The sequence below is a fragment of the Anas platyrhynchos genome, chromosome 2, assembly GCF_047663525.1.
Source record: "Anas platyrhynchos isolate ZD024472 breed Pekin duck chromosome 2, IASCAAS_PekinDuck_T2T, whole genome shotgun sequence".
Lineage (NCBI taxonomy): Eukaryota > Metazoa > Chordata > Aves > Anseriformes > Anatidae > Anas > Anas platyrhynchos.
Genome location: NC_092588.1, coordinates 136,902,666 through 137,358,248, shown reverse-complemented (window position 1 = coordinate 137,358,248; position 455,583 = coordinate 136,902,666). Strand labels below are relative to the sequence as shown.

At 38.8% G+C, this 455,583-nt stretch overlaps 6 protein-coding genes and 5 long non-coding RNA genes across 25 annotated transcripts; 5 read left to right on the top strand and 6 right to left on the bottom strand.

Moving 5' to 3' along the window:
* Window positions 1–7,096: 7,096 nt before the first annotated feature.
* Window positions 7,097–58,519, top strand: RUNDC3B (RUN domain containing 3B). Its single transcript, XM_027450725.3, has 11 exons — window positions 7,097–7,551; window positions 13,031–13,146; window positions 21,558–21,691; window positions 24,724–24,809; window positions 28,537–28,626; window positions 31,830–31,910; window positions 33,158–33,326; window positions 38,228–38,385; window positions 53,893–54,039; window positions 54,385–54,500; window positions 55,870–58,519. Exons 1-11 carry the CDS (start codon window positions 7,448–7,450, stop codon window positions 56,013–56,015), a joined length of 1,347 nt encoding a protein of 448 aa, XP_027306526.1. The 5' UTR covers window positions 7,097–7,447; the 3' UTR covers window positions 56,016–58,519.
* Window positions 58,520–58,873: 354 nt separating this feature from the next.
* SLC25A40 (solute carrier family 25 member 40) lies at window positions 58,874–74,439 on the bottom strand. Of its 5 annotated transcripts, none has more exons than XM_072033668.1 (12): window positions 74,317–74,439; window positions 73,705–73,754; window positions 73,225–73,343; window positions 71,724–71,783; window positions 70,718–70,824; window positions 68,560–68,627; window positions 67,816–67,940; window positions 66,710–66,883; window positions 63,236–63,345; window positions 62,844–62,925; window positions 60,563–60,637; window positions 58,874–59,910 (listed from the first exon to the last, which is right to left on the bottom strand). In XM_072033668.1, exons 2-12 carry the CDS (start codon window positions 73,725–73,727, stop codon window positions 59,795–59,797), a joined length of 1,059 nt encoding a protein of 352 aa, XP_071889769.1. In that variant the 5' UTR covers window positions 73,728–73,754; window positions 74,317–74,439; the 3' UTR covers window positions 58,874–59,794. The 5 variants fall into 5 exon arrangements, with proteins under 5 accessions (XP_071889769.1, XP_071889768.1, XP_071889770.1 ...); XM_072033667.1 differs by having other exon boundaries at window positions 74,167–74,427; XM_072033669.1 differs by having other exon boundaries at window positions 73,628–73,754; window positions 74,167–74,423.
* Window positions 74,440–74,553: 114 nt separating this feature from the next.
* On the top strand, window positions 74,554–91,462 carry DBF4 (DBF4-CDC7 kinase regulatory subunit). Of its 4 annotated transcripts, none has more exons than XM_072033666.1 (12): window positions 74,554–74,759; window positions 77,020–77,195; window positions 81,437–81,631; window positions 82,396–82,446; window positions 83,016–83,085; window positions 83,233–83,309; window positions 84,749–84,779; window positions 85,052–85,094; window positions 86,690–86,821; window positions 87,454–87,568; window positions 88,672–88,796; window positions 90,221–91,462. In XM_072033666.1, exons 1-12 carry the CDS (start codon window positions 74,726–74,728, stop codon window positions 91,284–91,286), a joined length of 2,115 nt encoding a protein of 704 aa, XP_071889767.1. In that variant the 5' UTR covers window positions 74,554–74,725; the 3' UTR covers window positions 91,287–91,462. The 4 variants fall into 4 exon arrangements, with proteins under 4 accessions (XP_071889767.1, XP_027306531.3, XP_038030591.2 ...); XM_027450730.3 differs by having other exon boundaries at window positions 85,049–85,094; XM_038174663.2 differs by having other exon boundaries at window positions 77,017–77,195.
* Window positions 91,463–97,703: 6,241 nt separating this feature from the next.
* ADAM22 (ADAM metallopeptidase domain 22) lies at window positions 97,704–236,996 on the top strand. Of its 6 annotated transcripts, XM_027450736.3 has the most exons (32): window positions 97,704–97,975; window positions 98,078–98,238; window positions 116,131–116,207; window positions 161,676–161,742; window positions 175,697–175,779; window positions 179,288–179,351; window positions 179,900–179,969; window positions 184,683–184,753; window positions 187,060–187,134; window positions 188,103–188,174; window positions 189,179–189,345; window positions 191,359–191,443; window positions 191,905–191,995; window positions 193,888–193,939; window positions 195,835–195,934; window positions 199,738–199,809; window positions 200,317–200,409; window positions 202,519–202,599; window positions 202,886–202,936; window positions 203,208–203,271; window positions 204,916–205,021; window positions 206,122–206,238; window positions 206,947–207,115; window positions 208,137–208,245; window positions 209,282–209,372; window positions 210,598–210,615; window positions 213,466–213,660; window positions 216,523–216,623; window positions 217,181–217,247; window positions 222,679–222,765; window positions 231,628–231,751; window positions 232,813–236,996. In XM_027450736.3, the coding sequence occupies exons 1-32, from the start codon at window positions 97,918–97,920 to the stop codon at window positions 232,831–232,833; spliced, it is 2,859 nt and encodes a 952-aa protein (XP_027306537.3). In that variant the 5' UTR covers window positions 97,704–97,917; the 3' UTR covers window positions 232,834–236,996. The 6 variants fall into 6 exon arrangements, with proteins under 6 accessions (XP_027306537.3, XP_027306541.3, XP_027306539.3 ...); XM_027450740.3 differs by lacking the exon at window positions 213,466–213,660 and having other exon boundaries at window positions 97,707–97,975; XM_027450738.3 differs by lacking the exon at window positions 222,679–222,765 and having other exon boundaries at window positions 97,708–97,975.
* LOC140001611 (uncharacterized) lies at window positions 179,986–198,982 on the bottom strand. Its single transcript, XR_011807018.1, has 3 exons — window positions 198,777–198,982; window positions 192,322–192,478; window positions 179,986–180,112 (listed from the first exon to the last, which is right to left on the bottom strand). It is a non-coding gene; the product is annotated as an uncharacterized lncRNA (long non-coding RNA).
* On the bottom strand, window positions 218,005–224,748 carry LOC110352389 (uncharacterized). Its single transcript, XR_003495205.3, has 3 exons — window positions 224,324–224,748; window positions 221,557–221,632; window positions 218,005–221,117 (listed from the first exon to the last, which is right to left on the bottom strand). It is a non-coding gene; the product is annotated as an uncharacterized lncRNA (long non-coding RNA).
* Window positions 236,997–241,762: 4,766 nt separating the features above from the next.
* On the bottom strand, window positions 241,763–249,398 carry SRI (sorcin). Of its 2 annotated transcripts, XM_005017892.6 has the most exons (8): window positions 248,951–249,105; window positions 248,341–248,424; window positions 245,637–245,706; window positions 244,900–244,943; window positions 243,757–243,904; window positions 243,491–243,604; window positions 242,775–242,833; window positions 241,763–242,112 (listed from the first exon to the last, which is right to left on the bottom strand). In XM_005017892.6, the coding sequence occupies exons 1-8, from the start codon at window positions 248,999–249,001 to the stop codon at window positions 242,086–242,088; spliced, it is 597 nt and encodes a 198-aa protein (XP_005017949.1). In that variant the 5' UTR covers window positions 249,002–249,105; the 3' UTR covers window positions 241,763–242,085. The 2 variants fall into 2 exon arrangements, with proteins under 2 accessions (XP_005017949.1, XP_071889766.1); XM_072033665.1 differs by lacking the exon at window positions 245,637–245,706 and having other exon boundaries at window positions 248,951–249,398.
* A 23,819-nt stretch (window positions 249,399–273,217) lies between these two features.
* On the bottom strand, window positions 273,218–306,348 carry STEAP4 (STEAP4 metalloreductase). 2 transcript variants are annotated; one of them, XM_038175392.2, is made up of 5 exons: window positions 306,257–306,348; window positions 278,623–279,078; window positions 276,254–276,781; window positions 275,502–275,666; window positions 273,218–274,482 (listed from the first exon to the last, which is right to left on the bottom strand). In XM_038175392.2, the coding sequence occupies exons 2-5, from the start codon at window positions 279,076–279,078 to the stop codon at window positions 274,213–274,215; spliced, it is 1,419 nt and encodes a 472-aa protein (XP_038031320.1). In that variant the 5' UTR covers window positions 306,257–306,348; the 3' UTR covers window positions 273,218–274,212. The 2 variants fall into 2 exon arrangements, with proteins under 2 accessions (XP_038031320.1, XP_005017950.2); XM_005017893.5 differs by lacking the exon at window positions 306,257–306,348 and adding an exon at window positions 295,331–295,486.
* On the top strand, window positions 292,929–298,087 carry LOC110352390 (uncharacterized). Its single transcript, XR_003495206.3, has 3 exons — window positions 292,929–293,303; window positions 295,363–295,506; window positions 295,670–298,087. It is a non-coding gene; the product is annotated as an uncharacterized lncRNA (long non-coding RNA).
* A 9,595-nt stretch (window positions 306,349–315,943) lies between the features above and the next one.
* LOC106016567 (uncharacterized) lies at window positions 315,944–317,227 on the bottom strand. The gene is made up of 2 exons (XR_001189379.5): window positions 317,065–317,227; window positions 315,944–316,255 (listed from the first exon to the last, which is right to left on the bottom strand). It is a non-coding gene; the product is annotated as an uncharacterized lncRNA (long non-coding RNA).
* Window positions 317,228–412,483: 95,256 nt separating this feature from the next.
* Window positions 412,484–414,540, top strand: LOC119715702 (uncharacterized). The gene is made up of 3 exons (XR_005263061.2): window positions 412,484–412,578; window positions 413,359–413,416; window positions 413,935–414,540. It is a non-coding gene; the product is annotated as an uncharacterized lncRNA (long non-coding RNA).
* Window positions 414,541–455,583: the final 41,043 nt, after the last annotated feature.

The window sequence follows — 455,583 nt, the reverse complement described above, 5'->3', positions numbered from 1 at the left end:
AAGCTAAGTATCATTAGTGACAGCATATTAACAAATTTGGAAAGGTACTGTAAGAAATGGGGTTGTAGACATTAAGGCCTATCCTACTGGAATGCGGTCTGAAGGTATCCCAACTCCCCCCAAATAAAAACAGAATATTACTCCTGCAATAGCAATCACTACTTGTGTGTGGAGCCAATTAGCAACAATTCTAGGGTCTATGATAACAGATATATATGGATACCTGCTGTTTTTGTTTGTTTGTTTTTCTGCATTTTAATAGAAATAGCCAGAAAACAGAGCTCCATGTAGAAAAAATAAGTGTGTAACATTTCTCATCTATCCAATTTAAGCATTTGCAATGCTTACCTGTATCACACACCAACCAGGGTTCAGCCAGAATTGTAACACTCAGAACACTACCAACTTGGGATTAACTTGAAAACATTATAACAAAAACATCAGAGAATCACAGCAAATAGTGCAGGAAGCTAAAAAAAAAGTCATAATAATGAATAGGCACCAGGCAGGAAAAGGTCATGTTATTTTAGAGAATCAACAGCCACCAAGATCAGGAAAAGACACAGAAACCCTGACCGTGCCACAACATTTTTAGAAGATAGTCAATTTGAGGTACAAGAATCAGGTGTTATTTTAAGTGTTAATCATTATCTTCTTTAACTGTTTTTTTTTTTTTTTTTTTTTTTTTTTTTTTTTTTTTTACAGGCATTGAGTTTCTATCCCATCATTGACAGGAGCATTAACCAAAGGGATAGAGACTTGCAAAGGGATAGAGACTTGTGATATACCTTCACAAGAGAGATACAGAAAAGCATTTGCAAGTCATTAAATCAGTAAAATAAGAACAAGTTCTAACCTTAGAAATAATTTAAACTATAGTGGTAGCAGATCTTCTGCTTGTTTGGAGGAGCAAAGGAGTAAGGAATATAAAGACATCAGAGATCAGCAAGGAAGAAAAGGGAGAAAAGAGTCATCCACTTCAGTTCTGTCCTTACTGAAAAGCTCTCAGGTCTGCTCACTTCAACATCAGTGATTCAGGCCTTCAAGAAGCACAGCATTCAATACAGCATACACGCATTCAGTTGCAACAAGGCATATAGCGTCCCTGGATGTACAGGGAGAATATCAAGATTTGAATTGCACACCCGTGGAAAAAAAAAGTTTCATTTTTATTGCTTATTGCCTTATCAAATGAGGCCACCAAGTGGCAAAGTAAATATTAAAGACACAAAGAAAAAGTGCAATACCTTATAATAACTTTAGAATGTGCATGAAGAATAATCACAACAAGTGAACACTGATTAAACTTTATTTTATATGCCCTGACATAAAGTAGTGATCACATTTACAGTCTGTAAGTATAGCTTTCAAAAGCTGGCTTCCAGTATTTAAGCCATGATACCTTCAGATACCACATTCCTATTCATTTCAGGCAAGCAACCTAAAACTAAATTGCAGCAAGTTAATGAGTTAAACCCATAGGTTTAAATTTACATCCCTCCCGTCCTGAGTCAGAAATAGGCTTCATATTTCAGTGGCTGAAGTGAGTGTTTTTTCTTGGCCAATTCTACTCTGATTGCGTTGTTTGGTAGAATTCAGGTCTTGTTTTTATTCTCCTGTCCATGACTGTTGCCCAAGTATGCTCTATAGAGGCATATGGTATTCCAGTTTCCTCAGCTCCTTCTACCCATTACAAATAAATCCATATCAGTAGGAAGCCAGAAAAAGAAGGCAAGTGGAAGTCCATCTTCTAAAACACCTTCAAGCCTTTCTTTTTAAGGATCCTGTACAAACTTCTTGCATGACTTAAGAATAAGCAATAACGATGAAGAATAAAATCCATCTACAAATAATCTGACAAATTTACTGATTCTGAGAATTCACATAGGAAATAGTGAGTTGCAAAAGCATGACTAGAATTACAAATGGTACCTAGCAGGTTTCAGTACAATAATAACATATATACTGCATTACAAGCAATTTGTTTTCCTTCTTTTAGCTGAAGAAGTCTGATTTGATATCTGGCTATCAAGTCCATTTTCTCCTACTGCAAATAACAGTACTGACAACTTGTGGATTAACCCCAGTAGGCAGCTAAGTCCTGCTTCTGCACTATTCTTTGCAGTGGCATGGGGAAAGAGAATTGAACAGGCAAAAAAATAAATTAAAAAAAAAAAAAAAGTTGTGGCAAAGACCATTTAATAAGTGAAGCAAAGCAGTACAGGCAAGCAAAACAAAATAAAGCATTTATTCACCACTTCCCATCAGCAGGCAGACTCTCAGCCATTTCCAGGAAAGTCAGGCTTCATCACCTAACGGCTACTTGGAAGACAGGCTCCATAACCACAAATGTCTCCCCTTCTTCAACCTCGCCCTGAGATTTTATTGCTGAGCACGACGTCACGTAGAGTGCTACATCCCTTTGGTCAAATTGGGTCAGCTGTGGAGCTGTGTCCCCTCCCACCTCTTCGCCCACCCACAGCCTACTTGCTGGGGGCAGCGTGAGAAACCGGGGAAGGCCTTGATGCTCTGTAAACACAGTCAGCAATAGCTAAAACACTGATATGTTACCAACACTGTTTTGGTCACAAATCCAAAACACAGCCTACAGGCTGCTATGAAGAAAATTAACTCCGTCCCAGCCAGGCCCAGTAAACAGCTCTATAGCGTGTTTGTTCAAGCAGAACTGAACTTTGTAAATATTTAAGTTGTGAAGAACTTGAAGAACTGAAGTTCTAAATTTGCAGAGTGCTAAAGACACAACCTCGCTGAGAATGAAATGAAGTCTGACTTATCTTTCAGTGTGTTTATGCCATCAGAAAATAATTACAGTAAATTAATTGTGTCAAGTTTGAGTGGAGAACACATCAGCGCCTTTTTGATCATAAATATCCTTAATAGAACTTTTGCCATTTCAATTACACAAACAATCTACTTATAAGGCATCTTTGTATTGTCTGAAACCCAGTAAATCTGGAGAAACACTTTTGAACCTTTTAAAGATGTAATAAAGACATTGCTGTCCATAAATCTAAATGGATGTTAACTACTTTATGTGCCTCACTGCTGCTATATCAGAGCTGCTGTATTGATATAACAAGACTTCGGTAATACAGTTTGTGAATGATTAGTAACAATAAGTAATGCAGTCCAGCGTCACATGGTTAAAATTAAATAGGTGTTAGTTCCCAATGTTTTTGTTTGTCTTGTTGTTAATATACTTTTCAGAATAACTCTTTACTCATGCCCATGCTTTATGGAGACTGCCTTCTAGGAGAAGTCACATATGCTGGGCTCACACATGACTGTTGTTATGTTACTAATGTTTTAAGGCTAATGACAGCATTAGAGGCTACCACTTGAATTCTGTACATCACCCCACACAGATGTAGTGTTGTCATTCATATGGTTCATTCATGGTATGCATTTTGTATTCAGAAAATTTAGAGTTGGAAGTACTCTTTATTAAAAAAAAAATGTAGGAATAGTTCTATGACAATTATCAGACATGAAACAAAATGGTTTCAGCTAGAAGTGACTGATGGAGATAATTTTTTCCTGCTCAGAGCAGTGTGAACTTTGAAATTAGACAGGGGCATTCAAATTCATCATCTGGATAAGTTTTGAGTATCTTCAGGCCAAAATTCTACCACCTCTTTGATCAATCTGTTCCAATGTTTGAATGTCTTAGCTGTCAATATTTTTTCCTAGGATGGAAAATAATATAAGCAGCTCCCTTGTTGCAGCTTACAACAATTGCCCTTTGACCATTTGTTACACACATCTCAGAAGCCCCTAACTGTTTCCTCTATCCTCCTGTTCTCCCATTAAGTAGCTGAAGACAGTAAGGTTTTCCCTTAGCCCATTTTCTTAAGCAAAAAAGAAAAAGAAAGAAAAAAAAGAAAAAAAAAAAAAGCTCTCACATACTCTTCGTATCTCTTCATACAGCATGTGCTTTAGCACCTTAATCATCTTGGTGGCCCCCAGTATACCAATGTCTTCCCTACACAGAGGAACCCAACTAGATGCTATTTTGGAGGCAGTCCACTATGTATCTCCCGTGGGTAACCAACTCTAGGTGTCCTGCTTGGGCAGGGAGGTTGGACCAAACCTCTGCAGGTCCCTTCCAACCTTATCCCTTCTGTGACAGGGAACAGAGGGGACTAATTGCTATACATCTGTTACTACCAGCCCACTATGTTTAACCTTCATCACCAAAGACACTCTTGCTGACTTACATTCAGCGTGCTCACTAGGGTCCCGGGGTTCTTTCCTGCAGAGCTGCAGCACAGCTCCTAGCCAGCACCCAACCAGTAACCACGCACTGTGATATTTCACCCCAGACTAACAACCACAGCCTGTGATTACAAGGTTTAACTTAATTTGCCTCAATCTGGCAGTTTGCAGCAGACACCCACCTTCACATCACCCTTGTTGGTATCTCCTCTGACATTTACTCATAAACTGCCAACCAACTTTTCCCCCTTTTCACCAAAGCTAAGCCAATGAGCAATGCTGGTTGCCCCTCAGTGTTAACGTATTTAAGGATTTTCTATAAAAAGCATGGAGCAGCTGTGAGGGGAGTGAGAAAAAAAAAAAAAAAAAAAAAAAAAAAAAAAAGGTAAAACAATTCTGCAGACACCAAGTTCCATGAAGGAGAGGGAAGAAGTTCTCCTGCAGCTCATGGAGAAAGACCATGGTAAAGCAATGTTCCCCTGCAGCCCATGATGAACCATACTGGAGCAGATATCCACACCACAACCTGTGGAAGACCCAGTGGTAGAACAGGTAGGTATGGCCTGAAGGAAGCTGCAAGCTAACAGAGAGCCCAGGCTCCTAGCAGGAACTGTAGCCTATGGAGAGGAGCTCATGGTAGATCAGTTCCTGAAGAATTGCAGCCTGTGGGAAGGACCCATGTTGGTTGTTTGTAAAGGACTGTATCTCATGGGAGGGACCCCATGCTGGAGCAGAGGAAGAACATGAGGAGGAGAAAGCAGCAGAGAGAACACATTCTGGACTGACTGAAATGCCCATTCCCCAGCGCTGCTTCGTAGGAGGAGGTAGAAGAATTGTGAATGAAGTTGAGCCTGGAAAGAAGGGGGATGGAGGAAGGTGTTTTTAGTTCTCACTATCCTATTTTTATTAATTGGCAACAAATTAATCTTTGCAAAGCCAAGGCTGTTTTCCTATGATAGTAATTTGTGAGCTATCTCCCTGTCCTTATATCAATCCACTTTTCCTGAGAACGTTTATTTACTTGAGTTTATTTACTTCACATTATTGAAATCTAAATCTTGGTCCAATAGATAGACATGATTTCATCTGATCTCTCTTTCCAGTTAAAATAAAAAGTTGCAGTTTCTGGAAAGAAGGAAGAATGGAGAAGATACAGTTGCTTTTGATGTAATGGAGAAGATACTGTTGCTTTTGATGTATGTAGAGAAGCTCTCTTGTTACTTTTTTGTAAACCACTTGTAAATATCCAGTATGTTTATCATAAGGCCAAGAATAACTGGCCTGGCAACTGAAGTCCCTCATCTGCAGTGACGAAATCTTCAGTTTTAGCCTCAGCATGAACTTAATCAAAAGATTGCTCAAGCTGAGTGAATCTTTTAATAGAAGCTACAAAGGCAATGGGTCTCAAAGACAGAGAAGCAGAAAGAAACCTGAAGGCAGGCGCTTCATTTCTGAGAGCCAACAAGTAATGCATTCATCATTTTCCTTTGATTGTCTGAAAGGGCACATAAAGAACAATAATTTGTTTCAGTCTTGTTCTAGTAGACCCATTTCACCCAAAATATTTGCTACTCTTGCTCTCAGAGTAGCTAAGTGTATCCTCCTTCAGGTTACCCTGCGACCCCACTTCTTTTATGCTGTTTCTGAAGATGGGAGGAAGAGAGGCATGAAGCACAATTACAAAAAAACTCATAGTGTGTTTTAATTATAATATTTGTGACAAGAACAATCTACACAAAGAAGCAGCTTTACCTTGGGGAAAGCAGAACAATTTACCTTTTTAATAAAGTTGAATGAAAATAAAAATTAGTTCAAACTAATTTAGCATATCAAGTAACCCATGATGATCGTTTGTTGATTCAAACGGAAATCTTGATAAAAGATAACAACTCGTTTCTGAAGATCTGATGGAAAAGAAAAAAACGTTTTTGTATTACTAAACATAACATGGTCATCTACATGAAAAAAAAAAAAAAAAAACCTTCTTAAAGTTCTTACCTCAACTCTTCTTTGAGTAACTTAACCAGCAGCCAATAACTGAACGGTTTTATTTCATAACATAGCTAAGAAATAGCTTTATATCTACAAGTGATATTCTCTGAAGAAACCACTGTCCAGCATGGACTAACATCACAGTACTTAGATTGTATATTTATATGTGTATATATATATAAAATGAACAGGAATGGATAGCTTAGACCTAAACAGACACATTTAGAAGTGTGGTGTGCATAACTGAGTAGAATAAGAAGTGCTGCAACTTATATTACCATTCAACTTTATTGTGCATAAAGATTTTATTTTTTTTTCCTGAATCGAAGGGCTGCTTTCCCCCAGGAAGGAAGGACACTACTATAGACAATTTGACATTTCCCTAACTAACCATCCAGCCACGTCCCCTCCTCCACACCCCACGAAGCACCATTCTCGCTGACAGCTTTCCCTTCAGAGGGGCTGTGACCCAAGCCTCATTTCGCTCTCCCTCCCTCACGCAGCCCAACACAAAGCCGCAGCCCTATGCCCAGAGCCCTCCTAAGGCCAGCCAGGACCAACACCTTAGCTTCGGGCAGAGACAAGCACCCACACTTTGCTTTCGGAGCACATCCCCGCCTCACTCCCTGTGCCCTTTAACAACCACAGAGCGCTACCTGACAGCCCGGAGCCCACCCCACCCCACACAGCGCCTCGCTGGGAAGAGCCAACAAGCGAGGGAACCCCCCCAAACCAGCCCTGAGCCTCAGCCAGGTGCCGTGCGGGCTGACACAAAGGCTCAGGGCCGCGGCGGAGGAGCAGCTCCCCTCAGGGGAGAGGAGGAGACGGGGAGCGGGCGGCCCCGCCTCGCCCTCAGGCGCGGAGCCCCGGCCCGGCGGCCCCGCCATTGGCTGGCGGCGGCGGCGCTCTGCGGCTGCTGCGCCTCCCGCCCGCCGTGGCTGCCCAGCTGCCGGCCGCGGGGGGGGCCGAGCCGACCCCGGCCCCGACCCCAACCCCGCTGCGGGGACCCCGCCGCCGCCTCCTCCTCCTCGCCGCCCGGCCCGCCGCCTGCCTCGGGGCGCTGCTGCGGCGCGGAGACGGCGGCGCGGGGGTCTCCACCTCCTCCACCACCACCACCATCACCACCTCCTCCTCCTCCTCCACCTCCGGCGGTGGCGGCGGTGCCGGCATCCCCCGTGCCGCCAGGCCGGGAACAAAGGCTCGGCGGCGGCCGCCCGAAATGGCGTCCCTCGGCTTAGGGGGGCTGAGCGCCGCCGCCCGCAGGAAGAGCGTCCCGTCCCGCAACGCCGCCGTGGAGAGGAGGAACTTGATCACGGTCTGCAGGTGAGAGACCCCCGCCGAGACCCCGGCCCCTGCCCCTGCCTCCAGCACCACGCAGGTGCCCGGCGAGCCCCGGCCGAGCGGGGCGGCCCCGCAGCCTCCGCCCTGACTCAGCGCCTCGGCGAGGAGGGGCTGGGTTGGGTTCCAGCCGCCGGGCCTCTTTTTTTTTTTTTTTTTTTTTAATTATTATTATTTAAAAATAAAAGGGTTTGGAGCCGCGCTGAGGGCGTGCGGGGCTGGAGGGGGAGCCCTGGAATGCTCGGGGGAGCGGCCAGGTGTGCGCCCCCGCCGCCGGAGGAGGAGGCGGCGGCGCCCAGGGGCTGTTTGCAGCCCCCAAATCCAGAGCAGGGGATCCGCAGTACGGAGCCAGACCGGCTCCGTTAACAAATAATCGCTTAGCCTCTCGGTGCTGGGGTTGCACAAGCTCAGGGATGCTTCCCGAGGTTTCCCGTGTAAGGGTTTTCCGTGCTCTCCGTGCTGGGTTGCAGGCGGCGTTTGCAAGCCGGCCGCTGGCATCGCTGCAAACTTTTAGACTCACGGGTGTGCTGGTGGCAGCGGTGCGTTTCTTTCAGCTGCTGCATTCTCCAGGTGCCAAAAAATCCGAGTATTGCCCGGAGAAGGTCTTCAATAGTCTTACGTGAGATATGATGTAATTTTAATTCTTGCGAATTTTAAGAGCATCACAAAATCTAGGACATAGTGTTGTGTCCTCACCGCTTAATGCTGCAGCAATACTTTTAAAAAAGGTTTGGGACACCCCCTGTCTTTTTTTTATTTGGCTTTTATTGTACACCATTTAATGGATTTTATGAAGCATACCTGTGTCATCCATCTACCCAAAGGAATCTGTCCAGTACTCCTCCAAATCCTAGTATCTGGCTTTCAGAGTAGCATCTATTATATATATGTATATGTGTATATATATATATACATATATATATATATGTGTGTGTGTATATATGTGTGTATATATATATAATATATATATACACATATATATATTTCTATTCAAACTTGTTGAAGCAGATTAAACAGAAGAAGTAAAAGTTTTCACTTTTCTCATCAGCAACTCTGCTGTTGCTGCAGATATACTGATATTGCCAATCCCCGGGCTTGGGAAAAGAGCAGTTTTATCAAGAAATAACACAATTCTGCAGCATGTAATCAATTCTTTTTAAAAGAGCATCTTGTGTTCTGCAGAGCTTGCTGCTTTATTCTGCCACATCAATTGAGAAAAATTCTTCTGTGTTCTGTGCTGTTACATTTTTTGAGCTTATTTCATGTAGGTGTTGTGGTGTTGTAACATAGGTTCTGAGAGTCTTGGAAATCTGAGGGCTTTCACTCAAATACATATGAAACAATGAATTGCAGCAGAAAGCACTCAAAATTGGCATATTGAATTATTTTCTGTAAAACAATCTAATACTGCTATATCTTCACAAAACCTAAGACTCCTAGCTTGTCAAGGCAACTTAAATTTGGAAAGAGTGATGAGAAAAAAAGTTTTTTTTTTGTTTTTTTTTGTTTTTTTTTTTTTGTTTTTTATATGGATTGCATACATTTTTACATTTTTATTCTTCTGCCAGTTTGGGTGAAAGTGTTTCTAATATTTCTTGCCTTGTTGCCATTATGGAAAAGTGTTATTTGTTAGGAGTAGCCAAAGTAGTAGCAAAACTGCAAAAATAATTGTCACAAGTTTTTGACCGGAAAGGACTATGAGAAATTCCTGGTAAAAATAGCTCCAATTAATTTATTCAAATTTGGATGATATTGCTTGCTACCCTGTGAAAGTGAGAGATTACAAGGAAGATATTTTTCCAAAGTACCATCAGCTAATAGTCTCTAATAATTTAATGAACTATTTTGTCAAAGCTTCGGTTTAGCAGGTTTTTGTTTGATAGACCAGGCTTTAGGTTTTTAGTACTTTCTTACAGTGATGATATCTAACTCTTCATGCAGATGTAGGTAGGTTCTGAAACTTACAGTTTTGGAAGGAAGAGATGGTTTCTACTAAAATGTTGGGTGCCAGTGTAGCTGCAGGAAGCAATGATAGCTTCCCTAAACTAATTGTATGAGAAAATAGGTGGTTGTGGTTGTGTAACCGAACAGTGGTGATTTAAATTGCAATAATTTTAGTGTTTGTTGTTGTTGTTTGGTTGTTTGTTTGTTTAAATAAGCATTTTGTGTTCTAAACTCTCCCTGCCTTTCTTCTCCAAACTTTGATGCCTTCCATTTCCCATTAAGTTGGGGAGCTTCCCAATAAGCAGGGATTTTGAGGTTGATCTTTTGTTTTAATCTATTCCTCTCAAAGATTCATAGGTCAAAGGTCCACATGAATACAGAACCACCAAAAAAAGCAGAGAGAGGCCTTGGAAGTGAGGGTCCTAGCTTGAATGCAGAATGCTGAGACAGAATGGAACAATTAGCAGAAAACGTGATTATTTTAAAATAGTGATTGCAGTGATATGCATTGAAGCTGTTGCACTTCAGTGACACTGAACTGAACTGTCTGGTTTCACGTACAAGCCGTGTTGCATGGGGTGTTCATTTATCATCCTGGGGATTAATCTACTTTAATAGTTTGTTCTTTACAGTGACATGTTTTACATTGATTCCCAAACTACAAACTAAATACATTTGAAAAGATCTCTTTTTCAAATCTAGATCTAATTCACCTGAAAACTGAGAGGATCAGAATCTGACAGTGACAAGTGACAAATTCAGATAGCAGGCAAATTTTCCGCCTACATCCTTTTCTGATTAGAAACTTGTTGCTGCCTTGTAAGTCTTCAAAAGTGCAGTACAAGTTTGGAAAAAACACTTCTGACCTGGGATATATCCAGAAAAAGTTTGGCTTTGATTTGGAGTTATCCAAGGGATTTGGGAGACCTTCTGGTGCATCTTGAAAAGTGGCAGAGGAACCTACCCAAAAAGGATTTATAGAAATCTTTCTTCCTCAAGGATGTTTCTCTCCCACCTAAGAGATCAGGAGCTCTTGTTAAGGTTAGAGAACCCTGTTGTTTCTGCATCTGTGGTTTGGCTCAAGCAGGACTGTATTTATGGCAGAGACAAATATCTAAGGAATGGAAAACGTCGGGGATCACACGTTGTCTAGGAACACTGGTATTGGAGTCCCTCCAGTGGCAATTACTGTGTGTGGGATGAATAAAGCACAGCTAAACAAAAACAAAAAGGCCAGACCCTGTTGTTGCAGTGGAGCAATGGGTTTGGGGAATAAATCGCTCCTCTGATGCCACAGTCCACCAAAAAGTTCATCTTATCGCATTGCAAGTTTGTTATGTCACTTTATTTTTTTCATGTTGTTTTGGTGCAATTTCTCCGTTAGTCTCTGTGATGTACGTAGCCTGTTGCTGCAGAATATGAGGTCGGGATCCACAAAGGGAAGCAGGAAAGCTGTTTGCCATGAGCCTCTGACTCCGTGCCTGCTTGGACACGGTTTCCTAATAGCTGATGTGTTTCCAGTGTTGAACACTGGAAATAACGAGGCATCTTTCATGAGTGCGTAAATTGCTTACTCCAAAGACATTTCCAGTTGACCAGATTTTGGGTGGTAGCACTGTTACCTTCCTGCTCTGTGGAAATTGGGTGTCCCCACTCGGGCTCCCTGTCAGTTCCCCGAGTAGCCAACTTCAGCCCAACTCGCCATAGCTATACAGGGCTGTTGAAATTGGTGGTGAAAGCATAGAGCAGAGAGATGGAAGATAATACTCCTAGGGAGGGCATGGCGGCGGTAATAGGAGCACTTGAAAAGATGGCCATTAATGCTGATGAGCTGTTAGACTCTCTTTTCTAATCAGACCCTAGCTGTGGAGCAGCTTGGAGGAAGCCGTCATTACTGCCATTAGAGTAATCAATAGCAGCAGTACTGACTAGATATAAACTTACTGGTGGGCACGCTTGTCTCTCACTTACTTAAAATTGGTTGAAAACGTGGAGGAGTTCAAAAGTGAGTCATAACTTGGCACTGCAAAGGCAGCTTCCTCCCACAGGCCTCCCCTTCCTAACCCTGCCCGGCCCAAGGCACTGAAACCACAGGAGAAACCTGCGGGAAGGGTCGCGTGGGGAGTCTTTACTCAGAAGTTTACTTAGGGATAACGTTGGATTGAAACTCCTGAGGTATATATGTCAATTCAGTTTGAGTGTAATCGAGGATGGTTTCATTTAGTAAAGAAGCGTCAGGAGGCCGCGCTGGCTCCACCAGGGATGCTTTGACAGCAGAGAGCGTTTGGAAACCGTGTGGCTGGCTGAGGAAGGCTCTCTCCTGGCCTGCACAGGATGCTGCTTCTGCAGCTGTGCCGTGGTTGGTGGTGAGATGCTGTGAGCTGTGTTGGTTTTTTTTTTGTTTTGTTTTCTGGATGTGGCTGTATTTAAGAGGCACTCTGCTCCCAGGTACAAAAAAACGGGATCAGCTGGTGGTGGGGAAGTGACACAGCTGGGAGGTGTGTGCTCAGCACAGGGCATGGGGTGAGAGCTTCCTGAGGTGCCTCTGTCTAAGTTCAAGTGTGCTGAAACCATGGTCTCAGGTTCTAGCAGGGATCCATTCACCCGGATACAGCTTGCTGCAAAAACAAAAACAAAAACCACATGATAAGTACCTCCACAAAGCATTACTTTTGGAGTTGAGGACATACCAAACTTGCCTGAAAGCTGAAGAACAAAGGAGCAGAAAGTAAAACCTGATTATGATAAAATGTGGAAGACAAGAGAAATGCACGTTGTTGCTGTGTTTCTTGGGGTTTAAATTATCCTCTTCCGAATAACAATGAAGATGTGTACGTGCAGGTGCAACTAAACACAAAAACCACAGACTAAATGACTGGTTATGTCTTGTCTGCTTTTGAGAGTGGCTTGATAGAGCCTTTCCAAATTCAAGTATTGGATCATTTAAATTGATAGCTTTGCTGGCTTAACAAAGTAATGTGATGCTGAATAGGGATTACCCCATTCTCAGGGAAATCAGCCTGTCCAAGCTAATGCGCAGAGATAACAGTGCATGAAAATTCATTGTTTTATAATATGTTTGGATTATTCTTGCATTAGGGTAAAATTACAGTGCTCTCAGAACAGCGCTCATACTTCTGATTCTTGGGCATGGATTTTAGGAATAAAAGGAGTACTGAGGGAAACGTCAAGCAAAAATCATGATGTTTAGCATTACCAAGAAATTGATGTTGGAAGCCTATGAGTGCTTCTTTTTCTCCAGCTTTATTCAAGTATTTTAGAGGAGAGGAAAATAATTAGAAAATATAATTAGCTCACTTTTACCTAGAAAGTATGGTGTGTTTTTCTTTCTGTTTTTAATGCTTTATGCTGAAAACCAGTGGTGGTAATTGTATTTCCAGGCAATTTCTTGGGGGGGTTTCTGGTTCTTTTTTCATTTGTTTTATACAAACTACTGTCCCAGTATGGAGGACCAATATCTGTCTATATAATTTCTGATTGTCCTTTGCTTTTACTGTAGGTTTTCAGTCAAGACTCTGATTGACCGCTCCTGCTTTGAGACTATAGATGATACTTCCCCCGAATTTAATAATTTCGCAGCCATTCTGGAACAGATTCTAAGTCATCGACTGAAAGGTATGTTAATAAACTTTGTTACTGGTGATGCTTTTTCTGGGAGAGTTTGTGTATGTGAAACTAGTTCATAGAAACTCCTTGATGCTGAATGAAAGCATTGGATTTCTTTTGTGTCTGCCCCTTTGCTGTTGCCTTTCTGATGGTGTACATTACTGTGGAAAAGTCAAGGAAGCAGTTTTTGTCAGGCGTGTTTGTGATGTTCATGTTGGAAGCCTTCTCGGCTGGTAATTAAGCAAGTGGATGTTGCCATGGTGCTGAGCTGTCTGCTTTTGTGCTTTATGATAAGTCAGTGTTCTGGGACTGAAAGACGACTGTGGCATTTTTTTGCTTTAACTGAAGGTATAGAGGCCCTCTCTGTGGTGCTGCTCCCTTGTCTTTCTCCCTTCCTTGCTTTTGTTGCTTGCTTTTCCAGGTACTGTGTTTAGGTCATTTCATTTCGCCTTCTCCCTACAGTGAAGCTGGCTTTTTTTTTTTTTTTGCTACTGGAATGTATTGGATCTGGATTAAATTGCTTTTGAGAAAGGTCAGTTGTTGATTCTCCTCTTGTGTCAGAGTCAGATGTACTACTTCAAGAAAACGTCTGTTTGCATTTTCTGATTGTTCTAGAGGAAGCTGCTTTGCTGAAAGGACAGAGTGTGCCTTAGCAGTAACAGTCACTAGAAAAAGACTTTGGAAGCTTCTCATTTCTCAGTTCTGTGTACGGTTTCTGAAATTACTTGAGGATTATAAAGGACATCATCTAAATATAGCTGTGTAATATGACAATTCCACTCCTTTTCATACTTTTGCTTTTTAATATTCAAAACTAAGTTTTGTGAACAATATTGTGTGTAGGCTGACATTTGAGTAGCACAATTACTACCTGCTGTTGTTCTGTCAGAGGAGGGGAAAAAAATCACACAGTGGGGTAGGAACACAGTGTTTGTCACATGGTGACAAAGATTATTGGAGCGATTATGGGTATTTAGCAACTTGACACTGCAGAAAGATTAGACTGTTCCCCCCCCCCTCCACTGTGATGTTTGAGCAAAAATCATTATGAATTTTAATTTTGTTTTTATTTTTTTTATTTTTTTTCCCAGTGTTCTTTTGCTTCACAGCTTATTATTTGGGATGGGTGGAACAGAGAACCTGTGATGGGTTGGTAAATCAGTTACAGCAAACCGAATTTGCAAGAAAAAAATCAAATCAAATAACAAATCGAGAAAATCAAAAAAGCTAAAGTTCTCCCCTTGTAATTACCAAGGAACTTTACAGAGTTAAACAAAAATATGGAAAAAGGCAGCAACTTGTGTGTCATGCTGCAAATGGAGAATATAATAAGCTATATCACTGCGAGTAATTATTTTATTCTTTAAAAACTTGAAAGGGAAATTGAGATAACGTACCATGACATTTCAGAATTTAAGAGTATTTAATATTATACGACACAGGGCTTGAAAGAAATTGCATTTTGTTGATGGAAGTGACTAACATGTTTTGAATGCATACTTAGTGTCAGTGGGAGCGCGCTAAAAGCAGACTGGTGATTGCAGCGGATTGTGTAAAATGTTGTAAGGCAGGCTGAACATAGGTGGTAAGTTTGTCTGTGGTACCATAAGTGGCTCCATCGTATCACAGGATAATCTCATGGCAGTACTGTTAAACAGATGGGCTAGATTTGAGAGTTTGAGTGTATAGAGATTAACTTTCGTAAAGCCACGGCAAATAATTCTTAATCTTTGATTTCTGTCAGCAATATGAGCACCATTTTCAAATTGAGTTTTTGTAGGTAACTGTGCTGCTGTTGCCAGCTCAGAATAGCAAAAGGTTCAGGAAACAACATTCCTGGGAGTTTTGTTTTTTCTTTTCTTCTCCCTTGTTCAGTTTAATACACAATGTTTATTTTCTCTAGAAGAGTGACCCCATGTGAACCTAAATGAGGTTCAACAAGTCTTAAGGGCAAGGTGCTGCACCTGGGCTGGGGCAATCCCAGACATGAACACAGACTGGGAGAAGAGCTCATTGAGAGCAGCCATGCAGAGGAGCTGGGGGCTCTGGTGAATGAAAAGCTCGACATGAGCCAGTGGTGTGTACTTGCAGCCCAGAAGGCCGACCGTGTCCTGGGCTTCATCAAAAGAGTGGCCAGCAGGGGAGGGAGGTGATTGTATCCCTCAGCCTTTCTAAGGCCCCACTTGGAGTGCTTGGTCCGGGTCTGGGGCCCACAGCACAAGAAAGATGTGGAGCTGTTAAATGGCTTCAGGGGAGGGCCATGAAGTTTACCAGAGGGCTGGAGCACATCTCCTGTGAAGAGAGGTATGAGGACAGGCTGAGAGAGCTGGGGATGTTCAGCCTGGAGAAGGGAAGGCTCCAGGGAGACCTCATTGTGGCCTTTCAGTACTTGAAGAGGACTTATAAAAAAGATGGAGAGCGACTCTTTGCTCAATCAGATAATGATAGGACAAGGGGGAATGGTTTTAAACTAAAAGAGGGTAGATTTAGATTAGATATGAGGAAGAAATTGTTCACTCAGAGGGCGGTGAGGCCCTGGCACAGGCTGCCCAGAGAAGCTGTGGATGCCCCATCCCTGGAGGTGCTCAAGGCCAGGCTGGATGGGGCTTTGGGCAACCTGATCTGGTGGGAGGTGTCCCTGCCCATGGCAGGGGGTTGGAACTGGGTGATCTTTAAGGTCCCTTCCAACCCAAACCATTCTGCGATTCTATTATTTCACTATCATTTTGTGTTTAGCTAAATGTTTATGTTTCTGTTAAACTAATCTTAGTCTTACCTGCAACTGTAAAAAAAAATCTTGTTGACCTCTTTCCCACTGCCTTCATGCCCCCAACCTTTCCCTGGTATTTGCTTTCATCCCAACCAAACAGGCAGAAAAACAGTGACTTTCCCCATGAGCACGCTGTAACCGAAGTGCTCTTTTTCTTAACAGTGGCTTAGATGTGGGCGTTTGCTTAGTAATAAAATGAGGTTAGCATAACTCTATCAGCTCACACAATGGAGATGGGTGACTGCTGCTTGAATGCAGCTATCTGTTCATGTGCTGCAGCAGACCTGGTGCATGTGACACCGAAACAGTACCATAAAAGATAACACAGCAGGCTGTGGTCAACACGTTGGCCACCTCTGTACACCAGTGGTGAAAGAAGCAGTCAGGAATAGACCACTTGTTAGAAAAGCGGTCTGGCTCACGGCCCGTTTTCGAGTTACCCCAAGGAAGATCGTGTGGGTGAGCGTTAATTGTCTTTGAAGGGATTGGAAGCCATTGGCTGCCCTCTGCTCCAGAAAGTGGAAAGAGAATTATCCCTGTACTGCGTGGTGCTGGGTGTGCGGTGCTTTCTCCCTAGGAGTGCTGGATTTATCGTGAATGCAGAGTAGGTCCAATATCATAGTGAGAAGGATATAAGGTGTGTGTCCTTCAAGCCTGCTGGCAAGATATGATACTACTGCAGAGAACAATTGAAAATCTTGAAAAGGTAGAGAGAAGGAGTGACAGGCAGAAGACGAGACTCTTAGGTTCCTTGTCTGGAATAAGAATGTGCATGGTTTCATAATGCAGCAGACTAGAGGTTTTCTGAGTGGATACACAACATTTTAAGGTGTCTAAACCAAGTAAGAGCTATAGTTCTGAATGGGGATTTTAGAAATTTGTGTACAAACTTATGTGTATTTAATAATCTTTACTGCAAGGTGCCATAATTTCAGGAGTCCTTCCCCCCCCCCCCAGATAGTTTGGAATTCTTTCTTTCTTATGTTTTCAGTACTGTCTTTTATTTGTCTTACTGGCTTTCTGTGTTCACTGCTGGCCACAAATTTGCCAAGTATCTTTCTGTAAGTGTCCTTTTTATCAAGTGAGCTGAGTGAATATAGTTAGTGCAGATACGATAGGGGCATAGGAAATCGTTCAGCAACAGTACTTGGGATTTGATCACAGATATATCCTAGCTAATTTAAAACTCGAGGCCAATTCAAAGTGGTGTATATGTCATCTTTACTGTATTACAATATTGTATGCTTTTCTGCCTTTTTCTATCATTTGAAATTAGTTTTAACTGAGGTGGCAAGGAGGAACTACAAAAACTATTGCAGATTTTTTTGGTCATAATCTCTAACATATTTCTGAAAACTTTCCTGTGTATGTATCTGTTGACTTACTGTGTTTTCATTTTAATATCCTTTACAACAAATGTGTTTATATCCAAACTGCTAGCCAGTATGCATGGCTAGAAATAGTTTTAATATAAACTAGGTCCTGGCACTGACAGCATACATAGTGCTTCTTGCTTGTGACTCTTAATTTTTGCATGTCATAGTTACTGTGAGCATCCTTGTCATCTGTATGCTTATTTTGCACTTACCACCATAATGACACAAAAATGTGCTGTACTTTGCAATTTTGATGCTTTCATAGCTTCACATGCCTTTTATCCTGTATGTGCCTGTAAAAGGTATTATAAAAACGTCAAAAAAGGTATTATAAAAATGTCAAAAGTTTCTGCTAGAGTTGTCCACAGAAGCTGCTTATCTCCGTCTGTCTTTGATCTACGTTATCCCTAATTTGTAGTGACTGAAGTTTTGTTTTCTTTTCTTTCGGAAAACTTATTATGAGTAGTAAGGGTGGTCAGTGCTGCTTGAGTGGAAAGATAAATGTAATAGTTATCTTCCCTTCGCCATTATACAAAATGTTTGAGAAAATGCATTATCAGTAGTCTGGTAACAGTGATGGTAAATGGCCATATATGAGTGATGGTGCTGGTAAATAAAATGTTAACCAGTTTTAATGCTATCTTCTTCATAGTAAGCTGAACTATTACATAATTTATTTCCAAAGCAGTGACAGACTTTTCTGTCACTTCTTATCCCTTCCGATATGGTTTTTATTTTACTTATTTTTTAGTTTCAGGAAAAAAAAAATCACTCCTTGATAACTGCTATTTAATAGAGCCTCATTTTCTTTAAACAGTGGATATTAATATAATTTGTACTGATCAGAATTCCATGAATTCTAGTGAAGTTTTAAAAGCATAAGCAGGAGTTGTAAAGGGATAGAGCATGAATTATGTCTGCAGAAGAGAGCTTGGGCTTGCAGGCTGAGGGCACAGGGGAGCTAACGTCATGGTGATGTAGTGGAGGTGAAAATGGTACATTTTAGAGGTACTGAAAGCCCTACTGTTGTGAAATAGATGAAATCTAAGCATATAGCTGCGATGGCCCTTTATTTGGTGTGATAACATTATGTTAATGTGTTCTAAGCAGAATAGCTTTTGTTACTAGATTTAATATTTATGCACATGTAGTGACCCTATTACTATTTTTGGCTAGAAAGAAATAGCAGGGCTCTTGTGCACTCTGTGGTTTAGCTCGTTCTTTCTCCTGTGTGGAGAAAATAATCTTAAATGAATTGTAATTGTCTTGGAGAGCTGTTTTATAAACTACTGTAAATTTTCAGTGATTCATTCTGGAGGCCTAAAATAAAGCATATGTACTGTGGAAATTCCTCAGAGGAATAGTATGTCACTTTATTACTAACAAGTTGTGTTAAAACTTACCGTTTGCAGAACAGGTAAATTTTCTGCAAACTAAATAAAGGTGTGGGGAAGTTGAGAGAGAGCCTACCTGTACCTTAGGACATCCTGATTGTTACTGCTTTGCAACGGGGGAACTTTTTCTAAATCTGAAGTTGGACCCTGAATGAGTAGGAATCAAACTGCTTTAATGGCTTATTTGAGAAGAATTTCTTGGGAGTAAAAAAAGATCTGCACCAGCTAGTGTTTGTTGTGGATATTTGTATTCAGTTTCCAGACAGGAGCAAGAAATGGGTTGGTATGAATAGGTGTGCAAGAGTATTTAAAAACGATGTGAAACAAAAAAATAATCATAATTGTGTTTCTGTTTGCTTTGTATTTGGATAATATATAATTTCTATAACCTAGAATGAAATTAATTAGAACAATGTTTGATGTTGAATATACAGCTTCCATGCTGACCTAACAGTTTTGACTGGCTGACAACACCAGTGCTGCCTTTCCTGTTGGAAGAGCTGTGAGCCTCTGAATCTTTCGATGACCCATAAACTTCATGGTGAAGGCCACATACTCTTTGTACTTTGGCCCCCCAGGAAACTTACTTCTTCCTTAAGAAGAACTTTGGCAGAGTATGTGTTATATGCTGAAACCAGCTTTCAATTTTTTTAGGACCCTTTAAAACCTAGATCTGGTTTTAGCATTTTCATTTCTCATTCGTGAGAGTTCTCACGGCTGTGTACATTAAGTTCATGAATTAAAGATTAAATAGAATCTCATCCTATGAAAGTGTTTGAAATTGTAGGAAATATACAGGTTAGTATCTTGTTTAGCAGTTCTTAAAATATATGCTCACTGTTCTCTGACAGTCTTTTCCACAATGTTTTTTTGGTGTACGGAATGGTTAAGGATGGTTTGCTCAAGACGGTGTTAATTACCAAAGGGTGGGCAACACCGCACTTACAGGGAGAAAATGGTGAAACACACAAGTCCTTGGTTCAGAAAAGGCCTGAGGACAGTTCCTGCCGAAGTCTGGAACCCATCAGCTTGTGCAGAGCTGGCTGTGAGATTGCAGCCCGCTGTTATGCCAGAATGTAGCATAATTATGCCCAGCTTGCTTTGTCGATCAGTGTAAGCCAAGTAAGTGCTGTGTGCTGGTATGTATCTCTATTAAAAAGGTATTTTGGGGGTTGACTTCAGAAAACTATGGAGGAAAATTGTCTGTTTTTCGCAGAATATACTCTGTCTGTGAAAAAACATTGTATGATATGCTGCCTTTAGTAGCTGGGACTGGAATTAGTGATGTGAAGTCATCTTCACGCCTCAGTTGCATTTAATTTTGCAGTATAAGCCCCAGGGCAGAAACGTTTCTGGTATGATAAATAATATTAAAAATACCAGTAGCTTTTGATGTTGTTAAAACACTGTTGAATTGTTGCTGTCCACTACACTTGACATTTCAAAAAGAGGAAGTTCATAAGATCATTTACCTTACAGGAATGCTTTTGTTTTAATCCTCAGAGCTAAGATCTGAAGCTACTGCAGCTACAGCACGTTGAGTTTTTTTTTTTTTTTCCTTCTGGCATGCTGAGTTTCTATATATTAACTTCATCTTCTGTCTTTTTTTTTTTTTTTTTTTTTTAAGTTCTTTATCAAGCTTTGTATTTATCAAATAAATCCATGTGGCAAAGTAAGCAGATGGGCCACACAGTCAAGTTGCCTGCACCCTCGGGGGGGAAGCAAAAGCAAAACACTTGAATTTCTTAGGATCACAGGAGGCAGATCTTTGACACTACTCCAGCTATACTTGAAGCAAAGACAAGTCACATTAGATGGAGATATCCTCAGCATCTCTTTTGGCATTTTATTTTCAGCATGTATGATTTGCAGTATTGGTCTAATGTATTCTGTCTTGAAATCTGAGCTTTCTAACAAGCAAAAGAACCACCAGTCTTTCTGATAAACTAGTAAAGCTTCAGAAGTACAACTCAGGACATGAAATAAAATTAGCTTAAAAATAAGATCTTTATACAGAGAAAAGGTTTTGTATGTATGCAATAATGGCAGTCACCAGAGGGCATTATTCATCTTTTTTTTTTTTTTTTTTTTAACATATTTCTTTGCAACTGTGTGCTATTAAGTTTGGAAAATGAGGTTTCTCTGTTGCCTCTGCAATGAAATTTATTTTGTGTATGGTAGTTTTCTAATGGTAAAACATCCCAAGCTGAAAAAATACAATAATAAATGGTTTTAATTAAAGATCTGGAAGAGATGTTGATTTGCTGAATTCATTTTGTTTAACTTCCCAAGGAGTATTCTGTGTGTAATCTAAAAGTAAATTGTGAATGCAAAACTTTTTGGTCATTCATTTATTTCTCCTTCACTGAAAGCACATTGTGAAAAATTCCAACTTTGCTCCTAAAATAAAGGTAACACCACAACAGCAAAGACTGTTCATTTTGTGTGCATGTATGTATGTATATAAAGAACAAAATGCTATTTACTTCTTGCAAAGAAGTACAGAGTATGATTCACAAATCATATTTTTGAGTTACAGCTGTGTGCTCTGTTGTGACTAAAGAGTCCCATGTAGTACTCTTGAGTGTTACTATAGCATACTAACAAGAAAAAAACAAACAAACAACAAAATACAGGCAGGTACACAAAAGTCCCAAACTTCTCTTTGACATCGTTTTCAAATTAGGGTAAGCTGCATAATACAAGTTGCTTTTTCCACCTGTGCAGGCGGTTTTCAGGAATTTCTGGACTTGCTGGTATAAAATACAGTCACTGCAGGCATTGTGTAGGAAACACAGGGAGGTGTTTTATTTATACTCATCTCCAATAAGCAGGGAGGGAGGTTCATAAATGTTTACGTATCTTGTATTTTGGTTTAAGGTCAAATCACCTGGTTCGGCTATGAAAGTCCTCGTAGTTTTTGGGACTACATTCGAGTAGCTTGCCGAAAAGTCTCTCACAATTGCATCTGCAGTATTGAGAACATGGAGAATGTCGGTTCTTCTAGAGCTAAGGTAGGGGAGAAAAAAGCCAAATTGACTTACATTAATCTTTCTTCTATGTAAAGGTAGCTGACGCTTCTGTACCCAGGAAAAAGGACACAGATGACTAGACTTGACCCATTGCATTTTTCATTGTTTGAAATAATTGTTTTTGATATCTACCTAGTAAATAGTTATTTAAAAGAAAGAAAAAAAATCTTTGGTCTGAATGTGTTTCCTTTTAAATTTGTGTTATTCAGTAGAATAAATCTCAAATTCTCAATTCATTAAGTATGTTGTATCATAAAATTATTGCCTTCATATATTTTAGCTTATGCCATTTTTTGGAAAATGCATTATGTTGCGAGAAATAAAGTTCATGTGGGCATACCTACAAAGTATAGTTTAAAATCGTAGAGATGATTTTTTTTTTGTTTTTCTAACCTATATATCATTACTTTGTATGCACTTTATGCACTAATAGAAAAGGTGGGATCAGCTCTGGAGGTTTTTTCGTGTGACCGTGTAGGAAGCCTTAAATGGGTTCAAATTTATTTGGTAATAAAGATCCATCATTTTAAAGGATCTGTATACAAATGACGTCACAATTTTATGGTACCTACAATCAGAAATTGTTAAGGAATTAATATGTTCATATGTTCATTAATATGTAATATGTTCATATGCATGTGAACCAAATGTCCTCTCAGTAAATTTTAGTAGCTGAGATAGCATAGACCAACATCTTGAATAAATGTTGTTTGTTGTTGGACAGAGATGACGAGTATTTTTTAGTAGATTGAGATGCTTTTCAGTAGCTTGCATTTCTGTCTTTACCAAACAAGGCCAAAGTACAAATAGTATAAAAAGGATGTACAAGTTAATGTATTGTTTTTTTCCTAGCTTTACTGGAAGTAGTTGTTTCAACATGTATCCAAACCGTGTTTCCTGTCTGTTTTAAAAATATTTTAGTTCCAGATTTTGATTGTACTCTAGATTGTTCACAAAAACTTTGTGGTGTATATATATTTTTTTTCAGGGGTGTGATTGTGGTTAACACAGTTCAAGTTATAGTTAGTAACAGAACCACAACTTCCATCAATGAAAGGTGATGATGCTTATATCAAACAGCCCCATGAATCTAGTACATCTTCAGCTACCCTGATGATCCATACTATCTATCATGGAACAGCTTATTTGCTATGTCTGTTGCTACTCTTTTCTTTTGTATAGACTCAGTTTTGAATTTTATACATTAAAATAATATCTATGTATTTATATTGCCAATTTGTCTGAAGAATTTTTGAAATGCTAGAGCCTCTATGACAAAAAGCTATTGACTGGCTTTCCTACCTTGAATATTATGTCCTATTCCTAGCACTCAGTTCACTGGAGTTGATTAAATTGATTAAATCAGTCAGTTTATGTTGAGATCCAGAAAATCAGCTAATTTGGAAAACTTATCTCCAGACATTTTCTGCAGTGACTCACATGCTAGAATCTGATGATTACATAGCCTATATTTGAGATTCATTTTAAAAGTTTTTCTGAATTCCAAAATTTAATCCCATAAATAGGGATATTTAAATTCAGTAGATAATAAGATGCAAAGCTGCTTTCTGAAATATTCTTATACATAAATTAAACTTTTATTTTACTCTGTGGAAAACTCCATGCCAAATAATAAACAACAAAAAAGCTAATTTATGCAAGAAGTGTGGAGAGCAGCGTTAAATTTTTAAAGGTGTGCGTGGGAAGAATTTTGGATGTCCATATCTGAAAAGGCTGAAAGCATGTTGACACAGGTACTGGTGGCATGCATCATTTTTACCTGTCCAGAGGTGTTTCTGCTTCAGTCTGGAAGCTGTTAGTGTTTGCTCATGCCAGCTAGTGCTGCTTTCACTGCAGCTGTGTAGGTTAGTGGTTGGCTAAGCAGCATCCTCAGGACTCGGCTGTGTGTGTTCTAAATAGCTGCAACATAAAGGCAGTTATCCAGGGAAACATCCTTTTAATTTTAGTGTAATTGACTAAAGCTTTTGCTGCGTTGCTGGTATTTATAAAGTACTATATATTTGCTATTTAGCGTCTGCCTATCTCATTAGAAATTTAATTTGATCTATGTCTATATAAACTGCAAGTAGGATTATAATCTAATATGGGTAGTTTTGGTGGAATGCTTATAGTGATATTCAGCTAGATGTCAATAAGCACCAAATGTATTAAATAGAAAGGTTACTTTAGCTATTTGTAGGTTTATAGGGGCTACAGGAAGCATTCCTGGTGTTCGCGAATTAACAAACAGGACTGAGGCAGACATTAGAAATGCATTGTAAACTGTAATCCTGTCCACTAGAGCTGCTAGGTATAAACATAGTGCAGCATTCAAATTTATTTTGATAGCTACTGTTCCTTGAATTGAAACTTATGTGAATTAAGTTTTGTTTTTGGATTACAAGTTTTTTTAATCCTCTTGGGTTTGTTTAGCCCATTCTTTATGTGCACATTCTATAATGATATCTATATTGGGAAAAATACAATTTATGCAAATTAGATTATATAAAAATAAGTCACTGAGTTATGAAGTCTCACTTTTTTAATTGATACCACAAATATTTGAATGAATGCAGTGAATTAGTTCTTACTTAAATCACCTTTAGTTGGGTTACTGCTGCTTTTCAGTGGAACTGATAGGATGCTTCTAATACCATGGTCTTCAAAACAAAAAGCTTTCTGCCCTGGTGGTCTGATACCACCTATGCACTTGAAATTTTGAAGAAAAAAAAAAATTGAACATTTGAAAAGTATGTAATTTAAGCAAAATCTTTTTTTTTTCCCTCCAAATTTTGGTGAACGTTATTTCACAATGTTTGTTTGTAAGAATGCTTTTTTGTTTGTTTTCATTATTACTCTAATGAAGAACAACAATCTCTGTTTAGTGGTAATTTTGAAAATCACAATAATGTCATCCAAGTAAATCAATTTCATTCATTTTCAGATGCAAAATTAACTATTTCATTTTATAATACCTAAATGTTTGATACCTGTTCTGTTTTTTTTTCTTGCAGGGTCGAGCCTGGATCAGAGTAGCACTTATGGAAAAACATTTGTCTGAATATATATCCACAGCTCTGAGAGACTTCAAAACAACCAGGTCTCTAAGACTAATTTTGCAGTATTTTAGCAGTTGTTGCTGAAGTGAGGGACTTGGGTTTGGAAGTGAATACTCTACTTGATTTGTGTAGGAAAGGATGTAACTAGCTGAATAGATTTAACTAGTAAAAGATATCTGGACTTATCATCAATTGATAAGGTTTTAGCATGGGTAAAACTGCAAAAATTGCAAATTCCTTTGTGATTTAAAAAATGTGGAAATTAGTCTGGAATTCTTCAAAGGTCGAAAGAGAAGAAATCTTCTCTAAAGAAGAAACTAATTCTGAAACTGTAGTTCAATAGGGATTGAATCATAAAACTGTAGAATAGTTTGTGTTGTAAGGGACCTTAAAGGTCATCCAATTCCAACCCCCCGTGCCATGGGCAGGGACCCCTCCTATTAAATCAGTCTGCCTAAATCCCAATCAAACCTGGCCTTGAATATTTCCAGGGTTGGGGCAACCAGAACTGCTTTCCTGCGCAGCCTGCTCCCACCCCCTCAGTGAAGAAATTTTTCCTAACATCCAACCTAAACCTCTCCTGGCACAACTTAGGGCCAAGTCTTACCACTTGGTGCCTGGGAGAAGAGACAAATCCCCACCTTGTTATAGCCTCCCTTGAGGTAATTGTAGAGCATGATAAGGTCTCTCCTGAGCCTCCTTTTTTTCCAGGCTAAATAACCCTGGCACCCTCAGCTGTTCCTTATAAGACTTGTTCTCTAGACTCCTCACCAGTTTCGTTGCCCTTCTCTGGACGCACCCGAGCACCTCAATGTCCTTCTTGTAGTGAGGGGCCCAAACCTGAACATTGTATTCAAGGTGTGACCTCACCAGAGCCGAGCACAGAGGGACAGTTATGTTCCTTTCAAAATTAAATAATGTTGACAGAAAGCTGTAGAGACAGAGTAAAAATATTTGTTAGACTCAGAAGAACTTTTCTTGGAGAAGAAGGGAGAATTCCAGGAAACTTTTGAAAAATACAGAACAGAACTAGAGATCAGGCTTAGGTTGGATTCTTGATGTAAAATGAAAAATATATAGCAAATTTTTTCTGTACTATTTGACGGTAGAAGCTGTTATGGACAAGAGTTATGTTTTGCAATTGAAAATGTTCTCACAGGTTTGGACTGGTACTAGAGAGTGTATTGATTTATTATATGATGCTTTATTCTGTAACAAGGGTGTCTAATAGATTTGTGATGAAGTCATCTAAATATGAGTAAGTCTTGCCTGTGTTGTAGTACCTTATGTTGAACTCAGTTTTAGACGAACTGAAAGGATTACTTAATAAGATTTTTTTTCTGTAAGGACTTCTGTTCACTTAGAATGTTATTTCTGTTTATAGTACTATTTTCCCACAGATCTCAATATGTTTTGCCAATATTAAGATGACTTTGAAACACAGCTAGGTAAACATCCCATATTATGAAAGTTTCCAGTCCTGTCATCTTTATTTTATCCAGATTTGCTTGCATTTGCAGTAGACAAGAAGCTGATAACGCAAAGATTTCTGGTAAAGAAAGTTACTCGTGTGGCCTCAAACTGAAGAGTCACTTGGGTTTTTGAGGGGGAGATGAGGAGGAAGAGGAGGGTCACAAACTATATAGTTAAGTAGTACATTCTTTGTGCCTGTTTGCTAGTGCAGTTTATTTGCTAGTGGATAAAAGTGATCTTATTATATTAGGGGTTTCAAATTAATTTATATAAACATATTGATATTGCATATACTTGAATGTTTTTTCAATGGTATAGAATTAGGAAACAATCTTTCTTGCAATCCAAATGTAATAAGTGCAGATTTTGTTTTGATGTATTATTGAACATATGTCTAATAGAATTAGTAATTACACTTCCAGGTCTTGGTGGTATGAATTTCAGATCCACTAGCAATAATGGACACACTCACGTTCCCATGTGTTGTTTCAGATACCTAATAAGTGGCTGATTTTTCTGGTGATGCTTTGCACAATTTATTTAGCATTTTAAGTTATTTATTGTGCTGTGTGTATATTTAATAACTATATATATATATTATACATATTCTGTGTATGTAGAATAAGATGAATCTATCACCCTCTAGCTCTATTTGAATCCTGCTGTTTTGTTTGGCTGTGTGATTTTAGGCCTAGTCCTTTAATGAAGCAGCTCATTATTAATGTAGGATCTTCATTTTACACTTGGTACAGGATTGGACTAAGCATGGATACACAATTATTTTTCTAACTAATTGGTCAACAGAAAGTGTTACATTAAAGCAGAGAGTTTTCTGTTGTGAGATGCCAACTATAGCAGTGAGCAAAGATCTGTGAGTTTTCTAAGGGGGCTTTAAGTTTTGGCTGGATTACTGTTGCTGATTTAAGAAACTGTAAAGCTAACATCTGCATCTTGTTCTTTTAAGTATGCCTTGTCTTTTTTTTTGTTTGACTGCTTCCCAGGCACCATTTCACAAGATACAGTGAGGACAGTACAGAGTAGTACCTGGCAGTGATTTTATAAGTGGCAGTGAAAAGGTTTGTAGTTGCTTGTCCTGGGAACATTGTTTCTAATTCATGAATTAAGAGATGGCTTGTGAAGTCCATCTAGCACAGTATTCTGTCACAACTAGTTGCCAGTTTAGCCTCTTATTACGTTTCCTGAAGTCAAGGGTTAGGGAACTGAGTCTGTACGTCATACAGATGACAGTCCTGAAACTGGAGTTATCTTCTCAGAGGAAGTCTCTCAGATTTCTTGCTTCCACTGTAAACATCCATGTTCCTGGACATCTTGTTTCCGTGCTGCAAATGGATGCCTGTTATGAAACCACAAAAAAGGGAATTCTGGTTGTATGCATTTATAATGAAGTCCCAACATTTTGGAGCTATGCCCCCAAATGTCTTTTCTGGATGTTTGCCATATGACCAACTTGAGCTACTACTGAGCCATTTGGTTGCTTTCATGCGGTTCTTAAGCAGATGGAGCTTTTGGTAGGACAGTGTTGCTGCCATTATTTGTCAGAAAGATAGGTTTTCATCAATAACCTGGCACCTGTTTGCAATCACGGATTGCCAGAATGTATAGGTGGACAGTGCATCTCAGTTTCAGGTAAGTGACCTCTCTTCCTTGCATTTAGCGCTGAACAACACGCAGTTCCCCTCTTTTCAGGTGTAATGTACAGATATTTGCTGACCTTTCTTCCTCTGCTGCTACCAAGAATCTTTTAAAAAGGAAGTCAAATTTGTGTGTTACTCTGCTAAATGGATCAAATGCCTTTTTTACCCATTTACAAGTTGTTATCACGAAGACATGTGTGGCAGTGGTGGGTCCTATTTACATGGAACATTTATGTCTGAAGTAGCTTCTTTGGTAGCTGTGAGGAGAAAATTAAAATAATTAGAACTTTTTATTGTTGTTCTTACCATGAAATAGTTTCTTTGAATGTACACAGTGCAACTTCTTTCAGCAATAAAGATTGTCTTCATTTGCTTTGCCTTTTGTCCATCTACTATTTCTTAGGCCTAATATTACAAATTCTTTTTTCTTCCGTCTGTATTGTTAGGTACTCTAAGATTACGGTGTTCTATGTTATGCAGTCTATTTGTTTGCTTTATTTGAAATGAAATATGAGTGCCCCTAGGGTTCACATGGGTTGTTTTTATTTAAACTGGATTTCTCAGTTTTCTGTTAACTATGAAAGCCATCATTATTTGAGACAAAGCGGTGTTAATAGAAGTAATTTCTTTTTTCTTGAAGGAGATTTTATGAGGATGGAGCAATTGTTCTTGGTGAGGAAGCAAATATGCTTGCTGGCATGTTGTTGGGACTCAATGCAATTGATTTCAGGTATTGTATTCATGTGCTTTGTGATATCGCGCTCATGGAAAGTACTTATAAATCAATGCATTATAGAAAACATTGTTAGATTCCCTTGATAGTTTGAGAGACCAAACTGAGGAGGAGGGAGAGAGAGAGATCATGAATGGCTCTTCTGGTTAAGAACTAACTTGTGACATAGCTTATATAGTTGAATGATTACGTGGTCTTTCTTTCAGTTATCAAAATCCTGAAAGCAATCAGAAGTGTAATTACAGAAGATAGATCAAATCTACTAAGTGAAGCTTACAGAGAACTGAATCTTTTATTTTTAAGATGTACTTAATCTCACCATTTTCCTTACATGATTGTGCACTGGTATTGATAGCATTGTGATTGCATGTAGAAAGGGTGTAGCATATTTTAAAAGCTTAACTTGCAAACCCCTGTTTAATTTGTATTTTAATTAACTGCAGTCAAACTGCAAATGTCATCATATTACCTGATTTACCTTTGCAATCTAGCTAGATTTTTGTGTGCTTTGTTATGCAATTAACTCTTTTTTTTTTTTGGGGGGGGGGGGGGGGAAGGGGAGGAAGGTGAAAGCACACACACTAGATGATAATGATTTAAAAAAAAAAAAAAGGGGGAAGGGAAGAAAAAAATCATCATAATAATATGAGCCTGAAATGTAAGGTATAAAGACTAGAGTGCCTATGAGAAGTTCTAACCTGACTGGTGTAAAGGCTTGTTAACGTGTGTGTTTGGGTCCACACAAACACAACAAGAGCCACTAGGAGAAGGTTTCAAAATATAGCACAGGAGAAAGGATAGTTTTAGTTACTTGTCAGTATGATGTTTTTGCCCTGCAGCAGCACTGATCCTTGCCACAAATCAGTTTAAGAGATAAACTAGCAGAAAGTAATGTATAGTGTCCCTGGGTGCACTGAGTGATTGACTCTGCAGCTGAAGGGCCTGTAGAGATGTATTCCTGCCTGTGTATCCTTATACCAGTATGGGGGTTTGTTGGACCCCTCTGTGAACCAGCTTAATTTGGTACAGAGTACAAACATACCCAGTCAGACAGGATAGCTTTTTGTTGTTAGCTGGTTCGCTTCGAAATGCATCCTTTTAGTGGCAGAGATGATGGGACCATAAAGCATGAAGTAGAGAAATAAAAAAGGGATTGAGAAATGTCTTTTCTTTCTGGTGGCAGTGAGGCTTTAGTTCAGCTGTATGTAGTTCAGCTGTCTATGAAACTGAAAGTGGATGCTAAATTGGAAAAACAATAAAAAATTAAAAAAAAAATCAGGCCTTGCTGGCTGAACTACCTCATCATAGAACCAGATAAGTGCCAATACCGTGGTAAGGAGGAGAAGGGGATGTCTGGTTGGGGCTTAAAAGGCCAAAAATAACCACAACAGCACAAAGCCAGGGTGTGTGTATTTGAAAAAACAGGGTGTGTGTATGTGAAAAAAACAGGATAGTTTCTCTTGCCAGCATTTAGTCGTTAGATTGGATTAACTGCATCATCAGACATATGTTGTGGGGGAACAGAAGTGTGCTGCAGAATGATAAGAGAGCTGGCCTTGCGTACAGCAAAATCAAATCTTAGCAGATTTCATTAGTTTAAGTTTACAATATGTAAAATTAAAATGTTTTTATGTTAGCATTATACTTGGAAGGAGTATAGCTATACGTGAATAAGAAGTGTAGCAAGACTAGATCTGCAGTATGTAAAGCCTGCCATAAATAATAATGAATCAACGATGCTTGTCTTCCTTGAGCCTCAGCAGTACAGCGTATTTGTATGAAAGCCTGGTTGTGTGAGTGTGCTCATCCTTCTTTTATCCTCTGATATCTAGTGCGAGCACATTTAGTAGGTATCTGTTAATAGCATTCAGAGTAATGACTAGTTCTCACTGGAGACATATTTGTCAGTGCAGATTGTAGGAGCCAACAAATATTCCGGGGAAAAATAGGAACCTAGACCTACAGGAGCACATTTATAGTGCCATGTGTAATTCATAATATTGTGGTTTAAATGGCTGAGAAGCTATAGCCATTCTTTGCATATTACATTTGAGGTTGTTTGTTTGTTTGTTTGTTTTGTATTTTTTTTTTCAGTTCAGAAAGGCTTATAAATGTTGGCTGGCTTATCTGTGTGGAACTGGGCTGTGAGGCAGTGGCACAGGCTGCCCAGAGAAGCTGTGGATGCTCCATCCATGGAGGTGTTCAAGGCCAGGCTGGATGGGGCTTTGGGCAACCTGGTCTGCTGGGAGGGGATTGGAACTGGGTGACCTTTAAGGTCTCTTCCAGCCCAAACCCTTCTATGATTCTATGTAGTGTGAAAAACACTTTAGGAACGGAGATGGGGAAAACACATGTGAGGACAGAGTCTATTCTTTTTTCTCTTTTATCGGAAAATAAAAACCTTTCAGATATTCCCAGATACCACGAGTGACCGCATTATCAAAAATGGCACTTTTCAATTAAGCTAGCAAATGCTGTCTTGCCAGAATGTGTTTTTTGATGACAAAGAAAGGAGGAGGGTGTAATATGGGCTTTGTGGAAGCATAATTAATTTTCTCACTTCTTTGATAATTAAATATGATTCAAATACAATCTTTTAGTTTTGGTACAAAAAGAATACAGTGCAGATGAGAGCTTTACAGAGCTACAGTAATATAAGAACATTTTGTGAATGTTAATTTCATTAATGTTCATCATCTTACAGCAACCCGACACCAGAAGGTAACTGAAAAGAGGAAGTCTGAACTATTTTTGAGAACTGATTTTTTTGACTTAAAATTAGAAGAGTGGTTACGTAAGCATTCTGCTAGCATTTTAAGTGAGCTTTAATACAGATAACTCCAAACTCATATGTAGCCCTTCTGTTTCTCTTGTTTCAGCTAAATTTCCTTTTTGTCTTATTCCCTCACAGTCCATCTGTATATTCAGAATAACAGCAAATATTTTAAAACTGGGGTCTATGCCACTTACCCTGATCTATTCCCTGATTCTGTGGGATTTCTGTTTGTTGTGTTTTTCGTTATCCTATGATACTGAACAGCCTAGCTCAGCTGAGCAGGATTTCACTGTTAAATCCTTAGGCCTTTCATATTACGAAAAAAGTGAATAAAAAAATCAAGTTTCTTGTTGGTAAGATGGAACTTTCATTGTCATTTAATTTTCTTGATAATAATCTTACCATTGTTTCTCTGTTTTATTAGTTTTTGTCTGAAGGGGGAGGGATTGGATGGCAACTTTCCAGCTGTCATAGATTACACACCCTATCTAAAGTTCACCCAAAGGTACTTTTTATCTTTAATCTGCCTTCTTTTTTTAATATCAGTGTCAAAATTTTACATTGTACTGGGCCTCTTAATTCTCATTTCACATTCAAAATAATATCCTTATATAAATATAAACCCGTTATTAATGTATTAATGACAAATTGTATGGTTCAGTTAAAGCGGAATTGCATCACATCAGGAATTCTTTATGTCATGTCAGTAATGGAATTTGCAGAAGAAGGAAGTAGAGCCCAAATTACAATGAAAGTTTCTCTTCGTTGCATGGAAGTATAGAGCAAAAGCTTCGATGGACCATGATCTGAGCCAGAAAAGAGCAGGGTCAGTGGCTTGTCCTTAATTGGATTGCTTAGGCTTAAATTGTTGAGCTCTCTGCTTGACCTTGTAAATGAAGTCTAATGTGTAGATTCACATGTGCATCATGCATGATAAAAACAAATCTGCAAAATGCACATCTAAAGTGAATAACTTCTTCTGTTACTTTTTAGAATAAATAATTTGATAAAATATTAACATCCTATTATAACATTTAAGCAATTCATAGAGTAGCAGAAATCTGACTACTGGAAAAAGATCAAGTAGTAAATGTTGTTGATGTAGTGGAAAGCATAGTTATAAAGGAAGATTTCAGATAGGTATTGGGATAAATTAAAATGCTCATCTTTGAGGCAGATGTCTGAGTATTCTGGCATATGTTGATTCTGGATGGAGATATTTTAACGCTGAATCTGCATACTGTCTACGGACATACTTATGTTCTATGAAATAACTGGCACGTGGTCTTCACTATAACCACAACTCTCATTTAAATTTATCATTATTTAATATAATGACAACCATTTTTTTATTGTTCTGCATTTTAGAAACAAATACAACTTATGTTCAGATGCTACTGTTTGCCCTAAAATTGTGAAGAAAAGATTAAGTCACCACTTACTTAGGTAGCTTATGGTAGTGCATTGACCCTTTATATTCCAGGAAAGTATCCTACATACAATTGTTTGACTTGGCTAAGACAACAGGATGAGACTTGAATAAGATCACAAGTATGTTTTTTAGGTGGCTTTATAAATCAGAGCTTGAAACGTAAGTTGTATTTGGTGGTTTAGCCTCTACCAACATTACCATTGTTACTGGTTTACAAAGCTTCAAAAATATCTGTAGGAGCTATGGTGCTTTAATTTCAAGTTGTATTTGCATCTTAACAAATACAGGTTTTCACTTGGCTAATAAATATGATCCTCCAGTTCTGACAGCATCAGCAGTGATGAAGAAGAGCTAAGAACACTGGGCAGTAGTGGCAGTGAAGGCAGTACTCCAGAGAACATTGGTCCTCCTTTCCTCACGGATGAAAACAGTTGGTACAACAAATGCAAAAGGGTAGAACAGAAGTATCGGCTTGCATTGGAACAGAAGGTAAAAGATGAGTTTTGTGTTGGGATGGTAGAGCCAAAGATGGTCACCAACCAACTGGCAAAATACCATTTAAGTAAAGGCAGACAAAATACATGAAGCTAAATAATATTTAATTTAAATTGTCTCCAATATTATGATCCTCAAAATATCTGAAGTAATAATTGCACTAAGTGTCTTTGCTCCCCGATTAGAGGGAAGAGAAATTTGGGAAGGGGGGAACAGAAGAATAATAAATAATTCAGAGGTCAGATTACAGAGTATGATGTAGAAGCTTTATCTCATTTTTCCAATTTCAGAGTTACAGACAGTGTATCTCTGAAGCTGTTAGGTTGCAAACTTGAAGTGAACATAACTGTCCACATTATTTATTGCTGTACACAGACTCCCAATGGAAGGCTTTTATGATGGTAATAATGTTAAACTTTAACGTTTAGCCTAACAGTAAACAAAGTAATCTATCTAGGAATGAAAAGCAAAGCTATCTTCTCAGTAATACTGAGGTAGGTTTTGAAAGCATCAGTATAAGTCTTAAACATATAGTTTAAGACTTGCTTCAAGCTGGATAGGGAAAGGAAAGAAAGAAAGTTTGGTTTTGATTGGAGTAGTTTATGTGATATATTGAATGTCATCATAGAAAGCAAAGGTAGGCTCTCCCTCTACCCTTCAAAAGACTCTAAGTTGAAGGGAAATTGTAATGTATGTCCAAACTTTTTATTATTTCAGTATAAAGTAAAATGCTTGTCGGTATATTGCAATAGCATATTAAAACTACAGAGATCTGTATTAGCTAATGGCAGAGGCAGACTTCATAGACACTGAAAAATAGTGCACAGAAAAAGAAGAGAGGGGAAAAGTAAAATAGAAATGGAAGAGAAGAGAAATGGTAGACAAATAGTGCTTTAAAATAACTTTATTAATATTTTTAGTATTTTTTTCCTAGTATCAGAATTTGACTTCCATGAAACTCCCAACACAATAAAACCGTATGAAAGGCTGAAGCTGCATAAGTATGCTTAGAGGTGTAATTATTTCCCTCAGTTTAGGGAATTAGAATCAGAAGATTCTCTCTCTGCCTTTCTAGTTTCTACTGTAGGGGGTGGGGGGGGGGGGGGAACAGGGGGGACACAGATGGCATCTAGAATGGATCTTCTAGCAATTGCGACTCAGTGCATTAACTGTGGTAAACACTGATCAAAGTCAGAAAATATTCATGGTTAGTGTGCTATCGCCACCCCAACAGTCCATGCGGCTCAGGAGCATAACCAAGACAGCATTTCATCCATGTTTCCAGACAAAAACATAGGATCAGTTTGAACACATGTACACACAAACACACGAAGGCTGTAGAATATTTTGTTTTAATGAGTGTCATTAGCTTTGGGGAAACATTTAAGGGAACAAAATAGTTGGATGTTTTTTTGATGGGGGTGGGGGAGGAAGGGTGCATCCAGCTTGTTCAAAGAATGAAGGATATTCTATCAAAATTGTGACAAACATCTCCAGAAATGGCATCGAAGCATGGTGTCCAAACTCACTAGCCAGCATCACAAAGTAGCTTTCCTTCTTACAAAAAGCACAAATATCTTCTGTGGCTGTAGTAGCAAATGGAGGTTTTGGGTTTTGGTTTTCAAGTCTAAGATCCAGAAGCATTTCTATTCCGTGGAAAGTTGTTCTTATGTGCTGATCTAATACTGTGTATTTCAAATTTTTGAGCCATTATTGCTATGTTATTCTTCATAGCATTCCCTTAATGAACTACCAGCTAATATAGTCAACTAATGTGGTGGTGAATTCAAGTCATCTTTGTTACAGCTGTGAAAACTTTGGAGTAAGCAATGCAGTTTCCAAAACAATAGCTACTCTGACAGCTGTTGGCACTTTCCTAGTTGTTTAGGGTGCCTACAGGAGATTTGTAACAAGAAAATAAATTTTAATCGAATAGACAGAAAATTTTTCCATTACCTAATCTTCATTTGGGATCTGCCTGCCAAATTTTTCTTCACTTCAACTATACTACCTCTGTTCTATGGTAACTTGAACAAGTGACCATTAAGTGGTTGCAGTGTTTCTCTCCCATCCCCTTTCAGGGCCCTTGTGGTGGCAGTAAGTTGCAGAAATAATCACGTTGCTCACAATGCAGTGAGTACCAATAATTGCTACCAACTTAATCAAAGGCAGAGTTTTCTTTTAAATAAAAGGGCCTTCCTCACGTCTGTGTTAGAAAATTCAGTGTTTATGACAAGAAGACCAAGTTGAGAATAATGTATTTTTAGTGACTGATATAGTGAATCTGATACATTCTTCTTTTTTCATCCTTCACACAATCATAAATTTCACTTTGGAGTCTGAAGTATATGTACTACAGTTGTTAATACCACAGTTGAATCACTTTTATTAGGGCCACAATATGATAAGTGATTGGATAAAAGTACCTGTATCCTTTGAATTGTATGAATTGTAGGATAGGATCAGATACTGTTTTAGGAAGGTAAATCCTAACATTGCTTTATTGGATCAACAGTGCTGTGCTGGTTTGGACCAAGGATCCGTCTGTCCTACTATCCTATTTTGGGTACTTGCCCAAAGTAGATGTGGAGGGAAGAATAAAAGCAAAGCAAACATATATATATATTTTTTTCCTCCAGTACTCTCTTGGCTAACCTGTATCAGCTCAAGAAGTTCTTGAAGCTGATATTATATGTCTGTTTAATAACCTATGAGGAGTCCCTGTTCCAAATATTTGTCAAATATCCCCTTGACCTCTTGCAGGTTTTTAGCATCCAAACTTTTTAATTTTTTTTTGGCAAAGTGCTATGCATATCTGCCATCTGTTGTGTGAAAAGCCACCTCCTTTTCTGTCTTTTGAATTTGGTCCCTGGTAGCTTCATTTCATGGTGCCTAGCTCTTGTATTTTAAAAAATTACCAACAGTCAGTTCCTTCCTGCCCTCTCAATGCCACCCTAGAGATTGTCTTTTCCAAGTTGTCTTTTGTCCAGATTAATGAGTCATTGTTTACACATTTGTTAGTTATCTGCAAGTTATCTTTTGCCTATTTTGGCATGGTATAAGCTGCTCCTTTTTGTGTAGTAAACTCAGAAATTCTTTGTGTACTGTTTATACTGGAATTTTGTATACTTTCACTAGTGGGATGATGCATCTTCATGTCATTATAGATAACAGGTATTTACTGTTTATAGTATTTTGTTACGGATACTGATGTTTCTCATGTAAAATCTCTTTCTTAAATGTTTGACATTTCTGGGAGGCAGAAAATTTGCTTATGTCCTAACATATCATTAAGTACTTTCAAAGCACTACTTAGAGCTCTGGGGAGTAGCTAAAAAGTCACAATAACAGTAATGCTTGATGGGACAGAATTAGGCACTCTAAAACGCTCTCATGATTCCTTGGAACTTGCAGTGAAACCAAAATAACTTCCTATCCCATGCGGTTCTATCCACTCTATATTTATACGTAATGTAAGAATCACAGAGTAGTTGGATGCTGTGGTCAGAAGGCACCTCAGGAGATTGCCTAGTCCAGCTGCTCTAAGAAAGGTAAATGAGCAGAGTGCTTGGGGTCTTGTTCAGTCAGGCTATGAAGTAGTCTGAGTCTCAATGACAGAAAGTCCCAAGCCTGGCTAGGCAACTATTTCAGTGTTCATTTAAACTTTTTTTTTTTTTTTTTTTTTTTTTTCTGTTTAAATGAAGTTTCACGTTTTTCAGTTTGTCTTCTCTTCATCAGATAGTGCTGAGAAGTCTGATGTTGTCCTCTTTACACCCTCCCATTAAATATTGATACACAGTGGTGGGATTGCCTCCCTGAGCAGTCTTGGCTCTTTCTGCCTCCTCTCATACAAGAGGTGCTCCAACACCTTTATCCTCTTCATGGTGATAATTACTATATTACTAGTGCTTTCCTGGCCAGCAAACACGATACCTGTGTACTTAATATAACAGGACACCTGTTCCAAGTCCTTTTGAAAACTACTTTGTTTCTTCATATTCACACCTGTGAAAGCATATGTTTTCCTGCAAGCTTCAAGGAATGTGCAAAATGTTATGGACTATAGACTAATTGTATCCAGCTGTGGCTAAGAAGGGCCAGTAAGAAGTTACTCGTATCTGAAGTTCTCAGACTGTGATTGTAAAGAAAATGAAATAGCTTCGTAGTATTGTAAGCAGGTAAGTTACACTCTTAGTGACAATCCTGCTATCACAGCTGCTGTTAAATACTTGCATTGTGGATTTTTGTAAATGATGAATTAGTTGGAGTATGATTAGTACTGCCCCATATCTTTTATAGTATCAGCTGGGAAACTGATATAATGCACATGCATGTTCCAGTTATACGCGTCCAATGTTTCTAGAGGTGGTCTTTATCAGTTTTCCTACCTTATACTTTCCTGTAGACAAACCTTCACATCAATAACTTTCTTCTCTGTCATTTTAATATGTAATGTCGTACCTTTCTGTTCTAAGAAAGAGGTTTTCACAGAAACTGTTTTTTTGATAATAATACTGGATCCTTTTCATACGTTCTTCTCGTCTTTCTTACACAGTATCTAACATCTTGCATCTGTTAAGTTGTTGAGTCCTGATCTTTTTCTTGTGCTAGTGATTGTTTTATGTTTCTGAAAACTGAACTAATGTTTCATACGAGTGGCATTCCTCTATTGTAGTTTCATCCGTTTTTCTAGTCCAAGTCTGGAATATAGGTAAATACAGGATTTTCTCAGTACCTATTAGGAAACACCTTACTAGTCTTAAGTCATTTTAGTAGTCAGTTTAAAAAAGAATAAATAAAATAGAATTGCATACATTTTAAACCAGAAAACCTGAACGTACTTAAAGAAAAGAAAACTTCTGGTTGTTAAGTCTTTCTAATACTTTTATTTCCAGGGTTACCTTGAAGAACTGGTACGGCTCAGAGAAAACCAGCTATCCGAATCTGTCTCACAAAATAAACTGCTCTTACAAAGAATTGAAGATATGGATCTAGCCCATAAAATGGAGAAGGAACAGCTGGAATATATCATTGTGGAACTGCAAGACCAGTTGTAAGTTAGTATGATGGAGAGACATTGTTAAAGCGGTATTACTTTATTTAATTTATTTAAATATACAATATGAAGAACTTCTGGTCCTGCGGAAATGAGTCAAACTCTTTATAGAAATTGGTTTGTTGTAGCTTTTGTTTTTTTTTTCTTGACAAATCTTTTATTCAGAAATCCTTCCCCTGAAAATAATGCAGCAGTGTAAGACAGAGTAATTCTAAGCTTTTTTCTGCAAATCTGAAGTTGTTTAGAGTAAGCTTCCTTAAATTTTTGACATTTTTCTCTAAAATCTTCTTCATATTTTATTACTTTCAGATTTAATATTACTCTTAAAAAAAAAAAAAAAACTTTTTAAAAACGTAGGGAAGCAAGAGAGGACAAAACTATTTATTTTCTTTCTTTGTACAGGTTCTATTTTATCTGTGTGGGTCTTAGACACAGTAGGAGTTCATCCTATAACCCTAAAAATATTCAATTTGATGAAAGTTTTCTACTTACCTTAATCTTTAATTAACGTGAAAGGCTAAAACAACAGGAAAAGGCTTAAATCTTTTAATATCGTAATTGACTTTTAATATGGTAAATATTTGAGTGTCTTATGTCCTTAGGTAATTTATCCTCATAGCTCTGTCTGTTGTGTAAGACGGTACCATCATTTTTCAGAGGCACTCTGGCATTGTTTACAGATCCACTTAGATGGACAACTCACTGTGAGGTGATAAATTGCCACAACAGTATACAACTGCAGTAACTATATTCCGTTCTGTACATAACAAACACAAGATAAATAAGTTTATCTTAGATTTGTGGCAATTTTTATGTCTGAGCCCTGAAGTAAAATGGAAGTGAGATGTGCCCTTTGACATAATGCAGAATGAGGAGAATATAAAGACGCTTTAGGATATGCAGGTTCCCTTTGCCTTGGGTCTCACAGAAGGGTCTGTTCTATGCTGCAAAACATGCTTCTGGCTTGTAAACAAAGTTCCCCATCTTGACTCCATCTTGTGGGAAGTCATTTTTTGCCAGTGCTTGAAATGGTTCTGTGAAAATCCCCAGGAATACAGCATTTGCATTATATTTATGTCACAATTCCAAAAACAAAGGGGAAAAAAAAAATCCCCTGAGTAGTACTTTGTTCTTCCTGATTGTATGTACACTTTTGAGAGACACTTGTTCCAGAGTTCTTTAATGAACTTACTGATATAGCTAATGACTCTTTATATACTTTTTGGCCTGCCTTAGTATTTTGGGGTAAGGGTGAAGTAGGGAAAATGTTATTGGGAGTGGAAAGTGAGTTCATTTAAATCCTGATATTTGGAAACTTGGAGCATTCAGACCTGCTGTCCATTGAGCTGTATGAAATTTGACTGTTGCAAAGATCTCAAATCTTTGGGGTTTAATTTTATTTGTTGGCTTTCTTAATGTAAAGGCTTAAATTGTGGAAAAATTCTGTTGTATCTTGACAGTGTGTTCTTGTATAGCTGTTTGTGAGACCCTGCAGTCAGGATCCTGGACTATGCTAGATAACTGGAGAGAGAGGTATGAGCAGGGACTGCCTGATAAACTCTTCTTGAAGTGTGTTAGGAGCCCGTAATTCGTAGTGTGGGATAGGGAAGGGAAGGAATACTTCTAACAGCTTTTTAACGGTGAACAGCAAACGTAATTAGCATCTTTTAATTGTTCTTTTTTACTTGTGGGTGGTTTTTTGTTCGTTTGCTTTCCCTGACCAAGGATGAAGTGCTGACCTGGCAGCTGAATGTTCTGTCACTAATGTGTCTGTAATGAGGCATGAGTATTGGCCAATTGCTTTTTATGGTCCAGCTGTTTTAAAACAGTGTTCATGGAATTCCATACCTACTGTTTTGCTCTTGTGCCATTTTTAGCATTTTGCATTTGTGAATGTATTCTATAATCTTTCTGGATTTTTTTTTTTTTTTTTTTTTTTTTTTACCGGCAGCTAAGAGAAAGTTTGGGATTGTAATTCTGTCTGAGGCATATCACATTAATGTTTGTACAAATACTTTGAGATCCGATTTAGGATCGTTTTCTGTGTAATGGAAACTATTATAAATAAACATTCTATATTTTGTTTTTAACGTTGCTGTTCTCTTCCACTGGCTGTTGTTGCTAAGGTAAAAGGTTCTACTGCTTCAAATTTTGTTTGTTTGTTGATGTTTCCAAAATTGTATTTCAAAGGCATTCAAGTCAAAATATTTTACCTATTTTCTCAATGAATTAATGGATTTGGGCAGAATCTGAGTCTGTTTAGGTCTGCTTCCAAAAATAAAAAGTAGAGGGGAATGGAGGTTTGACTTTCTTGGAAGTACAGATTGTTATTGTTGCTGACTTGGAAATGAGATAACACTAGCAGTCAACAAGACCTTAGGTTATAAACTAGATTACCCACATAGAACCTTTTCCATATTCATATTTAATAATGCAATTTGTTATAAAGCACAGAATGTATACGGAAATGGGAACAACTCGTCATTTTTGTCTTAGAGCTGCTATGAAAAACTTCATGATCTACAGTTTCAGTATTCTTAACTTTGGCTCTCAAGCTTGAGGATCCAAACTACAATAAACAGTTTTTAATCTAGTTAAAAGCTATTTCATGAATCTCACGAATACTGATTTTTAATTAATATTTTTTTATTTTTTTTTTTTTAATAGTGAGGCTGAAAATTTGTCAAATTAGTTATTCACAGGAGAGAAAAATAATAATGTATCTCAACTTAATTGGATTTCTTAATAATATGCCCAGCCATCTAAGGGTTGGATGTCTCACTTCGGCAAACTGATGTCAATCCAGGTTAGACCATGAAACTGCAATAGACCACCTGATTATCAGTCAGACATATTTAGACAAATGCACAGCTGATCAAGAAGAACAGTTCTTGCTCTTTTACCACGCTCAGTATCCGCAAATGAAGTGATTGCCTGGTGATTGTCAGTTGTAGTAAGGGCAATGGAGGCATATTCTGGCTTTCATCTGCTTCCTTGAGAAATGTTTGCTGTCACTGTTGAAGTGAGGGCATTAATATTATGGTTCTGTTACTTCTAAAGGTTTCCAAAGCAAAGGACAGATGTGGTTTTGAAGATACTTGCAGTCATGTATAAATAGTAATTGGAGCATTTGGTTTGGGATTCAGTAGAGCTTACAGAAGTTGTACTTGTGACCCAACTTGCATCTTAGTGCCCAAGCTGTTGGGCACTATCATATATAACTACTAATCTATACTGCTACATCCTACTGTTGGGCCTGGTCCTCTCACTGTTCATTTTACGGCCCAGTAAACAGTGCACTCTATGTATGTGGTGGCTGGTTACATCAATTTGAAACAACCCAAGTCTGGCTGCACCTGGGGCTTACAGCAGCTCCGTGTCAGAGACCAGTGCTTTTGGCTCTACTAGTCTACAAAAACAGTCTTCCTTACAGGGGGGGTGGAGAAGTTCTTAAAGGAATTGCTTAAAATTAACAGCTCCCAGCCAAGAGAAGCCTATGATCCTTGGAGTTTTTAACTGAAGAAAATAGTTTGATTTTCACAATGGTCAAAACACAATGGGAAAGAGAGATCAAATCATCAAGGAACTGGATCCTGGGGTATTCAAAATGACAAGGGCAGCCATTTCTCCTTCTTCTAAGATCCTGCAGAGAAGCATTGGATGCATCTTGGAGGAGTAGTCTCCAAACTTTTTTTGATCATCTATCCCATCAGAGGAGTGACTGGGGAAAATATGAAATGGCCCATAACACTCTTGCATTATAACTCTTCATCTCAGCTTACCAGGCTTTTTCTTTTTCCCCTTGGGTGATTCTTGGTCTTTCTTTTAGCTTACACACTTAGCTGTACCTAAGTCAAAATTTCTCTGCTGATCTTTTGCAAATTTAAGGTTTTAAGTTGAGATTCTGCATCTGAAATTGATATTTATATGTTAAATATTGATACATGATTACAAGAGGGATTCCATCAATTTCCTGAATAGTGACTCATCTCCTGGATAGTGACTCACTGATGTTATGAAAGCTAATCACTTTACCAGAAAAAAAAATAATTTAAATGCTAAGGAAAAAGGAAAGCATTGTAAACAAAGGTAAAACTCAACGTTAAATGCTTCAAAACATATATCTTTTTCTGCTGTGATTTCGTTGTAATAATGAAAGTGATTTGTGTAATTTTTACCAATACTGATTTTCTTCTAATGTATTTTTCAGGTTTTTAGGCCAGTATGCCTGGTATAAGATGGTATGACCTCTTTGTCCCCATGGGTGCAAAATACGTACATACATAAATGAAAAAAAAAAATATATATATATATATATAATTTATCCCATATATTGAAAATATATTTCTTAGCTTTGTCAGTTGCTTTATTGTTTTATAGCTCTCTGTTTATCTCCTCCTGCTGTTTCTCCCCACATCACTGTTTTGTTCTGGTGCTTTGTGGAGGGGTACGTGCAGGGAAGGAAACTCAAGGAAACTCCTCTGTGATTGGAGTTCTGTCTTTGGTTATGGCACAAATAAGACTCAAATTAAATTGTAGGGTTGCTCATGTATCACATTGTATTAAGCATGTCTGTATAATTAAGAACTTCTTGTATGATTTAGCAGATCTTGAAGTTAGATTTATTTAATTTGTCTGGCTGTTACTTTGGAAATGCTCAGTTTTTCTGAAGGCCCAGATAATGCTTGTACTGCGTTCTTAAGATTTTAATATACCTGTCTGATAGACTCAGCGATGCAGTTCCTATCTGGATAACATCAATGTCTTTGTAGAGGCTGTAAATGGCAGTTTAGTTGCAACCCTGAGAGACTGCTTGCAACAGTGACACTGAAATTAGAGCAAATGGTCTGTGCGTGTTTCCACTTCTGAGCAGTGCACAGCCTGCTGCTTACGCTTCGCTGTCTTCCAGGTATTGACTGCTGGAGTACACTGTGTTCACATATATTTTTCAGCACTGCATCGAGCTCAGGCTAAGATATCCTCCCAGCCTTTCAGAAAAATACATTAGCTCATTCTCAGCAGCACCTGAGCACAGTCATAATCGTTCTGAGAGCAGCATGCCAGAGTAAATTCATGCCTGTTGAAGTAAATTCATGACTGGCAAAATGAGCTTCTCTTTGTTTGAAATGCACTGTGTCCTAACAGATCTATTTTGGAGTTAGATTAACTGCAGATTAGAGGAAGATGTATTCTTTGCAGCAGAAATGATTCACTTCCAAAGACCGTTCATGCCCCAGTTAGTCAGAAACTTGCTTATGACAGTAGTATTGGTGCTTTTTTTCCATTCGTAAGGTTTGGTTTGAAGCTACTTGAGTGCCTTCAGAGTGCTGCCACAAATACTTGGCCCAGGAGCAGGCAGGGGAAGGGCACACCTGGGGGCACAAGGTTGTAGGCTATAACCTTTCTGTCAAGGACAAAGCAGAGAGAAGCTCATCCAAGGAGGTAGAAACTGAAGAGTCTGAGCAAAAGGTTTGAAAACCTAACCTGCAGTTTGTGTTCCCTCATGAGTAAAACTGTAAATGTAGGTTGCCTGCTTTTGTAATCCTCCCTCAAAAGCTACATCATCTAGAGAAACGGGAAAATTGGGGCATTTCTTTAGCTATCTAACCTTTGTTTTCAGATAGTCCTCTTGTAAAGCTTTTTTTTTTTTAAAAAAAAATATATATATATATATATATAATATTGGCTCAACTTCATAAGTATAGTAAATCCAGTTTGTTAGAACTAGAATATTAAAATTTATTGTTTGATCTATTTGGTGAATTTCTTTACTTGAACATCAAAATTGAGTGTTAATTCATCTTTCCTTTTAAAGTCTTAATGGATCCTCACTGTCAAACCAGAGTTCACGTTAGGCACACAGTTATTTATCATGCTGTCCTGTCTCCCGTAGGTTTGCAGCATCAGTTTTAAAACTTCATTATCGCAGTCTGGTCTGTTCTCAGCCCCTTGTTTTCTCAATCAGTACTTTTTTTTTTTTTTTAACTTTTGAAACATATCTTAGAAAAATATTGCATATTCTGACAGATGGCATAACTGTTTAGTGTACACAGTGGTTTTGATTTTGTTTCTGAGGAATTCTTTCCTTTGAAGTTTGCTGCATTATTGTATACGTGCCTTCTGTGTTTCACAAAGGCGTGGATAGGCAGCAAGAGAAGTCCTGTTTCCAGTGAGGCAGATCTGCCAAGACATGGCAGTGTTCTTTTTGCTTGAAAGTGTAACGAGGAAAAGGTCTACAGCTGGGTGCAGTACATAGATTTCCTGCAATACAGAGCAATGGAGTAAAGAAACACGCAGAATTAAACAAAATTGCAGCCAAGACTTGGACCTGAGGGAAGACACAGTATTCTTAGAACCTGGAGGGCCTGGGGGGTTTGTTATGCTGCAGGAAACCCAAAGTTTCCGGATTGATAGCAGCCTGAAGAAGAGGACTTAGTACGCAAGATACAGTTGAGAGATTTCTTTTTAAATTCTCATATTTTAAGTCTGATTCTGAAGTTTTAAGTAGTGGCTTGAAAAGGTTTATTTTAAAATATATATAAAAGTCTTTTAAAAAAGGCTTTTATGTTACTGGTATCATCAGGGACAAGCAGTGGTCATGTATCTGCAGCAAAATGCTGGCTGATTCTAAGGTGGAAAATACTGTGTTGTTAGGAGTCTTTTCTCTCTTCCCTCTATTTTTTTTTTCCTTATTTTTCTTAGTAGATTTGAGAATCTTTCATTTGAGGGCTTTCATTGGACAATTTTGCATACTTATTTCCATTCTAATGGCTTTTTAATAAAAAAAAAAAGCCATTCTATATTTAAAAAAAAAACAAAACACCTTTGTATTGCTAATATGGAATATTAAAATCTGTCTTTATAGTGGCATCCTTTCTCTTTTCTTCCATAGCTATGCTTCCATGGATAAAGGCATAGTAACTAAAGTGGCACAGCAAGAAACCTTTAAGTTAGCAGAACATTAGCACTGTGCGCTTTTCAAATTCCAGAATGTTTATCCAATGGAGAATTTAAAGTAAGGCCTTCCCAATTAGGAATGAAAAATATTGACCCTTTGAGGACTTCAAGGCTAATGATCCATATTCCCAGTAGGGAAACATATTGTATGGATTATGGATTTCCATCCTCAGTTAATGTTACCTGAACTGTGGCAGAAAAAGAATATTTTCTTTGGCATTGCAATGCTAAAGAACCTGCACAAGAAGTATAAATTTATTCATTTCAATTCCATTCCAAATTTAACTCCAGAATTATCTCATGTATAGAATAGGTGAACCTGAGACTTTGATTTCATAAAAGGATTTTTGAAATTTGATGCTTGCACTGTGAACAGAGTGGATAGATATCAACTAAAAATAAGGTAAGACAGTTGTAATATGTAATCAGCAACTCGTTGAATACAAAAATGGAGACTGAATTTGATCTTCATCTGCTCTACCCATTTAGATAAATAGACTTGAATTGCTATTTGCTTCTGAGATCCCAAATTTTTCTTGCTTCATTTCTTTGCTCTTGTATTCATTTACTAGAGGTTTGCTCCTTGATACTTATAGGAAAAACTGGTAAACAAGAAGAGTTGAACAAATTTTTTTTTATATATTCTTCTAATGTATAAAACACAAACCACACGAAGTTTAACACCCAATTAAGACAGACTTTAAATGTCGAATAATAAAAATAGATACAGTTTTTGTGTGCGTAGAATAGTGCTAGGTTAGTATGGTAGGTATTTTATTTTCAGAGATGAAAGATGTGAGATATCAGTGATACTTTGTCATTGATATATAGTGTCAATCTATTTTAATATTGTTTAGACAGAAGAAAATATTTAAATTACCTTAGATTAGAATTTATTTTGGCTGTTTTTTATCTGATTAAATCAATATAAGTTATGTTTATTCCAGTAAAAAGAAATAGGAAAATACATTGTATACTTTCAGAACAAGATTTAAAGTTTTTATAAAATCAAAATAGTTTGACTAGATGAAAACAGACTTAACCAGTGTGCATACACATGCAGTCACAGAAATATATTTTTTTCTTTTAAAGGATGATATTTAAAAAAAATAATTAGGAAGCAATATATTTTTCATTCTTTGATATTTAGTTATAAGGCTTTGTGTCAGGAATTTTTTAGTGTTTTGTTAAACTAAAACATGAGAAGTGATTTCTTGAAAGGCTTAAAATAAATTAAAAAAAAAATGCTTGAAGTCATAATCAAGTAAGTACAATGTATTTTGTTAACTGATTTGTTGACCAAGAGGCTTTTACTAGCTGCCTTTCTTTTTGGGTGGCAAGTGGCTGAGATTTAGTTTGGACTTTATTCTGTTTGTCCTTAAGGTTTAGTTATGCAGCCACTTAACATACTTTTTTCCTTATTTTGATATCCAAATTATGAACCAGATAACGCCTGGAAAATATTTTTATTTGCTTCCTTTTTCTTTCCTTCACATTTCTTCATTTTAAATGTCCTGTGTTCAGAGCTTTTACATTTTGTTTTGCTTTGCTTCCCATTCTCCTTGGATCAGATTTTTATCTTGCATTCTTCTCATTCTGTAATTGCCTTAGACTCTGAAGCTACATTGTTTTTTCCTTTTCTTTTTTTTTTCCAAACCAACATGGTTTTCTGTCCTTCACATTAAGTGAAGTAAGAGTCAAAATCCATACTTACTGTTTTTTTTTTTTTTTAAAGTTAGACCCATGACATTCTAGTGGAGTTTATATGCTAGTTTTGCCAAGTAGTTTTCTATAGAGATCTATCTTATGTTGGATGTAACTGTTTTACAGTTGATTTTCTGCTTCTACTGAATGCAAAGGAAACATGTTAAAATAGCAACAGATTATTGACAAGACTACTGTTCTGGTGCAGTTTTCCAGATCTGTTCTGATTTTAGTTTTGGTTGGTTTTGTTTTGTTTGTTTTTTCCCCCTGCCTGCTACTCCTTTAGAAATGTCCTTTTAGAAGGGATTCAGCTATGGACAGATAGTTTGTCTTTATGTAGCTGCTGTGGAAAAATCCTTACTATCCATTGAATAACAAACTCCATTTGAGGGATTATTTACTAAAGGCAAATTTGATAATCTGTCTAAAACAAAACAACCCCCCCCTGTTTTTTCTAGGAGTTCTTTCAGTTCATCTGCCAGAAAAAAAGTTGAAGAACAGAATTAAAAGCTCTCTCTCTCTCTCTCTTTTTTTTTTTTTTTTTTAATGATTTGATTGCTAGTCAGGTTCATTTGTTTTATTTTCTGTATTTTTTTTTTTTTGCCTTCAGTCAGGACTTGATATCCAGGAAAGTTGGTTGGAATTTGCCCGTTATCCTCCTCCAGAGGAATTGGGCTTGGTTATTTGTCCAAGGAGAGGAGATGTCCATCCTGCACTGCTGTAGTATGTTAATGAGCACATGCAAATTGTACTGTAGTGTGTTTCTATCCATTCTGGATGATGTCTGTATTCTGAAATAAAATCTCCATTGTAATTAGATTAGAAATCAAGAGTCAAGCTGCAGCTGTAAAGGTCAAGGAGATGAAAAACTGTATAAAATTGATGACAGTAATTTTGTTGCTGGAGGATGTTTCAAGACCTCTAGGGGATATGAAAGGAGGACTAAAAAGGTTGCTGAAGAAGCATCAAGGGAATCTCTTCTGTGGCACAACTCAGTATCATTGCTGTTAACACGAAGATCTGTTGGCCAGTCAGAAACAGTAAGAAAACTGGTGTGGTAGGACATGCCTGCTTTTTTTTCACTGCAGCGGCTGCCATTAGAAAGTCTGCTGGGAGCTCTGGCATCAAATTTGGGGAATACTGTGCCTGTGCACAGGGCACACACCTGAGAGAGGTGATATGTTACAGCATCAAAATCCACTGGTAAGTAACTCATTTTCATACCTGCTGATCTAATTTCTCAAAGTCCAATGATAAACCAGTCCAGACACCTCACTGTCTTGCTAAACTACTGACAGTTTGAGAGTTCCCTTTTGTTTTAGAGTTGCTCTTGCAGATTTCAGTTATATCCATGTATGCTATCAATTTGAGTTTGCATTCCATATTTCCTGTCCTAAATAATGGTTTTAAAGCTTGTTCTTTCTTATTCAAATGTTTTTATTTTTATTTTTAAGCTTTTATTTTCACTTTTACTTTTCACTACTCAGGTAGTTCTTGAACTGGAGCATTCATCTGATATAATTCCCTTTCTTAGGGAATTAGTCTGTTTGGTTTATTTCCTGTCTCCATCTGCTGGTAGGAGGGCAAATTGCCAACTGGACTGGCATTTTCTGGATTTGGAGAAATTAAACTTGCAGGTAAGAAATTACTGGTTTTTCGTAGGTATAACTGGAAATGGAACTAACTTTTTTTATTAAACAACAAAATCTATGTAAATGCGTCTTGAGAGACAATGTCTTCCAATGACATAAACCCAGGGCTAATTAGAAACAGTATCTAGCTGAAGTGAGACCAGAGAAATAGTTGTCAAGATGAGGCTTTTCTGTATTAGCTTTATTTGAACTTGAGATTATTATTATTTTTTTTAATTTATTTTTAAATTCCCAGAGGTAAATATCATTACAGGATAATAAGTAAGTAAAGATAATCATCTTTTTATATCATTTGCATTTTGTACACAGGAACCCTGTGTGTGGACTGTATCCTGTTCCCAACTCTCCCCTATAAATGAACAAAATGAATCAGGTCACATTTTAAGTTACAGAAGTTTTAGATGTGTTAATTCAGAGGAACAATTTTGTATCTTTCTGAGAGGGAGCTGAGCTGCCAAAAGCAATGCTAGTGCAAGTACAACTATGGTATTAGCTCATGAATTAAATTTTAAAGGTTACTTTAAAAGAAAAAAAAAAATTGTTTTTGTGATCCTTTTTTGGAATAGCTCCTGAACGATTGTACCAGAACAACTGAAAGGGCAACAGACTGTAGATCAGTAATTTGTTTATTGCATTTTGTTATTGTGCATGTACTGTACATAATGGTATTCTGCTTGTCCTTAATAAATCATCTCAAAAATGTAAGTCATGAAATAACCATCCTTCTCCACTAGTGTTCACTTGCTCTGTCTTTGTAAGGTACTCTCCAGAATACTTGCTTGCTGATTTCCTCAACTTTGATTATATTGAGGTCTATAATAAGATTTTACTGCTCTCACTTTTCCTTACTCCTTAAATACACAATTTAAGCACTGCAAGTCAAATGCATGTGGAGATGGTTCTGTGAGCAGCTGCACAAACCTGATGTTAATATTCCGGCTGTTCCTGTTACTCACTGGATGAAAGCAAGTTTATTGGATGAAGGACTAGGTTTTTTACTTACCATCTTTCAGTACAAAAATAGCAGCTCAGTAATTGCTTCCAAAAAATTAGAAATGTCTTCTCTCTGCCTGCCATTTTTTAAAATGTTTTTCAGAACTTTAAACACAATATGAAGGTATTTCATAAAAATATTTGTTGTGATAAAAACTGCTTAGGGCAAAAACATTGAGAGCAGGAGAAAAATAATTATTTTGTATCTTTAGGTCCCAAAAGACAGCTTCTGCTACTTCTTTGCCAACATGATTGTAAAGGGATGGAAATGATTGCAGGTAGATATCACACTCAATGTGGGAAATAAGTTTGGAAGCATTCAGCCAAGATTTTTTTTTCATTTCTAGTTTAGATGATGTATCATAAATAAGTTTAAGCCCTCTCCTTTGTTTTGAGTCTATCTTTACACATTCTCTCTACTCTGCGTAAAACTTTCTGCATTCTACAGTCTCACCAGGATGCCCTGCCCTGTTAAGCCATGTCTCACACGCTGCCTTTCCTCCATTCAAATGGAGTTATGCTGCTTTTACCCCTGTATTAAACGGCTTAGTTTATCTTATCCAGGCCTTATCTGGTGTCATCCTGAAATCATCACAGCTATAAAACCACTATGAATAGAATAATATTTTGTCAAATTATATATAAAATTAAAGCTGTATATTTTGATCTTTAATATTATTCTTTAATTTGGATGGTTTAGGGATTTTGTTCCGTTTAAGTGATGCTTAAAAGTTATGACAAGTCTGTGCTTGGAGTCTTGCTTGCTTGGTCTACAGCTGCTTTTCAGCGGGTACTTCTTGCCAGTGTTTCATTCTTCAGAGCTGAGGTGGTAGAATAAAATCTGTTCATACAAAGGCCTTTCCAATTTAGTATGTTTTACTGCAGGCCTGCTTTCATCATTTTATGCAGAAGATTACATATATCACTTTGCCACAGATTTGAGATATTTTCCAATCGAGACCCAGAGAGTTCCTGTGTGTGTGTGTAAATTACAAAAAATGCTAAATTTGCATTTTATTCTTGAATGTTTTGTGAAATTTAGAAATGTCACCAATATCCCTCTTTGCCTTTTGTACCTGTCCACCAATTCTTTGTTTCTTATTTTTGTTTTGAGTCTTTTTTTTTTTTTTCTCAGAAATTTTATATAGATAACTTATTTTGCTATACTGGCAGATATGTAAGTTTCAATAGTAATATTCTTCTTTTGGTTATACAGTCTGACATTAAGCATGTGGAGAAATGCTCTAATCTTCATTGCACTCATTATGATTATTAAGAAAAGTCCTACTTGAGCTGCTAAAGTATTGCAACCTAAAGCTGATCAGCACTAGTTACAATGCTGGCATTCTGGTGAATAGAGTTGTACTGTAGAAATTAATTCTGCCTTGGATAAAATAAATCATTGCCTTTTGAGGCTTCTTCCAGAATGCCTCTTTGGACCAATCATCAGAGTAGGGGAGCACTCAATAATATAGAGGATCATTTTTCACATTGAGTGTTTGGACATTCACATGCTTGTTTTCACTAAAATGTGATCATATTTCCTTCCTTTTTAGCTTGTGTGGTAAACCTTTTGTCTCCATTTCTTCCCCTTTTTGAAAGTTTGTGGCAGTATCACTACTGCTTTATGATGACTGGGAGTTTGAGAATGGTGTAATCTGTGCAATTTCATATTTTGACTCTGAAAATAAGTCTGGTTATTGTATGTGAATTGATACTGCCTTTGTTTATCATGAAAGAATAGCTGTTTGCAAACTGTGCCATTCACAAATGCTTGCTGCAGTTAGATCTTGTGATGCTTTAAGAATGACTGCAAGAGGACAGACAGCTAAATAACTTGCAAAGCTGAAAGAATAGGTAGGAACTACTAGCGAACTACTAGCACATGCTATGAGTATTTTCTCAAATTTCCCATTATCTGTATTGCTATTTCATAAAAGCTGAATACTGTGTTTGGATTGATTTTATATATTCAAAGATATTTTTACGTATAATAGGAGAAGAGTTACTTCTGTATCCTATGTGGTGCCTGTTTCCCTTCCTGAGCATGGTGGAGAATTTTAAGTTGTAAACTCCCAGTACTGTCTTCAAATGTTATTGCTCTAAAATCCTTGGAAGAGTTTAGTTAGGTGTTGCTTCAGAACTTTTTTCCATGCAGCAAGGATGAAATTTCAGGTTACTGTAGCATGAGGATTTGTGGAGCAAGCCTTGATACAGAAACTCATGTAAAATACCAAAATTCTACTGTTAGCACCTTGTCTGCAGATGTGTAGTTTTTTATCCTCCTCACTCACTGTATTTATTTCTTAGTAACTTAGCATAGCTGCTGAGTTGTGTGGTGATAATATACAGGAGTTGCCCAGATGGGAATTTACATATACGTGTATGAGTTTTCATTTAGTTACTGTGTGCATTGTTGCTAATATACACTGGGTGTCCTGTTAGGAAACCTCACTGAAAGCACGCAAGCCCTCCTGGGTCAGGAGGTCGTGCAGCCCAGCTATCGAACCTCATAATGACTTGCCAGGTCAGTGATTCAGCTTCCTCAGGCCAGCAAGCCTTTTAACAGACCTGTTTAATGTTCAAGGTACCCCCGGGGATTAGGGAAACACCACAGGGAAGTGAGTAACACAAAAGATATTTGCAATTATGGAGAGCTTCAAGCTATGAAAGTGTTTCCTTGTATACACACCTCAGAGAACAGAAACGTGAAGGAGATCCCAGGGTAGAATAGCTGATGCACAAAAATCTTGCACAAAAGCTGGGGGAATTCACAGAACCATAGAATGGTTTGGGTTGGAAGGGACCTTAAAGATCATCCAGTTTCAAACCCTATGGCAGCATAGGCAGGGATGCTGCCCACTTGATCAGACTGCCCAGGGCCTTGTCCAACCTGGTCTTGAACACCTCCAGGAATGGATGAGGCATCCACAATTTCATGTTGAGATGGAATTCTTCTTGAGAAAAGTTTCCTGAAAATAGTTTTGTTCACTCTGGTGCTTCAATGCTTTCTCTTGCAAAACTGCCATGTAACTGTCTCCTCTCTCAAACTCAGTTACTAGAAATGGCTTACTGAACTCACTACTGTCTTACCTTGCTTTGTGGGGAATTTTGTCTTTTTGGGTGGGATTATGTGTCCTTGTTGAGGTTCTTGTCTAAACAGTTCGGGTATCGTGAGAATTAAAAACTGCATTGTAAAAATAGACCTCCTGAAAATAATACTTGTTAATTCATATGAACATGTGTCTGCCATCAATAGTTCTTCAATTCACTGTGCAGTTTGGTGTTTCAGATAACAGCATGGCATTTGGCTTTGAACTCCAGAGTACATTCAGTATGGAGATACTGCAACATTAGCTATTTGCTTCAGGCCACAGGTTTTAAAACTAGCAAAGCAGCATGTACTGTTGCCTAGTTTTCATAGATTTTAGAATTTATGTGTAAATTAGAAATAAAAATAATATTGCTTAAGTTAAACAACAGCACAAGAGTAGGCTGGAGGTTGCCTTTTACTACTGGAAAAAGGCTAATGTCGTCTTGGAACCTGAATAACCATGTACTCTCCTAGTTTCTATATTGTTTTTGGTAGATGATTTCTGATGTTAGCATATTAGCTTCCTTGTTTCTAGAACTTTAGAAAACTGATCTGCTTCATAAGGCTAAGAAGCAAAACTGATTTGAATTGTAAGGTACCTCCATTAACGTGTTTTCAGTAATGGAGAAATATACTTTACTAAAAACTGTAAGGTGATAAAACACAGAATAACTTCATGTCTTGTTTTGCCTGGAAGCATGTAATGGAATTAACACGTCTGGGTTTTAGTTCATTCCCCCAAAACGCTTATTTCAGGGTGAGGAGGAGGCAGGTTGCACTTCAAAGCCCACAGAATTGGGTGGAAAAAGGGAATTATGTTCCAATAGTTGGTCTGTTAATTACCATTATGCAGACAGAAAGCATCTTTAAAATGATGCTGGTTTTTTAATGCTTTTGCAGGAAGAATGTTATTTTACCTTTTCCTGTTCCTAAGTTGCTTCCCCAGGAAAAGTGAACTGCTTATGATGGTTTATGAAAATTGCAGTCTGTCAGTCACTCGAAGTAGAGTATTGACTTGGATGGGACTACTTGTTCTGTTTTTCTTTTTGTACCTTAAAGAATTGTTTTTAATAGACTGAGATTTACTGTTTTTTATATTCACAGGACTGTGCTAAAGAATAATGACTTGAGATCAAGACAAGAATTAACTACTCACCTCACCAATCAGTGGCCTTCCCCAGGAGCTCTGGATGTCAATGCTGTTGCCTTGGACACTCTACTCTATAGAAAGCACAATCAACAATGGGATGAGTAAGTTGAATATTTAGATTCACCTTTAAAAGAACAGAAAAACTCAATTATGTATTTCCCATAGCATACTCTTAAATGTATTCTATTTGAAATACCTGTTGGAAAAATTCTGTGTTTCTCACTTAACATGAAAATTTCCTTCCTTTGGATTAGGGGGAAAAAAGTTTTCACAAAAAAACAACAACAACAACATCTTTTGGGAAACAAAAAATAGAGACTGATTAAGTGAAGAAAGATTAATAATTTTTTTCATTAGTTATTTCTCTAAAAAAATCATTTCATGGAAAATATTACTAGTGGGATCTTTAAATGTGTTATTATTTAAACTTATTACTTGTTTTACAGAAAAAGTTTTCAAAGTCTGGACCAACTTTCGGCAGATGTTAGTCTTTCTCAAACCTCTCTGGATCCAGGCCACTCACAAGATGGAAAGCAGGATGGAATAAACTTGTTAAATGAAGGTACAGAGCTATGCCAGTGGGTTCATTTTCTTTTATTCTTCATGGTTCTGATCTTCAAACCCCATGAGGTGAATTTTCAGTCTGGGAAAGAGATTGAAGTGCATCTTTTCTCTGGCGTTACATGCTTTTTTTTTCTGTTTCTCTAAGTACTATATTTCAATTAAGTCTGCATTTCTTCAAGAGTCCCTCTCATTCCTAAACAGGACTTTGCGGTGTGTTCAAGGCTAGGCTAAGCCTGTCTTCCTTATGTGATGGATACATCACATAACCTGAGAAAGGCATCTTCCTGCTATAACTAAATCAAACCTTAATCCCACTCCTGTTTTTTAAAAGAAAATTTAAAGGCACTAGATTTGCAACTACCACTGTCATTCTTACATCTTGCTTTCAACATTAATTTGTGGTAATCTGTGGAGATGCAGCCTGATAATGCATATGGTTTTGAAAACAAAACCAAAAAACATGATATGGGCTGTGCTAGAACATAAATGTAATATACCGCCCCCTTCAAAATCTGTATGCTTATCAAAGTTTAACTGCTCCATCTTGTGGGCAACTGTGAAAAGCAGAAAAATTCGGGAAGACTTCTGAAATAGTAGTATTTTGAGTACAGAACAGAAAATAGCATAAGCATTTTTCTTTATCTTATCAAATAGTTACCTTTTTAAGCTGCTTGCTTTTAAACTCAAGTTTAAGATGATTTATTTTATTCTGCAGATGAGACAGGAAGGTGAAATAGGGAGATATTGATAATCAATTTATTTATTTTGTGCCAGCTCAGCTAATAAATTACAACTTAAATGGCTATTCTGAGAAGGAAGGAATTGTCTGGTACACACATACCTTTTAAGCATGTTTCTTGTTAACTGTTAAGTGTGTTTGGATGACAGGGTAGATGCTTGCACTGCCACTGTTACACTGCAGGGCGTTTTCCAGTGTCAGGAGTGTAATTCACATCAAATTACTAAGAACAAAAACATTTTGTTTTGTGAAAAAATACATTGTAATTCCAGATAATTCTACGCTTTTCCAGGGATTCAAAATTAGATCTCTGGTACTGATACTGTATTAGTAATATCATTTTCATTTATAATGTACTCAATTAAAGCCAGTTTTTGAATTAGTAATTTCTATTCACCATGTAGACTGACCAGCCCAGCCTGTAATGCAAATCTCTGTTCTGCATGGAATAGGGAAGGTATAAATAATATCTCTTCCTTAACTGCATTTGTGATGAATGCATGTGCTGAAGCAGGAACATGTAACAGTTTAGATGAAATTATTATTTTTCTTTTCCTATTCCCTTTTTGTTTGTGGTCAGATCATCTTGTGCTGTAATGATTAGATTAATCTGTGTTTTCCTTAACAGGGAAGGAGGACACTCCATCGTTGCTTGGCCTTTGTGGCTCTCTTACTTCAGTAGCAAGCTACAAATCTCTAACAAGTCTGAAATCAAGTGAATATCTTGCGAGTCCCACAACAGAGATGACGAGTCCAGGCTTAACACCATCTTGAGATGCACACGAACAGGAAGAGCTTTGTGTTATATGCATTTGGTTTATGTTCTATAATACAACTTGCAATGAGACTGCTAGTTCTAAGTTAAAAATAAGCTGCTTTATTTATTTTTTTTTCACAGTTACCAATTTAATTCACAAATTCTCTTTTCATTCTTTTTTTCCTGCCAGAGGACTTTTTCAGATTTTCTGTTTTAGTCTTGAATTATTTAAAACTCTCAGTCAGGTACAGGGCATATACTCTGACACTTTTGGCTGATTTTTAAAATGAAGCAGTTGGAAATCAGTCCCCTACTTAACTGCCATGACCTTTGTTTCTCCTTGCAGTGGTTAACAGCCTGGCCCTACTATAGCCATAGTGCTTCTCTGCAGTGCTTTAAATATTAACTCTTGCAGAAAACACAGGGAATCCTTAATGCCAGTCTTTGTAGGCAAATATTTTACTTAAAAATCCATCTTTTCATCTGTGTATGTTGCATAGGACCTCAAATAGCGTATTTAACCTGTCAAGAGCTCTTCTCAAGTTGATTCAATGTTAGATTTTGCATTCTTATTAGCATCATGGCACTTACAAGATGTCTGAATCGCACTGAAGAATCACACTGAAACACTCTTAGTAATTCTTAAAGTTGCATGAGAATAACAAATACAAGTTGATCATCTAAATCAATCATACTTAGTAATTTGTAAATATTGAGGAAACTTGCTAAATTTCAAGCTTTTGAGTGACCTGGCTTACAAATAATACTCTATGAGGAATTTTTTGGCTTACTGGCCTTGCTAGAAAGAGAGGGACTAAGGATGGTGGGGTTAGCACCTTGGGAAATTTGGATCACACATTTATCGGCAAGATCCCAAGGAGACTGAAAAAGGGGAAACAAAGACAATGTAATGGTATTCTCATGTTAAAGGTTTTTCTCATTCCTGTAGTAGTGCAATAGGTATTTTCCTTGATTAGGTAATACAGCAAATCTTATTTAAGTCCGTTTTCTCAAATGATTTGCCATTTATTTAAATTACAGATACAAAAAGCTTGCAACATTTTTTAAGTGAAAGTAACTTTCCAGATTACCCGACGGTTTTGAAGTTTGCAAATTAATTTTTGAATTGCAAACTATATTCTTAATTCTTTGTAAGATATAATGGATCCTTTATCTAAGAATTTTGCTAATCAAGGTAGTGCTTCTCAATATGATTAGTAACTTTTTAAAAGAAACTTAAGTGCATGTAAGTATGTTGTATTTATAAGTGCTAGGGAAAATGCTTTTTTTGTGCCAAAGAAGTTTCATAAATTGTTTACATGAGTAGCTGCAATACAAAACAGATTTTTAATTGCTTACTCTCGGATGTTTACAGTATGTCACTACACTCTGTATGGTTTTAGTTGATTTGCCTCTTGTAATGGTACCTTGGCACTACTACAACAGTCTGGTCTTCTTAGAATGGGCTTGAAAGAGAGAATTCATTTTTACTGTTACCAAAACTGCAGGAAACATACAGCCTCTGTAAGTGTGGGGCTTCATTTCTCTGGAACTCAAGGCACTGTTGGATTTAACTGCATGAGGTTCAAGATGCTTCGTCTCATCTGTAGTCTACAGTGCTGGAGGTTACTGCATCCATGATGGGTAAGCGAATGCAGAGGCCATTTTAATGGAAAAGTTTAAAGCAACTTAGAAAATTCCACAGGCCTTGACTTTCAAGCCCTCGTGAACCCACTCAGTTAATTTCTCTGTAATAAACTTTAAGTCCTTTCATACACTGTCAGAACGTACATTACTTCATGTAACTGTTCTTTGATTATTGCATTAAGTACATGTTCTCTCATGGCAGTTGAGTAACATTATTAAGTACTAATTTGTAAGTTAGAGTTGCATTTTTACTACAAGTACAATGAGGGAATGTGGATTCCAGAAGTTAACATACTACATCAAGGTGTAGTGATTTAATCAGTCTTGTTTGCTGTTAAACACTTCTCCCACTTCATCAGTATTTTGGAGGGGGCTATTATCATGATCTTTAGTCATGTTAGCTGATGGCTCTTTTCTTGGAGCTACTGGTGTGAAATTCATGTGTCATTTAACTGGTCTTTTATGTAGTCTGACACCACTGTGAGTTTCTGGGTGTCGCTTTGTGCATGGGAAATCAGTTGTGTGTGTCTTTCTCAGTTCTAAACATGAATCATTTTTCAGAAAAAAAAAAAAAAAAAGAAAAAATAAGAAAAAATGCCAAAACTGTATGTTTTGTTGCCCTGACGTTCCATAAATGTTGCATGTAAATTAAACATTTTGTATCATCGCTAATTACTAGTTTTTGTCTCTGTTTTAATCAAACAAAATAAGACCATTGGCAAACTACAGTACTAGTGGGCTTGCAGCAAATTCTTTCTGGAAAACAGGGAGACTTTGTTGCTGTGTGGTCCAAAATCTGCTGTTACTGCTTTCTTTCTCTTCTACTAGAAACTCAAAAGAAGGCCTAAAAGTACTTTGGAAATCACAATGGGGTAACAGTGTCAAACTCTCCTAGGGCAGTACCTCTTTTCTGCATCGTATGCTGTAAACTTTGTACATAATATCTTTACTACTAAAGCATTTTTCAGCGTGTGCTGAATTTTCATGAAGGCCAAACACCCACTGGGATACTTTATTCATAACCGAGTAAGACTGACACCTATTTATTCAGTAAAGCACATAGAAATATGCAAAAAATAAATAAAATAAATATCAAGCACTTATACTGAAAGTGCATTGAAGAAAGGAGGGGGGGCATTGAGGAGGCAAGAAGTTCTGATTCCATCAGTGCCTACTCACAAGGGAGAGGCTGCAACAGTTCATGTGCTGTGTGTGCTATGCACCCTAGCCAGAGCTGGGAAACTGCCTTCAGGTGGATATACACTTGAATGAAACAGGTGTTGAACCATGTGTGTTTTTACCAGCAAACTTGGTCTTCAAAACCAGGTGAGCCCAGGCAAATGGCATATTGGGGAAGGGAGCCTTCCTCTGTCTTAAATCTTTGTGAAATGTGCAAGCTATCACAGGTCACAAATGCGAGGGCATATTCCTCCCCAACACCTGTACAGGCAGCTGGCTTCAGTGCCTGCATGTGCTTCAATTTCCTAGGTTGTGCACACACTACAAATATCATCTTAAACTAAAAGGTCAATGCAGCACCTGTCAGCATATTCACCATGCTCTCTGGGTTTCTAATAGGCACTGTGTATTTTTTTCCAATTTGACCTAAAGCATTTTCTGTTTTAGATGAATCTGAGAAGACTGCAAAGTATGCATTTACACAAAATACAGAGCTTCAAATAAACATACACAAAATTAAACATATTAACCAAGAATAAGTGAGCATTTATTGAATTCATTCTGTATCGACCTTCTTACGGCAGGATAACCAATTCATACAATGGAAGCCTAAATATTTTATAAACGCTGTTTTAAGTATCCAGCAAAATATTTAATCAGATTGAAAATTAACAGTGGCAGTTGTTAATCCTGTCCACAATGATGAAGAGTGTTTTTTTCCCCTTTTAACCATCAATGAGGAACTGTCACAACACCTCTTTTTTCTTCGCTCTAGTGCAAAAGAAGTCACAGCATTTTCAATGACAGTTTCCAGATCATGTATTTTTCCTAGTCTTAGGGGGAGGGGGGGGGAAGTGAACAAAGTTGCATTTAGGTACCAAATGTAGTGGCAGAAAGATGCCTTGACCGATTCAGATTTGGCACAAGTTTCACCATATGTTTTGACTTCTCACAGTTGGATGAAGAAGAATCAAGGATGTTGGTTTGATTTTTCATTTAAATGACTAAAGAAAGACTTCCCGTATTCATATGTGCTGATCATTATGGCACAGGCAGGGGCAACTTTAAACAGCCGTGGACCAATACCTGCCCAGAAAAGAAAGTATTCATTCTCATTTGTTTTCAGTCGATCACTAGTCGATCACGATTTAGGGGTCATAATGTATTGATTCCAGAGTACAACACTGTAGAACTGGGATTCTGCGTGTCTGCATTCTTCAACATACCAACATTACTGACAGAGGCATCACCACTGTCAGAATACTCTGACCTCACCTCTGCCATCCTGTGTGGCCTGCCTGACACAGGTGCATCGTTTCTCTGCCCTTTCTGTCTCCCCACAGAGGTGGAGCAGCCTGACCTGAGGGCTGCTTTGCTCTTGTGCAGATGAGGTGGCCCCAGGGGCAGACTCTGTGCCCTCCCACAAGCAGCAGTGCAAACCTGCTGCTTGCGTGGGGCAGGCAGAGGCTACTGACCTCTCAGGTAGGACAAAAAAAGGTTCAAGAAGCCCTGCATCCTGAAATGGGGAAAGACAGGCACAAAATTCTCTGTGGGTATTCATGTGTTGCTTTATATACACTATCTATTTCATAACTGACAGTGTTCAAACAGAAGGAAACATATTTTGTGCATGTTAACATCTAACAATGATGTGTTAATTAAAATGCTATCTCTCTTGTCTGTTTTTTTGTTTGTTTGTTTTGTTTTGTTTTTTTAGAAAGATGTCAAAAGTTTTTACCAGCAAATAATCCAGCAATCCCATTTTTAGTGACAATTTTCCTCATAACTGCCCAGGTTGATGCACTCTGTGGAACTCAACATAGTACAACAAAACAATGAATTAAATAACACATAGAATCAAACAGAAAAATATTTTTAAAAATCGGAGACAGTCAATTCAGATGTAGTGATTAGGTTTAGTTTATCTTATGTTAATTTTACCCATACTGTTTATACAGGATCTTAAATTCATACAGTATAATTATTCCTATAATATTCAAATTAAAATAGCTTGACATCGAAAAAAATGTACTAATGCCTAGGGTAAAATACACAGAGACAATATCCCTTTCTAGAATAACTGACAGTGCTAAGAAAAGTTAGCTAGGTTTCACATGAGCCAGTCCCTCTCTATGTCCCTTTATACATGCAGCTAAAAGAGCATTGTCATCCAGATTTTTAAATATGGTTTTTAAACAGTTTACATTTTACGGTAAACTGAATCTAAAGATAAGTTTTGAGAATTAACATAATAAGAATATATCCTAAGAATGAGTATAATAATTAAGCCTAGGACACTACATTTTACATCTAAGTTTACAAAAATAAAATCCCTAAAAAACGTTGAGTTTAAGAAAGTATAGGTCTATAAGAGGTGGATTGCAGTCCCTTGTAGAGCTAATTTAGATACCATAAGCAACATAACTGCAGCAATACCACTGCATTGTAGACATATGCAACTGTTTTAAACAAAGGATTATTATTACTTTTTTGCTATTTCACTCTGCGCATGCTTTTTTCATTGATCTGTAATATAAAAGTAGCAAAGGTTCTTTTTTGTTGTTGTTGTTTTGTTGTTGTTATTTCCCTAGCTGAAAGTTAAAATGATTTCATAAAATGCTGCAAAATGTTTTTGCAGCCATAAAGAAACAATATGTAGATGCATAGTCAGCATCCAACTCTAACAACTGGACTTGGAAAGAACTTAACTAGTACAAATCATAGCTAACCACACTGTGATTTAGAACATATATCTAGTTAATATCAGCCTAATAAATATTTGGCAGCTACCTGTGATTCAAAGTGATATTACCAATGAATTCTTATGTTCATCAGCTCAAGGGAAAAACTGAAACCCAGTAACGATTTATTTATTTTTTATTGGTCTTTGATAGTTCTGCAAAAGAAACATGTCTTTCAAGAAGTACACCAGAAACAAATAATTTACCCAAGAGAATGAAACCTTATGTCAAAATGTGAACAGTAAGATTTCATGACATCTTTCTGAACTAGGGCCTTTAAATTAGTTTCTAAGCAGAAACTAATGTTTGGTTACTCAGTCTTTTTAAAGTTATTTAATCTTAAAGCCACGATCTAATGCATTTTCACATTATTGGAAGGTCCTCTGTTTCAGGTCCCAAATAATGGAAAAAAAAAAAAAAGTTTTTAGATACAACTTGCTTGAATTGCTAGAACATGTAGTGATGCTCTACTAAACACGTTAAAAAAATCCTTTAGAGCTGCTGGAGTAGTCACTAAAACACCCCCAAAATTAATTTATTTGAAATCACACAAAAAGAAGGTAAAAAATACAGAACCTGAGCAGAGAACTTTCTCTCTGTAGTTTAATTAAAGAATATTGTTCTGAAATAAACCGCTCATAAGAGTTCCAGTACTATTTTTATTTTCTATTACTGACTGATAGTGAATCTGAAAATATTTTTTCAATTATTTTAATCTAATCAAAACACTTTTTCAATAGAGCACTGATGATATGATTTTTTTTTAAATGAAGATTTTCCCTATTTATAAATAACTTACTTAAATGTATATAAATTTGCAGCTGGTCTGACTAACTATGATAGTTCTAGATATTTGTGTGTATATTTTATACCATCATATACATATACATGGTACTCTATTTGCACCTTCTTCCTACTCTCTGTCATTGATAAGATACTGTATTTATCCTAGGAGATAAAAATTATCCTATAAGGTGTAAGAATTCGGAAAAGAAAAAAGGCCTAGTAACAGAATTTTTAAATAAACTTTAGAAGAGAAATACTTAAAATTCCTACCAAAAATCCATATACCTAAATATCATGTTTTATTTTTTAATTCTTTACCATTGCTAAGAGAACCAGCTTCATTGAATGTATCGAACACAAGTATTATTATTAAACAGTTCTACAGAAATTGCTGAGCAATTTGAACTAAAGAGAATTACGGGTGTTCAACAACAAACATGGCTGAAGACAGTTTGAGAAAGCTGTGTAACAATGTAATTAACAGCACCTTACTTTTTAAGGTCTCACTCTCCCAAAGTTCAGTCTGCCTATGTGTTTTCACTACATCAAATGGCAGAGTTATGACAGCTGCAATCTATTAAGAAAAAATATATAGTTTTAAATGTTATATCACCAGCAATCAAAATTTAATTAAAATTACATTAAACCATACACATGTTAAAACTAGATTTATTATTCCTAGCACTTGATATTATTGTAGTCTTGTATCTCAGAACATTATAAATTATTCAGATATACCTAATCAACTTGAATGCCAGGCCATGTGTGTTTAAACACCAAAACAAACATAGTTTCTGAGAGAACCATGCAAAACCATACCAACTATAAATAGCTTATCAGCAACAATAATAAGAGTAGAACTAGAAACAAAAAGACATACTTACAGAGCCAGATGCTGCCCCGGAAGTAAAAGCAATAAAAAATGTTGGTTCGTGTGCACCAAGATTCTTGCACATCATCTTCTTGAAGCGTTCATAATTATACCAGTACATTGCTATGGTTATAAAACAAATGAACAAACAAACAAACAAACCTTGCATTACAGCACATTGGTATCTCAAACACAGAAATTCAGTACAGTTCTTTTACTGACTGAAGATGCAAGAATTCTACTGTGACAACAGGAACAAAGAGAAACAAAAGCTGAAAACAAACTAAAAGGGTTCTCTGTTACAATCCATTGATAGCTCCCCCAGCTCCCATTATGGGATTCCCTTTGGAATATACACATATTCCAAATTTCTTCATATAATTCAAATTACCCTGATCATTTTGTCATTCCCATAAAGTAACTCCTACCTTAATACAATCTAACACAAGCACTGCAAAACTCATATAACATTTTTTTTTGTAAATGTGATTTAGTATGAATCGACAAGTAAGTTTCTGATTATTTCCTATGTATTCAGGGATATTTTACACATTTCATAGATCTCTCTAATTCTACAAAAACGTGTTTCATACAAGATGAAAGGTTCCTCAGGGCTGTCTCATACTCTTGAGACACAGAGTATAGCATTTCATTTGGCACAAGCAGGAAATAAGTTTTTGCTCTCTGGAATCACTAAGGGGAGGCTTGCCTTTGAAAGTCCTCACAGAGGCATTCTGAGGTGCAACTTCTAGGAAGAACATCTGTTTCTGTTCTGATGAAATAAACTACACTCTTTCTACTTTGAGTTTCAGTTAGAATGCAGATGCTACTGAGCTGATTCCTGGTTGCAGTTGGTTAAATAAATGCTACAAATGACAGTTGCAGTTGAAAGGTGGCTGTGCCTCGTTCAGCACTGAGTTCTGTAGGTGGTGGCAGCAGAGATATATCAAAGCGTTTCCTTGCTGTGGAAACCACAAGCCTCCAAAGTTTTGCAAAAGCAAATGTAAGTGGTATCTCAGACGGGTTTGAGGAAAACCTGCTAGTGAAATGTATGTAACCCTAATTTAGTATAAATTGTCAAAATCCAAGCCTTTGAGCACTTGCAAGATTCCCTTCCCTGCATACCTTTCACATTTATGTTCTCTGTAACATTGCTTGATGAATGACTAAACTATTATCATTAACCCAATTCTTGTGCTTATGGACATCCACAGCTTAAGTTTTATTTAGTCAGCTAGCTGTCCAGGGAACCTTCTTGAAACATGTCATTCACACTTGGGCTAGAACACAGTGGGGTTCTAATCATGCTGTGCTGTTGGTATGGTCATTCTGTGCTACCTGAGTGTTTTCAAAGAGCAGCTTCTTTCTTAATACAAATTGTTACACTGGCTTTAATTCCTCTAGAAAAAACTAACTTGAGCAAACTGCAGCAAAGGCACAGACTGTGCTGTAAAAACACCAGCAGCCTGCTGTTGGTATATCACTCAAAGAAAAGTGCTATGACTGAAGGTAGTGGGGGAGCACACCTTGACTGCATAGAGAGTACTTATAAAGAAAAAAAAATGATTAGAAAATAGGTTTTGAAATGGCATTAATCAAGATTAAACACCCATAGTTTTATGTCATCAGAGTTTTGTGGCATTTAATATTGGCATTAAAACAAAATCCATTTTCCTTCACTCATGCACCAAATTGCGTACTTATTCCTGGCTCTTTAATGATAATCCTTAACTTATAAGGCAGTAGCTGCATGCTAACATATGCCTCTGCCTCTCCAGCATCCCACTAGGGCCTATGTAGGATTGGGCACAGACAAGTGCCTGCTGGCTTTAAGTGAATGCCAGAGCAGCATGGAGATTGACTTAAAATCAGTGGAGAGGTTTTGGAGTGCTGGAAGGACAGCAGGCATGGATGTAAGAATCTGTAAAGAACACACACACGTCACTGTAGTGCTCTTTCCATTGTGTTAAAAGTAATAAAGGCTGACTGGCTCCTGCCATGTTGATACAGACAAAAATCAGTAAGAGAACAAGAGTATCTACCTGAATTCAGACAACAGGAATCAGATGAAAATTTTTAGAGCTGCCTTCTGAAGCTTAGCAGAAGAGCCTAAAGGAATGATGCACATGGAAGACAGGGAAAACAAGTAAATTACAAATAAATATTGAACAGGAAGCCCCTTAGGCAAAAGCTTCAGATGCATTCTGAATTCTGTTATCTAAGCCTTAGAGAAAGCATGTTGCCACAGGTTCAGAAGCCTCCCCTATGACAAAAGGCTAAATTAAGTCCCATTGAGGACCACAATCCTTAAGCAGGAAATACAGTCTAAGCTCATTTTTCAAACTCCTACAGGTCACAAAGCAAAAGAAATCAGGGTATTATTCATTCTGAAAACAAAACAGCTGAAATAACAGTTGAATGAGTTAACAGAACTAAGTTAAGTGTCCTTTTTAATTAAATAATCATCCCCACTCATCATGCAGTTGCTTTGTTCACAGCCAATTTAAAATTTTCTCAAGGTCTGCATCTAAATGTACTCTAATCCCGTAGGAGTTCAAACCAATGAGTGCTCCACCAGACTGTTTAGAAGCACCAATTAAATTAGACTTTGGATTATTTTATGAATGAGATAAGAGAACAAAGAAGAACAAAGATTCCAGGACAAATCCTTCAAGGGTTTTCTGCCTCCAAAAATGGGTTTGAAGCATTTTTTGGGGGGCCAACACAAAGTGTTCAAAGTTGTTATTCCTGATACTTCCCGAGGAACAGAAAACAACTGATGCTTGATGATCCACAAGTGTTCTGACAGGGAAGGGTTCTCACCGCTGACATTAACAGCTGGGAACACTGTCCTTAAGCAGTCTTGTCCAGTTACCTCTGTAGGTCCAGAGACAGCAGAGCTTTAACAATATGGGAGAAACTACCATTTCCCCCGTTACAGTTATCTTAAAGAATAGAATAAGACTAGCTATGCTCTGGATCAGACTTTTACTTTTAGACTTTCAGCTTTGAAGCTTCACTAACAAGTTGTGCTCTAGCTTCATCTTCTTTTGGAGCAGTTATACGAACTATTTCATCTTGGTAAGAAAAATGTCTGAGGACAGTAGTGTGTCACCCTGTATTTGTACATGTTTTCAGGATCAAGGATCAGAACACATAGATGCAGCATGTCTCTCTATAAGGAAATAGTTACTATTCCTACAATAGAAAAAAAATCCTACTGAAAGTCTTCAAAAGTGTTCATTACATAAGCTAAAGATGAGAAAAAAGAGTCTGAATACGGATAAAAAGCAAGTAACAAAGAACCCTATCTGGCATTCACAAACACAAAAAAAAAAAAAGAAAAAGCACTCAAATGATAACAAGTAAATCTCAGTCCTTCTTAAAGATAACCATTAAAATTACATAAAAAATAGAAAAAGTCTTAAAGTAATCATGAATAGACATGTCTTACATAACACAATATTGCACCTGAAATAAACCCCACCTGAGAAAGGCACGTCTCTCAGAACAGTAGAACTCCAGCCTCTCCACAGTGAAAGCCACCCATCTCTCGCCACTTTACTACTGATGCACATGTGCAGTTGCTTGTAGGACAACTTCCGATACTGCATTCTAGTTCTGATCAGCTCCAGGGGGCTCATTACAGTAACTGAACCAACTGAAAATGAGAGAAATGTGAGCTGTTTAAAAACTGAGATTTACTATTAATATTCCATGAACATTAAAAAGTCAGGTTTCACATTGCTTAAATATTCGATTCATAGAATCATAGAATTATTTGGATTGTAAGGGACCTTAAAGATCACCCAGTTTCAGCCTCATGCCATGTGCAGGGACACCTCCCAGCAGACCAGGTTGCCCAAAGCTCCATCCAGCCTGGCCTTCAGCATCTCCAGGGATGGGGCAGCCACAGCTTCTCTGGGCAACCTGTGCCAGGGTCTCACCACCCTCCGAGTGAATAATTTCTTCTTTATATCTAATCTAAACCTACCTTCTTTTAGTTCAAAGCCATTACACCTTGTCCTGTCACTCCATTCCCTGACAAAGAAATCCTCCCCGTCTTTCCTGTAGGCCCCCTTTAGGTACTGGCAGGACATTGTAAGGTCTCCCTGGAGCTTTCTCTTCTCATGTTGAGCTTCTCAGCCACCAACACCCCCAGGTCCTTCTCTTCAGGTCAGCTCTCAATCCATTCTCCACCCAGCCTGTATTTGTGCTTGGGATTGCCCTGGCCCAGGTGCAGAACCTTGCACTTGGCCTTGTTGAACCTCATGAGGTTCGCACAGGCCCAAGCCTGAAAAGTTCCCCAGCATAACAGTTGTTATTCTACCATTCGCTCTCACAGCTGTCACAAGTAGAATACGGAACTACACCGTCAGAGGTTTCTAAGAAAGCTCCAAAAGACCCAAGCTACTTTTACAATAGATGGGGAAAAGGATAAACAAAAGTAAGAAAAAAAAAAAAAGCAAATACAGTAAAAATAAAACCAGTACAAGCCCAACTGTCATTTTGGGTTATTAAAAAGAAAGAGAAAAATAAAAGAGTGTACAGGTATTTTATTTTATTTTTTGCTTTAAACAGATGGGTACTTACATCTGCTTAAGGAACCTGCAACTATTGGAATGTGGTCATTATCCTTTCCTAGTCTAGACTTCAGAGCTTCACTCAGTTGGTCATAGCAGGTGAAATAGATCACTGTGGTAGGAAGTGCCATTATTCTAAAATAAAAAAGAAGGAATTTAAATTAATACAAAGAAAGCAGGAGCTTAAAGTCAGCTATCTTGTGTGGATATTTTGCTGAAAAAGAAATCAAATTTTTAACCGTGAGGTGTTATGTATAAAGAAAAAGCATTAATCACATAGCTTTGATTCACTGCCTCTATTTCAAAGAAATACAGTTCTTTGGAATAAGATTCAAGGTAGATGTTTTAAAAAAATGTAAGTAAGGGTAATGAGGTACAAGACTGGAGTATCTGTGGAAACAGCTGTGCTGCTCCTTGAAGGTCATCAGTAACAATCTAGGATAACAAATATCTGTCAAAGTCTAACATTCTCTGACAATCATGTTTGATCCTGTGATTCACTAATGCTATCAAGGGGATAGTTACGGTAAGGTTACCACTTCTAAGAGGCAGAATGAAAAGACTGAGGTCCCTATTTAAGTACTGGGAATACATCAAAGAGGTTTCCAGGAGAAATTTCAAGAATTGGCAGATATTATACTGTCTCCAGATGTTTACCAAAGTTTTAAAATCACTTATTTTTCTAAAAATGAAGTAAACTTTGACAGCACAATCCATAAATTTTTATCAATAATAAAAACAAAATTCAACTTACAGTGTTGGTGGAAATCCACTCCACAGTGATTTAATTCCTTCTACTTTAATAATTTTTACAAATGCATCCTAAAAATATAACCAGGCAAAGAACAATAATTAGCTGCAAAGCTTTTATTAAAAATATATTTCTAAAATTGCTTATCATTCTAGGATCATAATCTTGTAGTTTCTTGTGCTAGCCATCAAATTTAATTATACAAATGGTTCCACTGAAGTGAACAGAAATATTTGTGCTTGAAATTATGAACTTCCTTCAAATTTTACTGGGCCAAAGCAGAAAGTTTTTGTTAGTTACTGACAGCCCTGTGAATAGGCTGTTTTCAGAACAAATACAGCACAGCAACAACGTATGGAAACTCCCCCAAACCAGTCAAGTAAAATACTTTTTCAGTAAATAACAAAATTTCTAGGTACGAAATAGAAATTCACTTTTCTTGATTCTTCAACACTTGCTTTCTCTGACAAGGCGACAAAATATTTTCAAAATATACATGCTATACAATATACCTGGAAGCTTACAACTGTTATCACAGCTGTCCCATGCATTTCCCAATCCACTGACAGCAGAGGAACACTGGACTTTGAAGGACGAAGGACATTCAACTAAAATCATCTTCAAAAGACAAACTTCCAAATATTAGGATACCTAATATTCTTAAATTTTTGGGGGGGAAGAAACTGAGATTTGATGGAGTAGAATATGCTCAGTATGCCCTTATTACAAGGCCTCAGAAGATACAGAGATGACAGGCCACAAAACAACTTTGAATTGGACTCAGAGGAAGAAAAAGGCAAAGTGCTTTAGAGGTCACAGCCTTAATGGACAGGTCAGCTGAGCATGGTAAAAACAGACAATTTATCAAGCCTGACTTGAAAAAATGGAGCTTTGAGATACCCCAAAGGTCTTAACACAATTTGACAAAAAAAGGCATTTTAGAGAAAGAAAAATTCAGAAAAAGGTATACTAGTATCTTGTTTTCTCTATGTTTATTCTGTATCTGTTAGTATCAAACATATGCTAAATATTATCATATGTATAAATAATTATTATAAATATATAAAATGTATACATACATAAATATAAGTAAATCATAAATAAAATATAAATAAGTATAATTATAAACAGAGAATCAACAAATATACACTCCAGAAAGTTACAGATAGAAGATTGGAGAAAAAATGCAACTAAATCCAGTGCCTGTGCACCCTATTTATGTACCTTAATACTTGTATGGGCAAATACAGCAGAACATTTTTATAGTTCTAGTGCTGGCAAATGACAATGTCCACAACTTTTTTTTTTTTTTACTGCATAATTGGTCAGGTCTTGTTATTTACTTTTTTTTTGTTGTTGTTGTTATTTACTTTTTTTTTTTTTTTTGTAATGAAAGGAAGTCCAGTGATGTGACAGTCATTCTTCATGAATTACCTTGTCATAGCAAAACTGGGCATATAATAATGTCAGTGAGAAAATTAAGCGGTTTTCTAAAAATTATACAGTAAAGTAAATTGAAAGCTTCAGGCAAGTTATTAATTAAAAAAAAAAAATAACACTGTAAAACCATTCAAGTAGACATTTCACGAACATTTCATTCTTCTCAAATATTTAATTCTGAAAAATCCTTGATCCCTAATTTAATTGCATAGTCAAACAAAATGTTGATTAATGAGGCAGCATTGACATCACTGACATCAATTCTGTTTCAGATGTCTGGGTAAGTCCTAGTCTTACAAGTTACATTGGGTCCAGAACCTGACACATGAACTTAGCTTTAAAAAACTATCTGCATCATTCATTCATTTCAAGAGCATACTGGGAAGTCTACAGACAGAAGAGACATAAACAGGTAGAGACAATCAGTACCTGCAATCAACAACTATCAGTAATATAGTTCAAGTGGGGAAAATAAAACTGTAGAGACAGTCCTAGGTGAGGAACGCTGTGCAGCTGCTCTCTTATTTGTCTTATGAAAGGAATTTGTATTTTCATGAAGGTATCATTAATCACTATCTAAACTACACAGTGTAACTGCATGAATGCCCTCTCAAATGATAAAAGGTTCTACTACAACTTAAAATAAATAAATAAATTTACAGTATGCCACTTAGAAAATGTTTACAATGTGCAATTTAATATAAAAATGAATTGTTCTTACCAATGTCCCTTTGAAATGCTCATTTTTCTTATACCAGCCTTTGCTGTCCCCGCTCTCACAAACACATATATGATCCATAAGGCCACTGGAGTATACAAAACACTTTCCTAATGAAATGGTGTATAAGAATATAGTTAATAATTGTAAGATTGTTCTCACTTAGCAGCAGTTCCAAACTGGATACAGTAGCAAGATAGATTTATTTCTGGTTAGACAAACAGGGACAAAATAACTTTGGAAAGGGAATGTCAATGACCTAGGTAAAAGAAAGGAGAAAACAAATGTACTTCTCAGAGTGCCAGACTAAATGGAACTGCTCGCACTTGCAGAAGGAGACAAGTTTATGTTACACTACCATCTGCTGAAATGCAGCAACAGTGACATGCATCCTGACTGCAAATATTCATCTCAACATACAACACGGAACTTCCACAGAAGTTGCCTCCTTTCCTTTTTAATGTCATTTATTAATTATAATTAAATAGCAGGAATCATTGGCATATCCTTGAGTACACAATGTATTAATCAATCAAGAACCAAGGTGACAAGTGACTTTAGTAAGACTCACTACTCTTTTTCAAATCTCTTTGGATTCTGGAGGAGAGGAACTTTGATATAGCATCATGATCATATAAGCCCTCTGATGAAATATGAATTATTTAGTAATAGATTTTTTTTTTCCTCAATTGAGTAATAATCGTACATTTCTTCCACACTGAGAATATTGGGGAAGAGAGAAAATACAGCCTATTTTAAATGATATATATTTATGAAATTTTTCCCACTATCACTGTTTTGCCACTTTCAGTGGCACATATTTTCTTTAACAATTTTAGTATTTTTTTCTTTTTCTTTTTTTTTTTTTTCCTCCACTGACTCTGAAGAAATAAATGTAACTACTGGAAACAAATAAAGCCATTCTGCTGCTCAGCATTTTTATAATTATCAGGTAAGTGTAACAGCAAAGATCGAAGAGTGTCCTCAATTACAGCACGTTTTAATTTACCTTTGGGGAATGGATTGCTTTGGGCTTGCAGTCGAGTTTTGACAACATCAAGAGGAGTTACTAAAATGAAACAAAGGAGCCATTTAGAAACCTTGTATACTCTGAAAAGAAGCTATAGAGGCCTCATCATGAACTTCTACAAAAAAAAAAAAAAAGACTAAATAAACCTTTTCTAATTTGCTAACAGTTGCACTGACAACAAATTTTAGAGGTACAAAAAGCTCTTCAAAAAGCCATTGTGTCATCTTGTATGAAAGTGTTAAAAGTTGTGCTATTATGCTCTACTGGTAATGGTTTGTAAATGGTATACCACAAGGCATGTAAGATAAGGTTTTGGCCTCAAGCATATTATTCTGTCATTATACCATAAGTCCTGTGATGGTAGGAAAAAAAATTACAACATTTTATTTTTATTTATTTATTTATTTATTTATTTTACAGTAAAATATTTCAGCACTTTTCATATGTTTATTTATTTTTTTTTTGTTAAACTGATTTTTATAGCAATGTTCAAAGGAAAAATGTTAAATTTGTGATTCTCTTTCCTCTGTCTAGAGGAGATCCAAAACTTCAGAGCTATTGAAAAGTAAATAAAGCTTTAGTGAACATTTTATTGATTTCCCTCCAGAACTTGATCTTTTTACAGGTAGAGATATTGAACACTGCAGTATCAGCTGGACCACTCTTCAGCCTCTCCTGATTACATTGACTCACGGCTACCTATGTACAAGCAGCTAGTGCCACCTGAGTCTGTAGGGTATCCAAAATATCAATAGCATTGACATATATAACACAGGATTTACAACTTTATTAAGCAGCAGCTGGAGGCTAGGTCAGATACTCTAGCATGTGTTTTATTTGCCTAGAATCACTGGACATGTGGTATAATGACAGAATACAAAGAGTATGAATTTGACAAGGTCCTAGGTAAAATCCTATTTCATAAAAATTTGGAAGATTTGGGGCAGGGGTATCCAGATTATCCAGAATTTTGAAATACTAACGAAAAGCTATCCTTAAAACTGCTTAGGGAAAACAAACAATAAAATACTTTGACAGTATAGGACACCACAGCAAATAAATTGATCTTACTACTGAAGTGGTAACGTGAAGAGGACCTTTCACAGTGGCATGTCTTGCAGGATTCATTTTGTACTGTAAAGTAAACCTTCATTTAAAATCTATTTTTAAACAGCAGAAAGTATGGAAAACTTTCAGAAGGCAGGCAATAAATTACCACACCAAAAGACATAGAATTAAAGAGTTAAAATTACTGTTATTTTCAGTAGTGGTTAACAATTACCAAGGACAGGAAAGATTTCAGTTAACCACCATGTTTTTTAAAATACAAAAGAATTATGAGAAAACTATCTAAAACCACCCTTATTAAACATGTTAGCAGAAGTTTATAAACAACATATATGCAGATATCTTGCTGAATTGAACTGAAGAGTGATCACTTTGCAAAGATTCTCTCTGTGGCAAGCTTAATAAACCTTACCAAATAATGATGTAATTATAGCTCCACAACAAGAAGCTATTGCTTGCTGAATACTGGTTGTTTTACTGAAGTTACTATTACTCATTTCAGACATGGCTTTATCCTTGGAGAAGAAAAACCTGTCAAGGAACAGAAAAATATATTGCAAGACTTTGTTCAAAACTTACAGAAGAATCAAGGGAAAAAATATTTTAAATTTCCATTAATATATTGAACAGAAGCAGTAATAACCTAAATATTAGTTTTCTACCTGTACACAAGGATCTCCAAGAGTACTTGCATGATGCTTTTCATACAATACAAGTTTTCTAAATTATAGTAAATCTTCCCAAACCTTTTTACATGAAATGCGATGTTTATTTAGACTGTTTGTAAACTACATTAAATAGTTAGTACATATTACCTCTTGCTGCAACAAAGGGTTTAGGATCTTGCAAATTATCTGCAGAGAGACAAATGCCCAGCCTGTGGCCCACAAACTGTAGCACAGCAGAATAATTCATCTAGCCCTCCTCTTCCTTCTGTCGCTCCTGTCAGAAAATCCAGAGAGGTCTCCTGGTGATCCAAGCTGCAGCCCGCTGGTGATGACTTCCTGGCAAACTGCTCACACAATAAACAGGGACTAACTAGCATTAATGGTGTCTTTGAATAGTAATTCCTTGGACAAATCCTGCTGTATAGCTGCATAGTCAAGGTACGGCTGCACACCTTTGAAATGTATACATGGGATCTAAAAATATGTTTATATATATCATACATAAATATATGTATACATATATATATATAATATATATTTTTAGAATCTGTAACTAGCCGGACAGGAAAATAAAATCATAAAAATAATAAAAACAACCCCCAAAACCATACAATAAACCAATTTTCTGGACCAAACAAAAAAAAAAAATCAGAAATAGAGGAATATCTTTAAAAATGCACACATACTAAGCGCAATTGTGACTTTGTTAGTTTGCACTGATCTACGCTTTTTATTTGATCCATGGGATCGTAATTTTTTTTTGCTTTTGCTAAGTTTAAGAGGGAAGGTGGGAAGATTAAGCTGCACGTAAGGACTCGTCTCCCTGATGAACTAACGCGCTACTTTGCGGACGGTTGCCTTTTCCAACGTGCTTTTCGCTTTATTTTAAGACTACTTTGAAGACGAACGAGTGGGGCCGGGACCTCTGAGGGAAGCAAAGCTGCCAGTCACCAACACCGTGACCCCTCAGATCCCCCCCATACCCCTGCGGCCGCCATTTTCCATCCCCCCGCCCCAGCGCCCCGCCCTCCCCTCACGCTGGGCGCCGCCCCCCGCTCCCTTCCCGCTCTCCCCTCACCTCGCGTCACGCGGAGCGACCGTTGGCGGCGCGCGGCCGGCAGCGGGGCCGTGAGGGGACGGGGCCGGACCCCAACGGCTGCCGAGGGGGCCCCGGGGCCATACCGGCGGCGCTGCCCCCGCGGTCTCCTCACGGGGCGGCGGAGGAGGATGTGACCCCGCCGCACAATGAAGCCCGGCACCGCCAGAGCAGCGCGGACCCGTAAGTGGCCGGGAGGGGCGGCTGGGGGGGGGGCCGGGGGGCACCTGAGGCCGGGCTGAGAGGCCCCGGCCCGGTGAGGCTGGCGGTGAGTGAGCCTCTGGTGGTCTTGGGTGGCCGTGGCCAGCTGGAGGGACGTTCCCGGAATGCATCGCTTTAGCACGCTGGCGCTCACACGCTTAAATTATTTTTTTTTCTTTCGTTTTTTTTTTTTTTTTTTTTTTTTTTGCATAATGTTTGGAATTAAGCGCAAAAAGAGCCTAGCTGGGGAGGTGAAGGCGCTAGCAGAAGCTAGGCCGCCGCCCTGAAACCAGCTCCACCCGGGCACAGCCTCGCTGGTATCAGGGACGTGCACGAGAGGGGCCTCGGGCACCTCAGGGCCACGGAGTTAAAATGCAGGCACTTTGCGAGGGAAACTATTAAAACGTCAGTCTTAATTAAAATTGCTAACTAGCTCCACGTTTTTGCTTTTCCCTAGTAATTTTAATACACGTTTTCCAATAAAAATTACAATATTCAGTGCGTTAAGTTTTCAGCGCTGCCCTGGGTTGTTGCTCGTGTGTGCAGGGTAGAACACAACATCTGATCCCTATGGAATTTCGCTTGCGCTCAGCTCATCTCTGACCCAACATTTCAGCCTTCTTTTTTGTTTAGCTTCTAAATCAGTTGCACTGTCCGGAGTCTCCATGCTTCCTGTTTCTCTTGGTCTCCTGGATTTTACTAAACTGACTGCTATTCCTGCTTCATTTTTGCATGTTTGTAACCATAACTTAGAGAACATAGCAGCACCAGTTGTTGTTCTGCTCCCTCTCCCTGCTAGAGACACTTTCAGGGAGGGAAAGAATAAGTAACACAGGGGCTGTTCTCCCTGTGGGCTTTTTGCCTCCAGAAGATGCTTGCTCACTTCCTGCAGCAACCCTCTGTCCATTTTGAACTTCTCTAAAAGAGAAGTAATGAGTAGGGCATTGGGCAGTGAGGAAGAAACCACCATATAAAACCAGTGATATGCCAGTCTTGGATGATCGCCTCTCCGTCACAGGTTGTAAATCAGTTCATATAATGGATGTTTGTAGGACCAGAGAGTGCAATCACTTTCCCATGATAATACTATTTTAGTTTCCAGCTGTGTTTAGTTGCAGGAATTTCATGAATTACAGTTCACTTTTATGTATTTAGGATCCCTCAAAAAGTATTCCTCTTCCATCTATTTGTGCAGCCTTCCTTCAGAATCACATCTTGGTACTGACAGTGTCCTTTGGCAGCAGGCTGTGCAGGCTTGCCCCGTTGCATAGACTGTCAATTCCTGTTTTCCGTTTTATATCTGACTACTAGTTTTGTGTTGTGCCCTGTAGCTCTTGTACTGGAATAAGCTATTTAACCATTATTTCTATGTTCTTTCTGATTTTGTATATCTGTGCTATATTTCCCCCAATTCACTCTTCTTCAGACTGACAAAGTCTTAATGTACAGTCTTTCCTCATACTTATGCTTTTTCTCCCTAACTTGGTGTTACCTTTTTTTCCTCTTAGAACTGCATGTGGTATTTAAGTTATGGGTGATTCATGAGTTAAAACTGGCATAATAAAATTGTCCATTTTATTTTGTTTCTTATCTTTTTTTTTTGGTGTTTTTTTTCTTTTTCCATTTTTTGATTGCTATTCAGTTTACTGAGTGATACTTCAGATTTCTCTTGTGAAATAAGGCTTGTTTCTTACCCAGGCTGAATTTTTTATTTGCTTAAATATCTATTCTGGCAGGCTTGGGTGAAAGGCTCTGTGTTGAGCTTCAGGAAAGATCATCAGCACAGTTTAATAGCTGTATATGGTCTCTTAGTTTTAAAATAAGATTTGCTAGGGCAGAAAAAGTCATAGATAAAATTCTGAACTTTAAGCATAGTATTCCTGCATCTCAGTTGGGTGCTCAAAAATTAGATAAATAGTAGGATCTAGCTCTTGTACTTTTGATTTTTCCTTGACTTTTGACCTGGTCTCATTGTCTTTTGACCTGGATGAGAAAATTGATGGCACTGTATAACAACTGAAATAAAAAAAAGTCCTTTTTAAGATGTGATTTTAGGGAAAAACTTGTAAGGGCTATACGTGTGTCAAAAACAACGTAAATAATAACACGTTTAACATTTAGCTTTTTTTTAAAGTGTCCTGTATTGCGTGGATGCTTGCCTTGTCCATTTCTGTAATTTAGGAATTTTTCTTTTTAAAAAGAAATACAATTCTGTTTAAATTCCCTTTTCTTTTGGCAGCAGATGGAATGCAAGCAAAAACAGAAAAGACAAAATCTTCTTTGAAGAATGTGAAAAAAGATGTAGGAAAACCAGAGAAACTGAAATATAAACCACTCACCGGGAAGGTGTTTTACCTCGATATTCCATCAAATGTGATCTCTGAAAAAATAGGGAAGGACCTCAAAGAACTAGGAGGGGTAAGTTCATGAGCAGACCTTTTATGAAGCAAAAAGCATCCTGGATGACTTTTCTTTATTATTGAATTTTAATGTTACATTTAATGTGACAGGATTTTATTTTTTTAGCGCTTTCCTTACTGTTGAAATTTTCAATATGGACAGCTTATTAACAAGTTGAGCTTTTTATTGCTAGAAGCTGTTCTGCTAGCTTTAGCAAAAGTTTATTATACAGGTTTGATTTCAGTTGATGATTCATTTGTTTAGAAGTTTACTAAATAAATGTACTTAAAGTTTACTAAAAGTCTAAAGTTTCATTGTTTGAGGTGAAATGTTTCTGCAATTTCCAACTATTTTGGCACATGTTTACACATTATAAATCAAGCTTTTCAGCTGAACCTAAATAGAATAGAGGAAGTGTTTTGCATACGTTTTTAAGAAGTCTTAACATAGTTTTCTTGATGGTCCTGGTGTTCTTTTAGCTTGGTACAAGTTATTTGTTAAGTTTGTCCTTTAGTTGGATTCCTTGATGGAACTTTGTAAGCATTTGATCAATTTATACGTAAGACAGCATTTTCAAAAGTTTCTAATACATTTTATATTTAGAGGCTACTTAGACAAAAATGGAGTGGTGAGGTTGGTTTTGCTTATTTTCAAGTAAGTACAGGCAGAGCTTTATAAAAGCTGTGCTGAAATAGCTGTCACCTAAGAGAGAGGAGGTATCTACCCTTCTTGGCATTCAGAGCAGGCTGTGGAGAACTGAAGAAAGCTTTTGTGTGGTTGCTGGGCCCAAAAGCATTTAGAGGGAGACATTGGGATTTGGGAGATTAGCTGGCGGCAGGAACATCAGCTTCCGAGTATCAAGGTTGCAATGTGAGCTGAAAACAAGAGCAGAGTGAGAGGATATTCTAAGGACAGGACCAAAACTGTGTGCAATGAAGTAAGAAGTAGGTGGTGGTTGTGTGTTCTTTTTGTTTTATTTTTTTGTTAAAGGCATTTATTTGCATGCAAATAACAAGGAGTATGTCAAGGACAGCCTGGGACTTTTGTAACAAAAAGATTTGTATAGATAGCTGCACTTACATTCTGGGATTTAACCCTAGTGTTTTTGAGTACCCATCCTTCTGCTGCGAGCACACAGCTGTGAAAACCACATCTTTAGGAACAAAACTTTTTTCAGCTCATTCTGGTGACATTCTTACAAGAGTGGCAAGGAGCAAGATGGTGTGGCAAGGAGCAAAAGGGGGAAATTTAAATGCTCTGTAATGTCAACTAGCAGTCACTTGCTGAGTTGATCAGCTCTGGTGCTGGCATGTTTCACAGCAGAGCCATGGATTGCGGTGTACGGGTGAATTTCCTGAACTGGGGAAACCCCAGGGTAGCAGAGAGACCTGCCACGAGCCCCCAGCTCTGGTGAGAGCAGCTGACCAGGCTTGGCATGCACAAGAACAACTCCCACGCCTAGAAAAAGCAACCCTTAAGGAGTTCTACAGACTAGGAGTGCTGTGAAGAGGACATGGCACATCAGCCAGGGCATGGCAAGGCAGGTTGTGCAGCAGGTTGTGCAGGAGGGTGCCTTTGGAAAGCAGCCTGTTCTCTTCTGAGAACCAAAAGGAGGCAGCATTTTACTGAAACAAAATGGTGTCCATCTGTTGCAACTGCTAGGCTGAAGGTAAAAACCAGATGGAAGCACTACAATCTCCCTTTGGGGACACCAATGCACAGACAGAACTGCCCTGAGTCTGAGCTGCATGGAGCCTCCAGCATCTGAAAGTTCCCCTAGGGTGGGACTTCAGTGGTGGGTGTGGTGGGTGCAAGTGTGCCCATCTGGATGAATTCTTCGAGCAAGTAGCTGTGTTAGAAGAGGAGCTTAACAGGCAGCGCAGTATCCGGGCACTGATGTGAGAGATGGATGTGTGGCATCGTGTGCTGTCATAGGCTGAGCGACAGCCCTGCCCTACGTCTGTGCAAGGGGGAGGTAAGCTTGCTGCTAACCCTGAGCTGATGGACTTGACTAACTCACTGCCAAAGGAAACCGGACCCTTGCCTCCCCTCACGGGAGGCAGAGGAATCTTCCTCTTGCCTCTACGTAACAGATACAGTGCTCTGGGGCTGGAGAATGAAGAGTGTGAGTAACGGGCAACACCCAGGAAAGGCCAGCTGTGCAAAGAACCAGAGCCACCAGAAAAGCAAGTAAGGTGTTAGTAATTGGAGGTTCCTTGCTGAGAGGAACCAAAAAACATGTTTGGTGTTCAGTCTCTCTAGGGAAGTTTGCTGCTTACTAAGAGCTCAAATTTGTGATACCACAGAGGGGCTGCCAAGATGATCTTTAAAAGGTCCCTTACAACCCAAACCATTCTGATTCCATGACTCTTATTTGTGTTGTGTTACAAATGGCAGTAGTAATGAGTTTAAAAGGTAGGAACCTGGTGTTTAGTTGCTGTAACCCCTGCCCTGGCCGTGGTTCATCTGTGGGCTAGTGAGTTTCCACATGACAGAATTTGAGAGACAACTGGTATTTTACTTTCCCTTGAAAGATGTGAGTTTTTTTGCCCTTTTTTTCTTTTTATACAGTTTAGCTATTTTTTTTTTTTATTCTTCTATAAGCTACAACTTCTCTGTGCCTCATCATACCTATGCCAAAGCAGATGAAAATGCTTCTGGGATGGGAACTTGTGGTAATTAGTCATGGAATACTTCATAGTTGGGTTTTTGCATCTTCAGTCTTAGTGTTTGATCTAAATAGGCTTTTCAATAAATACTTTCCACACAGAGCTTGTTAATGAATGCTTTTAAATACTCATATTCAAATCACAAATTCTGTAAACATCTTGTTAAGCATCGTTTTACCTAATTCTCTCTTTTGTATGGAAAACATGCTTTGATTTAAACAAGTACAGGATGACATAGTAACACACAAGCAATGCAATCACTTAGCCCACTCTAAAGTTGGATATTTTGAATTAGTTTAAGAGAGTCATGGCAATAAAAGTATAAAAATGTCCTTTAACCACAATAGAAAAAGGGACTTGCTTAAGTTGTTAGCTCTTCTGAGTGTTGTTTTGCTAATACTTTTTTGAACCTAAAGGAGTGCTGAGCAGTTGTATGAAATTGACACTTGTAAATCAGGGTGCTGTCTGAAAGCACAGGCAAGAAATTGCAATAATATGATTTCTAGTTACATGCATATCTTTACATTTAGCATTAAACCAGAGCACATTATCTTTTTTTGTATTTAGAACAGAATTATAAGAATTCATATGTAAACAAGGTTACAAGTCAGAGGTTGAAAATAACTTTATTTTTTTTATTCGGAGGAATATATGCCTAAATTTTCAGATTTAGGCCCAGTGCTTTGAAGATCAACAACCTGGTTCTTTGTAGTTTGTGTGGGGTGCACTGAAAAGTCTCCCTGCATATCTCCCTCTCAGTATGTCCCATTTCTGTAAACAGTATGTAGAGCAGAATTAGAAGGCAGAGGCTTGCTGTGTCTGCAATTTGTGCTTCCCACACTGATTATTAGTGGAGAAGATAAAAAGATTTTAAGCTACATAAACTGTCAAGAAATAATTAGCCAAATAAAATTGTTAATTGCACAATGATAGATAATGAAAGATAGAGCAAAACAGGAGAGAATAAGCATGGAAAAAATACACATCTTGCTGAGAATGAAAATACTGTGAAGCTACTGAAGACTTCTACATTTCTGAGGAGGGTTATGAATACTGTAGGTGTGCAACATGGTAATTTATCCTGAAATTATCATTCTGTAGGTCCTAAAAATCATTGAATTTTATCTCTTTGCAAACTGTCAATTACATTTGCATATTCATGTCTTTGAATGTAGTTGAACACTTCGCAATTTCTGTTAAATAAAATTATGTAAAATGTTCTTTTCCTTGAATTATTCTGTAATTTCTCAGTACGGTGTTTGAGTTCTTCATTTGGGAAGTATTACAGCTAGATAGTTCAAGGAATGGTAATAATTGAAACAAAGCATCTTTTTTATTGAGATTACAAAATCAGAAAAATGAAATTGGAATTTGTGACTTGTAAGGTGCTACTGCAGCTCACTTGAAATTGTATAGATATTTAGAAAAATATCTTCCTGTTAATTTAGTGGGTTTTTAGCTTACTATTAGATTTATTTACTAATTTATTAGATTTATCTGGAAACTTTGTCATCTTTTAATGTATGCAAAGCAAGGAGTTACTGATTTATTATCCTGAAATAATGGCATGTTTTATTTCTTTATATTTAGAGAGTGGAGAGTTTTCTCAGCAAAGATATCAGCTATCTGGTATCTAATAAAAAGGAGGCAAAATTTGCACCAACTCTTGGTCAGATTTCTCCAGTTCCTACCCCAGAATCTGCATGCAATGGAGGGAATAGTTCACCTCATCCTAGCAACCGAAAAGATCGACGTGATGGAAATTCGTTTAAGACAATAGATACAGTAAGTTTCTTAGTAATAATGCTACAAATCAAGAACAATTCATGAGATACACTTACAATTTTTTTCCCATTTTGTTTCCTGAAGATTGTTACAGTTCCTTGGATGGACACTTTTTTGGCTTTTGCTTTTAAGCAGTTCAAACATAATTTTAAACCACTTGAGGCAATCTTGTTAAGCTTTAAACTAAACTAAACTCAAGCTAATCTGTTCAAATATATTATGACTGAATTATAATTAAACATTGCCATCATTATGTTTAACAACTGAATCAGTATGTCCAGGCTTGGGATGAAATCTAATGATTCTATTTTTTTTTTTAGCAATGTAGCCTATTAATGTTTGCTGAGATATTGCTGTTTCAAATATCTGCAGAAGTAGTCTTTGATAGAGTTCAAGGATATAATTAAAATTGAACATTGTGAATTGTCAGGGTTTTTTGAGTTATTTCTTAGAGAATTGTGTTATTGCAACAGTATCTGACTTTCTGCTGCTTTACATGAAGCTTGTTACGCACTTCAGCTAAATTTGGCACAACTCCAGCTGATGAAACCTCATTTTCTGTCCTTCCCCCACCACACACCTGCTTGTATCAACCCCAACCTTGTAAGAAAAATGCAAATTCATGAAAAATAGCTGTACAATAAACAAGAGAAGATTACTATAGTTACATTTTTGCTAATGAATATGTATTTTAACTTGCCTTACCTTTTTGCTTTTTGATACGAATTCTAACTTGCTACAAATGTATTTCTGTTGTAATATAGGTACGTATGAGCAGAGGAAAATCCTTAGTTGAAAAAGCAATTAGAGAGCAGGTAAGTGGAGTAATTCTCAAATTTGTATTCAATAAATGTTGGTCTTGCTGTTCTGGAAAACAAGTACTAGTAAGAGTGATAGTCCTGTAAGACAGAGATCTCTCATGGAATGTTCAAGCAGAAGTCAAGGGTCAAGGCATTGTTCTCAGCAAAATAGTCAAGTTGTGTTTTCTGGATGCTTCCTGAAGAATTTAAAGCCTACAGAATCTTATGACTAGTATAAATTACCAAGATAGCTAACATAGCTCACATTTTTTAAGGAGTGCTAGTGAAATTGAAGCAAATATACAATTTCATGTTCAAATCCTAGCTATTAAAAAATATGCCGGTAGAGAACGCTCTTGGCTTTGTGAAAGGTTAAGTATAATCCTTTAATGGTGAAGTGCAGTGATGTGGAGATGGAAAAGTCAGTTTAGGAAAATGCTCTTTTCGCAAGAAGCAAATAAAGTGTCTAAAATTTGATCTCAGCTTTATTACGACAGTTCGTATTACAAGTTGTATATTTATTACAGTTATTGTATATATTCTACTGTGTATAGCTTAAAATTATTAATGTTTTTTGTCTGTAGGAATTAATTCCCTCTGGTAGTATATTGTCCAATGCTTTGAGTTGGGGAGTGAAGATCCTTCATATTGATGGTAAATATTTTTGTTTGATAAAACCTAACTTGAACTTACAACATTGACTTGGCTAATCCTTTTGTTGAATTCAAAATATTACAAATGACAAATAACTTAAAATATACAAAAACAAACTCAGCTAAATATTCTCCCTCTTTTTGCCAGATGTTAAGCATTACATTGAACAAAAGAAAAAAGAGCTCTACCTAATTAAAAGCACAGGCAGTTCTTTGAAAGATGTGGTAAGTGAGTTTTTGCTATTTGTGAAAGTTTATTCAAATAAATGAAAAAACACAAGCATATTAAAATTTGTAAGCATTGCGGTATGTAGTATTTATTTTAACGAAGTCTTGCTCATGCTATACATTTCAGCATTCGAAAATAAATTCCATAATAGCATTACATAGTGTGTAGATGTTTGTTCTTGAGATAGTTATCTAAGAAACAAAAGTACTGAAAAACTTGAGATTTCTCTTCTCCCTGCTTTAGAAATAATAAAAAAAATGAACCTTGGTTTTATTCTAACATAGGTTGTGGTTACATTGCCTTGTGTAATTTTCACTGTGAAACAGTGATTAGAACTTTCCTCTTTATTTTTTTTCCCTTTCCTTTGGATTGATTTGTTTTGAAAAATCACAGTTGTGTTTTCCTGAAGGAGCTGTCTCTAGGCAATCTGTCAGTTGCTCAACTGCTTTTTTTCCTTCCTAGTCTTTTGAAGAACTAGTATAAGCCATCTTCAAGCTATTCTGCCAATAACATGCCATTGGCATGTGAAAATCCTGATTTCTCCAAACTGTAGTGTATAATATGCTTAGACATTGAAACTGTTTTAGCTGTTTGCAGTCCATCTGCAGTTGCTTTGTAATTTAAATTACACATGTGAAGTTGTACAATTATCTGTTCCAGGCAGGGGTCTGTAATAAAAAAAAATAAAAATGGAAATGTGCTACGTAGTATTGCATTCCAAAACAACATAACACATATTAGCTAATTATTGAGGCCACGTGAAATCCTCTACTAAATCATTTGTCTTGGTTTTCATAGATAGTGCAGTGATATTTGTATGTTTTTGCAAGTAGTACAAAAAAAATTGTGTACCTTTGCCAGAATCAATTATGGTTAGAAGCTGATGCTTGAATTTAGACATCAATCTTTTCTGAAAGCAAAAGACTCTAATTTTAGCCTTCATTGCTAATAACATTATCTGTTTTTAATCCATTTAAATGAGGGTTTTTTTGTTTGGAGAATGTTACTATCTACAGCTTTGGTAACTTTTTACAGATTGTAGTTAATTAGCATTTGTAAACTATGGAAAAACCTTATCCACATTTAAGAACTTGTTTTCAATTATGGTAAGTATTTTGGGGGAGGAAAGAGTAAATTTCCCTGAGTGGGGTCTTTTTTGTGCCTTTTAGTTTGTTTTAGAAAAATGTTCTCTGAATGAGAACGTTCGTTTTTGCAGTGTAGAGTTAAATATTTTTTTAGGAAATATGACTATTTCCAAAGTCCTGATCAGACTGATTTCTGCACAATTTGTCACCAACGTGCATCACAGGTCACGATTAACATAGGAAGACCCTCGTAAGTTAACAATAAACTACAGCTAGATTTTGAGATAAGATACAAAATAAGTTTCACAGGAATTTTATACTTCCTTTCTCCTTTTTTTTTTTTCCAATAGGCAAAACAAGTTACTACCCAAAAGTCAAGAAGTAAGTATTTTGGTATATGTAGAGGTTTTCATGGAACTGCTGAACGCTTAAAAATGTAGTAGTTATTATCAGATAAGTGTAAAGTTGTTTTCTAATTTGTAGCTCTAAAAAAACCTTGCAGAAAAACTTCTTAAAATTCAGGAGTTTGTCAAAATGTGTACAAAATAAGTTTTAAAATAAATAATGCCTGCTTATCAGTTCAGGTAATAGAGTAATATTCTGAATGAAGAAAACTATTTATCTTCATTTCCTTCCCCCTCCTCCCTGAGCAGGTAGACTGAAAAATCCATTTGTGAAGGTGGAGGATAGGAGTTGGTAAGTCTTCTGTGTTCTTTCAATAACGCGATTCTCAAACTGAGTAATTCAGAAACCCTTAGGAAGTATGTCTTAAGGAAGCGGCCTTCAGATTTCAGCATTCTTGGACTTGCTGACTTTAAATGCCAGACATAATGTCTTACAATAAGACAGAAACTTTTCATCTCTGCATGCTCTGTGAATCTGTGTTTAGCCACTGAATGAGATGAGAGATAGTAGGGAATGTTTGCAATAGGTAATGGCTGTGGAAAGTTAATGTTTAGCTTCAGCTTGTAGATCACGAGAGTGATTTCTTCTGGTTTATTTTCTGCCAAGGGTCAGATGAACGAAAAGGAAGGAGCCTGGAAATTTCGACCCTCAACATTTTATCTGTCTTTTTTTAGATCCAAATTATGTAGCCTAAAAGGCTAATAAAACTTTCAATATTAAATTCCAATCCTGCAATCTCAACTCCATAAAATTCATCTTGAGAGACTGTAAAGAAAGTTATTATACTTAAAACCATTCCTTGAAATTAGACTGAATTTCCTGTTCAATCATTTATTTAAAAAACAAACAAACCCCAGTTAATCTAATTTCAATATCTGTAGTGGCATGAGGTCTTGTACTTTCAGACTTTTAAATTTTCGTGTCTTTCTGGTCCCGTAATTGATCAGACCTTGTGGTTTATCTTCTCAGTAAGGAAAGAGGTTGTCAGAAGTTGAGAGAAGAATGAAATATAACAAAGTGCAGTTCTGCAAAGTATGTTTTGCATCTTTGCATTCTTAACTGACTTCTGCTTTATGTTTACAAGCTCTGGATTTTTTGACACTTTCCTGAATTGGGGCTGGGGATGTGGGGTGTGGATTCTAAACCTAGTCTTAACTTATAATCTGTTAAGAGGTTAAGAATAGGTATGAGAGAAATTAGGATAATTTGGGAGAGCTGGACAAACACATTTTCAAGTACAGAGAAATTTATATAAAAATGTGTGAGTTTCAATTCCATTATGAACCCTCTAACTTGTAGTAAAACCTCAAACACTTCTAAATGTTTATGCAACATAATGTTATTAAATGTTTGTGCTTCTTAGATGGTTATGCAACACAAATAATAGTTCAGAAGTTGAAGAAGATACTGAACTGTCTTTATTTCATTTTCTGGGTTAGCTGAGTTTCCTTCTGCTTGGGTAGTTTATGGAAGTAACATGGGGGGAAGGGGGGAATTACACCTAACTTGAACATCAACACTGCAGCTAAATGATTCAGTTTGTTTAAATGTTTTTACTCTACTCAGAGTGCTAGTGTATACTTACTGGTTCTGGTATGTTTCTAAGTGTGATTCTATTCAAATTCTGCTGCGCAAATCTCCACAGTCCATAGGCATAACAGCCATACTGGTGGAGTGGGCGAGACAGTTACAGAAACTTGACTGTTTTGAAAAAGTATCAGGATTGGAAGGAATTACTTACTCTAGGGTATTCACCTGATGTACGTTTTGCATACATCATATTTGAAAGAGAAACACTTTTTCAAAGATGTTTAATCTTTCTGTAGTTTGTAATATAAACTGATGTTTTTTGATGGTTCTAATGCATCTGTTTTGTCTCAATACAGCCTCTACCGCCCATTTTATCTGCAGTTAACTGCTTTTCCAGTTCTGAACTACTGTGTTCCAAAACCTTATAGTCCATTTGAGGTGGATAAGAAGCTGACTTCTGGTCAAAAACAAACTCAGTCTAAACAAAGGTTTGTTAAGAATTCATTATTGATAGAGAGGGAGATTGGTTTAAAATAATTGTTTTCTAAAATAATTCTTCTGCTTCTTACTTTTGTGATATTTAATACTAATACCCACATCTTGACTGTTGTATCTGCTGCACTGTAACTTTTGCTGTCTGTCTGTCTTTCTGTACCCTCTTTATCCTGTCTTTAGTCCTTTTTTTGGACATACAGATGCATACGTCCAAAAATGCAGCGTTCTTCTATCATTGTGGGTCAGCATAAGATAATTTTTTCCTTTCTGCCACTGGTTTCTTCTTTGTCCTCATCTTGGATGCCATCCAGTAAGTATTTTCCAGGAAGTGAATTTCTTACAACTTCCTTTGATATCTGTCAGTAACAAGCTAAAAAGTAGGCACTCAATTTTTTTAAAAATAGTGATATTCAGTCATAGTACAGAGTTGTTGCTAAAGAGTGCACCTGCTTTATCCTTCTTTTCTCTGTTTTTCTGAAGCATTTGCTAACATAATGTAAATAGTTTGAAGGAAAATAAAGATTTTTTTTTTAATTAGGTGAATGAGAATGAACATTAGTTTAAGAGACAAGTATAGAATTCAGCTCATATTTGAGACTCATTAATATATCTTTTCTGTTAACAGAAACAAAATAAATAGTGACAAGGACTGTGGAACTCCTGTTCAGCTCCCTCAGAAGGACAAAAAAAGGAAAGGATATTGTGAATGTTGCGGAAAGAAGTATGAAGATCTGCAAACTGTATGTAAAACAAGTATACGCTTTCAAACATTCTTAAAACAGATATTTGATAGTTCCCACTTGCTAGTTTAATGTATGTTTTTATCTTAAAAGATGTGTTGAGTACATCTAAAAAGCAGCAAGTAGTTTTTTTTTTCTTCTTTGCAAGTTTCAGTTCTTCATTACTGCCTCTAGGTAGCTGAAAGCTCTAATTGTTCCTGTCTGAGACATGCTGTCAATAAGAGCACCCACTTAGTGGATGAAGGGAGTGTGGTGGATGCTGTTTTTCTGGATTTTAGGAAGGCTTTTGATGTTGTTCCTCAAAATATCCGTGGGGATCCTATGGAGCCCCTCGTATATGGGGGACTACACCTGCCTGGCAGCTGGGTGCTGCTGGTTGTGAGCAAGAGCCAACAGTGTGCTCTGGCAGCCCAGAGGGTGTTGTTGTAGCCTGGGTGCTCTAAATACAACACAGCCAGCCACTTAAAAGAGGTGAGAATCCCACTGTATTTAGTGTTGGCATAGAATATTGTTGACAGTTCTGGGCTCCACAATTTAAGAGGGATATTAAAATATATGAAAGTGTCTAGAGAAGGGCAACACAGCTGGTAAAAGGGCTAAAAGGCATGTCCTGTGGCTGAGGACACTGGGTTCCTCAAGCTTGGAGAAAAGGAGGTTTAGGGGTAACCTCACTGCTCTCTACAGCTTCCCAAGGAGGGGAAGTGGAGAAGGAGGTGCCAGTCTCTTTTCCCTGGCATCTAGTGACAAAATGGGTGGGAATGGCTCAAAACTGCATCAGGGGTGGTTCAAACTGGACATTAGGAAAAACTTCTTTACTGAAAGGGTAGTTAGACAATAGAACAGACTTCCCAGGAAGGTGGTTGATGCCCCATGGCTCTCCGTGTTGAATTGATATTTGGATAATGCTCTTAATGATATAACTTCGGGTTAGCCCCAAAGTTGGATGGTTGGACTCAATGATCTTTATAGGTCCCTTCAAAATGGAACTATTCTGTTCTAGTGATAATCATCAATATTTATTTATTTATTTCTCCTTATCATAGTGTTACTTTGTATGTGCATATCAGTAGTATATTTGTTTCACGATTTTTCCTTAATTCCAGCATCTTGAAAGTGAACAGCACCGCAATTTTGCACTAAGCACACAGTACCAAGTTGTTGATGATATCATCTCCAAGTTTGTTTATGAGTTTGTTGAATACCAAGATGACACAAAGAAAGTTAAAAGGTAAGTTATATGTCTTAAATTTTAAATTAAGAAATGGAACATAAAGGTACTTCAGTTATAAAATTCTGAATCTAGTATGGAAAAAAACATGTTTCAGTCTGATACACATCACTTACATTTGCAATGCAGTAGGTACCTGGCAAATCAGTTCTTTAAAGCAGAAATTAGAGGGGGAAAAAATTAAAGTACAAATGGTATCGCGGGAATATGAGGTTAGAATGACATGCTGAAAGTTGTCCCATCTATCCTTAACCTTCAAAAAAGCAAGATATCAAGTATTATAAAAATACACCTGACAGGACAGCAATGTCTGGACATCTTGCTCTAAAAACTTTCTGATACTCTTAGTAACCCAAAGATCAGCAAATTATAACCTCCTCAGTCAGGCTGTTCTCCTTACCAGTGGAAGGATTTTTTGTAGTCCAGTCAAGATGTTCCTATCTATAATCTAAGGCTCTTAGCTTCTGTTGTGCTGGACAAAGAAAGCGGATTTTCCTCTCGTCACTGTAACTGTTATTACATATATTAATGCTTGAAAATGAGCCATCTTTGTACTTCCTTTGCTCTATATAAAAGTGACCTTTATTTCTATAGAAATTAGAACATATTAGACCATATGTTCTGTAATTCATTTATTTTTATTAGTTGTATTTATTTACCATGTAGCTAAAAATGTAAAACTTAATAAGATCATCTACATATTGGTATTTAAAAAACAAAAAAGGCAACTAGAAGCAGGTGTGCATGCCTGCCCACCCACACCTACATGCTCAAATTTTTTCCTCAAATGTTTAAGTGGGAGAGAAAGTATGGACTGTAAACAGCAGTATCCTTGTTACTTGAAGCAGTGACTCAAATTTGTTTTGTAAATCACTGATTTGTTTTGGAAATGAGTCAGAGATAAGGAAATAACTTTCTTATTACTTCAAAAAGAATTGAAGACATAAAGTGAAATCAAAAGAAATGTAAATAGTCAAACTCATAGCCTAATGAAAGCAAGCCCTTTTTCCTTTTGTGATTTGAAAACATTCAGGGTGTTTAGGTTTGAATTATTAGGGAAAAGCATAAGTAATTATACTAAGCTTGTGTGTATCTATCACAGAATACTTACAAATATGTATAGTCGTTGTGTTAATCAACTTTTGGTCTTAGTAGCATCACGACTAATATTTACTGAAATACTAGACCACTTTGTAATTTTAAAATTATTTCGTAAGATGTAGAAATCAATAGGAAAATGTCAAATTCAAATACAAAGCACTTTGTTCCTGTAGAAACAGTGTTGCTACCATAACTTGCTTTTAGATTAAACAAAAATTATGTCAGTTTGGTTCCTTGTCTTGAGCTGTTTACGTATTGAATTACGTTCCTCACATTTCTGTCAATGATTTGATTGTTAATCATTGTAAACAATTTATTTGTAGGACAAAATGTAGTACAGGATATTTTTCTCCTATTGTTGGAAAGATAACCAGACCAGACGAGCTGAAAGAACGACTGAAAAAGCAACGCATTTCATTGAAAAGTTACTCGTGGAAAGATACTACAATACGGGCACTCAAACTGGATTGCCAGCCTACAGAAATACAACCAAATTCTGTGCCAATGCCTACCCCAGTTGCTGGATCTCTTTGTTCAATTCTTTATTGTCATCTGTCACAACCTTCAGAAGTAAAAAGTAGATTCAGAAATAACAATGAAAATATTAAAACTGATTGCTCCTGTGTCACAAACTTAAGAGACACTGTTACATCATCAAATTTCATACAGCTACTTCCTCAGAAAGGTGACAAATCCTACATGGAGAGCTTGTCTCAAACTTTTGAGCCATTTAGTAAAGAAATGTTTGAACCAGAAATAAATAAAAGGAATTTACAGTGTTTTCAGGAAGACGTGTGTACTGTGTGTTCTCATACTCAAGTTACAGATTTTGGTGAAAAAGACAGAAACTTTCCACAGCCAAAACGAAAATTGAATAATACAGTAGTCCTACCAGCAAAGTGTTTGAAAAAAACAGATGCCAATCCTGCATTTGTCAAGAAACACCGTGATTTATGTGATAATCATCAACAGATGCAGCACAATGTCGTTCTGGAGGCTGAGGTATCTGAGACTGCGATAAACAAAGAACTTAATGAATTGGCTGCCAGCGCTGCACACAGTTCACCATCTGGAAAGCTGCACAGAAAAGTAAAGCTTTACTTAGGAAGAAATAAAAGAGAAAACCGGAAACAGAATATGGAGTTATGTGTAAAGTACACAGATGGATTGTGTGTTCCCGAAGAGAAGAAGAGCGCTTGTAGCTCACCAGTGCAAGCCCTACTGGAACTATTTCAGACAAGTGAAATAAACTCTGAATTTGGAGGTTTTTCAGTTTACACTGACAACAGGGATTCAACTGGCATAAAAGATATATGGGAAGGGCAGAACACAAACGTTGTTTGTTCATTATTCTCCTCTTCGTCCTCATCCCCATTTGTTGGATTTTAATGCTGCTTTATTTAATACAATGATTTTCAAATCAATTGCAAATTTAAGATTTTATTCATAGGAAATTTGATTGTTGTGCTATATATTATGTACAGGTGTTTTCAGTTTTTTAATGCAAAAACTTCTGTATGTGTAAATATGAATAAAACTAAAGAAAGGTCTTTTCTTAAAAGGTACTTGCTGCTTTATTACTACAGCTAGTAAAGGGTTCTGAGCACTGAATTTATGATTAAATTAATTGCTATGCAAAATCAGTAAGTATGTTAGCTTTTTGGATAGTGGAATTTTCTAAAGTCATTGAATAAGCACACTTACATGATAGATTCTAAATATTCACATTACTTATAAATGGATGTTCTACTGTAAGTAAGGTCTATCATTTATGGACCACGATGATCTGTAGAGATTTGGTTGCTTGCCCTCCTGTTCTTTCTGCTGTTATTTTACTGGAGAAAACCAGGAAAAAAAAAAGTCACCTGCTTTCCTAATAGTTCTGCTGAAGTTGTCTTAAGGAGTCTACGTAATTACAAAGAAATAGGATTAGGAAAGCATGTATTGTATTCTTTAGCTACTCTGCCATAATTTATTTTTAAACTAAAACTACACGTATTGTATATTTCAGGCAGTGGAAAGCAGTAGATGTGTGGCTTTTTTTTAAAAAAACAAAAAACAAGACAAAACAAAACAAAAAAAACAACAAAAGCAACAAAAAGCAGCAGTAAAAACAAAACATCCAATAGGTTTCTGATTGTTTCTGATGGTTTTGGGCCCTTGGTTTTACTTTTCTTTCAGAATAGCCAGCCTGTCTGACTAGCCTACTTGAAAGCAGAGGGAAAGACATAAGTGAAAACTGGGAAAACTTTTTTAGTACTTTGAATCTTTACCAGAGCTGATCTCTCAGGATTTCCAGATCAGTGCAAGGCATGAATATTGAATTACAGTGGGGGTGATCATGAAGCTTTATAAATGTGAAGCTTGTGAAGCCTCAAGGTTAGTATGGTCTAAGATATGAACCAGCAGAAATTAATGAAAGTAATTTTTGCATAAAAGTGCAAACAGGTAATTTACCCATTTAATATTATCAAACTTACTCTTTGTGTTCTTATGGTTTGTGCATTCAGCAGTTGCTTACAGTTGCTTGCCCCCTGGTACATGACATTTGTGATGAAAGGTATGTAAAGCTTTTCAGTGTGCAGGGAGGGCTGAGGAAAACAATGTAAAAATACTTTCCTTTTAAAAAGCATCTAAATCTAAGGCTTTATGTTTAAAGTAGCTGCTTAGGGCAGTCCTTATTTGACTGTTCATACAACTGCCTGTACAGTTGGGTGAGAACTGCTTCTGGTCTCACAAGCTTACTGGTCAGTTCTGGCCTGATTCATTGTTTCTTCTCATCTAGATTCACAAAAGATTCAAGCACATCAAAGAGATTCAGCATGCTGTGTCTGATTTTCATGCGTTCATCTTTTAAGTATTTTTTTTTTCCCTTAAATTTAAGAAGAATTATATTACTATTTGAAAAAATAATGAAATACTGAAAGCTAGTTACTGGAATGTTTGTCTCAGACTTCCAAGTCTGAAGAGAAATGTATGTTTTTCGAAATGTGTGGCAGGGCTTCTGAGAAATGTCAAAACACTACAGGTACACTTAAGTCACTAGAATAAAGGTTCAACGTTAGAAGTATGTTTTATCTGTAAGTACATCTTTGTAATTATTATGCACATAATTACAGTTTGGGTTCTTTCTTAATAGCTATACCAATTTGTAATGTCACTTCATTTTTGGATAGTCTGTCTTGCTATCTGCGAGTGTGAGAAGCTGAGGTAGGTAATTTTTATATTCTATTCAAAAACAATTGTTAATACTCTATTCTAAATGAGTGTCTTGTTGAGTTGACGACCTTAATGTGTCCTTTTCATAGATGTGGCAAGCACATTTCTGGGGAAGATTTTAGCATAATCTTTGAAACGTTAAAACAACGTATGCATGTGCACAGGATTACTAAAAGCTTGCACGAACAATACGCTGGTTTGATACATCAGTGATGTATCATGAGTGGTGACTGATTTGTTGTCTGGTACCTAGTTTTTGTTTCATTACTGAGAGCGAAATCTTTTCCATTAGAAACTTAAAATAGAAACTGTAGCTATACAATGTAAAATTGGGATGATAACACCAAATGATATGTAGGTGCTGAAAGCTGCTTTTATAAATAATTAGAAGAAAAGTGCTATTTTACTTTCCTTACATCTGATTTGGTATCTTTGCAGTGGATGTCCAACTACTGCCTATGACCACTCCATGGTATGTGGTCATTAGCAACAAAAATATTTCTTTTCAGGTAAAAAAAAAAAGTGATTGAGAGGACAGAGTTCTCAAGGATCCAGGCTACGTGTGTTTGTCTGTGTGCATATGAATGCACATAGAGTTGATCACAGGACTGTGGGGTGAGATTAGGGGTTGATGACTGCAAAATGACACACCTATGTGGTGTTCTGCAATAACTTCTGAGTTGTACGCATTCAGGTAAGCCCCAAGAGGGCCGTGTTCTTAAATGGAGCTCAGTAATATGCTACAAGGATTCAAATTCTGTTGGTTTCCATTTTTTATTCTTTCTTTTTAAAATAACTTTTTTTTTTTTTTTTTCTTCAGTACTATTCTAACATCTTCCACCAGGAGTGGGGTTCCTGGCTCCCATGACTGTTGGTGAAGCATCTTACTGCTCTTGACCATGACCGGGGAGCAGAACTTGAGCAAGTTGAAGGCTATCTGTCCTAAGCTTAGGCAAAAGTAACTGATTTTCAAGAGCAGCTTGCCAAAACATGTCCATGCTGGCTGGACAAAGTGGTCAGGAGGATGCCACGTGTGGTTCACACCCAGCACCAGGCTTTTTCAGGTGAATGGAGATTACAAAGTCAGGACTGACAGGCTGTCCTTGTCTAAGTTTGAGGCCAACGTTCAGCATTGTAGAGACGTCTCCCCCATATTCCTCGTGCCATTCTAAGGCCATGCTGGTGAAACTGTTGGCTACAGACTTTGTGAATGAAGGCCATCCTGTCACAGCGGAGCCACTGTCGACATCCCCTCTTGTTACTGTGTTTCCAAAGGTGGTAGCAGGATCTTCAAGCAGCAGCTCTTGCTCAACACCAAACTGCAGAGGGCTTGAAACGAAGTGGCAGCTGGGTGTCTGGAAAGCCAGCCTTCTGCTCCTGAGTGGGGTTGAAGTTAGTATACGTTTAATTAACTGTTGCACAGCACCAGGTTGCTTTCCCTACGCCACCTGTATGTCATTTCTTTGTGTTCCTGTCCATTGCCATCCTGAGCAACCTTTCTGGAGTCCCTGGCTTCCTCTGAACCTTGCACCATCCTTCCTGGGGAACGGCTGGTTGGGTGTTCCAGATGAGGCTGTGCCATCAGTTAAACTTCAAAAGGGATTCTGTGTAATTTGCTCCATATTTAGCTTGCAATTGCATACTCTTCCTGCTTTGAAGTAATGTCCATGCTCTGAACTAAATAACCACTAGAGCCAAATGGTCTAACGTGTGTTAGTCCAAAACACCCCTGCTGCAAATGTAGGATTGTGCACAGTCCCAATGCACAGATGGGTGTAATTGGACATGTGGCTGCTACACGGCAGCACTGAGAGGTTCAATACCATGTATTCCCAATGCAAGTGAGCTATTCACGTGGAAGTATTTACGGCAGTGTGCTTATGGTAACAGCTAGCCAGATGCATGGAGACGATCACAAAGTATTCATAGAACTGTGTTGTATCAGGAAAAAAAGCCTTAGGTGTTTGCTTTTGTATATACGTATAAACTTAATCACAATTGAATATTGACTACTGAGAATGCGTTTCTTAAAATGTGCCCTAGATTTCAGTTACAATCTGAGTGCATCTCACTTGCTGTGGAAAGAAGTAACACTTAGATATTAAATTCAATTGTTAAATTATGACACACAATTAATTATGGCTCAAAAATAGTCTTTAGAATATGTACAGTAAATCAAAAGCTGAATATTTACCTATGAAGCACTTTTATTTTAAACACTTTTTCTGCTTTCTCCCTGTCCTTTGAAACATTGCTGTGTTTTTCAAGCCTCATTCTTCTGCAGTTGTGCTGTAGACAGCCAGATAGAACATGCACGTTGGGTCTGGCAAGTGGTGAAGACACATCTTAATGTAGGGTAGAGCTGTTATTGCTCTTTTAAAAAAGAGTTGGCATGAATTTCTAGTGTAATAAAATTCCATAGAATGTTAACTGGCAAGACGGTGAAAACTGAAAAATGGCCTTCATTTGTGAATAACCATTCCTGTGCTGGAAGAAGTGTCTGCACCCCACTCAAAGAGCTGGTAGCTGAGAGGTAGACTGCCTGCCACAGTCCTGGGCAACCTCAAGGAGCTTCCAGTGAGGTACGAAGAAGTGCAGAGTAATGTTCTCTGCCTGATTTCCTAAACTGACCTGGAAGCCAGTGGAAAAAAAAAAAAAATCAATAAATGAAAATATTATTTCTCATAAGGGTTAGGTATATTAAACCAACAATTTCTAATCACCCCTTTCTAATCAGTTGTGTACAAAAAGAGGAGGGGACGTCTGCCATGCAGATGAGGATTTCCTTCAACACAATTTAGATCTTTCAATGTAATATGGGAAATCGCCACCAGCCGTTTATTTAAGCCTTCTCTTTTGAGTTAATCTTTGGTATTTATCCTGGGAGTGTTTTCTTGGCCAAAATGGTGCAGAGATATAAACAACAGGGGTTTGCAGGGAGAGGGCCATGAAATTTTTTTTTCAGATCTGCTTTGGTTAATCACATACGCTTCTAGCATCCATACTTTTAAAATGCATTTACCCTCATATTGGTTGCATTTCTAAAACAATTCTAAAATTTGTTCTTAAAATTAGTGAAAGGTTATACTGAGATAGGGTTGTCGTTACTGAAAAAAGAGCTTTATTTGTGAAGCCGCTTTCATCATTTCTCACCCCATCCCCTTAACCTACAGACTAGGAAAAAACCCCTCAGTCACTACCTTGAAGCAACCGTGCCTGGGCTGGTGTTGCCCTGGTAAACTTTCCCTGTGTGCCATCTAGGGATTTACAACTTATATATATATATATATATATGTTGTATGTATTATTGTAACATCATATTATAGTAGCGAAATTCCTCCATCTAAAGAACAATTTTTCATTTTCTTTACCCACTCCACCCTCGGTCCTTTTGATACCCTGCAGCAGAGTTTCGTAAGCTAATTGTGTGCTGTTTGAACAAGTATGTGAGGACTTAATGGATACTTTGAGGTAATATTTTGTTTTTCCTCGACTCTATGACTACAGTGTAAGCAGGTCAGCACAAAACTTTATGGCTGGTGGCTGCTCAAAGCTGCTACGTCTTTCCAGACGCAGTGTTGTGCCCTGTTGGGTCTCCCTCACCTCTAGCTTGTAGAGGTCACCTCCTGCTGTGGGACAGTGACTTTACTTCTTAGTAAGTGCTTCCTTGAATGAGACAGCCAAATGGGACCTCCAGCCAAACCAGGCGGGGAGCACTGACCTTCCCCATGGGAACGCTCCTGGGAGTGAGACCAGAGGTGTCAAAGCCTGACCTAGCGCTGCTGTGCAAAACGGATTGAGTATCAGGAAAAGGAACTTATTTTTATCGCCTCCCAGAGCATAGCGAGCAGCAGCTTTCGCAGCAGCTTTCGCAGCACCAGTTGCTGTGGTTCCAGCTCCATGACAACCCTACAGCTCCCACACAGCCATGCCTTGGGCACCGTGGCCCCGTGCTCTCTGCTGGCCAGCCCTGTGCTGTGCCCACTGCCCCAGTTCTGTGCCATTTTGGTTGTCAGGCATTGCCAGCTTTTTTCCACTTAGGAAAACGGTGCAAGAAGGGCTACCCTAAGGCAATTCCTACTCCTTGAGGAAGAAACAGTTAGCTATGTTAAGGGTAGGGGAGGTGTGTGGCGGTGCCCAGCGGTCTGGCTCCTTCCCAGTAGGTGGGAGCATAGAATTGGGGTGCGGATGGAGTGAGGAGACCCCTTGGGTTTTGGGGAGCTGTCTCTGAGGGGACTCTGTGAGGCTTTGGGCTCTTGAGAGCAGGCTGCAGCCTGAAGCAGATCCCCGCGTTAGGGTCCCTCCGACCTCTGTCAGCGTTAGCCCGGTGGGGTGGGCAGAAGGGAAATTAAGGAGGAAAAATGGAAAATTAAGGAGGGAAATGGAATTTTAAGGAGGAAAAATGGAAATTTAAGGAGGAAAAATAGGTCATAGGGAAGGAAAGGGAGGTTTACGCCGGCAAGGTGTGCTCGAGTGAGGAGGTGAGAAAGGGGCGGGGGGCACCGGCAGCTCCGCGGTCCCTCAGCGGGGCCTCCCCGGGGCCGGGGGCTGCCGGCGTGGATCCCCCCCTCCCCCCCCCGCTCCCCTCCGCAGCGCCTCCATTTCCCAGCGCTTCCCTCAGCGGAGCGGGCTGCGGGGAGCAGCCTCGCCGCCTTCCCTTCCTTCCCTTCCTTCCCTCCGCCGGGGGCTCGGCGGGGCGGAGCTCGGCAGCCCCGGTTCCCCCCCCCCCACCCTCCGCGGTCCCCTCCCGGCCCGGTGCAGGCGCGGCAGCCGGCGACACCCGGCGGCGAGGAGCGGCGCCATGCGGGCCGCCGCCTGCCTGCTCTCCCTGGCGCTCTGCGCCCTGCCCGCCGCCCCAGGTGAGCAGGGGGGACCCCGGGGGCTGGCGGGCGGGCGGGCGGGCAGGAGGTGGGGGGGTGCCGAGCCCGTAACCCTGACCCCTGCTGCCTCTCCCTGCTCAGCAGGCTCCGGGCCGGCGGCTGCGGGGCGGCGGCGGGGCGAGAACCGCTTCGCCGAGCGCCAGAGCATCAGGCCCCTGCGGCTGCTCGCCGGAGAGGGCGGCGGCGGGGCGCGGAGGCCGGCGCTGAGTACGCGGGTGCGGAGCGGCGCGGTGCGGAGCCAGGTAGGAGCCAGCCGCCGGGATGCTGATCCCAGCGCCCGGAGGGATGAGCGGTCCCCGGGTGTTATTTTAAGCCGTCCCCTTCCCCTCGGGCCGGAGGAAAGTTGCGGCCCCTTTGCGGCAGCGGAGCGGGGATGCTGCGGGCGGGCGGGCGGCAGCCACCTGGGTGCGGGTTGGGGATAGGAAGGGGAGCCCCCGAAACGCCGGAGGTGAACTCAGTGCAGGGATCTGCCTCGCGTGTTGCCACCCAGACGGGGAACGATCTGAGATTTCAGCCTCACACAGGCCAGCCGCTGCGGGTTTTATTGCATTAAATGCGGCGGTTTTAGTCCCGGTGGCCGAGCATCGTGTTTGAGGTGCTCCGTGAACGCTGAGTCTACAGGGAAAAACGCTGAGTGCATTCTGTTATGGATGAAGCCCTGAAAAACCCTGTGCGTTTGAGGTAACTGCTGATATGCAGGATGAGTTGCAGGCCTCTGTTCCCCTCCCTGGCTCCTGTCAATTTTAGAAACAAAATAGCTGAAAAAATGCTCTCAGATTCATTTATTTATTTATTTTTATAATCCTTGAAGTACAAGCACAGACAGCTTTTAATTTTTATGTAGTTAAATAACCAAGTCTCATCCTAGCATATTTATTTGCCTCCCGATGTTACTGCCTTTACGTAGAGATTTTGCAGACCCGATGGCCGTATTTGCAGCACAGTAAGGTAGGATTCTCAAAGTTCCAAAATGTCTGCTTTGTTTCAAAAGGGAAAAATTATCCTCTCAGCATTTCGGGATGCCTTGAAGACCCTTGGACGTTCACAAATTCAAAGGCAGTGTGGCATGCCTGCTAAAGGGGCTACGGTTGGATCAAGTAGCAGGAGCCACGTACTGGTCCCACAGACCAAACAGTTAATTTATGGGATTTGTTTGCTTGGATGTCTCAAACTTTATTCACCAAACCTTAAGCTCATAATTTTTTTTTCAAGTCTTCCATGTTTCATTAAGTCATTAGCCAGCAGCAGCATTGCTCCCACCAGAAAACAACTAAATCTAGTGGGCTAAAAATGGTTAAATGCATCGGTTTCACACCAGTCTCCAGGCTAAATTGAAGTTAAACATGTGAAGCTCAGTGTCCAGCTACAACTTTTCCTCCTGATCAAGAAGTTTCCCTCTGCTACTTAAAACACTCCCTGCCTCTCCCACGGTGTCTAATGGCTGCGACCCCACTGAAGGATGCAGTAGCTGGCAGGGATGTGAAGGAAGAAAATTACGAAGCGGAAGCTGGCTAGAACAAGCAGAGCAGCACCGGTTTGCTGTGCTTCTTGCACAGGGCACGGTTACATCTTAATTGCAGGATGCTGCATCCCTCGCCCGGAGATCTGAGTCAGCTTGGCAGCAATGGACAGCAGTATGGCTGCACGAGCTTCCACGGAGCTCTTGTAGGTGTTTTTGCAGTAGTGCTGTTAGCTGTTGCAGTTGAGTAATTTAATATCCTGGCTCTTAACGTCTAGCATCCCATAAGGGTGTTTTCACCCTTACCTCTGCCAGAGTGTGTATCTAAGCTGCAGACTAACTGAGCTAACGTTTGCTTTTGGGTGGCTGGTACAAGTCACGCAAAGCAAAAAGATAAAGAGTGCTGGATTTTACTTGGAGGTGAAAAAACACCCTTGCCTGCACTGTGGTGTTAGCAGGCTAGGGTCAGTGACACGGTGAGGGACTCTCAGCCATTTTCCATGTGCATTAGTTTGTTTTGTGTTTAATTAGAATTAGGCTTTGACTGCCTCCAGACCCCATTCTATCCATTGCTAGTAGTCTTTGGACTATCAAAGTTAGAAAAACTGGTCTCAAACCAAGAGGTAAAGCAGAAGCTAATGACCTTGTGGCTTGGTTTAAGGATGCATCTTGCAGGAGGTTAAAACATTCGGGCAGGACCTGGGATGGCTGAAGGACAAGCAGCTATGTCTAGAAAAGCAGATACCTGATGGGATGGTGCAGTCAGAGGACCAGACAGCAACTAGCTGTTGAATTAATGTAAAACAATGTAATTGTGTTATGAATTGGATAAAGATAAAAGGAGAGAGAGATTAGTTAAGCTGGAGAGAGGGAAGTTGTGTTAAATCGGATTGGATCCCTTTAATTCCTGGATGAAAGCTTTAGCTTCAGAAAGGGCAGAAGTTGTACAAGAGGGATGCAAGCCTGGGTCTGGGATTGAACAAAGGGAAATTAGGATGGTGGCTCGGGGGAAGGCAGAAGCAAGGGGATGAAAGAAGAGAACCAAGCTGATACTTTATGGATATTTCCAGAGTTTCTGTTCATGGAGAGTGAGAATTGGTAAGTCCCAGTTTTACTGTCTCGGTGTTACTGCAGCATGCCCCCCTTCACTAGCTGAATTAACCAGTCGCTTATGAAGAGAGAGATCAGCAAACACGAACCAGTGACACTGCATATTCACCACCTTCTTTGGAGTGGGAGGGAAGGGAACACCACAGCCTGCCTGGAGCTGGGGGAAGGGATAGGAGCAGGCAGGAGGGTTTCCACTTGGCAGGGAATCTGAGGGTACCTCCTGTAGCCACCTGATGTTCAAGAGGCAGTGGGAAAGCGGGAGGGGAGTACAAGGTTTGTGCAAACTTCTCCCCAGCTTTCCGAACCAGAGGGCAGAAGCAGCAGCAGATTCCTTGCCCGTGGACAAGCTTTGCTTGATGGGCTTTGGAAGATTTTTCCCTTCCCTTGGTATTTTTTGCAGGTTTGTCTGTGCAGCTAGTTAGAATTACTCCTGTTGTAAAGCTAACATCATGCAGATGGCTGTTTCTGGCACATTGTTTAGCAGGACCCTACGCTCTGCTTTACACCTATTCTGCATCAGACGGTGATCTGCCTTGCTCCTGAGAGCTAAGCAGGGCAGGGAATGGACCCCACTTATACTGAGGCAGTCTGGAAAATGGTTTGGTAGGTGAACACAGGATCCTCTACCCTACCTAAGCCCCCGTCAGGAAGGGCTGTGCTGCAGAGTGGCAAAGCTTGTTTTGAGTAATGCAGTGTTTTTGCCAGGACTGATCTTTAGTGCTTTGGTCCTTCATTTGTGCTTGGTCTTTCAGAGATCACTATCTTCTTGTTGGATTCAGGCTGCCTTTCTTGAGGGCCTTTTCTTAAAGCTTTCTTTTTTTTTTTTTTTTTTTTTTTTTCTAAATGGAGGTGGTAACATTTCCCTAAGGCCATTCCCAATGAAACTGGTCTCCATATGCCTGTCTGAAGCTGCATACTCTGTTCTTGGTGGAGTAGATACACACCAGAGGCCTGTGTGGTCCTTCAGAGGGACCTGGATAGGCTGGAGAGGAGCCTCATGAGGTTCAACAAGGGCAAGTGCAAAGTCCTGCACCTGGGGAGGAACAACCCCAGGCACCAGGACAGGCTGGGGGCTGACCAGCTTTGCAGAGAGAGACCTGAAGGTCCTGGTGGACAACAAGTTAACCATGAGCCAGCAAGTAGGGAAGGGAAGTAATGTTGGAAGGGAAGTAATGGTTGGCAGATTTCTAAAAATCTGTGTTTTTTTTTTTTTTTTCAACATTTGTTGAGGTATTTCTCTAGTGACCTTTTTTTGGGGGGTTTTCTGTTCCATTGCCATCACTATATCTATTGAGTGACTTCTATTGAATGACTTCTCAACATCCATGCTTACAGTCATAGTTGTCCAAGATTGCCGAACCTCAGAGCACAGCACGAGGGGAATGTTGTAAGATATTATATATTCCTGTCATTAACATTTGAACACACGCTGTATAGTGAGCATTGGAGTATACACCAGACTTTGGGATCTTGCTTTTAATTCTACCATGGAATAGTGTCACTACAATACATTCCTGTATTTCAATTCCTCTGTTCCCCAAAGGGGGCCTGTTAGCAGCTGCACAGCACTTAATCTAAAGAGTAATCAAGGTAAAATATATCTGAGAATGTGGGAATATTGATGTTATCATTAAAGCACTCCAGGATCATAGCAATGAACATGTAATTTTCTGTTGCATAAATAAGCCTATAAGAAAATAAACGTCCTATATAACATGGGCATACAGTGAAGGCTAAGCCTAGATTCTTGTCTTTAAGACAAGGACCGTTCATATAATAGAAAATATGAGGAACCCTTTAATTGTGTGGCTTGACCAATATTTTGGTAGTGTTAAGAAGCACAGATTCTTAATTCTTTCTTTTAGCTGGCAGTGTGTAGGCATGTTCTTCATTGAATTGTGGGTGTAAGTAAGCATTTCTCCCCATTGCTTGCATTTGTTCTTCTACCTGTAAGGGAGAGCAAAACAAAACACCAAGTCTGCTGTTACAAACGTGAGTTTGCCCTCTACATCAGCACTCTCTTTAGAGGGCCATTTTCTGTGGATCAAATGTTCCGGTTGTGAAGATGCAATTCATTTTCCAGCTGGAGATTAGAGTGCCAGACAGCTACACCGCCTTCAGCCTTCTCTCAACCCTAAGGCTGACTTAATAGTCATCTGGCTCCTGGCTGGAGACTGCAGCCTCCCTGTGACCATGCCACAACATTGGCTCTGGGAAGGTCTCTGCATGTGCCTTGCAATCGATAGTACACCAGTAAGCTCCTCCTGCGCTTAACTGGGTAACTGGTTTTGTCTGATCCTTGTCTCTTGCGGTGCTCCCTACCTGGTGTTTCCATCACGCATGGGATGTGGTACTGGCCCTTGGACTGAGGAGAAGGTTACTTCCAGCGTTTGGAGCGGAGTTTGGGATCAGCCAAGTGGAGAAGATGGCCACTCACTGCCAGCAGAGAAGGTCCCAGTTCTCCTTGCAGCCAGCACTTTGTGGCCACGATAACGGGTCTGCATGCACAGACTGAGGGACAGCTTTGTTCATCTTGGGGCTTGCACGGCAGTCACCTCTTTTTGATATATCTAGGTGTTGATAGGGAAATTTGGAAGATTTTCTATTATTTTCAGTGGGAACAAGGCCCTGACTCAGTGACCTGCTATGGGTATAGATTAACTCACCTTTGTTGGCTATGCAAAACATTCATAGTAGGGCAACTTCTGTTTCTCAGCCTGTTTTTTTGCTTGCTTGTTGCCAGTTGTCATGAAGGTACACTGAAATCCTTTGGAGTGAGTAAAAGGCCTGATTTGGTGGTAGCCTGACTTGCAGCCTGGCACGAAGAAGCCCCAGGACTGGATTGTGCCTTGGGACAGAGCTGAGCATGGTTTGTGGTCCAGAGTGAGTCAGTAGTTTGCAGCAAGGTATTTATTTGTCTTCCGCTGTCTGCATTTCTGGATTGTCTGAGACCAAATTACACAATTCCATAAAATGATTGGGAAGCATGGCTTACAAATTTCTTAAATAACTTCTTACCGCTAATAATCAATTGCAGAGAAGCTCCGCTCTGTCATGCTGAGCTCACGTGGCTCTGCTTGCCCTTTGAATTGAAATCTTTCATCAGTTTTTCAGGTGTTGCCCAGTCTTTGCTACTGGCTTCTCTGACTTGTTGGCCTTTCACTTTACTCTTGGAACATGACATTCCTATTCTTTGCAGGTGCTCCTGAAACTGCTAACATTATTTGAAACATTCTTGCTTTCTGTTCCAGTGCTGTCAACTTCTGTTGATATTACAATTTCCTGTGTTTGGTAGCTCAAACAATTAGCAATCTGTGGTTAAAAATGAGTTCTGACTGCTGAGGGGTTTCTAAAACAACTCTGGATTTTAGGACTGATGGATGATGACTGTTGGAAAGAGAACTGTCATGAGAAATTGCCCAATTTTAAAAATTATTTTCTGCTCACTTAATCAAATGACTGCTGTCTCTTGAAGAAACTTAGGCATAATTTTCAATCAACCTACCACAAAACCAAAGGGAGAGGAGGATAAACTGGGACAGAGGCTGTAGTGAGCAAAAAGAACATGCATTTGGTTTGCTGCCAGATCTGGTTTTCTTCATGCCTCTGCTTCTTCTCCCACTTCCCTTAAGGTTTAGAAGGCATTTGGCAAAATGTGTGTAATAAATACTTCATTGTATCTTCAAAATGTGCAGTTCTGCAATATTTGTGTAAGAATAAGATACTTCACCAACCTAGCAATAATCTGTTTTCATGAATATGTGAATAACAGTCAAAGTACCAATACTCTTAATGCAGGTCCTGCTTTCATGAAGAGGAAAAAAACTGCTGAAAGGCAATTTTTGATATAGATTGTCGCATGCTGCAAGGGCATTGAAAGTGCCCTTTGATTTCTGTTATAAGAGGGACTTTTAGTTTGACTTTTTGATAAAATGTACATATTTATAGCAGGTGTTTTGGCATTTTATAAGCAAAGAATATTTCACATTTCTAAATCATTCCTCTTTGCAAGCTCATTTCAGCAAAGTCCATACTTGATAATGAGATTTCTTATGACAATGAATGAATATGCCCAAAATGCACTCAGCAAAAAACCTTCTGTTAGCTGCTGTTTCAGTGTTTCTGTTGCAGAAATACTATATCAGGACTCAGATTTTGAGGGGTGATTAAAAAACATAAGTATCTTCGAACATCCTAATGTGGGGAAAAGGGCAGCAGGGGAAATATTTGTTTTGTGGCATTGCCTCTTGTTTGTACAATAGCAGAGCTGAGAAGAGAGATTCCAAAAGCTTAATCTCATAAAACAGGCTTATATACAGTCACAAAGGATCTTAAAGGATCAGATGTAACAATCCTTATAGAAAGTATTTTTCCCCAAATTTGCTTGTTGCCATGATCAACGTAATAGCTATATGCTTAAGATCAGAGTATGACAGAGCAATCCTTTCCAGCTCAGGCGATCAATATCTGTATTTACCCCTGATCTATGTCAGTGCACCTGAGTGCAGGGTCAGGCTGAATATTCTTTCTCCCACTGTTTCACCGAGGGCACCTGTTCTGGGACCCTTGCAATTAATGATCTCCTATAACGTATTCACGATGCAGAAGAGTGTTGCATCCAAACAGCATCAGGATGAATATTGCTGAGGAGGAACTACATAGGAAGTTAACATTCACTCTAAAGTGTTAGGCACAAGAGCATTATGATATATATATATATATATATATATATATATATATATATATATAAAACACTGTCATGGCCTGTGTCATTTTATATTTTGCTACTTCAGGTCTCCTTTGAAGTCTTCTCAGCAACTATCCAGGCCTTTAAGGGACTCAAGACTAATGACTTTTCTTGGGCCTGTTAAAACATTATTTCAATTACCCTGTCAAACACTGCTTAAAGTTCAATTGAACTCTATAAAACCTTCAAAAGTTTCTAAAGTTCAGCTTTCTAAAGTGTGGGCTCCTTTGGCTAGTGCTGTCTCAGTGCTGGACCCCCTCTGATCAGCCCCACTGAGGTGTGTGATCCTTCTGCTTTCTGCGGCCACCACCTGCCAAGTTTCTCTCTCTGGATTATATGGGTCTTTGGCTCCCATGGATCCAAGCTGCTGCTTCTCTTTGGTACATGATCGCCCTCCTTCTTCAGGGGAGGGAGCTCACAGAGTTGTGATCGGATGATCTGGTGGCCAGCCCAGGCCCACGTCTGTTCCCTGGGCCTGGATAATGATGGATGTGGAGGCTGAAGGCCAGTGCCAGAAGAGGGCTGAGCCCACCTGTCTTTGACACAAGACTGTGGGATCTTCCTGCTCCACTTGTCCCTCTAATTTTTCTGCTGATATGTTTTAGGTTTTTGTTCTCTAAATTTCCTCTTCAAGTATTGTATTTTTCAACTTCAACTTCAAACCTGGATTCAGTTAAAGAAAGGTTAATAGCACAGCATTGCTGCTGGGCATTTGCCATTTGACAGTGAAATTTGGTGATTTCTCTAGTAATCTGACCTGCTCTCATTTGTCTGCCGACGCATGCGGATGAGACTCACTGTAAGGGAGACAATAAGGATACGTTGATAAAGCTAGCTCGTTAGTTGGTGTTGTCTTTTCAAATCTTGTACAAAAAAATCACTTTTTTTTTTTTTTTTTTTTTTTTTGGTAATTGAAATAAATGTGCCCAGACCAGAAAACTGTAGCAAGTGACCATGCTTTAGAAAAAGCTTATTTTCAGAGTGTAATACTAAAACAAGCTTTAGAAAAAAAAAAAAAAAAAAGTGTGGGTAAATGCTTTTTAATGGTACCCTGATAATAAAAGTTGGATGTATGTGGGTGTGTAGGTTATAACCCTGAATTACAGCTCAAAAGTTGCCCAGAAGAACAGCAGTATATAAGAACACATTCTGTTCCAGAAATGTCTCTCTCCTTAGGGTATTTCAGCCCCTCAAATTCTATGAGAATGAAAAAAATCCATCAGCTATTTCAGAAAATGTATACAGTGAAAATGTTGATTCATTGTGATCTTGTAGGCTGTATCAAGAGGAAAATGAGTTTGAATTGTGCTTTTCTGGCATTTTTCAACTTTAAACAGGACTTTGATACTTGAATGTAGAGGGTGAGTCATATTTAAAAATTATTATCCATGGAGTTGAGCAATATATTGGTATGCCTAGAGTCTGCAAGTTTAATCAAGCTCTTCTTAGCCTACCGTGCTGACAAAATGTTGGTAAACTTTCTGCTGTTGCCAGAGAACTGTTTATGTGAAAAGTTTTTTGGCCATGTTGGTAGGCACAAGGTGTCAAAGAGTGCTTGTTACTCACAGTGGGAAGACCTAATCTATTGGTAATCTTGCTTCTGTTTACAAACTAAATGTAAGACCAATTGAAAATGTTTGGAATATGTGACTGTGTTGCTGAATAATATTTTGGTGTACAAAGAAACAAAGTTATCTTGCGCTATTTTTATTACTTTTGAGTGCTATATGTGTAATGCAAAGGCAGCATTAATGGAGTGTTTCTGCAGATTTGTCTTTCATCTGGTAATGAAACTCTGTTCCTTCATTTCTGAAGTCTACAAGAGTTGCTAAAAAGGGCATCTTCTTCTCAACATTATTGATTCCTTCTAGAACTTGGAAAACTAGAAATTACCTCAAAGCACCATCTGCTTCAGTGAACGAAAAGTCCAAATACCTTCACTCCTTCAGCCGGTTAGATTCATTGAACTTTCCTTCTTGCCTAAATGTTGTCCTTAAGACAATGCAGCCCTTTCTACAGCTGAGTGACAGCTGAATGACACAACGATTCATATGGGTTCATCCTCAAGTGTTCCCTTTGGCGCATGCGTTGCATGCCTTGTTTTGTATTCTCTCCCTCTGCAGATTCATTGTGCTTAATTTGTTTGCCTCTCAGGCTGCAGCTGTGCATGAGTAGCTGCTCATTTGAGGTCTGTCCACTTGAAACTGCCAGATGTCCATAGGAGAGGGTTTTGTAGGGAAATTTCATGTAAGAAAGATTTTCCTTGTCCGAGTCCTTTCCCTCTGACCTCATACTTCTTCATGTGGAAATAGGTTCACCATCTAGTTACACAATCAAGTCCTGTAGCATCTCTTTGTTTTGCTTTTCATTTTACCTATGAGTCTCCAAAATCTACAATTGCTGTGGAGAGCAATGAAGACTGCAGAGTCCTCATGTTGCAGAATGAGTCTCTATTTGCTCTCTGTCCGTCTTGGTGTAGAAATGTGATCTTCCATGGTCATCAAAGTTTTGTATGAATTATGGCAGGAAAACATTTTGAACTTTGAGTTTTTGTTCACGACTTTCATTTGTTTCCTACTTGCAATCCAGTACTTTATTAATCATCCTCATAATAACCTATTTTATCATGCTTTTCCTAGCCGCTAATCTTTGATGAAGAACCTTAAACACATGAGGTTAATAGTCACTGATTTTCCATTTTTGCCTCAACTTATTTAAGACCTCTGGCACATTAATTATATTGTGACTTTATACAAGAATTTTTGTTGCTTCCCTTTAAGAAAAATAAAACTAAAAGAGCGTGCCTTCCCAAATGTTCTTGCAGTTCTTCCTTTCACTGAGATATGAAGGCTTTCACAACAACAGAAGTTATGTTAATTAGTCTCATAGGAAATCAAAGGTTATAAGTAAAATTATCTTAAAGTCAAATTAATGTAATCATAAAACATAGTGGATATAAGATCCATCTCCATGTTGTTTTCTGGGGCCTGAAACTAGTGTTAGATTGCCTTTTGGGAAGCAACATCTTGCCTATTCAGTTACTTAAATTTGTCTTTTTAGATCTGTAAGATCAAATGGTACATCATGCTAGATTTGCTAGCAGTGATAACCCGGTAGTTTTCTTATCTTCATTGCCTGATTATTTAACCTTGGGTGAGCAAGGAAGAGAAGTTTTCAGGAGAAAAACATTTAAACAAATTTATTTATTTATTTATTGTGTTGTAAGTCAGTTTGTTGTAACTGTTCAAAGATGCCTGCGTTTCTGGAGTGCCAGGTGAACGTATAGGATGAGATGCATGAACAGGGATAGCTGAGTGAGTCCAGCAGAGCTCAGCGTTGCACATCTGCAGGACTTCTAAAGGATGCCTTCAGCTGCCCAGGTGTTGGATTTGCAGGAATGGTATCTGTGTGATAAATTGCACAGGTTTGTGTTAAGGACTGCTTCTTTTTGGTGCTGCTCCCCTCATCCATCTCACTAGGGATTTTACTGTAGTATGTGCAGACAGCCTCCTACTGCAAAACTGCAAATAAATAATAAAAGAGATTTATTTTTCTTTCTTACTACTGAGAAGAATAATTACTGGCATTTTAGAAATACAAGTAGTCCTTGCTTCTGACTCTGATCTCATTGAGCTGGGGATGTTCAGCCTGAAAAAGAGAAGGCTCCGGGGTGACCTTGTTCTAGACTGTCAATACTTAAAGGGGGGTTATAAAAGAGATGGAGAGCAACATTTTCGTTGGTCAGATAATGGTAGGTCAAGGAGAAGTGGTTTTAAACTAAAAGAGGGAAGATTTAGATTAGAGGTTACGAGGAAATTCTCAATAATGAGCATAGTGAGGCAGTGGCACAGGCTGCCCAGAGAAGCTGTGGATGCCCCATCCCTGGAGGTGTTCAAGGCCAGGCTGGATGGGGCTTTGGGCAACCTGGTCTGGTGGGAGGTGTCCCTGCCCATGGCAGGGGGCTGGAACTGGGTGATCTTTAAGGTCCCTGCCAACCCAAACCATTCTATAATATGATATGTTGTTTATGTGGAGAAAAGCTATTTTAGGTCATGTTTACATCTTTGCTGGGATCTTCCTTTGGTGAGAGCTGGCAAAACTCCACTGACACGAACTGGAGGATGGCACTGTGCTCTGCCAGTGGGGTTTAACTCTCCCTCTCCCTCATTTGGCACAGAGAACATTTGGCACAGATGGGATCCAGGGTTCAGAAATGAACATGGACCTCCACAAAGCTTTTTATTTTTTTATGTTTTATTTCTAGCTTTTCCTCAGAATAAATTACTTATTTATTAATTGTACCCCAAAGAGGCAGCTGTAAAAGGCTTTTCATCAAACCATGATGCTGTTCTGATGCTGTTCTGCAGTTTCTTCATGAAATAACTTCAATAACTTCAGTCATTTATTTGTTTAGTTTTTATTAAAGAAAACCACATAAATATTTAGATTTATACCATGGATAAAAAGAGCGAGCATACATAAAGAATGACAAATAATGGTGATTAATATAGTAAATGATTGCCTATAAATATTTTGAGAATGCTGAGGAAAGTAAACCAGAAATGTTGCAGTTCTTTAATATGCTGTTATACGTGAATCCAGTTCAGTGACCCTTTCAATTAAAATTACATATTCACAAATGGTAGCAGAGAGGGTCTAAGATTTTTTTTTTTTTTTTTGTCCCATCTATTTTTAAAAAGTGATTCTTTGGATCTGAAACATTTATTTTTTACTTGACCTAGGCTTATTTTTGATTTTTCCCTGAGTAATTTTTTTCCTTCCTCCTGGTGCAAGTAGAAAATTAAGTTTTTGAACAAACTTATTATTTTCTGTGCACCAACAATATACTGTGTAACTCTGGATTTTTTACAACACAACTGAGGCTGAAAAATATTCATTTATACATGTACATGTGTTAATTAGCCCTATATAGCATAAACGTAATTGTAATAACTGTTTTCAAAGCCAATTATCACTTTTTAGGTAAATCTATGCTAAAAGATTACTATATTTTTCACTTAATTTCAATCATATATTTCTTTTGAATTTAAGAAACAGACATTTCACACACCCTTAAAGGATTGTTAACAAGCTGAGATTTTTGTTCTCCTATTAGATGGAGGGAGGCAAATTAAATTAACATCTAAGGGAGCTATTATTTTGCAAATACTGTCTGCTATAAAACCTCATTGTTCTTACAAGCTCTGGAGTACAGGTTTTAGCTTTTGCCTTGCTATAGCATTATGTATTACTTTCTCTTGATTCTCTTGATGCTTTTCTTTTGAGTGTACAAATTTGATCCGAATCTTTTAATTACAAACTGCAGTGCTATAGATAGTAGTAAATACAAAATTCCTTACATCAAAGGACAAGCATATAAATTGTTTATCCTCTCTTTCAAATAAAAAGAACGCTCTTCTCTTTTGGTGGAAATTATTGTTATCTCTTCCAGCAAAATTAAAAAAAAAATCTGAGCTTTATGCAGGATACTTCAGAAATAAGAAGGATATAATATCAGGAATTGCACATTTTATCACAATATATTTTTAATTCTTTTTCCTCCTTTTAATGAAGAAAAACATTAGTCATTATGTTACCATGCCAGTTTCAACATCCAAGTAATTATAATGAATGTGAGAACATTTCTAAAATATTTCCTTTCAAAATTCTTTTTAATTTGATTGTTCAGAAAGTGTGTAGCTTGTAAACATTTCACTGATGATTAAAATATTTGCTGTATTTGAAATGAAAGTCTTCCAAACGTTTTAGTTTGATAGTTACCTATGGAACTCTACTGCAGCGAGGCTCACCACTGACCTTCAGTGAGTTGGAATCACAGAATCATCAAAGTTGGAAAAGACCTCCAAGATTATCTGGTCCAACCACCCCCCTACTACCAACGTCACCCACTAAACCATGTCCCTAAGCACCACGTCCAACCTTTCCTTGAACACCCCCAGGGATGGTGACTCCACCACCTCCCTGGGCAACCCGTCCCAGTGCCTGACTGCTCTCTCTGAGCAGAAATGTCTCCTCATTTCCAACCTAAATCTTCCCTGGCACAACTTGAGCCATTCCCCCTAGTCCTATCGTTAGTTACCTGTGAGAAGAGGCCTACCCCCAGCTCCCCAAAGCTTCCTATCAGGTAGTTGTAGAGAGCAATAAGGTCTCCCCTGAGCCTCCTCTTCTCCAGACTAAACAACTCCAGTTCCCTCAGCTGCTCCTCACAAGACTTGTGCTCCAGGCCCTTCACCAGCTTTGTAGCCCTTCTCTGGACACGCTCCAGGGCCTTTTTGTAGTGAGGGGCCCAAAACTGAACACAGTGCTCCGGGTGAAACTTTGCTTACTTTAGTTGCAGTTTGTATATGTACATTTCCTCTGGAGATGCTCATTCTTCAGGGCCAGTTTCTGCAGAAAGCTGATAAACAACAGGGTTACTGGAGGGACTATGTTAGAAATTGTCATTATTTTGTTGTGTTCCTTTGGAGCAATAAACATTCCTACATGGGACTGATTGCCCATCTCTTCTACTACTACAGTGATCCCTAAAGCACAGAGTATGTGATTTAAAATAATTGGAATCACATCCCTCTTGGTTTGGCAGTAAGGCTTGCGTGCCACTTTTATTTTTTTTAGTGTTCAAGCTTTTAATATTTGTTGGAGATAATGTATCTTTGTGCTTAGTTATTTGAAATAATCATTTCCACTCCATTTACTTTTGGTTTCTTTTATTGAAATTCTTAAGCTTTGCAATCTTTGACAGAGCTAGCTCTCACATAATTGCATTAGATGCATAAGATGCTTAGTGTTTTCTGTAGGGGACCTTGTGGGGCGTTACACTTTATGTATGACTCGAAATTGCATCTGAAAATACTGCAACTATTTTGAGAGTAGTTATTGACATTTTGCTTCTTCAGTTGCATGACATTAACACTTTAGGACTTTTTGATTGTTTTGGGTGTACAGACACTGCACTTTTCCGTTTTATTGTTGGATTCTTCTTTCCTGGCTCTTGTTCATATTCCGCATTTAGTGCATCTCTCCAAGTCTCCAAGAACTCCCCTTAAATGACTAGGTTGTCAGATGCTGATGTGTCACATCCATGGATGTTGAAAAGCCTTGAATTTTCTGAGGAAGTTCCGTGGTTTGAAAACTGAATGAAATAATTGTCTTGCTTCAGTGGTTTAGAGAAGCCTTTGAAGGTATCTTTCCCATTATTCTGCTCAAATGAGGTGACAGAGACGGCATAAATGTACCCTGATATTCTTTCTTTGGGTTCTTTTATTCACATATTTGTGAACCAAAGCTTCCCTTCCAGCTGGCCATTTAACCTATTCACTGAGCAGGTGTATAGATGTACTTAAAAATATTGTAGCATCATGATGTTTTAAAGTCCATTTATATATTTTGTACCTCTTAACCAGATATTCAGAAGAACTGTTATCTTATAAAATGTACTGGCTATTACTCGTAAGGTGCAGTTTTTTGTTATGCTGAATGCAGTCTGTCAGCTGTCATTGAATGAGGGAAATCCGTCTTCCTCTTCATTTGGTGGCTGCATGTCCCCTCCAGCTTCTTTCCATCATGTCTAGGCATGATATGACTTTATATTTTATGTGGATCAGCTTATTTGTCCCGCAGAAAACTGATCCCCTCCAAGTAACGATTAATTTTTTGACACTGATCGGACTTTCTGGGCAGTCACAAGCCAAAAAGGGGGAGAAGAGGGGATCAGGATTTCAGTTGTAGCCCGAAGCATGCAGGATTGGAGCCAGGTTTGAAGGGTTCTTTGAATCTGTAGACTGCAGTTTCTGGAAAGGGCTGAATTTGTTTCGGTATCCAAAATGTGCATCTTTGCATCTCAGTAGGTTTGAGATACACTTGAGTTGTGCTTGATTGCATGTGATTGTAAACTTCATGGTGAGTTTCTTGGGTTTGCCCCACTTGTTTTGGGGGTAGCTACATATGTGTAATGTTTTTCAGCCTAATTATTAATAGACATTTTATCCCATAAATCCACATTAACGGCTTCTGTCAGGGAATAGCTGTGGTCCAGGGTCACCCCAGAAATACATTAGCCTTGTAATTATTTGTCTTAGAGACATGTTCAGAGGAAGAAACTTCCCAGAACAAATCAATATGATGCAGTATACCTAGCAGTGTAAAAACAAAAAAACAAATAGAAAAGCCATCAACCACCAAAAATCCCTATGCTCTTACAGCTATATTCTTATTACTATGAAATTAGTGTATGTGAATACACTTTTTATGACAAAGGCTACCCTTACTATACGTAGATTTAGAAATATTAGTTATGCTTTTTATATTCTCTCTTCCGTTTTGGTACAAGCATATGGTCATATAGATTTGGTTATACTGCATACGTATATCTAATGATGGCACATGTAGCTATGATGTTAGCAAACAGAAATAATAAAGTTCTGTGGAATGTTCTTTGCATTTAATAAGGTAACGATGAAAAGCGAGCAGCTGTGCTGGCATTATTCCTTTGACCAGAAGGTGGTTGTTGCTGTGCAGGTAGGTAAATGAAGGTTACCTAAGGTTGGCAAGCATGCTGCAGTGGAACATGTGAATAACTAAACTGGCATTGGCCCCTGCTGTGTTATACAGTCCTTGGCCTGTCATATCCTGTTTATGAGCAGCAGCCTAAAAATTCAAATCTAGCAAGAGAAGGAGGAATTTGAAAACCATATTCATAGCAAATTCTGCTGCCTGAGAGTTGGAAGAGAAATGCCAATGCTAACATGACAGTCTGTTGACAGTTCTTTTTGCTGTGTTTGTGGTTAAGCCAGCTGTGGCAGGCCAGGGGCAGCAAAGTGATGGCCCTAATGGGGAGCCTGTATGTGCTGAGGGTGTCCACCACAGCCCCATAGCTGCCTCATGGGTCATTTGGGACTAGCTTGAATCTCTTAGTTCTAATTAAGAGATTGGAAAGCCAGTGATGTGAAGAAATTACTCCCCTCTCCTCCCCCTTCCCTATTTCCCCCCCCCCCCCAATAGAAATTAAACTTAATATTGATTGTAATTCATCACTGAAATTAGCTACTTGGATAAGGTAAGCTATGTGTTACTATATTTGGTTACTTGTTCAAAGACTGCACATTTGTTCAAAAGAGGTGCTCTTAAATCACCCAGGAATTACAAGAACTGCTTAGTGAAGTACTGTGGCCTGTGTTACAAAGCAGGTTAGATCGAATAAGGATAGCTGAAATTATATCCGACTGAATTTTATCTACTAAGAGGTCTTATAAGAACCTTTAAAGTTAATACTGCATCCTTCCAACTCATTATTTAAATATCTGTGAGTTTTCATGATATAACTTTTTATGCACATTCAGTGCAGTGGCACAGCCACTTTGACGTTTCTGTAGACGGCATGCAACGTAAGCATCCTCTAATAAGAAAAGCCTTCTTGACTTTTTTTCTTTTTAGAAATCAACTGTTTGTAAATACATATTCATGGTTGTTATCCTTTTTTCATTAATAGTGCTCATGTTTCTGTATGTAGCAATCATGAGAAAATTCAACTGCAGGGCAACTCAAATATATAATAATAAAAAAGTCATGATTCCCTCAACTTTCCATGCCTTTGTTGCTGTTCTTTTCCAGGGAAGCTGATATTCTTAAGTCTTCTGGATTTAATGCCTATTGAAAGCCTGCCAGCAGTTTTAGAGAGAGTGAATTTGATGATTCACATTATCCCATCCTGTCCTGTGTTTCCCAGAGTTTTCAACAAATCATTTGTTACAGTTGTACTATCCTCTGTTGTACTTATTTGGAGAAGTGTGGTAGGGAGTTGTAAGTGGTTTTTCAGTGTTTCTTTTAGATCCCTCTGTCTACATGCTTCAAATCTTAATGGGCAGGTTTGAATGGAAAGAAAATAAAAAACAAAGTTGAAACTGCTCCAAAATGCCTGAAAGTAGCTTTTTGTATTAATTTGTTAAATAACATCACTGGTCAGTTTCTTGGGAGTTTTCAGGTCTAGAAACAAATGTTGCATTTGCATGGGATAGCTGAGTGTTTTCTTTCACAACTACTAGAATAAATATTCTGTTTCTGGATGATGGTGAGTTACAAAGTACTCTTAAGTTTGTTGGCTATAGAGTGAATGAAAGCAATTAATTCAGGGGAAATGTACGGCAAAGAGAAAGGAGTAAAGAAAGAGATGTTTCTCTAGCACCCAGTTTTGTTTGGTTTTAATGATTGCTCATGAGGTCGGAATTTTGGGAACATTTTGGGGGAGACAGACTAAAGTTGAGTGAGCCAGAGCTCCATAGAAAATACACTTATCCAGAGTTTATCCCACTGCTATCACCTCTCTATATGGCTCCAGTAGGAGTCTCTCAGAAATATCAGCTTCTTTCAGATAATGTTGGTAAGGCTTGTGTATGCCCTGGCCTGACTGAACTGGTCACATTTCAGCTATCTCCACAGGTCTGTGCCCAGAGCCAGGCTGGTGAACGAGGAGTACCTTTGCCAGAGGCAGTTTGCCATTTGTGTTTGCTCAGGGTTTTGCCCAGGGTGGGAGTTCAAAGAAAAGAGACATTTCCTATGGTGTTGGTAGGGGCGTAATTAAGGCAGAGCCTCCTAGGTCACAGGTTGTGGTGTTGGGAATTCTTGAACGAGCCTCAAAGATTCAGCAAACAGATCTTTTATTCACTCTAATAGACTATGATGTCTATTTCAGTGTGGTTTCATTTGGTTAATGGCATGTTGTCGCTTAGTACATCCAAATAAAGTACTGTATGTATGTTTTGTTGTAGCTGAATTCTAATTCCTGTCTTTTCCATTTTGCAGTCTACACACATTGCTCGAGCCAGCTTCCAGGTTGATGCTTTTGGGTCGTCTTTCATCCTGGACGTAACGCTAAACCAGTAAGTGATGACTCTGTCTTACTCTGTGGTTGTTCAAGACTGGTGCCAGTGAAATGTCACTTTTCTATGGAGGCTTTAGAGGCTGTATTATAGCACAGATGCTATATTTAGGTATTGAGTTCATCTGTAGTAGTGTATTTTAAGTTCTTTTATTGTTTTCTCAAGTTCCGTTGTAGACTTTGATGTTCCCATTGTTACTAAGTACTAGCTATTTCAGTGTAGCTAACATTTGAGTTGTACAATTTCATTTGCAATCTTTCAGTTTATCATAAAGGCAAATTACTGTACTCATGCAGAGCCTCGATGGATATTAAAACATGGAGTTGCTGAAAACTGGTAGCTGTTAGCATTTTAATAACCAAGTGTAAGGTAGTGGAAATAGAGCAATTATGCTATAGCTAATCCTCAGAAAAGAGCAGGATGGATGGTGGAGAAAGAAGTTTCTCCAGATGCATTTACAGTCTTTTGGGAACAGAGAGTCATTATAAGGCAGTGGCACACTGTGAACTTCAGACTGTGAGGAAAGATTGAACAATAGTGAGCTTAAAATGAAATCTGGTGTTTTGCTCTGGACAACGAGTTTTCAAACAGCTGTTTTAAAATAGGACTTGCTTGACTTTCCTTCTCCAAAGCAAAAAGAGAATAAGTAATATAGTAAATGGAAATGCTTGGTTAAGTAATTTGCCTCCTTATAATAGCATGTAATGTTGTGTGGTTCAGTGTAAGAGGCAAACTGCTTAATTGCTACAGGTTTCTCTGTTATAAAGATGAACTGTTCAGGCTGCAATAGAAGTCAATTTCATTTCCTTTTCTTTTCACTTGTAAACACATTTTAAACAGTGGCAACCTCTTTATATGCACTGACACGAGTTAAAATCCACATGTGAATTCCTGCTGGTTGCAGAAGGGAGAGGGAGTCTATGCACTGTGAGAAGGGGAGGGAAACAGGCTGACTTAGAAGTGTGGTTTTTACAACAAATTTTAAAAGATTTCTACAAGAAGAATTTCCTGTTGAGAAGGACCAAGTCCACAACAGTGAAGTGTTTGTTGGAAATAGTAATTTTGTTATATGCGATGTATGTTATATGAAAGCAGGTTGCATAATTTTTTAATTTTTTTTTTTGGTGGCAGGTTAGTGGTGCGTTCACAGTTAGTTTCTGAAAGGTCAGCATTTTCCTTTGGGCTAAATATCAGGTCATCATAATAAAAGTAAATATATTTACTAGTGGTGCATGAACAGACCAGTTTGGGATGTGATTTAAATGAACTACAGCAGTTCCCTCTAGGTGGAGTTTTTGATTACAGACATGTACATGTGTGCATACATAAACACACAAACGTGTATTTAAAATTTGATTTTTGAGGGGATTCTATTTTTATGTCATTCTTTTGTCTTCAATGACATTAGACCAGTATTTCTATCAGAGACTGTCAAAACCTGCCCTTAGTGTTCTTGAGTGCCAGAATCCATCTTAAATATGAACTTTCCCTTTGAAACAAGTCTTTTTATAATGTGAAAACAAAATCATTTTGCAAAGCGCAAAATGAAAACAAGAAGGCTGTAAGGCAATTAAGATGTTTGGCTTCTATCGTGATATTTAAATCATCATTTAGACTGCTTCTGAACTAGAAGATCATCTGCAGATCATCAAATAAAAGGAGAGCCAAGAATACCAGAGCAACATTTAAAATATATTCTTAATTATTATTCCTGTGAACAAATCTGCTTTCTTCTGAAGGCTGTATATATTTTTATTCTCTTCTAATTTTTACTTTCTATATTATATTCTGTATTTTCTAAGGGTTCTGAGAGGAAAACACTTTTTTTTTTTTTTGAGGAATGTTTTTCAAATTTGGCTCATAATAGCTTTGTAATTGAAAAGTAGTTGAGTGCTTGAAAGGAGCTAAGTTCAAGATTTTAGTTTTTTCCTCTGGAAAAAATACTGGCTTAGTGTTTATAACAAAACGTCTGCTAATATCAAAACCATGCTGAAGCTGTGATCTGTGGTAAAATTATCTCTTATGCTTAATATACATTTGAGGAAAGTTAAAGGAGATATGGGGGATGGAGAGGGGGAAAAAGTCATTTAAAATGCTTGGGTTGTCAGAAAGGAAAAACTTCCCCTGCTTTTGTCAGTCTCCCTTCTTGTAGTTTGCCTGTTTGTCTTGGTGCATGTGGTGGCTCTATGTCTGAATGTGTTTGAGCATCATCTTTAGTTATGGTGTAAATTGTGGACAGTCACAATGAAGTGTTAATTCTTCCATACGGTTCCCTAGATGTTGGTAGGAAAAAAAATCAAAATTAAAATTACAGTAGTAAACAAAGACCTTTTTAATTAAAAAAAAAAAAAAAATCAGAAACTGAAGTATACCCCTGCTTCTTACTGCCTGTGTGCGAGTAGATTTTCTATGGTGTTTTCTTTGTGTGTGTAATTTTCTCTCTTCTCTTCAATTCCATCGTTTATATCTGACAATCAGTTTCTCTGTTTCCTCTGCTGTATTTGCCCATGCTTTGCTATACATCCTCCTGCTATGAATCCTTTGGTATTTCAGATTCTATGGTCTTTGTATATTTTCCATCTATTTTCTTACTCAATTCTCTAAAGATTCACACACTGCTTTCTATTCATTCCCCCCACCCCCAACAGTTGTCCCCTCTGCCACTGTCATAGATACCACATAACTTCCTTGTTTTTCTAGCAGCCTTTTCCTTGGCAACTTTTTGTACATTGACAGTTGAGGCTGGCAGAGATTTTTGTGGTCTCCTACTCTTCTCTCTTCCCCTATTGCATGATACCCTATGCTTTATCTCTTCACTGCACCAGAGGTAATGCTAAAATAGAATTTGTGTGTTGTTTGAAGCAACTTTCCTTTCCTTGTCCCTTCCTCTCTCTGTTCTCATGACACTGCTCTTTAACCAAAGTCTGGTCTAAAGCTGCGGAGACACAGGAGGAGATCAAAAAGCATCACTTAATGTTGACATTTCAGCCAACAGAAAAACTGAGGCCCAGGATGGGAGTGTGCACCAGTCCTGGATGCAAGTAAGAGGAAGGAAAAACAATTTTCCAAGTGGCATTACAGTGTGGTAGTCTAACTTAACACAGAAATTTGTATGCTTTCTTCTTGGTCATTTTGGATCTCAACCAGTTTTAAATGTGTATTTGTTCACATGGAACTGAAACATTACCTTGAATAGTAATAAAAACTACTACTACTGCTAAAAATCTGATAATCACAGTGTATTTTCCATTTTTGCAGTGGTGGTATTCCACATATATCATTCTTCTTCCTCCCTCCCCCTGAGTTGTGGTAGTGTCTCTATAATAGGCTTTTTCAAGATAGTGTTTCTTTTTCAACTTCTTTTTTGCCTGTTCAGCTGGCTGAAGTATTTACAAAGGAGCTTTCAGATCGAATCAGCTGTATATTTAAAAGGTTCAATCCCTTAGGCAAAGGTTAGGAAAGCCTTAGTTGCACCACATTGTTATGAAGCCATTGCCTCAGTGTCCTTATGCATACGGAATTGTGTATAATGGAGCTGTTTTCTGGGGCCATCTTCGTTAATGCTTTCTTCAGCATTAGCGCATCTTGGAGCTGACCGCTGGCCTGTTCAGGCTGGTGCTGCTTGCAGGCTCCCCTCCTGAACACATCCAGATCTGGCCATCAACCCAGAGCTGTGCATGACCTGCATAGCAATGGAGTGTGCTTAGTTATTTATTTTTTAATTCCTTCCCATTGAAGTTTTTAATGCCATGAAGCATCTGTGGCTCAGCAAATGGCTATTCCCTTTTTCACGCAGAATACTACTTCTTAAATGTAGCCACGCGACCATTTCACACCTTGGGTTGTAATTACGTGATCAAACAGCAGAGCTTGACAGAAAATGTAGCGTGTTTCTGAACGCCTCAGTGAAACACTTCCAGTGCTGTGAAGCACTTGTGTCTGTTGGAGGAGGCCTGGGCCAGGGCACATCCAGCTACTGATGGAGCAGCAGAGATCTGGTGGCAGAATAGCCCAAAGTAAGCTGTGATCATGGTGCTGGAGTGGGGTAGAGTACTCTACAAGTTTGTTAATCAGCAAAACTTCAATATCTGTGTTTGGTGGGCAGGCCCTGACACAGGGTGACCACACTGAGTTTGCTTTGTGGTAACCATTTCAGTCAAAACATTAGGTCTTGGTCCCTTACTGCTACAGCAGCATCCTTCATTTGGGGGCTCTTTTGTCACACAACTTTTTGAAAGAGTGAACAAGTCAAAAACGTGAGGTTCTCATGTTCATGGTGCAGGGAAAGTGCTCTGAAGGACTATGAGCTTGAATAGGGACTGCTCTGCCCTCCCTACTGACTGTAATTTTGGTGGAGCACACTTACCACCTGCTTTCTCTTCTTGAAATGGGAATGTAATTCTTCTGATCCATGTGTTAGTGGAAAATAATCTACAAAGAAATAGTTGACTGGACAAGATGAGTTTGGCACCACTGCTCTCTGTAGGAAGTGTATGCACTTTTCTTCTCCCAGCATCCCAGCGGAACACCAACAGTGTTTAAGTCAAGAGTCATGACAATGACATCCAGAAATGACAGATCTCAAATTCAGCAAGTTTACCAAGGCCTGCAATTACTTCATTTTCTATGTGGAAAACAAATGCCTTTTTCTACTAGCTTATCAAAAGCTAGGCAAAGCCAAAGAAGCTCATTCAGAAAATACTGGTAGGTATTTCATATATCCTGGTCCTCAGTTAAATTATTTCTGGTTAATGATACTAGAAGGTTCCGGGCACTTCAGGAATTAATTATTCTGCTTTGCCACTGAATGGTTTTTGCAGCTTCTGCTGAGAAGGATGCAGACTTTCCTCATTGCTTGTGTGGAATTTTTATTAGGAATGTCTCTTAGCTGGGGTCTTGTAAACCTTAGAGAATCAGATCAGAAACTTCATAAAAAAATCTCTAAGACTGAAGCAAAATAAAAGGCAGCTTGACAGACAAGTGCCAGCTTTTTTCATGAGACAAACTGCTGAAACTTTCTTTGCCTGTAATTTCTCTTGGCAAATGGTCTCTAACACTAATATCAATGTGTTGTGTAAGCTGTAAATGAAAAACATATTCCTAAATTTGCTCTAAATTGTAAACATTTGTATGTGTGGAATTCAAAAGGATTAGCTTCCTGACATGATTTTAAAAATTGCAATTAAACTGTTTCTGACTCTTACCATTTCTGGTAAGCCTTTCTCCCAGGTTCCCCCCATGGGTCTTACACTCCTCTGATCATCTGGTGTTCTTGCAACAAATGCAGGTGGCTGTTTGCGGTAAGTGATGGCTAGATCAAATGTGAGGAGGAGCAGATCTTCTTTTAAGCTGTTTTGGATCTCCCTGAAGTCCAGCCCAACCTCTATTAGATATTTTAATGAATGCCTTTGCTGCGCACAGTCCCAACTCTTCTTACTGGCAGCTGGAATTTACTGGGATCTAGGGAATTTAAGCTATGCTCACTTCTCTTATTTGTGCCCTATGTGTGCCAGCTGAGGAGACTCACTTTGGTGTGATAACCTTTTGCTAATTGATTCTTACTTAAAATAATGCCTTTTTATTGCCATATGAAAGTGCCCTTACAGTGTAACTGTATTATTTAGTATCAATTTATAGGTAGCACAATGTAGACCAGGTTCAGGTCTTTTGAATGAGGTACTGATTGATGTTCTGAAGTATTCCTAAATTATTTGTTTGACGTGATTCAAGTGCACTGTGATCAGAAACCCAGCTACCAAGCAGGATTGTTCTTTCACAATCCCATTTTGAAAAGTCATTTATCTTTCCCCCAACCTGTAGTGGAAAAATTAGTATGGTCACAATTGCAAACCCAATGTAAGGAACACTTTCTCCCTGATCTTGTTGCTTAATTTCAAAGGTTGATTTTGTTCCTTGTGAGACTGTTATTCTGCAACTCCATTTGCAATAGCATGTTTTGCTAATGCATGCTTTGTATAAATTGGTTGTAAATGACTTATAATTTTTCTTTTTCTTTTTTTTTTTATCTTTAATGAGAAATGTCAGTTCTACAACAAACATTCTAATTTTGTTTGGGCTAACAGACATAGAAAGGTGAGAGAAAATTCAAAATGGTTTCTGAGGCTAGGGAGAGTGACTGGGATTATGCAGTTAGATCTGTGTAGCATCTTAATAAAGGATTCCCATCTTTTTGTTGTTGTTGTAGTTCCAGACATATTTTGAAGAAGTATGGGAATGAATAATTTGTCAAAATAGAAGTTGTTTTATGGGTATTAATGATTGTTATTTATTACCCTCAGAGATAAAGGTTTCAACAACATTTTTAGACTGATAAAGCAGTGAGTTTTTCTCCCACCTTGGTATCTATAGCAAACCAGCCTTCTTTTTATTACAGTAAATAGATTGAGCTCCTAGATCTTTGAGAGAAAGTCATCTTTGAAGTCTGTTAATCATTTCCATACCTCTTCCCTGATCTCCAGTTTTTGCTGGGTTGCTGCTCATCTTTGCTGAGTTGTAGACTGCATTTTGTCAGTGTCACATATAAAGGTAGCCCACGCTTCCCATTTCTACCTGATTTGTACCTCTTTATTTGTATAGCAAACACACAAATTGTTTTTACTTCTCTGCCAAAGTGGGAGGTCCCATTCGGTTGCTTATTTATGTAGTTGCCCAGATTTTCCAACTAGTTTTTTTCTTTCTTTCTTTTTTGTTTCCTCCTTTTTCTTTTATTATAAAAACTTCATGCATCCAAACTTTGAACTTGTTATTTGGTAAATATGGACTATGTTCTTTGATCTTACTGCATCAATGCCTTTACTGTTATTGAATTCATAATCCTGTATAAGAAATTGCTTCTGATAACTCTTATTTTATTTTTCATATTATAAATTCATTTTAAATTATCATTTTTTTGTTTTTATTATTCCCCTGTCACTGTCAAAATATATGAATATACATATACATATACATATACATATATATATATATATATATATATTTTTTTTTTTTTCCCCTCAGCCTCTACCCCTAGATGTTTGGAGATACATGTATGACATGTGAACCCACTGCTAATTTGCTTTTTCAGATTACCACTGTAGAAACTGTGTTTAGAAATTGGAACAAAATAATTTTTCCTTGGGTGGATCCTGAATACTGGTTGCACAGGTGTATCAAGGACTTTGGCAATTACACAAGGTATAGCTGTGAAGAACTTGCAATTTTGTAGCTGTATGATTTTCTCTATTTGAGGAGCAATACAGCTGCTGTTTCCTTTTAGAGTCAGACTTCAAATGTTAGTTTCTTAGAAGCTAATGCAAAGCCACAGTGCAGCCCTCAGGGAAAGGGAGGAAGAGAGAGAACAGTGTGTGCACATGTAACAAAATGCATATATATAGCGCCTGTGTGTGTATGTTGTGCTGAATGAGATGCATGGCCTCTAGTTCACTGATTTAAATTTATTCTGTCATCATGGTGTTATTTGCCACTAATACTCTGAGATCTCTCTCTGAAATGAATACGGATATTTCCATTGGCCTCGAGGATGTGTAGATGTCCCCTTTTGTTTTGTTTTGTTTTTGTTTTTGTGAATATTAGTCTTGAAAACCTAGCTTTGCTACAGAGAAGAAATTTTTGGTAATGATTGTAGTGAAACAGGGATTCAGTCAATGTGATGCACCCATCTTTTAGAACAATTCATGATTAGTACCAGCTATTGGTAAATGCTACTGAAATCAACACAAGTTTGCTACTGCTTTCAGTTTCTTTGAGACTTGGAAAGTTAATGTGATGTCTGTGAAATGCTTGCAAGTGCTTATTTGGCATTCTGGTTAATATGAAAACATAAAAATATAAATTGTTTCATTTATCTGTTGCTTCCAAGTGTGTCACTGTAAGGTAGTCTGAAGCACCTGCAAGAGAATTCCCCTGATGTCTCTGAAATACCAGCTCACAGAATCACAGAATCACACAGAATTTCTAGATTGGGAGAGACCTCAAGATCATCGAGTCCAACCTCTAACCTAACACTAACAGTCCCCACTAAACCATATCCCTAAGCTCTACATCTAAATGTCTTTTGAAGACTTCCAGGGATGGTGACTCCACCACCTCCCTGGGCAGCCTGTTCCAGTAATGGAACTTTTCAAAATGCTGTTCCAGCTCAATGGCTTGTGACTTTTTTGACCTCAGTACCAGGGAAGCTCATGGAGCAGATCCTCTTGGGAGTCATCATGCGGCACTTGAAGGGCAAGCAGGCGATCAGGCCCAGCCAGCATGGGTTTATGGAAGGCAGGTCCTGCTTGACGAACCTGATCTCCTTCTATGACAAAGTGACGCGCTGGGTGGATGAGGGAAAGGCTGTGGATGTGGTCTACCTTGACTTCAGCAAGGCTTTTGACACCGTCTCCCACAGCATTCTCCTCAAGAAACTGGCTGCTCTTGGCTTGGACTGGCGCACGCTTCGTTGGGTTAGAAACTGGCTGGATAGCCGGGCCCAAAGAGTTGTGGTAAATGGAGTCAAGTCCAGTTGGAGGCCAGTCACTAGTGGCGTCCCCCAGGGCTCGGTGCTGGGGCCGGTCCTCTTTAACATCTTCATCAATGATCTGGACGAGGGCATTGAGTGCACCCTCAATAAGTTTGCAGATGACACCAAGTTAGGTGCGTGTGTCGATCTGCTCGAGGGTAGGAAGGCTCTGCAGGAGGATCTGGATAGGCTGCACCGATGGGCTGAGGTCAACTGCATGAAGTTTAACAAGGCCAAGTGCCGGGTCCTGCACCTGGGGCGCAATAACCCCAAGCAGAGCTACAGGCTGGGAGATGAGTGGTTGGAGAGCTGCCAGGCAGAGAAGGACCTGGGAGTGATGGTGGGCAGTCAGCTGAATATGAGCCAGCAGTGTGCTCGGGTGGCCAAGAAGGCCAACGGCATCCTGGCTTGTATCAGAACCAGTGTGACCAGCAGGGCTAGGGAGGTGATCGTCCCCCTGTACTCGGCTCTGGTGAGGCCACACCTCGAGTACTGTGTTCAGTTTTGGGCCCCTCGCTACAAGAAGGACATCGAGGTGCTTGAGCGGGTCCAAAGAAGGGCGACGAAGCTGGTGAGGGGCCTGGAGAACAAGTCCTACGAGGAGCGGCTGAAGGAGCTGGGCTTGTTCAGCCTGGAGAAGAGGAGGCTCAGGGGCGACCTTATTGCTCTGTATAAGTACATTAAAGGAGGCTGTAGAGAGGTGGGGGTTGGTCTGTTCTCCCACGTGCCTGGTGACAGGACGAGGGGGAATGGGCCAGGGGAGTTTTAGGTTAGATGTTAGGAAGAATTTCTTTACTGAAAGGGTTGTTAGGCACTGGAACGGGCTGCCCAGGGAGGTGGTGGAGTCACTATCCCTGGAAGTCTTCAAAAAGACGTTTAGATGTAGAGCTTAGGGGTATGGTTTAGTGGGGACTGTTAGTGTTAGGTTAGAGGTTGGACTCAATGATCTTGAGGTCTCTTCCAACCTAGAAATTCTGTGAAATTCTGTGAAATTCTAAGAAAAATAGTGTTTAAAAACATTTCTACATGTACACAAAATCTGTGCATCCCCTCATATGTACTTTCTTAATTCATTATAAAATGCTTCTGAAGAGGTCAGCTTTTTTTTTTTTTTCCTCTCAATAGATTTGATAAAGAGTATTTTACCACATTACTGTAATTGCGTATATTGGAAACAATATTTATTGGTTTATAGTAGTCTTTAAAACATATGGGATTATCAGCACTGAGTACATTGTCTTTCCATGGTGTGATTTTATTGTTGTTGTTATTATTATTATTATTATTATTATTATTATTATTTTGTCACAGAAATAATTATTTAAAACATTAGTATATATTTATGTATTACTGTGCATTTGTGAGTGTGTATGTGTGTAGGAAGAAAATGATGGATTATTCTGGAGAGAGGTTATCATTTTGTTGCTATAATGTTTTTCTTTCTTGATACTTCTCAGATTACTAGATAATTTAGGAGCTACATATCTTATACACACATACACAGATCTCTCATATGTACAGATTAATTGTGCTGTATTTAGCATCTTTAAAGTAAAAAGGCTTAAGCTGGGGAAAGAATCAAATTGCTTAGCATGTTTCAGTGCCTATGAATTTATCTACTAAGTGCTAAGTATCTCCAAGGGGCAGTAACTTTATCAGTCAAACAACCTCTTCCCATTATGAAATCCTGTAAAAGAAAAATTAATTGTATTTTGGATTTAGCTTTTACGAAGTGACTCAGATTGTCTACCTATTTCTGGATTTACTGCTGAAATAGAATCGTATCCTCATATGTTAATATTAGTTTGAGCACCAGAGTTTTTGCTTGATTTTCCATTTTTTTTTTTTGGTTATGGTTTAACTGCTAGTTTAAGATTTGTGTTTACGAATGCAAGTCTTCTATTTTCACAGCCACATGAGTTGGTCTCATAAATGCTGTTATCTTGCATGTACTATGCCACTTCAATCCTCAGACCATTGTGGCTATAAAGCTGCTACTGTCCTATGTATTGTTATTTATAAATATTGATCGGAGTAAGACATATGAAGACAATAGTAAATATGAAAATGCATGAATTGAAATGTGAATAGCAAGTATTTTCTGTGCTGTCACTTAGAACATCTCCTTCATGAGTCAGCAGCCTTTCCTGCTGATACGGTTCCCTTCACATGCCTTGCCTTGTGTTGTCCAGTGCTCTGTCCTGCTTTTTCCTTTCTCCTTGAGAACTGCTTTGGCATCGTGACCTTTTGTGTGTGTGCATTAAAAATAGAAACTAATTCAGCAATAGAAACAGTGAAAGCGCTGTGGACCTTTTAGCTTGGGGCTCAAATAATAGCCTCAACTAAGCAGTGAAATGCATTGAAATCCCCGTTTCTAGACAAGGAATTGAGTGATACACAGAGCCAGGAATAAAGATATAGATAATGAAAATTAGAAATTCTTAGGTTTAGGTGGAGTTGAAGGACCTGAATGATACCTGTCAGTGTTGCAAAAGCATAACATTTAATTCTGCGATATTTTTGCACGAGGAATAAGAAAATCAGCCCTTTTCTACTCAGGACAGTGGTTCTGCTTACGAAATATGTTTTTAGTTTAAAGACTGAATCAACTGGCAGTATTAAAATGCTATTTTATTAACATGTGGTACATCTTACCAGGCAAATAACAATGTTGGATTTGTGAACGCAAGCTCTACTGGCTTATCAGAGCAATGGATTCTGGTGCTTTCTGTGTGGTGCCTGTTGCAGAGATAAAATGCTACCTATGACGTCTATGGCCATTTGTTTCTGTGGAATTTATATCACTTTTTTTTTTTTTTTAATCATGTTCTGCTAGCAAGATTCAAACCCAGTGTGCTTACATGAGCTCACACAGTGGCTGGGAACAGGCTCCTTTTGGCAGACTTTCTGTGTGGTGTTTTGTCTTTAATGTAATTGTTTCATTTGGTTGGGACCTGCCTGGGAGTAAAACCTCATTTACAGAGGAGTGTGCCATCTCATTTAACATGGGAAGTTTGTTTCCTTGAAGAAAACAACAAACTAAACAAATTCTGCACCTTCATGGGCACTGCTCTGGTCCTGGGTACATTAGCGTGAGCAACGTGCCCAGCACAACCACCCCTCCCTCAGGGACACTTCCTTCCTCCTTCAAAACATGCACAAAAGGCAGGTTTTGAATCCTGAAGAACCGATTAGCAAGTGCACACCTGGTAGGGAACTGGTGATGTTGCCTGTGGTGCTCTGTAGGTCAGATTTGGCTTGGCTATGACTTTCCCTCAGCTCAAACGCTTGCAGTCTTCTGATACTTTCCAGGCCTTCAGACTGTGCAGTCTGGGATTTTGTGTCACAGCCATGCTTCTGTAATGCCTCCCTTTTATTTTTCAGTTATATGATGATCAACTTTTCCTTTTAAATAACCTGATTTGAGCAGAACTCGCTATGTCTCTAAAATTCTTCAGACACATTCTTGCTTCCTATTTAGTTTTACTTCATTGTCCAAGTTCCATTATGAAATAGTTACAGATGAGTCCAGCAATGAAAGATACCTTATTTATATTGCTCATCAAATAGGGCAATAAAATTTAGGTTTTACAGAAATGGAGAGCAATTTGCATTGCACAAATATATTAAGAAGCATTTTAATGAAATGAACCATCAGACAATCCTGATAGAAACACTGAGCCATTTGGCTGTTTTATGGTCCACTATTGAGAAATTACTTTAAAATTCCTTTTCGGTTTCAAGTGTTTTAACCAATGAGTGTGGAATCTGGTTGTATTACCATAAAATACAAATGGATTAATGTACACCAGCAAATAACTCTTTATCAGTTGACTGAAGGACTGGACACATGGTAATAGTTCTCTTTCTTAAAAAAAAATAATGTTAGAAAGTATTTATCATGTGTCCTCATTCTGTTCCATTTACTTTTTCTTCCATCCCAAAGGAAATAAAATGCTGTCATTTGGTGTGATAAACAGCTAGATGAAGGAAGAGAATCAGTTTGTACTTTTATTAAAGATGACCTACAAAATGATATTTCTTCTAAATTGGGCTTTTGCCCTTTTTTGAGACGTAAAAGGTGAATTGAAATATTTTTTTTTGTTGTTCTTCTTTCCATTCTTTGAAGAAATAAAAGCACTTAAAATTCAGATTTTTAATAGCCAAATATATTTTTATTCAGTGTTGCCAACCTCATGTCAAATCTCCTTGTTCTTGCTGGAGGCTATTGGGAAGGGTATAAATATACAGGAACAGTTTGGGATAAGTGGAAAACCTGGAGGTGGGTGTCTCAGGAGCTTTCCTTGGGTTCTTGAGTCAGTTCAGAATTGTGTTGCTTTGCCCTGACTTACCAGCTTCAGTAGAAACTGCTTTGGAGAATGAATATATAATGCTCCACAAGAAGCATTTTGTAGGTCTGGGATCTGGCTCACATACACATACATCCATCTGTATGGTACAAGGGAATGGTCATTCTCAGCAGAAGCTAATGTTCTCAGCCACATTGGAAATGTGTATGTTTATATAGTTAGGTTTCTTTTGGCAGAAGATTTTTTTTTTTTTTCTAGAAAAAAATAAAAAGATTTGCACAATCTGTTGCAAAGAGCTTGTTGTACCTGTTTCACCTCTTAGTATAACTTCATGTGCTTATGTGAAACTTCTTTTTAATAGCACCCTTATCCTTCCTAGGTCATTTTTATAATTCATCCCCTAAAGTAAAAGCCCTTCTGAGGACATACTAAAGACTGGCCTAAATACCAAAAACGTGAGATTTGTTACAGAAGAACAAAATGAAAATATTCATATCCAAAGGACATGAGAGATTAATCCCCTGGTTGCATGTTATCACATAAACTGTAGTGACAGTTCTGAGACTCCAAACCATTGTAAAGATTACTTAATACATCATTTAAAAATCCTCCTGGTCTTTTTGAAGGCTGTGTATTTTTGGTATCCATTATGCTGCCTAAGCCAGCCAGCCAGCCAAAAAAGCACATCTTAAAGTTTGTCCCTCTACACAGCAGCTCAGTTACAGCAAAGCTGTGCCTTTTCTCATTGTAAATGTGGCACTCATTGTGGCACCCATTCAGCCTCCCTTTCACAGAGACAGCCTTGGCGGCGGCACTAAAATTATAATTGTCTCTCTGCTTATTATTGCTCCTGTAATGAATCACACTTCCCATTTGGTCTGTCAAATTCAGATAGTCAATGAGGTTATGTTGAGAGAAAAGGGGGAAAAAAAAAAGGTGGAGTTACTCATGTTTTCAGAGCAAGGAGTAAGGAAATACAGATAAATCCTCACTGCCTAAAGAGATTGATATTTCTAAATATCACTGAGGGAACAAAAAGTTTTTTGTTATGTTGCCTCAGGTTTTAGCATCATCTCTGTTTTTTACTTAATTTTAAGAAACAAATTTCTCCCACTGACTTTGGAGAGAGGAATCCAGCTGAAGACATCAGATTTTCAGTGTGTTTCTGCCTATGCAAAGTAGCCACACAGATCACAGGGGAAACTTCCTAGAAATGAGCCAAGGAATACATTTGGTTTATTGTACTTCGCTCCGGTAGGTTGCACATCAGTAACTAGAAATTGTGAAACATGAAGCTGAAGAGAAACTGCAAAATCAAGCTGAATATGGTGTTGGAAAGAAGCTGCTAAATCTAGCTAGAGAGATTAATAGTAATAGATTTCCAGTGTTAATGAAAAACGGTGGCTGGAGTTTTTAATTTATATTTTCACAGCCTTCACTTTGGTACAAAGTGAGAGGGTTTCTTTTGTCTTTCTCGTTTTGTAAGAATTGTTAAATCTTATATTACAATGTATTTGCTGGGTGAGCTTGCTGATCTTTAGCCTGTACTAATCCATAATCGTTCCTTGATCTTAATTTCTTTTGGTATAAGAGGATGTATTTCTTTTTGGTACTTTGCCGTAAAATCACTGCTAATGGATTTCTGGTGTGCTAGAAATTTTGCAATAGGAACAGATACAATGGTGTTCTGATGGCCTGCAAATATACGATGTGCTGCCACTTAAATTAGGCAGCTACACTGTACTCATGCTTGGCTCTTCCCTTTGTCTGTCTCCGTAGATAGACTGTGGAAACATAAAGGATGCAGTTCATCACCTCTTACTGAATATGTTTATTTTCTGTGTTTGGCAGCATGACCAAGGTAATTTTGCAGCTGAGAATCACACCATACTGGGAGCTGAACTAATGAATTTCTGCTGTTCTCTTGATGACCAGGTTCTTGCATGTGTTTTTGTGAGTTTTGAGCTGTGAAAATCATTTTAGTTTACTTCAGTCCTGCTCCATCTGAACAGCAGAAATGAAGTACTTTAGGCCCAAACATACAGGTTTGCTGGCTGATGCTATTTTTGCACTTACCATTAAATTTTGGTTTAAATTAGCCAGCTAAGATCTTAACCACATTTGAATGTAGATCTACAGACACCGCGTGCTGGATTTCATGTAGTAAGTTGGAGCTTTTCAGTAATAATTCTTTCATTTATCCCACACGTTCACAGTTGGTTGTTTCACAAGTACAAAAGCTTGAACATGACTTCTGGGTTTATTTGAAGGACAAAAGATGAGCCTTTCTTTATGATTAAGTTTCTCATAAATGATGGGATTTCAGGTTGAGACCATGTGTGGTTTATCCCAAAAAGCCTGTCAGATAAAGCTATTGGTACTGGCTTTCAAGGACAGACTGCAGAAGAGGGTCTGTGGTAGATGCCTGAAAATAAGCAGTTGATGCTGAGGCAGGAGAGACGGTATCACTTTAATCTTTTCCAGTACTGATGCCAACAAAAATATTGTAAGATAAACTTCTGCTGCTAATCATATATCTTTTGGGTTTGGGGCTGTATTATCTCAGTGATCGGGCACTTAATATGGTCTTCCAACTGATCTCATCCTTCTGAGGGTCTGAAGGGTCTTTCTGAACACAGTACACAATAGTGCTGGGACATTGTTGTCTTCTGCCCTACATGTGGAGTATTGCACCACCTCAAGCAATTTTTTCTCCTGCCCAGTGATTGGCAAATTGCTTTGGGTTGTTGTTGGGATGAGAAAGGAACATTTGTGCTTGTAAGGAAGGAAAGGAGAGCATGGCTCATATCCGTGCCTTCCTCCTGGAGAAATCAAGCCACTAAGCATGTAGGATCATAGAATCACAGAATATCCTGAGGTGGAAGGGACCTACAAGGATCATTGAGTCCAACTCCTGCGCAAAGTCAGTCCTGATTCACAAGACCACCCCAAAATAAATCTGAGAGCATTGTCCAAACACTTCTTGATCTCTGGCAGGACTGGGGCTGTGACCACTGCCTTGGGGAGCCTCTTCCATTACTCCCTTTTGTCCCACCCTTTGTCCCTGCAGAAGTATAGTTGGGCCAGAATGGGGTGGATAAGACCTCAGAGAATTGTAAAGTACACAGCACTAAACTAGTGTCCTGTAGACCTCTGTTTTACTTACAGCTGGTGACTTTGGTATTGTGTACTTTGAGAATTGGGATATTGCCTGTAACAGTGGTGTGGGAAAGCAGGGAAGAAAGCTTACGTTCTATAGCTTTATTTAGTCATTTAAATTGCTGAATCTTTCTGGGATTTACACTTTAAAATGTAATTTGCATTTTTAGAATGCGTTTCAAAAAATCCTCATTCTCTTGTGTACATATAGTAGCATATAGAATAAAAGAGTCTTATCTTAATAATAAAATTGCCAGTAAGCCAGTGCATAAATATCCCAATACCTGTGGGGGGCTGAATGGTGTGTAACAGCTCAAAGGCTTCGGAAAGAGATTTCACTGAGGCTCCCTTGCTAGATGATCTATTAACTTTGTAAATGTAACTTTTATTTCTTTGTAAACTTACTCAGTCTCTTATTCCTGGATTAAAATGTAGTACCAAGAGTTTGTCATTAACTTTCTGAAAAGATTTATCTCATCTTCCTTTTTCCTTAAAATCTCATGTAACCATTCACTGAAATGAAATCTTAATAGAAAGGATGGACAAGGTAGAAAACTTCACTGCATGTCTTCTTAAGCAGTAGTGCAAACTAATTTTGAGGAATACCTATATTGACTTTTTGGACTTTGAACAGAAAATGATCTTAAATCAAAGGAAAAAAAATAGAGCAAACTTTAGGTAGTCTATTGGCATATGTTTATCTCTGAATCATTGTGATATTCTTCTTGTTGGTCCATTCTGTAAAGCTGATGGATTAGACCAATATGGTTTGACTACTAACTATTTGTATAATTCAGCTGAAAATAGGTAGAGACTGTCAGAGAATCCAAACAAGCATGTGTTGTCTGAAAGCTCTTCACAAGTAGCACAACGAATTGTATTAGTAACTTCAGTAACTTCTTCATGCTTTTTTAAAATAAATGTGTACACAAACATACATGCACACTTACCTATATGCATATATACAAGTCTATTTGTGCTCTCCCTCTCTCCTTATAGATCTATCTGCATTTAAGATTTTGAGTAATTCTTGCATGGTTACTGCTTCTAGCAGCAGTGTGCAAAGGCTGTTTACAATGGAATCGTCTAAACATTATCTGAGTGTACAGACATTAGTAAGATATAGGTAATGCATATTTCGGACTTGGCTTCTCATATGGAAGATGTACTTGAATACCTACATCCTAGGAGATTTTTTTTATTCAAATTTTTGCTTACTTTTTCTGTCTCATTCCTCCCCGAACAAGCAGACTGTGCAAGAGAGGCACTTCGGCACTTGAGGTGATTGAGATCTTAACTACTTTTATTTCTCTTGCAGATATATTTTAAAGGTTTTTTTTTTTTCTTTTTTTTTTTTTCTTTTTTTTTTTTTTTCTTTTTTTTAAGCAAGTACTCTGCTTTTATTTTGGTTGCAGTTATTGCACCTTGATAATCATGCAGATAATTCCCAAGAGCAACTCACATTTCTCATGAAAACAAACATGAGAAAAACAAGGCAATTACTGCTTGGTCCTTGCCAAGCCTGTCATAAGAAAAGATTTGGCTTTAACTACTTTGGTTTAAGACAATATGGCTGAGATTGTTTAAAAATAATAATAATAAAAAATCTCTCTGCCCCTCTTTCTGTCATGGACAAATTAAATTAAAGTAGCAACATACAGAGAACATAGCAACACTTTACAGTGCCAGCAGTATAAGAAAAGTATTTAAGCTGACCATCAAAGAGGAAGAAATGTGAACAGAGCAAAGGAAGTCCACCATGGTGCTACTGAATTGACAGCACGGGACACGGGGGTGTCTGGGAATGAGTGAATATATAATGAGTATTCTCCATCCTGTTGGCCCACTTGTCCTTCAATATCTCTGCACACAAGTCTCCTTGTGAATTCAGACAGCTAACAGATGTATTAATACTCTAGTGTTGTGTCAGCTGTGTCACTCCAGCAGAAAAAGGAGAAGATGCTAATGGAATTGCACATGGGCTGTAGCAAACTAAATTATGCTCCTGCACTTGGACAACTGCTGCCTTTCAGTTCTGCTTTATCCAAACCTAATAACTGGTTTTCATTTATGCATTTCATATTTTCCATGTTTAGACTTGTGTATAGCATAAAATAAATGTTATATGTCAAATTTTGCCCTTGGATGAGCATTGGTAGTTCTGGTTGACTTCAGCAGGAGCTGCAGGCAAACATCCTAAAAAAAGAATTTGGCCTCAGATCTAAAATCCATTTTTTGCTGCATCCTGTATTCCAGGAATGTGTATCTCCCTGTTTTCCAAGTGCAGCAGTTACCAGCATTGTTAACCGGTCTCTTTCAGTTGTCCTTGGAAAGCCAAACAGAAGGAGCTAAATATTTCACAGGGCTAAGAGGCCAATGTTTGAGCACCACTGAGACCTCAGCCCCTGCTTTCTCAGCCACCACCTAACCAAAGCATTTATGATTGTGTAAGTGTGCATGGAAAATTAACACCCCCACCATCCATAGAGTGATCTGTTCACTCTATCCATCTGTAGAAACTGTTACATCTGTGCTTACTGGGATAGTGTTAATAGTGTGACAGTGTAAGTGTTTTCTGTAATTTTAAGCAGCATTTTTATGCATTGTTAATGTATTGGAATTATGTAGCCACATTTTCCATGGGGTTTGTGCATGTCGCTAACAACCTCAGCTGTGGATTACTGTTATTACTTAAGGAAGAGGCAGAATACCAAGATGGGGGAGGCAGCTCTCTGTAACAGAGCAGGCAGAGGAGTGTATCGGAAATGAAGAATCCTTTCCCCTCCTTAGCCCATATGGCCAACAAAATTTTCCAACTCACTACAAAGGAGCCATGAGACAAAGGAATTTAAATTAGCTAGGCAAAGAGTAGTGCAGAGGGGGGGAATAATCAATATACAGAGAACACCTGGAGAAGCTAAAAGCTGCATTAGCTATTTTCCCAACAGATTTCGATGATAATTTCATGCTGTTGTAAAGCAGGATTGCTGGCTTGCTGGTAAACTGGGTACCCTGCTGTCAGTAAACTGAAACTTGTGAAAGCACAGAAACATTTCTTTCTCAAGTCACATTTCCCCATTTAGCAGGAGAATTCCCAGTACCTAACACAGGACTTCACCACCCTAGCTGGGTTCTCTCAGCAGTTGGCTGCAGAATTTGCTTTTCAGGCATGGTGGTTGTTTAGTATGTACAGCAAAATCAAAAACTTTCCAAAAACTCAGTGTTTGGAGCATTGTCCTGGGATATGAAAAACTGATTTAAGTATTTTTTTTTCTGCAAATCAATCTAAGCATGGATTTTTAAAACAGGTCTACTACCTGCCTTGTTTCCTTAGGTGTTCATTAGTGCTTTTAACTTGTGCTGTGAGTTGATGCTGGGTAGATGCTAAAATGAAGTAGAGAAATGCCTCAGTAATCTGTGGCAGCTCTTCAGGGATGAGGCTGGTGTCAATGTCAGTCTGAAGAACAAGGAGGATTCACTAGTATAGTAACAAAGAAAAATTGTATTAAATTGGAGGGTGTGAGTAGATGGACTTCTATTTATGAATTGCAGTGTTTTTTCTTTCTTTGTTCTTCCTTACAGATACCTCAGATAGGCATTGAAATAATTGCTATTTATTCAGTCTCTGACCTTGTTTAGTAATTTACAAATAGGTAGCCACATTCCCAATCTCTATAATCATTGGATAATAATGTGAATTATTTTAATATAATACCGGCTTTTGTTTTAATGGTATTTGTGAATGTCATGGTTTGTACTTTCCTTGACCCTCAGTATAATCATCAATGAGATATTAATTTGTCTCATGAAAATTTATCTGAAATTTTTCTATGTTAAGAAATGTTTTAAAACAGAAGATTCCGTTTTTTTTGTGAGGATACACTGGAGCTGTGTCTCTTTAATGCAAGATTGAATACCCCTGTTCAATCACCTTTGTATAAAGGTACTTTTCTTCCTTAATACTGATTTAATATCTTTAAGGTTATCGTTTCTGTAAACACAAAATATTTCAGTATTTAAAAAAAAAGTTCTTAAAGTTTTATAAAAAATTTAAGTGTTTTTTTTTTTTTTTTTTTTTTTAATGCAAAAACCACATGGAATTTAAATATGAAAAAACAGCATTAAAATAATGACTAACACTTATTTGCCTTGTTGTCTTAGTGTGTTTTTTTGGGAATGCACTGTTTCTATCTTCTCTACACAAGAATGGTTTCTCAAGTATCAGAGCAAAGCAACATTTCATGCTCCTTTTTAGTGTCTCCACTGCAGAGATCATTATCAACAGTACCTTATTCTTCAACTTCAGCAACCCCAAAATCAATTTGCAGGTACCGTGTGGTATCTGCTGCACTAAAGGGTTATAGCACTCTGTAGAGATATTACTTCTTTACCACTCTGCTAAAATGCTGCAGATCATATTTCTGTATTCGAAAAGTGGAGATTTCAAGGTGACCTTCTAGGTATATTTATACACAAATATATATATTTTTTTTCTGCTCTCTTGTGTACTTGGACACTGTTAAATTTAGAAGCTCCACTGCTTTTTCACTGCGTACTCTTGCACTACTTTTGCTGCCTCCCACAACTTGGGGACTGCTTCTATACAAAAGGGGATGACTCTATAACAAGTAGATGATTTATCTAACAAATCACCCATCACTTCAGGGTGATAGTCTCCATGCTTGAAAGCTGGTGTTAGGACTCTCTAGGACTCTCTTCAGAACATAAATATCAAGTCATTATCTTAGCAGCACCCCCAGCAGTATAATTCTAACCATCCTCTCAAATTGTAATTTGACAGTTATTTGTCATATTTATTTGGTTTTGCTGGTATTTCAGGGTTATCCAGCAGGATGCAAATGAGTCCATATTTTGGGATCCCTGGTGTAAAAGCTGCCCTTTCCTCTTCCATGGTGTTTGCCAACCTTTTCATCCTCCTCCTTCGACTCTTTCTCTCGTGTGTTAGAAGCTACTGCTGCCAAAATAAGCATACCTGGTCCTATCCCAAAATGGGCTGCTCTGGGAGTTGGGAGGGAAGGAAGGCAGAGAGCAGAGCCCTCCACCAACCCAGGTCCTGGCATATGAACTTGCTGGCTTATAAAGCACTCTTTTATTCTGGATTTCAGCTCTGTGCATGTGTTTTGCATCAGGCATGGACATCATTGTTGTTTGCTGGGTGCTCACTTTATCCTGCGTAATGAGACTGAGTGGGTAGCCTTGTACTCAACATACTTTACTTGCGGAAGGGAATTTGCAATCAGATTTTTTTTTTTCTTGGTTGACACTCAGAGCTACAGTGCTTGTTCACTCAGTCACTCTGATTTTTTGGCTCAGAAGGTCTTTTGGCTTAACATGAGTGATGCTTCTGCTACTGGCAGTGGGAACCAAAGCTCTAACACCCATGCTCGTTTCTCAGGTTTTCTGTCCCTACCTGTGAGTCTTACGTAACAGAAACAGATGAAAGCACCACAGTAATAGGTTTACATAAAATCAATAATATCCAACCCATCCGAATGGTGTGGCCACCCTCTCTCTCCCCGTTTAAATTGTGTCCTGGAAATCCACTTTAACTTCACAAGAGAACCAGGGTTGAACTCATTATGTTCTTCAGTGGTGCTGTGGATAGCAGGGTGTAGAGACAGGAGACAAGTTTGGGAATATTTTATGTAACCATACCTTTGAAACCCCTGGCTACATCCTGTAGAGACTGGTCTGAATTCAGGGGAAATGAATCTGCTCAACACACCCATCCTCTTTGCCTTTCTGCTTCAGGTCAGCAAAGCTGCTGGCACAAAATTATGCAATACCCAGCTTGCTTGTCCCAGCCTGATATTTTGGTGTCACATCTCCACTACCATCAGTTTAAACTTTCAGAAATACATTCCAGACTTGGGCTTCGGTATGTGGTAGGTCTTTGCTGTGGCAATGAACCATGGCTGCTTTTACATGAGTTACAGAAACTAATGTAGAGCTAAGCATTTATTAAGAGCCTTAACAGTCAAATTATCTTTTAGCAGTTCATTTTAAATAATAGTGCAGCTAAAATGGATGCACTGAAATGGTGCCACATCTACGTGTCTCTGAGTTATGTTCACCCATCCGTGGTCACCATGTGTCCTCACTCTGTGTCCCGAGGTCCTTGTCGGGTGTTGGGTGTTGATGGTGGTGGTTTCTTTCTCAGCAGTCTTGGGTCCATGTATTGGTATTGTTATCCACCACCTAATCATAGGCCAGCTTGCTGTTACAGCTAAAAAGATATTAAAACGAGCTCGAGGCCAGCTGTAGCCTGCCATGTGGGGAGGCCTTGCAGGCTGTCAGTTGTGCAGGGCCTGTGGTCTCTTGCTAGCAATGACTACGCACTGCCTACATTGCCCATCAGGTACCAGGTGTTGCTGTATACCTGGGAGATAGACTACCTATCTCATGAATTTTGAAGCACGTAGACAACCTGCTCTATTTTTAACTTGGTAAACCCCCTCTTCCTTTTCCCTCCTTTCTTCCTTGGGAGCAAACATTCACAGCCATCACGTTATACAGTATCTAAATGCAGTACCTAGCTAAACTTCTGGAAAAATGCTTAGGACTGAAATCAACATATGTATGCTACAGCTAGTTTCTCTTGCAGTGCGAAAAACTCTTCTGGTTCTGATGTATACACTGTCATTACATGAGGATTGCTTTTAACTTGTGTTGAAGCTCAGCGGCATCCCTTTCATAAACAGGAGGTTGTTAAGTGCTTCCAGGCCTGTGCTCGCCTGGACTTCAGTTTACACATGAAACGAGGCAGGATCATTGCTGATTTTATATTGGCCTTGGATACTTCTAATTCCTTCCTGATGTTATGGGCAGAAGAGTGTAAGGTGCGCACTTAATAGGTGAAAGCAGATCATAGGGGTTGACCACAGAATCTCCAAACCCAAAAGCTGTAGCTATTTATGTCCCAGGACCTACAGCGGTAGTAATTTGCTGTGTGAGCAGTGCATGGAGACTTGCAATATGCACCCTCAGGAATGAGATACAGTCAGATACTTTGATGGTGAAAATGGGTGGGCATATGTCAAAGACAGCTACTAAATTGAAATGAAAACGGGAGAAGTCTGTGATGTCTTGCATGCTGAAACAATCTGTAAGGGAAGTGCTGTGGCTTTCAGCTCAGTGCTTTTCCCATTTTCCCTTGGTGGGTTAGAGCTATTTTTAAACCCAGTATCTTTTAAATAATGCATAAGTTAACAATAGAGACTTATAGTACTGGAAAAAAACACGAATTAGCTTAAAACAACCCAGAAAATCCTAACCAGACTGCTTCCAGGAGGGTCTCTGAGAGGAACAGAGCACATTTGTCTGTTCAGTTTCCAGACATCTTTTGTAAAATTCCATTTTTAGAGCGAATCTCCTGTCTTTGAACTGAGATCTTTCATTTACAAAGCACCTTCCCAATCAAAACAACGGAATAAATACTATGATGAGAAAAGTACCTCACTTTGTGGGTTGGGTGTTTTCACACAGCGCAGCCCAATGTATCTGTGCAAGTACCTTATATCTGTGGATGTCAGGAGAAGGAGAATCAGGAAAACCCTTCTCCTCTGGGAATGGTACGCATGAATGGTTCGGTGGAGCTGTGCGAGTGCAACTTGTCCTGCTCTTCCAAGCAGCACCAGATACACATGTGCTCAATCACTATCCTGTGAATGGGGAGCCGAGCCACCACAGCTCTTGGAGGCATGTGAAAATGTAAGACCTGGAGCACTAAATGGCTGCCCTGGGAAAGATGGTGGCCGTGATAGTTAAGTCCAAAGAGCTTGTGCAGAGGGTTTGCAGGGGCCGTGCTGTGTCTGTGGGGCTGGCACACATCCACAGAGAAAGATGAAGGGAAAGTGGTGGCTGGGAATGTCGTCACCGCCAGACCAATTTATCTGGCCCCAGTTGCTTTGAGAAAAAGTGTTTCAGGGACTGAGCTGCTGGCAGATTAATTATCCTGGCAGCTCACAGATTTGTAACCTCTGTGGTCATGAGGCCAGTGTAAGCAACAGAAGCCTCTGCTTGTGTGTGAACTGTGCCAGGAGGCAGAAACTGCAGAACTGATTTCAGTTCTTCTTAAGTGTTAACCTCAAAGTATTTCTGAGCCTGAGCTGGAGGACTGCAGCCCAGTCTGCCCAGCAGTGACACAAGCAGGGAGTTTAGAGATGGGGCAAGATGCTGAAATTAAGAATGTACCAGGGGCTTGTGGTCTGCAGCATTATTCATGTCATCTAGATCTACTTTTGCTAATGAGATCTCTAACAGGGAGAACGTCTGTTTTCAGTGATCTTTTTGCCTCTGTTTCCTAAAAGGTGTACTGTAATGATCTTACGGGGAAAGGAGAAAGGAGCAGAGTATTTATGGATCTAGCATCAATCTTGTAATTTTATTCCCTTTCACTCATGTCAAATGCCTTTATAGCATCATGTAGACAGTAATAAATATTCATGTCAGTGGAAAGATATAACACATTTTTTTTTCAAGTACATTTGGAAATAATTTGCACTTTAGTTTTCTGAAAAATTGCAGTTCTGTGCTGGTTTTCAGACACATTAATACTTTCAGAGATATTTTGGATGAAATGGTTAGCTAATTGGACCTGTTTCATGGTAAGAATTCTCTTTTTGTCTCTCTTTCTTTAAGTTTCAAGAATCTGTAATATAAAACATATTTACTGTTGGTTGTCCTTGGAAAAGAAAAGTAATTAACAAATGTCTGTCATTGAGTCATGATGATTTACAGGGTTTAGAGAAATTAAAGGTCTACCAGTATCTTAGTTGTAGTTCAGTAATTGATAGATGTGAGAAAAATAATCAGCAACTTGAAATCAACACAGGGAATGCTTTTAAGAATAATATTTGTAACACCTTGTTGTGTCAATGTATTTTTTTAAATGGATTTTTGGGTTGATGATTGACAGCAGTGATTATTTTTGATACGTGGTTAATCTGAAAAATGAAACATGAAGTGAAGTGTGTAGCGCATGCATTTTTACAGGATTATTGCTCATGGTTTGCTGTCAAGGGGATAAAGTTTTAGAAAGAATCTGGGGAAAGAGATTGCAGAACATGGTGTTTGATTTGCATATTAATGATGGTGAATAAGGGCTGGAGTTAAATATCCATGACTCCAGTACCTTGTAGATGTTGTGAAGATTCCGTGTGGAGAAGGGAGATTGATTTGACTTCATCCTGCAAAATATGTAGTACTTTGTTGTTGTAGGATTCCACGTATGCATCTTCTTCAAGTATTTGTCCACATATGCTACTGCGTGTGCATGTGCACTTCAAAAAGTCAGTGTAGATGGGTTGTGCCTTTTAAAATCCCACGGGGTGCACATGTGTCTTGTCTTTCCTTATGTTGCAAGCCTAAGGACATAAAAGATGGTGCATGCTTCCCCCTGTGCCTCTCATTCAGTTTTGGCGGATGACCATGTTTTTGGATGCCCATATGGTCTGCAGCTGTTCCAGAGCCTCTTCTTTCCTTCCCGTTTCCCTGCCCCTTTTCTCCTTGCATTGGAGTCTTTCAGAGAGTTGCACCATCCTTTTCTCCATCTTCAAGCTTGTCACTGCTGATGAAGTGGCACTTGGTGGTCTTCTGAACTCCATCCTATGGCCTGGATACAGAAGGGATGCTCCATGTTGGCTTTCCCAGGTTGCCTGGCTTCAAGTGGAGCATTAACAGTTGTTTAGATGAACTGTATCTCTGGGTCATGGATTGTTTGTAAGATTTTATTCATTTTCTAACCCAGAAATATGCTTTAGACCAAACTCCAAGTTAACCCTGAGGACAAATCCTTCCCCTCAGTCTCCAGTCTGAGTGCAGGACTGTGCACTAAAGCTATAATGGAGTGCATCCCTTCATTCTCAGAGAGGTCTTTGTCTGGTGGGTTTTTTCCCAAGAAAGAAAACCATCCCCAGGATTGCCAGGAATTCTTTCCTCACTCTCTTTTTGCTTCCCAATCCTTGTGATGTTGCAGGTTCATGGCAGCAGTGTCCATTTTCAGGAAGCTCCCTTCTCAGGACACGGTCTGAAGTTGATATGGATGAAAAGTATGTATTTAAGCAGAGAACACTGTGGATGATTTTACGCCCTGCTTAAGCCTGTGTTCCATCCCTAACTAATCTGCTAGGATAAGATTCGTGTGGCATCTTGCACTTACAGTTCTGGCTTCTGGCTTCTTCAGTGGTGCTGTCTGGTTATGATTAGTGTGCTGGGGGGATTTCTTTCATATGTTCTTTCTGTATATGCATAAACATGGTTTAAAAAGTTTTTTTTTTTTTTTTTTTTTGACTGTAGGTTAAAATATAGCCTGCTGTTGGTATATTTATTTATTTTTTAAAATTGAAAGCTTTCTAGTCTGTAAAGATCTCAGAGGCTCAAATCTACCTCAGAGTCCTAGCCTAGACCTCTGGTCAGGTCATGACAGAAATCTTCTGTCTGCAGGACAAAAGTTTAAAAGTCTCAGCCGTTTCCGCTGAATTTCTGTCTCATTGGTTCTGGAGTTGTGTGAACCATGCTGTGAACTTCTAAAGTAGGCTTGCCAGTGATAACCTGTGTTCTCATCAAAACTAGAATAAATAATGATGTAAAGATATGATGGTTTTCTACTGGAAAAATAATGTGTATGTTTGCCAAAATCTTATCTAACTTATCAGCTTTTCTGGGGAAAAAAAAAAGTGTTTGGGATTTCTTTGGCCATAGTTCCTTTTTTTTTGCTGGATGAAAAACAGTAACGGAAAGGAAAACAAAAACATGTTTTAAAATACTGAAAAAGCTTTTGAAGTCTTGCCTCAAAAATACTAAACCGTAATTTAGAACATTTTAAACAATTTCTCAGATTTTAATTCAGCAAACTAATATATCTGTGTGCTCATTATTCTTTCGGTTGTATTCTTTTTCTGCAAGCTTTCCTTTTCCTTCCTGAAAAACATACTGCATTCTGTGTTTCATTCATTATCTGGCATGTTGTTACTACTCAGTCACTGACTTTCCTTCAGTCATAGTGTAGGGTTCTTTGATGCACAGCTCTGAAAAACTAGAATTTGAGACAAGAGTGTTATTGTTCTTTTGGAAGTGATATTTTGCAAGTCGGGGATAGTAACTCACAATTTTTTTCCGTGTCCTTTTATAAACCCATATCAATAGTACTGCTAAAATACGCATTTGTATCCTGAGTAAATCGCTGGGGCTCAACTGGCCAAGTAGCAAAGAATAATTGCTTATTTTGACTTGTTTTCCTATGCTTTAAAACAAGTTGCTCATTCAGGCAAGATGAATAAGATTCTATTTTAATGTATTTCTCTTATTTAAGTATCTTTGAAGATTAAAAAAGGAATTGCTTGGGGAAGAAAACCCATTCGGAAAAAAATGTTAATATGCTTTCTCATTTGACTAAGGGGTCTGGTATTTGTGTGTTGTATTACTACTAGTGAACTGAACTTGTAGTGGTAAAAGTGTAAAGCATGTGTGCTATTTATGGTCCATGTACAGCACCACAAAGGCGGTGACAAAGATGGTAACAAAGCAGAACTTTCTGTACTTTCATTGTAAGGTATTTTTTGTGTTTTAAAATACACAGGGAGAAGAAACGAAAAGGACTGGAAAAGGTACAAAATTGTGATATTTAGAAATGCAGTCTGAACGGAATTACAGCAACATACATTGAACAAAAGCCTTTAAATCCTTAGACTGTGTTAAGATCAGGAAGAGGCAGATCAGAGACCAGGTAGCCTAGGAAGCTTCCTTTGGATTCAGGGCATATGTGGTTCAGGGGAGTGGTGGAAGAGGAGGAAAGAGTGTGGTGTCTGTCCCCTGGGACACCTACTGTGTTTGCCTAGTGCTCACATCCTTTGAAATTTTAGTCTGTCTATACCTCTTGTCACCTTCTAGAGGTGACAGTGTGATCTCTCTACTTTTTTTTTGGAATAAATGTCACCTTCCATTTCATTTTCTGTGAATGGAGGATAAAACACATACATGAATTCAGGCACGCACACCTGTCTATTTCTATAGGTGCGTTCTTGTAATGTGAAATTAAGCTGGCATGCATGGTGTCTCATCTCAGGGGGCTTACTTCTTTCGGGGGCTGAGTGTCCTCGACTCCCACTCACTGAAATGGGAATTAGGCACCTTCACTTTGTGCAAATTCAAATTGTGAGGACTGAAGTATGAACTTTATGTCTGAACAATACCATAATACCAAGTGTAAGAAAACTTTCTCTAGCAGATCACAGTATCTGGAATATCAGTTCCTGCTTTTCAGTTACCTCATTCTAAGTTGAAAACGTTTCCTCTGTTCACCTTGTCCTTAATGTGTGCATCCTGCTGTTATTATATATTAATTCTGCAAATGCATTATTTAACTAATGAGCATTTTAGGCTGTGAGCTGTTAAAAAGTGAAATAGTTTATCAAAGGATGCTTGAGCTAAGGGAGCACACAATTAATCTTATTTTTAGTTTAAGTAAATGTTAATTTTCTACTATCTGGAGATATGGATTAAGACAATGCAGAGAACATATCATGGCATTTCAGGAGTTTGCTAGTGCTTCCAATGCTAAATTGAGTTCTGTTTAATGTGATTTAAAACCAAGCATTTCAATACAAAATACAAAGCCATACATATGTGGATAGTTTCTGTGTCACTCTTCCTAGCTTCCTCAATGAAAAGCTGCAGGGTGTGTTGTACCAAGATGAAACAAGCTTTGCAAATGCTGGAACTTGCCATGAGAAGTTTGTCTGTAGGCCAGAGACTGTGTATCTCCATGAGGAGAAAGTCAGTTGTGTTTAGAAAAGGGCTATGCTCTGTTATTCTTTGCTCTGTTAAACTTTGCTTCCCTTTAAAATATTTCATACGAAAACGTAAGATAGGTCAGTAGATTTTAATGACAGCAGGCACTTCTTGTAAGGCAGAAATGGTCTTTGCTCTGCTATTATAACCCAAAATACTCAGCTGTTGTGCAAAGCCCAAACTTCTCTTGCAATGATGACACAGATGTTGGAAGAGCTGGTTTCCATCTGTTCTGCAGTGTCACCCACCTGCCATTTGAGTTAAACCATCGTTTCCCACAAAGTAAGTTTCTATGAAACTCAGGTTTCTCTCTCGGGTTCCCATCCATGTATTTGTTCTCCTGTTTTGAATGTTTTAATGCTTACATATCCTTCTCCCCAAATTTCCAAATGAGATAAAAAAAAAAAAAAAAACAGAACACAAATATCTCCCAAAAACACAGTATCTTCATATTGTGTTGTTTAATAGAAATGGATTGATTTTTAAAAGTTTTATGTATTAATACCCTCTGCTTTATTAACAAATACAATAAATACTCAGCAGCTCAAAATATGTTGTGTATAGGTTCTGGAGAGAAAATGGCAATTTGGGAACAAAGTGGAAAGATAATTTACAGCAGGTTCTTCGCTTTAAAACAAAGCCTGTTACATCAAAGCTATACAAACATTTTCCAGCTAGTCTCATTGCTTTCTTTGGTCCAATGAATCCATTGCACAGCAGAGTGGAAATGATGAAGTTGTTGATGCCAACCCCAGAGTCTGAAGGGCAGTGACGAGTGTACACTTAGTACAGAAACAAGCAAATCAGGGCTGTGAGTCTGAGTGTACAGGGCTGTGCGGGTCTTTCACAATAAGTGTTTTAAAAATAAAAATTGTGTAATCTGTTACATTTCTGATTAAAGCTTCAGTTTGGAAAATTTATATATATATATATATATATATATTTTTTTTTTTTTGGTAAAAAGACATTTGTTGAAAAGCTAGCAGTAAGAGGGAACATGTTTGCAGGGTGTCAGAGGTGTCTCAGACATCTTCTATCTGTTCTTATGCTCTAGTTCTCTGGTTGCTGTGGAGCAAAGTTGCGTGCATCTCCACACAACACTGGTCTGTAAGCAAAACAAATGTAAATGGACAAACACATTTATTCCATTAAGGCTTTCCTTAAATTTAGGGACTTTACTTTTGAATTACCTTTTCTATAAGGCTATAAATGTTTCTAATTTTGCCAGCCAATGTTTGAGGTTGCATCACCTCCCCCCAAACACTGTTAGCTATGTGCACATTAGCTTGCAAGGAAATCATCACTGCACGTCTTTATGATCTAAGAAACAGCTGCATTTATTTTTCTAACTTTCATTTTAATACTCATCTCCTAATATTAAGGTACAATGCTGCAGAATTCAGTCATATCAGCAGTCTTAGGCAGAAGTACTGAAACTATTTCTGTGGAAAAAAAAAAAAGAAAAAGAAATAAATAAACAAACAAACAAAAAAACACATTGCAGGATTGATTAATTACTAGTATGTTTGTAAATATGTCTGTCTGGTTTTGTGAGGGAAAAATAGTCGGTATTAGATATCTATACATGTAACTCTTGTAACGTAAAAACAATCTACTTGGAGGTTGTTTTGCTTTATGTTTAGTTCAGCATTACATGCTACGAGAGTGTGTGGAGCTTTTGGATGCATTCTCCTGTTCTGCAAGCCACATTAGCCTCCCTGATGCTCGCATGTCAAAAGCATTGCACTGCAGAACCTGAGTCTTGAATACAGATTTTACTGTAAGTAATTCATGTCGTGTTAGAAGGATTATTTTTGGAAACATAAATAATTTAAAGAACTGAGCAAGACTCTAGAAATATGTTGTAAGGAGGATAATAATGGTATCCTTATACATTTCCATGCTAAAGAGGAAAATACAATCTTGAACGTGTGCTCATTAGTGTGAGACACAGGCACAAACAGTGGTGCCATTATCTAAATTAGTGTTTGCAAAACTAAACATGATGTTGCTTAAAAACTGATGAGCGCTGCTGTGAATGAGAGGCTCTTGAACTCTCAGCTGAGGCCCTGGTGTGTCCTCCCGGGGATGTTCCACCACCTGATTTTAGGATGGTGAACACATGTCACAGAGTGGGATCCCATAGGGGCCAGCCTCCCAGGTCAGCCTCCCAGCTCCCCATGGCTCAGCAGCATGGAGCAGGGAGGGAGATGGTGCAGTGGATTTCCTTGTTTCTTTAAAATGTCCATCTATACCTTTGCTCAGCTCTCGAGGTTCCTCAGGGACACCAGGTTAACTCAGGATGAGGCCAAGTGAGGAGGTGGGGTGCCTCCCTGTTTAAAACAGTGTCAGCAAATTACTGAGATGCCAAGCAAAGATGACAGGAGATTTTAAAGTAGTTTTTCTTGTAGAAATGCTCGGTCAAATTCAAACTCATCATTCACTGAAGCAGAACTTTAATTATAAGCAGCTCCATGCTCAGATGCGGATCACAGCTAGAGCCACCTGCATGTGACTGCAGCCCTGGCTGGTTGAATGCCTTTACAGACGCTGGGCTTGCTCCCAGCCACAGACCCCATTAATCAGCCTGCTGTGCTTTGCATCTCATTTCTGGATGCACGACTGGACCCTTGCGTGGGCAGCCTGTGCCATGTTTGGGCAAAAGGACAGGAGTGCAAGGAAGGTCGCGGCACACAGGAGTGATGCCGAGCTCTCTGTTCCCTGTCCCTTTGCCCAACATCGCTGGGCTTTCTGCAGTCAGAGGCCTTGTGAAGAAGTGCTGTGTGGACAGAGCCATTCAGGGTATTTGCGTCAAAGACCAAGAGAGTATGTTGTATTGTGTGCTCTTTAGGGTGGGATTTCTGTCCTTTCAAGGCTTTTTACTGTACTGCTATGTAGCACTTAAAAAGGGTCTGCAGCTGCTCTACACTTTTGGACATTCACATTTTATGAACAAGGATCTGGCTATACAGTCACTTTGTGAAAATTAACTCTAAACAGACATACCTTTTCATCCGAGTTACATTCAGCTGTTCAGAGTGACATGGACATGGAGCTCTTCAGAGGGAAAACAAGGCATGTGGCAGAACAGCCAAATATGTCCCTGCTCAGTTGTGTACCTGGTAGAGCTGCTTTCATGGTTGTACCTTGTAACTCTTCCTGCAAGATGTGCTTTGCAATGCTGCTGTAGTGCTTTGCTGCACCACATTCAAAACATAACTGCTTGGTGCCAGATAGCTGACAAATTGCAGAAAATACCATTCGTTGAGTCTACCAGAGCTGAGATGGCAGGAGCCCAGCCTGACCTACAGAAAACATGACAATCCCGGAAAAAAAGTCCTAGAAAGGGTAAGTAAATTCTGGATGGGGAAAAGATAGGGGTTGTTAATCCTTTGAAAAGTGTCAACTGGAATTGGCAGGCTCGTGTATGAAGAAGCCTTTTTGTCCAGAAGAGGACACTTGTCTTTACCTTAGAAAGCTGTTCTGATTTTATAAATGGATATGTAAGGCATGTCCATCTGCAACTCTGAGAGGCCACAGGAAGAGACAAAATATTCATAAGGATTTGCATCATGACAAAAGGAAGACTTTGAGTCTTTGACACCATTAACCCCCTTCAGGGAAGTCATAGTGGCAAGCGTTCTTGAGGTGTAAGGGCAATGGTTCAAATTTAAGACCTCTTGGGAAGAATGCTGCTTGGGCCAAAGACCAGTCTGCGCTGACCCTGCCAGTTTTTCGATCCTAGGATACATCACTTCTGCTGCTCAGGTGGCAGAGTGAGAAGTTGCAGGTGGTTTATTTTTGAGCATGGCTGAATAAAATATGTCAATTTCAGAAAATGTCTGTTAACACGTTAGCCACATCAGTGAGCATGAAGGAGAAAGCAATTTGGTTTGTGATCTGAGTCAAGAGAGCTAGCATGTAGTCTGCTATTTTCTAATTGTATGAATTTAAAACTAGATTTCTCTAAACAGAATTCTGCAGACAAAGCAATGGATTACTTCTGATTTAGGACAAGTTAGAAATGGAAGATGAGAATAAAGGGGTAGGAAAAAGGAATGATTGAAATAAGGGATGGAAAAAGATGGAGGAGCAAGAGAAGACAAATAAGTAAATTGGATTTATAATGCATAGTGAATTGCTGACAGATGCCTCCCAGGCATGTAGAATATATAAGCTGCATAAATGTATATGCCTATGTAGTTTATACAGGATCTCAGATATGCATATGTATATAAGAAATGGATGGCAGCAGCAGAGCATCAGTCAAATAATTTCTACCAACCTTATAGGAATGAACCAGCTATAAAGCTTAGTATTTTTTATTTATAACTTTTTTTTTTTTTTTTAACTGATCCTTGCACCTTTTTAGGTGGATGTATGCAAGCTGTTAATGATGCTGGCAATTTCATGCTGTGGTGTTTGTTTTTTTTTTTTTTAATACTTACAAACCAGCCATGGTTATGGCACATACCAGTGTTACCAGCCTTAATTTAGGATTTTTTTGTCTTTGAGAAAGAGTATGAAGGTGGAGAATTTGGTAAATAGAGGAGTGAAACTGGTGCTTGGGTAGAAGGGATGTGATATGTATCATTAAAAAAGTGTGTAATATGTGAACCCTGTGGGGGTTTTGGTGTAGGACTGTCAGTATGGGTTGAGCTGTAGTCTAATCAATGCACCAATAGGTGAAAAACAGTCAGTGCTGCATTTTCAGAAACGGATCTTCCTGGTGTGTGCACGTGGAGCTGTGGACCAGTCTCTGCAGTGGAGGCAGCTGGCAGAGTGCTGCTGACTGCTGTTGCTCCATGCAGCTGTTGTAGGGTACGCAATGTGAATAGGAACCAGGTATTTAAAAGCAAGCTTGTGCTGATATGTGGAAAACAGCTTGCATCAAATAAGCACTTTTTTTTTTTTTGTCTGAGTTTCATTAAATGTCTTTGGATAGAAATGTGATTTTAAAATATCATATTACTGAATTCATTTTATCCTAAGGGATCAGTGACAGCAATTAAGCATGAAAGAAATGAAACTGCGTCATGCCATGCCCATCTGTCCTGGTATTGGCGATGGGGATGCTGTGAAAGAAAGAGCACATGGGCTTGTCCACTTTCTGGGTCCTTTCCACCGCCCCCTCCCAATATTGGTGGCTGTTTGATGAGTGATGCCAGGAGGCAGAGTCCTACATATGCCTTTTAGTATCTGTTTATGAAACTGTTGTCTGTGACTTTCTCTAACTCCTTTTGGGAATAACTTTGGATGCCGTCTGCCAGTGCAACCTCCTGTGGAAGCATGATCACAACCTGTTGTGTGATATAGAACCATCAATGATCTGTTTTAAATTGGACTACTTCTACTAATTTCTTCAAGTGTTTCCTTATTCTAGTGATGTGAATTAGGTGACTGACATCTTTGAGTTAATTTTCTCTATGGCTCATATAATATTGTCAACCTTTATCTTATTGCCATCAGCCTCAGCTCTCTTCTCCAAATTGAAGTGCCTTTTGAGTTTAGAGAGGATGATTTACTGGTAGGTAACAAACAGGGAGGCAAAGTATCCTGCTGGGTCATCAGCAATGCCAGAGTTGTCTGGCAAGCCAGACAAATCCTACTTGGAGCAGCATTAGGAAATGGATTTTTTGTCTCTCTCTAAAGCTAGCTGTCCTCCTGCATTGTACATGCTAAATGAAGATTGATGACTGTAAGCATGGGGAGCTGTGATAATTCCTTGGACGGTGGTTAAGTGATTGGTGTTGTCTCAGGATCTGGCTCCTGAGGGCTCAATAATTAAGGGACTCCTATTCCTCCATTCTTCATTCATTTTTAAGATGAGTGATGAATTTTATTCTACAAAGTTTTGTGCCATTTGTCATGTGTGGATGTTCTGGGAGATTTTCCTGGTAATGCAGACTGCTTCTCCAAGAGACTGCTTTTGTTGTCTCTCCTCCTATGCATTTAGATTTGTTTTGCATGGTTTCAGACTAAAATTCCATCTCACCCACAAATGCAGTGTGAGACCTTTGACTTCTGATCCAGCTAATGTTCTGTGCTGTTAAAATGCACCTTCTTTATCAAAAGAGAGAGATTACAGTGCTAGAGCAGGTTCCTATAATTTTAGTTTCTTGCTCTTTAATTTGCCTACAATTGTAGATATTTTTTGTAGATATTTTTCACATCAAGAATATTTTTTCCTTAGCCCCTCTACCAGTAACAGGCTTTTTTCAATGTCTTTTTAGTTTCAAGCTCATTTCCATCTTCTTGAAGTTCTAGCAGGTTATCCCCATCAGAATAAATTTTAGAAACTAATTTCCAAATTGAAGGTTTTCCATCTTTTCAATTAAAGCTATTTTCAGGGAAGCCTTCTTCTGAGGGTCATTCAGGTTTGTTTTGTTAACAAAAGTAAAAGTAGTGGCAACCATTTCTTTCTAATCTCCTTTCTGAAGCATCTCAGGTACTTGCACAGTTGATGCATTCATTAGGTTAACAATAAAAGCAAACATCTCCATAATTTTTCAATTCAAGTACGTGTGCTAATACTTTCTAGTTATATGAAAACACACACCACTCAATGGATATTCTTCTTGGTGATTACTACATAAACATTTCTTCGGGCATGAGTGACATTTCAAATTTTAGGATAAAATGCAAATTCTAATAGCAGGTAACCACAAACTTAGTTGGTGATTGTCCTAAGCACGTCTGGAAAAAATGGCAGTACAGCAGGGGAATGTTTTGCTGTCATGAAGGATGCACATTTTTGGATGGATGTGTTTTGTGTTATTGCCAAACTATAAATACAGCCCTGAGAGATACTGACTTCTTTGCAGGTCTTCCTTGGCATCATGCAGAAGTGGGAAGCAGCAGCACTACTTGTGCAAAGGTGCAAAGGGTGATGTGCTGAGGAACAGTGGAGGAGTAGGGGCATAGTGAGGGAGAGAGGACCTAAAATCCTAGAATCATTGAGGTTGGAAAAGACCTCCAAGATCATCTGGTCCAACCATCCACCTACTACCAACGTCACCCACTAAACCACGTCCCTAAGCACCACGTCCAACCTTTCCTTGAACACCCCCAGGGACGGTGACTCCACCATCTCCCTGGGCAACCCATCCCAATGCCTGACTGCTCTATCTGAGAAGAAACGTCTCCTCATATCCAACCTCAACCTCCCTGGTGCAACTTGAGGCCTTTCCCTCTAGTCCTGAGATAGGTACGGTGATGGGAAGTTTGGAAGGAGATGACAGGATGGGCAGGAACTTGAGCAGAGCATAGCTTGTCCCCTTTGTAATCCTATTTTATGGAGCTGAATTGTTTTCTTTCTCTCTCTCTCTCTCTCTCTCTCTCTCTCTCTCTTTTTTTTTTTTTTTTTTTTTTTTTTCTGTAATCAGTTGCTATCTGTCTGTTGCCAAAATAAAGTAGTCTGTGAATGAAGCAGGGCAACGTGGCACTTTGCTGGAGAGTCCCAGTTTGTCCATCATTAGGTTGGGAAAAGCAGGTGGTGGTGCTTGGGCCCTTTGGCAGGGATTTCCTGCATGGCCCTGGAGAAGTGTCTTCCAAAGTGGTGCCAGCACCTCCCGGTCTACGGACTGTCTGTCGTTCTGTAGGTGCCACTTGAGCAGGACACCTGGGATCAGCTCCAAAGAACACCAAGAGCAGCTGGATTGTCCAAAATCCAGTGAGTGTTGGGTAGGACATGTCTGAAATATGTTATGAAGAAAAAAAATACTGTATTTCTACAATAAAAGACTCTGCGATGTTTCAAAGTGGGCACCTTAAGCAAGCAGATGCTTTGCAACTTTTTAGTGTAAAGGAAAATGCTAGCACCTGATCTCCCCAGGGCAGTATTTAGAGAATTCAGTATTTGTGTTCTGTAAAGAATTTAAGAGAACGTTATAGAAATGCCCATGAGTACAGGAATAATTCAGGTTTTTGCTCCAAAGCAAAATGACATATACAATAAGTAAAATTTGAGGGCAAATCTTGAAGAAAGCATCTAAATAAAAATATTTAGTGACTGCCATTCACTAAATGATGCAGGTGTTCTACGGAAAATGTATATACTTGTATTTCACAACACAGAGTCATGCTGGGGACACACTGAGGTGGCTGATATGTTTTATGACAGCTGAGCATTTAGTTTTGCAGCTTTTCTCTTTTAATATAGTATTTATGTACAGTACACAAATATGAATGAAGACTTGGGTTGAAATGTGCTTGAAATCACAACAGAAATTACCTGGGAAGTGATTTTCCATAGAGTATAAACAAAGAGGCATATTAAAAATGAGGATTAAACTTCCCTGGTAGATTTGTGTAAAAATGTATGAAATTGTGTAGCCTGTGCCTCTTGTGTGCTTGCCTCTTCCCTTTATTATGAATTTACAATCTTCTCAAATACTAAAATTAACTATGATTTTCCTGCCTTTAAAGAAATAAGCATATGAGCAGAATGGCATTGAGGAAACTGTCTTTCCTTTGTAGTAGTGGTATGAACACAGTCTAAAAATATCTACTCGTTTTAGTAGGACTCCTGAAATTTCTGTTGGAAAAGAAAAAAATGCAATTGCCTGAAGATATACTGGTGTAAATTATTCATCAGCAAAAGCAGAGTGAGGGCTTATTGACACTTGCATTGCCATCACGACCGTAAGGAAAACTAGGTAAAGAGCAGAGCAAGTGAACCTTAACCTCAACTCTGGTTGTGAAAAGAGAATTTTAAAGCTAGAAAAATCCTATTTTGTCTTTCTGCCTGACAAGTTTATTGCAAGCAGCTGTCATCTACTCTTTATTCTTGTTTAAGTTTCTAGTTTATTGTTATGGGATCTTGAGTAGCAGTGTCTCCCCTGGGAGATATGGAGGGGTGCAGCTTCCTTGCTGGGGCAGTGGGTGAAGTCTCCCTGTGCCCTGAAAGAGAAGACTATAATCACTTTTCCTTCATCACCAGCAGGATGAATTAACTGCTGTATTGAATTTGTGTCCCTTGCAGTGCTTGTGCCACAAAATATGTTCAAATACTTTATTTAGTTAAAAATAACTTCATAACGTATTTTAGCAATTAAGATAACTTATCAATTTCAATCATATGTGTCAATAAGTACTAATACTGATGCAAGAAATAGTAACATTAATAATTTCATTGCATTTAAAATCCAATTAAAAATGGAATCTGAAATTATTAGTGAATTCAGAGCTGCTCTTGGTGTGTGTTATTGTTCTTACTTTGTTGGGGTATGGACCTATATTCAGTTTTCATTAAAAAATAGTGAAAAGAAATGTAGTGAAATATGATGAGTCAGTAAATGATTAATTTGTCAGTAAATTGATTAATTAATAAGTATGTCTCTTCCTAGCTGTAGAACTTAAAGTATAAACTCTTATACTTTTTCCTGGAAAATATAAGCAGTAGCTGTTCATCATTATGTGCCACATCTTACAGTACGAAATTTCTCATAAGATTGCCCATTCAATCATTTAGGAGATCAGACTTTGAATTGCACAGGTTGAAAAGGATGGGTCAAAAAGTCCATGGCATAGTAACTGCAGATGGACACCACAAAATACATGCTGGCAGTGAGAGCTGGATGCAACAACAGTTCATGTTGATAAGGCTTGTCCATGATATGGCCATGCCAGCCTGAGCCTTAGAGCCACCACCGTGGCTTTATGAGTTTTCCTCACAGTTTTTGTCCTGTCCCTCTCTCCAGCAATAGGAACCATGTGTGTAATAGAAATTGAGTGAAACTCACCAAGAGTGTCTTCAATCTGCTTAAATCTTTTCCCAATGAGAAACAAAGCCAACCCAGTAAAACAAACCCACGCAGTTCATGAGCCAGGTACCGGGCTGTAAAGCTTCCTGTCTGATGCTGGGGGTGGAGGCCCTGTGCGGGGCTGCAGCCTTGCTCTGCACTTTGGTGTCTCCAGGAGGATGCCGGGCAGTTAATGTAGTGTCCTGCAGGCAAATTGGCTGTTAAGGGATAAAGGGATTAAGTGCATTTTTAAGTCAAATGGAATTAGAGGTTTTAGATAGAAGTCCCACAGAGGAAGAATTTGAGCAAATGTTATTATTTGGAAGAAACTTCATCAGAGATTCATGCTTTGCATCATTGTTATTGAAATGTGAAATTAAGCTCCAGGAAAGGACTGAGATTGGTACAACTCAGCATTTGTGTATAATCCCTTGAGGACATTTATAAGTTTGCAATTTCTTTTTGGAGAAAGTCTTTAGTAGTCAGTAAGAGTAGAAATGTTACAAAATTACTTCTTTCTCCCCTTCTTGTTAGCAGCAAGAACAGAAAAGCACAGTGAGAATATATACATATATGTATTTTTTAAGAGAAGCTTCAGTTTGTTCAGGCATGAACCGGCACTGCTTTTCTCTTTTTTTTTTTTATTTTCTTTTTTTCTCCATTTACCGAATAGGCAAAGTGAAATCTAAGAGAAGCTAACTAATGTTGATGCACATTTGGCAAATTTAACAGCTACAATGATTACATTAACTACCCACATGAAAAGAAATTCAGGAATTCTTTTGAGGGGAAGTTTTTCCCTGTATGGAAATGTTAGAGCCGTGGCTACTGAAGCAGATACTTTTGTGCAGTATGGAGCTGGCTAAAGCCCCCTGAAGTGCAGGGGAAGATCATGTATGAGCAGAGAGAAGGTGTTTGGGTCATCCTGAGGATAAAGGAGAATTAACATGCACTAGCCAGATACAGAAATCTGCTAGCCAACTGGTTTTCTTGAGTTTATCATGCTTTTTTTTTTTTTTTTTTTTTTTTTTTTTTTGTTATCTCATTGCTGATAGTGAAATTGTATTCCAATACAATTGTAATTTGTAATTGACCATAGTGTAATGCCAGGTAATGCACCTAGTCCCTCTTACTCTTACTGACTGGCAGATAGAAACATCCCTTCTGTTCCCTCTCATCTGCTTTTCCACTTTCTTAGTCCTTGTTTCATAATAATAATCAACCTGCCTTCTAAACAATCAACATGCTCTTCTAAAAAATTACCTTCCATAGTCACTCCTTACATATCTATGAGTCTTGCTGATAAAAGGAGTTTTTCAGCACTTTTCTGAAAGCAACATACTGGGTAGTTTCCCATCTTTTACAACAATATTTTATATAAATGCCAAACTTCCCCTTAGACAACTGAGTTATAATTTAGACCTTTCTAATTTGCTTGGTAAAGGATGTACACGGCTCAGGGAAAATATTTCGTTTGAGTGCTCATTGCTTTTACTGCAGCCCTCTTGAGTAGGAGGCTCCCTTCTGACAGCTTCCTCCTGCAACATGGGTTATCACTAATTGTGCAGTTGATATGGTATCTTTCTCTTATCAATGTCTCCATCATTTCCCTGAAGCCATTATTTTCTCCTGAATGTCTCCATTTGTCTGTTTACACTTTCCTACCAGAGTTCGACCCATCTAGACCTTTCTGCTGATTTCAGCTAAAACTCTGTCTTACTTTTCAGTAATGCATCTCAGCTCAGATCTCTCATTTGATGTCCTTTTCTGACACCATATAAAATCTGAAATTTCAGGTGTACATAACCGAGAGTTGCGGAGACAGAAGTCAGAGTGAACGGACAGAAAAAATGATAAAGAATTCCCCAGATGTCTCAGAAGACACAGCAGCAGTATCAGATATCGCGAAGGCAGTCAATCCTCTCAATTATAACACTGATGTGCCAACAAAGTTGTATTTTAGTACTGTGATTTTTAACTCCCTTTATTTCTACCTTTCTTAAGTTTGTAATTCTTCCTGTGGTCTCTAAGGAGCTCCCCATCATTTCTGCTCTGCCCTTCCTCCCCCATAAATTTTAGGCACTCCATCTTCATAGTCTCTTAAATATGGAGAGTTAATTTTTGTTCAAAAGCTGGCAATTGCCTTTTTCATCCATTCTGTATTCAAATACAAACCTGTTGCCTTTTCCAAAGTCTTTTATGGCCTCTTTCTTCTTCTTTCAAGTTGAACTGCTTTATATTACCCTGCTTTTTCTTTCTATTTCTTTAAATACTCACTTTTTTTCTGTCCTCTATTCTCTTGCCACCACATTTTTTTTTTCCCTCTTTTTTCGTCTGCCTGGAACAGCCTCTTTCTGCTGGCCAACTTGTATATTTCCAAAGTTCATCTGTTTTTCTGGAATTCTGGTCCTGGCTTTGGCTTCGTAAGCCTTGTATCCAAATGTCATAGTTAATTCAAGTTAATTCAAAGTAGAATTTAAGCACGTGTGTATGTGTGGTCATGGATAAGGATACTTTCCTTAATTGGGGCCATTCTCTTTAAGAACATCCCCCAGGCTGCCTCCTCTTGTGTACTGTTATTGTGACAATTTTAGAGAGTTGGAAGAGAATGGAAGAGCTTGCTCTTTTTTTTTTTTTGTTGTTGTTGTTGTTCTGGCCCTCGTGCTGTTGGGTCTGTGTGATTGATGTGGTTGTGACTTAGGATGATGCTCCAAAAATGCTGTTGCTGTAAACAAAACTAGTTACACTGCTTGTGTACATTTTTAAAATATCAGAATTCTAAAAGCAGAATTGCTATTATTCTATTATTAGCATAACTGTTTTTTTTTTTTTTTTCCTTGTAAAAGGCACGGATCACATGTGGTTCTTTCCTGTGAAATGTTTTATTTTTAGATCTTAACATATGCAGGTTTTGCCATTCCTTTTCAAAGAATTTGTCTCAATGCCTCAGTATATGCATCTGAAAATCTCATTCTGTAGTATTTGTAGTATTTTCTTTTGTAGTGTAGATGTTTTTTTCACAATATTCTATGTCCCTAGTATTTCTAAGATTATTATTATTATTTTTTAACATTCTCACATGCAGATTTTCTTTAAAATTGATGCAAAAACTAATACCTAAAGTGACAAAGATGGCTTTTACGATAGATTGGCAGGCAAGTTAACCTATTCTGATTTCATCTCTACCATAGGAAAGTGTTGTATGATTCTCTGTTGAAATGCACACTATTTTATTGCTGAATGCTCAATGTCTTATGTTGCTTAAATAATTTTCATTGTATTTTAGTCAAGTGTTTACCTATAGCATTTTTGTTTGTTTTGAGGTGGTGGCTTTAACCGAAATTATACAGTGACACACTTCACTGTTACTGGAGACAAAACATTACCACATATGAGGTGATTTCATGAGAGAAGCATATCTTTTGGCATAAATTTCTAAGATTGTGTATAATTATTAGATTGTGTCTTAGTTTGCAATAGCACAGATTGCACTGTTGGATCTGAGAGTGTTGTGTTTTTTTTTCATGATACTTTCCATGTAGTGAGTCATAATAACAATAAAATAGCATAGCATGGCATAATTTGTGGCTTTTCCTACTAGTAACATATTCCTGCATATATCCTGCCTGCCATGTTTTTTAGGGTATGTTTTAAAAATATCTTAAAATTTAGACCTGACATCTGTCTGTAAGCTCTGGAGCTGTGCTGACCGGTGACCTGATGGCATTTCCCCTCCAGCCTGGCTCGTTTTGGGAACCAAGGCACTCGTGATGAACCTTGAGAAGAGGGAGGCTGCCAATGGTCCCCTGCCAGCCTTTTGCCCCTCCTTTTACTTCTGCTCCAAAGTAGGCTGTGCATGAGGATGAAATGGACCTCTTTAGGTATCAAGGTCTTGGCCTACTTTGAAACTAAAGACTGCTTGAATGGCCTGTGTATGTCCATCCAAGGCATGGTGGTTGGGACATGAGCTTTGATTGCTGGTGACCCTGGAGCTGGACACTGGGGGACTCTACACAGACCTGAGGAGAAGTGGGACCCTGCTGGGACACAGGCAGAGCAGCCCAGGCCAGAGGGGCCAGCTGTCCTGGCACAGTAGCCTAAGTCAAATGCTGAGGCAGAAGCTTCTCCAGAGCACTTTTCCAGGACTCAAAGACTCTCCAAGTCAGACACAACTTCTGTGTTTAGCTGCCCTCAGTTGCTTCCATTGACTTGTCCATTTTGACCTTGAACCAGTACAGACTTCATGGCTTCCTGTGGCAAGAGGTTCCACGTTGTAACTAGGAACTGTACTTAAAAAGGTCTCCTTTCACTAGGTTTGAACTTGCTGACATCTTCTGTTGCCTCCTCATTCGTGCATTGCACAAGGCAGAGAATGATCACTGTTTGTTTTTTCATGCTGAACATGATTTCCAGATCTTTAAGAACATAACACATGATCCTCAAGAACATAAAAAACATTGATAGCAATATCTTTAAAAATATATATATATTTAACATTCACTTCTGAGAGTGAATGTAATCCAAACGATTGTAATCAGTAACTCAAGCAACAGCATCTCTATGTTCCTCAATAATGGGTCACTCACCAGCAGCTCTTTAGGTTCAATAGAGGTGTATGGGCCTGGCCAGAATTAAGGGGGTCTTGGAGGGCAAATCTGGAGGCAGCCGTCTGTGCCAGTTCTGCAGTAGCTAAAGGAGTCACTCACCCTTTCTTCCTCCCCTATTTACAGCTGCTCAGATGCTTTCCCTCCCCTGCATAAGCTCTGGAGATCATCGTACTTCTTCACAAGGGACATGAATTACCTAGCACAGCAAAAACATGAGGTTGTTGAATCCTCCCAAGTGCTCTTTGATGAACGCCAGTACTGACACCAAGAGTATTTTGATGACTGTTAGTTCTGACACCAAGCACTTTGATGAGTGCTTGTGCTGACACAAGGTGGGTTCAAGGCTTGCTGATGAGGGGGCCCGGGGACCTCCTACTCTCAAGCAGCAGCAGCCAGCTGTGAACTCACCCAAATGTGGCTGAGGGACCCCACCTCCATGGACAGTTATCCCATGGATGCTCCCATTCGGAAATTTATTAGCATCCCTCTTTTTGTTGCCTCTGTTGCTTGCACTTGGATATGAAGCCTTTATTTTAACAGCCACTCTCCATTTACTCATTGATAGCCTATGTCCATTTGAGTTTGTGCCAGCCTTTTCTAGAGTTTAATTAGCTACCTTCACACATCAGTTTGTAAATCCTGGTGCATTTGGATCGCCTCACAGTCTAAGTTTTTGGTAGACTTCAGCAGTTTTCCATTCCCCAGTTACCTCAGGAGCCTCTATTTGCCTCCAGGTAACTGAGCTTTCTGAGCAAAGTTGTCCAGGACCTGCCCACAGTATTTGAAAGAATCAGTAATATTAATCTTACCTCGCTTTGACTGGAAATACATCTTCTTTCATGTATTCTGGGATGACAGTTGTGTTTTTCAGGAAGACATCCTATTGATCTGGCAAATCATTTTGCCAGAGACAAGTGCAGTCACGTCTCTCTTCCTTTATAAACCAGGCCCTCCAAAACAACGTAATATAAATTCCCTCTAGCCCTTAAGTGCATAAATTTGCTGTTTGTTCAATTGAATTTGATCCTACCTCTAATATCCAGTCCCAAACATCATCCAGCTCTTTCCTGTGGGAGTTTTTTTCAGTCATCTTCTTCTTTCCAACTTGGCGTTATCAGCATGTTTCATTAGAGCCCTCCTGGTTTTTGTGCCCAGGTTATTATTGTTCTTTTCCCTCCCTCAGCAGATTGGTTCACCCCAGGTGTATTTTTTGTTTGAAAGGGCAACATGCAAATTTGCCTCTTTTGTAGAGAACGTTTGTGCTCATAGCCTCATGTTCCACAGGGATGTGTCCCTATGGGACTTCCCCCCACACACACCCCCTGTTGTCATCCTTTCTTTACCACTGTGTTTTCCAGTTCTGTCACCTCTTATGTGGGAGAATATCAGGTCATTATGTAAACTTCATCTAGGTAAAATCATGAAGATTCTGAAAGTTTTCAGTGGAATTCTGATGCAGAAGATTTGTTTGCCTAGAAAATAATTTATGAGGGAGAGGATCTGACTGGTATAGCATGAAGCGTCTTGGTAAATACCGTGTGCATTTTGCTTATATACATTTGCCTCGGATCTAATCATTTTTTTCACTTTATTACTCCAAAGCCTTGTGTACTTTTGTGGCTGGGTTTGTTGTTTCCCAGCTCATTTTCTGCTGGTGTCATGAAAGCCGCAGGGCTCCCTGAGAGAACGAGCACAAAGGAGCGGGTGCCGTGCAGGACAGCCTGGCACCAGCCACCCACCTTAGCACTTACCGCTGAGCTCAGCTGGCTGTGAGCCTGTGCTGATGTGCATCTGTGGCTGGTGGCTTCATCTACCCATTTTGTGTGATCCTGCCTACACTTTTAGGAGGCTTTTTGGTCATTTTATTGTTGGGCTGTTGTGTCCTTGGGAGTCTGCTGGAGGCAGCTGCCATTTTTCCTCAGATGCAGCCTGCTGTAATAGTGACTGCAAATGGTTTTTCATCCTTCTCTGTTTTTTTCTTTTTTCCTCCCCCGTTTAATTTCCTTACTATTCTCTTTAAGCAGCAAGTAGAAAAGTCTCTTGAATTAAAACCATTGTCGGGTGCTGGTTTTGAACATTCCATAAAGGAAAATACCCTCAATTTCCTCGTCCTGCCTACTGGTATTAAAAATCAATGTATACCATGCACTGTGTTACTCCATTGGAGGTGGTTGTTTCCGTGATTTTTATGAACATTTTAGGAGGAGTATCCTGCAGTTTTTGCCCTTTTCAAATGTAAATGTTTAATCAGTGCTTGCTGAGAGACTGTGCAAGAACACATTCATGAGGTTTATGGTTCTTTTTTCTTATTCTTGCAGTGATCTGCTGTCTTCTGAATATCTTGAGAGGCATATCGAGCAAGGTGGAAAGGCAGTGGAAGTTAAAGTAAGAATTTCCTTTTAATGCTTTGCCTTTTTTATTTGCTTTGCCCTTGATGTTAATGTAAACTCACTTATTTTCTTAGGAGAGAAATCTGTTTGTTTTTTTTTTCAGGCATTTTGTTTGCCTCTTCTGAGGCAAGCACATTTCACATCTTCTAAGTTCTCAGCTTTTTAAAATATGAAAAAATTAGTACATTAATGTTTATATCAAAATGTTATCCATGAAAAATGAATATGTGGTCGTTCTTTTTGCTAGTAAATACTTCTGATACCTCTTGAAGAAAATTCCTCTATTTTGTTAACTAACATTTTCTCACTGTACTAATGAAAAACCTGGGTTTGTTGTTTGTAATGAGTTTCTTCATAATTTTGGGACTAGCAAGATTTATTGTGTAGAATTTTCTAATGGCTGCTCAGTGTCTGAAATTGTGGGTTTCTTTCTCTGGACATTTGTGGATGATGGCTACAAAGACCTGTTGCTTGCAATTGTCTTCTACATGATGTCCCACTGCCTTTGCAAGAATGCTTTTGTTATCTGAATACAACATGGGAGAATTTCCCCGAGGATCTTCTAGTTGTTATGACAGCACTATGTAGAAGCAAGATATAAAATTGCTGTAGATTACATAAAATGCATATGAAAGTAATACATACTGTGCATAATTAAAGCTCATTGAATTTGCCTATCAAGCCAATTTAATTTGAAGTTTACATTTTATTTAGAAAACTTTTTTTTTTTTTTTCACTGACTCTAAGATCAGGTAAGTACCCTGAAACAAATTAGCTAACTTTTATAATGAGAAAGCAGAAGTGAAATCAGACAAAATGTCTAAATCCTTTAGACACTGAATATCTGAATATATATTTCCTTTGGTTTGTCCCTTGCTAATGTTTGTAAGCCTGTAATCTGCTTACTTTTTGTCTCTGATAATAGCCTGAATACATTTTCAGACTGAGGCACACACATACGTGTTCCTTTAATTTACAAAGAATAATTTTTCAGACAGTTGTGCTCAGCAATCAAGAAGTCTTGACTCACATTCAGAATATGAGTCAAAGCAGAAATAAAGGTAATAGCTGGTATTTATACGAACAAAACAATCCATTTGTCTGCACTAAAGTATATGTGAAAGTTAGCAAAGTTAAACTTTCCAAGTGCCATCACTGAATTAGGACAAATATGCTTCTGATGATTCAAGCAAGGCAATATTTGAAAGCGGTGGCTCCTCTCATTGAAGTACTGTTTAGTTGCATGGGGAAGGGACGCAGGGTCAAGCCTTTCAGGGAAAGGTCATAAAAGTTTTCTGGGCAAAGCACCTCCCAGTCTCCAGGGTCCCAGAGATTGTCTCCCCTTCAGTTAGCCGCTGGGCAGGGTCACCACCTAACTTCAGCTTTTAATCGCCTCACTTAATGCTATTAAACCTTATTTTAATACATTTAATTAAATGGGGGGTTGGTTTAATTAAAGGGGATCGTTTCCCATTGGTGTCACATTTCCTCCTACCCATGCTCTGCCTGTGCCTTGTGCGCTGTGGGCAGGGACATGCAAGAGGGCTTTGCTGTCCCCTCACCCACTGCACCACGAGTTCTTCAGACAGTTGTCCAAGAAGGAGGACATCATTTTTTAAATGTATATATTTTTAATTTTATTTATTTTTTCTCATTTTGCAACAATTGAACATCCAGGAACAGAGGAGAGAAAAGCAGCTGCTGTGTGTCAAAATGTCCAGAAGAACCTGCTGGCCATAATCAGTGCCAAATATTCAGAAAAGTGCAGGTATCAGAAGATTTTCACAAGAGTGCAGGCTGCTAAGTACATTTTGATGTCAGACACCAAGTGAGACTAGGCTCAGTACCCAATTGCTGTTAAAAAATGAATCTGTCTGCCTCTGACTAGCCAGTACTTTTTAGAGCACCTGTAAGTGCTCTGTTGGTCCTTTGAACAAAGTCAAAAGTCCCAGCAGTTTCTCTTTGGCATTTGAGAAACTGAGCTCTAGTTTTAGATCAAATGTTTTGAAAATCCTCCTGCAAATACAAGGATTTTTCGTGCTCATGATTTTGCACCCTCAATTTCTCTGGCAACTGTTTACAGTAACCAATAAAACAAACTTTAAATTGGTGCTTATAATACACACCAGGCAAAACATAAGTAATTATTATGCTAAATCTTAGGGATGGTGCAGATTGCTTAGATACTCATTTAAAAATAGCCAGTGAAAGAGTGAAACATAAACCAGAAAGAAAAGGCAGTGTGCTCGTCAGCCTATTCTTTAGCAGAAGCAGGAGAAGAGATATTTCAGAAGGGAGCCAGGTTTCTATCATTGCTTCAAGGGGCTGCTCTTCAGTCTGGGAAATATGGGAAAAGCCAGGAGCTTTGGATGGCTGGGGGAAAGCAGCCGTACGTACATGCAGCACTTTGGGAATGCTACAAGCATGGAGGTGTCCGGGAAGCAGATGCCTGCTTTGGCTCATACGAGATGTAGCATTGGTAACTATTTTACCACTTCTCCTCCTCTCCAACCCTCCAGTAAAAGTTCCTGTGTGGCAGAATGTGTACAGATCTTCTGCCTTTACTTAGGGCGCTTCAGAGGGGAGAGGAGAGCAGAGAAAGAAAGAAACATTCATAAAATTTAAAATGCTGCTTTGAATGAGCAAGGAGATTTTTATAAGGAGGAGAGTTCTCAGTTTAAGGCACCTTTTTATTTATAAGACAAAGTTGAATTACATTTGATTGCAGCATAACTCGCTAATAAATTGGGTCACTGTGAGGGTGGAACATGTACATGTTTTTGCAGGGTGCCAGTATTTATCAGCTGCAGAAGAGAGGCTTCTCTGTGAGATGTCCTTGTTGATTTGGCACAGTTTGGCAGCACCTGAGACATTCTTATTAAACCAGTAACAAGATGCAATGCTTAAGAAAAACAAAAGGAGATAGATCTTTGAATTATTTCAGTGTTTCCCCCCTTTTTACTTTAGATCATTTCTCTAGCTTCTTAGGAAAGCAGCAGTATTGTCCTAAATTCCTTTTGGTAGCAAAGAGAATAATCAATTAATAAGAAAGAGAAAAACCCTTCACGCATTGCCTTCTTCCTGATTGTGTCAGTCCAGATCATCCTATGCTCACAGCACATAAATACTCAGCTTGTGTATGCTTTATGTTGCTGCAGTATATCTCTGTGTCCTTTTATCTCTCTCTCTCTCTGTTTTTGGGTTATCATTCTGTCGCTGATGCTGTCAGTGAGATGAAAGGCAAAAACCAGCTATAGTGCTGAGTAACTCACACTGCTGGATGGTTTCCCCTGAGAAGGAACAACTAGTGTCTCTTCTTCAGTGACATTTTCTCATAAAAAATGTTTCAATTTTCTTCTTTGGACAATTCTGTAACAATTCTTGGAAATTTTTTTCCTGAAACAATTAAGCAATGAAAATAATTCAGATCCCAGTTAGAGCACTTGCATGGGTAGAGTTGTGATAGATAAAAACCATGTATTTTTGATGACGTTTCAATACAACCACAAGGGAACTGTATGTCATAGGTAATCCTAAAATTCATATATGTGGTGGTATAAACACAGGCTGTGTGTCCCAGGCACAAAATTATAGCAGGCGTGCTCAAAGCATAAAGCAACATTGCCTTTTGCTTCTCCTTCACAGCATGTTCATAATCATGATAGTGTCAAACAACTTAAGTGGAGTGATAGTGCCAGGTACTATTTTTCTCTGTGGTAGTCTTGATAGAGAGGCTTTGGACAAACTTGCCTTGTGACTTGGGATTTCAGCATCCTGTTTGGTTGTGCCCATGGTGCTGGGCACTGCCCAATGTTTGGTTCCTGGCACACAGAAGATTCCTGTTCCTGTAGCTATTTTAATGCCTATGAACAAGAGGGGAAAATTATTGCTTTTGGCTGACTTGCTGTGATTAAAGTCTCAGCTTCAGTGTGCCATGATATGTATTCGGAAGGCTATTTAAATGCAATTTTATGGAAAATGATCCAGAAGGGAGCAAAATATTAAAATCTGGAAAGGCCAGAGTAGGCTGGGGACCATTGACATGACTTTTTATTTTAAAATTCAAAACTCTTTCCTTCAAACCTGCTCTGATAGAGGTGTTGAGGTGCAGTCCATTGGCCAAGGGCAACATCTGTGCTGTCACATCTCAACACATGTGTTTTGGGAGACCTTATCCTAAATACCATTCAGACATTTCACTGTATCACTACAGGCACTGCCTGGCCATAAGGTCACAATAACAAATTATTGCAAACAGTGCAGCCAGAATATACTACTAGTCTGTGAGCAGGTAAGTTTTATTATTAACTAGTTTGTTTCCAACTTGATAGTAAAGCTCTTCCACCAGCAGTTTCCAGATTTAGTGGCATCCACTGTCTGAGCTCTGCAGAGGAATCTGGTGATTTTTGCATATGTATAGTGATAACTTTCCATTTCCTAGCCAGAGAGGAAGGAGTTTCAACTCAACAGAAAAGCCTGTATGCTAAACAGGCTTTCCTGGCAGAGATTCCATAATGTTCCTGAAAACCTGAGTGCCAACCCAGCTGATGTGAGAGGAGGGAATACGGTGAGGCTCTGCCCCAGGAACCTGCAGCCCGGGGCTAGCGGGGAGCTGTGTGCACACCCCGCACTTGCACAACCTGGTGATGGAGCCCTAGGGGAGAAAAGAATCTAAAAAGGAACAAATTGTAAATAATGCAGGAATTATATATGCCTACTTCTGGCAGGGCTTTTTTGGCTGTGTCCAGAGACCAAGGAAGCTGTTAGTAACAGAAAAGTCACTTGATAGAAGATTTTGAATAAAGGTTCCCACAGCATCATCAGAGCTCCTCTCTCCCTCATTCCCTCTACAGAGCTCTGCTTGCCTCATGGCTAATTGTTAATAAATCTAGGCCATAATCTACTTTTTAGTGATAGCAATAAACAAGCCAAAGAGGAGCTGACAGGGAGTCTAGGAGTCTGACACAGTTTAGTAGGGGGTTCCTGCAAGGTCGATCTCCGTACTGCATTCATTGAAAATTTTCATTAATGATCTAGGTAAAAAAGGTGTGGGAATGTTAATGAAAATTGCTAGCAGTACAAAATTGGGAAGCAATACAATGCACAGAAGGATCAGATGGAGAACTTGGCTGTCTTTGACCAAAGGAGTAAGTAAAAATGGGATGAAATTTGGTAGAACAAATTGCAACTTCTTTCACTTAGGGACAAATTGTAGGATTTTTTTTTTTTTGCTGTAAGATGGGAGACTGTAAATAGCAGAGCACAGAATGACTGCATAGTTTACAACTTAAAGGATGCTGCCATGGCAAAGTGAACTGTGATCCCAGAATGTATTACTATCCTATTACAGAGTCAAATTATTTCCAGTAGATTTTGGATAGAATTAATGCTATCACGTGTGCCATGATGAAGTGCTGACAAACTTTTAAAATGCCTGTGCATTTTCAGTTGATCTGGACATACTTTTTTTCCAGCAGTATCATGCTGCCACAGTGAATCAAGGGGCATTGAGGAGTATCTTACTTTCCTGTTTTAGCATTATTTGAATTATGGAGACAATTCCTCTGGGTTTCAGTAAAACACAGTATCCCCTGTGGGATACCAGGGCAAGATAATCAGTCATCTTATATAATGCATTTGCCTGACCTAATGGTCCTGCAGGCTGGTGCTTTTAATGTACATTGGCATTAACATTTGTCTTATATCTATACATTTATCTCCTTGCTATTACTAGCTCACTTTTTGCTCGTAATACATCCTGCTACTGTGAAGGAGGAAATTAAAAGTAACAGCTTTCAGTATTGGGAGCCTTTCTCAGGCCATGTTTTTAAATATACTACACTGGAATGAATCTCAGATCATGACTCATGTACAATCTTACAGGTTTAATTATATTGTCTTCCTTCTTTTTATGACATAAAAAAAAAATAAATCCAGTGTTTTAAGCCAGTTCTGAAGGGGGAAAAAATGTCAGAATGTCAAAGCCTTCAACAGCTTAAAATGCACGTCCTATTGTAGATGCAGACCCCAGTGATGAGTCCTGGTTCCGCTGAAGTGAAAACTGGGGGGACTTAGTGACCACAATGAGGCACCTCTTGCGTGTCCAGAAAGCCAACAGTATCCTGGGCTGCATCAAAAGCAGCATTGCCAGCAGGTTGAAGGAGGGGATTCTCCCCCTCTGCTCTGCTCTCATGAGACCCCATCTGGAGTGCTGCGTTCATCTCTGGGGCCCCCAGCACAAGGACATCGATGTAATAAAATGAGTCCAGAGGAGGGCCACAAAGATGATCAAGGGGCTGGAGCACCTCTCCTGTGAAGACAGGCTGAGGGAGCTGGGGTTGTTTAGCCTGGAGAAGAGAAGGCTCTGGGGAGACCTTACAGTGGCCTGCCAGTACCTAAAGGGGGCCTACAAGGAAAGCTGGGGAGGGACTCCTTGTCGGGGAGTGTAGGGATAAGACAAAGGGTAATGGCTTTAAAATAGAAAGGGTAGGTTTAGATTAGATATTAGGAAGAAATTCTTCACTCAGAGGGTGGTGAGGCACTGGCACAGGTTGCCCAGAGAAGCTGTGGATGCCCCATCCCTGGAGGTGTTCAAGGCCAGGCTGGATGGGGCTTTGGGCAACCTGGTCTGGTGGGAGGTGTCCCTGCCCATGGCAGGGGGTTGGAACTGGGTGATCTTTAACATCCCTTCCAACCCAAACCATTCTGTGACTCTGTGAGTGCTCTCCACTGCGGTTTTCACACACCTTAGAGGGAAGGGAGCAATCCAGTGCTTGAAATCACAGAAAAGTCCTGCCAGACTTTTTGTACCTCAAGATTTATTTTTTTTCTAGTTACATCGTATAGCATATATGGGCAGAGCGGCATGAACCAAGTGTTCTGTAAACTCAATCCATGCAAAGACTGAATTTAGCTAAGGGAAATTAACTACTGCAATAGCATTAAAAAAAAATAAAAAAATCAAAAAAAAAAAAAAACAACTTCCTTTTTGGGTTTAACTTAATCCCCTTGAGGGAAAATTAAACGGAGCAAACTAAAGCTGCTGTACTTCTGAAAGAGCACTTCCACGCAATACTTCAGTGTGCTTTAGCTTGATGTCTTTACTTACTTGATGTTGACTTCTGCGTATAGTCCTATTTAGACACATCTGTTTTTCCCTATAGATACTGAACTGGCATTGTATTATATACTCAAGATTAATGTTTCTAGTCAGTCTCAAGCTCTGTGAATTCTCACTTAAAGATAAGTTTCTGTCATTCAGGAATAATGAAGGTCCGGTAAGGAAATCTGATTAATATTTTTCTCCATTTTACTCAGGACTTTACCACATTCTGACTGGTAGGTATCCATGTAGGTGCATACCAGCATCTCATCTTTTCACCTGCTGTGTTGTGTTTATAGTAACCTTGCACATCACATGCATGTAATTTGGCTTCAGAGGCAGCATTGGCTATTAAACTATTGTGAAAGATTAGTATTGGTAGATTATAAAGATTTTTTATATAGTCCCTTTGAGCGTTTGTTCCCTTTTCCCCATGTATACGAACACATAAATGGGGTAAAGTGGCTGTCATTAAAAGGATTTACATGCTCAGAGAAACTGGGCACTGCTACAAGAACTGACTTAAAGATAACGGAGTAGGGAGGAAGAAGTAACCAACTCTGTTCTCCTTTATCTCATCTGCATGCAGCAGGTGTTAATTAAAAGCATTTTTTCTTACACTGAGGCAAGGCAAGTCAAGAGGCTGTTTCGCAAGCAGATGCCAAGGCAGCTCCCTGACCAGATGGCGTTGTGCTGACATGAGCTCTCCATCCACACCCTGCAGCTACATTCGTGGAGCATCTTCTCGCATAGCTACTGGGCAGTAAACACGAGCCTCATTTGGCCTCAGAGCTGGGTTGTTGGGCTGATAGCCTGTGCCATCTGCTGAGGGCGCCCACCGTGAATCACCAACAGCAGCTGGAGTGAGCTGCCCACATGTGGTACCCCATCATGTGCACATGTGCGTATGTTCAAGAGTGCTGCCAGCAGTCTTTAGGCATAGGCATTTTGTGGAGAAGCCTTGGAAGCGGTGATGCTTTATCTCTAATCTCAGAATTCAGATTTCTGATTTCAAAACCAGAAATAGAGTTATAACCTGATGTCACTGCTACCTTTCGCTTCTGTGTTGTGTGGATACACCTGGTAGCTGTTTTCCTACAAAAGGCGGACACCACTTACATTTTCAGAGCAGTTGGCTTTCCAGAGTCTACAGTGCACTTAGCTGAATCCAGAGACCTACTCTGAGGAAGAACATGCTGCAGGACAGCACGGCCATGCCAGCAAGCCCAATCCTTTGCTGCAAAACATGACAATTAAAAGAGATTTTTCTCTCCATGCAGTTACACTGCCCATTGGAACAACACAAGCCTATGTACCATGTTGTCTTTTCTTCGTACAGACAGAAACCTACCCATAATGAGTCTTTTTTGGTCATAGATGTCAGTTATAAAGGTGTGCAATTTCTTCTCCTGTTGCTGTTTCCCATGCACTTAGTTATAACCGGGTTAAAACTTGTACAAGCATCAATAATTCGTAAATAGATCTAAGTGATGACTAAGGAAGCAGTTTTAAAACTTGTACCCCACAACGGGTAGCTCTTTAAAAAGCTAATCGTTATCTGGCACTTCAGAGAAGAGCACCAGAGTCGTTAGCTGGCCTTTTGGGAGCTTTCTGCTGCAAAGGCAGAGGGAGCTGTGTTAGTAGGATCTGATCTAGACCAGCAGTCTCCTTTCCTTTGGATTAATGGGTATTAAAATAGGAAAATGCTGGAAGGAGGAAGTTATTAATTTTAGGGTCAGTGTCTGAGTGTAGCATGAGTTTTAATGGCAAGCACCTCTCCTAATTGCAGGAAAAAAATGCATACTTTGAAGATCTGATGTCAGGTGTTATTTGAAAGCAGATGAATGAGCATCCTTAATTTTCCTCCCCCGGGAAGGTCACAGTGTCTCTGCAGTGAATAACAAGTGCTGTCAGTGTATGGTCAGCAAGTACTTTCTTCATTGAAACTGCAGACAAGAGTGAACCTCTGCCATCACTGACTGCAGTGGTGGTTCTTCACTTATTTCCAATTTTTTTTGTAAATATGTGTTAATGCTTTTTTCTGTCTCTTTGGTGTTTACTCAACAGCTGGTGCCTCTTTTGGAAGGGACAATCTATCTTAAAGGATAAAAACGGGGGCAGACTTTACTTGCATCGTTAACATCTCTGCCTTTCCATGCTTTCAGTATCTTTGCCACTCTAACTCCTCAAACAGACTGCAGGGAAACTCAGACTGACATGGGCATAAAGGCTGCAAGCTGGTTGGCAGCGAGCTGTAGCAGTTCACAAGACAATATAACTCTAATTCAGGATTTTCCTGTAATTATCCAATATAAGCATGAAGATCAAGATTAAGTCATAAACTGACCACTGTCATAATGATTCATTTGTTTTAATTGATCCTGCTATGGGGTCATTCAATTAATTAATTAATTAATTTATTTATTTGTAGAATTCTATTCAATTTTTAGCTTCCCAAACTGATGCAGTTCTTATTAAATATCTGTATTTTCCATATTGCTCTTGGAAATCACCAATGGACGACCAAGTCCCAAGGGCACTGGCAGAGAATTTGTTTTGCCTCGTGCTAACTACAGCATGTAGAATGGCTGCGTGTCCTGTGGAAGCAAAGCAGTTGAGCTTCTCTCTGCAGTAACATAAGATGGCTGTTGGGTACCATGTGAGTGTCCAAGTGTGTAGCTAGGAGGACTGTCACTGGGATGGGATTGTCTCATGGTTAGAAGATACTTAGCCGAATTTTCTCCCAGACCCTATCTGGCCAGTTTCAATTTTAGAGCAGAAAGGGATCTCTGCATCTCTGGCTGACGTATGTCGGAAGAACGGCATTATTTCCTCTTCATCTGAATGCCGAGCCATTTCCTGGTAGCTGACAAAGGCCGGCATGGAGGTCTGATTTGCTGAGATGGGCAATTATTATCTGCTTTTCAGAGAGCAGAAAAGGGCTGTAATAGCAAGAGGAAGCCAATAGCTCTTTCTTCACAAAAAGGCCTCAATGCTGTTGACTGAGATTTCTTGGTAATGCTGCTAATTTCAGCTATTGGGAGAAGTCTTAATATTCTGGCACCAGAATATTTTTGGGAAAAAATGAAATTGCTAGACTTTTTACAGCTCCTATCACACAGCTACAGACATCGATAGGGAAAAGAAACAGCCCTGGTCCTTCAGTGCATATTTCCAAGGTCAGAGCAAAAGTGGAATATGTGATGATTTTGTTTAGTCCTTTCATGGTCTTACATCTTACTGCAATTCTTCCTGTACCACAGCATACTTTTTTTTTTTTTTTTTTTTTTTTTTTTACAGCATCTGCTGTAAAGAAGCTTTAGTACATGTCAAAAAACAAGAAGATATCAACCTCAGTACTACAGGGAGGCAAAGACAGGAAACTTCCTGTCTGAAATTACATATTCTCCAAAGAAAATATTATCTATAGATTAACAATCTGCAGTTTTCCCAGTTGTCCTGACTCTCACTGCAGAACCAATCCCAAACGTCATTGCTGTAAGTGCTTTTCTCTTCACATTTTGTGAACTGTTGAAATGGAATCTCCCCAGACCACAATATGCATTTTGCACCCACCCCATCAAATGCCACGTTATCGATATGTTTTATCCTCTTGAGATGCTGTTAGTAGTGCTAAGCAATCACTTTTCCCAGAGCCACCCAGTGTTAGTGCTACCTGCTTTCACTGTATCACCTCTTATTTCTTTGCTGAGATTATGATAATTAAGTGATGTTCTTACACAACCTCAAAACTTCATTTAAAGTATCCTGATAGCAGGATTTCTTACAGTGAAAATATATATATATATTAATTTAAAAAATCATTAAATACTTGAAAATAGCTATTTTGTTTTAAGACCCCTTAAATTTTAATAATCAGTTTGAGGTGACTTATCTTAATAGGAACAATTAAGTCCATGTGTAAAAATATCCCGCAGATATTAGTGTATAGAAGTAAATGTTTTGCAGTGGTAAGAATGGGCCCTTGAGACTGAGAAGATTGGTTATATTTCTGTCTCTGCCACAATTAGCATGCACTTCAATAGATCAGTGAATCGAACTGATTTGATTAAGTAGAATAGAATTTGAGTTGCATTTTTCCTAGGTAAGTATTTAAAGCTGTTTTCCTTATAGTTTTCTTTTCAGGATTTGTAAGCATAAAATTTTGTTGATTGATTTATTATGGAATAAGCTAATTTGGAGGTACAACCATGGAGCATTTACTTGATTCTCAATAAGAATATCAAAACACACTTTTCAGCCACAGACTTGGATTCTTAGTATTAAAAACTGTTCCTCCTGGTTACAAACACATGGTTTTGCAAACTAATGTAGCCCGAGATTCTACTTCTGATACATATTAAATACATTTTCTGAGAAGAAACCAATTTGCCTAATTACTTCAAATTCCTTTCACAATTATAACCCTGGACAACTCCCTACTAATAGTTTTACTCAACATTGTTCCCATATTCATGTGCTTATATGAGTTATATCTTTTACAGGAATGTTACTGCAAAAGTTATTTTTAGAGAGCATTTTATTACTCATAAAGCTTCAGCTCATCCATATGGTTTGATTGTTAATTTTGTTACTAACCTGCTGGAATGTCTCTTTTTGTAGTTTTCATTCATGAGTTCTGGAAAGCCCTAAGCAATACTGCGGCCCTGTAGTGGTGGACATCTTATAGACTGAAAAAAAATAAGAGGTCATACGAGGAGAGCTTTAAATAACTAAGATATAGGAAGTAAGTAGGTGTATAAAAGGAGAATGAAATAGGAGAATGAGCCAAAATAAGACAGTCTGTCTGAATCACATGTAACAGGATGTAGGTGGCTCCTTACACAGTGAAGTAGCAGGCCTGCCAAATAGTGTCAGACCCTTCGTTTGATCAGGTGGTGCACGTAGTTAGGCACTGGGACAGGTTGCCCAGGGAGGTGGCGGAGTCACTGTCCCTGGGGGTGTTCAAGGAAGGGTTGGACATGGTGCTTAGGGACATGGTTTAGTGGGTGACATTGGTGGTAGGGGAATGGTTGGACCAGATGATCCTGAAGGTATTTTCCAACCTTAATGATTCAAGGGTTCAGTGATTCCCTGTTACGCTGCTGGTGCTGCTCACTGCAGCCATGAGCCTCCGAGGTGTGCTGTGCTGCCTGCCTTGGCATCCAACAGCAGCTCAGGACTCCATATCACCCAAGAACAAATACTCCAGAGAAGATTTTGAGAAGGGATGAATGATTTCCAGTGACCCACTTGGGAGCAGATCTCCTTCCTTGCTGGTGGCCATGATCTGAGAAACAGGCTCCTGCATGCGCTCAGGGAGGACCTCAAAACAGAGGCACCTGTGCTTAGTAATTGCTTTCAGAAATAGTTTGCATGCCTCATAGAAATTAGAATGGCATTTCTTGATCAAAAAACAAAACTACCAACATATTCTATGTGGCTTTTTTTTTTTTTTTTTTTTTTTTTGCCTTTTGCCTGATCCTGATTAATTCTTTTCCATAACTGAAAAATAAAATGCAATAGCATTTAACGTCAGAGGTCTAAAATGATTATGCTATGCATTGTTCAATCATGCAAGTGACTGCCAGCTTCTGCAAAAGCAGTAATTGTAATGCCTTTCCTTCCCTGCAGTAAATAGATATAAATGTTCACATGGCTGAGCACATTAGGTTAGGTAGATTATTCATACCTGTGGGCTAGCATTTGTTGGTAGGAAATTGAAAGAGTAAAATGTTATTATGAAGGAAGGAAGGAAGGAAGGAAGGAAGGAAGGAAGGAAGGAAGGAAGGAAGGAAAAGAAAAGAAAAAGAAGGAAAGGAAAGGAAAGGAAAGGAAAGGAAAGGAAAGGAAAGGAAAGGAAAGGAAAGGAAAGGAAAGGAAAGGAAAGGAAAGGAAAGGAAAGGAAAGGAAAGGAAAGGAAAGGAAAGGAAAGGAAAGGAAAGGAAAGGAAAGGAAAGGAAAGGAAAGGAAAGGAAAGGAAAGGAAAGGAAAGGAAGAAAGAAAAAGGAAAAAGAAAACATTGCATTGAAGGTCTTTACCTTCTAATTAGTTCTCTACTCAACAGAAGTGCAATAACATGACATAACTAATAGTGAAATTTACTTCTGCAAGCTAAAGTGGCAGTGAGAACTGGAGGGACCTTCAAAAAAAATTTTTTTTTTTTTAATTTTATTTTGGCATTCAAATATTGACGCTGTGCTATACTGAATGCATTGGGTACACAGACCGTAAAACTTACTTCACTATCAGGGTACACAGACAGTAGAACTTGAAAATGGGTCTCCTGGATTTGACTCAGAAAGTATATATGTTATCTCTGGAAGAGAAGAAGCAAATATGAACTGAAATTTCCCTTAGCTTTGGAGCACTGGGGAACACTTTTGATTTGTTCACTTCTTAATCAAATATTATTATTTGACAAGCATACCTTTCTCCTTAGAAATAGGAAATTGCCAGGCCCTCAGGGCAGAGCTCATCTTATCCAACACAGCCATGTGCAGAACAGGTGTCAAGTCTAAGCCCCTTGTTTCCAGATCTCAGTGAAGAAAGAGGGGCACTTCTGAAATCATTTGCTTCTGAAATCTACCTCAGGATACCAGGGATTTTGCACTGAATATATCCACCTCCATTCAGTGGAGAGAGAGTCCAAATGATGATGTTTGACTAGGTACCAAACTCACAGACGGCTGAAAAGAGATGGGATGAACCCCATTTGAATGACACTCATTTCTTGGTACTATGTCATGGGGTTGGCCATGCAATTACTGAAAAACAGTGTCAGACAGGACAGAGTGTGATACTGTATGACTTCCTGTGGATTTACAGTCTCAATTTATGATTTCAGGGAGGAGAACATTGTTATTATCAGGGAAAAATTCGAGGAAATCCAGTATCATTTGTTGCCTTGTCAACATGCCATGGACTACAGTAAGTCTGCTGTTTTGTTTTTACTGAGCTTTACTTAGTCTGTTAAGCAAAATAAATCTGTTTATAGAAAAATAAGTGCTATTTATTTATTAACTGGTTTGCAACAACCACTATGAAGCTTAACAACCTTTAGAAAAAAAGTTTTAACTTGAACTTTGTAAAAGCCTTGTTTGTTTTCAGAACTCACTGCCAAAGTGCACAAGTTTCTCTTCTCATTTTTTTTTTTTTTTAACTAAGAACATGTTGTAGTGACTTTGATCAGATATCGCTTTAAAATAATTTACTATAGGGATGCAAAAGTAAAAGTAGTTGAAAATACCCCAATTTATATGAATAAAAAGTACTCCCAATACTGATATGAACCATTTGAAATTTGTCCATGTTGTTTCCTTGTTAAAATGACATATTTTATTTTTCTTTCCCACTGTCTTTTCAAAGGAAAATAACAGTGTAGAGTTTCTCTAGTCCCATCCATTTCCTTCACAGCTTGGGTAATACCTTTGTTAAAGTCAAATCTCTGAAAATCTGGAATAAAGGATGAATTGTGCAAATTTGTCTTAAAGTACATAATTTTACTGATAATGTAGTTAAAGCATCTGTCATCTGAAAGTTACTTGGAGCTGTGTGTTGACTGCACACCTTTTGAACCTGTCTACTTTTGGCACTATTGAAAGAAGCTAGTGAGGTTTTCAGAGCAGCCAAGTAACTTCAGTGTGTATTTGCTCTGTGAATTACAGTTCCTCAGCACTTTTAATACTAATATTAGCTTGAAAGGTCATGGGAGCAAGAGAGCCTGAGTGTGGAGATTACCTGAGTTTTGCTTTTTTCCAAGGATGCAGGATTTAGCTGATCAAAATCTTCTTCAGCTTATTTTCTGTCTCCAGCTATTCTGTAGTTTTAGTATCAGACACGTATGTATTGTGTTTGACTGGTTTCCTTCTTTTCTTTTTATATATTTTATATATTTAAATTTTATACTTTGTCATTCTTGCACTCATTGTCTGACTTAAAGATGTGTTTCTCTCTTTTACAGTCAAGGTTGAACAGCTCAATAAACCTGACCTCAGGTTTGGTAGTGTCAGTGAGCCTAAAAATAGTAGCATCCTAATGCATCCTGAGGGGGTTTAGCTTCGTGGCTTCCATTAGCAGTGATCCATTAGGTCTTGGTCCCTGCCAACTCCTAGGAGAAAATGCAGTAAAGTAAGGAGAGGATGTGCACGTCCTTTCCTGGCCTCCTTTGGCTGGTTGGTTTTTAAGACTGACCCTCCTGCTTCTCGGTATTCTTAAACTGAATAATATTCAAATCAAGCTCTTCTAACATAGTAATATGATGAAACATATTTTTTTCCTGTATAATTCTGCTCTCCCTTGTGAAGTATCTTTTTTTTTTTTTTTTCTTAAAGTGCAATGAAGTTTCAGAAGCTTACTATATATCAGGCTGGTAACTCCAGCATCTGCTATGAGAAAGTATTGTTTTCCTGAGCTGTATTAAGCTCGCATTCAGTGACACTGCATCTCCACCTTTACAGCTAGCTCCTCCACAGTCGATTTCAAATGCTAAGTAAGTGCTGCAACCTCACACTGGCAATCAGAGCTGCAACATAGTTTGGAGTTCTCAGTGGTATAATGGAAGCCAGGGAGAGCAGTCTTTTAAAAAGGTCTGCAGGGCAGAAACTCTGCTTTCCCAAATGTTAGGGAGTGCATAATAAAGAACAGATTCCTTTAATAGAATAACGAGCTTAATATTCACATATTCACAAGGTTCATGCTAAGTATGAGATCATGCTAAGTATGAGTAAGATGTAGTAGTACCCCTAGATCTTGGCCAGTAATCTTGGCCATGTCTTTTTTTCAGACATCTCTGTAGAGATAGTGTTGTATTTGTTCAACTAATCATGAATTGTGAGTTCTTCTCTTGGTAATGTCTATGTTGTGGTCTTCCTTTTATTAGTTAAATTAATAGAGCTACTGACTGATGGAGTGCTTAAAATTAGAATTTCTTCTCAATTACTTTGCTAATGAAAAACATTTCTCTACAACCTTAACTCCAAGCTAGCTGGTATATTTCTTTTTCCTGTGTGATAAGCAGTAACCACAGCTTCCTATGAGTTAACACTAAAAACTTTGAATACAAAACACGTTGGTTGCTGGGATATAAATAAGCTATAGTCAGGCACAATGCGCAGTTCTGCTTCAGGACCAGGCACAGAAATACCAGGTTGTTCTTTGATTTTGCTGCCCACTGGTGGTAAATGCCTAAACTGCTGTTGTAACTGCAAGTTAGACTTACGACTACAAATTTACTTGTCTGAAGACTTTACATAATCTAAATTTGGGGTTTTGGAGTGTCCCGTGTTTTGCTACTGCTTTCTCTCTAGCACACCAGTGAATGTCTGATACCTTCAAAGAGCATGGGGCTCTTGAAGTCACTTGGAAAAGAGCCATGAATGCTCTGAGCAGGCAAGTCAGATCTGTAGGTCAGACGTAACTATTATTGTTATTGAGTGACTTGATCAATGCTGCACACAAAATCATTTACTAATAGCACTTAGTCTTGCAGACTGTGCTTAAGTAAAATTGCAATGAGAAGAAAGGAATTTTGCCTGATTAGCAGCTGAAAGATGTTCCCAAATCTCATATTTTTCCCAGGAAGAAAACTTCAGCAGGTGCTGGAGTATTAATTTTAAAGAAGTGAAGACAGTATTTGTTTCTGAAGACTAAGCACAGATAGTTTGAAAGGGGAAACAGCTTTAAATTGTACATGGACTCCTGAGCTCTTCTGATGTATTCTGTAGACTCAGCAACCCAGGCTACATCTGTGAATGTTAAATGGTTAACCCTCTAAATGAACGATGCTAAGACAGCATACTCATCAATGGATGCAATAGTTTACAAGTGTAATATATGCTTGTATTTCTTATCATGAGTATCATGTAATATCCATATTGATGTAGTACTGTATATAGCCATTAACTTTTTCTAGAAATATGAACCTAAAGTGACATAATTTAAGATGAAAAAGACTATCTGTCATAACTGTTATTACTGGAATGCCCTAAACAGTCCCTTATGCCCTTTGTTCTTGGTACTATGCACAAATTTCTTTTTTTTTGTATTTTTATTTGTGGGAAAGCTGTGGGCATATTCCAAAACCTCTGTATGCTTATTTCTGAAGACAGATCCTTTACTGCAGGTAGATCAGTCTTGTTTGAGAATGGCTCTGAACTGGATTTTGAACTGTCTACATTAGCCAAATTTCTGTGGTATTTTTGTGTGTTGTAGGGGAGACTTATAAAAAAAGTAAAGTCTGTATCACTATGGGAGAGAATGTCTTTCTTTTTGAAGCAAAGAAACCAAAAAATGACTCAAAATAATGTTCAGTTCCTGAAACCATTTTTAACTGCTTTCTTTCAGAAAAAAATATTTTTAAAATATGTGAAGTTCTTAAACTTCAATGTTTCACTAATATTTGTTTATTAAATCAGTTTACATTTCCTGCTCTTGACAGTGGGATGTTCTATGATGGAAATCATACATACCTTATTGAGCCAGATGAAAACTACTCTTTGGATGTAAGTAGAACAAGTAGAACTTGTAGTAGTCCTAATGTGTTGTTTGTGGAATACAGATGAGGTTGCAGGGCAGGCTTTGTGGCCAAAGGACGATCCCCTCATTCCCAACTCATTAACCTAAACTCATTAACCTGTCTGAGCCCTCATCATCACAGACAGAGGTAGTCCTCCAAAAATTTGGTAGTGGTATATGTATGCTTATGTGTGTATATGTCTATGGTCCATAACACTTGGAAGTAGAGCAGTACAGCACCAGAGGATAAAGGTCCCATGGAGTCAGCAGGAGTGTCCTGTGTCCTGTGAGTGTCCTGTCCTCTTCTCTGGCACTTCCCACTCTAGGTTCAATACATCACTCTCCTCCTGGTTTGACCTTGACTCCAGTTCAGCAGCTCTGGGCAGTACAGTGTAGAGAAATGATGCCTTGCAGCTTGCACTTTTCCTCACGTAGGTGTGTTGGATAGCAAGGACCCTTTTAGAACTGTCTTTTTAAGGCTCATGAGGTGGATTAATTATTGAATTTTAATACATGCAATTGTTTACAATTTCAGGATGACTTCCATTTACACTCTGTTTACAAATCCAAGTTGTTTGAGTTTCCTTTGGATGACCTGCCATCTGGTATGATTTTATTTTATTTTTTAATATTTATGACTGTTCATGTGTTTTAGTCTAAGGCCAGATTTGTTAATCGTATTTGATATCTTCTCATATTTGGTATCTTCTGACAGTGCATTGCTTATTTGCATATCTCTTCTTTTTCCCTATTAAATGAAAAAAAAAAAAAAAAAGAAAAAAAGAAATCTGAAACACTGAAAGCACTGGAAAAGGACCTAAAGTGCTAAAAAAATGAATACAATGAATCAAACCTCTCCTAGACCTTTACATTATGATGTGTGTTTCTCATCAAAAGTCATAAAAAGTCTGTGGGCCACATTATCTGCTAGGAGTGTAGAGAAGAAATGACTGAGGTAGCCTAAAGATGATGAAAATAAACCCCACATTGCCAATGGTTGATAACTTTTCATGGATTTTTCCTGTTTTAAGATACAGGGTGAATACCAGTTGTGAGCATAAGTTTGAGGGACAGGAACTTGCTAAATATTGTTGCTGATCTGTGATCCTCTCGTCTGCAGTCCATTCAACATCTTTCACAATGTTGGCTGGGATGCAGGTCATGCATTTAGGTACAAATGACTTAGAAGGCAGAAGTGGTTTCATGTGCTTGTAGTGATGAATCCCCACAAATGTGTGGAGGGAGAAGAGATTTTTAAAAAATGAGTTTTCACTAGAGAAACTGGCTTGTTATTTGAAGCTAAAATTGTAGTATATGTGGCATAACCCCATTCTATCAAGGACCTGCTAGTTTTACAGATGCATTTTCCAGCTCTACAAAGTATCTCCTAGACAAGTGAAACTGTCTTTCATAGACACTCATTTTCGTAGAAATGACTTCTGGACTACTTTGTTCTTAGAGGGAAGTTACAGATGTCCAGTTGTCTTGCTACAAAACATAGGACATATCTGCATTGGATATATTTCCATGATAACAGCTGAATCTGGGATCCTACCATGCTAGGCATTGTGCATAGATAGGTCCTGCCCTGGAGCATGGTGTGTGCAGCTTTGTTAGTTGTTAAACAAAGCAGAATGATTTGGAAGTAGGAGACTGCTAGGGCTGGGCACTTAGTAGATATCTGTCAGCAGTCATGTAAGATTTCCTAATAGTTAAGATTTAGGTTTTCAAGATTGTGGAGTAAACAATTATTTTCTGTTTTAAGCATTTTGAAAAGGAATTAATTGCAAGCAGAATCCACTTGTTTCACCTCCACCAAAGTGTCCCGATTTTCAAAAAAAACTGTCAATATAAGGCTTCAGACTTTTTCATAAAATCCAGATATGCTTGTGCAGTTTTAATTTTACTGTAGATACTAAGTAAATAATTACTGGCTTTGCTGTAAAAAGTCCAGCATGTGGTACAATGTAAGGTGTTTCTATTAGATTGAATTAAAATCATAAGATTGCAGAATTAATTAGGTTGAAAAGGTTGAAAAGATTTAACTGTGGAAAGCTAGTAGTATTAATTACACAAATATCTATAATGTGAAGAGGTACAAGTTGCTAATCTGCTATCTCTTTATTCCATACATAGAGAAATAAAATTTAACTTACAGTTTGCTCTTCCACATCCCCATACTTGTTTTTGTAAGACTGTTTGGAGGACAGTTTCTGAGGTCTGTTTCGAACATTTGAGTAGATGTAATAGATGATATCCTCTCTAGGAATCCCAACGCTTTCATTTGTCTTTGGTTGTTCAGCTTAAGACTGTCTTTAAGTCACCCACTGTGCATAGCCACAGCTCCAGAGGATGGGAGCTGTTCCCATCACCTGCTTCTTCACTCCTTTCCCCCATGCCCATATGAGCACCAGAGTTTGTCCCTATACCTGCAGCATACCCTGCCAGATCTTCTTCACTCCTAGCATGTGCTGCCCCACCAGGACCACTGCTTGGCACCACCATGTCTGGAGAGTGAGGACTATTATCTTAACTTGTGTTTTATTGTTGTTTTCTATAAAAATATCTGCTATTAATTGCTAATGGTATAGTTGCATTTGATATTTTTTAAGTACTACAGCAGAACCATTATTGTTAGTAGTAAGCACTGTGCTAGGCTATGTCATCAGTATTTCTCATGTTCCTTAATACTCTCCTAATTTATCAATTTGCTCAGCCTAAGCAGCCATTCCTTGATGTCAGGAGTTTCTTCTTATCTTCAAAACAGTCTGTGAATAAGCTAAGATTTCTACTCAGCACTGCATTAAGAATGGATTGGATGTATCGTGAGCTTCAATATTGATGTTAGAAAGGAAAAATCAAGTAATAGGGATTACTCAATATCAGTAATAGTGAAAGCACAAACTGTTATACCACAGTTTGATAGAAATGTGCTTTTTACATTCTTTTGCTCCTTGGGAATTAAAAAAAAAAAAAAAAAAAGGAAGAAGAAAAGAGGTATTGCAGAAAAGAATAGATTGTACTGTACTTTGCTGTAGCATGTAAAGGTAATGAGGACTTTAAATAAGGAAAGATCATCTGACAACTTTGCATACTTAGAGCCTTTGAATTCATAATTTAGTAGACTGTAATTTTTCTCCCAGTCTGTGTTGAGATATTTAGTGCCCTGGCATTATCTTAGGCAATGCTCTGTTATTGAAGGTGTTGTTTTTCAAATACTGTTGAATGGATGTCCTTTTCTTCTGGGATTGCTTGAATTCTACTTATGATTTTTTTCAAGGTAATATGTTCCTGTCAAAGTTTCTGCTAGGCTTTCTCAGCTATCTACATTTTCTGTGTGATTTTGCTGGTCATGTTCTTTTGCCTGAGGGTCTTTGGCTGGAAATGTACCCTGCATGAATTCATCCAGCTTCTGAATTATAGCATAGTGTTAATGGGTGTTAATGTGTTAACGTTAATGGCTGCATCTTTCCTCTCAAGAGACGGGTGATTTTCGATGGTAGGGAAAATTCATGGTCGAGTTATCTGAGATCCCATACACATATTGTAAATTACTATTTTATTGTTTAAGAAGTTGTATTTTTACCAGTTTCATTAATGATGATATAAAATTGAAAATGAAAGGTTGACAGTCAGTTGTGTAGCACTAGAACACAGACTGAATTAATCAATGTATCTAAAGCACAATCAAATCAGAATTTGTTGAAAAAAAATAGTTTTGTTTTTTCATCATTCTGAGCTCAAGAGACTCCAGGTATATAAGCAATAAACCCTTGGATATCATTTAATTTATTTTAGGTCTTTATTTTAGGTCTTTATTTAGGTCTTTATTTTAGGAAACAAAATCTTCAAGTGCACCTGTGTAACCACAAAAGCATCATTAAGCAAAGGGCCTATGATTGTCCAGGCCCCTTCATAGAAGGGTATCTGCAAACTTCAAACACCAAAAAAATACTTTGCCAAGACTATAACAGTTAGTCAAGCTTTGCTTTCATGATTTTTATTATAAGTAAACAGCCACTCCAGGTTAAGATTAGTACATATCCCTGGTATAGTTTTGTCAGACGAGCAATTCAACTTCACATTTTAAGCCTTTGCTGACGGGGTAGCCCTATGAAGTCCCAGTCATTATTGTGTTGAATCCTATTATTTTGACCTCCTATAGAAATTGCAGTTAATTTGCTCTAGGATGAGAGGTGGAGCTGTAAGAAACCTCCTGTACTCACTAATGGAACTGAATTATTTAGGATTTTATAACACAATCAAAAGTTGTGTACAAAGGTATGTGAACTGGAAGTCCCTTGTTTTACGCAACTCCTATAGTACTGTCTGCTTCTCTGCAGGACTGGTATGTTACCAGGGAATATTGCAGTTTTCAACCCCAACTGGGCTAAAAGAATGTCCAATGTTAGATAAAATACAGAGGAAAACTAGGCAAAGGAAGAAGTCAGATTACAAAATAAGCAACTGAAAACAATTTCTGTCTCAAAAGAGATCTTTGAGAGAGTATGTGAATAGTAAACATATTTATACGAGATAAGGATTTATGTGAGATAAGGATTGCTGTTGTACAGGGAAAAGTGAAGGAGAGATTATCAATCTAAAAGCAAAGATGGAAAAATACTTCTTGGACATTTAAAAGGGTGAGATCAAGTGTCATCTTCCTTCTAGCTTATAATGTGTCCCTTGCCATAAGTGGCTAGTAATGGATTTGGCAAAAGGGATTTGCCAAAGAATAATCTACTTGGTGCTTATGATTAGAGGTTTAACAAATTAAAGACACAGTGGGATTAAAAGGGAAGAACATTGTATTGACAAGGAGCATAGCCAAAATCCTGCAACATTTCTCCCAATTTTAACATGTTTTACTTTGTGAATATAATCTTCTTAAAGCATTAATTCTGCCTTCCATGCTCTTCTTATTAATTTAGGTAGCTGTTGTGAGAGCTCTGAATGCCTGCTGAATTCCCCAAAATGTGATTCACTCCATGGAAGGGCTGTGCTAATAATATTACAGCCCCAGTATTGGTGAAATTCTGGCACAGAACAGCTGCTGTGCTTTCTGAAGCGCAACACCTCCAGATCATCTGTTTCAGCAGACCCAGATTATCACTAGGAGGGTTTTTAAGTAAGAACCCTGTTACTGGGAAGCAGTTGTACCATTGCCTCCTTTCTAGCTGGAACCTTGGAAAAAGGAGTTGTTATCGCATCTGATGTGTGGAGGAATGCCATACTACTGTCATGATGCATCAGGGTCACTAACTGTGGGGATGTATTTCTGTAAACACTCACTGTATTTGCCTGTGTTTTCTGCTTAGAGTTCTGGCAAATGAATGCTACATCACGGAAGTTTGTTGTAAAGCCAAGACACAAAAGAAGTAGAAGGCAGGTATGTGCCAATATGCTCATTTATAAGTAATATGCCATCAAGTTTATTTGTGTCTACTGAATTAATTCATCCAGATGGAGTCCTGCTGCTGCTTCTGAACTGGCGTGAGGTCTCTATATCCTGATACAGATGTAAGAAAAGAGGTATCTAATGTTGACAAGGTTTCTCTTTGACATTGCCCACCTGAAGAGTTGAGCACTTTTGCTGTCACCTCTGATGAGGTGCCACCAAAGTGTCAGTTTCAAGAGATTCACTGGATAGACTGCGGCATGCATGTGTGGCTAAGCACAGCATCCCCATCCCTTTATATTTATAAAAACCCACAAGGCAGTTCCTCCTCTAGGCTCCATTTAATCTGCTGCTGAATCTCAAAAATAGCATTTCTGTCAATGTTATGAAATTGTTAAACATTGCTAAATTGCGAATGAAAAAAAAAATATCTAAAATGTTTTCTCCCAATTTGGACACAGAAACTCCAAATCAATGAAACATTTACAAATTGTATTTATGTTGCAGTGAAGACAAGTAGCTACTTTATGTCACTTTGATTTAAAATAAATATTCTGAACTGGGATTTCAATCCCCATTTGTCAAAGGGGAGGAGACGTTAACTTTGTACCTGTGCTCTGCAAAGACAACAGCAGTTCCTTGTTTTAGGAATAGAGCTAAAATGATGGGACAGGTCAAAATAGGGCTGGGTCAGGGGTCTGAACAGTGCAGGAAAAGACGAAATGCTGACAGAAGTGGGAGGATGTATTGGGTCTGGCTGGAATGTTAACTTTCCCAGCAGCAGCCCATACAGTGCCGTACTCTGCAGTTGTAGCTGGAACAGCAGTGTTATCACACCAGTGTTGTGTCTGCTGCTGAGCAGCAGTGGCACAGTATTAGGCCTTTCTCTAACCCTCTTAGGGGGTGGGCAAAAGGTGAGGAGAGAAACATCACTAGGGCAGCTGGCCTAAACCAATCAAAGGGATATTCCATACCATGTGATGTCACACTCAGCAATAAAAGGTGGAAACAGGAAGAAGAGGGGAGGGGTGGGCTCTCGTTTGGAAGACGTCGGTCCTCCTCTCGAACACCGGCTGCGTGCGTTGAGGCCTTGCTTCAAGGACGTGGTCAATCATCGCTCATTTGTGGGAAGTAGAGAGTAATTTCTTTCCTCTGCACTTCCATATAGCCTTCATTTATTTTGTTTGTTTGTTTTCCTCCCTTCTTTTTATTTTCCTTTTTTCCCCTCCCTTTCCCTTTTTATTTTCCCCTTAGTTAAATTGTTAGTTCATGGTAGTCTTTATTTAATTATTATAATTATTTCCCTTTAATTAAACTATCCTTATCTCAACCCGTGAGTTGTTCTTTGCTTTACTTCTCCCCCTCCTCATCTAAAGGAGGGGGAGTGAGAGAGCGGTTGTGGGGTTTAGCTGCCCAGTACGGTAAAACCACCACAGAGGAGAAGGTAACTTTAACATTTCTGACTAACGTAAGCATCTCAGAGGCAGAGAAGTGAAAAAGACATTGGAGAAATTCCAGAAATCATTCCTGTGAGTCTTCGTTTACATCAGGTGGTTTACTGCCTTTCTATAAACTAGCCATTACTTGGCATTTTCAACTTATAATGATGTAATAACTCTCCTGGAAAAAAAAATCAGAAAATGAGGACACCATGGAGAAGCACTTCAATAAATGTTTCTAAATGAGAAGTAAGTGTGTAAGACAGAGGTGGGTACTGCATTCACTGTGTGAATCAAGCAGTGTGCGAATAAATAATACACAGAATTTTTTGCATAAGAACCTCAGGAGGGATTCCTTTCTTAGTTAAAAAAAAGTTTATAGATCATACAAACCATTTTTAGAGATGTGGGCCCCACTGGGGTTTGTCTTTAAAAAGACAAAACTTGGAGTTGGTTGGGTTATAAGACTTAATTTCATTGTTTAAAGTTATATAAATGTTCTGGAGGAGGTGAAATATGGGGACTATATATTTGAAAAAAATAATGCAGTCCATTCCTTTTCACCCTCCAAAAAATATCCCAATCAGTTGCACAGTAAATAGCTTCACTCATTTTTACTACCTGTTAAACCAGGTAATTGACCAAACATGCACACATACAATTGATTATACAATAAATAGGGTACATTTAAGAATTTTTTAAGATGATGTAACCAAGCACCAGAAGTATCATCGGTATCTGAGAACAGAATTAAGACAATGAAAAAAATTATGCGTGAGAAGTTTTCTGAAGCTGTTTCTAGTTATCAGTTATGCTTTCTGTGTCATAGACTCTCTTATGGTTATACTCTCTCTGTAGGTCCGTCAGATTCCACGTAAAGTTGATGAAGAAACAAAATATATTGAGTTAATGATTGTAAATGATCATCTAATGGTAAGACTGGCATACCTCAATATCTTACATTTATCAGTAACATAAAATTGTCTTAATTGTCCTATAAAGAATAAGCAATAAAAAGACAACATATAGCCAGAATAAATTCACTATATCCTTAAGCAAAGAGCTAATGGTCTTGTTAGCCATTGGTGAAAATGTGTCTGAATTTTAGCAAGGTAATTTCACCAAGAATTCAGGCAAACCAGGCGTGAGTATCAGAGAAAGCATCATAAATTAAAGCTTTGTGTCAAGAAGGTGACTAATGACAGCGGGATTTAAGCTGATGGCTTTCTTTTGGGCTTTCTTGAGCACATGTCTTAGTTACAGCAGCTCAGCAATCAATAATGTAATTACTGCAGTTGTGCAGCTGCTGTTGGCAGTGGGGAGATTAGTAGTGACTAGATTTTTTGATAAAAAAATCAATAAAATATTGTAAATTAAGAAATGATAAGAAGTGATATTGTAAATTAAGAAATGCAGAAGGCAGTCTAAGAGAGGGAGCTGGAAAAAAAAAAAAGAAATCTGATAGATTGGAATACAGTTACATGCATTGTTATGGTAACACCTATAAACAAAACTCATCTATGGAAGTGTTGTTGTTAATTTCTATTTTGGCATTTGGAAATTGCCTTTAAAATTGCAAATAATGAAGCTAATGAAGAGAATAACAATGGGTTCCTGTTCCTACAACATTTTTTCAGTAAAAATCTAATAGTGCTTCCAAACAGGAATTTATAGATCTTCATGACAGTTGTCATGAGGCATATCAGTAATGTGCATTTCTGAGCAATTTTCTACTATCACATACTAGCATTACATTCAGCACAGGAGACCAAAACATGCATGGAGGTTCTGCTGTCAGTATGGTTACTTTTTGGTTACTTTTTTTTTTTATTTTATTCTTCCAGAAATTGAGCATGTTTTTCTAGATCTGTACTTATAACTTATCTGTGTTTGTTTTGCAGTGTAAAAAGCACCGCTTATCAGTTGGCCACACAAACAGCTATGCTAAGTCAGTTGTGAACATGGCAGATTTAGTAAGTATCACTTGACTGAATCTTTTACATATGAGATGAATCATATGATTCTCCTGCCAATAAATGCAGCAGTTGTCATTTCATGGTATACTTAATAACAACATATGCAATGTTAACAAATTTTCATCTAGAAACACTCAGCCAAGTATCAAGACTTTGTTTAGCATAAAGCATTAGAGATGTTTTCTGTGGCTGCAAACATTTAAGTATCCTTTAATCAGATCGAAAACTTGAGTTTGAGTTCTAAGAGAACCTTAGATGGGATGATCTTTTACCCTGGCTCATTTGTTGACTACCTAAAATCTAAAACAATCATCTGAAATTTGAATGCCCTAAAATTTCTCAAAAACAAACAAACGAGAAACAACAAAGAAGCAGCATTTGAGTAAATGAGTTAGAATAGGGACATACAAATGGATTATATGGATTGTATTTGTGATGCTCAATAGAATGAGCTGCTGGCTTTTACATTTCACTATGGAGAAGCAATACTAGAAAGAGAAAAATTTAGTTCCCACTCTGGAAAGCATTTGGTGTGGATTGATAACTCCCAGCATTAAACAGCTGCTAGCAAGGGGTTAAATACTTCTGTAGAGGTGTATAACAGTGAAAACAGGGGTTTTGTAGATCACTGTTTGTTATAAAAGATACTTGTGTCACTGGGGTGAGCTGAGCACTGTGAAAGACCCTTTCGTGCCAAGTCTTTGACCTATTTGAAATGTTTCTGTAGCAATTTGTCAAAATCCCACCGGAGCAGGACCTGTAAGGGATCTGTGTGTGGGCTAGGAGGGCTGATTAAAGAAGTAGGCTTAAAACCTACATATTGCTTTGTTTTCATGTTCCTTTGCTGCTTTTAATGGAGACAAAACCACCTGGGAGAACCTAACCAATGTTAGAACAAGCTGAATATTTAATTATATAAAAATGCAACCTGGTACAACAGAAAGGGTAACCCTCACCTTTACTGTATTTGACATAATATCTTTGTTCTGTTACTGTACTAGATTTATAAAGAACAACTTAACACCAGGATAGTGTTGGTTGCCATGGAAACCTGGGCTACTGATAACAAGTTCACCATATCTGAAAACCCCTTGGTGACCCTACGTGAGTTTATGAAATATAGGAGGGATTTTATCAGAGAGAAAAGTGACGCAGTTCACCTTTTTTCGTACGTAACCTTGTGTGATGTTTTCTTACTTATTTTTATTTTTCTTTCCTTTCTTGGGGGCTGCTTATCCTGAGTGGCTGATGCATCTCCTTTGTGCTGTGTGTGCAATCTGCCATAATTCAGAGAATGATGTTTCTGATGGGGAGGTGGGAAGAAGTTTAAATAATGCACAACCTGCCTGCCAGTGCAGCTAGAGGTTTTGCTCTCCTTTTAGTTTTAATGTACGAAGCTCTAGCTGCATGTGCTGTACTTAATTCTGGGTTGCTCTGTGCAATCACCTACTCTGCAAACACGGCTGCCCAGAAGGTGATGCATGGTTCCACCTCGTAGGTTTGCTTCTTCAGCAGTAGAGCACAGACAGCCCTGTTGGACTATTTAAAAGCCGAACATTGGCTTTGAAACCCATGAGGTTTTCTGCTTAAAAAGCACTCTGGCCTGCTTTTTTTTTTTTTTTTTTTTTTTTTTTTTTTTCCATTGAATGACCTGCATGCTCTGCAGGATTACTGAAGTGAGTGTTTCAGATCCTCAAAACAGTTTGTCTTCCAGAGAGACAAGTACTACAAGAACTGGGACGGTTTTTATTTTCTCTAAATTTCCAAATTGTTTTGGTAGTAAGATCAATATAGCAAAATACATCCACACAAATAATGGAGAGGTTCATGATATTTTTGATCTGCAGGAGACAGGCCAGGTGAATTGCTCTGCTGAGTTCTCATCCCTCTCTGTGGACTGTTTTATGAGCCTATATGAATAATTTTAGCCTAAACTCCTCACTTTCACATGACTTCAGTAGGGTGCCAGGATATCCAGCCCCAGTATCCAGCCACTCAGGCTTTTTTAAACATGCTTAATTACTGTCATTGCCTTCCTACGTGAAAAGAACTAGTAAGATCTGCAAGTGCTGCTTGCAGATTTTGGTTTCTGTGTGTCTCAGTTCTGTATCTGTAAAATGGGATTTTTTTTTTTTTCTTTCTAATCTTTCATGTATCGTTTCTGGTAATCTTGTAAGGTCTTTGAGGGGAGTGTTCTCATGACTGTTAGTGTATTGGCTAGAACAAAGAGGGCCCTATTACCCCCTGTGATTGGACTCTGAATTGCAATGCAATACTAATTCCAGAGTTGTCCATAACGCTATCTCCACTGGTGTTTGAGGTATTGCATTCACAGGCTGCTTTGAAATATCCAATTCTAAAGTTGTATTCCTGAGTAAGACATGGTTGAGTTGGGAGTAGAAGTATGACAGCACACTGGTAACAAATGAACGCTCCTGTTTAGCACAATGAGCCCATTGCATTCTGTTTCTTGGTGTTCCTCTGTTTTCCTCTGAGAAAACTGATTTGCATCAGCTTGGCTAGATCACTACGCTGAAGTGGTATAGAGGATATTTTGTCTCTGGTAACTGGCAATCATTCTTGCTGATGTGGTCAGTATCAAAGGAATCATTAAATTTAGGCTCACAGTGCAGTTGTCCCCTGGATGAGGTCAGCTGCAGTTCTGGGGAGTTTCTGCCTAGCTCTGCATCAGGGGGCCACTGACACATCTCCCTTTCATTTTTGCCACATCTGCATTGCCCAACTAGACATGTCTTTTTTACCAGGCCTCCGTGCATTGTGGCATGGTGGCATGTCTTGTGCTCTGCCTGTAGCACGTGCCAGGGCAGGTTTCAGAAGTCACTTGCTGAAGGAATATGTCAATGAACAAAAGGGTGGTGAGATAGAAAGTAGTCCCCTACCTGCCTTATTTTCTCTTATGTTAGGTAATATGAGAAGGAGGAGGAAAGAAACAGGGAAGATAGTAGAACTTTTCAGGGGTTGATCTGTCATGTGAGGTTTGTGAGTGGTTATCTGTTCTTCCCATTTTGGTTTTGGATAGTTAGCAGCATAGTGGTGGCATCTGGCATTTGCAAATGTTGGTTTCTCATTTGGAAATTAGAAAGGTAAATACTGGGATGGGTCGATGCAAAACTCACGGTCTGAGTGGGGTAAATTCCTTTTCTTTTCCTTTTTGTCAAAGGGGAAGTCGATTCCAGAGCAGTCGGAGCGGTGTAGCCCACACTGGTGGAATCTGCTCCTTGCTTAAAGGCGGAGGTGTGAATGAGGTAGGTGTGGGTATTGGAATGAGGAAAAAGTGGTGGAAAATTATATGCACAGAATTTATCAGTGCAGTTCCTTGAAATATCTTACTGCTGCTTTGCTGCTGTGGAGTTTTAGTACAGCTCTATAAAAGGAATATCTAAATGAAGAATGATGCTTGAGTAAAGTTGGATATGGGTTCAAGCACACTTCTCAGCAGATTCTGCAATATTCTGTCATTGACACTGTAATATTCTTGCCATTCACACAATGGCAAGAAACAAGCAGACTTTCTCTTATTTAACTTGTTCATAAGCCAGTGTTTGGTGTTCCTCACTTGTCCATATTCTAGCTGATCTGAAGTAAGAACTATACCATTGTGCATCTTGTTTCACCTTTCATTGCCTTTACATGAGAAAAGCTTCACCTGTGCCTGAGATACTTGTACCTATCTGATTACTCTTCCTACCTTGCTAATTTCTTTCAGTTTGGAAAGACAGACTTAATGGCAGTTACCCTGGCACAAACCTTGGCCCAAAATATTGGCATTTTCTCAGACAGAAGAAAACTAATAAGTGGTAAGTTGGTTTGCTTTTTTACCCCGTCTCAAGAGAAAATCTTGGAGAATCTTAACAGTGTTCTTTTATATGTTAAAAATGTTTCTCACACTGCCCAGAGAAGCTGTGGATGACCCATCATTGGGGGTGTTCAAGAATGGGTTAAATGAGGCTCTGAGCAACCTGATCTAGTGGGTAGCAACCCTGCCCATGGCAGGGAGTTGGAACTGAATGGTCTTTAAGGTCCCTTCCAACCCAAACCATTCTATGAATAGAATATGAATATACTATTCAATATTGGAATACTATTATTTTTCACATAATAACATGAGGAGACAATGACACACCATTGTTTTTTCTTCTTTAAATGCTGTGATTTCCTCCTGCCCGTAACTGCTGGTAGCACTGGTGTCTTCATTTCATTAAAAATAAATCCTGAAGGTGTCTGTCAACATTCATGTCATGGAGATTGATGTCATATTCCCAAACTGAATGTTTGCCATCCTACAATGCGAAGGTAGATAGACAGACATTTTTAAATCTATGGATTATGATAAGTCACCTCAATCCTGTTATGCAGGTTGTATTTGACAACATCAACAAAGCTTTTTTCACTATTTGCCTTGAATGAAATCCTCTTCTATATGACCCAAATCTCCTGTATTTACCACTCTTCTGCTACCATTTGTCTACTGTAACCTTAGCATTCAACTTCTTAGCTACCCCTGTTTGACTGCATTGCCTTAATTCAGATCTTCCCCCTCCCTTCAAGCACCTCACATGCTCTGCTTCACATGATACGAAGACCCAGTACATGGGCAGCAATGGAAGATTAGAATGACAACACAGTTTTGAAACTATTTCAGTGATGAATTGGAATGCTTAGTTATTGGATCATGTGTACTTATGTAAAGACAGTACATAATGCAGAGATGCATCTGCATGCAAATATTTTTGCAGTTTGCATATTTTTATTTTGAAAGATATTTGGAAATGTCGGACAGATGCTCTGTGCTACCTACATCTTCAGTACTCATCTTCCAGCTGCATATAATTAACCTGATATCAGGACAGGGGGAAAGTGAAAATAATAGTAGAGGTGGCTCCTCTTTTTTATGGTTGACCACAGGGGAAGGCCAAGCTTTTGGGTAGGGAAGGAGGAGACACAGTTGTTGGGCAGAGCCTCATTTCCTTTCTAATTGTACTATTAAAATGGGAGCAGCAAACAGTTGTTCATGTGTTACAGTAGTGCAAATTGCAGAAACAGAAGGATAAAAAAACATACATGCAGAGCATATACGTAGAAGCAGGCACAAAGGACAGTTTTGAAAGCAGAGGGGAGGGCTGCACTCTGCATGCCTGGGAGCATGTAGGGAAGGAAGGGAAAAAAGCTGCTGGATCCGTCTGTACTGTGTCGTGTTTACAGTCTGTGTTATCCATTTTTGTGTGCATTATTGTTTGCTTTCTTTTTCAAGCTAAAATTTCCTCATTCACATTAGCATAGGTGTAGAAGAGAACTAAAAACTTAGAAGATGGATTAAACTGATTTTTTTTTTCCTCTGAACATTTGGGGATCAAATATCATGGCATGGGAGAAGGCAGGAGAGCTGACTCATGATTTGCAAGGGCCAGAAGCTGACATTGCAATTTAGTCTGACTTCATTTAAGGGAAAGAAAGAAAAACAGAACCTATTTTCAAAGCTTAGGAATGCACAGAATCATGTGTTGTTTTTGAAAGAAGGCTTGTCATTGTGCATTGATATACTTAAGGCGTGCATAAAGGAGCAATTGATTCTTTTCAATTTGTATTTAAATCTGAAAGTGAGTTGATTACAGTGTGATTTTTGTGATAAGAAACATATTTTGTACTCACAAGACTTAAGATGTAAATTTTACCTTTTTGTTGTTGTCAGGTGAGTGTAAGTGTGAGGACACGTGGTCAGGATGCATAATGGGAGACACCGGGTAAGGCATTCATTAGAGGAAAGTCAAGTCTTGCATACAATGACATAAAGCATGAAAATGTTTGCCTTTTGTCTTTCAGTGGACTAGTTTGTGTGGATTAATGTTGCAGGAAGTAAAGTATTACCTGTAAAACATACTTATAATAGACACTTTCAAAGAAATGCGTGAATGAGTTAATGAGAGGATATGAGGATCATTAGTTTGTATTGATCACTGGTTTAACTCACTGAATACAGAAGCTCAACAACCAACTCAGATTATTGCAAAGAAGCAGAACCATGTTTCACTTCTTTTCTTCTGTGAATTTGCTGCTGAGTTGTGGAAACAAACAATGACGCATCCCAATCTGTAAAATACTGGGATCAAATTTTTTAATATGGCTCACTTTCAGTGGTTCGGTTGCAGTCTTTCATCTACAGCTTTCAGTTTTTATCCTCTGATTTGTGTAATAACACTAAAAAAGCTTCTGCCATTGGAGGTTTGGTATGCTTATATCCACGCATAATATCACTGGAGAGATTTTGATGATGCTTTCCAGTGTGTGTGTGTGTGTGTGTGTGTGTGTTCAGACCTTAATTCTTCATATTACAGACCTGTCTTCATGCATATGAATTAAAGTATAGTCTACTTTTAGATCCAAACAGTACTCCAATTTTTTTAAAAAAATTCAATCTGACTTGCAAATTTTCACAATAGCTTTTTGGACAGAACAATTTTAAACAACAAAAACAAACAAACAAACAAACTCATTTAATTTAAAGCTCTTTGGAAGAATCTGTTGTGCCTTTTTTACCTTGTTTAACTAAAAACAAGGTAGGTAAGATTGTTCTGATTTTTAGTATGTTAAAAAGTCAATGTGGTAGTCATTCTTCAGTCTTGTAAAAAGTGATTCCTCATCTAACATTCTTTACATTCTTTATCTGAAGTCCAAACCTTTAAAATAATTAGGCACTCGAAAAAACTATGTATTTATATATAGATTATTATTAAAGGATGTTAAATTCCACATTCTCTTCAGTATTTAGACCTAAGTCCTAAACACTAGAGATTATGTTTTGCAAGCCATAATTCCTGGTAATGTAGGATTATTTTATGTAGTATTTCTGCTAACATTACTTTTTTTTATCCAGTGATGAGCTGATACAGGAAAGCCCTTGAGACTCCAAAATCTGTTTGAAGCATAAGTCATGACTAAGGGCTAAATACAAAGATCACTTAAGTTACTTTGGGAAGAGCTCTTTCCCTGTGGAAAGGATCCATGCAAAAAGATTATTTGCATCTGTTAAGGCTCATATTGCTTTGAAGTGCACCTCAGATTGGCAATCTGTGCTCAAATGAATTTCATTCAGTGGAGCACAAGAGAGGGAAGCTGAAATGTTAGCTGATGTTCATTAGAAACACGTCTTAAAATGGTATAACTCTATTATAAAAAAATTCTGTGGTCCAAGAGAGCAATTTCATCTAAGAGAGAAATGAACCATAAGCAATCTTTAAAAGGACACTGTGTGGGTAAGGCAGCTTTAGTCTCTTGTGGTAAGTACAGGAAGAAATAAATATCTTTCTGAGATCAGGCCCTTTAGTGGAACTGTCCATGTCTGTGAGAACTACACCTTGAGTAATAGGATTTATGATATTTGGCATAAAACTTGGGGAAATCTGTTATACTTCTCACTTTTCATGAGCTCTGTGTTGTTAAAAGGTGTTTGCCATTTATGAAAATTATTTAAGATTTTAAACTAATTTCAAGCAAATATCTTCACTCTGATGCTGAACAGTGTATTTATAGCACCTTTTCTAATGTATAACATTATATTTCTTTACAACTACTTTGAAGAAAGAAAATGTACTATAAAAAGCACTATAGAAGATAATGCTGCTACCTTATTTCTTTTCAGGTATTATCTTCCAAGAAAGTTCTCCAAGTGTGATATTGAAGAGTATCATGAATTTTTAAATAATGGAGGTGGATCCTGCCTTTTCAATAAACCAACCAAGGTATTAAATGAAACCAAGAAAAATTAAAGTGATAATATTGGGGAAACAAACAAACACGTTAATTTTGAGGTTTTGTTTTGTCTTTACATTCCAAACTTCCTGGTGACATCTGAGTGAAATTAGCTGATTTTAGTCTGTCCTATTTAGGAAATTATATTTAAATCTGTTTTTAATAAGTAGTTTCATATCCAAGAGAGTTCTCACAGGCTCTGATCCCTCATGCAATTTTGTTCTGAATACTGCAGACACAACATACTGCTGAATTTATTAGCTGAGACTTCAAATGTCTTGGTAAATTTTTGCACATCTTTAATTTAAATTTACTTTGGACTGTATGTCATTGGCTGTGAATCTCTGGAAGCTGAAGTAAGATTGGTTTTATTTCACATTTGTCTCAAGATGAAGACACTGCAGCAGGGTGTGCACAGCTGTGCATCCAAGTGGCTTTGCAGCTGCCATTGGGTACAAATGGTTGTTGTCATCTTCTTGAAGAAGGCAAAGTTTTTACAGTGGCTTTCAGAAGAGATTTTGAGAACTTGGCCTATGTTTCTGATGCTGGAAGAGGCAGAGCAGGAGAGAAGCAGGGGACAGATGCAATGAAGCTGCTGGGAGGAAGGAAGAGCTACAAAAGCATCAGGACCTCCTGAATGACTGACATGTCCCCTCCAAATTTGTCTTAAAGGATGAAATCAGAGTTCTTTCTTCATGAGTCTTGGAAATCAAGAGAAGTGGGGAAAATCTCTTGAAAGTATTCTCCTTTTCTTTGCTTCTCATGTCTGAACTTTGTCCAGCTAAAGAGCTATATTCATATGAAACGATAAGCTGAGATATATCAGAGAAATAAATACAAAGCAGGGCTAAAGAAACTCCAGCCAAGATGTAAGCACTTACTACAATGGAGTATTTGCAGCAGGGTTTCAGAATATTCCTGCTCCATTTACTGAAGCATATGTTAAAACATACAGCAATCAGGATGATGATCTTGAGTCTTTTCTACATAAACATCATTAAACATCCTCTGTTTAATGGCTGTCTTTCAAAAACCAAAGGAAAGAGGCTAAGGCAAACAGTCCAACGTGGGAAAATGAGTTGGTAGCCAAGATGGTCACAATATAAAAAAGAAAGTCAGTTCTGGTGTGAGCATGTTCCTCCTGGTGTGGCTGAGGAAAAGCATATCTTCTGTCAGCCACAGATTTTCAATAAATTTTAAGGAGAGGAAGAAATTCATGACATCTGGATAAGCTGTGTCTGCTTATTTCTCAAAGTTTTGCCTCCTTTTTATTGAAGAACATATTAAAAGTGGAGAGAAAGCACTGTGATACATTAATAAGATGTAAGGTTTCTCACTCTTTAAAATGTTCCTTCATTTTAGTAGTTTGGTTTTTCTCATTTCATTACAGACAGAGAGAGAGATGTTGATGGTTTTATTTCTTTGCTGAGTGGATATTTTCCATAGTGTAATGCTGTTTTACTAGGGCTTGCTTTTGAGATTATGTTCATTTACACATCTGTCACTCTGAAAAACACAATTACTCTGATCTCAGTTTAGATTAGTGGCATTTGAATTTTTTTCTAATGACATAGAAAAATGTGAAAGTCAGATGTGGAAGCCAGGGTGATTTAGACTCTTCTATGTACTGTTGTTTGGTTTGTGTTGAATTTAACAAAGGATGTCTGTCTAATTCACAAGGCAGTCAAACATAGTTGTTTTCTAGCAAGGGTGGTGAAACACCAATTTATTTCTGCTTTTCAAGAATTATGAGATAAAACTGATGTGTCAAGGTGCAGTGTTTGACAGTGCTCCACTGTAACATCAGCTGTAACCCCAAAATTACATTAATGACTCCTGAAGCAGATTGAGCATAAGGTTTTTTCAAATGAATAGATGAATTATATAATAACTTTTGGGGTTAAGCTATGTATTTTTTTTCTTTCATTTCATATTGAGTTGCACCTGCATACTGCAGCAAATTGGCCCTATGTTTTAAGTCAGAACCCTCTGTTATGGTCATCTACTTGTCTGCATTGTGCAGCACACCTAGAGATACTGAAGAAGTTAAGCTTTCTGGAAAAATATTTAGGAAACAAGCAGTTTTAGCAACTCCTTAATAACTCTGACAGATAATTGCTTGCTTTTATTTAATGTAACATTCTACACATGCTTTGCATGCTGCAGTTGAATTTCCATTTCAGCTGGGGGATCCAATAATACCTTTCAGTCTGTGCCACAAACTGGTTTGTGGCAGAGTATGTGGGGTGATGCTCCATCCTGTGGGCTACTGGTAGAAAGGCAGCAGCTGGAGAGAGCCATTCTACACCATGACTGAACTACTTGTGCAGATGGCTTGTAAGCAGAGAGGTTTGTAGAATGATCCTAGTTTAATTTGGAGAACTGTGATTTCAGGCCGTCTTCGTGATGCACTTCTTTACCTTCCCATTTATGCAATAAAAGTTACTATTATGTTTTCTTATGCCCAAAGGAAAAAATATATTTTCTTTTCAAAGAATTACCTTTAGAAATCTTAGGAAAAGGGAAATGAAACTGGAAAGAACAGAATATAAGTGTCCATTAAACGAGCATAGCATGGGTGCTGTGTAAAGTACAGTGAATGAATCTAGCCTCTGGGAAAAGAAAGTACTACTACAAGTATACTGATTGGACAGACAGTGCTCTCAGACACATGATCTGATCTACTTTTTTTTTGGGGACCCAGGAATTGGACTTGATGATCCTCCTGGGTCCCTTCCAACTCAGATATTCTATGATTCCATGAATTAGACATTTTAAGGTACAGTTTAGTGGGGAGACAGAAGGGAAAGAGAATAAGGGAAGAAGACTCACCAGCTACACTTTCTTATCTGCCAGAGACACAAGGTTGTGGGAAACTGCTGCAAGTTCCTGACTGTGGTAAAGGAAAAAGAGAAGGAAATAGCATCTGACTGTAGCAAGAACTGACAAAAAATCCCAGCCTCTTCACTCTCCCTGCATTTCTGAGCCATGTGGTGTGGTCCCAAATGACATTCTTTATGGTTATTCTTTCTGAAGGCATAATGCAGGATTCAAACTGACACAGCCCTCGTCACTTGAATTCCAGAATCACAGAATCACAGAATTTCTAGGTTGGAAGAGACCTCAAGATCATCGAGTCCAACCTCTAACCTAACACTAACAGTCCCCACTAAACCATATCCCTAAGCTCTACATCTAAACGTCTTTTGAAGACTTCCAGGGATGGTGACTCCACCACCTCCCTGGGCAGCCCGTTCCAGTGCCTAACAACCCTTTCAGTAAAGAAATTCTTCCTAACATCTAACCTAAAACTCCCCTGGTGTAACTTTAGCCCATTCCCCCTTGTCCTGTCACCAGGCACGTGGGAGAACAGGCCAACCCCCACCTCTCTACAGCCTCCTTTAATGTACTTATACAGAGCAATAAGGTCACCCCTGAGCCTCCTCTTCTCTCAGAATGACTACAACTTCTGTGACAATAATGAAAATGTGATGTTGTTTTACTGTCACACCTTTTCTTTCTGACTGTGGCTTCTGCCTAAACTGAATCTGCTGTGAAAATGTCACTCCATTGCAGAATACTCCGGGTAACTGCACAACTGCTGAGTTAGGTGTTGTTTGGTCTCTGCACATTTCATCTGTTTTGTTTATAATCTGCTTCTCCCTGGGTTTGGTACTGTGTTTCAATCAAGCCATTTGTAGTTCTAGCTATATAAAACATGTTGTATGGAAAAAGTGTGACACTGATTTCCTTAGGAGAGACATGCCCTTTGATTTCTGATTTTGTCCTGCAGCTTCTGGATCCTCCAGAATGTGGCAATGGCTTTGTGGAAGATGGAGAAGAGTGTGACTGTGGGTCAATATCGGTAAGTGCATTGTGCTTAAAATTAGCAACGAGATTCTCCAGGAGCTGCCCGTGACTGCTCTTAACGTTAAGTGGACGAAGACAGGCAATGCTAAGGTTCTGGAGCAAAGGATTCATAATTTTTCACCTTTTTCCAACATGATTAGCACTTTTATATTTTATCACCACATCAATTTTAAAGAATAATAGAAATAGCTACCTATGAAAAATCAGGCCTTAAAAATTATAAAGTATATTACTTGATGGAAACATGTCTCTGGTCAGTGTTCAAATGTCAGTATTTAATGATTGATGTTGTGAAATTAGGAAAATGATTTATTGTATTGCACAGCAAACAGCTGTGCAGCATCTTCATGCCCCACAGTGCATGCTTTCCTCTGCCTCCAGGTGCCTAGAAGCCTGGTTAAAAATCTGTTTGGGTAGCACACTAAGATAAGATGGAATACGAGAGGTGTGGGGCTTATCTGCTTTTCTCATGTATTCTGCTACAAGTGTCTGTGTTCCTCAGGAGTGTGCCAGTGAAGGAGGAGAGTGCTGCAACACGTGCACCCTGACGGCAGGCTCCCAGTGCAGCAATGGGCTTTGCTGTCGGAAGTGTCGGGTAAGTGCAGCCTCCAGGCAGCAGCACAGCCAGCTGACTGCAGGCGCCAAAGCATGTGTGTTTTTTGTCTCAGACCCTGTGTTTTCTTTTCTGAAAGCTTGCCTTTTAAAACTGTCTGAAAACTGTTTTGTTCTGGGGCAGTTCCCTGCCTTTTAGATTTGGCTTTTTGGGGCAGGGACTCTGGTCAAACAGAGGAGAATCTAAACCTTCCAGTTTCAGATCTGAGGAAGTCCTGTGACATTTTATCAGACATTATTGTTCAAACATGTTTGGTCTTTATGTCACTCCCATAATGCATGATGCGTTGCTCTGGATTTGTCCCCGTGAGGCTGAATGGGAAAATCATACCACAAAGAGCCTGAGAAGAGGATGTGGTTAAAAAAAAAAGAAAGAAGGAAAGAAATAAAGAAAAAAAAATAATCTAGCAGAAGCATTCAGAAATATTCATCTAAAAGACACCTGACTTCAATTTCAGTTAGGTCTGCCTGCATCTCCTTATGTTTGCACTGACTGAAATCCCACCAAAGAAAGGGAATCAAGCCCTATGTAAACCATAGGATATTCTTCCTGATACATCAGTAAACAGTAAAACAGATTTAGCTAGATCTTGGCTGTGAGGGAGCCCAGCTTAATATGGCTTCAAATAATTGTTGATGCTCATTTAATAATAATGTTAATTATTATTAATGATGTTAGCATGGTGATGGTGTACTATGTGTGATATTTTTATCTCATCATTTGAGGGTTTCATTTCCTTGGGAGGAACATTAATAATAACTGCAGACCACATTCTCGACTGTGCTCATCCGAATGTTAAAAAAAGAAAAAGCACAGATAATGCTGGAACCGATCACAGTTGCCTAAGCGCATTCCTTTTTTTAATGTAACATAAAAAAAATAGCAGATTGCCAGTGTGGGTGAATTTTGTTCAAGTATTTGTCACATGGGCATCATATTAAAGACTCTCAGAAAAAAAATATATACTTTTTTTTTTCCTTTGCAAATGAGACAAGGGCTTGTCTATGTACAGAATGGTGAAGGTGAGCAAATGAGGAGAAGGGCAGATTTTTATAAAACACATGTCGCTAGGAGATATTAAGCAGGACAGCTCAAAAGCCCTTATACTAGCAGTTCCCATACTTGGCATTATCTTCCCCCTGCTGTACCCTGCCTGAAAACAAGAATGAAAAAGGGCTTGCATGCAAAACTTGGTGAGTGCACATCCCAGCATCTTGTAGCATCTCTGACATTATTGTCTGCATTTTTCCAGACAGGTAGAGAGAAGATAAGCTGAAGGTTGAGAAAGTACCAGGGTCTTGCTCTTCCACTGACATGTACTTGCTCACACCAGCTGCAGAGATAGCAGTTGTCCCAAACAACGCCCCAGTGCATGCAGATGCAGCAAAAAGTCGCACAGCTGCAGAATGATCTGGGTAGCACAGGCTTAAGAAACCTTCCAGGGAAAGTAAGGACTCTGTAGTATGCCTATGACCATAACAGCTGCCCTTAGTGGGATGTCTTCCTGCTTTTACAGGTCTTGAGGCTTTACAGTGGCAGTCTTTAACCAGATTGTGAACGCATACATGCTCATCGGTACATTTTTCATCGTTAATTATCTGGTGACTTAGAAGTTGTTGTCAAGTCACATGGAATTCAATGTATTTATGAATAGTTTGTCCTATAACAGGAATGGGACTTTGTAATAATCATAATGATTATACGAATAGCTTTATAGTGTTCTTGATCCATAGATCTTAAGTGAATTCACAAAGAAGGTCAAGACAACTCAGTTTAAAGAGTGAAAGAATCACAAAAGTGTGGAATGGCCTGGTCAGGATAATGCCAAAAGCCACTGGAGCGTTGGTGTGATAGGTCCTAGGGTCATGGGCCCCAGGACAGCACTCATCCTGCTTGTCCCTGAGCTTGATGCACCAGCAAGCAGCCTATGGCCTGAGTGGTGCAACATCCCAACTGAGGAAAGGAAAATCTTCCCAATTCAGTCAGCACCTGAAAATTTCCTATTTTTTATTTTAGTTATGTCACAAAGAAAGTATTGCATTTAAGGCAATGGAGAAACCAAGACAATGATTTTCTGTCCTTTTTTTCCAGTTTGAACCTAAAGGAGTTTTGTGCCGAGAAGCAGTGAATGACTGTGATATTGCAGAGAACTGCACAGGAAACTCCAGTCAGGTGATTTTTATATCTTATATCATAGAGATGAAAAAAACCACACAAACCAAACCTAATCAACCAACCAACTACACAAACAAAAACAACAAAAAAAAACCAACTTGGTAGTCTTTCAGTCACTATGAATGTTACTGTTTTGTATAGTAAGGTATATAAAAAATGTATTAAATCTGGTGTAAGCCCAGAAGAAAACATGAAAATGAAATAATTTTCCATATGCCATTTGTTGTACACTTCATTTCCAAGCTTGTCTGAATGATCTATTAGCTATTTTCTCTTTCAATAGTGTTCTCCCAATATTCATAAAATGGATGGATATTCATGTGATAACAAGCAGGTAAATACAATTTCAATTTCTTTTACATTCTTACTGCTTTTATGGATTACTTTTTATAGAATATGGCTTGAGATCTTTGTAAGTCACTTGAGACAGTGCTATCGATTTTCCTGAATTTGAGGTGCTGGTCAAATTTTGGAGCTAAGCATTTAAATGAATAGAAAGTAGAGTCATGCATTAGCTGCCTCACTAGAAAAGGTGGCAAGTTAAACATCCTTTTTTGAAAAGCAACTTATTTGAAGTTTATTCTGTATCTTTTCTTTCTTTTTAGGGCATTTGTTTTGGGGGAAGATGTAAAACCAGAGACCGTCAGTGTAAATATATCTGGGGTGAAAGTGAGTAAATATTAATATTTCTAAGTTGGTTGTTCATACTGCTTGAAAAATTATCTTAAATAAGAAAAATTATGGGAAGAGGCCTATTCAGAATTATTAAAACCATCCAGGACTGTATGCTATGAAAAATATTGGCTGTGAACCAGAATTATGCTCTATTTTGAATTTTGTCCTTGAGGGTTTTTTTGTTTTGTTTTGTTTTGTTTTGTTTTGAGTAATCATTTGTTTGTTTCTTGCGTGACTGATTGTAGATGTTTTAGTACTGAGTACATCACCTAGTTCACTAGATAGCAAGTCCATTGCTACTTTTTTTTTGGCATAAGCTATTCATTAGCTAGACCTGCAGCCTATTTTGGAATGTAAGGAAGATCAAAGAAATTGTACTGGATGCTCAATAAAGGTAGCTCTCAGTCCAGCACATAGGCTGCATATCCCTGTTCAAAGACAAGGCTTTCTGGAATGATGCTTGTTGGGTGCTGAAAATATTTTTATGGGGCACAATATGTTCTTTGCCATCATTCAGCAAAAACTGGAATTTCAAAAGAACTTACATATGTATGAAAACCATGCTCACCAGTAGGTAAAAGTAAGTGATTCTTTTGGTCTGGATGATAAATTAAATCATCTTATCAAGCACATGATATCTGTAGTTATTTTTCTAGTTTGTAGTTACTTTCTACTGCTTTATGTTTGACTGGCAATGTTCTAGCTATAGGAGAGCTTGAATCATTTTCCAAGACTGGAAAATATGAATTAAGTTGCATTGCAGTACAAAAAGATGTCATTTATGTCTTTAGCTGTGTTGAAAGTGTGCAGGAATTTCTGTATGGTTCCATGAAATACCACTATTGGATACCAGATGTGTTACACAGTTATATAAATAGTGTGCAGACTACAACAGTTTTGGTGACATGTTTACACAGGACCTTTGGTAGATGAAAAGCATGTTGAATGAATTCATTATGTTGGGAAATCATAGGAATGCAGCCAACGCTTAAGATAAGTTCCTCATGCAAGTCACAGAAAGATGGGAGTTCAAATTTAGTTTGGAGTCTCACTCAAACAGATCGTTGCCTTTTGAAAGCTTATTCAGATCAGCAGGATTACTTGAATGGTAACACCTGGAGGTCTCGTGTGAGCAATTCACCTCCTGTAAGGATATGAGGTTATGTGGGCTTCACGGTTAATGGGATGCTTCCAGAGCATGCTTTGATGCTGATTAGCTTTGATTAAAAGAGAAACATAACTCCCTCTATGCCCCTGTCCTCTGTCTTTTTCTTCTCTTTTCCAGCTCTCTCTAGCGTTGATTAACTTACTGGTATTATTCTGAAGTAGTATGTTTAACTCCTCATTAACAACCACCTAGGAAGCCTATACTCATATTTATTGGTTTATTTCAGCAGCTTTGGGGCGTTTTGGACCAATGAACCTGATCAATCTGAACAAAATCTTAAAACAATCCTGTGTGCCAGCATAAAACTTTTCATTGATATTACTGCGCAGAGTTCCACTGCCCACCTGCAGACCATGATACTGCAGCTGACAGATTGGGAAGCTTTCCCCATTTTTTGTGTATCCCCATTTCCCAGGACTTCACTTTTCAAAGTCTTCATCATCTTAGAAGATATTTGTTTCTATTTTTAGAAGTGACAGCTGCTGACAGGTACTGCTACGAGAAGCTGAATATTGAAGGGACTGAGAAAGGAAACTGTGGGAGAGACAAGGACTCTTGGATACAGTGCAATAAACAGTAAGTTGATCCATTTAGGAAACAGCTGGTGGGGGATTTTTATCCCTGCTCCAGTTCTTTAGATGTCATGAAGAGGTTCAAAAAGCCTCTGTACTGAACAGACTTATCCTGACCTGAGGTCACCTTCTGCAAACCATAGTGCCGGAAAGTCTTGAGGGAGTGGAATGCCAAAATGAGTTGATATCAAGCAAGAGAGCACCATCTGAGCTTTGGGAACACTTGGACCAAAAGTGGTCCTTGTACTCTTGGTGGTTCTAGCATGGCAAAAGGGAGCAGAGAGATTATTCAATGTGCCTTAGAGGTAGCCTGTTGTTTCACATCCCAGAATGTTGTGTGGTTTTTCTGCTGTGCCTTTGCATAGCTGAATTTTGTTCAGTTTTCATTGTATTGTAACCCTCCACATCTTTTCTTTCAAGTTGCTGCCTAAGCTGGTATTTCACATTCTGTGTTTATGCAGCTGATTATTTCTGCCCACTTGTAAACCTTTCTCCAGGCCTCACCAAACTGCATCCTGTTTTTTTCAGTATTTTATTTTGTCAATGCTGTATAAATTCTAATCCTGCCTACACGTGAACTAATGGCCTTTTCCAGCTCTCTGTACAGATTTGAGAACCTTAATTTTGTTCCATTACAACTCATTGACTAAAACACATCGTAACATGGGAAAGACCTGAGCCTTCTATTTTGACAACGCACCAGGCTCTGCACACAAGTTGTGAAGTCCCTTCAGCATCTGTCTCTAGTTCCTTGCATATGTCATATGTTTGTCTAAAAACAGCAGGTACCACTTCTCTGTGGGGCAGTTACTGTATCTTTATAGGATATTAAATCAGTTTGATGTGATTTGTTCTTGACAGTTCCCCATTTGCAGAGCATTTTTGATATTGCATCGTAAAAAGTCTCCTCCCCCAGTATAAGCGCTGAGGAGAATAATTTTTGTGGGAAACGGGACATTATTTATGGGAGTTACTGTCAGTGAGAGAAAAGCAAGGAATAGCAAACATGATACAAAGCAAGTGAACAAAAGCACATTTTTTGATCATGCATTTTAGTTTAATTATTTTTTTTTTGGTGAGCGTCTGTTTATTCTCTCAATACAGGGATGTGCTTTGTGGATACCTTCTGTGCTCAAATATATCTAGTGTGCCCAGGCTTGGAGAACTTGATGGTGAAATCACATCATCTGTCTTGCAATTTGGAAAAGTCTACAATTGCAGGTAATTGGAAATCCTGAAAATAGAACAATTAATATCCATCTTGCATGGAAAAGCAACTTTCTCATTCCTAAGTAGAGAACAAATGTTTTGATTAAAAAAAAAAAAAAAAGTCCCATTAATCATTATTCCAGCTCAAGCTTTGGTAAACTTCAGGAACTTGACTGTGTGTGGGGAGCACAGCTGTTTTGCAGACCCCTCTGTATGGTAGTCAGTTTTGCCTATAGAGACATAATTCTCTTCTCTGGCCTCTTCATACTACGTTCTTTAATGTTTGTAGGGTACTAAATGTACTGAAAATACTTAGACATGTGCTGCATTACCAAAACTAACTGGCAGCTTAATACATTGCCATATGTTAACTGAATCCCAATTATAGACCTGGTGTGTTCTCATAGCTTCTCACAGCTGTAAGATGAAGCAAAGTCCTACACATCTAAAATCAATGTTTTATACAACACAAACTCTTATACAAGAAAAATGGTCTTTGTGTTCACCATTATATTTGTTTGATGTAGATATACTCCATTGTAGTTTGTTTTACGTTAAGGCTGGTGAGATGAATAAGCCAATGCTTATTCTTCCCTGGTCCTGGGCATTATATAAAGGAGACAGAAATGAAGGTAGCAGCTAGCAGCCCAGAGCCCAGTTTCTCAAGCAGTCCTGTCTGGTAACAGCACAAGTCTCTGGGGTGCTCTTCTTGTCTTGCAGTGGCGGCCATGTGAAGCTCGATGAGGAGACAGACCTGGGCTATGTGGAGAATGGGACGCCGTGCGGGCCGAACATGGTGTGCCTCGAGCATCGCTGCCTCCCCACTGAGTCCTTCAACTTCAGCACCTGCCCAGGCACCACAGACAACCAAATTTGCTCAGGACATGGTGTATGTTCTCATACCCTTTATTCCTTCTATCCATTCTTGAGGAGTACACAGTGCTGTGTAGTAGACTAGCTAGGCCTCGTGGGAAGCCAGCAGCATGACTCTACAAGTCTTAATACCGAAGAAACTTTCGAAAAGGCAAGGGGGAAGAGGCATAGAAGTAAACTCAATGCCTTGCAGTCCAGGCATCCTAAACAATGAGTCGCATGCCTTAATTTTATAAAAATCTTACCAACCATTGCTTTTGCCATTACTTTAGCTAACTTAATAATATTTCCTTGTGCAACATTCTGGAGCATATAAAGATTTTATTGCCCATTTCTGAGGAACCTGGGGCTCTGTTCTTACAAATCCTGTTTTAAATTCCCTTCTTATTGTGTCAACAGCCAGGAAAGTTCACAAAGTCATTGGATTTTGTTGTCTGAGGGTTACTTCCCTTCAGAGAAGAAAACAATGAGCTGGCACCTTGCTAGCAGGGCAGCTCTTCTGCTCAGTGCAGAACCTACGGCTTTATTGTGGCCCTGGCAAGTCCCTTTGTGTCTCACACAAAGTTTGAAACAGTGTCCAGGTCCCCATAGCTGAGCTGAGGTCAAAGGAATCCTTCTCTCATAACATCTTTTGTCTTCTGCGCTGCATGAAAACTCCCTTTATTATCTGAAATTAACCACTTCATCATATTAAAAAAAAAAAAAAGTTGATGTTCAGTCTCCCAAAGCAATTATAAATGGCTCTATTAATTCTATATTATGTTAAGCAACATATTAATGTACTTAATGTATTCCATCATGTGATACACTTCCTAATAGGTTACAATATATTACATATATTTATATATAATGTATAATGATACATTTAATATATTTATATCTAATATGTAATTTAAAAATTGCTATATATTAAAAATATTTTGCAGAAATTTGCAGGTAGTTAAAGTCAGTGCTGTTTCACTGTACATATACTGTAGTTTAATTATGGGAATAGATGAATTTTATTATTTTATTCTGAGCTGCACTTTTGGCTACAGGTTTGTAGCAATGAAATAAAATGTGTTTGTGACCGATTCTGGGGAGGAGATGACTGCAGTTCTCGCATCAAGGATGATATGTTTTTTGATAAAGATGCCATCAACAAAGGTATGAAGTTATCATTTTTACCAATAATTGGAAAAGCTTGGATTTGAGGAAGGTTCATTAAGCAAAAACTAAATCTTCCACTCTTTCAGCTAGCATGCAACATGATGCACTGTTAGAAGCCTTATTCCCTTCCTTCCTGGCTCAGCAGATGCACTCAGTGTCTGTGAATGAGGTCTCAGGCATGTGAGCAGTGCCACTGATGAGCACTTGGTACATACAGCTCTCAGGACTGGCACCAATGCATCTGGTTGTACCTTGCTTGCATTTGAGTGGCCTTATTAAGTGTTATTGATAAATTAGGATAAGCAAAAATTTACTGGTTCTCATATCTAGGTGAAGTTACTAACATGTTTAATTTTTATTTGTGGAGTCATTTTTTATTGCATGGATACTATATAGAATGTTAACACACAAATTTTAGTCTTTTTAGTCTTTAGTCTCTACTTTAGTCTTTTACATTTTCTTGAGTGAAAGTTTTTATTCCTCTCCAGGCTTGCATACAAGAGGAAGATGTATTGCGAAAAAAAGAAGGTGTAAATTTTATCTATAGTCATTATAAATCCCTTTGTAAGGCAGTTTTGCCATCTTCCAGAATATCAGTTTTGGTCTTTTTTTAGGTTATTCAGCCATAGAAAATTTTTAAATAAAAACAAAAAGTCCTTTTTATTCCAATATAAGCATGCATTTACCAGAGAGGTTATATGGTTGTAAGCTACAGCAGTTTTATATTGATAACATTATATTGGTATACATGGCACAACTTTCCCAAGTAACAAGTGTTCTGTTATGGGAAACAGACACAGAGGTCAAAACTGGATATGTCAAAACTGGATATACAGATGATCTTTTTATGTCCATTCTATACTTCACAAGTGTATCACTGTTTACAATTAGCCTTCACAATCAGGCAGGCTTACAATCAGCCTGCCTTGGACAAGTTGTCCAAGCAGGTTTTTTGAAAGACAGAACATTTACTGTTTTTTGTATATATTTCTTCTAAAACCCTATATATTTTTCCCCTTTTTTGTGTTTCCAGGTGTTGTTAGCACAAATATAATAATTGGGGCTATTGCTGGTACCATTTTAGTGTTGGCTCTCGTTTTAGGAATAACTGCTTGGGGTTACAAGTAAGTAAGTTTTTTTTTAATGCAGTTAAAATATGTTTATTTCATCTGATAGCTGGTTACATTATGAAAGCAACAATTCAAATATATAATAAAAAATCAAAATGTGATTTTATTTGTACAGTGACCCTTTTATAATATTCAAAAGTGTTACAAATGCTAATTTCTCAAACAATTCTTACATGTATATGTGGATTTGCTTTTGGAGGGCTTGATCCAGTTTTGAAATATATTTAGCTGTTTCTTTTATTTCTTTTTGTAGGTGTTTAGATTATGATTTTATTGTATCTGACAAAGGAAATGCAAGAGTACAGTCTGATTCAATCACAAATCTTTCGTACTGACAATGTAAATTTAGAAAGATTAGCCTTCAGTCAGTAAAGTATTTAACCATAGGTTTCCTTAAGCAGATATTTGTATTTAGTCAGCTTAATCCCAAATTAATTCAAGCATGTTTTTTGGTGAAAGAGAGAGACCTGTCATTTGAAAAAAAGGTTCAAGTTCTTGCCTGGCACAGAGCTGTAAGTGTTCTGCTCACTGAAGGTCAAAATGGATTATTTTAATCTGATTGTGCTTTTCCAGTTTTTCTCATTTTGTGAATTTCATCTAAACCCAGAAGGTTTTCATTCTTTTGCATATATTAAAAAAAAAGATTTTAAGTACTTTGTTACCTGTGTAGGGTGAGCATGGCTGTCAAAATCCTTCAGTGGGTTTCTTGGGGCACGCTCAGCTGTGGGCAGTGCTCTAGCCATTAAATAGTCCCCAGGGCTTGGCATTGCTCAACTTCTGGCAGTATCCGAAAATCTGGGCTTATATTTTGAATACAGCTCTGGAAGTTAAGGGCTAGTTTGAGAATCAAATCTAGCCAGAGGGATTAGTTTTTGGAGGTAGAGGGCAAAAGTGAACTTTTCGTTAGCAACATCACAATAAATAGACTTAAACTCATCATGAACTGCACCTCCAACTGAGCACTGACTTTAGCCATCAACATAAATGTGTTTTCCTCATTTATTCTGCTTTAGTGCTTTATGAATGTTTATTTCAAAATGGTTTTTGTAGAAAAAAATATTGAGAAAAAAGTTAATAAGAAAAGTTAATACACGTAGGTATATATATATATGTATATATTTTCCTTTTATTTATTTATTTATTTATTTTGGTCTTAACCATGTATACCTGCATACTGATAATTTAATTGTATTTCTTTCTCTTCTCTTTTTATGGAAAGAAACTACAGAAGGCAGAGGTATGTGATAGAAGTAACAGAATGTATCTCTGGAAAACTGAAAATAGCCTTTCTTCTCTCTTGCTCATTTACATGTTATAAAGAAAATATAGTGGTGAAGAATTATCATATTTTAAAGAATACCTGCTTGAATATAAACAAATATATTTATTCTATACACATTGCTTGAAATCCTATTTTCATTGGACTCATTAGAAAAAATAATAATTACTTCTTAGATAGGATGTTTTATTTAGGAAAACAGGAGAATATTTCCAGGAAGAGGCTGAAAATTGGCTATTAGAGATGAAAATGTCTTTGGGAGGCTGAGAATTGAATAATTAATATTCACATAATGTTCAGGAGCCTTCTGAGAAAAATTCATTTCTGAAGCTTCTTTGCAGTTAAAAATACAAAGCAATTAAATTGGTGTGTGAGTAGAAAGCCCATTCCTCCCAGATGCCCTGCTGAATTATTTGTAGCCAAATTACGGTACCATCTTCAGCAGAAGCCTGAGCTTTCACACTTTTGAGCTGGTGGCCAAAACCCAAACAGTTCTTAGTGATTTGGGTTCAGTTCCTGCAAGACTGCCATCATCTACCTGGCAGACTGATGGGAAGGAGGTGTCTCCTTCTTCTCCCAGCCTCTTGCAGATAAGACAACTTTTCAAATTCTCCTGTTTTCTGCCTGCAGCCTCAATCCAAGCTGCCGCTTTGTGTGTTGCTGTTACCTGTTGCGCTTGTTCTCCATTTCCTCTGCCCATGTCATGCTTTCTCTGCCAGGCTCAAAATACTCGGGAAAAGCAGAAAAGCTCTGCCAAGTGCTGGTTAATTTGTCAATGTTGTGCACAGCAAGGTCAGATAGGTGACAAGAACAGTAGCTGGAAGAAGACAAAGCTCTTGAAGTCGAGCATTATGGAGAGTTTGGTGGGTAGGAAATGTCACCTGGCACAGGGAAAGCAGAATTTGGGGTATAGGTGGTGCTCAATGGTGGATGTTGGCTCTACAAAATCAGGCTAACATGTCCATTGAGTCAGTATACTGGGTTCATCAGTGCTGGCAGAAGACAGAGTAGCCAGAACCTCAAAATACAGAAAGAGACCACCCCATGCACAATAGTGTTGGAGTATGAGAGAATCTAATGTTTTCCAAATTCCCTCATCTCCATAAATTAATATATGTGAGGATGTAGTCAGTCTGCAGCTGCATCAGTGAGTATGGACAGAGCAGAAACCAGCATCAGCTGAGACATTTGAAGATGATGGAGGGCTGGAGATCTTTAGTAACTAAGTCTCCCTCATGCAGAAGATGAAATTCTATAGACTGACTTCTAAATAGAATGATTTTGGATATATACAAGGAGTACTCCGTAAGCAGAAAACCCAAACATCCACCACAGTGTCGTGTCCCCCTCCCCCCCCCCCCTCCCCCCCATTTTTAATAAAAATTGCTTGTGATTAGTCCTTAAATAAAGATGGAAACAAGCCATGGAGATATTTTTAAGCATTACATAAGGAATGACATTTGGTACTACCAAGTGACTGAAACATGTAAACTGAAAATCATAAAAAGAGTAAATGAGCAAGGATTCTGTCAACTGGTATAATGTGGCTTAGAGGGCATAACTGTATGGGAGAAGTAATTTCTAACTGAGCAGCAAGAGTCCAGTTTGCTAGAGGAGCCCTAAGGAGCAGAGTTGCATGAATTGAGTTGATTCTGAAAATACCGATGTAGTGGCTGATGAATGGGGACTGAGACTTGAGAACTGAGGAAATAGTGTGGAGGTACTGTGCTACAGTGATTTATGTGTCATGTAATTACACATTTAAAATACTTCAGGAGCATTAGAAATTCAAATACGGAATGGAAACAGCCCAGTCCTGCTCTGTAGTTGGGCATAATCTGAATGTGAATCAATCTTCTGATAAATATGCATGTTAATAGGAGAAAACTGAAGCCAAAAGGCCTTGGACAGTGCAGGGCTGAATGGGTAATTAAACAGTTGGCATTATGGTATAGTCAACTTTCAAATGACCTATTTGTATTAGGGAGAGTTTTTGGCTTGGGGGAACTGTAACTGGGATATTTGTGCTCAAGATTTTCTGCTGGCGATGAATTTACCACATGAACAAAAATGGCATAACTTAATTAGGACTTCCTAGCTTTATGCACCAAAACCATGTTTCTAGTACTAGAAAAGGATGAACTATTCTCAGATATGTGTGGCATTATTTTTATGTGTCTTGGCAGACAGAGTCTAGTGTGGTGACAAGGATTAACAGCTGAGAAGCTCTGACACTGGCACTAGTTCCCTTCACGAGAGAACAGTTAATAAATAAACTGGAGGTTTTTCTCCTCCAGAAGTTTAAACAACTCAACAGGTGGTTCTATGTGAATTCAGTAACAATCAGAAAAATTGAACAGAAGGCACAGAAGCATTAATCATCCAGAGGGAAAAAAGCATTCGCTTTTCCTCAACTCCTTTTTGATGCAGGCATGTACTCAGCACAGACTGCAGTGCTCATACTGCACCAAGCAATGCTTTCACAACCCACATAGTAAGCCACTTGAAAGGGCTGAACTTAGTTATTAAGAACCACGAACTATTCACTTTAAAAACAGTGATCAGGGTTTATCAGTGAAATAATCCTTGTTTTCCCCATCAAACCCACATAACCCTCTTTCCTGAGCTAAGAGGGGAGTTCTCTCTTGGGTGGTTGAATTACTTACTAATAGGTTTATTGTGTGCTCAACAGGTTTCCTCAAGGATCATCATCCTTGCCTCTTTCTTTAAGACTAAAATTTGTTCATGTTTGTGTGCGTGCTCCTGCCTGTCATGTTTTCTGACTCTACGCTGTTTGTTATACTTCAGACAAATACCCCAGGGAGATTATGTAAAAAAGCCTGGAGAGGCCGACTCTTTTTATAGCGACATGCCTCCTGGAGTCAGCACAAACTCTGCATCTAGTTCTAAGAAGAGGTCTGCTTTTCTGTCGCATTTTCAGATTTCTACCTGTTCCATCACCCATTATTCCATTAGTCAGAACATTTCATTGTTTTGCAGCAGGTTTGATCCTTTCTTCTTTCTTTGTGGAATGTTACAATTAGCATCCTTTGTTCTTTGATTACTGATTTTTCTCGTATGCCCCAAGCTAGTAATTTATACAACTACAACCAGGCCAGAATAAATACGTTTTCCATTGTAAGCCAAATTTGGTGTAATCCAGTTTTCATCATTTTCTACTTGAGAATTGTTTTCAAGTAGGTTGTATGATAATTGCTTGCTCAAAAACAAAACAAAACAAAACAAAAAAACAACAAAGCAAAACAAAAACTATCATAGTCATGTAATCAAAGACAAGGAACACAATCTTGCTTCAATAATAATTATAAATATAAACTGTTTAATATAAATATTTTTATATCTTTGTCAGTGTCATTAATTCAGTGAGTTGACGTAGAGTTCTGGATAATATTCTTTCTGCCTCACAGTAAAGATGATGGTGCTTGCATTTGATTCCACTTTTACTTATAAGACTAGTGTCCTAAATGTCACTGAGACATTTATATCTTAAAAAAATAATTCTGCAAAGACTTTCTGTAATTTTGTGCTTGCTGTCATGAGTAGCCAAGGAAGGCATGAGATTTTGCCCTTGTTCAGAATTCACTTATTCTGCTGTTGCTCCAGTTACTTTAAAAAAAAAAAATCAACACTTTAAAATGGAAAAATAATTGAAAAACATTGAAAGGAGTTTGCGATTGCTGAGGTCTTTAGGTCGTGACGATCAAAGTCCTGCTGCAATCAGAGATCCTTTAATTACAAAAATCTTCAGCTACCACTTCAAAACAATTTACAAGAAGCTGTAAGTGTTCAGTGGGTGGGGTGGGGATAAACGCTCCTGAATTGTTTGATTACAAAGCTGCAAATCTCAGTTTTTGTCTCATGGAGCAGTCTATAGCTGTGCAGTTGACAAAACCATTCTCTTTATAGTTGTTATTTTGAAGAAAGTAAAGAGAAATATATCAAAGGGATACATTTGTAGTGCTACTGGGTATACCAGCTTCATCTCATGTGCAACTTCATCAAATTTGGTCTAATAAAAAAGCTATTAATAAAAACTGTAGTACTATATAATTAATGATCAACGTACACATTTTAAATTCAGCTTTTTAGATTTGTGGGTGGACAAGTTATTTGTTTTGGGGAGGAAACATTAATCTTAAATGACACAGTGTTTGTGTTGGAGAATCTTTTCTCATTTGGATAAAATTTTGAAAAAAGTCTTGGGGAAGCAAGTTTTCAATAGGTTGGTGTGAGCAGGTTCATATTCCAGTTAAGAAAAAATGTTTGTTTTTAAATGAATGTCATATAATGTGTTTCTTATTTTGTTCTGTACCTGTGTTTCTTTCCACACTTCATTTCTTTCATGTGTCTCTGTTTATTGCCTGTTCCAAAAAGCAAATGATTTCTAAGGTCTGTCTGTACTAGAGAGTTTTGTTGTTGCCCACCACCAGCTCAGCTATGTTGTGCCACTGTCAAGTCTGGACAAGTAAGTCTGACAAATGCTCCATTACATTGTGGTGGAACTGTCATAGTCCTCCCATTTGATGCCCAGGGCACTATTTCCTACCCCTCTAGCTGTTTTTGATTTGCTCTGGGTGCAGATATCAATGGCAGCTCTTGGCAGGTATTGAAGTGACTGGGTCATTAGCCACCTGGGCTTCTTCTTGCTGGAAAATCCTATGAAGTGTTAGTATTCACAGAGGGTGTTCCAGGGTGTTCTGAGATTAAAACATAACATCATGATAATTTTTGTTATTGTGAAATTGCAAACACCAAAGACAGTATATAGCAAGACACTCGTGAACATAAAAATAGGCTGTAGCAAGGAGAAAATGATTACAAAATCTGTCAATCTGTCAGTTCTCAGATCTTTCATACCTCAAAAAACTTCAAATAAAATTCTGGGCTTACTTCAGTGTGGCTGTGATTAACCAGGTCTTCTGGAAACTGGAGAGCATCTGACAGATGCCTGCCCTGCAAGCAGAGCAGAATTTGAAAACCGCAGGAGTATTCAGATTGTTACAAAATACAGAAACACATCCTTTAAGCAAAACCTCTTTCTAATAAATAAACTGTCTATTCTGACCAGTTTTCAACTTCCTCTTGTTTTGGAAATAATTGTGGATATCATGGCAAATGGCCGAGCAGCAGCTACAGTCCAACAGGAGGGAGCCTGCTGCAGAATCCCACTCTCTCCTCTTCCCGTTGGACATTGCCACACACATCTCTGGCTGTTAGAGGGAATACAAGAGGAAGAAAAAACCTTAGTTTGCACCAAGCACCTAGATATAAAGGCATTAAAAGTATAATCTGCAATGACTAGCTGACAGAATACAAAAAAAAAAAAGAAAAAGAAATAAGCAAAAATGAGACAGTTACCCCTCCGCTGGAGCTCCCATCTGTGTCTGGGAGGCTGCTCATCACAGAATCCTGAGACTGGTGGCAGTGAGAAAAGGGAAGCAGTCCTGGTTTTTCTGCAGCAGCATGAGGATGGGGTGGGCAGCCTGCAGGCAGGATGCAGTAAAAAATCATAAGCACAGCTAGAGGAGCATCGTCCAACTAAGAACCGGGGCAGGGCTGGAAATACCTACAGAAATCTGGTACGTGCTCATGTTTGTGCTTTCAGCAGCATGAGAAAGTGATGCTGAAGCCTGTCTCTTGAACGTGGACACACCAAACTGCTGCAGGGACAGCTGGCAGAGCATAATTCACCAAAAAAAAAGTGGATGCTTTGCTAGTGCAGACAGACCTTAGGCCGTGTCATGGCACTGACTTGGGGAATGTGACTGTCTCTGAACAGCTGAGCTAGCATTTTTGTTAGACAACAGCCATAACAATAACCGCATCTGAGCCCTCCTGTTCCAGGTCAAATGGATTATCTCATTCCTGGAGTGAAAGGATCCCAGACACAAAACATATTTCAGACATTTGTGAAAATGGGAGGCCTAGGAGTAATTCATGGCAAGGTAAGTGCGAACTTTTCTGCTGGTCACAGTGGAAACCAACATCTTTGTCACTGGGCTCTCTGAAATGTAGGTGATCTTAGGAGAGCATCATGAATCCTTGCCATTGTGCCTGTTGTTAACCTGGAGCTAGGATTTAGCATTGTCCTACACAAGAACCTTTTTTTCACAATGCTTTACATGTGGAAATTAGATCTAATTTCTCCTATTCCTCCAGTGTGAGCCAACATGAAAAAGAGGAAGTCCATTCACTCTTGCCAACTTTTGTGATTTTACCGTGCAGTATTTAGTGTTTTTCTTGAAGCAGTGATTTTCTCAAGTGAATGCTGAAGCTAAATAGTTTTTTGCTCTGCACAGTTGCTGCAAAAGGTAGTGAAAGATCACTTAAGTGTCAAGTTTACCTGGTCTGAGGTAAATCAAAAGGGACTGACCTATGGCTTTTAAGTGGTCATAGCCAGTGGCTTTTGCTGGGAATGCAAGGAGAATGTACAGTTTGGAGTGGAACGCTGGTGAGTTTCACGATGTTTTACCATCTGTCTTTATCCTGTGATTTCTTTCAGGTAATATAGGAGGAAACAGAAAGAAAGTCAGAGGCAAAAGATTTAGGCCACGGTCTAATTCAACTGAGTAAGTCTGAATTTACAACAGCAAAGCCAAAAAGTAGAGTTTTCATACTTGTATTTTGTAGATTGAGATTAAGAATACTGAAAAGTAGACAGTTGCATTTTTTTTTGCCCTGTGGCACATTCTGATTGCTGACTGATAATATGGTAATGGTTTGGCTAATGTATTTCAACCTCTTTTTATGTATTCTTAAAAAAAATTAACTATCGATTTTCTTTTTTATGTAGGCTTCCTCAGTCGTTCCCATAGCAATTCCCAATGATGGTGGCAGCCTGCACCATCACCACAGGCTTTTGTCTACAGTAAACTGCCATTGCTGAGTGTATCCTGGTTCAATATTGAGTTTCTGATAACCCGTTTCCTCCCCTTGCCTTCACCTTGGGTTGGGTCATTGCGGAGGTAGCACTGTGTATCTCTGTGTGCCTGCCTGCAGGCTTTAGAAGAGGTATCTGTCTGCTCTCAGAGTACCCTGAAGCTTATAGTTGTAAGCCAGCAAATCCTGAAACAGCCAGTCTTGAGTAAGCCCTGAAATAAACGGCTAATGGCAGTCCTTACCAAGTGATGGATCCCCAGACCTCTACAGCATGGCCTAGAGTTGCTGTCTAGGTGGTTACAGTCACTGAAGAGACCATGTGTGCAGTGCTCCCCATTGGGAAAGAACCGTTCCTATGTGCTTAATCCTGCTGGTTCAGGCTCCTTTCATGAATGAATAGGGAATGGCTGGAAACAAAATCTCTGGGCTTGTCAAATGCTGGCTTGCTCTTACAGCATTTATGCCACATAGGAATGACCCCTTCTTGACCGTGATGGCAATGACAATGCCCTTTCCCTATACCATTAGTACTAACTTTGCACCTATATTGGCAAGTGGGCTTGATACCAACCCTGCTGGAAACTAATCATTCTAACTCCTGTCTGGACCCTGCTTTCTCCAATTTGGGGATTTAGGTTTGTTCTGAAACTTTTCTTTCACCTGCAGTGAACTGTTTTGAGGCAAGTAGGCTTAGAAAGATACGTAGAGAAGACCATCTCCTTCCAATTACATAAATAATAATTTGATCTACATAGTAATTAAAACATTATGTGGCCAAAATGCTAATATGGAACCAGAAATATCATTCCTAAATCCCTTGGGGGAGTTTATCTGTCAAGTGCCCCAGTGCTCTTGGTCTTAGTGCTGATAAACTCTTAATGGAACATTATTTATTTGATGGTTTTCTTTCCTCCATGCATGTGACAGTTTGATAAAAGTAAAAGTAATCTGGCCAAACCATTAAGAGTACAAATGAGACTGGAAGTTCTTTAGAAACTCGTCCTGTGCTTTTCTTCATTTCCAATTGCATTTCTCAAATAAGATTTATAAAAACAATATAGTTAAATTAATTTTATCGTTATTCTATCCTTCAGCACAGGCACAAATTGGGGCCAGATTTAGTTATTAAAAAATGAAAACAGATCAGCTTTTTTTTTTATTTTTTAATCTCAGAGTGAACATAATTGTTGGGAAGAGTATCGTTTTCAATAAAAGAAAAAAAAAAGGCAAAGAAACACCCCACCAACTCTAATGGACATATTTCTTTTATCCGTGCTGCTCAGCTGTAATACATTTACTACAGGATGTTTAGAGTAATAAATCAGTGAGTAAACAGGGAGCATGAGAGTTAGAATTTTTTTTTCCCTGTAAAATTTTTCTCTTTCAAAGGTACCCCAGCATTTCTACCAAATTCTCTGCTTTCCTCCCTGATACTTACTATGGTCTCTCACCCCAGCAGCAGCCCTGGTGCTGGAGGTAGAAGGCTGTGGCTACCCGAGGGCAGTGAAGCAGTGTGTGCTTTCCTGGCACACATGTGCTGGCTGGAAAATTCCCTTCTCCTGATGGGGGAATATCTTGGGTTGCATGGGACTGCATGGCTTGTCCGAGTCTCCTTGGCAAGCCGGTCACCCTGTGGAGAGAGAGCTCTCACTGAATGAACCACATGTGGTGAGATTCAGTGGGGAACGGAGAGAATGGTCCAGGGCACACAGTGGATCTGCTCAGAGAGATAAAATGCTCTGGGAGAAGAAAAAAAGGACAGAGAATGGTTTAACCATGCCCAATGATTTCTAGCAAAACAAAATGCAATGCCAGCTACTTTGAGGATACCTTAGAATAAATGGAGGCTTTTCCCAGACAAATTTACTTTCTTAATTTCTCTGGAGAACACAGAATAACCTTAAAATCTGTTCTGAAATGGAAAGCCAACCAACCTATGTGACCCTTGTAAGTCCAATGAAGAATATTTGTTGAGACAGAAAAAGAGGGTAGCACTGTTGGTTTCTTGTGGATGACAGAGACAGATAGATTACCTGCTGAAAGGTGGTGTTCAGTTTTGCCATACCTGGTGCAGAATTTTTTTTATTTTTTTATTTTTTTTTATTTTTTACCACGAGTTCCAGAAGTTGCACAGTAATACACTTGCCTATAAAAGAATCTGGTATATTTATTAGTCTGCAGTAATTGCACATTATGCACAAGTATTTTTTTTGTGTGTACAGGCAAGCATCAGATGGAAAATCTTGCCATTAATCATTTAAATGAAATTTCTTAAGCACTGCACAAGTTTTAAGCTGTGCAGCCCTCATGAACAACACTGACAGGAGGGTTGCATTGGGCAGTTCCTGGAAAATGTACTGGAAAAATGTCCTGGAAACATACATGGTTGCACATACCTCTCTGCAACTCCTTATACTTAACAGATTCATGAAATGAGGTGTCTGCTGAGAGTATCACTCTGCAGAGACTGCTAAAGCTCTTTTGGGATATTTTAAATTGTTTCTAGATGTTTCAAAACAAAATTCTTCTTTATTAAAGGCAGATGGTTTGGTTCACACAGAAGGAATGCCAACAGGCCCAGCATTTCTGCAGCTTTTTCACAAGCAGGGTTGATGCAATGCCCTGATAAAACAAGTTTTCTGTTAAAATCAATTAGAGTTATCCAGGAAAGATAATGAGGGTTTTCTGAATACGCTGAAGTTTAATTGGGAACTTGTGTTAAAACAGGTCCCAGGGAACATGTGTTTTGCCAAATAGCAGTTCTGATCGTTGTTAATTTGCACTGCTTTTCCTATAAGCATTTATCTTCCTCGTTGTTGTAACTGATACGAACATCGTTGGCTTAGACTTTCTATTATATATTGTGTTTTTGCAGCAGGGTAACTCATGCATCTGAGCCTGGGCTTTCTCTCGGCCACCAAACCCCAGCCCAAGGCATAAGCCCAGAGGGCTCTGACCCCCCCCAAACAGGGAGCCAGGATCACAGGTCAGTCTCACCTGCCCCTGCATTCTGGGCTGCCGTTTGATCCCGTGACGAGCCCCTTTCCCTCAGTATCCCATAGTTTTCACTGTGGCGAAACACCGTGACTGCTTGGAGGCACTCCTGCTGACGCAGCGCTAGCTAGCCTTCCTCCTCACCAGCCTGAGGAGGACTAGGACCCTTGAGCCCAGGTCTTTCGCACGGTTGCATGTCGCGCTGCAAGCCAAATCGAGCCGTCGGTTGAGCTGGAGGCTTTTGTGTAGGGACACCTTGGTTGTAAAGGGGAATTTCTCACCCAAAGAAAATGCAGATTCTGGCTGTCGTTAACGAATATGTATGTGGCCATGGAGATCAACATGAGAGCTTTCTGATGGTATCACTTATGGTCTGCAGTGACCCGAGTTCGGCCTTGCTGTACCAGAGGGCCCGGGGCAGTGAGCGGTGCTCTGTAGTGCAGCCAGACCCAGGAAGGCCGGCTGCACGGCTGTGCCGCAGCTGCATGCTCAGATACCTCCTGACACGTTGTTTTCTCATACAGGAAGCCAGGCCGGGAGTGTTTCATGGTTACCAAAACACCCTTCTAAATGAAAAAAAAAAAAGCAAATCAAAAGTACTGCAGCGATGTCTGAAAACATGTAGTTGCACCTACAATTAACGCTAAAACCTAAAGTTAATTAGTTCCTGGCGATGCTGCCATCAGCCCGTGGCTTCACTTGCGGCTCTTCCGTTGCTGCGCCACCACTTTTGGCATTTTCTTTATTAAGTACCTGAGCTGGAAAGCATAAAGCACTCCTGATCCCTGATAAGTAAGCGAGCTGAGGAAGCTACTGAGAAGCGAGCACTTGTGGCTGAGGACGAGTACTTTCCCAAAGCTGTGGCTGCGCTTGCGCGGGGCGGGGAGAAGTTCCAGAACAAAAAAGGAGGCTTAAGCCGTTAAAAAAGTGCTGCTGCTTTTGTCTTCGACATGGTCTGAAAGATGGTCAGGGTTAACTGACGTGGACTGGCCCCACTTTACTCACCTGAGCAGTCCCTTGCCAGGCCTGTTCCCCAGTGCCAGGTCACTGGAGTCCCCTTCATAAATGAGGGTGGTAAGAACTGGTCCAGAAATACCGAAAATATATTGAAAAAGGAATGTTATTTCCATTTTCCCTTGGTTACAAGCTATTTCCTATTCCAACATGTGTTAGTCTCTGTTATATGAAGGTGGTGATTACAAATAATTGTTAAACTTGCAATTCTTATACTACGAAACCAGATTTGAGTCGGACCAGACAGGTTGCTGCTTCTATGTTGCCCTTTTTTAATTCACATGATGGAGGGGGAGGAATTACCTAACCTTGGTACTGGGGGCTAAGAGATACCAGTTAGCAAAACATTTTCTCCTCTGGTAACATTACTGTCAACTAATTAAACACCATTTTTATTTCCCAGTTTTCATGTAACTAATATGAGTGTGTAGCACAGACTTCCCCCCCCCCCGAAAAGTGTGGTTTTGGTATCAAGATTGCTTCTGTAAATTGTGAGATAATCCCACAGCCCACCTCTCCTTGAAAGCTTCTTGTGATCCTGCCCTACGAAACAATCATTATAAATTTAGGGGTTTATTTGCACATGAGTGTTAAAATTGCCACTGCAGTGGCAAAAAATTCAAGACTTTTAACACACTGAGGCCTAAATTCATTCCTGTAGAAGGGGCCCAGCCCAGGTTTCTCTGCTCACTTAGCCATTGTCTTGTGATTTACTCTCAATGGATGCAAACCTGTCTCTGCAACAAGCAAACTGTAGGATGGAGCCAAAACGTTTCCCCTTCAACATTATTTTGAGATCATGAGAGGAGTTCAAACCATGAGCTTAATGCTGGCCCTCTGCATAGGAGTGAATTTTACCTTTCAGGTATTAAATGAATGATATATCCCAAACATCTTCCATATAAACCAAACATGCGAGTCTTGTTGTAGTTCAGATTTTCTCATGCAGTTGTACACGTTGCCTAGTCCTCACCCAACATCCATACTGATTTATTTGCCATATTCACTTGCATTTTGGGGATGAAGACATCCTTGCTAAGCTTGTGCTGTGTGTTCTCAGATTTTCTATTCTTGTTCTTCTGCTTTCTCTGTTCCTTCCATTGCTTTCCGCAGGTATTTAAACCCATGGTTCAAAAGAGAATATAATGTAGCTAAGTGGGTAGAAGATGTGAATAAAAACACTGAAGGACCATACTTTAGGTATTTTGTAAATTAATTCTATATCTTTTTTAAAAGCTGTTCCAGCATATACAAATATGTTGGGACTCCTACCTTGTATAAATCAATACAAGTTACTGTAGGTGCAAAGGGCCCCTCTTCTTTTGCTGCATTTTGATGTCTGTTTTTGGCTTCATGTGCAATTTACAATTTTTTTACTGAATGTTTTAATGAAGCCATTGAAAAGGGTGTGTGTAGTGCATGCGTTCCCACCATCATCTATAGCTTGTAGTAGCTTTCTCATCATTTTATGCCAAGTAGTGTTTATGGGCATGAGACGTATTTATCACTAATAAAGTAGTATTAACTTAAACAAAATGTAATTTACTGAAGCAAGTGGTTTCATAACACATTTACTCTACATACTGTCTTATATAGTGCATACTAAAATTTAAACCAAAAAAGAAAAAAAAAAGTAGTGGTATTTTATCCTAAGCATACAATGAAATGATTAACATATTGTAATTTAATTTAACATATCATAATTGGATAATTAAAAGTATGAGAATATACTCCGTGCTGTATTTATCAAACCACTAATGAGTCTGTTACAAGTGAGTGTAGGGTTCTACCAAAAAAATCCCTTGTTTTTGAAAGGGAAAAGTGTACATTTGTTACATCCCAGGTTAAAGAGAAGCATGCATGAGGCTGGCCTCCCTGTTGCACATAATTAAGAGTCTGAGAACATTTTAGTCGATTCCCAAAAGACACAATCTTGTTGCTGAGAGAGAAGTTTATATCAGCTCAAACAAACAAATACCTAGCATAAGGGAGAATGGGAGACAATTTGTGACAAATAACATAAAACAAAATAAACCAATAAAGCTGTAAATTGACGTATTAAATAGGAAGCTGAAAAAAGATTATAGATACACAAACAAAAAGAATGCAAAGTTGAATCTTTAGCCAAAACAGTGAAGGCTGGTAAGAATGAATACATAGAAATTTAACAATAATTTTGACACCATAGTAGACCTAATAATAGTGCAAAAGGGCAGAAATGTTCACTAAGTATGTCCAGTGTGTATTTGGGAGAAAAAATATGATGGAGTTACATCACAAGATGCTAATGAAACACTTATTCTGATAGTAACACTGGAAGATATTGCATAACAACTTGGGAGTTTAGTCATTTTTAGAACTAAAAATCTGCAGAAGTCTTGTAAGGGCTTAAAATAGGTACCTTTTTTTAAAATATCATTTATGTTTGCTTTCAAGAATTCTTTAATTGCAGAGAAAGTTACAGAGAATCATTCCGAAGAGCTAACAGGTCACAAGAGGTAAATTTAAGCCTGCCGGTCCTGAGCAAGTAGGAATAATCCCTGACACAGGAATCCCAGGTTTAAGGGAGGATTTTGTGATTGTGCCCATCAGAATCCATTGGGTCTTGGTGTTGGTAGGGGGTTGAAGTTTAACCACTGGTGTTAGAGCAGCGTGTTCAAGAACCAGAGAGGTTTAAGTACATAGCCCAGAGAAACCTTAGAAAAGCCTTCAGGACCTCAAGCTATTCAGAAGTTTAATGGAGAAGTTAAGTGCTTACCTGATCATAAAACCTATGTATGGTTTTACATGGAGCAAAAGCTTTAAGGGCAGACCAAGACTGAGAGCAACCAAAATTAACTGGAAGGGGAAATTCAGCAAACTCACACTAGGAATGAGGTGTGTTTTATTAGCAAGGGAAACTGAACCTTTTCCTAAAAATGCCCTCTGGACCTCTGTTGTTCAGGCAAGGCAATCTGTCTCCATGACCTAACCTCACAGCTGGCTCTCAGGGTGTTCATAGCTGAAGCCCTCTGGCTGCAATAAACAAAGGTGTTGATGAGCTATGAAGATAACACTGTTTTAAAACATGTTACTTTAATTGGTTTAGTTAAACAGGTTCAGATTCCTCAATGCATACACTTAATGTGGTTTTCATCTTTTAGCATCAGTATATCTTGATTTAGTGACTGGATTAAGTTGATGGGAGCACACCCTGCTCCTGAGGTGAATGTTGCGGTGAATGAGTCACATTTCTAATTACATTTGAGATAAACCAAACATTTTTTTGTATGCAGATGAGGATTAAGCTGACCCTTGTGAGTTTTTCGGCTTGGTATCAGCAGAGATGAAACCTAAATTAACATTTTTACTCTACAGAAGATTACTAATGACTGCCCGCAGCAGTAGCTTTAGAAACAGGGGAGAAATCAGGATAAATTTAGAAACCTGTGTGTCCTAATTAACTGAGGTAACCTCAGGGAACTATTCTGCAGGCATATTATGGAAGGCAAAGGATCAAATCTTCTCCTGGGATGAGTAGCCGTGGGCTTATGAGAGGTTACACTGCATGTTTCTCCCCAGAAATCAGGCACAATTTTGGTTAATCTGTCAGTGGAGGAAAAATAGTGTTCCTAAAAGCTGTGTGTCTGTACATCACATGGCTGGGTTTTGAGCTTTGGAGCAATTCACAGAGAAAACCGAATAAATCTTGTTTAATAAGCCAGAAAGTCAGTTCAGAAATAAGTTCAGAAAGTCAGGCTGAAGTCAAACGGTCCAGCTGATACTTCATTTTAGGAATCACAGCCCAAGGCATTAACACCAGCTAAGTAGCTGAGTAGTTTTTTTTTTTTCTTTGCAAATATTTGATTTTTTTTTTCCTTTAAAGATGAATGAAAGTGATATTGCTGTTTTGTTTGTTTCCCTATAATTTTAGGAATCATGTCTTGATGACTGATGCTGTTGCAGGTAGAGTTGAAGTAGAGTCAGGAAAAAAATAAAAGGTCTTCCTGCAATTCCTGGGAAAGTTGCAGATTTTCAGAAAATAGAGATATTAGGTATCACAGAGGCTTACTCCATGAGCTTAAAAAAAATGTCTAAATTTGCCACCTTGACACCTGGTGTCCTAGTTATTAAATTTAAATAGTTTATATTTTTTTTTTCAGGTCTAGTGGGAATCTCCATATAATTACTTTTTATTAATAATAATAGTAGTAGTAGCTCTGGCACCAGAAAGCTCCCAGCTGTGAGATTCCTTTCTATAGGAAAATAGGAACTGTAAAGAAAAATCTCATTTTCCTGCCGCCCAAAGGCTACACTAGATTTTAATTTTACATGCTAGGTCATAGCTGCATAACCCCAGCAGTGAACCCAGGTGGGAAATTTCAGCATTGCAGCAAGGGGTAAGTGCTATGTTAGCATCACCTTCATCCCCTGAGAGCAGTGAGGGCTGTTTGCACAAACAGCAAAGACATATTTTGCCTCCATTTACTTTGCAAAGATTAAATAGCTTTGCCCTAAATGTATATTTCTTGTGGAGGTTCAGGGAGAGAGGGGTACGTTGCTGAGATACATCAGCTATTGCTCAGGTAAATTCACTGTTTTAGTGTTGCGATACTACTGTATATTTTTGTTATTGTCAATTACAGTGGTTACCGCACAGCTTGACATTAGGAAATACAGTAAAGGATTCCTAGAAATTCTCTCTGAATCTTAAAGGACTGAGGAACCATGCTAGCATCAGAAAATAAACCATCAGAATCCCCAAATGCAGACATTTCTATAGATAACTATAACTTTATATATGTCTATATAACTATAGACAAAAGAGACTGGAAGGTGCCCTCTGAAGCACTGAACTTCTTACATTTGAATTTATGCCAGTATTTATGGTAACTTAAAATCTTTGGGAGTGTTTAAAATAAATTTACAAAGAAAACATTAATTTAGATGGAGACCCAGGATGCAACCCCAGAGGGAAAATGGCCATCCCAAATCAGAAAGGAATGGGCAAGGGGCATGGAGGGCAGGAAACAACAGGCATTTCCCCCATATTTTTTTCCTGTGCTTTGGCATTCTTGTTTCCTTCTTCCTCATGTTTGTCTCCACTCCTCCTCAGCTGATGTTCAGGCCTGGGCTGACTCTGCTGCTCTGCCATGTCCATTGCCTTCTGCTGTGAGCATGCAGCAGAGGCCAGAGCCAGGACTGACCATCTCCCAGCTCTTTCTGAGGGAGATTGAGGCTGTGTTTAAATTAAAATCAAACAAACAAAATGAATCCCTTTCTGTTTCTCTGTTCCTTTCTCTCAACAATATTTTTAACTTGTTAAATTGGCCTCCGTTGATCTTCCAGTTGCTGCAGTGAGCTGCAGTTACTGGAAAGCTCTGTCAGTGTGAAGCCCTCAGCAGTGATGGCAGCAGGCAGTTCAGAGTCATTGTGGCCTTGGGGCATCCCAGCTCCTTGGTGAGGATGACTTTGTCCCCCTGCAGTATGTGTGGCCGGAGCAGAACCTCCCTGCTCTGCCATCAGGAAGAGACCCTTCCTCTTATGAAGCTCTGCCCCTTCAGGATGGAGTTTTCCTGATTACCACCAAAGCAAAATATTGGCCTTGTTGGCAGCCACTGAAAAAAAAAAACACATGACATCAATAGGGTCAGGATTTCACTTCAAGAATTAAGCAAAATAGTTCGTTAAAGTGTGTGAGTGCTCACTTCTGGAGCATTCATTACTGGGCAGTGCTTGGAGTGAGGGGCTCCAGCCCCAGCCTTTGCCTCTTCTGCAGCTCCCCCAGAGCCAAACCTCCCCTTCCTCTGCTTCTCCTCCCGAGGAAACCTGTGCATGTGGCTGTTTCCCAGAAGGAACTGCCTTAAAAGCTAAAATCCTGAGCCACATCAGTGTTTTTAGAAGACTGAAGCTTCTTAATGGAGGCTGATTTATGCTGATAACATCCTTCACAGAGATGAACCATGTAAGCAGATGTCAGGTCAGGCTGACATAGCCACATTTGAAGTGCTTTCACTGAGTTGACTTTTAAGTGAATTTCATTAAGTTATTTCAGTCCACAAAACAGAGGGAAACAAAGTTCTCGAAAAGTGCAGATCTGTCACGGCCACCTTCTATGAGTTTGGCTAAAGTGACACTTGAAGAGGTCACAAGACATCTAGTTGTGTGACCAGGGAACACATTTTGCAATGCCTTGTGTGGGCCAGGATTCTCCCTGTTTAGGAGAAGACAGGACAGAGCAGGCAGACGTCTGTATGCAGGTATTCTCCAGCTGCCTTAGCATCTTCTTCTGGATCCCAGCACGATCTCCCCACACAATTAGTTTCAGCTGCTAGAACAGAAAGAGACACAAAGCAGCCACTACATCTTGCTTCCTGGTCAGAAATGAAAGTCCTTTCGATGTGTTGAGGTGCATGGCTTCATTTTGGGTTGGTGGTAAAATCTCTGAAACTCTGCTGCAGATCAGACTGCTTTCCCAATATCTTGTATAGGTTCACCTGGAAGCAACATTAGGCATGAAAGCTAATGGATGTGGTAGCAGGAGAACTAAAACCCCAGTGAAAGCTAAATGGATCCCACCCTTGCCCCAAACTGCAAAGTTTTACCTACCTTTAACCCTGGCGTTACCTGCAAGTGTCCCTGAATGCTGTTTCTTCCATCCTGTAAATGAGAAAGGACATTTTGTCTCTTTCTCATTTAAAGTACATGTAAATCTGGGATACACAGCACATACACAATTGCAGGGCAGAACCTGGAAAGTGACCAAAAAACCCAAACAACTATGCTTACCACACAAGATGCACCATCAGCTCTGTGAGCATCCACTTGAGCAGTGATATGTTTTCCCAGTCTCAGTAGATGGGACTAAAGACAATAAAAAACAGCACCTGACTATGTTGCAGAAATAAGAGGCGAGAGCCTGTGAGGGGAGGGCAAGGTCATTTCTTTAAGTGTGCAACTGCATTCTCAATGTGTTTGAACTGAAAAGTACCTGAGGAGGATGCACGTGCTGCTCCCAAAGCTGCTGTGGCCTTGCACATGCAGGCGAGCAGTGACGTGCATATCAGTTATGTGTGCAAAACACAGGTGAGCTGGCAACACGTGTGGAGGGGAGAGGTAGGAAATGTAGGCAGCTGTGCTGAAGGTCTGGGCTTCAAAATTTTTCAAAAAGGCAGTGTTTTGTCTGCATAGGATTTGAATTAATTTTTTAAAAAGCACTTCTATTAGGAACGTTTTTTCTTCTCTTTCCTCCAAATCTAAAAAATATAAAATAAATACTTCCCTATAGTATAAGATAAAATTCCACTACCACATCAAGAAGGAGGATCTTCTTTCCCTCCACCAGTATACTGGTCTAAAAGTTGCAAGTTTAAGTTTGTCACCGAGGAGGCCTCTGCTGACTGCAAAGGAAAGCTTTAGGTACCACACGGGTGAATCCAGCAGTATGAATTCAACCGGCCTGCCCTGCTCTCTGCTGGTGCTCACTTGTAGACTCTTCTCCCAGTTGCTCTGTGCAGCTCATCTTCAGTGAGCAGCAGCTATTTAACATCTCTGGTTAGTCATAAGTCTATTTCAAGCAATATGTCTGCCCCCAGGCTTCTTCTGTGCAACCTCTTTTTAAGAGACTTCCTTCAAACTCTGATTGTCGTTCTAATTTCCAACTCTTATCTGAAAAATGGAGGCCAGAAGTTGCTGCTTAGCTTTGGGTTACAGTGCAGATGTACCTGGCTGCTAGGGGTCTTCTGTCTCAGAGGACCTGCTGAACAGGGAAAGTCTTCAGGATGCTCCATTCTTGGGAGGATATTGCTCCTTCCAGCATCACCTGCTAAGGTTGATGGCCAGGTAGATTGGCCATGGCTTTCCCTCTCACCACAGCCTTCTCTTGCGGTGCCAAAAATAACCTGTGGGAAGAGCCAGTGGTGTGCAGGAGGCAACCATGGTACCTGCATAAATAAACAGCTTTCTCATAGGGATTACCAAGCCAGATCTAACACCCTTGGTTCTTTGCTTCTAATTGTTATAAATTTACCCTTCAAGATTTTAAATTCTACTGCAGCTGTTGGGCAAAGTTCATGAATAATCAGATTACTAATAATCTGTAAAATCTACTATCCTTGTCTTTCCCCCTTCCTCCTCTCCTTATTATTATTATTATTATTGATTCTATATCCATTAATATTTGTTTAGCGATCCTTATCTGTCCAAATTTGGGCCCAGATGAGAGGACTTGTAGGGGAAGTGAAGAGCAGAGCACTGAGCAGGGCACTGCTGAGAACCTTTCTCTGCTTTTCTTTTAAAAAGTAACTTTTTTTTTTTTTTTCTTTTTTTTTGCTTGTGCATTTTGGTGCCCAAATCTGTGATGCTGGACATACGAATGCCTTGTTTTACACTGCAGTACCTGTTTAAAATTTTCTTCCTGAAAATGTTCACGTATGTCCAGTTCATCCTAATAGGTAATCAAAGTGCACGTGCTGAAGATGTACTTTTCAATGTTTGGATAACTTACTGACCCCAATTTTTTAAGTGCTGTTGAACTTAGAGGCTACAGCATGAGGAACTAGAGCATCATAAGCCAGGCTGGAGAGCTGTCACCATGTGATTTCCATTGACACCGTGTTGCTCGTGGCTACCATCAGTCATTGTTTGTATGGGAGACATGAGTGTGCTGTTGTGGGGAGCTGCAGACACAAGAAAATGAAGCACTAGTCCAAAGTAAAAGAATAATTATTTAAAAGTAAATGATTTTCACTCAAATAATAGATATACAAAACAATTCCAGACACTAAAGAATCCCTGACCTATTAGTAATCTCTAGACAGAAGGAGCTGATCCTACGAATCCCTGAGTGAGAGGTGTGAGGCTGGCTGCCAGGCCTGGGCCCTGTGACTCCTTGGTATCCATGGTGTTGCTAATGGTGCTCGTCACCAGGCCTACAGCTGCTCAACACACAAGCCCTTGCTGTTTGAGGGGGCTGGAGGACCTGTGTAGAGTCTGAGGCACAACTTCCATCTTCAGGGACACATTAAGCTCAGAAAATAGGTTACAGTGCTCAGGGAAGCTCTGGGTGATGTGCCTGCACCAGTGGGAGGCCTCCTTAGGAGAATGCCCTCAGTCTGCAGTGGAGAACAAAAAGACAAAAAGGCCAGGGTACACTTTCTACTTTTTTTCCCCCTTTTATTCTGCCCAGAACTAGAGCCTGATAGGAACCTCTCAAGTGGGAAAAGTGCAGAATCTCAAAACAGAAGCATACAAGAGTTTTTCTTGGGTATAAAATTTCAGTCAATAATGTGCTGGTGCCTTATTGACTTGAAAAGAACGCCTTTCATGTGATTCAAACATTTACTTGCTCCTGCTTACTCTACTCACCTTGTACAGAAATGCTGATTGCCATTGACTAATCAGTCCATTTTTGTATATTCTCATCAGACTCTTTCTTTGGCTGGAACAATATGCACTGTATGATGCTTGCATGTCGAATAATTTGTTATTAGCACTTTGTATATGCCTTTGTTCCTTCACAACTAACAGTTTGGCCTCCGAGTGCATGCATATGTGTAAATTAATGTGTCGTTATAAGATAATAAATTTATTTGCTATGTTTTTATCAACATAGGAGATGTGTAAGATATATATATATAATAAAGACACTGATAATTGCCATTTTTCCATCCACTGGCAGAAGACACTGTTCAGCTTGTTTTTATACTATTACTGTTTCTATTTAGGCTTGATAATGCCATGTCTATCTCTTAGTCCTGTATTTACTCAATTAAAGATTTGTTTTGTTAATTTAAAAAATGTTAATTACAATACCATATAAATCAGTTTAAGAAATCATTTTTATAATAGAATACAATTCTAATAAGTAGGAAATTTTATTTTTTTCCTCCAGTGTTCCTGAAAGCTATAAATACCTTTATTTATAGTCATGAAATTATTAGACTACTGACCAAACAACTTTATCCCCCCAATATTGAGCTAATAATACTTGGTTCTGAACCACGCTTCAGAGTAATGGCAGTTGCTGTTGCAGTGCTGGGACCCGAAGACATGACATTTATTTTGTGTGTTTCAACACCTCAGGACACTGTCTCCTGCAAAGTCTCCATCTTCATCCACTGGGTCTATTGCTTCCAGCAGAAAATACCCTTACCCAATGCCACCACTTCCTGATGAGGAGAAAAAAGCCAACAGGCAAAGTGCCAGGGTATGTGTCCCTATTATTCTCTGTGCATGTTTGTCGGTGATGTTATTTACTGGTAGTTTTGCAAATGGGAAGTGTAGCAGACTTTTGAGTAACATTAACTTCATATCCATAGCTCTGGAAGCTACTACAGGCTGAGCCTCTGGCACAGGTCAGAGCAGCCTCAGTGGCTGTGTTTAAAGATTTGGGTTACTCTCCCATCTGAAGCCCAGATCTCACTACTTTTTCAAACTGGAAGCATGCCTGGGCAGCCTTTGGGCTGTGGAGGAGGACGGGCAGCCCCAGAGCAGCCTGGCTCTCCTCTCTTACCCCTTCCAGGGATCTAAAGCATTCAGAGGTGCGCATCTGGGCTGGGGGAAAGCTGCTTACCAGCATTATAGAAAGGCGAACGATCTGCAGTTTAGGAGGACATGAAGGGCTTGCATCAAGCCCTGGGGTTCCCCAGGGTGGGGAGAAACATCTGGAATGAGATTTTCAGCCGCTGCTAGAAGGTGATGCTATCCATTGCTTCCTTTGTGTCAACTCAGGCACAGCAGGCATTTGAACAAGCAACCTGCTTTCCCCCTAAAATTTACTTTAGGTGTTGTACTTGTGATAGCTTTAGTTCATGTTGCTGAAGTAGGTGCAATTCCCAGCACGGTTCTCCACCCTTTTGTGCAAGAATAAAGAAGCAGAGCACTGCTGGAACCCACAGCAGAGATCAAAGATGTCCTGTGCAGGTTTAGGCAGAAGACAGTGGGAAATAATCTCTACACTTATATTAATTACTGTAACTGTGAGGTAAAAGCTTGCTAGTAGAAATCTGATGTAACACCGATATATTTCCTTCAAACTGCCTGCTCCTGTGGAGCGTTACTCTGCTGACTGCAAGTTGTGCTAAAATGGCCAGGGCTGCCTGCTTGTGGCCTGAACAGTGCACCAGAGGTAGGAGAGACCAACAAGCACAGCCTTGGTGACCCAGGCAATGGAGATGTAGTTCCCCAAACAGATTTGCACTTTTTGGGCAGCAGTCTGCTTTATCTCAGTGTCTAACATGTGTTTGTGTTCCCTTTTCCCCTCTCCAGCTATGGGAGACTTCCATTTAGCTGCACCGTTTTCCTGGGGTGACGTCAAGAACTGTTTACTTCAGATTTTATAGAAACTCAGCATCGCTGAGTCCTTGCACATTCATCTGCTCTTCAGACAAGGGGAAAGATCAACACAGATGCCCGTGATCACAATGGGAACCTTCTCTCATTTGGAAGGGAAAAAGTGGTCTTTTTTTTTTTCTTTCTTTTTTTTTTTTTTTTTGGTCAACCAGAATTTTATGGATTTGATGTAAAGAACAACCAAAATTATAACAATTAACAGGGGAGTATTAGACTGGACATATCAAGGCTGTTCCGCATGATGAGAGAAACACTTACCTAGCATCCCAGCTGCAGTCAGGTTGCGAGTCCCACCCAAGAGAGGTTTTTCTCGGGTTTAATGCAGTTCTGAGTCAGACCAGACCAGGCTTGGGAACGCGTGTTCAGGAGAACCCGACCAATGTAAACTTGTACGCTGTGTGCATGAACCTTGTGTTCTTTACTTTCCACATGTAAGGGATAAACAACGTACCGTAGTAGCAATTAGCATGCAGGAGTAAGAAATATAGGATTTTTTTTTTTTTTTGTGACAGGATTTCAAGCTTTGAAGGCAACTCTTTGAACCTAAACATCAAACAAACAAACAAGGATTATATCTTTTTTTTTTTTTTTTTTTTTTTACCTTATGTGTTTATAATCTCAGTATACAGATTGTATATATGTAAACATTTGATAATGTCAAAAATAGCTGTTATACATAAGTGTATTTTGCCAAATGCCTAAAGAAACAGTCATGACTAACATCATCACACTTCAATTTTTCTAATATTATGAGCAGACAACTGTGGAAATACAGAAAGTACAGTACTGTAAAACCATGTCTCTCAGAAACTGGTGTTTGACCAAAATCTATACTGTCTTCTAAGTAGCCGACAATCTCAATTACATGGTGGAACACAGAAATCAGTACTGTGGCACTTTGTCTTAAGTCATCGTAAGGGGAACCAGCCAACATATGCTGTCCAGTGAGATGACCAGAGTATTCTCACACCGGTGCAATCAAGAACGATCTTCTAGACAACAGAGACAGAGTCTTAAACTAATGTGCAGTACAAACCTCCTGAAAATTTGGGAACACTTCAACGTAGTCAATTCAGGATGTGGTGATATGGAGTCCTTACGGTGAGACTTGCTGCGTATTTCTGACAGAACATTTCAGATGCTGTTGTGGATGGCAAAGTGTATCTTATGAGAAGCCTAACAATTTCACTGCACTAGATAATAACAATGCTGGGCAAGTGGCCAGTTTCATTGCTGTCTTTTTATTTGTTTCTGGAATCTCCTTTACCATGTGCTAGGATGCTCTGCTTGCTGCCCCTGAAGTCCCCTTTACAATTTTTCGGGGCCATGAACTGAGTACAAGTGAGTTTAGCCTATAAAACAAACAAACAAACAAACAAAACAACAAAAAAATAACACCTTTACCGTGGAGATATTGGTCTCCTGAATAAATGGATGGTGAGATTTCCAGTACCTGAGACTTTTAAAGGGTGTTGTAGAAGGAAATGTGGTCCTCTGACTGGAAATTTTCATTCAATAAGAAAACTGGACCATATCAATTCAATTTATAATTCTCCAGCTCTCCAAAAATGACAAATTCTTAGCTTCAGGTAGTGCCATTACAGAATAACACACATGATTCTGTGTGGTGCAGTTGAATACCTAGCCCAATGACTGAATGATCAATTAGATATCATTGTGATGGGAACATCTGCGGTGTTTCTGAATCTTCTACCTCTTTCATGTATTTCCTTTAAAAAGTGAACCCAACACTTTCAGCCTTTTAATATATTTTTTTAACTTTTAAGTAAGTCAATAAAGTCACGTATATGTAAGATTAAATTAAGAAATGTCAGCAGCTATAAAGTATGTAAGATTTTTAGAAACACTATATTTTATGATTAGGCTGTGTGTTGGATTATAACAAAATATTGACCTTGGAGTTCAAATGATTTCCTTCACAGTAGACAGGTTCTGGTAAGTATTTTGGAGAAAGTCAAATAAGAGTGAGTACAAGTACAATACAGAACAGCTGGAAGGAGCCAGTCACTTGTAATTGCTTTAGGAAATGATTCTGCACTTTTGTGAAGAGTAAATAGTTGGCAGCACAGAAGAATATTTTTTGCAAAGATTTACTTTGAGTGTAGGTAACTGGATTAAAGGTAGTTGGTAGTGTATAGCTCATGAAATTAGGGCCTGAGCCATAATCCCTTGAAATCAATAGAAGTCTTTTATTGATTTTGCTGGACTTTGAGTGGGACCCTCAAGTTCACCCTAATTAGGAAATTATGCTAGCCTCACAGCTCTTGTGTTACTCTGTTACCTGGAAGCTGTTTTCCCCTTCCACGTTAGAATCTTGTCTCTAGTATCTGGACTCTTCGTCATGTGCCTTTTATGATATTTTGTTCGGTTACAAACTAGCATGTAATTTTGAATAATCCTGTTAGATTTCTGTGCATTTTTCATGTTTACCACCCTTTACTCTTCCCTTTCCATTTTGCCTTATCAAGAAGCAGCAAGATTTGGCAAACAGAACTGGATGTACCATATTGGCTGTTTGTGTAATGTTCATAGCTTATTGTTTTGAAAACAAATGGCTCTCCTGACTGTATTTTCAATGTACTATGTACTTGCAGCTTCTCACATGTTTTGGTATAACTCATTCATAGCATATGATGATACAGTTGTGTCTGTAGCGTAACTTTAACAGTCACCTTCACATTTGGGGCTATGTCGTGACTGGAAGTCTAGTTATGAGCTCTAAGTTTAAGTTAAATAAACGTTGACTTTCTCTTTGATGGTCTACAGTGAGAACATCGCAAACCTTTCATTTTTGCAAAATTCTTCAGCAGAGAATTTTGCATCAAGTTTGTAGCTTGGAGATCTCGTCATGGCACAAAACCTGAACTGTTTTCAGGTTCAGCTCAGGAAACTGGGCTGTGAGAGCCTCTAAAGCCAATGGAGGTCAAAGAAGAAGTTGCTTGCTTGCATTTCTGTGGTTTAAAATGCAGTGTGTTGAAAGCTGCCAGATTTGTAACCTTGAAGACTGCATATATTTTTATCCATAGTAGTTGGTTACACTGGCAATAGCAATATAAATTGCCGCATAATACCTCATCCAGTCTACAATAGAGCACTCGTATTGTCAATAAGATAACTCAGTCATTTTGACTCATTCAGACTCAAACTTTTATTTTTCTTTTAGTTAAATTAACTAGTTTTTTGCCAGCTATGCTGTAGAAACCTGTTGAAGTGGGTGGTGGTGGTGTGTAATGTCTAATACATTACAAGTATTTGTCCATAAGAACATACAACCAGCAGGATGAGCTATACTTAGCATTACGTATTTTAACATGTGGGAGAATATCTTTGTATAATTTAAATAAAAATATCACTAACTGATGGAGACTGAAAGTTATAGACCGTGTCCAAATAATAAGGCTATACAGTGATGCTGCAATTTAATAACTAAAAAGCTAGTTATGGATTTGTTAAGAATTTGATTAATCCATGCTATTGCCTTTTGATGAACATACTCAGGCAGTATACCAGAAATAGTTAGGACTGATAATTTACATATAATTTTGTGTGACGTGTATCTTTGAAGACAGCCACTTCCAAATGGTTTATGAGTTTTGTTCTTGATTTATGATGTTGACCCTGCTAAGCTGATGTACTCACTAGATAATTTTGATTATGCTAATGAACAACTGGACCTTTGGGCTATAACCTGAAGTAAAAAGAGAAAGAAATTATGTCAGTAGCTAGTGTGCTTAAGTCCTCTTACCTGAATCACTGTTGCTGGTTTTAAACAAATTGAGGGGTCAACATCAATGTGACAACTGTTTTCAAAACCAGGGCTATGAGTAGGTACATAGACAGGCATGCACGTACTACAAATTCAGACCAAATTTATATTTGTTTCATTAGTATCATGGACACTCGCAACATGATAAAGACTCTTGGCATGTGAGAAGAGAATACATCAGGATGCAACGTGACACAGTGATGAGAGTCCATAATTCTGTGGGATAATAGGTTAGCTCTTAGCACTTACTCTGTCATCAGATCCCATGCAGAGCTGTTGTAGTCAAACTTACCAAATTCCAGTGTAAAACTGAGCAAGCTGCTGTTCCCATTCTTTTCCATCCCCTTTTTTCTCCTACTGAAAAGCAAGCCCATGAATGATAATTACACCCCCTAGCAGCCTCGTGTTGATTGACTAAGATCAAAAAGTTGCCACATGAGTTGCCTTTCCACACAAGATAAGGTCTTTCCAGTGCTGTTATTATATCTTTTGCTCTTGCTACAGTATAGGTGAAAGATCCTCATGCCTCATTTGCAATTTGCACTGGTAAAACCATTTGGTGGCTGTCATCTGGTGTCTTTCTCATCCTCTAGCATTTTGGAAGGATAAATCTCTTCTATCACTGTGAACCTAAAAGTCATGCTACATGCTAATTTTCTTCCTCCAACTCTCAAAAGTATCCACTTCTTCCTCTAAGTCATCTGAATATCCATATCATTAGTAGACTGTGTAACTTTATCAACCACAATGTAAAGTTGATTTACCTCATTTTTAAGAGCTTGAGCATTCTGTTCTCTGATGCCAGTCTGACCCCACTATTTGCCTGGCTTCCAAACCATACAGAATTAAACAGCAATATGGGATTTGATTTCAATCAAATTTCCTGAAGACAAATATAAATAAACGGCACATTTGTACAGCTTGTCATCCCGTGACTGCATGGTGGGGTGAAGTTCCTATATGTAAATAGCTATCATGGAGCTATAATAGAGCAAGAAAAAGAGGAAGACAGTGAAGCTGATTGTGTAGATACAGTTGCAGTATAGACAGGACTCCTAAGTGTGACTTCACCTGAAACAGGAAATGAAGTGTCTACCATTGACACTAAAAACTCCTTTGACCCAAATATTTTCCAAGTTGGCTTATGAAAGATATTTCGGTACCTCAGGTATGGATGCTGATGTAAAAGCTTTGGAAACAGTAGCTCCTACAGCCAGCAGGTGGTGTGTTGTCATTCCAGAGCAGTTTCCTGCAACTGATTAGGAATGAACTACAATAATCAACACAAATATGTTATCTCAGACAAGTAACCAAAACGAGCAGTGAAAGTAACTTCAGAACACAGAAACGTGTTCAGTTGCTCACACTCAAGAAACTCTGTCCCTCACTTTCAAATTGACTCACCTGGCTGAGGCTGGCATTTTTAGTTCTCTAAAATCCAGCCTACAACCATTTAAAAATACTTTAGCTAAGCCAGCTCTAAATTGTTTGAAAACTTTGGTTACATAGATGGGCCATAACTGCAATATAACTCAGCATGAGATGAGGAAGATGATTGGTGAAAAGAAGTGCAGAGCAATTAAAAAGAAACTTTCTCTAAAGGGAGAAGCAGAGGTGTCACACTATTTTTAATTACAGGAGCATACAGTGTCCAAGCAACAAGTTTTTTTTTTTCTTTTTTTTTTTTTTCTTTTTTTATGTTTACATATCCTCTAATTAAAAAAAAAAAAAAAAGAAAAGTTTTGGTTAAAAAAAAAATCTTAACTTGAGGCCTTAAGACCTTATATTCTAACTTTAGCATGGAGAGTCTATTTTTACAACCAAATTAGGAATTCTGTATATAGGCCTGACTGACCATGTAAGTATAGTGGTGCTAGCAGCTAATCATGCAATATTGTAAGGCTCTGTATAACAGTAAATGCTGATTTATTTTGAATATTGGTACAAGGACTCCTGCTCACTGCCTGTGTAGAGAATCTAAATATTTTATGCTTGGAAATACAGTCCAGAACATATTCAAACTGTGAATATATAACCTGATTTTTCTTTTCTTAAGAGTAAAGATGTATTACAATAGGTAGTGTTTTATATAGAATACAGTACTTATTTTTATTGTTGCATAAAAGCAAATTATTTTTTTCAGAATAGCAAAGCATTACAGAATTTTTAATCTGCTGGAGAAAACACTATTTACAGTATGATGTTCTTTCAGCAAAGCTTTGGGGGTGGTATATACGGATTGGCTCTGCCAGCTTCATTTTGTGCTAATGTTTCTCTTGGGCATTGCTGTAAGAAAAAGCTATTTTTTCACTCACACTAGCCCTTACTGGTAAAACATTCAGAGGCAAGGAGAATTGTGTTTCACCACTGGGGCTGGGCTAATGTTTGCAAAACCAACCAATCTACGTCATATTGTAGTCTTCGCTAATTAAAATCCTTAAAAAATTGTACATGATGTAATAGAAACATGATTTTGACAAACACCAAAATGAAGCGTTGCAATTTACAGCTTTCGAGCTTTGAGTGTGATATTTTTGTCATCAACATTACAGGCATTGGGCTGTTGAAGTGAATGAATCTGGCTTTCATGTAGCTAAAAAAAATGTTGCTTTTTATAAAATAAGATCATTGTAATTTGGTTCCAAATTCCTGCTCACTTTTAATAACAGCATCACAGTATCCACTTCTCTGAGAGTATTTAATACAAATGCCTGTGGTTTTCAATGTTACTAACATATTGTAACATCAGTAAAGTGACTTTCAATGAAAAGGACTGTGGTGTTTATTCTTCTTCTTATACTTAAGTTCTTACATTTAGCACATCTATACCCTGTGTTAAAGTTCTCTCCAAGTAATAATAAAAAAAAAAAAAAAAGCTGAATGTGTGAGAAAAAAAGGCTAAAAGGCTATTGGCTAGTAATAAAATGGAGATGCTGTTTTTCAAACTAGTTTTGATACTGATCCTGTGAGCCTCCTGATCTTTGCCTTAATGTCCCACTGTTCTCAGCACAAATCTAAGATTACTGTTCCTTAGGTATGCATGTGTGAAAGCAACCTAGAAAAAACTATTTACATTTTAAATCATTCCCAATTGCTTGCATTAGGATCAAGAACAATCACCCCATTTAGTATCATAAAAGTATCCTTCCCACGAGGCCATCTGGGAAAGAGAAGAATCTTAATTCTGAGTTATAGATGTGTCTCTCTAAAGAAGGTAACTTATATCTTCAGACTGCTTACTGAAACTGCGTTAATGGGAAAGTAACTTTTACGTAGCTGGTTTTTTTTTTTTTTAGTTAGATGACAGCAAATACTGAGGTCACTTCTTAGTAACCTTATTGATTATTTTAGTCTGAATCTAAAAGTGAAAGATCTTATTCCATCAGTCTGTGTGGGCACACTGGGTTTTTGAAATGCTCATGAGGAATAAAGGCAATGTTTTCTTTGGTTAACCGGAATTTCTTCCTGGTTCTGGAGCTCTTCATTTTACAGGTTTCTCTGTTTTGTGTTTATATCATGATCCATGAAGATGACCCTGTTTGTTCACATTGTTCTTGCACCATTTTGCAGTCCAGTAGCCTATGAACTATCAGTTCAACCTGGGAATAAATAAAGTGAGGAAGAATACTTGGAGTCTTGTTACTGGTCCTCTTCCCTCATTGCTCTAGAGAAGTGTCGTATTAGCACCACCACCCTCTACCAAAACCACACACAAAATACCATCCTCCCCTTCCCTGAAAAACAACAAATAAAACCTCAAAACCACATCCCACCGTGGTACTTTTCTAAAGCAAATAACTCCTCTGTTTATGCAATAACTGTTTTAACAAACTGCACCATTTTTGTACGGTGCAGTTCAGCTAAATGCATTTTTCAAGCCAAGCTTTTATGTGTAGGTGCATTTTGATCCCACATATTATTTAATCATTCATTCTCATGTTTTATGGCATAACTTCATACCTATAGTGAATTTTCCAGGTGTCCCAGACTAATTAATAAATAACATTTATCTACAAGAAGTATGTTGTATTCATTATTGGCTGTTTTCTTTCATGAGTAGTTTCAGGCCTGTGGTAGGGTGATCCCAGCCAGCAGCTAAGCACATGCCAGCTTCTAGCTCACTGCCTGCCTGCCCCAGCCCCAACAGAATGGGAGAGAGAATTGCAAAAGGAAAAACAAATCCTTGTAGGTCAGTTTAATAAATGAAAGGGGAAAAAGGAGGGAGCAGTCACTCACCAATTCACCAGTTCCCTCCATCAGACCAAGACCCAGCAACTCTCCAAGCAACAGGTACTTCGGAGAGACTTATCACAGTTTATTGCCAAAGATGATGTTACACGGCATGGAATATCCCTCAGGTCAGTCTGGGGCAGCGCTCCTGGTTGTGCCCCTTCCCAGCCTTTTGCTGACCCCCAGCCTACTTACTGGGGTCATGGAGTGAGAAAGAGAAGGGCCTGAAGCTGTGCAACTGCTAAACCACTGGTGTGCTGTCACCATTGTTCAGTCACAAATCTAAAACCTGTCACCCTGTGGGCTCCTATAAGGAAAACAAACTCTATCATAGGTGGGAAGGGTTTTGACCCTTGTACATTAGTTGGCATATAAAGGCAGGAAGGGTAGGTGTTAGGGTTTAATGAAGAGATAAAAAACGTTAACTGACGTCACTGAAGTCTGATAGCTTGAAGTTTAAAGGGAAGTTAATGTATAAACTGACACAGCACAGTTCTTATATGTTAAAAACGTAGTATATAGGGACATAAACAGACCAAGAAGTTACTAGAACAAAAGCTCCATATGTAAGAGCACAATGCTGGAAGAGTTCTCTGGCATGTTTTATCTCATCCTTGCCTATAAGACATTTTAACAGGCAGTCATACACTCCATGTATGGTGTCACAGACTTCATCTTGAAAATACCTAGCTGTCAAAACAAGCAACTTCAATTTTACTGACGTTCTTACAGAGAAGAGCAAAATTCCAAATGCTAATGCTTTCAGTTTGTACATCTGTCCTACACTACCAAAGACAAAAGAATGTGTCTTATCTTCTGCCATCTGCATGGTATTATTAAGACAAAAAATTGTAAGTTTCACTCCTGGAACTTTTTTTATTGAATTATAGGGAAGAAGTAAACACATTACAGAAAAACTTAGTATTTCCGTGATTGTGGTTATTATACATTTTATGAAAATAAAAAAAATCTTTAATAATTACAGGGTGAAAGTTAAAGACGACAGTAGATGATTACTTGATATTCATTATCAAAACTAAAAAAGTGTGTAAAGCAATACCTTCATAAAATATTAAATTTCCAATATTGAGATACACAATCATGGGAACGTTTGGCAAAGCAAAACATGAACTGGAATGATAATTGTGATCATCCACAACTTCCTTTTTGATTTAGATGCTCATAACACACTGTATGAACTGAAAAGAAGAACAAACATTTATTAGAAATAGAATACAAGTTTTTTCTTTTTTCTCCTGCTTTTTTTCTTTAAACAACTTCAGTCCTTGACCAACAAAGCTTTGAAATAACTATTTGCTAGTTTTCATATGTAAATTAAACCAAAAAAAAAATCTCCTGAACAACAGCAGCACAGGACTACTACTATCTACTGTTCTCATCATCTTGCATAGATACAGTCAGGAATGCAAGACCCGCAAGCCTGACTGAGTATGATTTCTGTGTCTATTCCACCACTCTCCCCAACCTTTCCTGGGAAAAATGCCTACCAAACCTTAAAACAAAATTAAAAGTCAAAGGAAGTGATGTTAGCAAGTGACATAGACTCTTAGGTCTTCTCGAACCATACTAGTAAGGAATCTGCATTAAATGCATAATGAAATTGTAGAAATCTACGTAAACATGTACAGACTCGGTGATAGAATACCCAATTCCAACTCTTTTACCTAGCTGAACTCTGAAAGAAGAACTGAATAAAACAACCCCCCCAAACAACTGCAGTGTCTTCCCATTAACATAGACCAGTCAGGCACAAACTGAAATTATTGCTGTTCATCTTCAGTTTTAAGTTTTTGCTTAGTTTTACCCCGTAAGTTTAGCTGATTCATTGAAGTTCACTTACATCATCATACTGGAAATTCACAAAACCCTGCTGAGACACATCCCTTCTTCTAAAACATTCTGAAAAAAAAATATTAAAAAGACAAATCAAAAATTAAGTAAGAAACAGTTACCATTTTAAAACATGAATTCTACTTAGATTTCATTTTGGCCAAATGCCTAATTGAAAATGCTTGTATGTAATAACAGAAGACTAGCCCATAGCTTATACTACTCCTCATATTACAACCAACCGTTTTATGTAAATTTCTCACCTTCCTGAATTTTATTCTAAAGCAAAACACAAGGTTCAAGGTTCCAAGATGGAACAAACTGGGAAATGACAGCGGAGCAAAACAAAGGCAAGTAAAAATATAAAAATCCCCAGGCCACATAAATGAGAACTCACGAAGAACACAGCAACTCATTCTAAGACTTAACTGATCTTCATATTTACTATGTACAATGCTTTGCATTCCACTATTAAATGCAGTTTCCCAATTTTGATAACATAACTTTCCTAATCTCTGGAATAAAGCTTATACTAGTCCATTTTTCAATAGAGATCGAAATAATCAATTTATAATTGTTATAGTTCTGCCTGTAAATTCCATTGAAAGAAACCTATTTTGCATTACATAAAAGTTAAAGTTGAACTTGAGATACCTGAGTAATCAGATTTTATAAAATAAAGACATATTTCAGAGATGAAAGTAACAAGGCTATAATCCAACACACCAGTAAGAGCTCTGAGCTTCACACAGCAGGCAATGTAATCGTCAAATGTAATCTTTCCACGAGTGCTGTATCGCTTTGTGATTGCGGTCACTGCCTGAGGGCTCAATCTAAATCCTGTTTGAAAACAGAAAGACTGTATTGAAGACAGGTAGGTTAACACAATCCAACATTTTTATTGGAAATACCATGTGTCAGTTATTACAGGATAATTGGTACCGGGGAATGTTGGAAATCAACATCAGATGCAAGGAAATTTCACGACTTACCCATATTTGTCAAAGCTTTCTCCAGTTCTTCACGATCCACTGTACCACTTCTATCGCTGTCAAAACTCATGAAGTGCTGCTTCCAGCCATTGACCACAGCCCACAGTTCTTTAAACTCATTAAATCCCAGTGTGCCAGACAAATCCCTCTGATTCCAAAGCTAAGAAAAAGTTTCCTTGACTTCCAAAATTAAAAAAGTCCTCTGTTAAATGGAAATTGGTATTTTTATCATCTGTAGTTAAAAGCTTTCTTTGACAGTTAATATTAACAGTATTTTGACTACTCCTTCTGACAGCAAACTAGAGCATCTCACAGCACTGACAGAGTAATACCACTGACCAAAACCAAATGTCATCCATCCACACTTCTCAGTGAAGCCTGATAAAACTATTTGCTCTTTGTAAACGTAACTTAGTTAACAAATTCCCCTTTTATCTGCTGCAGTGCAACTGTTACTGATAAAATACATATCTGAAATAAAATTAGATGCCAAATAAAAAATAGTAAGTTAGAATAATATCAGATCTCTGGTATCTATAGCAGTTTGTTCCAGGTGACCTATCAGTCCTTCCCGTTTAATTTTAGCTTTTTTTTTTTTTCTTTTTAAACAGCAAAACACTTGAACATGAGAGCCTAACTTTTAAACTCCAAAGATTCCATCCATCCTTGCTCAGTGTACCTACATTTTCCACAGGTTGTATGGCTGAATGCCATTAGATACTTGAATTTGATAATTCAAGTAACAGGATTTAGGGGGCCTTAGAATACATTTAGGCTGCGTAGTACAGATGCCTAATTCATTAGGACATCTATGATGCTGTCTAATTTCAAAAACACAATGAGCTATTTGAACAAACCTCCATTCTGGGCTGTGAGATCCGACTCTTCAGACATGCAGTGGGGAAATAGTCCCCTAGACTTAGAGACCCCCCCTTGTTATAAATAGACCAGTCACTGACAGACAGATTTGTTACAATTATTTCATCTTGTAAAATGAATAAGAATGGAATTTTGTTGTCCCCGATCATAATATATATCGAGTGCAGGCTAGAGGGAAAATACAAAGCACTTTCCAAATTTTAGTCACCCTCTTATCTTTGCTTACATAATGCAAAAATGTTTATATTTCATAATAAAGGATACATCCAGCATTGAGATCATGAGCCTGCAAGTCTCAACGTTGAAAGCTGTTTAAATTAGAAAAATGAAAATATGTTATATTACAAGAATGGTTTTCAGTTTTGTTCATCTAAATGCAACATTTTCAGTTGCTTATTTTTATATATAATGTCTAAAATATTATGATTTCTTCTACTGTACACAGCCATGCTATGTTTTGATCCAAGCAAGAGCTTTTAATCATTACTTGTTAGAAACACTGACAGCAGACAATGTGGAGACACTTCAAATTCTATATAAAATTAATTTGCTCTTATGTCAATCCATAAAGGTTTTGGGTTTCAATCAAAGTGGTCATTTATATTTTAGCACAGAAACCACTTTAGCAAGGTACTTTGCTCAGCTTTATGAACCAAGCACTATGCACCCTGGCAGAGGTGTTCTGCCACAGAATGTTTTAGTCGATATCCAAGTTCACCTTCCAAACCAAACACCTTTTAAGAATTGTCTTTCCATTACAAAACAACACTTCTGCAACTCCCAGCTCAGCTCAGTGGCAGGAACGAAGGCAGTTGAGAAGGGAAACCCTATCCACAAAGAAATACAGAAAATTTACATTTCAAAGTAGTCCATATGGAAAGAAACCATGCAAACAGAAGAAACTGCAGAAAGCACAACTACAAGCATTTTCTAGTAGATGGCATAAGAATTAGTGCACTCAAGCGCTTTTGTTTGTTTGTTTGTTCAAATTGTTAACTTACGTTTATACGCTCCTGCAATCCCTGACTGGGTGAGACATCTCTGTAGCTCATCAGCATCTATTTGTCCATCCTTTCGATAACAGAAGATGTATCAGCTATTGCTTTCATTCCCTCTCCCATTTTAGTTTCTCCCAGTACCTGCTCCCTTTTCAGTAGCATTAATTTACCCTTTCAAGAAACAACTGATTACCCCCCTCTTTATGCTATATGACAAACTGCCTTTGATGACTTCTATCTCTAATGAGGTTTCTTTAGTTGATATTTTTGCAACACACACTAGCATTCAAATCTGGTGATCTCAAAAAATGAACAGGATCAGCAGATTTCCTCTAAAATTAATGGTACTTCTTTCAGTTTAAATTAGAGATTTATTATGATCTCATGGTTACATAGGAAATCTAGAACTCAGCTCATACATACCCTCTTCTCAAGACAGCCTTAAGACTTACAAATCTTTAAAGAAAAAAATTACTTGGTAATAATAAGCAAAATAAACAAAAGAAGAAAGCAAAGGATTTGGAAAGAAAAAAAGACACCGAAAAGATACCTATCTGTGCAATCTAAAAAGAGATTCCCTTCCAAAGCATCCTTCTCAAGCCAAATAAAACAGCAACTAAGTCATGGAAAACAATGAGCTGTCCAAAGTGGAAGTGCAACGCCAGGCCACATTCCTCACACACCCAGCATGAAGTTTTGTTCACAGAGAGTTTAGAGCATAATTTAATCTCATTTAAGGATGCCATGCTACACCTGCAGACAGCAAAAACAACACGACTTTAGGGTAAAGCATTAAAAAAGATTTATTTGCCTCAGCATTTTCCTAAGATTTTTAAAGCCACTGCACAGAGATATGCTACTAATCAGCCTGGTTAATATGATACGGGCAGCTAACTTTCAGAAATGAAGTAACATTTATAGTATATTAACCACTACTTTTCCCTAACTGACATTTTACAAGGTCTGGAAAAAGAGCAACAACATTTTGATTCTAACATCAATAGGAGAGAAAAAACAGAATTGCTTCTGATCTACTACATCACTAACCACACAGGTGTAATAAAAAATTACACTAACAAGAAAATTAAAAAATAACTGTGAGATGTGGCTTTTTGCAGACTTGCATGGCTATAAAAACAACTGATAAGTCATCTGTTTGATTTCACTGCCTCCTTGCAGGATTTTTTTACCAGACAACCACAGGTCCCTGAAATAGACTCTGCTGATATCAAGGCTAACATTTCAAAAGCTGTCCTGTTTACTCAAATAAGGAACGACTCTGACATATAAAAGGTATTTAGAGTACTACCTTAAATACTTTAAGTACTAACTTGATCACACCCATTAGCTCACTGGGTCACCAGCTTTTAGTGACCATGCTGCACATGAGTAGTCTGGCAGTGGTCTGTGCTTTGCTGAGGTCCAGCTCTCATCACCTGTTCATAGCACTGCATCCTGTTTGCTGTTACCACCCTTTTTCTTTTTTAAAACAGGAGCTTACTCATTTTTCCAGCACCAGTTACAGGCTCTACCTAGCACATTATCTGGTGGCACCGGATGCAGAAGCATCTGAGCTGGCAGCAAACTGTAAGCACACATTCAGCAGGATTTAGATTGGGCTACGCCTTACTGGACAGGCCCATCACATTACACACCATTTATTCCAGCATTCACCTTTATTACAAAAACATGCAGTTTATGTATGCATGAGCAATGTTACAGAAGTAACACGCAGAGTGTAAGATGCATTATTAATTCAAATGAGTAACAGAGAACAAAAAGCAGTAAGCCAAATTACAGTCTTAACCTGGGAATTTAAACATCCACTAGCCTGCTGGATTTAAAACTTCCAGGTTGTGGTCACGTGCACCTGTGGATATCAGATCCAGGAGCAGAGTTTCAGATTTCCACACACCCTATGTTCACAATAAATAGCTTTGTTATTTGTACTGCCAACAAAGACAGAACTTCTAGCTCAGTAAGCTTAACTCACTTGCTCCTAACCTTTGCAACCCATTTCAGGAATTACGTATTTCTAGTAACATCCACAATTACATCAAAATAACTTATGCCATGAAATTAAAAAAAAAAAAAAGAAAAAAATTGCAGTGCAGACTGACAAGGGAAAAAAAAAAAAGAGGCCTAAAATAAAAGTTGTGAATGCCTTTTCCTCTTAAAGAGTCATCACTCTATCTTATGAACAAACCCTGATATTGGCACAGATAAAGACTGCTATTCCATTTGTGAATCCATTAAGCCACTTTATCATGCATCTTCTTGTTAGCATTTCCCACTCTTACTACAAACATCTCCACAGCTGATGTTCCCCATCACTTCTGGCTTCCTTCTCCAGAAACAGCATTTCCCAACCAATGGCTAAACCACAATTCAGTTCCAACGTTTCCTGTAATATACAATTACTGAATAGGCTTATACAGGAACTATAGTCTGTACGTGCGTGCAGCCATACAGTACATACTATAGTTGTATATAGCTAGGCAGTAACTATACAGTTTGAATAATATTAACTAGCTCTTCAACCGTGCTGATGCATTCTAGCAGCCAGGCAAGTGAGACCAATCAGCTTTTTCTTTTGAAAACCTGAAACTACAGAGCTCTCCCTACTGCTAATGTCATGTAGAAGTTAGAGAAGTATTTTCTCTCTCTAGAAAAGTATTTCCAACAAATGAATAACATTTAGGCTTACCTGCCCTGCTACAGCAGCAAAATAACCATACAAAGGATCCTGGGCTTGTCCAGGGAACGCTGGTCCTCCTGGGGCTCCACCATACTTCAGAAATCAAGAAATAAAATGATTAGTTTTAAATTAATGCTTCAGTGTAAGAAATTGTACTGTCTGTACTTAAGGCTCAACATGTGTTTTTATAGCACGTTAAAAAGTCTGGACAATGAAAAAAAAACCTGCAGTTCCTTTAGAAAAGAGAGCACACAATCTGGGGATTGGTAAACTCATGTAGTACAATTTAAGCACGTCGGGGTTAAACCTTGCACAGGGACAAGCCGCTCATCTGCAGGCAGTATCACATATCCCATCAAGCTTAAATTTTAAAGCCTAATACTAGTAAAAACGCGATCCTGAAGGTTAAGACTAGCAATGCACCCCTGACTTTTATTTCCTGCTTCAAAAAAAAAAAAAAAAAAAAGTTGCGCAAGACAGACCTCAGGGGAAAGCACTGGGGAGAAAACACGCATTAACATTCAGCTTGGAGGCTGTTCTTTAACATAACCGATTCTTAACCGAAACGCCGTGAGGCGACTTCATTTTGTTGGCGGTCCCAGCCCCCCGCCCCGCTCACCCCGCCTTGGTAGAAGCCGCCGCCGGGTGCCGGCTGCCCGGGGTACGCCATCTTCTGCTCGCCCCTGCCCCGCCCAGCCTGGCCGCGCCCCACAGCAACCACAGGGCCGGCCCGGGGGGGGAGGAAGGAAACCACGTAGTGCCGCGGGCTCCGGGAAGAGCCGCCTACAGGAGGCTCGAAGCTCTGCCAGCCCTGCGAGGCAGCCGCCTGCCTCCTGGCAGCGGGGCAGCGCAAGGGGGTGCTGTTGGGAGCTGAGGGAGACCCCCAACACGCCCCTCCGTTCCGGGTGGTACATCCGCAGTCGGGTGGGCGGGCATGGCAATGCCTCAGGGCTTCCCTTTCCCTTTTCCTTTCGCTTTCCCTTCCCTCCACCTGGTGGGCACCCCGGTAGGTGACTCATTCGGTTCAGGGCGAAAATAGTCATCCCTATCATGCCGTTATCTGCAAAGTCATTTGGAGAGCACTGGAGGAGTTCACCAGAGAATCACCCATGCTGATGGCAGGTTGCTTTTAAGTCACCTGTCTGTGATTTTTGACATGGCCATAAAGGCCACAAGCTCCATGGTTTTTATCTTTTGTGCATATACATCATGCATGTCACAGAACGCACCGTTATGTCAAACACTTCTTTTTGATGATGCTGTAGATTTCTCTTCAAAGTCAACAGCTAAACCTGGTCCCAAATAGAGCCGCGGGACTGTTCCGCGCCGCGGGAGGGACTGTTCCGCGCCGCGGGAGGGACTGTTCCGCGCCGCGGGAGGGACTGTTCCGCGCCGCGGGAGGGACTGTTCCGCGCCGCGGGAGGGACTGTTCCGCGCCGCGGGAGGGACTGTTCCGCGCCGCGGGAGGGACTGTTCCGCGCCGCGGGAGGGACTGTTCCGCGCCGCGGGAGGGACTGTTCCGCGCCGCGGGAGGGACTGTTCCGCGCCGCGGGAGGGACTGTTCCGCGCCGCGGGAGGGACTGTTCCGCGCCGCGGGAGGGACTGTTCCGCGCCGCGGGAGGGACTGTTCCGCGCCGCGGGAGGGACTGTTCCGCGCCGCGGGAGGGACTGTTCCGCGCCGCGGGAGGGACTGTTCCGCGCCGCGGGAGGGACTGTTCCGCGCCGCGGGAGGGACTGTTCCGCGCCGCGGGAGGGACTGTTCCGCGCCGCGGGAGGGACTGTTCCGCGCCGCGGGAGGGACTGTTCCGCGCCGCGGGAGGGACTGTTCCGCGCCGCGGGAGGGACTGTTCCGCGCCGCGGGAGGGACTGTTCCGCGCCGCGGGAGGGACTGTTCCGCGCCGCGGGAGGGACTGTTCCGCGCCGCGGGAGGGACTGTTCCGCGCCGCGGGAGGGACTGTTCCGCGCCGCGGGAGGGACTGTTCCGCGCCGCGGGAGGGACTGTTCCGCGCCGCGGGAGGGACTGTTCCGCGCCGCGGGAGGGACTGTTCTTTTGTCTTCTGATGTTGTCTTTTTTGCACAGGAAGACGCCACCCCTGATAGCTTAGACTTCGGTTCATAGTGCTTGGGAGGAAGTTCAATTCTCTTCAAGTTGCTAGACCTGTTCAGGAAGCAGTCTCCAGCTGAGTCCCATGCCTGAAGGGAAGATGACAGACTTTCTTCATACTCATTTTGACCTGCATATTGTCAAAACAGTATTTCTTTTATGATGAACAGCACATTCTCACTATTTCCACTTAGTCAAAGTAGCAATCTTTCCACCAGTATCCATCCCAACCTGTTTCTACGTACCACAAGGCAAAATCTGCATTCACATTAAGGCACCTTTTTCACACAGTCCGTTTTTCAATCTTCCAAATGCTTAAGAACCAACTCAGGATATTCTATGATTCTAAGGAAGGGACACTAAAGGATCAGCAAGTCCAACTCTTGACACCGCACAGGTCTACCCAAATGGTCTACCCATTGAACCTTCTTCAATGTCAGGCTGACCTCTGTGCACTTGGGCTTCTGAGGCCTTTTTTTTTCCTCCAGTGGTAGGAAGGGAGCTCAGAATCCACTTAAGTAATTTCACAGAAAACAGACAAGGTGAAGGAAGTACTCAAACTCCCCAACCGTAACAACCACAGAACCCAGGAACACTTACCTGCTGTCTTCTGAACTCACGTCACTTCTGAAGTGCTTCGCAGTGAAATAGTGCCACCAGGGTTTTCCTGAAGAAGGCACCACCAATGTAGCTAGCTCATAGAGTCTCTGAAACTAGTTCACAGAGAGGGCAGAAAATATGAAGGAAAAGCAGCCTAGTAGGGAACACTGAGCCTGATTCACCATGAGAGAAAAAACACCCTAAGCTACCCAAGCCTTAGTCTCTCCTGGGGAGGTAATTCTCCCACAAGTCCTCAGGCTTCCTTTATAGCAAAGGTCAAATGACCCACACCTGGCAGGTTTCACTTAACAAGGGTGGAGCCAAGAGACCTTGTGGAATAAGCTCGTCTACCTGGCTTCAAAGTTTTAAGCTCTATTGCTCCTTATCACTAGTAGAAATAACCTGACAAGGGGCTTAGTGGTTACAGTTGACCTAATGAATTAACTACAAAAGGCATGTAAGGGTCATATTGCTGCTGGTCATTCTGTGAGCAAAATTAGTACAGAGCCTGTTAAAAAAATAAATACAAATAAAAGAAATGAATAAAAAAGAAAATGACCTTAAAGGCAAACTTGCCATCATAGATTTTCATCTGTCTAGTCATGTCAAGAATTTAGCAATCAGAATTCCTTTTCTTGATATTATTGTTATTTACATTATCTTCTCTGAGATCCCTTCTTTATGCAGGACTTTTCTAAATCTAGCGCCATAACCTCTGACTACACTATTTATAGAATCATAGAATATCCTGAGCCGGAAGAGACCCATAAGGATCATCAAGTCCAACTCCTGGCACCGCACAGGTCTACCCAAAAGTTTAGACCATGTGACTAAGTGCACAGTCCAATCGCTTCTTAAATTCAGACAGGCTTGGTGCAGTGACTAGTTCCCTGGGGAGCCTGTTCCAGTGTGCGACCACCCTCCTCTCGGTGAAGAACCTCTTGCTGACGTCTAGCCTAAACCTTCCCTGCCTCAGCTTAACACCATTCCTGTGGGTCCTATCACTGGTGATTACGGAGAATAGGTCAGCACCTGCCTCTGCACTCCCCCACGCGAGGAAGTTATATGCTGCAATGAGGTCCCCCCTCAGCCTCCCCTTCCCCAGGCTGAAGAGGCCCAGTGACCTCAGCCGCTCCTCATACGGCTTCCCCTCTAGGCCCTTCACCATCTTCGTCGCCCTCCTCTCGACACTCTCCAGCAGTTTAATGTCCTTCTTGTACTGTGGTGCCCAGAACTTCATGCAGTACTCAAAGTGAGGCTGCACCAGCGCAGAGTAGAGCGGGACAATCACTTCCCTTGATCGACCAGCAATGCCGTGCTTGATGCACCCCAGGACACGGTTGGCCCTCCTGGCTGCCAGGGCACACTGCTGGCTCATGTTCAGCTTGCTGTCAACCACCGCCCCCGGATCTCTCTCTGCGGGGCTGCTCTCCAGCATCTCGTCACCCAGTCGGTACGTATAGCCAGGGTTGACCCGTCCCAGGTGCAGGACCCGGCACTTGCTCTTGTTAGTCTTCATGCGGTTGGTGATCGCCCAGCTCTCCAATCTTCCCAGATCTCTCTGCAAGGCCTTTCCACCCTCATCTGAGTCCACAACTCCTCCAAGTTTGGTGCCATCAGCAAATTTGCTCAAAACACCTTCTAGTCCTACATCTAAATCGTTTATAAAAACATTGAAGAGGACCGGCCCTAAAATGGAGCCTTGAGGAACCCCACTAGTGACCATCTGCCAGCCTGATGTGGCCCCATTTACCACAAGCCCTTGAGCCCTGCCTGTCAGCCAATTGCTCACCCACCGTATGATGTGTTTGTTAAGTTGTATGCTGGACATTTTGTCCAGTAGGATCCCAAGGGGAAACCATGTCAAAAGTTTTGCTCAAGTCCAAAAAGATCACGTCAGCTGGTTTCCCTTGATCAACTAGGTGGGTGATCTTATCATAAAAGGAATTCAGATTTGTTAGGCAGGACCTACCCCTCATGAACCCATGTTGGCTGGGACCAATGACTGCATTGTCCCCCAGGTGCGCTTCAAGAACTTCAAGGATCACCTTCTCCAGAATTTTACCAGGCGCTGATGTGAGACTGACAGGCCCGTAGTTGCCATGGTCTATTTTCTTGCCCTTCTGGAAAACTGGTACGACATTTGCCAGCTTCCAGTCCACTGGGACCTCTCCAGATTCACAAGATCATTGAAAAATAATTGAGAGAGGTCCCGTGATGGCGTCAGCCAGCTCCTTAAGCACCCTGGGATGAATCCCACCCGGTCCCACAGACTTGTATAGATCCAGGTGGAGCAGCAAATCCCGCACACGTTCAGGGTCAGTTGGGAGTTGATCATTCCCACCATCATGGTCCTCCAGCTCAGGGCACCCGGGGTGTATTTACTTCGGCTGCGTAGAAGCTATCACGCATAAATGCCAGGCTCCAGATCCTCACTCACTATTCAGGTCAAGGACTGGGCTGCAAGTTTTGGCTTTAATTTGGTTATGTGCCTACATTGGTGTTTCCTGGCAGGTCATGGGAAGAAGGTTGGCTGGCTTACGGCAGCTTACGTGCACGTGGCTTTTAGGCTGCAGCCAAAGCATTCCTCTAGATCTGGAAGTTTGAAGATGGTTAGAAAAGCCATCTGAGTGGTTAGAAGGCTGCCTGGCAGAGAAGGACCTGGGAGTACTGGTGGCTAGTCGACTGAATATGAGCCAGCAGTGTGTTCAGGTGGCCAAGAAGGCCAACAGCATCCTGGCTCATACAAGAAACGGCGTGGCCAGCAGGACTAAGGAAGCCACTGTGCCCCTGTACTTGGCTCTGGTGAGGCCGCACCCCAAGTACTATGTTCAGTTCTGGGCCGCTCGCTACAAGAAGGACATTGAGGGGCTCCAGTGAGTCCAGGGAAGGGCAACAAAGCTGGTGAGGGATCTGGAGAACAAGACTTATGAGGAGCGGCTGAGGGAGCTGGGATTGTTTGGTCTGGAGAAGAGGAGGCTCAGGGGCGACCTTATTGCACTCTACAGATACCTTAAAGGAGGCTGTAGTGAGGTGGGGGTTGGTCTGTTCTCACATGTGCCTGGTGATAGGACGAGGGGGAATGGGCTAAAGTTGCACCAGGGGAGGTGTAGGCTGGATGTTAGGAAGAACTTCTTCACCAAAAGGGTCGTTAGGCATTGGAACGGGCTGCCCAGGGGAGTGGTCGAGTCACCATCCCTGGGTGTCCTTAAAAGACATTTAGATGTAGAGCTCAGTGATACGGTTTAGCGGAGGACTTGTTAGTGTTATATCAGAGGTTGGATTCGGTGATCTTGGAGGTCTCTTCCAACCTAGATAATTCTGTGTTTCTGTTGCAGTCTCCCAGCTCAGAGCCAACCACCTATTAGTCTGGCGCAACGGATTTGTGTGTTCCAATTGAACCTTAAACACTGAACCTAGGCTGATGAGCCTATTCCACAAGGTCTCATGACTCCACACATGTGAAGTGAAATCTGCCAGGTGGGGATCATTTGACCTTTGCTATATAGGAAGCATGAGGAGTTATGGGAAGAATTGCCACTCCAGGAGAGTTTGAGGTTCAGGTTACTTAGGGTGCTTTTCTACTGTCCTGGTGAAATTGACTCCGTGTTCCCAAGTAGGGTGCTTTTTCTTCGTGTTATCTACCATATCTGTGAAATCGTTTGGGAGACTCTATGAGCTACTAACATTGGTGGTGACTACATAGAACAGGAAAACCCTGGTGGTGCTACTTCCCTGTGAAGTTGTTTGGCAGTGAGACAAATTCAGAAGCTGGCAGGTAAGTGTTCCTGGGTTAAAAAATTGATTCGGGTAGGGGAGATTGAGGATCTGGTCCCCAGTCCTGGTCTGTTGTGGCATCCCAAGCAAGCTGCTCCAATTCCTTTCCAGGGACAGAGGTGAGACTTACCGACCTGTAGTTCCCAGATCCTTTTTCCTGCCCTTCTTGAAGATCCAAATGGCACTGGCTTTCCTCCTGTCTTCAGGCACCTCACCTGTTCTCCAGGACCTTTCTAAGATGATAGGGAAAGTTCAGCGATCACACCTGCCAGCTCCTTTAGCACACACGGATCTAGTAGATTTGTAGTAGACCCCCACCATGGTGTCTCCCATACCAGCCCACCCCTTAATTCTTACTAACAAACTCTCCACCTGTCCGTCACCCTCCCCCAGCTGGAGCTGGCTACACTCTAATTGCTCCCCCACATAAAGGGCAACCCCACCCCCTCACTTCCCCAGCCTGTCTCTCCTAAAGAGGACATAGCTCTCCATGACTGCGTTCCACTCCTGTGAGCTGTCCCACCATGTCTCAGTGATCACAACGAGATTGTGGCCCCGTGACCAAACACAGATCTTGAGCTCATCCTGTTTATTTCCCATGCTCCGTGTACTGGTGTACAGGCACTTTAGGGAAGCAGCAGGTACAGTTACCCCAGGGGGATGCAAGAAGAAGGTACTGGATGGGGGATTGGGAATGCTACCTTCTCTGAGGAGCCCTCAGACACTCCTATGGGAGAGCTCAGAAGTTTTTCCTTGTCTTCAACATTGGCAGTAGTGACAAATTTCTCTGTTACCTTTAGCTCCTATCCCTTCCCCCATTAAACCTAGTTTAAAGCCCTGGTAATCAGCCCAGAGAGCTTGCTCCCCAACATGCTTGCACCCTACTTGCTCAGTTGGTGTCTGTCTGTAGCACATATACCCAGCCTCTCAAAGGATGGCCCAAGATCAAAATACCCAAATCCCTGGTCCAGACACCACCCCCCAACCAGTCATTTACCTCTCCTGTTCTGCTCTTTCTATCTGTATCCCAGTCACCCAGCGGGAGGACAGAGGAGAACGCTACCTGCACCCCCGATCTCTGCAACAACCTCCCCAGGGATGCATAGTCCTTTTTAATATTCATTTTTCTAATAGCAGTTTCCTGGGATCCAGCCTGAATGACTATGAGAGGATAGTAGTCCTCTGGTTTAATTAGTTGTGGCAGAGCCTTCCTAACGTCTCTGACACGTGCCCCAGGAAGACAGCACACCTCTCTGGCTAGGTTATTTGGGCGGCAGATAGGAGCCTCAGTGCCCCTTAGCAAGGGGTCCCCAATCACCAGGACTCTCCGCTCTTTTTTTTTGTGGCACAGAAACCCCTCCTATCTGTCACCCTCAGAAAAGTCCCCAGTCCCCCAACCATTTGTTTAGCTTTGAAGGTGCTGAAATGGTCCCTGGCTTAAAGGACTAGTTCCCCGCCTGTCACTAAGAATTGTTTCTTAGGGCTAAAAGCTGAGTTTCTTTTCTGTTACGTGAACAGCTGGAGAGACTCGGCCTTCCTTCTCCGTTGAGTTTGGTGCTGCCTAGCCTTAACATTTTCAGTACTCAGTAGCGTCTGCCAGGCTCTTGTATTTTGAGAGGGATTGCACTCCCCTTACATCATATGGGAATCCTAGTTTTCTGTCTCAAGGATGAATGGTGGAAGGCACTTGTAAATCATTGCAGGTTGTCCTTGTCAATTGCCATGTAAATTAAGGCCATGCAAGTAGCTTCTACTGTTTCCTCTTCCCTTTCATTTGTTGTCTGGTTTCTACCAAATATGTAATATTTGGTGAAATGCCTTGAAACAACATTACTTTTTTAATTAACAACTTTTTTTATTTTTTTTCTCTCTAGGTCTGCCAGTAGCTGAGAAAATAGAAAGGTGTGCTTTTCTCTTTCATTCTTGTATAGAGTTAGAGGCAATGCCAATCTAATCCATTAGTGAGGCTCTGCAATGGTGCAAGTCTATCCTACTACTTCAAATTCAGTGATGCAACCTGAGTTTATGCTAATTAGCTTTCAGGGACTGAACCAATTTAAAGCTTCTGGACCATGACAATTCTTGGAAAACATTCCCACAGGTTTATTTTCTTCGTTTACATTTGTTTGCTATCTCCGTCTCATTCAAAGCAGTCAGGACTGGTTTGCTTCTCTCTTCTCTGGAAAAGCTCTCTGCGCTAGGAACCATTGTTAGAATCAGAATCCTGATGTAAGAGTATGACGAAAAGTGTTGCACTCTAAGTTGGAAACTGGAGAGGAAAATGTTCATGTATACGTGAGAGTTGTATGCAGACAGCTGATTACACCTCTTCTTACACCTTGACAGATGCTTACACCTTTTAAGGGAAAACTTTAAACCTGAGAAACAACAGGTGGTTTTCTAGGTTTCTCTTTTGGATAGTGTACTCCTCTGTATTTTGTCTCTATATGAACTGTTCAAATGACTCACTTGAGCACCTCGGGATCCTTCTTGTTGTGAGGGGCCCAAAACAAGGAAATACATGGGCTGTACAACTTTCCCTTGGGCTAAGGGAAATCCTTTTGGAGCAAGGGAGAGGGAGGAACTGCCCTGTTCTGCAGGACTTAGGGCTGCATCCCACCTGGTCTGCATCTGCTCAGGTTTTGGTGATCAGCTATGGGAGATTTGGCCAACACCAAGGAAAGCTTTGATGCAGCAGCCTCCTCCTGCCTGGAGGAACCCACTGCTACCACTTCTGTCATATTTCTGCTGACCCCTTTTTGTTGCTGCAGCCCAGGCAGTGACACCTGAAGTGACCATGGCTTGGTCTGAGCTGGGATGTTTGTTTCCAAAGTATTAGAATGTCCTCATATTGAGAGGTATTTAATTAAGATGAGAAGTTATTTGCTGGAGTCTGTGTGACTGAAACAAGTCTACTCATTAAGGCTTTGCAGGGTAAATGATTTACTGTCAGAAATCTAAAAGCATAGCGTTTTATTTTCTGTTAGTATAATTTAATTTTGGTTAAATTTGAGTAGGAACTTACTAATTTAATCCCTTTAAGTTATAGTAAACTTCTCATTAAGAGTCAATCACCCTTCTCAGCCTTCAGTAAACATGTCCTTCAGATAATATCTGTATAGCATTTTTTATTATTTCAGCACCAGTTACACTGCTACTGTTAAGAGATGCCACTAACATGAAACCAAGTGCTGGGGTGTTCTGTGACATTCAGCATTCAATAGAGTTGCCATCTGAAAGAGGAAAATCATTATTTAATACCTTCATCACACAGGGTAGCATACATGTATATGAAGTCTACAGCTGAGAAGAAAAGTAGTTTATCTGCCTAGCTTTTCAGCTTAAGAAATACCTGTCCCACACAAGTATTTGTGAATGCATCTGTTGATATTAAACTGTGCAGCAGTCAGTTTTATTTACCAGAATTAAGTTATGTGTGGTATAGGTTATGAGAGACACTGTGAACTTTGTTATGGTATATATAGTAACATTTGGGTGAGAGGCCTTTGTAATTAAGATAGTTATAGTGATTAAAAAAATGAAAGTTTGGAAAGATTGAAAATAAGTGGTGTTATAAATGGCTCAGGATTCAAATTAGGATTAAATAAAAAAATAGGATTTATTAAAAGAATATAAAGGAATAGAGGTAAGCAAACAGCGCTGGGTGCACCGGGAGTCTCTGCTCCACCAGGACGCACACCAGTTACATCAAGCAGCTGATCTTTATGCACCTAGACTAATACATATTCATTACTACTTCTAAAAAAGTAGATTATTATAATTAGCTTCCGGGGTCCAGTTCCTCCTACTGGAGCATGCGCATCAGTCTCCTCTGGGGGTCTCTAGGGGTCTTTCATGCTGAAGGCTCGTAGTCTTCCTCTCACCCTTTGTACTTACTCGGCACTATTCCAAGTTTATGGAACACTCCCTGTACACTCTCCGCAGGTCTTGTCTCCCAACCGTCCTTCAGCTTCTTTTTTCTTCCTCTTAATCTCTTGGCCCCCCTGGCCAGATACCAAGGATCTCATAACAGTCACCAGCAGTCACCAGTTATTATCAGTTGTTCTGAAACTCCCAAACAGGTTGACGACTCACGAGCAATTAAAACATTCTTTCCCAGCTATTCACAGTCATCTACATAACATCTATAGCAGTGTTAAATCAATCTCGAAGAAGACAGAAAAAAACTGTAACTGTTAGAACTAGAAGTCAGGAATAACAAAAGCAAACAGGTTCATAAATTTAAGGAGTGTTTTCTGAAGACTTGATAAATTGACTGGAATGAGGGGGAGACTGGGACACACTGCATCTGTGGTTCAAGAATTAAACTGCCAGTGCAGGGCCCAGGCAGACAGGATTCAAACAGAATTGTTCTTTATGGACACGAATTTATGGACACGAATTGGAATTGTTAAAACATTCCTCACAAGTGGTGAATAATATAAGTGATAAGATTTGAAGAGGTATATACTGATAAGCAAAATGTCAAATTATTTGTATGTGTGGCCAATAGATTAATGATAATAGGAAGGATTTTTACCTGCATTAGTGGAAAAAAAAAACAAACAGATAAGATGCAGGCCTGGTGGTAGATGAAGGTGCTAAAACTCCAATAGCTGTATAGGTAAATCTATTTCATAAGGGGTTTGTTTTGTGTATTCAGCATGACTATTTAGACATCTTCCATTTACAGTGCTTCTTCTGAGACTATTGGCAATGAGCACTGCTCTTTCTGGCTAATACTTGTGTGATTGTCTAAATTCAGCCACAACTAAGAAAAAGAGTTTGGAGACAGAATACACTGCTTTGTTCTAGCTATGTGGCTTGTTGGGTAGGTGTTTTGTTTGCACTGGTGCATTTACCTTTTATTCAGTTTTTATCAAGGCAAAAGGAAGGCAGTGTGAGGAAATTAACCAGTACCTATCTGCCTGCTGAAGGGCTCCTGACCTGTGGTAGCTGTTTAAGTTACAAGGAATTAGATCATTAGGAATACACCAGTAAGAAATTTGTTTATGACTACTGATTTTGCAGATCTCAGAGAATATGTAAGCTCTCTAGTGGGAATACTGAAGACAAGAAACACAGAATGTTAGTACTGTTGCCCTTCTGAAATAACTAATATTTTCCCAGAAAATGCCTAAGTAAAATAATTTTTCTAGGAAATGAAAACTTGGCGTACAACTTCAATTCCACAGCTTTTTCTGGATTCTTCATGATGAGATTAGCGTAGCTCAGTTTTGAATGACTCCTTAATAGTGTTAGTACCTTAAAACCTGACCGCTGTATTTACTATGCTTCCTCACAGGGAATGGAAGGCAAGCATAAATCTACCACTGGTCATGTACCTGCTCACTTGTCTTCCTTCCTGCTGCCCAACATTTGAGCTAAGTTTGTGCTCAAGTCTGATGTGATGTGGGAATTCAGCCACACACAACTGGAAGTCTTAAGCTTAAGCAAGGACAGTGTTGCAACTGTCCTTGCCACCTGGTCCAGTAGCTGTAAACTCAGGTGCGGTGTGCTAAGGCTTCAGGCTTTTCTGGCAAACCAGGTGTGGAATTTGTCCTTTCCAGAACTGCAATAAAAGAAGCTATGGAGGAGAAAGGGTAAAGTTCAAATTTTCTGAAATGTTTACTTAGTGCTTCAGAAGCATTACAAACTTGAGAATAAGTTTATATTACTTAAGAAGGGACAACAAATATCCAGTTACCCTTTTAATTGCCATAACATGATGAGAGGCATACATTCAGACAGTAGAAAGGTAAATATAGGACAAACCAGAGGCCTTAAGATAATGCCTTGTTCAGTGCCTCCAATGAATAGTGCTCCATTGTTTGTCTTTTTTTCTGACACCAGCTTTTTTTCCTGTTTACTGTACAGTATTTATACTCAGTTCTGCAGCTAGTTATTTTGTACAAGGATTTTCTGTTGCATTCATCAGTATGATAGCCAAGTATTATGCTGGTATCATCAAATAATGTGCTGGCAAGGGTGGGGGTGGGGAAAGTTATTTTAGAAGAGAGTTACGGAGATGAAAAGTTTCTATAAATGTTGATTGTCCATTTTAAGCTACTTAAATTCTCCAAGCTCGTATGACTTCAAACCTTAGTTTTTCCTCCCAGCTCCATTCCCTTTGGCTCAGTGACAAACTTCCTTACTACCTACTCCTTCCCTTCTTTGGTTCCTCTGCATTCAGCATAGTGGGTCTTTTTCAACACTCACTGGGCATCAAGCAAGCGTATCACTGAAGGCCTACAGCAAGATAATCTTAATTGTGGATGGTGCAGTACAATAACAAACCTAGCACATTCATTTCTTTATAAATATGGCAGTTTGTGCATTCCCAAGGCAGGAGATCTTTACTGAATTAAAGCTAAAATGTACTTTTGCAGTAGCAACATTATTTCTATTTTACAGCTTGCAGTTGGATGATTCCCAAGATGGTCTTTAGCCAAAGTTGTAATTAAGGCATTAAGATATCTGAGAATAGCAGTGATACATGCCTGTGATTTGGAAAAGACATTTAAACTTCTGCTTTCTTTGCATATCACTTAGCAATAGAACTGTGTATGAAGGATTGCAGCACAACAAAGGTGTTGCAATAAGACACCTGATTTGCTCTTATACAACACTTGCTACAGTCATAAGTATCATCATATAAGTTCTGATATATATCTGAATATATATTGGCATCATAAGATTGGCATCAGCTTGTGAAGCTCCTAGGTCCAGGTGGAAAGCAAGCCCTAAGAACCACTTTCTTGTGAAGCAGTGTCACAGGTATCCAGCTACAAGAGGGATTTTCTGGTACCACTCCCTATTTTCTGAATGATTTCTTTAAACAAAAGACAACAAAATAAAACCCACTGTGGTTATCTGATGAAAAATGAACAAATAACCCAGGAGGCAAAGCCTGAAATGTATAATCTGTGGGCTAAAGAAAAGAGCCCCCCGTGTTTCTTCTCTTTGTTAAAGTTTCCATTCTGGTTGCACAGTGGCTTCATTTTAATACATGAGCTGAAGCACATTGTTTTGTGGAATTCCCTGTAGCTAGGAATTTAGAGCACAGGCTTGCTCTGAGGAAGCCTAAAACTAATTTCTGCCACTTTATGGGTATAAACCCTAAGCGTTAGGGTTTAACTATGCATTAGTTATGCAAATAATTGGTGCAGTGCTGTTCTCCCTGCCGTGTTTCGCACTGAGCTCAGTTCTGCTAAGTGTTCCCATCCGAGGCTTTAGGATTTATGCTCGAGTTCCAAAATGGTGTGAGGTGGGAAACAAGCTCATATCGGTTAGTCAGCCATGGAGCAGTACTTCTGGACTCAAACCCAGCATGTAGAACATAGAAATGGAGTTTCAGGTGTCTAAATGACATGGTTGTCACCTGTAAGGTCCCTGATGTCCACTTGGGCTCCCATTCTTACCTCTCAAGTTTCTTGGCAATCTGGGCAAATATGTTTATTCTCTCTGTGCCTACTATTTGAACAGAGTTGACACCACTGCATTGTTACCAGAATTCACCTTCATTTGCTGATCTTTAATTTCCATAATTTGTGAGACTGGCAGAATTATTGGGGAAATGTCTTGGGCTGATTTGCTTCAGCACTAATGTGTCACTCACACAGTAAGAGTGGCATGCAAATAACAGACTTTGGGGAAGCAAAGATTATTATTTTAAATGAATTTATTTATTTAAGGTCAGGGCACCAATGCAGTGCCCCACTACCACAAATGATGTGTCAGACTGGGGGAAATTACAGTTTTCAGCATGACTGGATTGAAAGAGCTGTGCCACACCCTGTGGAAAAAAGTCCCATTCCTGCTCATGAAGTCTCCTCTTGGTGCATGTGCTGGTGACTATTTCCTTTACTATGTGGGAGTTGTGTCGAAAATTCCTCAAGTATTGCAACACACAGCCCGACCGTGTGTGTTGCAATACTTGACGGCCAGCATATGATGTATTTGCCGTTCCTGTCACAAAACTTTTATCATACGTTGAGTACACTTGTAAACCATAGATGTTCTTCCTCCTTCTGTGGCTTCTGTAAATATTTTTTCTCAAACATATAACTCCATATTTTCCTCGTTCCTCATATTAGCTTTTCTGTTCTCTCTTTTTCTTTTTTCTTTTTTTTTTTTTTTTTTTAACAACCCATTTAAAGAATTTGTTCATTTGACTCAGCCTATTGCTGTCGCAGAGAGTGCCCACGAGGTGTCACACTGGTACTGCCAATGTGGGCACATCAGCCCATGCTTTGTGGCTTTTTAACCTAGACCGGTTTTTACCACGCACAAATACATATATATGATCAGCCAAAAGCAGGAACAGAACCCACCTTGACCGATCTCAGATACTTCTGCTTGGGTCTCAGTTCTGTCTGTTAAACAAGCCCTGAGCCACTCTTTGTGCCAAACTCCCTTTGTAAACAGTGGTTTAGGAGTTTATATGTAGGCATGTATACCAGGAAAACAAACAAACAAGAAGACAACCTTAGCATAGGTTCATTTGGACAGCTGATCTGAAGTTTTTGGCTAATATATAAACATTTGGGTAAGATAGTTTTAGATAACTAGAATAGTTAATCCCTGTAATTTCTAAAATTAGCTGTAGTCTTTGAGATAACATTTTTCATAAAGACAAAATTTATGTTGTCCACAGAAGAGGGGAAAGTCTGGCACAAATCATTTCATTTTGCCATGTTTTATATAGACTAGATTGCAGGGAACTTTTCCCTCCATTGGCAGTAATAAAATGTGATTTGGGAAAATTCCTTCTATCCACCTACAGAGAGTGAATCCTATCTACAAATGAGGTCAAGTTTAATCAAATAGTCAATAATAGCCAGTTGTATATGCTATAACACGTATTATATCAAAGCATACTGGTATTTGAGTCATCAGGCCTGAGGGCATGGTATTATGGCTATAAGGACAGCTGATAGCATACAGATTATTCTTATTCTGCATTTCCCACGTATCTTGCACACTTTTCTTTGTTGTCATATTGATAATTCTCTCTTGTCCATTTCTTCTGCAGCTGAACCCTTTTATATGTTGTTATAATGTATTTTATAGATTACTGTTTCTTTTCCTTTTATCTACTAGAAGCACATGAATAAAATGATTAGAATTTTCAGGGAAATAAAATCAGAGTCCTAGATCTTAATAAAAAAAAAAATCCACATATGTTGTTTCAAGGTATGCATAGGACTTATGAGAAAGCAAAGGGGTAGAGAGACCAGCTGAGTTGTCAGTTGCTGTACTCTGTACTTCAGAAAATTGAGGCCCAATTAATTAAAGAAGCTGCAAGAATTCTTTTTTTTCCTGTTCTGAGAACTGCATATATTGCCATTAACAACAACACATTTTTATATAATCTACCTGCTCCAGGAATCTTTACAGATGCTAATCACTTGATTTTTTGCATTTGTCTTGTGGATGCTTAATGTGTTACAGCCAGGAATGAAATGGCCTTGACCCATCCAAGAGCACTCTTTTCCAAGCATGCGGCAAAGCTTTCTGATTTCCTTTGAAATTTCTTTTAAGTAAAAGATCAATCAGTTGGTGGCAGCAGACACTAGAGGAAAAAAAAAAAAAAGTGTCTTTGAAGTTTGGAGCTGCTCTCAGATGTAGGAAGCCAGGCTGGGCAATGTCCACAGATAGGCTCCCATAGCTGGCTAAAGCCCTGGTGAAGCCAGCAAAGCTGTGGATAATCACACTTGTCCCCAAACTCCTCTGAATTGGGGTATTTAACTAACTCTTTAAGGATGTTCCCCTCCCTTTCCCTTTCTGCTTTTGTCCACTGATTTTATTTATTTATTTTTTAATCACCTCAATTCAGCGTGTATTTCTGAGGATTTAGCTTAAACATAACACCTCTAAATTGCCTTGTCAGGCCTTCACATGCATACTTGGCTCCATCATAATGAGTGTTTTCATCATGATCTAGAGTGGAGGCTGATGGAACAATAAAAGAGTGAGTAAAAACCCATGATAAAATAAAAACACACAGATATTAAGGGCAGAGCCCATGGATTTAAGGGGTCCCAATTTCTTCCTGGCAGTGGGCACCATGAGTTACCTCAAATAGTCCTGTTTTGCATAGGAACTTGCAATGGTGCAAAGTCTGAAGCAGTGACCAGTCTTTTGAAGCTCTCTGCTGAAAACCTGCTCGGGAGAGCGGGTGCAAGCTGTTTAACTTTAAACTTTAAAAATTGTCTTCGATGTAGAATCAAATAAAGTACGAGCACTTTGTACTGAAAGAGGGAGTTAATTTTCTCTTGATGCAGAACTGAGAGCTCAGGTTGTCAACAGTGGTTTGATGCCTCTGATTTTGTCTTGCTTTGAAAATTTCTTACCTCTTTAGGTCCTTGTAAACAGAGAGATCAAGATTCGCTACCCTCCCCCCCCCCCCCCCCCCCCCCCCCCAGGCTCTGTCTAGTTATTTATTTTGTCAAATCTTTGTGTAGAACTTGCATAGATCAACTAATTACAGCATGAATATTCAGCAGAAGTAATCTCATTTAAGCATTTATCACTTCCAGGTTTGGGATTTAAGGCACATTCACAGTGTATTAGCATGACACCCAGCTCTTGCACTGTGATCCCTTTAGCGTACTTCTTCTGCCATAGGTCAGAGACTGAATTCAATTAGTTTATTTTCTCATGATGTATTTATTAGAAAACAAACTTCTCTACATCAGAAGCTGTTCTTACTATATTTTATACTGAATTTACTTTTACTGTTTTTCCTGGGTCATTTCTGACAGAAGCAGTGTTTGGACTGATCACTGAAACTTTTTTTTTCCAAATAGCTAATGGGAAAATCCCTGACTCTATTTACACATACTCTGTGCTTTTGCCAGAGTGACCTACTTAAGAGACTATTTTATTTATTTTAATTTTTATTTTTTATTTTATTTTTTCTTGCAACTGTGTGGGGAAAGGAGGAGATGAAGAAACAGCATGATCAGTTTTTCATTTATCAGTTTTCAGAACCTCTCAGAAGAATGAGCAGAAGATGTGCAAGTGGCAGTGCTTACATGCTCATTCTGACGTTGTAAAAAAGAAACAAGCATTAAGAGATGCAGTGTAACTTTTTGCATTGCACAGGCAGTCACATTTTGTCTGATGCTGGTGCCCCTGTTCAAATCTCAGTGACTTGGGCTTGTCTAAAAGATCCACTTTTGTTCAAATGGTTGCAAGAGACAGTGAATCCACCCATGCTAAAGAATACTCAACTGATAACATAAAGATAATTATCCTCACTATTTTTGTCTTCAAGGCACAACCAGGAGGTTTTTAATCTAAATTCATAGGGTTTAACTCCAAGCATTTTTGTTGTATCTTTCTCACACTGGGATAATATTTGATACTGATGCTTTGTCTCTCTAATGGTCCTATTACTTTTCCTAACCTGAGCATTTAAAACTTATTAGTCTTCGTGGTCCTTTGTTTGGAAAGTTGTAATGGAGCCATATATTTCCTTATGTGTGTTCCTTGAAAATAAGTGCAACAGCATCAAATGTCAAACACCTACACCTGAGAGGAATTAAACAAGTTTCTTTACTCTCAGCCTCTGGGTAGAGTGCTTTAAATTGAGTTGCAGCTTTAAACCAAGTCAAAGCTGCCTAAGTATGCTTGTGGTTTTATCTGAAGCTTATGTGATGCTCCCTATATGCTTCTCTCACCCCTGCTGCTCTTTTAAACAATCCCAGAATTGCATATGTTTGCATAGATAGTAGTTTTTGTGGCCGTTTCGTAAGAGACAAGCTGTCTTTTCCTACTTCTCCAGATATTGGATTATGAAACTTCAGCATTACAATAATGACCTGGGTGTGTCAGATTGCATTCACCCTTAACATTTTTTTTTTTGGCTGAATGAATTCAATTCCTGTAGTCTGTACGTGTAAAGAATGTTTCCGCATTCTTACTCTTGTTTTGGTGTAATAGAGTCTTCTCCAGAGACCTCAGTGTCCTTTTCACGAAGTGAAATAGTCCACAGCTGGTGCTATCCACAGGTAGTGAGTAACTTCCCTTCTCTGCACCTCTGAAAATCACAAGATCTTGTTAGATCTTAAACCTGTCCTCTTGTACTGCCAGTCCCCAGCGAACCATTTGAGCATGGTTCATAGCCCTTCCTAACAGCCCCTCTGGGAGCTGTTTTCAGGCAGTGCTTTCCAGGATACATCTCCTGGTGTCTGAAGCACTGGTATGCCTTTGGTGTTCCTGTGCAGTGACCCAGTAGGACTGGGTTCGATGGCACCAGGCCTAAAACCCTCGGTTCATCAACTCTCTTCTGTGTGTATCCATCCTCATTGCTTATAAGGATTTCCTCAGCAATGGTTTTGTGTTTGATGTGGCTTGCTGTAAAAACAACAAAAACAGGTGGACCTGCAACTAATTCCTGAGAAGCTCCCTAGAAACCACCCTATCTGATGGAGTTCTCCATCTGCATTTACCAGCACAGGTGGCAAAAACTGCAGTCCTGCAGGTAATTTGCTAACTGTTTTCACGATGTTATCAATCATTTTTTATCACTTTTTGTGTGTTTGTGTGTGAAACTATGTTCAAGTTTAGAGTATCTGCATTGATTGTTAACAATTTTATTTTTTTTGTTTTGTTTTGTTTTTTTTTTTTTACTCTTAACATTAAAAAATATTAGTATGGAACACCTTGAAACTTTCATTGCTCTTATCAAGATACTTTAGTATTTGATTGTATTTCCATGTTTGCAGTATGACCAGATATAATTTATATTTCTCCATAATTATATATAAAATCATACTTTTTCATCTTACACCTGAGTTTCTTCTCGGGATTAAAAGATATGTTCTACTCATACACATAACCACTATCCTGGACACTTCAGATAAGGCATGAAAATCATAAATCATGATGCCTGAATTCTACCACTAAAAACAAAACCAGTCTATGTCTGTAAACACATAATATATATTGATATGAGGGTAAGCGGCTGTCAAAATTATTTGCCAAAAGTTGTGGTGAGTTTTTTGATGTTTAAATCAAGTTCAGCAGTTGCTCAGAATACCTTTAGTTCAGGAGTTTTTGTCTGGTTTTAATGGATTACCTGCCAGCAATAACAAATGGAAACTAGGATAAAACTGCCTGTTGTCAGGAAGCTTAAACTTTACAGCAATCTGCTTTACTGTTGGAAAATTTGTAGGGGTCTGTGAACCGAAAAATATGAGTACTGATAATACAGAGGAATTAATTCAGGGAGTGTTTATAGCCCATGTTCTGCAGGAACAGAGAATAGCTGATCACGAGGTTGCCTTCTGGTTCTCTAATCTGCAAAGCTCCTCGTAATTAGGGAACTACCCTCTGCTTTAGGAAACCTGTGTCCAATTCCTCTCCTTGCCTCTGACTTCCCATGTGATTTTGTGTTTGTCACTGACACAGGGATCATTGAAGAAACTTGGGATACGTCTGTGATGACAGTAGGGTGTGAATTTAACAATCTTCTACTTTGTGAAAGACAGGGAAGTCCTGAGTTTGCCAGGAAACATGGGTGTTTGTCTGGTTGTTTGAAGAAGACATGCTAGAAGGCATTCAGTGGGGTATTCAGTGATCCTTACGTGTTTGGTACTGTACTAATAGTCAGGGTAGACCTGCATAAGTCCCTTGAATTCTCTCAGATTTTTGTGGCTGGACAGAAGGTATTTGCCCTGGCATGATTGGGTACCTTCAATTATTGTATTTATTCATCTCAACAAAACTAAGCAGGCTTGAGAGTAAAACAAGACCAAAGTTGCTGCAGTGGGACTTAAATATTTGACCTTTAGACCAATCCAATTAAGGATGGGATTTGGTTTCCAGTCTCTGCTTATGGGATTGGAAAACAAAAGCTAGAGGCAAAACAAACTGTAATCCTATATGCATTTAATATAATTCCCTCTAATTACCTCTGCACCCATCCTCTCTGATTGCCTCAGACAGCTCTGAGGGATAAGGGTGTCGGGTCTGTCCTGTCCTGAGGCTCCTGCAGCTCTGGTTCATTTGCTAGCCAAGTGGGGAGGGGGACACTGCCCTGTCCTGCCCTCCCTTCCAGCATCTACCTCTCCAGCCACCTTCTCCCATTCTGCTCACCCTGGTCAGCTCTCACGTATCTTTATAGAGTAATGTCAGCCCTCCTTCAGTTCAAATTTTGATGCATAGTTAATGGTTTGCTCTTTCTGCAGTGAGATTGTGCGTTTGTTTGATTTTCCTTCAGTTTTTTAACTATAAGATGAAGTCAGTGACATCTCACATTGAAATAGAATAGTCCCTTAGACAGTCTCTGTCCCGTATCTGGCCAGTTGGACTTTGGCTTCTGTCCTGGTGCTTTTGCCCTGGAGAAACAGTTTTTCCAGCTTTATGCACTACTAAGCAAAGCAAATTCTGTGCCTGATGTGCAGGTGGGTTTGCTGCTGCTCAGAGTGGTGAGGAGTGGCAACTACCTTGGGAAAGTTTGGTGGACAGGATGAGAGAATAGGCTGATTTGTACCACTTTGGACTGGGGAAAGAAGGCAATGGTGGGATCCCAAAACCACTGAAATAGTTGATACCATGCAAGCAAAAAGTATATTTTCTCCCACCCTCTTCCATATTCTAGTTGTTTATTTCTTTCCATATATATTTCTCCAGAATTATTCTTTGAAAATCCCTACCTTCCTCTATGGCTGCACTCGGTCATAGATCATTTATCCCAAACATACTTGTTCTGGGATGTTCTGTTTTGGTCTAACATTATTCAACCACTTGTGTTAAGTTTCTCTTAAAATTTTCTCAGATAAAATCTGAGCAAGCGTGAAGAGAAGCAAGAATAGCGAAGGGGCTGTATTTGAATGAATCCTGAATTATGTGACAATGTGGATATGGAAACCAAAACAGAGGTAGGACTAGAGGATATGTGTGAGGATATATGGACAAAAAATACCAATTCTGTTTTGCAATGTTTGGAGAAATTAGCGAAGTTTCATTCAATTCTCTGAACTCTGTGAAAGTTCTCTCAGGGCTCTGCAGTGTATGTTTTTCTAACACTTGATGTATTGATTTCTTATAAGGAACATGTATGTCAAGGATCTGGTCGTGTCAGGGCTAATATTTATGTCAGTTCTGGATCCCCAGATTTAGGAATGTGAAATTAAGGCAATATGCAACAATAAGAGATATGCTATTTTTTCTTATCACAATGCTATCTAAAAAATCTCGAGAAATGCCAGCTTTCTCCAGGGAGCCAAACATTCAGGTTAACATCAGGGAGCTGCAATTGGAGATTTGCAACAGAAACCTGCATAATGCAGAGGAAAGGAAGAGTCTCTATACGAAGGAAAGCTTCCCCTGTAGGAAAGAAAATCTTCCACAGTCTATGGAAGAGATGCCATATTTAGGCTATTACTAAATAGAAAACACCAAAGATTTATTAAATATGTTAATCATAGTTCAGAAGAACAGCAAAGTGTAGGTTACATAGTTCCTGTTAGCATTCATACCATTCACCAGTATATTATTTGGAGTAGTGGATCAAAAAGGCTCACTGGTATTTGAGACATGCTTTTGAGACAAGCTCTTCTAAAATCTCCTGTCTGATAGCAGGTAACAAAAAGTCCCCCAAACCTGACATGCATGGAAAAAGAAGGGGCTTTCTAGACTGGATCACGAACAGTCAAATCTTGGAGTGAGAGTAACTTAGATAAGGCAGCAAAGGCTGACAGAAGGGTGCAGAGCAAATAAAAACTGCAGACCTCAGGTCTCATGGTGCAGTGTGGTGGAACTAAAGAGAATTGCTCGGGTCCTTGTGGTTCAAGATCCAGCAATATCAGTGGTGTCAGCTGCATCCCCTGGGGCCGGTGTGTGTCTGACATCCCATTACTGTCTTCAGACTTAAGTAAATCCAATTAATTAAAATACTTTATTTTCACTACTAAGTGCATTTTGGGGGTTGAAATGGATATTGAAGCAAAAAGTTGAAGTTACATTGGTGACATTATGCTGTATGTAGAAGTCTAAACGTCACATTACACCTAAGCACTCTGCATCAAAACAAATTTTTCTTGCACAATGAAATCGAAGTTCAGATATCACAACCACATCCATGTGGCTATTTGTTTAAAAAGCTGCAGTTTATATTTTCTAAATGTTGACTCTCATTTAGAAGTAGAGTTGAGAGTCAATGGTTTATTCCTGCAGGAATTCTTACGTCCATATGCACTTTAAGGCTCTTCTTTGCTTCTGGGAACCATACAGAAAACACCCTTTCCAAATTTTATTTCACAGCCTTCTGATGTCCTTTCTAACCAGGCTTTGTATGTAAAAACAAACAAATAAAATATGGAGATCTCAGCCAAAAAAAACATATGCAGGATGCTAACATTTTTCTTACATTTGCTATTGTTTTCAAAATATTGTCATTGAATTATGTTAGTTTAACTATTATGTAAAAAGTGCTAAAGAGATGTTTCTCTCCGATGTTCAAGGAATAAGTATGTACATTTGTGAAATAAACATTCCCTAGATGCTCAAGAATAAGAGGACAAGAAATCCCTCACTTAGACTGGGAAAACATGTGCCGCTGGAGATCTGACCTATTATTATCTACTGAAGTCAACAAAAAGCCCACTGCTGCCTTCTAATGAGAGGGCTTTGGATCAGCTCCTGAGAGCTGCCTCATGCGCCCAGGCAAACAAACAGCATTGTCTGTTAGGTTTGTACACAGCAGATATTGGCATTTTATTCTTGGAGTAAACAGCAGATTGCAAATTGTACCTCACGGCTTGGTGTTGCTGTAAACCTGGATCTATGTTTTAGCTTCCCAAATCAACCTGCTATCAGCCCTTGAAGAAGTCCTTTTGTCTTTCCTGCATGAGCTGCAGCTCATGCCCACCTGCCCACCTGAGACTGACTTAGCAGGGAGTGAACATACGGGTGGTGTTCAGGCCAGCCATGGTTACCTTGCCCTGATTGTCAGTGAGGGTAAAGCAGACCTGACTTGGGCTCTCCTCTTTACACAGGACACTCAGAAATACAAAGGACCACGCTCTCTCATGGAAAAGGAGGCAAAGCCTTGGCAGCATTTGTATTTCATGAACCATGGCTTTCAAATGGGTGTTACTCGCCATGGCTGTTGCAATTTAAACTCCAGCCCACAGGTTCAGCTATGTGAGAGAGAAACGGGCATTTTTTAGGTCTGTATCTGCATAGGCAGAAACACTGATTGTAAATCCTCTAACAAGTAATCATAAAAGCAAACTGTGTGTCTTGGAACTGTTACTGTTCTTCATAACACAAATCTGGAATAATTCTGTAACAGAGAGCAGAATATGGCTCCACGATGGCAAGTCTACATATTCATTCAGGCTACTACTTATTTTCTCTTCCCTTGACCCCTTCTCTTCTACCTACACACAAATACACTCTCTTTCTCTTTTTCTGTCTTTTAAAATTTTTTCTCTCTCTGCTTGTCTCCTCATTTTCAGAGAGCTGTAAACAGGTGTTACAGGCATCTCCACAACCTCATCAGGCCCTTAGAAATCATACATGATCTCTTCTGCAGTAAGCAGTTCCCTAAGATTAATGTGGAAAATCTTCGAAGGGTGCTTGAAATGGAGTACTTCTCCATCATTTGACGGGTCTAGGAAAGCTTCTGTAATGATTCAGACATACATGAACATACATGTATTGTCTTTTGTCATGCAGAGTATGAAGCATGCACAAGCGTTTCTTCATAAGAGCACTTGGTGCCAGAATTATTTATCAGAAACCTGGCTCATCAACTGCTGATACAAGAGATTCCTTTACCATTGTTTCAGGGACTAAGGACATGTTCTTTCTGGGCCAGAGGATGAGCTGAATAAGGGTGTAGGTCCAGGATTAAGAAAGGTTTCATTGTTGAGAAATTGTTTGAGAAGTATCATTCATATATATATATATATATATTTTTTTTTTTTTCTAATTTTCTTGATAGTGCTTGTTTGATAGTTAGCTATACTGACATGCTAGCCAATATACCACTTAGCATGCTCATACCTTCATATTTGTGAGTATTTATCCTCTGAATGGATTGGGATGGGAAAAACAGAGAGAGAAAGGACAGTAAGCAATTCTTGCCCTATAGAAACAAGCTTTTCCTTACTCTCCAACGTGAAGAAGGCTGTCAGATTTTCTGTTTCCAATTTACCAATGAGGTCACCATCCCAGATGTATCCTGTTTTTCCACAATATCCTCAGTCCACTTTGATGCCTAAGCAAATATCTATTTATGTGAACATCCAAGGAGCAAGCAAAGATGGTGGAAGGTGAGCCCTGGCAGCTGTCCGAAATTTCCTGCCTTCCAACACCACTATGCAAATATACATACCAGCAACTGAATCATAGCAAAAGAGGTTCCAGAAATAAAAACAGAATACATAACTGTAAATAATTTCCTTTATTATGGTTAAAATGCAAGTATTTTTATCAAATATCTATAATATTGCATACAGAATTTATTTTTAGAAAAATTGACAACCTTATCATCATGAGATATAATCATGACGTGTAATACAAAACCCCTGATAAAATAGGATTTTGCTTCAGTTCCTTTCCTTATAACTCACTGCTTACACAAAAAATCACTGTACTTGCAGAGAGGCTTAGGCTTGTGAGCACATCTCACATCTTCCCGGCATTTTGGTCTCTCCTCCATCCCTTTCCCACCTGAGTTTCTGCAGTACAGCAACGATTCAGTAATCCTTGGCAGATACACTTTGAACACTAGAATTCCTGTACACAAACCAAGCAAATCTTACTCAGCTATCTCTAAGGCATGAATATAGGTCTCTTTCAGGTCAGACATAAAAGGAGGATAAACTAATGCTGGGAAGATGACAGCCCTTCCTCATCCAGCATCTGTCCTGTGTCTGTTCTACAGGCTGTTGGCTTCTGGAGGTGGAAGCAGGGTGGGTGCTCATGTGCATAGGTGTGCGTGCCTGTGTCTGTGTAAGAACATGGAGATGTTCTTCCCAGGGGCAGAACAGCAAAGAGGAGCAGACACCAGCTGACACAGGAGGTTGCTCTGGTTCTGGCCAGCCCCAGAGGAGATTTGGAGTGACAGAGGGACACTAAGCACCAGTTACTTCTCTCATACTCATTAAGAATGGAAGGTGAATAGGAAAAGGGGAATACACTGAGCAAAAGAAAGGGCCTATGCATGAAAGAATGCCTGGAGTGCAGGACCTCAATGACCTCTTGTTTGATTTGGATTTTAAGCTTGCCACTAGGATGAGTTTATTTTACTTAGGGCCTGCCTAAGCTTCCCACTTTTTCTCTCACTCTCCAGACAAAGGAGAATCAGAACTTCATTTTGATATGCCATCATAATCTTTTGTTTGTTTGTTTCTTCTTAACAATAAAGCTTAGGCTAATTATACAGCAGACTTGTTGATAATGTAGTGTGACTGTTCTGAGTACTGGGGATTCCTCTCCCAGCCCTGCCGAATTTGTGTGAGTTGTCTGTCTAGACAGGGAAATATAAGCACAAATTTGAGAATGAGTACAATACACGGAATGATGAGGGAGAGCATATAGGCGTTTGGAAGATACCATCTGTATGATGATGGACTCAGGAACCGGTTTCCACCATAAACCAGTGTGTGTGCAGTGCATAAAATCAATGTCAGATATCCCAGTTTGGACTAGGGAAGAACAAAGAAAAGAAAGAAGTAGAGGTTAAAATAGTAAATTAAACCAGAACAAATACAATTTACAGTACACAGCAAGCTACATGGAATACTCCGAGTTTAGTATTCACTGATGACTACTGATAGCTTTATCTATCATAAAAGCTCTTAATTACGTTTTAATAAAGAATCATTCAAATGGATCTAAGTGAAACATTTTTTTTCCCCATTAACAACCCTGATAATTTTTGCTAGTTCACATGCACTGCCTAGTGGTTGTCATATTTGTTAAAATGCAGAGAAAAGGCTGGAAGTCAGTCGAGAGATCCAAGCCTTTTATATGCTCTAGTGCTAATCTACCCAGAACTATACTGTGCAAGTTTTTGGCCTGAATAAAACATTCACTGATTGTAATTTCCAATTTTCTACCTTCCCCTGCCAGACTGGCTCCTGAAGAGGCACTGCAGCCTGCACCAAGATGCCTTCTCATCAGGGGCCAAAATGGTGGTGTTACCAAGGGCAGCAAATTTTAGAACCTGCAGAAGCTGCAGATTTTCTTCAGATGTTTCCCATTGAGAGAGTCAGAGTGATAAAGTCATTGTCCAGATTCATGTTGAGTTATCTTGTGAATTAACAAAATTAGACCAATAAATGGCTAAAATATTTTATGATTTGGTGTAATTTAGCAGTTGATAATTCCACAATGCCAACTTTCCATCTGTCATTTAGGAGCTCAAGTCTTCCCAATTTTCTATTGTTAGTGTAATAATCCTGTCTGTTCCATAAGCAGCCCAAGAGAAGCTGTTTTCTTTCACAGGTTAGATGTATAGCAATGTAGATTCTTTTATTTTTATTTATTTATTTATTTATTTTAATCATGCAGTGGTAAATAATACACACATCACATTTGGAGATACTAGTGGAGGAAAGCCCTAAGTCTATAGTAAACCTTTCTCTAGTCATAGTTTATACGGAAACAGGGAGTGTTCCATCTGAGAAAAAAGTAGTATTTTTAAGAAAAGTCTTGCTCTTACCTGGACAAATCGAAATTCTCGCCAGTTGACACTGTTGCTTACTGAAGGCAAGGAAGTTATTCCCAGAAGAACAAAAAAAAAGAATCCTAAAATCCCCAAAGCCAAATAAGAGTCACTAAGCCATCCATTAGTGTTGTTAAATGGATCTGTTTTATTGCTCAGTGCCTGAAAAAAGGAAGACCATATATACATTAGTGATACTGTTTTTAGGATCAATATGCAGCAAAAAAAATATGCTTTAACTATGTGATAAATGTGATACATTAGCTATCCGAAAATGATTGGAGATTTACTTTGAATGGCTACTCAAAAGGAAAAGAGGCATTATGACAGTTTTATCTCTGTAATTGTGGTACTTGTATTATCTGCTATAGATGTACTGTTGAGAACAAGTTTGTGAATATTTGTTGTTAAATAAGGTCAGAAAGTCAAAATATGTGCTATTCTTAAAGTTATATGGAGAAATATGGAAATATGTTTCTTTAAATTACTCTTAATTTACTCTTCATTTGTTCCTGATTATTTTACGAGTATTTAAACTACTTAGGCTAGACTGAGGCCAGAAATTCCTCAACTCAATATAATATCAACAACCTTTGGATTTATCAGTGGTTAAAAGGAACACAGAAACTAGGAAAATAACCCCAATGTAAAGAATATTAGACTGTTCACATGTACTTGTGAAGCTCAACATGCTGGGTAGTACTTGTAAAAGAGCTGGAGGAAAAGACATAACAAGGAACAAAACTTACCTTGGAGATAATTCCATCCTCAGTTCTCCAACGTACATAGTAGCGAATTGGGATGATGAGAGTGTAAAAAACGTGCAGAAAAGCAAATGCCAAGGCTACTAGTCCAAGTTGTTTCCTACATAGCATCCATTTGTCCAGCCAGTCTGGGAAACGGCTGTATTTGGTACCTCTGTACAACTGAATGATTGCAGCAAGTACACCAGGAAGATAAACCAAGGCAAGAAGGATGAGTGCCACCACAGGGCAGATCCGATTTGGAATGGAAATTGCAATAAAAAATGAATAATCTTTGTTTTCATAAACATAGGAGTAAATTACATCACGAATCAAACAGTAGAAGAAGAAAAATGCAGTTAGGCCAAGGGACAAAAAGATGGGAAATTTCCACATTGGAAACAGCTGCAGAGGGTAATTTTCAATTTCCTGAGCAGCCAAGAGTGATCCCTGATCTAATGGTGTGAGACCCAGTGCACGAACAATATCCATCACCATTTGTTTGGCTTCCATGTCATCTCCACAGACAAACACCTGCAGCCAAAAACAAACAGAAGTTTTATTTTGCCAGAATTTTGTAACATTTTCTACTGCTGTCCTGATTGGATATGGATAGTGAGCATAAGCTTCCTAGGCTACTCACTGGCTTCAATGCCAGTCTTATTTTATATAAGTAAAAAATGTCCTATAGGTAATTTCTTGACCAAGAGGCCCAAGAACTAAGAGTAAGTATCTTTCCTTTGGGGAAGGATATCATTTCAAGAGGCAAAATTTTGTATGTGGAAAGAACAGAGTATCACACAGTACAAATCTTTGCCTAGAGCACTTGAATTTCACCACTCTTCTGAAGACATGCAGTTTGTAAGCACATATTTTGTAATAGTAAATAGGAGCAACACTGCCACTACAATGGTCCATAAGGACTCCAGGGAACTGGGTACAGGGATCTTTCAAATATAGTTGCTCTGTCATAAAAGTAAATAATATTTCTTCTCATGTCTACTAAAAGAGGGAAAAAACTGTTCTATGAGTGTACAAAATAATACTCAGAATCATAGAATAACAGAATAATTTGGGTTGGAAGGGACCTTAATGATCACCCAGTTCCAACCCCTGTCATGGGCAGGGACACCTCTCACCAGACCAGGTTGCTCAAAGCCCCATCCAGCCTGGCCTCGAACACCTCCAGGGATGGGGCATCCACAGCTTCTCTGGGCAGCCTGTGCCAATGCCTCGCCACCCCCTGAGTGAATAATTTCCTCCTGTCTAATCTAAATTTACCTTTTTTTTACTTTAAACCCATTACTCCTTGTCCTATCATTACACCCCTTGACAAACAGTCCCTCCCCAGCTTTCCTGTAGGCCTCCTTTAGGTACTGGAAGGCTGCTATAAGGTCTCCCTCGAGCCTTCTCTTCTCCAGGCCTCTAATCATCTTTGTGGCCCTCCTCTCGACTTGTTTTAAGAGGTCCTTGTCCTTCTCGTGCTGGAGACCCCAGAGCTGAATGCATTACTATGGGTGGGGTCTCACGAGAAGACTTGTTTTGAAACTGAGAAAAAGGGGGTAATTTCTGCTCTCATTTTTCTTACTATGATGAAGGCTTTTACAGTTTAGATTTGGATGTCCTTAGTATTTAGTGTAGCCAAAACCATTTCTGTCAGCAAAAAAAAAAAGCTAGCAATGCTTTGAGTAGTTGCATCATGCAAAGGTACTGTCCATTGGAGTGGCAAAGAACAAGGCGATAATAAATGATTTATTTATTTATTTATTTTTTTCTGGAAGGTTGCTATGTTGCTTCCTATGATCAGATTGCCTGTGATTAAGGAAAGAGTTCACATGGTTTGTATGTGCTGTTGTGAGACTTCCATGGTGATGGAGTCCGACTTAAAAAACTTTATTAATTTCTTCACCTTCCAGCTTATTTCTCCCATTGCTCATAATCATTCTATTGCCCCATCATACCCCTCACATCCCTTTTATTTTCTCCCTTCATTTTATTCTTGCATTGGTATGTTCCTCCAATCTCCTTTCTGTTCAACTTCACATTCCAGTTGAACAACGATGCAGCCCTCATTTCCTTCTGATTTGCTGTCTCTCTGTCTTTATGGCTCAGCTTTCTTTCTTTCCTTGCTCCTGTAATGTCTCCTAACACCTTCCTGCTTTCTGAGGTGAGCTATCAATATTCCTTGTCATGTCATATTAGTGTCCCAAAGTAAATTTCAGCACACATTTAATTTGAGATGGGCAATTACAGTGAAAATTCCATCCCAGCCTTGTCTGATTCACGTCCCATGTGTGTGTTTTGTCTAACTGTTAAAAGCCTGTATGATATATCATAGCTCTATGAAATAGGAAGCTCCTGTGGTTCAGTCTTACCTGCCGGCTTGCATCCAGTGTGCCTGACTGCAAAGCCCAGGCAGACACAGTGTTAAAGGCTTTCACAACCTTAGCGCCAGGTACCAGCTGGGCGAGGTACTCTGCATTGGATTCAGGATACTGGTTTATTTTTAAGTTGTTGCTTACGTCCACCAGCACTTTCCCACGGAGTATTTCTGCTAATGGTGTAAGGAAGTCATAGTGTTGCCTCTGGATCGCTATGATGATGATGGCAGCTTTCTGTGCTGCCTCAGTGTGGCTCAGCACCTCTGCTTCTTTGGGAATCAGGTTGGATGTCTGTGGGCTTCGGCTTCCAAACACAACAGGGTAGCCAGACTGAATCATTTTCTGCCCCAGAGCTCTTCCAAAATCTCCAGTTCCAAATATGCACACTGTCTCTCTTTTGTTGGATGTGTTAGGAGCCAAAGCCATTATGTTGGAAGAATTTTTATTCATCTATTAAAAAAAATTAAAAAAATAGGAACAAGCTAAGCAAAACATCAATCTCTTGAGAATGAAAGTTTAACATTTGTTCTGGTTGTACATAATAAATATCTGAGAGTTTCTTGTTTATTAATATGCTTACTGCACACTCATTTGGATGCACACACTTCTGTACAGTTTTTTAAAAACAAGTTCTGGATATTCAGCTCTCCATCTCTTACAGCACCCTCCTTTCCATCCATCTTACAGATTCTAACATTCCGATGAACCTTTGCAGCTTTCCTCTCTCAAAAGGAAACGAGGAGGAAAGGGTATAAGAGCACTGCAAGCAAGAGTTGCACACATCTCAAGACCATTTCTGCTTACTTATGCTATAGAAAAACATTACAGAGAAGTGTGGTTCTAACCAGATTGGAACCTGGAAGGTCTTTTCGTAAAATACTTGAAGAAATGATCTACAAGCTATCTACAAAACCTATCTGTTGTCTGCAATATTTCCTTAATATGACTAGTCAGTGCCAGTTTGTTTTATTATTGTTCTTCAATTTCCTGAAGAATGTCCTGTGAAGCATTTGGACAGTGGAATTGGAGTATTTCATGTTGAATATTTATTTTTGATATTTATACAGTACTCATAATAAAATTCTCTTTGAGGTTTTTATCTACCCTCCTTTATCATAGTACCTGGAAGCTTCAAAGTCTTTAATGTATTATCCATGCCATAGCAGTATATACACTCTATACTTTACAGAGGGAGACCCATGATACAAATACAGAATAAAAGGGGCTGATCCAAAGGTCTTGCAGCAGATCCACATGCTGTTGTCCTCGATTTTCAAAAGGTGACCCAAGGACAGAAAATCTGAAGCCCTAAGGAAGATCTCCAACAGGAGATCTTGAGAGATCCTGCTCTCCAAACAGCTGCTAATTCAGTCCTTACAGTAGCCATGTCATTTGCAGGAGCCCTGATTCAAGTCTTTCACAGCATCTCCGGTAAGTGTCTTAATTAAAGCTGTGGGAGTAATTTTCCAATTTGCAGAATGGAATTGCATGAAATGGTTAGTTTGACCCCAAATGATTACTTTACTACCACTGTTTATTAACCCTTTGCTCACATTCTGCTGTGAACAGCTGGTCAGAATGAAACTGCCATTTAAAAATATGGAGAAGATACTCTTTGGTTTCTTATATATATATATATGTTTTCTAGCCAGAGAAGTTTTTGCTTTTCAAAAATATTGCATGAATTTAAACAGTTTCACCCCAAACTTGCACTTGCTGGGTGAAGAAAAAAACATAAACCACATGAACTTCCCGCTTCTCTGCTGTGACCTACAGCTGAGGGCTGTGGGTGGGAGAAGCCTTTTGGGCCTGCGCAGTAGGGTATGTGCTCCAGTAGCAAGATAGAGAAAATCTGAGAACCATATCTGAAGACCTGGGCTTATATTAGCTTTCTAGCCCCCAGCTGGCATCCGTGCCTGCTCAGCACTGTTCTGACACTCTGACACTGTTTTCTCCTCAAGAAACTGGCTGCTCTTGGCTTGGACTGGCGCACGCTTCGTTGGGTTAGAAACTGGCTGGATAGCCGGGCCCAAAGAGTTGTGGTAAATGGAGCCAAGTCCAGTTGGAGGCCAGTCACTAGTGGCGTCCCCCAGGGCTCGGTGCTGGGGCCGGTCCTCTTTAACATCTTCATCAATGATCTGGATGAGGGCACTGAGTGCACCCTCAGTAAGTTTGCAGATGACACCAAGCTAGGTGCGTGTGTCGATCTGCTCGAGGGTAGGAAGGCTCTGCAGGAGGATCTGGATAGGCTGCACCGATGGACTGAGGTCAACTGTATGAAGTTCAACAAGGCCAAGTGCCGGGTCCTGCACCTGGGGCGCAATAACCCCAAGCAGAACTACAGGCTGGGAGAGGAATGGTTGGAGAGCTGCCAGGCAGAGAAGGACCTGGGAGTGATGGTGGACAGTCGGCTGAATATGAGCCAGCAGTGTGCTCAGGTGGCCAAGAAGGCCAACGGCATCCTGGCTTGTATCAGAAACACTGTGACCAGCAGGGCTAGGGAGGTGATCGTCCCCCTGTACTCGGCTCTGGTGAGGCCGCACCTCGAGTACTGTGTTCAGTTTTGGGCCCCTCGCTACAAGAAGGACATCGAGGTGCTTGAGCGGGTCCAAAGAAGGGCGACGAAGCTGGTGAGGGGCCTGGAGAGCAAGTCCTATGAGGAGCGGCTGAAGGAGCTGGGCTTGTTCAGCCTAGAGAAGAGGAGGCTCAGGGGTGACCTTATTGCTCTGTATAAGTACATTAAAGGAGGCTGTAGAGAGGTGGGGGTTGGCCTGTTCTCCCATGTGCCTGGTGACAGGATGAGGGGGAATGGGCTAAAGTTACGCCAGGGGAGTTTTAGGTTAGATGTTAGGAAGAATTTCTTTACTGAAAGGGTTGTTAGGCACTGGAACGGGCTGCCCAGGGAGGTGGTGGAGTCACCATCCCTGGAAGTCTTCAAAAGACGTTTAGATGTAGAGCTTAGGGATATGGTTTAGTGGGGACTGTTAGTGTTAGGTTAGAGGTTGGACTCGATGATCTTGAGGTCTCTTCCAACCTAGAAATTCTGTGATTCTGTGATTCTGTGACACTAAGCTGCAGAAGCCCTGGGATTGAGAGAGCTGCACAGGGAGTTTTGCTCTGGTCAGTAAGGGCAGGCATCAGTTCAGGCAGGAGAATCTGCATGCTCGTGGCCTCTGAGGCTCCTGCAGGTCCTGTGGCAGTACAGCAAGGCGCTAGCTCCAACTCTCCTGGAGATACAAGTCCACCTACCTGGCTGCTCTCTGTATGACTTCATCAAGCAACACACCCTGCATGAAAATAGGTCCTCAAAGGGACCCACATGAATGCACCTTGCACATGTGTATGCTCTGACTCATGCACACAAATGAAAAGTTCTTTGACACATTTAAAAATAGTCCTCTGAGGGCTTTATTACTGTCATGAGGCTCTTAACGGGAGAAAAGCTGTACAATTGCTTTTTGTGGATAATCTATATTTCAAAAAAGAAGAAAAAGAGTTGTATATGTAATATTAATAAATATTCCAGCCGAGGACCTAATGAGACTCAACTTTCCTATTTCAAAATTTCCTTTTAATAAAGTAGGCTCCTATCTAAAATGAAAAATAAAACTTTGTAAAACATGGTTGTCCAGTTGAAAGCTTCTTTGCTCTCAAGAAATCATTGTTATTGCTAAATGAACTATGCAGTCCATTTTCCTATCCAAAGACTGAAAAAATAAACAAAGCTAAAATGGATATTTTGGGTAATATATTTTGAATATTAATCAGCAGAAATAAATATATTTTTATACTAATAACTATATTGTTATAAGTGTTATAAATATATTGTTATAAGTGTTTCTGTTGTATAGTAATATGAACATCTCATTTGCTAATGAACACTGAACTCATCTTTCCAGGAAAAAGAGAGAGATGAAAAGAAAAATTAATATAAGGAACATTTTTTTTTCATTTTCCCTTTTGAAATGCAGTTTCTTGGAGCACTATCTACAATATGAAGGGACTTGTACAAGGCAGTGAATATTAATCTATAAAAAGCTGAAGAGAGCTAAAGCTGCCTTTAATGCTGGTGGCCTAATTTGCTTAATACAATTTTTAACAAGAGAGACAGTTTGCTTGAATAAAGTAAGCAGAGTTTCCTTCTTTTCTTATTAAGAACTACTTATTATGGGGATGTCTATAGTTGTTATGATAGTACACATTATATACCAGAAATAAATGGTCATGAATGATATGCTTAACAAATAAAGTATATTGTAAAGTAGATATTAATTAGTGCATCTGCTACATCTGAAAATGACATGTAAGACAAGGGAATACTGCTTTTAAATTGCAGGCTGTCTGGATTGTGCATTCTTTTAACAAATAAGGGAATTGAATCAATTTTCTCCATTATTATTATAATTAATTTTTAACCTTCTTGAACATGAGTTTGTGCCAGCTGGCTGCTGTTGAACTGAAAGGGCTATGGGCTTTGCAGTGGACTTCTGGAGGTTAATCTTGGCACTAGGTTATGAGTACATAGTACACAGATAAATTTTGGGTTTGCTGTGTTTATTTGAACAAAATGCAGCCTCTGATGACAACTTGGTAGGTAAAGCTAAAACAAGGAAAATGGCCTCACAGAGTCCATGACAGTGGTAGCTACAATGAGAGAAGATATTAATTTGCTATAGAAAAAGGTGTTTTATTGCCCTACATCAGTGTGAAAGATGTGGTGAAGAAGTACATTCTAAAGGACACAATGCTAGTCTGGTGTCTGAGAGCTCAGCCAGGAGGCTGATCCCGGGGTCTCATTAAGGAGCTGATGGCAGCAGGGTCTGCTCTGTGCCCATGTTCTGGGCACTCTCAAAGTGCCAGGGGAAAACAGAAATACAGGCAAAGAAACAAATAACAGTCATTCTCTGTTCTTTCATATATGTACCCATATATTACCTCAGAAAAAGCCACAGAGCTTTGTATCCATATATAATATTTTTGCTTTTGTACATCCTCATAACATTAGCCAGCTAATGATGCTTTTTGTTATTTCAAAGATAATCCAAGTAAACTTCTTATTGATAACTGTGCCCTTGCTCTTCTCCATTGCTGTATTTCTATACAGGGAATTATCCTATTTTTAATGAAAATGGTGGTGATATCTGAGCTGATTGCCACTTGGTCAGTGATGACAGGAAGCACTGAAAGAACAAAAGGGCTAACCATGCAATACTGTCATTAAATATCTGCTGCATAAACACTAGAGGAACTGAATGAAGATACGATGTTTAGTTCGGCAATTATATGTGAATACTTCATTTATGTAGGAATTTGAATGGAGATAGGCATGTTGATTTGTGAGTGAGAAAATAGAGGGAATTCCTATCAGAAGCACTCATTACCACAGATGAAAAACAATGCCCAAAGTGGAAAAGCAGAGATGGGACTGAGGCAGACTGGGATGGAGAATGGAAAGATCAGACAGATATAACATGAAATGGCAGACAGGAGATCAGTGGAATGATTCAAAAGGTAGAGAGACAAGATGAAAGAAGCAGGAAAGATAAATTTTACTATTTACATTCAAAAAGAAGCAAAACAAATATCTCTGGGAGTGATTTCAAGAGATTATCTAGCCCATCTCCCTCCCTAAGGCAGCATGAACTATGTTTAAACCAAGTCTGACAGATGCTTGTCTAACCTGTTTGTAAAACGTTCCCATGTGGCTCTGGCAGTCTTTGTCGCTTCTTGCTGCCTCACTGGCCGTACTACTCAGCAGATTTTCTTGTGTGCAATCTATATTGCCTCCTCCACAGTCGACAGAGGTGTCGATTTATCCCTCTCCTCTTTGCAGCAGCCAATGTTGGACACAAAAGCTGTTACCATTTCCCCCCATTCTTCTCGAGATAAAACAACCCTAGATCCTTCCCTGCACCTCATGCTTCAGAGAGTGGTGATCTTTCTCCTGCCTTTCGTCTGATCTTCCTGGGCTAAACTGCTCCGACTGGTAATTAAAAGCATGGTGCTGAAACTGAATGCAGTACTCTTGCTGGGATCTCACCAGTTGGAAAGGATTGCTTTGCTTGCCTCACAGACAACACATTGTCCCACTGTCACATTTGTCTTATTCACAAGACGTAGCTGATTCACAGCCAGCTGGCGATGGCTATGTGTGCTTCAGCGAGTAGTGTGTGGCAGCAGGAAGCAAGATGTGGTGAAACAGCTGGTGCTGAGCACCTGATGTTCACTCTGTCCATGTGTCAGAAACTTCCACCTTGGACTAGCTTTGGTCCAGCACGGCAGCCTGAGTACCCATCAGCAGCTGCAGCACATTGGGGTGCACCTAAAGCATATCTACTGGTTCATTTTTTGTGGAGAGGAATCACATTTCCTACCCTCCAGGAACAATCTGTGGTGTAAAACAAAGCTTGATAATTAATGATTTGCTTCAACAGCGCACTTCTGATCAGAACTGAAATACTAATGTAACACATCCTGTAACATCCAACCCTTTAATGCAGGGCTGCTCCCAAGCCAATTGATTTGCATAGTGTTTTATTTTTATTTTCTGACTCAGTGCTGTATTGTGCACTTGGCCCTGTTAGACAGCACCATATTTTTTTTCAGACTGTAGCTTCAGTTTGTCAGGATCATTTTGATTTCTAAGCCTATCATCTCATGTGTTTGCAGGCCTTTTCAGCTTTGTCAGATTGTCAGCTTTAATAAGCATACTGTCTATTCCAACATCTGTGCTATTTAATGAAATTCCAGAACAGGACATTATCCAGGAGAGACCCCCAGTATAACTGCAGCAAATGTAGCCTTCCATTTTGAAGATGATTAACTGAAAGACTGGAAATGCTGCTTTTGCTAGTTCTGCAGAACCTTACCTTATATTAGTTTATTCCATAATAAAAGTGTCAGTCACATCAAACTGTATAGCCTTTGTGATTCACAAGACCTGTTATCCTGTTGTAAAAGGTGGGTGGGTGGGTTTCAAATGATTTCTTCTCGATTAATCCATGTGCCTAAAAACCATTTCTTTCTTATCTTCTATTTGCTTTCTCTATTTGTTTGAGAATTGTACTTAAATGGATTGGGCCATAATTCTGTATCTCCTGTTTCTTCTTACTTCTCAGGATAGTTGTTATTCTTGCCTTTCCAGTCTTTCAAAACTTTACCTCTTCCATACAGGTCTTAAGGATAGTTATTAATGGCTGTGGAAATGCTTCAGTTATTCCATGGACAATTTAAGGTGAATTCCATCAGCCTCACTGATTGCAAACCATTTACCTCACCTAAACCTGGTCTATTTTTAAAAAATTTTTTCTCCCCCCCACTTCATCTCTTGAATTCCCATCTCTTACTGCTGGTGTAGAGCAAAAGAGGCATTGCAGAGTTGGCTTTCCTGGAGTCATTAGTTAATAGCTTGTTCTCAGCTGGATAAATCCTTTCCTTGATTTTCCTTTGACAGCTTATGTTTTTACAGTGTTCTAATACCTAGTACCTTTCTAATTACTTCTCATTTTGTGCTTCAAAATGAGAAATTTGAAAAACTTTTAGGTATTTCAAATCTTATCAGCATATCAGTACCGCTCTATGTTTGTACATAGATTTTGATTTCTGTATGCTTTTTTTTTTTTTTTTTTTTTTTTTTTTTTGGTGTTTTAAGTTTCTGAAGATCTCACAGCTTCAGCTATGTGGCTGTCTTCCTGTAATCCCTCTGCATTGCAAATATTTGTCTCAGCTTTTAATGCAGTATCTTTAGGCAGGTGTCAAGTGTTCAGACCTCATTTTCCCTCTCAGATTCTACTTCTCATGGAACATCACCTGCCCACCTTCTGAATTAGTATTATCTACTTATTATTCTGTTAGGTGAACAAGTCCGTTTTTGAGCAATTGATCTTGTCTAGTGGACCATTGTAGCTCTCAGCTGTGACAGAACCTCTTTATTTCCCCCTCTACAATTTTCCAAAGTCTTTTACTAGGCCTATATTCTTTTATCTTTTGATTCAGGGCAAAAGTTTAGATAATCAAGTGGGATATAAAGACTATGAGGAGATTAATGGCCAAAGTATTGCCGGGAGTTTGATCCATAGCTGTACAAAAGAAAGGTTAATAAGTAGAGTAAGAAGAAAGTTAATGACTAGCACAGCTGTGATGGAGGAAGGTTATGGTGTTGTCCACCAAAGGATCTAATCTTCTAATCTCAAGATGTACAACACTGATCCTTTTTTTTTTTATGCTTGCTTTTCTTTCTAAGCTCATTGTAAAAAACATAGCTCTGAAGGTGGTCATGAAGATTATATATGAAACAATTATTATGGGAGTGTAACTTTAAAAAGTGAAGAATCAAAGGTTTTCTTTCTATGTAAATTAAATATTTTGACTGCTGTTTCCTTGTAAATAACAGCAGGGACTCTGTTACACTACACAAATAATTTACAGTAGCAGTCTTGAGAATGGCCTCTCTGGAGCAGCTTGCCTCTTGTTCTAGTACAAAATTTTGGAGGCAAATAGAGGTCTTGATGTAACACATCTATCTAATTATATAATATGCTGGGGGTAGATTCATCTCTTGTCTCTTCAGAAACAAGCTTTTTTTTTTTTTGCTTTTTTTTTTCCTTCCTTCCTATAGCTATTGGGAAACACTTTGGAGCTTATTAGAAGCTTTCACAGCTTCCTTATAGAACAGCTGAACTCCAACAGTATTCTGCTGCAAAACCAAGTTAATTCTTCCCTTGGGTTTCCTAACCTTTGGTGTTTAACAGTTCTTATCCAGTGGTGAAACCAGGACATCTGGGATAAACAGCTTGGATTCACACATTGCCCCTCCTGTAGAACTTGTTTTAAGCTGCTGGCCTGACTTCTTACATCTTGTCTTGACTTCACTGTTCTTTTAACTATGAGGATTTGTCTGTTTTTTTTTTTTTTTTTTTTTTTTTTTTTTGTTTGTTTGTTTTTTCCCCATATGTCTCATTTTATTAGCACAAAGATCAGTTGAATTTCTCACACAGCATCCATGTATTTAAGTCCTCAGGCCTTTGCTAAAGGTCTTTTTCAGCCAAATCTCTCTATTTCCCTGATCATGAGGAACTTGAAAACATTAAGTTCACTGCATGGTTTCAAGAACTTAGATATTTTGAACCACACAGGTGAGGCTGAGTGTGTTGAAACTCCCTTCACCAAGAGATTCAGAGATTGTCTTCCCTGAAACACTTTGAAACCAGATTTGCATCAGCAGTATGGAGAGAAAGCCCAGCACACCATCAGACTTGATGTGATTACACATCTTAATCTTGATGTGCAACTGTGAGCTGACCTTGAGTTGGCTAATTGCATTTATGACAAAACCGGTTAAAATAAGCCCTTTGTAGTAGTCCTGTGCCCTGCAGACTTGCCCCGAGGACCTCCTTGAGCAGACTAAATAGGTTCAATCGGGTTTGCTTCCCTGATGCCTCTATGATCCTGATCCTTTCCTAGCACTGATAAACGTACATTCTTCTCAAACAATGGCAGGCTGCATTAGTGCTAACCATGGCACATTCACACCATGCTAAGCACGCATTCATGCTGGTGGTGATGAAGAAAAATGCCTACAACAAAGAGTATCAAATGTACTGGAACTGGCCATTTTTTGTATCAATTTTTTTGCATTGTTTCCTTCAAATTCTTGCGTACCTGTAGATGGGCGCAGTGAACTTCAACCAGATAAGTAAATGAGCACTTATTTCTCTTTGGAATTATGCTTTTTTGCTGGGTAGTTTTTAGGTCCTTTCTTTCCAATGCTGCCAAGTTCTCCACAGTTAAATAATTTCTCCCAGAAATGGAGTTAATTCTCATTATTGTCTTAGCTGTTTATTTCATGTACTAACAAGTAGGACGAATTCCCATTTGTCTTTTTTTCTGGTAAATGAGAATCCTGCTTTGTCTTAAAAGCCTGATACCTGAGCCATCTATGATCAAAAGTGCCCTAATACACTAAAATTAAATAGATTGACCTATTAAATATGGCAGGGAAAAAAAAAGAGAATGATTAATACTTCTTTCTTGCATAAGAAAGTAGTATCACAGCTTTGGATGTCTCTTTCTGAAGTATTTCACACATACATAATATTCAGTAATTCTGGTGTAACATGGAAAACAAATGAAATGTGATTTAAAAACTCTCCTTGGAAAGACATGTACACTACTCTGAGGCAATTTCATTTACTTAAAATTTCATGTTACTACTCCCACAGAGACGGAATGCACTCTATAACAAATATTGCTTCTTATAAGCTGACAGTTGTAGAACCAAATCTGCCCTAAATTATAAACTGCATTTTCTGCTGTTTGATAACACCTGAAACTGAAAGACATGTGGCTAAAGTACTCCTCTGTGGTTAATCCAGTACTTAAATACATAAAGAAAATAGCAGAATAGCTCCTAACAAACATATCACAGCAAATTATTCATGAATTTTCTTTCAAGCAAATGAATATCTGCTGTTCTTCGCAGCAGAAAGTCCTGAGATCCAAGTTTTGACAAAGCTGATAAAAAATAATTGTTTGAGACAATAAATCCTCCTACAGAGGACATTGCATTTCCCACATCTTCACTTTTTATCAGGAGAACACTAAAGCTGCCTGGAGGCTCTTCAACCAGATGAAGTATAGGCGTGCTTAATGTTGTATAGATGAAGTATAGATGAAGTATAGATGTGCTTAATGTTGTCTAAATCATAGCAAAGTACTGAGAGAGCTGGAAATTTCAGCACCTCCAACTGCTCCCATAAACACATAAGACCCGGCTATAACCTTAGTAATTTCCTCAGCCTTTTTAGGGCCATTGTACTGTTTTGAGGGGTATAGGTATTAAGCTTTAATCCAACTGCAAAGAGAAAGAAAAGATTTCATAAAACACCAGAAGGTGAGAGAGGGCAAGGAGAGGCAAACCTGCCTGCAGTGCAGGGCAGGGGGACTGGATTTATCCCAGCTGTAATGCCCAGGAGATGTCCTGAGACCTCAAAAGACGTATTTTCAGACCCACCGCACATGATAAGCACCTTCTGAATCCCTGCTGTGTCCTCGGAAGCTGTCTTCCCTCACAGTGAAGCTATTCTTCTGAGCATCTTTTGTCTGCTATTTAGAGACATTAACAAATAGCTCTGTCTCACAGAGAAGTAACACTAGAAATAATGAAGCCCGGCTTCCTAGGGATTTGTGTTTCTTGGCTGATTACAAGCACTGATTGAAGCTGTTTCCAATTGCAGGAGATCACTCCTGTAACATTTCTTCTCATGTGGATTTTCAGTCTTCCAGCGAATACAGTCAAAGCATAGTCTCTCATTTTTCAGGACTCTTCTGTGGGGTCTTCCACTGCCTTTTTCACAACTCATAAGGAAATCCTCTCTTCTGGTATATTTGTTTGAAATTATCAGTAAAAAAGAATTTGAGGGCCACATATAAACATACATACACTCATACCCCTCAGCATGATCAGAGAAATCAGAGAAATCTGACTTCCTACAGAAATCAGGCTAAAATAACAAACTTCCTAATAGACTCACACACTGCCTTTTCAGCTGTGATCCTATGTTACTGTGGTCTGTCAAAAGGCACAGAGGACTAAACAGGTGTTGGTTCTTTGGAAAGCTTTTACTAGCAGTCCATCAGCAGGATACATCAAGCAACTGACTACACAAAAAAGTAAGAGTTCAAACCATACACTTGTGAGCTCAAGTACATGATAAACCCAACAATCTTCCCAGTTACACTAATGGAATTGTTGATTTTCATTTAACTTACTTTTGGATTGGATTGGCATAACCAGGAAGAAAAAAAAGCCCAATTGCAGCCCAATTGTTCCACAATACCTGTGATAAAATCAGGCAAGGTGGCTGCTGAAGCATAGAGGCCTCTGTGGTGGTGGTCTTGGCTGTCTTAGAAGTTAGAAAATTAATTGCTGAGAAGCCTAAACTTAAAAATATGCCTTGAAAATAAGTAAATAAAAGAAAACAACAGGAATGGTATTTGTCAAAACTTTGCACTGCCATTGATGGCAGTGTCCTCTACCGAGAAATGAAAAGATCTATTTTTTTTTTCTTTTTTTCTTTTTTAACAAAGTTCTGTTTGAGTTCATCTCAGGTTTTGCACATGGCTGAGCTGCTAATTCCCTGTCCTGGCAAGTGGGGAAGAATTTGCAAAGACGTGGGTCATTGCCTCTGCTCCTCACCCAGGCATTGAAACCTTTCTGCCAGAGTACTGCACGTCAGCTACTGATCTGGGAATGCAGCACTGCCACCTAATTGCTTGCAGTACAGCACGGGACAGAGTTATCCTGTGCCACGGTCTGCTGCACAGGGTCACAGCAAACCTTACCTGGGATCTCAGCCTGTTAAGCAGGCTTCTGTCTTCGGAAAGGTCACCTCGGTTTCTGTTATCTGTGCGATCCTGGGTCTCACTCGGAGTCTCTGAGTATCTCTTTTTCCTATCCCTATGAAATATGTGGGGTCAAGGCAGAAGTTATGCTTTTGGTTCTGCACACCAAGACCATGTAATGTGCAGGTAAGTAGCACCTGGCCCTATCTGTGCAATTGCAGTGAAGGCAAAGGTTGCTATTTGAGACACAATATGGAGCACAGGCAAATGAAAAGTTTATGCATTCTTATTAAACTTAGTTGAAGAGGAAAGAAGAGGTAACAACGAGGTCACTTAGATACCACAAAGCCCTTCACTTTTCAAACAGAAAATGAAGAAAAGCAAAGGCCAGGGCAGAGGAAATAACTTATTTTTAGGCTGATAGGGAATTTGGCTCAAAACCCTTCAATCTTAATCTTACAATGACTTATTAAAACAAGTAATTCATTAAATAAACACTTTTCTAACTGTGTATTAGAGTGAGAATATTACTACATAGCAACTGTTAAGAATTCATTTCTGTTAAAGAGCTTCTATGACTGCACTTGGTAGTGCTGCAGGTTGGTGACCCAGAGCTTTGAATTCAATTTCCTGTACAGCTATCTATGAAAAAAAAAATCTTCTAGATCTACATTGGGGAAGTATTGACCTTCTGCTCTCCTTGTACAGATCTTCCAAAAATTTTGCATGTGAAAGAATTTAGATCCACTGGGTGTTATGATTTTTTTCCCTTAAATATATGTATGCAGTCACTTCTGAGATCAACAAAAATACACTGATCCTAACACTGCCAGAAGTCACTGAGATCTATTCAGCATAATTTGGGTTAAAAGTGAGCTGAATGTGTGCCAGGAGGTACAAAACAAAGTGTCACGCTGCTTTTGTAATTGCCTAATTGGACAAAATAATTCCCTCCCGCAGGGTGACCCTCTCTTGCAGCTCCTGCAAGGAATTGCAATACAAAATGAGGAATAGGGTTTTCTAAATTAACCCATTGTCGTTATTGTATTACCATTTTATGCAGTTACGGTTATTGCATAATTACCCACTTGTTGTGAGTACTCATGTCCTCTTTTACATATTTCTTGCTTTCACGCCCCTTGTAGCATGGGACCACCCCAGAGACATCCTTCATCAAACACTCCTCGTGCTCTAATGATACCAGAAAGTGTTTTGCTCTTTGGAAGTCAACCTCTCAACTAAATTTCTTAGCACTTTAAGCTTGTTTATCTATAGGCCTACAGAAGCCTGCTCACATAGTTGGTATGGCTAATGGATTGGTGACAGGCAGCAGTGGAACACTTTGATCCCAGTCCTCAGGTGCTGTAGCTTGTCAGAGGTGGATGGCTGAGCTGTTTTCACCATTGATCAAGCAGTTTGTAGCAGATTATTATAATTAAGCACCTTTGAAGTGCCAAGTTATATGAAGCTCTGGCACAGTTCAGGTTGTAGAATTCAAATGAGATTTATTAGTATTAGATTTATTAATATTCTCATTTTTATAGGATATCATGTCACTTATGGAAATGGCTTCTCTCCACATTTAGATTTGTCCTAGTGAGGCTGTTCCACCTGGGGAAGACACATTGAGGTAAATCACCCAGACTTGAGAACAGTCCTCACTCCTGATTTAATCTTAGTATCACCTATACGAATGCAAGTAATGGGCCCTGCATCTCCCGGAGGAGTTTTCTACCTTGCTGAGCCAGGAGGATCCCTGCCAGCAGTGCTGGGGCTGCCTCCAGCCCACCACCAGTGCTTTCCTCAGGGCCAGAAGAGCATCATATCAATGGTTTAGCCAAGTAAAAAGACAGCTTGATGACACCTTTGCAATTCTGTCTGCAGGGCTATGCTTAGTAGTCACTGTGAGTTTAGGAGGCAGCTTCATAAGCCCTGTAATTAACACTTCGGCTGGCAGCTGTTCCCATTTCCACATTTCCCTGCAGCACCGATACAACCATCGCTCACACCGGCTGCCGCCCACGGCCTGGCTGCAGCACAGTGCCCAGGCCACAGCAGTTAGGAGAGCTGTAGTTGGCTGCCTGGAAAAATATCCCACAGGGAAATGAGCAAAAACAAAAATGAAAAGGAAGAAGAGGAAAACCCGAGACCTAAATGATGTTACATGAACCGGTCTGCCAAGCTTGTTTCCAACCAGGCCAAGACCTGTTGCTGGAAGCTGACAGGCCTCAACGGAAAGAGTCCCAGAAAGGGAGAAGAGACAAAGTGCTGGGAATCTGAATTTGTGTATTTCTATTCTGAACCATTTCTCACCACCCAGTGTACAACATCAAGTAAGTGAACTTACTGTTTTGTTGGCTGTGCTCTAACTAAGGAGAATACATGTTGGGGAAATTTTGAAAAAGAAGAGAGTAGGTGGGTCTAAAAAGTGAACTAAAATGAGAAAAAACACCTCTTTTTTATTTTTGAGCATGCATGAACAAAAAAGTAAACATATGATCTGCAATCAGTATGTGTAAAGATGACATTCAAATATCTCTCCCCACCTTCCCCTCAAAACAGCTTTCAAAAACTAATAATATACATAAAAAAATATACATAAAGAGTTAATATAAAAGAGTTAATGTACATAAAAAACCCAAATAGAAAAAGGATGTCAAAACGCCAACATCTATGAAGTATACTGCAGAACATACAAAATATAAAATGTTGCTAGCTTTCTCTGCTAGCCTTGTAAGTGAGAACAGAATGGGAGAAATTGGCTCAAAGCTTGAAGTTACCAAATAAACAGGTTTTAATAACAGCAGTCTAGGAAGTAGTGAGAGAGTCTTTAAAATATACAGATTTGAATTACCCTTCCTGAAAGTCTCAGCTGCTATCTGCATTATTGAGGCCCAAAAGGTATGGATTTGAGGCCCAACAGGCATGAATGAGCCCCTCATATCCATGCCAGACATGTTGCCAATGTTTTCATTGAACTAGCTGTGGTGTGGCCCTGCGAGCTGAATTTCTTAGTGGGGAGATTATTTCATTTCATCCAAGAGCATCTGAGAGCATCCCCAGGCTGCCCCACAATGTAAAACAAGGTGTGGTATGGAGGGCAGGAGAGTCACTTCTGCAGTGAGGTCCTACTCTGAAATAAAACACTAATGTAGGCAACACACTTTGTTAATAATTTTGTAACACAAAATGGACTGCTTATCCAGTTATGCTTTCTGCCTTTAACTAAGGGAAATAATTTTAATATGCCACCTGTCTAAAACTGTACAAACATGAAAAATGCTTAACATGATTGTGTAAGCAAATTCCAATATGGATAGGTAAAGTACAGGGATGTTTGATTTTTCTATGACTGGAATATTTTGGTATTTAGTTACAGTACTACCTCTGCTATTACAACCTCTTGCTAGTCAAAATCATTGCTATTAATAAATCTAGGAACTTCAGGAAGCCACATCTAAAAAATAATTTACATCTTCCACTAATTTCATTATTTTATAAAGTCTCCTTAACAATCTGAAAAAAAAAATAAAAATTGGCCTATCCCATGAGTGACAGTTGATGCTTGCAGATTTAGAGGGGATATGAAATTTTCTTATATCAAAGCTGACTAACAGTTCTGACAGCTGCAAATGTTCTTTGAATTAATAACATGGTGCTGGCATAAGACAATGTTTAAGAAAAATCCATTTCTTTCTGCAACACTGAAGCCCCTTGCTTATAAAATATTAAACAGGATTAAAATTAGTATGCTGCTTGAGCAGGAAGAGAAAACATGAAATCCAGATGTGAATCCAGAAGTGAAAAGAACCCTGAGCTCCAACTGTTATTATGGGTATTTTATGATCTGGGGTACATCAAATCTGCTTGGAGTACCTCCAGATGTTACTAAAATTCAAACCAGAATTTTAGCTCTTTAGGTTTAGGAAAGAAAATCCTCTGTTCAGATTTGTCATTTAAAACCCACTGACCAAAGCTTATTTACAGAAGCTTTCTCTACTTCCTTAACTTTAGCAAACACCTGTGAAAGATTCAATAAACTTGTCAGATATGTAATCTCTCTGAATACCAATTGACTAATGCAAAATTCTGGTTGCCCTAACTTTACAGATACAAATGCTTCCATATGTCTCAGTGCTTCCTTACATCATCTCTTAGTGGAGTTGTGTAATGTAAACACAAAGCCCTGTGTTTTTTTTTTTTTGTCTAGCAGGGAGAAGCTGAGGTAAAATTTTATCAGTACACTGATAGTTGAGTTCAAGCCCGCCTAAACTTCTTAGGGTACCAGTCCAGACATCCTGCTTCCTGATCCCACCTGCAGAAGTGAGAGAAATTTGCAGATCATCTCTGTAAAACTCACCTGTGCACTCAACCTTCTCCTCTCCCCCCTAGGCAAACCAGTGCCTTCCAGCTGGTGAGATGCTGTTGGTGCTGGAGCAAGAGCTGGCCTGAGGAGCTGCAGAGAGGTCCTATTGCCCAGAGCAGAGTGCAGAAACCCTGACAGCCTCACTGGCATTTTATCTAGTGGAAGCCAGGGTGAGCATATGGGGGTGGGAGAGAGCAGGGGATGGATGTTGCAAGCCCTGTCTATGCGGCATGAAAGAACTTCCCGTCAAAGTCGCAGGGAAAGTCCCAGCCCGTGTATTTACAGCTGAGGTGAAGCCGTGGTTGCTTTTTTTTTTTTTTTTTTTTCATACAGGCACTGACTTGCCCCTTGGCTATCAGCCAGCACAAAGGTTTGGCTGCGTTCCCCTGCTCTTGGAGGACTACCCTGAGAACTGCAGAAGGCAGGAATGCTGTAGAAGCACAACAGCAATTATTTGCCTGGAAGGAGAGCTGCTGTTTTGCGTGAGAGCTCTCCTGGGCCATTGCAGCTTAGGGTAGGGAGAGTAAGAATGTCACATAAGGATGAAAGGAATTTGGCATGAGGAAGGCTGAAAGTACCTGATTCCTGAGATTCTCTAGATATTTTTGGCAGCTACAATGATCCTGTGGAGTCAGAGCCTGTGATGGACACCTACTGAGAAATGTGTCTTTAAGGCATAAGCCTGTGGTAGGATGCAAAGGTCTATATGTCACACACCTGTTTGGAATGGGATGTGATTCTGTGATAATTCAAAACAGATGCCTTAAGCATCAAGAGATCAGCAGGACAGGACCATAGTGCAAATAGTAGAAAGGGACTCAGAGAATCACACTAGCACTAAGATTTCTTATATAAATGAGAAATTTGGAAAATGAATTGAAGGGAATTTAAATAACATTGCCTTCAACATCTGCAAGCAATGCTTGCCAGTAAAGAGAAAGAAAGTTAAAATAACTAAATAAATATTTTTTACAGCAGCTTGATTTTGGAAGACTTAACAGGAAACTAACTAGGAAAACATAAGAAGTCATAGAGAACATAAAACATAGAAGTAACCAAAAAAAAACAAGGACAAGAATAAGTTAAAATCAGAAGAATCCATGACTACACTAAAGATGTAGAAACTATATTTGAGAGTTTGATTTCTAGAGAAGAGAACAGATCATGTTTCAGCTCTTGTCATCAGGCAATCAGGTCATGTTTGAGCATCAGTTGTGCCATGTGAACAAGAGCACAAGTCCATGTGATGCCTGAACCACTGGAAAAGATTCAGGATCTGAAAAGATATCACTTTGGAAGAGCTTGCAAGAGTCAGCAAGGTGTGCACAGCATGGGCGAAGTGGCTCAGAATTTCCTCTAGGAACAAAAGGTACTGAGATGATATCAGGTTAATCAGAATAGTATTCATTTTCAGCACACATGTCAACTAACATGCTGCCAAAAAAGTGCACTTTTTCTTTTAATGCACTTAAAAGAAATCTTAAGGGAACACAAAAGAAGACAGTTGACTCAGAGAACTTAAAATCACAAGGCCAACCCCTTGGAAGATATATATATGAAATAAATATATAATAGATGGAAAAAGAGAAGAGACAGTCAAGGTGATCTAAGCTTTTAAAGTCTACTTAACAATATGAGTATAGAAAGCTGAGAAAGAATTTGAAGCCATTTCCTTATGGATCAAGATCTCATGAATATTAAATAATGTACGAAAGAGTTGAATTGTCCAACAGTTCTCACACCTGCGCAAGTCCTTCACATTGCAAGACCAAGCTTAAAAAAGGAGCAGGATATGCTCATTGCTATGGGATGGCTGGAGGAACTGTTAGAGTTGTTCTTGTAGTTATAGAAAAGACATATGAAACCTCTTGTTTGTCCATAGATAGACCTGAAAGAACAAAACAAGACTGTTACAGTGCCAAGCAGAGATATGGTCGGTGACAAATACCTTTCTGCCTTTAGTACATCACTGGGCTCCTGGCAGGTGTTCATATTTGGAAAAAGAAAAGAGCAGGTGTTTCTGAACTTCCATAAAACCTTTGTGAGCTGCACTGTTTTCTCAGATGTTTATTTAGGCTGCATTTGGCACCTGAGAAAAAAAAAGTGATAAATTTTTCATGCCATTCAGGTTAGTGAGATTTATACAGATGACATTTAGATCTGATGAAAAACACTGGCTCAGAGCAGCCATGGAACAAAACTGTGCTTCTGGGCTGAAGCTGGACAAACAGGACTGTAAATGCCATGTTACACAAATAATAATATAAAAGAAGAAAAGTTAGAACAAAAAAAAAAACAACCACCAACAAGTCAATCATCAGAAAATATGCAGCAATTTGTCTGCTCCAGCAATATTTGGATGCTGAATTTTGTAGATGAATACACACCTAATGAAGATTTTCTGACTGCCATTAGGCAAAGATTTCCAATGATATGGGATGGAATTACTGAAAAAAAAAAAAAAAAAAGGAGAGAGAAATAGAAGGAATTATTTAGACATTTCAGACTTTACAGGAAATAATCCATGGAGGATTTGGGGGCATATATTGATGTCGTCATTTAAACACCGTGAATAAAACAAATAGTCACAGTAGTTTATGAGTTAACAAAACTTAGGTATGAATATGCTCAGGAGAAAGAAAAAAAAAAGATTATTTAATCTTAGGCATGGAAACAAACAAAATCATACATTTTAATTTGCTGAAGGCCAGTGATATTTGAAACTGATTATATATTATAAGCAATTACCAAATAGAGCCTGCCCAATGCTTGTTTTACTTTTTTTTTTTTTTCTTTTTTTTCTTTTTTCAGATATGAAGTGTGACTCACAGCTTCAATATAACCTTGAAATTGCAAGCAGGGTTTCCAGAGCATTTGACAATGGAAATAAATCCAGAGAGAGATTTGTACATGTCACTCTTATTGTAACAATAGTTACTGGGGATAATATGCTTCATAAAACAATGTGTATCATTAATGCAAGATTAAATTTAGCCTGAAAGCATGAGGGAGGTGAACTTGAATGTACTACTGAGAAAGATCTTCCAGAGCATGCGTGTGGATAATTTCAGGATTCAAATGTATAAAGAAAAGGCCAGGGACATCCTTTACATGGATCAAGTACATTGAGTTCAGCAATTGTGTTTAGAAATAGCATAAGGTGTATCTTATATAGTGTGGCTGTGATGAAGACCATATCTAGTGAAAGAGTTTACAGAAAACAGAAAAACAGCAAAATAACTGAATCCTGAGAGGATGTGTTTATTTGCACTTACTATGCGTTTGTATTCCAAACCATTATTCTCCTTTTCCTGAGATAGCCTTACTATCTTTTACTATTTGTCTCTGACAAGCATACTACAGAGAAACATAGTGTGTGTCAAATTTATTTTTGTTGACATAGCATACCTGACGATAAGCAAAAGTTCAGCAAACACAAGCTTAAGAAGGGAATTATGCTTTTAGAGAGGCCTTGTTCAGTTCCTCAGTCCAATAAAGCAATGAAAAAAGGCATCAAAATACCAAGAAAATTTACTGCAGAGTCCAAGTCCACCTCAGAAGTGGATGCACCACGTCTCAGTGGCAGGAAGGCACTTGACAGGCTGGGCTGGCACTTATTTTGCAGAGAACTGGAAACAAGGATTTGCATGTTGAGATCAGCCTCAGGTGCGAAGACACAGAAATACAGAGACAAGCAAATTGCACCCACATAGACATCAGCTGGAGCCCTGGGAGCTGCTGGTGCTTCCTGGGCTGTGCAATGCTGAGGCAGGAGAAATGGCCTCAGATTGGAATGAGCCCCAGGCCAGGGTGTCAGAGCATTTACGGGGAGAGTCAGGGCTGCTCTGGCCTGTCCTTCAGGGAAGGGTGCTGCTAATCAACTTTTGTTTTAGGAGACCTGGGTGCACAGGAGCATGAATGTGCCAGGATTCTGTCCCTGCTGAAGTTCTGCCTCAGCACCCTGCCACCACCCTGGCCTGGCTCAGGAGGGGAGTGCTGGGCTGATTCTGTCTGGACTGCATGGGTTTCTGCTGGGGCCAGATCCTCCTGGACCTGGAGGAGGTACGGACAGGGCTTGGTCCAAACCTCTCTCCTCCAGGACCTGCCAGGACCCTTCTCAGAGCAGGCAGTCTGGCATACAGAGTGCTGATGTGTGCTTTCCTCTGCGACTGCCAAGGGCTTTGCTATAATCGCAGCCCTATACCATTCCCTACAGAAATCTGCCTTTGGGAGGTTTGTCTGGGCTGAAGGTCTTCTGCCAGGACCTCCTCTGCATCTGAGAACTCTTGGGAATAACTAGAACCTCTGCCCCCACCTGGAGGTGGGATCTCCTTGCTACCCAACTTCCACCTCCATGTGCAGGTAGCAGGTCCCTCTCAGCACGAGTGACACCTGGTCTGCCTCCAAACCATGCTGTGCTCAGCATACCTGTGCTCCTCTTGGACTCTGTTTCCTCATTCTTGTGTCCTGCCTGGACACCAGCTGGTGGGACATCTTTGTCCTGTGAGAAAACCCACCTTGTCCCTGTGATGGAACAGAGGACAGGCACACGTCCATGTTGCAATTTGGGCTACTTTGTGGGTGGCCTGTGTGTGGCAAGCAGGAGACCTGGGTGCACAGGAGCATGAATGTGCCAGGATTCTTTCCCTTTCCTGGCGCTCCCATTGCCTTTCTGGCTCCACTTTTCCCTTCACCTCTTCATTTTTGCCTCTTTCACCCAAAGTCCCTGTAAATCACAGGACCTCCTTGCTGATGTGCTCCAGGCTGTGGCCACACTGTCCATCCATGCCACCAGCAAGAAGGAGCACAAGAGAAGGAAATCTGTGACTGTGGGGCTTGTCTTCACTCTTCTGTGGCCAAGTAGGGCACCCTACTTAGGACAACAGCCCCCAGCAGCCTGCTGGGAGTGGTGTGCTTTGCTCTGTGTCTCCCTCTGGGGTCCACGTGATGTATTTTTGAGTGCTCAACCCTCTCTTTTCTTCCATTACTTTCTTTTCTCTCCCCTCTTATATATATATATTTGTTGTCTCCTATCATCAGTTGCCTGTGCTCCTTTTTCAAGGAAAAAAAAATTAAAAAGAGCAGTGGTGTTACAAAGCTGCATGTTGTTTGTAGGAGCTTGTTTCTCCAGGCTCAGAGACATTGTGGAAGAAATGACAACCTTCTAAAAAAAAAATCCAAAATAAACCAAAAAAACAGAAGGGAAAGAGAAGAAAAGAGGCACAGAGCCTGTTATTTTGTGCTGCAAACTCTCCATCAGACAGTAAACACACACTGAGTGGGGAGTCCCAGGACATATGACCCAGGAATGCTGCCCCTGGGACAACCAGTCCCAGTGTCCTAGGGGAGGCAGCGTGCCTGCAGGACACTCCAGGGCACCTCAAAGGCTGATGAAAATTTACTGATAAATGTGATCTCTAGGCTGGTGATAAATATTTGTAAGTCTCTGTTATATCACTGTTTGAAATATACTTTTTTTAATGTTTTCCTTGGCAGGGTAGGTATAGTCTTGGGATTGTACCTTAAAGTTTTAGCATCTGAAACAAAAGTTCTGGCTATAGCATTGTAAAGCCTTTCTTTGTTATATGCAGCCTTCACAGATCAGAGGACATAATAAAACAAATCTGTTGCTAGGTGCTTATTCTGAGGTCCAAAATTGCAAAAGTATTCAGACATCTGCCTCCCCTGGAAGTCTATGTAACTTTCAGGATTTATATCTTAGAAATCACAAAACACCATCAAGCACTAGTTAGCCCAAATCTCAGTGATGCTGGAATAGGATGGATTTCTACCTGAAAATAAGGCATGCAATAGCATGATTTAAAAATGAACTTTGTCCTGTATTCTCTGCCCCATATAATGACATTTCTGTACATAGTTTCTTGGAAGTGTAAAATTGGGACAGTAATGTTTAGGAGTAGCTGGTTTCAGATCAGCTTTCCCATAATCAGTAAAAATATTTTTCTTGTACCCTTCAAAAATCACAGATGCAGGTCTCACTGTTAAATTGGTGAGGTTTCCACCCAATGGTGTCATCAGTGTCTAGAAATAATTTGGAGCAACTTCATGCTCCTTTACCTCTAATCTGTTCTATGAAAATTGTTTGGAAAAAATACATTTAGGAGTCAAATTAAATCATGTTTCCCTTTCAAAAAAGCCAACAAACTCTCTTTTCCTTTGCTTAACACTCTTTACTGTGATGGTTAGTTTTCTTCACGTGCTTAGGTTGAAGCTGTCAACTGCAAATATTTGCTATCAATTTCTACAGAGCGGGAATATCCAGGGTGCTTCTAAACATAAGCTCTAGTACATTTGACAGCTCTAGTTTTCTTTCTTGCTGAGACATTAATCTGTAAGACTGTGAGAGAAGCACTGGACATGCAAGCGGGTGAGCAGCACAGGTCTCTTGAAGTTGCAGACCAAGATTAACAACATTTCATAAGGTGCTCAACAAGTGAAAACACAAGCTAAAATATACAAACAGAGAGATGAGCTGTGATGTAATCAGATGTTCAAAGCTAGGGAATAGGTGAGTTTTTGGAGAAGACAGCCATTTTGCATTTCCTTCCTTCCATAAAAATCACTAACATCATTCAGCCTGTCTACATAAACAACACATGCTTCATTTTGATCATCTTCTGGAGAAGGTGTTTTAGAAGTGAGGAGAATGAGAAGTGGAATCATTTTTCATGTTGTCAGAAGTGAGATTGACACATGGGAAGGCTGGAAGCTGGTAATGATTGAAGCTTTTTCCATTTGCTGTTTCCTGCTTGGCCAAAGCTTTCTTGGATTCCTGCCTATAAAGTTAATATCTGCAAAAGAACTACATTCACATACATATGTGTGAGATGTCTCACGCATATTTATGCCATTTCCCAAGAGACATACAGCTAAAATATCATGTCTTTGTATTCTAAATAAAAGAAGTTTTGGTCAGGTGGTGTTTGTAATTTCACAGAGTGAATTCAATTTCTGAAATTATAATACCATTTGATATCAGCCTTCCTTGCTGTTTCAGCAGATAAAGCTACCTTGTATCCAGAAATAGCTTTTGTGCATGCCTTTCTGAATGCTACTCTGTGTTCCCGTTGCCTTCAAGCTTGTTGCTTTGTTTCTAATTAGTCTTTCCCTAAATTACAACAAACACATGACACTATTGTTCACTTGATTTCTGGGAATACAGTCTGATGATGGCAGTGCCTACCAGGAGGCCAAAACATTCTCAGATGTCTTTGATATGGTAATTGTCTGATGTGGAGCAATATGCAGGATTTTAACTTCCTAGCATTTCACAGATAAACTATACTGTGATTTTGTCTGGGATAGAAAGCAAAATACCTGCAATTGAATTCTTCTGAGAATATCATTCAGGTATGGTCAAAGCAAGAGCATCTGGGAAAGAATATCGTAATGTTTCAGTCAGTGGTCCAACGCAAAGCTTAGAGCCTGAGAGTCTGACAATTTCTGGAGCTGTAAGGGTGTATTTTGAAATGGGTTGTGGGGAGGTATGAAAGCTGCACAAATGTGATGGTGTCATATCGGAAATAATTCATTTATATAGAGTGTCCCCAAAAGCTAGAGACAACACACTTTGAACTTCACAGCAGTGGGTGCCATGTTTAGGGATTTGTATTCATGTTCAATAGAATTTCAAACTGGGACTAGAAAAAGAAAGACCAATATAAGAAAGATGTATCTGCAGACCATAATGCCTCTGAGTTGAAATCTGCTTAGGCTACTTTGAATAGATCCTCATGGTCTAAAAGCCATATGTGTCCCCTAAGTCATTCCATTGCATCTAGTGTTTCTCTTAAAAGTTTAGTGTGAACATCCATGAGTCAGGGATGATGATTTATTTTTTAACTCCAGTTTCGAAAAAAACCACCAACATTTCATCTCATTTCCCATATTTGGGATGAAACCTTATTCTGAAATTTGAAATTGCTAGCAAGAGAGGAAACAAGGTTTTTAAAATCTGCCTGTAATCATGCCAGACTATTTTTTCTTATTTATTTAGTGTCTTTGCATCTATAGTCTAGCTAATGAAAAAATGAGCTGCAAGGAAAATTAACCCTAATAATAGGAGAATAAAAAATGTAAAGAGATCAACCAGTCAATCTGCTGGGCTCAGAAAGAATTCAAAAGTCCCAAATGCATTTTGATCACCTCCCTCCAGCAGCTAGGTAATCACACCACTCGCATAGCCAGAGTTTTTGTAAAGTTCATTTGCTGACAAAATCACCCCCACTCCCCAAATACTCAAACATACAACCAGGTCACAGAAGCTGAACAAATTATCACATATCAGCTGAACTGTATTCTATTTTCATGTCCATGCTCTTTACTTATTCTGATGAATACTACCACATTAGTTTAAATCCTTTCCTATGAACTCTGCAATGCCTAAATCCCCCATCAAGCTTGCTCTGACTGCATGTGACTGCACAGTATTTGTGCCCTGCTTTAATCCTTCCTGACAACTTGTAAAGATAGATTTTCCAGACATAAACCTAATACATATTTCTCAGTATCATCCAGCACAAGAGGAGCTTGAAAAGCTCTTTTTTTTTTTTTTTTTTTCTGTAGGCTAGTTAGACATACAGAATATATTTTTGTTTCCCTCCTTTTCTGTTTTCCTTTTGCAAACAGGAGCTTTATCATCATGTGAGGAATAACCAGCAGACACATGCAAAAATAAAAGTTAACATTTCACCTAGGAGGAATTCCTCTGATATATTTGAAGACATGCTAGCTTAAGAAGGGTAGAACTTCATGTCCAATGATACATTTATGACATTACTATTAATCAGGCATAAAGGATTTGTACTGCATTGTGACAGAGAGCAATAAGAAGTGGACATGAAGGTGAATTGGTTATTAAGCAAGTAAATGACTTCTGTTGCCAGCCTGGCACTGACTGACAGGACTTGAATGCCTGTAGTGTTGTCAGATTTCCCAGACTCCTCAGTAGTTTTATTCAAGGGATTTTTGTATCTGGCCATCATTGCTATGCTTGGCCACCAGGCAGAAGACAGAAGAATAAGTCAATTGAATGATGCAAGGCTCTAGTTTCACTGGGTAGGACCAGTGTTTGGACAACTTATCTCATTTGGTGAGCAGGACCTGAGCAGTGTGGCTCAAGTTAAATGAAAGTAAGGTCATTAATCAGTTCTTTAAAGAAACCAGGTGGCACTTGCCAAGGTTATGTGGTGAAGAAAGTTGTATACAGAGCAAATTTAGCCTGTGCTAATGGTGTCAGTTGGAGAGTAGGTTCAAAGATGAGATTGATCCAAGGGTGAGTATCCCATCATGCCACCATCTCTTTCCTCTCTCATAGCCCAGAGTACCTTGGCTGCCTGCAAGGCTGGTGCTCAGCTGTCTTCATGTATATTGAGAACATGAAGAACATTTTTTTTTTTTTTTTTGAGAGAGAGAATAATAACACTGGAAAGGATGAGTCTGAGCTCCTCAGAAATGACTGTGAGCTGGTTTTTTTTATACCATACTTACAAAAGGTCTTGCTTTTCTTTGCAGAAGAACAAATATTCTGTCCTCACAGTCTTTTCCCTTAACACTTTCATTTTACTGACCTCACAGCTCTGACCGTGCTCTGCTCCTCTTTCTTCTAGCTTTTATTTGTCCTTTCAGCTTTTTAAAAGTACTCTTGCTACTAACTGTGGGCTTTTCTCTCTCAGATGGTATCCCAGACACATTAAGATTATTTTCCTGGAGGTAATGTTTACAGATAACCCAATGAAGGGGGAATTGGAGGTCTCCCAGAAAAAGTAAAGATGCAGACTTTCAGGTTTCACAAGTAGTATTTCACAGGCAGTTGTGCTCGGGAAATATGCTGACAGCAACCTTAAGAGAATGTGTAAAAGAAGGACACTTTCTTCCCAGTTCTATTGAGCCTTCTGTCCTCCAGCCCCCCAGCCCACTTCTTTGATATTTAGAAAAATCAAAAGGTAAAAAGGTAGAAAGTTCAGGCAGAATGTGTGAGATGATAGTAATGGAATTGGATACACTAGCATGTATTATGGTACAGCTGTTGTCATCTTGACCATTCTCTCTCATCCTGTTATTTTTGTGAGAAGTTATTTAAATATATGTGCATATACCCCAGAGGAGTACTCTGTGTTTTGCTTTCTATTTTTTAAGAATGTCAGGAAGTTACAATAAATATCTCCATGAAATTTGCTTAATAAGAATTTTCAGAAGCATTTGTCATATTTCTGCTAGCAAAGTCAACTGAAAGACTAATTTTAGCAATGTGAAAAGCTGCTTCTATTGTGACAAAAATTATGGCCTAAGGGACAGAGCCACCCCCTCTAGAAATTAATACTTACAAAACCACATTTCTGTCAACAGTCTGATGGTGATGCCATGAGAAGCTACTAATGGGAAAACAGAGCTGTCAGAATAAAAAGTGTTCATCTTCTCTAAACCAAGGAGCCTTTATTTATTTTTCCAAGCAATAGGCACAACTGAACTGTTTCTCTGAAATCTCTGTCTCCCGTAGATAATATGCTTGGTTTAGCACTAACTCATACTTCAACCTCTGTCTCATGTACTTTGTATTTTTTTTTTCATCATGCAGACCACACTCTCCTAGGAAAAACAACTTTTTTTTTTTTTTTTTTTTTTTTTTTGTTGCATCCACAATTACAGCCAAGCTTCTTGATCAGGGTACCAAACAAAACACAACATGCAATTTACATGGGCTAAAAAAACACATATATATCAATCCAAAAAGTAATTAAAGTATTAGCGATCTAGTCAAAGTGTTATTATTTTTTTGGGGTTCCATTTTGATTAAATCAGCAGTCCCAATTATTATAGCTTACTCCCACTCATGATACCACTGAAAGTGGTACACACCATATTTCTCATCTCTATTACTTTCTCCAGTATTATGCTCACCCTTCTGTTGTTCTTCAAGAAGCAGGAGAAAGAGTTATGGTGAGCTGTTAGTGTACTGAGTCCTTCACTGGGAGAAGTATGATCTTGCTGAGGGTTTCTTCCTCCCTACTGCAGGATCTGCTTGGGGCTATTTTTATACATTTCCTAGCACGTTGCTCTTTTTTCATTGGTCCACAATTCCACTTTATATCTAAATATACTATATATAGTACATTTTGCACATTTGTTCTTTGTTCCCTTTATCTTCAAAGCCAGTTTTACAGGCCTCTCCGTAAAAGGCTTAATGACCAATAATTGATCATTACTGATTTGTTTATAGCCCATGAGCCTCTGTTTCCATTCTGTTTCCACACTTTCAAAACCTCTGCTATCATCCATTGCTTGTACTATACTAGTTTTAGTCTAGGCTCATAGCTGCCTCTACACAAAATAGCTACTACTCCTCTACTATTATGTACTGAAATCTCAACAGTACTATAGCAGTAGGCATTTTAATACACAACCCTACAAAGCTAAAAAAAAATTAAAGGAATTAGGTAATATTCACCTGGCAGGTAAATAATTGCTGTTATAACTCATCTGGCTGAAACAAAGCTCCAGGAAGGCCAAGACACAGCCAGCCTGACATGCCCTAGCTCTACGGCTTTGCAGACATAATGTAAAGGTTGTGACCTCTTACTAGCAAAGGTAACGCCACACTTATGGGGCTGTAGGGCTCTGCCCAGTGGAATTTCATGCCTCATCTATGACTTTGAGGCAGCAAAGAAGTCTTAGCCAAGGATTTCATCAACCTTAGGAGAGACTCAAGGGGAGAAGAGGGGTTCCTGTGTTCTGGGTTGGCATGTACGGTCTGAAAACTTATTCTTTCATTGTACGCTACATGCAGTTGACCAAGCCATGTTCTGACAAGAGGGCAAAGTAAAATCTCCTAGATAGAAAGTAAATGTTAAAAAGAACTTACAGAATTCTTCACTTTCCTACTGAGTCCTGTAGCTTATCTATTCAGAGGAACCTCACTGACACAAAAAAAGAATGAAAATAGGTCTCATAATAATGAGGGCACATTTGGGTTTTCTAACAACCTGCTTTATGGGAAAGCGTTCCTTCCAGACTTGAGCTTTGTGTTCCAGTTTGGCCTCCGGCTGGTCCAGGCCTGCCCTGCAAGGGAAAAGGTCAGGATTCAAATGGAGAAGAGGGAACATGCTGGGGTAGACCACAAACCATCCTCTTCCATCACCATTGACTTTTTATTTGCTCCTGTCTAGATGAGTTTGAAACAACTGCAAAAGAAAGCAAAGATAAATTCAGTGCCATTTTCTTAAATCATTTCAAAAACTTAAAGCTCATTCCCAGGGTTTGTGTCCAGGAGGTGTCCCTCAGTCTTGTCTTAAATGCAACTACTTTTTCAGGTGTCTGTGGGAGAGAGGGAGTAGATGACAGAGGCCTGGACACAGGATATATTTGTGCATCCCCCAGTTGTCTGGGGATATTCTAAGTTGGGGAGCAGGCTACCAAACTTTCCTAATGGCTATGAAACCCCCACTTTTTGGTACAGTGAAGTGAGAGCTAAGAGCATTGGCAGAGAATCCTCAGACAGATTTCTTCCCTCTGGTTGTATATCGTGGCCTTTTCTGCAGCACCCGTGTGCTCTGAATGGGTGACAACAGCACTACACAATAAAACTCTGGTGTAATAAATGACATGAACAATAAAACATCTGCCAGTAAGGAAAGTAACTGTCCCAGATAAATGTTGCAGGCATAGTGGAAACTCCTGCTGGTTTATTATAGCCAGTTTATAGGATTTATTTCTGTTTCCTCTGACACTAGGAAAAATGAAATTCTCAAAACATCTTTAAAACAGAAGAAAACCATTAAATATTAAATTACTTCTACAGTGATGGTTAATGTAAGCTTCTCACATCAAGAAGAGAAATTGGATTTAATCAGTTTCTTAAATTCCATTTCAAATCATTAGAGCTGCATATACTGAATATGCTTACTGAACTGAATATGATTTTTACTAAACAGAAGATATCCACTAAAGAAGACGTGTATTAAAAATGCAATTCCATGTAGCTTTATATGAGAACCAGAATATAAAAACTTATATACATATATATATTATTTTGTTTATAGGATCTGGGATTATAAAATTATCAAGGAAAATGCACTGAAGTAATTAGGATGAATAGGCTTCTTCAAAAAAGATGAAGGGCTTGGTACTCTCATCCTTTGCATGCCATATAGTCACTTACCTCTTATAACTTTCTGATAACCAAAAAAAAAAAAAAAAAAAGTTACTGTTTTACTGTTTTGGTCTTGTAGAATGTAATTTCTAACATTTATTGACAAGTTTGTGTTTCTTTGAAATTAAATCCATATTGGTTTGGAAAATCTGATTTGTTATTTCAGTTTAGCCATATACTCACACATACACTGCATTGGTACCCAATAATCTCTTCTGATATAGAACTGTATTAAAAAAAAAAGGAACTTTTTTGTGAAACAAGCAGACTTGTTTCACAAATACCATTAGGAAATAATGTTGATTTTTTTTTTTCCTAAAATAATATTTCCTACTTGTTTTAGCAATAACTGATAATATTAAGAGTAAAAAAGATAAATAACCTAAGCAGATTTTATATAGTTGCAGTAGCAAAAGTTCAAAAAAATGTTGGTTTTAGAACATGTAATGTTCACAAAAGTTGTTAATATTTATTGTCACAAAATATATTCATTTGAAGTGTGCTCAGAAATAAGACAGAGAAGAAATGTAACTTTTGAGTAACGCTGAGTGAATTGGAGATAAAAAGCATTGTATTCTATATTATTGACTATTGTATTCTATATTATTGACTAATTAATTTTGCAGTGATCAGCTATAATAAACTCATAGACATATATGTAAATAATTACAAGTGCATACACTATGTGATGAATGGTATGTTGGTCTATGTTGGTCATTTTATTGTAACTGTGGCACCTGAAGCCTATTTTATGATACATATTTAGACTGTTGTTACTAAAAAGAGGGGATACTAAAGTACCACAAGTACTGAAATGGTGGGTGTGTGAGACAGCAGAGCCACTAAAGAAAAACAAGTGTCTTCAAAGGAAAGAAAATGGCAAACATAAATGCAAATTTATACATAAAGGAGGCAATGTGGACAGTCATGGAACTCCTATGTGATCCTGCAAAAAATGTGTTATAAGCCACATCTTGAGGTTTACGTAGGTGTAACCTTGTGTTAAATTTATTGTAGGAAAGACAAAACCTCTCAGATGAGACATTTTTTTTTTTTTTTAAAGATAGGAAGAATGCACCATACAGTGGAATTTTCCTTCATAAAACAAAGGTTTTATGCTGCTAATATATCATTTCATGTTTTTGATAACTGCTATCAAACACTTCCTGGAAAACTCTTTTAAAGGGAATCCACAGTGCTGGATCACTTTGGAAAACAGGAGAAAGCACTTTGGAAATCATGCAAACAAACTGAGAAAGCAGTTGAAAGATCACCTTGGTCTTAGCTTTTCACAGAAGAGCAATGTGGAAGCCTGCTGAGGTCTGAGGATGCAACACACTGTTGTAATGTATATTATTTTCCTGGGAACTTCACAATGGCTGGGGAAGAGTTTTTGGAACTCAGTTCCTTTCTGAACTTGTTTAGAAACTTCAGAAAAATAAGTTAATTCCAAGGACAATTCAGAAACCCTTCTGAAACCATGGGAATCTTTACAGATCTCCCCTGCTGGATTTTTTTGCTGCTGACTGACCATATGGGCAGAAGAAAATCTCAAAAGTTGTGTTTGAAGTGATGTGAACCAAGATAGACTACCTCAGAGCAATAGGAATATGTAAAATACAACATCTACATTGTTTCTGAAGCCTTGTGCCAGTGTTTTCAAGATGTGACAAATACTTGACCAAACAGTTAAACCTGCTATCAATAAATATTTTCAATATCTGTTTCATAGTTGAAACAATGTGCTGATATGAGCCACATTTTCTTGGCATCATCAATTCAATTTCTTATAGGAAGTGTTTAAGCACTGGAATTTTGGCATGGCTTAGCAAAATGCTTTCAGTCTGGCCTTATGTTGCTCTGAGAGCCTAATTGTACTCACTAACATGGCAACTAGGAAGACTTCATTTCCTTCTTAGAAAGATGTCTTGTGAGAGGTTGGATACAGAATCAAACACAATATACATTTCAGGATAAGGCAAAGCTACAAATGATTAAAAAATAATAATGTATTTTTCATGCCAAATATAGAACTAAATTTTTTGGCTCCCAGTACCCATTTCTCTGATGACTTAGTGGTGGTGTCATTAATATTTAAAAGCTTTGGTATAAGTTGGTATAGTTAAAATGACATGAATTAGTAACCTGTCAGTGCAAATTGCTTCTTCTGTTCATTTGTGCCTTGTAATATTCTAAAAATTACTGGGTAGGAATTGACTTTAATTTTAATTATATGGATATGAGATAATGTATTGGTGGAATACTTATCTTTTAATTTTGGCCAAGGATGCAGATTGTCTAGAGGCATCCATGAAAGTTCCCATTGGCTTCAGGCATTTAAATTTGGGAACACAAATATATGTATCCCTTCACCATACTGGTTGGAATTCTTTTCCTGTGAGTTACTCAATACTTCCTGAGATTTCTATGTGCTCATGATGTAAGCAGGGCTGCGAGATCTAGCCATAGGTAATTGCATTATTCGAGCTTTAAAATGGCAGGTTAATATTACTCAGGAGGCAGTTTCACACAAACAGATAAAATCCTACAGGATTTTTCTGGGTCTCTGTTAGCAATCCAAATAAGGATAAAGGATATTTTCTTAAGTCATACAGCTGTGTGAACAATTGAAATCAATTGGAGCTGTTGTTGAGCTGTCTTGGATCCCTAGTCACACAGATATTTTTGGAAACGATTACACAGCTAAAGTAGCAAAGAAAGTATTAAGAAGGATTATGCTGATATTCTAGTTTCACTGTCTAGGGGTGAAACCACATCTCTTATCTATTCAACAGCAATAAAAACTGTTTTTTTTGGGAAAAAAAAAAAAAAAGTGTGATCAATACAGAAAAGATTTCATTGTATAATACATTTAGGTGTAACCCAGAGATTTGGCATGAAAAAAAACAACACACCCTCAATAGGAAGGCTCATAACTAATTCATTAGAAAAAAAAAAAAGACAAAAAAAAAGACTATATTTCTTTTGTGAGGTTGGCCAATTTTGTTCACTCAGTTTTAAAATGTAGATTGTTTTCTATTTGTTCCTGCTATTCCTCCTCAGCTCCTTGCTTGAAGGCTGCTGCCTGTTCTCCTGCTGCCAACAGCCTGCTGCATTTTGTGCTGTGATGCAGTCTTCTGCTTACCCCTGGGTTTGGCAGCACTGCTTGTGTTGATAGTAACTAGGTTTGGCATTGCTTCTACAAGGAGTGCAAGGATTTGACAACACCCTATGTCGGAAGATAAAGTCCACATCAAATAAGACTAGGTCAACTTTCAGTAATCTGTTTAAAATGCCACTCTGGCGGCTTAAGAGACTCTTATTACTTACAGCTTAATTGAGCTAATATGAAAGTGTTTGACTTCTGTTTATGGCACCGTGATAACTGGGTATAATTCCAGCTGGCCATTCTGGTTATCATCACTGATGTCACTAATTAAGGCTGTTTGCAGAGAGCTCCCAGCTACGCCAAAGAGCAGCCTGCAGCCACTGGGGCTGCCTGGGGAGCCCGGGGCCAGCAAGTCACCCCGCTGTCACCTTTGCTGGCACTGTGGCTGGGTGCGGGGACATGGGGTGGTGGCAGGGTGTGCACACAGGCACGGCAGCACGGAGGCTGCACCTGCCAGTGTGGGGTGCTGCTGGTTTCAACCAAGGTCTGCGTGCAGAGTTGCACGTCCACACCATCAGCCTTTCTCCATGTGGGAGCACCAAGCAGGGGAGCCACAGCCTCGAGGACGAAGGTAGCACCACTGTGCTATTGCAACCTCGTTTAGCAATGTATAGTATAACTGTAACACTGAAGAAGGTCTTCTGTATGTGTCCTGCTGTATGCTATTGCAGTCGTCAGTGCCATACCAAATGCCTTTGTAAATTTTTCAGTCTTCATCTTTGCCTGGCTTTGGATTTCTGTCTGCTCTTCACCATTTAGGAATTTTTTCATGACCTCATTGTCACATGGTTTGGAAATTGTGCTCTACTTTTCTGGTCTAGAATACTAGATACCAATAGTTGCTAAGATGTAGGATTTAAAACTAGCAGTTGCTGTATGTTAGAAGAAGCATCAAAAGAGAAGAGAATAATAAGGACCTGTGTGTACCTGTTTTCTTTTGAGAAGAATAATGCTGATACTTCTGCTGTGATTGATAGCAATACATAAAACATAAATATCTGTGGTTCCAAAAGCTGTTGCTAGCCATGACAACCTTGCCTGGACTGATGAATGTTCAATTTCTGTAGAGATAATATAATAACATATTAGAAACATCCTTTAAAATAATAATGACTTACTCCATTTGAATGATCTGAAAGCCTTAAAGAGGGAACAAATGTGTACTGAAAACACTACAATGCTTCTGTGCTCAACAGTCATAAATATATTTTAAAAATCTCATCTAGGTGGTTGGCTGACAATTCAATTATTCAACTTGGTGCTGGAGAACATCATAACAAAATTTGTCTCTGTAGTGACACAATAGTAAATCTGAAGTAAAAGATGCCTTTGGAATGAACAAAGAATCTACTTGTTAATTTTATTTATGTGATATCAAAGAATAAAAACACAGCCAATTCACGCAGCCAGCCCAGGAGCTGCGTGGTTGTGGTGCTGTGGATGTGGTCAGTACAGTGGCTGTTCTGTCTGGGCAGCCCGCTATAGGTATCTGTATCTGACCCTGTGTTTATGGAGTCCTGTATATCATGACACAGCCCCCAGGCCCTGTAAAGTCCACCCCTGCTACCCGTTCACCCTCCACTAATTGTATAAGCACCAGAAAACAACCCTGAGTCGTATATACTGAAGGTTCCTCTGGGTGGCTGAGACCCATTTCTGACAAGATAACGTGCAGCCCTTCTATTCCACTTCCACTCTGCAATCTCTGGCAGTTTAAAGTTGGGCATGGCTTTTTTAACTTGAAATAATGCAAGATCACCATGGATGGTCATCCCTTGTTCTAACTGTTGGTAGTCCACCTCTAGTCCTCCAGGTTCCTAGGGAGAAAGTAAGTGAGTACATTCATTTTGAAATCCTTGCACTCTTCTGCCATTGACTGTAAAGGTAGGAGGAACATGTGCAGACCAGTGTGCAAAATCATAATTTAAGTATTTCAGATTCTTAAAAGATTCAAATTCTGCCCTTTGTTCTTTGTTCAACTTCTGCCAGAAGTTGACCTTTGCATTTCCATCTATGTGCAAAGAAAAAAAAAAAAGGCTACCGTATAGACAAATGACAGTTAAAGGAAAAGCCCCAAAACAGTATGGAGAAAGTAAAAACCTCAGATATTACTGAATTGTCAGAGATCAGGCCAATGCCCAAAGACCAAAAGGAGGAGGAAGAAGTCACACCAGTAGCTGAAATGAAAAGCCAGAAGAAAGCAAACAGGTAGGGCTATGTGGCTTGTTGCTGACTGTGAGAGACAGAGCAACCATCTGAAGCTAGGTGTCCTTTGTCTGCTGCCTCTGGAAGAGCTTGTTTTACAGGAGGCAGCACTCAGCACTTCCCAGGGGGGACAGCTATGGGCAGATTTGCAAGACAGAGTACACAACATGAAAGGGTTCTTTGAAAAATGTAACCAAATTTATAGATGAGGGTGATCTTTTTCCTGAAGTCTTTTGGCTTTATATAAAAGCACTCAGACCTCACATGGCAAACACATAGCACACAAAGTTGCTCTTTCTTTCTGAGACTTACTCATGCGTCAGGGTTGCAGAAAGTGATAGACCTTACACTTTAGAGGGGTCACAATTCATGAGCTTAGCAGCTACTAACATCAAAATATGGCAACATTTCTCGTGCTCCTGCATTATTTCACAGTCTTCTCTGGTATTATTCTTCTGCTGGTATCACTCTCTGCAAAGAGGTTTTGTTATTTTTCTGGATATAACTCTTATAAAAAGCATTGTGCTGTCAAAGATTAAAAGATTACCATGTAGATAAGACAGGAGAAAGGAGTAAAAATCGTATTTGCAGAGAAATGCAATAGGTCAGCTGAGTGCAACACGCTTTCAGGAGCCACTCTATTTGTACTGATAATTTTTGTTTCACTCATGCATAACAATGGATAACGCAAATGTAAGTTTAGCATAGCACTCTCAATACACAAAAGTTAGACTTTAATATTCCACCATGTCAGCAGTAAACGGAGGAGCAGAAAACTGTGTTTGTATTGATTCCCTTCTGAGAACCTGTGAGCGCTCCCGGCAGCTCACTTCACACACGCTATCAGCCTTCCCTCGGCCAGCAGGGCTGGAGCAGGAGCTTGTGATAGCAGCTGGGTTGGAGGGTGGCGTGCAGGAAAGCAGGAATGAGTCAAGGAAAACACTTGCATGTCTTGATAGGTGACGTTTTGACAAGCACGTAGGTCTCGATTCACCTTTGTGAGTGCAGATGAACTTTGTGAACGTGGTAAGCTGAGGTAAGGTGAGGTCAGCGGGAGGGGGCTGAGTGCCACTTGCTGCTGCTGCTGTGCTGCTTTTACTCTGGGGATGTTTGCAAGGCCAGCAGTGGTACCAAGGGGTGTCTGGAGTCATGCTTAGAAGTGTTGGTCCTGCTTGCAGGAAATAGCACTTAATTACCCTAACCCCTGAATTTGCCCTACATCATGGCTGCTGCTCAGGGAGTGACTGCAGCAACTCCAGAGGAGTGCCAGCGCTCGGGATGAGCTCTGGGCCATGCATACCATCCCTTTAGATGTGGCTTAGGAAAATAGATCTCAGCTATGAATGAGGCTCGTGGAAACCACCTCTGCTGGTCCACAGCAAAATAGCTGCTGACTTCAGTAAAGAGTCAAGTCCAGGCTCTTGGTCTTACAGTGGTTCACAATACAGATTCACTGTAGTCATTTCAGCAAAAGTGGGTGCGTCCTGAGGGCTCTATTTCTGCATTTTTTAATTTATTTTATTTTTTCATTTTGACAAGTAGAAGAACCTGCCTTTCATCAGTACTGTGCAACAGTGCCCTTCTGCACAGGACATCAGGTCAGGCCAGGACAAACAGCATGGAGTCGGGGGAATGGACATGGAAGTGTCTGGGCTGTGTTTCCGTTGGACCTCCCCAGTTCCAAGTCTATTTGAGTGATGGTTAATTTGAATGACATGCAGAGCGAGATGAATCATGAAGAATAAAAGATTAGCACATTAACTGGAAAGAGAGTTAGGTGGTACGCATGAAAACATTCTGTGTTTCTCACTACCTTTCTTGCTTTATGAATACAAATTATTTTTTATAAATCTTTTGATGCGCCCTGGAAGGAATAATGTAAAATAATGTAAATTATTATTTTTTTCCTCCTTCAACTGATTACTCATCATTATAGCACAAAAACATTGGTCTGCTTAGAAGGAAATCCAGTCCTGTTAATTCTTTCCATGGTTTTATTAGTATAGTCTGTATTTATGATTTTTCCAGAAACAGTTTTATTACCACACCCTCTCACTATTGTGAGTTTTTCTTTCCTTTTTTTTTTTTTTTTTTTTCTTGATCTCTATTACATTATCTTTGTTTTGATGATGGCTGTCGTTATGTATCAATTCAAACAGGTCTTCAAGGAGTATTGTGCTCAGGTTGTTTTCTCTCATCACAGTGGGCAGCTGCTTTTCTTTTCTATTTTCTGTTAAGGTGTCATTTCTTTCAGTCACAAGGGTGTATTTTTGCTGGTGTAGATAATGAGTGCAAGATTAACTCACAAGGCAGGCACTTGCTGGGAAGCTTAACATTAGCTCATGAAATCGAAAGCCTCATACTGTAGCTGAATTTCCTGGAAAAAAATAAAATTAAATGAGCTTCTATTGTTACAAACCAAAAGGACCACAAACTGTCGAGAAATGCACGTTCACATTCTAATAGATATATTATTTATCTAATAAATATATCATGATTCATACTTACATGAATCATCTCTCTCTAACATATATATATATACATACCAGAATAAATATATCAGAACTCTCTCAAATTTCACTGACAATTTTGAGGTGTCAGCACTTGTGACTTTTCAGTGTTCCTCAAAAGAAGCAGCTGATTTTTAGGAAAGAAAGCAAATTCAGCAGTCTTGTGCCTATTTTATTTTTGGAGACTTTCACCTCCATATTGGTAACTGAGCATATGATAATCTTGAAAGGGAGTAAATTAAGAGTATTCAATCATTCTAAATAAATATATACAGATTAAAGCCTGAAATTTTCTTCTTAAAGCAGCTAGTTTCAACCCACAATACTTTACAGAAGATTTGCAAAGTTTTTAGAAAAAAATATGAATAAGAATAGTATCTTTAATTATATGAATAGAGATGAATTGATTATCACTATTACTCCTCTAAAGCATCTGGTTTGCAGTTTTAAAAGGCTGTAAGCTTCAGGGTCTGGAAGGAGGTAGATCTGTTCTGGCATCAGATCTGGCACTGTTTTTATCTCATTACTTCCCTGAAGAGAAAGATAAAGACAAAAAGAATTTTCAATTCTCCTAGCTAGAGGAAACTAATGGGGTGGTGACTCAGAGACACAAGTGCATGGACCCATAAAGGAAAACCAAAATGGGATATGGGTGCTAAGTCCAAATCCCTCTCACCTCCTGAGACTGTGGCAAACAAGAGGTGAGGAGGGGCAGTTGGAGTCACTCTGTCACACTCACAGATACGGGGATTGCTGATCTCCACAGTCCAGGTAAATGCAAACCAGAGTACATCTACTCCTACAAAGCCAGTCTGCAAGCTATAATCCTTCAGTCGTTGCTTCCCATTAACATAGTTGTCTGCAGGTGAGGGGACCAATATATCTCAAAGACGGTGAGTCACAGCTGCAGATAGTAGCTTCAGCAATACAGTTTTCAGCTGTTACAGCATGTCTTTCATGATGTCTACTGTGGCATAGGTACACCTGCCAGAGTTCAGAGAGCCTCCTTGGTGGGGTCTATGGAGGCTCCACAACAGCCCCAGCTACCACCATAACCAAGGTGAGTGTTTAGCACTAGCAAAATCAAATGCAAAACAAAGCACAGTAGAAATGACTGTTTTAGTTAAAGACTTGGCTGGCAATGGAGTATTTCTTGCTTTCAAATCAGATTATGAATTTTACATTGGAGGAATTGTTGGATGAAGCACACAGATGGCGTTGGGAGCTTGCTGAAAGCATCATTGTCCCATGCAGCATTGTCCAAATGAAAGCAAACGTAGTTAGCATGATATTCTGAGTTTTGGTTGGCTCTTCTCATCTTGTGTATTTGTCAACTGAAGTCATGCTGACCTGCTTTCTTGGGGCTTAAATGCTTATATAAACCAGATGCCAAGACTGTAGTGTAATTAAAGTACTAATTACTACTTTTGACATATATTTCTAGTGATGAGGGTTGTTTCTAGAATGCCTTTGATGCTACTTTGCAAGGGTGCTGAGTTGTTTCTTTTCCATTATTTTTGAATGCTGACGTTTGCTTGTTCTGTACTTTTAGATGTAGGGATATAATGGTAGACAGTAAAGCAAATTCAGACATTGGTTTTATATGTAATACGAGGCATAAAGTAAACCAAGCGATAGATTTTTTGCTATGGGGAAAATATATTTCTATTTTTCTCAGTAGTTTTCAATGCAATACCCTTATTTAATTTACTGTTCTTGTATCCTTAAAAACAGGCCAAGAATCACCTGAAGGTAAAAGAAGTTGAGAATCATAACTAAACATAATCATGATTCTCTTGCCAATTTCTAACAACAGCCTCCTTGTCTGTAGTCTTTTTCTTCCTCCTGCATTTTTGCTCCCAATATTAAGACAAGGACTGTTCACATGTGAGTGTGAAATATATTTATCTTCTGCTCTACAGTGAAAATGAAATCATGAAATAATAAAAGGAAATCCTATAGAAAACACTAAAAATTGTAACAAATTTTTCACAAATGCTGAGGTTTGGTAACGAGCTAAGGAAGTATTATGGGTAGGTGTGAAGAGCAAAACTACAGTAAGGGGTAGGGTAGGCATGTCATTTCAAAGGACGTAGCTGTAAGAAGCTCACTTATAAAAGTTATAGAGAGGTAGAAGCTATGGATCTTTGAAACAGGAAGGGATATATGTATCCTAAAAATAGCAAGGAGGTGCAAAGACTTGCTCAGCATGAGCTTGCAGTGCTGCAGGCTTGGGACCACTGCCTGGGGGTAGCTCTGCAGCCAAGGCCCTGAGACAGCTCCCATCAGCCCTGGAAGGATCAGGGCCTGCTCCTGATGAACAACATCAGCAGAAGTAATCACGTCCTCTTTCCAGTGAGTATTAAACCACATCTGAATTACTGTGGCTGGTCTAGGTGCCCCAACAGAAGCGAATTATAGAATCATAGAAAAATTAAGGTTAGAAAAGACCTTCAGGATCATCTGGTCCAACCATCACCCTACTACCAATGTCACCCACTAAACCATGTCCCTACATACCAGGTCCAACCTTTCCTTGAACTCTCCCAGGGACGGTGACTCAGCCACTTCCCTGGGCAACCTGTTCCAATGCCTGACTGCTCTTTCTGAGAAGAAATGTCTTCTAATTGTTTTAATTGTTGAAGAGTAGTGTTCTTTGTTCAATTCTTTGTTTTAACTGTTGAAGAGTAGGGGCATGATATTTCCATTTTTCCACTCACCAGGGATATCGCCAGAATGCCAAAACTTCTCAGCTATGCTGGAGAGAGGCTTGGCAACTACATCAGCCAGTTCCCTCAGGACCCTGGGATTCATGTCATCAGTTACCATAGGCTTGTACCTGTTCAGATGCATCAGGTTGTCTCAAACCTCTCTTCACTTACAGTGGTTGTGGCTCTGATCTCCCAGTCTCCATCTACAGATTCAGGGAAATGAAAGACTTGGGGAGCCTGTCTTCCAGTGCAGACAGAGGCAAAGAATTTGCTGAGTACCTCAGCCTTCTCCATGTCAGTCATTACCAACTGCTCACATATAGAAACTCACTCCTAATATAAGAAATTAGCCACCCATAATCACTTACACACTACTATTTTCACCCCTCAGTTTATTTTCACAAATGTTAAAGGCACATGGTGGCCCTTGGGGAGTCCTCCTGTCACCCCAGTGCAGCAGCCAGAAGGAAGCTGGGTCCTCTCTTGAGCTCACCCCCTTTTCTGGGGCTGACTCCCCTGGGCCAATTGGCTTGCCAGAGACCAAGGCTGCCCCTTGGCCAGAAACATCAATAAACATCAAGAGAAAGAAGAAATAGAATCAATATAAATCAACAGAAAAGAAACATCAAGAAGTTCAGCAGAGGGCCTACAGGATGACTGAGGCTGGAGCATTTTTACCACGGGGAGAGACTGAGGGACTGACACTTGTTCAGCCTGGAGATGAGATGATTTTGGGGGACTCCACTAGTGACAAGGAAGTAATCAAAAACACAGAGCCAGGCTGTTCACAGAGATGCATAGTGGGAGGGCAAGAAACAGAGAGGGTAAATTGAAAGAACTGACTGGATATAATGAGTAACTTGTTCCCCATGAGAACAGTCAGGCTGTGGTGCAGTTTGACTGTAGAAGTTATGTGGTCTGTGTTCTTGCAGGTTTTCAAGACCTGACTAGATAACAGTCCCTGAGCAAGCTGGTCTGATCTCACCCTTGCCCATGCTTGAGCAGGAGGTTAGACCAGAGACTTCCTAGGGCCTCTTCCAGCCTCAATTATCCTGTGGTTCTGTGATTCTGTGAGAAAAATTTGATTCCTGTTCAGGGACCTGTAACTTCAGGGAAGTGGGAAAAGTACTGGTGAATCAAAAGACCAAGGCAGATGGGGAACATGTGATGAACGCAAGGTTGGCTGTTTCTTTTTTCTTTTTGAAATGGACTTGAATCATCTTACAGCTTCAATCAGCATTAATCCCCAAAGTGTTTATTTTTCTGTAGGACTTCATAGGTAGGTGAATAAGGAATGCCAGATGCAGCACAGTTTCTATTGGAGCTGAATAGAAAAGCAACAGATTGACCAGGGCTTATTTTTCTTTTGTAAATAAGCAGTGGTTGTTGTAGTTGTTATTTATTTATTTTTTAAAGCCTAATTTGTTTCCTAATGAGGCTTACACAATAACATTTCCCGTTCTTTACTAATTGTGCCAGAACCCATGGCCTAACTGAAACCAAATCTGATAGAGTAGACTCAAATGTTGAGTTCCAATGTATTTAATGAAAGAAAGAATGTAGGTAATGGAGTAGGACTCTGTCAGTCTCTGCCATCAGCTTAGGCACTAGCTGAGATGAAGGTCTGTGCAGGGAACAGGAAAGGTAAGTACAGTGAGATATGAGCCTTGTGAGTTAGCACAGGCAGAGTATTATATGTATTTCTCAGTGCCAGACATAAAACTGTAGGAAATGGACCTGCAGTGCTTCTACAGCTGGTGAACTGTTCAGATGTAGAAGGTCCATATTCCATGCCCCCAATGAACAGCTCCTTGAAAACAAACAGCGTATTTCAAGTTGGTGTGCTGGGCTTTCCATTCCTTCTAACTCTTCTCTGTAGTGGGGTCTGTAACTGGAGAGGTGTGAGATGGTTCACGGAAATTAGGGGTTTTCTCCATAATCACGAGCGTGTTTGACACTCTTTTGTCATGTGTCTTGGCACTGAGGCTGCCAAAACAGACTTCCCTTTCCTCTCCTTAACTCTGTATCAGCCATATGCAAAGTACAGGGCTGTATGCTGGGTGTCCCTCATTTCCAATCAGCTACATGTACAGTTGGGCAGCCTGATTTCTGATTATGGCCTCATTTGGGATATGAGGAGTGAGAAAGAAGTTGGTGTTATTTGCTCGGGGCCAGAAGTTATGCAGAACCAGAGCCCCAGAAGTCCATCTTCTAAAAGGCTTACTCTCCAGTGTTACCCTGATATATGACCTGACTCACCAGATACACTCCTCATCACAGGACCCATGCCACATGCCATTATCTCCACTCTAATGAAAGTCTGTTTTGAAAGGCTTCCATCCCACTATACCTCTGACTATGGCCTTTTTATTTTTATTTTTATTTTTATTTTTATTTTTTTCTGCCATGAAGATAAGTGTGTCTCAGTGATATCCCACCCCTAGATGGCATGATGATACTATAAAATGCTCAATTCATTTCACGTATTAAGCAATCATTAAACCATTGCCATGTTAAGAACATGCTCCAAAGACCCAGGATGCATATTGGATGGTCCTTATTCCCAGCATGCCTGGAGTCATCCTGATGTTAATACTGGAATATGGATTTAGAAAGTCAAAAGAAAATTGCTGGACATGTAGAGTAGCCACATTTTCAAATACTAGTATCTGCACCATTCATTTTGCAAATGCCAAAAGGGCATAGCTCACAGCCTGTAAATGCATCGGTTCACAATTGTCTTTGTAAGAGTCATGTTGGGGTTGCAAGAATGAAAAATCAGGCTGCTGTCAGTGAACTTCTGTCACCATTTTAATTCTCCAAATCTACTTGCATTTGAAGGGAAATAAATGTGATAATCACTGTACATGATGGTCATATAGATTCTATCATATCTGCAAATATAACACTCAGAGGCTTAGAGAAAATCATTTACCCTTCACTAAGCATATGAAACTTAGCAGCTTCAATGAGAGTTGTGTACATAGGTTTGACTACGTTCCTGAATTTTCTTATGGGCATGGAAAAAGTCCAAATGATAATTTTCAAGGGAAAAAAAATCCCTTGCTTTTTTTTTTTTTTTCTTTTTTTTTTTTCTATTAAGTCATTTTTCATTTGGTGTCTTCTCTGAGCTCTCCTGTCCACAGATGTCAAAGTATGTCCCAAATGCCAAATCGTAAGTAGTCTTCACCTTTCACCCACCACTGAAATTAGTTCTATAATGAAATAAGAATTTATGCTAGCTCAGGAGAGATCCCCTGAGGTTCTTTTCTCTGAAAAACAACAAAAATGGGACCTAGATCAGTAGACATAGTATATTATTTGACAGATCAAACCATGTGCTGGTGAGAAATTGCTTATGAAAAGACTTGAAGAAAAGTACTTATTTGCTGCACAAGAAGAAGTAGTTCCAAAAATAGCTTTCTACTCTGTGGTCTCCTGTGACACTAGAGAGCCTCTTTGGGCCCTGACGTGCAATAGCCACTCTATGTCTGCTCCAGCATTTAGATTTAGACACTTCTTAAGCAAGACTTGCCAGGCTGAGGATGAGGTACCTGGCTTTGCTTTTCAGACACTTAATTCCTGTGTCTGAAAATGACCTTATAGCTTCACCTGGTTAAATATACCAGGGTACTTAGGTAAGAGAGAGGTGATGAGATGATGCCAGCACCCTATGCACCACAGTTTGCATAATTCCTTTATTCCACTACATGGTAAGGAAATACTGAAATGCAAGTCAAACTTAAAAAAGTTGGGAAAAGCTAGATTGAAGGTTTTCTTTGCAAAATAAATTCAGCAGCTTTGGATTTATGCAACATGTTACTGCCATGAACTATATGCTCCTTTCTCCCACAGGAGCCCTTCATCATTCCATGTACAGACAACTACCAAATATTTCTTTTCTGCTTTCTTTCCAATAGCAGTAGGTTTTTAATGCCTAACCAACTAAACTAAGTAAAACAAACAAATAAAATAACCCAACCTGAAAACAGAAATTCAGTTGTACAACACTATATGGGCTTATCCCCAAGGTCTGCCAATGCCTGCATCCTCATTTATCCTCTAGCAGTTTTAAAATCCATTAATATTCAGTGTGCCTCAGTGATGGCAGCCCCTCACAAGGCAGAAGTGCATAACACAGCCCCAGTCACTTGCTCAATTCATGACTATGTGACGGATTTCAAATGACTGGCCCTCAGGATAGGCCCATATGGCGCAGTACGACAGACTGTTTTTCCAGGCTGACTGGGAAAAACAGAGCAGAAGAGGAATGCAGAAATTCAGAACAACTGCCTCTGGTCCTGGCTTTCAGAGGAGCATTCTGTGTCCGTGTCCCCAGCCTTTCCTTGCTGCCGTTTCTTGCTGTGCCCTGCTCTGTTCCCAACTCCTATCACTCTGCAGGTTCCTGCCTGCAGCCCAGCCCCTGCCACACTGCTTATATATTTATATATATATATATGTGCAGCTACTTTCCCAATTCACTATTCCCATAGGGATTTTTCTGTGTCCGTGGTGTTGGTTTACCTTCCTTCAAAGGGGAAAGCTGTTTGGTGATCGCGGGGAGCGGACCATAACTCAGCATCCTGAGCCCTTGCTGCTTTGTTCCCTGGACAGGATCCCCTCTGAGACTGTCTCCAGTTTTTACCCAGGGGCTCCTTAATTTTATGCCAAATAAGGTTTACTCTGAAGCCTTGTAGTTTTGGTTAAGCTTTGCATTCTAACAGGAACATTATCAATTCTAACACCTCAGCGACCCCCTTCACACTAATTTTCAAACATTTTATTCAGACTTAGGGGCATTAGCATGCCATAACAAAACAGCTGAGAATAATTTATGGCCCAAGTATATTTTTTACTCACACTCACAGCACTGATGGAAATACTCTCATATTTGGGTCTGTGAAGCTGGAGGTTTTATTGCCTTTCAGTGTCTGTGTGAGCTTTCCCAGCAGCAGCTAACGGTGTGAGAGCTCTTTGGCTGTATCAGTGGTCACTGGGACCTGTTGGCATGGTGACTTTAGTGGTGGTTTTACCCAGCTGGGCAGCTGAGCTCCATCACAACCTCTCTCTCACTCCCCCTCCTCAAAGGGAAAGGGGTAGAAAATATGAAGAAAAGGGCTTAAGGGTTGAGATAAGGACAGGGAGATCACTTAACAATTGTCATGACGGGCAAAACAGACTCAGCATAGGGAGATTAGAGAAATTTATTACCTATTTGTTAGTAATTTGTTACCTATTACTAACAAACTAGAGCAGTGAGAAACAAAACAAACTAAAAACACCTTCTCCCCATTCACCCTCTTCAACCTCCTGCCCCACACAGTGCAGGGGAACAGGGAATGGGGGCTGCGGTCAGTCCCTAACACTTCATCTCTGTCACGCCTTCATGGTCACCCTCTACCCCTGCTCCACTTGGGATCCCTCCCATGGATGCCATCCTTCCCGAACTGAGCCTGCGGGGGCTGCCCACAGGCAGCAGCTCTTCAATAACTGCTCCCACACGGCTCCGTACCACAGGATGCATCCCCCAGGAGCAAACTGCTCCAGTACGGGTCCCCCACAGGCGGCAGCTCACCCCACATCCCCTGCTCCTGCATGGGCTCCTTTCCATGGGCTGCAGCTCTGGCCCGGGTCCTTGTCCTGCGGGGGCTCTCCATGGGCCATAGCCTCCTCCAGGCCACATCCACCTGCTCCACCGGGGGTTCCTCCATGGGCTGCAGCGTGGAGATCTTCTCCATGTGGGACCCATGGGCTGCAGGGGGACAGCCTGCTCCAGCAGTGGCCTCTCCACAGGCCACAGGGGAACTGCTGCTCTGTGCCTGGAGCACCTGGAGCACCTGGAACACCTGCACTCACGCTGGGGTCTGCAGGGCTGGTTCTCACTCCTCACTCTCCCAGCTGCTGCTATGCAGTATTTTTTTCCCTTTCTTAATTCTGCTTTCCCAGAGGCACAAACAGCATCACTTACTGTCTCGGCTCTGGCCAGCAGTAGGTCCCTTTGGAGCCTTCTGAAACTGGTCCTTACCTGACATGGGGTAGCTTCTGGAGTCTTCTCACAGGTCACCCCTGCAGCCGCCCCCTACCAAAACCTTGCCACGTAAACCCAATATGACTTAAACCACCTGATGCCAATGGCACTCACCCCAGTGGCAATATGCTCATTCTGGGAACAGAGAGGAAAAGAATTGAGCTGAAAATACAACATGAGACAAGTATTTGGGAAGGAAAACCTCAAAACCATTGAACCAATTCAATGGTTAATTATAAGTATAAGCAAGTGAAGCCAATACCTAATAAAGGAAAGTGCCAGATAACCTTAACTGCAGGTGTTGCTACCAGTTCAGCTTATAATATCTTTATATTTTGCATCCTTAAATCCCCCTGAAGATTCGCTGGATATATTCTTCTGTATTTGGTGCTCATAACTACTGTAGAGTGCTGTTGCAAGCTGTGAAAAGCTGTTTCACTGAGCTACAGCTACAGCAGCAGTAGAAGTTTCTATGGTGCTGTGTATGAAGATGTGTATGGGTGCAAATAAAGAGTTTGTTGCAGTTTGAAAGCACTTTAGGTCCCTGAGCCAGGACAGAGCAAAAGCTATTATTGTAAGACATTACCAGAATCTGTTATATGTCTCTGTTGTATTATTTTTGTTTTGTTTTGTTTTGTTTTTAATATATATATATATACAGCCATGTAAATTTTGAAAAATACTATTACATTTCCTCAATTTTTATTACCAAAAAATATCTTTGAAGCTCTCTGAACATGAAAAATAAGAACAAAGCTCCTCAGTAAAAGCTGACAAAATTCAGGTTTTGTAATAACACCTAAGAAATGGTGAATCATTCATGCTGCCGAAGTAATGCATCCTGTTCTGCTTCTGCTGGGAATGGAAAAAATTACAAAAGCAGCCAAAGCAATAACAATACAGTGTTGCTCACTATGAATAACATGTAAATTAAAATAGTGATTTTTTCATTCAGGAAGTAAAATCTTAACATATTGTCAATAGCAATACTTCGGTCTGTATGGCAATCTGAGCAGATGCAGCACTAATATCAAAAGTGTATGGAGAAAGAATGCAACTCTGTCTTTCCCTTCCTCCTCATTTATAAGGGCATGTAATAGGATTCCCCTTGCATACCTGAGTATGTGAATGTTTGTCTTTCTAGAATAAGTGCAAATCAATATCTGAACAGCACTGCTGTACATATTTTTTCCTGACTTATATGAAAAAATATTTTTTTCAGGAAGACTCAAATGTTTTGATGTCTTTCATACTTAAGCAAATAGTTTTGTCTAGGCTTGTAGGTTTTTGAAGGCACGATTTCATACACCTTCCAGTTGGAGAGCCTTCTTGCACCAGAACATAGAGCTGATGATGGCCAGCCAGCTGATGTCCAGATATCCAGACCAGAAACTGGGAATTTCTTTTCTTACAGACATTTCCTCATTATGCAGTCTCTCAAACAATTATAAGGTCGCTGTCTTGTGATATCTAATTCCACTAAACTACATTTTTTCAGGTATGAAGAAAAATTATAGGTTCTGGAACGGATTCTAACCCCCTTTCAGAATAATTAGTTCAAATAAATTATTGGCTTCACCACAGATTTTCACCAGTGTAAATTAGCTATATTTCTGGCTATATTTCTTTTGAGCAGAGGTTGCTAGAGTCTGAAAATAATATCTCTCTCTGCCAAGGCTGTATTTCTGTGATGATATCCCTGTAATTTTCTTCAGTTGAGGGGCATCAGTTATCTCCTGAGTGCATTAGTGATTCTTGTAGCACTGTTTAAATCAAGGGGAGTTTGAGTGGAGAATGTTGCTTTGAGTGCATCCCCCAACTTCTTATTTCCTTAAAAACATCATGTTTCTGTCATACAGCTGTACATATCATAATTTACTACTAAGGTCTTATGTGTCAAACATAAACCCCTCTCTCTATTTCTCTTTTTCTCTTCTTTTTTCTTCAGTGGTTCATCTCATATTATTTATTCTCATTAAAAAGCAAAAGCAAAGAAAAAGGGAATTTGATCTTTTTTTTCACTGCTGTCCTTAGTAAGGAAACTACTGTCCCTAAGGCAGGTGTGTCACCCCATTTGGACAGCAACACCCTGTCCTAATCTTTCAAACAAACCTACTCCAGAATAACAGTCTCAGTGCTGTCTTTTCCTCTTCTTCAACTAGAAATGGCTGAACAGACTGGGAGCTTGTCAATTTAGATAGGGATTTTATATTCCAGCTTAATTTTGTCCCAGTTTTAGGCATTAAATAGACATTCAACAATGTCATGCCATAAAATATAAGAAATTTTAATGCAGCTGGTGGGAGTCCTTAAGAGTGTTTGCATTTTTGTCTCTGCAGATTTCTCTTGTCCTCACAATCTTTTCAACAGATTGGATCCTGTCCTCAGAACAATCTGGTAGCATCACCCATGCCTGTGTTTTGCCACTTATTCCATGTGGGTCTTAGAACCTTTATTTAACCTGCCTGGGATCCAGAGTCCTCTGTGAACATGTTACTCATGTGGATACCATGCTCACTCAGAAAAACACCACCCTCCCTATTTATTATTCATGCTTAATTAAAATGATCTGATACACTCAGTAATAACTTGAAAGGTCTTTTTTTTTTTTCCTTTTGTTTCCCATGAATGATAAACAAATGTAGTAAAAACTGAAATTAAGAAAAAGTTGAAAAATGCACAGCTTCAGATCCAGCTTTTGATTTTATTTCTGTAGTAATAAAACTGCACTAGTTTTGCCCCTGTAGTGTTGATTGTTGTCTAGGACTTTAAATTTCTGTCATTAGGAAAATGCAGGAGGCAACATACTTGTGCATTTATGAGAAATATAAAAAGGAGGGATCCAACTGTGAGTGCATCTCCCACTGAGACAAAATTTACTGTGTTCTTCTTTCCTTTCAAATTGGTCTTTTTGCAACATAAAGGAAAAGTGGCAAAAGAAATGAAAGTAGCTATATTTAATACAATCTTCACTGAAATCCAAAGAACAAAAATTGTTCTTGCTTAAATTAATGCAGGACAGATAAATAATGCCAGCAGAGCAATTAACACAAACAAAACAGCTTGCAATTTAGCTCCTGTGTAGTATCCTTGGTGTCAGTGTTAATTAGTTGGGACAAAACTGTATCTGTGTCACAACTGCCACAGGATAGTAGACCTTAAAATTCTTGTATTTTTAAAGTTCTGTCCTTGCCTGTTAATTACTTGATTTTCTATATCAGCAAGCCCATGGATGGCAGGATAGCAGCAGACATCACGCAATGTACTGAAGTTTGGAGAGCTGCAAAATATAGGATTTTACTTGGATAGAAAGCTAGTAAGAGCAAGTGCAAGTGCAAATCAACCTGTGGCTCTCAAGAAGTTTGGAAAGGAGAAAAATATTAAGGAGACATTTCTTAGTTTCATGCTAGGACATAGGACATTGCACGGGATCTAGCAGGATTTTTTTTTTATTATTATTATTATTATTATTATATTTTTTCCCTCAGAGAAGCTGGAATTTTCTGCAGTGAATACATGCACACTGTGATGTCATTGGTTTTACATTTATTAAAAAGACTCATCAACCTAAATTGACATATTTCACACTGTTTGCCAAGAAGTAAAAGATTAAAAGGTTCTTTCCTAAGAGAGATCGGATCAGGGGACTAACATCGTTTCAGAAGGGACAATTATTAAAAAATGTGGAGAGTAATCACAATGTGAGTTCTTTCTGCTTGATTAAAATGATTGAAGAAATTACTTGTGATTGAAATGCCTCAGAACTTTACGTAATACATTTCTGTAATGCTTCTTTTGCTCCTCTCTCCTTCCTTCCCTTCCTCTATTCTTGACACTACAAAGTTTTCCTTATATTTAGGAAAAAAGGTCAGATATAAGATATGTGATGAGAGTGGGATGCAAAGGAACCTGAAACAGAGGGAGAAAAAATAGACTTTGCAATAGGTTCAACTGACTGCTACATTTTCAGTGAGTGCTTTGAGTAAGATAATTTAACTAAATATCCCACAACTCTAAGTGCTGCTTATACTTAACTGGCCAAAAAATAAATAACCACACATTGAAGCAATCTGACAATAGCATACAGGTGCATAATGTTGTAAGCAATTAGATCATGTAAAACAATTAGAGATAAAAAGTTGCTTCAGGATAAAAAGAGTTTGTTGTCTGGTGGACAGTAAATGCAAGCAATGAACTCATCAGTTCACCTTAGCAAATATACTGATCTGCCTAGTCTTTTCTAAAATATGTCAGAGTTAAACCTTGTCTTTATGTGCAGCACTGGGATTAGCAAAGAAAAGGAGGAAGCTGCTGTGCCATTTTACAAGTTTCTGAAAATGTAACTTCAGATCTTGCTTAACACATTGAACATGTGCCCCAGTTTTGCAAAAGATTTACAGCACAGGCCTGCAACATCTGATGTAACATTTTATGCCTTGCAAAATGGAATCACAAGCTTGTGATAAATCCCAAGTAACTAATTATTGTGTGTCACTTCACCATTGTAGATCACCGAAATAAAATGGTTTGGTTATATCTTGTACCTGTCACCTAGAAATACTGTACAGTCATCTTTGCTAGGATTATAGGATACATCAAGGTTGTGAAGTTGATCAGGTCACTGCAGATTCAGCCTGTATTTTTTACAGGTCTTTCTCAAACCAACCTTGATTTCTCCAGCTGTGTCTGTTATTTCTAGCCATTTACTTACTGTATAGATCGTGACAATTTTTGTGAACTGCTTGTTCTTGGCTATTTTCTTTTTGTTAACCATAAAATCAATATTCTCATCTAAGTCACATGTGAATATAGACCTGATTTTCTTTCTCCAATTAGACAGATTATTATAAAAAATGTGATATCCAGTGGATGAATAAGTATTGAATAACAGTCTTCAAATACAGTAAAATTTATGAAAATGTTATTATTTGCTTTGATCTAAAAACTTTAAAACCATAATGATACATTAGATACCTAATGGATTAAATTTTGAGCTTTATTTAAATAACTCTGCATCCCTCTTCCTGTGCTAACTGGCTGAATGAAATGGTCCATCCAGAGCAATAGCAGCACCTTGAGTTCTACTTTTCCAACATCATTCACTGTTCAAAGTTAACTCCCTATTTTAAATCACTTTCAGATTTCCTCTTAACAGGCCTTGTTGACTTAGGACTGCCACACTATGCAAAGTTGTTTTTTTTTTTTTTTTTTTTTCTACTTTTATGGCTTTGCTTTTTCAGGCCTTTTCTTTATATTTCATGTGGTTGACTTTATGATTGCATAAATGCTCTTGTAAAATCAGTTGGTCACACTTTTATCATTTTTTCCCTGACAGGTGTGTGAAGCAACACTGCCTTTTCTGCAGCTGTGTGGCTTCTCTTTCTGTGCTTCCTTTTTCTTTAATTTTCTCTGCTACATTCATTCTTCCTTTCCTAATATCACCTTTTCTAAAGCTGGACAGTCAAACAAGTTACATTTTCAAAAACTGAAATCTATTGATAGGACCAAACTCATCACCCTAGGAAATCATATTTACTAAGATTATGCATTTGGGTTATAGAAGAGAGTAGGAACAGTGGCTGCCATAGGATGATGTTTTACACTACTCCAATCAGTTCATTCTTAGGATCTGCTCTATCTGCCAAGAAATACCAAATGCCCAGTGTCCATCTATCCATCTACAAGAGGAAAACTCGGAATTTATTATTATAAGCACAGAAACCTGAGGAAAAATACTGCCCAGCAGTACATGTACTGCTCTCTTTACTCATTTGGATTTTATTGAGGGATTCTTTACCTAAAGTGCAAGAACTGAACTTGCAAAGTTCTTCAAGCTGAACTTGCAAAAGCTGTTGGGAAGTTTACATAATCTTTGCTTTTACTATGCAGGTTAAATAATCCCTATTTTTCTAGTGATTTCATAAGCATCAGATTCACAGCTCATTCTGCAGCACAATTTCCCAAGGGAGAGCAATTGCAATAATAAAATCAGTATTATAAGGATAACATGCTAATGCTACAAATTCATTGAATAATTAATTTGGAAGAGATCTCTGGAGACCATCCAGCCCAAGCTCCTGCTCAATGAAGGGCCACCTTCAAAGTTAGATCAGGCTGCTGATGGACCTATTCAACTGAGTTTTGAATGCCTCTAAGGATAAAGATTCATTACACTTCCATTAATAGGAGCTGAAAGAATATGTCTTTGTATTGGATGATAATGTGTCCCTTTTGTGCAAGCTTTTGCCCATATATTAACTAATAAATGTTAAGATTAGTATATTCTGATCCAAACTCCAGGTCCAAATAAATATAGGTGTGAAAAAAGGAAGTTATTTACTATAGCTGGAACCTTATGGGTATTGAAAACTATTTTGCTATGTGTGTGATAAAGGATCAAAATCTTAAAAAGATATAGGACAGGAAGGTAGTCTCAATTCAAAGTCTGAAACTACAAAAACTCAGCACATCTGTCAAAACACTCAGGCTAAGACAGTGACTGGTATTTGGAACAAATAAGCAAAAACTAAAATACATTAATTTCTTTGATAGGGTTTTCATGCACAGGCTGGTCAAAGAAGAGAGCAGTGACAATATTACCTCAGAAAGTATAAGAATCACTGTCAATATTGCAGCAAAAACTTAAAGAACTGCCAGCATGAAAGGAAATGGAACATTTATTAATTTCAAGCTGGATGCAGATATAGAACCAGCAATAGAGATATTACTTCTGAAGGAAAATCCACGAACAGTAGAAGGTGAATAGGTAAAATTCATGTTTGCTGTGGTGACCTAACCTCCTTAAGGGAGGATATGAATTAAATTTACTGATAAATAAGCTGGAACAGATGCAATTTTTAATACTACCAGAGAATAAAATGGCCATTATTGGTTTAAGAACACTTAAAATCCTTGCTTTCATTTGAATGTGTGTTCACTGGAAAGGGAGCTAAGTAGGCGAGGAGAAAAGTTTTAAAACATCTTTCTTGAATACAAAAACTCTCAACTGAATATGGAAGAATACACAAGAAATGTGATACCCTTCTGATTTTTTTTGAAATTTCACCTTAGGGTTCAGGAAGAAATAGCTTGGTAAGCTGCTTTCTCTGGAACTCAGAAGCAGAGATAAAAAATGGTACAGTGGTACTTTCAGTGAACTCTATAGTAGAAAAAGTAGATCCCTTCACTTAAGAGTATATCTCAGTCTAAAAGAAGGACAATTAAAAATAAAATTCATCTTGATATGTTTAGAAATTTGTCAATAGAAGCCAGAAACTGAGTTATTTATTTATTTATTTATTTATTTTGTGCACAGAGGTATTAGATGGCCTCTGACAGATTCTGTTAGGACTATAAATTATATGTTAATGTGCTGTCATGACTTGTTTGGGGGTAGACATTTTCTGCAGACACTGCTTTGTAGATATATGGATGGTAGATGAGGTGTCTCACAAGATGTCAGAATCACAAACAACAGACATTAAAAGTCTTCTCCAAAAGACATTGAATAGTTATATACAAAGTAGACAAACTCCAACAGGAGTAATTAAAATGTTTCCTAAACATCAGGACATTCTTTACACTGAGATTTCTTGTAAGGTGTAGGAGGAAGGATTTGTATCTGGCACTCTTACATCAGTGGTGAACAGGACAGTGACCACAAGCCTGCCTGGTGTGCATGAGGGGGAAGCTGTCCCCTAGTAGTGCATGCGTATATGTATATATTTAATGGAGCTTGAGTTGGTCAGACTGAGATTCTGATGAGTTCATTTCCATGGGGCCAGCACCACAGGTGCTACCTGTGAACTCCCCAAGGCAGAGGGCAGATGTACAGATCCACTCTTGGGCATGGATAGATACCTGTTTGATGGCAGGTGTAGGGTACATGCGGGAAGCAGGCACCTGAGCATGTCACAACTACTCAGGTCAGGCGCTAGTAGAAGCATAGGTGCCTTCATAATTAGCTGAGCTTTCAAGCTGGAGACAAAACTCTAGATGAACTACCTAAACTTTTTTTTTTTTTTTTTTTCTGGGTCTGAATCAGGGCATCACAGAGTTTCCTCCAAATATAAAGATGTTAGATGGGAAGGGGGAGGTTAACTTGAGATAGGTTAGACAAGGAGGAAATGTGTGCACTTCCTATCAGTATTTTAGGCTCACAGGAGGTTTTTCAAATTCGTTCATACCTAATTTAAGATCAGGATGAAAACTGCTACTTCGTATTTATAGAGCAGGCTTGTCAGTTTTGGGATTTGAGTGATTTGTAAATTCCTCTCAACCTACAAATTGTAGTCATGAACTGCATCCATAGTTGCTCACCATCTGGAGGAACTGAGAGGAGCTAAAGTTGAGAAGAACAGAGACGGTGAAGCCATGCAAAAGCACCTCTGCCTTATTCAATATAAACTACTCCTTTTGCCAGACCACTTGCTTTGTTTGGGCTGACAGTAAGTAAGAACAACTAGACTCACCTGTGATGAGGCTGATGTGTCTGAAACTCACTGCTCATATTGCAAAAAGTTGGACAGTAAGTCTGACAGGCTCTGAAGTGTTGGGTGTCCCACATGCTCACATGCTCCAGCAGGTCTGTGCAGCTGTGCCACATGTGCAGAGAAAACCAGAGAGCTTCCAGTTTGGTGGGACTCTTCTAGTGATGGCAAGTATAAACTGTGTAGAGCAAGAAATGAAATGACACATATGTAACTCTCATTAATCTGGGATGTTAATCTGGCTGTTAAGATCCCTGGCACTAGTCTTGTGTGAAAGGCACAGCATGAGATAGGGCTCATTTGTTGGGTGTCCTTGAGTTCCACAGAGCAAGGGGTGTAGAGCTGGTGCAGAAAGGTAGGATTAGGCACTGCCAGTTAAACACTTTTACATCTAAAATGTCCCTGTGTTTTCCTGTAGTGTCTGTGCTTACCTGCCGCAGTGATGCGTACATCTGGAACTACCAATCAGAACTTTAAAGCAGAAAAGGTATTTATTTTTTACAGAACCTTAAAAGGGAGAAGCCTTTTACACATAATACATGTTATTTCATTTGTCATATTAAATTATCAGTAGTAAAATGTTTTTTGTAAATGTCTGGAACTTCAACCTGACAATAAGTAAGTAAATAAAATCAAATAAAAATTCATCCTTAATGCTTTCAGTGACTCATAATGAAAAACTTATTAATTTAGAAGAAAGGAATATTTGTGCTCAAGATTTCAGAAGCAGTAAAAAGTAAATATCTGGGGCTTTCGTGAGGCAAATGCTGAAGCTGGACATGCTTTATATTCAGTCAGCCTGGCATTAATCTACATATTGTCTGACAGTAATGGCTGAAGGTCCTCAATGTCTTCTATATTTCTGTTTGAATGATCTCATGATGATGTAGCTGCATATTTGGTGTGCATGAAACCTGGGGAGAGCTAGCAAAGGAAAGCAGGGTAGCACTGTTATTTTACCCTTTGATTCTTTTGCAATGTTAAATAAGTCCTTAAAAGCCCATCTTCCTGGAAAAGAAAGGGGAATTGCCTCATTCCTTGTCATCTAATGGAAGAGGCATTCTGTAAGAGAAGAGAATTACTATGGGTCCCTGCATATAAAGTCAGTATATAGAAGAAGTAGAAATGACTCTCATTAACTCTTGCCTCTAGATTCATATTAATGTATTTTTAAAAGTAATTTTAAAACCGCAAAGAGTTCTCTTTCCGGTAGAAGGTTTGTGAGGGAATAGGTAAATCAGGTTTAAAATAAATTCTTGCTTTGAGCAAAGTAATCTGTGAGATTGTTGAATTGTTGATTTTTGATAGGATTTACAAAGAAATACAGTGAGACAAATAAAAACAGGACAAAAATAGACAAATAAAAACAGGACAAAAATAGACAAAAAGGCTGGTATCTCATTTGTCTATCTTGTTCGTGACTGCCATAAGAGCTGGAATATACTTATGAAAAGGGTGAGTGGTCTGCAGTCAAGTACAGGTCCATCTTTGTCACCAGTGGACGTCTATTACAATATTAACAAATAACAACCTCGTTATTCCAACGCTGATCTGTTAGCTCAGTATTTTGCCTCCAGTAACAGGAGGTACCAGATGTTTTGCAGACATAGAAAGTTGGCAGTTATTTAATATTTTGAATATATCAAAAGTTTCTTTTTATCTCTTTGAGAGAGAAGCCGTTTTGTACCTTGAAGGAAGATCGAGGAGACACATTCCTGCCAAAGCTCTTGGCATTATAGTACCTCTGGGTATTTTCCTCATCAGTACAAATGCATAATCATTTGGGGGATCTAGGAAAGATGTTGACATAGCAGAATATTGAGAAAGAGGTTGGCCACAGGCTAGTCGTGCTTTGCTTGGAGAAAGTGTTCCTTGTCTGCCTTTCAGTATTAGGGAATGCTCGTTTCTCTTATATCAAGAAAGAGGACAACAGAAACATGAGGAATCTTTTTAGATGTTGTACAGGAGAGGAACCCAAATGGTAATCAGTAGAAAACATCAGAATAGTTCATAATCAACACCGAAGTGCTGCCACTGCAAACCCCAGGCTGAAGCCTATGCTCATGTGGCTTTTCATGAAGCATTACGGTATTCAAAGGGAAAACAAAGATGTTTTGTGAGTGGATGTGGAGAGCACAAGGGACAGCAGTGCCACTACATACAGTCACAACAGTGACAATACATAAACCATTTTGGGTGTGTGATTGCTATGCTGGGCCCAGTAACATTCTGGCCTTTCTAATCTTCCCTGTTTTCTTTTATATAAATGATGAGTTTTACAGATTAATACTGAGAAAGACCAAGGACAGTACAAAACAGACAGCATGCAGCAAGCATGTCATCACTGAAACCCTGGAGGAGGAGTGTAATAATTTAGGCCAATGACTTTAGGGCTACACTAAGGCTTTTTTTTTTTTTTTTTTTTTTTTTTTCTTCCCTTGGATCTGAATACCAATGTGCCTGATTTTTTTTTTTTTTTAATTATTTTATTTATTTTTCCTCTGTTCTAATCACAATCAGTACTACAAAAAGGACTTTAAGAAATGATTTCTGGACATTGTTCATATTCAGAACCTGGCTGTGAATTACAACCAGATGTGAGATGGGTGGCATACTACAGTACATTCCATTATTCACATGAGAAATGGGATTCGAATACCAATGAGAAGAAAATCAAAACATGGCCTGATTACACCCGTCAGCTCGTATAGTCTCAGACATAATTACTATTCTCTGTAGTGCTGTTATGTGATAAATTATTTCTGATCCAGACATGTAGGACAGCAAGCACGATGGACACTATTTCTGCAATTACTTCCCAATATGTCTTTGGTAATGGGTGGATTGTCATTCCCAGGTCCTAGATGTCAGGAGCACAGTGATGTGGCACTCTTGAACTTCAGCTGTGCAGCTTTTGCAGCTTCACAGGTCCCAGTGCTGACCTTCAAAACAGTTTGTATACACTGAGCAAATGACCCAACTTTTGGTGTTACCATGGGAAAGGGACACCAAAAAGATGTGTAGTGTGGAAACAAAAAAGGATGAGAAAGGATTCCTCTCATTGGAAATGGTTTCCAATACAGCAATAAGAGCCAGGGCAGCAATTATAGTTGCTGCTCAGTGCTGCTCCAAGGATACTTCCCTTAAGAAAGTAAGTATGAGCTGCTTGGATGCATGCAAAAAGCTGCTAAAAGCTTGTAGAGGCCCTGAACTTTTCCGTTTAGGGTAGGAGGGATTTGAAAACCACCAAACTAATTTCAGGTTTAATGGCTGTGATACTCATTAGCTGAACACAGGAAAAAAAGACCTTGAACAAAACTATCTGATTCCAAAAGCATGTAAAGCACTTTAATTACAGGCGGGAAGAAAGGAGATAAAAAAAGCGGTCAGCCAGAACTTAGGCAGTCACTAGCACCTGAAAGTGAGACTGGAACAGAAATGGTGCCAAACCTGTAAGGCAGAGCCTCAAAGCAAATATTTTTGTCTCAGATTGCATGTTGTCAGAATCCCAAAATTGCAAATTATCTTCCCCCTCTCAATCTGCTGCTAGTCTGGCTGTGCAAATAAACTTGTACTGAACCCACTATCTACCTGTATCTCCAACAAGCTTTTCTGTGAGCTGCCTTGGGCAAGTGGTTTTCTTAAAGGGGCTGTGGGGAAGTAGGTAGCTTAGGTGGTATTTCAAGTGGGACTTTTCCAGAGCTTATTAGTACCTCTTGAGTGTGAGGTAGGGCTTAAAATATGTTGCCTCCAGGTCACCATGCTGCCCTGGAGAAGCAGTCTATGCAGCATTGCCTTCAGAGGAAGCCTTCTCTCAGAGAGATCCTGTAGGCATCATTAAGTCTGTAATCTTCAGCGTGCTATCAGAAATACATCCCACTCTTTGTATTGTGAAGAGGAGAAGGGAAAGCAATTGAAGAATGGCACTTGCTAATGATATCTCATTGTTGTAAGTCCAGAAAGAGCAACACGTCAAAGGCAACCTGGTGGAAATTAGGGAGTTTTTGTGTGTATCCCTTGCTGTCTCAGTCAGGAAGAGCAACAGATGAATGTTGTGGGGAAGGAGCAAATATTTTCTCTTTCAGTGTTGCCATGATAAAGCAGTTCTCATCATCAACAGCAAACCTGGAGAGGTTTGTATGTGCATGTGGAGACGCCAGGGCTGCAGAGGAAGGACTGTTGGAGGGATGCTGAGCCCAGGAGGCATCCAAACTCAGCACTACTCTGCAGGCTTCAGTGGACACCTGGCATAAACATGACAAATAAAAATGATCCTTACTCTCTGGCTAGTTGTGGTCAAACCTCACTAGCAGATCTCTCTCACACACACATGTGCACACACAAACACAAATGGATCTCTCCTGCAGTGGGTCCAGCCCCTTGGTGTCCTCTGGTGTCTGTTGCTTAGACCTCTTTTACTCACCAGGTACCCCATACTGGAGTTCTCTAGCATAGATTTGCACAAACTGGAAGCACTCTCAGTCAGGATAATATTTGGGAATGGAGTATAACTGTGGCAGTCTGCAGCGGTCAGGCACATGACTTTTTTTCTTGATATTTTCCCTTTCCCTTTCCCTTTCCCTTTCCCTTTCCCTTTCCCTTTCCCTTTCCCTTTCCCTTTCCCTTTCCCTTTCCCTTTCATCACATTGTAAGTTTAGCACATCTCTGCAATTTCCCTCAAATATCCCATAATTTTGCTCTTGTCCTTGAGACTCATTACAGTCTTATTTTTCTCTTCTTACTAGTTACAAAGTTCTGTTTGAAACTCCTCAAAGCTTTCAGTGTTTCCTGCAACATCCTACCAATCAGCAATGTGAGCACTCTGGTCTTTGGTATAGTCTTTGCTTTCTCTTGTTCCTTTGGGTTTCTGTTTCTGGGTTTTTAATTTGTTGTTTCTATTCCTGTCTCTTGTCCTAGTCTTCTATGCTGAAAAGCCCTTAATCCAATATTCGCACAGACCAAATAGCCTCTCAGTCCTCACAAGGATACTTTGCAGTCTTCTCCAACAGATGTTCAGAGGATCTTGCTGGATCTGGGGCAGGACAGGAAATGGTTCTGTTTAATTTTACTCTTGTGTGAATTTTGGACTAAAAATATATGGTCTCTCTAGGACAGCCCAGTGACTTTAAATATCAAGAAATCAAGTTAATGGAGGGAAAGAAAACTAAATATAAGCTTTATATTAAGGCTCATTAAATTGCAAATCATTGAATGACTTGAAATAAGATTAAAATGTGTGTTCTCTAGTCTATTTTTAAGCTGTTCTACTATTATGTTTTTTATTATATAAAAGTTAAGCTAGTCATTTATAAAATCATCTAAATGCACCTTTTTCACCTTCTGTTCTTAGATTTGGCAGTGAAAAATTGTTCTGATTGCGGTTTCTTGAAGTGTAATTACTTTGTCAAAGGAAAATATAATTAGAACTGATATTTAAAATGCACTATAATTGTATTTAAGCCATTTGATAATTTGGTCACGTACTGGATGTTTTGTTAATTTAGCAACAGCTAACAATACTGAAGTTGGAAAATTGTCTGACAGTTTTTCCTGTTTAAAAAAACACAACATGTAATATGCTCTAGTCTTCTTTCTGTTCACAGAAAGAAGCTGTGGACACCTCCTTTCTCTGAACAGCTTCATTGACTGTACAATGAATTGTCCACAGAGGTAATATTCCTGTTGATATGCTAACTGGATCAGGTTCTGTTTGAGCAATGACATGAACTTAATATTTGGCCGTCCTAAGATTTTCTGTCTTAACAGAGAAGCGTGATGTGAACAACCAGTCAAGGGCTAGGAGCTGCGTTTTGGTTGCAGCTTTGACACTCAGGACAACTGATGCTTTTTAGCTTCCTGCAAGACAGTGTTGTTAGATGCTTACCAGCTTCTTGGGGACAAGAATTCAGAACACGGTAGCTTTGGAGCTGAAAATAGTAATTCATATATTAGTTATCATCTCTATTTGAAATGGGCTCTTAATAATGCAAAATAAGGAATTCCCATGACTCATCCTTAAGATGTCAAAATACTCCAAGCAGCACTTGCCTCTCCTTGCTAATAATGGGCAACATGCATCATTCATCACAGGTTTCTGAGATACAGCAAATTCTCCTAGTGGTGTAAGCAGCCACCTTTTCACATGAAGTCTCCATTGCAATGACAGCAGCCCTCAGACAAGGAGGTGGAAGGCATGGCCCCACAATGGCAATCACAGCAGTGGGCACACAGTATTTTTGGTCTGGGAAATGCAGACTTTTGCATCCCTTAATGCCTGCACTGTGACAGATACATGTCAGATGTGTCAGACACAAGGAACAACTTGTCCCATCCATCCATCACACCAGATGGGTCACACAAAAAGCTTGGTGATAAGGACTGTGCACAGGCAGCATCAAGTTGTTTGGCTGCTGCTACAATCAGTCTTCAAATAACTCAGTGCTGCCATAGACCATACAGAAGGGAGGTTGGGTTGGGGTGGGGAGGGGAGAGGGGAGGACGCCAGGTGTAGTACTCGTTCCTGAACTCAAATCTAACTCTTTTCAGAAGGAAAAACCTTGGGAAGTGGTAATCCACAGACAGCTGCTGCATTAGTTATCACATGCAGAAGTGGAACAGGCTTAGGGGTGGACCTGAGCAGCTCCTGAACCTGGAGCTCCTGAAGTGGTGGTGGCAGGTGGCAGAGGGCAAGGGGAGGACATTGTCATGGTTTTGGCTAGGATAGAGTTAACTTTCTATGTAGAAGCTTGTATGGTGCTGTGTTTTGGATGTAGGGTGAGAGCGATGCTGGTGATACATGGATCACAGAATCACAGAATCACAGAATTTCTAGGTTGGAAGAGACCTCAAGATCATCTAACCTCTAACCTAACACTAACAGTCCCCACTAAACCATATCCCTAAGCTCTACATCTAAACGTCTTTGGAAGTCTTCCAGGGATGGTGACTCCACCACCTCCCTGGGCAGTCTGTTCCAGTGCCTAACAACCCTTTCAGTAAAGAAGTTCTTCCTAACATCTGACCTAAAACTCCCCTGGTGCAACTTTAGCCCATTCCCCCTCGTCCTGTCACCAGGCACATGGGAGAACAGGCCAACCCCCACCTCACTACAGCCTCCTTTAAGGTATCTGTAGAGAGTGATAAGGTCGCCCCTGAGCCTCCTCTTCTCCAGGCTGAACAAGCCCAGCTCCCTGGATGTGTAGTTGCTGATAGTGCTCACCCAGAGCCAAGGCCTCTCCTACTCCACGCGCTGCCCGATCAGCGAGGGGCTGGGGGTGCACTGGGAGCTGGGAGAGGACACAGCCAGGACAGCTGGCCCAGGCTGCCCAAAGGGGTGTCCCACCCACCCCACGGGGCATCAGGCTCAGCAATAACAGCTGGGGAGAGGAGGAGGAAGGGGGGGACGTTTGGAGTGATGGCATTTGTCTTCCCAAGGAACTGTTGCATGTGATGAGCCCTGCTTTCCTGGGAGCGGCTGACACCTGCCTGCCGGTGGGAAGCAGAAATCAAATTCCTTGTTTTGCTTTGCCTGTACATGTGGCTTCTGCTTTACCTCATAAACTGTCAGTATCTCAGCTCGTGAGTTCTCAAACTTTTACCTTCCCCATTCTCTCCTCCATCCCACCTGAGGAGAGTGAGCAAGCGGCCGTGTGGTGCTGAGCTGCCTGCTGGGGTTAAATCACGACATACAGACACAATAGTTTCTGGTCTTTGTTGTAAGAGGGACTAGAGTGCAGTGCAAGGCAGAGATGCACACATTGCAGTGCTTTTTAAGGGTAGTATTTAGTGTAGAGTGGAGGAACACCCCTTGGATGCTGTTGTTGCTAAAAGAATTGAGAGAAGTGGTCCTCATGAGGGAGCTCACAGCAAAGAGGGACATTTGTGGGTGTGGGTGTGTCCCCAAGAGAAAGGGACTGGCAGACAGCAATGCCTCGAGCAGAGCTAGTATCAGTTAGTCTTCTTACCTGTAAGTGTTTTTTTTTTTTTTTTTTTTTTTTTTTAGAGAGAGAGAAAATACCTACTTACTCATCTTTTCTAAAAGCTCTCTAATAACTCTTGTGGATTGTATTTAATTCAGTGGCAGAAGCTGTCTGATGCGTGTCTCATTACCCAGAGATGCATCCTTTCTGGATTCATCCTTCCATTTGGGCTTACAGGTAGGGAGCTCCCACAGCCATGTTCAAGAGGCAATGTTATAGGTTATAGAGTTTTCACTAGAGATCTCCCTGATGCTCTTTCAGTAGCTGATAGGACTTAGAAAAATATTGTAAGAACTGGCATAGACTGTGTATTGTTGTGAGCAGAGCTATTTATTTGTCTACTTTTTGTAGTAGAAAATGCAAGTGTCATTTTGCATTTTTTTTTTCGGGGGGGGGGAAAGGAAAGAGGGTTGGGGGATGGAGACAGGCTGTAGCTCTCTCAAACTAGCCTTTTTGCCATTGTGTAGTATTTTGCTCTTGGAATTTTTTCAGAAGACATTTCATGGTCCCCATTACAGTCTTCTTTGATTTGTTGGAGTCTCAGGATATTTCAGTATGTTATCTTTCAGTCTAGTTTTCATTTCAGGCAGACCAACAAAATTTAGTAACATTACAAATGTGTTTACTTTTTTTTTTTTTTTTTTTTTTCTTCTTCCATTTTCTTTGCTGATTAAGAGCTTTGGTGACACAGTTTCTTTGCCTTGAACAATATTAAGTGTCAGTAGTGGAAGACCATTCACCTGAACACTACATCCAGGAAAAAGCATCTCCATCAGCAAAGGGAGAGATGTGGATTTGGCCTTAATGTGCTGAAGTATAGGGGCCAGCAAATTAATGATACTGATGTATCCATAGGCAAAACTGCCCCTCAGATGAGGACCATTCCTGTAAATGTCAGGGAGTGCTCTGCATCTTACTGTCAGCTCAAACTACCTGCTGATCCTTGGGGAAGTTTAAAAGAGGAAGTTTATCCTGCAGCCCAGGAAGTTTATGATGTTTTCCTACACAGATCAGGGTTGTGGTTATTTCATCCTTTCATCTGTCTTTTATTGCTTCCCCTGCCCTTTTTTTTTCGTCTTATTCTTTCTTATTACTCACATCTAAATCCCTCCTTCTCATTTATGTGTCTCATTTCCATCTTTTCAGATCTGTTCCTGCTGCATGCTGAGCTTTTTTCTTTTAACCAGTGGTAGGTCCTTCAGCAAGACCTCCTGGGTTCTCAGAGCCCACTGGGATCAGACAGTTACCTCTGATCTCTGCTAAAATTTGTGACTCTCTCACCAGACAAGAAGAAAGGAGGCAGAGAGGAGTCTCACAGGCTGATGGGCTGGTTTGTGCTTCTGCTCTGTCCAGCCACTCCTATTTGGAAAATAATGTTCCTCAAAATTAATGAAGACACCTTTCTTTTCCCACAGTGCCCATAGCTATTGCTTTAACTAGGATTGCCGTGCTTTTTTGCCAAGCAGGAGAAATTACAAGATTAGGTTCCAATAAGATTCCAGAAATGAGGTTTCAGTTAGAACAGAGAGACCTTATTAATAACTAGAGAAAAGTAAAAAGATAAAATCCATAACTTCAGTAGTTGCCTTGGCGTTTTATAACACTCAGAGCATAGGGACAGAGGCACTGTGGACAGGTGTGAACAAAACCACAAGACCAGACATGTAGGCTGGCACCAGCACAGCATTGTGCATTAGTGTCATCAGCATCTCTTCATGGCCCAGTTTTTAAAGCATTTTTTTTTTTATCTCTTTGCCCAGTTGATAGCTATGCAGCTATAGGTGAACATAGTTTGTACAAAGCAGAATCGATTCCTGAGCAGTGCATCACATTGCTGCTTTTCACACCTGGGGAGTTTGTCTGCCATGCACAAGATAAGTATACTACAGAATATTGCATACAAATTTGTCAGTTTTTCTTCTGGTACCTTGAATTTCCTGTGACCTTTTGAATAGCTCTCATCCATCTCTAAGTAACATTTTCTATGGACAGATTCAGGTTAGGATTATAGGCCTGTCAATGAAGAATTATGGTACGTTTTTAGTATAAGATGTAACATTTGAATGGTATTATTTTGATTATAATAATGATGAGTTCTTGAATCATGCAGAAGAAACACTGCAGTCATAAGCTGTTTTTCCTACATGATCTGAAAATTCCATCTTTTTTTTACTGGACTGAAAATTTGAACTGTTGAAATCCATATAATATTGTTTTATCTTATTACCTTTTAGTTAAAAAGACTACTTTGTGTTACTTTGTCTTTGGGTAATTTATAGTGTAGTAATGATCTCTTGTGATTATAATGCACAATTTTAAAATTGCTACAATATATGATGATCACAATGTGGAAAAATATAAGATAATCTCTCTCTCTCTCTTTTTTTTTTTTTTTTTTAAGTGATGTTATAAATTCTCAATCCATTCTAACATTCTAAGGAAAGAAGAGAAGTGTGTTAATGTATCAGTTTTTTTTTTTTTTTTTTCAGTGATATTTAGAATGATTAAAAATATGGAAAAGTTCAGAGAATTCACATCAGATTTTCTGTGTTTCCAGACTGCATTATGGACTTTGGCAAACACTTTTAGCAGAATAAAGATGAGCCAAGTGCAGCCCTTCTACCAAGGGTGACTTTAGCCAAGTGAATTAATTTTATGCCCTCTGTTTTTCTATTTGTCCATCTTTCATTTTTCTTTCTTTATCTCCTGTATCTCTTTTCTGTCACACATTTCTTTTCTCATTTTTGAGAAATTTTTCCTTCAGCTTTTTTTTTTTTTGTAACTTCATTCTGTTATCTAATTTCTTTTTAAGATTTGTTCTCTTCATTTTGTTTTTATTCTCTGTTTTGCTTTTTAGATAGTTATTTTAGCTCCATGAAGACAGAATTGAATATATATATATATATATATATATACATATTTTACTATATATTTTCTGCCATGTTTCCAGTTTTACATCTGACTCAAAACACCAGGACAGGTGGCTGGCTCCTAATCCCCCAGTCCTGATGTTTACCTTTTTTTTCTAGCCATGATGAATAGCTTCTTTGCTTATGCCTCCAAAATTGTATGACTAAATTGATAAACTTCTAGTTGAAACATTGCTGAATCACCCATCTATTCATATGCAGAGCATTCTGGCTGGATAATACTGCCTCATGTTAGAGTTTGGTGTGATAAACACCAAAATCAATGCAGGCATAGTTAAGATCAGCTCTTTCTTTGTTATCCCAATCTCCCCCCAAATTGCACTGGTTAATTGTTTTAACATCTAATTCTAAAATGGGCACTTCCACCTTTAAATGAAATTTAGAAATTAAAGCTCTTAGGAATAATTTGAGATTATTTGATGAGAACAAATATGAATGATGAGTTAGAGCTAGCATAGCAAAGCAAGACAGAAGGTACCAAGTATTTCTGTAGAGGAAAGGAGTAGTGGAGTGACTGTCAGGAAGAAGTGATGAATCCTCCTGTGAGAGAGATTAAAACCTCCTCCAGTTTTGGACTTCAGCAGCTGTGGTTCTTTTTCTCAGTCATGGCAAAGTAAACAAGCAGCTTTTGTTAAGATATTGGCCCATGAACCTTGAAATCTGGTTTTTGTTTCAGGTTGTGCTGTAGAGTTTCACCCTGATCTTGGTTGGCATTTATCTAACTGTAGATTTCTTGTCTTTAAAGGGCAAAATAGCATTTTTTCTCCAGATTAATACAAATTCCTGGTGATTAGAAACAGGACTCCTGAGGAGTATTTGAAGACCTTGAAAAAATAAAGCTAAAAATCCTCTTTTTATCAGCACAGAGAAGAATTCTTAACGGTAACATTACTGATATAACAGGAAATGTGGAGAAGAAACCAGACAGGTTATCTTATGGAACAATACCAGATAAGTATAATACTCAGTTTAATGTTAAAAAGACACATATTATATTGGTTTTAAAAGATGTTTTTCAAAAGGTTCATGAACAACAACAATGGAATATAATATATTTTTATTGTTGTTGTTATTATAATTATTATTTATTCAGTTGAACAATATTATCTATGTGAGGATGGGTTAGAATGAGAAAATGAATCACAAAATCTTTCTAGAAGACTGGAAAAATGTAAGTCTGCTTTTGTTGAGAAAATAGCCAGAGAAAAGTCATTTCTGTTTGTTTCCAGATTTCAGTCTCGAACACAATGAATATATAAGATTTGACATAAAAGCTCCTTCTCTGTGAGTGTGTGTGGACATCAACTATAGGTAAGTCTCTATGGATGGAGAAATGGTTACCAGAAAAGAGTGGCCAATGAAAGGAAAATATGACCAGAGAGGCAGTGAAATCCAGAGCTCGTACACCAGGACTCTCACAAGTTAGCCTATGCCACATGAAGCCACAGCTCATCAACAACAACCAGGTGTTGGGCAACTCGGGCCATGTCTGAGAAGGTGTTGGCTGCAATCTGCTGACAGACTGCAGGGTTACACTCAACACTACCTGGAAGCCACAGTTGTGTACACTTCAGATTGAACATCTGGCATTGTCCTTCCAGCTATTCCTCCCACTGCATAGCTGTGAGTGAGCATCTGTGGGAACTGTGTGAGCAAACCAGTGACTTTACTGCCCAGATAGTTATTTCCATGAACAACAGTTTCAGTCTCTTCACAGCAATTTAATTAAGGAAAGGTGTTCTAAGAAATACTGGTTTTGATATGTTTCTTCCTCAGCTGATCAGGGAAAAGGGAGTTTACAACATATTCATTGTGAAAGAGTAGAGTAAAACCACAAGATGATAGTGTCTCACATTTGAAATCTTATTGGATTCTTTTATCATTATAAAAATTATAGAGAGCTATTTCAGAAACAGTTCCTCCAATGGTTTATTGCTAACATGACAGAGACCCTAGAACTTGGTTACCTCAATAACAAGATGTTTAATAGAAATTAACAAGAGTTTTAACAAGGATTAAGAATAGTTTTACCTTTCAGATTTGTTCCATTGTTATTCAAGCTACAAAGATAGCAAGATGATCAGCAAGAATGAAAGCTGACATGATTTATTGGTTTTCTATACTAAGTACATTAGCAATGCACTATGAACAGTTCTGTAAGGGGAAAGAAACAGTTGGTGTCAAGGACCTGACAGCTCTGGTATATGCATTTTGGGGGATTTACTTTGGACTAAGTCTCACCTGGTCCTGTGGACTGAATACCCATCAGCAGCTGAAACACATCAGGTACACTTGTGGAGTTCAGTTTCTCATGTAGATTTATACCAAAGAAATGGAATTTACATGCTTGTAGGTAACTCTGAGATGTGGTAGATGGGAATGGTCAGGAGATTTGATATAGAAATGCATGCCTGCTTTCAGACTGTCGCATTAATGTAGACATGCACAGTACTAATTAATAAGTAATGGATCAAATGAACTGAAGGGACAGAGAACATATCATCAGTATAACGGTTTCTTACGTATAGTTTCAAGGTTTTTGTATTATTCTTTCCATATCAGTGTACAATACACAATTTCTAGTACAATGTTAATTACATAAAACTGAATGAAAGAGGGGAATGTCATCCACCTGTATTTTGTAAGCTTCTTTGGATTGTCAGGAGGTTTTATTTTACTTTCAAGAACAGGATCAGTACTTTTATAACCTCTGCTCAACATATCTTCCTTAGTTCTTAAAAGATCATAGCACTCACAAGCAAAAGTCCAGAAAATAAACTGAGCGGTCATAAATGTCTTCTGATCACTCATCGTATTAATTGAAGTGGATTAGACTGACTTCAAAATGAATTGGATGCTTTAATATTGTCATTTCTTTCATTCTTCTAGCCCCCCTAGACATTTCTTTCTCTCTTTTTTCTTTTCCCTACAGTTTGTTTGAGCTGCACTGTTATTTGGACGTACTAGAAAATTCCCCATAGTCTGTATTCATGTTCCAGAGGGAGCATAATATACAGCTGTTACCAGATGAGTTGCATGTACTTTTATGTTTTTCCTTTTCAGAACTTTGAGGCTGTAGTTTTTGATGGTATTTTCTGTATTATCTTCACCATGCAGTTGACTGAGCCATACCAAGTACCAAAGGCACATTACCCTCTGTGGGAGATTTGGGACTGTACATCTAAGCTGGGAGTATTCACTTGGGTAAATATCAATGTAACCACAGAAAAGCACAAACATGAAACTTCAGTTTGACTGGAATATGTTACTGCTTTCAAAGCTTTTAATTTTGTATCTGTGTAATGACTTTGAAAGAAGCAACATGTGTAAGGAATGTAATGAATTTAAGAGAAGCAAAGTGAGCTGTTAAATGCCAGGTGTGCATTTACCAGGAAGGCAGTAGCTTTTTATGGTTCTTCTTCCTCTCCTAACAAGGCTTAGATTGAGTACTAGTTCCTGGAGCTGTCCCCTTGTGTCAACAGTAGTGGAGCAGCCCACTGAACTGCCTGCACTCAGGGCAGCAGCAGAGAAGACACAGTGCTGAGCAGCAGTCAGGGACTGTTTTTTGGTTGGGCCCTTTCAGTTTTCTTTCAATATGCCTAGAAAAAGGTTTTTAAATTCATCAAACACTGCTGAGCTGTAGAAAGTTGTGAGCATGGTAGGAGCCCTGTCAGACACGTCCAAATGAACTCTACTTCTGTACAGTGTGCCACACTCTCTTAAATTTCTGCTCTTTCAATTAAAAAGAAAATAAAATCTGGTACTTTGATCTGGGTTCATGGTAATATAAGTAGGCTTACCTCTGTGCTCAACCACACAGACATGCAGCCTGTTACCAAACAACTACAAGGAAAGCCTGCAAATTAGATTCACTACCCTTTCTCCAGGGAAGACTACAATTGTCAGTTCTCTGTCAGCTAAATGAAAATAATGAAATGTAAGTTACTAACAGCAGCAAAATTGTGTGAGTCATTCTATTTATACGCGTAATTACATCTAAAGGTCCAAGTGTCTTAAAATTAAAAGAAGATTAGTTCTGTCAGGTGCTTAACAAGGTTTTCTTGGAAAGGGTCTTCCTAGAGAAAGCACAGTAGAAAGCATCTGTGTCAGCAAAGTGTAAACTGCTTGACACCGTATGCTGAAATTCAAGTGAGATAATGCTACAATGGACTTGCGCACGCTGCTTCAACAAGCAGAGCTGTATGACCAAGATGGAGAATGACTGCCTTATGACACTGTTCCCCTCCATTTCTGTTACTGTGAATTAACTCAAAGTTGACAAAAGAAGATGGAAAATGCTGAGAGCATGTGGGATCTCCTCATTCCTCTTTTCTCTGAATCTCTCAGAAGGCCTTGGGGCCCTGGAAGCTTGGAAGCAAGATGCATTATATATTAATAATACATAAAGCACAATTAGCACACATGGTGCTTTGCAGGCATGTAACTCATTCTCAGCTCCAAACTTCAGCACAGCACTAAACAAGGGATAGGGAAGAGCTACCCTGTAAATACAAAATAATGTACAGATGCATTATTGAACAATTTAGTTCAGCAAGTCTCTTCAGTACAGATTTGAAAACAAAAAAAAATGTTCTGTGAATATTCATCAGATAAAGTAATTGAACTATGGGAATGGAAAAATAGCTGCCAAGGGCCTGGGTTTTGTTTTCATTGAGTGACTGTTTAAGGTTAAAGGTTATAGGAAAGAGATGGAGAAGCAAATCTGTCAAGACCAGTGCTAAAGCAGAGGTAAGACACTGACTGAGCTTTTGAAGAGACACCCAGGATCTCTGCCTTTAGTACATGTAATATCCTTCCTTTTCTATTCTCTGGAGCATCTGAGAGTTTGCCACATAGAAATCTGTTGCTTGTACATTTTGGAAATGGTGCAGTTTCTTTTGGAAAAACAAATGTAGTGAAACCAAAAGGAAAAAGTACAGGAGGAAAAGGAAAATACAAAGAAAGAGTGCCACGTTGTCTGTAACATCAAATATGAAAACAAAGCAAATTGACTCTTCCACATGAAAGAGTATAATATTGAATACCCCATGTTATGAGACTGGAACCCCTTGCCTCTGAGAAGTCCCAAGTTTTACAGATATGTTATAATAATGAACGTCAGTAGGCTGATGTATGACTTACTTTGGGTGTCCATTACAGTACAGTGATTTTACCAACATCCAAAGTGCTTTAAAGCTCTACTAGTTGGCACTGTAATTCATGGTGCATTTTAAATATTCACTTATGAAGGCCTAGTATTGGATGTTCCTGTTCATATAACATGAATTTTTAATGCTTTTCAAATAGCTGAAAGTGAGCCCATGTGGTACTTTATTATGGCAGTTTATATAATAGACGTAATAGATATGTTGTGGAGCATGCTTTTAATGTCCATTAATGTACTTAGGAGTATATATGTTACATTACAGATGTAATTTGTCAGTTTTAGCACACTGTTGTTAGAAGAAGGTGCTGAAGGACTGTCAAGACCATGGGTACCAATTACACCTCTTATATTTTCTGTTGAACAGACAACTAAGCAAATTCATTAGTAAAAAGTAACACGGTGACAGGTTGACATTTGAATATTTGTAGTGTTCTGTTAACTAGATTTGATTTCTGCTAAGAAAGCATCTAGCTTCTTAAATGTCTATTTGAAATGTGGATTGCTTCAGTGACAAAGAAATATGAAATATGTTTCTTTTCAGCCACAAGATATGGACTACCTGCCATTACTTTCACATGCTAGAAGGATATCCATGCAAGGTCATTTGTGTACTAGTCATTATGTTACCTACCAGAGATTTTCCAGCAAACTCTCATTTCCTTAGCTGGAGTAATCTGCCAAACCAACCCCAGATTTTTGTGACTTTGAATATATGTATGTATACATGTATTTATTTACTTGGATGATGAATAAACATTGTATTTGAAAGGTTGTAGTGCCTGCAATACTGATTGGAGTTCAGCAGGTCTTTTCACATGAAAAAGTGCTGTGACCTCAGTAGGATGTAGGTGATCAGGTTCAGGAAGAGGGTTCCCAAATATATTTACAAATCCTGTCATGTGAAGAATTTTAAGAGTAACATATCAGTCAGAAATATGTGTTATTCAAAACACATTTCAGTTATTCACAACATTCAGAAATTTGTGTTATTTCTCTATGGGATCCCCCAACTTAAGCTTCAGTGAAAACAAGTATATTTCTTACTTGAACTGCATATGGCTGATCTACCTGTAAAAAAATGTAACAAAACATGTATTAATAACATAATAATAACATGTATTTGCTATCTGTTGTAGTGAATGTGCTGTCAGATTTTTAGAATGCATCTTTCAGAGCCAAATTCTCACCACCTCAGTCAGGGGCTGCACTTTTGGGTTTGGGTACAATAAAAGATGTAAGCACTTCAAACCTTGCATACGGAAGGAAGTTTATCCTTGGTGAGTCACAGTGGTTTTGATTGTGAAGTATTAAATTTGCCTCCTTTTGTAACTCACCTAAGTGATTTGGGTTGGTCCATGGAGAACACTATCTACATTGTTGGTGCCTTCTGATTTCTGATCTGCTTTTTTTTTTTTTTTTTTTTTTCCCAAGAGTATGAAATACCTTGTTTGCTAATCCATTGGGAGTCTCCATTACACACCAGGTGCATGTATTTTTATTCATTTTACTTTTGGCTTGCTGAGTTAATGCAAACTGTATATATAATTTTATATTAAAAGGTAAACATTGGGATAGAGAAAAATTGCTGTTGAAGAATTAGAAAATTTCCTGGCTGTTGTCATTATTTTGACAACAATAAACATCACATTAAGCAGGCGTTTGTGTAGATGTTTTTACTAAATATCCAGAAAAAGTTTATCTCCCTGTTTAGCAGCCTTCCCACTGTCTGACTACTCATTGTTCTGAAAAATCACACAAAAATGAATCAGTCAATGCTTATACTGGGGGATTGCAGCAGGAGGTTTACGTTAGAAACAATCTCAGGAATGACAGAAAGACACATCTGTCAAGCTCAAGCCACAAACAGTACCTAAAGGGATCTTAGCTTCTGAATTAATTCAGGACGTACCTTTAACATACTTTAAAGCTTACCATCAGACTGTATCAGGCAGGCAGAGTGGCAGCTCAGGGAGGATCAAGATCTTGAAAGTCTACTTCTTTTATTTCTGCCCCTTTACTTTTTAGGCAGGTAGAGATTTGCAGCACTTGGCAGCCCCAGCAAAGCCAAGTTGTTATAGATTTGGACAGCAGCATTTCACCGTTACTGATGTTGAAAGCTTTCTGTCAAAGAAAAAATTGCTCCACATTTTTCTCTTCAATCAACAGCTACAGGAGCCCACTAATACTTTCCAGGATAAGTTTGGTGTTTAACGCAGACTGTCTGTAGGTGAAAGGTTTTTGCTTCAGCAACTCATCATACTTATACGTATGTTACAGAATTTTCAATCATACTGGAATGCTACAAACTCACAGAAACACAGAATGACAGTATGGTTGAGGTTGGAAGGGTCCTCTGAAAGTCAGCCTGTCCAACCCCTCTGCTCAAGCAGGGCCACCTAGACCTTGTTGCCCAGGACCATGTCCAAATGGTTTCTGAATATCTGCAAGGTAGGGAGGAAAATCAGAAAACCTTCAAGATTCAAATAATTTTTTCCAGTGCCCTTCTTTGTTGGGGAGGGAAGAAGCAGGGGGGAACAGAAATGGTGGTGTCTGGCTAATGTTTACCACAGGAAGACATCACCTTCAAAACAATACCCTATGTTTCAAGATCCTAGACTGCTTTCACTGAGGAGAACTGGGATCTTGGACAAAAGCAGCAATCTGTGTTCATATTCTTGGGCATCTATTCAAATTCAGATCATTTTGCCTATGGGATTTGATAGGTTTAGCATTTAGTTCTTAAAATCTTGCACTTAATCAAGACATCAAGTAGGCAGTAGGTAATTTTGAAGTAACGAGATTTAGCATAAATTGCATTTTACTCTGCATTGAGGCATACCATCACGTAGGGGTAGTATTAAAGGTAGTTTCACACTTACTGGAAATCTAACATTTTGAGTGTTTGAACATGTATAAATAAGATGGTTAAAAGTATATATAAATAACTTTGCTCTGGTCATACAGGTCTAAGAGTGGAAGAAGTTGGCATATGAGTAACAAGTTTGTGCGCTTATGTTGAAAATACATAAGCTAAAAATGTTCAGACTGTATGCGTTGCCAGAATATAGACACACATAAGAAAAGTCATACAGATTTATTTCTGACAAAGCTTTATCTTATTGGCAACTGCATTCTTCTATTGCACATTCACACACAACATCAAGCAATGTATGAGCTTGTGGCAATTTATTTTTATACTCTTTCAACTTATGCCCATTTTCCATTTTTTAATGTATATACTTTGATCATCACCTGGATAGCAAAATCATTGTTAGGTTACTATATAGTAAAGTCTCATATATTATTGTGTTGTCCAATTTCTAGTGAAGATATTAGTTGATTCCTTGATTAAAGTTGCCTTTTTAATAGTAAGTTCTATAAATACTTGCAGATTGCAATGTGTGATGGTAAGTAAAGGCTAGCTCAAAGTCTAACAAAAACAACATAAAATAGCAGAGAAGCAATAGTTAGCAACACAAAGATTGCCTTCAGAAGTGCTGTATTTTGTGTTGGTTGCATCTAATTGCATTGTATGCTGTTTTCTCACAATAGGTCAAGACAAATTAAGAATTGTGTTCATTTCTGTGCATATAGACATTTTCCTTGTAGCTTCTCCATAAATCCTTTAAATACATTTCAGTAAGCAGCATAGACCCTGTACATGAGAACTGCAGGTTGCCTGAGAGTCAAAATACTGTTAATACTGTTTCATGGATTTTTTCCTTTCCAAGGCATATCAAGAAAAGAGTTTTCAGATGTTTATCCCATCCGTTAGCAGAGCCCATGCTTTACCTTAGCCCTATTTCAGTGTACTGCTAGCCTCATTGAATGCAACTACAAATTTGCCATTGACTTCAAAGCAGACAGAATATTGCTCAAAGTGTTCCTCAAGAGGATGAATCTCCTAAAGAACAGAAATATCAGAAGTATCAGAATATAACACAAAAGGACTGAAGAAAAAAGCTCTTTACTTCAGCCAAGCTGACAAGACCTGTGCTATGCTTTCTCAGCTGGTAGTTAATGGATGCATAGTTTTAGCATTTGATTCTGATTCTGAGAAAATTCTATCTCTAAGTTCTATACTAGAAAGATGTTAAAACTGTTAGTGTTTTTTTTTTTTTTTTTTTTTTTTTTTTTCAGTTGCTGAATATTTGATTTCATATACATCTCATTTTTCTTTGTGTAGTTTTAATGTTTACAAAACAATGTGAGGGTATCTCTGTGTGATTTGCTGATTTGAAAGTCCTTATCAGCCCAAGGACTACTAGCAGCATTTGTGACAACCCCATTCACACACACTGCAAATACATACACATATCTCAGGTAAGCGGTAAACTTCAGCAGTTGATTTTACAGTTAACAGCTTTCTCTGTACTTCAAGCTCTGGTCTCCTGAGGCTGAGATGGTCCTCATGAAGTAATTGTCCTGTTTTGACAAATGTATTACATTCACCCACACCTCTTGGTACTGTTCTCTCTGAAGTTGTTGACAAATATACATCCCTTGAAGTGGACACTTGATTGGAACAAATTCTGATACAATGGTAAAAGGAAAACCTAGAAGAATTCTTCTAAAATTGGTTGTACCTTAACCGGTTTTCTTTTTCTTATCTGTTAACTACATTTTATCACATGACTTTTATCCTTAAGAGCATTTTAGTGATTTCTCTGCTCTGGAATTGTTCAATGTACAAATTTTCAAGGCTATCAGCTCTTTCAAATGACAAGTTGTGCAGGTTTTACCCTGCTGAGCAGCTGAGCTCCACAACAACTGCTCTCTCACTCCCCCTCCTCAAAGAAGAAGGGGGAGAAAATATAATGGGAAGGGCTCAAGGGTTGAGATAAGGACAGGGAGATCAACAATTATCGTCATGGGCAAAACAGACTCAGAATAGGGAGATTAATATAATTTATTGCCCATCACTAGCAGACTAAAAGAAAGATAAAGCAAAAGCAAAATAAAATCACCTTCCCCCCTTACTCCCCAGTCTACCCTCTTTTACCTCCTCACCACAAACAGCACAGGGGAAGAGGGAATGTTAATGGCATACACACAGAGACACACAGGCACAAAAACAACATGTGGATCCCACCAGTAGCTGGTTGTAGACACTTGACATGGACCGGCTGTGGCATCTTGGTCCCCTGGTCCCTCCTGGATACTGGCCTGAAGCCCCTCAGTCCCCAAGGTTTGTGGTCCCTCTCCACTAGCTGGCACTCAGACCTCTCATGTGATGTACCTGCTGTTCTGGCTTAAAACACACTTCTGCTCACACACGTGTGCATGAATAATATGGAGTGTGTCCAAACAGAGGATAGTGAGAAATTGGACTAAAAGAGAGAATAGGATAGATTGCCATGGTCAAGCACAGAGCTCAGTCAGATGAGTGAATTGACCAATTGGCCTGTTTACATGATAAACCCATTTAATGCTCTTTTCTCTCTTTCATACTGGTTCCTCCTTTATTCACCTGGATCCCTCCTTTTCCACACCTTCCATCCTTCTACTTAACATCTCACAGCAAGTCTTGCACATTTCCACAATTCCCTTAAAATGTACCATATATACCATATGTATGTACCAATACACCATAACACATTTTATATAATCCCCAAATTCTTGTTGCTCATACCTCTTGCTACAGCCCATAACCCTGTGGGCAACACCCTTCAGCTTGCGTGGTGTGGCTGAGGAGAGATACTCTTCTCAAACCATCGCAGAATGATTCACCTCAGGGACAGTGTTCTGCTTGCCCTCCTTGGATAGTCTTTGTGTAGCTGGTTTGGAGTGTTCTGTTTTCACTAATTAGTCTACTGGAGTTTCTCCACTTACTCTTGTTCCTCTCATCCTTATTGGTCTTTCAATTTATCTTGATTAGTTTATAGTCAGATCACCTAGCAAAATTCAACATGCATATATGTATGTATACGTAGCTGTGGGCAACCTGTCATTTATTAAGTACTAACCCATTACCTGAACTGTTCTATAATGATCAAAGGAGATTCACATTGCAACCTATGAGCTTCAGGTCAACCATTTTTAGAAATTTTTCTCAGAGTAAGAAAAGTGAACCAGCAGAATAACCTTTCCATGGACACCATGGTATCTTATTGGTAACCAGAAAAATACAGACCGTGGAATGGACTATAGGCATTGAAAACATACTTTAAAAACAAAGATATCTGCATCAGTTATTTTGGTCATAGCCAAGTGGTCATTGTTATTCAGGACTTTAGTGCTTTGTATGTCTGTGATGTTCTGTTATCCAAAAAAAGTGTGACTACATTTCAAGGAATACAGTCATGCATTTGTTTAAATTATGTTACAATAAAAGTATTCATGGAACTCTCAGAAACTTTTAAATGATTACTAATTGGTTGGTTGGTTGGTTGGTTAGTTGGTTGGTTTGGCCTTTTTTAAAATGAAAAATTAACTATTAATGGATTATTGCAAATTTCAGGCTCTGTATATCAGAACTCCAGCCTGTCAGATAGCATAAAGCAACCCAGTATCACTTTTTTAAAGAAGATCAGGAGACTAAGAATCTGGAGGCCTGGAGGTGCCATTTAGAAACAAACAAAAATCCAAACTCTGCAGCTTTTTCCAAGCTAATCTGGCAAACTCAGCTAGAGTCTGACTTTAACAATTCCAGTGAAATATTTAGGCTGGTGTTTCCATAGGAACCAAAGTTGAATTGGTTAAAACAAAATAACATACCTGAAAATCTTCTACACCTTATGTAGTTTATTTTGCTTTGATTCATATAAGTTTTCTCTATTGGGAAAAAATAGTAGATAGCAATGCTTAAGGAGCAATTAAAGCAATTAGTGATCTCACTTTACATTTGTTTAAACATAAAAACTATAATCATACACAGCAGATAAAAACTGTTTCTACATTTGTAACACAGCTTAACTGGCTGGGAATCACAACTCACTGGCTGAACTTGGTCTAACTGTGTGAGCACGTTTAAGCAAACAAAAAAGCTTTTTGGGCTTTTTTTTTTTTTTTGCTCTTGTATATGATCCTACCAAGAAAATTAGAAAATATGATCCTCAATTGTACATCTGGACTTATGAGTGAGAAGTAAGGGCAAGAGCAAAGTTTTGAATAAAATCAAGTTAAATAAAATATCAGAACATTCTCACTTTCTATGGTAATTTTGGGAGTTTGGTGTCAGCTGTTTGGGGCCCATGGATGGCAGCAGTAAGCAGCCAGGGACCTCCCCAGTCCAGAAGGCAGGCAGGCTTTGAAGGAATTAAGCTGATAGGGAGCAGGCTTCTATAAGCACAAGTTTATTTGTGTTTCTATTTTACATCTTAGAGACTGTTGCTGACAAAGTAGTCACATTTCTTGTCTTCTCTGTATCTGCATTACCTCTGTGTTGTGCCAGTGAAATCAGTGAATTGAATTTAGCTCCAAATTCAGCTCACCGATCAGAATATGACTTGCAGTGTACGCAAGTATGCTGAAAAATTACACTGTCATATATTTCATTTTCTCAGCATTTGGGGATTCTTTCAGTAACCCTTTCATAAATGATACAATAGCCTTAGAAAAGCTTGTAGTAAATCAGTTCTGACATACTGAAAACTAGCTTAGGCTTAATAAAGACTTTATGGCTCCTTCTCTGTCAAATTGGGTGGCAGTTTAGGCTTTTTTGGAGCCATGAGCTGGCTAAACAGACAGCTTATGATAAACCAGGATGCAGAAGTACCTGTAAATAAAGTGAAATATCTTCTGCTGGACTGGCAGCAGATGAGGCCATGTGGATGGGGATGGTCTTTCTCCTCCTCTCCCCAGAGAGAAAGCAGAGCCTTGGGGTGCAGCCCCCACCTCTTAATTCCTGGCTTTCCTGTGTGGTTTCTGATAGGCAGAGCACCTCTTATAGGGGAACATAGGGCATTAAAAAAATGTAAAGGAACTCAGATTTATAGCAGTCCATCATTTTTTAAGCATTTAAGGATACATTTTATTCTCTGTCTTTGACAAGAGAAAATGTATTATTACTGTTATTATTTACAGTGAGTATAATAACTTTAAGTGGAACTGATGCATCCAGAGAAAGATTTCTCTAGTGGCAACTCAGCCTCTCCTGCAATCACCCCTGTTCCTTGTGGTCATGAGGCCGTTTGACACAATGAGATAGATTCCAGTAGACTTACACTGGTGCCATTTAATGTGCTGCCAGTGAAGAGCTGCCATGGTTTGAGCACCATTAAAAGTCCTTATGCCCAAAAGTTTTCAGAGCATAGTGCCAGTCCTCAATGTATGGATTGTAAATGCACCAACTGCATGGGGTCAAAGTAAAACAACTTTATGTATCAAAATTACGCTGTGGGTGATCTTGCTTTTAGTCATGTAAAGTCTGGGAGAACAATTAGATTCTTTTCCTAACAAGTAAAAAGGCAAAAGAATTTAGAAAAGTTAAAGGACAAATGCCTAATTTGAGAGCTTAGAATATTACTGGGAATTCTTGTTAAGGATTCTGCAAGGTTGCGTAATAAAAAAAGTGAAGTGTTTCATAATTACCCTGAAAGTGTCATCATGTTCTTGGTTTTCTAGAGATGTGGAGGGAAAAAAATTCTTAAAACTTACTTCTGAATCATATAATAACTTGTCTTCTCCTTAGGTGAGGAAAGCATTACGTGTCTTAACAGAAGAAAGTTCTAACTGTGACTTCTGCTGAAATGATCACTTAGATAAAGGGGATGAAGAGGAAGAGAGAGCACTTGCCCATTTTATCAGTGCTCACAAGTGGTCTTGGTGGTCCTCTTTCATGCCTCTCTATGTAATACTGACAGAGACCTCACTAAACCTATCTAAAAGGTTGCATGCTTATTCAGAAAGACTGTGAGCCAGCAGAAACCCTGAATGCATATTAGATGTACAACTGTGTACCATAATAAGCATTCCTGCCTGCAACTCAACTATTTATGTTAGACTACTTTCTGCAGCACATTCAGAGAGCTCTTTTGATGCAAAACAAGAAGAGCTGTATATAAAAGAGAGGGAAAAATAGTCCAAAGTATACAGACTTTACAGTTGCAAATCATTCAGTTTTAAAGAAATAATGAAATAAACTTACGGCAATGATATTTGTTGTTTTCTGTGAGAGAAAAGGGACAGGGGGGTCAAAAGAGTGCTACAGCTGTCTGTTGTTAAAGCTAAATGTAGGACTCCCAGACAAAACCTGACATCTCCTTTGTGCTGCCCTGCTCTTATTCCTCCTATTTGCTGAGAAACCTAGAAATGCCTTCAGAAAGATGTCTCTGCTGCTACTGCTCCCACTGCAAAATCCCCTGACAGGTCAAGCTGTATTTTTCTAGTTGTAGTAAGGCCAAGGCCCTCAAGGCCAAGAGAAGGGTAAATGCATGTGTCCTGGCCAGTCCTCCCCAAGTGTTGCTATTCTTAGGATGCTGGTAGCCTGTATAAGAGAGGTGAACAGTATCTGGAAAATAAAATGTATAGCTTAACTTTCATTGCAACATTTTTGAGGTTGTCAAATTCACTATAACTCCTAAAAATTACTTAGTATTTTGATAATTTCGTTTGTCTATAGTGGTCAGTTTTTCAGTCCCATTAACCTTGTCAGAAAATTGGCTTTTACTAGGATTTTCTCGATTCCAAGAGGTTCTTGTTCAGCTCATTGTTTAAGATAATGTTATCTCAGACAGCACTTTAACAAGCTGACTGTTGCTTTAGTACAAGCTGCTTTAAACATCTGTTGCCCGAAATTTACTCTATGACCTCTTTGGTAGTTATTATTTCATTCTGCTAATTGTTTAATACATGTACATGCACACTGCTGCAGATTAGGTTTTGAGATCTAACACAATATATGTAGTAATGACCGGAAAAATGACTCATTTTTCTGCTAGAACTTGAGATACTTTATTCCTTTTCTCTCAGTATAGGATCATGCTGATTTATCAAAAGATGTAACCTACAAGATGGGATGTAACCTTGTTATTCCCATCAGCTCACCTCCTATTCCTCTTTCCTATACTGCCATTCTCACTTCTTCTCTTTTACAGATGCAGTCTTTCATTCATACCTTTAACTCCTCTAATTTCTCCAGTGACCTATTCCTTTCCTTGTGTTTTGATTTTCTCTTTGAATTGTCTTTCTTTTGTGTCTTTCTTTTTACCCTTGCAACAGAGTCTCACATTCTAAAAAAGTTATAAACAAGAAAAAAGGAGGAGCTGAAGGCTTCTAATCCTGCCATCTTGTTATCCCAAATTTCATTGGTACATTGGTATGAAATAATTTCCTCATCTTTGAGATGAGCTCACTTTCTTTGCCTCTTGCTTGATCTGTCTCACCTGTTAATATTTTTCCACACATACTCCTCTTTCTCTACTGAAACAAACACTCCTTTTTTTTTCTTTTCTTTCTTTTTTTTTTTTTTAATTTCTTTTTTTTTTTTTTTTTTTTTTTTTTTCTTCCAAGACTTGATAGAAGACCTCGCTGCCTGACTCTTTAGATGTATGCTTTGTCCCATACTGACTCTCACGTTTTGGAAGAAGAATTCATTGCTCACAAATGCAAAGATACTTCTCTGATCTCTTTGATTTCTTACTGAAAATAATACATATTTTTTATTCCCCACACCTACAATCTGTTAATGAATGGGCTAGTCATCTGTTGATTCTTGCCGACATGCTGACCAGCACTGATTGCCTTGTCCTTTCTGATGTTACTCCATCAGATTTTGTTTCTTTCCCATCTGTGATCTTACGCTGATGATTTATCTGTATAGCATAAAGCAGCAGAAAGATATTAAAACAAGCTGCAAATGAGCTTCCTTGGGTACAAGAAGATGGAGAGTTCTGCTAGTGCAGTGATCTCCCTCACCTCATTTTCCCTCCTGTGAAGTTTATACGCCTGAAAAAGGTTATATCAGGTAGGGTAGTGCCCTTGGCACGTGGAGCTAGGCCAGTGCTTGTGTTAACTAGCTTGGAGTGAGCTTGACTATAAGGGAAAGCATTATGCTGTGCTGTTTGTTACACCCTTAGGTCATGTGCTTCTGGGGCATCATGTTATAAGCTATTATCTACTCATCACAACATATACAACAAATTTGCAGGCATAAAGCAAACAATAATTGCATATGGCTCTGGGGAGGATAGAATGTTCTTATTTCTAATTTGGAGTTAAAGTGCTTTAATTGATGGCTTAATTATTTTAACTTTTCTCAGTATAATTTTTTCTGTCAAGGGCATTTTTTAAAAACAAATTGAGGGGTTTTGGAGACATCTTATTTGTCATAATTCATGATTATTTCTGGAGATTTAAATTGTGTTTTATATCTGGGGAGGGCAATCTCTTCACTTTTAACAGAAAATCAAGAATAAAATTTTCACTGGAATTATGTGCCCCAAATAGCTTATTATTGTTTTACACTAATTCTAGGGAACAACGGTCTGAAATTTCTCTTCCTTGAGAGGTCTTCTTTGATTAAAAAATAAGAAAAACCTCACTCTATTAGTGGCTGAGCTCACAAGCAAAGTGAAGTGGCTGTTTTATCTCTGTTACCATGGTAGTTTTGCCTCAGACCTCTTCCAGTCCAGTGTAACTAACGTGGATTGTAATATATTTTGGTCTTACCTGAGTGAATATCAGCAATATAGTTGTTTCTGTATAACTCAGTGAGATTTTGTTGTTCCTTTCTTGAAAAGATTTCAAACACTCATGACTGTGAAATAAAGAGAATTCACATACTTCCTTGAAAACTGAGCAACATTGTGGATCTCAAGCACATAGTTACACTCAAAATAATTTTTAAAACTTTTTATTTTTTTTTTTTAAAGTAGATCTTAATGTTAGATACATCCTTTCCTTGTGCTGGATGCAAACGAGGAAAAAAGCAAGAGCAATCCTTTCCTTCAGGTCTCATCACTCAATAGAATGGCTTGTAACTGATGAGCATTTCTTTTTTTTTTTTTTTCCAGTGCTGGTGATGCTGAAATATGCAAAAGGCAAAAGGCCATACCAGGATAAGTACCCATGAGGTTGTATGTGGATCTGCTTTATTCTTACACATCATTTCCAGGATCATAGTATTTTAAGAGATGAAAAACTAGAACATTGATTTAAACAATATCACCATGGTGGTTTTTTTTTTTTTTTTTTTTTTTTTTTTGGATAATGAAATAAATTTAGAAGAGGTGAGAAGAATAAATGACATCTTTCTTCTTTTCAATCTGAAAAACACTGCAGCCTTGAGGCAGACTACCCAAGAGTAACGACACCTTTGTGACCTCTTCACTTTTTTTTCCTAGGGTTCTTCATTGTTCTCTTATACTATCTCACGCAAACCATCTGTGAGACACATATGCAGTTCCATGTGATTGCTTCATTCCTCACTGACAACCTAATCAATCTTGTTGACATCTCAGAGTTACTTCTAGATCCTATAGCTTCGCTTAATCTGTGTGGTACTGAGATGCCCAGGCTGGAGAATCACACCTTATCCACTTTGACATCTGATCCTGCCAAAGGACTTCCCATTCTCAGTCACACAAATACATATCTAAAATGGAAAATCTGTATTCTAAAGAATATTCTTTCTTTTTCCTCTCCATTGCATGCTTCAGAGCTCTGTGCATCCATATGCACTTAGGTACCTACACATGTACCTCTGGATGTACATACCTCTGGAATAGGCGGGAACAGAGGCAGCATTATTCTGTTGCCCTGAGTTTGTTGCAGCTTTGGAAAAACAAAGCAGATTTAGGAGGGAGTTAGAAAGCAGGTACTTGTAGTGGACAAGTTTGTCAGCAAACCTCACTCTATGTATTGACAAGAGAGAGACAGAAGATCAACTTACATGTCTGCTTTGAAATTTCCTCTGGATTAGGCTATCAGTACTTCTTGGATGGAGAAAAAAGACAGAAGAGAAATTAATCAGATTTACATTAAGACATAGAGGAGAAGAACACTCTTTTCTTAAGTGAACCATGCATTTTTCCTTGGGTGGACATTGCAACTATCCTCCAATATGTAACTTGGTTATTTGCTTAAATATATTATTTCAAATGGTTTTTATGAACAGCTTTGTTACATATGAATACCTTAAAAATAATTTATATGTATATATATTTGCATACATAAATCAAAATCAGTAATTTGAATCTCACTCTCCTGATTTTTTTCAATCTGTCCATCTGTTTATACAGAAAGAAAAATATCTTTACTGCATTTGGTGTAGCAATAGGCATAAAGCATGCTGCAAACTTTAAGAAACCAAGAGAAGGAGGATTTGAAAAGGGAACAGTATATCCTCATCTTCTTTTCTAGTACAGGTTTGCTAAGGCACAAACACAGAAGGTACTGGCTTCAACACACATTCTTCACTAAAAACAAACAAACAAATAAAAAACCAACACAAAACAATAAACAAACACACCACAAACAACACAAGCAACCTATCCAATCTTTTTTTTAACTGTTTATTATTTCCTTTTAACACTTTCTAGGCAAAGTGGCAAAATCAAGAAAAAATATTTTATTTGCTGAAATCAAAAGTGAATTCAAATATGTGAGAGCTAAAGTACCACTACACAATCCCCCTTTTCTCTAATTCTGTCATGACATTGCATTTTTAGATAATACTCTGGATAAGTCTGATGGATCCTTTTGAAAGTGCTGTTGCAGCTATCTTTTCATTTTCTGTATTTTTATATTTTATGAAAATTAAAACAGCATTAAGAGATTTTTTAGTGAAATGTTTTTGCTATTTCTAATCATCATATGTGTGCTGTGTGGAAGATTTCCACACACATGCAGCATGTGATGCCATGGGCAGTGTTTGACAACATGGCCATGGGGCTCTTGTCATCTTCCCTGATCCATATAAAGTCACTTCTCCATTTGCTCTAGACAGCATGAATACTTTTATCCTGAGTAGTTAATGGAAGAGCAATGAAAAGTACAACAGCTAACTATAGCAACTCTGATCTGTGTAGGTCTATAAATCCGCTTAAAATACATGGAAACAATATTTTTAATGTTGGATTCTGGATCATGATGATCTTGTATGAGCTGTAGTGTCCAGGACTGAAACAAAAGTCATGTAGAAGAACAAACAAAATGTATTTGTTCTCACATATAGAGGGCAGGGGTGTTGGGCTTGCTCCGTTACGTGGAGAGACATCACATCATTTTTAGTTGGAGAGTTTACCCCACCCTCTGAGCTGCTCCATTCATGCTGGAAATATTGCACAAGCAACACAGGGACCTATATCCTGCAACACATTTATATAACACAAAATAACTGAAAAGGCCCTGATCCTCCAGACTAGCTGCCTCATCAGACCCTTATATGCAACTTCAGCTAGACCTGTTTTTTAGCATCCTGCTTCTCTCTCAACTTTTCCCTTTCAGCTGAAAGCTTCTTCTTAACCAGCAGCTTTACTTCTAGAAATGGGTTCTCTTTCTTCAAATTTCCCAATGCTGGGACTAAAAGATCTGATTTCCTCTTTAGGGCACCATGGAAACATCTTGAGAATGTTTCTCTGTTACACTTTGACATCAGTTCTGTGAAGCTTTCTGTCCATAGAACTTAACTTATTATTATTGTTGTTATTGTTATTATTTTTAAGAAATACTAGTGTGATATTGGTGAAATGATCAGGAAAAAATAACACAACACAATTATTCTGGGGATTTCTTAGATGTATCCCATTAAGTTTGACATTTGTTTGATATTTTCAGTGTATAGATAAAGAATCTATAGAGGAAAGGAAAAACAAGGAAGAACATAAGTGAGAATAATCTTAAATGGACTTTGTGTCACTGGGAATGAAGGACTGTATTTGGAAGGAGTATGTGCTGTGACAGTTCTAATAAATAGGAAACATTCAAGGACTGCTATAACAGCTAACATTCAAACAACTGAAGGGAATATATGAATGTATATTACATGAAACAAGTGGGATTCTTTATAGTTTCTTAAACATTAGTATAATATATGAGATATTTATATACAATGAGTTGTTCTAATGCTATACATTAGAGAAGTCTGGATTTGCTTTTAAAAATGATTGTTTCTTGGATGAACTGTAGGATGAATAGATTTAGGTGAAAATGAATGAGAAATATTCCAGAATGTAGATAACTGAGACACCACTAATTTTCTACTAATTGGGAAACTGTTAGCTATCTTTCAGCTTAATATTTATTACAACATAAGTTCTTCTTAGAAATGAACTGAAACATTTCATTGAAGTGCAGCTCCTACTAAGCATTGGTGTGCTTGTAGAAGAAGAGTACTGTATGCAGTGGAAGAGATGCCTCTTTGGGTCATCTCAGTCCATCAGCCTGAATCATTGGTGGATGGATTTCATTATTCTTAAAATAGCCTCAAATATCATCAGCTGTAACCTCCCCTGGAAAGTTGTTCCATTATGTAACCGTTCCTCTAGTTACAATTTTTCCCTGCTACATTTTAGTTTTGTTATTAGTATTTCTTGATCAACCTCATTGACTAATGAGAATAAATTGATCTTTCTTCTCTTCACAGTGCTCTGTGAAGTATGTATGCATTCTTTGTCTCTTCAACTTACTTTTCCTTAGTTTTGCATACCCATTGCTTTTAATCTTTCTCAGATACATGATCATCCATCTTTTCTCATATACATTTGTATATATGTATGTAACATATAATAGATATTTTAGTCTAGATGTATGGTATACTTAATAAAAACAGCTCAACGAATAGGTCTGGAGGGATTTCCAGGAGTCAGTTAACCAAAAATTCTGTCACCCTAATGTCATGTTGCCCTAATGTCCGATTCATAAATTAATCAAGAACTATCTTAAAACCACATATATGTTTCTTACACCTTTTACCCCTACTGAAAAGATGCTTCCTCTTTTCTAAAACAAAACTCTTAAAATTTCCATTCCTGGGCTGTTTATATACATTTATTCTCCTCCAAATATTACCCCTGATTTTAAATATCTTTTTCTTTCCCTTGATGCCCTTTTCCTTCCTCCATCCCTTCTAAAACCCTTCCTGCTTATCTTCCACAGATATACACAGCAAAAAAGGAATGTCCCAGTTTTAAACTTCACTTTGGAAAAGGTCTTTCAGCCTTGTAAGATGGTCTGCCCATGCATCTGGTCCTCCTTGCAGTCCTCCTTTCTGTGTATTGCAACTGAATTTAATTTTCCTTAAGCAGAGGCAATGAGACTTTTGTTCCACGTTCCTGATGAGACTGCACTGGGTCTTGTGCAGAGACAGTAATAAATCTCTGTTCCAGAAGAAAGACCTTGCTTAATGTTTCCTGGGATCACTGGTTTTATTTGATGGCTCTACTGTAGTGATGGCTCATCATGACCCTGGCTCTGCCTGCCACAGATCTTTCACCTTCTCCATTATTGCTGGAGGATGAGCTCCTTATTTCAGAAATTCTTGTTCTTACACCTTGGTTCATGATCTTGTGCTGCCTGCTGTTAAATTTCACATCATTCAGCACAATTCATTTCTTGAGGTCTCTTCATGTTTCAGACACAAGTTTGGGTATGATTTGGCTGGTGTCTGAAGCCTGGGATCTATCTGCTTGTAAAAGAATTCAGTTATTTTCAGTCCCCTCATCTTCCTGGGGGATGTCCTCTGCATGTAGGGAATCCTCCTATATCTGGCAATCAGTCTGTTTGTAGCTTTAGGTGCAGGCCAACTGAGCAAACTGACCTAACAGCCTTTTTTCCTCCTCTGGTTTCCATGATTTGGGTACACACTGGTTTCAGCAATTTGCACAGTATGAGCTTAGTCCCAGTCTAATAAATACAAGCCATAGCAGCTTTGCTGAGCAGCCTGAACACCCTCTGTTGTACTTGCTGGACTCTAAGAGTTTATTACAATCAGGCACAAATATCTTTCTAAGAGGAATCTGCTGTTCTGCACTGATTGTGGTTTATGCTGAGAGGCATGAAAATGTGAAAACTTGTAGCACCCACCACTTTCTGTAGCATAGAGATAGTGAGTACATGAGTGGTGAAAGATTGCTTCGGTTTTATTACATTTGTATTCCATCCAGAAGGGACAGTTGATGTAGATGTTGTCCCATGTCTTTGCTGAGATGAGGGGTGTCCCTTCCATGATGCTGGTTTCATTTTTGGTCCCAAAAGCAGGTGGTTGGGGCATACCTGGTGGTGTGTAGATGGGGTGACCTGATGGAGGAGGTCTTGAACTGCCTCAGGCAGGTCACAACTACTTTCAGATTGCTTCAAAATTGTGGAAAAAACACTACCAACCAAACCTGGAGCCAGACAGTGGAGCTGGTGGCAGCTCTGCATAGGCATGCTTAGGAAAGAAAGTCACTGGGGTGGGAGACACCAGAGACCTGTTATGAGGCACTAAAGAAGATGCCAAAGGACATACAGGAGGAGGAACAAGGAGACATGAGAGGAGACACAGAAGGACACACAAAAAAAGGGTCACATGAGGAGAAGTGTGAGGAGACACGTTTAGAGACATGATGTGGAGGAGATGTGGAAGGGGACTTTGTTGGGGATACAGCTGGAGATGCACTCATGGAAGATGGTGTCCCATGGTGGAGAAGATATTGCTTTTAGAGTACTGTGGCTGTGGCAATCCATGCTGGGATAGACACACCTCTGAATGATTACAATCCATGGATGACATATACCAGGGCTGAGAACAATAAGTGAGGAACAGATGATGAGAAGAACAAGGAACAGGGACTGGCATAAAAATAATACATACTGACACCAACATCCTGAACTGACCGTCGCCTCAGCAAATGGATTGGGAAGGACGGAGTACAAAGTAGTGAAAATAAAGGTAATCAGAGACTAGGAATGGCAAGGAGGGGTGTTGGATTCAAGTTGAACATGCAGAAGGGGGAAGAAAGTTGATTACCATGAGTGTTTGTTTAATTGTCTGTCTTCATTGTTTCTCAATACTTGAATCAGTAAGGAAAAGTTTATTTTAGTTGGCAATAAATTAAATTAACTGAAAATCCCCAAGTCAAGACTATTTTGCCTACAACAGCAGGTCACAGTATCAAGGGCTGGCAAAGAGTGTAACGTGCCTAAGGGACAACCCAGTTCTTTGGTATTCTCTCTTGGAGACCACCCCTGTGCAGTTTTTCTCCTTTCCAGTTCATAACGAGGCCAGTGAGCAGTAGTAAGTAATGTAGGGGTTACTCGTTGCCTTGATTTGTTATTTAATCTTTCAATTTTCACTAATTGTGCTGTTCTTAGTCTAATTAAATGTTTCCTAGAAGGAGCTCATTGCTAAATGAGCCTATAGTTAAAAAAGGCCACATGTAGCATCTACCGTGGCTACACATAGTCCTTCATTTTGTCACCAGAGAAAAGGAAGTCTTAGGGGCATCTTAGGAGCAGCAGCACTTTGAGATCCTCTACATGGGTGTGCACAGGGACAAGAGACAGCTGGAGCATCCACTGAGACAAAGTTTTTATGACACGTTACAAAAATAAAAGGATACCCTGAAGCAGTGTGCAGCTGCAGTAACGTCAACAGTGATGAGGTGAGTCCAAAGCTGCTTTTGAACACAGAAACACAGGAAGGTGGATTCCTTCTGCTCATTCCCAGCCATACATTAACTCTTACTGAAGCAGCTGCTGACATCCCTGCATTGAGATGTAGGTAGCAATAATTTCTCTAAGTTTGCTTTTCATCTTAGAAAATCTAGCAGTCTTGATGTGACTTCGATCTCATTCGTTTCCTAATTGTCAGGAAACTGTTTTGAATGATGAAAAGCTGTTTGAATCTCTGGAAGAAGGAGATCTTTCCTCTGTATTTCAGAATAAATCCTTCCCAAAGAACTCCTGAAATCATACTGCGGTGTTCAAAATACTTTTAGACTCTAGATTTTTATTTTTATTATTATTATTCTTTTTTTTTTTTTCTAAAATACTTACATTAGCAGGTGAACTGCATAGGTTGTATTTGAAATTACTTGTTAACTTCCCCATAGTGGTTGTGAGTGCTAGCTATTGTGTCAGTGGATAAAACTCAGATCAAATGGCAAGACCTCTCTTTTCTTTCCTTTCAAAAGAGAATATCTCAGTGCTCATTCGTCTGTAAAGAAATAACCTTCTCCTGTGGCTGGGAGATGATGTAGTAGAGCACCACATTAGCAGAATTCATCCTGACCAGCTGTGCTGGGGCTTAACAAAAGGCAAGTCATTTACAGAATAGCTGGGTGACATTTTTGTACTCATCTCACAGTTTGGAAGGGCCTCTTTAAAATAATGTGCATTCTGGCTTTGGCCTCCTGCTTCATAAAGTTGTGAGCTTTATTTCTCTCCTGTTGTCAAGTACCCCTAGGGATCAAATGTCCTGCTCTCACTCCAGATGTATCTCTACAGCACTGAACAAATAACAAAGTGGACAAGCTACTGAAAATGTCTAAGACTATTACCAAAAAAGGCTCACATAAAAACAGACAAATTACAAATATATGTATATATATATATATATATATATTAGACATGTCCTTGTTAATCTACTACATCAAGAAAAACATTCTGAATGTCATATGTTATTGAGCTATCTAAATAAGTGGGAGAATCAGAAGAATCATGATTTACAGCCCATTTTTTGAGTTTAGCATCTTTTCTTTTTCTGTCTTTCCAAGTGGTGCAAGCTTATTCTGAAGACCTGGAGCTTCAAACACTTTGTGTAAGAGATCTTTCTGGGCCTCAGCCTCACTGCTGCACTCAGGCAGCAGCACTTGCCATGAAGTTCTCATGTAGGCAATGTACCCTAATTACTAACCAAGCAGTTGAGTTCATAAGAAGGTCACAATTTATGTGTGCAGTGGGAAGGAGGATATTGATTGTTGGCTTATGTTAGTTATAAACAATTTCTGTGGTCTTGTAAATGAAATGTGTTTGAGAATCTGTTTTATTATTACTGAGAAAAACCCTATCCTCATTATTAGCCTGCAAATCATTGTAGAAAAATACCCTGGCAAAACTGGCTGAATGAACTTATCCAATTAACCCAAGAATATTTTATTCCTTCGTTGTACTCTGTTATTGCATTTGACAGTTTTGCTTCTCTTCTGATCTAATTAAGGAATTTTGGCAAGCATCACAATGTTATAAATTCCAAAAATATGAACTAAACCTGTCTTATAGCACTTCAAATAAAGAGGAGAGATGAACTTTCATTTACTTCTTGAACTGACAGATGAGTTTTCATGAGAAATGTTGACTTCTGTTTTCGCTTGTATATAAATATATATTTATTTATGTATTATACACACACATACATATATACACACTTGTTCATGATCATCTTCTAAATGTTTGTTTTCTCCTCACAGTTTATTTTTTATTTTCTGTTTATATTGATGGGGAAAATACTTTATGATGAAAATAAAACCAGCTGGCAGATCTGGTTTTCAAGTTCACATGTGTCAGGACAAGAGACTTCAGTCTTCCACTTGGCAAATTGGGTATTTATGATTGGGCAGTGTGAAGCTCACCAATTTTTCTGGATCAGAGGATGGCAGGCATGAGATTTGTAAGTACAGTGTTCATCCCTTCTCTGAGAAAATCAGAAAGAGATGAAAGTTTTAACCTGCTCTGGGGCTGACTTTCTATTCCCACCTTCTGTTTGAGTGTTCAGAGACATCATTGATCTAGAGGTTTTGCTATGATATGAGAACCCAATCCATGTTTTCTAGAAAGAAATCAGATCTGCAGGCTGTCAGATCCCCTAGCTGTTCCTCATGCAAGCCCATTCCTTCTTTGACTCCTACAGCTCATCCAGAAAATACTGGAAGAGAGCAAGAGCTTGCTTAAGACACCCCTCAAGGTGCAGTGGATTGCTGCTGAGCCCCAGCTGGAACTTCACACCTCTGTTCAGGTCTGATCCAATGCTGCAGGCACTGTGGGCATACCACCCCAAATCCTTATGGCCCCATGCAGCTCCTCCACCTGCTTAGACCGCAGTGATCTGGCTTCATACATCTCACAGCTCTAATTTTGAAGAGGTGAGACAAAAACATCCACACAGCTGGGATAGAGATATATAGCCAAGTCTTTTACATGTGTGCTGGCCCCAGCTGTGCTCTGACACAAGCTGGCATACAGCAGGTCTCTGATGTCTGGCTTTGGCAGAAAACCATGCTCCTTATCTCCTTTTTATCCTGAAATCCATTTGAGACAGAAGCCATTATTGTATGTGGTATAGCACCAACACATTGTTAAGGTTGTAAGCACTACTTACATCAGAAATATTTATTTGTTACTGCCATCTAGAAGTATATTAATAAACCGCTGACTGAAGCTGTTAGTAACTGCTATTGTAAAATACTGGCTATGAATATTTTTATACATGTATTTCCTCTCCACTTCTTTGATTTCAGTTAACATGCAGAAACTCGAGTTACTCCACTTCTTGTGTCTGGCTGGATAAGTCAGACCCTAAAAAAGGAATTAACTAGAGATTACAGCTATGTGGAGAACACACCCCTTGTTGCTTTCCTGTGTTGCAGCCCCTAAAACACCACAAGGCAAGGCTGATCTGCCATGCTGCGTTTGGGGAAGCAGCTTGTATGTGAGCCATGCAGTTGGATAGACTGTAGTATTAGCACAGAGCCTCCTCTGGAAGTTTTACAGATATCTTTCACTAAGGGAAAGCCTATGATCTCTGTAGTCAGTATATCTAACAAGCTACCACTTCTCCATGGAAATGTTTCTGTTATTTTGACACAGAAAGGGACCTTCCCTCAGAGACTCAGTGTTTCGATGCAGCTTTTGTCAGTTCCTTTAAAACAAGGAGGAAGCTGGTGAAAAGTCACATCTCCTGCCACAAGAGAAAAGTTATGAAGAAGAATACATACATTTTTTGCTACGTGCTGTCTAGTGCTGATGGTGTTCATGAGAATGGACTGTGCTAATGTGCAATAATGAACAATATTTTTTATATTGTCTGCAGTGTAGAGGAAATGTTCCTTGATTTTTCAGAGTGATGCCAGCTTCTAATTAGTAGTGACCTCAGAGAAAAGCTCCAGAAGTTTGCCACCAAAAAAGATAAACATTGTAAATTGACGTATTCTAAAGCATTTAGCATTATTTTAGCACAGCTCTGTTACGAGGTTTATGGGGCTTTTACCAAAGATTTCAGTGGAAGAAGGTTAAGGTCGACAGCAAAGGTTAAAAGAATACAATTATAAGTAAGTTTTCAGAAAGACGTTCTTTGTTTCTAAGAAATGAGGATGACTTCAAGCACATCTGCACAAGCTGGCTTTTCTAATCAGTGCATTCTTTTAGAAGACTATTTCCTTTTTAAAAACAATCCACTCAATCATAAGGAGCCATTTACTTTTTAATACCTGTTTTTTATTTTATTTTATTTATTCATTTTTTTTTTCTTCTAAAATATCTCCAATTATCTATATTTTGAGCAAGTAAAATAAATTGATTTTTAGGGCTGATATGTTTTCATTGTTGGTATAAAAATACACATCTCAGATTCACTGCTTCTTGGAATACCCACATCTCTAATCAGTGTTTGAGATGTTTCATCTTAGTGCATTGGAAGCAACTTATTTTTATGTCTGAAAAGATAATCAGATATTTAATTTGAAGTGAAAAAATAGAGAACAGAGACTAGGTTATGGCAACCTTTTCTCGTTATGCTTTCATCTGAAGTTTATTAGACCTACTAGTAAGCTTTCCTGCATTTTAAAAATAGTTTCTAACTTAAAATTACAGATTCTTTGCTATTACACCTTCAATTCTGGTTAGAAGTAAGAGTTACAATTTGTAGGCTAGGGGTAGATTAACAGAAATTGCTAGACTTTGCTGATCTACCTGGGGGACAAAAACACAAGTCTTAATAGCCACACGCTTTGTTCTCATAGCCGCCAGTGTCAGACAGAAGAACTGTATGCTAGTGGAAAGCAAAGCACAGTATCAAGACAATGGTGAAAGCTTTTACACAAGACATGTCAGCCATGCACTGGGCCCAAAAGGTTGGGGAGTGACAAGGGAAACTCTCAGTCATTGCAGCAAATAGTAATCATGCTGCATGTGTCTCAGCACTCACAGCTGACTGGCTACATGAGATGTTTCAGAGCAGCTGTGTCCAGGCAAAACAGCAGATTGAACACGGTTTGAGATCCACACCCAAAACTAAGGGGGATAAGTTATAGTGAAGAGAGCAAGCTACTTTGGAGAAGTAGCTTTTGACTGGGAGATTCAGGAGCACCTACCCATTGCTCCTGAAAACATGAAGTTTGGTTCTGCATCATATGTAGGTAGGATTCATCTCTTCTAACTTTAGTCACCTCTACTCTAAGTACCAAATTCAAGCTAAACACCAGGGCTTCTCCAGTAATCATCAGAAAGAGGCATGCTCCCACAGAAAGTCCTTCATCTGTCCCAGGAGAGGTGTTTGAGACAGGTGTGAGAGACGGCTTCCTGGAAATGCCTATCACATTAGATATTTAAGGCAAGTAAGCTAGATCATGCTCACAAAGGCCCCCACCAGCAATGGCTGTCCCTTACTCCTTAACTGGGCCAGTACAGCTGTTTTGGGAGACCTACATTGATTACTTTTGGTTCAGTACTGATTACCATTTCAAGACACATTTAAAGAACCTTTCCTAAATACGTCGTTGTTTTTTGGAAACTTTCTTTCCAAACAAAACTCGTGGTCATGGAGCAAATCATTTATAGATGGATAAATACACAAACTGTTCAATTTAAAGCTGTGTAAATCATCTTGGCTTCATTTAAGTTTATTCCATCTGCTTTTATCATCTGTTGTTGCAATAATTTATAATTCCCTCATAATATTAAAATGTCATTGAATCAAAAAAAAAAAAAAAAAGCACATCTATCACATCTATGGACCTCTAGTAGCTAATGGCATTACATTCAGTAAGTGAAGCAAGTCATATAATTAATCATATTTCATCACCATAGATGCTTGTAATTGTGTAATTAATGTGTATTTGCATAATCACATAATGAGATCTGTATGATTCATGCTTTATGATAATCTGAATGCACAAATTTCCATCTCAGATTTGTAACCCCTTGCAAAGCTGTTATTGTTGTTGCTTTTTCCTCATTGAAGCAATATGGTGAATAGACTAGTTTTGATATCTCAGGCTTCTTATGTGACTTATCGATAGAAATAGCTTTCTGTCCTTACTAGTTATTTACAAAGGAGTTTCTAATGATCAATAATTTATCAAGTATTTGAGTGGACAAACCTATTATTTATATCGGGAAAATATACAATGTAATTTCATAGAGTTTCCCGATTTTTTATTAACTGGCTTCTCTGTTTTAAATCTTTTTTAATAACCTTTTTTAATAATTGAAGAGAGGAACCGCTTTTTAGATCAAGTTTATGGAAAAGGAATGCATTTACTTCGCGTCTACAGGTTTCTATTCCACTTGGTAAAAATGATTTTTCATTAACGTACTGAGAGCTTTTTATTGAATTTAACATTCAATTCACAGTGTTTAATTACATCTAATTCCAGACAAGATGATCCAATCTGGGTAGTATTTAGATAAATGTAACTACCTTAAAATACCTTTTTTTTTTTTTTTTTTTCTCCAAGATATCATTTGTCAGGATCCTGACAAATTCCAATCTGGAAAATATATTTTGAAAGCAATATTTAGAAGCAAGAAAACATGATTGCTTTTAGAGACATTTTATATAGATGAAAACATATGTGTTTATAAATAATCCAAGTTGCTAATAATAATAATAATAATAATAATAATAATAATAATAATAATAAAGTGGTATAAATAAATATTATAGTCACTACTTTATTCCTCAACTATCTATCTAGGCCAAGAAAAGGTCTATGGAGACAACATCTCTCTGCATTTTTCCAAGACTGAAAGCATGTAGCAATGACAGATCTCTTCTAAATTGCAAAGGGAAGTACACAAAGTCAGAGCTGGACTCAGGTGTTTACACTGGTTTCTCTGTGACCCCTCTGCAACTGGCTCCAAAGTTCATGAACTGCAGCAGGAGATTTATAATGGCAGCTGGGAAACACAGGTTGGCCCTGTTACCTTATGGCTTTGAACATCAATTTACTCTTACTCTGCTTTTAAAGGTCTTTTGAGTTTTGATTTACACAGTGCTCTGAATTTTTGGGTTCTTTGCATCCAGAGGCTTCATTTTCAATCTCATAGGTGATCCAGGCCACTGGTTTTTATACCCAGTCTTTGCTGAGTCCATGGTGCAAAAGCAGAAGACAGGAATTTTTGAGAGGGGGCTGCACACTGCCAGTGTGACAGCAATGGGCACAGTGCAACAGCCCTTTAGCTATGCTTAACACCAACCAGAGACAAAACCAAGGAGAAGCAAAAGTGAAAACCAAGGAGAAGCAAAAGGTTGTAACAGTTATTTGAGAGATTCAGATTCAAGGTATTAAAAATCTTTGCTCATTCACGATGAATATTTTGCATCTCTTCACAGGGGCATTGTCCAAATAGAATTCATATTTTAAATACTGTTTTTAAATCCAGTGTAATGAATTATAATTAAAAGGACAGCAAAATCAGAACTTCCCCATTCTCCTATACACTACTCATTTATTACTCACATTTGATTTCAGCCCTGCTAGCTGCTGCAGTCAGATTCACTTTTGTTTACTCTGTCACTCCATCCTGACTTCCTGACATTTGTGCAATATTTCAGAGGTAACTTCTAAAATTTATTTCTTCTCATCAAGTTCCTGAAAACACTACTCTTAAAGTCAGTGGAATGATACCACCTGACTTCAGGTGCAGCTGTTCCAGATCCTAACTTCAGTCAAACCAAACCGGAATTATGGAGTTAGGCAAAAATTCTAATTGTTGCATTTTTACCCACTTTTCATTTTTAATCCAATGTTATGTTACATAGCTAAAATATATTTTTTTGGTAAAAGTCGTGAGACCTTTACTAAAAAAAAAAGTGAACAAAAAAAACAACACACAACAAAACAAACAACAAGATGGCAAATCTTTGAGAAGGCAGTGCTCAAAAGTATTTGGGAATAAAGTAGAGATAAATTTATGTGCATACATATATATATATAGATATTCTGAATCACAGATGTTCTGTTCCCCTCTTTTTTTTTTTTTCTATGGATTTTCTCTCTCCAGGAAGTGGGTCACTTCCTAGCAAAATAAATAAATAATAATAAAGAAACAGCAGACATCAAATCCCTCAAAAAAAGTCAGATGACTGAACCACTGAAGATTCTGGGGACTTAATACACAAATCTGTCAAGACCTGTACTCATAGCCTAGCAAAGATTCATCTTTCTTTGGCACCTTTTTTGATAAGCTACCAGACCTACATTTATTTAACCCTGACACAGTCACAGTTGGAAGCCCATTTTACACACAGAGAAATTAGTCAAGCAATAACTCTGCTAAAACTCAAAAAGCCTCAGGCTCAGATGGGTATGACTCTGATTTTTGTATAGCATCCAGCCTTCCTCTCAAAATACCATTCAATACTCAAACTCCTATCCCTTCAGTTCCATCTCTCGTAACATTTTTATCTAAGGCAAAGCAAAACGTATTTTGTTACAAATACTAATACCTATCATTTCTCATCTGTAGATGTGAAAGCAATTTATAAAGCAGATAAGTATTGTCCTCCATTACTCCGTGATAAATCTGGGGGCAGCTGGCATCATGAGCTCTTAAAGAAATCAGACGCCTGTGGGAGAGAGATTATTATAGATTATTATAGATTAACAACAAGTTAACAGGTAATAAACAAAGAGAATGAATAAATAGGTATGCTTTACATTGGAGGGAAGTCATAGATCACAGGGATCTTTGTTGGATATTTTATAGTGTATACAGAAATGAAAGTGTATACAGAAATGAAAAGAGTTGGGGAATGACGAGACTAATGATGATGCCAAATTATTCAGGGTACTAGAAATGAATACTGATTTCAAAGAGCAGAGGAGAAATGTCATGGTATCAAGCAGAAAAGAGAATGATATGAGAAATTCTATGTAATAAACGTGAAGTGATGCACAAGGGGAAAATACAATCCATGATAGTAGGTTCTAAAGTAACTATTTCCATTCAGGAGAAAGAACTTTTGGTTACAATAACAGATATTTTCAAACATCAGGACAATTCTCAATAGTAGGCAAAAAAAAAAAAAAAAACAAAAACAAACAAACAAAAAAACCCAACACAATGCATATCAGAGGAATTACTGAGAAAATGACTGAAAACAAAAAATAAAAATAAAAATTCTTGTGCCATAACTTATGGCAATGTTGCTATTACATTTTGAAATGTGTTGTATAACTGGTCCTGTTCATCTCAAGCAGGATATAGTAATATTAGGAAAAGTTCAGAGAGGAGAAAGAAGGTCAAAGTTTTGAAACATTTCTTTATAAGCAATGAAGGGAGCTCTGACAGGAATGTACAAAATTACAAATGACATGGGTAAGTGGAGAAGGAGTGGTTGTTCATTGTTTCTTGTTATCTCAAACAAATGGCTGAATCAAATGAAGTTGAGAGATGATATGTTCAAAATAATCAACAGGAGGCTTTTTTTTTTTTTTTTTTTAACACGGCTGCTTTTTAAACAGTGTAAGTCCTTGCTACAGGCTATGATAACACAGAGTGGACTTCATAAATTCATGGAAGGAAGGAAGGAAGGGAGGGAGGGAGGGAGGGAGGGAGGGAGGAAGGAAGGAAGGAAGGAAGGAAGGAAGGAAGGAAGGAAGGAAGGAAGGAAAAGGAGAAAAAAGAGAAAGAAAAAAAAATCAAACAAACAAACAAACAAAAAAAAAAAAGAAAAAGAAGAACAAAAAGAAAAATGAGGAAAAGAAAGAACAAATAAACCCTAAGCAGTTCTAGATTGTAGTTAAGGATGCGTTTCTTCTTCACCCACTTTGGAGCACTGACAGAGAGTTTCAATGTGTTCCCTTCCCTCCTCCACCCCCCCTCCCCAATATGGTGGTTGGGCCTTCTCCTCAGCTTTTTAAGAGTAAAATTCCTCAAAAGGGGGAATACTAAGTTTCTCTGACTTTTATCATCCAACTTTTTTTTTTTTTTTTAACTGCTTTATTCACTAATATTTACCTTTGATAATGTTTTATTTTCTTACAACCCTTTATCATTTATGGCTAGAATACTGCACAAGTCCTTTCATTCTCTTGCTCTTTGAACTTGGATTTCTTTCTCCAGCCCTCTTTTATGTAAACAAAGCCTCTAACTGTCAGATTGTAGAAGTGATGATGTACAAATAAAGCATACAGGGTTGTTCAGCACAGAAACATGACTGTATCTTCAAAGCTGTTGTAACAGGGTATATGATACATAATAAGAATTCACTAAAAGGACATCTTACTAAAACCACAGTTGATAGCTGTGTAATTAGTTTTTCACTGAGAAAAAAATACGGAAGGAATTCTTGACTATGAGGGTGGTGAGGCACTGGCACAGGCTGCCCAGAGAAGCTGTGGATGTCCCATCCCTGGAGGTGTTCAAGGCCAGGCTGGATGGGGCTTTGAGCAACCTGGTCTGGTGGGAGGTGTCCCTGCCCATGGCAGAGGGGTGGAACTTTAAGGTCCCTTCCAACCCAAACTGCTCTGTGGTTCTGTGATTCTAAGCATATATGAAATGATAATAATACAGTTGACAGGTCTCTGATAATACCCGTTCTGTCTTGATATCTGCTTAATTTTAAGGACTTCAAGAACACCACTTAAAACAGCCATATGAAGACATAGCAAAGTGAGCTGGACTGACTGTGCCAGAGACATAAGATGTAATTCTCCTGTCTTCTGGTACTTTTCCAATATGCCATTTCAGGTGAAGCTTAGGTTTTCTTCTCAATTTTAAAAGGCCTTATTTTCCATAAAAATAATAATAAAAAAAGACCCATGCTGTATTTCCTTTTCTCTCTTTTTTTTTTTTTTTACTCCTCTCTTTGATGGCACTTGCACAGTCAGCCTGTGTGTAACTTCAGCTGTTTTTGTCCATGAAAAATGTGCTGGTTATGGTAAAGTACCTCATTTATGTCTGTATTCAAGCACTATTTTTACCAGATGATGTAAACTTCAAAATGATTACAGGGCAAAATGACCCCAGCAGTTAATAGTACTTAGATAGCACAATGAAGGAAGGCAGCGCTAAAATTTGGATGTGAAAACACATCTCATTCTACATTTTTGTTAAAGAAAAATTATTTTTCTTTTTAAATATTTTTAACCCTTCTATGTTATTCTAGGCACTTCTAACTTTACTGCAAACTAGTAACAACTTCTAACTGTTCCCCCATCCAAGCCCTCAAGAACAGGATCAAGATAAAGATCAAGATCTGTTCTTACATACTTGACATACTCCTTTGAGTATGTTCAAGGCCCTCATGATCTCCACATCACTATTTTGTTAAGTCTATCTCTTCCAGAAATACCTTACTTTAATGAGGATTTTAGTGTCTCATGCTAGAAAAAATGCTGTTTATAAAGGATTTTTCAGGATTAGCTTCTTCAACTGGAAAGTTCTTATCTATGGAATGTGCCTAGCCGCTTTAGGAAGCAGCAATACATTTCTGATTCAGTCATTTTTAAAAACAAAAAGAGGAATTACAGCACAACTGTAAACATATGAAAATACTAGAATTTCCCCTACCACTGAAAATTATATATATATATATATATATATTTTTTTTTTTTCCTATTGCTGTACTGCAAAGATACACATTCCTTTTGCTGAAAGAAAAAAGCCTTTCATATTTTCCCTGGGTATAATACAGACTACACATTGGGTGAGTAAGATAGGAAAGAATCATAAATTATTGCAAATAAAGAGATTTATGGAACAGGTTTTAATGAAGTGTCAGACTATTCCTAATTAAAAGCACAGATCTCCTAGGGACTGTCTGATGATGACACTCATCTTTACTAGTTGCAGCAACAACCCCCAAAATGTTTCAGAGGTAGTTTGTTGTACAATCACTTAATATACAAGGTAGTCATAGTCAGTAACGTCTGCTTCATCTTCTCCTTAGTTACATCGCTTTTGTCTAGGCTTCAGCATTAATCCAATGGCATTAAATGTGTCAGAGAAAGAGGGTAAAATAGGGTTTGTTAAATTAGAGATTGAATACAGTCACAACCAAACAGGAAGATTAAGGCAAAATTCAGACTGAACTTTCCAACTGAAAGCAGGATTGGAGCCAAAGAACATTATTTCAAGCAAACACAAACCACAGATTGTGAATCAAAGCTGCAAAGCTTTCTGAGGGCTGGACTCAGACTTGTGCTGAGGTCCGCCCACCTGAGGAACATAAAGGGGCCTTGAAGCAGCCCTTAATGTGCAGCAAAGGATTGCCCTAGAATGGAAAAATCTTCAGCTGGAATAAAAATGATGTTGCTATCTCTTCATCAGTCCCTCCGGCCCACAACATATAAGAGGCATGTCAAGGACAAAAGGGAGAGCAGGCAGAATATATGGTACACTGCAGAGCCTTGCCAGCATAATGGGACTTTTGGATACCAGGCAGTAAAGAAGCACAGTCGGGTGTTATGATGGAATTTCTCTCCTTCCCCATATTTCTTCCCTTTAAGGAATACCTCAGCTTCCAAAGTGGTCCCTGCCACTTGCTGGCAAGAACAGGTTTAAGAGTTTGCAGCAGGAGAAGGAGCAAGCTAGCATATCACTGGAAATCTCAAGGGTTAAATAGGAGAGGTTTATAGTTGTTAAAAACAACTTGTAACCTTGTGGAAATCTTTCACTATATAAAAGCCAGTCTCATTTTTGTTTCTGTTATGGCTGTAATCCAGCCGATTGTTTAGACAAATTAATGAGTCTGCTGCTAGCTAAAAGTGAGGTTCCCAGTGAAGTCAGTTTGGCTGCAGCTGTCCCGGCACTGGGGTCAGGCTGGGTTGGCCAATTTTGCTGTGTAGAGTCAATTGGGAGCTCATTCTTCATTCCCATGAGAGCACGTCGAGGTCAAACGGCAGCACAAAGGCCTTGGTTTATTAACACTGAGCTTATTTGCTTCCAGGTCTCCTGGCAGGCCAGACTGGATTCAGATCAAGTATGAGTCTCTGATTGTATTTCTGTCAAATTAACCATAACACATTACGGTGTTTATGTCAGCTGGTTGCATAAAGATGGATGATGCCTGATATGGCATGAAATTAGATATATTTGGATAAAAGATATTGGCCTACCATAAATCCCCAGGTTAAAGACACCTTCCAAGAATCTTTGAGCTCATTTAAAGGGGGAGAAATTTATTTCATCACCATGACTGAGGTGAATGTGTTCAGGCTGTGTGTGTAGGTACCCTCAAACTCGATATACCATTTCTAGGAACCATAGGTATAACTGGGGCTGACTGACGGCATATCAGATAAAAGGTCCCTTTCCACATAGACCAGTGTAGTGTAGTGGGTCACAAGGATCATACATGCATCTCAGTGTATATGACAGTATTAATCTTCCTTCAGCAGCAAAGCCAATTAAAATGCATCCTCCTTTTGATACCTGATTCCTGAACACTGCTCCTAAGCCACTCTACTCCCTCAATCCTGCTGGTGCCACCACATGAGTGCAGCACGGTATCTGGGATCACTTGTCTGATCACATGTCTGGGATGGAATAAAAGTCTATTTTGTCAGTGATGCAGCACAAATGCTGGCATTATCACCTAAAGGAGGCAGCCAAATCTGTAGTAGAATAAGAATGATTGGCCAGGCCAGGTGAGGGTGAAAATGCCTTAGACTAGTTTTGCCACAAAAAAAAACATTTTTGAACTGTTCCCTGAGGCAATCAAGTGCAGCCAAGCCTGCTTTGTCTCACTGCCTTTTAAAAATAGCCATGCTGTTTTCAAGATCTTGCAAAAAATTGGTAGGTGAGTAGCCAGAGTCACAGGTTCTGATGGTATATTGTTTTAGCGTGCAGAGACATTGAGGTGCATGAAGGTAGTATACCTAGATGCTGCTATTGAGGGCTTTTGGTTACACTGAGTAGGCAAAATAGGAAGATAAATAGATTCACAAGTCCATAAGCAAATGATGAGCCTAGGATAAAGTTTGATTTGCTTGGTCTGAGACTTCTGTGTGCTTTTTGTTTGTTTGTTTCCATTCAAGGATCTAGCTCTATTTCTATGAGTAATTTAGAAGGAAGTCAGGGTAGAGTACAATATTTTAGCAAAAATTGTTGTGATAAACCTTAGAAGGGGTCTACTACACCTGAAATTAACTGTATGGCATTACACCTTCAGAAGGAGCTAGTTTTCAAGACTCCGTCTTGACACAGCAGAGAGACAGTCACATCCAGTACATGTCACTGCATCCTTACACACTTCTGGGAGACGCAGGAAGAATCTCCCCTGGAGGTGCCTCCATCTCTTTGTTGACTGTAGATGAAGGTGAGATGAAGAGTTTAGACTAACTTATAAATGGCAAAAGTTAGGAAAGATAAATACTACCCTTCACTCTTCCCCTTTGTGTTCTTTTTATCAAACAAACAAACAAAACCAGTTTCATTGTGACCCTTTTAATGAAAATTCTTTAAATCCGAGCACTGAAATTTGTTAATGATAGATGCTGGTAACTACAGCTATGTCTGCACTCAGCATGCGGCCCTCATTAAATCCCCAGAGCCTTTTCCAGAGCTTTCTCCAGGAAGCCTTTTCCATGAGGAAAGTTCATCCAGCTCTGGAGGCCTGTTGTGAACGGGAAAGAGAACTTCAGGGAATAAACCACAGCAGCCATTTGCAATATGTATTTTAATTCAGGTGGTTTGCTGTTATGAGAAATGAAAGTTCTGAATGGTGCTACTGTCAGAGTTCAGAAGTTAAAACAAGCACTTAATGTGCAGGTTGTTACAGTAAATAACATCTCTCTGTGTTATGTAGAGCCACAGACCTGTAGCTCACTCAGTATGCTGCATTGCTGCTGAAATTCCATTTTCACTTAAAACACCTCTTTCAACAAGTTAATTTCTCATTAAAAACTGCCTTCTGATGGACATTTATTGTGGTGGTTCTCAATTCATTGCTTTGATTTTGAGAAGAAAATATTTTATTTTGTATTTAAAAGATTGTTACTTTTATTTGATATCTATTGCTTCTTGTACTTGTTTTCTTAACCAAAAATGTTTTTTGTAGGCACAATATATTCTGAATTCAGAAAATGATTCCAAGAAGTGGAAACACTAAGAATAATAATAATAAAAAAAATATCTCTTATTTATTTATTTATTATTTTTTATTTGGTGAATTTCTATGACAAATGGAGGAAAATTCATATTTAAACAACTTTAAGGTCTACAATTAATAAAAAGAACAGAGAAATAGATTATGAAATATTTTCACAGTAAGAATACTGAAATGTCATAAAATCCCCTTCAATAAATTCTTTCCAGTTATATACAAAAAATTATAATTATTATGTTCATTATCACTTGAGGTAATTTAAGCATTGACTACAGAAATGGTAAATATTCACATCCCTAGCTAAGGAAAATCATTCTGTTGCTGCCAAGCATGTACCTTCTAGATAATTGGAGCTCTGCTGCCCTTCTCAAAATAACAAGCATCAAATGAGAAAGGAAGTTCCATACATTAGAAAAAAAAAAAAAAAAGAGGTATGGTATTTTCTTCAGAAAACTGAATAAATAACCCTTTTGGAAAATTTGCATTAGTGCTCTCACCTTTGCTGTAATATGTCACTACTTCTTTCAGAATAAGGTTATGATTTTCTTTGTTTCCTTCAGTGCTGTGACAATTTTTGTTCCCTCTTGATGTCAATCAACTGAAACTCACTTCAGATTCCATTAGAAAATCAATACTGTTAGTGAATTGAGAGAAGTCAAAATTTCACTATTTTTCCTCTCCAATGAATATATCAATGAAAAATTCTTTCTGTTCAGCACATGTGGGAGATAAAAATTAAAAAGCAGAACTACACACTGATACACAGGTAGACTGAACACATGTACAGAGCTTTTAGTTACTCAGCTGTCACCACATTTCACCCAGCACAGATGAAGTGTAGGGATGTGCTCATAGCATCAAGAAAGTGCAGATGAGGAGTAACTCCAAATCTGTATTTTTCTATCACATTTATAGAATGTCCATCACTGCAGTAGCGAAGCACTCACTGCCAGCAGAATTTTAATGCATTTAATGAAACATGGAAATCGATATAAAGAACTTTTCTGAGAATATTTTTTCTGTCAATAGATTTCTTGAAGATTCCTGGGATGCATAATGTGTCTTGCACTTGTAATGGCTTATTTTGGAAAGTTAAGAGTTACTGAACACATTATGTTCCCGATCTTATCTGCACTGAAAGTATGTCATTGATTCTCATCTGTTATGCTTAATTGGAAGTTCTGAAGTAATTTTCTCCCTCTCTCCCCCAGTACATATTAAGAAAACACAGCTATTTGCATGATAAAGTACAATATGCAATTAAATTTGACTAGTTTAAAGAATTAGTGTAGTTTTAATGTAAATTCAAAGAGCTCTTGCTATGTTGCCTACCATTGCAGAAGTCCAGCAAATTTATTTGTGCAGGCATTTGATTAATTCTCTTTCTAGAGGCTAATTCTGCTCTCAGCACTTTGTTACAATTGCCCATCTAGCAACATCTTTAGACAAAAGAAGAGACTTTCTAATTTGCACAAAGCTGATCCTTTCCAAGGTTGAAAATTGGTTCTGATTTCACAGCAACCCAAGGCAGCCCAGAGTACAAACTGCAGAGACTGTTACTTGCACAGGAGAATTTGAATCTGTTACAAGCTGCACTGGGCCAAGCGCCAATCTAGTTAACACTTTAGAACAATGTCTGCTGACCAGGCTAAAGCTTCTGTATATGCCTAGAAAATTCTCCTTGTGGTGGTTTAACCCCAAATTCACACTAAGGCTTCCTATCCCCATGTAACATGTTATCCAACCTGCAGCCCCTGAAATCTCCCTCAGTATTTACATTCTCTTCCTAGATTGCAGAATGAACATGATCTAAAACCATTACAAAGATTTTGCTGCTGCTGTTCCCACCTGCATTGGCTTCCCCCTAATCTTTAACAAAGACTTCAGCCCTTGTCCCTCAATCTGTGCACCCACCAACTTACTTCTTGACTCCAAACAAGCAAAATTTTCTTCTCTCATTTTCCCCCTTCTCCATTACAGTCACAAGGAAAGTGAAAAAGCTGCGACTCCAAGTGCAGGGCAGAAGAGCTCAGCACCAGCAGAAAAAGAAAGGTGAAAAGCTTGGGCTATGCCAGGTAGTGAGAGAAGATCTTTTTCATGAAAAAATTCTGCCTGACTGTCCTTCACAGGAAGATGGGAAAGGCAACACAGGTTGGACCATCTTCGCTGTGGAGAGACCTGAAAGCCTCCAGTCAAAGTGGGAGCCCAGCACTGCTGGTGGCCCTATACCCCCTACTGATCTCTCCATAAAACAGTCGTGTATCTCAGAAGTGAATTGACATTCCTTGGAAGACTTATGTATTTTAGGGCAGCATGTGCTTTATCTTAGCAACGGTGCACTGTAAAGGTGATACAAATCCAAATTCAAAATCCATATCCATAAAACACATGCAGGCAAAAGCTCCATTCCCACTAACAGCTAACAGGAGTTCTGAATGAGTAAAGCCATTATTACTTGGCTAATACAGACATGCAGAGAAATATCAACCCTTCTACTTTGTTCTTTTGTAGCACTAGGAATTATAAGACAAATAACATAGTTTTACTGTGAGAAACTCTGTTGATGTTCATTAATTTCCTACCTGTAAAATCCCATTTCTGTGGATTCCTATGTGTAAAGTCTGGTTACTTCTGCTTCTACTAGTATTACCCTGAGAAACTTTATTGCCTACAAGGAGGAAGGTATGAGATAACGTGATTACATATATAAGGATCGCTTAAAAATTTAGTGGCATTGCTAATTGATCTCATTATTCAATTAATGCTGGAAGGCTTTAGAAATCTAGTTTAATTTCTCTGTTCCCTGGAGTCAAATTGATAGGAATGGGATTTTATTGCCAAGAACCATCAATATTTACAGACTTGTATATTCACAAACACATCTGAAAGGTTTTAGTCTCAGTATCCTTCTGCTCTATTGTTCGCTCTTTCATCTCAGACATGGACAGAATGATTGATGTTTGGTCTGCAGAGACTTAAAATAAAATACATATCACATTCAAGTCTCACTCTGGAAGTTAAATACCATTTTGACTGTTAGAGTGCCCTTCAACAAAACAATAAAATTCAGTTCCTATCCTTATGTGAAACCAAAAATTCCATCACAAATATGCATTAGCTTTGTTGTCTTTCCCCTGTGTTCCAAGCTCTTTCTGTTTTAAGTAGTACCCATGTGCATACACACAGCAGTTTCAGTTGTTTCCTTTGTCTTGTCCTTGTAGTTTGTTCACAATATATATTTTAGAGTTTTTGAGTGCTCAGCTGTTAAACATCAAAGCAGGCTTGATGAGCAGATCATAAAATAATATCATCTGCACTAAAAGTCAGAATATATGAAGTGTGTTATAAGTAGGTTAGGATAATGAAGATAAATTACAGGAATACTTGTGTAAATTCTAGATGAGGGGAAAGTAGGTAAGGTGTGACATTGATTGTTGTTATATTATTTGCTTTCATACTTATTTGCAGCCAGGCAAAACTCCCAAAGACTGCTTGAAAACAAGGAACTAATGTCTTAATATCCATTGTTCCACATGAGAAGAATCACTCCTATCAACAGGATGAGCAAAGTGGTACAGTTTAATAGTTTAATTGTTTTTCTATACACCTGTGATCTCACAGACTGACAATTGCATTTGTGATGTACCTGAGTGAAGGGATTTCAGATATAAGTGAAAGCTATGCTTTTTTTTTTTTTTTTTTTTTTTTTTAGTGAGAAGAGTTGAGGAATAATACTCCTACTTTCTAAATACAGTGGAAATCGTGGTTTCTGTGAGAATCCATTCTGTGAATGAGTCAATTAAAAGAAATTCATATACATGGAAAAATAAAAACTCTAAAAACTTTGTTTTACAGGTTTGTTTTACAGGTAAGTAGACAGGAGTACATGAGTCAGCTCCAATGACCTTGCAGTTACCCCAGGTAAGAATATGATTAATTACTATGAAGTAGCTAATGCAAAATTACTGACTAACAGAAATTTCTCAGTGCACAGTAAATGTGAGGTAATTTGAAGAAGATCACATCAGACAGATGACCTTGCATATTGAAGTAGTAAATACATGAATGACTTTCTACCCTACCCCTTTGTCTCAAATGTTTGTAAGCTTATCCATAGTAAGAGCAGGAGAAGAATATATTTTTTATGAAAAGAATATATGCCCAAGCTTTATCAGCTTTTCCTGCTGATAAAGTCCCTGATGAGTCAGATGCAACAGAAAAAAATGGAAGAAACTTTGGTGATAAGAAGGGGATGGAATTCAGAGAAAGCTTGCCTCAACAAAGCTTGCTAGTGAGCAAAATAACTGGTTAGACTGTGAATTCTTTACATCTGCACCTGGCTTACATGCATGTTGAAGATCATCCACAATGAACTTTCTCTTAGAGCTTCCTCTTGAAATTGGAAAGATCATATTTTATACTGATATAACATATCCAAGACCATTCAGCTTTCGGTATATGTATTTTATGCTTATTCATGTTAAATTTAGTCTCATATTATCTCAATTCTCTTTTCACAATTTTTGGACTATCTTTAAGTTCTTCACTGTCTTCCATTCTTTTGACCACCACAAACTATTTACTTAACTTTGCAAGTCACTTGGTCATATAAGCCTCATAATGACAAAGCTCCATGGCAAAAGTATCTTGCACATTTGAGAAGGTGAGAATTTGGCAAGATCTTTTACTGTTTTAAAGAAAACATCTAATGATTTTATTGAGAAAGCCCATATTTAGACAAATAAACAACTATTTAATCACTGAAAAACTGTTTTAGTATGAGCAAAATCTTCACAATTAATCTTGTTTTGTTTTGTTTGGAGACACAGCAGAATTATCTTCAGTAATAAACTTCAGTGTACCTGTTGTGTTCCACTGTAACTGTTTCAATGTATCTCACCAACACTAACCAAGTACAAATTCTTGCTATATTTAAAACATTCTACACAACAGTATTTTCCAAACAAAAATTCTGTTTTCAAGATTAGTATATAACATCACCAACCTTTTTGAATGAACGTGTTAAACTTCCATTGTCCTAGAAAAGAGCAAATGTCACTGGAAGCGTCAAAACTCCTCCCCAAAAAGCATAAAATGACAGGTTAGGAGGCACCTCTGGAGATAATCTATTCAAATCGCCTTGCTCAATGCAGGGTCACCAAGAGCAGGTTGCTCAGGGCTGTGTCCAGTTGGGTGTTGAATACTCTGGGAAAACTGTTCCAGCTCTCATTACTCTCATTAGGTATCTTTTTTTCCCCTGTCATAGCCGAGTAGAATTTCCCTTGCTGCAGCCTGTGGCCATTGCTTCTCATCCCATCCATTTGCTACTCTGAGAAGTATATTATTGATATTAGCCTGCAGACTTGTCTTTGAATAGTAGCCCTACTCTCTAGCATTTGAATATTACATCCAAGTATGTTAACATCCTTAAAGTTGTGGAGGGTGTGCTCCATCCCATTTTCCAGGCTGTTAATGGACACAACAATCTGTACTGACCCTGGTGTTGATCCCTGAGAGATGCCAATAGCCAGTAGCAGTCTGTCAGTTGGATTTTGTAGCATTGGTAAAAGCCCCATGAACCCAATGGTCCAGTCAATTTCCCACTCAAGTAATCATCCATTTATCTAGTCCATATCTCAGCAGTATGGCTATAGGGATGCTATGAGACATGCTATCGAATGGCCTTACTAAAGTCTTGTTTCATATTGGCTCTTTGGAGTGGTTTGCTCTTTTTCTCAGTCCATCTTCATGTACATCTTCACATGAATCTCAAGGGTAAATGACAGGACAGTAAGCTAGTTTTGAGATGGCTTGTTCATGAACTGATGATGGTACAGCAGGGTAGGAGGGAGCTTAGGCAGACCATAAGATCCTAGGTGTGGTTTGCTTCTTGCTGTGGACTGCATGTTACCTGTCCTATTGTGTGCAGGTTAGTTTATATTTACTGACTGCAGAAGTTTTTTCAGGTCCCAATGTGAACACACTTTGTGCAGCTGACATCTCTGTCTTGTTAGTAGAAAATGACTGTATACATTCTTCCTTTCTATTTCTCCTCCACTGTGTTTACAGGATTAGAAAACACAAGGGAACTCATCAGAATACAGGAATGCAGTGTAGAAGTGGGAAAGTAGTGCTGTGCCCTGCCCCACTAGGAACTGAGTATCCTTAACTTCCATTGATGTGAAGCTAAAGCTCATCAAAAACCCAAAGCTGAAGCTTTATGCTTTTCTATATGCTTTTCCTGTCTCCTTTTATCATGTCACATATTTGGAGACAATGGATTTCCTAATTAATGTTGACAGCTAAATTTAGAATAGTTAATTAGCAGAGGCACCAGCCTCACAGCCTGGGCACTGGTTCAAGGTTTGGAGGATGCTGGCATAGTTTGATTACAATGTTCTCATCAGGCAATAATGCCTGCTGTTATGGGTAGAAATATGAGAGAGAGATTGGTTGTGAGGTGGGCTGTGTACTCTGAGCTGAAAGAGAAGGTGAATGTTGTCAATAAGGTCAATAACCTTCCCATAATGTAGCAATCAGGGAACTGACTCGGGCTGTGCAAAATTTCCTTGGTAGACAGTGCAACTTGGGGTATTAGGTGCTTCTGAAAATCAGATCATTTCAGTTATGTCTCTTGACAGAAAAATAAATAAATCCACTCAAACTGCTATATTATGCAATTGGGTGTATAATTTATCTGTATTACTTATACAGCAATTTTTTTCTTCCTATTAATAAGCTCAACATTAAAGAAATGAATTCCCCAAGAATAATAAATTAGAACAAAAACATCTGGAAAAGACAAAACCCATAAAAAGCAGATGGTACCACATATAAAATGACATCAATTTTTATGCATCTATGTAAAAAGTCTGAGATAGTCCCAGCTTTGGCATAAATTCTACCCATCAACCCCATCGGGATACCACAACTGTATTAATGACTGCAAAAAATTATTTTCTACTCACCAATCCAAAAGCATTGCACCCACATCAGCAAAGAGGCTAGGAGAAACTATACCTACTCATATATAACAGTAAGACTTCAGTAGATCTTGTCCCTCTTTGTATCAAATATAAACTTTTAAATTCCTGATTTTGCTCATGTTCTCTGCCTGTTACCCTAGAATCCTTTTCCATGTACCTGACTTATGTTTGGGAACAAATGATTCAAGCAGGTTGAGAAAGAACAGCACCAGCCAAAGAGGAAAAACCTCTAATGATTACCCCGAAGTGCAGTTTACCAGTGAACATGAATCTCCTGCCTTTCACCTTTCAATTAGTTCTTTCAAAAGCCATCTGTCACAGTCTGAACCTTAACCTGGATTCCCTATTTCTCAGTTCAGCATTTAAACCACAGAAAACCAAAACCTTCTGGCCAGGGCAGAAGAATCTATTTTCACACTAAATATATGGACAAAACAATGTGCACATACCCCAGACTGAATCCCAGGGTGCCCAAAACTGTTTTAGAACTGTTTCCATGTTCAAAATCACATTCCAGTACTTCAAAACCAGGTGCTCATATACCTTGTCAATTATCCAGGTCAAAATTTGCACTGTTAGGCTATATCATAGTGCTACTTTAAAAGCATTTTTAACAGAAACCTTCAGTAAATACTCAAGAGAAAGATGCTCATGGGTTTGGAATTAACAGCTGAAGACTTGTTCCCAGAGGTAGTGCTTGTTAAAGAAAATGAACTACAGAATTTAAACATAAAATTAACAGTATGGAAAATAAAATAGGCACATAGGTCCTGCAAAAGCAGAGAGTTCCTCTCTGTGAACACCAAAATCTTACTGAGAAAGATAATTTTCAAGTAACTGGACAGCATGGGGGGGTTACATTAACCCCTCTCAGTTGTAAATTGAGTCAGTAATAGCTTTGTAACTGTTAGAAAGACAGTATGGCTCAGTTCATCTGGTGTGATTTGTGGACACCATTAACTTAAAACCGATGAAGAGTAATTTTTTTAAATTTTTTTTTCCATCTCCCTAGCTGCAGCACTTTGCATATAGTCAGCTTCAGTCATCTCCTCTAAAATAAGATATTTCTGTTATTACTGTGATTCGAAGTCCAGTGGTACAGCTAAATAACTATTTAAGAGTATGACCTAACACAACAGGAGCTGTAGACACATACAATACAACAATACAGATAATACTTTTGATTTAGGCCTTTAAAGGAAATGGAAGGCCCTCCTACATTACCAATCATTTTTTGTTGTTTCCTGTAGTGATGATGCCAGAAACTTAATTTATATTTTTATCAAGTTCTGCTGCACACACTTTATACCAAATCTCTACACACTTCTTTCTTTATTTAAATACAATGCAAACTTGGATCATATTAAAAACTAGTAGGAGAATAATCGGATATTCAACTATTTTTAATGGAAGGAGGAACTGAAAAGTACCTAAGTAGGAATGCTCCACAAAAAAAAAAAAAAAAAAAAAAAAAAAAAAGGAAATATTAGAAATGAAATTTGACCATAGATATTTAATATTACCATCTTTCCAAATGACTGCATTTTTTTGCAATCTATGTCGTGTTCTAAATCCTGGATTTTTATTTAATTTTGATTCAAGTGTACACACTGAATTCAGGCAAAAAGCTAGTCATTTGCCCACAAAAGTTTCTCCCCGTATCATATATTACATGTGAAAACAGGAGTACATTTTCACATGCCAAGTTGCACATCTGACCTTTTGAAAACTAGTCCTTAAACAATTTGCCGAAGGACACAAAATGAATCAGTCAATCATGTAAATTATAATTTACTGCCATTTCCATTTTGGTCATTTCAGCTTTTTTTGCATGCAATGCTCAAGTCATAGTACTATAACAGCAACCTAACATTATGTTAGATTAGCGTACACCTAATTTTGTTTTATGTCATCTGTCATCCATCTGCGAGGCTTTAATGTCTTATTCTCATCACTTTTAAAACAGAAAACTTACATCTCTTTCTATAATGTAATTATAGCTCCCTTATCATTCCCTACAGTATAATGTCAAGGGGAATTTTCTTCTGCTTCATGTAAAATTTCATTTCCTTTTTGATTGGCATTATGTAGTATTGTGTTTGTCAGGAATCTCCATATTTACATTTTTATACCTACATGTATTTTCAAGAGGAAGAAAAATTAAAAATCAGCAAACTGATTAACGCAAATATTATTTGACTGGAAGATCTTTAGGTCTCTTGATTCTGTCTTTCTATATGTGACTATTATATCTCTCTGACCTCAGAAAACAAACAAAAACCCCATGACCCCACTTGTCTCCTGGGCATGCATATGATGAATTAGATTTGTCTCACTTTCTTTATTTTGCTTTGGCTGAGTGAACCAGAATCCAGCACCACATCTCAGATAAGCTTTCTCAGATAGGCTTGATAAGTTGTCCTTATATTATGGTTTAGCCTGAGTTAATCTATATACCAAAGGCAAAATTCAAAGCATAGAGAGGTAGGATTTGTTAAATTCAATAGTCTTTCACGTTCAGCACAAAATGATGCATCTTGTATTGCTGCAAAACTGAAACAGCATTGGGGAGATCAATCTTAGACACCATGTTTTTCCCCCAAAAAGCCATTTGATTACCTTTGCCTGTAAATGGAAGCTTTGAAGAGTAAAAGATACTTCTTCCAAAGGGCATTAGGGATCATTTTCTTTCCAGGGCTTCTTATGATTATATTTGTCATCATGATAAGGTGAAGCTTGAATTGTTATTGGTGGAATATGACGTGTAATTTTTTCTACATATTTTTGTACTAAAATAAGTAAAAAAAAATATTTTGTAAGGTCTAAAACTGTTCTACTTACAAAGAGATAAAGATATGTTGTGGGAAAAATAAATGCTCTCATTGATCCATACAGCCATACCTAATGGCACAGAGGTTATCTGTGGATAAAGACCAGGTTAGGTATACAGTTTTAAAATGCTCCATCAAAATAGTAAGGATCAAATATTAAACCTACTGAAGGAGGTGAAAAAACCCAACTGCCCTTAAGTGACCTTTAAAGTATAATAGAACAGCTGAACTGTAATTACTAGTAGAAAATAACTGAATAGTATAGAATATCTACTAGACTATTAGAATAACTGAAAACTATATTTCACAGGGCTTTGTGGGTTTCTTTCTAACTTGGCATGAGTAGCGGTATGCAGTGATCCCCAAAGGCCATTTCCATAAGTGTGTTACCCTGTTGGTTGGGATAGCCCTTACCTTTCAGATGTACCTTTCCTTTCAGATTTACCATAGCTAAGATCTCACGTTCCTGATGTAGAACAAGCCAATGTCATATGCTGACATGCTTACAAAATTACATCATCATAAATTATTTCTAAGATAGAAAAAAACAGTGATGGGTTCCCAGGGGTGGCTTAAGTTCTGTGTCTTTCAAATGTTCAGTAGAGGCCTGGATCTCTTTTCTGGCTTTGTGGGCAGAAAAGTGATTGGAGGACGCGTGGTATCATCACAAAGTGTTTAAAGCCCAGTTCATGAATCATGAGTCTGATACCTCATTTCTTAATGTTACTCTTTCAACTGAAGCGATTATGTCCCATGAGGATCATAGCTTGAGACAGTCAGAAAACTGTAGAGAAAACATAGAGAACATCCCAGAGTCAGGAGTGACAGGAATAGGAATCAGCAGAGTCAGTATTTTAAGAATATGCCTTTTGACTAAAGGAACATAATTTGACAGACAACAAAGTATTTGGCTGGAACATAGTCAAGAGTACTTCAGGGTAGAAAAAGACTCTCTTTCTGTGACACCCTTAAATATATTATTTTTTATCATCATACACTCTTAATATCCTATGGTTATTATTGTTATTTATGTTTTACTTCAGTAGTCTGGTCTCAGAGCAGGGATCTTCTGTGTGTCATTTAAAAAATGCAAACATAGAAGAAAAGCATTAAAATGTTAAAGACAAGAACAAAAGAACCAACAAAAAGAACCAACAGACTCTCTATCTGAAGCAAGACCATTTTGCTTTTATGTCATTTCTTGATGATAAGTTAAATGCTAGTTTTTGAGTCAACAAAGAAATCTGAGATCTGTTTATAACCCCGAGAAAATGGAAGAAGAGAATAGTATCATTGCCTACAGCCCCATTAAAATTTGTTGTAATTAAGGTAAGTTCTGTTTCATTGACATACCTGCTGGGTTTTCCATTTTATGTTGTTTGCTTGTTAGAGGAGACACTAGATTTGAATAAAATACCTACAGCTGGTAAAAGAAAAGAAAGAGAGAGAATTTATTTTTACTAGTAAAAGTGCAAATCATTGAACTAAATAATTAAGGCAGGGCAGAGTGATTTCTTAGTCCAGAACCTCAGCTTTTGTATCCTGTGCAAAACCCAACACCCATCCAACTTTCATTTTGGAAATAAAAACATAAGTTAATTGCAGGTTGAAGATTTTATAGATGGATGAAATATTGATATAGTCATATGGAAAAATATATATATTGATAACCTGTAATTAAAAATGTGATTTGTTTTCTAGAACCTAAATAAAATTTATATACATAATGCAACAATTTAAGTTCCTGAGGTCAAATTTATAATGTGGTGGGTGTGTGCATTTGCATGCAACTATTAATTAAAAATTTGCCTTACTGAGGATAAAACGGTATAGATTATTTTTAAAATAAAAATCAATTAATACAAGGGAAAAATAGAAGAGATCTTATTTATTATTAAGGTTCTTTTATGGATGACATTAATAACAAGAAGTTTTATTTTAAAATGATGATGCTGGAAATAGTAATTTAAGAAAGAGCACATCATTTTCATGTACATTAAAATATAAAATTATTCAACATCTCCTACTCAAACCTGTTAAAGGGGCAGTGTGGCAGCAGTGTAATCCGTGTTCCAAAAGCTGATTACATTGACCCTGGAATTTCCCCAAAGGCAGAGAACTTCTGTGTTACTTAATATTGCTGCTGTCACCCTTCACCACATCTACACACACATGGTTCCATGTGTGTTTTGGCTAGATAACAATGGGTTGTTGTATCAGTAAGCATTTATTTGTTGACCACTGTGTAAAGGCTCCTTGCAATGATGATCAGTTAGCATAGGCTTTTGGCTCTTCTTTATGAATGCAACTAAACCAAGCCTGCACGTCTCAGCAGTGAGAGCATGCACAGGCTACCTTGTATCTTATACTTACTTTTTCTGATCTTGAGATCAGGACCAAAGAGTAAAAATGTCACTCGTGACATGCAGTGCAATAGCCCCACTGTTAGAAAGGTGAAGCTGACTATAAACTTCTCACCCGGGGATACCTGGTCACCACAGCTCTTCAAAGGATCAGGACTGAATCCTTTGCTCAATATATCCCTTGCAAATGCCAGAGACAGGACATTGGTAATTCCTAAGGTTGGTAGAGATAAACACTCTGGAAAGTGATCTTTCTTTTGGCCTCGCAACTCCATTATATAGCTGTGTGGGAGCTGTGCTGGTTTAATTAAACAAGCTGTGAGAACTGGGACATTATGCTATCACTGGGACGTCAGCTAGTATTTTCTCCATAGAATCATAGAATCATTTAGGTTGGAAAAGATCTCCAAAATCATCAAGTCCAGCTGTTAAATTCTCACTGTCAAGTCTATCACAAAACCATGTCCCTAAGCACATTGACATGTCTTTTGAATACCTCCAGGGACGGTGACTCAAGTACTTCCCTGAACAGGCTGTTCCAATGATTCACAACCCTTTCAGTGAAGATTTTTTTCCTAATACCCAACCTAAACCTTTCCTGGTGTGACTTGAGGCCATTTCCTCTTCTATCACTTGTTGCTTAAGAGAATGTAGCATGGGCTATATAGCAGAGCTTTCAGTTTCAGTGCTAGACAGGTTCTTCTTCTCCTTAAGATTCTTTTGCATTCCTTCTTTATGGCTTACCACATTTAGCAAGGATACAGAAACCACACATAAGAGAGCCAGGTGAGGATACCTGAAAGTCCAGGCCTTGTGCTGAGATCTATAAATTTCTCTTCCTCTTTCCTCACTTTTTCTCAATGTTCTGCTTTCCTCAAACTGAAAAGTTCTTATTGCTGATTAAGTGGTTTCGGTTTAACGTAGAAAGCAGCTAAGCCACTCACAGCCAGTTGCTCAATCCTCCCCCTCCCACCCCTAGTGGGATGGGGAAGAGAATCAAAAAAAAAAAAAAAAAAAGTAGAGCTTGTGGGTTGAGATAAAGACAGTTTAACAGGACTAAAAAGAAAGGGAAAATAATAATGAGCATTTAATAGTAATGATAAATATATATATACAACACAAGTGGCACACTATGCAATTGCTCACCACCCACTGACAAAAGACAAGCCTGTCTCTGTACAGTAGCCAGACTCCCCCTGGCCAGCTCCCACAGTTTTATCATTCATCATGGTGCTATGTTGTTTGGGACATCCCTTTGGCCAGTTTGGGTCAGCTGTCCTGGTTCTGTCCTCTCCCATCTCCTTGTGCACACTCCACTTCCTTGCTGGGATGGTGGTATGAAAAGCTGAAAAGTCCTGGACTAAATGTAAACTCTGCTCTACAACAACTAAAACATCAGCATTATTAGCATTGCCAGCATTATTTTTTTCCTAAATCCTAAACTCAACACATACCAGACCCTATGAAGAAAATTAACTCTATCTCAGCCAAAGCCAGGACAAGTAGGGCAAACACCTGTTGTTCTATGGCCCTTATTACTCTATTCTTGGGACTGAGCTGCCTATAATCCAAGGCCAGGTCTGATTCAGCACACCTGCATAATCTTGGCTCATACTCCTAAGTAGACTGCTAGGTAAAGAGAGAGCTGAGAGAAAGCACGTAGGCTGGAGCCATGTAAGATAAGAAAGATAAAACTGCAGATAGAAGTAAGATTGTTGAGATGATGGTAGGCGACAGTTCAAGGATACAAAAGGAAAAATGTTGACATGAAACGGTACAAAATTCTAACAGAGAAAGCAAGGAATAGGAAACTGCCAGCTCAGCAACCTCAAGGGTCAACCCACTCAAAGAAGCAGTGAAGACCAACCCGTCCTTGTCTGGCTGACAACTGCTTGTCCAGAAAAGACTCCTGGGGTGTGGTGAGCACATTAATGACTAATCTAGTAGTCCTCATCAATGCTGGCTATTTATTTTGTATATTATAAAACAAATAACTGAGGATTCTCTTTACATATAGTAAGAGTTGACTGATCAAACCCAGAAGGGCAAAGGAAGAGGTTTACCTCCAGCTTTATCTTCGTGTTTCTGTATTTGTCAAAAGCCTGCTTTTCTTCTGCAACCATAGACTGTCCATTCAGGTCTGAGAAATAGGCTTTGACTCTTTGGTTGCCCTGAATGAGAAATAAGGAAGATGGAATTATTTCCTTCTTCCTAGCCCTTTGACCAGACTTTTCCCTTGTTTTTATGAACTTAAGGCATGATTATGGTTTAGGGACTGCTCTTTGATAACCAGGGTAATAGTACCAAAACTGAGCAGAAAGAGATGAAATAATGTTTTCTGTTTTGAAAAGATTTCCCACCTACATTTTAAAATGACGTATTTACAGAGAAATTGTAAAATAGGGTCAATCTATTCACTAAGTTTTCATGATGGAGGAAACGGATCTGAGACACTCAACACTTTCTACTTTTTTTTTTTTTTTTGACAACAAATTATCATTTTGTGAATTTAGCAGTGAATTTCATTCAAATTGTATTCCAGTGATGAAGAATGATCACAGATTGTTTTATGTTAAAATGTATTACATACATTTTAGGTGCCCAAAGAAATAGATTTTGTTGTTCTTGTTAATGTAATAATTCCACTAAATATTTATTGGTGTAGGAGAAGGATGAATAAGGGAACTTGTCTGATGTCAGTCTTATCGCTTATCAATGACTAAAATAAGTACACACTTGTCACCTCACTTGCTGGGGAAGGGCATAATACTTGCTGGTTAGTGGATTAGTAAAGAGTGCCCCTTCTGCTTACAGCCTTTATGCCTCATTCATCTGTCAAAATAAGAATGCTAGGAATAGATAGGAGAACAGCTTATGGAGATGCTCTCATCCATCTTATTATTTAATAAATGAACAACAAAATATACATACAAGATGTGTACTGTATTGTGTCCAAAATACTGTATCATTTACAAAAGTGCACCTGATAAGGCACAGAACATATTATAAATGACTTCAGAAGGCAATGAGAATCTGCTCTAGGCATGTGAATAGATAGGCCTGCAGGGATTTGTGATTGCTTTCCTGTTCCACTTCTCTTTGTGAGAAGTGTATATAATCTGAATCTCTAAGAATACCTTCATTGCAGACCATTGTTAGCAGCCCTGAAGAATCTGTGTATTTGAAGAGTGACCTCGTAAGGTGCCTATGGAAGGCACACCATAAAAAGTATGTGTAAAAGACTGTTGATATGATATAAGATTCTCATCATTCAAATAAGAATTTCAGGCCTACAGGCCTACAAGGCCTTATGTGGATATGGAATGAAGAGTTTAAACGTTATTGTATACATTCAACTACAGGAAAGTTGCCAATACTACTTAAAGAAATATATGTAGGATAATTGCTTGGCACTATTTATTCTGAAGACTTCATTGTAGACTGGCAACTCATTCACATTTGTAAGAGAAGAATTTAAGTGTGGCTTAACTTCTTTCTCTCTTTTAGAGGTCATTAATTTTAAAAATTTATTCCCATTTAAGTACAAAAGAGAAGACTCCGTAAGTAAAAGAAGGGAATTTCTCTTGTAACAAATAGTCAGTCAAAAAGTTAGAAAGATTAATCTAGGTTTTATGTCAGGTTTTCTTGGACATTGGTATCCTTTATAAAAATACAAACATGACCAAAAACACAAACACAAAAACAAGCAATAAAACCCTAAACTCACCACATGCATAGTGGGTTTTCTTATGAACTTGATCCAAAGCCCCCTCTGAAGACAACAAAGATGTCCTGATTCATTTTATTTCTATGTGATTTTTGCATTCTGAACTGCATCCTGAGCTCATCTGCCAAAAACTTGTTTAGCTACTTTGGCTGTGCTGTGTTAGATCTAACAAACCTACTAGTAACCCATTGACCTGACTTCTGGAGTAGAGATGGTTTACACAAAATGACCAGAACAGCCAGTCTTGAAGTCATGGATATACAAAAGCACCTGTCCTAAATTTGAAATACTTGAAACTGGAATTTCTGTTATAAAATCACAGATGTAATCCTGCTCCTCCTAAAAGCAGGGCAGCAGCCCATCTTTCTTGCAGAAGGTGATGGTTGTAAACTATACATAGGCCTTGAAGAGAGATCTTGAAAAAATTAGAGAAATGGGCAATTACTAACAATATGATGTTTAACAAGAGCAAGTACTGGATCCTGCGCCTGGGAAGGGGCAACGGAGGCTGTACATACAGACTGGGGGATGAGAAGCTGGAGTGAGTCCTGTGGAAAGGGATCTGAGGGTTTTGGTTGACATTGAGTTGAACATGAGTCAAGCCCTGGCAACCAAAAGGGCCAATTGTACCCTGTGGTACATCGAGCACAGTGTGACTAGCTGGTTGAGGGAAAGGATTGTCTCACTCTGCTCTGCACTGGTATGGCCTCACCTTGAGTGCAGTGTGCAGTTTTGTGTGCCACAGTATAAGAACAAAAAACTATTAGAGAGTGTCCTTAGAAGGGCTACAAAGATGGTGAAGGGCCTAGAGGGGCAGACATGAGGAGCAGCTGAGGACCCTTGGTTTGCTCAGCCCAGAGCAGAGCAGGCTGAGGGGAGGCCTCATGGCGGCCTGCAGCTCCCTCATAAGGGGAGTGGAGGGGCAGGCGCTGAGCTCTGCTCTCTGGGGACGGTGACAGGACCTGAGGGAATGGCATGGAGCTGGGACAGGGGAGGGTCAGGCAGGGTCTTAGGAAAAGGTTCTGCACCCAGAGGTGCTCAGGCACTGGAATGGGCTTCCCTTGGCATTGGCAATGGCACTGAGCCTGCTGGAATTCAAGAAGTGTTGGACAACATTCTCAGGCATATGGGCTGATTTTTTAGTAGTCCTGTGTGGAACCAGGAGTTGGAGTCTATGATCCTTGTGGAGTCCTTCCAACTCAGGGTACTCTATGATTCTATTACCTAAGAGAATACAGGTGTTGGTAGTCTTCCCACAGATGCTGCTAGTAGTGTTTCCTTACCTTTGCACATCTTGATTCTTCTGTTCCATGATTAACTTTCAGTTTACTTTTTATTGTTTAAATGCTCAGATATATAAATGCTCAGATAGAAATACATGGCTGCGTTTCTACTTAGTATCTGAAACAACAGATGCATAAAAATGCTGGCTAGGAAAACTTATACCTCCATGAACCTATACCTCCATGAACTAAATCTGGAAACCAGTTCTTGGGAGATTGCTGAGACAAACCCAATCAGAATAACACAAGAAGATGTGTTTGAAAATCGTCAGGCTATTGGAGAGAGGGAGGTATGCTTAGGTAGTAAAGTTGGGTAAGAAATAATCTCAGCTGTGCTAACTGAGAGAAGTAAAGATTTACTGGCACTACCCATTTCTACCCTGGGTATACTGTAAGCTCAGCACATGCTATGGAAAGTGATCAGTGTTTGCAATTTACTGCGATAATGTTATTCAAAATCTGTAGCTGCAGTGCAGGAAGCTATTCAGTAACACAGTTCTTCTAGTTTATGTCTTTTTTTTTTTTTTCTCATGTTAGTTTTAAAAAGAGTTGGTCCTCACTGAGACTTGATAGCTCTAAAAGCGTGCTAATATTAGGTATGGTATGACTTACTACAAACATGGCTAACAGTGACATCCACTTTTCATTTGCTTAGGCATCTTTTTCCTTCACATCTAAATACATCTCTACCAATACAAACCTCCTTATACCAATATAACTAACTGGTGTGAAGAAACAAGTTGTATTTCTATAACTGTACCAGAAGAGAGAAACTACTAAAAATTTTAGTGCCTTTAAGTTAAAATTGTATTTTTTTTTTCTCAAGCCATTAAAAAAAATAAAAAAAGAAAAAAGTTGTCTAAGATTTTTTACAAAGGAGGACAACAAGAAAGGTAGTTGATGATTTGGATACCAAATTTTTGAGTGTGAATGCTTAAAGATGGTTTGGAGGAATGTTTTTCTTTGAAAGTTTCCCTAGCCTTTTTCTGGGGAAAGAAAAAGAGCTTCCCACGGGTATTTCACAGCATGTAGAAATGTCTAGGAAACTCCAATACAACTACATCAATCCATGTTGCTGAGACAAGAGCTTAGATATACTTACAGCTTTAAAAGGAGACAAGGACCTCTGGGTCAAGCATGCTATGTTCATCTGCAGGAATTTATAGCTCTAATCTGAGTTGAAAAAAAAAACTCTTGGCCACAGTCTAACAAGGGAATCTTTATTTAGATTTGGCATTGTGCTATTCATGGTGTTAAAAGAATAATTCAAATCAAGATTTTGATCAAGTCGGAGCATTCAGAAAGTCAACAGTAATTGTAGAACTCAATTGCTTCTAGTAAATCTTCAAAAATCACTGTGGTAATATCATATCTGGTGGTGATATAGACAGCTACTTAATTGCTATTTCTTGTTAAAGTTTGAGGTAACATATTAGTTTTTAGTAGACAGATCCTTTCAATAGGTATATATGAAAACATGTTTTCTTTACTTTGGAATGTATAACATTTTTTTAAATGTTAGGAGATAACTTTTTTTTTTTTTTTTTTTAAGTAACACTGTCATCTGTCATTATCTTTAGCACAGTGAATGTCAGTGTTATGCTTTAAACAAACTTATTGTAAAACATTATCTGAAAGTTTTTAATCTTTAACCTGAACAGCCTGCTATAGTCAAATTTCCAGTGTGATTATCTTCTTTCAGACAACACATTGCAAACCTCCACAATCTTAGAACACCTTCCTTAGTGTTGAAAATGCAGAACAGAAATGTGAGCTATCTGAAAACAGACATCACAGACACAGGGAAGAGAAAAGATGGTTACTGGTAAATTCTGTGCATGCTGAACCTGAAAAAGTCCAAGGCTTTGCATGAGCACTGAGGCTCTGGAGGGGCTTGTGATCATGGCAGCCGTAAAGTAGTCAGTTCTAGAGTTGGGGATTTTGCTAAACTGATAGTCTATGTGTAAAACTTAGTATTAGGAACAAGAAGAATTGTCTAACAGCAAACCAGCAGGTGACAATGACTGACATAATGAAAAGCATAGGAGAAGGCTCTTATTGTGGTCATTATGTCCTTCCTCAAGTTATACTGTTTGGCTTTCAGCTCTCCTGCAACAGAGGGTGCTGAAGACAATGCTGCAGTCTCTAAGGTATTTCTAGCCTGTGTCTGCATGCAGCTGTGACATACTGCCTCTCTGTCTCCTTTCTAGGCTACAATTCCTATATATCTTAATGACATAATCTATCTGGAACCAACTCCAAGCTATTAAATCTGGTCAGTCTAGGCAGGAGTGCTGCGTATGTGCTGCTGCTCTTGCTCCTTTGGAGATGTTACAACTCTCGGTGGAGGTTGAAGGTGATAGCTATGACTTGCTGTAGCTCAGCATTGTCTCCTTTCTCCAAGACTGGATGTCCAGAAGGCATGTCTTCAGATTTATAAATGTAGTCTCAACTCTAAATTACAAAGTTTCATCCTCACATTGGTTTGTGTCTTGGGAATTGTAAATGCAATCCCAATGCATAATCTGTCTCATTATTGTTATGTGTTTCAGTCCATAATTTTTCCTTGTACTTATGTTCTGTTACATGCCTGCCATTCTTTCTTGCTTGATCAGTTTTGTGGCATTAAACTGGGAAACTTAGTAAGGCAAGTTTTTAACTTCCATTCTTTGAAATATTTTGTAAAGTGCTGTGTATCTTAAACCATATTTAGCATGGTCTTTTAAAAATTCATACAGTCACTGTGAAAGCACAAGATGTATACGGAGCTCAGCACTTTTGTAAATGTCTTGCTGGTGATGGTGTACATTGCCTGCTTTATAACATCACAAGGTCCCTGTTTCAAAAAGGGTTAAATAATTTTTCCAATAGCATGTCAGCTCTGTTTAGCCTTAAGAGTTTCAATTTCTCTGTCTATCAATATATTATCTCCCTGTTTGTATATTATCACCTTATGAAGGGTCTCACTGTGATGCATTTAGCACTTCAAATTACTGTAGAGAATGGAAGCTGGTGACAAATGACATCTTTTAGGATCTATACCAGAGCAAAAGGAGTGAGAGAAGAATGACTTGAAACAGTTATTCATGCGATGACACTATATGTACAAGGACACGTGTAGATATAGATAGACAGATGCACACATTATCTAAGTTTTAATATATTTACACTGTCATACAAGGAATCTTTGGTTAAATGTAGGTAGATCAATGTGTGTTAAGCACATAAAAAAGACACAATTTCATGTTTCGGAACCAGCCATGCATGTACTTTGTGTTCTGTTCAACTCCAAGAATTTAGTATAATACTGAAGTCTGTGCTAATTTGAATGTTTGATGGGCTGATGATGTAGTATGAATTTAATCAAGCAATAGTACAAAGAGGGTTGGGTAACTTGGCTCCCAACTCATGTAGGCTGTCTGAATGGAGTTACTAATATCATTTTCTGATTCCTTTCCTCTCTTTGCCAATTTCACCAACAATTTGGCATGCATAGTAAGAAGTTATTATGGATTCTGCAGCAGCTTTCCTGTTGCATGGTGCAGATAACACAAATCTTGTTAACAGTCTGACAAAATATAAATGGTTTCATAATAAACTGCCACCCCTTTAATATCTCAACAACTTCAGAAATGTTATCTGGCAACTGCAGGGGGTTAAAGTTATGCATTCAGAAAGCTGAAATTTAGCACCATGCTTGCATATATTGCCCCTCACCACCACCCCAACCCTGCAAAAGAGTATTTTTTTCATAGCACAAAGCAGTAATTAAACTTAATCTTCTGTATCGAACACAGGCATGTCCATCCATTTAATTATGGTTATGTGGGGAATGCGGTAAAGCATAGCTTTTAAAACTGATAACACTTTATAATTTTTAGGGGAATCAGCAAAAACAAAACTGCTACTAATTCTGTAGTGCTAATCTCTGTACTTTATGGAATAACGGTGTTGAAATGATCTCACAATCTTATACACAACTTACCAGTGCATGTCCTGCTGTAAGGACAGATACGCCTCAGTCCCTTGGGCAGAAGTAGGCCATAGGAGAGCTGCAGGCTGGGGAGTGCAGGTGTTCTCAGGTGGGAGGAAGAGCAGGGAGCTCCTGGTGAAATGGTCCCACTACATATTGAAACTTTTCCTTGGAAAGGAAAGAGAGGAAATATGTATGGGAAAGAAGACAGCAGATGATTGCATAGTCGCAATGCCTAAATGTGGGCTCCTTGTGTACTGTCACTCTCTGCACAGGTGGAGAGGACTGGAAGATGAGGCTGCAGGAAGAACTAAAGGCTGCTTCAGAAGGGGATAAGAAGTGAGAAAAGGGGTTTATAATCTGCTTCCCACATTCCAGGAAGAAATAAATAAACCAACAAATAAACAAAAACACAGAGAGATAACAGCACTAAAAATCTGATTTGCTTCAAATCATTAGATGAAAAATATACCCTTAGTGCATACCTGACTTTTCCTTATTGGTATCTTTTTATATGAAAACTATTTTATCCTTAGGAAGAAGGACACCTAAGCTCTTACAGTGAGGATGTTGGCTGGGGCATGAATACTGAAGTAAGAAAATGGATGTAGATGCCCTACTCCTTTTCAGCTTCAGGGTCTGGATTTTTTTCACCATAAAAAGGGATTTAACAGGACATTATGTCTCAAATTTGTCATGTTCCTCACTTGAATTCTTTGTTTAATATTTTTAGTTTTAAACAAACTTTAAGTATGGCAGAAGTTGACATTGGTACTTTAAGAATTCTTGTCCCTTGAGACAAAAAAAAGGAATGATAACAGAGCATGTGATGTTATTTATGGCAGGTGAATGTTCTGTGAATGTGCAAAGCTTCGCTGCTACATAGAGACTGGTTAAAAAATTAGATTGTCACTCTGCAAAGACAATGTCTTTATGTCTTTACTATAGGGTTTTAGTTTCTGCTTCTTTGCCTGTAGTCTACAAGTTTTTCTGCTTTGGGCTGGATACTGTGGCTTTAACTGAGGCAACAATGGTTTGTTTTCAGTTGCCCGACTAAGATCAAGAGAGTTGTTCAAAAGATGTAACTCACCTTAAACAGGAGTGCTGGAATCTACTGATACTTGTCTTGGCGTGTGACTCTCCATCTAATTTCTAGGCACTGTTTTGTGAAATGCATGATAGCAAGTTTAGAACATGAGTATAGGAATAAACAAATAGTAAGTAGCAGCAATTATTCATGTTTGAGTGAATACCCTTGTTTCCGTCTGAGTGCAGGTATTCATATGAAAAATAGCCCTTCAGCAAACATTTGTGTGAACAAAAGGCCTGTTTGTATGAATGCTCATAAATAAAAAATTGTAAGAGTTGTAAACATGGTTGATCTGAATAGTCACTTGGCATTCAAATGAGTGTTAGCAATCACTGAGCAAAGGGGAAGCTGCCCTTAGAGTTTTCTTGCTCAGGGAATTTCTCAGCAAGCGAAGATGACATTTTGGGTGGACTATGAGGATAGAGTATTCTGTCTTTGAGCAGTGTACAAAACACTGTAGGCTTCTGACATTGAATAATTTGGAGGCTCCTCCTGCTCCTTCTCAGAGACTCCTACTTGTTCTGGCACATACTGGTAGATAACTCACGCTCCCATCTGAAATTATCAATGGTGGCTAACCAGCTCCAGGAAACTGAACACTGGTCAAAGAGTCCCAACAGTGCTAAATTTATGTTTTCTTTTAGCTTTTAGATAGCTGACTTGTCTCAGCTTCTGTGAAGCTGCACAACAACTTAAGAACAGGCACTGAGGAAATGAAATGATTGTGTAACTTGAGGAGATACCTTGATCAGAAGGTAACGTGTGTTCTGTTTCTCCTCTAAGAAAATAGCATCTCTGGTAATTGTATTGCCTTTAGATCAAAAGTAAGGTAGAATATCTCTGACTTTGTTTCCAAGGAGACAAAAATATTTCACATTAGGAGAATGACAAATACTATGCTGGAACTAAGTCATGATTTTAACTCTTAGAAAAGAAAAAAAAATAAAAATCATTTACTTAGCAATCCCTTCTAGATGTGAAAACTCATACATTGAGAAGGTAACACAAGATTGCCAGACTTCTCAAAAGTCCTTTGGTTTCAACAAGCATTTGTTCTGCCCAGTTCTCCTGGTCTATATTGACACTGTGAAACCAGCAAACCAAACGACAAACTAGCGACACAATATCATACAAAATTCATTATTGGTGCATTCTCTACCACAGTACTAATCTAGACCAAAGAGCACTTGCCCATCCATTGAACTCTGAACCTTGTTTCAAGTGCATTGATACAGTCTGGGGAGAATTTCCAATAGGAAAATAAGAATAAATTAGACTTATGGAAGCATGTCAGCAAACTATCTCATGTAATTTATTCTCAAGGCCAGAGAATGGGTAGGTCTTAGCCTGATTTCTCTGTCAGTACCAGAATAGTCCCCAGACATCTCTTTCTCTATTACTTCAGCTTCCCATGAGTTCACACAACTTATCACAGAATCACAGAATCACAGAATTTCTAGGTTATATCTGGCCAAGAACTCTCATAGTAAGACTATAGATAACTTCAAGACAAGCATGAAGCAATAGCCTCTGTCCCCCAACAGTGTCTTCTGAGAAAACTTTCAGGTTATAACAATCTAGCTAACCACAGTGAAGAACATGTAGTTCTGTAGTTTCATTGTACACGTTCATTAAACAAAATTACCGTATTGAAATGATATCAATTTAGAACAGAAATAAATTTGGGATTTTTAAGGAGTTGGATGGGGTTTGTTCATCTGCAGGATAACTGCTGTAGTCACAGAAGAGGGTTAAATTAGCAGCAGTGGTTGTATTATGAATTTGTACTAGGTGAACTTTCAGAAGTTTTATTGGCTGGAAAAAAATGACTCAATATGTCTGTCAATATTTTGCAAAAGAAAAAAAACCTCTTTTATTTTTCTTCATCTCTAAGCAGATGAACAATTAGTTTCAGTGACAAAGCCTTCCACTTCCAGCAAAAATCCCTGTGTATATGCAAAATAACTATATTGTGATGGTTTTGAACCATCAGAACGAATACGCACCTCCTGCAAATACTGCAGAATGCTAGATTAAAATGTCAGTTGTGTTGTGAGTAAGCAAGTAATGATGCTACTTTGCTTATACCAATAAATTTAAACAGTCCTGGAGATTGACCTGTTTACTCAAGGTGTTGAGAGAAAATATTGCTCAAGAGTTTTCCACTATCTCTTCCAGCAATGGTTACATATTAACTACTCCTCAGTCAGCAATGAGAAATGAAAGAACGCTGCCTGCAAATTAATCTCTTCATGTGGCTTTTTACTGAGCTAGCTGATCCTGGGAGCAGTTAGAGGAGTCTCAGGAACAGCCTGTAAATGCAGCAGCTTTGGCAATACAGATGCATTTACATGCATAGGTAGGGGGTTTCCTCAGAAAGGTGCCTGGGTGACCTTCTTTAACAGAAACGGTCCACGAGGGCAGATGAAGCTTATGGAGGTTCATGAGCAAACCTTTCAGCTCATTTTGTTGGGCAGGTGGTGTCCCTGGGAAAAGCTGCTTCATAGCTGGTACCACTGGCTTTTACTGATTGAACAAGAAGTCAGGAAATCTGGCCTCCCAGCCATATCTGCACCTCAGTATAAATGTAGTGACTATATCCTCTTGGGTTCAACATTTGCTCCCCTTGCAACCTGGTAGCAGTGCCTATATTTTCAAAAAAGGCCTTTGTATGACAGCAGAAGCTGCTTGAAACAGAAATGACTCCGGCTTGTGCTTCACATACTTCAGAATATGAGCTTGTCTGTGGCCAAAATGAGATGCTTATGGACATACTTGCCCTGTTTAGGGAGGAAGAGCAGTGTCTGTAATATTGTAGATGCTAATCAGAAAAGCGTATCATTCATTTACCGGGCGTATTCTATTACAAAATTACCAATTACGTGTACTGGTATTTTTGTAGACAGAGAGAGACTGAATTTTTAGGTAAATTGAAGTCATGACTAAATAATTCCAGTCCTGTCTATCTGCTTGTTAGTGAGATGACTCTGATCCACTGTTAACTCCCTGAAGTCTAGGTTCCCTGTAAAAATGCAAATGGAAGGAAACTCCTTCTGCTGGTACTTATCCCTCTCCATTTTAAAAAGTCTGTGTGATTTAGTTTAGACAGCTAATGTACATAAGATGAATCTCATTCTGTCATATATTACTCCCTTAGAGTGGAAAGGTCCAGTCCAAGGAAGGTGTTTTTTCTAACTCTTGAGTAGCATTTTACCATAACATATTTTTTACAGATTAGTTTCTCACATAATTAACCTCCTGATCCAGAGGTTATCAAAAAAAAGTAGTTATGCATGCGCAAGATGTGATCCTTGAAAATAATTAAAACTAGCATAAAGTACTTGCTACAAGTTAATGCTACTGTTGAATGTATCCAGAAAATAAGAATATAACAACTGGAGAGTAATTGCATGATGTCTGTTGTGCCAAGTCACTTTTGCTATATAAGTAGCTGCTAAAATTACAAGGGAAAGTAGGCCCTTGGAAAACAGCTTCTTCCACAGTATTGTGTAGCATGTGGCTGACATCACTCTGAAGCCAAGAAGCTAGGATATGAGAGCTACCAAAAGAGGAAAACACCTTGCTTTCCTATAAAGATGTTTCTTGCTTTGCATTATGAGACCCTGGGAAAAACCGTGAAACCTTTGGCAATCTGCAGAGGTCAAACTTGCAAAGTTCTGATCTAACTTGCAAAGGCAGCTAAAGTTGCATGGGCACTTTGTAATGTGCAAAGATATCTAGCTGAAAAACTATGCATTAGTTCACAGTATTTAATATTAAATAATTCCTAGATTCAAATTAGTGTAATCAGGCTTGCATTTAAAGTACCAGGAAGAAAACAACCCTGACATTATCTTTTGTCTATGTTATCTAGTCACAGTAATAAAAAAGAATCCTGCTTTCCTGACGTGAAATTATACTGCATCATGAATCATTCAGCATTAAAACAAATCAGGCATTGGATAAAAGTTAAGCTTCATGCTGGGTTCTAATGGAGGAGGAGTACTCAAAACCAATTCCCCTTAAATTGCCCTTCTGTTAGACACATTAAAGTAATTCCCACACTTGTGCAGACATGATAGATCATGTTGCCTGCAAATGTTTTTTTTTTTTTTTTCTTTTTTTAGTAGAAAGTCTGAAGTTTAAAGCTTTTCATCCTTGGCTCTCAATATGGTATAACCTTGTTTTATAAAGTTTTCTTTATTTCTTTCCTTGATTTAAAACAAAACAAAACAAAACAAAACAAAAAACTAATTGATACAGAACTCTTTAGAAACCTGTCAGTCTTATTACAATAAGTTTACGGTTTTCAGCCTTCAAGCAACTGTAATTTAGGCAAATATCTTATTGTTAGTGATTTATTTTTGTTGTGATAATGCATTCAGGAGGCCTTGCCTGAAGGCATTTCCTTAAGTCTCTGCCTCAGTGAGCTTGCAGTCTCTAAATGATACAGGAAAGGATGAATACCTAGTCAAGTTGAAGAAAAGTTAGAGCACATTAACTGTACCTATGGTAGGTAAACCTGTCAAAATACTGGTCTCAGTGGTCACAAGCTTATTCTGTAGTGGAAAACAAATAGGATTTTGTCTGGAAGAATATACTAGAAGAGCTGCTACTAAATTATTGAAAATCTGCAGGGGAAAAATAAAATCTGAGTCAGGATAATTTATTTTTAAGACACTTTTGGCTGCAGAGAAACAAAAGGCAAAGATTGCAACCATGAGAGTTGGCAAATTTCTTCCTGCTTCCATTGAATTTGGTAGCAAACTCCAGTGATCTAGTGGGAAAGCACTTCAGTCCCTGGGTACTGGTTCTTTGTGCCTGAATTTGGTTTGCTTCACAAAACACTGTTGGTGATCAGATAAGTACACAGGTTGTCAATTGATCTAAACCTAAGCTAATTGCTGGCAGTCATACTGACAACTTTATTTTCTTTAGCAGAGTTTAAGGACTAAGCCTTCTGATTGCACGATGTTCCTTTTTCTAGTGATTTAAGTGCAGATTGTAGCCAAGTGAGGTCTTTGTATGAAGTGATCGCCTGTGTGCCACACTTTGAGGGAATTGGCAGTGCCTGTTACTGCTGTATTGTGAGCTATATTGTTGGCACGTTCGTCTGTGTAATAGTAGAAAAAAAAAAAGAAAGAAAGAAAAAAAGCTTTATTAGCAAAATATAATTGCAGCTCACTGAATCTTAGACTCTGGCTCAGATTCTTGGCTATATCTCAAACATAGAGGAAGCCGAGGAAGAGGCTCTGGCCTGCTTTTATTTGTTTCTGTGCAGCCAAGTGCTATCCTTGCCCATTTTATCTGATCATGACAGTGTTCTTCCCATATGCATCTTCCTGGTTAAATTTCCTTCATGGATACAAGCACACAGAAGAACAAATTTGATTCCAGGCTTCTAAGTCTTATTTCTTTGTGGAAAAATGTGGAAAAATGTAACAAGAGAAAATATTCACCAGTATGTGCATGTGCAGAGCCATGGTAAAGAAGCAGTGCTCAAACCAAGCCTTAATATGTCAAAGGAATACGTGGAGAAGGTGGAGCTTCTCCTTTGGACTAGTGCTCATCAGCTGCCTGGAGGAATCAAGGTTTACAACCACTAATCTTGTGTGCAGTCATTCACTTGGCCTCCTGAAGAGCTAAGTTGGGATAAACCTGTTTCACCAGTCAGCAGAACTGCTGGGTGGGTGCTCCCTCTTCTTTGCTGCTCACTGTGTTGGTGCTCTGAGGCTTGCTGTTGTCTTGCTGTGTTGCAGACCTGATTTCTTCCTTCTGATGAATCTGCTTGGCATCATTCCCAATGCCATGGTACAGTCTGGGGTGAGCATTAGGAACCAGAAACAGTCACTTGCTGCTGGGTTCACCTGTAAAATGATGAGCATTGAAATCTCATTGGTGACTTCATACCTGAATGGAACACAGAAAAGTAAATTTTGCAAAAATTTAAAAGGATTACCCACCCAGTTAAAAAATAAATAAAAAAATGCTTCTCATGAACACAACACCAGAATCATTTAGCTTTTCACATGCCAGATAATTTCCCAAAACTCCAAGTGGGAATGTCAATCATTCTGAGTGTAAAAGAGAAAAATACATACTTTTTTATATTAAGTCTCTTACATATGGATTATCACACTAAAATGCTATCTTCCAAGTTAAACTTTATCAGTAAAATTCTTGTGTTTTGATAAATATTAACATTCACTCAAATGGGAATTAGAAACTCTAAGAGGAGTGTTTTCAACAGATTTTTCATTTGCAGACATGACTCTACAAGAGACAGAAAGTCTTCTCAGAACGGGAAAGTGAGTGCTCATAGAGATGTGTCATTTTCTGCACTTATCTATTTTATTAGCATGGTTTGTATCATTAAAATTCTCACAGAGTCCCATAGCAAAGGAATTGAATAAATTCAGCCATATTAACATGGTTGTATTAAAGTACAATCATTTCCCATTTTGCTTTTATTTAATATTTTATTAATTACAATGATATCATTAATTTTTTGTGTTGAGGCCAGTCTGTACAGCATTCTTTTTGCCATCAAGCTGAACTTGGGAATGCTGCTTTATATTGTCTGACATGAGCAAAGCTGTAAAAGCATAAATATTTGATATAGCTCTGCTGGGAAATATATTTCTACTTAGCTGTTTTGTTTTGTTTTGTTTTGTTTTGTTTTGTTTTGAAGTGGCAAATATAATCTTGCATTACCATTCCATTAAAAACATGGTTAAAATGATTAGCCAAATTGATCTCTCTCTCTCTGTAATGCAGCCTAGTTTCCCCTGCTTAGACCTGGTTGGCAGCATTTGTACTTTAGGTGTTTGCAGACAGAACACTTATTTGTCTACCTGCAGTCCTCATCTAAAAGTAGTGTGTGTGGGGTGAAATGTTCCTGCAAAATACTTTAGGGTGAGCAATGGAGAAGAAAGACTTTCTCCAACCCTTCCCTGATACGAAAGGATTAGCAGAAATTTTTAAGTACTATTCTGCCTTTCTTTAGAAAACTCAAGAGAAAGGGATAAAATTAGCCTTCTTGCAAGTGTGTTTTTTGATTCATTTCTGTTTGAAAAGATAGCTCTATTTTCATCAGTTGTGCTAGCTGTCTTTGCAGCTATAGGGTGCTTCCCCTTAGCCTTGCTGGCTTATGAAGCAACTGAGTTGAGTTTGTCACCATCAGGAATATTTCATGGTAAATCATGCCAGTTAGTGAATTTTGGAATAAAGGACTGCTAAGAAAAGGCAGGATCTTTTTCAGGCTGAGTCAGACAATCAGCTAATTGGTCCACAGTAGCTAACTCTACCAGCCACAGGTGTACTCAATACTCTTTTTGTAACGTTATGGATGGTGACCTGTAAAATCAGTCCCGGTTCTTCTACTGTTCTCTGTGTGCTGCTGAACACCACAAACCTCCTACACCAGCTCTTCTATACCAGGTTTTTATTCTTTTCTCTTATTAAGAGTTGAGATAATGTTTTGATGGACTATTGCTGTCACACAATCTTTCCAATGCAAAGCAAGAGGGGAGAAAATATTATCTAATATATAGATAGGGGTTCTGAGTCAGATAAGATTAGTATTTCCTTAGCATTCATGGTCAGATTTGCAATATTCTGTGCTAAATTACAGCTACTGCAATAAGAAAATGAATATGTAGGTGTTGTTTATTTATTTGTTTGTTTATTTTTTGGGGTGTGTGTGTGTGTACAAATTTCTCTTGAATTACTCTGACCCATAAAAAGAGAGTCATATTTGTAGACAACTTTTAAAAATTCTTCAGTATACTCGTGAATGGCGGTCTCTTAGAGCTGAGAGATGTGTGCAACATCAAATGAGAAATTTGGGAGTAGATTCTGCAGATCTACTTCAGGAGTAAGCAATCAAGAACTGAACAGAGTATTCTACTGCAGACTGCAGTCTCCACTTCCCAGGAATCGGTGGGCTAGGACTGCATAATTGGCTCTGTGGTTAGCTGTATGAGGATGCCAGTTTTGGTTTTGTGTGTAAAAACAAATGCAAACAATTCTTCAGCCTTCTGCTGCTGATTGAAATGCTGCCCTTGACTAACTCAACGGGGCTCCTCCTGTACTGAATAGGAGCTGTAAATTGATTTAAGAGAAGATTTTATAACCACTGAATTGAAAGAATTCACTTTCAAGCTGCCTTAAACACTTACTTCATCACGTACACTGTTTTCCATACTGATTCTGCACCAGGTTGTGCTGCCTATGTTATTACCAACCCCAATGAAGTAACTGCTGCAGAGAGAACGCTGTAAGTGTGAGTAACAGTTTGAGATGTTGTTTAGATATTTGGGGGTTCTGTGGAATAGTAGGTGCATTATCATCATCATATGAGGCACCATTCCTCTTTATATATCAGTGGAAGAATAAGAAACAGGATTGGACTCTTCAATGTTTTAAGTTAGGTTTTGATTTTAATAAATTAGATGTCAAAATTATTATCTGCTTTTGCATTCCCCTGAGTTAAAGTATTGCACCCTGGCTTCTAAGTTGTTGCCTTATGGACTCCATTGATCCATTTTCTTTTGTAGCTCAAAAATAAATGCTCTTAAAATAAAAACAATAGCTTTTGTGTTAGCTGTTATATGATATTGAAAAGGAGAAATATTTGCCTACAGGAATGACAAAGACCTTAATAACTGGAGAGTGTTAAGGAATAATCAATATCCCATGGAAACTTTGTTGAATCCAGTGGCTGATACTGAAGAACTTTAATCAGTAGAGAGTGGGAGAACACTATTCACATATTTTGGTCTGTTTTTTGAACAGGCTATACGTTGCACTTAATCTCTCCAAGACGTAATATCTAAAGAACATAGTCTTGCAGATGGAAGTCATCAAAATCCAATTTGTTATCCCAGAGAAGGAGAAAAATCTCATGCTCCTGTAATTCTAAGAATCCCCAAGACTGTACTATTTCACCGTCAAAAGGAGAAAAGAGGAGGAGATAGGAAAGCTCCCTTCTGTATACTAGTCCATCCTCATAAAACATAGCTCACCTCTTCTCCTTGGGCTGCCTGCACACTAATGAAAAGCCCAAGCATATTCCCTGAGAATAGATCTTTTTGTTTTTACTTCAGTCTTTGGTGATAAAGGACAATCCTTTACCTTGTACCATGTCCAGATCTTTAATTGCTATGATGTAAAACTTACTGAAAGTTCTCTGCATGGTGTTTTTGAATTGTATGTATTCCTGTGTGTGTGTATGTATGGTGGCTTATGTGTATGTATGTATGATGGCTTAACACCACTAAGTAGCTCAGCTCCATCATGCTGCTCTCTCACTCTCCCTCTTCCCCTCCTCAACAGAATGGATGGTAGGATAGGGTGTGGTGGAATATGATGAAAAAAATCCCATGGGTTGAAAGATGGACAGGAAAATTGCTCACCAGTTACCATCATAGGCAAAACAGACTCAGCATGAAGGGAATTAATGTGATTTATTGCCTACTAATAACAGACTAGAACAGTGAGAACTGTAAGTAAACTAAAAATATCTTCTGCCCATCTACTCTCTTCTTCATGTCCACCTCCCCCCCTCCACCCGGCACAGTGCAGGGGGAAGTGGAATGGGGGATGTGGTCAGTCACCCTTCATCTCCACCACTCCATGGTCACTCTGTGTCCCTGCTCCCTGTGGGGTCCCTCCCATGGATGCTGTCCTTCCTGAACTGAGCCTGTGTGGGCTGCTCTTCAAGAACTGCTCCCACACGGCTCTGTACCACGGGCTCCATCCCCCAGGAGCAAACTGCTCCAGCATGGGTCCCCCACGGGTGGGCGGCAGCTCCCCTCAGGCCTCCTGCTCCTGCATGGGCTCCTCTCCACAGGCCGCAGCTCTGGCCCTAGGCCTGCTCCTGCGGGGGCTTTCCATGGGCTGCAGCCTCCTCCAGGCCACATCCACCTGCTCCACCGGGGGCTCCTCCATGGGCTGCAGTGTGGAGATCTGCTCCATGTGGGGTCCATGAGCTGCAGGGGGACAGCCTGCTCCACAGGCCACAAGGGATGGGCTGCTGCATGCCTGGAGCACCTGCTACACCGACCTTGGGGGCTGCAGGCCTGGTACTCCTGTCTTCCAGCTTCTGTTGTGCAGCAGTTTTTTTCCCGATTCTTAAATCTGCTCTCCCAGAGGTCAAACAAGCATTGCTCATTGTCTTGGCTCTGGGCAGCAGCAGGTCCCTTTTGTGGCTGGCTGGAGCTGGCTCTGATCTGACATGGGGCAGCTTCTGGGCTCTACATGCAGAGGCTAGTCCTGCAGGCCCCTCACTGCCAAAACCTTGCTCTGTAAGTCTAATACAGCATATGCGTGTGTTTGCGCAGTGTGGGGGTGAGAGGGGGTACAAAACAAGGTCCAGAAACAGGAAGGAAGTAGAAAAGAGTTTGTTACAGCCTCAAGTTTTGCTGTTTTGCCTGTATGTATCTTTTAAGTCAGGCAAGACTTGAAATGGGACTGGTTTCCTCCAAGCCCTCAAAAAGAGCAGGTGTATGATATAACATGCAACATGCTGTGCAAAGTGGAGAAGGCAATATGAAGAACCACTAGCATAGAAAGAGTCAAAACTGCTAAGTAAGTCGCTTTGTCCCTTTGCCATGGCTTTCTAGCCAGAACATTCTTTAGTGCAATATTATTATTATTATTTTCTAATGGAAAATGTGATTGAAACACATTTAAAATCTTCCTTAGGGAAAATGTTGACGCTGGAATAGCCTTCCTATTTTTTAATGGAGAACATTGAAGTAAAACATTTGATTTGTGTTGGGCTAGGATCGAACTGGAATGCACTGATGAACTGGCCTGAGGTGTTAATTTAAATGTACTGCTCTTTGAAGGTGCATTACTTTATGAAAGCTGTATTGTACAACTCCATTTCCCCCTCATTGGCCAGGTTCCTCAGATGATTAAATTTCTCCAAAGCTCTGCAAGCTTCCCTTTGCTCAAGCTCCAGGATTGGCTATGGTGATGGTACCCAGTCCAGAGAGCCTTGGGCTCCTGGCCACATAACAGTGCCATTTTGGAAGTGACTTGAAATGGAGCATTAAGCTGAGTTCAGAGCACTTGACTTCAAGAATGTCAAAGCAACTCATCTAGGCTTTCCAGAGAAAACCTCACCAATTCCATGAAGGGCTCCAAAAATCCAGGCTCTCAACCCAACATGGGGTGACAGCAAAACTCCAAATGTGCCTGAGGTGATGTGAGCAGAGAAAGTTTTGGAGGTTTTGAGCAGGTGGCAGCACAGGCTGAATGTTTGTCATGGTAGGGAGGAAAACTAATTGATCTCACTGCCCTATAGAGAAGAGCATCAGAGGAAAACAAAGTGCTCTCCTTCTGCGTGAGCAATTGGATAGGCAAGAGCCAGCAGCTTGTGTGACAGCTGGTGCTGCTAGTTGTCCTGGAGGGCTTTGCTGGTCTCCTCCTCTCCTTCCCCATGCTCTGGACTAAGCTCCAATTAACCAGGCAAAAAAGAGCTCTGAGCAACAATCTGGAAAACATCCCAAAGTCCAAATATTGAAGCAATTTTATTATAAGTGGTTAAATTAAAACTAAAGCAGAGAGACAATATTCATACAGTTTGGGATCTCTGATACCATGTGGTCTTTGCTAGAAGCAATGATGATGCATTTTCTGTCAACAGTTAAAATGAGAAACCCTAATGTTGCTCTCCTTGTCACTGTCCACGGTTAACTTACTTGTTTCCTTTCACTTTTTTTTCTACTAGTGTGTTCCGCTGGTCTTGGTATAAGTTGGTTTTGTTAGTCACTCTATCTGCCCATATAAAATAAAAACTGTGAGTGAAAACAAAAATATATAGATATATGTATATGCTGCAAAAATTGAAAAAAGTAAAAAACAAAAACAACAACAAAAAAACCCTTCCAGTAATGAATGTTTAATACTCTAATTTTTAACAGAATATGCTATTTTCAAAAAAAATAAAAATAAATAAAAAGTCAAGCAAAATGAAAAGAAGAACTTCCTAGTTATAACCTTCAGTTTGTTGCTCTAAGAGGTTCACCGTATTCCTAAAAGTCATCTTTTCAAAATATAAAATGCTTGATTTGAGGCTTATACTCCATATGATTGAATAAGTGTTCATAACACAAATATGGAACAAATGTGGGGTACAAAAACAGTAGATTGAATACATCTTCCTGAAAAAAACACTATTATGGATATTGTAAAAATATGAAAACAAAAATCTCTTACTGAGACATAGCAAAATAGAAATTGTTTGCTTTACAACTGGTTATATCTTCCCAAAGAGAAACATAGTACTGCAGATATTAAAACTCAAGTAAAAAGAGCACTCTTGAGGTTATTAAACTCAAGTTGGTTGAGTTTTCATCATTATGACTAAGTCTTCCCACATACTCAAAGGGAAACAAAGCATCACATCTGTTGCTGAAACTGTTGGGACCCATAGTAAAAAGTTTTTTTTTGTGCTGAGTTTTAAAGTTAGGATTGGGGTTTACCCTAACCTCCACTACCTTCCTCTATACCTTCCTCTATAACAAACCTCCTCTCAAAAAAAAAAAAAAAAAAAAAAAGGCAGCCAACAAACCAAAACCAAAAAACAACACCAGAACCACTAAAATAAACTCCTTACTTCTTCACAGTGGAAATAAGCTGTTTTGCTGGGAGAATAAGCTGTTTTGCTGGGAGGACAGGAGGGCATACCTTAGAGACTTACTAAGTAAATTGTGAGGTCTGTTGAGAAAATCCCTGCTGGCAGTCAGATGACTCTTCCTAAAAGTTGAGACCTTTCCAGAAAAAAAAAAAAAAAAAGTGGGAGAGGAAATTTTGACTATATTGGCATTTGCTGTCTCCTTCTTCACTGTTCTACCTATCCCATTCAGCAGTGACCAAATTTTTCCTTGGTCTTCCTTTTGTTGATGTCAAAGCTATCAAAGTCCTTCTTGCTGCCTTCACATCCCTTGTGATTTTCAGTTCCAGTTGAGCTTTAACTCAATTTCTGTAAGCTGACGCAATGTCACTACATTCATGTTGGGTACCTGTCCTGTCCCTATCTGCTTCTTCAGTCTACGTTTGTGTTTGAACTCAGTCAGGAGTTTACAGATAAGCCAAGCTGACCTTCTGCTGTCTTTGCCTGACTTCCTGCATATTGTGATGGGTTTCATGCTTTGAAGTGGCTGTCCTTCAATATCAACCTACTTGTCTACTTGTCAGAGACTTTTGGCATTTTGGGACTGCCACTGACAGGATATTGCTTACTTCTGCCCTGAATGAGCCAAGATCTTTTAGTCTGAACCCCAAGGTTTTTATTCTAATGCTTTCTCACTACCCTCAGGATCCTCTAGCCAGGATTAACTGACCATTTCATGGCAGTCATTGCCACCAACATTGTAATTAATTATCACAATTCTTTACCAGTTCTTTATTTTTGAGTAGCAGATAAAACATACTGCCTTCTCTTATTAGCCTGTTCTGCACCAACATTGAAAATATGTCCCTAGTGCACACTAGAAATATCCAGGTTTGCCTATATTGCCTGTATCCAACAAAAAATAAGTATGGTTGGGTGTACTAAGGCTTACAATTGAATACTTTATTTTATTTTATTTGCCTTTTTTTTTTTTTTTTCTTTCCTTATTCAATGCCTGGAGCAGATGCTCATCAAGATGTTCTGTTTGTTGACCTCCTGGATCTTATAATCCTAACTCATGGACTACTGACAACTATGTCACCCATTCCACAGCACAGTTAAGCACCTGAGCCACTCTTTTGTGTAGAATATGCCTGCCCCACAAATATTCCTTGACTGGCCTTCCTGAAGAGCCTCTATCCATCCATCACAACACTCCAGTTGTTTGCTGTCTCCTACCATATCTGGAAATATATTTCCAATGACATTACTGCTCTGCATTAGTATACAGACATTTGTTTTCCATGCTGTGTGCATTTATATACAGACATTTGAGACTGGCCCCTGCTTTCTCTGTGTGATTGCTTCTCTACTATCTCACCCCATTTGGTCTTCCACCCCATCTCCTCTTTCTCTGTTACATGTAGGCTTTGATTTCATAACCCAATGAAGCTAGAAGAAGCTGTTAATAACGCAGAATTGGTCCAACTGGTTTCTTGTTAGCATACCTGAACTAAGGGGTAATTTTACATGGGAGGACCAGGACATTATTTTGAAGTATTAAACTGAAACCAGGGGGGGCAAAGCTGTAATGTAATCTGAAGAAGAACAAGAATTTGGAAAGATGTGATTAAAAGATTGTAAAATAATTACATCACAACACTGTATATATGTATATTTGCAGAGAATTGAATTGAAACAGAAATATTAGTCTTCTATTCCCTTCAGCAAAATTTTGTGATGTCTTTGCTATTAATAATATATTTGTCATCCTTTGGGTTTCTGGTTCAAATGGAAGCTGTAATATGGGATAACTTATATTTCCCTTGACTCCAGTGAGGGACTTTTGTGCAGTTGTTCTTGGAGGTGAATCTGGTGATGGTATGTACGTGTCAGTGTGAGACCACACGGTGGAGTTAAAGTGATGTTTAGTTTGCAGGCTTGTGCATGCAAACTAAGATGCTGCGATGGCCTTTACAGAACTGTCCTTGTGAATTCTGTCCATTAACTTTATAATACAGAAGGTCATTATGGAAAGATTATTTTTGTTTGTTTGGTTGGTTTGGTTTGGTTTTTGTTTATTTGATTTCTTTATTAAAACTCACAAAAACTGCACTCCCAGTTTTGGGTGTCTTGGATATATCTTCAATTAAAACCAGCAAATAGCTCAAACATAGCACTTCTCTGATCCAACCAAATGCAAAGTCAGAACTATTTTGGGTTGAATCAAGCAGTTGAATTCCAAATTATCTTTGGAACAATATGGTGTTTTTTTTTTTTTTTTTTTTTTTTTTCCTAAAAAACAAAGCTGTGGAAAATAGAACTGTTCAACAAAAGGTGGTGATTCAAGTTGCCTCCAGCAAGATTGATGGTTTCTAACATGGGAGAGCCCTAAGCACTTTTGGTGATGGTAGAGCCCTGAGCTGTTCCGTTTCCTCTGCCTGAGAGGATCCAACGTATCCCCTACTGTATTGTAGTTAAGTGCTTTAAGCACTAGCCTGTAGTATCAGGTTGAATGAATCCTTAAATGTTTCTTAAGTGGCATGTAAATAATTGATTCTTGCTGACATACATGTATATCTTCAACATTGTGATGTAAACTTTTGCTCTTATTTATTTCCAATCTTCATTTCAGGAATACTGGGATGTAAGAAAGATATCTATTTGTATTCATTTCATATATCAATGAATATATAATATAACTTGTAAAAACAATGTGGCAAAATATTACATTTAAATATTAATTTATCTCCTCAAGACTCCTAGCAGAACCTAGAAAGTTCATGAAAAGTTACATCTTTAGTCAGAGGAAAAAAGAAAAAAATATATATATTTTTAAAGGAGCAGAGAGTAGATGGGCTTTTAAAACGGTATGTGTGAAAAAGAGTTAAAGATTATAAAAGAAACTCTGAACGCATCTACATGCAAGACGAATTTCTTTCACACAGGTATGTGAAACTCAGGTTTAAAGTTTGGCTCCAAGAGCTTTGCCGCTGCTTGCTGTTGCTTACAGTGTGTTTACAAGAGTGAGTTTTATTCCTCATCAGAATAATGCCATAAATGCTTCTTAAAACAATGCAAAGACATAAAATCTCTATTAACTGGTAGCGTCGGATAATCATTCCTGTTGTTAATTCCAAACTGATTGATCAGTTTGATTTTACTCTTAGAACTATTTCTCAAGCATTGAACACATGCCCCTGTGAAATTGTATGATACTTGGGTATATTTTTGGATTTGTTTTTGCAGTCTTTACTATCATTGGTAAAACACCAACAGTACACATCCAGAAATTCTATTACTTTTCTAAAAGAAACCATAGTGTCTAAGCCCTTTTGAAAATATATTGAAAGAAACTTTCACATATAAAAAAAAAAATATATATTACTTGTATTATCTACTATAATTTATAATAAAGTCTCTGTGGTTCCTGATGGGTTTTTCTGTCTTTAATACAGCACTAGGGTTTTTTTAAAGGGCTTTGCTAAGGAAGTAGGTTTTTGTGTGTTTCTTTTTTTTTTTTCTTCTTTCTTCAAAAACACTCAGTGTAAAATTATATAAATACGCAATGTTTTTGCTGTTCTGAATTTATTTATTTCATTCTGGCTCATAGCAATCAATCATTAATCTCTCCTGATCACAGAGTGGAACTGATGAACCTGTTGAGTGTCTAATTTCTTTGTGAAACTACATATATACCAAGCTTTTGAGAAGTTTAATTTATCTCTGGATTCAGATTTTAACATTATGATATCACAGAATGGATTCTGTTGGAATGGACCTCCAGAAGTTTTCTAGTCCACCCCCCCCTGCTCAAGCAGGGTCACCTAGAGCATGTTACTTCAGATTGCATCCAGATGGATTTCGAATATCTCCAAAGAAGGAGACTCCGCAACCTCTCTGGGCAGCCTGCTCCAGTGCTCTGTCACCCAAACTGTAAAGAAGTTCTTCCTCATAAGTAAATGAAACCTCCTGTGGTTCAATTTATACCCATTACCCCTTGTCCTATCACTGGCCACCACTGAGGAAAGTTTGGCCCCATCCACTTTACATTGACCCTTCAAGTATTTGTAGATCCCAATACATATACAAGCCTGTATATTCTGAAGCCAATAGATCTATTAAAGTGGGAGTTCCTAGGTTCTCAAAGATGTTTTTAACCACCCTCCCACCCCCCCATTTTGTTCCATTTTATCACCCTCAGAAAACATAAGGAATTTTGAAAGAGCTTCTATACTGTAATTACTTTTTGGAGAAAAAGTCCAGATTATTTTTTGGACTGAGCAAGTGAACAGGTCTCTCCCATTTCAAACTCTTCAGTTCTATCCATGTATAAGCATATACACATTTGTGCTTAAATATATATCTGTAGTACAAAAAATGCATAAAGTTAAGGTTTTGCACATTTAGAATAATCAGAATATTTTTATCACATTGTTTTCCTTTGAATACAATATAAAACATTATATTCACTTTTTATCATTTATGTGATCATTCATGTGATGGAAGTTTTTTCCAACCTTAATGATACAATGATCAGAAACAGTTATTCCCATCTTGATTAAAACACATATGTTAAATAAACACTTGTCTTTACAAAGATCTCATAATGGAAGTGAAAGTTTATAACTTGTTATAGGTAATAAGCAATAAAAAGTGACTTACAATACAACATGACAGTATTGCTGATTTTTTTTCCCCTTTGATCCCTATCAGAAATTAAATGTCGTTTTCATTCTTTCAACTGACTTTCCCCAAAGGGCTGACTGTGATCAAAGCATACATGCTTAGCACTTAAGTTTTTTATTTTATTTTATTTTATTTATTTTTTTTAACTTAAACTAAAAAAAAATTCAATGGAACTTGGAGAAATTATATCTATTGTTATAGGCAAAACACATGAAAGATTAATTATTTAAACAGTCTACATGCTTAAAGGTTTTAACTGTAATATCTGCCTTCAGAAAGAAGAGTATTAAGTAGGTTTAATCTTAGACATGACAACGAATAATCCCTCTGGTTGTTATTATCTTATGGTGTATTCAGCTGGCCAAGTTTGATTGCCATTCAAAGTCTTTGATTGCCATGCAAAGTCTTGCCCTGGCTACTACTAAGAACAGGTGGCATATTTCCCAGGTCATAATTCCAAGTTGTAAATTTATATATCTTCTGTGTATAAAAGAGAAAAATACCCATCTTCTAACTATGCTGCTAATTGAACGATTGTTCAACTGAAGTTTTGGTACTATGTTGACATCAATTGTTAATTGAAGTGTAGATATTACAAAGACATCACTTTAACAACTTTTTTTTTTCCTCATTTTTATATTAATCTTTCAGCATTGCTTGACTCAGACACTAGTCTATTATTGCAAAGAGCTCGGTCTCAAAAAAGAAACAAATTATGAGAAAAATGTGACAATATTAGACAATTTAATGAAGCATGTAATCGCTTACATGTGTATATTCAGATATTTATGTATCTCTCTCTTTTTTAAAAATAAATAAATAAATAAAATTCTTCCCAGATGTCTTTTTCTCCACCATATATATTTGAGAAAATAAGGGAAGCTTTTAAGCTTTTGATGTATGGTCTCTGGTTTTTCACAGTCCTATTAAAGGACTAAAAGGCAAGGCAGCAAAGCAGGAGGGAACTGGAAACAATTAACAATGGTACCAGTGCATTTTAATTAAGAATATATATTGGCGTTTCTACAATTTGGGTACTTTCTTTTTGAAGCACTTATTTGACCAGAATTTGTCCAGCACATATCATGTTCTTTAAGCTTAATAATCCATTCTACTGTGTATGATAAATGGCTCATTTGATCACTCATGTTGTTTCTTACAGAAGAACAGAAGTAGGATGCTGCCCTAGGTTAATAGGCAACAACAAGTTCCATTGATTTAAACAGTGAGTGCTGGTTAACAAATGCTTTAGGCTTGTGGCATTAGCACGTGGCTTGAGTTTCTCTGTGTTCACATATGTAATTAAAATTCATAATACTAATGAGGAAAAGACTATGGATCTTAAAAGCAGCACTGTAGAAATATGAATCCCTTGCAAATTTTGGACAAGTTTTGGAGTCATATTAATTGTAAGTTTACAAAGCTACATTGTTTTCTTTGGTATGCTTAATAAACTGAAGTAAATTTCAGCTCCATTCCCTTGTTTTCACAATGGCACACATAATAGGTTAGACAAAACCTCTGTCAGGATACAGAAGGAAGAACAGATAAAAAAAATCTCCCTTTTCCACAAATAACAGATTTTTGTCCCCTGGGCTCCTGCAGCTGTAGAGATAGCTTTGCTGCTGGCTAAGGTTCTATTTAGGTTGAGATTTGGTTAGCAGCATTTGCACTTGGAAAGTGCAGCACTCTTCCAGAAATTCTTCACACAGCCACAGGCTCTGCAGGCACACAACAGTTTTCCAGCTCTTTATAGTAACACCTTGCAGGAGTTTACATTCTTTCACCATCAGAAGTGATGTAAACATCAGCAACAAGCTTCTTCACAGCACTTTTCACTTGATTTTCCCCCAAAACCAATTAACTTTTGGATAAGATTGTGCAAAAATTTTGTAAGATGTTACAGATCATTACTGAGCTGCTGTTGGAAAGACTTGCACAGATCCTTCCTTCTACTGCTGCCTTTGGAGAAGTAATCGTTTTATACCTCATCAAGAGGAACATTGTAATTAAAGGTATAAGTGTTGTACTTCAGCCTTTATTTTCCACTGGCAACAAGAGATAAGAGGATGGAGCAGAGCAGTGAAGAAGGCTAGCATGGTTAATTTTATCTTCAATTTGAGGAATGTAATTATTTATGATGTAGTGGATCACAACTCATCTTGCTTTCACTACTTTTAAACACTATTTAGTAGCTCGGGGGAATTTTTCATTATTTTACTTTGGCAGCATATCGTACTTTTACCTTCAATTTCTGTGTTAACCAGAGCACTTTTTTTTCCTTAAATAGGTCCTTTTCTTTCACTTTTTTCACCCTATACTGGGTCAGCACCCATATGGTGCTGTGTTTTGGATTTGTGACTAAAAGAAAATACTGATAACTTAGCAGTCTTTGGGTGAAGAAAGCTGGCACTGCATCAAGGCTCTCTTTTCCCCACTCTTTCCCCCCAGCAAGTAGGTTGAGCAAGAAGCCCGGATTGAACACAGCCAGAAGTTCTGACCCAAATTGACCAAAGGTACCTGAACTGACCATCCCATATACAATCATAGAATCATATAGGCTGGAAAAGACCTCTAAGATCATCTGATCCAACCTTTAGTCTAGTACTCCCACATCCACCATTAAGCAATGTCACTGAGCTCTACTTCTACATATTTTTTGAAGACTTCCAGGTGTGGTGACTCAACTGCTTCCCTGGGCAGTCTGTTCCAATGCCTTGCAACTTTTTCAGTGAACAAATTTTTCCTAATATCCTATATAAACCTTCCCTGGCACAACTTAAGTCTATTTTCTCTTGTCTTATCACTTGGTGCTTGGGAGAAGAGATAAATCCCCAACTCTCTATAGCGTCTTTTAAGGTAATTGTAGAGCATGATAAGGCTTCCCAAATATATCACATATGATATTGAGCTCAGCAACAAAGCTCAAGGAATAGGGAGGAGGGGTGGGAGGGCATTTGTTGTTAGGCATTTTCTTTCCAAGTAGCCATTGCAAGTGCGGAGATCCCGCTTTCCAAAAAGTAGTTGGACTTCTGCCTGCTGATGGGAAGTGATGAATAAATTCCTCCTTTCTGCTCTGTGTGCAAAAAGCTTTTGCTACACCTATAAGCCATCTTTATCCATGAGCCATCTTGCCTTTCTTCTGTTCTCAGCCTGTCCCACAGTGAGTGAGCAGCTGGGTTAATGTCTAGATGCTGGCCAGCATCAACCAACCAGCATTCTGCCTTCAGCTATCCACAGCTCTCCAGACCCCTCTTTCTTTCTGTATATCAACCTCCCTGCTACCAGCAAAATTCTGGTTTCTTTTTTCCGTTGCCACATGCAAATGTCAAGAAAGATCTTTGGTTAAAAGAAACGAATAATGACTGTTCAAGCTGTGAAAAAGCTGCTTCTAGATACTAGAAGGTTAAAGTTTGTTCTTCTTTAGTAGATTGTTATATCAAAGGAACTTGGACATGTGCTGAAGTGCTTTTCTGAGCCAAAACTTACAATCATAACTAAATTTGTAGATGCTTATGGTGGCAAGTTGTTTTAGCTTGGAGATCACCTTGATACCTAAGCACAAACCTAACCTTCACAAAACCAAAACAAAACACGTTTCATGTAATTAAGCGATCAGAGCCTTTATATTTATAACTAGACAAAAGACATTTTAAGTCACCTAATTACACTTCTGCATGAGCAGAATGGAGTTGCCTGCTGTAATGCATGCAGGTACATTGAATGATCCTAATGAAAACAATCGTTGAAAAGGGAGATTTCTTTTGAACTCTTAACTATAATTTTATTGACTGTCTACAACAGTTCAGCTGTTGTTTGATGGCACTTTTAATTTATGTTTAGAAACATGCATTTCACTGAAAAAAACAACATGACCCAATGGCTTTCAGAAGTCAGTGGGAATGTATGAAGAATCACCTCTTTCTCCAGGCCAGACAGCAGCAGCTGCAGACAGCAGAGTCACTGTAGCTGGATCCCTCTAGATATTTTTTTAAAAAATGACTGGCAGGACACCGTCTGAGATGGCTTCAGACCTTGGAACAAGCTCTTCCACAGCTTGCTCCAAAGCACACTGAATTTGACGACCTTCTGGGCATGCTGCAAAGGTTATCTGTTTGACAGGGCTTTCAGAGTATGTTAAAGGTGAAGGAATTGGAAAGACTTTTCTAGATGCAGCTGACTGGCTGGATTCCTGCTTGAATTGATCACTTAATTCTGCTGAGATTCAATTTCACACAGTTAATTGTGTTAGAGAACCTCAGATCCAATATAGACATACTTTCTTTTTATTTCTTTTCTTTCTTTCTCTCTTTCTCTCTCTTTCTCTGTTTCTTTTAATTCTTTTGTTCTTTCTTAAGTGAATGGGATTAGCTTGAGTGTTTTGCTGAATCTGAGTGAAGATAAATACTGTGTCATCTCTAACTTTAATGTTGTTTTGGCCCTAACAGAAGAAATTAGAGAATTAATTCAGCTTCCTTTTTGACATGCCCCAGAAAACCTGGTTGTTTTGCAGTCTTCGAACCTTGAACAAAGGAACAGAAAAAGAACTTTGTTGTTTGCTAAACTGTTGAAGAAATAGGAAAACTTAAAATTCAAAGCTGAGACATTCAAGACATTATTTGCAATTCAGATGAAAGAAAACAATTGGTACACCATTAAAATGAGAAAAATTAAGAATGAGAAATCAATATTTTAGGCTTATTAAAAAGGCAGAAGACTTGTACCCCACATATACAGCTAATATCTATTAATATAAAAACACTTGGGTAATATATTTTCTGTTTTTAATTAATGTCCTGCAGTTTTTCATTGAATTGTATGTTCTCATAGGTTGTCCTTGGCTCAGAGCTTACATTGCTTTGTATTCATATAGAGCACTGAATATTGGTAGTCTAACAATGTTAATTACAAGTTTTATTTTAAAAAGTTTATTATGTTAACTTTCTGGAGTAAACCTGAAAACTCCGTAAACACTCTAAGATGCTGGTCATCCAGCATCTTAGGCAATATCTTGAGGGACATTTAGAGCAGCCAAAAGTCAGACCTCAGCAGATGTGAGGATGAGCCCTGACCTGCATCCCGTCATATGCTGGAGTCTTCAGTGTTGGAATCTGCACTGACACCAACCTAGCAAATCCCAGTTTGTCATACCTTTGCAAGATCATGATCCGACCAAGAACTCAGGGGAGAAGCAACTCTTTATTTGGTTGTTTTTTGCTCTTCATTTTTTAAAGTGTGTAGACAAGCCAACATGGATGAAGAAACAGTACCATGAGACTGTGAAAACTTGGAAGTTGTGATGTGCAGGGATACTGCTGCTGGCTTAAGAAATCCCTAAAAAAATGTGGGGCAGGAAGATTACTAGGGAAGTGTTGTATCCTTCCCTAGTTATATCCTTCTTCTCTTTTTATTTTCTGGTCACTCATTATCATTATCGGCCATTGTCAGAGATAGGATAAGATGAAATGAATGTTTGATCTGACCAGGTATTGTCCTTTTTATTCGATTGCATTATGCAAGCAAATGCTGGGTATTGCCCTAATGCCAACGTACACAGGTGCAACAGAGTAGATTTTGGTTCAGTAACCTTGTTTTGTCATTCCCTATATTGTCATAGCTTTTATGTATTGCTTGAATGTGTAGTTGGGCTCACCATATCACTGGGTATATTTTTTCCTTTTCTGTATAAGGCTGTGACAATTCCAAGTAAGAATTACTATTTTTAGTCTGTGCTTTCTTTTAACCTGTATTGTAATGTACCAAGGTCATCTTTATTACAAACACTGCATAATGCTCCCAAAATAGTCTGTGTACATTTGTGCACTTTTTTTTTTTTTTTTAAAGATTGCTTTATATAAGTCTGTAAAGCATCAGCAAGCAACAATCTTTTACTTGTGAAATTGCCTTTCCCTTTGCTAGTCATCCTTTTGACACATAAATGATCATTTTATATTTTTTAATAATTGTGCTGCACCATTTACTTCAGCCTGAACCATTTCACCAAATAATAGTCAAGTTTTAGCAGTCTTCAAAGAGGATTTATGAAATAATAGTTTGAATGTTTGTCGCATTTTACAATTTAACCATTAATTCAGAGTACTTTATTTTCATTCATTCATAGGATTTTTATTTTACTTAGTTTTAGTGCTTTAACCCATCCTTCTGCCCACTTAGTTCACAACAGCCACTTGTTCATTGTCCAGGAAGTCACTACTAGTGAACTCCAGCTTTTCTAGATATACACCAGGCCTTAGAAGCACACCTGAGGACACCACTGGCTGCTGGGATCAAGTGCGTGGAAGCACTGACTCAGCATCATGTTAGCACGACACAGAGGATCTTGTAATTTTCCAAGGGAATAACAAAAAAAGGTACAAAATGAACTGACTCATACTTGGAAATATGTGAACCAAATTCTGCCTTCACACTGTCCTGAATTACACTATAAATTGAACCACCTTCCTTTTAGCTGCTGATGCTTTCAGTCTCAAACTTCCATGATGGAAAGTGAACACCATGGCTAAAGGCACAGCTCTGGTTCTTAATAAAATTGACACCTGTTTTTCCTAAAAGAACTAATATATATATGTACACATATAAACAACTTCTTGTTTTAGAAAAATAACTGAAAATCAGCCGTTCACTGAAATCCTGAAAGTTCTCACTGGTGAAAAGGCAATCCTCTGAACAACACTGGTGCTACAATTTCTTTGCTTGGTCTTTTTGCTTGTACAGGTGCAACCTGCTTGGAGAAGGAAAGAGAGTATGTGACCAGAGCTTACAGCTTGCTTCACAGTATGCTGAGTCACAATGCTATCTTTTATAGCAGTGTTGCCTTGAGAGTTGCTTTTTTTTTATTTTTTTTTATTTTTTTTTCATCTGCAGCAGTTTTCATGAATAAATTACTTTAAAAAAAGAGTGAATTTGTAAAAAGGTCTTTTTGTGCCCTGTAATTATCTCATAGAATTTAATCTGGTAAGGTACTGAATAAAATGCTTAATGCAATGAAGTAGAAAATGTTTAACTTATGCTCATTTTTAAAACAATCTGTTTTCTGATACTTACAATAATGATGAGGTGAATTTTTAATATACCATGTATTGTGCATGCTTGAATATCCTTTCTCTGACAGGACCATTATTCTACCTAAAACCAGCAGAATGATTTTTTTTTTCACTTGTAAAAAAACCCAAAAAACGTAAATTGCTACTTTCTAGCTCCTATACCAAAAGAAAAAGCCCTAGAATTTATCATCCTTAAACAAGAGACCTCTGTCTGAATTGAAATTAAAAATAAACAAACCACCTGAGTGAATTTCTGTCATGTAAATTTTAGTTCAGCATTTTAAAGGCTGGCTGTGTCATTTTTATACTATGAAAACTACCAACATAAAAGATATCTATTTGTATTACAATAAAATTACAATAAAGTGAAGGTTACACTAGCAGTTCTATTATAATAAGGTATTTTCAGAAAGCTGTAAATTAAGTTTTCTATATCTTTGAGTTTGTGTATGCATATAATTCTCAAATCCATGTAATGTAACATATATATATATTAATAGGAATAATTTCTGAAATCCTATTTAGATGCAGTTATGTTCTACCTGTTCAGACTGAATTTTACCATGTAACTCTGCAATGTGACACCATCCTTCAGCATTTTTGGAAGACAAATATTTCATTGGTTGTTGTAGTGATGGTTGACTGCTTTTTCCCTCCAGACGAAGATGATTACAACTACCTTCTATAAGCTCTTTCATTCCAGGAGGGCTTTTGCATTGAAGAAGAATTGAAACAAAGCTGTAACTAAGTTATAGCTGCTGATCTTTCACATAATATTTAACTGGCAGTATCAGAAGGCAGCCTTTTAATAGAGCTGAGCTCACTTCGGGTTTAGTCCACCCAATTTACATTTTAACTTTAATTATGAAGACTGCAAGCTGAAGGCAGAATAAGGTGAATAGGGTCAGTTTTCCCATTTATAAACACTATTTTTGTGGCTTAAAGTGAGAATTCTTTGACATCATCAAACTTTTGTATTGTGGAGACGATTTCACTGTCTCATTACTGTATTTGATAGTTGATTTACTGACTACCTTGAAAGAAGTGGGCATTGGAAGTTAGCATCCAAAGAGTGTTAAACAAGAAAGTTTTATGGGACTGGTAGTAGTCCATATTTTTAGCAACAGAGCTTTCGCTTACACATGTACAATTAAAGCACTACTGTGCAGTTGCTATCACTAATTAGTGTTGTCAGTAAATATTAGCAAATATATTTGAACTTTAATGAAGCTACAACACAGTCGACAGAGTGGTTACATGTATTCTGCATTTTTTGGTAATTAAGTATGCAACGACTTAATATTATCTGTCAAACTCAGTATAGTTGCTTATTCCATTATTGCCTATTCCTAAGCATGTCTGCATTACATGAAGTGATGTGCAAAAATGGAATAAATAAAACTCCCTGATGTGAAGGTCCATCTATCTCTGTACAACACAGCCACACAGGAGAAAGTGCAATGAGACAAGGAGATTATGCTGAATGGGCATGATTTTGGCATAACAGAAAATGAGTCTAAATGAATTATTTTCCTATGCATTGTGGCCAGTTTTAGACAAAAGACAGATGTATTCAGTGGGGTAGTTCCCTGGACGTTAATAGGGAACTGCTATGGTGGCATGAGTGGTAACACAAACACATAACTTTTTTTTTTTTTTTTGACATAAACAAGAATGTCTTTTCTTTAAACAGGTCAACACACGGGTTTGTTTTTTCTTTTTTTTTCTTTCTTTTTTTTTTTTTTTTTTGGAATGCAAGCTTTCTTGATTTAAAAAGATAAATACCAAATTTCAGTAGATATTATGGGTAGAGAGGAAAAAAAGAAAGAGTAAAGAAATATTGAAAAGGTTCATTTGGACTTAGATTAGGAATTTGGTTAGATTCCGAAGTAGGTTTAAGAGTGAATCAGTGAATAACAGAAGTCTTAGCGCCCAGTAATTTTAATACATACAACCTCTGTGCAGACCCAGTCTTTTCCCAGTTCACGTGGTAGGTAAATACTTAAGGAGTCATTCCTCTTTATATTATTATTATTATTGTTATTATCAATGTTATTTCTCCTTTGTCTAAAACAGTATTTAACTCTTCCATCAGAATACAGCTGAGGAATTGGAAGACCTCACATCTAGAATATCACATAAAGTAATGGTGAATGCTTGTTAGCATTGCAATATGGAAGGATGAAGTTGATTTTCTGTATGTGATGGATTCTTATACGCTGAAGATTCACAATCACTGAAGTGCAGAAACTGCTTCCACTGTAAACACTGCTTAAATTGCCTTGTCAATTTAGCCTTTGCTTTATTAAAATGTCTACATGAGAGCATACTTTCTTCGATTCAAAATGATTATCTTCCACTTAAATGTATATATTTTTTAAAATGTTTTATGCCAACCCTAAAATGAAACTAGCAGCCTTCTTTTTGTTTCCCTCACTGAACAAAACAACCAGCCTTCTTGGAAGTAAACCTCTGTATAAACATCTGTATGATGTTTCTCGCAAATATGAGACATAAACAAGGTGGTGCTAATCTGGGAGGACATTCGAAAGGCAGATTTAATTTATGTCTGAGCATGGAATGGAGCAGTGGAGGGAAACCAAGAGGTAAAGCTCAGCAAGGAAAATGGCCTTAGTACAAGCATCCTCAGTGGGCATGAGCAAGGCAAATGGAAAGGCAAAGGAAAGACTACTTCAGTAATGAGTGAGACGTGAGCTATGGATGAATAAGAAAGGTTAGGTTTAGTGATTATACGTGGATGGAGTGGTCCAAATTTAGCTTCAGTTAAGGTATAAGGACCATGTGAAAGCTTCAAGATCCCCATTAGCCTTAGAAGGAGTTCTGCTTTCCCTTTGCTGTGTTCATAAGCTGCCCTTGTGTGTGTTACTTAGTTTAGCTGTACAGAAAAATACCAATAAGTGGAGATTTAGAGAAGCTGTGTTGACAGTGTCTGGCTCTGGTTGTTCTTTTTTTCTGTGAGGTTGTGAGTGGCTTTGGTTAGAGGCATGAGAGATGCTTGAATTTTCAAAGCTCTGCAAAGTAAACATATATAGCTGGTAGCAGCATTTGTAAATTAAAGATTACTTTAATCTTCAGTGACAGATTCATGAAATATTTCTTTAAATTCTGCTTCATGCTGTAGAGTCAACTGAGTTTATTTTGGAGACAAAAGCAATTTAAGAGAATCCATAGATTGTTTTGGCCACTGAAGAATATAAATTATCGCTAACTAAATTTTGTCAATAGTTTATGTTGAGCTATTTAGATAAAACATACTTTTTGACATTTATCACAGAATGATCCTTTCCCATAGACTGCTAGTCACAAAAAGGGAGACATAGATGAGTCATTGAGGGGCTGGTAATGTTTTTGCTGACATAAATGATATTTGTTATGGATGAAGAAATTTTCTTTTTTTTTCTTTTTTTTTTTTTTTCTTTCTCTAGTATGGTACAATAATATGCAATCAGACAGCAATGCATTCAAATTCCAATGGTAAAAATACTGTAAACATATAAAAATGTATCTGGATGTGGCAGATGCTGTTGCTAAATATATATTTACTAGGATGCAGAAAAAATCCTTCTGAGGTAGAAGCAAGAAATCTGTTGCCTAAGTTAAATGCTTAGCAATGAATCTTGCCCCAAATTGCTCACAAGTCAACAGTTTTTGAACCCACAGTCAGCAAAATGTTATTTCCAGTTCCAGCCTTATGTGGAGATCCATTTTTTTTTTTATTATTCTTTTTTTTGGGGGGAGGGAGGAGTAGAATTGCAATTTACACAATTAGTTTTGCTTTCTCAAGCAGGTATCCTTATTATCCCAGGTCTAACTGCATGAATTAATATGGGGGAGGAAATACTTTTCACTAGCTGAAATACAGCTGTGACAGATATCAGTAGTACATAGTGTTATGCATATGCCAAGAAATCAGTGAGTGAACCTGTCCTGGAGATGTGCACTATTTTCCCTACAAGCAGGAGTGAACGGGCTTCCACGAGCCCCCCACCTTCCCCATTCACACCCATGCTGCTGGGAGTGCCTGCCAGGCACATCCCCTCTGCCCTCACTGCAGGCAAGGAGCAGCTTGCAAATTCATCCTGCTCACCCCAGAGCATCTGGAACAACTTTCTGGAACAGGTGCATACCAGCAGCATCCTATAGAGCCCATCTGTATCTGTCTATATGTTTTGGCTAGAGACAATGGCTAACACAGATTTGCTGCTGTCTGGACTGGGGAAAGAAGCATAATGCAGTTAGCAAACTGTTAACAAGCTGTTAGAAAACTGTTCACTTTACTTTATTAAATGTAATTATACACCATATCGCTTCTCCTGGACATCATCTTTTTAGGTTCAAAATGGAAAAAGAGAAAAAACAAACAAACAATCAACCAACCAACCAAACCAAACAAAACAAAAACAACTAACAAACTCCTTAGAAATTATAAATATGTATATTCCCTCAAGATCACACCAAATACATGTTTCAAGTTGCCAGACATGTCAGGAGAGAGTGCTGTCTCTGAGCCATACCCTATTTCTGTTAATCTACACAGTATATGGAGAAATTTGGATCTTTGATATAATACTTTTATTCAATCACTTTTTGTTGTTGTTGTTCCATTTTGTTGTTTTAGTTCCTTTCCCTGCTTTGTCACCGAGCTACCTGCTTTCTGCCTGGAGCTAGAATAGGACACGCGTAAGTAAGAGATGCACTGAAAAGTGTCTCTGCAGGGGGGCCCTGTCTCTTGTATGTGGCACGGCACAGTCAGGACCTAAGCACTAAGACTAAGATTTGTATGAGAAGCTGAATTACGAATCCAATATTATAACTGACTACATTTACTATAGAGCATCACATAGTAATCTTCATGTTGCTAACAAAAGGTGCTAACAATTACCTAACACAGAGCCTCAGGACAAGTCATTGGGGGGCTGTTCTGGTCACATCTAACACAGTTTTCACTAGAAAATTCAGTTCTCTTTCACTGTAGACTATTCCCTTGCTAAATTTATTACTTCCTTCTAGAGCTTCTCTCTTTAATGTTATTCCTTTTCTGTGCAGGAGGAATCACACATAATGCTTCTGCCCTTGATTTTCCAGTTTTGCATACTGCATACAAAAGCCACATTAATCCCATTAATATTCAGATTCATATTTTATACCTGGCAGAATTGAATAAAGCAGGCTAAAGAGCTATTTGGTTAGCATTGAGATTTCTAATTCTTCAGTTTATAAAAATGTATCCTTTCCAGTTACTGGCTTAGTATGTGTAGAAATCCAAGTGATGTATGTATTGTGGAAAAAAAAAAAATCCAAAATCCTACCACAATTACAGGATAAAAAGCCCTCCTGTAGTACTACTAATCTTGCATTATTTCTTCATGCAAAAGGCTTCCAGAGGTTGTTTTCTAATTTAAAAAATAATGTTTTTTCAGTGTTCAATAAGGCAGAAATATTTCTGCAACAGAACTTGTTCAATTTCTGAAAAACAAAACAAATAAAAAACAAACACAAGTAAACAAACAGTTCTCATCTTTATTAGTACAATCTTTTGTACTCAAAATACTCCTCAAGTCCTCAAAATACTCCTGCATACAGCCACTTAATTTTAAAAGCTCATTATAAAGTGCAAATAAATCCACTGCATGATGGTACTTTACAGAATCACAGAATTTCTAGGTTGGAAGAGACCTCCAAGATCATCGAGTCCCACCTCTGACCTAACACTAACAAGTCCTCCACTAAACCATATCACTAAGTTCAACATCTAAACATCTTTTAAAGAACTCCAGGGATGGTGACTCCACCACTTCCCTGGACAGCGCATTCCAATGCCTAATAACCCATTCAGTAAAGAAGTTCTTCCTAATATCCAACCTAAAACTACTACTAACAAGTAGTTTGGCAAGGTCTTTGGTCATTGTTGTAGTAAAAGTAATAAAATTAAGCCTTAGCATATGTGCCAAAGCAAAGCTGTAGTAATACACAGTTTCTTTTGTGCTAAAATATTTCTTTAACTAACGTTAAGATTATATAAGCTTTTAAAATAATCATGCCCTGTGTTCTTGGGATAGTATTTAACACATTTTTGTAAAAAGAGTTGCACAAACTCAACCAAGTGAAGATTTGAAATACTCTGTCTTCAGAGAGTGTCTTGGGATTCTCCTAGTTGCAGTAGAAGCCATAGAGGCCCTTGGCACTTTCCTTGGAGTGTGTGTGCAGTTATGCTGTCATCCACAAGTAATATCGTTGCATGGGCGTGGAGCTGGGAGGTCTGCAGGCTGCTCTTCTAGCTTCTACCAGCAGTACTGCTGTGGTCTTTAAAATGAGCTTAGCATTTTTCCTTTGTAATCTAGTGCTTTAGGGTCTCATCTTGCTATATGTTCTCCTTAATCAATAAATAATTTTAATATTAAAACATTCCAGTTTCAGACCCAGAATTTGAAGTTATGACCTTTCAAATAACTTACTGATTCAAAATCCTTTCTGAATTACCACCCAAATTGATTTAACACTGATATTTTTATTTGTTTTGTAGAAATTAACACAAATTTCTGAAAAACTGGGCCAAATGCTAGCCTTATATGTTGACTTTGTTCCCATATTAATTTTAAGTGATATTTCTTCACTAGAACTGAATCAGAATTTAGCTCAAAGTATCAAGTATTTTCTATCCCACTTCAGTCAAAAGGAAGAGTGATTGCATATATGTTTAGTGGTGCACCAGAATAAGAGTATCTTAATCCCATTCTTTCATAGCTGTAGCAAAGACTTCAAAACTATCTACAGATTAAGACATAAATCTCTTGACTTTTAAAAAAAGATGAAAATGGCAGTGACATGACATTGTAAACTGTGTCTGAATTTAGTACAAATGCATGTCAATAATTAAAAAGAAATAATAAAAGAAATCTACAGGATCTATACTTCAGTTTTGGGTTACAGCTGGTGAAATAAATTGAGTGTCCAATAGGGCAAAGATTTTTGTGCTAAACATCACTAATACTTTTAACCTAAAAGGGGATATATGTTTTTTAAAAAGTTAAACTATTTCATTTTGAACATTTACAAACCAAATTTCACTTTGGACAAAATTCAGTTAAAAATGATAATGTTCCCAGAGAAATTAACTGTTTTGTTCAGTTCACAATTAATGTTTAAGTATCATATCAAAAATCAATTTGTTGTGTTGTTGTTCTGATTTGCTACCTAGTATCACTTACTTTTCTGCAAGTGGGTCAATATGGACTTCTTGCGCTTCACTCTTCCTCAAATCCTTTTAAGGTGAAAATTGTGGGAACTTCTACTGAAAACCTCATAAAATGAGAAAGAGTATTAAAATTGAGCTCACTTCTTCAGTCATCAAAAGCATAATTATGTAACTTGTGGTGTTTGATGCTCATCCATAGTTGCCAGGAGCTGCAATTTACATTGATGTGGGTTTTTTTGGTGGCAAAAGGGAGGTTGGGTTGGTTCTTTTTTTCAGAGATGATCTACCTGTGTAACTCACTGTCATAAGAAACTGCTGATACAGAGAACTTAGCAAGTTTCAAGGAAGTGATTGCATATTTATGTGGAAGAGAACATTCACATTTGCATTAGGTAGGATATAAATATATTGGAAGAGCTTGTCTTCCCCTAATCATATAGCCTTCTAACTTTATCAGTAGAATTTAAGTAATATAAACCTCACTTTAGAAAGCATGAAATTCTTAGTGTATGAAATAGACAGTGTATATTTCATGGGAACAATCAAATCCATAGTGTTCTCCTCAACTATATACCTGTGCCCATGCACATAGTCATATAATTTATAATTCTCTAGTGACTGTGCTTAACTGCTTAACAAAATGCTTGCCATCACTGTAACTGACCACTTGTTGTTATGGACCACCCAATTGCAGAACATAAAATTATTACATTACTTCAGACCATAACACTAACAGAGCCATAGTCACACAAAAGAGACAGGTTTGCGTCCAAATCAACTAGATCTTTTCAGGAAGATACTTAGACTAGTTGAAGATGCTGTTAAGTTAACACAAAATGTGTTTCTCCTGAGCCACACAGCTGCTCAGGAGCTGAATCCCTGAGCTGGCTCAACAGATCAATGGTGAGGGACATCTGTATTAAACAAGTATTTGAGGGAAACACATTGAACAACTGAACCCATCACATGAACAACTTGTATCCTTGTCTTTGCCACAGGTTTCCTCTGACACAAAACACATCCCACTTCACTACTATAAATCCATTTCCTTTGCCATCAGTTTCAGATGAGGAACCATAAGAAACATCTGCCAAAAATCAGTTTTATGTGTTTTTGTGTTTTCGTCTAAACAACATAAAAAGACGTTTGCCAATTACCTACTGAAAAACAAACAGCAACATTGAAAACATAGTTTGTAAAAAACAGCTATGCTGAAGAATGCTCTTTCTTAATTAGACAATTATATAACCTGTAATGTTAATCTATTTTTAATATATATTAACTTTTTAATTATGGCTATCAATTTTAAAGAGAGATAACAAGCATTTTGATGTAAACTTTCCTGGTAAGATTTTAATTGGTTATACCTGAGAAACAGTTTTTAAATCAATAAATGCAGGTTCAACCTTGTTGAGCTATTTTATGAATATCTGTAGATGTTCGACTTGTTTGACTAAATGTTTTAAAGATAAGTTGGAATACATTTTTATGTGAACTGTTTTGTTGTGGAAGCAATGAAGTTACAAAATTTAATTTAGAAACATTCACAATGATCATTGCTGACTCTTTAACTTTTTTTTTTTCCCCCCTGGGGTTTTGTGGAATTAGAGAGAAGAAATTAAACGAAATTATTGATGGTATTTGGTATGTCCCAAGCTTGCACAGCAACAGTCTGTCATTGAGAATACTAGGTGCATTATAACTGTATCTACTATATTTTTACTTTGTTCCCTAACCATGTAAGTTTTGTCTGCTGTATATCTCTGGCAACTTACCTCATAGTTTTAAGAATTAACTGAAAATGAAAGAGAACAGGGAAAGTATAGCATCTCTGTAATTATATATCAAATCCATTATACATACTTATTTTCTAAAGACATTCAAGGTTCACTATTTCTTCATATACAATGATAATTAGTATATTCAAATTTAATTCGTCCTCACTTATATAGACATACAGTAATTGTTCTGCCTTTAGACACCATCTGCAACTGTTATACAACCCCTCCTCACACTCTTATTGTTCTTTTAGTTTTTCTTGCTATGAAAATACAATTTATTTTATATTATGGGAATATCTACATGTTTTCAGATCTTTAATTTTAATATTTCAATTAATCCAACTAAAACCAAGTAAATCATGGTCAAGTGAACTGTGCAACTAGTAGATGATAGGTTATGGTTGCTCCTTTTAAGAGCAGAGATGGAATAATACACAGGTGAAAGCAGTATTTGCACAGCTGCACCTAGAAAGTTTGTTTGCCTGTGACTTAAGGGCACATACAGAGAGATTCACTTCCCTGCATTGCCATACTTATTTACTGCAAATAAAGCATCACTGAAAATCAACAGTCTCCCAGTGCTACAAAACTATAAAAATTTACGTAAGTCTTCATGGTGATTGCCTTTCTGATAATTTCCATTTCTGTGTTGCTGCTATGTAACATGGACCAACCAATTTCACTTACTCTCCTTAAAACAGCATAATAACCAGTAGTAATGAAGATGTGAGGGGAAAAATGAATCAGTGGAGACAAACGTTTAATGTTTTCCCTTGGAAGTTTTAGAAGTTTAGATAAATGAAGAAAGCCTAGAGGAGGACCCTGTCTCTGTAGTCTGAGAAGAAAGAGCTTTTTGGGGGGAGTAGATGATCATCTCCATGATCTGCTGGGCTTGTGCAGAAACCCTGAATAAGGCTGTCCTATTTGTTTCTGCTCCAACAACATTTACCACAAGCAATGGTACTATGCTATAATTGTGACTTAAGAAGGAGTTTCTAAGCCTGGCAAACAGGCTTACACCAAACAGGCAAACACCATCCTGGATCTTCTGATGGAGGTCAGAGAGAATGCCTGTGAGAACAGTCAGACCTACATTTTTTACAGACAGAAACATCCTTTACTGTCTCTTTTGGCACCAGGCTCCAGAAAGCTAAGTTTAGGAAAAGATCAACTGGATTCAGGATAATATATCCAAGAAAGTGGTATCCATCTGACTCTGTCAACCACCAATTTTGTGTGCTTTTTGAGAATTTACATTATCAGCCATCTCCACCTCCAATAGTATCTGCATCATTCAGTAATTCAAATGCAAATTTGAAGCTGCTGCATTTTGAAATAATGCTGGCTCAGAGACAGTTTGCTATGTCATTATACAGTTTGCTTAAAATAAATTAATAAAATAATATGGTACAGTTGCATACAATTATTTTTGATTGCTTTCTTAAACATGTTCATAAAATTTTACTGTGCCCTTTGTACAACACCCACCATTTTCCTGTTCCCTTAATGAATGATTCTGAGTTACAGCACCTCCATCTTGTGGTAAACTTGAGAAATAAATCTTCTTTTATGCTATCTGCAGAAAAGTACCTCTGAAAAAAATTATGATAATAAAGATCTGACCAGATTTGAACTTGGCTCCATGTCCTCCAGGGAGTTTGCATTAGTGTGATTTCTCTCTGCCTCCATTTCACAGTTGTCAGCTGGGACAGACCTCTTTGTCCATGCAGAAACCTCAGTGAATAGCAGTATTTAGACATAGAGAATTTTCAAGGTTTATAAATACCTGTCACAGCAGAAGCTCTCAATTATCATAATTCCATTGCAATTGTAAAGATTTTTTTTTTTTCTTAAAGCTAAAACATCAAAGCAGAACTTTTCCATTGTCACTGTTGACTAGCAGCATGAATGCTCTGTGTGTGTGCTCTGTGTTTGGGGTTTAATATATATATATTTTTAATTTGAGAAAAATTAATCTGAAAAGAGAAGCTTTTTTTCAAGACCAATAAGAAATCTTTCCTGAATGATACTGTCAAAAATCTAGCTTCTGGCCAGTCCCTGTCTGCATTCTTGGTAGTTCAGACCCCGATGCTGAGCTGTCAGATGAAAATCCCGTCTCAAAGTAGGGCATGCATTACTTTTTCTTCTCTGTTGCCATCAGTCTTTCTGGTTTTGTATTGATGAGATGCTGTGTGCTGTGAATGCAGAAATTAAAGCATTTAGCCAGCAAACTAGCAAGATGCTAAGTAAGAAGTTGCTCCCAATTTCTACTCTGACAGTGCAGCATTGTTCTGATTTACAGGACAGTTTAGACAACTAAAACCAACATAACCTGCTCTTTCAGCCTCTCCTTGTGACCAGTGTGGTACAGTCCCCTAAATGCTTTGGATTTATGCCAGTTTATCAAATTCTTGCTCATTCTGAGGTGCCCAAAACTGGGCATGCTACTCCAATATGGTTTTATGAGTGTAGAGAAGAAGGAATTAATCCCATCCGTTTGCTGTAATCTTGCTAAGAGAGAAGTATGCTGTTAGCTTTCATTGTCACAGGGAAACACAACTGATTCAGTTCAGCTTTCTCTGCTGGGATCTCCAGGTTGTCTTCTGTAGATTTCCATTTCAGCCTGTTGGTCTCTAACTCTGTTCTGCTGTATGGGGTTACATGTCCTTGCTGCAGTAGACTTTTTGTTTGTTTGTTTGTTTGTTTGTTTGTCATTGTTGAACTTCACAGAATTTTTGCCACCTCAGTTATCCAGTCTGTCATAGCCACTTTGAATGGCTGTTCTACCCAAGATTTAAATAAGAAGTAACACATCATCTGAACCAAAAATAATAACTGCACAGAATTTTAGAATGTAAAAACTTCCATGCCAAGCTGTCCAATATGCTCTCTCTGACAATAATCAGTAGAGAAAATTATTATAAACCAAGCAAATTTCAATTTACCCTTGTTCTCTTATGAACTACTGATTCTAGCAAATCAGTTGTTTAGGAACTTCTTAACTTTGTGCGTGTTGACCTTTCTCTTCAATATTAAGTAGGAAAGGAATCTAGCCCATTTATTTTTCCCTGACAAACATCCTGTAGCTATGAATTCACACTCTAATGATGGATTATACAAAGGAATTGTTTGTTTGTTTTAAGCTTGCATCCTCATAATGTTTTTGTTGTACTTAAGGCATATTGAGAAACTGGAAAGAATAATTCCCTTCTCAGCTTGCACAGTATTCCTACTTCTTTAGTCCGATTTTTTTTTTCACCTTTGATTTTGAAGCAGAGTTGTTGCAATGTTTTCTGGTTTGTTCTTCAGTGCTTTCCGAGTAGTTTCAAATGTTTGACAGGAATTTTTGACGGTTGCTGAACCATGAGCTGACATTTTTAGATAACTCTATCCAGGAACTTCACCATTTCTTCTGTGAATGGCAACGGGTAATTAACCGTCATTGAGGATATGTAGTTTGAGTTATTTTTTCTCATATGTGCTATTTCGTGTTTATTGACATTAAGATTTATCTGCCATTTTACTGTCCTGTCACCTACAAGATCCTTCCACACCTCCGTGCAGTCAACCTAACTTCGGACTACTCTGAGCAATCTTATATGGGCGTGCCATAACAAAGCCTTTACTGACAGCAATTGATCTGGCTGAAATCTCTTCCTTCAAAATCTTGGGCATGAAAGATGTTATCCTTAAAAGTAGCTTCTTATCTATAGCTGCATGCCGTGGTGCTCATTGATACAGTTCCTTTTTGACTCTAGGGGCCTGGGGATGGCAGAAAGTAAACCACAGCATTATAGTTGTTATGGACACTGTCTGTGTTTCTGAAAGCTGAAACCTTTCTGCTTACCTGTATTCAGCCTGGTTCCAGCTGCTGCTGCAGGCTTTGGGCTGCTCCCATATCATCAACACACACACCTGCTCTTTTAGTGTGGCAGCTACTTCCAAAGCTACTCTGAAGTTCATAGACTTGTGACTCATGTGGCGTACATCCACATATCCGTGGTTGCTCTCACAAATCATGGGTGGTTGCTGCCCATATCTCTTTCATCTATTCTCCCTGTGCTACAGCACTTTCATGCTAAGTCCTGGTCAACTGAACTGACTTGAAAACCACTATGTGCTTCTGGAATGGCCCCTAAATAACCACCAGAGTGTCTCAAGAAGAAAGCTGATAAAATTTACTAAGCATCTCACTGAGGTGATGTGAGACTCAGAAAAGAAGAATGTTCCACAAATAGTTTCAAGTTCCTAGCTAGACAGGGTGCAAGGATTTTCATGGATTAATAACAGAAACTAATGATAGACTTGAAGTATCTCCAGAAGTCATTGGGTTTCTTGTCTTTGTCAGCCATGACAAGGCTTTGATACATCATTTTTAAATTCAGACTCTGGAGGAAATCGATTAAATATGATAGCTGGATCAGGATTTTCTGTCATTTGAAAATTGTGGCAAAATGAGGACCCTTTGGACAGGGACTCTGCACGAGCACTTACAGACACATGAAAAGCAGATAATAGGAGGACAAATTGGGTTTGTTTGTTTTTGGAATTAATCATTACAGATTTCAAAATGTATTGACTTTCAGAATACATGTTTCTTTTTTATACTTTGTACTGAAAACAAAAGGGAATCATCATGTGAACCCAGTGGTTATTGTTGGGTTGCCTACCAACTGCAGAGCTATGTCCCTGCAGGAGCACCAGTTCTGTAAATTGCTATATACACACATCTACGTAAAATACTACATACATAAAATTTTGTAGGTACATGTGCATATGCGAACAATCAGGCTCAAAAAAAAAAAAAGTTCAAAAAAAGCACAGGTGAAAGCATATGTGTGTAGACTATGTAAACACTTATTTTAGCATAGCTTTTCCTTTCCTTTCATTGCAACAGGGCATGCAGAGCAACAGAAAGTATAAGTTATTGACCATAAAAGTCGATGGTGGTACTGTAATACATTGTGTGTTCTATAAGGAGCCCTTTTGCATTTATTCAGATTAGCACTTAAAGGATGAAATGTAAATTGCTACTGTCTCTATCTGGTTTTATGACTGTATTACCTTTTGAAAATAACTCAATTAATGAAAATCATAATATAGAAAATTGCACACATTTGCCTGTAAACATTGAGTAGACACTAATGACTGGATTTCAATCTTTGTCCATCTGTTTTTGAATTTCTATGTAATTTTTACCCACTTTTTTAAAAGTCAATTTCCCTAAAATCAGTTTGTTATATACATGAATCCTTAGTGAATTTTGCATATTCTTCATTAAATGTTTGCAGAAAAATTATATGTCTCATTCATAAAAATAAAATAATTTAAAAATATATATAGAGAGAGCCCATCTTCATAGATTTGACAATATATTTTATTCCCTTGCTTTTTCAACTCAGGTTCAATGCTTCTTGAGCATTTAATTAAAAAATAAATAAATACCAATATTACCATTTCAAATATTACTTAATCTAACACTCTGCATATAAAATATGTTTTCTCTTACAGAAGTTAGATTTTACCATGGGGCATTAAAACGTAGCACACAGTTTCTTGTCTTGAATTAATTCATGCTTAAGCTTTGGGTTTGCATAAATTATATATAGAAACCATACACTACCAAATCTTGTGAGTGTTAAGTATCTGGAATTTATGTGGAGGTCAATTAATGTTCTAACATTTCTGTCTCCCTGAGAGAAGCATCAGGCAATCAGTCTGGAAAGCAGTTATCTGTTACTGTACTTTAAGTCATATTGCATATTTTAATTACAGATTTACATATGTATTTATATTATGCTTTGCTCTCTAAATCAAAAGGTCTAAAGGGAGATGTATTGGTGAGGATCTCAGGAAGAAAAAGTAAAAATACTGATTGTTTGCTGTTATTTGCCTAAAAAGGCAATGCTTTAGACATTATTCAGCATTCTTTGGCTCACTTTCCCCTTATAATAGTATCTGTTTCTCATTTTAAAAGAATTCCTCATCCCAAGCTAGTCTATTATTTCTAGAATTTGTAGAAAGGTTAGTGAGTCTCTAGAGCTGTGATTACTTTTTCTAGCTGACATTTATTGATCTCATTACCTTCATGCTCATATTTCAAAAACTTTTTTTACATTTTGTTACCATTTCAAAGATGACAGAAATGCTGCAGTGCTCACTGTATTAGAACTGTATGTAATTAAAATTTGTACTCTGTGTTTCATCAGAACTTCACTGTCAAAACCTCAGCATGTGTTGTTTACAAATTAGATTGTTATAATTAGAGCACAAAATGACTGTAAAAATAGAGGCTAAATTTATATTTGAAACAAACATCTATTTTATTTTTGCACAGAAAATAGTGACATTTTTGGCCATAAGCAAGTTACTACAATGACATTCTTCAGATGAAATCAGATGAAATCCACACCTGTGCAGATGTCAGCAAGTCCATGAACTACTTAAGCACATTTTAGGAGACACCATGGAGGGCATGAACTGTGCAGTCCTGTGCTAGCTTTTTATTTGAGAGTGAAATTCACCTTTTGATTTTATTGCACATTCCTCTTTCTATTGTCAATCATCACTGATTAACATTACAACAGTATTCTCATTTTTCCAAGGAACGGGGATATTTTGCAATTATTTGCCAACAGAAAAACATATTTTGTTCCATGCAACTTGAACGGAATCTATGAAATTCTTGAAATGTTTAAATAGAAAAAGAAGCAAAAATAGTCCATAATACACTCAAAAAAAATTTAGCATGCTTGTCTGTTTTACAGAAAATATGTTGGTGCCTGCCTTGAAAACAACTGTTGTTTCATAGACAACTAATAACGTGAAGGAGTCTGTACTCAGTAAACAGCAGAATTCCAAAGGATGCCAACTGACAAATGCTGCTGTCAGTTTGCAATTTCTCCTGTGCCTTTCACATCTTTCTTTGTAAAGTTTTTTAAAGATTGTCTGCTGAAGTATTACTGTGGACAGACAATGAAATGTTGGCAACAGGATAACTACAGAGCTAACCAGGTGATCTTGTGGTGGTGCAAAATAAACACTTCCATGGGAACGTGTAGATCTGAGAGAGCTTAGGCAGTACAGGGGTGTAACGGGTGTGAACATCTCAGACTTGAGTTCTGCACTGCTTTGCTGAACAACTCACTGTCATTATTTTGTAACAAAAAATAAAAATTGTCACTTCACTGAAGTGGTAAAAAAGGGAAAAAGATGCACAGGAAATAAATCAGTATAAGTATTTACATTTAAGCATTGAAATATGTATTTCTAAATCATTCATAAATCTGCATTAACATATAGACACTGGATACACATTTATACATATATACAAATAGTATATATGTAATAAGTTTGTGTGTGTATGCATGTATTTATATAATATACATAAATTGCATTTTATTCCTTGCACTTCAGCAACTTTACAAACAATAATTTGTTTTTATGTTCATGTGAAAGAGTTGTTTTCTCCTTGTCATTTTTATATCTAGAGGGGCTTAGTGAACTGCCATACCAAGTAGCCCTTTTTTTCAGAAATTCTCTGTAGTTACTCACAGCTTCCTTCTTATGACCGGCACATATAGAGTTCTCAGCTCAGTGATCTTTATCCAATTTGTGTGACATCATAAGCATTCCTCCTCAACCCTCTCTATTCCCAAACTGAGTTCTCATTCACTTTTTACTAAATAATGTGTTGTCTTCTATTACTAACTTGGCTTGAGAGACCTTATGACAATTAAGAGGCCACAAAGGGGAGGGGGAATAATAATAATAATAATAAAAAAAATATTCTGACAATCTATGAGTGTCTTATGGCAACGTTGGTGCAAGACAAGTGTGATATTGACTTGACAAGCCAATTCTGTCCATAAAATTCACTGTAGGTGTTTTGTGTATTAGCACACAATCAGTGCAAGCATGTAAGTATGTTCCTCAAGGCAAAGTAAGATAAATGACCCTTGCACATCACATCACACCAAGAGGGAGACAACTTACACTGCCAACAGGAAAATCTACATGATGAAAGTTACCTTTGCCTATCCTTTACAAGGGATCCTCTCCTGTTGCTGGGCTGCTTCATTAGAGTTTGTGGTGTGCTCCTCAATGCAAATGAGTATTAATAGGAAAAAGAATTCACTGCTGTGGATTTTTTGGTTATTGAAGTTAGTGTATCTGTGGCTGAAAGGCACTCTGACTGTGTCTCTGGCTTTCTGTAGATACCATGGCTATCTATGGAAGGTATAAACAATATTTGCCTTCTCTTTACATCCCTTTAAAGTAATATGAGAATAGCTGTTCTCTAGTTAATATTCAATTCTAGTTCCTAATAACAAAATGCAATAACTTTATACATCTTTTGGATATTAAGGCCACAAGTACGTACAGTGCTAACCCCAGGAGATCAGACTGATGACCATCAATGAGGAATGAATAATGTGAGTAATGTCTCTTGTGGATGTCCAGCAAGTAATTAAAGTTTTGGTGAGATTTAGAAGTAAGTAAATGTAATAAAATGACATGATTTGAAATGCAAACCATATTCTTCCTTTAGAACAAGATTGATGTATTAAATATTTATGCAAACATAATAAATTGGCAAGTGTATGAAAACACTGCTTCACCTTCATCTCTTTCACATGTCATCTTGAAAAAAGGATTTGCTACAAAAATAGAATGGGAGCTCTGCTATATAATTTTCATATCAGTGGCTACTTGACATTATCCTTTCTATGTCCATCCTAATGTAGGTAAAAAATACAGCTAAAAATAAGAATAAACCAATGAATATTATCTCTGAAGAGAAAATGAAATATATCTTTGCATTATTGGTCATACTCTGGAAATATTGAGCTCTGGTTAATAATACATTAAAGTCCTATTTGTATTACTGACCTATTAATTTAAGTGAATGGCATGTCCAGCAACCTTTTGAAAATAACAGATTTCTTGCATATGTTTAACTGATTATGAAATCATCAGTCTTCCTCAATATCACCTAGTAATACTTCTCCATTATGATGATGGTTACATTATTGAGTAATTCTCCCAATAACTCTGAAGTAAACATTATATTTATTTATTTATTTATTTTTAGTGATAGAGAAAGTAATTCAGAGAGGTTGCTGAATGTCACATAAGAGATATATCAAAGAAAAGTTGGAGTAGAGATGAATTATTTGAATGAGATTCTTGTTCAACTATATGACTTTCTTAAAGTCAGTGGAGCGTGTGCCCATAAGAAAAGTAGGGCATGATTTACCACTCACCACATACACATGCACTTTGGTTTGCTCATCATGAAGACTGCTGTATTTGCTAGCTACTCAGTTAATAGCAAGGTGTAGCATATAAAGTGATTATTCAGCACTGAGAGTTTCCAAAAAGCTCTATTCAGAATAAAATGATGCCATTGATTCTGCATGGGCTAGAGAGTAGAATAACTTATCCATCAGTGCTTCAAGTGTATAAACCTTGACAGACTCAAGTTTTGCGTAATAGAAAGCTGCTTACATAAGTGATTCACTCAAGGAATGCAACTACTATTTAGATAAAAAGAGGCAGCCTGGGATTAAAAATGTTTGGATAAGCAGTATTATGTTTCCTTCAAATGGAATACAGTGGGGAAGGACTAAAATAATCTAAATAAATTCAAGAAATAAAGACAGATATAATGAAGCTTTCTCTAATGCTTGCTTCAGGAAAAGTACAGCTGGTATCCTTAAAGATTCAGAGAAAAAAAAAAAAAAGCAGAGATATGAAGTTGTCATTTGACTGAAAGCAAAACAAAGTAGCATTACATGGACAGCTCACCTTATATGTTTATTTTAACCAGGAACTCTAAATAAGAATTAAAACTTACAAAATGTTCCCCCAGGTATAAGCTACAGAAAAACAAATCAAGCATTCAGGATAAAATTTATAAAAACTCTAAATATTTCTAATATATAATCCTAATTTACTAAGAATTAGGACAGTAAGAATACTAGATAATATCTTCAGGTAGAATAAGAAAACATTTAATGTAACACTTTATCCCAGGCTTTTGTAGGAGTTTGTTACCATATGTGGACATACCTAAGAAGTAAAAGTTTGTACAGAAACTGATTCTGTTGACTTCCAAAACTGTCATTGGTTTCAGTAAGGCAGGAGTTCACTTCTCATGTGAGCTTGGAGGAAGTGGATTTAGTTGTGGACCACTAAAAACGAGATAACTGAAGACTGGCAATTGTAGCTTTACCTATTTCGTGCATGGTTGTATACACATTGCAGCATGGGTTAGGGGAACTGAAAATGGACAAACGTGATTGCAATCCAAAGATCTTCATATATTCTAAGGAGTTGATTTACAGCTTTAAAATCTCCATTCTGTCTGGAGATAACACATGTTGTAAAGCTACACTAAGCCACTGCTTGTCAAGATCTTCATTGTGTATTCTTATACCCAAATTGTCTTGCCAATAAGTTATCTCACTCATTTGGTACTGTGAGGAAGACTGCTTGTAAAAATCACATCAGTATCAGGGGATGTTCTAACTGCCGGGTTCATTTGGGTTCTTCTGCGTTGGAAAACATCTCATGTTAAACTAACTCAAGTGAGAATAACCAGACTGTGAAACAGCAGTGAAGCTGTGTGTCTACACACTCTGTTCTTGTTTGATTGCTATAGTAAAATTTTGAAAGGTGTAGTGCCAAAAGATATTCTTTGTGCTCTTTGAATTTTCTCATGTTTGGAGGCATGGGGAAGGATGTCTTTGTTCTTTGTGAGCACAGTAAAGGGCTGTGGAAAGGCATTTTAGGACTGAGGCTCTTGAGCAGATCTAGCCTATATTCACACTGAGGAGTGATTATGTCAGCAGCCATCAAATCATGCTAATTGCAGGTTTTACCTATACAGCAGAGAATATCAGAGTAATGGGATCAGTATGCAGATGGAACTAACATTAGGAGCAATATTTGAAATAAAATGGAAATAAAATTCAGTGTTGACAAGGTTTTAAGGGTATGTGTATAGCGTACTGTTTAACACCAAGAAGAAGCACATGAATTAGTTCAACCATTAAAAGTAATATGACTGCAGTAATATCATTTTCTGATGCCTGATTTTCAGATTATATTTATGTCAGAAGTAACAGCTTTAGATCTAGACTGGGTATTTCAACTCGACACTAGATTGTGTCATGAGGACAATCCCTACAAAGAATAATTAGAAAATGCTTACAGACTTTTTTGGGGCAATAAATGCTAAGTAGTCTTTATTAATTATAAAAACCCATATAAACTGAGAGAATAGAGGAGTTGGAGAACATTTTGTTATTCTAATCATCATCTGTTAGTGACAGCCGACCTGCTTCTCCACTTCCTGGCATCTTCAAAAGTCACTAACATTTCTGCAAAGAAAACATAATGCTCTGAAAGGCAGTATTTTACATCCGCTGTGCTCAGCTGAAAATTACTTTATGAGATCTAAGGTAGTGAAGGATTGGACCCAGATGAAACTACAAATAGTTAAGGCTCATATTTCTACATGACCTGTGATGAAAGAGAAGAAGGTGCAGTATCTCCAGAGACCTGGGGAGATGTTCAGGGAGTGTTATAATTAATACCTAATCGTTCCATTTGACAACTCTTAATCTCATTTTCTGAGGCTTGTGTCCTACAGATTGTTTATAAATTAGATTGGTGGTCATAGTAACTATTCCCCTGGGTTTGCAAAGTGAAGTGAGCCTAAAATGACTTCTACTTTTCACAGCAGGGTCAATTGAGCACATCATCCTTCTCAGCAGGATAAAATGAGTACTGTGCAGTCTACTCTGGGGCAAATCATTTCCCTTTCATACAATCTTAGTAAATGAACTGTGGAAGACTCTATAGGTTTAAGAAGTAAAATACTGTCCTTAGAATACAGTGGAGCTCTTGCAGAGTTTTGGCTTGTGTTGAAGCTTCTCTGCAGGTGACACAGACCGGCCAGGCTATCCTTATAGCTGCAACACACATCTCCATTGCATGCTTGTGGCGTGGTTCTTCTGTATGTAGTAGAGCAACATCATCTCCATGGAACAAAGGACTTTCCATATCTCTTCAGAACAGAAGAGGAACTGATACCTCTTTGCATGGTGTTTAGCAAGGATGTGACTTTTTTTTTTTTTTTTTCTGTTCTGGGAAACAACTGTTGCATCACAGAGAAGCAAAGTTTTGGAAAGTTTATTACAGTGTCAGAGAGAAAAGATGCTGGTCTTCACTGCCCACACTGCATATTCACTTTGGAGTCAGAAGGTCAAGGTGCAGGCCAAAATCAAGCTGAAGTTAATACCATTATCTTTACCAGGACTTTGGAGCAGTAATTTCAGAAAGAAACATACAGTTAAGAAAATCTATAAATTTTATGCCAAAAAAGACAAATTTCAAGTCAGTCACTTCCAGGACTTGCAGGAGGAACTCATCATAAAAGTTCATTTTTTCTTTCATGTTAACAGTGGTTAACTTTTTTTTTTGGTATGGTAAAGTAATTTTTAAAAAGTCACTTTTCAGTGTAAGTGCTTATTTCAGAATCCTGCACATGCTTGTTGTGGGCAGCATATTGCTCCCAGGCCACAGAGCTACGTGTCTGTTTAATCTATCTGCTACAACACCCTTTGGCAAGGAGTTCCACAGCACAGCTACCCGTGACATCAAGAGTGAGGTCCTCTGGTATATTTTGCACTTGCTTTTTATCAGCTTAATTTGTTATCATCCCCCAGATTATTATTATTATTATTTATTTAGATATTAGGTATAGATATTAGATATACATATTGGAAAACAAAGTAATATGGTTAACACAAGGATGTTCTCAATATGTTACTTCCAGCTTTGGTTGTTCTAACTTCACATATTTTTATTTTTTTTTTCTCTGTAACACCACACAATTATTCATAAAATATATAATAATGTACTTGACCATTTGTGTATATGTACATCATCATACTTTATGAAAACACTCTATACTGAGCCTGTGCAACACTATTTTACATACACAGACCAAATCTGACATTTGTTTTGTCGTGACCTTTTTATATATACAGTTCAGTAGCTTGTGTGAGATTTTCTTTTTAATTTAAATCTGTGTAATGTTCATAGGGAGATAGTTTCTTAGAGGCTCAAATTAGTTTCATTCACTAAATATCTGAAAAAAAAAAAAAGGCTTTCACGGTATTAAATGTAAAAATCTGAAATTTGTGTTATCTGCAGTTTAAAGTAATCTACTTGGAAGAAATGAAAGATCTGCAGGTGACTACGAACGCTGGGTGATTTATTGATTATTTTTATCGACTTAGTAAGTAGCGGAGCAGAGACAATACTTGTGACCTGATGAAAAGGAGCTGAGTTTGCATCGGCAGGTCTGAGACTCAGCGCGCCTCTCCAGCAGAAGGGGAGAGCAACCTGTTTCGGTCGTTTAGTGGTGGAGGAATTTCACCCTTGCAAGCCCAAACTATACCACAAGCCCAAATGCACGGGCTTTCAGGGGGACAATGCACACACGATCACGGCCAGAAGCCCGTTTGGGCGGGCTGCTGGTGGCCGGTGCCCGCTCCTGGTCCCGGGGCTGCAGGGATGGGGATTATCCCCATGGGGATAGGGGATGAGGATAGGGATGGGGATGGGGATGGGGATGCAGGACGCTATCTTCCTGCCACCGACCGCGGAAAAGTTTGGAGAAGAAAGGGAGGATGATGAGGGAGAAGAGGCGGGGGGGTGGTCCCTATTCCCCAGCCCGATCCACCTGCTGTCATAGTACCCGTCCCGGGTCGGCGGGACACAACACCTCCCCGCACACCCCCCAAAACCCCAAAGCCCCCCTCCTCACCGCCGCCCCCCGGGCAGCCCCCGGCTGTCCCGACCCCGCCTCCCGCCGGCGGGGCGAGGCGAGGCGCGGCGAGACGCGGCGCCCACTGCAGCAGCGGCCCGGGAGGAGGCGTGCGGCGGGGCTGCAGCCTCCAGGCAGAGGGAGAGAGCCATGGGGAGCTGCCGCGGAGAAACTCCCCGCCGGATTTCGCCTGCCGGTGGCCTGCTCTGAAGAGAAGGAGAAGGAGGAGGAGGAGGTGGAGGAAGAGGAGGAGGAGAAGGAGGAGGAGGAGGAGGAGGAGAAGGGGCCGTGGCAGCGGCGGAGTGTGCAAGTTGCGCTCTGCCCTTCTTCCCCCCGGGCCCGTCTCCTGCCAGCGGAGCAGCATGCGGACTGGCCCCCGCGCCCCCTCGGATGCGCGCTGCCTGCCGCCGCCGCCGCCCTCAGCGCGCCCCGCCGCCGGCCGCGCTCAGCCGGGCGCTGGATGAGACGGCGGGGGGGGCACATCGCCGCTGCGCTGCCTCCTGCCGCTCCTTCATGCGGGCGGCTGCCGCTCCGCCGGGGGTAGCACCGCCGCCGCCGCCGCTGCCGCCGCCGAGGAGGAGCCGGGCCGCCGCCGCCCCCCCGCCGCGGGGCCCCGCATGGCGTGCTACCTGGTCATCAGCTCCCGGCACCTCAGCAACGGCCACTACCGCGGCATCAAGGGCGTCTTCAGGGGACCGCTCCGCAAGAAGGGCGCCCGCTCGCCGGTAACGTCCACCTCCTCGCTCCCTCCCTCCCTTGCCCCCCGCACGGTAGGAGCGGGGCCGGGTGGGGGAGGCCGGACGGGGGCACGGGGGCGAGGGGTGCGGGGAGGGAGGCTCCGAAAAGTTTCTCCGTGGGGGGCTCGAGGGGAAAGGGGAGCGGGGGTGGCGCCGAGTGGCGGCTCCCCCCCGAGGAGAGGTCGCTGGAGAGGCTCCGCGGGTGAAGGATGCTCCGGGAGTGGGGGCTTGGTGCCTCGGCACGGGTTTGGGGGCTGCGGAGGACGAGGGAACCGAGCCGGCTTTAGGGATGGATGAACCCCTGCCGTTGGGGTGCTGTGAGCTGCCCGGAGAGCCCCGAACCTAAGCGGAGCATGGGGGAGTTTGGGGAAGGTCCCGCCGGGCCCCGAGCCGCCGGGCTGCTGGGGTCGGTCCCCGCGGGTCGCTGCAGGGCACCGGGGAGCGCGGGGGGATCTGCCGTGATCCAGGTGTCCCTGGGGAGCCGGAGCGATGCAGCCTCTCCTCCGCCTACCGAGGGTGGTGGCAGCACCCCAAAAGCCCCCCGGCTGGGGTCCAGCTCTCCCCGTCACCGTGCCGGGTCTGAACATGCGAAATACTCGCGGGTTGGCCCCGCTACCGGACTTGGTGAGGTGTCGGCGGTGCCCGGACCCCACCGGTGGTCCCTCTGCTTTGGTCCCATCACAGCTGCACCCCAAACGCCTTTGGGGAACTGCGTGTGATGCCAAAGTCGCTGCTTTCCGTTTCTTGGCTGTTGGTGGTGGTGCGAAGTGAAGTGACAGCATCCCGGTGCACAGCTAAAACCCCCTCCATGTCGTCCTACGGCAGCTTGCGGGTCCTTGTCCTGCTGTCCCTTACCCTGCTGCAACCTTTGTGTGCACTGCACTGAATCTGCACAGCGGGTCCCATCCGGCAGCCCCTGGCTGAGCCGTGCCCGTGCTCTCCGACCCGTGGGGCTGAGCCATCCTTGTGCGTGGAACCTCCCGCACGCAGGACAGGTCGGCACCAGACCTTAACAGAGATCTCGCCCCAAATCCGAGGGAGAAAGGAAAAGACCTCAAAGATGTAGAGCGGGAAGATGCTTGACTGTAAATACTTTGTACTGCGGATTTGTGTTTTGTGTCTAACAGAACTTTAGCAGCTGGTGTTCAAGTCGAGGGGAGATGTCAGGAATTACAGTGCCAAGAATAGTGTTATATCTCAAATCCTTCCCAACTTCTTTACCTTTCTTTCTCACTACGTAATGAGGATGGGCACCACTCCTCTCAGCCTAAATACTTAATGAGATAAATGTACTAGCTGAATTCACCAGCACATCAACATTTTTGAGATAGTTCTGTCAACAGCTGGGAGGAATTTTTGCTTAAATGCTAATATCAGAGGAAAAAGATAAAGAAATATTCGTTTTGATTTTTCTTATATATATATATAAAATATGTATATATATTTTGTGTGTGGAAAAAAAGAAGTAAAAGTTGAAAATAAGCTCAGGTTCACTACATAGAAACATGCTTTCCTGGGAGCTTTACAGAGTCTGAAACAAGCAGCAAGACCACTTTGTATTGCTTTTCCTGATGACAGACTGCTGTTTTTGAGATTAATGTGTGGTGGTTTTACCAGGAATTGAGATGTTTTGCATGGTATTGGACCATTTCTGTAGAATAATAATAATAATAATAATTTTAGCATTTCTTAGCTTTCATTCTGAATTATTGAGGGAAAACTTTCACTTTCACTTCTTTGTACACCTTTGTACACTTTTTTTTTTTTTTTTTTTTTTTTTTTTTTTTTAGTGACCGCTATTTGAAGCTAGTCAGGCTTTGAGGTGATAGGCTAAACCCAGAGTAGTGACAGGAATACAGGTATATGATAAATTAATGTTTTATTAATGCTGGGTTACTGTAGGTCTAGAACTCTTTTGCTTTTAAGTGTTTGATATTAGCATTTACTACTGCTTCCATATGTGCTGTTTTCATGTGGGAGTCCAGGTTTCAGGTGAAAAACAAGGAATGCTTTGTTGGCAAACTGGATAATAGTGTGCTATTAAATCCTGAAAGCAGTGATTCTTTAGAGTAATTTGTATGTGTCTACAAACTTAACTTTCCAGATCATACACTCTTGCTCATCAATGTGTATGAAATTGAGAACAGTGAACAGTGAACAACACCTGGATGCATGTTTATATTGTGGATGTGGGAGTCATGCATACTGGAATTTAGTACTAATTGAGGTAGTAGAACTGTTTTGAGCATGAAAACAACAACCAACACCATACAAACAAACCCTCCAGCTATTTGTATTTTCTTTACCAATAAGCTATGAGTTAAACTTGGGACCACTTCTATACTTAATAAGTCATAAACAATTGACATTTATTTATATTGCCTGTTTTTTTTTTTAATTTATTATAATTATTATTTTACTTAATACCTCCTCAATATAACTTTGAAAGGTTCAGGTTGTGTCTCACAGTCATTTTTAAAATGCTGAACT

Coding starts and splice junctions, on each gene's coding strand:
- DBF4 (XM_027450727.3), top strand. CDS start 74,726: ATGAAGCCCGGCACCGCCAGAGCAGCGCGGACCC. Junction 85,095..86,689: donor AAGGTGGAGGATAGGAGTTG/GTAAGTCTTCTG, acceptor GTCTCAATACAG/CCTCTACCGCCCATTTTATC. Junction 87,569..88,671: donor AGTATGAAGATCTGCAAACT/GTATGTAAAACA, acceptor CCTTAATTCCAG/CATCTTGAAAGTGAACAGCA.
- SRI (XM_072033665.1), bottom strand. CDS start 249,383: ATGATAGGGATGACTATTTTCGCCCTGAACCGAATGAGTCACCTACCG. Junction 243,905..244,899: donor TCATGATCTCAATGCTGGAT/GTATCCTTTATT, acceptor CTTTGGAATCAG/AGGGATTTGTCTGGCACACT. Junction 242,113..242,774: donor TGAATTTCCAGTATGATGAT/GTAAGTGAACTT, acceptor TCTTCTTTTCAG/TTCATACAGTGTGTTATGAG.
- RUNDC3B (XM_027450725.3), top strand. CDS start 7,448: ATGGCGTCCCTCGGCTTAGGGGGGCTGAGCGCCGCCGCCCGCAGGAAG. Junction 21,692..24,723: donor TCGGTTCTTCTAGAGCTAAG/GTAGGGGAGAAA, acceptor TTTTTCTTGCAG/GGTCGAGCCTGGATCAGAGT. Junction 54,040..54,384: donor CACAATCAACAATGGGATGA/GTAAGTTGAATA, acceptor CTTGTTTTACAG/AAAAAGTTTTCAAAGTCTGG.
- SLC25A40 (XM_072033668.1), bottom strand. CDS start 73,727: ATGAATTATTCTGCTGTGCTACA. Junction 67,941..68,559: donor AGTGGATTTCCACCAACACT/GTAAGTTGAATT, acceptor TTTTTATTTTAG/AATAATGGCACTTCCTACCA. Junction 60,638..62,843: donor GGAGAGTGAGACCTTAAAAA/GTAAGGTGCTGT, acceptor TACTATGTTGAG/TTCCACAGAGTGCATCAACC.
- STEAP4 (XM_005017893.5), bottom strand. CDS start 295,486: ATGCCAGTGAGGCTGTCAGGGTTTCTGCACTCTGCTCTGGGCAATAGG. Junction 276,782..278,622: donor CACTGGATGCAAGCCGGCAG/GTAAGACTGAAC, acceptor TTTTGGCTGCAG/GTGTTTGTCTGTGGAGATGA. Junction 275,667..276,253: donor AGGATGGAATTATCTCCAAG/GTAAGTTTTGTT, acceptor TCCTTTTTTCAG/GCACTGAGCAATAAAACAGA.
- ADAM22 (XM_027450736.3), top strand. CDS start 97,918: ATGCGGGCCGCCGCCTGCCTGCTCTCCCTGGCGCTCTGCGCCCTGCCC. Junction 161,743..175,696: donor GAAAGGCAGTGGAAGTTAAA/GTAAGAATTTCC, acceptor TTATGATTTCAG/GGAGGAGAACATTGTTATTA. Junction 207,116..208,136: donor AAATTTGCTCAGGACATGGT/GTATGTTCTCAT, acceptor TTTTGGCTACAG/GTTTGTAGCAATGAAATAAA.